Genomic DNA, 488,246 nt, shown 5'->3' on the forward strand with positions numbered 1-488,246 from the left:
TTTAATTGTTGCTAAGTTTCCTCTAAATAAATATCAGAAAATTGTCATAACAAAATATTCTGCATCTTTATATTTGCAAAAATAATAATGCTTCAAAGTACTGACATTTTTATGCATTAATTATATGTAGCTGTAAAAGGAAAACTCTTTATCATAGAAACAAGAGCCAACTAACATTTTTCATTATCAGATTTGATTCAGGAGTAGTGTTGAGCGATACCGTCCGATACTTGAAAGTATCGGTATCGGAAAGTATCGGCCGATACCGGCAAAGTATCGGATCCAATCCGATACCGATACCCGATACCAATACAAGTCAATGGGACTCAGGTATCGGACGGTATTCCTGATGGTTCCCAGGGTCTGAAGGAGAGGAAACTCTCCTTCAGGCCCTGGGAACCATATTAATGTGTAAAAGAAAGAATTAAAATAAAAAATATTGCTATACTCACCTGTCCGACGCAGCCTGGACCTCAGCGAGGGAACCGGCAGCGTTGTTTGTTTAAAATTCGCGCTTTTACTTGGTTACGTGAGGTCCCGGCTTGTGATTGGTCAGGGCGGCCATGTTGCCGGGACGCGGACCAATCACAGCAAGCCGTGACGAAATTACGTCACGGCTTGCTGTGATTGGTCCGCGTCCCGGCAACATGGCCGCCATTAACCAATCACAAGCCGTGACGTCACGGGAGGCTGGACATGCGCGTATTTTGAAAAGCGCGCGTGTCCAGCCTCCAGTGACGTCCCGGCTTATGATTGGTCACGGCGCCATGTTGCCGGGACGCGGACCAATCACAGCAAGCCGTGACGAAATTACGTCACGGCTTGCTGTGATTGGTCCGCGTCCCGGCAACATGGCCGCCATTAACCAATCACAAACCGTGACGTCACGGGAGGCTGGACACGCGCGCTTTTCAAAATACGCGCATGTCCAGCCTCCCGTGACGTCCCGGCTTGTGATTGGTTAATGGCGGCCATGTTGCCGGGACGTCACTGGAGGCTGGACACGCGCGCTTTTCAAAATACGCGCATGTCCAGCCTCCCGTGACGTCACGGCTTGTGATTGGTTAATGGCGGCCATGTTGCCGGGACGCGGACCAATCACAGCAAGCCGTGACGTAATTTCGTCACGGCTTGCTGTGATTGGTCCGCGTCCCGGCAACATGGCCGCCCTGACCAATCACAAGCCGGGACTTCACGTAACCAAGTAAAAGCGCGAAATTTAAACAAACAACGCTGCCGGTTCCCTCGCTGAGGTCCCGGCTGCGTCGGACAGGTGAGTATAGCGATATTTTTTATTTTAATTCTCTTTTTTACACATTATTACATTAATGTTGTTGCGATACCCGATACCCGATACCACAAAAGTATCGGATCTCGGTATCGGAAATTCCGATACAGCAAGTATCGGCCGATACCCGATACTTGCAGTATCGGAATGCTCAACACTATTCAGGAGGTCAAAATCATTAAGAAATGGCTCATTTCTGGATGGAACCAGACAACATTTGAAAATATGTAGGACAGAAATGTTATCAGAAAGAATAAGCTGCCAGACACATCTTTCTCTCTCTCTCTCCCAGTTTAAAACACAGGAACACTTAGGTGAGCTGAATGCACATGTGTATGGGGGATTTGGGAGAGAAAGCTTTCTGAAAACCAGCTTTAAAGTACCTTCACACGAAGCGACGCTGCAGCGATAGCGACAACGATGCCGATCGCTGCAGCGTCGCTGTTTGATCGCTGGGGAGCTGTCACACAGACAGCTCTCCAGCGACCAACGATGCCGAGGTCCCCGGGTAACCAGGGTAAACATCGGGTTGCTAAGCGCAGGGCCACGCTTAGTAACCCGATGTTTACCCTGGTTACCAGCGTAAAAGTAAAAAAAACAAACAGTACATGCTCACCTGCGCGTCCCCCAGCGTCTGCTTCCTGACACTGACTGTGCTCCGGCCCTAACAGCACAGCGGTGACGTCACCGCTGTGCTTTCACTTTCACTTTAGGGCCGGCGCTCAGTCAGTGTCAGGAAGCAGACGCTGGGGGACGCGCAGGTGAGTATGTACTGTTTGTTTTTTTTTACTTTTACGCTGGTAACCAGGGTAAACATCGGGTTACTAAGCGCGGCCCTGCGCTTGGTAACCCGATGTTTACCCTGGTTACCAGTGTAAAACATCGCTGGTATCGTTGCTTTTGCTTTCAAACACAACGATACACGGCGATCGGACGACCAAATAAAGTTCTGGACTTTATTCAGTGACCAGCGACATCACAGCAGGATCCTGATCGCTGCTGCGTGTCAAACGAAACGATATCGCTAGCCAGGACGCTGCAACGTCACGGATTGCTAGCGATATCGTTACAAAGTCGTTTCGTGTGAAGGTACCTTTATCTTGTGTATAGCCAACTCACTACGTGTCTAGCTCTCCAGCACTGGAATGTATGAATAATTAACTTACCCACCTTCTAATGGCAATGAGATGACTGTGCTTAGCAAGTAACATAATGCAGCAACTTATTGCTTCTAAAACATGGTAATAATAAAACTCTCATTTATAATGTGTTATTTTCCGTCAATATATTGGATTTACAAACAACTGCGGATCTTCAATGGTGCCGAATCTTCCATCACGAGTATGATAAGTTAACCTGCGCAGCCATCAATGGTGACAGGAATTCAATTCTGCGGTTTATTTGACAACGTGTTTGAAGTTTCAAACTTCTTCATCAGGACAAAACCACTGTAAAAATGGTTTTGTCACGATGAAGAAATTTGAAACTTGGAAAAAGCATCGGCCAATGAACCATAGAATTGGATTCCTGTCTCCTTATCATCCTTTGACGGCAGCGCAGGTTAACCCATTTGCTTCCAGTTCTCTTTATTCCTTCCTCGTGGGTATGCAGCAGCTGAAGTCTTGTTCAGTGGTTGTGTGTAAACCACCCAATTAGGTGAGTGCGATAGTGAATCCTCTTTCTCCAAACATTCAGCTACACAACACCCTATTGCACTTGTGGCCTTTCTAGTTTTTATTTTTCCTGTTCATCATCACTAGCATGATAGATACAAGTTGTACAGCGTGGTGAGACGTCACTGCCAGGACTACTTGTAGGTTTTTTTTTTTATAAAACCAATATTCTTTCAGCTGGAGGTTATCACTAGAGAATTAATAAGCCTACTGCCATATAGTCCTCAATATTTATGAGATCTGTATAATGTCAGACCCACCTCTAACTGGTGGCGTTCAGCCTATGCACAGTGCACACACAAAGCTGCCAATCAGTGGTGGGGTTATATGGAGCTCAGCATTAAGGGAACTTAGTAGCATTAAAGGCACATTCGATTAATTTAATTGTTGATTGCAGTGCGTTCACACATTGTATCCGCGTTGGTTTATTTTTTTGCTGTTGCTGCCGTAAAAAAAAATCCTTGTTCTTCTGCGATTTTCCAAAAGCTAAGCAAACAGTGCTGCTCTATTACGATTGTGGCAAAAAGTGCATTCTGTGAATTCAGCCTTATATATCCTTGATGAGGTCATTTCAGCTACAAGTAAAAGGTTATTTATTGTAGGGCTCATTTTGTATTTCTTGCCATCTGCAAGATTTGTAAAAGTATTTTCCAAAATCAAAGTTGAAAGACATTAATATATGGCAAATTAATGTACGGTACATTCCTCTAGTACAAGTATGTGGTTGCACCCATCAACGTAAAATAGAAATTGTCATTTTTTTTTATAAACAGATGCTTAACATTCTGTGTAAAGAATTGTATTCTTGCACCGATAATCCTTTCTTTGAAGACCAACCGTGTTGACGTTTCTTCCTTTTTGCAATCTGTATCTTCCTACCATACTTATAGCTGTGAACATATTGAAACATATGTTATGTTGGCCTAATGAAGGTGACCATAAAGGCCATGTACGTGGAAAAATAAGTGAATGGTCAAATTTGTAAAACTGTATACTGATTTGGGATTGTTGGAGTAGTTTTAGTATTTTACAGATGAAGTATGTAAGATCCAACTCAGAAATGATATAAAAGATATTGGAAACATCTAGACATTTTCTAAAGGATGTTGAAGTATTAATCCTTTATATCTGGCCACTTCTCAAGATCTTCTCAAATTTGCAAATCCGTATGAAAATGCGAAGAGTCTTAAAGAGGTTGTGCACTACTTTAGCAAATCCTTTGAATAGGTCAAAACCACCTTCCTGTCTTACAAGATATGTTACAACCTTGGGTTCTCCAGGTTTTCAAAATCGATTTGGATAGGTCATCAATGTCTGATCAGAAGGGGGCAGACACTCGGTACTTCCTGCGATCAGCTGTTACCGGTATTGACACTCGCTTGCGAAGCTGGCCATCTTCTAATAGTAGCCAAGACTTAGTACTACACATCTGCCTCCTATCAAATCTATAGTGTCTAGTACCCTGTGACGGCCACTATCAGAAGACAGCCAGCTCTGCAAATGAGTGGTAGTGGTCTGACATGCGGCACCCCCCTTACCAACTGGAAACACTCACTTGTGGAGCTGGCCATCTTCTGATAGTAGCCAAGACTTAGTACTACACATCTGCCTCCTATCAAATCTATAGTGTCTAGTACCCTGTGACGGCCACTATCAGAAGACGGCCAGCTCTGCAAGTGAGTGGTAGTGGTCTGACACCCGGCACCCCACTCACCAACTGGAAACACTCACTTGCGGAGCTGGCTGTCTTCTGATAGTGGCCGCCACAGGGTGCTAGCCACTACTGATTTGAATAGGAGGATGTGTAGTATGAAGTCTCGATTACTATCACAAGCTCCACAAATGAGTGTTTCCAGTTGGTGAGCAGAGGGCCGGACCACAACCAATCAGACAGTGATGACTTATCCTAATGATAGTTCATCAGTGCTAAAGTAGTGGACAACCTCTTTAAGGTAGTAAGGGCACCTATGTTCACCTGCTGCATGTGGGACCTTAAACATGTGCCCATTGCTTCCTACAACCGCACTGTGCGGTGAGCCATTTTTTTACATGAACCATTGGAGTCTAAAAAGTAACTACATTTTATTTATATAGATTTGAAAACCCATTACTAAAAATGTCCACCTTCGTTGTGGCACGCTTCCAAAATATACTACAAGCAGCCAAGAAAATAACATTTCTCAATGGTTAATTTGTTAGTTTTTTGCCTTTTCATAATGCATCCGAATAATATAAAATGGCAACTAAAGCTAGCAACATATATAAAGACAAATATTACCCAAAACTATTGATTTTTGCCAAGATACCGTAATTGCCTTGATTCATCATTGCTATTAATCCACTTTCTTGAAGTAATTTTCTCCTTTTAAGTAGTTTTAGTATTTGGATGTTTTTCAACACTTTTTGAGTTGTATTTCTTTTTTTAAGTTTTGCTTTACATAGCCAACGGATTGTGACTAATGTGTGAAAGGGGCCTTAAGGTTTCTGTAGGAGTTTTCAATTTGGTGCATTTTGCTACTTTTAAAAGGATTTGCGACTTGGTTGCTAAGAAGTTGCAAAAACTAATCAAAGACAAAAATATAGAGCATTTTTGATTTCACTCCAAATTCATAAACAGCAAGCACTTTTTTTAAGAATTTGGTACATAAAACATCAGTGAAAAAAGACGAAAAAAGAAAAGTGACTTCAATAGATCGCAAATGAAGAATCGACCCCAGTGTGTATAGGAGATTCCAATTGTCCCTTCACGTGAAATATGACCGTGTTTCACTATCAATGATTCTTTGCTACCATGGGCGAAATGTCTGGTAGAGACTTTTCTCATTTAGCCGCCGGCACAATTACATTTTTGTTAAGAAGATTTTTATACCAGAACTTCTTGACACACCGTTATTAGGAATTCTACTTAAGGACGTAACATATAAAGCAGATGATGGTTTTGCCTTCTCCCAATTCCCGCAAATATTTCATTTGTTAACAAAAAAGTACCAGGAAACCATTTTTGTTTATATTTTTACGATTTGTAATTGTTTTTTTTTTTTAGAGCATTTTTTAACTTAAAACGAAAACCAAAAAGAAAATACAGGTTAAAATGAAACAGAAACAATCAAGTGAAATCCAAAGGGGTGGAGGCTGTAAAACAGAAGTGAGAATTAACATAATAGAACAGTAAAGGCGGAAGAAGAAGAAAAGGTATGTTGTGGGAGAAGATCTACATTGTCTTCTCTTAGAAAACACATTCTGAATATTCAACCGAGATTTCCTAGTCTGGGGTGGAAGACAGAAAGTAGGGATAATGGAACATTTACATACATTAGATCTGGAATAATGTGCACGCCAGCATGCGTTGTGGTCCTCGCCAATAACAAATTATCTACCTAGGCTGCATTAACCTCGAAAGCTCCAACCATTGGAGGTTAATACATTACAATGTCCAGTTTGGCATACATTTCCACATAGGACACAGGTAAAACATGGTTCTGCATTCCCACCCGATCCCCAAACTTTATATAAATTAATTAGGACTATAAGAGCTAAATGGTGGAAATGTGATGGAGGAAGATGAGTGGTAAAGTTACATTAAGTGCATCGTTTTCGTTATGTCAAGCTCCATGAACTAAGGAGAATATTTAATGAACAAGGAAAGCTGCGTAAAAAAAAATAACTTTGGTATTCTGCTATTTTTTTTCCTCTCGCAAGCACATCATGCTGGTTTGAAAGGACACCTTTACATATGTGTTGCAATTTAGAAGACTATGGATATAAATTAATATTAAATAATGTAAGAGTAGGCATATGAAGTAGTTGTTTGGTAGAATGAAGGTGAATGCTGAGAGTATGGAGAAGACAACGTATGTGCCAAATTGTCTTCATGTTAAGAATGATGCTGGTTTGTCCTACCACCTTCCGGGTCCTACCAGATATGTTACAACTTTGGGTTCTCCAGGCTTTCAACAGCGATGGCTAGAAATTCTTGGAAACTAGATTCATTGCATATCACAGATTGGAAGCTAAGGGCCAAAATATTTCTCATGATGAAGAAGCATTGCAGTTTCACAACAGAAGAACCATGGGTTATGGAGATCTGTTCTAAACAAGGCACCATTGACACTTAAATCTTGATATGTGGACTGTAAACCAAATGGCCTCGGCATTTACTCTATATTTCTGAAGATGGCAGCTACATAGACAGTAGCTTTCTCTAGAGTTAGTGAATTCCTAAATATGAAGAATGTATGAGATCTGGTTATTAAGTAAAACGCTAGTTGAGCATCCAAAACGGTTAAGCAAAGATGAGCAATAAACTAAACTAAACTAGTGAAATTACGCAACGAAAAAATTGACCACAATTTTCTTCATTTAGATTTCTGACATGAAATAAGGGAAAGCGCCTCTATAATCCCCGATTAATACCATTATTTTAAGGAAAAATATAAAATGTCACGAAGATATGTGAGATGTAATTCAAGATATTTTGTCTCCTTATTGATCAGTACAAGTATTCGGACTCCGTGCTTTTCCAGGCAGTGTACAACTTCATACTGTCATTTGGAAAGGTTTCCATGGGAGTTGGAAGTCTCCCATTCTCCACACTGGCACTATAACATGCATGCCCATGCAGTCCCGTTTTAGTAAAGGGTAGATGTCTACAAATTCTTGTAGAAATGTTAATCTCTTATTCAAAATGGAAAAATCCAACAGAGATTTGTGACAGGAACTTGAATTTCTGCCACCGATCTGCATTTGGACCCATTTAGTGCAGCTAATCCACATGTGGCATTCTGCTGGATTATCTGTGAAAAAGCTGTTTGGATTAGTGACCCGTCACTTTTTTAGTTTTGTTGGACATGCATTTTCAAATCGGCATGTATACTTCTGCAAGTAACACAGATTTCACATTAAAATTGTCAGAAGTGGATTTCAGAGTGGAGTACATGAGGAAATGTAAGTGAAATTATCATCTGAGCATACCCTACTGGTCTCCAGCTCAGAGGATGAAAGGACACGGCTTTGGGTGGAAGCTATTTCCCCATTACTCAAGCATCCAGTGTAGGCCACAGCGTACAAACTCCCAATGATGACATCCTCTCACATGAGATGTTATGTCATATCTGAAAGGGGTTGTCTAACCAATAAATTTTTGAGAACTTCTTTAGAATGGTATAAAATAACAGAATAAATCACACCTACTTTAAAAGGAACCTGCCATGTCCACAAACGCTATGAACCTACATCTATGAGGTTAAATTGCAGGTTAATAGCATAACAAAGCTGTCCATCGCCTTACTGCAAGCATCAAAATTAACTTTATTCTTTCTGTGATCCGCCGGCTTTCAGTCCTAGAGGCTTGCCCGGAAAGGCTACTGTCTACTCAGCAAGAGGTGGGTGTAAGCATACGCATACCCAGGTGGCTGTAAGCAAGCTGCAGAGCCAGCTGTCAATCAAAGTGCCAGGGCGTGCTTATAGCATTGTGAGCCGTGACCGTAGCTGTTCCGGTCACGCCTCTATGACTGAAAGCCAGCGGGAGGAATAAAGTTAATTTTTTCCCAATAGCCACGCTTTTACTAAGGACAGCTTTGTAACACTATTAACCTCCAGATTAATTCTATATCTGCAGGATAATCGTTTTTGGGGACATAAAATGTTCCTTTTAACGATTGGGGACTGCTCTGTTTCTGGTCCACTGCCAATTTCTGTATTTCCTATTTCAATATAAAAGTCTCTGCATGGACGTGTAACTGCTGCAGTCAGCAGCAGTGACTCCTCAAAGTGGTTAAATGCCTGTGTCAGGACGTCATTTCTACAGCTGGAACTATAGAGACCGGGGGGGGACCGGGAAACCTCAGAGCCGAAGCTGCAGTACGGTATGTCTCTTTTTTTCTAACATTTTAGAACAATTCATGGCTGGACAACACCGTTAATGTAGCTAAAAAGTATTCTTAATTGCTATGAATATTTATATATTTTTTCACATGTTTGGGTCTGCACACTACAATTTTGAGGGAAATGCTAATCCTACAAACATGTCCTATGACTGATACCGTCGGCATCGTACTGGAGGAATCTTACAATATATTTTACTATTACTGAGCAGCTCATCTTCAGAATAGATTGGTCCCGCTGCCCGGAAGTGTTTTTAGCTGGATCTGTAAAATTTATGGCTTGAGAAGTCAATTTTAAACTGTGTAGATTAGGCCTTATTAATGGCATTTGCCTTCCACAGAAATTATCTTACCATTTAACGTAAATTACATCCCGTAAATCTTTGACTTGTACTCTCCGTTCATCTTCAGATTTTCAAGTTTTCATTGAAATTTCCTTCCCGTGAGCTTAAATGTGTTTTTAAGAAAAAAAAAATCCCAGTGTCCCTCTATTTCTTTCCTACAGCAGGTGCAACTGGCTTCAATAAAAAGTCGTGTGTGAAGATTGTTTTTTTACATTAAGGACTTTATAGAAAATTCTGACTTTGGGGAAAATATCACATAAATTCTGCATATAATTCAAAGTATGTTACAATATTTCATCCTTCCATCCAAAGCAATTGGCTTCATGATGAGAAAAACTCTTTGGAAGGACAATGTTTGGGCCAAAGTATGACAAAATCATCCAGACATAAAAAAAAAATCATATTTATATATATATACATGCAAATTGCCTATTTCTGTTACAGACTGAGAACATTGATGAGCCTTGAAAGCACGTCAGGTTTTGGTATCCAAATTTGTTGACCATTTTCCATGAAGAACCCTGGTCCTATATTGGATGTTAATGCAATGCAATACTGATTTAAAAGGCATAGACAAGAAGCGGGCGACTACGAGCCGCTCAGGATGGCTTCTCTCTGTGTCAAGACATAACCTTGAAATAGAATAGACAAGTGTAAAATAGGTTTCTTTGTCCTTTTTTAATCTTCCGGTTAATCCAAAAGAGAATGATGCATTATGTATGTTAGTCGTCTAAAGAGATCTGACCCCATTGACTTGGTAGAGATTGCATAATGTTTTCCAAAATATAAAATACATCAGGTAATAAGAGACAATGGAGAATGTTTACAAAGACAATGCATCATGAGGACTTTGAGGCCCAAAGAGAAGAGAACCGTACATCCCATATTCAGGTAATGACCAGGAATATCAACAATCATATCAAAGTATTCATGGTTTTCTTATCTGATCTGCTGATTATTACAAGCTTAATAGACCACCACTTACAATAGCTGTTTTCCTTCCAGCTCTTTGCATCCGTTCTTGTTGACCCTTTAAATTTTGAGTAGTGTCAATTTAATGGGGTTATCCAGTCCCATTATTTTTAGCAATGCTGAGTAATGCTCATTTTACCAATTCCCAGCTACTCAAGTGTTACTCAATTATGAAGTTGCTTCCTGAATCCCTCACCAGTCTCTGTATCCCAGCCTACAATTATCAATTGGGTCCTGGATCCCTCACCGGTCTCTGTATCCCCGTCTCCAATTATGAAGTTACTTTCTGGATCCCTCACCAGTCTTTGTATCCTGGCCTACAATTATGAAGTTTCTTCCTGGATCCCTCACCGGTCTCTGAACCCCAGCCTACAATTATGAAGATGCTTTCTGGATCCCTCACCGGTCTCTGTATCCCAGCCTACAAATATGAAGATGCTTCCTGGATCCCTCCCCGGTCTCTGTATCCCAGCTTCCAGTGATGAAGTTTTAGTATCACTGAGGTCAACAGCGAAAGGGTAAGATTTTGGTATCAAAAAAGGATAAGTAAAGGCCAAGATACAGAGACCGTCAGGGACTTGGAAATTAGTGGCATGGGGATCGATGAAGTGAGTATGACTGTTTGTTACTGTACACCATTCTAAGCTTTTTGTAATCTATGTAAATACTTTTATGCAAAAAAGAGAAGTATTTTAGGAGTCATAGCCCTGTTGGCTAACCAGAAAAAAATATTTGCTTTTGAAGTACAGAGACCCCTTCATCAGGTGAGATTCCAAACAAATGAATAAGACAAGACCACAACTTTTAAAAGGTGTAACAAGACCTTTGTACATGTAATGGATGGATGGGGAGATATAACAAAGTAATAAACCTTTATTTTTTTCAGAAATAAAGTGAAAGTCCAGCTCACCGGTCTTGCATGGACACAAAAGCACGTGGGTAATGAACATAAGAAGAACATCCAGCATTCCGAAAATGAACTTGAAAAACGTTTAACTCTTTTTTTTAAGGAACATACACGTGGACGTAAAAAAAGGCAGCAAAAACCAACGCGTTTCAACCGTAAGGTCTTGATATAACCATGAGTAAAATTTAAGGTTGAAACGCGTTGATATTTGCCTTTCTTACATTAATGTGTATGTTCCTAAAGCAAAAGTTTTTCAAGTCCATTTTCGGATATCTTTTTTGTTACACAGTGAATTTTTCTGGTTAGCCAATAAAGGCTTTTACATAGATTTTACTAACTTACATGAAACCACTGTATGAGATCTTGGTAAACAAAAAAAAATTGTAAGGGGCACAACAACCCCTTTCAAGTGTAATGAGGAAGTTTTAATAAAAGAGACAAAAAGCATTTTCTTAAAATATACAATTGTCAGCCCAACTATCTCAACGGGGAAAAAACATTTTTTGTTGGTTATATGGGATCTTAAGAGAAAGATACATAAATATTTTTATAAATATATCTATATTTATTATTGGTGCAACCAGGTGACTTCCACACTAAAAGAGAGTGGCGCGATGAATAATACGGATGGCGTCACAGCGGAGAGAATACCGTGACATGTCAATGATATGGCACAATAGGGATTTATAGAGATTTCCCAATCTAGAGGTGCCTTATTGCCATAGTAATTATGTTATAGCAGCTGATCGGATAGAGGAAAACAGCCGACAAAAGGGCTTCTGTAACAGATGTGCAGCCTTTTCTGAAATCTAGCTTTAATTCAATGAATTATTTTGCTTGCACCCCTGATAATATAGCAAACATAGAGGCAAATTGTAATTAGTAGTACTACTAAGCTTTGCAGAAAAGGTTTTAAAAAAACAACCATAAAACTAATTCCAGTCTAATGGCCTTGCTAACTGGTACCAAAACCTGTTCTTCTCTATCGTGGTCGGCTATGGTAACGGTTAGTGGTTGAACCTGTGTTCGGCGTGTTGTCACTATGGCACATGTGGTTTGCACATGCAGTTTAGCTTTCGACACAAGTCTTTTGATCGTAAAGTTCAAAAGGACTCGTCATTAATAGAAATCGACTCTCCTAATCTACAATGGAATCGCATCTGCCGAAGGTCATCATGGATGGTCGAGATATGGCCGCCGCGTACAGGTGCAGCCACAACAGTACTGAAAACAATCTGAGCTAGAAAAGTCGGCAAACTCTGATTAAAGTTCATGAGAATTATGTTTGGGGGGCACGTCTTTTGGCGTGAGAAATAAAAAGTGGAAAAACAAAAGACAAAAAGTAGAAATGAAAGAGCCCCACACCCGGACAATTTCCAATGAAATAAATAAATAAATATATTAAAAATAATAATAAACTTATTCATGAAGAATTGCAGTTTCTTCATAGATTTTTGTTGTTGTTGTTTGTTTTCCTTGCGGTTTTATTTTCTTGAATTCCATTTGTAGTTTGCTCGTTTTGTTTTTTTTTTGTCATTTTTGATTTTTTGGAAATATTTACATCTTCACAGTAACGCCAATCTTTAACTCCCGTCGCTTTGTTCTTTTCTGGGGTGTATGTGCTCATCGCGCTGTATGTTCGTGCACTTGTACATGTACTGTATGTAACAAATGGTTTTCTGCCAAACCTTAAGGTATGCATAACGGTATATCCTGCCACGCGCCGGAGCATGTGTACACCTGGGATAGGATATATGTCTGTGTACCTATTGATTTATGTAAGCGGATCCATGTGAGTTTTCGCTCATCTTCAGGGCGCTGCGTTCTCTTGCGTTGTTTTTGTTCAGTTTTTGTTTTTTTGTTATTGTTGTTCATTCATAGCTCCGCCAGATACGTCTCTGGCAATGATAGTTTCTCCATGGTCATGGCTGTGTTTGCGTTCCATTGGAAGCCAAAAGTTTCTTGTCTTTGGAGGATCCTCTCCGGTGGTGTTCTGCCATGTCAGGCTCAGAGCGACGCGAGTTCTGGCAGCTACGGGTTGGGGTTCCTGGCGGTCGGCTTTGCTGTCCGTTCTTCTCATCTGGTGGCAAGAAGAGAAGATGATCCAAGGAACACTCCATCTGGGTTCTTGTTGTTACATTTGCTCCTAAATGAAATCATCAATTGCACTTATCTCTCGGAAAGAGTTGAATACACAATAGAACAAGGAGAACCCCGCTGTTATATAATATTACTGCATAGTGGGGACATCCATGTCCTACAATCATAATCCATCCCACCCCCAGTGGTGTCATAAGACCACAAAGGTTAAAATGTTCATCACCACTTGTCACAACATTTGTCACCCTGCCTCCACCACTTTTATTTTAAGGAACTGATTACATTCAGATTTGATCAAGTCTATTGCTAGCTGCATAAATATGTATGCAATTAGCGCCCTCTAGTGGTGGCGTTCTTCAGCAGGAATATTATCCTCCACCAATTTTGAAAAGCTTAGGGAATCTGTCAGTAGTATCACCCCCCCAAGTCGTCTATATGGCCATGTAGGTCATAGAAATGTGAATAAAATGATACCTTGATATCTACGATCTGATATTTTATTCCAGAGAAATACATGTTTTTCTTAATATGTAAATGAGCTGTTAAGATCTATGGGCCGGACATAGATCTCCCTGATAATCTGCCTCCAGAGCTTATTATAAATGAAAGTTGGGTTACCAGTGTGGGACATGTAATAACTGACAGTCTGCTCTCTTGAACTACATGTCTCACACTGGTAAATAATTTCTGAATACAGATTCTCAGGGAGATCTATGTCCGGCCCATAGATCTTAACACCTCTTTTACATATTAGGAAAAACATGGATTTCTCTTGAATAAGACATTGGATCACAGATATCAAGGTATCATTTTATTCAGGTTCCTATGACCTACATGCCCATATAGACAGCTTACGGGGTTGATCCTGCTGGCAGATTACCCTTTAAAAAATTGTCACAAAATCATCACAGAATTCTGGACTTAAAAACAGAATGTAGACATTAATTTATAAAAAAGGTGTAGAACTTTTAATGTATTCCATAGTTACATGTGGGGCTTATTCTTTTATTTTTGTATGTGGCTGCACAATTTTTTTTTTTTAAAAGGTTTTTAAATAATATATATAGAAAAATGACTGACAAAATAAAGAAGCCATTTTTCAATCTGATTTTGAAATATAAGAATAAAAGAATTATACATTTTAGAGAAAAAAAACCACTTTAATATTTTTTGTACAGACTGCCCTTAAAAAAATAAATAAAATAAAAAGTGTATTAAAAAAACAGCACAAATCTATTTTAGAAGACTAAGAATAAATTGAATTAAATAATCACTAATAAAATGTTTAGTCATTTGGGACAAGAACAGCTTGGTCATGATTGTGTTAAAGAAAAAGTGGAAATGTTAAATTAGTGTCCAATCAATAAGCATTTAAGAAGAGTTTTCACATTTAACGTTTCAGGTCCAATATTCTGTATGACTTATGGTGCCTTGCGAAAGTATTCGGCTCGCTGAAACTTTTCAACCTTTTCCCACATATTACAGTCATGGCCAAAAGTATTCACACCCCTGCAATTCTGTCAGATAATTCTCAGTTTCTTCCTGAAAATGATTGCAAACACAAATTCTTTGGTACTATTATCTTCATTTAATTTGTCTTAAATGAAAAAACACAAAAAGAATTGTCCTAAAGCCAAATTGGATATAATTCCACACCAAACAGTGTGGACAAAAGTATTGGCACTGTTCGAAAAATCATGTGACGCTTCTATAATTTGTGTAATTAACAGCACCTGTAACTTACCTGTGGCACCTAACAGGTGTTGGCAATAACTAAATCACACTTGCAGCCAGTTGACATGGATTAAAGTTGACTCAACCTCTGTCCTGTGTCCTTGTGTGTACCACATTGAGCATGGAGAAAAGAAAGAAGACCAAAGAACTGTCTGAGGACTTGAGAAACCAAATTGTGAGGAAGCATGAGCAATCTCAAGGCTACAAGTCCATGTCCAAAGACCTGAATGTTCCTGTGTCTACCGTGCGCAGTGTCATCAAGAAGTTTAAAACCCATGGCACTGTGGCTAACCTCCCTAGATGTGGACGGAAAAGAAAAATTTCAACGCAAGATTGTGCGGATGTTGGATAAAGAACCTCGACTAACATCCAACAAGTTCAAGCTGCCCTGCAGTCCGAGGGTACAACAGTGTCAACCCGTACTATCCGTCGGCGTCTGAATGAAAAGGGACTGTATGGTAGGAGACCCAGGAAGACCCCACTTCTTACCCTGAGACATAAAAAAGCCAGGCTGGAGTTTGCCAAAACTTACCTGAAAAAGCCTAAAACATTTTGGAAGAATGTTCTCTGGTCAGATGAGACAAAAGTAGAGCTTTTTGGGCAAAGGCATTAACATTGAGTTTACAGGAGGAAAAAAAGAGGCATTCAAAGAAAAGAACACGGTTCCTACAGTCAAACATGGCGGAGGTTCCCTGATGTTTTGGGGTTGCTTTGCTGCCTCTGGCACTGGACTGCTTGACCGTGTGCATGGCATTATGAAGTCTGAAGACTACCAACAAACAAATTTTGCAGCATAATGTAGGGCTCAGTGTGAGAAAGTTGTTTCTCCCTCAGAGGTCATGGGTCTTCCAGCAGGACAATGACCCAAAACACACTTCAGAAAACACTAGAAAATGGTTTGAGAGAAAGCACTGGAGACTTCTAAGGTGGCCAGCAATGAGTCCAGACCTGAATCCCATAGAACACCTGTGGAGAGATCTAAAAATGGCATGTTGGAGAAGGCACCCTTCGAATACCAGGGACTTGGAGCAGTTTGCCAAAGAAGAATGGTCTAAAATTCCAGCAGAGCATTGTAAGAAACTCATTGATGGTTACTGGAAGCGGTTGGTCGCAGTTATTTTGGCTAAAGGTTGTGCAACCAAGTATTAGGCTGAGGGTGCCAATACTTTTGTCTGGCCCATTTTTGGAGTTTTGTGTGAAATGATCAATGTTTTGCTTTTTGCTTCATTCTCTTTTGTGTTTTTTCATTTAAGACAAATTAAATGAAGATAATAATACCAAAGAATTTGTGTTCACAATCATTTTCAGAAAGAAACTGAGTATTATCTGACAGAATAATAATAATCTTTATTTTTATATAGCGCTAACATATTCCGCAGCGCTTTACAGGTTGCACACATTATCATTGCTGTCCCCGTTGGGGCTCACAATCTAAACTCCCTATCAGTATGTCTTTGTAATGTGGGAGGAAACCGGAGAACCCGGAGAAAACCCACGCAAACACGGAGAGAACATACAAACTCTTTGCAGATGTTGTCCTTGGTGGAATTTGAACCCAGGACTCCAGCGCTGCAAGGCTGCTGTGCTAACCACTGCGCCACAGAATTGCAGGGGTGTGAATATTTTTGGCCATGACTGTATGCTGCAAACATAACAATACCAAATGTTAATTTTTGGTGAAGAATCATCAACAAGTAGAACACAATTGTGAAGTTGAACGAAATTTATTGGTTATTTTAATTTTTTGTGGAAATTCAAAAACTGAAAAGTGGGGCGTGCAATATTATTCGGCCCCTTTACTTTCAGTGCAGCAAACTCGCTCCAGAAGTTCATTGTGGATCTCTGAATGATCCATTGTTGTCCTAAATGCCTAATGATGATAAATATAATCCACCTGTGTGTAATCAAGTCTCCATATAAATGCACCTGCTCTGTGATAGTCTCAGGGTTCTGTCTGAAGCACAGAGAACATCATGAAGACCAAGGAACACAACAGGCTGGTCCGTGATACTGTTGTGAAGTTTAAAGCCAGATTTGGATACAAAATGATTTCCAAAACTTTACACATCCCAAGCGATCATATTGAAATGGAAGGAGTATCATACCACTGCAAATCTACCAAGACCCGGCCGTCCCTCTAAACTTTCATCTCAGACAAGAAGACTGATCAGAGATGCAGCCAAGAGGCCAATGATCACTCTGGATAAACTGCAGAGATCTACAGCTGAGGTGGGACAGTCTGTCCATAGGACAACAGTACACTGCACAAATCTGGCCTTTATGGAAGAGTGGCAAGAAGAAAGCCATTTCTCAAAGATATCCATAAAAAGTGTCTTTTAAAGTTTGCAACAAGCCACTTGGGAGACACACCAAACATGTGGAAGAAGGTGCTCTGGTCAGATGAAACCAAAATCGAACTTTTTGGCAACAATGCCAAACTATATGTTTGGCGTAAAGGCAACACAGCTCATCACCCTGAACACACCATCCCCACTGTCAAACATGGTGGTGGCAGCATCATGGTTTGGGCCTGCTTTTCTTCAGCAGGGACAGGGAAGATGGTTAAAATTGATGGAAAGATGATGGAGCCAAATACAGGACCATTCTTGAAGAAAACCTGTTGGGAGTCTGCAAAAGACCTGAGACTGGGACGGAGATTTGTCTTCCAACAAGACAATGATCCCAAACAAAGCAAAATCTACAATGGAATGGTTCACAAATAAATGTATCCAGGTGTTAGAATGGCCAAGTCAGTGTCCAGACCTCAATCCAATCAAGAATCTGTGGAAAGAGCTGAAAACTGCTGTTCACAAACGATCTCCATCAAACCTCACTGAGCTCGAGCTGTTTGCCAACGAAGAATGGGCAAGAATTTCAGTCTCTCGATGTACAAAACTGATAGAGACATACCCCAAGCGACTTGCAGCTGTAATCGCAGCAAAAGGTGGCGCAACAAAGTATTAAGTTAAAGGGGCCAAATAATATTGCACACCCCACTTTTCAGGTTTTGAATTTCCACAAAAATTTAAAATAACCAATAAATTTCGTTCAACTTCACAATTGTGTTCCACTTGTTGTTGATTCTTCTTTATGTTGATTCTTCTTTATGTTTATGTTTGAAGCATGATATGTGGGAAAAGGTTGAAAAGTTCCAGGGAGCCGAATACTTTCGCAAGGCACTGTACATTCTTAATAGAATTACATAGAAATCACAGCCCCATTTTTCTCAATAAAATAAGATACTTATCACCACTAGAGGGAGCTCACTGCATACTGTATTGTTATTACTTAGAACAAAAGAAAGTCCAGCTCACCACAATCGACATTCCTGGAAACTCGGAGCACGGAACCGCTGTGTCAGGGCGTGAACAAACAGGAAAAGGAAGGAGATCCAGCTCAACGATATAGTGAAAAAAATCCGTAACTTTATTCACTTCAAATCATATAGGATGAAGGACGTAACATCAGCAAGCAATAAGAATAAAAACAAGATCCAAGATCAACGCGTTTCTGGTGACAAAGCACCCTTAGTCATGATACTTGGTATACGTCATGGCCCATACTTTTATACTGGTATCCGGCAAACACACCGGTATGACAATTGGTTGGCTTAATTATCCAGCAAAGTAGAGACACATGGGGATGAATACAAAACAGACATCATTGTAAAAGCAAGGCAAATATTCAAACTAGATGGAAAAGCAGAGATACAGAAAATACAAATATACAAAATCACATATAAAAGTTCAGGAAAATTACAAAAGGTGTAAAAATTTATAGAAATTTGAATATATACAATATATGGTGCAAATAATTTATATAGTTGTATGAATCTGGAATAATCCAATGTAAAAACTAGTTCACTAGAAAAAAATTAATTAATTAATTAATTGTCAAAAGAAAAAAGGAGAATGAAATTTAATTTAATTGAAGAAAAAATGAAAAATAATAAATAGTATAGAAAATTTATTGAAGAATAATAATTTTGAACGAAAAATAACGTTAATAATAATAATAATACATTGGATCATACCAGATTCTGACAAATACCTATGTCAGAAAGACAAATAATGGCAATATAATACTATATGCCATAATTCATAATGTATGAAAAGAGGCAACATAAGTTTATTCAGTACATTTACAATCATGAACATTTGTTGATTTATTTTAGTTTTGTCAGTTTAAATAGATAAGAGCAGAAATGTTCCAAGAAACTAACTAAAATTGAACACGAATGATTGCAGACAGCAATGTGCGCCTATTAAATTCAAAGATGTAATGTATAGAACCTCACAAAAAATGGAGCTATGAATTCCTTATGAGAATCATCTGTAAAATGTGAATGGAGGAACAAAATGAACAACAGCAAGCCCCCACAAATCGGAGGCTAATATATACAGGATAAGCTCGGTCGCAAATACAGACACCACACAGTGCCGACACGGCTGGACAGCAAGAATTCAAGCCGTATAGTATTCCAATTCCAAGTTTACAACACTCATGAATTTGTGAATGGATATGGGTGAGGGAACAAGATAAACAACGGCAAGCCTCTCACAAATCAAAGGCTAACACATGTAAGATAAGCTCGAACGCAAATGCAGACACCATCATAATGCCGATACGGTCAGATGGTGAGAGAAGAGGAAAGGCAAATAAGCAAGATGCCATAAGTAAATATAGTAGACTATTTTGTTATATCATTCTACTATCGGGAAAGAGCAAATTCTACCCTATTAATGATATTGCTAAGTTAGTAGAATAAATTAAACAAACAATTAAACAAACACTTTATTAACCAGCACCAGTCCAATCTTGAGTCACTCAGAATTTATGCGATCGAAAAAACCCACAAACCATTTAGAGGAGGAGATATTGAGGTAACTCTCAGAAATAGAGAAACCTGGTGGATTTTTAAGCTTGGAACTAGAACACCGCATGGTCTGAATAAAAGAAAGGATATAATGCTTTTTTACTAGGCTTTTGCCAACATATAGGTATTAGGGTTATTTCCCTGTTATATTGGTTGTCATATTAGCAATTATATTGGTTGTATTCCTCAGTCAATTGTTTAATTTATTCTACTAACTTAGCAATATCATTAATAGGGTAGAATTTGCTCTTTCCCGATAGTAGAATGATATAACAAAATAGTCTACTATATTTACTTATGGCATCTTGCTTATTTGCCTTTCCTCTTCTCTCACCATCTGACCGTATCGGCATTATGATGGTGTCTGCATTTGCGTTCGAGCTTATCTTACATGTGTTAGCCTTTGATTTGTGAGAGGCTTGCCGTTGTTTATCTTGTTCCCTCACCCATATCCATTCACAAATTCATGAGTGTTGTAAACTTGGAATTGGAATACTATACGGCTTGAATTCTTGCTGTCCAGCCGTGTCGGCACTGTGTGGTGTCTGTATTTGCGACCGAGCTTATCCTGTATATATTAGCCTCCGATTTGTGGGGGCTTGCTGTTGTTCATTTTGTTCCTCCATTCACATTTTACAGATGATTCTCATAAGGAATTCATAGCTCCATTTTTTGTGAGGTTCTATACATTACATCTTTGAATTTAATAGGCGCACATTGCTGTCTGCAATCATTCGTGTTCAATTTTAGTTAGTTTCTTGGAACATTTCTGCTCTTATCTATTTAAACTGACAAAACTAAAATAAATCAACAAATGTTCATGATTGTAAATGTACTGAATAAACTTATGTTGCCTCTTTTCATACATTATGAATTATGGCATATAGTATTATATTGCCATTATTTGTCTTTCTGACATAGGTATTTGTCAGAATCTGGTATGATCCAATGTATTATTATTATTATTAACGTTATTTTTCGTTCAAAATTATTATTCTTCAATAAATTTTCTATACTATTTATTATTTTTCATTTTTTCTTCAATTAAATTAAATTTCATTCTCCTTTTTTCTTTTGACAATTAATTAATTAATTAATTTTTTTCTAGTGAACAAGTTTTTACATTGGATTATTCCAGATTCATACAACTATATAAATTATTTGCACCATATATTGTATATATTCAAATTTCTATAAATTTTTACACCTTTTGTAATTTTCCTGAACTTTTATATGTGATTTTGTATATTTGTATTTTCTGTATCTCTGCTTTTCCATCTAGTTTGAATATTTGCCTTGCTTTTACAATGATGTCTGTTTTGTATTCATCCCCATGTGTCTCTACTTTGCTGGATAATTAAGCCAACCAATTGTCATACCGGTGTGTTTGCCGGATACCAGTATAAAAGTATGGGCCATGACGTATACCAAGTATCATGACTAAGGGTGCTTTGTCACCAGAAACGCGTTGATCTTGGATCTTGTTTTTATTCTTATTGCTTGCTGATGTTACGTCCTTCATCCTATATGATTTGAAGTGAATAAAGTTACGGATTTTTTTCACTATATCGTTGAGCTGGATCTCCTTCCTTTTCCTGATTGTTATTACTTGCATTGTATAAACAGAATGTGATGAGCTCCTTAGCTCCCTCTAGTGGTGAACGTTATTATTTAATTCAGCTCTAAGTCTGTAGTGGGGCAAGAGCTCTGAATCCCCTCCATAGACAGACACTGCACATTGTACATGACTTACATTGAAAAAAATATTAATTTCACATTTACTCATCTTATTAAGCCAACTAGCTTGAGGCTTTTGGCCACAAATGAGATGATTACAAGAAAACAGTGCAGCGGTGGAGACTCAGCGCTCGACCGGAGGAGGGTCAATAAGGTGACATTTTTACTCTTTAAACAAACATGCCACCGGGGATAGGGGAATTTCTGAAAACAGAAAACCCCTTTAAGAGGTGAATGAAATTGATTCTCGCTCTACATGTGCACTCCAGTCATGGTCATTTATAATTGACTACACAGGTACACTGGATATAAGAAGTCTACACTTTTTATATCCACATGAAAGGATATGCTGCACATAGAACCCGCAGCGCACTACACCGCCATCACAGTGGGTGTGAATTTACCAAACGTCACCCACATGCTGCGCAACCAGTCTGTGCAAAACGTTCCCCCGCCGAGCGGATCCTTATCGCTCAGTACGTCAATATGTGGTTGAAATTTACATTGGAGATTTCACATTTTGTAATCAATATGCTGCAAATTTACAACAAAATCTGTGAAAATCCGCAAATAATTCATGAGAATGTTGTCACTGATTTGTTACACAAGGATTCTGATTAGTGTCTGTCCTTATAGGATATAAGTGTTTTATCATAATCATCTCATTGGTGGCAAACCGCTATCCATCCATTATCTATCTATTCATCTACCTATCTATTATCTTATCTGTCTATTTATCTATCTAATATTTATTATCTATCATCTATCTGATATCTATCTATCTATCTATCTCTAAAATCTATCGTCTATCTATTTAATATCTATCTAATCATATGATTATGGATTAGGGAGAGGATGCCTCTGGACCGCAGCCAGGTAAGGAGAAACTTTTTATTTTAACATTTTGTACTGAAAGCCACAATTTGGGGCCTGGATGGGAGGACATATAGGCACAGAAATGAGACACTGGGGGGGGGGCGGGATGCAGATGGGATGACATTTGGGGCCAGGAATGAGACGACACTAGGGGTCAGGAATGAGACATATTGTACCAGGACGAGGGACGTTATTACAGGAAGGCGCCAGGATGTGGGACATTATTACTGTAGGGGCTAATTAAAGGGAACCTGTCACCCCCAAAATCGATGGTGAGGTAAGCTCACCGGCATCAGGGGCTTATCTACAGCATTCTGTAATGCTGTAGATAAGCCGCCGATGTTACCTGAAAGAGGAGAAAAAGACGTTAGATTATACTCACCCAGGGGCGGTCCCGCTCCGATGGGCGTCTCAGGTCCGGGGCCTCCCATCTTCATTCCATGACGTCCTCTTCTGGTCTTCACGCCGCGGCTCCGGCGCAGGCGTACTTTGTCTGCCCTGTTGAGGGCAGAGCAAAGTACTGCAGTGCGCAAGCACCGGAAAGGTCAGAGAGGCCCTGCGCACTGCAGTACTTTGCTCTGCCCTCAACAGGACAGACAAAGTACGCCTGCGCCGGAGCCGCGGCGTGAAGACCAGAAGAGGACGTCATCCTATGAAGATAGGAGGCGCCGGAGCAGACCTGAGACACCCATTTGACCAGACCGCACCGGGACCGCCCCTGGGTGAGTATAATATAACCTCTTTTTCTCCTCTTTCAGGTAACATCGGGGGCTTATCTACAGCATTACAGAATGCTGTAGATAAGCCCCTGATGACCGTGAGCTTACCTCCCCAACGATTTTGGGGGTGACAGGTTCCCTTTAAGGGGTTTATTACTGCTGTGATGTATTTTATTTTTGAGGGGTCCTGTTACTGTGGAGGGCAACACTGTCATTTTTTTTGTCATATAGTGTAGTGTAGAAGTTGGGGGGTTTTGCTCTGTAAGCAATGCCCTAGATAACTGTGTTATTTTCTGCAGAGATGAGTCCTGGCTGGAAGAAGTGGCTGGATGAAAAACTTCAACTAGAGATGTCACAGGTGATTCAGTGTTACCTGTCACTAACACTATACACCATATACTATATAAAGGGCTCCTGTGTATAATGTCACTGGTGATCCCTGTATTACCTGTAAACTGACACTATATACAGAGCTCCTGTGTATGTCACTGGTGATCACTGTATTACCTGTACACTGACACTATATACAGAGTTCCTGTGTATAATGTCACCAGTGATCATTGTATTATCTGTACATTATATACAGAGCTCCTGTGTATAATGTCAATGGCGATCACTCTATTACTTGTACAGTATACACTATATACAGGGCTCCTGTGTATAATGTCAATGGTGATCACTGTATTACCTGTATACTATATACAGAGCTCCTGTGTATAATGTCACTGATGATCACTGTATTACCTGTACACTTACACTGTATACTGTGTTCAGAGCTCCAGTGTATAATGACAGTTATGGTAATATTAGTATTGTGGTTTTTTTATATTAATAATGGCTATTGTAGTATTCAGTCACTATGTGGAAGTAATATGTGGTCTGGTCATAGTGTGACCGTATTTGTTCCTTGTATGTGTCATTATTTGGTTAGTATGTGGTGGTAATATGTGGTGTGGTCATGGTTTGATAGTATTTGTTCCCTGTATGTGGTATTATTCGGTCATTATGTGGTGGTAATATGTGGTTCGCCCATTTTGTGACTGTATTTGTCTGTTTGTGGTATTTAAAAAATATATGCGACACATTACCTTAAAGAAACATAAATAAATGTATACCTATAAAGAGTATTGGATATTTTAACCAAATGTTTAATAGGATAGAGTAGAGTAGGGCCCAGCCAAAAGAGTCTACCTTGTCATGGTGGTGACTTAAAAAATCTTTTGGCCAAAACAAAAGCTGCCGGCTATGTATGTGATCTGGAGTTCGAAGGGAACTATTAATGTCTGATTGGGGAGGATGTGGTGCAGATGTGGAGGTTTTTCTAATATTCCTCCTGCATTATTCTATAGGCCCTTATCGTACCACACATTTTTTCACACGGATTAAAGAACAAAATCATGGCATGATCCATTGTTAGTTTTTGTAGATAATATATCCAGGACAATTGCTTTTAGGGTAAATAATGAAACTGTTGTATGGTGGCACATAGGGTGCCCGCGGGTCCCTTAGAAATTCGATGCCACTGTACAAAGTCTCTGATTACGACTTTGCGGTGTGAAAGAAGCACAGAATTAGAAGAAGGGTTTACACACGAGGAGGGGAGATAAAATACTATTGTCTTTGAATTTGCCCTTAAAGATCAGTTTTAGGGCTGGGAAGATGTCCTTAAGGAGAGTAGCTGATTTTGGAGATCAGTGGTAATAAGTTTGTAAATTAGCTCTGTCCCATAAAAAAATTAAAGAATTCCCTGGTGCCAGCCTATGAAGGTTGGTAGCCTTTAAACCCATGCCTGACCCTTTAACAAACCTTGCAACATGACTACAGATGTTAGCCAGGCTGTGTCGGAGCACTTGCCCCTCATCAGTGCAGAGCAGGGAACCTAGTAAGGTGGAGAAGGCCTCCTGTTAGCAGGGACTGAAGACCAACTAATAAGGAGTGGGCCTGTCCTTGCTGGCATTATATGTGGAAACAGTGCTGATAACTGTGGCTCCATAGTAATAAAAAATAAATGAGGGGTCTCCTCACTAGCTGTAAAAAAAACCTATGACTACTGCTGCTACTAATGCTTCCACTGCTACCACTACTATTGCTATTACTGCTGTTACTGTTGCTACTTCTACTACTATTGCTACTGCTGCTACAATTGCTACTACAACTATTTCAACTACTACTGCTACTATTATTGCTGCCACTACTTCTGCTGCAGCTTCTGCTACTACTTCTGCCACTATTTCTAGTACTGCTCCTACTACTACAGCCGCTGGCTGTTTGTTCCCTTCTTTTTCCTTTTATCTCCTTCACCCAACGTACTGTAATACCATCAAATAATAATGTCCTTTCACATATTTATGCTATATATTTACCTGCCAAGGCCTGGACTGACGGCTGGTCATGTGTGCTCAGCAGTTGTGCCTGAATAGTCTCTACGACCCTCTTAAATCGGCGGCTGGGACCTAGAAAATGAAAATATGCAGATAAAGACAAGTGAGATAAATGGCAAACATAAAAAGCTGTGAAATCAGACAACTTAAAGTTTTTTATGTGGTTTTTGAAGTGAATCCACTTCAAAACCTACATCAAAACCACCACGTGTGAACACACATCAGCTGATCGAAGAACCTGTGATGCCCGGTGGAGCGCTATGTCCTCCTTATTGCTAAGACTTCTCCATCTACCTGCACTGTCAGCGCTTAGGCACAGCTCTGCTGACTATTGCAGTGCTGTATTGCTCACCTGATTGCCTAAGGGTAATTCATCAACCTGTAAAAGTCCCTTATATGCTCTGTAAGCCATGCCGTACTCCCTCACATCTAAGGCCTCATACAACTAACATTGACGTAAGAGACTAATTCTAAACATACATATTTTTTTCTGAATTGTTAAAATGATAGATGGTAAAAAAACAAGAACTAAGTATGCCATTATACACAATATACAGTATGGAAAAAAAGAATTTGGATACCCCTATATTACACCCATAGGAGCATTTGTGACCTCCCATTCTAAATCTATAGGCATCAATATGGTTGGTCCCTTTCCAGCTATAACAGCCCCACTCTTCTAGGAAGGCTTTCTTCAAGATTTTGGAGGTGTCTGTGGGAATTTTGCACAATTATCCAGAAGAGCATTTGTGAGGTCAGACCCTGATGTTGGGGAGAGGCCAGGTTCACAATTTCCATTCATCCCAGATGTTGGATGAGGTTGAGGTCCTGGTTCTATGGGGGTCAGTTATGCTCCTCCACATCAAACTCTCCCAATCATGTGTGTATGGACCATGTGTACTGGTCACAGTCATGAGGAACAGAAAACTGTCTTCACAAAGTTGGAAGCTAAAATTGTCCAAAATGTCTGAAAACAAAAATATTTCCCTTCATTGGAACTAAAGACAAAGTCGACCCTGCTAGTCACTGAGGCTGGATTACGGTGTGGGACAAAACGATGGAGAGGTGAGGGATATGGTTGTTTTTTGTTTTATTACAGGAGACAATGGCTTCAGTAGAATGGGTGATGACGCGAGTATGGTTTAATTTAGAATCATTAAAGAAGTCTGTCATTCTTTCAATTAAAGGACTTTGTTCTGGTTGTGTGTTTATTTTCAATACAACTATAGTATTTGTAATGGATAAGTGTCTTATAGACGCCTCTCCATTACTAAGCTGTGGGCTTGATGTCATCTGATAATACAAAGATGACATCAACCCCACAAATATGAACCCCACTTGCCATCACTACAGGGCAAGTGGGAAATGCCGAACAAAGTGTCAGAAATGGCGCTTCTAATATATGTGCCTTTCTGGGCAGCTGCAGGCTCCGGTTTTTAGGCTGGGAGGGGCCAATATCCATGGCCGCTTACCAGCCTGAGAATACCAGCCCCCAGCTGTCTGATTTAGCAAGGCTGGTTGTCAAAAATGGGGGGCCCCCACATCGACATTTTTTTAAATTCTTTAAATAATTAAGAAAAACAGTGTGGGGACCCCTCTATTCTTGATAATCAACCTTGCTAATGCTGACAGCTGAGGGTTGCAGCCCCCAGCTGTGAGTTTTGCTGGCTGGTTATTGCAGCGCCCCAGGGTCCTGGTCGTTGCAGTAATATCATTCTCTAGGGGGGAGTGTGTTGTGAATTCTGCTCTTGGGCTCCCTCCGGTGGTTGTTTGTGATAGTGCAGTTGTCTCTGGGTTGTAATCCAGGGCAGGTGTTTCTGCTGATTGCAGCTCTATTCGGTATTTAGGTGTGCTGGATTCATTAGTCAGTGCCAGTTGTCCATTGTTCTTGGAGGGTTTACATTCCTGTCTGGTTCCTTCTGTTCTGCTGCCAATTCAGCCAAGATAAGTGTCTGGTTTATTTTCCTGCAGCACACATGTAGTGTGCTTTTCAGTTCAGAACAATTCATTGTTTTGTCTTGTCCAGCCTAGACTTGTTTGGATTTTTTCAGTCATGCTGGATTCTCTGGAGATGCAGATATACATTCTATGTCTTTAGTTAGATGTGGAATTTTTGTATTTTCTGCTGTGGATATTTTCAGAGTTTTAATACTGACCGCTTAGTACTCTGTCCTATCGTTTACTATTTAGCTAGAAGTGCCTCTTTTGCTAAATCCTGTTTTCAGCCTGTGTGTGTCTTTACTCTTATATTCACCATCAATATTTGTGGGGGGCTGCCTATCCTTTGGGGTTTCTGCTCTGAGGCAAGATAGAATTCCCATTTCCATCTATAGGGTTATTTAGTCCTCCGGCTGTGTCGAGGTGTCTAGGATGTGTTAGGTACACCCCACGGCTACTTCTAGTTGCGGTGTCGGTTTAGGGTTGCGGTCTGTACAGGTACCACCTTCTCCAGAGAAGGTCTCATGCGGCTCCAAGGCCACTGGATCATAACAGTACAACTGGCCAACAATGAGTTAAATGCATCTCAGAAGAAGGGAAGAAGGGTGTTGAGCCATTTTTTTTCTGTAGTCTGCTTTGTCTCTCCTTCCCTCTTTTCCGCTGGGTGGCTGTGGAGTCTTGTGCTAGTATGGATGTTCAGGGATTAGCTTCTCGTGTAGATCAGCTTGCTGCTAGAATACAGGATATTGCAGATAATATTGTTCAGACTCCGGTTTTAGAGCCTAGGATTCCTACTCCTGATTTGTTTTTTGGGGACAGGTCCAAATTTTTGAGTTTTAAAAACAACTGCAAACTGTTTTTTTGCTCTGAAACCTCATTCCTCTGGTGATCCCATTCAGCAGGTGAAAATTGTCATCTCCCTGCTGCGTGGCGATCCTCAGGATTGGGCATTTTCCCTGGAATCTGGGAATCCGGCCTTGCTTAATGTAGACGCCTTTTTTCAGGCTCTAGGATTATTATATGATGAACCAAATTCTCTGGATCAAGCGGAGAAGACCTTGTTGGCCCTGTCTCAGGGTCAAGAAGCGGCAGAATTGTATTGTCAGAAATTTAGAAAATGGTCTGTGCTGACTAAATGGAATGATGATGCTTTGGCGGCAATTTTCAGAAAGGGTCTTTCTGAATCCGTTAAAGATGCTATGGTGGGGTTTCCCACGCCTGTCGGTCTGAGTGATTCTATGTCTCTGGCCATTCAGATTGATCGGCGCTTGCGTGAGCGCAGAGCTGTGCGCGCTGTGGCGTTGTCCTCAGAGCAGATGCCTGAGCCTATGCAGTGTGATAGGATTCTGTCTAGAACAGAAAAAGAAGGATTCAGACGTCAGAATGGGTTGTGTTTTTATTGTGGCGATGCTTCTCATGTTATTTCAGTCTGTCCTAGGCGTACAAGGAGAATCGCCAGTTCGGTTACCATCAGTACTGTACAACCTAAATTTCTGTTATCTGTGTCCCTGATCTGCTCATTGTCATAATTTTCTGTCATGGCGTTTGTGGATTCAGGTGCCGCTTTGAACTTAATGGACTTTGAATTTGCCAGGCGTTGTGGTTTCCCCTTGCAGTCTTTGCAGAATCCTATTCCTTTAAGGGGCATTGATGCTACACCTTTGGCTAAAAATAAACCCCAGTTTTGGACACAGGTGACCATGTGTATGGCGCCAGCCCATCAGGAAGATTGTCGTTTTCTGGTGTTGCATAATTTGCATGATGCTATTGTGCTGGGTTTTCCATGGTTGCAGGCACATAATCCTGTGTTGGATTGGAAGTCTATGTCTGTAACTAGTTGGGGTTGTCAGGGGGTTCATAGTGACGTTCCTTTGATGTCAATCTCCTCTCCCTCCTCTTCTGAAATTCCTGAGTATTTGTCTGATTTTCAGGATGTATTCGATGAGCCCAAGTCCAGTTCCTTTCCACCGCATACGGACTGTGATTGTGCTATTGACTTGATTCCAGGCTGTAAGTTTCCTAAGGGCTGACTTTTCAACCTGTCTGTGCCTGAACATACCGCCATGCGGAGTTATGTTAAGGAGTCTTTGGAGAAAGGGCATATTCGGCCATCTTCTTCACCGTTGGGAGCGGGATTCTTTTTTGTTGCTAAGAAGGATGGCTCCTTAAGACCCTGTATTGATTATCGCCTCTTGAATAAGATCACGGTCAAGTTTCAATACCCTTTACCTTTGCTTTCTGATTTGTTTGCTAGGATTAAGGTTGCTAGTTGGTTTACTAAGATTGACCTTCGGGGGGGCATATAATCTTGTTCGTATTAAGCAGGGGGATGAATGGAAAACTGCGTTTAATACGCGCGAAGGCCATTTTGAATACCTTGTGATGCCATTCGGGCTCTCTAATGCTCCATCTCTTTTTCAGTCCTTCATGCACGACATCTTCCGGACTTATCTTGATAAATTCATGATTGTATATTTGGATGACATTTTGATATTTTCCGATGATTGGGAGTCTCATGTGGAGCAGGTCAGGATGGTATTTCAGATCCTTCGTGATAATGCTTTGTTTGTGAAGGGGTCTAATTGTCTCTTTGGAGTGCAGAAGGTTTCTTTTCTGGGCTTCATTTTTTCTCCCTCATCTATTGAGATGGATCCGGTTAAGGTTCAGGCCATTCATGATTGGATTCAGCCCACATCCGTGAAGAGCCTTCAGAAATTTTTGGGCTTTGCTAATTTTTATCGCCGTTTCATTGCTAACTTCTCCAGTGTGGTTAAACCTTTGACCGATTTGACGAAGAAGGGCGCTGATGTGACGAATTGGTCCTCTGCGGCTGTCTCTCCCTTTCAGGAGCTTAAACGCCGATTTACTTCTGCCCCTGTGTTGCGTCAACTGGACATTTCTCTTCCGTTTCAGGTTGAGGTTGACGCTTCTGAGATTGGGGCAGGGGCCGTTTTGTCTCAGAGGAATTCTGATGGTTCCTTGATGAAACCGTGTGCCTTCTTTTCCCGTAAGTTTTCGCCTGCTGAACGCAATTATGATGTCGGCAATCGGGAGTTGTTGGCTATGAAGTGGGCGTTTGAGGAGTGGCGACATTGGCTTGAGGGAGCTAAGCACCGTATTGTGGTCTTGACCGATCATAAAAATCTGATTTGCCTCGAGTCTGCCAAGCGGCTGAATCCTAGACAGGCTCGATGGTCCCTTTTCTTTTCCCGTTTTGATTTCGTGGTCTCGTATCTTCCGGGTTCTAAGAATATTAAGGCTGATGCCCTCTCTAGGAGTTTTTTGCCTGATTCTCCTGAGGTCCTTGAACCGGTCGGCATTCTGAAAGAGGGGGTGGTCCTTTCTGCCATTTCCCCTGATTTACGACGGGTTCTTCAGGAATTCCAGGCTGACAAACCTGACCGCTGTCCAGTGGGGAAACTGTTTGTTCCTGATAGATGGACTAGTAGAGTGATTTCTGAGATTCATTGTTCTGTGTTGGCTGGCCATCCTGGTATTTTTGGTACCAGAGATTTGGTTGCTAGGTCCTTTTGGTGGCCTTCTTTGTCGCGGGATGTGCGTTCTTTTGTGCAGTCCTGTGGGACCTGTGCGCGGGATAAGCCTTGTTGTTCCCGTGCTAGTGGGTTGCTTTTGCCTTTGCCGGTCCCTGAGAGGCCCTGGACGCATATTTCTATGGATTTTATTTCAGATCTTCCGGTTTCCCAGAGGATGTCTGTTATCTGGGTGGTTTGTGACCGGTTCTCTAAGATGGTCCATTTGGTGCCTTTGCCTAAATTGCCTTCCTCTTCTGATTTGGTTCCGTTGTTTTTTCAGCATGTGGTTCGTTTGCATGGTATTCCGGAGAATATTGTGTCTGACAGAGGCTCACAGTTTGTTTCTAGATTTTGGCGGGCCTTTTGTGCTAGGCTGGGCATTGATTTGTCTTTTTCCTCCACATTTCATCCTCAGACAAATGGCCAGACCGAGCGAACTAATCAGACTTTGGAAACTTATCTGAGATGCTTTGTGTCTGCTGATCAGGATGATTGGGTGGCTTTCTTGCCATTGGCCGAGTTTGCCCTTAATAATCGGGCTAGTTCGGCTACCTTGGTTTCGCCCTTCTTTTGTAATTTTGGTTTTCATCCTCGTTTTTCTTCAGGGCAAGTTGAGCCTTCTGATTGTCCTGGTGTGGATTCTGTGGTTGACAGGTTGCAGCAGATATGGGCTCATGTGGTGGACAATTTGGTGTTGTCTCAGGAGGAGGCTCAGCGTTTTGCTAACCGTCGTCGGCGTGTTGGTTCCCGGCTTCGGGTTGGGGATTTGGTCTGGTTGTCTTCCCGTCATGTTCCTATGAAGGTTTCTTCCCCTAAGTTTAAGCCTCGGTTTATTGGTCCTTATAGGATTTCTGAGATTATCAATCCGGTGTCTTTTCGTTTGGCCCTTCCGGCTTCTTTTGCCATCCATAATGTTTTCCATAGATCTTTATTGCGGAAATATGTGGTGCCCGTTGTTCCCTCTGTTGATCCTCCTGCCCCTGTGTTGGTTGATGGGGAGTTGGAGTATGTGGTTGAGAAGATTTTGGATTCTCGTTTTTCGAGGCGGAAGCTTCAGTATCTTGTCAAATGGAAGGGTTATGGCCAGGAGGATAATTCTTGGGTTTTTGCCTCTGATGTCCATGCTGCTTATTTGGTCCGTGCCTTTCATCTGGCTCGTCCTGATCGCCCTGGGGGCTCTGGTGAGGGTTCGGTGACCCCTCTTCAAGGGGGGGTACTGTTGTGAATTCTGCTCTTGGGCTCCCTCCGGTGGTTGTTTGTGATTGTGCAGTTGTCTCTGGGTTGTAATCCAGGGCAGGTGTTTCTGCTGATTGCAGCTCTATTCGGTATTTAGGTGTGCTGGATTCATTAGTCAGTGCCAGTTGTCCATTGTTCTTGGAGGGTTTACTGTTGTGAATTCCGTCTGGGCTCCCTCTGGTGGCCTTTAGCGATACTGCGGGTCTGTAGCAGGGCTCAGTTGCCTCATTTCCTGCTATGACTGGTCCCTATTTAATTCCACCTGGACCTTCACTTGTTGCCTGCTGTCGGTGTATTCAGTCCTGTTTCTGAGAGCTCCTGAATATTCCTTGTGACCAGTCTCCTGCTGGAGAAGTTAAGTTTGTTTGTTCATTTTGCTCATTATTTCCTTGAAAACGTTTCTCTGTATATGATGAGTTCAGTCCAGCTTGCTTATATGTGATTTTTCGCTTGCTGGTTAGTTCTGGGGTGCAGAGTGCGCCCCTCACATCGTGAGTCGGTGTGGGGGTTCTTGTATTCTCTGCGTGGTTTATTTTTGATAGTTTTTGTACTGACCGCACAGACTCCTATCTATTTTCAGTTTATCTAGTGTTAGCGGGCCTCATTTTCTGAACCTGTTTCATTTCTACGTTTGTCTTTTCCCCTTAACTCACCGTTATTATTTGTGGGGGGCTGACTATAACTTTGGGGTTATTTCTCTGAGGCTAGTGAGGTCTTTGCTTTCTCTCTAGGGGTAGTCAGTTTCTCAGGCTGTGAACGAGGCGTCTAGGATTTTAGGAACGCTCCACAGCTGCCTTTAGTGTTTGTGGATAGGATCAGGATTGCGGTCAGTATAGCTTCCACATCCCCAGAACTTGTCCTATATTCTGGTCATATGTGTCAGGTCAGTTTTGAGATCCTACCACCGGATCATAACAGTTTACATCCCTGTCTGGTTCCTTCTGCTCTGCTGCCAATTCAGCCAAGATAAGTGTCTGGTTTATTTTCCTGCAGCACACATGTAGTGTGCTTTTCAGTTCAGAACAATTCATTGTTTTGTCTTGTCCAGCCTAGACTTGTTTGGATTTTTTCAGTCATGCTGGATTCTCTGGAGATGCAGATATACATTCTATGTCTTTAGTTAGATGTGGAATTTTTGTATTTTCTGCTGTGGATATTTTCAGAGTTTTAATACTGACCGCTTAGTACTCTGTCCTATCGTTTACTATTTAGCTAGAAGTGCCTCTTTTGCTAAATCCTGTTTTCAGCCTGTGTGTGTCTTTACTCTTATATTCACCATCAATATTTGTGGGGGGCTGCCTATCCTTTGGGGTTTCTGCTCTGAGGCAAGATAGAATTCCCATTTCCATCTATAGGGTTATTTAGTCCTCCGGCTGTGTCGAGGTGTCTAGGATGTGTTAGGTACACCCCACGGCCACTTCTAGTTGCGGTGTCAGTTTAGGGTTGCGGTCTGTACAGGTACCACCTTCTCCAGAGAAGATCTCATGCGGCTCCAAGGCCACCAGATCATAACAGGAGTGATGTTAAGTTTGAAGGCAATAAAGGAGATCTCTTTACCAGGTATCACAAACCATGCAACACATTTCATACTCCAGTCCACCAGGGGGAGCTATGCTCCTATTTATTAGGGCACTCTTCACAATTAGGTAAAACTGGTGGTCTGGATAGGAAGTTAGGACAGAAGCTGGCTGGGCTTCACCCAGTGAGCTGCTATCTGAGCTCCACTCAGTTAGTGGGTCCCTGACAGGGGTGGGATCCTGTAAGAGGCCTAGAGAGAATGCCACGGAGCTGCGCCTGCCCGACGTGCGACAGCATCCTAAGAAGACACGAACAGAGAATTGTATTGTAGAGGGTGAGAAACGAAGTCATAGCAAAAGGAGAGGAAACCAGAAGGAGTTCTGCCCTGTACAGGCTGCCTCCTTCTGAGGTGAAGGATCCGGTAGCCAGAACACCGAGGGAGCAACAGTCCTTTATGCTTCGCTACAGAGACCGGCAGGACAGTTAATTTCAAGTTACTGATCCGCCCTATACCCAGGAGGCTCGGTGGCAACTTATGGGGGCCGGGGCATGCTAGAGTCCCTGTAAAAAGCCTCAGGCCACCAGTCATATGGGTTTGTCCTATCCTATCCATCAGGGGGACAGAGAAAGAGACATAACATCTACAACAGTTGTGAGGACCTTATGAGAGGCTCAGCAGTAAGGTACTACAACACCCAGGCGCTAGAGGAAGGCTACTGATTTCCACCTGGATAAGGGGACTCTGGATTTGCCTCCAGACCGGCCGGACTCTGCCTACCCTGTGATCTGGTGCTCTGGACTGTGGATGTTGAAGCCTTCAGTAAAAAGGTAAAGAGACTGGAACCTTGTTTCCTTGTTCTTCACTGCGCCTCTCACCATCCACCATCTACACACTGGGAAGCCCTAGGGATACACTTCACCTGTGGGAATGTATACCATCTAGCTGCCATAACATCACCCCAGCGGACCCCTTAAAGCAGCGTTAGTCACCCTGACCGAATACCACAGGTGGCGTCACAAACATTATCCCTTTAAAGACCTTTCCCCCCTTTTACACGGATGTCCCTAGGGCCACGGACCGGGTCAGCCACCGTGACATCCCCCTTGAGAACCGAAGGACCCGGTTCCGTGTACCCCACTGCCCTACGGGGGCGCTTCATTATCAAAAATACAGGGGAACTCGTGCCGCTTTTTAAAATTATTTATTTAGAGCACAGGCGCCAGCTCCCATCAGCCGCTCCTGCTGTCACCGTTATTATCATCAGCTGGCATAGGCTGATGGGAGTGGTAGTCTCATCTGCCAACACCAATGACCGGAGGTAAACTGTATATCTCTGATCAAAGCTGCGCTGTCATGCTGTCATTTGACAGCATGAGAACCGCAGATGTCTGACCGGCGGTAATGATTTTACCGCCGATCAGACGCAGTGTTTGCTGCGTTGTCATACAAATGATAGAGTGACAAACACCCGGTGTTCGGAGGGCCGAACCTGAACAGTAACACGGACTTCCTGGTGATGTCCGTGTTTGGCGTACGTGCCCAAACAGTAGGTTTTCGGTACAGATTCCGAATTTTACTGTTGGTGTTTGCCAATCTCTAGTCATAGGTCATGGGTCTTCCAGCAGGACAATGACCCAAATATACTTCAAGAAGCACCCAGAAATAGATGGAAACAAAGCGCTGGAGAGTTAAGTGGCAGCAATGAATCCTGATCTAAATCCCACTGAACACCTGTGGAGAGATCTTAAAATTACTATTGGGAGAAGGCACAGTCAAATTTGAGACCGGGAGCAGTTTGCAAAAGAAGAGTGCTCCAAAATTCCAGCTGAGAGGTGTAAGAAGCTTGTTGTTGGTTATAGGAAGCGATTGCAGTTATTTATCCAAAAGGCGTGCAACCAAATATTAAGTTGAGGGTGCAAATAATTTTGTCCGTCCTATTTTGGGGGTTTTGTGTGAAGTTATGTCCAATTTGCCTTTATTTCTCAATTCTTTTGTGTTGTTCCAATACACACAAAGGAAATAAACGTGTATAATAAAACATGTGTAATTGCAAAAATTGTCTGGGAAAAATACTTATTTTTCTGGAACAATTGAAAGAGTGCCCACACTTTCAGCCATGTATGTGAGCTATGATGTCCTCTCGCTATTCTAAATCACCTTAAAAAATGGCTGATGCGTTCCCTGTCGCAGCTTTTATACAGGCTATGATAGTCCCTCCTATTTGGCTGGGCCATACCAAATGATGTAATAGCTACAAGGTGTTATGAGGAAGCCTTGGGCACTTTCATAACACTATGGGTTAACCCTATATCTGCAGGTTAATAGAATGCGTATTGGGGGCCTTTTAGGTTTTTAGGCCCCCGTGCTTACTTTTTTGCTATTATCTGCAAAATGACTTTAGTTAGAATTTTTAAACTCTAGTATGTTCTCCAGCTTCTTCTGCTGTCAGTCCTTTTCAATGTTTCAAGAGAAAATGAGGAAAACATTAACATGAATATACATTAGTCAGTGCAGAGGAGATGAGCTGCTTTTATACAATTTTGCATATGGGTCATCTGCTGTGTATGGACAATTTGTGCACTTAATCCAGTAGATGCTGTTGATGAAATCCAGCAACTGTTGTAAATTGTGCCCTCCACTAAATCGCTGAAGGCAAACACACGGTCATTTGCTGCAGGTGACAAAGAGGCCCTGGGAAGGTAGACAGCAGAACCACACTGTACTGTGCTGGTCACGCGTATGACTGGCATTTAGCCCCTGCGTCTCATAGTCCAATATGTAATATATGTGATATAAAAAAAGTTTTAAAAAATCATAATCAGGCTGGTCTGAATTTCCAGGTAGCAATGAATTTTTTGAGATTAAAGCAGACTGTCCTTGGTGACAAGGAGCATCTTCCTCCAGGGGCCTGTGCCATCATCATCATGATTTGAGATATTTGGGAGGACACATGTCTATCAGAAAAGTTGCTTTCTTGGAGCAGAGCTGTCTATCAATGTTCTGTGTTGTGAATTCTGCTCTTGGGCTCCCTCCGGTGGTTGTTGATGGTAGTGCAGTTGTCTTGGGGTTGTAATCCGGGCAGGTGTTTCTGCTGATTGCAGCTCTATTAGGTATTTGGGTGTGCAGGATCCATGAGTCTGTGCCAGTTGTCCATTGTACTTGGAGGGATTGTATCTCTCTCTGGCTCCTCATGCCCTGCTGCAGATTCAGCTAAGATAAGTGTCTTGTTTTTTGTCTCTGTGCACACATGCAGTGTGCCTTGCAATTCAGTGCAATTTATTGTGTTTTTGTCCAGCTTAGACTTTGTTTGGATTTTTCAGTCATGCTGGATTCTCAGGAGATGCAGATATACTTTCTATGTCTTTATTTAGATGTGGAATATTTGTATTATCTGCTGTGGATGTTTTTAGGATTTTAATACTGACCACTTAGAATTCTGTCCTATCCTTTTCTATTTAGCTAGAAGTGCCTCTTTTGCTAAATCCTGTTTTTCTGCCTGCGTGTGTCTTTCCTCTTATACTCACAGTCAATATTTGTGGGGGGCTGCCTATCCTTTGGGGTTCTGCTCTAAAGCAAGATAGAATTCCCATTTCCATCTATAGGGGTATTTAGTCCTCTGGCTGTGTCGAGGTGTCTAGGACGTGTTAGGTACATCCCACGGCTACTTCTAGTTGCGGTGTTAGATTAGGGTTTGCGGTCAGTACAGGTACCACCTACTCCTGAGAAAGTCTCTCATGCGGCTCCAAGGTCACCAGATCATAACAGTACAACTGGCCAACAATGAGTTAAATGCATCTCAGAAGAAGGGAAGAAAGAGCCATTTTTTTTTTCTGTAGCCTGCTCTGTCTTTTCTTCCCTCTTTTCCTCTGGGTGACTGAGGAGTCTTGTGCTAGCATGGATGTTCAGGGATTAGTTTCTCGTGTAGACCAGCTTGCTGCTAGGGTACAAGGTATCTGTGATTATATTGCTCAGACTCCGCTTTTAGAGCCTAGGATTCATACTCCTGATTTGTTTTTTGGGGACAGGTCCAAATTTTTGAGTTTTAAAAACTGTAAATTGTTTTTTGCTCTGAAGCCTCGTTCCTCTGGTGATCCCATTCAGCAGATTAAAATTGTCATCTCCCTGCTGCGTGGCGACCCTCAGGATTGGGCATTTTCCCTGGAATCTGGGAATCCGGCCTTGCTTAATGTAGATGCATTTTTTTCAGGCTCTAGGATTATTATATGATGAACCAAATTCTGTGGATCAAGCGGAGAGGACCTTGTTGGCCCTGTCTCAGGGTCAAGAAGCGGCAGAATTGTATTGTCAGAAATTTAGAAAATGGTCTGTGCTGACTAAATGGAATGAGGATGCTTTGGCGGCAATTTTCAGAAAGGGTCTTTCTCAATCTGTTAAAGATGTTATGGTGGGGTTTCCCACGCCTGTTGGTCTGAGTGATTCTATGTCTCTGGCCATTCAGATCGATCGGCGCTTGCGGGAGCGCAGAGCTGTGCGCGCTGTGGCGTTGTCCTCAGAGCAGATGCCTGAGCCTATGCAGTGTGATAGGATTCTGTCTAGAACGGAACAACAAGGATTCAGACGTCAGAATAGGTTGTGTTTTTATTGTGGCGATGCTTCTCATGTCATTTCAGTCTGCCCAAAGTGTACAAAGAGAATCGCTAGTTCGGTTACCATCGGAACTGTACAACCTAAATTTCTGTTATCTGTGACCTTGATCTGCTCATTGTCGTCATTTTCTGTCTTGGCGTTTGTGGATTCAGGCGCCGCTTTGAACTTAATGGACTTTGAATTTGCCAGGCGTTGTGGTTTCCCCTTGCAGTCTTTGCAGAACCCTATTCCTTTAAGGGGCATTGATGCTACACCTTTGGCTAAAAATAAACCCCAGTTTTGGACACAGGTGACCATGTGCATGGCGCCAGCCCATCAGGAAGATTGTCGTTTTCTGGTGCTGCATAATTTGCATGATGCTATTGTGCTGGGGTTTCCATGGTTGCAGATACATAATCCTGTGTTGGATTGGAAGTCTATGTCTGTGACTAGTTGGGGTTGTCAGGGGGTTCATAATGACGTTCCTGTGATGTCAATCACCTCTTCCTCCTCTTCTGTAGTTCCAGAGTTTTTGTCTGATTTTCAGGATGTATTCGATGAGCCCAAGTCCAGTTCCCTTCCACCGCATAGAGACTGTGATTGTGCTATTGACTTGATTCCAGGCTGTAAGTTTCCTAAGGGCCGACTTTTCAACCTGTCTGTGCCGGAACATACCGCCATGCGGAGTTATGTTAAGGAGTCTTTGGAGAAAGGGCATATTCGGCCATCTTCTTCACCGTTGGGAGCGGGATTTCTTTTTTGTTGCTAAGAAGGATGGCTCCTTAAGACCCTGTATTGATTATCGCCTCTTGAATAAGATCACGGTCAAGTTTCAATACCCTTTACCTTTGCTTTCCGATTTGTTTGCCAGGATTAAGGGGGCTAGTTGGTTTACTAAAATGGACCTTTGGGGGGCATATAATCTTGTTCGTATTAAGCAGGGTGACGAATGGAAAACTGCGTTTAATACGCCCGAAGGCCATTTTGAATACCTTGTGATGCCATTCGGACTCTCTAATGCTCCATCTGTTTTTCAGTCCTTTATGCATGATATCTCCCGGAATTATCTTGATAAATTCATGATTGTATATTTGGATGACATCTTAATTTTTTCCGATGATTGGGAGTCTCATGTGAAACAGGTCAGGATGGTATTTCAGATCCTTCGTGACAATGCTTTGTGTGTGAAGGGGTCTAATTGTCTCTTTGGAGTGCAGAAGGTTTCTTTTTTGGGCTTCATTTTTTCTCCCTCATCTATAGAGATGGATCCGGTTAAGGTTCATGCCATTCATGATTGGATTCAGCCCAGATCCGTGAAGAGCCTTCAGAAATTTTTGGGCTTTGCTAATTTTTATCGCCGTTTCATTGCTAACTTCTCCAGTGTGGTTAAACCCCTGACCGATTTGACGAAGAAAGGCGCTGATGTAACGAATTGGTCCTCTGAGGCTGTCTCTGCCTTTCAGGAGCTTAAACGCCGATTTACTTCTGCCCCGGTGTTGCGTCAGCCAGATGTTTCTCTTCCGTTTCAGGTTGAGGTTGACGCTTCTGAGATTGGGGCAGGGGCCGTTTTGTCTCAGAGGAATTCTGATGGTTCCTTGATGAAACCGTGTGCCTTCTTTTCCCGTAAGTTTTCGCCTGCTGAACGCAATTATGATGTCGGCAATCGGGAGTTGTTGGCTATGAAGTGGGCGTTTGAGGAATGGCGACATTGGCTTGAGGGAGCCAAGCACCGTATTGTGGTCTTGACCGATCATAAAAATCTGATTTACCTCGAATCTGCCAAACGGCTGAATTCTAGACAGGCTCGATGGTCCCTGTTTTTCTCCCGTTTTGATTTTGTGGTTTCGTATCTTCCGGGTTCTAAGAATGTTAAGGCTGATGCCCTCTCTAGGAGTTTTTTGCCTGATTCTCCTGAGGTACTTGAGCCGGTCGGCATTCTGAAGGAAGGGGTGGTCCTTTCTGCCATTTCCCCTGATTTGCGACGGGTTCTGCAGGAATTTCAGGCTGACAAACCTGACCGCTGTCCAGTGGGGAAACTGTTTGTTCCTGATAGATGGACTAGTAGAGTGATTTCTGAGGTTCATTGTTCTGTGTTGGCTGGCCATCCTGGTATTTTTGGTACCAGAGATTTGGTTGCTAGGTCCTTTTGGTGGCCTTCTTTGTCGTGTGATGTGCGTTCTTTTGTGCAGTCCTGTGGGACTTGTGCGCGGGCCAAGCCTTGTTGTTCCCGTGCTAGTGGGTTGCTTTTGCCTTTGCCGGTTCCTGAGAGGCCCTGGATGCATATTTCTATGGATTTTATTTCAGATCTTCCGGTTTCCCAGAGGATGTCGGTTATCTGGGTGGTTTGTGACCGGTTTTCTAAGATGGTTCATTTGGTGCCTTTGCCTAAATTGCCTTCCTCTTCTGATTTGGTTCCGTTGTTTTTTCAGCATGTGGTTCGTTTGCATGGTATTCCAGAGAATATTGTGTCTGACAGAGGTTCCCAGTTTGTTTCTAGGTTTTGGCGGGCCTTTTGTGCTAGGCTGGGCATTGATTTGTCTTTTTCTTCCGCATTTCATCCTCAGACAAATGGCCAGACCGAGCGAACTAATCAGACTTTGGAAACTTATCTGAGATGCTTTGTGTCTGCTGATCAGGATGATTGGGCGGCTTTCTTGCCATTGGCCGAGTTTGCCCTTAATAATCGGGCTAGTTCGGCTACCTTGGTTTCGCCCTTCTTTTGTAATTTTGGTTTTCATCCTCGTTTTTCTTCGGGGCAAGTTGAGCCTTCTGATTGTCCTGGTGTGGATTCTGTGGTTGACAGGTTGCAGCAGATTTGGGCTCATGTGGTGGACAATTTGGTGTTGTCTCAGGAGGAGGCTCAGCGTTTTGCTAACCGTCGTCGGTGTGTTGGTTCCCGGCTTCAGGTTGGGGATTTGGTCTGGTTGTCTTCCCGTCATGTTCCTATGAAGGTTTCTTCCCCTAAGATTAAGCCTCGGTTTATTGGTCCTTGTAGGATTTCTGAGATTATCAATCCGGTGTCTTTTCGTTTGGCCCTTCTGGCCTCTTTTGCCATCCATAATGTTTTCCATAGATCTTTATTGCGGAAATATGTGGTGTCTGTTGTTCCCTCTGTTGATCCTCCTGCTCCTGTGTTGGTTGATGGGGAGTTGGAGTATGTGGTTGAGAAGATTTTGGATTCTCGCTTTTTGAGGCGGAGGCTTCAGTACCTTGTCAAATGGAAGGGTTATGGCCAGGAGGATAATTCTTGGGTTTTTGCCTCTGATGTCCATGCTGCTGATTTGGTCTGTGCCTTTCATCTGGCTCGTCCTGATCGGCCCGGGGGCTCTGGTGAGGGTTCGGTGACTCCTCTTCAAGGGGGGGGTACTGTTGTGAATTCTGCTCTTGGGCTCCCTCCGGTGGTTGTTGATGGTAGTGCAGTTGTCTTGGGGTTGTAATCTGGGCAGGTGTTTCTGCTGATTGCAGCTCTATTAGGTATTTGGGTGTGCAGGATCCATGAGTCTGTGCCAGTTGTCCATTGTACTTGGAGGGATTGCATCTCTCTCTGGCTCCTCATGCCCTGCTGCAGATTCAGCTAAGATAAGTGTCTTGTTTTTTGTCTCTGTGCACACATGCAGTGTGCCTTGCAATTCAGTGCAATTTATTGTGTTTTTGTCCAGCTTAGACTTTGTTTGGATTTTTCAGTCATGCTGGATTCTCAGGAGATGCAGATATACTTTCTATGTCTTTAGTTAGATGTGGAATATTTGTATTATCTGCTGTGGATGTTTTTAGGATTTTAATACTGACCGCTTAGAATTCTGTCCTATCCTTTTCTATTTAGCTAGAAGTGCCTCTTTTGCTAAATCCTGTTTTTCTGCCTGCGTGTGTCTTTCCTCTTATACTCACAGTCAATATTTGTGGGGGGCTGCCTATCCTTTGGGGTTCTGCTCTAAAGCAAGATAGAATTCCCATTTCCATCTATAGGGGTATTTAGTCCTCCGGCTGTGTCGAGGTGTCTAGGATGTGTTAGGTACATCCCACGGCTACTTCTAGTTGCGGTGTTAGATTAGGGTTTGCGGTCAGTACAGGTACCACCTACTCCTGAGAAAGTCTCTCATGCGGCTCCAAGGTCACCAGATCATAACAGTTCTGCTTCATGTCAGTATGCCACATAATGTTTCACAACTTCATGAGCAGAATAGTGATTGACAGCTCCTGATTTACAGGAGCCAATCTCATACCCTAGACATTACAAATACTCGGCATATGTGGTGTTCTGGCAGTGGCAGCTTGTAATCCTTTAGATTAATTTATCCTTTTCTCAAATAAAAACCTGTCACCACCACTCCACACCTTATCTCCTGCTCCTCTGGCTGTCTGGCATACCTGATATTAGAGTGAAGGTCACAGAGTAGATGCCATTCTCTTTTTGTGCCTCAGCTCCCTCTGAATAACTGATGTCCACCTGAAATTTGACAGGTTTCTGAAATACCGATGGACCCCCTGATGACTTGTACTCTGCTCTGAAGCTGGTCTGAGAGATCACGCTGTGACTTAAGCTGGGGATCTGGAGGAGGCAAAATTCAGAAAATCAGTAGACCTGGTATTTGCTAGCGCTCAATGTCAATGTAATGATGAACTACAAGTCCCAGTATTTTAGGGTAAATAAAAAAGTACAAGTTCACATTAACCCCAGAGAGGAGTTCAATACAATTATTTAAAGGGAGTCATCCCAAACTGACAGTAAAAAGTAAGCACATTATCTCTTTGGGCTATAGTTCCTGAAAAAAAAAATCGATGATGGTGATCTAATTGCTGCCTCCATTCTGCACAAACTGAAGTTTAGCCAGATATGATAATTCAGGAGTTTGGTGCACCCTTGGTGTGGCCAAGAGGCTCAATCCACTGGTTTAGCATGCCCACCTCCCCTACTTGTGATTGACAGCACTGGCTTTTTCTGGAGTGAGAACTGTCTGCATAGACAGTTTAGGCAAGCCTGTGCTATCAATCACCAGTGATGGAGGAAGGGCATGCAAAATTATTGGGCAGATCAGTGCACTGAGCCTGTTGGCCACACCTCTTGGCCTTTTTTCCAACTTTAAAAATGCTGAAAAACTAGGCCTTAGTAGGGTATATACACACAGAGTCTATTTGATGCTGACTTACCAGCATAGTTTTTGAAAAATTGTTTCCAGAAACATCTTCTTTGATGGAACGGCTTTGCTACTGGTGCTTTCCTTTTTTTTTTTAAATGTATATATAGAAAAGCGGCAGCTGTCAAGCAGAAGCCATCTGAAAAATGGTCAAGTCAGTTATTTTAGTCACTTCACAGCTTTCGAAGCCTGAAGTGGTTAAAAGAAGTTATAAAAGATTAATCTTCGGCACAGCAGTGTCGTTTTTGGCATTGCTGTGCATATGCTTATTATTTTTAACTTTTACTGAACACTTTTTCAAGCAGGTTCCAGGTGGTCTGTCTGAAAAAGCTGTCTGCACATATTCTTAAGGCTGAATTCACATGATTGTAATGGGAAAAAGCACACATCCATGAAAATTAGAAGTGTGAATGGAGCTTTATTCTGATTCACAAGGGCACCTGGAGATTTTCCAAGAGTGATTTCAAGGACTACATTATAAAAAGCAGAGCTCCTCCCTACTTACTGAGAGAAAGGCGTGGACTATGTCAGCTTTTATGGAGCTGAGAGGTTTATCTTTGATCACCACAAATATCTGCTCTTCTTTATCTAAGTTGATGAAGTTTCCAAACCATGACTTTTTGGCAAGCCTACGAGTAGAGAGAGAATTGGAAAAAAACATCAGAGAATCCGAAAACAGATCTAAAAGTAACTGGATTCAGTAATGGTGTTCGTTCTACCACAAATGAATGCATAAAAGTTAATACTCACTCCGGTGATGACTCTGGAGTGAGACTTGACATTTCTTCCGGTGTCGGTACTGAGGAAAAATGGGGAATAAGTAGGTAAGAAGAGGATATGGTTACATGAACAAACTGACAAATGGGTGTTCCATTTCACTTGTCAATAAGGTGTATCCATACACAATGACATTGTCAGCACTGATGGCACAGATTGTGCAGTGACAATCAGCATAAGACTGAGATTAAAAATGAACATTTTATGAGTTCATCTGTTAGAACACAACAGGGAAAGCTTTCAAAAAAAATCATACAGCCATTCTGACATGGATTTTCACGGTAGGAACATTAGCCTCATCAGGACTAAGAGATATTTTTAAAGTTATTTCCCAGCCTCAGAAGCAAACTTTGTAGTAAATCTATGTGACTGCAGACTCCGAATCGCGATAGTGTGTGATGTGCACACTGTCACGATTCCCCTGTGTTCCCCATTAAAAGGGGCTTTCATGTGACTGACTTCCATACTTGCTGTTATGTGCCAACAAGTCTTATCAAGCTTCTATCAGTAGAAAAGACCACGTAACTACAGGTAGGAAAATCGCATACATATGATCGTGTGACCATCCACCTGTATGGGGAATACCGGGAAATCATGACAGTGTGCAACATGGATTTCACCTGTGTTCAGAACAGGACTGTATAGAGCACAGAGGTGCATGCACAGCTTCTGCATCATTCATTTTTTAAGGGACAGAAAAAGGCGAATACAGGGGGTCCCTGAGCCCTGTTTTTAGGATAGCTATGGTGCCCAATTGTAAACGGTATTCAAGGGATAGGAAATACCTTGCAATTTTGGGAAAACTTCTTTAAGGTTTACATATTTACATGTAGGAGCAATATAACTATATGCATGTTGTAAGCAATATGGTCCCTGACCAAGGATTCCAAGGATTCCTCTGTATAAGCTTTTAATCTGTCTGGTTGGAGTATAAGGGGTAACATTTCTCCTTGTGGAGCGTGACATGCCTGACATGTCAGTGCAAGGAAACTTATAGGCCATGCATGCTCCTTTGGAAAATTAAATATTCAAATTGTTTCTGCAGAGAGGAAGAAGACTAAAATTCTAGTGCCACCTTTTGGAAGTAGCAATCCTAAAATGAAGCCATCTGCATACTCTCACCACTAGATGGCTCTCATATATTGGAAAAGAAAACCTACCTTGCAATTTCCGACGGTGGAAACGTGGGGAACCCAAGAAACTATTCTTGATAGAGTTGAGCCGTGTCTTCCAAGCCACCCCACCAACGCCTGGACTTGAGGGTGGGGTGCCACTGGGTGTCCCAGTCGGGCTGTCCTTGGGCGTATGCACTGGGGTACCCAGCGGGGTAGGGAGGGGACTACCACGGGGAGAAGGGTGAGGGGTCACCTGCGGCAAAGGGATAGATTTGGTGGTGGATTTAGTACCAGGGAAAAAACGAGCAGGTAGTGAGGAAGGGAAGAAAGGAGGGGATAATGGGGAGCGATGAGGTGAAGTTGAGGAGTCATGCGGTGGGGAGGAGGCAGTCATGGTAATTGGTAAGGGATTGGATTTAATGGTGTGGAGGGGCTTCTCTCCCAGGCTGGTCTTAGCAGGCAACGTTTGGGTCTTCGGGTCAGGCTGACGGTGAGCAGCTTTGGATTGCCAGATGGCACGGGGGTCCTCCCCATCAGCGGTTTCCAGCGGCGTGGGGGAGAAAGTGAATACGGGACTCTGGCAAGGGGGGACAGAAAAGTGCCGGATGGGCATTGATGTTTGACAATGAGATGGAGAAATGTAACAGGACATGGGCTGTACTGCTGTGTGTATAAGGTGTAACAGGTATGAACTTTCATCAATGGCCATTCTCAAATAGGTGGAACAAATTTGCGTTCAATATGAATTCTACACAAATTTGCTTTGTGTAGAAATGCTATTGACTAGAACAAACTGAATTGTGATTATTTGGCATGGAAAAGTCACTTTTGACATTTGGGGGCGATTACGAAGGAGTTTTTTAGTAGTTAAAACCCTTTCAAGGCCCCATTATACATGAAAAAAAGTCGAAGCCAAACAATGTCAACAAGACAGGCCATCTATCTTATGTGCATGGAGGCATGCCAACTCTTCTCCGAAAGGAGGAAGGAAGGACATTGGGTAAGCTGAATTTTCACACTCGATCCCTTTGTGCCATTGATATATTGAATTTCTTTATATACTGGGATACCACCATATTTGAGTATGGCTATGATGAATGATGCAGAAAACAATTGTGGCCATAAGGAGGGTTGGCCTGAAAGGGTGCAAGATGTGGCTTATGATGGTGTATGTAATGTAAGGTATCGGTGACAATGTGATCTGCCGGCACAGTAATGCCGTGGTATTCAGTCCGCTTCTGCAGTCTGTAACACTGTGTATTTCCTTCTCAATGCTTACCCTTGGGCTGCTGAGAGGGCTGGATGAGAGACCAGTCGACGCGCCACTCACAGATCTGGACCTACAAAAGGAAAGATCTATTACCTACGGCACATGGAACAATGACGCTGGCCCCGTTTTGCCCTGATCTAAATTGTATGCTTTGGGAGGATTACGTTTCAGCCAGATAGATATATAGGTCAAGTGGTATGATTTCACATGGCTATTCCTTCTGCATCTAGCAATTTCATGTGATCTTTCTCCCTTTAAGCCATACATCATTTTTCCTACAATATAATCAGGGATTGTCTCTTGTATTTTTCAAAATGATGTGATCGCGCTTTCCGAATAAAATGAAGGTACCTGGAATATGTGGTGTGCAGCCTTCCCATCTTTGTTACAGATACACTATAGTTCAGCTCCTTTATATGTAATGTGTTCAGAGGCTCTATCATATTAGATTCATGCTTACCCTATACTATACATATAATAGTACATTTATTATATACTTTTAACCCTCTGACGCCATCACCATTTTTCATTTTTGTTTTTTGCTCCCCTTCATCCAAGAACCATAACTTTTTTATTTTTCCGTCAATCCAGATGAGGGTTTTGGGGTTTTTTGCCAGACGAGTTGGAACTTTTGAACGGCACAATAGATTTGACTATATAGGGTACTGGAAAAAGGGAAAAAAATTCCAAGTGCGATGAAATTGCAAAAAAAAAGTGCAATTCCACAATTGCTTTTTTGATTTTTTTTATTTACCACGTTCACTATATGGAAAAATTGACCTGGCACTATAATACTCCAGGTCAGTACGAGTACGCAGATACCAACCAAACATGTATAATTTATTTTTTATTTAAGTGGTGAAAAAAAATTCCATAGTTTGTATGAAAATAGTTTTTATGTTTGTCGCCATTTTCCAAGACCCTTAGAGTTGTTTTTTTTCCAGATTTGTGGCTGGATGAGGGCTTATTTTTTGCGCCCTGAGCTGACGTTCTTATTGATACAATTTTAGGGTAGATGTGATGCCTTATTGCATTTTATTGCAATGGCCAAAAAGACGTAATTCTGGTGTTTCAATTTTTTTTCTCTTTATGCCCTTTACTGATCTGATCAATTTACTTTATATTTTGATAGATCGGACATTTCTGAAAGCAGCGATACCAAAGTTGCATTTTTTATGTTTATTTTCAATGGAGCAAAAGAGGAGTGATTTTAACTTTTTGTTTTTTACTTTTTTTATGTTTTTAAAAACTTGTTTTTTTTCTCACTTTTTACAGTATTTAATAGGCCTATCAGGAGACTTGAAGCAGCGGTCGTATGATCGCCTGTGCTATGCAATAGCACTGTTCGATCCACCCGCAGCTGTTAAAGGCACATGACAACTGATTAAATCAGTCATCATTTGCGGGGAAAGATGTGGGCTCAGCGCCGGAACCCACATCAAAGTCAAGGACACAACCTTTGACATAAATATACTTTGAAGGGGTTAAAAGATATGAAGAAAATAACATATACATATTTATACACTCAACATTAAAATTTCAGCATCAAGAAGTAAAAGTCAGGGAATTCTGGACATCACAAGATGGATAAACATATTATTGATCTGCAAATGATGAGGAAATGGAAACAAAATATTCAAAACCTCTCGATTTAAACAGTATGGAGTATGAGTGTAAGACCGGGATCACACTACAGCGAGATACGGCCGAGTCTCGCAGGTTAAAAACAAGCTCTGGCACCGGCACTCCAGAGCGGAGCGTGCGGCCGCATAGCAAAACATGGAGCTGCACGCTCCGCTCTGGAGTGCCGGTGCCAGAGCTTGTTTTTAACCTTCGAGACTCGGCCGTATCTCGCTGTAGTGTGACTCCGGCCTAACACAGAGAAATCCCGGCACTTACAACCTCGGCTACTATCAGTCGGGTTATTAATGGTCGTCTGAGGAATGGTCTGCTGCGCTAAATGCACTTGGGTAAATCATCAAGATCTGCTTCTGGTAGCTCCTGTGCAAATGACAAACAATGATGTCCTAGATGTGTTCAATGGTAGACAAGTCCAGAGACGCTGCAGCCATGGTAGTACTTTTAGACCCCATATGCTTTTCACATTAGTATGTGCAACATGTGGCCTGGCTTTGTCGTGTTAAAAAAACAGCTCCTGTGACACTTTTACGTTCCCTTGTGAAGGTTTCTTCTTACGTTGCCCACATAGTCTCCAGACCAATCTCCTGCCAGCATTGCATCCGAGACCAAAGCAAATCTCACTTCTTTGAGAGTGGTGGCGTGAAGTCAATGGAGCACTTTGTAACTGGATGTCTGGCTCGTGACACAATGACGTGCAAATCCCTTCTGATGGTTTGTGTAGACACTGTTTGATGCCTTAGACTTGGAATATGACATCCAATTTCACTTGCAGTACAGAATGGATCACTATGTGCCATTCTCTGCATTTGATGAGACCACATGGGCAATGCCATGAAGAGGCCTTGATGAGAGAACATCACACACACTCCTATTTCCAGGATTATTGTGTAGGGTGGTGTTAGGATCTGTGGTTGTGGGTTGTAATAATCACCTAAGCAGGGTAACGATGCAACTATTTTTTATTCCTCACTTCCATGGTCTTACATAAATTACAGGTAGATGGTCTTAATGCTATGCCCTGCATTCTACAAGATCCCAACTCGGGGCCGGTAGTTCTACTGCTCCTGTAACAGGCGATACCCACTGTCTCCCAACTTTTGGTTGGCCCACAGCTTTTGTATCTTCCACCAGTATAGTCTGTAATCAAAATCCATGCTCCTCCAGATGATGGATTCCACGACTGTACAAGTATATTCAGCTCCAGCCACCAACAACAGTCCTTAGGATACTTTCTTAAATCCAGACGACAGGTCCCAAAACTATAGCATGTGTAACCAGCTCCAGCTGGCAACCGATCTCCAATCTCCATAGGCCATCTATACATAGGCACCAAGACCTCAGCAGCAGATCGTCTCCCCTCAACATCACTCTACCAACTCCCTCACTACACCCTCCCTCTTAAACATTTGCTGAAAGATGGTCTAGAAGCCCATTCTCCAGCCTGTCTGCAGGGTTATGTATTAGGATACCCCCTGCAAATAAGAAAAAAGACACCCATGCCCCTATCAGATGCACAAAAGAAATGCTAATGTTGTCCTTATGTATACAGCAAACACGGCTTCCTCTGCTAACTGTCACTGAAAGGAAACATTGATTCGTGAAGCTGAACACTTTGCAGATGAGATTTTTGCACCTTTAACTGATGAGTAAGCAAATCTCTAATAAAATACAACAATTAGCTTGACATACTGGTGCTCTGTGTTGGAAAAAGGCTGTATCCCTTAGAGCCTTGGACTCTACTCTACGTCCATTGGTTCACTAGTCTTTTAATCCGTGGCCAACTCCTCACAGGTAGTATAATTGGATGGTAGCCAGACCACTCAAGTCTTCAATCCGGGTACACTAACAGCATGGTGTTAGATTGATTTTGTGGTGGAATCAGCGGTATGCCCATTTCTTCAAAATGTCCGTGGAGCCGATTATCAATACAACAACACTAAGCCACATATAACTCATGCAACTGTGAGCAGCCTGTGTGGCCTAAACATGCTACCATGGCTGTATTTTCTTTGGACTTGCCTGACACTGAGCACATCTGGGTTGTCATTGGTCGGCAATTGCACAGGAGCTGCCAGCAGTGGAGCTTGATGATTTCTGTCCTCAAGTGCATTCAGCAAAACAGAACATAGCAGCCGAGGCTTGTAAGTGCATGTACATCTCTTTCCATAATTACACAACGTTTCCTTCCTGGTGCAATTTTAATGTTGAGGAATATATATATATATATATATAATCTGTAAAAGTCTTAGGGACACCTGGAATAATTGAGCAAAGTAAGAAGCTTTCAAAGATGGAAATGTCAATAGTTTATTTTTACCAATCAAGAAAATGCTAAGTGAAAAATGTAAATAAAACCATCATTTGGTGTGACCAGTCTTTGCCTGCAAAATGGAAACCGGGCACCAGCTCTTCTAGGTACTTACACACAGTTTTTGAAGGAACTCAATAGAGATTGTTCCAAACAATCTGGAGAAATAACTACAGATCTTCTGTACATGGAGACAAATCCTTTTCTCTAATCTGTAATCCCAGACAGACTCTATAATTTTGAGATCAGGGCTCTGTGGGTCAACTTGTTCACTTCCAGGACTCCATGTTCTTAATGACATTGGCTGTATGTTTGGGGTCGTTGTTCTGCTGCCGAATAAATTTGGAGCCCATCAGACGCCTCCCTGATGGTAATGCATGATGAATAAGTGTCTGCCTGGATTTCTTAGCATTGAGAACACCATTACTTTTGACTAAATTCCGAAATCCATTTGCTGGAATACAGCCCGAAACTTACAAGGACCCTCCACCATACTTCACTGATGCCTGCACTCACTATTGTACCTCTCTCCAGACCTTCAGGAGCAAACTGCTTTCTGCTACATCCAAATATTTCACATTTTGACTCCTCAATCTAGAGTATCTGCTGACATTTTTCTGCACCCCAGTTCCTTTGTTTTTGTGCATAGTTAAGTTGCTTGGTCTTACTTCCTTGATTACGACGTGGGACAAATGGATTATTTCCTCGTTGGACAGGTGAGGAATATTTTTTTATTATTTTTTGTCTTTTACAGGGGAAATGGGCATTGATGGATTATAGGCATAGAGGTGAGTATAAGTTTTGTTTAAGAAACGTGCAAAAGAGGGTGTTGAGTTTTATTTCAAATAAAGGACTTTATTCTTGCTTTGTGTTTATTTAAAAACTTACTATGGGGTTAGGAATGGGGCATCTTATAGATGCCTCTCCATTACTAACCCCTGGGCTTGATGTTAGCTGACAATACAATACTTACATCAACCCCAACCCTATTACTCCACTTGCCACTGAACCAGGGCAAGAGAGACGAGGGATGCTAAGTGCCAGATTTGGTGCGTTTTATGGATACACCATTTCTGGAGTCCCTGAGAGCTGATGTTGGTGGACAGGGGAAGGGGCAATATCTCTGGCCCCTTCCCAGGCTATTAATATCAGCCCGCAGTTGTCTGCTTATCCTTTGCTGGTTTAAATTTATAGGTGGAAATGTCTTTTTTTATTTTTTTTTTTAGGGGCCCCCACTTAAATTAACCAGTAATGGCTGAGCAAACAGCTGTGAGCTGTTATTAATAGCCTGGGAACCTTTTGAATATTGTCCCTTTTCCCAGATTATTAACATCAGCCCTCAGCCGTGGGCTTTCCCTCTGCTGGCTATGAAAATTATGCGTGAGCACACACCATGTTTTTAATTTAATTCTTAAATTTACACAGGATGTATACAGTGGGTGCTGAATACAACTCCCACCATTGTCGCCTGGTAGCGCTAAACTCAGGGAGATCAGACGACAATGATGAGAGCTGCCTTCAGCACCCTACGGCTGGGAACAGCTAACTGTACAGCTTTTCCTAGGCACCAGTATGTGTCACAGGGACAGCACGCGGATGCTACACAGATGTGACACATGGACAGCAAACGGATGCACGGTAGTCACATATGTACACACAGGCATGGACCACGGATCTCACCAGTACTAGCTTTCCTGTACAGGAATCACCAGGACTTGTGAAGGAGGTCTAAGAATTATATTTGGCATAAAAAAGAACAAGGAGTCCTGGAAATGATTATCCGGCCCCACACAGAACCCTGATACGAACACCATCAAATCTGTCTCAGATTGCATAAAGGGGAACAAAGTTTAGAACAAGTGACATCTGCAGAAGACTTGTGGTTAGTCCTCCAAGATGTTTGGAACAACCTTCCTGCTGACTTCCCTCAAAAACAGTGTGCAAGTGTAAAAAGAAAAATTAATGCTGTTTTGAAGGCATAGCGTTGTCATGAAATTCTGTAGTGTGATTTAGATTTCAATTTTGTTCCTTTACTTTGCATTTTGTTAATTGATAAAAAATAGACTTTTATCACTTCTATTTTCGAAAGCCTTCTTATATTGCAGAATTTATTCCACACCTGCCTAAAACTTTTGCACAGTACTGTATACATATTTATACTTTCCCAAGAATGTTAATTAACGGTAACTTGTTATATCAAAAAGGAGGCCAATATGTCCGAATCATATAGATATATAAGATGCAGTATGACTTGTATTTTATACACTTAATTGTTTGCGCATTCTGGGTTCAGGTGAGTGGGCTCACTCAGTGGTCTACAGCTTTCTGTGTGTGCATACTCAATCAATAGGACCAGCCACTGGACTCTTAAAGGACGCATAGTCTACCAGTGGCAATCATGACCTGTTATCTGTCTTCAGTCTTGGAAATCAGTAATTGCACAGCAGAGAGATCCAATCTCATGACATTTCACTACTTATTTCTCTTATTTTATCCCAAAGATGCACTTACAATTTTGATCATTCTATTCGGAACTTCTATAATGTAGCGGGAAACTCAGAATGAATACCAAATATGTATAGCAACGACTTTTACAAAGGGGGTTCTCTTATGACAAAACCACCTTTCCATGTTGCCTCGTCTATGAACTCAAATAGAAAGTGGCTTGGTGAAGCCACATCTTTGCGCAACTGCGAATGGAGAGGTGGACGCACATTCATGACCACCTTTATTGGAGTCTTGAAAATAGCGGATCATGCTTACTCAATAGAAAAAATAATGAAAACGTAAATTGTAAAATACATATATTATAAAGTCTGGTTTCTACCTTTGACTGTGCTGTGCCATCTCAATAGCCCGTCGTGCAGGCACAGGTGAGCCACCATCGGTCACACTTAAGACTTCCATAGACTTTCTCTCAGGGCGGCGTTTTCCATGGCGGTTCAGCATTGGGGAATCAACTCTTTTCCGAGGTGGATCTATTTTAAAAATGTAAAGTATAATAAATAGGGTCATACAGAGATAATTTGGGCAAATTAAGCCATGTTTGACTATTCTCGCATTAGCTTCTTTTCATAGAATCAGAGAATGTTAGAGTTGGAAGGGACCTCAAGGGTCATCGTGTCCAACCCTCTGCTCAATGCAATGGGTTTTGAAGGTCTTAGTGTTCGTAATATTTTTCCATCCTCTCTATCATTAATTAATTTGCCTTTGCAGAAATAAACGGCGATTGTACCTTCCTTAGATCATTATTTAATACAAAGTAAGTAGTTTGTTTTTAACCAGTAGTAGGAGAGTTAGTAAAAAGTGGCAGGTGACAGATCGATTCAATAAAGATAAAGGTTACATAATAAAGAATTCAAGGCAGGGCTTGTAGGACTTGCTTAGGGAATATCCAATACTACAAGCTTCTGCGGAATTTATTAGTAATACGGTAAGTTATGTCTCTGGTTGCATTTTACAATTATAGACAATAATTCATTTTGGAAGTTAAAGCTCCCCATGGTGCAGTCTGACATCATACCTATAGAAACTCATAGCAAAGAGAATAGCATACGTACTAACATTTTCTGTTGAGAATGCCCTGGTAACCCCCCAACCTACACTGTATCACCCACTTTGGAGCAGAGTTCACTCATACCTCAACCTTTTCGGCCATAAATTTGCCGGAATTGTGCTTAAAAATTCAAGACAATATCTGCAAAATTGGGAAGTATGTAATAAACATGCATTAAATGCCCTGAAAGTAGGCTGAACTAAATACTGAGTTCACGCGCTTCAGATTGGTACATAAAATCATGCACACAGCTATGCAATATTCATATACAAATATTGATAGTAACATTGATTGTACTAAATAACTCATTGACTTTAAAAGGAATCTGTCAGCAGGATGAACCCTCCTAATTCGTCTATATGGGCATGTAGGTCATAGCAAGCTGAATAAAATGATATCTTGATATATGCGATTCAATATTTTATTCCAGAGAAATCTATATTTTTCTTAATATGTAAATGAGTTGTTAAGATCTTTGGGAGGGCCATAGATCTCCCGGAGAATCTGACTCAAAGGATTATTTTGTACAAAAGGAGGCATTACCAGTCTGAAACATGTAATGACTGACAGTCTGCTCTCCTGATCTACATGTCTCACACTGGTATCGCCCCCTTTCATTTAAAATAATCCCTGGAAGTAGATTCTCCGGGAGAGCTATGTCCGACCCATAGATCTTAACATCTCATTTACATATTAAGAAAAGCAAAGATTTTTCCGGAATAAAACATTGGACAGCAGATATCAAGGTATCATTTTATTAAGCTTCCTATAACCTACATACCCATATAGATGGCTTAGGAGGGATGATCCTACTGACAGATTCCCTTTAAATCTGACACTGGCATAGGATGCTATTTTTGCAAAAAGATTGCTTCCGAAATATCTGATCTGCCAGACCTGTCCTGTCAACTGTAAGTGTAATTATTGTGTAATGAAAACTTATAGAAGCAACAGCTTAGCCAGCACAACATAGACCGCACAAACCCACAAACCAGGGCCACCAAGTGCCAAAGTGCATGGCACTTAAAAATCACCTCTCCTTCTGTATCACCCGCTATGGAGTTCTAAACGAACCCTGGAAGTGACTTCAGCTCAAGAACTCTGCATCAGCTGCACAGAGGCCTAAAAACACTAAGCGCAACACTAAATTTACTAGGAGCAACATAAAGTGTCAGAAGGAGTGGTGTACCACCACTGGAGTGTGGAGCATTAAAAACCTGTTCCTTGGACTGATGAATGAAAGTTCTGTATGTGACATTCTGAAAGGTTTTTGAAGAATGGCTGGCTAAGTAGGGCTCATTTTCCTGGTTTGCAGAGTAATGTTAATGCAACAGAATACAAAACATTTTAGGCAAGTGGACCAGTTTTAGGCAAGATCTTTCCCTGTTCCAACATGACTTTGTGCACAAAGTAAGGTCTATACATAGACATGGTGTGACGATTTTGGTGGCGAGGAACTCGAATTTCTTCCCAAAGTCCTGACTTAACGCCAAAGCTGATACTGGTGTTTCATTTGCATCAGTGACAGTATACACCATACCTATATCATTCCGAGGAGGGAGGTCTTCATCCTCACAGCTTGGATATCTTTCTTTACGATCCAGGAGAAGATAATAAATCATCTTTTCTTGGTTTTCACTGAAAACAAAATATTAAAATGTTATTAAAAAAAATTGCAAGTAATGCAAAATGTGCAAATATTATGTATTAATAGGCGGCTTTCTTCTCAAGTTTACGGATCAGTTTGGAGGAACAAGTCTTGTAGATGGCAGTATTTTTCAGAAGCTTTCGGTCCTTCAAGAACTTTGTACTAAAGGACAATGGATGATTAATATGGAAAGCATCTGGCTGCACACAAGGTGACCCTAATTTAGAACATATAGATGAATGCACATTTCATGAAGGTCATAGTTATGCTATGAGTTGTCACTAAGAAACAAGTATCACATTACAATAGCCTTGTTCTCAAATCTGTCAGGATTTGTCCTACAGTTATGGCCAAAAGTATTGACACCCCTGCAATTCTGTCAGATAATACTGTTTCTTCCTGAAAATGATTGCAAACACAAATTATTTGGTATTATCTTCATTTAATTTGTCTTAAATGAAAAAACACAAAAAGAATTGTCCTAAAGCCAAATTGGATATAATTCCACACCAAACATAAAAAGAGGGTGGACAAAAGTATTGGCAATGTTAGAAAAATCATGTGATGTTTCTCTAACTTGTGTAATTAACAGCACCTGTAACTTACCTGTGGCACCTAACAGGTGTTGGCAATAACTAAATCACACTTGCAGCCAGTTGACATGGATTATATTTGACTCAATCTCTGTCCTGTGTCTTTGTGTGTACCACATTGAGCATGGAGAAAAGAAAAAAGACCAAAGAACTGTCTGAGGACTTGAGAAACCAAATTGTGAGGAAGCATGAGCAATCTCAAGGCTACAAGTCCATCTCCGAAGACCTGAATGTTCCTGTGTCTACCGTGCGCAGTGTCATCAAGAAGTTTAAAGCCCATGGCACTGTGGCTAACCTTCCTAGATGTGGACGGAAAAGAAAAATTGACAAGAGATTTCAACGCAAGATTGTGTGGATGTTGGATAAAGAGCCTCGACTAACATCCAAACAAGTTCAAGCTGCCCTGCAGTCCGAGGGTACAACAGTGTCAACCCATACTATCCGTCGGCGTCTAAATGAAAAGGGACTATATGTAGGAGACCCAGGAAGACCCCTCTTCTTACCCCGAGACATAAAAAAGCCGGGCTGGAGTTTGCCAAAACCTACCTGAAAAAGCCTAAAATGTTTTGGAAGAATGTTCTCTGGTCAAAGGCATCAACATAGAGTTTACAGGAGAAAAAAGAGGCATTCAAAGAAAAGAACACGGTCCCTACAGTCAAACATGGCGAAGGTTCCCTGATGTTTTGGGGTTGCTTTGCTGCCTCTGGCACTGGACTGCTTGACCGTGTGCATGGCATTATGAAGTCTGAAGACTACCAACAAATTTTGCAGCATAATGTAGGGCCCAGTGTGAGAAAGCTGGGTCTCCCTCAGAGGTCATGGGTCTTCCAGCAGGACAATGACCCAAAACACACTTCAAAAAGCACTAGAAAATGGTTTGAGAGAAAGCACTGGAGAGTGGAGACTTCTAAGGTGGCCAGCAATGAGTCCAGACCTGAATCCCATAGAACACCTGTGGAGAGATCTAAAAATGGAAGTCTGGAGAAGGCACCCTTCAAATATCAGGGACCTGGAGCAGTTTGCCAAAGAAGAATGGTCTAAAATCCCAGCAGAGCATTGTAAGAAACTCATTGATGGTTACCGGAAGCGGTTGGTCGCAGTTATTTTGGCTAAAGATTGTGCAACCAAGTATTAGACTGAGGGTGCCAATACTTTTGTCTGGCCCATTTTTGGAGTTTTGTGTGAAATGATCATGTGTTGCTTTTTGCTTCATTCTCTTTTGTGTTTTTTAATTTAAGATAAATTAAATGAAGATAATAATACCAAAGAATTTGTGATTGCAATCATTTTCAGAAAGAAACTGAGTATTATCTGACAGAATTGCAGGGGTGTCAATACTTTTGGCCACAACTGTATTTCACCGTTTTATCAACTCGCTGGTCCACAGACTACAATGGGAGAATCGATTCTCATATATTCACCAAATGACGATCACAAACATGGTAAATTAATTCACTAATCCATCTCACTGGGCAGTGAATCAACAAACCATAAATTGGGCAAACATTTATCTAACTTCTAGCCAGGAGCCTGAACTTTTATTTCACATTGAATTTTGTTATTTATCAGCAATGTAATAAGGTGTTTCTGAGTAATATCCAGCTCTGATAAATGAGGAGAATACAGCTGTTCCCACAGTGTTAATCTTCAAGAGCGTGACATAGCTGCATCCAAAGGAACAATCTGTAAGAAGGGGACATCTCTGCTTCTAAAGGGTTCATCTGAGTCTCCCACTGCATACTGAACACAGACTCACAAATGCCTGTGGCACAATTTTACAGTTTTTCTGTTCCAATAGCCTCCTCCTTCTCCTCCTCTATATTATTTTTCCTCTTTGTAACATTCAGCATTAAAAGCAAGGAATAAAACATGATAAAAAAATTAAACGCCAAAATTAAGATTTTTTTTGATCACCGCATTACCCCTGCCAAAAATACAATCAAAAGAGATCAAAAAGTCACATGTACTCCAAGATGGTAGAAATAAAAACTACAGCTCAGCACGTAAAAAAAAACAAGCTCCAGAGTGTTTTATAAATGTCCTCTATGGTGTCAAGACCTTTGATTAAATCCTATTATGTTATTTCCTTTTTGTTTGTTTTTTATCATGTATATAAATCTCATTATTTCTCCATCCATTGTATGTGTAACCCTATACAATTTTTAATAAACTCTTTATTTGGTTATATTTGCCCCAGTTATTACTAACTTATTTCTGAGCAGCAACACTTTAAAATATTTCCTCAATTTTGTAATATTCATTTATGTTTAATACAGTGGTGTCCGTGACCAGCTGTAAAAGGGTAAATAGCCTCAGCTGCCTATCGTTGCCTTAGCACATGAACACCGGAGTGTGTCTAATACCAAATCGTGCGAGGATTCCTCTCGAAAAGAAAACGGTAAGCAAAATACATGTATGATTTAAAAAAAATATAATTTCCTATAAAGATCTATGAATACTTACTCTTCATTCTGTAGTTCTAGTTTCAGTTTGGTTTTATCCCTGAAGCAACCCAAGGAATGCATACTATCCAGGACATCTGGGTCAAACTCACTTACTGAGTGAATTCTTCTGATGGACACCTTTCGGGGAGTGGGCTGCTCAGGCTCTGGTTCATTTTTGCCACCCCTGCAGAAAGAATCAATACATGTTACTATAGGAATACTAATGGGATTTAGCTTATAGAAGAATAACATTAGTTTGACCACGACAGAAGCAGTGAGTGGACACATTAATATATTCATGCCACTCAGTAAAGGTGTCCATACAACTTAGATTGCTGTCCACTGAACTTACCCAATATGACCTGTAAGGGGAGAGTTGAGAGACCCTCATATACATCAGATGTTAAGCCAATCTTTCCAAAGTCAACATTGATCAAATATGTATAGGGATCCTAAAGGTTCCCACACACATTAGACAAATATTGGCTGAACCAACCGCCATGAATCCTTTGTGCCAACAATCTAAAGTCTTTGAGGGCCCCAGACAGTTGATTATCGGGGGAGACAAGAATCCAGTGTGTCCAATTCTAGATTAACGATCCTTTTGTGCTCTAAAGGTACCTTCACACTTAAAGGTACCTTCACACAAAACAACTTTGTAACGATATCGCTAGCGATCCGTGACGTTGCAGCGTCCTCGCTAGCGATATCGTTTAGTTTGACACGCAGCAGCGATCAGGATCCTGCTGTGATGTCGCTGGTCGCTGAATAAAGTCCAGAACTTTATTTGGTCGTCCGATCGCTGTGTATCGTTGTGTTTGAAAGCAAAAGCAACGATACCAGCGATGTTTTACACTGGTAACCAGGGTAAACATCGGGTTACCAAGCGCAGGGCCGCGCTTAGTAACCCGATGTTTACCCTGGTTACCAGCGTAAAAGTAAAAAAAACAAACACCACATACTCACCTGCGTGTCCCCCAGCGTCTGCTTCCTGACACTTACTGAGCGCCGGCCCTAAAGTGAAAGTGAAAGCACAGCGGTGACGTCACCGCTCTGCTGTTAGGGCCGGAGCTCAGTCAGTGTCAGGAAGCGGACGCTGGGGGACGCGCAGGTGAGTATGTGGTGTTTGTTTTTTTTACTTTTACGCTGGTAACCAGGGTAAACATCAAGTTACTAAGCGCGGCCCTGCGCTTAGCAACCCGATGTTTACCCTGGTTACCCGGGGACCTCGGCATCGTTGGTCGCTGGAGAGCGGTCTGTGTGACGGCTCCCCAGCGATCAAACAGCGACGCTGCAGCGATCGGCATCGTTGTCGCTATCGCTGCAGCGTCGCTTCGTGTGAAGGTACCTTTAGGCCCCGTCTCACATAGCAAGATCGCTAGCGAGATCGCTGCTGAGTCACAAGTTTTGTGACGCAACAGCGACCTCAGTAGCGATCTCGCTATGTGTGACACGTACCAGCGACCAGGCCCCTGCTGTGAGATCGCTGGTTGTGTCGGAATGGCCTGGACCTTTTTTTGGTCGTTGAGGTCCCGCTGACATCTCTGAATCGGTGTGTGTGACACCGATCCAGCGATGTCTTCACTGGTAACCATCGGGTTACTAAGCGCAGGGCCGCGCTTAGTAACCCGATGTTTACCCTGGTTACCAGCGTAAATGTAAAAAAAAAAAAACAGTACACACTCACCATCTGATGTCCGTCAGGTCCCTTGCCGTCGGCTTCCTGCTCTGACTGAGTGCCGCCGTACAGTGAGAGCAGAGCACAGCAGTGACGTCACCGCTGCGCTCTGCTCTCACTGTACGGCGGCACTCAGTCAGAGCAGGAAGCAGACGGCAAGGGACCTGACGGACATCAGATGGTGAGTATGTACTGTTTGATTTTTTTGGTAACCAGGGTAAACATCGGGTTACTAAGCGCGGCCCTGCGCTTAGTAACCCGATGTTTACCCTGGTTACCCGGGTGCTGCAGGGGGACTTCGGCATCGTTGAAGACAGTTTCAACGATGCCGAAGTCGTTCCCCTGATCGTTGGTCGCTGGAGAGAGCTGTCTGTGTGACAGCTCCCCAGCGACCACACAACGACTTACCAACGATCACGGCCAGGTCGTATCGCTGGTCGTGATCGTTGGTAAATCGCTATGTGAGACGGGGCCTTAAGCGACTTTACAACGATAACGATAGCGATCCGTGATGTTGCAGCATCCTGGATAGTGATATCGTTGTGTTTGACACGCAGCAGCGATCTGGATCCTTCTGTGACATCGCTGGTCGTTGCTGAAAGTCCAGAACTTTATTTCGTCGCTGGATCTCCCGCTGACATCGCTGAATCGGTGTGTGTGTGACACCGATCCAGCGATGTCTTCACTGGTAACCAGGGTAAACATCGGGTTACTAAGTGCAGGGCCGCGCTTAGTAACCCGATGTTTACCCTGGTTACCATTGTAAAAGTAAAAAAAAAAAACACATACTCACATTCCGGTGCCCGGCGTCCGCTTCCCTGCACTCCTCCTGCATCCTGTGTCAGCGCCGAACATCTCCGGCATCTCCCACAGAGCAGAGCGGTGACGTCACTGCTCTGCTTTACAGCCGGCACTTACCCAGGATGCAGGAGGAGTGCAGGGAAGCGGACGCCGGGCACCGGAATGTATGTGTTTTTTTTTTTTACTTTTACAATGGTAACCAAGGTAAACATCGGGTTACTAAGCGCGGCCCTGCGCTTAGTAACCCGATGTTTACCCTGGTTACCAGGGGACTTCGGCATCGTTGGTCGCTGGAGAGCCGTCTGTGTGACAGCTCTCCAGCGACCACACAACGACTAAACAGCGACGCTGCAGCGATCGGCATCGTTGTCTGTATCGCTGCAGCGTCGCTTAGTGTGAAGGTACCTTAAGAGATGAGCTGCTGTCAGAGATGTCTGGTAGATAATACACTACCACTCATCAGAGGGAGTGCTCCTGTGGATGGGAGGGTATGTGCACACGTCAGGATTTCTTGCAGAAATTTCCTGAAGAAAACCGGAAATTTTCTGCAAGAAATCCGCATTTTTTTTTGCGTTTTTTTCCCGTTTTTTTCGCGTATTTTTTTGCATTTTGCAAGCGAAATTAGCTTGCAGAATGCTAAAGTTTTCCAAGCGATCTGTAGCATCACTTGGAAAACTGACTGACAGGTTGGTCACACTTGTCAAACATAGTGTTTGACAAGTGTGACCAACTTTTTACTCTAGATGCAGCCTATGCAGCATCAATAGTAAAAGATAGAATGTTTAAAAAAAATAAAAAAAATAAAAAAAATGGTTATACTCACCTGCAGACAGCCGATCTCCTCAGCGGCATCCGTTCCTATAGATGGTGTGTGTGTGCAGGACCTTCGATGATGTCGCGGTCACGTGAGCAGTCACATGAGCGGTCATGCGACCAATCACAAGACCGCGAAGTCAACGCAGGTCCTTCACCACACCATCTATAGGAACGGAAGCGGCAGCATGCACCTGAGAGGCGGGAAGACTGCGGGGGCCATCGAAGGTGAGTATATGACTATTTTTTTATTTTAATTCTTTTTTTTTTTTTACCAATTATATGGTGCCCAGTCCGTGGAGGAGAGTCTCCTCTCCTCCACCCTGGGTACCAACCGCACATAATCTGCTTACTTCCCGCATGGTGTGCACAGCCCCGTGCGGGAAGTAAGCAGATCAATGCACTCCTAGGTGTGCGGAATCCCCGCAATTCTGCAAATTTAATGAACATGTTGCTTCTTTTTCCGCGATGCGATTTTATCGCGGAAAAAAATGCAACATTTGCAGAAAAAATGCGGAATACCCTGAAAATAATGGGAGGCATATGTTAGCGTTTTTTTCGCGTTTTTATCATGTTTTTATAGCGAAAAAACCACAAAAAATACTGAACGTGTGCACATGGCCTGAGAGTTGGGTGAGATAGTTGCAGGTCAAACCATTGTTTGGCCAACAGCTATCTAAAGTGTATGCCAAGCTTATTAGTCAGACTTCCCCATGAGAGCACAAGATAACCCTTTGCTTAGCACAACTTGAAGCAACCACTAGTCACCTAATATATTAAGTCCTGAAAGGCATCACAAGATACCATTTGGTCTTATTTGGAGTTGGTCATTTCCCAGTAGGGTCTATCTCGTATGAGATTATTCACAAATAACCTATTAGATCACACTGATTATCTTCTCTGCACATGCAGCACATGCTTTGTGTAGATAAAATAGAAACCCACTCAAAATCATTTCTCTGGTGAGCCCAAGACATCCCAAGCTCACTCTATAATAGTGGTCATTGATGGCCATCATTTTGAACTTTAGAAGATTCTGCCAATTATATATATACATATATTTTAACCTTTCACAAGAGATAAATAAGAAAAATGCTTCAAAAGGAAAATATAAAATCTAATAATTATAATCTAATAATATCTAATCTAATATTATTTACTTTATTTATTATTACTCTCCCACCGTGTGAAAAAACTAAGCACAAACACAAATAAGTATATTATTTGTGTTTGTGCTTAGTTTTTTCACACGGTGGGAGAGTCAATTATTGGGGGAACAGATAGGGAAATCTGTCACAAAGATGTGGATTGTCAAATGGTGTTATCTCCCTGTTGCTCGAGATGCATTGCGGATGGAGTTGATGGATTACTGGACAGAACTCTTGTGAGGACTTGGCGGTCATTGTGCACATTGGCGCCAATGACAAAGTTAGAATTAAGTGGAAGGTCAATAAAAATAATTTCAAAGATTTAAGCCAATAGGTGGCACTAGAGTTCTAGTCCTCTTCCTCTCTGAAGAGACAATTTGCATATTTCCCATAGAAGCATTGCGGCTTTAAGTCTCCTCATCTCGACATGCTTAACATGTCACTCTCCGCAAGGAGAAACAATACCTCTTGGATAAAGATTTAAGCCAGAAGCTTATGGCAAAGACCTCAAACGGTAGTGATGTGTGAAATACCACCTCTACCACATACCAGCCCAGGTGGGTTTTGGGTTTCTGGGGAACTGGTCTGAGTTCCCTGGTGACTACAGGTGCTATGGTAGGGATGGGTTTGACCACAATAGGGAAGATGTATCTGTGCTGGGGAAACAATGGCTAGAAGGTTAGAGGAGTGTTTAAACTAGGACTGGTTAGTGTACAAAAGGGGAAGAAAATGTGTCATTTGATAAGGTGCCACAAAAAAAGTTGGTATGAGCATGAGCATGAGACTAAGGGAAAATATGTGTAAGTGGGTTAATAACTGATTCAGTGATAGAAAACAAATGGTGGTTATTAATTTGGTTATTATTATTATTGGCTATTAATTGGGCAGCACAATGGCTCAGTGGTTAGGTTCAAATCCCACAAAGAACAACATCTGCCAGGAGTTTGTATGTTCTCCACGTGTTTGCGCGGGTTTCCTCCGGGTTCTCTAGTTTCCTCGCACACTCCAAAAACATAATGATAGGGAATTTAGATTATGATCCCCTATGGGAACAGTGATGATAATGTCTGTTAAGCACTGTGGAAAATAAAATAAATGTCACACATTCTGATTGGATCACAATTAACAGTAGGATCCCACAGGGGTCAGTATTGGGCCCTCTTCTTTTTAACATTTTTATTAATAACCTTGTAGAGGGCATACAGAGTTGAATTTCAATATTTGCAGATGATATTAAGCTTTGCAAGGTAATTAACAAGATAATTTAATATTACAGAGGTATTTATCTAAGCTGGAGGTTTGGGCAGAGAAATGACAATTGAAGTTTAACATACATGAATGTAAGATCATGCACTTGGCCCGAGGAAACAAAATGTGCAATTATGCATTACATGGTAAACCTGGCACTGAAAAATATTTGGGTTGTATTAGTGGACAGTAAAGTCAATTTTAGTGAGTAGTGCCAGGCAGCTGCTGTGAAGGAAAACAAAATCATGGATGCTCATGACGAGAACATAAATTTTGCCTCCAAACAAGTCACTTGTGCGGCCACATTTGGTGTATAAGAAGGACAGAGCTGAACTAGAGCGTATGCATAGAAGAATGACTAAGATTATTAAGGGAATGGGTGAGCTACAATACCAAGCCAGGTTATTAAACATGGGGTTATTCAGTTTGGAAAAAAGAAGGCTAAGGGGTGATCTTACTATAATGTCCAAAATGTAGGGACCGCACATGAATTTTCCTCTAATATGGAGCCTTTGGCATCTGTCTCATGTTTTTTTTTTGCCTATTTATGAATCAACATGTTAGGTTATAGGTTGAGCTCAATGGATTTATCTCCACCTTCAACCTTAAAGCTAGCTATGAAACTTAAGTATGACCATGACATTGACTTTCCTCAAAATGGCAACAAGATATTAACTTTTCTACTATAGTAATAGAATTTCAAATGTTTTTTTCTCTGAGATCTACAGAAGTAAAATTAACATTTGTAAAACTCCCTGGTGGGCTTGTGGAAATATTTGTCTACACATACACGTATAATGCTCTTGTGTACTAGAGAAGGTCACAGATGGCATTATGCCCATTAGTAAATGCGCTATTTGTAAAGACTAAATCCTATCTTCCACCATGGAGGAGCTTTATATGTGTTTATATTGGAGTTTATGATTTTGCGACCTGATTCTGTCTACCTAAACAAGTGCTTTCCAACCTGAATGTTTGTTGTATAGCGGTCACAGGTTTTACGGAAGAAGTCGGCCACAAGAACTGTCATTTTTGCAACATTCCTACCCAATTAAAGAATAGCAAAATGCTTAATAAATTCCCGTAATGGTTTAAACAGACAGTACTAATATTTATAAGGTAGAAAAGATGGACAACTCGTTGAAAACAGAAGCAACAATAACATAAACCAACACAACAAATAAAGAATAGAAAGAAAGAAGCTCCAAAAAGATCCGCACTGAACCCGTTGTATGTAGGATCTTAATCGGGCCTGTCATAACCCATTATCTTATAATGGAGCCATCGGGGCAAAAATAGCAGATATGACCAGAACCTTAGCTAATAACAAATTATCACATATGGTTAAATATTCTGCTGAAAGCATTTATCCACAGTACAAAGTATGTAGGTTTTCTATCGAGAAGGGGTGAAAAATGATAAACTTTTAAAACAAATAACAAATGTATTACATAAAATTGATAAGCTCCAGTTCGTTAAGGTGTTTATGCCAGAATTCTAGCTAATAAACCTTAAAAAGTATCAAAATTTTGTTGTAAATTTGGGCTTTTGGCACCAGTTTTGTCCAGCTCCACCAAAGTGGGCAGAGCTCGTTCAAGATGGAAGTGTTGCAATACTCGCCTGTCTAATAATCAGTTGTGGCGTACCTTACACTACAGTAGAAATGTTACTCCAGTCTCTGCCCAGAGAAAGATTTCTGGCAAGAAGCACAGAGGCACATGCCACTTGTAAGATACATCTGATTCAGTAAGAAAAGTGTGCCTCTTAATGAATGAGGCACCTCTTTCTCCACCATGCAACCTTCATTAAGACTGGTATTTACAACACCAATCTTAAAGATGGGCATGTAGGAATAATATGTTTATAATTGACTAAGAGAAGCATGCCACTAAAGTGGAGTGCGCCTCCATGTGCCTTGTCAGAAAATGTTACTCCAGTCGGGGACTGGAATAACATTTCTAAAGTGTTTGGAGTGCGGGAGGAAACTGGAGGAAACCCACGCAAAGGCGGGGAGAAAATACAAACTTCTTGCAGATGTTGTCCTTGGTGGGATTTAGACCCAGGATTCCAACACTGCAGTGCGAACCACTGAGCCATAAATCACTTTATAAAACACTAGGCACTGTATAGGATTACCACAAATTAGTCATGTGGTTGGTGTCCAGTTCGGGAACAATCGCACAGTCAGCACTCCAATCCTACTCCTCTCACCTTGACATTTCGCCAACTGATGTAAGTCACCATCAGAAAGATGTTATAATCAAACCAGGAGGAATCGGGAGGAGATCGTGACTGTGTGAACTGCTCCTGGTCTTGACATAGGCCCTAATCCTGCTCTGGTCTACTAGACTCATCCTTGCATTTCACAAATTGGCCACTGAGTCAAATAGACACTGAACAATGCTTTACGAAAACTCTGATTGCTTCCACCCGCTACAATAACAGCCTATAGCTGGCAAAACATTCTTGCTATATCGAGGTCTCCTCCAAGGACATTTGCCTTGTTTTCACCTACAATGGATCATTCAACAAAACCGCATATTAGTCATTATGTTTGCAAAACGGGCATAAGACAAAGGGCATTGTTATATTACAATTAGAGATGAATGATTGTCTCCCATTGACTATTTTAAAGGGACTCTGTCACCTGAATTTGGAGGAAACAATTTTCAGCCATAGGGGCGGGGTTTTCGGGTGTTTGATTCACCCTTTCCTTACCCGCTGGCTTCATGCTGGCTGCAATATTGGATTGAAGTTCATTCTCTGTCCTCCATAGTACATGCCTGCACAAGGCAATCTTGCCTTACGCAGGCGTGTACTATGGAGGACAGAGAATGAACTTCAATCAAATATTGCAGCCAGCATGCAGCCAGCGGGTAAGGAAAGGGTGAATCAAACACCCGAAAACCCCGCCCCTATGGCTGAAAATTGTTCCCTCCAAATTCAGGTGAAAGAGTCCCTTTAATGGATTTGCAGATTTGAAGATTCACTGGTTCATAGAATGCAATGGGAGACTTGTTTGCCCATTAACTTAAAAAGCGACAACAAAAAAGACAGCGATATGTTACCACCTGATCTCAATATGTCAGATTTGTAGAAAAATATGCTACAAACATAATATTACAAAGTTCGGTATAAGCCGTCTAATGTGTACGAGGGTGTTTGGTCTTGGATCCAGTAACCTGGAAAATCTTTTAGGTTCTTCATGGTCTTGGAAGTAACTTGGAAAATCTTGGAGGTTCTTCATGATCTTGGAAGGAACTTGGAAAATCTTGGTGATTCTTCATGGTCTTGAAAGTAACTTGGAAAATCTTGTAGGTTCTTCATGGTCTTGAAAGTAACTTGGAAAATCTTGGAGGTTCTTCATGGTCTTGGAAGTAACTTGGAAAATCTTTGAGGTTCTTCACTTTAGCTTTATTTTAAAACATGTATTAATAAATACTGTAATAGAGGTCAGTGGATTGATTTGTGGGATTTTGCACCAATGTCCAGGTCAGTGGTATCTAGAGGCTAGACGAGAGGCCAGCGAGTCTCTTACCTCCCGGAGCCCCCGGACTGGCATTTGATTTGTCAGAGCTGGTGCAACGTCATCTATGCAATGTGATGCACAGGTGACATCACTTCAGTCCCTGGCTCATTAAAAGCCTCTCGGGGGATGCCGGAAAGTAACCAGGTACCAATGATTTGGATGCTGGACTGGAGTTCCACAAATTGATCCACTCATCTCTAATAACTATACTCCTATTGGGGCTGTTCATGTATCTGTTATTGCAAAATCATAGAGACATGACCAAAGTTGATCTGCGTGTTGGATCACAATCGATAATGAAAGTCATGAAAAATCTGGACAGCAATTGGCATCTGAGTGCCGATTTTTAAAAACTTTTAGGTGAAGCTGGAGATACTTCTTTTTCGTTTCATGTAGGATAAAAACTTATGGAACTAGGATCAAACTGTGACCGAAATCAATGATGAAACTTGGTCAATTTTTCTCAACCGTGAGCAACCTGTTATGTGAGTGAGCCCTTTACATCGAGTTTAATCCAAAGTTCATTAATTTTTCACGGATGAGAAACAACAAAAAAAAGTTTATCTATCTTTAGTATCCGAGTGCTGTCCGTTTTTTTTTCCCGGACCCATAGACTTGCATTGCCAATTATAATCCAACTAGATGGTGGCCCGATTCTAACGCATCGGGTATTCTAGAATATGTATGTCCACGTAGTATATTGCCCAGCCACGTAGTATATTGTCCAGTTACATTGTATATTGCCCAGTGACGTAGTATACAGCACAGAGCCACATAGTATATTTCCCAGTGACGTAGTACATTGCCCAGTGACGTAGTATACAGCACAGAGCCACGTAGTATATTGCACAGCCCATGTAGTATATTGCCCAGCCACGTAGTATATTGCCCAGTTACGTAGTATATTGCCCAGTGACGTAGTATACAGCACAGAGCCACATAGTATATTGCCCAGTGACGTAGTATATTGCCCAGTGACGTAGTATATTGCCCAGTGACGTAGTATACAGCACAGAGCCACGTAGTATATTGCCCAGTTACATTGTATATTGCCCAGTGACGTAGTATATTGCCCAGTGACGTAGTATATTGCCCAGCTATGTAGTATATTGCCCAGCCACGTATGACACAGGTTAAAAAAATAAAAAATAAACATATACTCACCTTCCGCAGGCGTGTTGTAGCTCTGTCGCCTGTGTGGGGTGCAGGCGGCAGCTTCCGGTCCCAGGGTGTGATGATGTAGCGTCACGTGACAGTGTCGCGGTCACATGACCGTGACGTCATGGCAGGTCCTTGTCGCGCAGGACCTGTGATGACGTCGTGGTCACATGACCGTGTAGCGGTCACATGACCGTGACGTCACGGCAGGTCCTTTCCGCGCAGGCGCGCAGGACTTGTGATGACGTCGCGGTCACATGACCGTGACGTAATGGCAGGTCCTTCTGCCAGACCATCCTTGCCACCGGAACGTTCCGCTTGCATCGCGAGGAGAGGGAAAAGCGGCGTAGGTGAGTATATAATCATTTTTTATTTTTTTAAATTATTTTTGACATTAGATGTTTTTACTATTGACGCTGCATAGGCTGCGTCAATAGTAAAAAACTTGGTCACACAAGGTTAATAGCAGCGGAGTGCGTTACCCGCGGCATAGCGCGATCTGTTACCGCCATCATTAACCCTGTGTGAGCGGTGACCGGAGGGGTGTATGCGGGCGCCGGGCAGTGAGTGCGGGGAGTAAGGAGCGGCCATTTTCTTCCGGACTGTGCGCGTCGCTGATTGGTCGTGGGCATTTTGCCACGACCAATCAGCGACTTGGATTCCATGACAGACAGAGGCCGCGACCAATGAATATCCGTGACAGACAGAAGGACAGAAAGACGGAAGTGACCCTAAGACAATTATATAGTAGACTAGATTGTGGCCCGATTCTAACGCATCGGGTATTATAGAATATGCATGTCCACGTAGTATATTGCACAGCCCACATAGTATATTGCCCAGCGACGTAGTATATTGCCCAGTGACGTAGTATATAGCCCAGCCATGTAGTATGTAGCCCAGCCATGTAGTATGTAGCCCAGCCACATAGTATATTGCCCAGTGATGTAGTATATTGCCCAGTGACGTAGTATACAGCACAGAGCCACGTAGTATATTGCACAGCGACGTAGTATATTGCCCAGCTACGTAGTATATTGCCCAGTGACGTAGTATATTGCCCAGCTACGTAGTATATTGCCCAGCTACGTAGTATATTGCCCAGTCACGTAGTATATTGCCCAGTGACGTAGTATATTGCACAGCGACGTAGTATACAGCACAGAGCCATGTAGTATATTGCACAGCGATGTAGTATAGAGCACAGAGCCACGTAGTATATTGCCCAGCCACGTAGTATATTGCCCAGTGACGTAGTATACAGCACAGAGCCACGTACTATATTGCACAGCGACGTAGTATATTGCCCAGTGACGTAGTATATTGCACAGCGACGTAGTATATTGCCCAGCCATGTAGTATATTGCCCAGTGACGTAGTATATTGCCCAGTGACGTAGTATACAGCACAGAGCCAAGTAGTATATTGCACAGCGATGTAGTATAGAGCACAGAGCCACATAGTATATTGCCCAGCTACGTATGTCACAGGTTAAAAAATAAAAAATAAACATACTCACCTTCCGATCCGAGGGCCCATTGTAGTTCTAACATACTCACCATACTTGTAGTTCTGTTGCCTGTGCGCGGTACAGGCGGCAGCTTCTGGTCCCAGGGTGTGATGACGTCGCGGTCACATGACCGTGACGTCATGGCAGGTCCTTCTGCCATACGATCCTTGATGCCGGAACCTGCTGCTTGCACACAGCGGTTACGCTGGCAAGGAACGGGAAAGGCGGCGGAAGGTGAGTATATAATGATTTTTTATTTTTTTTAAATTATTTTTAACATTAGATCCTTTTACTATTGACGCTGCATAGGCTGCGTCATTAGTAAAAACTTGGTCACACAGGATTAATACCGGCGGTAACGGAGTGAGTTACCCACGGCATAACGCGGTCCATTACCGCTGGCATTAACCCTGTGTGAGCCGCGACTGCGGGGAGTATGGAGCGGCCGCCCGGCACAGACTGCAGGGGAGTAGGGAGGGACTAATTGGACTGTGCCCGTCGCTGATTGGTCGCGGCAGCCATGACAGGCAGCTGGCGAGACCAATCAGCGAATGAATAACCCTTACGGAAGTTGAGGACAGACAGACGGAAGTACCTCTTAGACAATTATATATATAGATACTCGAACATGTCTCAGCGATTCTGTGCCTACTGCTTGGTCCTTGAAAAGTCAAGGACATACAAACAGCGCCATTTACTATTATAGGTACAAGTGAAACGGTGAAAAACACAAATAAAAGTGTGAATAAGCCCTAATACTTATACATTAGTAAGTGCCATAAAATAATTAACTAGTATGACAGATTCCAGAATGTGGGAATAATAAGTATTAGAAGTTATATATCTGTGTACAGCACCGGCAGCATTTGATCATCGCAGAGAGTGATACTTAACATTCCGTCCCTGTAGAATGTATACTTTACATTTTTGATGCCTTAGGCGGTGTGAAAACAGTGACTTCTCCTGTGTCACAAATTGCTGACACGGAAATCTAGAAATACGTTCGTCCTTGGTGCTCAGGAGTCTAAGAACCAAACTATAGACTGACAGTTTTCTGAATTTTCATTAACCTTTTGCACAGAATTTGCTCCTTTTTTTAGGTATGTACATGATCAGAGCTTTAAATCATATTTGCAAAATTTGGCAACAACCACAAATCGGTCAATGATATATGGGCTTGGAGCTTGGAAAAAAGTGATATGTAAATGTTTGTATGAATATACTGAATTTATGTTGCAACGGCCCCATCTCAGTCCAGACCTCAACCCAACTAAAATGCTGGGGCATGACCTCAAGAGAACTGTGCAGAAGCCGATAACCGCAGACCTCTATAGACTGAAGCAATGTTGTGAAGAAGAGGGGGTCAACATTCCTCCACAAGGATGTGAGAGACGGATAAAGTCAACTAGAAAACTATTACGTCCAATTATCGCGGCTAACTGTGTTTCTGTAGTCTATAGATTCACGGGGTGTACTTAATTTTTTGCACATTTCTTCTGCATTTTTGCCCAGTTTTTTTAATTATGTTCTAATACGTAAATCCATAGAAATAAGCGAGGCTGTACTTAGATGACTGTACACGTTACTTTAGCATAGATGGACTGATGTCCTAATTTCAGTGGTGGTCCTATGGGGATTGTCCAGGCTTGGGGATTAAGTCTGCAGTGACTCTATGTGACTGCAGACTTGTGAATCTTTATGGCATGCACAGTACTTGCTGTCAAGATTCTCTGGTCCCGGGAGTGGGTGCTAGTATGTGACTTGCATACGTTTGGCCACATTCCTACTAGATGTGTCCAGCCTCTTGTAGTCACTTGTATTTGACAAGGCCATGCAAGTCTAGTTGACATGTGACCTCATGTACACAAATCGTATACTTGCTAACGACACAGGAGAATCCTGACAGTGCGCTTCACATGCTGTGAAGATTCACAAATCTACAGTCACATAGTGACACTGTAGACTTCAACCCCAAGCCTGGATAACCTCTTTATTAAAGGAGTTGTCCAGTTCAAATCGATAAGTCTGCAGTCACCTTGTGTGACTGCAGACTTATGAATCCCCCCAGGGCACGCACTGTACGTTGCAGGGATTTGCCGGTTTTGAGCCAGAGGGTGTGTATGCATTATACATACTCCCGACCAGATCCCATCTAATGGGCGTGACCAAAGTGGACTGTGCTAATCGAGCCTGTGTGAGTTCTACTGTTAGGCCACATTCATACGTTCAGTATTTGGTCGGTATTTTACCTCAGTATTTGTGAGCCCAAACCAGGAGTGGGTGATAAATACACAAGTGGTGACGTGTTTCTATTATACTTCTCCTCTGATTGTTCCTCTCCTGATTTTGTCTTCCAAATACTGAGGTAAAATACTGACCAAATGCTGAATGTGTGCACATGGCCTTACAGAAAATATGATGCCTTCCTGTGGAAAGTATATGAATCTTCCAAAAAATTGTGTCCTCTTTTAGAAAACAGCTGTATTGCACCATTTTGCTCCTGTCAGGGGACGACAATAACACCATTAGTAGTGAACCCATGTGATAAACCAGCTTACAAAACATTGCGTTTGGGACTCACATTGGTTTGGGCTTCAGAAGGTAAGAAAAGTACATAAACAGCATATCAAATCTGAAGGAGAATTTTCAGACTTCACAGTAAAAGTGGAGCATCGGTCAGAAAATCAATATACAACGTAATGGGATTTATGCAGTAGCACAGAATTAGTGTAAAATAATGCAGTTTCAGTTCAGAGTGAAGGACATTATCCGCACGGCTTTTGTTCTCCATCAAACATTTGCAAGGGTAAAAAAGTATAACCGTGCATTACTCAAGGCAATAGCCTTCAGCATGGGCCATAATATTTTCAGAAATTCTATATATTTGAAAAATAAATCCTGCAATATAGGAGAGAAACTTGTGATCTACATGAAGACCTTCAACTCCAAAAATGTTTAATCCCTTCCCAACCATGTGATTTTCCATTTTTGCGCTATGATTTTTTCTTTCTTTTCTTCTAAACTGTCACAAATTTTTTATTCTTCTGACCACATAGCCGTACGAGAGATTGTTGTTTTTGTGGAACGAGTTGTAGGTTTGAACTGCACCATTTATTTTGCCATTCAATGTTCTGGAACATTCCGCCATTTTTTTTTGTCTTGTTTTTAAAGCGTTAACCATGCTATAAAATGACCTAGCAGTATGATTCCTCAGGTCGATAGAATTACAGCGATACCAAACTTGTCTATAATTTTTTTTAGTGGTAACAAAACAAAAATCAGAATTTTCTAAAAAAAAAAAAAATTGGCTTGTCCCATCATTTTCTGAGACATGTAATGTTTTCATTTTTGTGTTGATGGAGCTGTGTGAAGACTTTTTGTTTGTTGAGCTAAGGTTTGTATCTCTACCATTTTTAGGTAGATACGATATTAGACTGATTTTAATTGCATTTTTTTGCGGTGTTGTAGAGACCAAAAGACCGCGATTCTTTTTTTTTTTTGTTATGCCATTTACCGATCTGGTTAATTAATTTTATCTTTTGTTAGACCGGACTTTTATGGATGCAGAGATTCCAAATATGTATATTTTTACAATTATTTTTATTTCTTTAATTTTAATGTTAGTATATGGGAATGATTATATATATATATATTTTTCCATTTTTACTTTATTTTTAAGTCTCCTTGGGAGACTTGAACCTGTGATCTTTCCATTGCTTATCTACTATATAATTGTCTAAGTGTCACTTCCGTCTGTCTGTCCTTCTGTCTGTCTGTCGCGGTTATTCGTTCGCTGATTGGTCTCGCCAGCTGCCTGTCATGGCTGCCGCGACCAATCATCGACGCGCACAGTCCGGAAAAAAATGGCCGCTCCTTACTCCCCGCACTCTCTGCCCGGCGCCCGCATACACCCCTCCGGTCACCGCTCACACAGGGTTAATGCCGGCGGTAACGGACCGCATTATGCCGCGGGTAACGCACTCCGTTACCGCCGCTATTAACCCGGTGTGTCCCCAACTTTGTACTATTGACGCTGCCTATGCGGCATCAATAGTACAAAATGTAATGTTAAAAATAATAAATTAAAAAAAAACCTGCTATACTCACCCTCTGTAGTCCGCTGAGCCGCTCGCGCCACCCGCCATCTTCCGTTGCAGGTTGCGGTTGCAAAGATGGTATGGCAGAAGGACCTGCCATGACATCACGGTCATGTGACTGCGAAGTCATCACAAGTCCTGCGTGGAAAGGACCTGACGTGACATCACGGTCATGTGACCGCTACACGGTCATGTGACCGCAACGTCATCACAGGTCCTGCGCTCAGACCAACCCTGTGACCGGAAGCTGCCGTGGACTACAAGGGGCCCTCGGAAAGGTGAGTATATGTTTATTTTTTAACCTGTGACAAACGTGGCTGGGCAATATACTACGTGACTGGCCAATATACTACGTGGCTCTGTGCTGTGTACTACTTCGCTGTGCAATATACTACGTGGCTCTGTGCTGTATACTACGTCACTGGGCAATATACTACGTAACTGGGCAATATACTACGTCGCTGGGCAATATACTACGTAATTGGGCAATTTACTACGTCGCTGGGCAATATACTACGTCGCTGGGCAATATACTACGTGACTTGGCAATATACTACGTGGTTGGGCAATATACTACGTGGCTGGGCAATATACTACGTGACTGGGCAATATACTACGTGACTGGGCAATATACTACGTGGCTGGGCAATATACTACATGGCTGGGCAATATACTACGTGGCTCTGTGCTGTATACTACTTCGCTGTGCAATATACTACGTGGCTCTGTGCTGTATACTACGTCACTGGGCAATATACTACGTCACTGGGCAATATACTACGTCACTGGGCAATATACTACATAACTGGGCAATATACTACGTCGCTGGGCAATATACTGCGTCGCTGGGCAATATACTACGTCGCTGGGCAATATACTATGTGGCTGGGCAATATACTACATGTCTGGGCAATATACTACGTGGACATGCATATTCTAGAATACCCGATGCGTTAGAATCGGGCCGCCATCTAGTACTATATAATGCAATACAATAGTATTGCAGTATGTAGTGAAAAAGACATTCTCTTGATAGGTCCACTTACATGCTGGGTTTTATAGGAGGGCCAAAATGATGGTAGCAAGTGCCATCCGCAGATCCCTGCAACCATAACAACCCATCAGTTCTCTGTGGTACGCATTGCACTGGGGGCAGTTTTAGCCAGTGACCGAGCGTACCGACACTACCGTCATTACAATGCTACTGTCAGAGATTGATAGTGATCAGAATGCACTCCGGATGCTGTATTTACAGGCAGATGCCAGCTGTATGTTAAAGCTGGCATCTGCCTGGTACATTTCGCGCTCATCTCCTGAGCCCGTTCCATACACGGAGACCTGTCAGAAGAAGTACTATTAAGTCTTATATCGGGAAGTGGTTGAAGGGGACATTTCTCTGGATTTTTAATTTAAAGGGGTTGTTCATTACTTAGACAACCCCTTCTCATTCCTCATCTTTGGCCCCATTGATATGAAAAACTTAAACTCAACTCCCATGCCTTTGCCATCCCAGCCTTTTTTGTACTTGCGTTCCCGTGGGCTCAGATGAAGTTGTGACGTCACATGAGCCCTGACCCCAATCAGCGCCAGCTTCATTATTTCCGTCTTAGGACTTGTTGAACATCATCAGGAAGCCAGGGCTGCAGTTGCTCTCCTACTTCATCTTGATGTTCAATTTGTCCAAAGATGGGGACAGTGACTCCAGCACTGATTGGGCACAGAGCTTGTGTGTCATAACAACTGCACGTGAGCCTCAGGATGCAAGTTCCGACTGCTAGAATGTCGTCAGCATGTGAGGTGATAAGTGATTTTATTTTAACGAGGCAAAACATAAGTAATGACAAAGGGTTGTCCTAGTAATGGACAACACCTTTAAATGAGTACTTCCTCCAACTGAGTATGGAGCAGTTTTTCTTTTTCTTCTATGCCCCTGTGTTCCAAAGTTATCCCCTGTCAGGACTCTGGATTCCCTGTTTCATTTGTGGTACTTTTCGCCCTTTTCCAAGATGGCGTCTGCTGCCTCGCTTCTGCTCATGTGATCCGCCTTCCCTGTCTTTATAACCCTGGTTCACATCCAACTCTTTGCTTTTGTATTCAGCTAGAATTCCTGGCTTGTGCTACAAGAGACTTTCCTCTTCAGATACTCCGACTCCGCCTCCTCAGCTGACCTGCTCAGCTCTCAGTGGTCCCTGTGCTGCAAGCTGTTTTTGTCTGTCTATCTGCAATCTTCTCCTGCCTGCTAGGACACGTAAGCTCTGCCTGCTACAGCCAATCTAGTTTGGTATCCGCTGCCAGTTTGACTGTTTCTGGACTCGAAGCTCTGCACTGCTTCTGGACTCTTTTCTAGTGACTGCCAAACCTAGTATGAACTGTGTCTGATTATCTGCTTCACCACAGAGGGTGCTACACCCATAAGACTTTGCCCGCAGCAGAGCTGCAAATGAACTACTCCTAAGAAGGACCTTGTTTGCTATTTACTTGAACTGTTGTGCACATGCTGCAGCCACGTTTGTGCATATAAACACTGACTTTGTCTGCAGCAGAGCTGCTAAGGCACTCCTCCTGATATCATCTTGTTTGCTGTGTTTGAACTTGCTCACGCCTTGCACCTGTGTTTATTTGAATAATACAGACTTTACACTGCACTTTGGTTCTGTTGCCTTATTTGTCTCAAGCCAAGAGATTCCTGAGTGTGTCACTATAATTGTTACACCCCTCAGTGATAAAGACATACATTTTTCCTTCAGCCAATGAACTTCTGTGGGCATTTGCTTTTTCTCCTCTGATGTTGCATGCAAGAAGCATAATTATTACCAGTGGGCATAAGTTTAGAATGGAGAGTCACGGAAGAAAGAGAAAACTGTTCCAAAATCAGTGGAGCAGAGAAAAATCAAGGAGGCACTCAATTTAGATTAAAAAAAAATCAGCAAGAGGTCCTCGTTAATGGTGGTTGGCCAATAAGACAATGTATGGCCATGATTCATTAAATCTTGCATTTCATACACTGGTCCGAATTAGGGTTGTGCCGAAATAAGATGAGCCAATTTTATTAATTTGGTGTATTTTGTCAGTTGTGTACACTGGCGTAAGAAATGCCACCACTTTTCATGAATTTGACAGGGCGCGCAGCCACCCCCGTCCTGATATCTCCCTAAGGCCGGGGTCACACTTGCGAGTGCAATGCGAGAAACTCACGCAAGTCTCTTGCTTCTACCCGGCACTCGGGACCGGAGTGTGCGGCTGCATGTATTTCTATGCAGCTGAACTCTCCGGTCCCGAGTGCCGGGTATTTATACGAGAGACTCGCGCTGCACATGCAAGTGTGACCCCGACCTAACTATCTATTTTGGTAGAGCTGCTTGAAACTGGAGTGAAAACACCAAAGCTTGCTAATTTTTTTACTCCAGCTTTTTTTTACGATCAGCCTCTATGTCTTCTTAAACTTTGGGGTCAATGGTTTTTGACCAATAATTAGACAGCTTGATTGCGCTGTCTGTAACCACCGTTCAGCGCAGCCCAGGGTTTCATTACCTAATAATTCCACACCACAAAGTGTGTTTTACTGTGGCAATAACTCCCCGAGAAGTAGATGAAGTCGTTATTGGAAAATAATAAAACGAGATTGTCAAATGAGCCATTTATTTAGTTTCAGAGACAAGTCTGTCCTTAAATAAAAACACAAAGCTGAACTCAATATCGCCACCTAATTTCTCAGTTCAGGTCAAAATCCTGTCTTCAATTCATCTAGTATGTCCCAATGTCCCTTTAAATATTCTTATTTGTATGGTAATATAATAATGTATGAGTCACCCAAAATTGCCTATAATTACTTATGTTTGTTCATTGATTAACATTTCTAATTTGTTTAAAAAATTAACATGGGTGCTACTTTAGGTTAAAACTAGATTATGAAGAACTCTATAAAAGATTATATAGAATTTTTATGTTTAGCTTTGCAAATTGTCTCTTCAGAGAGGAAGAAGACTAGAACTCTAGTGCCACCTATTGGAAGTACCAATCCTAACAGTCAATGTCGACCCTTAACGAGCCTTGTCACATGACTTAGGATAATAGCCAAACCAGAATCTCAATTTGCAGACACTGTTTCGGGGTACTGCCCCTCGTCAGTGCAAAGTGGAGATCTGGTTTGGCTGATCAATCAATGTTTAGCTTTACAATTTAGAAAGTCTGCTGTCATCTGTGGCCTCGACAGGCTTCCATTAATAGAATGCAGATCTGTTTGGAATTATCAGCTTTTCCTCTACTGCACCTGACAATGATAAAAAAAAACATTTTTTATCAGATACAGGTGCTTCTCACAAAATTAGAATATCATCAAAACGTTAATTTATTTCAGTTCTTCAATACAAAAAGTAAAACTCATATTATATAGAGTCATTACAAACTGAGTGATCTATTTCATGTGTTTATTTCTGTTACTGTTGATGATTATGGCTTACAGCAAATGAAAACCCAAAAGTCATTTTCTCAGTAAATTAGAATAGTTAACTAAAATCACATGCAAAGGATTCCTAAGTGTTTATAAATGTCCCTTAAGGTACCGTCACATTTAGCGACGCTGCAGCGATCTAGACAACGATGCCGATCGCTGCAGCGTCGCTGTTTCGTCGTTGTGTGGTCGCTGGAGAGCTGTCACACAGACAGCTCTCCAGCGACCAACGATGCCGGTCCCCGGGTAACCAGGGTAAACATCAGGTTACTAAGCGCAGGGCCGCGCTTAGTAACCCGATGTTTACCCTGGTTACCAGTGCTAATGTAAAAAAAAACAAACACTACATACTTAAATTCCGGTGTCTGTCCCCCGGCGCTGTGCTTTCCTGCACTGACTGTGAGCGCCGGTAGGAAAGCACAGCGGTGACGTCACCGCTGTGATCTGCTTTACGGCTGGCCGGCGCTGACAGTGCAGGAAAGCACAGCGCCGGGGGACAGACACCGGAATGTAAGTATGTAGTGTTTATTTTTTTTTACATTTACACTGGTAACCAGGGTAAACATCGGGTTACTAAGCGCGGCCCTGCGCTTAGTAACCCGATGTTTACCCTGGTTACCAGTGAAGACATCGCTGAATCGGCATCACACACACCGATTCAGCGATGTCTGCGGGAGTCCAGCGACGAAATAAAGTTCTGGACTTTCTGCTCCGACCAACGATGGCACAGCAGGATCCTGATCGCTAGTGCATGTCAAACTCAACGATATCGCTAGCCAAGACGCTGCAACGTCACAGATCGCTAGCGATATCGTTCAGTGTGAAGGTACCTTTAGTCTGTTTCAGTAGGCTCCACAATCAAGGGGAAGACTGCTGACTTGACAGATGTCCAGAAGACAGTCACTGACACACTCCACAAGGAGGGTAAGCCACAAAAGGTCATTGCTAAAGAAGCTGGCTGTTCACAGAGTGCTGTATCCAAGCATATTAATGGAAAGTTGAATGAAAGGAAAAAGTGTGGTAGAAAAAGGTGCACAAGCAACCGGGAAACTGCAGCCTTAAAAGGATTAAGAAAAGGTCATTCAAAAATTTTGGGGAGATTCACAAGGAGTGGACTGCTGCTGGAGTTATTGCTTCAAGAGCCTCCACACACAGACATATCCAGGACATGGGCTACAAGTGTCACATTCCTTGTGTCAAGCCACTCATGACCAATAGACAACACCAGAAGCGTCTTACCTGGGCCAAGGAGAAAAAGAACTGGACTGTTGCTCAGTGGTCCGAGGTGTTGTTTTCAGATGAAAATAAATTTTGCATTCCATTTGGAAATAAAGGTCCCAGAGTCTGGAGGAAGGGTGGAGAGGCCACAATCCAAGCTGCTTGAGGTCTAGTGTGAATTTTCTACAATCAGTGATGGTTTGGGGAGCCATGTCATCTGCTGGTGTAGGTCCACTGTGTTTCATCAAGACCAAAGTCAGCACAGCCGTCTACCTGGAAATTTTACAGCACTTCATGCTTTCCTTTGCCAACAAGATTTTTGGAGATGGAAATTTCATTCTCCAGCAGGACTTGGCACCCATCCACACTGCCAGAAGTAGCAATACCTGGTTTACAAACAACAGTATCACTGTGCTTAATTGGCAGCAAACTCGCCTGACCTTAACCCCATAGAGAATCTGTGGAGTATTGTGAAGAGGAAGATGAGACACCAGACCCAACAATGCAGACGAGCTGAAGGCTGCTATCAAACCTCGGTTTCCATAACCCCTCAGCAGTGCCACAGGCTGATCGCCTCCATGCCACGCCGCGTTGATGCGGTAATTTATGCAAAAGGAGCCCCGACCAAGTATTGACTGCATTTACTGAACATACATTTCAGTAGGCCATTCAAAAATCATTTTTCAAGTTGGTGTTATAAAGTATTCTAATTTACTGAGATAACTTTTGGGTTTTCATTGGCTGTAAGCCATAATCATCAACATTAACAGAAATAAACACTTGAAATAGATCACTGTTTGTAATGACTCTATATAATATGTGAGTTTCACTTTTAGTATTGAAGAACTGAAATAAATTAACTTTTTGATAATATTCTAATTATGTGAGAAGCACCTGTATTTGCCTTTGCTGATCATCTGATAGACTTGTTTTAGTTAAGGAAAGGCTCCATGATGTCTGCAGAAAATATTCTTAATTGGTGCAGTGATCTATTCAAATTGTTTATTGTTTGAACAGCTTAAAGCGTGTGTGCTATGATTAGTTCTTCAAGAGCAAAAGGCCCAAATACTGATCTTACATAAGTGCACAGTAGCTGCATTCTAGGAGAACGGTTAACTCCTAACATACCAGCCACCTCTCTCCAGACCAACTGCATTTAGCTTTTCTCCTTCCGCTCAGATCCTGACAAGCTGCTGCTAAAAATCTTGCAAAATTAACAGTTCGCAGCATTAGCATTTCCCAGAACAGGTCTCCTACTCAAGGCTCTCACTGTCCAGAGCATTTGTTTGTTCATATGCCCTGTTAACTCTATGTGTAAATAAAGTGGTAACAGTGTAGACTCGGTACAAACCTTTGATAGCTAAATGCGTTACAGTGGACCTTGTGCTTAGCATTATTGTTCTACTAAAACTACAGCTCTGCTACTTGCCAGATCTGTCAATCAAAGAGGAGAACCCGCCCTGCCAGAAACCAGGAAGTTAGAAAACTGCAGAGCTATGAGCTGCTGAAGAGACATCTTAAGAATACCCCTTTAAAGGACACTGCACCAAACGCCAAGTATTAATAAAAGAAAATGTATCTTGTCATAAATACATATCAGCAGATTTGGGTTTGAAGAGTTGGTGAATATGTGTGATTTTCAACTATCATGTTCGTTAACTAGCCACTAGTGATGGGCGAATGTGCTCGTTACTCGGGTTTTCTGAGCATGCGCAGGTGATCTCCGAGTATTTTGGGCGTGCTCATAAATTATGTTTGTGTCTCTGCATCTGCATGATTTTCGGCTGCTAGACAGCCTTAATACATGTGGGGATTCTCTAACAATCAGACAATCCCTGCATGTGTTCAGGCTGTCTAGCAGCTGCAAATCACGCAGCTGCGGAGACACAAACATAATCTCCGAGCATGCCCAAGATACTCAGAGATCACCCAAACATGCTTGGAAAACCCGAGTAAAGACCACACTCGCTCATCACTACTAGCCACACATTTTTCTGGAAGGACACAACAGTTATTCTTGGAGACCTCAACCTGATGTCTAATGAGACTATTTCGTAGCCTTTTTGATATGTCCCACTGGACCATAACTTGTGCAAACTGCACAAGAATTCCAGAATGAGACATCCCCTTCTTGCAAAACAGCTGGTCATTGGTCAACCAGGTAATGCACGTTTGTGCCCAGACTTGTAGCTAGGATTTTCTTCATCACTGATCTCCTTCATCCTGGGCAAAGATTCAATTTGTTGTCATAGCCAAGACAGACTAGCATAATCCAGTGTTTGCAAAAAGTCCTTCGGAGAAGGACAATTAGAAGGACCCAGGTGGGCTTATTCCATATTAAAAATGGCACCATGTTTATGCTGCCCTGACTTATACAGTATAATAGGATTGTGCATGGCCTTATGATGTGAGAAATCATTGGAGACTGATTGTCCAGTTTTATGGCATGCCAAACCTTGCTAACGACTATCCTTGTCAAAATCGTTCATACATCTCCACTGAGTGCCAATTTTGAAAATTCAAAAAATATGTTAAAGAATGAATTAAGCATAAAAAGTTATAAAAGTTGCCGAAGCTCTAATACAAGCTGGCAAACTAAAGTCTCATCGAAAAATGGAAAATCAATATGTAGGGTATGAAAATAAAGGCAAGAGGATTGATTTTTACAGAAAATCCTTGCTTGTGGCTCAGTATGGAGTAACATAGTAATGCGTTTATGTAACCATGGCTAACGTATCTCTGAAGCAGATCTGGACTCGGGCACAAATATCACCACTGTGAGAGTTGAGATCTGGGAATGTGGATATTGATTTTGGCCGGTATTAAATGCAAGAAGTCCAACCTGAAAGTAGCAAGTGATGAATTATGCACAGACGAGGATTGTGCTGCAATGGAATAAGCATGATGTCAAGGCGCATTGATGTATGGGGGAGGGGATTTTACGTCTGCGTCTACCACAGCGAAATCATTAGTCCTCTGCTCTGGTAAAAGAGTAAATCAGGTTAGTGGTCTATTTCAAGGCGGATGATGGGCTGATTCAAGTCTGCCAGATATAGAAGTTCTTGTAAGGGTTACATTAGTAGGCAGGCATGCCATTACCCAATTCATTCCCTAATTAATGGGGTAATAGAGATAATTTCAGAGTGGAAGAAGAGGATTCTGAGGGTACGCCTGCAGTGTCTGGTGTTTAGTCCAGAGATTACCCACAATTACAGCAGATCATTTTATTAGCTGCTATAACCATATATGAATGTATTTCCCAAAGGCAAGTGTAAATGATATAATTGTGTGGCAAAATTAAGTAGAAATTACAGATATGCACAATATTAAAATAACAAAGCTGCAAACTAGATGAAGATGCGATAGGGGTCGGGCAAGGTTGAAAGAGACTTCAAAAACAAAAATGAATAACTATCAATGGTCCATAAATGAGCGTTATCATATTTATAGATTTCTAATACTACCATCACATTAGAGCTTTTTATGTTTATTTGCTTCCTAAATGCAAACTTGTGCAACTTTCTAAATGGTTTTCTTTTAAAATTCTCTACCATTCCTACTGGTGTAGAGACTATGCAACTCCTTTACCAAGCTGGCTGTTCTGCTGCTTTAGCCATAGATCAGACCGCACACTACTCCTAAGGGAGCAGTCATATAGCTGTATACATCGGACAGAGATTGGAACACCGTGCTCAAAATAAAAATACATGGAGCTGGCACGCTCGGGTCGGGAGAACCACCGACCAGTCTGAGCATTGCGCTCTGATCCGTTTTATACGTCCGTCTGACTGCGCCCCAAGAGAGTGTTAGCAGGAAATACACTGTATAAAATATGTGCGTTTTTCTGTTCATTTTTTCCCCATTCATTTGAAAATATAAAAAATGCTGCAAAAATGTATAAAGAATTGACCTTTTCTGAATTTCATATACCGTAGTTCAAATCAGTAAGAAGAAAATGTGCAGCATGTGATTGAGATTTCAAAAATGTCATTCACTTTGCTGGTACTGTAAAATGCTGCATTTTCTTCTGGAGTAAAAACGTTAAATTTTTTTTTATTTTTTTTTAGAAGAAACGCATGAACAATCCATAAGAGCTGAAACCAGTACACAAATAAAGTTGTGTTAGTACATGAGAGCTAGTGAGGACAGCAGCCATCTAGAGTTACACAACTCACATCTACCAGGAATAAACTACGAGGGATTCTACCACAGGAGCCAAGGTTGAAACTAGAAACAAGCTGTAAATCAGGGTGACTTAAAAAGAATGATTGGAGATTGCAACCCAAAAAATGAGTTCAACTTTCTTTTTTTAAAGTAATGAAGAAACATTTACAGTCATGTCCACCTTTGCAACTATTTTAATTGATCCAAAATATCAAATGATACAACTATACAAATAGTCGTGATTCAAAATTTCCAACTTCTTTTGTGCCTACAGCTTCTATGGAGAACTGTGCGTTTCCATAGTTACAGACTACAATCAAACTCTGCGTAGTCTGATCCTGCAGCCATTCTATCTGAAGTCAGCTCCTTCCACAAGGATGGACATGGACGGTTGCAATCTATTTCTGACTTTCCAGCATAAAAGCCGTCAGTAGAGCTTCATGCTGAGTGATCATTATGACATTTGTCATTTTTTATATTATAGAAAATACTTGATCAAAATAATGTAATTGTAATGCTGTGGCAGTGCAGTATTGGACAACCTTCACCAGGGGATGCTGGTGAGGGAAGAGAGGTTGTACACATGGCACAGTACTACTGGGCAGCAGCACAGGGTGCCACCAGGTGGTGAAAGAGTAGTCAGATGAGCCGAGTAAGCAACAGTTGGGAACAGAAGTAACAGAGGTCACAGCAATACGCGTGGTCAAATACAAGCCAGAAGTCAGAGCCAGACGGGAGCAGAGATAACTGAGATGTGAGAGAGTAAAACAGGTCAGAAAACAAGCCTGGTCACATACCAAGAGGTCCAAGCACAAGGAGCGAACACAAGCGGGGTGGCAGGAAAGGGAAGTCACGGGATCAGAGCAAACGGGCAGAGGACAAAACATGGTATCAAGGGGGTCAGCTGCTCTAGTCTGGGAGCATGAACTGTCACTGACATTGGTCTGCAGGCCACAGCACACTGAAATAGTCACACTGAACCCAGCAAGAGACAGAGAAGGTTAACCCCCGCATGACCAGACCAGGGAGAGAATAGCAAGAAACAAACCCCGGCCTGGATCATGACAGTTATATTCTAATTCAGGAAAACGCTCTACATTCAATCTCTATTGAGAAACATGAAAACAAGTAATATGGACATAATTAGATAAAGATTATGGAATATGGAAATCCTCTTACTTTCTACTCTCGGGACATGGTATTATTTTGTATTAATTCAATTATTATGTATTTATGCTGTCAAATATTCATCAGCAGGGGAAACATATATTTTATAGATAATTTACATTTCAATAGTTGACCTGTCACCTAAAAGTTTTCTTTGCTCCTTATTTTTTTATGTTCTGGAACTGTTTTGGAAAGATTGAAAAAGTAGGACAGATGGACATCAGCAGGTTCACAGAATCCTCATAGCACACAGTCTATGTGACTGCAGACTTATACTCCAACCCCTTTAATATGTGACCTGTGCGCCAATAGTGGCTTAGCTATAATAGATGCAGAAGTTTCAATTACAGCCGAGCCCTGGAGCCTAGGGGGCACAAAAGATCGCTTTGCCCCGTATGAAAAGACAATTACTATTAAAAACAAAACCTGTAAGAATTGGAGGGGACCTGTTGGAGATTTTTAATTGGGGCCTACAAGGCCCATAAAAATTAATCAAATCTGTGAACGCACCACATCACCTATCATGTGAAATGTTAATTGGTTCCGGGATTTCCAAACAAATTGATATAATTTGATAGAAAAATTATTGGTCAATAACAAATGGTAAGTGTGATGAAAAAAGTTCCAACACCTATAGTGCTGGCATAATGCTTATAAGGCGGAATCGACCACTCAAAAAGACTGGCAAATTACATAGCATGAGAATAGAGGCAGTCCTAGGACATATTAGAGAGTGAAGACAGTAACATAAAAATAATAGAATAATAAGAAAGAACAAGGAGTTATACGCTGTAAAGCAGAACTAATACACAGGTAATATGTAGATTCAAGGGCAAAACAGATTGCTTAAAGGGGTTGTCCAGGCTTAGGATTCAAGTCTGCATTCACTCTGTGGGACTGCAGACTTGTGAATCCTGAGAACACACAGTGTGCGCGCCATCAGGATTCTTCGGTGACTGAAAGTGTGAAATGTGCATACATGTGGTCACTTGCCAACTAGACGTGTGCAGCCTCGCTTAATGCAAGTGAATGTCTAGTAGCAATGTGGCCAGAAGCATGCAGATCTTATACAGTCACATGTCCGCCTGCTCCTGGTGCTGGAGAATCCTGACATTGCACAGTGTTAGAATTTTTGGAACTGTTTTTGAACATTTAGATGATTTATATAGAACAGTTAAGAGTTGCACTATTTTTTTTCGCAAGATTCTGGGCCATCGGTCAGGTCACAAGTTTGTGGCTGCCAGACTAAAGCCCTGCCAACTTCCTGCTAACTGCTGGCCTTCCCGGAGCCTCTTCTGATTAGTAGGTGCACGAGTGACATCATCCACGCATCGGGCCACAATGATGATGTCATGCGAAATCTACAAATCAGAAGAGGCAATTGGGATGTCGGCAGATAGGAGGAAGGTCATAGGGCTTTGGGTGAGTGGAAACAAAGGCACAATGGGCACATGGCCTCTATTGATAGGTATGTGCTCGATGTACATAATTGTTTTACTGGATGAGGGATAATTAGAGGGATTTTCCAGTATTACAGGCAGGGGCGTAACTACCGCGGTCGCAGCGGTCGCCATTGCGACCGGGCCCCGCAGGTCAGGGGCCCCGGGCCGGCAGGTCTGAGCAGGGCCAGGCTGGCCATCGGGCACTTCTGGCAAATGCCAGTAGTGGGCCGCTGCACTGTTCCTCCCCCGAAACCCCCCCAGTGCCGCCGCCGCATTTAACTATACCGGCGTCTATGACACCGGTATAGTTCAATGCAATGATGGGAGGAGAGAGCGTCACCTGACGCTTCCTCTCCCATCATTCCCCGCTCTGCCTCTGACAGTACACTGCGGGTGCGCGATGACGTCATATCATCGCGCACCTGCAGTGTCCTGGGCAGACTGCAGCCGCCAGGAGCAGCGCGGGCAAAAGGAAAGGTGAGGAGAGTTTTTTTTTTTTTTTCTTTTTAACCGGACTGTGGGGCCATTATCGGGGGGGGGGGATGAGATGAGATGTGGGCTGTGCTGTATATATCCCTGTGCGGGCTCTGCTGTATATACCCCTGTGCGGGCTGTGCTGTATATACCCCTGTGCGGGCTGTGCTGTATATACCCCTGTGCGGGCTGTGCTGTATATATCCCTGTGCGGGCTCTGCTGTATATACCACTGTGCGGGCTCTGCTGTATATACCACTGTGCGGGCTCTGCTGTATATACCACTGTGCGGGCTCTGCTGTATATACCACTGTGCGGGCTCTGCTGTATATACCACTGTGCGGGCTCTGCTGTATATACCACTGTGCGGGCTCTGCTGTATATAACACTGTGCGGGCTGTGCTCTATATACCACTGTGCGGGCTCTGCTGTATATAACACTGTGCGGGCTGTGCTCTATATACCACTGTGCGGGCTCTGCTGTATATAACACTGTGCGGGCTGCGCTCTATATACCACTGTGCGGGCTCTGCTGTATATAACACTGTGCGGGCTGTGCTGTATATACCACTGTGCGGGCTGTGCTCTATATACCACTGTGCGGGCTCTGCTGTATATAACACTGTGCGGGCTGTGCTCTATATACCACTGTGCGGGCTGTGCTCTATATACCACTGTGCGGGCTGTGCTCTATATACCACTGTGCGGGCTGTGCTCTATATACCACTGTGCGGGCTGTGCTCTATATACCACTGCGGGCTGTGCTCTATATACCACTGTGCGGGCTGTGCTGTATATACCACTGTGCGGGCTGTGCTGTATATACCACTGTGCGGGCTGTGCTGTATATACCACTGTGCGGGCTGTGCTGTATATACCACTGTGCGGGCTGTGCTGTATATACCACTGTGCGGGCTGTGCTGTATATACCACTGTGCGGGCTCTGCTGGATATACCACTGTGCGGGCTCTGCTGGATATACCACTGTGCGGGCTGTGCTCTATATATCCCTGTGCGGGCTCTGCTGTATATACCACTGTGTGGGCTGTGCTGGATATACCACTGTGCGGGCTGTGCTGTATATACCACTGTGCGGGCTGTGCTGTATATACCACTGTGCGGGCTCTGCTGTATATACCACTGTGCGGGCTCTGCTGTATATACCACTGTGCGGGCTGTGCTGGATATACCACTGTGAGGGCTGTGCTGTATATACCCCCTGTGCTGGCTGTGCTGTATATACCCCTGTGCGGGCTGTGCTGTATATACCACTGTGCGGGCTGTGCTGTATATACCCCTGTGCGGGCTGTGCTGTATATACCCCCTGTGCTGGCTGTGCTGTATATACCCCTGTGCGGTCTGTGCTGTATATACCACTGTGCGGTCTGTGCTGGATATACCACTGTGCAGGCTGTGCTGGATATACCACTGTGCGGTCTGTGCTGGATATACCACTGTGCGGTCTGTGCTGGATATACCACTGTGCGGTCTGTGCTGGATATACCACTGTGCGGTCTGTGCTGGATATACCACTGTGCGGTCTGTGCTGGATATACCACTGTGCGGTCTGTGCTGGATATACCACTGTGCGGTCTGTGCTGGATATACCACTGTGCGGTCTGTGCTGGATATACCACTGTGCGGTCTGTGCTGGATATACCACTGTGCGGTCTGTGCTGGATATACCACTGTGCGGTCTGTGCTGGATATACCACTGTGCGGTCTGTGCTGGATATACCACTGTGCGGGCTGTGCTGGATATACCACTGTGCGGGCTGTGCTGGATATACCACTGTGCGGGCTGTGCTGGATATACCACTGTGCGGGCTGTGCTGGCACCCAACACCATGTTGCAGTGCAGGAGATTCCTGCAACAGTCCGAGGCGTATCTAGGGGAAGCGGGGCGGGGGAAGGTGGGGGGGTTGTGGGGGCGGGGAAAGGTGGGGGGGTAGGGGGGGGGGCCCCATTTGGAAGTTCGCACCGGGGCCCATAACTTTGTAGTTACGCCACTGATTACAGGTATTAGTGTTATCTAATGGCCGATGGGCTCTAACTGCTGAAAACCTGACCAATTCATAGAATGAAGGAGCGAGAGCACTTAAAGAGTAACCGCTGTTTTAATTCTTATTTTATAAATCAATTACTCCTACAAAAAACAATGGAGCAAACTTGCTCTCAAATGAATTATAGTGAGGCCAGTGTATATAAAAAGTATACATTTTAATAAATAGCCCACTCAAACATATAGACAACAATCACATTGTATATAAATAGATGAGAAAGACGGGAGAAAACGTGGTTACAAGCATCACCCTCTGCTTCCCTCCATGCGACCAGTAAGAGCACACACTATATCAACAAATTAGCATTTTTATGCTCCATTAGGAGTCAATCATATTCATTAAGTATCCCAATACAGGGCAGTTGGCATTAAATATGTATGCATCCAAGTGCTGCTGCCCCACCCTGCTATTTGGTGCCAATTATAAAAATGTGCTCACAAAGTTCTTACCCATATAGGGAGAGAGGAGAACATAGAGGGTCAAAATCGCCTGTAACGATAGCCCCGACGCGCGTTTCGCGTATTCGGGCTTCTTCGGGGGGCTATGTGGACAACAGGGCCTGTTACCTTCTTATAGGGATGACCCAGGTGGTGTACCAATCCGTCCGCTGCTCACTTAAGGCGCATGTGGATCGAGACAGGGAAGCATATGCCTTGCTACCCAATAATCCCACCATTAAATACATGAGGGTTCTTAACGAGATTTTGGAGAGAGCGTTTACTTTGGGTATCATTCCAAAAAAGATTTATGAGGGCCTCTGTTCAGACTCTGGTGATCCCTACCTTCTATCTGCTCCCCAAGATCAACAAGGACCCCCTAGTTCCCCCTGGGCATCTTATTGTCTCTGGCATTGGAGGGCTATGCGATCCGGTTTGTAAATTCATTGAATATGATCTACATCCACTAGTAGAGACGCTGCCCTCCTATGTCAGGGACACTACGGATGTTCTGGGGAAGATTGGTGGGCTTACCATGGCTCAGGATACACTTCTCACGATTGACGTTGAATCCCTATATACTAGTATAGGGCATATTGATGGTTTAAGGGCAGTGGCATTCTTTTTGGAGTCTAGTAATTTGGACTCTGATCTGTGCTCCTTGGTCCTGGAACTCCTGGAATTTTTATTAATCCACAATTTTTACACCTTTAGGGATAGGTTTTTCTTACAGCAACACGGCACTGCGATGGGCGCGGCGTGTGCACCCTCTTACGCTAATCTTTTTCTCGGCTACTGGGAGAGGGAGATTTCCGGGGAGGGCGCCCACGCCGCTTCCCAGGCGCAGTGCTGGGACCGCTATATTGATGACCTTTTCATCATATGGCAGGGTCCCGAGACTGGCCTCTGTGACTTCATCCATGAACTAAACCAAAATGAGTATAACATTAAACTAATATATAAAATTGCAATAAATGAAATAGAGTTTTTGGATATTAAGAATATGAGAGATGCTACGGGCATAAATCAAACAGATGTCTTCCGTAAAGAAACATCGGTGAACTCATTACTACACTCGAGTTCTGCACATACATCCTCTACCATATGAGCTGTCCCGATTGGGCAATTTTTGAGGATAAAGAGGATATGTTCATTGGATGAGATCTTTAAGGACCAGGCCCGGGACCTTACCAGGAGATTCCAGGACCGGGGGTACAGTAATAGATGCATAAAAAAGGGCTACATGCGGGCAAAAAGAGAACCACGAGACAAATTATTGTGTAGAGTAGCACCCAAACATGCTAAGGACCCACCACTGAGATTTATTTAAACTTTTATCAGTGGGATGGTATGCGTCGGGTACTGCAAAAACATTGGGGGGTACTTCGAACAGAACCCTCCTTGAGAAGTATTATTCCTGATCGTCCCCTCATGACAGCTAGGAGAGGACGCAATTTGAAAGACCTACTGGTAAAGAGCCACTATGTGGCGAACCCTCCAAATCCTTTTAGGGTGGGTAAGCAAAAATGGGGTTGTTATCCTTGTGGATCCTGTAGGGCATGCCAAAATATTATAAGAGCTACATCATTCACTTTAGTGGATGGAGGTAGGGATTACCGGATTACGAGTTACATCACGTGTGGTACCACTCATGTGGTCTATTACGCCGTTTGTTCCTGTAATCTAATTTACGTGGGGCTTACGTCACAGGAGCTGAGAATTAGGACGTGAGAACATGTAAGGGACATTGTGGCTGCAAGAAATTCTGATGATTATTCTGAACTTAAAACGTTACCGAGGCACTTTAAACAATGTCACGATTGTAACCCATCAGATTTGAAGAGACGGGGGATTAACAGAGTGCACTGTGGCATAAGAGGAGGAGATTTAAAACGGACATTGGCACAGTTGGAGTGCCGGTGGATAGTCACTCTGGGTACAATGTCCCCTTATGGGTTAAATGAGAAACTGTCCTTTGTCCCTTTTCTCTGAAAATGTAACCAATTACCTAATTACCTCTATTTGCCTCCGGTTCTTGTTTTTAATATTGTATGCCTTTTTTCTCTCTTTGTTTTGCAATTCTATTTATCTAGTGATCTGGGGCTGGAGCACAGCGAACAAAACTAAGAATTGGGGATATTTTCCTCATTATCCAATCTCAATGCATGACACATATGTCTTATCCTGGCTACTTCTTGTGGAGCAATTATAATTATTGAAATTGGACTAAGTGAAGATTGCTCAACTCTATAAATGATGTGGTGTTCTGTATTCCCATGATCCCTAGAATGTATTTATTCAGCAATATTTTCATTGTTTTTAGATGTCATTGTCATTTGTGTTTACCTGCATTATATCTTGGGTATTAATACATTGTATAAAGTTTTAGGCATACTGTATTGTTACTTACAGGGTGTCCTGTTAGAAATGTGTTTTTTTTGTTGCGGTGACTAAGGGGTCCGCCGTGATGTGCGCATGCTCAGCGATTGCACCGCTGGCTTGCGTTCCAAAAGGTATCCACGAGGCACAACGTGGGTCAGTGACGTCACAGGAAGTTTTTCCTTTGACCCGCGTTGGAGCCGGATGGCCAGATGTGACGCATAGCGGCGGCGGGCTCACTCCACATGCACCTTACGTGAGCAGCTGACTGATTGGTACACCACCTGGGTCATCCCTATAAGAAGGAAACAGGCCCTGTTGTCCACACAGCCCCCCAAAGAAGCCCGAATACACGGAACGCGCGTCGGGGCTATGGTTACAGGCGATTTTGACCCTCTGTGTTCTCCTCTCTCCCCACATGGGTAAGAACTTTGTGCGCACTTCTTTATGATTGGCACCATATAGCAGGGTGGGGCAGCAGCACTTGGATGCATACATATTTAATGCCAACCACCCTGTATTGGGATACTTAATGAACATGATTGACTCCTAATGGAGCATAAAAAAGCTAATTTGTTGATATAGTGTGTGCTCTTACTGGTCGCATGGAGGGAAGCAGAGGGTGATGCTTGTAACCACGTTTTCTCCCCTCTTTCTCATCTATTTATATACAATGTGATTGTTGTCTATATGTTTGAGTGGGCTATTTAATAAAATGTATACTTTTTATATACACTGGCCTCACTATAATTCATTTGAGAGCAAGTTTGCTCCATTGTTTTTTGTAGGAGTAATTAATGTATGGGAGCAGCCCTCAGTGGTGGTTATTGGTATACGTTGTTAGTATACATGGATGAGTATCTGCAAAGTCGGTTATTGTTAATTATTTTATAAATCAATAGTACATGTGAAAATAAGCAACTTTGCAATAAATCTTATCTGATCATTCACTCTCAAAATTCTTAATTCGAGGGTAAAATCTTTCAAATCTGTACTGAATGAAAACAGATCTCCCCATTACTGATCATTCCCTCACAGTTTACTGATAAAGTCGATATTCAGCTCATTGAAGGATAAGATGACAGTTGGTGCTTGTAGAATTCTATGGAGAAGGGAGGAGCAAGAGGCAGACACAGACATTTCCACTGACATGACAGCTACACTTTACAAACGTTATTGATTTTCCCTGTACAGAGACGCTCCTGAGCCACCCGCTGTGCAGGGAAGATAGCACCGTGCAATCACTATTTATTTATTAATAAAGCAATAGTACGAGTGAGGATAAAAAAAACTTTGTAATCTACAGAAATCAGCTTCTGTCTCCTCATGGGCTGGTCATTCACTCTCAGTTCCCCGATTAAAGTCTATACTCAGTTAAGATAAGTTAGCAGCTCACGGAAGTCTAAGATGGCAGTTGGTGCTCATGAAACTCTATGGAGATGGGAGGAGCTAGAGGTGGGAGGAGCTGGAGCAATACTTACATTGTACAATAGAAATACCACCTTTATTCTCATGGTTGGCAGGACTTCCATATGTAAAATGATGGGAATAGCCCTTTAATTTCTATATAAAAAAACATCAACACTCTCGGTATTTTACAACGGAACACAAAAGGGTATAAACCTTCCAAGTCATTTGCAGACGGGTTTAACCTCAGTCTTTTTTCCCGAGTGGCCCTTGAATGGTTAACATGGATGAGGTTAGACAGCTGTGCGCTTGGCCACAATTTATCATGGTCTCTTGAGCTTCCGTTATGCCAAGTCCCTAAAACTGCCAATGCCAGACAGCCAAGGGGACTATGTACATATGGACCTAATTAAGCATCAACGCTCTAAATGACTATTATTTCAATCATTTTATAATTGGTTTAATTCAGTTTAAGCAATGTAATTTCATATAATGAATCAAGTATTTAGAAAGTCTAGGAAATCGCACTGAGGCTTTTCACTCTATAAGTAGGGATTATGATTGATGGATGTGATCAGATTAAAGTCTATCACTGTGTATGGGCATCTTGGCACCGTTACCATGAACTCTGCTAGTTTTCCACAGTCTCATAGCAAAAAATGTTGGTAATTTGTGAAGACTCATCTTGTATAATTTAATCGCTCCTATCAAGCTTGTAGTTCTACCTAAAACCCATAGAAAAGCACAGTCTTAATATCCCAAGGCTCAATTCACACCTTCATGAATCACTGACAGTGCTCTTATCGCAATACCTGGCCCAACCACTGAGCTATATGCCTAAAATATGCAGTTAGGTCAGGTAAGGAGATTTTCCAGTATCAACATCTATTACAATCCAAGTACTGTTCGGATTGTAATACTTGAAAATTCAGCCATATATGTCCATGAATTCTAACTCCTCAGTATGCAATTCCTCATCAGCATTCTGCCAGGACTATAGGTGCATTAGCTTCCTTTTCCTCGCTTCCCAAGCCTGTGGTTTGTTTTTTTTGACAGAGCAGTATACAGGATTTTTTATTTCATTTGCATTTGATTTGCATTTTTCATTTGTACAATTTTGGAGCACATTTTAACACTTTTTATCCTCTTCATCGGCATTCTGCCAGCACTATAGGTGCATTAAATTCCATTTTCTCGCTTCCGAAGCCTGTTCTTTTTGTTGTTGTTGACAGAGCAGTATATGGGAATTTTTATTTCTTTTGCAGAGGATTTACATCTTTTACTTGTACAATTGTGGAGCACATTTTAACACTCTTTAATCACTTTTTTTGTGGAGGTAGAACTAACCAGCTTTTTTTTTTTTTGCAGTATTTGTGACATGAGACACATAATTTATACATTCTATTGTATGGGTCAATAGGAATTTGTGTGTATATATATATATATATATATATATATATATATATATATATATATATATATATATATATATATATATATATTTTAATTCTTAGAAAATAAAGGACTTTATACCGGAAAACTGAGATTTTTTTATCTTTTTCTTACTTGAAGTTAATCTAACAGACATCATACATCTTTAAATATATCTCTTGGACTGATGGGGTAGGTATACTTACTTTAAAAATCCGTGTGTGATGGTGTGATATGTTATGTGGGTATCATTTTGTGTATATTTATGTAGCGCCCCCACCGCCGCAGGGCCGAGGGGTACCCGGTACCAGGCCTCCGAGTCTCTGCTCTGGGGTTGTCACGGTGGCTAGGCCCGGTTCGTGACCCTGCCGAGGGGCGCACAGTAACTGAAAGATGTAGATGGTGGTGGTGATGTTGTAGTAGTGAGGCTGTGGTGGTGCGGTGCAGTAAATAACGAGGACACCAGGTTGCAGTCTCTTTACCTCTTTACTGAAGATCTCTGGGTCCTCAGTCCAGAACACAGTTCACCAGGCTGTGCAAGTCCGGCCGGTCCAATGGCACCTCCAGAGTTCTCTTAACAGGTGGAAATCGGTGCCTTCCTTCTAGCGCTATGTGTTGTGGTCCTTCCCTGCTGTGCTTACAGAAAGTCCCCCACAACTGTTGTGTCTGTTTCTTAAGTTCCCTCACAACTCGATTAGATGATGTTCTGCTAATCCTCCGTCCCTCCCTGATGTTCTGGTTGGAACGGCACCCGTTTGACGGGTAGGCTCGGAGCTCTTCCGGGACCCTAGAGTCGCCCCTCTCCACAGGTTGCCCCCCAAGACTGCATAGGTGATTTAAGGTAGACAGCCCGCCTTAGACTGACTGTCCTGCCGCTGTTTGGAGTATTGCTTGAAGCTGAATGTTATTATACTCCCTCGGCATTCCGGCCACCGGTAGTGCGCCTCCGTAGGATGTTGCTTCGGTCTTACAGCACGACTCCTACTGGTATTTCTCCTTTGCGTGATCTCGTTTCTCACTCAGCACAATCTATCTCGCTTCTAATCCTTCCTTGGGCACCGCCGCTACCCGGAGCAGGCACGGTCCCGTTACGTTCGTTCAAGTTGCCAAGCCTCTGTCAGGATCCCACCCCTGACAGAGACCCTACTGTATCTTCCCCCACAACACCCTCTGCCACAAGGTGTTGCCTGGTTCCAACCCAGTCAGCTTTCTCTCATCTAACTTCCTGCCTGACCCCCAGTTTACCCACTATGGTGGGGAGTGGCCTAGTGAATAGAACCCTTAGCTCCCCCCGGGGGCCCGACTGTGAAATGTATTGGTGTCTGTGATACCTGATCAGATGAACTCCTTCAGTGCCATCAGACGCACCATGGCTCCCCATAGTGGCGGAGCCACAGTACTGCAACGACCAGGACTCTGGGGCGCTGCATTTATATTTTACTGATTATCATGATGCTCTCTTGTAGTATGAGTTATTTGCCAATTGATGAATGGCTGTTATTTGCCATCTGATATCAGCCCCCACATTCCTGTACTGTTATCTCTCCACAGGGTCAGTGAATAAACCTGTTTGCTAATATGCTAATGACATATTGAACTAGCTTGTTGAAACAATGACCCCCTGTAGTGCCTTAATCCACCAGGCACCTTTGTCAGGTGTGGGAGGCCTGAAAACCACCCCAACCTGTCTGACTACTCCTGGACATAAGGAGAGGACAGGAGCTGGGGGGTTTTGAGATCCTGTGTGGAACCCATGATGTGAAGACAGCACGTCAGAGAGAGAAAGAAGGGAATATGGACTGTTATCCTCTGTGCTGGATTGTTGGACTGGTGTATCCTCAGTGTGGTGGATTATATGGACCTTTCGTGTTTTGCCTAAATAAAGGTTCTGGAATTGTTCACTATTCTCTTGCTCTGTTGATTGTGTGATACCGGAGAAGGAACCTGTGACACCATGTCAAAATCTTTTGGGAAACTTTTCTACCTGAGCATCTTATGAAATTAACAAAAGAATGGTAGAAATCACAAGTCCAAATGTATTCACAAGCTAGACTCTATTTCTGCCGACCCATCCTGACTGTCAGCTGCAGCTTGTGTTGAGCAGTGTGAGATTTCAGTGGCAGCAGAGGAGGAGGGGCACTGAGGAACTGTCAATCAAACTAAGTGGGCTGAGACTGACATTAAACTTTCAAAAACTATTATACAGCTATTTTGACATGGATTTTCAAAGTAAGCACTCCATCCTTATCAGGTCTAAGAGATCTATTTAATATTGCATGCATTGTGCAGATAACTTTTTAATTTTTTTTAACTTTTTTCTTCTAGGGTACTTTAAAGGGATGTTCCCACCTCCAAGATCCTATTCCAATATGCAGTAGGTCTAACAATAATATTATTAGCAAATACCTCCTATTAGAAAAGTAGTACAGTTCTTCTGATTAGCTATATTGCTTACCCAATGTGAAGGGCATTGCAGTAGCTTAAGGATCCATGTTTACGGACACTAACAACTAACTGTCACTATATGAGTGGTCGTAACCATGGATACCTAAGCTACTACAATGCCCGGCACATGGGGTAAAGCAACATAGCTAATCAGAAAAACTACACTACATATCTAATTGGAGGTATTTGCGAATAATATTAGTACATACTGGGATAGTATCTTGGAGATGGGAATACCCCTTTAATGTGTCTGATCTTCTGATCTGCTTAGATACAACGCAGCACTTCCATATTACAGCACATTATGTGTAAACTGTAGACGGCGGCTAGAGGGGGGATGGGGGTGTTGTTTGGACTCAAACTGCAATAGCATCCCATAGGCATCCTGCAATCATGCGATCACCGATGGGGTGATGGAGGGATCTCCCTGCCTCTGTTTAACCACTTAGATTCCAACTGTTTCATTCCTTAGATGTGACGGTGGTATCAGAATTATTTCCCCATCCTGGCCACTAAAGTTATGTTGGCTCTACAATCCTCTCCAAATGCGTCTGTCCTCTGCAGGACATCGTGACACATCATCATGCGAGGATCGTGTGATAGTCTGCTAGGCCAGACTAGCCAAGGACTCGTAGGATCATGGCTTACAGCTATTTATGGAAATATCCTACATTTTACGAGGAAGCCTTGCTTTACTCACTGATATTAGAGCAGACATATTATTGCCCCTCAGGCTAATCAATGCTCTTTTTCGTCAACCATAAAGTGAGTGACTGAAAGAACAGAGAATGAGACTCCTGCGAAATCAAAAAGCTATGTAAATAAAACTAGGAATATACATTTATCGGGATTATTAAATACCTGCATCATCTTAAAGGCAACATGTCACTAGTGAGTTGGACATCCTTTGTAAGGCCATAACTAGGCCTGCCTTGGTTACAGACGCTCTATAATAATTTTGCATAGTTCATCAATAATATATCTCAAGGACATTGCCATTATGGGATTATAGGGAATCAGTCACCAGTTTTTTTTCCAACCCCATGTGAGAGCAGCATAATGTAGGAGATGAGACCCTGATTCCAATGATGTGTCACTTACTGGGCTGCTTGCTGTCATTGTGATGCAATCAGTTTTCTCTGCCGCACATACAGCAGAGCTCATTATGCTGTGCTGTGTATAACCCCGCCCACACTCCTGATTGTGTAGGCAAAAAGCAGCCAATCAGTGGTGTGGGCTGGGTTATATAGAGCAGTTGCCTAGGAGGCACGAGACACCTAGTCCTGTAGTGATACTCTTCTGCTCATAAACCACTGATTGTATTGAAACAGCGAAACACATCCCAGTATGTGACACTTTGTTGGAATTGGAATCTCAGCCCCTATTACATGACTTAAAAACCTTGTTACAGATTCCATTTGAAATTGATATTAAAAACACATCCACCTGAATATCTCTATCCATCTGTAAAGTGAACACACTTAGTACTAAAGTAGAATTTAATTTCTTGACATTCCCAAGTCTTTCCGGTTGGTCCCAATTTTATGAGTATGGTCCAGTGAAATACTCCAGCCTTGTTTTGAACCCGAGACATGACTGCAATTAGTATTTAGTTATATAGTTTTGCTTTTGCCCTGGAATGATGCTACTGTTACCAATGGTATGGACTGGGCCAAAACTTTGAGTATTTTGGGAGAGGTTCAGTGTTTTTTTCCAGTCTTAGACTTTTGGATGGAAGTTGGCTTGTCATAGATTCCGTTGGCTACACTCACTATTATGTTGCTTAGGCCTCATTCAGACATCTGCTTTTTTCGAATATAAGGACCATCATTGGTTTTCATGGATAGTATTTGTACTTGTGATAGTCTATGAGGCCATTCACATGTCCATGATTTATAGTGGACAGTGTGGTTGATGGAAAATTTCAGAGACATGTCTGATATTGATCCAAGGGTCAGCTCAAATTCGCAAATGCAAGTCTATGGATTCATAAAAAAATTGGTCAGCACTCGGATGCCATTTTCATGGCCTGTCAGTAGAGATGAGCGAACCCAAATTTAAAAGTTCGGGGTTCGCACCGGACAGTTAGTGTCCCGGCGCTAATTGCCAAACATGGACCTCTCCCGGAAGTCCGTTGTAGAGTTCAGACTATGCTACGTATCACATGGATAATGGTGATGGAGTCAGATTTTTCTTTTGTTCATTCCCTTCGAATTTTTCATTGATAAAAATGAACACTTTTAGGGTGCAGTCAGATGGCCGTATTACTCGCGCAATCCTCGGACTGGCCGTCGGCTCTCCTGACCTAAGCTTGACAGCCTGTATTTCTATGCAGCTGTCATGTTCATTTCAGGAGAGCCGCCAGCCAGTCCGAGGATTGAGATGTGATCCTTGCACGAGTAATCCGGTAATTTGACTGCACGCTTAACATTTCTATTTTTTTAAAGTCTTATTTTGCAGAATTTTTGCCCCCCTTGCCTAAAACTTTTGCACAGAACTGTACTCTGCAGCATGTGCATGAGATTTCTTAAAATCTCATGTGTTTGGCACCGTAAAATACAGCGGATTTTCCATAAATGAATACTCAGCGGGAATCCGTCGTGTTTTCGGACCGTGGGTTCTTCTTAGCCTTAGGGATGTTTTTGAGAACCAAAATGTCCACTTCTACAAATGCAGAATTCAATACATTTTGTCCATAAAAGTCACTAAATATTATATGAAGCATTTACAATTGATGCCTTTCACAATACAAAACGCTAAATACTTACAGATACCACGAATGCTTCTGGATCTGATCTAGCTGCAAGATAAATAGTAAGAAATTAATACTTAAAAAAAAAAAAAAAAAAAAATCAATGTAACTAAATAATAAAAACAAGAAAATCAAAGTTTAGAAACCATAGGGATCAAAAGTCTGGTGATAGGGAACAGTCTTTTTTAATACAAGAGTGCAAAAAAAGCAGGATGGGGTTCACATTGCAGAGGACTCCCATCGGGTCCTTTCTTTACAGTGTAAACCTGGAAGAGCTCAATGACCAGTGCAGGATAAAGCATGCTCATTATAACACATAACACTAGCATTAAACCTTACTTCACTGGAGTTAAAGGGGTTATTTGGCCTTAGGGTCCAAGTCCGCAGTCACTCTGTGTTCTAAGTATGTGATTTGCATACATGTGGTCACATGCCAACTAGACATGCACGGCCTCACTCAATGCAAGTATATTGAGTGAGGCAGGACACGTCTAGTCGAAATGTGGCCAGAAGTATGCATATTTCAAGTCGTATGACTGTCTGCTCCCGGTGCCAGCACCCAGAATCCTCACAGCTCGCAGTGTGAGGATTCACAAGTCTGCAGTCACATAAAGTGACTGTAGACTTGTACCCCAAAGCCGGACAACCCCTTTATATGCACTCAATTTATTAAGAAGCAAATGATTCAGTTCATCTTGAACTGTTCTAAAGACTTTAAATTAAAGGGAACCTGTCACCTAATTCATGCTTATCAAACCACGGGCAGCATGAATGAGATCCTGGCGGCACATTTGCAGCCATGTACTCTATACTCTTAATAATAATAATAATAATAATAATAATAATAATATTATTCATTTTTATAGCGCCATTTATTCCATGGCGCTTTACATGTGAATACAGGGCAAATATAGACAAATACATTAAACATGAGCAAAAAACAAGGCACACGGGTACATAAGGAGGGAGGACCCTGCCCGCGAGGGCTCACAATCTGCAGGGGATGGGTGATGATACACTAGGAGAGGGCAGAGCTGGTTGTGCGGCGGTTCAGTAGGTTCAGGATCACTGCAGGCTGTAGGCTTGTCGGAAGAGGTGAGTCTTCAGGTTCTTTTTGAAAGTTTCTATGGTAGGCGAGAGTCTGATGTGCTGGGGTAGAAAGTTCTAGAGTATGGGGGAAGCACGGGAGAAGTCTTGGATGTGGTTGTGGGAAGAAGAGATGAGAGGGGAGTAGAGAAGGAGGTCTTGAGAGGATCGGAGGTTGCGTGTTGGTAGGTACCGGGAGATCATGTCACAGATGTATGGAGGAGATAGGTTGTGGATGGCTTTGTAGGTCATTGTGAGGGTTTTGAACTGGAGTCTCTGGGCAATAGGAAGCCAGTGAAGGGCTTGGCATATGGGAGAGGCTGGGGAATAGCGGGGAGACAGGTAGATTAGTCGAGCAGCAGAGTGTAGGATGGATTGGAGTGGTGCCAGAGTGCTAGAGGGGAGTCCAGAGAGTAGGAGGTTGCAGTAGTCGAGGCGGGAGATGATAAGGGCATGCACTAGTGTTTTTGTGGTGTCACGGTCAAGGAATGCGCGGATCCGGGAAATGTTTTTGAGTTTGAGGCGGCAGGAGGAGGCAAGGGCTTGGATATGTGGCTTGAAAGAGAGGGCAGAGTCGAGGATCACCCCGAGGCACCGGGCGTGTGGGACTGGGGAAAGTGAGCAGCCATTGACATTGATGGATAGGTCTGGTGGAGGGGTAGAGTGAGATGGGGGAAAGATGATGAATTCTGCTTTGTCCATGTTCAGTTGTAGAAAGCGAGCAGAAAAGAAGGCTGAAATAGCAGACAGACAGTGCGGGATTTTGGTAAGTAAGGAGGTGAGGTCAGGTCCGGATAGGTAGATCTGCGTGTCATCAGCATAGAGATGGTACTGCATACCGTGGGATTCTATGAGCTGTCCCAGACCGAAGGTGTAGATGGAGAAGAGTAGGGGTCCTAGAACAGAGCCTTGAGGAACACCGACTGACAAGGGGTGAGGTGAGGAGGTGGTGTGGCGGAGGGAGACACTGAATGTCCGATCTGTCAGATATGATGAGATCCAGGAAAGGGCAAAGTCTGTGATGCCAAGAGATGAGAGGATTTGTAGCAGAAGGGAGTGGTCCACAGTGTCAAAGGCAGAAGACAGGTCCAGGAGAAGGAGGACAGAGTAGTGTCGCTTGCTCCTGGCAGTTAGTAGGTCATTGGTGACTTTAGTTAGGGCAGTTTCAGTTGAGTGATGGGAACGGAAGCCAGATTGTAATCGATCAAATCGATACTCTTCTCTGAAACTCTCTGGATCCAGCTCTTCACAGTGCTGCTGCAAGTGATTGACAGGTCTCTTCCATAGCTACAGACCTGCTAATCACTGGGAAGAGATGGCTGGAGGTAGAGCTTGACTTGTCTTGTCTCAGTCTATCCCAGCTCGAACTTTAAAGAATATTTTCACTGAAACACCAGAGCATAAAATATACCTGCCACCCAGCCCTTATTCATGCTGCCAGCAGATGGGCTGGGCGGAGCATTCGGACATATGGGGGCATCAGGAGTGATGGCTGTCTGCCACAGGATCAGCCAAATAATTGTTCGGCTAACAGCTATTAATTGTGTGTGGGGATTTAGGATGTAGACCTCAGATCATATCCTAAGCAAGGATAACAGATTTAAGGTAAAAGACAAGAATTAAATCCTATATCCTATCCCTATATGTAGTAGGTGTAATAATAATAATATTAGAAAATACCTCCAATTAGAAATGTAGCATATTTCCCCTGATTTGCTGTCTCTTTCCTCATCAGCAGGCATTGCATGACCTCAGGTATCCATGGCTACGACCACTGATATAGTGAGTTAGCTAGTTGCTAGTGGTCGTAACCATGGATACCTAAAGTCCTGCAATGCCTGCTCATGAGGAAAGAGACATAGCGAATCAGAAAAACTATGCTAGGTTTCTAAGTGGAGGTATTTGCTAATATAATTATTATTACACCTACTACATATTAAGGATTACTGTGACAATAAAACGCTATAAACAGAGGTAGGTACAAAAAATAGGAAAAAGTATAGTACTCACACTGAGGCGTTTCTCCGGTTCCACCTCTATCATGCCTCTCAGCAGGTTCTGACAGTCTGGTGGAATAAAATGCGGCATGTGAAATACACCACGTTTCACCTTCTCTAGAAGCTGGCGCAAGTTATCATCATCAAAGGGCAATGCTCCCTGCAAAAGAAGAATTCATGAAAGATACTAATACACTGTCAGAAAATCTATGGACAGACACAATAAGATTCGGAATGACTAATATATAAAATGAAGTCACATTGTACAGCAATTATGACTAGAGTAACAAGCGGGAAAAAAATATTGCAGAACTGAAGTCACAACATGAGACTTTTATAAAACATGTCCTTTTCGTGCCCCCATAGGAATCATTGCAAATGTTTGTTTCTAGATCAAGAGTCTGTGTTGGACCACCCAGATGGCAGCCGACTCAATCAGCCTTATTGAGCCGCAAGTATTGCTTGATCTAGTAGATTGATGTTGTGTTATGGCTTCTGTTCAAACGCTGCTTCCTAAATCTATAAGATTAACATCGTAACATGGGAAATCTCATGTAGTCTGCTGCATTTTACAGTAAAATATTTAAAGAGGACCTGTTACCAGGTAAAATTTTATTCTTGCTTCTTCCCAAAACATTCCCTGTTTTTTTTTTTTTTTTTTAAATCCAACATAAGATTCCAGAGATATGGGATGTTTAATTTTGGAACTAATTTGCATTGTTGCTCACAGGATCCTCTGGGGCGTGTCTTTAGGCTGCTCTGCATAATTACCTTGTGAGCTACACCCCCTCGGTAAAGACCATAAACATTTAGCAACAAATAAAAAGGTGCAAATTTCTAGAACCGTATAGTGGATTTGGAAGAAAAAAAATAAACAAAGTGGAATACTCAGGGGAACAGCGGGAATAAAATAAGAGCAAAAATTGGCCTCTTTTTATCTGGTAACAGGTCCTTTTTAACCTCTTAATGACCAGTGCCCTACAAGTAAAGAGGACTTGTCACGAGGCAAAAAAGAGGCCAATTTTTGCCCTTATTTTTTTTAACTTGGAGCTTATCGGCAGAGGCCTTAGGAGCTAAGTCTACCCTGTTCCCGGCAGATCATGGCTCTGTCATTCAGCCATCACTGCCTTTAACAGCCGCGACTGGAGCGGAGATCCGCCCGCAGCTGTTAACCTGTTAAATGCGGCTGTAATTCTCTGACAGTGGCATTTAAAGCATACCTCCCTGGGGCACATGCTATTCTTACCGCTCATTGCTGCATCTTTGACGCTACTGCAGGGTGTGATGAATTGCCATGCTGAAGATCCTCGTGCCTGTCATGACTGTATGCCTGTGAATGCCAGCTTCTGGCTAGTGCTCATAGGAGACTATGATTTGTGCTACATACAACAATACTGTGGTAATGCTGTAAATAGTACGAGCTATCGCAGGTTCAATTCCCCTAAGGGGACTAACAAATACAGAAAAAGGTTTTAAAAAGTATGAAAAAGCGTAAAAATTTTTTTTTAATAACCCCTTTATCATTTAAAATAAAGATCTTGAAAACATCTAAAAATACACCTATGTGGTATCGCTGCATCCAAGATCAATCTATCAAAATATAAAATGTATTAACCCAATCGGTAAACTCTGAAAGTAGAAAAAAACTGAAATGCTAGAATTGCTGTTTTTTTATTATCACAACAGCTCCCCCCCAAAAAATTGAATAGTAAGCGAGCAAAACTTCATATCCACCCTTTGTAGTGGGGTGGTGTTCACACCGTGCGGTAATGAGGCAGTGACCCAGTATACTGTAGTTCAACGCAAATGTCTTTATTGTCCAAAAATTCACAAATGAAAAGCAAACGGTATCCTCCGGATCGCAGCCGGGGCGTCAAAACAGTCTGTATATGAGACCGATTGCGGGGCAACTACACTACAGTGTCACACTAAGGGGGCCCCAGGCGTTGTGCTTCCCTTGGCTTTGTGTTGACTTCACACAAACCGGATGTTGCAGAGCCACCTGCTCTGCAGCTTGCAAACCAACACTGACTCACCCAACCTTTGCTGCAGGGTTCTTAAATGGAATCTGTGGCCATTTGCCACTTGTAAGATGCGGCTGGAGGGACTGAACCGCCCCACTACCATCCTGTAGTTCACTCTAAAAATAAAAGCCCATGCTGGGTTTCTTAAATCTGCCTTGGGCAAATAGCTTAATCAAGTCCAAACTTACTTTTATCCTGCACTGTAACCACTGCTATGTCTGTGACTGTAATGCACTCCAGAGGCCTCAACATGCTACTATGCGCATCCTTGGCGATACATACCGACCCTCGCATATAATTCCCCTCACACCTCAAATACTATCAATAAAAACATCAGATCGCCCTGTAAAAAATAAGCAGTCACAACTCCATGAACCGCAAATTGAAAAGGTTACGGGTCTTGGAAAATGGATACATATGCAGAATTTCAGAATTTTTTTTCCAGATTTTAATGAAAAACAAAAAACAAAGTACATTTTGTATCAATGCAATTGTACTGACCTGAGGAGTAACATTTCCAGGCAATTTTTAGTGCACATTGAACACCATAAAACACCCCAAAAAAACAAATACGGGATTGCGGGGGGGAGGGGGTTTCTTCGCAATGTCATAGCATTTTCCAGTAAATTATATGGTAATATCAATGGTGTCGTTCAAAAGTACAACTCGTCCCGTAAAGAATAAGCCATCTTTATGACTATGTGGATGGAAATATAAAAAAGCTATGGCACTTGGAGGAAGGAGAGGAAAAAAAACACAATCGCAAAAGGGAAAAATCGCTTGGTCCTTAAGGGGTTTTGAAGAACATCTCTATTTTGTCACCTCCACATAAATATCAGGACCCAAGGTTTCCTACCATTACCCAGGTCGTCATGCTGCCTCCATTGGCTTGTGCACATCCCGTGGTGCATATTGATGCACCACAGGTCACCCTCTTCCATTACTCCATGGTCCAGGTCTCAGGCATGGTGGTGGTGGACATAAGATAATAAAGGTCACCTGCCAGAGGTTTCAATGTTACTTCATAGCTGATCGGTGTATTTCCCTCTAGAAAAACCTGTGTCTGTGCTTGTCGTAAAAATATGTTGTAATCCATGGGGAAAAACCAACAGCTACTCAGATCAAAATATTGTTCTGCGTTATGGACCGTAATGAACCCGTGTGCATAAAGCGAATATTCAATGTGTTCTTGTTCTTACTTGGGTCAGTATGGCTGCCTATCCTCGTTACCTCCAGAAATCTAGACCTCTCATCCACTTATTGTAACATGCTTGCACATTCTAAATATGACCAGAACTTATCTAACCCCAAGTCATCCCTCCATATGAAGAAGGAATGTTAACCTCCAAATTTCTGTGTTGATCTAGTTTTGCCTTTTTCCTCTTCAGCTTTCTTACTAAAATTTTCATACCTTAAATGGGATATCGGAGACTTTGTGAAAAACAATGTGTCTAAGCACTAACCAGCAGATAGTTGCTACAAACCTGCCTGTTATGCTGGATGTCGTTCAATGCTGGCAAGTAGACTGCTCTTGTTGGCAATTCAGCTGCCTGTGCTGATGTCACATCGATAGAGCTTCTTTTCTACTCGATTCTGTTGATGGGTTCGGGACAGGACTTCGACGTCACACTGATTGACGGCCGAATTCACTGTGCCTAAATGAGAAAGAAGTTGCTGCTCTGTCGACATGAAGTCAGCAGAGACAGCTGAATTCCTGGCAGGAGCAGTCTGTGACCGCTCTGTGCCGGCAATGAACAATGCCACGCACAACAGGCAGGTAGGTAGGAGCTATCCGTCAATTTGTGAAAAACAAAAAGTGTGCTTAAGCACTAAGCCAGGGATATCCCCTTTAAGGCAGACTAGATACTTAACGTTGCCTTGGGATATTATAGTTATGCTGTGCATTTTGATCTCTATAAATCAATATCCCAAAAGAAAATTTGTATTTTACCCCTGAGCTAAGAACGCAAGCAAAGCAAAGCTAGACAACATAAAGAAAAATATGCGCTAGAATTAATTTGTAAGAAAAAAAAAAGTGTCTACAGCGTAAGATTTCCGATAGTCAAGAGGCAGAAGAAGTCAACAGGAATGTTACGGTTGTGTGAAATTTTCCATTGATTACTATTGGAGTAGATAATGACATGGCACACCGCTGCAGCTTTGGGATCCATTGCGTCTGAGATACTTTGTGTTGTAGGCATCATGACATTTCCATAAGGCCCACCATCACGCCCAAGTCACCAGTCGCATCTACTGCCATATGCTACACCCACTTTTATAAAATTATTCCAGTATAATATGACTATTAATAGTAATACTGAGAAACAGGAACAGGAAAGGTACCTACCACAAGAAGTGCAAAGAGGATGACTCCACAGCTCCATACGTCAGCTCTGCGCCCATCGTATTTCTCCCCCTTATAAAGAAAAAAATCGTACATGTTTATTACTTGCGACGTAGGTGGGAAGATTCGTAAGTGGTTAGTCTGGAAAAGTTGAGTGAAAACCCCTAAAACTTTAAAGCTACTTTCACACATCCTTGTGACCTCACCATCCGTGATGGCATCATCTGATTTGCTTCCATTTTTTTCACATGCTATTGTAAAATTTTAACGAGATAGACTGTATGAGTTTTTATCTATCCATTGACTCTTGACAATGAGTCAATTAAGAGAAATGAAACACAGATGGAGAATTGAAGTACAAAGTCCGCCCTCCTTATTTGAGTCGTTTTGTACGGATCCTCATAGATTTTAATGGCTGAGATGGGGAGAATAGGACGCGCTCTGAGTCTCATGGATCACGGACATGGATCACTTTTTATAACGGATGTGTTCATAACTCAAAGTAACTTTACGGTTCATCGTTTTGTTAGAGAAAGAAAAAAGGACAGCTCTATGGTGTGACGCACACGGATGTGTGAATGTATTTATAAAAAAGACCCTGTAATGTAAAGAACATTGGCTGTCACTCCGCCTGACCAAAAACAGATATATAATAATAAACTGGAGAAAATGTGATGACTCCATAATTTATATTTGCTGATAATTTTCTGGTTGGTTAAGATTTAGATAATTAAGAATTGCTGTGTTATCGCTATTATTAGGCTGTACATAGCTGAGAGAGCCGCAGAACAGTGGTAGGCAATTAAAATTATGGAAATGTTACTACTTCTGCAAAAAAAAAGAATAAAATTCACATTATATTATGAAATCTGTCGCCAGGTTTTTGACAGTTAATCTGAGAGTAGCATAATGTAGAGGCTGAGACCCTGATTCCAGCGATGTGTCACTTATTGGGCTGCTTGCTCTAATCACTGTTTTATCAGGAGGAGATTATCACAGGACTAGTAAACATTCTGCCAGTTAGTCCAACCCCACCCCCACCACTGATTGGCAGCTTTCTACTTATTCACACAGAAAGCTGCCAATCAGTGTTGTGGGTGGGGTTATACAGGGCTTCGCATTCAGAGAACTGGTAAATCTGTGCTAGATAAAACAATAGTTTTACCAAAATTGCAGCAAGAAGCCCAGGAAGTGATAAATCGCTGGAATCAGGGTCTATGCCTCTATGTTACGCTCCTTTCAGATGGGGTAGCAAAAACCTGGTGATAGATTCCCTTTAAAGGGTTATTTCCGAACATTAAGGCTAAAAGTTAAAAGTAATTTTTATATTAATATATATATATGTTAATCTACACAAAAAATTAAAGCAAAAAATTAAGCATGTTGAAAATATTAAGTTACAATTCATCCACTTTGCTGGTAATATAAAGGGAAGTAGATATTACACGAGTAAAATCCGCACCAAATACACAACATGTGAACCTAGGCTAAAAGTTGTTACCTCTCAATTCCTATTCTGTGCACAGGTGATAACTTTTAATGTTGAATACATGTGGGAGTGCAAGTGAAAAGTGCACAAATAGGGTGATATAATAGGGGCCCAATGGGATATAACAGACACACGAGTAGAACTGCTAGCCTGGAAATGTTGCGGTAAGGCACAACTCCTGTAAAGATATTTAATCCAGCTGCTGCTGCTCCGTGGCTTGGAGAGGTAAATCTCCAAGGTATATTGCAAAAATGGATAAAATACAGTTTTGGGGGGCTGTGCTACTGGAAATGAAGATTCTTCAGACGAGATAACAGGAAGATTTTTATTTCCTACACATTATTTTCTGACTCATTTTTCAAGGCAAATACCAGAATGACCCTGAAACTAGGAATAAAAATGCTCCTGTTATCTCGTCTGAAGAATCTTCATTTCCAACAGCGCAGCCCCTCCAACCGTGCTTTATCCATTTCTGTAGCGCAGCCCCTCCAACCGTGCTTTATCCATTTCTGTAGCGCAGCCCCTCCAACCGTGCTTTATCCATTTCTATAGCACAGTTCCTCCACCCGTGCTTTATCCATTTCTGTAGCGCAGCCCCTCCAACCGTGCTTTATTCATTTCTGTAGCGCAGCCCCTCCTTATCCATTTCTGTAGTACAGCCCCTCAAACTGTGCTTCATTCACTTCTGTAGCGCAGCCCCTCCTACCATGCTTTATCCATTTCTGTAGCGCAGTTCCTCCAACCGTGCTTTATCCATTTCTCTAGTGCCGCCCCTCTAACCGTGCTTTATTCATTTCTGTATCACAGCCCCTCTAACCGTGCTTTATCCATTTCTGTAGCGCAGCTCCTCTAACCGTGCTTTATCCATTTCTGTAGCGCAGCCCCTCTAACCGTGCTTTATTCATTTCTGTATCACAGCCCCTCCAACCGTGCTTTATCCATTTCTGTAGCGCAGCTCCTCTAACCGTGCTTTATCCATTTCTGTAGCGCAGCTCCTCTAACCGTGCTTTATCCATTTCTGTAGCGCAGCTCCTCCAACCGTGCTTTATCCATTTCTGTAGCGCAGCTCCTCTAACCGTGCTTTATCCATTTCTGTAGCGCAGCCCCTCTAACCGTGCTTTATCATTTCTGTAGCGCAGCTCCTCTAACCGTGCTTTATCCATTTCTGTAGCGCAGCTCCTCTAACCGTGCTTTATCCATTTCTGTAGCGCAGCTCCTCTAACCGTGCTTTATCCATTTCTGTAGCGCAGCTCCTCTAACCGTGCTTTATCCATTTCTGTAGCGCAGCTCCTCTAACCGTGCTTTATCCATTTCTGTAGCGCAGCTCCTCTAACCGTGCTTTATCCATTTCTGTAGCGCAGCCCCTCTAACCGTGCTTTATCCATTTCTGTAGCGCAGCACCTCTAACCGTGCTTTATCCATTTCTGTAGCACAGCCCCTCTAACCGTGCTTTATTCATTTCTGTATCACAGCCCCTCCAACCGTGCTTTATCCATTTCTGTAGCGCAGCTCCTCTAACCGTGCTTTATCCATTTCTGTAGCGCAGCTCCTCTAACCGTGCTTTATCCATTTCTGTAGCGCAGCCCCTCTAACCATGCTTTATCCATTTCTGTAACACAGCCCCTCCAACTGTGCTTTATCCATTTCTGTAGTGCAGCCCCTCTAACCGTGCTTTATCCATTTCTGTAGTGCAGCCCCTCTAACCGTGCTTTATCCAATTCTGTAGCGCAGTACCTCCACCCGTGCTTTATCCATTTCTGTAGCGCAGTGCCTCCACCCATGCTTTATCCATTTTTGTAGCGCAGACCCTCCAACCATGCTTTATCCATTTCTGTATCACAGCCCCTCCAACTGTGCTTTATCCATTTCTGTAGCGCAGCTCCTCTAACCGTGCTTTATCCATTTCTGTAGCGCAGCCTCTCCAACCGTGCTTTATCCATTTCTGTAGCGCAGCCTCTCCAACCATGCTTTATCCATTTCTGTGGCACAGCCCCTCCAACTGTGCTTTATCCATTTCTGTAGCGCAGCCCCTCCAACTGTGCTTTATCCATTTCTGTAGCGCAGCTCCTCTAACCGTGCTTTATCCATTTCTGTAGCGCAGCCCCTCCATCTGTGCTTTATCCATTTCTGTAGCGCAGCCCCTCCAACCGTGCTTTATCCATTTCTGTAACTTTTTATGTTGGGCATAACCCCATGAGTAATGTGGAATATAATATATATGTGATACAGTTGTCACCGCTAACTATTTCCATTGTGAAACTCAGCAGGGGAAGAGCGCTTATTTTTCATATTTTTGTAATGTAAGGGACTATCATTTTTACGCACAATAACTACATATTGAAAGCGAGAGCGCCATGATGTCAGATACTTATGTACATCAATGACTTCTATATGATACTTTTAGATAATCAGGAACAGGCACAATCCTCATGTGACTAAAGTTCCTTTTGTCTATATTGTTCTTGCATATCAGTTTTATGCCGCCAAAGCTAAAATGAGGGTAATGTGATCTCTGAGAATTAAAACCTCTATTCCCCAAACAGCCACTACAGCTGAAGAATGCACTGAGGAAAGACAATGACATAATCAGCAGCGAGCGCATGAGTAGCCGATATGTCAGCAAAATGCCAAGAAATAAGGTTTTTGCTGTACGAGAGATATTACTGTATATGTGGACACTACATAATATAATATCTAATATTGATATATCTGTACACCCATCTTTAAGGGGAATCTGTTTTTTGCTATTTAATCTGAGGGCAGCATAATGTAGGGGCAGAGACCCAGATTACAGCAATGTGTCACTTATTAGCTGTACAATCAGTGTTTTCTCAGCAGGAGATTATCATTAGAGGACTAAGGGTACTGTCACACTCTGCAACTTTCCAACGATCACAACCAGCTATACGACCTGGCCGTGATCGTTGGAAAGTCGTTGTGTGGTCGCTGGGGAGCTGTCACACAGACCGCTCTCCAGCGACCAACGATGCCGAGGTCCCGGGTAACCAGGGTAAACATCGGGTTACTAAGCGCAGGGCCGCGCTTAGTAACCCGATGTTTACCCTGGTTACCAGCGTAAAAGTAAAAAAAACAAAACCGTACATACTCACATTCCGGTGTCCTTCAGGTCCCTTGCCGTCTGCTTCCCGCTCTGACTGAGTGCCGCCGTAAAGTGAAAGCAGATCACAGCGGTGACGTCACTGCTGTGATCTGCTCTTACTTTCCGGCCGGGAGTCAGTCAGAGCGGGAAGCAGACGGCAAGGGACCTGAAGGACACCGGAATGTGAGTATGTACGTTTTTTTTTTTTTTTACTTTTACGCTGGTAACCAGGGTAAACATCGGGTTACTAAGCGCGGCCCTGCGCTTAGTAACCCGATGTTTACCCTGGTTACAAGCGAACGCATCGCTGGATCGCTGTCACACACAACGATCTAGCGATGACAGCGGGAGATCCAGCGACGAAAGAAAGTTCCAAACGATCTGCTACGACGTACGATTCTCAGCAGGATCCCTGATCGCTGCTGCGTGTCAGACACAGCGATATCGTATGGATATCGCTGGAACGTCACGGATCGTACCGTCGTAGCGATCAAAGTGCCACTGTGTGACAGTACCCTTAGTCTCAAATGCAGACCAGTCCAGCTAATCTGTTGAACACCGCCCCCTTCACTGATTGGCAGATTGCTGACAGTATACACAGGAAGCTGCCTATCAGGGCTATGGTTGGGGTTATACATAGCTCAGAAATCATACTGTAGCTCTGCTGCATCTACATGAGACAAAACAGGAATTCTATCAAAACTGCACCAAGCAGCCCAGTAATTGCTGAAACCAGGGTCTCTGTCTCCACATTATGCCGCTATTATTTATTTATATAGCACCATTGATTCCATGCTGCTGTACATGAGAAGGAGTTACATCACAATACAGATATCACTTACAGTAAACAAAACTAACAATGACAGACTGGTACAGAGGGAAGAGGACCCTGCCCTTGCGGGCTTACATTCCGCAGGATTATGGGGAAGGAGACAGTAGGTCGAGGGTTGCAGTAGCTCCGATGGTGTTGAGGTGGCCGTGTGGTCTTTACAGGCTGTAAGTGCAGCGCCCCAGAGTCCTGGTCGTTGCAGTACTGTGGCTCCGCCACTATGGGGAGCCATGGTGCGTCCGATGGCACTGAAGGAGTTCATCTGATCAGGTATCACAGACACCAATACATTTCACAGCCGGGCCTCCGGGGGGAGCTAAGGGTTCTATTCATTAGGCCACTCCCCACCATAGTGGGTAAACTGGGGGTCAGGCAGGAAGTTAGATCAGAAAGCTGACTGGATTGGACGAAGCAACACCTAGTGGCAGAGGGTGTTGTGGAGGAAGAGACAGTAGGGTCTCTGTCAGGGGTGGGATCCTGACAGAGGCTTGGCATTGGAAAGAACGTAACGGGTCCGCGCCAGCTCCGGGAAGCGGCGGGACCCAAGAAAGGACTAGAAGCGAGATAGATTGTGCTGAGTGAGAAACGAGATCAAGCAATAGGAGAATTCCAGTAGGGGTCGTGCTGTAAGACCGGAGCAACACCCTACTGAGGCGCATTACCGGTGGCCGGAACGCCGAGGGAGTATTATAACATTCAGCTTCAAGCAATACTCTAAACAGCGGCAGGACAGTCAGTTTAAGGCGGGCTGTCTAACACATATCACCTATGAAGTCTTGGGAGGCAATTGCGGGAGAGGGGCGTCTCTAGGGTCCCGGAAGAACTCCAGGCCTATCCGACAAACGGGTGCCGTTCCAACTGTAACATCAGGAAGGGACGGAAGATTAGAAGAACATCATTTAATCGAGTTGTGAGGGAACTTAAGAAACAGACACAACGGTTGTGGGGTACTTTCCGTAAGCACAGCAGGGAAGGACTACAACACATAGCGCTAAGAAGGAAGGCACCGATTTCCACCTGTGAAGTGAACTCTGGAGGTGCCATTGGACCGGCCGGACTTGCGCAGCCTGGTGAACCGTATTCTGGACTGAGGTCTCAGAGATCTCCAGTAAAGAGGTAAAGAGACTGCAACCTGGTGTCCTCGTTATTTACCGCGACCTGCACCTCACAACTGCACCGTTACAACACGACTTATTGCACCGGACGTCCCCCACTGACAGACAGGGCCACGGACCGGGTCTAGCCACCGTGACAACCCCAGGACTGAGACCTAGAGGCTCGGCCCCGGGTACCCCTCGGCCCTGCGGCGGTGTGGGGGCGCTCCATAAGCTTTTTTTGAAGAGGTGGGTTTTCAGGTTTCTTTTGATGGATCCAAATGTGGTGGATAACCGGACGTGTTGGGGCACAGAATTCCAGAGGATGGGGGATATTCGGGAGGTCTTGGAGGCGATTGGGTGAGGAGCGAATAATCGTGGAGAGAAGGTCTTGGGAGGACCAAAGATTACGTGAGGGAAGATATTGAGAGATTAGTTTGGAAATATACGGAGGAGAAACGTTATGGATGGCTTTGTAGGTCAGTGTTAGTAGTTTAAATTGGATACGCTGGAAAATTGGGAGCCAGTGAAGGGATTTGCAAAGAGGGGAAGCAGGAGTGTAGCGAGGAGACAGATTAATTAGTCAGGCAGCAGAGTTAAGGACGGACTGGAAGGGTGCGAGAGTGTTAGAAGGTAGGCCACAGAAAAGGATGTTGCAGTAGTCGAGGCGGGAGATGATTAGGGCATGCACAAGCATTTTGGTAGAGTGAGGTTTGAGGAAAGGACGGATTCTGGAAATATTTTTGAGCTGGAGGCGACAGGAGGTGGCGAGAGCTTGGATGTGCGGTTTGAAGGACAGGGCAGAGTCAAAGGTTACTCTGAGGCAGCGGACTTCCGGTACAGGGGAAAGTGTGATTTCATTTATTTTGATAGATAGATCAGGTAGGGAAGATATGCGAGATGGAGGAAAGATAATTAGTTCAGATTTGTCCACGTTGAGCTTGAGAAGGGAGAGGAGAAGAAGGAGGATATGGCTGATAGACACTCTGGGATTCTGGAGAGCAGAGAGGTAACATCTGGGCCAGAGAGGTAGATCTGAGTGTCATCAGCATATAGATGGTACTGGAAGCCATAGGACTTTGAGTTGTCCCAGGCCAAGTGTATAGACTGAGAAGAGTAAGGGTCCCAGGACAGAGCCTTGAGAGACACCAACAGAGAGGGGGTGAGATCAAGAGGTAGTATGGGAGTAGGAAACGCTAAATGTGCGGTTGGTAAAGTATGAGGAGATCCAGGATAGGGCGAGGTCTTTGATGCCAAAGGAGGAGAGGATCTGTAGTAGGAGGCAGTGGTCAACTGTGTCGAAGGAAGAGGACAGATCTAGAAGGAGGAGTACAGAGTATTGTCCGTTAGCTTTGGCTGTAAGTAGGTCGTTAGTAATTTTGGTCAGGGCAGTGTCAGTGGAATGGTGGGAACGGAAGCCAGATTGTAGGTTGTCGAAGAGAGTTAGATGCAAAGTGAGAGGAAAGTTCAGAGTGGACGTGCTGCTCAAGGAGTTTGGAAGCAAATGGGAGAAAAGATATGGGGCGATAGCTGGGTATAGCATTCGGGTCAAGGGATGGCTTTTTAAGGATAGGTGTGATTGTGGCATGTTTGAAAGCAGAGGGGAAGGTACCAGAATTTAGTGATCGGTTGAAGAGGTGGGTTAGGGATGGGATTAGTGTGGTTGTGAGGTTGGGGTTGGGGGTTGCTATCACATTCCATAGCAAAAATCTGCTGACAGATTTGCTTTAATAGCTCAATTTATATAGTGGGTGCAGATTTTGAAGTTGTTCCTGCACCCTGGTTGTATCTCTGCCACATATGAAGACACCAATATTATAAATGGCATACAGATTTTTCATTATGGCTCAGAAGCTTCTGGTAGATGCTGATCGTACGTCTGGTGTCCTCATCTATATCGAGAACAGAAAAGCAGAAGTAGATGCACATACAGTACTATCCCTCTATTCATTTTTATAGGAGCTGCAAACATTCCCCTGCACACTTGTAGATATGCCATAAAGGTGTAATGGGAATATCCCTGTAAGCTTGTGACCATATGTCACTTGCATGAGCCAGACCTGCCGTTTCATGCTCCCCCCAATCCTTATTGATAAATTGTCATCCATGTATTTTCTTTTCTTATTTGCACTTTCATAGGAAGCTAATTTACAAAATGTCACTTGCATCTTGTAAACATCTCCAAAGTTCAACCTTTTCTCACCTTTGACACTGCAAAAACTCTGTTGCTCTTAATCATTTTTGTCTGGACTACTGCAACTTTCCATTGATCAGTTTCCCTCTAACCAAACTTTCTCCTCTCCAATCCGTCCTGAATATGTCATCCAGAGTCACATTTCTGTCCAGCTGTTTCACCGATACCTGCACCCTGTGCCAGTCATTGCACAGGTTGCCCATCAACTACAGAATACAATACAAACTTATCTCTGTCACCCACAAAGCTCTCCACAGTTCTGCACCTCCCTATATCTCCTCTCTCTTCTCTATCATTCAACCTGTGTTCTCCATTGTGCAACTGATCTAAGGCTAAAGTCCTCCGAAATCCAAACTTCTCACTTCTGTCTCAAAGATTTCTCTCAAGCTGCACCAGTTTTCTGGAATGCACTACCCCGGACAAACCAGCTAATATTTGGCCCCCACATTTTTAAGCATGCTTTAAAAACACTCTGTACTGTCTTTATTGTCTGTACATGTCGTCGCTTAATTGTCAAGTTCTGCGGAAAATGTTGGCACCATATAAATAAAATTATTCCTCAATCAGATTTGAGTGTATGTGAAGAATCTGCACCAGACAGAAAGCCCAGATGTACATGGGAAGAAGATGCCAACTCCGTGCAGATGTTGCCTCGGCCAGATGTGTTCATGTCTCTGGTGCCAGAAACCAAGTCAATGTGCTGCCAAGTTTCACTGTCAAATACGTTGAGTGTATTAGTGATATTATTTTATATATTTTGCTTTATTTCCTATTTTTACCACTTTTCTGTTTTGTTGCATGAAGACATGGGCATTTTACGCTAACTCTATCCTCGAAACTACATCTAGTTGTATTGCCAGTAATATTGTTTCGTTGTGGCCATATTTAGTACCACTCATCACGTGCCAGTCCGCCCAATGATTGCCTGGTTGTGTTTCCATGGGTTGTTTATGATGTAGCTGGTTTTGTCTCGCTCTGCCCTCCTCCTCTTTGTTCACCTCCTCGGCGATCTCCGCAGGAGCACATGTCCTCATTCTTTACACTCGCTGGCGTCTCCTTCCATTCTGTTACTATTGGCATGCCGCTCCTCACCTCTGCTCTGATATCACACCTTCTGTTTCTGGCTGATATCTTTCTTTCGCTCGATGGCTGCTCTCTTATGAGGGGGCCTATTAATGTTAGGATTTCTGCCTTTTTTGGCTGAAAGTTTATTAAACACTTGGCGTGTGCTTTTATGACAACCGTTACATTTCTTTCTTGGAAAGTTTCTCTCTGACAATTTTTCTGTTAGCCAAGACCTGCAGGGCGCCAGCTCTCTACCGAATTGTTGTGTGCAGAAGAGACCCCCCATTCTCTTTATTGGAGGTGGTCCCACCATTGGCATACAGAATCTATCACCTATGATAAATATCAATAGTAAAAAAGAAACTTTAGGCTTCTTTCCACACTTAATATCCATTTTTATTTTTTTATTTTTTTTTTATTTAACAATTAGAAAAAATAAAAAAATTGCTAAAAATGCAAACCCCACCCTTTCCAAACAAGGTTTGTATATATGGCCCATATTAATGCATTATAACTCTAAAGCAAATCTGTCACAAAATTTGCCAATACAAACCCTATACATTATTAAATAGACCTCTTACACCTGATGGGGCTGATGTACTTGCTCTGATAATCCACATCAGAATGGCTCTTTATTACTTTTTCTACATGTCCTCCTAAATATGGAAATTTATTTTTAAATCCGCAATTCTTTTTATGGATTTTCACCATGAATTTTATTTTTTGCTATGTGAAATCTGCAGCAAAATTTGCCAGTAGATCAAGGGGCTGGGACAGAATCCACTACATATTTTTATTGTTGCTTTTCAACTGTCCTTTAAAAAATAAAAAAATCATAAATTAATAAATGTCAAAATAAAAAAAACTTTATAATATATCTTATTGGAAATACTTCTTTCTCTTCCCGGACTGATCATTCATTCTCAAAACTCTCAAATCATAGATACAATTTGTAATCAGTGAAAACAGATTTTCCCTTTACTGATAGGAGACGACAGTTGGTGCTTATAATATTCTATGGAGAACTGTGTCAGGAGAACTTGCCGAAAAATTCCTCTAGCTCCGCCCCTTCTCCATCGAACTTTAAAAGCACCAACTGTCATCTCCTATCTCTGTAATAAGCAATCTGTTATCACTGAATACAGATTTTACCAATGGATTGAGAGAGAAAGATCAACCCTGGAGGAGAAAAAAGCAGATTTCTCTGCGACTTCCACTGTGGCCTCCTCTGCGGCCTCCTCTGGAGTGCAGACGAGCCAGTGTCACATAAGCTGTGGAGGGGAGTTACCATACCATATGGGTCACGTTGTATGACACACTATAATCCATGATGTCTGCAGATCTTTTCCCTCTGGCCTCCTGGCGAATGACATACAACGTTTGCAAATCTTTCAGTCCGCCTTGCTCTGTATGAACAGAAAGGACAACCCCCATCTTCCTTAAATCCACCTATTTTACAGTGGCGTCATAGTCCCAAAATTGGCGCAACACCACTTTTGGAATTTTCTTATTCCTTTCTCAGCTTCATTTAGTAAACAAATATCAATTAAAGGTGAGCGCGTCCTTACGGAGCAGCGTGGTGCTAACAAGCACTGGCTCTTGATCTGGTTGCCACATTGGCTCCCGTGTTTAACCCCTTAACCCCCGGAGGTATTTTTGTTTTTGCATTTTCGTTTTTCACTCCCCTCCTTCCCAGAGCCATAACTTTTTTTTATTTTTCCGTCAATATGCCCATGTGAGGGCTTTTTTTGGGACGAGTTGTACTTTTGAACAACACCATTGGTTTTACCATGTCGTGTACTAGAAAATGAGAAAAAACTGCGGTGAAATGGCAAAAAAAGTGCAGTCCCACACTTGTTTTTTGTTTGGGCTTTTTGCTAGGTTCACTAAATGCTAAAACTGACCTGCCATTATGATTCTCCAGGTCATTATGAGTTCATAGACACCAAACATATCTAGGGTTTTTTTTTATGTAAGTGGTGAAAAAAATTCCAAACATTGCTTAAAAAAAAAAAAAATTGTTCCATTTTCCGATACCCGTAGCGTCTCCATTCGTCGTGATCTCGGGTCGGGTGACGGCTTATTTTTTGAGTGCCGAGCTGACGTTTTTAATTATAACATTTTGCTGCAGATACGTTCTTTTGATCGCTAATACCGTTATTGTATTTTAATGCAATGTCACGGCGATCAAAAAACGTAATTCAGGAGTTTTTACTTTTTTTCTCGCTACACTGTTTAGCGATCAGGTTAATCCTTTTTTTTATTGATTGGGCGATTCTGAATGCGGTGATATCAAATATGTGTATGTTTGATTATTTCTTTTATTGTTTTATTTTGAATGGGGCAAAAGAGGGGTGATTTGATTTTTTTTAATTTTTTTTAATAATTTTAAAAACATTTTTTTACTTGTGGCATGCTTCAATAGTCTCCATAGGAGACTAGAAGCTGCCATAGCCTGATTGGCTATGCTACATAGAGGCCATTATCAGATCGCCTCTATGTACTGAAATTACTCACTTGCTATGAGCGCCAACCATTGGGCGGCGCTCACAGCAAGTCAGCAATGTGGATGGTGATTCCACCGGCGGCTGTTCCGGTCACATGTCAGCTGTTCAAAACAGCCGACATGTACTGGGAAAGAAGTGGGCTCACTGCCGGAGTCCACATCAAAGGGAGGGAGTCCAACATCAGCGTAAATGTACGCCCGATGTCAGAAAGGGGTAAAGGAAATGTCAATTACTTTACTTTATATTTTGTGATTATTTTTTCCACTGAAATTATCTTAAATCAAATCTGTCAGTAGAATTCTATATAATCTGATAATCTGAGAGCAGCATGATGTAGAGGCTGAGACTCTGATTCCAGTGATCTGTCATTTACTGCGTTTTGTGTTGCTGTTACAATAAGTGTTTTATCAGCAGGAGATTATCACTATAGGACTAGGTGTCTCATGCCTCCTTGTCCAACCACGCCCCCACCACTGATTGGCAGCTTGCTGTCAATATAAAGTGTACACAGAAAAAGCCAATCAGTGGTGTAGGCGGGGTTACACAGAGCAGCAGGACTAGGAGGCACCAGACACCTTGTCCTGTAGTGATAATTTCCTGCTGATAAAACACTGATTTTGTTGAAACAGCAACAGATAGCTTAATAAGTGATGCATCACTAGAATCAGTCTCTGTTCCCACATTGTGCTGCTCTCAGGTTACATAATAAAAACATGCTGACAAATTTCCTTTAAAGGGTTGACTAAGGAAGCCATTACTTTTTCAGCTACCCAAAACTATTGCAAAAAAAGATTATTTTGCTGCTGTCAGATAAACTGTATTATTTAATGGGAGATATAGTATTACACACAGACACACGAGTGACTGTCAAAAAGAAATTTCACCCATTTGCAAACTTGCCAGCAGTCTCAAAAATAAAAAACAACAACATTTTTTTCATTAAATTTTTTAGTGTATTTTTACATGTGTTTTTATGTTAGCTGTGGATTTTGTCTCCTTTATGTAAAACATAGATATGTCCGGTAAGTTAGCTTTGGTAAAACTTTATCAATACAGACAACATTTTTTTAGCCCCGAGTTCATTAAAACTGGCATTTTTTTAACTGATGAGAAAAGTTTTTCAATCTGGCAAAGTGAATTAAAATTCAAAAATTCTTTATTGTAACTTTATTAAAATAGTAACGTTGGCATAGAAAAAAAATCTGACGCATTCCGAGTCTGGATGACTGTTGTAATTTTCATCACTTGGAACAAAGCTTTATCCGTGCACAGAGGAGAGGATTGCCCAGGAAGCAGGTTGGCCAACATCCATCCCCATATCTGATGGGGTGAGCTGTATCTATCAACTTTTTATATTAATCACATTTGTGTACTCCAGTCTTCATAAAATGAGTGCTGGAGTAAGATGTGCCAAATTCATTAAAGGCTTTTCCCCCCATTTGAGAATACTTTTAGGTATAAGGTATGAAACAATCATGCTAGTACGTGGCCGGCGTTCATAGGAGACCATGATTACTGGTAGCACAGGTGATGGGACGATCGGAGCTTCTCTATTAAATACAGTAAGAAGTAAAAAAAACTTAAAAAAAAACACAAAAGTTGAAATCACCCCCCTTTTGTCCCATTAAAAAATAAAACAATAAAAAATACACATTTGTTATTAACTTATTCAGAATTATCAGATCTATGAAAATATGAAATAAATTAATCCAATCGGTAAACGGCGTAACGATAAAAAAAATCAAAACGCCAGAATGACGTTTTTTTGGTTGCCGCAACATTGCAATAAAATGTAATAAGAGGAGATCAATACATTACATCTACCCCAAAATGGTATCAGTAAAAACATCAGCTCAGGGCGCAAAAAATAATCCCTCACCCGGCCACAGATGCCAAAAAATGAGACTGTTATGGGTCTTGGAATATGAAAATTAAAAAAAAAAATTTCTTTTTTTCTTTTTTTTTTTTTTTTTTTTTTTACAAATTACTGAATTTTTTTCACCACTTAAATAAGAAAAAAAAAACAAAACTAGACATGCTTGGTGTCTGCGTACACGTACTGACCTGGAGAATCATATTGTCAGGTCAGTATTATTATATATTGAATATGGTGAATAAACAAAAATTAAAAAAAACACTTTTTTTTTGCAATTTCACCACAATTGGATTTTATTCTACAGTTTTGCAGTACACTATGTGGCAGAATGAATGGTGTCATTCAAAAATAAAACTCGTCCTGTAAAAAGGCAAACCCTCATACGGCTGGGAGGGAAAGTAAATAAGATATGGCTCTTGGATGAAGGGGAGGAAAAAAAGCACAAGTGGGGTCCCAGCAGGGGGTCCTCAATGGATAGGGGCCCAGGGCAAGTGCCCGGTCTCCACCTTCCTAACGCCGACTCTGACTAGATCACATGTAAGACACAATATTCCCGAGTCACAGCAGGAAGAACTCTACTAAGGAAATCAGAAGAAGCGGAAATATCACAAGAAAGATGGAAGTCAGTACAACTTACCTTGATCACCTCTGGACATGCATAGTGAGGAGACCTGGACACAAGGGAAGGAGGCATGAAAAAATGCAAGAGAAGGAAAGACAGAAAGAAGAGGGATGTTAGCAGCAGGATAAAGTGAAGAATTGGTTAAATAGTTTCATGTTGCTAATGTAAGTCAGGAATTTCAAGTCTAGTAAATGTGGACACTACAGAATAATGGAGATGAGGGGTATGGTATCGGCTTCCGAAAAACAGATGTAGCAGAGCTCAATTTACTATTTGGCGATTTTTGGCTCCAAAAATACAGAAAACCCGTTATGTAATCATAGAAGAAAATTAGCTCTGCTATATCTGTACATGGTAGTCATGGCTCGAACCAGATGTAGATGGCGGAATTAGATCAATGAAAAATTTAATTTTTCTTTTTTTTTTTTAATTTTTGTAAAATCCATACTCACCCACAGCTGGTCTCTAGTAAACTGTCCCCGACCTGCAGCGACGCCATCCCAAAATCTGCTATCCGGATGTTGTTTTTTTCATCTAACAATAAATTTTCAGGCTTCAGGTCTCTGTGGCTGGCCAGGTGGAGAGTAAAGGGCAAAATGATTGTGGATTGGAGACAATGGGGAGACAATGGAAAGGCAAAAATTGCATTTTTTTTATTCTGCGTCGTTAAGGCATTAACTTTCTCGAAAAAAAGCCAGACCGTTGTTTTAATTTATATTTCATAAATCAATAGTACGCATGTAAATAAGCAACTTTGTAATATATCTTATGAGAGAATTCTGCTTCATTCAGTCTCAATTCATGCGTAAAATGTGCATTCAGTGAAGACAGACTTTCCCATTACTGACATAGGAGATGACAGTTGGTGCTTATAAACTTCTATGGAGGAGGGAGGAGCTAGAGGCGGAGACAGACATTCTGCTGCAAGTTCTCCTGAAATGTCAGTTACACTTCTCCATAGAATTTTATAAGCACCAACTGTCATCTCCTATCTCAGTAATGGGAAAATCCGTATTCACTGATAACAGATTTTAACCCGTAAATTGATAATTTTCTGAGATTAGTTTTCTCTACCAGATAAGATTTCTCTAATAATATATTACAAAGTTTCTTATTTTTACTTGTACTATTTATTTATGGAAAAAATACAGTTATTCTTTAACGTCTGGGAGAGCTCACTCTTTTTTTTTTTTGCTTTTGTTTTTTTTTTCTACACGTATTTTTTTTATTTCATCAACACAGCCATTTCAGAGCTTGCTTTTGTGGGCCAAGATTATTATTTTTTTTTTACGACGCTTCATTTATATTATGTACTGAAGAGAAAGGAAAAGATCCAAATGGGGGTAGAATTGTAAAAAATCTGAAATTTCGCCAATGTTTTTTTCATGATGCAGTAAAAAATGACTAAGTAATTTTGTTCTGTTGGTCAGTACAGTTAGGCTATGTTCACACAGAGCGTTTTTGCAGCCTTTTTTTAATGCAAATTAAAAGCTGTGTTTTACAGTACCAGTTAAAGCTATGGGATTTTCAGGAATCTCCTTCCTGCACACACATTGTTTTTTTTTCCTGACTGAATTGGAAAACTGCTACTTTCTTAAAAACTGCAGCATGTCACTTTTTTCAGAGTTTTTGCAGTTTTTTCACTCATAGAAAGCAATGAGTAAGTGCAAAAAAGCAGCAAAAACACAGCTAAAACATTGCCACCAGTTTTCGCTGCATTTTTAGTAAAAGAAAAAAAAACAGGATGTGAAACCCATTTATTTTTGTGACTTTCTCATCTTTAAACCAAAATGTCTTGGTCTCCTCACCTGAGAATGGCTGTTAAGATCAGTACAACTTCATTAAATTAGTGATGTGTTAAAGTGAACAATTCCTGAAATTGAACAATACCTGACCAACTCAAGGGCCCTGACCAATGTGTGAAATTGAACAATACCTGAACAACTCAAGGGCCCTGACCAATGCGTGAAATTAAAAATACCTGACCAACTCAAGGGCCCTGACCAATGTGTGAAATTTAACAAAAGCTGACCAACTCAAGGGCCCTGACCAATGTGTGAAATTGACCCATACCTGACCAACTCAAGCACCCTGACCAATGTGTGAAATTGAACAATACCTGACCAACTCAAGGGCCCTGACCAATGTGTGAAATTGAACAATATCTGACCAACTCAAAGGACCTGACCAATGCGTGAAATTGAACAATACCTGACAAACTCAAGGGACCTGACCAATGTGTGAAATTGAACAATACCTGACCAACTCACTGGACCTGACCAATGTGTGAAATTGAACAATACCTGACCAACTCACTGGACCTGACCAATGTGTGAAATTGAACAATACCTGACAAACTCAAGGGTCCTGACCAATGCGTTAAATTAAACAATACCTGACAAACTCAAGGGTCCTGACCAATGCGTTAAATTGAACAATACCTGACCAACTCAAAGGACCTGACCAATGCGTGAAATTGAACAATACCTGACAAACTCAAGGGCCCTGACCAATGTGTGAAATTGAACAATACCTGACCAACTCAAAGGACCTGACCAATGCGTGAAATTGAACAATACCTGACAAACTCAAGGGACCTGACCAATGTGTGAAATTGAACAATACCTGACCAACTCACTGGACCTGACCAATATATGAAATTGAACAATACCTGACCAACTCACTGGACCTGACCAATGTGTGAAATTGAATAATACCTGACCAACTCACTGGACCTGACCAATGTGTGAAATTGAACAATACCTGACCAACTCACGGGACCTGACCAGTGTGTGAAATTGAACAATACCTGACGAACTCAAGGGCCCTGACAATGTGTGAAATTGAACAATACCTGACGAACTCAAGGGCCCTGACCAATGTGTGAAATTGAACAATACCTGACCAACTCACTGGACCTGACCAATATATGAAATTGAACAATACCTGACCAACTCACTGGACCTGACCAATGTGTGAAATTGAATAATACCTGACCAACTCACTGGACCTGACCAATGTGTGAAATTGAACAATACCTGACCAACTCACGGGACCTGACCAGTGTGTGAAATTGAACAATACCTGACGAACTCAAGGGCCCTGACAATGTGTGAAATTGAACAATACCTGACGAACTCAAGGGCCCTGACCAATGTGTGAAATTGAACAATACCTGACCAACAAAGGGGTCCTGACAATGTGTGAAATTGAACAATACCTGATGAACTCAAGGGCCCTGACCAATGTGTGAAATTGAACAATACCTGACCAACTCAAGGGACCTGACCAAAGTGTCAAAGTAAAACGGTGCCCACCCTGCAAAATGCAATGCCAATGTGTTAGGTAAACTATTCCCGACCAATTCAACTCCCCCCTGTTGTTACATTTGTAATTATGTATTTTTTCAATAACTATTTTGTTCAGAATAGTCACTATTTTTTCAGATATAAAAAATTTTTTCCACTAAATAATTTGATCAATATGCCCTTTTTTTCCAAAAATCTTTTATGGTTTCATATGTCTTGCATTGGTGCCCTAACACCTTGCATTTTTCATGCTTGTATGGTGGAAGCAAAGCTGGACTTTGGGATCTTAAAAAATACAGGAAAATATGCAGGAAAGAAAGCCGCAAATAAAAACAGCAAAACCTGCTTCTTGTGTGCAGTTTTTTTGTTTACTGCCAATAGATCAGGTTTTGCCTGCAAAAAAAAGCAATATTTGAACATAGCCTTCCATAGGTTTTTATTTTCTAATGATGATTTGCAGGTACTAGCCGTGGTTTATTTATTGATATCATTTTGTGTCCATACAACTTTCTGATATCTTTTTAATCCATTTTTTTTCCAGGAGCAAATAAAAAACAGCAGTAATGTCATTCTGATTTTTTTTCCGATTTGACATTCAACAAATATGATATTTGCAGAAAAAGTGGGGCAAATTACATTTCTTTTTTTCGTTTTGTAACTTTACTTTTTTTTACATTTTTAGTTGTCAGCCAGGAAGGAGGCATAACCTGCCCAAACATGTTGCCACTTCTTTGTAAGACCTCATTCAGACGTCTGTTGTATTAATGCTCTCTGTTTTTCATGGATAACCTAGTACCCCTAATAGTGAATGGGGTCATTCACATGTCTGGGATTTTCCGCAGACCGAAGCATGTCTGACTTTGATCTGAGTGTTGGTTCAAAGTCAGCAATGCAAGTCTATGGGTCCGTGAAAAAAATGGGCACTGAGTCAGCATCTGAGAGTGGTCCGATTTTCACGGACTGTTACATAGAAATAGAATAGAGCTTTTTTTTTGGAGAAGTAGCTGTACATGCGTAGCTCTCTTCATTCACTTCCATGAGAGCTTTGAAAATAGCTCAGCATGCTGCAAACTGTTTACCTTATGCAAATATTACATTACCATATTTCACAAATTTACCTCTGCTTCTATATAATATTAGACTAGGTAGTTTGTTGAATGATAAAATTATTTTTTTGTCTGTACACAGTGAATCGAGTGTATTGGACAAACTACTGATGATTTTGGGGGGACACCGAAGGATTGCTCTGTTCCCCCGCTGGCCAGTCCAAGCTTGAATTTTGAAGTTTGAATCTAAAAACTGAATGTTTTTAAAAGTGAAAATATTTTAAAGAGAGCACAAACTAGTTAAATTCTTACTTTGCTAACAGCTTCCCTCCTTAGACTAAGCCCCAGGCAGGTGATGCTAAGTCTTCCTATCTAAATTTTGATATATAAATATTGCATATTTATTAAAGATAATTTAGAAACCAACTGGATTTAAAATTCAAATCAGTCTCATATCTTTAAATATAAAACATCAGACGTGAAGAAGGTCTATCAACTCTAATTTTTCGGTAGCCATGGCAATATTGTGAAAATTTTAGGTGACCCCCAGGCAATGTAGCTGAATCAAATACAAAACCCGTTGATTAGATAAGGCTCTTCGTTTTATAATATTTAAGCCCCCTCTATTATGTAATACTAATTTATTTCTGATTTTTTTTGCTGTACCCATCAGCTCGTTTTTTCAGGATTTGGAGGCTGAATGTTGTAACCTTTCCATTCACACTATCTTTAGCAAACATTTATCACGTCACTGCCCACAGGAAAAAAACAAAAGCTCTGACTCACCATATAGAGTAGCTGTGACAGAAATCAAGAGCGGATATGATTTGTCGGAAGAATTTTCGAGCCTCCTTTGGAGTTAGTCGTCCCTTTTTAACCAGATAGTCAAAAAGTTCTCCACCAGACACATGTTCAAGCACCAAATATCTAAAATAAAAAAAAAAGAATATTGAAAGATTAAATTCTATAGCGGTTATTTGTTATATAAAATAAAATTAAACTTTCAATACTTGGCAACACAGATTTAGGAAGACGTTTTTATTTAAAATAATTTTTTTTTAAGTCATTTACATTGAAAGGATTCTTTACGGTTCCAGCTTCCTGATGTACAGCCAATATGGCCAACCAGGGACATGACTAGTAAATACCTTGTTAAAGAAGTGCTTTATTCTCTACACAGAAACAGATGTAGCTGCATGGAACTCATCATTGAAAGACATTATTTTCCTAAGCTATGCATAGAATCAGGAGCTGTAATAGTAAAGAGTGTCTTTAAGGAATAATCACTGATATTCCAAGTTCTCACTAGTAACAGATTATAAAGTTCTGGAGGGCGAAGTTATATCCAGTAAATTAAGTCTCACAGTGTACATATCAGGATATATTTATAAAAGGCTTACACCAATCAGAACTAACCCAGGACAGCAGAGCGAACCCACTATATCAGAGCTAACACAGTACAGCAGAGCTAACACAGTATATCAAAGCTAATACAGTTCAGCAGATCTAAACAGTACAGCAGAGCTAACCCAGTATATCAGAGCTAATATAGTACAGCAGAGCTAACCCAGTATATCAGAGCTAACACAGTACATCAGAGCTAAAACAGTATATCAGAGCTAACCCAGTACAGCAGAGCTAACCCAGCATATCAGAGATAATACAGTACATCAGAGCTAAAACAGTATATAAGAGCTAACCCAGTACAGCAGAGCTAACCCAGCATATCAGAGCTAATACAGTACAGCAGAGCTAACACAGTACATCAGAGCTAAAACAGTGCAACAGAGCTAACACAGTACAGCAGAGCTAACCCACTATATCAGAGCTAACACAGTACATCAGAGCTAACACAGTACATCAGAGCTAATGCAGTACAGCAGAGCTAACCCAGTATATCAGAGCTAACACAGTACAGCAGAGCTAACACAGTACATCAGAGCTAACACAGTACAGCAGAGCTAACACAGTATATCAGAGCTAACATAGTACATCAGAGCTAACACAGTACATCAGCACTAATACAGTACATCAGCGCTAACACAGTACATCAGACCTAATACAGTACAGCAGAGCTAACACAGTACAGCAGAGCTAACAGAGTACAGCAGCAAGTTAACGTTGTCTTGTTACAAACATTTACAGCAACACTTCTCTCATAGTGCTGGCAGCTCGGCTGCAGAGCTTTGTCTCATTATAATTAACACAGCACAGCAGAAATGAACCTTGTCTAATAACAAACACAACAAGCACATTTGCAGTTGTCTTCTCACAGAACTTTCAGCTCTGCTGTAATACCCTACCCCCATACTGGCTGCTTGTGGGATGGAAGCTGAAGCATTATGAGAGTACACCTGTACATTTCTTTGTAATCGGACAAATTTCACATTTGCTGTATTGTGTTAGCTCTGCTGTACTGGGTTAGTTCTAATATCACTGCAGAACTGTGTGTGATTATGAGAGCAGACTGTCAGTCCTTATATGTCTCAAACTGGTAATGCTCCTTTCATTTACAATAAGCTCTGGCGGCAGATTATCAGAAAGATCTATGTCCGGCCCATAGATCTTAATAGATTATTTACATATTAAGGAAAACTTGGATTTCTTTGGGATAAAACATCAGATTGCATAAATCAAGGTATCATTTTATCCATCTTTTATGACATCTCTGCCCATGTAGACATCTTACTCAGGGGCACAGCGGGAATAAAAAATCCTAACAAATAACAATCATTTTCCCCTTTGTGGTGGAATCTCCTCGTTCTGGCACATAGGAACCAAACTACATTTTCCCCAGGTTAGTTCAGTTTGGTAGGGGGCCACAAAACAATTTTTGGGGGCTTATTCACACAAGTGACACATTTTGTGGTTCTTATCTATGGCTGTGATTGAGGTAATATTTAATGTGTTTTTACAATATTTTTTAAAAGAACAACTTCCATAATTGCATAGGAAATAAAGCAGTGATGTAATATCCCCATGTGGATACAGACTTATTATAGGATGTCCCATTATTTACAGAGTGCGCCAAAAGATATGATAGTGAAGATCTTGGTCACTAATCCTACTCTCATTGTGTCTTGGACACAGTTAGTGACAGATCAGTTGTCCAATCTAGCACAAGGGTGTGCTGAGCTGTCAGCATTTTGATAGACAGCTCAGCAATCCAATCTGAGACTGGGAGGTGCTGAGCTTCCTTCAGGTGTTCCCTGTTCTAAATGACTACCAAGCTAATTAGCTAAGCTGTTCATCCGAGATCCCTGACAGACGTAGCATTTTCTAGGTAGTTTGCCTTGTATTCCTGTGCTCTGTTTGTTGATCTATTGCTGACCTTGGACCTCATTCTGACCATCCTTTTGCCTAGCACCTTTGCTCTGATCTGCTATTTTCCTGGTATTCTGACCATGAACCATCACTTGACTTCTTTGCCTTTGTCTTTTCCCTTTGTTTACTACGTGCTCTGTTGATATCTGACCCCGGAATGTTTGACTATCCTCTTGTTCACGAGTAGTGACTAGCATCACAACCTGACTTCATAAACACCTGGTATTCGAAGAAAAGCTGCCAGAAAAAAAATCACTTACAACTGATCTACCATACCCGAAAATTCAGCCACATTTGGAAGTGATTTGACATGAACCCTTGTAAGTGAACCTAATATTCCTGGGAAGTTTGATCTCTTTCTAGTATAAAATCAGCTTAGCTATTTGACTATTTAAAGGCTGTAATAAGATAAAATATATTTATGCGCATTAGTGACCTTGAATGATTAAGATGCTTAAAGGGCTTAGCAGCTGCCTGCTTCTTTATATGGTAGAATATGGTAATTATCTCTTAGAATGAAGTCGGACATGTATCATTTATGATCCGCACATTAGTCATTGTGAAAGGATGTTCAAACAATTATATTGACCTCATTAAATTGAAGAACCCTTTTGACCCGACACCTTTTTCAGAGTGTCGATATAGAGGACGGTGGCGATAATAGCTCCCGCTTCTAAAGCGTGGGGGTGAAATAAATCATACTGTCCTGGTTTTATCATAAAGACATTTTAATTACAAAAGAGAAGTAAGGTGGGTGGTAAGGCAGAGATTCGCACTACCTAAAAAGCACAATTTGGCCTAAGAATTAGAAGGCTAAAGATAAAGATGTTTCCTGGTCATTCAAAATAAGAAAAATCACTCCTGATGGAGTTGAGTTCCATCTTAATGAGAGAAGTATTTAGAAAATCCACATATTACAGCGCTTCCTAAAACAGTAACCAAATGTTAAAGAGAATATGTCAGCAGGTTTTTTTTTTATGTAATCTGACATGTAGGGACAGAGACCCTGATTCCAGCAATATATCACTTATTTTTTTCTATTAACCCCTTCATGACCTTCGGATTTTCCGTTTTTCCGTGTTCGTTCTTCGCTCCCCTCCTTCCCAGAGCCATAACTTTTTTATTTTTCCGTCAATTTGGCCATGTGAGGGCTTATTTTTTGCGGGACGAGTTGTACTTTTGAACGAAATCATTGGTTTTACCATGTCGTGTTCGTGTACTAGAAAACGGGAACAAAATTCCAACTGTGGTGAAATTGTAAAAAAAGTGCAGTCCCACACTTGTTTTTTGTTTGGCTTTTTTGCTAGGTTCACTAAATGCTAAAACTGACCTGCCATTATGATACTCCAGGTCAGTACGAGTTCATAGACACCTATCGCCATTTTCTGATACCCGTAGCGTCTCCATTTTTCATGATCTGGGGTCGGTTGAGGGCTTATTTTTTGCGTGCCAAACCGGCGTTTTTAATGATACCATTTTGGTGCAGATACGTTCTTTTGATCGCCCGTTATTGCATTTTAATGCAATGTCGCGGTGACCAAAAAAACGTAATTTTGGCGTTTTGAATTTTTTTCTCGTTACGACGTTTAGCGATCAGGTTAATGCTTTTTTTATTGATAGATCGGGCGATTCTGAACGCGGCGATACCAAATATGTGTAGGTTTGATTATTTTTTTATTGATTTATTTTGATTGGGGCGAAAGGGGGGTGATTTAAACTTTTATATTTTTTTTTTACTTTTTTCAATTTTTTTTTAATTTTTTATTTCACTTTTGCCATGCTTCAATAGCCTCCATGGGAGTCTAGAAGCTGGCACAACACGATCGGCTCTGCTACATAGCAGTGATCTGATGTTCGCTGCTATGTAGCAGAAATGTAGGTGTGCTGTGAGCGCCGACCACAGGGTGGCGCTCACAGCTGCCGGGGATCAGTAACCATAGAGGTCTCAAGGACCTCTATGGTTACTATTCTGAAGCATCGCCGACCTCTGATCATGTGACGGGGGTCGGCGATGCGCTCATTTCCGGCCACCCGGCCGGAAGCGCCGGTTAAATGCCGCTGTCTCCATTTGACAGCGGCATTTAACCAGTTAATAGCGGCGGGTGAATCGCGATTTCACCCGCCGCTATTGCAGGCACATGTCAGCTGTTCAAAACAGCTGACATGTCCCGGCTTTGATGCGGGCTCACCGCGGAGCCCTGCATCAATGCAGGGGATCTGACCTCGGACGTACTATCCCGTCCGAGGTCAAAAAGGGGTTAATATCATTTTGTCTACCCCAAAATGATATCCATAAAGATGTCATCTCACTTCACAAAAAGCAAGTTCGGTCTATCGAATGAAAAGTAAAAATGTTACAGGTTTTGGAAAATCGTGAGGTCTTGTTTTTTTTACAAATTTACAAATCTTTTTTCATCATTTAAAAAAAAAAAAAATTATACAAGTTTAGTATTACTTTAATTGTACTGACCCGTAGAAACATGATCACATGAACTCATTTTTTCTAAGTAATGAATACCAAAAAGAGCAAAACCCAAAAAACAATTGTGGCGTGTTTTTTTTTTTTTTTTTGTAATTTTATTGCACATGGATTTTTTCCCCTCATTCTTGTGCTCTGTTTGTTGATCTATTGCTGCTTGACCTTGGGCCTCATTCTGACCATCCGTTTGTCTAGCCCCTTTGCTCAGATCCACTATCTTCCTGGTATTTTAACCTTGAGTTATCACCTGACATGTATTTTCCCTTTTTTTTTGCAATTTTATTGCACATATTTTTTTCCCCCTCGTTTTCCAGTACACTACATGGTAAAATAAATGGTACCATTTAAAATTAGATCTCGTCTTATAAAAAGAAACCCTCATACGGCTGTATTGACAGAAAAGTTAAAAGATGCCTCTTGGAAGAAGGAGAGAAAAAATGGAACCGCAAAAAAAGAAAAAAAATCACTATGTCAGTAAGGGGTTGAAGTAAATGTGCAATTTTTGAAAAAAAAATATTTTTACCTCTTTTAAATACAGTAGACTCAAAATTCTGTGCAGAATACATTTCTTAATACTTCTGTATAGAGATCGAAGCTCTATTATTTCTGATGTAAAGCTCCAAACCCTCTTCAGATATACTGAGGATCTGAACGGGGTTATCCATGATTAAGGGTCCCAGCTGGACTCGAAATGCGTGGGCCGCAGAGTCTCTATGCTGCTATTGGCTTTTCATCTATTTTACTTTTTAAACTAATTCCAAATAAAATGTGAGTTTTATAGTTTTATATTCATCCTATCTGTGGATGCTGGACCCTTCCAACCTTTCTACATCCAGCTAAGCAAATTTTTTTAAAAACAACTTACAATGACATAAAATAGTAAAAAAAGTAGTACTCACCTTACCGATCGCCGGCGCTTCCGGTCCGCTGCCCTCCAGTCCCCCGCCAATCTCTGAACTTCCTGCTTCAGTAGAGTCAGCAATGACAGCCATGATCTGCTGCAGCCAGTGATTGGCTGCAAGGGTGGAATGTCTATGCTGAGATCTCATAGCTAGAGTAAAAAGTACAGAGACCGACAGGGGACCATGGAAAGTCGGAAATAGAGCTGAAGGGCATCAGTAAAATGAGTATGACTTCTTTTATTACTTTATGAGATTCTCAGCTGTCTACAAAAACATTAAATGGACAACCCCTTTAAAAGACAGCTTACATATGGCTTTCATTTGCTACCAGACGGAGCTTCCTAAATAATGTTTTACATTGAACCCAATGATAACACAGTATGCAGTAACCTTCTAAAATCCAGGTATTTGCTACAGTGGGGAGAAAAAGTATTTAGTCAGCGACCAATTGTGCAAGTTCCCCCACTTAAAAAGATGAGAGAGGCCTGTAATTGACATCATAGGTAGACAACAACTATGAGAGACAAAATGAGAAAACAAATCCAGAAAATCACCTTGTCTGATTTGGCAAGATTTATATTTGCAAATTATGGTGGAAAATAAGTACCGTATTTGATCACTTAAAAACAGTCAAGATTTCTGGTTCTCACAGACCTGTTACTTCTTCTTTAAGAGGCTCCTCTGTCCTCCACTCATTACCTGTAGTAATGGCTCCTGTTTGAACTTGTTATCAGTATAAAAGACACCTGTCCACAACCTCAAACAGTCACACTCCAAACTCCACTATGGTGAAGGCCAAAGAGCTGTCGAAGGACACCAGAAACAAAATTGTAGCCCTGCACCAGGCTGGGAAGACTGAATCTGCAATAGGCAAGCAGCTTGGTGTGATGAAATCAACTGTGGGAGCAATAATAAGAAAATGGAAGACATACAAGACTACTGATAATCTCCCTCGATCTGAGGCTCCATGCAAGATCTCACCCCGTGGGGTCAAAATGATCACAAGAACAGTGAGCAAAAACCTCAGAACCACACGGGGGGACCTAGTGAATGACCTGCATAGAGCTGAGACCACCGTAACAAAGGCTACCATCAGTAACACACTACACCGCCAGCGACTCAGATCCTGCAGTGGCAGACGTGTCCCCCTGCTTAAGCCAGTACATGTCTGCGCCCATCTGAAGTTTGCTAGAGAGCATTTGGATTATCCAGAAGAATATTGGGAGAATGTCATATGGTGTGATGAAACCAAAGTAGAACTGTTTGGCAGAAACAAAACTCGTCATGTTTGGAGCAGACAGAATGCTGAGTTGCAGCCAAAGAACACAATACCTACTGTGAAGCATACAGGTGGCAACATCATGCTTTGGGCCTGTTTCTCTGCAAAGGTACCAGGACGACTGATCCATGTACATGAAAGAATGAATGAGTGCAAACCTCCTTCCATCAGCAAGGGCATTGAAGATGAAACGTGGATGGGTCTTTCAGCATGATAATGATCCCAGGCACACCGGCATCGCAATGAAGGAGTGGCTTCGTAAGAAGCATTTGAAGGTCCTGGAGTGGCCTAGCCAGTCTCCAGATCTCAACCCCATAGAAAACCTTTGGTTGGAGTTGAAAGTCCGTGTTGCCCAGCGACAGGCCCAAAACATCACTGCTCTAGAGGAGAGCTGCATAGAGGAAAGGACCAACATACCACCAACAGTGTGTGCCAACCTTGTGAAGACTTACAGAAAAAGTTTGACCACTGTCATTGCCAACAAAGGATATATATATCAATTCAATTCAATTCAAATTAGCTTTATTGGCAGGACTAAGTACATGTTAGCCTTGCCAAAGCATATGGTAAAAATAGGGGGTGGGGTCAGGGCCGTATTTGCCACTAGGCACTTGAGGGCACGTGCCTAGGGCGGGGACAATGCAGGGGGCGGCACCTGAGCAAGTTTAAAAAAATATATATATATATATTTATTTTTTTTTAAAGTCTGGGGTCGCCCCGCCCACCCACCTCAGTCCCGGCTGCTGCGGGGGTAGGGGGTCTCAGGTGCAGGGCCGCCATCAGGGCATTACAGCCCTGATTACTGTGTGGGGCAGAAATGGGTGCTATACCTTTAAGCAGCAGCAGGCCCAAGTGTATCACGGTCCTGACGCGGGTCATGTGACACGCTGCGCGCTCTTCTTAATGTAGGAGCACTGGAGGTGTGAGAGCCCTCAGGGATACTCCGCAGGTGACGGCACAGACAGTAAGGAGTTAACTGCTGTCAGCCCGAGGTTTTCCTGTCTCCTTGGGTAACAAGGAACCTTTCTGTGTCATCTGCGGGGGAAGTGTTTCAGTGCTGCACTTCTTGTGCTCTGCCAGTACTGTCCCCCATGTGGTGAGAAGGTGACTGGGGGGTTTGTACAGGGAGCATCAGGGGGGTCTGGTGATATTGGGGTCTCACCTCTGTGCTTGTCTGCCCCCTCAGATGTTGCCTGTCAGAGGGGGGACCCTGCTAAGGTCCACGGCTGCTGTCTGCAGGTAAGAGCCCTTCCGTCCTGTCTCAGCTGCTGTGGCACTATAAGTCTGAGCATGCACATACAGGGGAGACACAGATTGTGGTGATTTACACGTTTCAAGCTGGAAGACATTTTGCTTTTTTGTAGAGAAGCAGGACATGTTTGTGGGAGAAGATACTGAAGTCGGCGGTGAGCAAGGAGAGGAGGCGGGCAGTGTGTGAGGACTCAGAGGAAGCTGCAGAGAGGAGTGAGGTGAGAGAGGAGACGGGAGTCTGCTGATGTGAGTGAGGAGAGGGGAGGCTGGTAAGGGGAGGAGATGAGAGGCTGGTAAGGAGAGGAGATGAGAGGCTGGTGGGGGAGGCTGGTAAGGAGAGGAGAGGCTGGTAAGGAGAGGAGATGAGAGGCTGGAGAGGAGAGGAGAGGCTGGAGAGGAGAGGAGAGGCTGGTAAGGAGAGGAGAGGCTGGTAAGGAGAGGAGCGGCTGGTAAGGAGAGGAGATGAGAGGCTGGTGTGGGGAGGCTGCTGAGGAGAGGCTGGAAAGGAGAGGAGAAGCTGGAAAGGAGAGGAGAGGCTGGAAAGGAGAGGAGAAGCTGGTAAGGAGAGGAGAGGCTGGTAAGGAGAGGAGATGAGAGGCTGGAAAGGAGAGGAGATGAGAGGCTGGTGTGGGGAGGCTGCTGAGGAGAGGAGATGAGAGGCTGGTAAGGAGATGAGAGGCTGGTAAGGAGATGAGAGGCTGGTAAGGAGAGGAGATGAGAGGCTGGAAAGGAGAGGAGATGAGAGGCTGGAAAGGAGAGGAGATGAGAGGCTGGAAAGGAGAGGAGATGAGAGGCTGGAGAGGAGATGAGAGGCTGGAGAGGAGATGAGAGGCTGGAAAGGAGAGGAGATGAGAGGCTGGAAAGGAGAGGAGATGAGAGGCTGGTGAGGGGAGGCTGCTGAGGGGAGGAGATGAGAGGCTGGAGAGGGGAGGCTGCTGAGGAGATGAGAGGCTGGTCTCATGCTGTATATGGGGAGGCTGTGGGGGGCTCATGCAGTATATAGGGAGGCTGTGGGGGGCTCATGCTGTATATAGAGAGGCTGTGTGGGGCTCATGCTGTATATAGGGAGGCTGTGTGGGGCTCATGCTGTATATAGGGAGGCTGTGGGGGGCTCATGCTGTATATAGAGAGGCTGTGTGGGGCTCATGCTGTATATAGGGAGGCTGTGCGGGGCTCATGCTGTATATTGGGAGGCTGTGTGGGGCTCATGCAGTATATAGGGAGGCTGTGTGGGGCTCATGCAGTATATAGGGAGGCTGTGTGGGGCTCATGCAGTATATAGGGAGGCTGTGGGGCTCATGCTGTATATATGGAGGCTGTGTGGGGCTCATGCTGTATATATGGAGGCTGTGTGGGGCTCATGCAGTATATAGGGAGGCTGTGGGACTCATGCTGTATATATGGAGGCTGCGTGGGGCTCATGCAGTATGTAGGGAGGCTGTGGGGCTCATGCTGTATATATGGAGGCTGTGTGGGGCTCATGCTGAATGTAGGGAGGCTGTGGGGCTCATGCTGTATATAGGGAAGCTGTGTGGGGCTCATGCTGTATATAGGGAGGCTGTGTGGGGCTCATACTGTATATAGGGAAGCTGTGTGGGGCTCATGCAGTATATAGGGAGGCTGTGTGGGGCTAATGCAGTATATAGGGAGGCTGTGTGGGGCTCATGCAGTATATAGGGAGGCTGTGTGGGGCTCATGCAGTATATAGGGAGGCTGTGGGGCTCATGCTGTATATATGGAGGCTGCGTGGGGCTCATGCAGTATGTAGGGAGGCTGTGGGGCTCATGCTGTATATATGGAGGCTGTGTGGGGCTCATGCTGTATGTAGGGAGGCTGTGGGGCTCATGCTGTATATAGGGAAGCTGTGTGGGGCTCATGCTGTATATAGGGAAGCTGTGTGCGGCTCATGCTGTATATAGGGAGGCTGTGTGGGGCTCATGCTGTATATAAGGAGGCTGTGCGGGGCTCATGCTGTATATGGGGAGTCTGTGGGCTCATGCTGTATATAGGGAGGCTGTGTGGGCTCATGCTGTATATAGGGAGGCTGTGTGGGGCTCATGCTGTATATAGGGAGGCTGTGTGGGGCTCATGCTGTATATAGGGAAGCTGTGTGGGGCTCATGCAGTATATATAGGGAGGCTGTGTGGGGCTCATCCTGTATATAGGGAGGCTGTGTGGGGCTCATCCTGTATATGGGGAGGCTGTGTGGGGCTCATGCAGTGTATATGGGGAGGCTGTGCGGGGCTCATGCCGTATATAGGGAGGCTGTGCGGGGCTCCTGCTGTATATAGGGAGGTTGTGGGGCTCATGCTGTATATATGGAGGCTGTGTGGGGCTCATGCAGTATATAGTGAGGCTGTGTGGGGCTCATGCTGTATATAAGGGGCTGTGGGGGGGTTTAAAGATATATAGGGGGTGTCAGCATACTTAATTTTGCTCAATATTAAGTGATACAATTAATATTAATTAATATTGAGTAGAATTATTTTCATGCTATTGGTTCGGCCTCCACAACAGTCATAGTCTTTCATCTGACCCCTCGGGAAAATAAATTGCCCACCCCTGATCTAGAGACATGGAGTGAGAAGCCCACAGACGATAGCAACAGATTAGTCAGTTCTCTCACTAAATTACCCATCCAGCTCTTCAAACTATTCTCTCTGAAACGTCCGAGCATTGCAGAGATAAACGTCCCTGTTTGCAGTCTGACTGATGCTGCCCGTGGTGTTGGTAGTATGAATCGACTGACAGGTTGCCCTTAAAAATCTGTCAGCCAAACCGTGCAACCGTGGCAGAATCAACTGACCACGTGTGTGGCCATTATACAGTATTGAGCATCATGTGTGGCAATTATACAGTATTGAGCATCATGTGGGGTCATTATATAGTATGGAGCATCATGTGCAGTCATTATACAGTATGGAGCATCATGTGTGGCCATTATACAGTATTGAGCATCATGTGTGGTCATTATACAGTATGGAGCACTGTGTGGTCATTATACAGTATGGAGCATCATGTGTGGCCATTATACAGTATGGAGCATCGTGTGTGGCCATTATACAGTATTGAGCATCATGTGTGGCAATTATACAGTATTGAGCATCATGTGGGGCCATTATACAGTATTGAACATCATGAGGGGTCATTATACAGTATGGAGCATTGTGTGGCCATATTTTTTTTTTGGTTATAATTATTGTATATGAAACAGTGTGATCAGCAGTGCTAAATGGGTGTGGTTGGGACTTGGATATAGGTGTGACTAGTTGTGAAATGGGTGTGGTCAGAGGCGTGGCCTAAAATTTGCCGCGGCGCACGTAGAGAGTTGGGAGGTATGGTACCGCATTTGCCAGATCACAGCAAGTGCCGCAAATCCTATAGGGAATGAATGAAGCCAAACGCAGTGTTGCCGTAAGTGATCCGTTACGCAGCAGATGCGAAAAAACTGCCGGATCTGCTGCAAAAGGCTATTTTCACAACAGCGATTCTTGCCAAAGTCACTGCCGATAGTGTCATACTCACCAATGGGGGAGGCAGCGCTAAAAGTGCCTTGGGCAGCAGAAACTCTAAATACGGCCCTGGGTGGGGTAGGGAGGCATATAGAGGTCCAGGATATATCAGGCTCCTTTTAGAGGATAGTGGACATGTCTATGGTGGGGTATAGTAGTCCATGGCATATCAGGCTCTTTAGTAAGGGGATAGGGATATGTCCAGAGTGGGGTAGATGAGTCCATGTCATATCAGGCTCCTCTTAGTCTGTGGCAGGCACTGACATATTCCGCTGCTATGGCCGCTGCACTTTCCTCTTCCCCCAGTATTATCGGTAGTTTCTCTTCCTCCTCCATGGAGGTGAAGCCTGGGAGGAGATCAGACAGTCTTTTGAAGTGAGTGTCCCTCACTGCGGAGTATTTGGGGCACCTCAACAGGAAGTGCCTCATCCTCCATGGCCTCCTGGGGGCACTGCTGGCAGAGTGTGCTCTCTCGGGGCTTGTAGTTCTGTCGGTGCCGCCCAGATTCGATGAGTAGGCTGTGGGCGCTCAGTCTGTATCGAATCAGGATCTGTCGCTCTTTGGGGTTTTCTAGTTTCTCTAGATATGGGGCCATTTTGTACTCCCTCTGTAGGTTCTGGTATATCGTCAGTTTCTGGGATTTGTTTATGTCGTTCCTCTAGATGCTGAGATATTCCTCTTTGACTTTGTGTATCATCTTCTGGATTTCACCTTTTGTCAGGCCATGTAGGGTGATGGCTTGGTCAGACTGGCTTTGGGTACTTTTTGTTGGGAGGCTAACTGGGGCTTCCTGTGTAGGAAGGCTTTGTGATGGTAGGAGCTGGGACTGCTACATTGTAGATGAGCCTTGAATGACAGTGCCTTCTTCTTTATTGCGACGTGTAGTGGGAATCTGCCCAGCTCTGCTCGGCAGGCGCTGTTTGATGTGCTCCGATGGACTTGGAGAAGATGCTTGTAGAACTCTAGGTGGAATATTTCAGTTGGCACAGCAGCCCCCTTTGACCAGTTTGGGTATGAGGCTGGGCCCCAGACCTCGCTGCCGTACAGAATTATTGGGGCAATGATGGAGTCAAAGATTTTTAGCCAGACGGTTACTGGTGCCTTGAGATGGTACAGACGTCTTCTGATGGCATAGAAGGCTTTGGATGCCTTGTTTTTTAGTAACTCTATGGCTTGCTTGAAGCTCCCTGACTGGCTGAGTTCTAGGCCCAGGTCAGTGTACCTGTTGGTTTCTGTAAGTGGACGTTTGTCTATCATAAAGGTAGGAAGGCCAGTAGGTTTCTGCTTTCTTTTCTGGAACACCATATTAGTTTTCTTCTGGTTGATTGGCAGTGCCCATGTGCTGCTGAAGGTCTCTAGGATTTTCAGATGATCTTGGAGGTCTTTCTCAGTTGGTGGTAACAGCACGAGGTCATCCGCATACAGCAGAAATTTCACCTGGGTGTCATGGAGGGTGAGTCCTGGTGCTGAGGAGGACTCTAGGGCCACCGCCAGCTCATTGATGTAGATGTTAAAGAGCGTTGGACTGAGGCTGCAGCCCTGTCTCACTCCTCGGCTCTGTTGGAAATAGGCTGTCCTCCTTCCGTTGACCTTCACACTGCAACTGTTCTCAGTGTAGGAGCTTCGGATGACGTCGTATGTTTTGCCTCCTATTCCGCTCCCCAGCAGTTTTTGGAATAGTCCTGGGTGCCCCACTGAGTCGAACGCCTTCTTGAAGTCCACAAAACAAGCGTATATCTTCCCGTTCTTTGTATTATGGACATGGCTCTTGATGAGGCTGTGCAGAGTGTAGATGTGGTCAATGGTGCGGTGGTTTGGCATGAACCCTGCTTGGCTCTTGCTGAGGACGTTGTGCTCAGTGAGGAAGATGAGGATCCTCTTGTTCAGGATGCAGTTGAAGAGTTTACCCAGGTTGCTGCTAACACATATCCCGCGGTAGTTTGATGGGTCATACTTGTCCCCATTTTTGTGTATAGGGGTTATGAGGCCTTGGTTCCAGTTTTTGGGGAAGCAGCCGGCCTGCAGTACAATATTAAATAGTTTTGTTATCGCAACCTGGATGTTTGGAGGGCTGTATTTCAGCATTTCTGGGAGGATCCCATCTGGACCACTGGCTTTTTTACCTTTTATCTGTGTGATCCTTTCTGTTATTTCTGACAGTGTGATTGGTGTATCCAGAGGATTTTGGAAATCTTTGAACTTTTCCTCCATATCTTTCAGTTTTTTCACAAGCTCTTTTTGTGCCGGGTTCTGGTCTTCACTTGGGATGTCGTTGTAAAGGTCCTTGAAGTACTGGAGCTAGTTGTTGCCACTCTGGATGTGGAGGCTGTTGCTTTTCTGGTTGGATCCAAGGTGATTCCACAGATCCCAAAATTTGTTGTCTTCAAGGGCATCTTGGAGTTGGAGGAGTTTGGTGGAGATGTGGCTTTGCTTTTTCTTTCTGAGGGTGGCTTTTTAATAACAAAATATTGAGATGAACTTTTGTTAATGACAAAATACTTATTTTCCACCATAATTTGCAAAATAAATCTTGCCAAATCAGACAAGGTGATTTTCTGGATTTGTTTTCTCATTTTGACTCTCATAGTTGTGGTCTACCTATGATGTCAATTACAGGCCTCTCTCATCTTTTAAAGTGGGAGAACTTGCACAATTGGTGGCTGACTAAATACTTTTTTTCTCCACTGTATGTAATCTAACAGAAGCATGATGAGGGGCCTGATACCCTGATTCCAACGATGTGTTATTTACTGGTCTGCATGCTGTCATTTTGATATAATCACGGATTTCTCTGCTGCAGATCTAGAAGTGCTTAGAATGCTGAGCTCTGTATAACGCCACCCGCACCACCAATTGGCAGCGTTGTGTACACTGCATATAGGCTGCATGCTGCTAATTAGTGGTGGGGGCATGGTAGGATCAGAAGGCAAGAGACACCTAGTTCTGCCATGATAATCTCCTGCTGATAAAACTCTGATTTTAATGAACCAGCAAAACACAGCCTAGTAAATTACACATCCCTGGAATCAGGATCTCAGCCCCTACATCGTGCTGCTCTCAGATTACATGACAAAATTCTGCTTACTGATTCGCTTTAAGGATAGAGTAGAGCCAGGTGTACTGGAGTTGTCTTCATCTGCGCATTGCACGTGCTTTGGAGTGCCTTTAGTATGCTATATCCCAATTAAGCCAGGGAATGTGTTGGACTTTTCCTGAAAAGCTCCACCCAGATGACTAATCTTTAGAGATAATTAGTTATGTATTATTATAATTTCATTATAGTAGGACTTCTTTCATTATTTAAAGCGGTGTTCAAAAATGTTGTATATAGCACCCGTTTGGGTAAAACGATTGTGCACCAACTGGACCGCCACTGACTATATATCACCTTTCCTGTGGATAAATCGTAAATGTATTTAGTAGAAAAACCCTCAAAATAATTCCAGGCTGGCATTTTGATGAACCGTAAAGGTTTAGAGAATGATGTGCAGCAGTGACCCCGATGCATGGTCTTGGCTGGAAGTACCGGCCTGTAGTGAACAACAGGCAGATGAGGTAGGCGGCTGAGAAGCCCTGAGGAACGTGGTTGGCGACCAGTGGCGAGGCCAGAGAGGTGATCCGGGAGGTGAATATTATGTTTTCTTTTTTTTCATTACGTTACATGTATTATGCTCTGGGGTCAGCGCATAATAAGAAACATACAATTAATAACTTCACTGCGAATCGAATTTTCCAAGAAAATCCACAAGAACGGGCAAATTCGAATTCATCACTCCTAATGACATATTGCTTAGTAGACAAATCTCCTTGATGGCAAAATGCCCACAGAAATTACCTTCAAACGTTAATGCCAAGAAGGTGATCAATCTCAGTTTGTCGTCAATTAATGAAGAGAACTGTTTATTGGGCAAGGTCGTTCATACTTGATGGACATACCCCCATCAAGAACTGCTTTCGGCAGATGTTCTTGTAGCACGTCATGCAATGCCTTAGACATGTTAAGATGCTCTCTCACCATTATAGCATGTCCTCATTATAGATGTATTCCTTTACACCATATAGCACAGCTCTCCCTCATTAAGGAGCCCTCACTCTAGAAAACTGTCATTATAAGGCTTTCATGCCGACCCTCCACTCAAGAACACCCTCGTTAACCATTTCGAGAGAAGTCTTTGACTTTCAGAATCTTGTCAGATTTCATTCGTAAATAAACTTATGGTGATCGGTAAACCTCAAACGTCTCCTAAAGCTCTAGCCTTGTGCACAAGGTTCATTATCAGAGTTCAATACCCCCTTAATAACAGCTCTGAGGGTCTCGGGATATTATTTTAATGCATTATAGATTCAGTTGGTGAAATTCAGTAAGTCAGTGATCAGCTGTAACTACACAGCCAAGCTCTACATCCTTTAGTTCCCCTATTGAGGAATTATGGTCTTGTAAAACACAGATTTGACTAATGACAAACACATTTTAGATGGAAATAGATGTTTGCACAGATTTAGTGTACTTATGTAAGTCAGAGAATAGAATATTACAGGAGTTTACAATCCCCATAAGATCCAGGCATACGCTACAGATTGACTAATGCCTATTGTCGGTTGCTAGAGATGAGCGATTCTTTCTGAATATAATTTTGCCAGATTCCCCTAATTTTCATAGGAAATTTGATTTACTGTGAATCAAAAATTACTCAAAAGCCTCCAATTGCCCTAAAAAACATGTATGACAACATTCACTTTTCCTTCCACACTGATTTTCAACACTTTTCACTCACACACACTATCTGTACAGTTCCTTCTGTGTTTTATGGCTATCTCTTGTAATATCTATGGCTAAGCTGCGACGTCATCTTACTATCCAGATTCACAATAAAATGGCTGCTGCATTTCCTGTCTCTGCTTTTTTACAGGCTACAATAGACCTTCCTTATTTGCTGTGCTATGCTATGTGATAGGTGCAAGACACTATGGGGAATCCCATCCCAGGTCAAGCGGTTCTTCTCGAGGATGAATCTTCTACAATGTGTAAAATGGAGGTGGCATTTTAGGCAAACAAATTGCTAGAATTTGTCAAATTTAGCGAATTCCTAAACATTTGCATCAAATCTATTCATTCATCTTAACTAGTTGCTACACCATTTCTTTTTTAGGGTACATCAATATGGGTCAGATATGTTGTTAATTTTCCATCTAGATTTTCCAGGTGTATAATCCACTGCATATTGTAGCCCCAGATTTTTCATCCACATACTGCATAAAACATCTGCGGGGTTTATTGGCCTGCTCTGCTGATTTGCACAACAAAATTTGCAACAACATCCATCTTGACACTGCGGATAAGTACTATGTAGACCTACCATAAGGGTGGTACCGTACACATGTGCTAATTGCATGTGGCCAAAATTCTACCCAACAATAGCGAATTTCTTAACGATTCTGTTTCATAAACATGAATCCATTGGCCGGCCACATTGGGTGCCACCTTTGGAACCTGCACCCATCCTGAAAACAAGGCTTCGTGTGAATGCAGATGTGGCTGCACATGTACACCTTTCTCCATTCACTTCTTTTGGGAGTTCTGAAATAACTGAGCACATGTGCACACCTCTCCATCCACAGCTATGCAAATTTGTGGCAAATTCTGTGGATATGCCAACATTCCCTGAGATATCAGTAACTTTTTAACGAATCTGAGCTATGGCAAAATAGCATTGACCATCATAATATTGAGTTCTAATACAGCAACGGGACATTTGGGCCCTCTCCAGGCCCCGACCGATGGGTGCAACTGACACCATTGACCTTGGAGAACAGCCTGGATCAGATGCCAAACTGTGTCCAAATCAAACAATACGCTGTAATACATCAATTTACAAGTAATACAAAACAAGTTATCCGTAAAGTACTATTTCTGCTATCCAAGATGTTCTGCATCATCTAGATCTTTTACTACAGTCATTCATTCAAATATTTGTCAATGCATATTTTAGATTGGCCGAGATCATTAAAACAACATTAATTTCTCCTCCTGCCAACCGCAGTCATCCAGAGACTTAACTAAATTATGTATGCACAAATTGTAATACAAGTCTTGCTTTTCAGACAAGGGCAGATGACAATGATTGATTCTCCGACTCGGAGTAATATATCGTAAATGGGAGTAAATATTTATGGCAATTTTAACACCATAAATGGTTTTAGAGGACTGAAATATAGCGTATATCTAGGAAACCTTTATAAAACATCTTTTGGTGTAATGAGCTCTATATATTCTCATCTTAACTACTCCCATGTGTTGCTGAAGTCTACAGCTTCATCAGAGAGATGGTCGAGGCAATAGATTAATGGGACAAATCAAATACGTGAAGCAACGCATACAAGGCTATAAATAATGACATGGAGTTAAAGCAAGTCCTAAAAAGTGATTGACCCCCATAAAGTAATATATCTACATCAAGAATGATCCAGGGTGGACATAGGCCCACGTGACAGAGATTGGCCGAGAGGAAAATATTGTGCAATACGTGGTCCATTGGTGGGAGGAAAGAGGAGAGGGAGAGGCTTGCATGGGGTACATAAGGGAAGAACGTTCAAAAGGAGGCCATGTTGAGGGCGATGGGCGTCCTGGGAGTTGGTGCAAAATTTGTTGTTGAGGAGAAATATATACACATGCTTTCATTTGGGGCACAATTAAGTCATGGCTAATCTGGCACTTAGTGGGGGTTAGGATGTGGGTGGACCCTGGAACGTGGGAGTGGATCTTGAGAGCCGCTGCTGTGGTTAATCTACTACTTACAGTGGTGGTGTTGTACCTTCGAGTTGGGGCTTACGGCTGAGGGTAAAATATTTAGTTTAGAAGAATTTGGTTGGGTGCCATATCTGATAGTTCCAAGGAACTCCCTATTCAGCATTAATATTATTCATTTGAATAAATGGCAGCTGTGGCCAATTTAATCCAAAATTAAGTCTCCAGTGTGTGTTATTCCAGTTGAGAGGGAGCCGAATTAGGAGATTATTAAATGTCAGGGGGATAGGATGGAACAAAATCGGCCATACCTGGTCATAATCCAGTTTGAAACCATAATTCTTTGCTGCAAAATGCCAACCGTAAACAGGTAGAGTACTAGAGGAAGTCTTGGCAGGTCTGGAAGAACTTCATTCCCGCATGGAGTTTACGGTTCATTCCACAATCCAAATACATAAGGATAATGTCAGAGAAAGGTTTCACACATACAAGTAACTGACCGACCTTGTCTCCTCTTTTCTGTACGACAATCATCATAATCCACCACCAAGCATCTGAGGATAAGCCTAACAAAACGTACAGTAAAGTGGAAAATCCCTTTAGAAAGGTCTATAGTTGTCTCACTTTGATTTTCAGCAAAATGTAAGAGAGGCTTTTAAATTCTTCAGGTGGAAGCAACTTAATTTACAAAATGGAGCGCTAAAATTTGGGATATAAACAGATTTTAGCTTACGGTTTAAATCAGCAGTGCATTTAAGGTATAATTCTAAACATAAATTGAAAACTCACTTTTGACCAAAATGCAGCTCAATTTCCAACAATCCCAAATCTTTTAATAAAGAACAGCTACAGTTACGTCCATATACCGTATATTTGGACAGAGACATTTTTCTAATTTTGGTTATAGACATTACAATGGAGACTTGGGAGCTGTGAGGAAGCAAGTGTGATTGGGGTGACACCTCTGGAGGACTGGAGTATTTGTGATGTTGATGTTGAGGTGGAGGAGAGCCCACTTGAACGAGCACTTGATATCCGTTCAAGCACCTGTTGTTTTTGTGCCTGATCTGGAATTTGTAGCGATGCTCGTAGCCATGGTCGTAAGAAAGGGATCATATCAGATTGTCCAGGAAAAGAAGTAGAGATCTTACTTTGGGTGGAAGATGGTCTTTCTTCTGCAGATGTTACTGTTGCTTTACCACCTACCCCACGGACACAACCTTTTTTTCCCTTTCCAACACGCCTATTCCCCTTTCCACCAGCAGCTGGCCTTTTGCCACTCATTTTGGTGCTTTACTAATTGGCAACTCTGTAGTTGTTTGCACAAAAAACGATGGATGGAAACCGAGCAGAGCTGAGTGGCCAAACTGTGGTACTAGGCCCAAAACGATTTACTGGGTTAGTTGCAGTAAAAATTTAGATACACAGGCGGTGTAGTTAGCTTCACAGGCGGGCTACTCCGCTGACGTGCAGACACTGCTCCTAGACCCAAAACGATTTACTGGGTTAGATGCAGTAAAAATTTAGATACACAGGCGGTGTAGCTTCACAGGCAGGCTACTCCGCTGACGTGCAGACACTGCTCCTAGGCCCAAAACGATTTACTGGGTTAGATGCAGTAAAAATTTAGATACACAGGCAGTGTAGCTTCACAGGCGGGCTACTCCGCTGATGTGCAGACACTGCTCCTAGGCCCAAAATGATTTACTGGTTTGGATGCAGTAAAAATTTAGATACACAGGTGGTGTAGCTTCACAGACGGGCTACTCTGCTGACATGCAGACACTGCTCCTAGGCCCAAAACGATTTACTGGGTTAGATGCAGTAAAAATTTAGATCCACAGGCGGTGTAGCTTCACAGGCGGGCTACTCCGCTGACGTGCAGACACTGCTACTAAGCCCAAAACGATTTACTGGTTTGGATGCAGTAAAAATTTAGATACACAGGCGGTGTAGCTTTACAGGCGGGCTACTCCGCTGACGTGCAGACACTGCTCCTAGGCCCAAAACGATTTACTGGTTTAGATGCAGTGAAAATTTAGATACACAGGTGGTGTAGCTTCACAGGCGGGCTACTCAGATGATGTGCAGACACTGCTCCTAGGCCCAAAACGATTTACTGGGTTAGATGCAGGTAAAATTTAGATACACAGGCGGTGTAGCTAGCTTCACAGGCGGGCTACTCAGATGACTATCAGACAATGCTACTAGCCCAAAAGGATTGGCTGAGCTAGATTACACCAAATGCTGTGACAAACACTTGCACAGCACTGCACAGCACAGACCTGCCTGGCAAAAAGTGCTATGAACTGCTGTAACCTACCCTGAAAAGGGCTGATATTACAACTAGTCCCGACTCCCTAAACCTATCTCTCTCTCTATCTAACAGAAAATTTGCTTGCAAAAAACACTCTTAGACTGTATAGCGCCCACAACAGCAGCGGTGCCATCTAACACTAAGCTGCAGCAGTGAGGAAATGGTGGCGACAGGGAAAATGGCTGCTTCTTATAGGGCAAGGACATGTGACATACACAGCCAATGACACATGCCCTTGCTTGTGTGCATCACATGCACATTGCTGTGTATGTGTGCACTGCTGATAGGCTGACAGACTGCACCGCCCCACTGTAAATGCGGGAAAGAAAAAAAAAATGGAGATCGGCATTATTTTAGCACAGATCTATGAAACAGTCTATTATCAATGATAAACACTTTTAATGTGAAAATCAAGTTAGGCTTTTGGTGAACGAACAGTTATCGACCAGAAACTCGAACAGCTGAATTTTAAGCAAATTGTTCGAGTTCGACAAACGACTCGAACACCGCCCAAAACAGCTCGAATTTGAAATTGGGGAACAGTTCGACTCGAACACCGCTCATCTCTAGTTACAATGCTGCCGCCTTACTGGAAATGCAGCATACTTGGAAAAAATTAACATATTTCTTCCCTGGAGCAGCTGGCTTTGTCACAGGGTCCCAAAGCAGCTGACTTTCAGTTACAGGGTCCCGAAGAAGCTACAGCACCAATTACTATTTTGTGAGGTGGCTTTAAGAAGGCCACAGCAATTTGACGGCTCGCAATACATAGTGAGCTGACAATCAAAGTACCAGGGCATGCTCACAGCTGCTCCTATCAGTATTGTGAGCAGTTATTGGAGCCGCTACATGCATGCCCCCATGACTGAAAGCTGGCGGCTCCTGGGAGTAAATAAGTTCACTTACTCCTGATAGCTGCACTTTCAGTAAGATGCCAAGCAGTATTGTAATGCTTTGTGCCAGCAGATTAATCCCACATCTCCCACATAACGTTTCCGAGGTGGCAGGTTTCCTTTAAGTCTCCGCAATACGGGACCCCAGGGAATGCCCATACTCCTTATATTGTCTGCCAACCAGCTGGCTCTTGTGATTCCCACATACACATGAACCCTCGTCTCAGCTAAGTGTTCACATGTTGTGGATGGAGAGCAGTCAGTAAAACACCTTTGACATTGCCTTATCTCCCAGTACAATTAAAGGATCTGATCTTTGATTTCCAACTTCCTGACTATTACTTCTTCTGACACTATCTGCTAGAGGTGATCCAGGAGGCCTCTATATAAATTCGATGGTTGACAGATCCTAGCCAAACAGGTGGGTTTGGTAATCTAATTTGCATTGGTGCCGTTAGGCTAAGTACACTATTATAGCTCTATCATTTACTCCTGTAACCAAAAAGTTTAGGTCTTTATTGTTAATCACACACTCTACACAATCTTAAACATCTTCTTCTTGGACCTCAGTAGACAGTTCAAGGTGATTCCTTGTCCCTTCCAAAAACAGATAAAATTGATCCATGGGCTCTCCGCATCCTGAATCCCCATCTATTGGGAGAGCGTAGGTCCTGACTCTACTAGGTGAGGTGGCTGGTTCAACTCTTTCATGACTTCCATAATCTTGAATGCAAAGAACCATTAAAATACAAAACCATCTATGAAGCAGAATGTGGCTGCTTTGCTTGGTAAAATGGTTTGAAAGGAAACCCCAATAGGTGGAGATTTCAGTACTGATAACCTCTCCAACTCCTGCCCAGGAGAAGCACGAGGAATTGATTGAATAGTAACATTTCTAATGGGGTGACCTTTTGGCTTTCCAATTTTTTTGCTAAGAGTGCCTGAGTATCATAACATTACGACACGTGTACTGTATCTGCAAGTTAGATGGTTATGAGAATCAAAAAGTGTAGAAAGGTTAAAATTCCTGATTGTTGAGCGATACCGTCCGATACTTGAAAGTATCGGTATCGGAAAGTATCGGCCGATACCGGCAAAGTATCGGATCCAATCCGATACCGATACCCGATACCAATACAAGTCAATGGGACTCAAGTATCGGACGGTATTCCTGATGGTTCCCAGGGTCTGAAGGAGAGGAAACTCTCCTTCAGGCCCTGGGATCCATATAAATGTGTAAAAGAAAGAATTAAAATAAAAAATATCGCTATACTCACCTCTCCGACGCAGCCTGGACCTCAGCAAGGGAACCGGCAGCGTTGTTTGTTTAAAATTCGCGCTTTTACTTGGTTACGTGAAGTCCCGGCTTGTGATTGGTCAGGGCGGCCATGTTGCCGGGACGCGGACCAATCACAGCAAGCCGTGACGAAATTACGTCACGGCTTGCTGTGATTGGTCCGCGTCCCGGCAACATGGCCGCCATTAACCAATCACAAGCCGGGACGTCACGGGAGGCTGGACACGCGCCCATTTTAAAAAGCGCGCGTGTCCAGCCTCCAGTGACGTCCCGGCTTATGATTGGTCACGGCGCCATGTTGCCGGGACGCGGACCAATCACAGCAAGCCGTGACGAAATTACGTCACGGCTTGCTGTGATTGGTCCGCGTCCCGGCAACATGGCCGCCATTAACCAATCACAAGCCGTGACGTCACGGGAGGCTGGACACGCGCGCTTTTTAAAATGGGCGCGTGTCCAGCCTCCCGTGACGTCCCGGCTTGTGATTGGTTGCGCCGCGGTCAACCAATCACAAGCCGGGAGGCTGGACACGCGCGCATTTTAAAATTTTAAAATGGGCGCGTGTCCAGCCTCCCGGCTTGTGATTGGTTGATCGCGGCGCAACCAATCACAAGCCGGGACGTCACGGGAGGCTGGACACGCGCCCATTTTAAAATGCGCGCGTGTCCAGCCTCCCGTGACGTCACGGCTTGTGATTGGTTGCGTCTCCCATGTGACTGCGACGCAACCAATCACAAAGCCGGGACGTAATTTTAAAATCCTTAAGGACCTGAAATTACGTCACGGCTTGCTGTGATTGGTTGCGTCGCCCATGTGACTGCGACGCAACCAATCACAACGCCGGAACGTAATTTTAAAATCCTGAAGGACCTGAAATTACGTCACGGTTTGCTGTGATTGGTTGCGTCCCGGTCACATGGGCGGCACGCAACCAATCACAAGCCGGGACTCACGTAAAGGAAAGAAAAGCGCGAATTTTAAACAAAGAACGCTGCCGCTTCCCTCGGTAAGGTGCAGGCTGCGTCGGAGAGGTGAGTATAGCAATATTTTTTATTTTAATTCTCTCTTTTACACATTTTTACATTAATGTTGTTTCGATACCGATACCCGATATCACAAAAATATCGGATCTCGGTATCGGAATTCCGATACAGCAAGTATCGGCCGATACCCGATACTTGCAGTATCGGAATGCTCAACACTATTCCTGAACAGTCCTCTCTTTAGCTTAAATTGTTATTCCGGTTCCTTCTACACTAATGCCGGTGACATCATGTCCACTCACCATGGCTGGGACCTGTGCACGGTTGCACGGTAGAGGTGCACTATTTCTGTTGAATACGTCCTATCAGGTATCAGTAGACCTGACATTACCAGCCCTGATCACCTCCTGGAGCAGAAGTCAGGGGGGCCCGAATACCCTTTACGCTATAAGAAATTAATGTAATACCATGCAACGTATATCAATATTTTGGGCTGCCTTTATAATGGCATTGCCACAAATATTAAAACATTGTTTTAGCAATGACACTTTTGATGCATGGCCTTCTCAATCTTAAAAAAAAAAATGCACAGTCTGTGATATAATATGAGCACTCTTCAAAATAGCTGTTTATGCAGAATGTGCTATTACGGAAATTGTACATATACTGCAGAGTATTGAGAAAAAGCCTCGGAAGCATTTACTATAGAAATATGGGAGGATTGCAAATTGCACTTGTCAGTGGTTTGTTTACATGCGGGTTAGCAGGGTTCAATTCACCGAGGAAATTAAAAACCCAATAAAACAAGCAAAAAACAAGGTGGGAAATAAAAATGTAAAGGTAGATGGAGCTTTACTACTTGTGTTTATGTTTTTATTCTCATAAAAAATAGGTAAGATAGGAAAAGATAAGGACATACACACAGATCATAAAGGGAATCTGTCAGAAGGATCTACCCTCCTAAGCCATCTATATGGGCATGCAGGTCGTAGGAAGCTGAATAAAGAGATTTCTTCATATACTGGATCAGATGTCTTAGAGAAATCCACAATTTTATTCCCTCTTGGGAAGATCTTTGCCCAATCCATGAGGGATCTTAACACCTCATTTACATATTAAGAAAAATGTGGATTTCTCTACAATATGTCATAGTATCACTGGCATCAAGGTGTCATTCTATTCAACTTTCCATGACCTGCATACCCATACAGATTGCTTAGGATGGTTGATCCTTCTGACAGATTCTCTTTAAAGGCCAACTCCATCTGGAAAATGACATTTCTTTACTTATTGTATTTAACCTGCAAAATGACACTCAAAATTATACCCTGCTCCATGATTTGATGTCTACATTATCCACATACCGTATGTTAAAGATTTCCAGGACTGGTGACAGCAACGATCTCTGTGGTCACCAGTAGTTAATCGTTGCCAATAAGGGCTCATTCAGATGTCCATTTTTGACACACGATTTCTATGATTTTCACAGATAAAACTTGTAGATATCATAGTTCGTGGAGTCGTATCAAAGTGGTCCACAACAATTCTGATGTGAATCACAGATAAAACTTACCAATTCATGTGTATGGAAATGTGAAAAACATTGACCGAACTCAAATGACATGCGTGCTTGATAGGAGACACTTGAAAAGCCTCCATTAGTTATTTTTTAAGAGAGAAAAATGATCAATCTCTGATGGCAAAAATTGACACACTGACCAAATTCCGATTAAAATCTGATCAATAACGCTGATGGACGTCCATCATAAGCCCTAAAACTGCAAGATCAAGCAGCAAGACACTGCTGTAGACGTTATGGAATGGTGACATCAATACATGGACTTCAGATATCACCCATTAATCATCTTCAAATCAAGATGGATCTTAAGAAAATCAAAGTGTTCTCTAAATCGAAGTGTTCATGTCAAAGTACAAGAGAAATCCATTATCATTTTCTGAAATGTCTCCAGTTAAAGAAGTGGAAGACACAATGTGATTCTGTAAGAAGATGGAGGAGCTTCCCACGTTCCCCTTGCCAACAGGCATATTGTGACATGCGTATCGGTGACAGTGTTGCGTTCTGTCCGACAGAAGGGAGAGATAGGCTATGTTCACACGTTGCGTTTTTGCTGCATTTTTATGCCAATTTTTAGCTGTGTTTTACACTACCAGCAAAATCTATGAGATCTCAGAAATCTCATGCACACAGCTTGTTTTTTCCTGACTGTTTTTTCAAAGAGCTGCGTTTTTGCAGCGTTTTTCACCCATTGAGGCTGAGTTCACACGTAGCAGAATTGCCGCGGAAGGAGAGGAAACTCTCCTTCAGGCCCTGGGATCCATATGAATGTGTAAAATAAAGAATTAAAATAAAAAATATTGATATACTCACCTCTCCGGAGGCCCCTGGACATCACCGCTGGTAACCGGCAGCCTTCTTTGTTTAAAATGAGCACGTTCAGCACCTTCCATGACGTCACGGCTTCTGATTGGTCGCGTGCTGCTCATGTGACCGCCACGCGACCAATCACAAGCCGCAACGTCATCCCTCAGGTCCTAAATTCCCTTCTAGGAATTTAGGACCTGAGGGATGACGTCACGGCTTCTGATTGGTCGCGTGGCGGTCACATGAGCGGCACGCGACCAATCAGAAGCCGTGACGTCATGGAAGGTGCTGAACGCGCTCATTTTAAGCAAAGAAGGCTGCCGGTTCACAGCGGTAAGGTCCAGGATGCGTCGGAGAGGTGAGTATATCAATATTTTTTATTTTAATTCTTTATTTTACACATTAATATGGATCTCAGGGCCTGAAGGAGAGTTTCCTCTCCTTCAGACCCTGGGAACCATCAGGGATACCTTCCGATACTTGAGTCCCATTGACTTGTATTGGTATCGGGTATCGGTATCGGATCAGATCGGATACTTTGCCGGTATCGGCCGATACTTTCCGATACCGATACTTTCGGGTATTGGACGGTATCGCTCAACACTAGTCAGGAGGGAGATAGAGCTCGGCCCACAGTAAAAGCAGACCTGACAGGGGTGGAGACCGAGAGAGTAGATAGCAAGATTTGGAGTAGAGAAAAAGAAAAGTGACAGAGTGATGCACTGTAGACAGGTCCTGGGACAGGATGCCTAGCAGTATTGCCCCTGAATTTGCAAACCAGAGACATAACAGGGCAGAACTAGTGATGAGCGAGTATACTCGTTGCTCGGGTTTTCCCGAGCACACTCGGGTGGTCTCCAAGTATTTGTCACTGCTCGGAGATTTCATTTTTGTTGAAGCAGCTGCATGATTTACGGCTGCTGGCCAGTCTGAGTACATGTGGGGGTTGCCTGGTCGCTAGGGAATCCCCACATGTAATCAAGCTAACAGTCGCAAATCATCGAGCTGCATCAACAAAAACTAAATTTCCGAGCAATACTCGGAGATCACCCGAGCAACTAGTATACTTGCTCATCACTAGCCAGAACATAACAGGGAACATGAGATGAAGAGAGGTCTATGTGTGGTAGTTCCAAGGTGTCAGCAAACAGAGAAGCTAAGGAACAGCCATAGTTGCAAACTAATTCCCCTAGGGGGAAAAAGGAAGTGGAACCACGGGTTGAGGACTCTCACTTACTATAGTACTTTGATGGGGTGTGATAAAAGCTGAGGAATTTAGGAACAGAAGCAAGTAAGGGTACCGTCACACAGTACCATTTTAATCGCTACGACGGCACGATCCGTGATGTCGCAGCGATCGTATGATTATCGCTCCAGCGTCGTAGACTGCGGTCACACTTTGCAATCACGGCGCTGGAGCGATGCCGAAGTCCCCGGGTAACCAGGGTAAACATCGGGTTACTAAGCGCAGGGCCGCGCTTAGTAACCCGATGTTTACCCTGGTTACCAGCGTAAACGTAAAAAAAACAAACAGTACATACTTACATTCCGGTGTCTGTCCCTGGCGTTCTGCTTCTCTGCACTGTGTAAGCACAGCGGCCGGAAAGCACAGCGGTGACGTCAGACGTCACCGCTGTGCTCGCTTTCCGGCTGGCCGGCGCTCACACTGCAGAGAAGCTGAGACGCCGGAGGACAGACTCCGGAATGTAAGTATGTACTGTTTGTTTTTTTTACGTTTACGCTGGTAACCAGGGTAAACATCGGGTTACTAAGCGCGGCCCTGCGCTTAGTTACCCGATGTTTACCCTGGTTACAAGCGAACACATCGCTGGATCGCTGTCACACACAACGATCCAGCGATGTCAGCGGGTGATCAAGCGACGAAAGAAAGTTCCAAACGATCTGCTACGACGTACGATTCTCAGCAGGATCCCTGATCGCTGCTGCGTGTCAGACACTGCGATATCGTAACGATATCGCTAGAACGTCACGAATCGTACCGTCGTAGCGATCAAAATGGTACTGTGTGACGGTACCCTAAGTCTGGAAGAGGTAAAGAGACCATGTGTGAAGATGATCTATTTTGTAAAGGAAAGGTTCATGAATTTATGCACCCGCTATCTATTGTACATAGTTCCCACCAAGTTACTGTTCAGTACAAAACTGTTTATTGTTGAGTGGTGGTCTCCTTCATTGAACATCTCAAAATCTGGTCCTGGCCAGCCGAAGTCACTGGCATCATGAGGCCTGCAATGGTGTTGTGCCCCATAGACAAAGTCAACACGCCCAGCCAGGACCCCCATCTTCATATAGTGTCGGGGTGTGAAAGACAGGGAAGCGGTGCTTAATTTCTCAATGCAACGTTCTGAATCACATAGACTTGCATTGAGAAAATTTAAAAAGTTACCCGCGCTCCATAAAGGAACAGCTGTATGATTCCGCAAGTCACAACTATGGTGTAGTGGACCAGAGTGCTGCTGAAAACAGCAGAAGATGGTGACCTGTGAGTATGTTACTGCATCATCATACCACACATCATAGTTACCAAAGGGAGAAATAAAATAAAAAATCACAGGAGTTCTCTTTTATATGAGTTATGTACATGTGCTGCAATAATACATCTACATTTCTTATGATTCTGCTCTTCCAGTGAGTCTTGAAGACAACATTTTATCCTCAACAAACATTTCTGAGCAGGGGTACAAACAAAGCGAGCACAGTCAGTGGACTAAAATACCTAGCGGCAAAACAAACGATATCAGCTAAAGACAATATATATATACTGTATATATATATATATATATATATATATGCACTGTATATGTACACACACAGTGCCGCTCAGCAAAAATGAGTACCCCCCCAGGCAGATTCATCAGAAAACCTTTAATTTCCTTTCAGAATCACTATTTTCTATGGGATACCACACTACAAAATAATTCCACAAAAAAGAGCCTTTGATAGCAAAATGAAAGTCTTAGGACAAAAGCTAAAGTTTAGACTACAAAATTATAGTTAACAAGAATTCAAGCAAAGGTAAGTCTAATTATTCATGAAACAGATGTTCAGCAGACAGTTGTCGTCAAAAAGGCATTTGTTACTTAAAAAGAAAACCCTTTCCCATTTCATGCTGTCAGCAATGGCACCAAATGGAAGAGAAATGTCACAAGACTGAGAAAGAAAATAATTTTTTTAAACAAAAATTCGAAGATCAGCAAAGCTTTACTTATCAGTAGTGATGAGCAAGTATACTCGTTGCTCGGGTTTTCCTGAGCACGCTCGGGTGGTCTCCGAGTATTTGTGACAGCTCGGAGATTTAGTTTTCATCGCCGCAGCTGAATGATTTACAGCTACTAGCCAGCTTGATTACATGTGGGGATTCTCTAGCAACCAGGCAACCCCCACATGTACTCAACCTGGCTAATAGCTGTAAATCATTCAGCTGTGGCGATGAAAACTAAATCTCTGAACACTAACAAATACTCGGAGACCACCCAAGCAACGAGTATACTCGCTCATCACTACTTATCAGTCAGAATACTGTAAGAAAAGTGATACAAAATTGTGACAAAGATGGAACTGCAACCATTAAGCAGAGAGGTTCAAGCTTACATAGGAGTTAACACTTAAACAGGAGGGTCTTCTGATGAGAAGGGTTGAAGAAAATCAACATGCAAGTTCACTGCAATTAGCTAAAGAAGTAGAAAGCCAAAACGGGGTGAGTGCTTCCTGTGACACAGCAGGGGAATGGAATGCAAAGGTGTTGTCCACAAAGAAAGTCTCTCCTAAAGTCCATGCACTAAAAAGCCACCTACAATTTGCCAGGGTCCAATCTGACAAGATGAAGACTACTGGGACACTATACTCTGGAGTAATGAGATTAAGAAAAATGTTTTTGGAACTGATGGCTTCAAAACTGTATGGCATTGCAAAGGAGATGAGTAGTGATTAGTTATGAGCGAGTGTACTCATTGCTCGGGATTTTCCCGAGCACGGTCGGGTGGTCTCCGAGTATTTTTTAGTGCTCAGAGATTTAGTTTTCATCGCCGCAGCTGAATGATTTACAGCTACTAGACAGCCTGAGTATATGTGGGGGTTGCCTGGTTGCTAGGGAACCCCCACATGTACTCAGCCTGGCTAGTAGCAGTAAATCATTCAGCTGCGGCGATGAAAACGAAATCTCTGAGCAGTTACAAATACTCGGAGACCACCTGAGCGTGCTCGGGAAAACCCGAGCAATGAGTACACTCGCTCATCACTAGTAGTGATGGGCGAGTGTGCTCCATTGAGCATCGGGGTGCTCGATCAAGTAGCGAGCAGTACCGAGTATTGCATGGTGATCGAGTGCGTGGATCCCTGTAAGTGAATTATCTGAGACAGGAGCAGAGGAGAGAATTTTTCTGTCCTCTGGAAAAACACTTGCATTTGCCGTTCACTTCCAGTACACTCACTACTCCAGTCGAGCACGTCCGTGCAACCGATGTTCTATATTCGAGCACCGAACACTTGAGCATTTCACTGCTTGATGAACTTTAGAAATGAGTACAAAGAAAAATGCATGGTGCCTACAGTGAAACATGGTGGTGGCAGTAACCTTATGTGGGGCTGCATGAGGGCTGCTGGTGTCCGGGAGCTACATTTCATTTATGGTATCATAAGTTCACAGATGTACTGCTCTGTATTGAAAACAAAGATGCTACCATCACTCTGTGCCCTTGGTAGTTGTGCACTTTACCTATATGATAAAGACCCAAAACACAATATCTGTTTAATTTCTGAAGACGAACAGGGTAAAAGTGATTCAGTGACCAAAATACAGGTGCTTCTCACAAAATTAGAATATCATCAAAAAGTTAATTTATTTCAGTTCTTCAATACAAAAAGTGAAACTCATATATTATATAGAGTGTAGCGCAGCGGTGATCACACCATGCAGTATGAAGCAGTGACCCAGGAAAGTTAAAAGCAAAGGTGTTTAATGTCCAAACAACTCACAAAATGAACAGCACACAGTATCCTCCAGATCGCAGCCGGGGTGTCACAACAGTTCATCTCCTAGACATTGCCGAGGGCGACTGCACCACCGTGTCACACTGAGGGGTGCCAGGCGTTCGCTGCTCTTGGCTCTGTGTTGCCTCATACAAGCTGGCTGTTGCAGAGCCACCTGCTCTGCTGCTTGCAAACAAACACTGACACACCCAAACCATTTACTGCGGGGTTTTTAAATGGAATCTGTGGCCATGGGCCACTTGTAAGACCTGGCCTGGAGGGAGCGAACTGCCCCACTACCATCCTGTAGTTCAGTCCAAAAATAAAAGCCCATGCCAGGTTTTCTTAAATTTGCCTTGGACAAATAGCTTGTCCAAAACCAAACTTACTTTAATTTTGCACTGTAATCACAGCTTTATCTGTCATTGCAATGCACTCCTGCGGCCTCAATATGCTTCTGTGCACATCCTGGGGATACATATTGCCACTCACATATACTGTAAAAGCTGTCAATGCCTCACAAGAGTCATTACAAACAAAGTGATCTATTTCAAGTGTTTATTTCTGTTAATGTTGATGATTATGGCTTACAGCCAATGAAAACCCAAAAGTCATTATCTCAGTAAATTAGAATACTTTATAACACCAGCTTGAAAAAATGATTTTAAAATCGAAATGTTGACCTACTGAAATGTATGTTCAGTAAATGCACTCAATACTTGTTCAGGGCTCCTTTTGCATCAATTACTGCATCAATGTGGCGTGGTATGGAGGCGATCAATCTGTGGCACAGTACATCACATGTCGTGACGTGAAGGAGTTAAAAATATATGCTTTAAGTCTGACTTTTATGCCTCTTGCACATGGAACTAGGTGATAGAAAATTTGATTGGATACAGATCTTAACGACACCAGCTACATCCTCGATTTTCCCAACCTTTCGGCTTGTCCTTCTCAGTGTTACAATGTCAATGTAGAGGATGCAATATCAGAAATACTTTTAAAGCAAAGAGAAGTATTTTCAAAGTTTGATATAACACTGGAATTACTCTGATACAACCTAACACTAGCACCGAATCCATATGATAATCCAGTTCTATGGATAATCATTAATATACTCATAAAATAGATATGACATTCTAGCCCAGTCTTATTCAAACAACATTCCTTGGGTTTCTTGGAAATGGGACTTAGTCGTTAATCTCATGCATTATCCGTAGTTTCCTACTTTTGTCAACATCGATCAACCTCATATTCTCTAGTTTGCCTGACGGCTTTACAATTACATCCAGATAAGACTTCCGAGCCCGCCAAAGCCAAAGTGCTTACACTGGCTGCCATACATCATAGGAGAGTTCTTCAGGTTCCTAGTTCAGAATGACCTCTACAAGGGCAGTAAATGGACACAGATAGGCATGGTTGGATGGCACTAGTAGATTGCAGATATATATATTTTTTTTTAAATTCACGTCAGAGATAAAATATGTCACCACTCACCATATAGAAAAGGTGAACTTTTCTTAGTGGTGGAGCTGTGGTGCTACTGGTGGGTCTACTAGGTGACCTGAACTTCTTCATCACTCATATTGGGCACTGCAATATTTCTGTACTGCAGTGTGCTATGCATAATGCTCTGGTGGGATCTAACAGAAGCAGGTGGCAGCCATCAGGACTATTGTTATGCTCATAAAAATGAATTGGCACCTCAAGGATATGGTCATCGAGGTGTCAATGGGCTGACAGATGGAGCCTTCTTCTTCTGTCTACAGATGGAGCCTTCTTTTTCTGTCTACAGATGGAGCCTTCTTCTTCTGTCCACAGATGGAGCCTTCTTCTCATGTCTACAGATGGAGCCTTATTCTTCTGTCTACAGATGGAGCCTTCTTTTTCTGTCTACAGATGGAGCCTTCTTCTTCTGTCTACAGATGGAGCCTTCTTCTTCTGTCTACAGATGGAGCCTTCTTCTGTCTACAGATGGAGCCTTCTTCTTCTGTCCACAGATGGACCCTTCTTCTGTCGATCCACTTAGATGCAGTGGTCAGTAACAGGATCAGCATACTGAACAAATCTATATGGCACAGGGATATTATTATCATTATTATTTATTATTATAGCCCCATTTATTAAATTGGCGCTTTACATATAGACCAACCTCAGCAGGGTATCCATTTATATTTCTCTGGCCTTGCTGCCAAATAAGTCAACAGTAAGGGTACCGTCTCACAGTGGCACTTTGGTCGCTACGACGGCACGATCCGTGACGTTCCAGGGATATCGTTACGATCTCGCTGTGTCTGACACGCTACTGCGATCAGGGACCCCGCTGAGAATCGTACGTCGTAGCAGATCGTTTGAAACTTTATTTCATCGCTGGATCACCCGCTGACATCGCTACATCGGCGTGTGTGACGCCGATGCAGCGATGTCTTCACTGGTAACCAGGGTAAATATCGGGTTACTAAGCACAGGGCCGCGCTTAGTAACCCGATGTTTACCCTGGTTACCATTGTAAATGTAAAAAAAACCCCCACATACTCACATTCCGGTGCCTGTCACGTCCCCGGGCGTCCGCTTCCCTACACTCCTCCTGCATCCTGTGTCAGCGCCGGCCGGCCGTACATCAGAGCACAGCGGTGACGTCAGCGCTCTGCTTTACGGCCGCGCTTAGTAACCCGATGTTTACCCTGGTTACCCGGGGACTTCGGCATCGTTGGTCGCTGGAGAGCTGTCTCTGTGACAGCTCTCCAGCGACCACACAAGGACTTTCCAACGATCACGGCCAGGTCGTATCGCTGGTCGTGATCGTTGGAAAGTTGCTGAGTGTGACGGTACCCTAAGGGAAATGGCGCACAAAAGTTGGAAAGCCAATTACAGGTTGTGGATTGGCAATTAACCCCTTCATGACCCAGCCTATTTTGACCTTAATGACCTGGCCGTTTTTTGCAATTCTCACCAGTGTCCATTTATCAGGTAATAACTCAGGAACTTTTTTTTTTGCTAGGAAGTTATAAGGGTTAAAATTTGACCAGCGATTTCTCATTTTTACAACGAAATTTACAAAACCATTTTTTTTAGGGACTACCTCGCATTTGAAGCCAGTTTGAAGGGTCTATATGGCTGAAAATACCCAAAAGTGACACCATTCTAAAAACTGCACCCCTTCAGGTGCTCAAAACCACATTCAAAAAGTTTATTAACCCTTCAGGTGCTTCACAGCAGCAGAAGCAACATGGAAGGAAAAAATGAACATTTAACCTTTTAGTCACAAAAATGATCTTTTAGCAACAATTTTTTTATTTTCCCAAGGGTAAAAAGAGAAATTGGAACCCAAAAGTTATTGTACAATATGTCCTGAGTACGCCGATACCCCATATGGGGGGAACCACTGTTTGGGCACACAACAGGGCTCGGAAGGGAAGGAGCACCATTTGACTTTTTCAATGAAAAATTGGCTCCAATCTTTAGCGGACACCATGTCGCGTTTGGAGAGCCCCTGTGTGCCTAAACATTGGAGCTCCCCCACAAGTGACCCCATTTTGGAAACTAGACCCCCCAAGGAGCTTATCTAGATGCATAGTGAGCACTTTGAACCCCCAGGTGATTCATAAATTGATCCGTAAAAATGAAAAAATACTTTTTTTTTCACAAAAAATTTCTTTTAGCCTCAATTTGATCATTTCCACATGGGCAACATGATAAAATGGATCCTAAAATTTATTGGGCAATTTCTCCTGAGTACACTGATACCTCACATGTGGGGGTAAACCACTGTTTGGGCACACGGCAGGGCTTGGAAGGGAAGGAGCGCCATTTGACTTTTTGACTGATAAATTAGCTCCATTCGTTAGCGGACACCATGTCGTGTTTGGAGAGCCCCTGTGTGCCTAAACATTGGAGCTCCCCCACATGTAACCCCATTTTGGAAACTAGACCTCCCATGGAACTAATCTAGATGTGCGGTGACCACTTTAAACCCCCAAGTGCTTCACATAAGTTTATAACGCAGAGCCGTGAAAATAAAAAATCATTTTTCTTTCCTCAAAAATTATGTTTCAGCAAGCAATTTTTTATTTTCACAAGGGTAACAGGAGAAATTAGAACACAATAGTTGCTGCCCAGTTTGTCCTGAGTATGCTGGTACCCCACATGTGGCGGTAAACCACTGTTTGGGCACACGTCGGGGCTCGGAAGGGAAGTAGTGACGTTTAGAAATGCAGACTTTGATGGAATGGTCTGCGGGCGTCACGTTGTGTTTGCAGAGCCCCTGATGTGCCTAAACAGTAGAAACCCCCCACAAGTGACCCCATTTTGGAAACTAGTCCCCCCAAGGAACTTATCCAGATGTGTAGTGAGCACTTTGAACCCCCAAGTGCTTCACAAAAGTTTACAATGCAGAGCCGTGAAAATAAAAAATCATTTTTCTTTCCTCAAAAATTATGTTTTAGTAAGTAATTTTTTATTTTCACAAGGGTAACAGGAGAAGTGGACCCCAATAGTTGTTGCCCAGTTTGTCCTGAGTACGCTGATACCCCATATGTGGAGGTAAACCACTGTTTGGGCGCACGTCAGGGCTCGGAAGGGAGGGAGCACCATTTGACTTTTTGAATGCAAGATTGGCTGGAATCAATGGTGGAGCCATGTTGCGTTTGGAGACCCCTGATGTGCCTAAACAGTGGAAACCCCTCAATTCTAACTCCAACACTAACCCCAACACACCCCTAACCCTAATCCCAACTCTAGCCATAACCCTAATCACAACCCTAACCCCAACACACCCCTAACCACAACCCTAACCCCAACACACCCCTAACCCTAATCCCAACCCTAATCCTAACCCTAATCCCAACCCTAACCACAACCCTAACCCCAAGACACCCCTAACCATAACCACAAGCCTAATCTTAACCCTATTTCCAACCCTAGCCCTAATTCCAACCATAACTCTAATTCCAACCCTAACCCTAAGGCTATGTGCCCACGTTGCGGATTCGTGTGAGATTTTTCCGCACCATTTTTTAAAAATCTGCAGGTGAAATGCACTGCATTTTACCTGTGGATTTACCGCAGATTTCCAGTGTTTTTTTGTGCGGATTTCACCTGCAGATTCCTGTTGAGGAACAGGTGTAAAACGCTGTGGAATCCGCACAAAGAATTGACATGCTGCGGAAAATACCGCGCGGAAACCATGGGCACAGCGGATTTGGTTTTCCATGGTACTGTAAACCTGATGGAAAACTGCTACGAATCCGCAGCGGCCAATCCGCCGTGGATCCGCAGCCAAATCCGCACCGTGTGCACATAGCCTTAGGGTATGTGCCCACGCTGCGGATTCCATTGCAGAATTTTCCGCAGCGGAATTGATAAATCCGCAGTGCAAAACCCTAATTCTAACCCTAACCCTAACCCTAGTTCTAACCCTAACCCTAGTGTAAAAATAAAAGTAAATATATTTTCTTTATTTTTATTATTGTCCCTACCTATTGATAAAGGGGGGTTCATTTACTATTTTTTTTATTTTGATCACTGTGATAAAACCTATCACAGTGATCAAAATGTACCTAGAACGAATCTGCCAGCCGGCAGATTCAGCGGGCGCACTGCGCATGCACCCGCCATTTTGGAAGATGGCGGCGCCCATGGGGCAGACAGACGGACACCAGGAGGCTCAGTAAGTATGAGGGGGGGAATCGGAGCACGGGGGGATCGGAGCACGGGGGGTGGGATCGGAGCACGGGGGGAGCGGACAGGAGGACGGGGGAGCTGACAGGCGGACGGAGGGGAGCGGAGCAGAGGACGGAGGACTGGGGAGGCGATCGGTGGTGGTGGGGGGGCAGATCAGGGTTTCCAGCTATGGCCGATGATATTGCAGCATCGGCCATGGCTGGATTGTAATATTTCACCATTTTCATAGGTGAAATATTACAAATCGCTCTGATTGGCTGTTTCACTTTCAACAGCCAATCAGAGCGATCGTAGCCACGAGGGGGTAAAGCCACCCCCCCTGGGCTGAAGTACCACTCCCCCTGTCCCTGCAGATCGGGTGAAATTGGAGTTAACCCTTTCACCCGATCTGCAGGGACGCGATCCCTCCTTGACGCCACATAGGCGTCACAGGTCGGATTGGCACCGACTTTCATGGTGCCTACGTGGCGTCACAGGTCAGGAAGGAGTTAATATCGACATGTTTTCATCCCTTCGCGTCATGCCTATTTTCCTTTTTTTTTTTTTTGCGTTTTATTTTTTTCCTCTTCTTCCTTCCTTCCTTCCTTCCTTCCTTCCTTCCTTCCTTCCTTCCTTCCTTCCTCCAATAGCCATATGAGAGCTTGTTTTTTTTTGCAGGATGAGTTGTACTTTTAAATGACACCATTCATTCTATGACGTGATGTAATGGAAAGCAGGAAAAAAAATTCAAGTGCAGGAAAATTGCGAAAAAAGTACAATTCAATTCTGCTATTTTATTTACAGTGTTCATTATACAGTGAAATGACTTGGCACTATGATTCTACAGGTCAGCACAATTACAGGAATGCCAGATAAATGCCAGACAAGTAAAAAATCAGAAATTTGTAAAAAAAAGAAAAAAAATTGCTTGTGCCACCATATTCCAAGACAAGTAAAATTTTCAATTTTTGGTCGATGGATCTGTTTGAGGGTTTGTTTTTTGCACCCTGAACAGTCATTTTTATTGATACCATTTTGGGGTAGATACAATGTTATAGCTTTTTTCCGGAGTTGTGTCAGCCGGAAAACTGCGATATTGAAGTTTTGAATTTATTTTTTGGTCATTAAAGAGATTACAAATTGGCTTAATTCATTTTTTATTTTGATAGATCGGACTTTTATGGATTAAACGAGATCATGTGCGTTTTTATTTATTTATTTTTAGAGGAGGAAAAGTGGGGTGATTTGAACATTTATTTTTTTTCATGTTTTTAAAACTTTTCACTGTATTTTGTAATCTCTTGATCATGGTCTCCTATGAACACTAGCCAGTAGAACCGTCATGACAGGCACCGGGCTAATCAGCAGACCCCCGGCCATCATGGCAACCTGTCAGTGCCCCATGATCCCATCACAAGGCTGCACATAGGCTGTTAGAACAGTGCCCCCCTGCCGGCGCACTGTCAATGCCAATGTCAGAGGTTACCAGTGGCATTTAACAAGTTAATATCTGCTCTCCTGCCGCAGTTGTTAGTGGCAGATGATGGCTGAATATCACAACCATCATCTGCTGGGAAAGATGCAGGAGCGGCTTGTGAGCCAGCATTAAAGTCAGGGAAATGCAATAGGATGTCAATCGGTCATCATGTGCTCTTAAACAGCCACGGATGGAGCGGTGCACTGTAGCACAGCTATGTATAGCACGGGCGATCAGACGATCGCAGCTTTGTCTCCACAGGGGACTGACAAATACAGTTAAAAGTGACAAATAAAGTTTTAAAAATATGAAAAAAATATAAAAAACTACAAAAGTTCAACTCACCCTTTCTTTTGTTGCCTCATTAAAAATAAAACAAACAAAAAATATACATATTTGATATGGCTGCGATCTATCAAAATATAAAATAAATTAATCTGATTGGTAAACGAGAAAAAAAATCAGAATGCTTGAATTACTTTTTTTGCAATAAAATGCAATAAGAGGCAATCAAAACTTTGCATCTATCCCAAAATTGGACCAATAAAAACATCAAATGAAAGCGCAAAAAATAAGCTCTCACGCAGCCCCATGTTGCGAAAAATGAAAACACTATGGGTCTAGGAAAATGGCCATCTCACAGACAAAACCAAAGAAAAAACTATAGCAAATAACTAGTAATAGTACAACTGATGCTCCGGCTCATTTCATTGGTTTTGCTGTACTTTCTTGCACTTTATACAAACCTGAAGGTGACCCCTCTTTCTGAGCTAGGCATTTCATCTGCATAGCTTCCCATAGTCGGGTGGCTGATCTGTTTTGGCCCCTGTCTTGCTCTGCCCTTATTCACATTCAGGTCGGATGACACAAGGTAATACTTATATCTTGTGACAGGATAGGACCATCCCGACTGGATACACCTTGGCGCAGTGGGATGGCTTTTACACTTTTTGATCAAAATAGTGTTAACGAAGTACCCTATGATACTTACATGTACTGTTACTATTTCCTTATTTACTTACTATAGGGTATATGCTCATTTTGTTTTTTCTTGAATTAAAAGCAGTCTTAAAGGAATTATGTAATAATATATGCAGTTAAGGCTGTTGAATCTGATGACACATCCACTGTAAAGGCGTCATATCATGAGTCCTTATTAACAGGGAAGCACAGAAGGTATTCCTAACAAGCATTATTAATCAGCAGCAATTACAGCTGAAGGAAGCCATGCTCTCATGCTGTAAATTGTGATCTCCAAAGATGTGCTTGTAGCTAGCCGAAATCCTTCATGGCATCCCCTAGCAAGCAATATTGTTTGACAGTGTACTGAGAGGAGCCACTCGTCATCCTGAAGGAGCATTTCCTTTGACTGAAGTTTACGTCCACCTTTAGGCTTTGGCCTTTGGCTGCTATAAAATCACACGATTAAGATAACCGTCAAACAAGCTTAAAGGGGTTGTCCACATTTAGGGACAATTTTTTTCTACTTCTCTAAATACATGTATTTGGGGATAGAAATAATTTTTGCATTTGGGTTTCAGTTAAAATTTTGCAACGTTTCCTTTCTCTGTTGCACTGTCTGACTAGCTGTGGAATGAGTTAAAGGGAATTTGACAGTTGATATATGCTGTATGACACTGGCTGTATGATTCTGTCCTGTATGCTTTACTCTGAAACACTGCAGCTTAACATAGAAAAACCTACTTTTAAAGCTGTCCCAATGCCAGTGACTCACAGGTCTCTCCCTATACATGCACACAAAGAGAGACCTGTCACTCAAAGGGAACGGGTGGGGAAAGCTGCCAAGGAACGGCTTTTACAACTAATCTCCCTAGCAGCTTGGTCTCCGGCTGCTTTTAAAATGTGTTTTTCTCTGATATGCCGCAGCTTTTCAGTCAAACATACCTGGCTGAAATCATACAGCCATTGCAGGTACATGCTACCTGTGGATCGGGCAGCATGTATCAGCTGTCAGGTTCCCTTGAACTGAGAATCCATCAGTCACACCGCTAAGATGGTCTGACAGAGTTTATCACTGTTTTACCTGTCTATTTCTAAGCTCTAAGACTACATACCACATCAAGGTTTTATGACTACAGACCACATCAAGGTTTTATGACTGTAGACCACATCAAGGTTTTATCACTACAAACCACATCAAGGTTTTATGACTACAAACCACATCAAGGTTTTATGACTATAGACCACATCAAGGTTTTATCACTACAAACTACATCAAGGTTTTATGACTACAGACAATATCAAGGTTTTATGACTAAAGACCACATCAAGGTTTTATGACTACAGACAATATCAAGGTTTTATGACTACAGACCACATCAAGGTTTTATGACTACAGACCATATCAAGGTTTTATGACTACAATCCATATCAAGGTTTTATGACTACAGACCACATCAAGGTTTTATGACTACAAACCATATCAAGGTTTTATGACTACAGACCATATCAAGGTTTTATGACTACAGACCATATCAAGGTTTTATGACTACAGACCACATCAAGGTTTTATGACTAGAGACCACATCAAGGTATTATGACTACAAACCACATCAAGGTTTTATGACTACAGACCACATCAAGATTTTTTGACTACAGACCACATCACGGTTTTATGACTACAAACCACATCAAGGTTTTATGACTAAAGACCACGTCAAGGTTTTATGACTATAGACCACATCAAAGTTTTATGACTACAGACAATATCAAGGTTTTATGACTACAGTCCACATCAAGGTTTTATGACTACAGACAATATCAAGGTTTTATGACTACAGACCACATCAAGGTTTTATGACTACAGACCACATCAAGGTTTTATGACTACAGACCACATCAAGGTTTTAGGACTACAGACCATATCAAGGTTTTATGACTACAAACTACATCAAGGTTTTATGACTACAAACCACATCAAGGTTGTCACGGGGCTACCGCGACAGAGAGGTTCCAGAGAACTGCAGCGCTCAGGGCCTCGTTCACACACAGTGAACAGAAGCTCTTCTCCTGAATTCTGACCTGGCTGCCTTGTGCCAGCAGTGCAGGAGTTAACCTTGTTGCTGAGTTGCTGAGAGCTGGGTCTCTCAGCTGAAGTGGATTTTGTAATCTCATCCTCTATATAGACCCAGCCTTGACTACAAATGTTGTCAGTGATCAGTTCAGCTGCCTGGCTTGGAGTGTGAAGGAGCGTGGTATTAGGAGCTTGGAGGTTTATCTATTGAGATTGTTGTCTGCTTATTTGGTTGCATGTTAAACCTGTTTCCTCTCCTTAGTTGTTCTCCTTTTCCCTACTCAGTGTTCCCTCTGTGGTTGTGTGAGCTTTTGGGGTGTTTGCTATTTAAGTTACCCTGTCTGTATTCCCTGTCTATTTGTCTTTTGCTATTTTTATGCAATCCACCTTCCTGGGGGAGAGGGGGTCACTGACAGGGTCTGATCAGGAGACAGGGATACGCTGGCGGCTCAGGCCTCCTAACCATTATAGGTACCCCTGAGATAAGGGCAAGTCAGGGCCCCTTTATAGAGTCAGGGACAGGAGCGGGTCCCAGTACGCCGTCCTGCCCCGTTATCGCCGTTTACGGCGTAACAAAGGTTATGACTATAGACCACATGGAGGTTTTATGACTACAGACCAAATCAAGGTTTTATGACAACAGACCATATCAAGGTTTTATGACTACAAACCACATCAAGGTTTAAGACTCCAGACCACATCAAGTTTTTATGACTACAGACCACATCAAGGTTTTATGACTACAGACCATATCAAGGTTTTATGACTACAAACCACATCAAGGTTTAAGACTCCAGACCACATCAAGTTTTTTATGACTACAGACCACATCAAGGTTTTATGACTACAGACCACATCAAGGTTTTATGACTACAGACCACATCAAGGTTTTATGACTACAGACCATATCAAGGTTTTATGACTACAAACCACATCAAGGTTTTATGACTATAGACCACATCAAGTTTTTATGACTACAGACCACATCAAGGTTTTATGACTACAGACCACATCAAGGTTTTATGACTACAGACCATATCAAGGTTTTATGACTACAAACCACATCAAGGTTTTATGACTATAGACCACATCAAGTTTGTATGACTACAGACCACATCAAGGTTTTATGACTACAGACCATATCAAGGTTTTCTGACTACAGACCACATCAAGGTTTTCTGACTGCAGACCACATCAAGGTTTTCTGACTACAGTGTTGTGGATTCTGTTTGTGGGCTCCCTCTGGTGGTTACTGCTGGTACTGGGTGACTTTGGTGGGTTGCGGCCTTTGGTTTCCACCTGTCCATCAGAGGCTGGGTGTTTCCTATTTTACCTGGCCTTTCTGTCATTCCCTTGCCGGCTATCAATGTATTCAGATGTGCTCTGTTTGGTTCCTGCCTACCTGCTCCCAGATCTTTCAGGATAAGCTAAGTGCTGATTTTCAGTTGTTTGGTTTTTTTTGTCCAGCTTGCTTATTATGTCTCTATGCTAGCTGGTAGCTCTAGTGGACTGAGGTTCTCCCCATGTGCCATGAGTTGGCACATGGGTTCTTGTAATCTCAGGATGGTTTTTTGATTAGGGTTTTTTGCTGACCGCTCAGTCCCCTTTTGTATCGTTCTGCTTTCTAGTTTACAGCGGGCCTCAATTTGCTAAATCTATATATATCATCTCTATGTGTGTGCCTTCCTCTCATTTCACCGTCAATACATGTGAGGGGGCAACTATATCTTTTGGGGTTCATTCCTCTGGAGGCAAGTGAGGTCTATATTTTCTCTGCAGTACTAGTTAGCTCTTAGGCTGGTGCGTGGCGTCTAGAACCAACGTAGGGACGCTCCCTGGCTATCTCTAGTTGCGTTTGTCAGGCGTAGGGCAGCGGTCAGCCCAGGTTCCATCACCCTAGAGCTCGTCCGTTATTTATTTGTACCTTGCTTGTCCTGTGCTATCCCTAGCCATTGGGGATTCATGACAGTATAGCCGGCCCACAAAGTGTTAATTGTTTGGGCTGAAGCAGGAGAAAAAGAAGTGTTTAAGGGAAATTTTTTTTTTTTTTTTCCCTTCAGAGTTTTGCTGCCTAGCCCTTAATTGCTGTCTAGCTGCTTCTTACCTCCTCTTAACCCTTGAATGGCTCTGATCTTAGCTGTTTAACATGGATGTCCAGAGTTTGACTTCCAGCCTGAGTAATCTCGCGGCAAAAGTTCAAAACATACAGGATTTTGTTGTTCACACTCCCATGTCTGAACCTAGAATTCCTATTCCAGAGTTCTTCTCTGGAGATAGATCTACCTTCCTGAATTTCAGGAACAATTGTAAATTGTTTCTTTCTTTAAAATCTCGCTCCTCTGGAGACCCTGCTCAACAGGTCAGGATTGTAATATCTTTCCTGCGGGGTGACCCTCAGAATTGGGCATTTGCATTGGCACCAGGGGATCCTGCATTGCTCAGTGTGGATGCGTTTTTTCTGGCATTGGGATTGCTCTATGAGGAACCTAACCTGGAGATTCAGGCTGAAAAGGCTTTATTAGCCCTCTCTCAGGGGCATGATGAAGCGGAAATATATTGTCAAAAATTTCGGAAATGGTCGGTGCTTACTCAGTGGAATGAGTGCGCCCTGGCTGCAAACTTCAGAAATGGTCTTTCTGAGGCCATTAAGGATATTATGGTGGGGTTCCCTACGCCTACAGGTCTGAATGAGTCTATGACTATGGCCATTCAGATTGATCGGCGTTTGCGGGAGCGCAAACCCGTGCACCAGTTGGCGGTGTCTTCTGAACAGGCACCTGAGACTATGCAATGTGATAGAATTCAGTCCAGAAGTGAACGGCAAAATTATAGGCGGAAAAATGGATTGTGTTTTTATTGTGGTGATTCAGCTCATGTTATATCAGCATGCTCTAAACGCACAAAAAAGCTTGATAAATCTTTTGCCATTGGTACTCTGCAGCCTAAGTTCATTTTGTCTGTGACTCTGATTTTTTCACTGTCTTCCATTTCCGTTGATGCCTATGTGGATTCGGGCGCTGCCCTGAGTCTTATGGATTGGTCATTTGCTAAACGCTGCGGTTTTAGTCTGGAGCCCTGGAAGTCCCTATTCCTCTGAAGGGAATTGACTCTACACCATTGGCTATGAATAAACCGCAGTATTGGACACAAGTGACCATGCGCATGACTCCCGTTCATCAGGAGGTGATTCGCTTCCTTGTACTGTATAATTTACATGATGTACTAGTGCTGGGTCTGCCATGGTTACAAACTCATAATCCTGTCCTGGACTGGAAAACAATGTCTGTGTTAAGCTGGGGATGTCAGGGGGTTCATGATGATGCACCTCCGATTTCTATCGCTTCATCTACTCCTTCTGAGATCCCTGAGTTTTTGTCTGACTATAGGGATGTTTTTGAGGAGCCTAAGCTCAATTCGCTCCCTCCTCATAGAGATTGTGACTGTGCTATAGAATTGATTCCTGGCAGTAAGTTCCCTAAGGGTCGTTTATTTAATCTGTCACTGCCAGAGCATACTGCTATGCGGAATTATATTAAGGAGTCCTTGGAAAAGGGACATATTCGTCCATCTTCGTCCCCTCTGGGAGCAGGTTTTTTTTTCGTGGCAAAAAAAGATGGTTCCCTGAGGCCTTGTATAGATTATCGCCTTCTGAATAAGATTACAGTCAAATATCAGTATCCATTGCCATTATTGACTGACTTGTTTGCTCGCATTAAGGGGGCTAGGTGGTTCACTAAGATAGATCTTCGCGGTGCGTATAATCTGGTGCGGATAAAACAAGGTGATGAGTGGAAAACCGCATTTAATACGCCTGAGGGCCATTTTGAGTATTTGGTAATGCCTTTTGGACTCTCCAATGCTCCGTCAGTCTTTCAGTCCTTTATGCACAATATTTTCCGTGAATATCTGGATAAGTTTATGATTGTGTATTTGGATGATATTTTGGTGTTTTCTGATGACTGGGAGTCTCATGTTCTACAGGTCAGGAAGGTGTTTCAGGTTCTGCGGGCCAATTCTCTGTTTGTGAAGGGCTCAAAGTGTCTCTTCGGAGTCCAGAAGATTTCTTTTTTGGGGTACATTTTTTCTCCTTCTACTATTGAGATGGATCCCGTTAAGGTTCAGGCAATTTGTGACTGGACACAACCTACATCTGTTAAGAGCCTACAGAAGTTCTTGGGGTTTGCTAATTTTTATCGTCGGTTCATTGCAAATTTTTCCAGTATTGTTAAACCTTTGACTGATTTAACTAAAAAGGGTGCTGATGTTGCTAATTGGTCTCCTGCGGCTGTGGGGGCCTTTCAGGAACTTAAGCGCCGGTTTTCTTCTGCTCCTGTGTTGTGTCAACCAGATGTTTCACTTCCTTTTCAGGTTGAGGTTGATGCTTCCGAGATTGGAGCGGGGGCGGTTTTGTCACAGAGAAGTTCTGATGGCTCGGTGATGAAGCCATGTGCATTCTTCTCTAGAAAATTCTCGCCCGCCGAGCGCAATTATGATGTGGGTAATCGGGAGCTTTTGGCCATGAAGTGGGCATTTGAGGAGTGGCGTCATTGGCTTGAGGGTGCTAAACATCGTGTGGTGGTCTTGACTGATCACAAGAATCTCATTTACCTTGAGTCTGCCGGGCGTTTGAATCCTAGACAGGCTCGTTGGTCGTTGTTTTTTTCTCGTTTCAATTTCGTGGTTTCATACCTGCCAGGTTCAAAGAATGTGAAGGCAGATGCTCTTTCCAGGAGTTTTGTGCCTGACTCTCCTGGAGACTCTGGGCCTACTGGTATCCTTAGGGATGGGGTAATATTGTCCGCCGTATCCCCAGACTTGCGACGTGCATTGCAGGAGTTTCAGGTGGATAAACCGGATCGTTGTCCACCAGAAAGACTGTTTGTTCCGGATGATTGGACCAGTAGAGTCATCTCCGAGGTCCATTCTTCTGTGTTGGCTGGTCATCCTGGAATATTTGGTACTAGAGACTTGGTGGCCAGGTCTTTTTGGTGGCCTTCCTTGTCTAGGGATGTGCGTACCTTTGTGCAGTCTTGTGAAGTGTGTGCTCGAGCTAAGCCTTGCTGTTCTCGGGCCAGTGGGTTGTTGTTATCCTTGCCCATCCCGAAGAGGCCTTGGACGCACATTTCCATGGATTTTATTTCTGATCTCCCGGTTTCACAGAAAATGTCCGTTATCTGGGTTGTGTGTGACCGCTTTTCTAAGATGGTTCATTTGGTGCCCTTGCCTAAGTTGCCTTCCTCCTCTGAGTTGGTCCCTTTATTTTTTCAGAACGTGGTTCGTTTGCATGGGATTCCGGAGAATATCGTTTCTGACAGGGGATCCCAGTTTATGTCTAGATTTTGGCGGACGTTTTGTGCCAAGATGGGCATTGATTTGTCTTTCTCGTCTGCATTCCATCCTCAGACGAATGGCCAGACGGAGCGAACTAATCAGACCTTGGAAACTTATTTGAGGTGTTTTGTTTCTGCTGACCAAGATGACTGGGTTGCTTTTTTGCCACTGGCCGAATTTGCTCTTAATAATCGGGCTAGTTCTGCCACGTTGGTCTCTCCTTTTTTTTGTAATTCGGGGTTTCATCCTCGTTTTTCCTCTGGTCAGGTGGAGTCTTCGGATTGTCCTGGAGTGGACGTGGTGGTGGACAGGCTACATCAGATTTGGAATCAGGTGGTGGACAATTTGAAGTTATCTCAGGAGAAGACTCAGCAGTTTGCTAATCGCCGTCGCCGCGTGGGTCCCCGACTTCTTGTTGGGGATTTGGTGTGGTTGTCTTCTCGTTTTGTCCCTATGAAGGTCTCTTCTCCTAAGTTCAAGCCTCAGTTCATCGGTCCTTATAGGATCTCGGAGATTCTTAACCCTGTATCTTTTCGTTTGGATCTCCCAGCATCGTTTGCTATTCATAATGTGTTCCATCGGTCGTTGTTGCGGAGGTATGAGGTGCCCGTTGTTCCTTCGGTTGAGCCTCCTGCTCCGGTGCTGGTGGAGGGAGAATTGGAGTATGTTGTTGAGAAGATCTTGGATTCTCGTGTTTCCAGACGCAAACTCCAGTATTTGGTTAAGTGGAAGGGTTATGGTCAGGAGGATAATTCCTGGGTGGTCGCCTCCGATGTTCATGCGACTGATTTGGTCCGCGCCTTCCATAGAGCTCACCCTGATCGCCCTGGGGGTTCTCGTGAGGGTTCGGTGACCCCTCCTCAAGGGGGGGTACTGTTGTGGATTCTGTTTGTGGGCTCCCTCTGGTGGTTACTGCTGGTACTGGGTGACTTTGGTGGGTTGCGGCCTTTGGTTTCCACCTGTCCATCAGAGGCTGGGTGTTTCCTATTTTACCTGGCCTTTCTGTCATTCCCTTGCCGGCTATCAATGTATTCAGATGTGCTCTGTTTGGTTCCTGCCTACCTGCTCCCAGATCTTTCAGGATAAGCTAAGTGCTGATTTTCAGTTGTTTGGTTTTTTTTGTCCAGCTTGCTTATTATGTCTCTATGCTAGCTGGTAGCTCTAGTGGACTGAGGTTCTCCCCATGTGCCATGAGTTGGCACATGGGTTCTTGTAATCTCAGGATGGTTTTTTGATTAGGGTTTTTTGCTGACCGCTCAGTCCCCTTTTGTATCGTTCTGCTTTCTAGTTTACAGCGGGCCTCAATTTGCTAAATCTATATATATCATCTCTATGTGTGTGCCTTCCTCTCATTTCACCGTCAATATATGTGAGGGGGCAACTATATCTTTTGGGGTTCATTCCTCTGGAGGCAAGTGAGGTCTATATTTTCTCTGCAGTAGTAGTTAGCTCTTAGGCTGGTGCGTGGCGTCTAGAACCAACGTAGGCACGCTCCCTGGCTATCTCTAGTTGCGTTTGTCAGGCGTAGGGCAGCGGTCAGCCCAGGTTCCATCACCCTAGAGCTCGTCCGTTATTTATTTGTACCTTGCTTGTCCTGTGCTATCCCTAGCCATTGGGGATTCATGACACTACAGACCACATCAAGGTTTTCTGACTACAGACCACATCAAGGTTTTCTGACTACAGACCACATGAAGGTTTTCTGACTACAGACAATATCAAGGTTTTCTGACTATACACCACATCAAGGTTTTCTGACTACAGACAATATCAAGGTTTTATGACTACAAACCACATCAAGATTTTATGACTACAGACCACATCAAACTTTTTATGACTACAGACCACATGAAGGTTTTCTGACTACAGACCACATGAAGGTTTTATGACTACAGACAATATCAAGGTTTTCTGACTATACACCACATCAAGGTTTTATGACTACAGACAATATCAAGGTTTTATGACTACAAACCACATCAAGGTTTTATGACTACAGACAATATCAAGGTTTTATGACTATAGACCACATCAAGGTTTTATGACTACAGACAATATCAAGGTTTTATGACTACAGAAAACAACAAGGTTTTATGACTACAGACAATATCAAGGTTTTCTGACTATAAACCACATCAAGGTTTTATGACTACAGACAATATCAAGGTTTTATGACTTCAAACCACATCAAGGTTTTATAACTATAGACCACATCAAGGTTTTATGACTACAGACAATATCAAGGTTTTATGACTACAGACAATATAAAGGTTTTATGACTACAGACCACAACAAGGTTTTATGACTACATACCACATCAAGGTCGAATGTGTCAGGAAACAAATAGCCTGTAAACGCAAAAGGAGGCAACATTTTGGATGAAACCGAATTGTGAGAAATATTTTTAGCTCCAAATATTTGTATTTAAGAATAAAAAAATTGCCCCATAGGTGGACAACCCCTTTGATGGAAACAATCACTAAACTGGAAGACAAGACTTGTGACATAGTCCCTGTAGAGAAATATTGAGGTCGGGTAATTAAACTAGTTTAGAATGACTGTTTCACATCAAAATTGCCAAGGAGTACTAATATTATAAGTAGAATTCGGGATTTGCTTAAATATCAATTTACACATAAAAATGTCAGACATCGTCACTTTTGCAGTGGAAGCGAATAAATGGGAATGGGAAATTGTACATATCAGTAAATTGTCTGACGGTAGACACAGGTTGTTGGTCAGTAGTTTGATGTTTGTTTCCTACTGTCAAGTGACTTTCGTAACATTAGAGAATTGGCCTTTAAACTATTTGTCTATACATCCCCTAAGGGAATGTTCACATGTCACTTTTTCCGGCGGATACGCTCAGTAGATGTTAAAAAGAATGAACATTTTCATTTCTATGTAAAAATGACCTGCTTCAGGCTGATGATCGTCTTTTAACCGGTATTTAATGAAGTGACTGGTCCGTTCTTAAGGAGTTAATAAGCCCACCCAAAAAAGGCCAGCGGCAAAACACGTCCAATAAAATGCCAAAAAGAGGCATCAGCATCTAAACAACGTCATGTGTACATCCCCTTATTGTTCTAAGACTCCAGAGGCAGAGAAATCTGAAGACGTCCAACACATAACCATAGAAGCCACATTATTGCTGTATCAGAATGTATCACATTGCCCTCAGCTCTAATACGCCTGATACATCGATGTGCACAATGCCCGCGCGCTGCGCTAATGCTCACAACTTATAATAACGCAATCATTTCTGTGTCCTTAGATGCCCAGGCCCACAGCCGTTTACATGCTGCAATATGTCATCTGAAAGAAATCCAGCACAAATGCAGGAGGCAAAATGTGAGTAGACACAAAAAACGACCGTGACAGAATGCATTTATACTGCACAAACACTGAATGCTGAAGAAGCGACGTGCTCTATTACTGCGCCGCTATATTATTGTGTCGCTGTATTACTACTGCACTGCTCTGTTACTGCGCCGCTATATTACTGTGCTGCTCTATTACTGCACTGCTCTGTTACTTCGCCGGTCTATTACTGTGCCACTATATTACTGTGCTGCTATAATACTGCGCTGCTCTATTACTGTGCTGCTCTATTACTGCGCTGCTCTATTACTGTGACGCTATATTACTACGCAGCTCTATTACTGCACTGCTCTATTACTGCACTGCTCTATTACTGCGCCACTCTATTACTGCACTGCTCTATTACTGCACCGCTCTATTACTGCCCTGCTCTATTACTGCCCTGCTCTATTACTTTGCCACTCTATTACTGCGCCGCTCTATTACTGCGCTGCTCTATTACTGCACTGCTCTATTACTTTGCCACTCTATTACTGTGCTGCTATATTACTGTGCTGCTCTATTACTGTGCTGCTCTATTACTGTGCCACTATATTACTGTGCTGCTCTATTACTGCGCTGCTCTATTACTGTGACGCTAAATTACTGCACCGCTCTATTTCTGCCCTGCTCTATTACTGCACTGCTCTATTGCTGCGCCGCTCTATTACTGCCCTGCTCTATTACTGCACTGCTCTATTACTGCCCTGCTCTATTACTGCACTGCTCTATTACTGCACTGCTCTATTACTGCGCCGCTCTATTACTGCGCCGCTCTATTACTGCCCTGCTCTATTACTGCCCTGCTCTATTACTGCACTACTCTATTACTGTGCCGCTCTATTACTGCGCCGCTCTATTACTACACCGCTCTATTACTGCACTTCTCTATTACTGCACTGCTCTATTTCTGTGCCGCTCTATTACTGCACCGCTCTATTACTGCGCTGCTCTATTACTGGGCCACTCTATTACTGTGCCGCTCTATTACTACACCGCTCTATTACTGCACTGCTCTATTACTGCACTGCTCTATTTCTGTGCCGCTCTATTACTGTGCCGCTCTATTACTGCACCGCTCTATTACTGCGCTGCTCTATTACTGGGCCACTCTATTACTGTGCCGCTCTATTACTGTGCCGCTCTATTACTGCACTGCTCTATTACCGCTCTGCTCTATTACTGTGCCACTCTATTACTGCGCCGCTCTATTACTACCCTGCTCTATTACTTTGTCGCTCTATTACTGCCCTGCTCTATTTTTGTGCCACTCTATTACTGTCCTGATCTATTACTGCACTGCTTTATTACTGCGCTACTCTATTACTGCGCTGCTCTATTTCTGCTCTGATCTATTACTGCCCTGCTCTATTACTGCACTGCTCTATTACTGCCCTGCTCTATTACTGCTTTGCTGTATTACTGCTCTGCTCTATTACTGTGCCGCTCTATTACTGCCCTGATCTATTACTGCACCGCTCTATTACTGCCCTGCTCTATTACTGCACCGCTCTATTACTGCTCTGATCTATTACTGTGCCGCTATATTACTGCCCTGCTCTATTACTGCACCGCTCTATTACTGCTCTGATCTATTACTGTGCCGCTATATTACTGCCCTACTCTATTACTGTGCCACTCTATTATTACATCGCTCTATTACTGCGCTGCTCTATTACTGCGCTGCTCTATAAGGCTGCAGTCACACTATCAGTATTTGGTCAGTATTTTACATCAGTATTTGGAAGCCAAAACCAGGAATGGGTGATAAATGCATAAGTGGTGCATATGTTTCTATTATACCTTTCCTCTGATTGTTCCTCACCTGATTTTGGCTTACAAATACTGATGTAAAATACTGACCAAATACTAATAGTGTGACTGCAGCCTAATTGCGCCGCTCTATTACTGCCCAGCTCTATTACTTCCCTGCTCTATTACTGCCCTGCTCTATTACTGCGCCACTCTATTACTGCGCTGCTCTATTACTATGCCGCTCTATTACTGCACCGCTCTATTACTATGCCGCTCTATTACTGCACTGCTCTATTACTGCACCGCTCTATTACTGCCCTGCTCTATTACTGCCCTGCTCTATTACTTTGCCACTCTATTACTGCGCCGCTCTATTACTGCGCTGCTCTATTACTGCACTGCTCTATTACTTTGCCACTCTATTACTGTGCTGCTATATTACTGCGCTGCTCTATTACTGTGCTGCTCTATTACTGTGCCACTATATTACTGTGCTGCTCTATTACTGCGCTGCTCTATTACTGTGACGCTAAATTACTGCACCGCTCTATTACTGCCCTGCTCTATTACTGCACTGCTCTATTGCTGCGCCGCTCTATTACTGCCCTGCTCTATTACTGCACTGCTCTATTTCTGTGCCGCTCTATTACTGCACCGCTCTATTACTGCGCCGCTCTATTACTGGGCCACTCTATTACTGTGCCGCTCTATTACTACACCGCTCTATTACTGCACTGCTCTATTACTGCACTGCTCTATTTCTGTGCTGCTCTATTACTGTGCCGCTCTATTACTGCACCGCTCTATTACTGCGCTGCTCTATTACTGGGCCACTCTATTACTGTGCCGCTCTATTACTGCACCGCTCTATTACTGCACTGCTCTATTACCGCACTGCTCTATTACTGTGCCGCTCTATTACTGCGCCGCTCTATTACTACCCTGCTCTATTACTTTGTCGCTCTATTACTGCCCTGCTCTATTTTTGTGCCACTCTATTACTGTCCTGATCTATTACTGCACTGCTTTATTACTGCGCTACTCTATTACTGCGCTGCTCTATTTCTGCTCTGATCTATTACTGCCCTGCTCTATTACTGCACTGCTCTATTACTGCACTGCTCTATTACTGCTTTGCTGTATTACTGCTCTGCTCTATTACTGTGCCGCTCTATTACTGCCCTGATCTATTACTGCACCGCTCTATTACTGCCCTGCTCTATTATTGCACCGCTCTATTACTGCTCTGATCTATTACTGTGCCGCTATATTACTGCCCTGCTCTATTACTGCACCGCTCTATTACTGCCCTACTCTATTACTGTGCCACTCTATTATTACATCGCTCTATTACTGCGCTGCTCTATTACTGCGCTGCTCTATAAGGCTGCAGTCACACTATCAGTATTTGGTCAGTATTTTACATCAGTATTTGGAAGCCAAAACCAGGAATGGGTGATAAATGCATAAGTGGTGCATATGTTTCTATTATACTTTTCCTCTGATTGTTCCTCACCTGATTTTGGCTACAAATACTGATGTAAAATACTGACCAAATACTAATAGTGTGACTGCAGCCTAATTGCGCCGCTCTATTACTGCGCTGCTCTATTTCTGCTCTGATCTGTTACTGCCCTGCTCTATTACTGCGCCACTCTATTACTGCACCGCTCTATTACTACACCGCTCTATTACTGCACCGCTCTATTACTGCACCGCTCTATTACTATGCTGCTCTATTACTGCACTGCTCTATTATTGCGCTGCTCCATACCACTATGCACAGCAAAAAAGGTGGTGTGGGATATTGGTCAATAATGTTCCTGGCTAATTCCTGCCGCTTCCACCCGTATTATTCCATGGATGAAGTATCTGCCAGCTATCTATTGATCCAATATCATTTTGTAATTTTCCAATATATTCATCTGTCATATCTCTCTAGATTTTTTTTATATCTCCATCTCAAAAACATTTTAAAGACCCTGGACCAGCAGCCACATTGGTAGTCTGTGACCTCCAGATGTCCTCATCCTACCTGTATGCCTTTTATAAGGTGAGTGTGCAGCACCCCAGGGTCCTGGTCGTTGCAGTAATATCATTCTCCTTCACCATCTACACACTGGGAAGCCCTGGGGACATACTTCACCTGTGGGAAGGTATACCATCTAGCTGCCATAACATCACCCCAGCGGAGCCCTAAGCAGCGTCGGTCACCCTGACCGAATACCACAGGTGGCGTCACGAACATTTCCCCTTTAACCCCTTCACCCACGGAGCTTTTTCCGTTTTTCCGTTTTCGTTTTTCGCTCCCCTCCTTCCCAGAGCCATAACTTTTTTATTTTTCCGTCAATTTGGCCATGTGAGGGCTTATTTTTTGCGGGACGAGTTGTACTTTTGAACGACATCATTGGTTTTAGCATGTCGTGTACTAGAAAATGGGAAAAAAATTCCAAGTTCAGTGAAATTGCAAAAAAAGTGCAATCCCACACTTGTTTTTTGCTTGCCTATTTTGCTAGGTTCACTAAATGCTAAAACTGACCTGCCATTATGATTCTCCAGGTCACTACGAGTTCATAGACACCTAACATGACTAGGTTATTTTTCACCTAAGTGGTGAAAAAAAATTCAAAAGTTTGCAAAAAACAAAACAAAATTGCGCCATTTTCCGATACTCGTAGCGTCTCCATTTTTCGTGATCTGGGGTCAGGTGAGGGCTTATTTTTTGCGTGCCAAGCTGGCGTTTTTAATGATAGCATTTTGGTGTAGATACGTTCTTTTGATCGCCCGTTATTGCATTTTAATGCAATGTCGTGGCGACCAAAAAAACGTAAATCTGGCGTTTCGAATTTTTTTCTCATTACGCCATTTAGCGATTAGGTTAATGCTTTTTTTTTATTGATAGATCGGGCGATTCTGAATGCGGCGATACCAAATATGTGTAGGTTGGGGTTTTTTTAAATTGATTTATTTTGATTGGGGCGAAAGGGGGGTGATTTAAACTTTTATATTTTTTTTATTTTCTTCACATTTTTAAAAACTTTTTTTTTTTACTTTTGCCATGCTTCTATAGCCTCCATGGGAGGCTAGAAGCAGGCACAGCCCGATCGGCTCTGCTACATAACAGCGATCATCAGATCGCTGTTATGTAGCTAAAATGCAGGTGTGCTGTGAGCGCCGACCACAGGGGGGCGCTCACAGCCACCGGCAATCAGTAACCATAGAGGTCTCAAGGACCTCTATGGTTACAATGGAGGAGCATCACCGACCCCCGATCATGTGACGGGGGTCGGCGATGCGCTCATATCCGGCCGCACGGCCGGATGCGGTAGTTAAATGCCGCTGTCTGCGTTTGACAGCGGCATTTAACTAGTTAATAGCGGCGGGTGATCGCGATTTCACCCGCCGCTATTGCGCGCACATGTCAGCTGTAAAAAACAGCTGACATGTCGCGACTTTGATGTGCGCTCACCGCCGGAGCGCACATCAAAGCGGGGGTCCCGACATGTGACGTACTATTCCGTCACATGTCGGGAAGGGGTTAAAGACCTTTCCCTTTTACAACGGACCTCCCGAGGGCCACGGACCGGGTCAGCCACCGTGACATCCCCCTTGAGAACCGAGGGACCCGGTACCGAGTACCCCACTGCCCTACGGGGGCGCTCCAACATTTTGGCGTCACGAACAGGATCTACTTAAGCCTGAAAATCGTGTCATGTGCGCCTAAGAACTGTGCCAGAATTGTATTTGAACTGTGATTTATTGAAAGGACTGTATATTGCAAAAGACTGCCGAAAATTCCCGCCAAAACTGCCGCCATTACAGCGCCACGAGGAGCACAGGAGAAGAAGGGCGTGTCGTCGTGGGCGTGAACGAACTGAGAAGCGCTAAAAAATAATGGCCGCCCAGTCTAAATATCTCTGTACCTTGTACCTACCTGTACCTACCAGTCTAAATATCTCTGTACCTCAATGGCGGGTGGAGAAAAGAAACAGAATCCGCCCCCGGAGAAGAGAGCGGGAAAAGGATGAGAAAGGAGCCAGCCACGTGGAAGACGCCATGGCCAGCCGTCCGGAAGTAGTCCGTGGGGTAGAGGCCGCGGACTCCCCCAGCCACCTGGAGGGACTCCGCAGCCAGGCATCACCTGTTGGCCCTGACTTCCTGCAGGCCGGCATGGAGGAGTTAATCGACCAGCTTCTGCAGATGCAGCTGAGCGCCAAGGCCACGTACAGGATGATGCCTGCAGAGGATCCACCAGCACCGCTGTCAACACCACTCCCTGCACCGCTTCCAGAGCCAGCCCCGCTGCAGACGCCGCCGCCAGTGGAACCGACAGGCACCGAAGACACCGCAGTGGCAGGTAAGGACGCTGACTCTGCCCCGGTGACCGAGGAACTGCTGATAGGCCCCGTAGCAGCACCACCTCCCCGCGGTACCCACTGGCTCCAGGGCCTTGAGCCATGGGATCAGGCCACGGGAATGGAGCAATTCATGAAGGCCCCAATTGCGCCCACCACCCTGCCGGGTGAGCTATATGCAGAGCGGACTGTATACCGCTGGGTGAATCCCGGATCAGACTTTATGGGGTTCCCCGGGGTGGAAAAGCAGAAGGGAGAAACCGTAGAAGTCTTATGTTGGGAGGACTACCAGGCCCAGCTTGCCCGTAAGTGGGAGGAAACGGATGAAAAACATCAGGCCCAACGCAGAGCCTTTGACAAACGGGATCTAGAAGTTAAAGCCCAGGCCCGCAAGGACCGCACCGCTAACCAGGCCCCGCGTAAGCAGGGCATAGTCGTAACCTTCAAACTCCAAGGAGGATGGGGTTTCATAAAAGAATAAGGACTGTATGCGGAAATATTTGTGAATAGGAGAGACGTGGAATCTCATCTCTGGGAAGGACATCCAGATAGAGACTTGTATCCAGGGGATAGTGTCACCTACACCAGGCACTTTGTTGAAAAAAAGATGGTTTGCCCTGAATGTGCACAAGCAAAGAGGCCCTGTGACATGCCACACTAAAACCCCTGCTATGCCGTCTCCTGTCACAACAGCGCCACCTTGTGTTAAGACAACTGCCACTACAACCACTACTACTGTCACTCCTATCTGCACCTTTACTAGGACCACAGTGTGTACTGTTACCACTACAGAAAGTCTGTGCGGTAACTACTGAACCCACTCCAACGGTAACCTGTGCCAAGGTTACCCCAGAACAGAACTCAGTGGGCACTCAGACCCCCATCTGGAGTGAGGGAGCCCCATACGTAGCACCTGGTAGCCGCCAGTACCCAAAAGGACTACCTCCACCAGTGCTACCTCCAGAGTTACAATAGAAGAATCCTGAACTGAGTGTAAATAGTTACTAAAACTTTCTTTTTTGCTTTAAATCCGTCCAGGGTTATTTCTTAAAGGGGTCCCACGTTTAAAGGGATCCTCAGTTTTCCACAAGTTAATTGAAAAGAACTGTGAATCATGAACTGCGCATGATCAGAAACTGTCCATTGTAAATAGTTTGCACCTTCTTAAGGGTGCTTCCTACTGGTTTTAACAAGGAGGCTTTTACAGAGACTGCCTCCAATGGAAACTGCTATTAATCTTGTTGTAAGAATTTCTTTGTTTTACAGACCTGAAGAAAAACCCATTGGTGTGGCAGAATTCCAGGTCAGGATACATGTCTTGCAGCCCGCCCAAGACCAACATTGGGGGTTCATCACGGGTCCTTCGCATCACGTCACTTTTGTTGCTAAACTGACTTGAATATTGATGATGTGATTAATATTTTGCACTACCTCAGAAAAGACTTGAGATTGCCCTTAAAGGGAATGTTCATTTGTTGCGTAAACGTGAAAATGTTTGAAAGTATTGAGTAGTTAGATAGAATTAAGTTTACATAGTTGATAGAATGTAGCTGGAAGTCTAGATAATAGGAAAATCTTTGATACTGACGTTTGATGTACTTGTGAATAAAATTGAAAGAAAATGCAGTGAGCCCGTGGGGGTTGATAGACTGTTCTGCATTTAAATAAAGTGAACCCGTGGGGGTTAGTTAGTTAGTTAGTTAGTTAAAAAGTTTGCACTTAGAAAGGAATAATTGTCTTGCACTTGAATAAAGATAAAATGTTTGCCATTGCACTTAATAGATAGTATACCTGTAAAGGTAATTACATTTCATAGTTAGTTAATATATTGTTGCTAAAATGTTCCATCTATAGAAGTAGGCCGGCAATGTAAATATGTTTCTGTTATGCAACGTTCAAGTGTCCTCACCTCCCATAAGGGGAAGCCTAGTTAAATTAACTTGTTTTATAGCATTTAAAGATTGCATGTCTGTTTGGCTAATGTATTGTTGTTTTCTTTTCCCAGTCCTGGAGTACTGGATTTAACGGGGAGGGGAGTGCAGCGCCCCAGGATCCTGGTCATTGCAGTAATATCATTCTCCTCTAGGGGGAGTGGTGTTACATTTGGAGGCAATAAAGGAGATCTCTTTACCAGGTAACACCAACATACAACACATTTCATACTCCACTCAACCAGGGGGAGCTATGCTTCTGTTTATTAGGGCACTCTTCACAATTAGGTAAAACTGGTGGTCTGGATAGGAAGTTAGTCAGAAGCTGGCTGGGCTTCTCCCAGTGAGTTGCTATCTGAGCTCCGCTCAGGTAGTTGGTCCCGGACAGGGGTGGGATCCTGTCAGAGGCCTAGACAGAAGGCCACGGAGCTGCGCCTGCACCACGTGCAGCAGTTCCCAAGAAAGAGACACGAACAGCGAACTGTATTGTAGAGAGTGAGAAGAAGTCTTAGCAAAAGGAGAGGAAACCAGAAGGAGTTCTGCCCTGCACAGGCTGCCTCCTTCTGAGGCGCAGGATCCGGTAGCCGGAACACCGAGGGAGCAACAGTCCTTCATGCCTGGCTCCAGAGACCGGCAGGACAGCTAATTGCAAGTTACTGATCCGCCCTATACCCAGGAGGCACGGTGGCAACTTGTGGAGGCCGGGGCGTGCTAGAGTCCCTGTAAAAAGCCTCAGGCTACCAGTCATATGAGTTTGTCCTATCCATCTGGGGGACAGAAAAAGAGACATAACATCTAGAACATCTACAACAGTTGTGAGGACCTTATGAGAGGCTCAGCAGTAAGGTACTACAACACCCAGGCGCTAGAGGAAGGCTACTGATTTCCACCTGGATAAGGGGACTCTGGATTTGTCTCCAAACCGGCCGGACTCTGCCTACCCTGTGATCTGGTGCTCTGGACTGTGGATGCTGAAGCCTTCAGTAAAAGGTAAAGAGACTGCAACCTTGTTTCCTCGTTCTTCACTGCGCCTTACACCATCACCATCTACACACTGGGAAGCCCTGGTGACATACTTCACCTGTGGGAAGGTATACCATCTAGCTGCCATAACATCACCCCAGCAGAGCCCTAAGCAGCGTCGGTCACCCTGACCGAATACCACAGGTGGCGTCACGAACATTTCCCCTTTAAAGACCTTTCCCTTTTACAATGGACCTCCCGAGGGCCACGGATCGGGTCAGCCACCGTGACATCCCCCCTGAGAACCGAAGGACCCGGTACCGAGTACCCCACTGCCCTACGGGGGAGCTCCAACCTCACAATCTGGCAACCTCTTCTTATCCTCTAAATTTACTGTGGTCCAAAAACACTCTGCTCTGTTCAGCGATGAGTTTTTGACGTTGCCTATTTTCGCATCTTACAGTTTTGGCAAAGTGGATGGGATTTATAGAAATCTCGTGTTCACTGTGCTTTTTTATGCAATGTAAACTGAACTGCAGTGCGGGTTCCGAAAATGTCAATTGCTCTTGCGGGTACGATGAGTTTTAGGGCTTGCTCACACTACTGTATAACGCGTCCTAGTGCTATTTGATGTCTTACCGGATATCACACGACCCAATGTTATAGTATTGGGCAGTGCAGGTCGGAGATTTTTTTTTCTCATGCTGATTCGGGTGTGAGCAGGGTTGGACTGGAGCATCGGGACACCGGACGATCCTTCGGTGGACCCCAGGTCCTCAGCGGGCCCCCTTCGATGGGTGCACTGGCAATAGCTACTGGACTCTGACAGGCCATTACAACACAATGCCTGGGATATGAAGGAAGAGGATGCCGCATGTCGCCCGGAGCGCAGGCAGGTAAAAATAATCTTTTGTTTCTTTTTTCTCTTTTGTGGATGTGGCATGATGTGGGGCCTGGAAAACGGACATAGGCCAGCACAAGAGACATGGGGCCAGCACAAGGGACATGGGACCAGCACAAGAGACACGGGGTCAGCACAAGAGACATGGGGCCAGCACAAGGGACATGGGACCAGCACAAGAGACATGGGGCCAGCACAAGAGACATTGGGTCAGCACAAGGGATATGGTGCTAGCTCAAGGGACATGGGGCCAAGATAAGGGACATATGGGTCAGGACAAGGGTCATGACATGAGGCCAGGGCATGGTGCCAGGACAAGAGAAATGCAGCTAGGACAAGGAAAATGGCACCAGCACAAGGTACTAGGGGCTAGAACAAGGGAAAAATGGGCCCTGGACAAGGGACATAGCGCCAGCAAAATGGACATGGTGCCACGACAAGGGACATGGTGTCATGACAATTTACATAGGGCCAGGACAAGGTACATGGGCCCAGGAGAAGGGACATGGTTGCCAAGACAAGGGACATGGTGGCTGTGAAGAAACCAGATTGCAGGGCCGCGCTTAGTAACCCGATGTTTACCCTGGTTACCAGTGTAAATGTAAAAAAAAAAAACACATACTCACATTCCGGTGCCCGGCGTCCGCTTCCCTGCACTCCTCCTGCATCCTGTGTCAGCGCCGAACATCTCCGGCATCTCCCACAGAGCAGAGAGGTGACGTCACCGCTCTGCTTTACGGCCGGCACTTACACAGGATGCAGGAGGAGTGCGGGGAAACGGACGCCGGGCACCGGAATGTGAGTATGTGGGGGTTTTTTTACATTTACACTGGTAACCAGGGTAAACATCGGGTTACTAAGTGCGGCCCTGCGCTTAGTAACCCGATGTTTACCCTGGTTACCAGTGAAGACATCGCTGGATCGGTGTCACACACACCGATTCAGGGATGTCAGCGGGAGATCCAGCGACGAAATAAAGTTCTGGACTTTCAGCAACGACCAGCGATATCACAGCAGGATCCTGATCGCTGCTGCCTGTCAAACACAATGATATCGCTAGCCAGGACGCTGCAACGTCACGGATCGCTAGCGATATTGTTGTAAAGTCGCTTAGTGTGAAGGTACCTTAAGTCTGTAATAGTGACTGTACATAGAGTGTGTTAAGCTTTGTTTATTGAAGTGTGCTGATATGCTAATAGAGCTACCTTGATCCCATCACTATTGTTTACCTTATCTTGATGTTGGACTGAAGGACCCTGGGTAATTCTAAAAATAGCTTACATGCCTTGGGTATAAAAAGACTCAGAGATCACATCCTGGGAGACTGAAGTAACACAGAGCTACCAGCCAGACATTCTGCAAACCACCCAACAGACAAGAGAAAGGACTGCAGCCAATTAATCATGGTACCATCACGAGGGAGACGGATCTATGATTCTATAGGAAACAACCTAGGGGTTTTCGGCTCCGGTTGGAAGGACACAGATCTGATCCAGTGACCATCTCTGAACCATGGATATGTTTGGAGAAAGCCAGGTTTGGGACCCGCTGGTCGCCTGGTTCCATGGAGATGGTCAGAAAAGCCAGGTGGTGACTCTCGTGTCAACTGGCTTTGGACCTTGTATGGACTCTATGGGCAGTTCTTGGTCATCTCCCTAGGCTTGTCGTTACCTCTTCTCTGTGTGTATCACAGGTGGAATAGCGACCCTGGGATCTCTGACATCATGTCAACTGGCTTTTGACCTTGTATGGACTCTATGGACTATTCTGTCATCTTCCTACGCTTGTCGATATCTCTTCTCTGTGTGTATATCACAGGTGGAATAGCGACCCTGGGATCTCTGATATAACATCTACCATTATCCCGGCGAAACAACAGAATAAGACCCTGTCATGTGCACTATGTTGGGGTAATTGCTGAGATTGTTCTGTTTGCTATTGTGTGTTGTAGTTCAATAAAGTATTGCCACACTGTTTTACCTTAACCCTGTGTTGTCTGTGTAGTGTATTGCCCACCGGGAGATAGAGCGGGTGTTCAGGGGTATGAGCCCTGGTCAATGCAGTCTTGCTAAAACAGCCGGGCCAGCAGACGAGAGCACCCACTGACCCCGTTTCTCCACAGTGGCCAAGACAAGAGACAAGTAGCCTGGACAAGGAATATGGGGGGATGATAAGGGATATGGGGCCAAGACAAAGGATATGGGGCCAGGACAACAGATATTGGGCCAGGACAAGGGACATGGGGCCAGGACAAGAGACATATTGGCCAGGACATAGGGGCCTAAGATGGGACAACATGAGGTCCCTGGATGGTGGCATAGGGGCCAGGAAGGGAAGACAGGGGCACTACAGTTGTGCTCAAAAGTTTACATACACCGGCATAATTTTTGTTTTCTTGGTCTGTTTTCAGAGAATATGAATGATAAAACCAAAACTTTCTCCACTCATGGTTAGTGGTTGGGTGACGCCACTTATTGTCAAACTACTGTGTTTTCTCTTTTTAAATCACCGTGTTGGTCACGGAGTGGCTGTATTTCTCCATTGTACAGTATGTGGTATTATTCAATCACTATGGGGTGGTAACTTGTGATCTGGTCATGGTGTGGCGGTATATGTTCCTTGTATGTGGTACTATTCGGTCACTGTGGTGGTGGTAATATATGGTCTGGTCACGGTGTGGCAGTATTTCTATGTGGTGGTAATATGTAGTTGAGTCATAGTGTGTCAGTGTTTCTCCATTGTATATGGAATTATTTGGCCCCCATATGCTGGTAATATCTGTGTTGGTGATGGTGTGGCTGTATTTCTCCCTTGTACGGTATGTGGTATTATTCCATCACTATATGGTGGTAATATGTAGTCCAGTCCTAGTGTGGCAGTTTTTCTCCCTTGTATGTACAAAAAAAGAAAGAAGGGGACCATCTGCTAGTCTAAATATAAAATATACAAATACTTTATTAAATATTAAAATTATAAAAGTTAATTTGAATACAGGTGAGGGAAGTCATGGATGTCTAACAATAGGAAGAAACAACAAAATGGGCACGGGGGGCAGTGGACCCATATTTTACATAAAACAATATGAGCCTGTAATCATGACACACTGCGGAAGTGAAGACCTATGTAAACCTGATAAACAAACCGTGTAGTCTAGTGAGCATTACAACAAGGAAAAAAACAGAATGAGAATCCTACTGCCAGTGCAGCACAAAGTGATCATCACAAGTTATACAGTGATTACATCATGTGGGCACTGGTAGCCCGGATTATAGAAGTATCCCATGGTGAACAGCACACAAAAGGGTCAGAGTCCACAGCACCCATGTGCCTACCCCTACGCGCGTTTCAGAGACCTTCGTCAGGGATAAAAGTTCCCCATTCTTCCGATCAGTGCGGTTTCCAATGGTCAGACCCAAACGATCAATAAGTTATCCCCTATCCTTTGGAGCCCATGGATCGGTGTATTTTAACGAAAGAAGCCCTTTAATGCAAACTACCATAATTGTACATCCCAGTTATGGGGGCACCCAGTAGAGTTGCCTGTGTTTTACAATTTATGCTCCAACAGGGCTAACAGGTATTTGCATATAGCTGTAGGGTGGACCCCTAGGGTCCATTCCTCCTGTAGGCCCCAGACACCCCAGTCCAATACTGGGTGCGAGTAAAATATCGGACTTCACTCGGATGTCATCTGAGTGCAGTCCAGTGTATGCTCACAGAGACAATGGAGAAGATGGAGAAATTACGTTTTCCATCTTCTCCACACATGTGCTGTGATTCTTTCATGTAAGAGAATCGGATCCCAGTAAAATGGCACTCGGATCAAAGTCTGACAGAGTTTGAGCCAAATGTCATTAGCATAATCATCCCAATTCTTAAGGTATATTCATATGTTGCATTTTTGCCTCATTTTTTTCCATTCATATTTTTGCAACAAAAAAGCGCAGTTTTATTTTCCCAGCAAAGTGAAAGATATTCCTGAAATCTCGCTGCTTATTTTTTCTTTGCAGATTTGAAGCAGTTTTATATGTGCAGCATGCCAATTTTGCTGAGTTTTTCACCAATTCAAATCAATGGGAAAAACATTAAAAAATATGGCAATGAGCTTCTCACACGCTCATTAGATGCTTCATTGCAAAACATTGGGTCTGAGTAAATCTATTGCTGCTAATGTACATGTGAACTTTCTGAAAAATAAAAGTATAAATAAAAATAAGCCTAGAATAGCAGCAACAGATAGAGTGAAAATTGCAAAGGTTATATAAAAAGGATAAAGATATCCGAAACGTCGCCACGCCATTCAGGCATTAAAGCCCTTTTTTTTCTATTTTTTTTGTGCTGTCTCTCTTTTTTTCATCTATATATATATATATATATATATATATATATATATATATATATATATATATATATATATATATATATATATATTTTATTTTTTTTATTTTTTTTTTTAAACAAACCAGAATTTGAAAAAAAAAGACATGTAACATGAAAACCTGATTTAAACAGTGCACCATTTTCTGATAATACATTCCCTTTAAGGGCTAATTTTATTTTTATTTCTATGTTTATTTAATCGAAATGGTCTTTAGATAAAAACAGAACAATTAGTCATTAGGATTTTATTCTCATGCCCCCTTCCCCTTATTTCCATGCTAGATTATCGACATAATAGGAGATGTTGAGCCAGCAGCAATTCTGGCAAACGAGTTTGCACGCACACAAAAAAAAATTCTTCTGAATATTTCATGTAAGGCGTACAAAAGAAGAACAAGCAGTTATCATATGTCTTTGTAAACCAGCAAGGCATTAAAAGGCAAGATGCATGTAATTTACATAACATCCAGATTACTAAGCAATGCTCAGAAGCGAAGGCTGCCTAAAGCAGAGACAATGCATGCGCTTCTCATGCCAAGGAATACAGTTGCCTATAGCTCCGCAGACTGGTGGAAGCAAGGGAATGTCTGTAAATACCTACAAATATTTCTTATTCTCATAGACATCATGCAGCTTGAGGACGTGGGGATGTTCAATCAGCTTCAGGATTGCAATCTCTCTTTCCACCTGCAGGAAAGGGATTAAAGCAAAAAGGTCAATATTGGAGGCAAGCACAAAATGAAATGCACATGTAGCAGCGATGAATTTGTCTTTTCACTTTTTCAAGGTTGGGCACTTTTTGGACTGACATCATCGAAGTCTGATCTGCTACTTCTAAAGAAGAAAAGATGCATGCTGATAAGCGATGAGCGAATGTGCTGGTATAAGGTGTGCTGATTGTCTTCGGCATGCTCGATAAAATATGTTCGAGTCCCCACTATTAGACAGCCATAACACATGCAGGCAATGCCCGTTAGTTAGAAAATCCCTGCCTGTGTTGCGGCTGTTGAACACCCATGCAGCTGCGAGGACTCGAACATATTATTGGCGCGCGTTGAGGACACCTACTCCTAGCACATTCGCTCATCACTACTAAGGAACTCACTCAGATGTCAGATTTTTTCTTGTACAAGAAAAACTGACCAAGTTTCATGAGTGATTTTTGGTCAGAGTTTCATTCCGAGATTGGTCCCGCAATCATCAGTTTTTCTTGTACATGAAAAGGAAAAAAAACTCTATTCTTTTCATATGTAACACTCCGTGAAAAACAGACAGCACATGGATGGCACCCAAGCAACGTCCAACTGACCCATAGACTTGCATTGGCCGAGACTTGGATCAAAGTCGTACATGCAGTATCTCCAGGATTTTGTGTGGACCACTCGGGTTGCAAAAATACACGAACATGTGAACAGATGCAATTGTTAAGAGTTCTGGCCGCGAGAAACAGTGAAACTGTTAAGGAGATGTAACTGGTTTCCCCAGAACTGATTTTTGAAGATTTAGTGTCAAATACTGAAGGCAAAATACGGAACAATTACCAATATCTAAATAAGGCCTAAGGACGTTATCACTTAATTTTTGGTACAGGTGCGATCTATTATTTTTTGCATTGTCTGCAAAAGAAATGGAGACATGTCCCACATTAATTTATGTTGTAAATCAAACTGGCCAATGCAGGTGGAGAAACGATTTCTTCTATCATCAGTGAAAAAAACTGATGAAACTAGGACCAAAATCTGATGAAAATCACTGATGAAACTTGGACCAAACTCTGATGAAAATCCCTGATGAAACTTGGACCAAACTCTGATGAAAATCACTGATGAAACTAGCACCAAACTCTGATGAAATTGGGCCCATTTTCCTGAAACAAGAAAAAAACTGACATCTGACATCCATTGAGCTGGACCATTCTTTCTCTGGATTTATAAGGCGCCAAGACAATGTCGAGGTTCCGAGCCCCGTTTACCTATCTATGGTGAGTTGGCTATTTTCACCTTTCCAACCCTTATTTAAAGCATGACACATCAAAAAGAGACAAAAAAAAAACACTGCTTCAAAAAAGTCATAAAATTGAATAAATAACCTAGTTTTGCTCACACGTGCAGAAAATCTGCTCCAAAATCTCAACAACATTTTTAGCTTCAATTATAAAAATGTCATAAAAACTAATCAAAACCTTATAGTTTCATCATAGACATTTTTCTCACAATATATTTTAGCTTATAATAAAGCTGATTTTATCTGCAATATTTTAAAGTTTGTACTACTTTTAATGGTATTTTTCAAATTTTTTGTTCAAAACCATTGTAGCCAAATATTGCAATATAGTAAAATATTATGACTTTGCATTTTTAAGTGTTTTTTGCTACGAGTTTACATATGTTTTCAAAGCTTAGGCTATGTGCACACAGTGTACTTTAGGTGCTGGCACAGCTGCTAAGTTTTCCCAGGCGAAGCAGCTTCAGGAAAACTGCAATCCCCGTCTTTTACTCTATACTGTGAAGTCACTTTTTTAACCTCCCGAGTAATTGTAGGAGTGGTGAGGTTGATGGTCTTCTCCCTGACACTCTAAAGGGTTAAATGTAGTTGATGTTTATGTATGTTATAAAATTATAATTCACTGGGCCTTCAGTTAGCTTAGACAGGGTTAACTGTAATGGCCGACCCAGTTTGCAAGGGGAAACTGCCTAAAAATAGCAGCTCGCAGCTGCCCAGAAAAGGCGTATCTATTAAATGCGCCAATTCTGGAGCTTTGCCTGGTTCTTCCCACTTGCCCTGTAGAGGTGGCAAGTGGGGTAATGAGGGGTTAATGTCACCTTCCTATTGTACGGTGACATTAAATTAAGCCAGCTTAGTAATGGTGAGGTGTCAATAAGACGCCTCTCCATTACTAATCCTATAGTTGTTAAAGGGTTAATAAAACACCACATAGTAATAATAAACTCTTTTAATGAAATAAAACAATAAACACAGTTTTGCCATCTTTATTAGTCTGCCATTCCAAACGAAGCCCTCGATCTCCTGTAAAAAAAAAATAAAAATAAAAAACCAACAATATACCCATACCTGTCCGGCATACAGTCAGTCCCACGCAGTAATCCATATCTAGGGTAATGTACAGTTACAACCGGGAGCGGTGCTAACGCGACCGCTTCCGGCTGTAAACTACTGGGGAATGAATGAGAAGCAGGCACAGACTCAGTGACGTCACCGCTAGTTACTGAGCCTGCACCCGCAGCGTCTTATTCATTATGATTCTCCAGGTCAGTATGAGTATACAGATACCAAACATGTCTAGGTTCTTTTTTATTTAAGTGGTGAAAAAAATCTAATATTTGTAAGAAAATGTTTTGTAAGAAAACTGCTTCCAGCCGATGCGTGTTGAAGGCTGCTGTCAGTGATTGACGGTGGATCTCCGGTCAGCTGTTATGTGTGGAGGAAAGTGTGGGAAGCACAACAGACGTACTTGGTCATGAAGGGGTTAAAATGTTGCAAAACTTTGTGGATCCCTGTCCCCCCTTTGTTGGAGTCATTTGATGGTCGCTAATTTTTAGGGTGCATTCGTTGCTACATTTTGAGAAACGTGTGACTTTTCCTGGTAAACGGCTGCAAAACCAAGAAAAAGACAATTTGGGGTCTTAAAAATTTCATGAGTCACGTGTGATAAATTTGGTGCAAAAAAAAGCGTCAGCGAGCACAAGACAAAAGATAGTGACTTAAATAAATCACAAATGATGAACTGGACCCAATGTTTTTACTTAAAGAGGACCTTGCATCAAAATGTTCATATTGGACTGGACACACAATAGTGGCTGCAGAGTGGAATAAATCGTTTTTTTTGTTTTTTTAAATTCTCATTAATTTAACTCCCACTAAAGTTAACTCATTAGGTGCCAAATACTTTGATTGCTAATATCTCTGCAAAGGATAGAAGAAATTTAAAAAAAAAAAAGTTTCATTCTGCTCTGCGGCCACTATTACATTGTGTATGCGGCTCAACTTGGTGAAAAATCCACTTTAAAAACGCAGTGCCCACAGGCAGTCCAAGGGTGGTTTCATTCTATGGGCAAAGGTTTGAGCAGTGACAATTATCTTTGATGCTGTTAGTTGATTTCGACACCAAAAGTGCTATTTTTTCATAGATTAGTTATAACTAGGAAACATGTTTAAATGCTACATCTCCCCATCCCCTTGGACGTAAGTGCTTGAATATAAATCAAGCCGAGAACAGACCTTTCCAAATGTTAACACTACATTTTGTGAATGTGGGAGATGCTGCGCACATATGACATGCAAGGAGTGAAAGCCTGGCATATATAAAGTGACTCACCCTAGGGGCGAATTATAGAAGCCAGCATTGATAGTGCTATACATATGACCTTATTTAAAAGAATTACTCTTTACAGTGAAATGAAACTCATACGCCCCTGGCTCCGGCTCTCTACTGCACACAGAAGTCTAAGTTCTTAAACCAAGCACGAAGCCGGCTTCTAGGATGTGGTGGAACATTAAAGTGAATTTGTCTGCAGTATTTTACCCCCCAAACTACAGTATATACAGTGTGTGAAATAAGTATTGAACACGTCACCAATTATCTAAGAAACTAGATTTCTAAAGGTGCTATTGACATGAAATTACCACCAGATGTCGGTAACAACCCATCCAATCCAAACAGGCAAATAAATCAAACCATAGATGTCCATAAATTAAGTTATGCTCAATAATGATAAATGACACAGGGATAATGTATTGAACACACTTACTGAAATTTAATTAAAACTTTGTACATAAGCCTTTGTTGGTTATGAAGCTTCCAGATGCCTCCTGTAGGGAGAAACTAGTTGCGGGCATTGCTCAGGTTTTGGCCCATTCTTGCACACAAGCAACCTTCATATACTGAATGTCCCGTGGGCTCCTTCCATGAACTCTGAGCTTTAATTCCTTCTATAAATTTTCTATTGGATTCAGGTCAGGTGATTGGCTGGACCATTCTAGCAGCTTTATTGTCTTTCTCTGAAACCAATTGAGAGTTTCCTTCTTTGTGTGTTTTTGGGATCGTTGTTTTCCTGATATGTCCACAGTCATTTCATCTTCATCATCCTGATAGATGGCAGAAGATTTTTTCCAAGAATGTCTCGGTACATTTGTCTATTCATGCTTCTTTCAATTATATGAAGTTTGCCAGTGCTGTATGCTAAATAACAGTTCCACACCATGATGTTTTCACCTCTAAACTTTACTGTTGGTATGGTTTTAGGGGAAGATATGAAGTGCCTTTTGGCCTCCAAACATGGTGTTTTTTTATGGCATCCAAAGAGTTCAATTTTGTTTTTTTCTGACCAGACTATCTCCCATTATTTTACAAACTTGTCTAGATATTGTTGAGCAACCTTTAAAGGTGCTTGAACATTCTTTTTATTCAGCATTGGAGTCTAGTAAAGGCCGTACTGGGCCCCTGGCCCTCAAGGGAGGCCAGCATGACGGGGTCACGGGGAAATGCAGAGCCCAAGGAGGTGTAGGACAATTTGGGGTTAAAAAATTCAGAGCAGGTATTTTTGAATGTGGGGGGGCGGGGTCCGTAGGAGACGGGGAGGAGCGAGGTGGAGCATAGAGTGGGGGGTCGCAGAAACCGCCATTTTACCTCAATAACTGGCCGCGCTCACCTCACTGGTCCTAGCGCGTGCAAAGCTCTGCAGGAATGGAGGTCGAGGCCTTGCTGCAAAGGTTCTGAGACGCAGCAGGCACACAGGGCACCGAATGGCTGCAGCAGTCAGTAAGCAGCCTTCTCAACGGGGCGGTGACGGGACCGGCCCAGGTTCCTGCCGAGAGACGCCAGCCGCGGAGGTCCAGGCCTCCGGCGCGCCTGAGCCCCGAAGTCACCCCCGGGCTCGGCGCCGAATCAGGAGCCCCTCTAGGGACCCTCTGGCTGGCGGCGCGATCAGCAGGGCGGCGGCAGAACCGGGAGAAATCCAGCAACACCGCGGGGCCTGCAGCAAGGGGAGGTGTCGGCCTAGAAAAAATCTTGACACCCCTAGTCAAGGGGACAAGATCTTTTCTTCTAGACACAAGCCAATTTTTGGGTATAATCAAGAATATTTAACAAGTACCAGAGTCCAGTATACTGGTCACTCTAGATGTACAGAGCCTATATACCTCCATTTCGCATGATAGGGGCATTCTAGCAACAAGGAGTCTGCTTGATAAGTCGGACATGTCTCATAACTCCATTAATTTCTGCCTTGACCTACTAAGGGTAGTACTGTATGAAAATTACTTCCTCTATGAGGATACTTACTACGTCCAGGCACGCGGGACTGCCATGGGCTCAAATGTAGCCCCGGCATACGCTAATGCCTATATGCACTTTTTTGAGGAACATTTTGTCTATGATAATGAGTTTTTTCTACAGTACGCGATTGAATACCACCGCTATATAGACGATATTTTCATGATCTGGACAGGTACCCCAGATACACTCGATAACTTCCACAGATACCTGAATTCCATTTTTCAAGAACTACAGTTCACGATGAACTTTAGTACCACACAGATCGCCTTTCTTGACACCCTGGTCCTAAAGGACCATCAGGGGGTTCTGAGCACGGATCTTCACACGAAACCCACAGACTGTAACAGCCTACTACTATACTCAAGCTGTCACCCCAGGTCCACCAAGGACAGCCTCCCCCGTTCCCAGTTTAAAAGAGTGTCCAGAATAGTATCCGACCCGGAAATACGTCATACCAGACTTGACCTTATGTCACAGAAGTTCAAAGATAGGGAATACCCATCCGCACTTTTAGAACAGGAACTGGTACTCTCTTACACCCCTGACGAAGACAAACTACCTAGATTACAACAAGAGCGCATGCCATTTGTACATACTCACCATCCTTTCATGCCAAAAGTCCACTCAGCAATCAGAAGACACTGGCCTCTGTTGGGTAAGGCTTATCCCAATATCCCCTCATTCCAGACACCGGTACTGATGAGCACGAGACGGCCCCCAAACATAAAGGATCAGATTGTGAGGGCCGATGTGGGCAGTGCACGCAGGGAACTTACTCAACAACTCCTTAGCACACGCCGTCACGGCACGTTCCCCTGTTTGAATTGCGCTGCTTGCTCCAACGTTATCAGATCAGACAATATCACACACCCAAGGACTGGTAAATCCTTTCCCATACGAGGCTTCTTTACCTGCGAATCCAATTTCGTAGTGTATTTAATCAAGTGCCCGTGTGGCCTTCTGTACGTTGGTGAGACGGTACAACATGTGAGAGACCGGGTGGCCAGTCATAAATCCACGATAAGGTGTGGTAAAACATGGCTCCCCCTACCTGCCCATTTTGCTGCAGCTAGACATACAATAGCGCAACTCAAATTTCAAGTAATAGAGCAGGTACCTAGGCCTAGACGGGGGGGCGACCACATCAAACTGCTCAGGTCAAGAGAGACGTATTGGATCTATACACTTGATACACTAGCACCAAAGGGCCTGAACAGGGAAATTGACTGGTTGCCTTGATCATGATATTAATATGTCTTTTTTCTCTCCCTCTCCATAGACCCGCTGATCATGGTGGTGAGTCTATCCATAATCCGGTATGACTAACTCCTCCTCCCCTAGGTTGACTTTGTGTCACCTCTTATTATTTATTATTTTTTATTTTTTACTTTTTAATTTTGAGTTACATTTTTTATTTTTCATTTCCTTTTTTATTTTTTTACTTTTATTTTCCATTTGTTTAGCTGTATCCTTATTATTATTTTCTCATTATTAATTTTTCATTGCCCCCTTTATTATTTTTTTATTACTATTTTTTTATTTATTTATTTCTTCATTTTTCATTGCTCTATTCTATTTCCCCCCCCCCCCTTTTTTTGTTCCTTTGGGGCCTTGAAACATTTTCGATAATAAATTTCATTTTCATTTTAAAGTTCATTTTCCACTTTTTATTTTTATTCTTCTTTTCATTTTCATCATTATTTTTTATTTTCTATTTTTTATTTTTATTTTTTGGTCATGACTTAAATAGAACGGGTAACCTGTAAGGTTTACTAGTAGGTTCCCCCTTTATAGCCATATTCAAGAGTTAATGGCTCATCTGTCAAGGATACCTATGGGACACACACACTCCACAATGGAAAACCATTAGTTCACCCATTAGCGCTGACACCATTTTTTCTGTAGTGTACAGCGTTCACTCTGTTAGTGCCCATACATGCGAACTAAACCACTTATACCAAACAGCGGGCTTCTCAGTTACCGCACAGCGCAGGCGCCACTATCGCTGTGAATCCACAGCGTTCCATCTCCCTGATGACGCCCGCGCATGCGCACCATACTTTACACAACAGCGGCGGGACTTCCGGTACCGGATGACGCACTTCCGGTACCGCGGGTCCCGCCGTGTTTAAATAGCAGGGCCGGGACGCCATACACACCACGTGCCAGGAAGCAGGGCGCAGGAGCGCCGCTCATACCCCACTACCACCAGGTAAATACCCTGATCCACCACTGCGGATGCAGCCACTTGGCTTGCATCATCTACACCCCTGGCTGAGAGAGCCAGATGACAGAGTGGATAACGCATATTATCCCCTTGCAGAGATCTCCCGCATACGGCCTTGTTACAACAAATGCTAGCTGCACACCATCATTGCCAGGTAACAGTCTAGTACTGCTGTTTCTTCCCCCCCCCCCCTTTTACTACCCCTACACACTGTAACCATATATCTCTATACCAGACTTTTCCTGTGACACTACAGGACCGGGTTATGCTGGCAGCATAACTTACAAGGCTAACGTCCTTGGTGCTTACAAACATTGCCAGGTAACATTGCATGGCACTACCTAATATGTCTTTCTACCTGTGCCCTTCCCTGTACACACTTTAACCCTATGCATTATAATTAGGTTCCATTTGCAGCTTAACAGGATAAATTTAGGCCTGCGTTACTAGCACACTGCATAAGAATCGATCATTCTCTTGCCCACCAGCATTGCCAGGTAACTTCACATACCATTACCTATAAGCACCTCTTATTTTGTGTGTCCTACCATAGTATTGATCCCCCCCATTATTTTCCTTGCCATGTGTATCCTCAACAGATTACTTTTGCGACACAATAAGCCAAAGACCACCTACATGTTATTATCATTATAGTCTATGAGGTAAACCTTTTCTATTACTAAGACTATAGTTGTGTCTTATATACGGTCCCTACTAACATTTTCTATCCTTTATAGATACTCTATGAGCCACAAGGATACCATTCATGCTATCCCTTTATTCACCTTGCTAAGGTAATCTTCGGTTTGGTACTTTCTTGGGTCCCTCGTCCTCCAATCTGCATGAGTCCATCTTCGGCTTACACAGAACCATGATCCTACTCACTAAGGAATTATCTTTCTTTCACCCGGGACAAGATATAATACCTGTATTATGCTATGTTCTGTATATATGTATATATATGTATATTTTTCTTCCCTACTTTGGGCTTGGTGTACCACACTATGGAATGTAACGTCTATTGTATATGCTTTCTGTACAGTTGTTTATATATGTTTTGTTCTTTTCAGCGACCTTTGATAAAGACTCGGGAAGAGTCGAAACGTTGTCAGTTTTGACTTCTGGTCGCCTTCCGCATTGTTGAATAATAAACTTATGGCACTTCAATTAATTCTGAGTTTGTCACAGATTATACCCCTAGAGTGTGCGGTGTATTAAATTTATCCTTGGTACTCACAGGGTGTCCGAAGTGGGAACGGAAGGCTACATCAGCTCAGGTGAGCCTGCTTGGTGCGGAGGATCAGGCGGATCCAGGAGACGGCGGCCTTATTCCCAGGCTTCTCGGCGTGGGGCATGCAGTGGGCGGCGACCTGCCGGCCCAGTCAGCAGCGCTCTGCCTGGGACAGGGAGGGATCCGGAGGGCCGAGCTTCTCTAGCCAGTGCAGGCCGGGGCTGAGTCTGGTGAGCAGGTCTGGCCATGATACGGTTGATTTAAGCAGCGATTCCCAGCACGGGCAGCGCTATGCTGGCCTGGGCACCGGTACAGCGACTGCGTCGGCAGCAGGGGCCCCTGCACTTTCAGACGGGATATCACAGGATGGCAGTCGGCTGTCTGACCTAACTGGAGACCAGCGGGAAGGGAGCCCAGGACCTTCGGCTGCCGGGTCCACAGCGCTCAGGCAGCTAGGTGAGAATGATCCATTTTTCTCTTGTACCCCTATGTTAACTTCCTCTGTCGGTGGTAGTCGGGATGTGTATATGGGGGGAGTTGGGGGGGTTAAGTCTTATGATGCACGGGCTTAGAGATCTGGCTTCACTATGGGGTCTGGGGGTATGCACATAGGGACTTCTCCATCTCCTGCATGGCTTGGGAATCAAGGTGAAATTCTGGGTTTAGGGGGTCCCCTGGGGGGTTCAGTAGTGTTAGCTCACGGGGCATGTTGTCAGAGAACACGAGGAATGATGCCGCAGTGCCGAGTGCTATTGCACCTTCGGCTAGCATATCTATTGCTAGTCAGGCAGGGGAGGCAGAAAAGGATACCTCAATGCGGCTAGATGATGCGGCGCGGGGGGAGGTATATGTTTGTTTCGAGGGCCCATTGGGGGCACACTTAAAAAGTGAAACGAGGAAAAAATATGGAAAGGAGAATACGTGGAAATATTTTCCTTATTACCATTGGAGCGTTTTCATTTAGATAGACTTCGAAAAGATGATTCAAAAAAGGAGTATGAGGAAAAGAGGCGGTAAAGGTTGATTCCCAGCACCTTTTCTAATTGGCTGCAGGCATTCGCCATTTTGGCCAGTGTATTTGGTGAGAGGTCCCCTGAGAATTGCTCGGGTCTTTTTTGTTATATGGATGCCATAGGGGAAGCTTATCGGGTTTATGGGGGACAAGGTTGGCTCAGATACGATGAGCAATTCCGGCAACGTAAGGCGATTAGGCCTAGCATTCGGTGGGATCACAAAGATATAGCTCTATGGATGAAGGTGATGGTTCCATCACGCTTCGGGTCTGGTAGCCAGTCTTTTCATGGAAGCGCTGGGGGTTCAGGACAGTCGGGACACTCAGCGGCAATGCAGAGAGGACTGTGCTTTGCATTCAGTGAAGGGTTATGTAAATTTGGAGGAAAATGCAAATTCAAACACGAATGCGCATCTTGTGGGGGAACGCATGGGTCATCCAAATGTTTCAAGGGTAGCAGACAAAAAGGCTGAGATGGGCCTGAAAAAAGGAATGATACCAATTTGTCTGGACGTGATGATGCCATTTCTAAATAGGTACCCTGATACGGCAGCGGCGGCTTTGCTGGAAGAGGGTTTTAGGGATGGTTTTCGTATTCCATTTGTTGATTCAGCACGTAATTTTTCCACAAAAAAATTGAAATCAGCTTTGCAATTTCCTGATGTGGTTGCTAAAAAATTGGAAAGTGAAGTAAAACTTGGTAGGATGGCTGGCCCATTCCCAGAGGCTCCCGTACACAATTTGAGGGTTTCCTCGTTGGGCGTAGTTCCAAAAAAGGAACCCAATAAATTCAGATTGATACATCACTTGTCCTTTCCGAAAAGGTGTTCGGTAAATGACGGAATTGATGCTCAGTTGTGTTCGGTGATTTATACCTCATTCTATGCGGCTATGGATTGGGTTCGTTTGTGTGGTGGTGGTGCATTGTTGGCGAAAACAGATATCGAAGTGGCGTTTAGGCTACTGCCTGTTCACCCGGATAGTATGCATCTACTGGGTTGCTATTGGGACGGAGGTTTTTTCGTTGATCGTAGTCTCCCTATGGGTTGTTCTCTTTCCTACTTCGAAACTTTTAGTACATTTTTGGAATGGGTAGTCAAAGACATGTCAGGCCTGAAATCGTGCATTCACTATCTGGATGATTTCCTGTTGATAGGCCCGGCTCAAAGTTCTGATTGCTCAGTGTTATTACATACAATGGAGAGAGTGTCTAAGAGTTTTGGAGTTCCTTTAGCTGCGGATAAGACAGTGGGACCAGTTACCGTTCTGAGTTTTTTGGGGATCAAAATTGATACCATAGAAATGGTGTGCAGGTTGCCTGACGAAAAGGTTAACGCTTTGAGCTAAGAGGTGTCAAGGACATGTAGCGCTAAAAATTTGAGGCTGAGGGAGGTACAATCTTTGCTGGGCAAGCTGAATTTCGCTTGCCGTATCATGCCGATGGGAAGGGCATTTTGTCGAAGGTTGTCGTTTGCAACCAAGGGCATTAGATCTCCGGTTCATATTATCAGACTAAGGAAGGAATTGCGGGAGGATGCAGTATGGGCAAATTTTTTGGAGAATTATAATGGAAAATCTATCTGGATCAAACCGGTAGTGAATTCGGATGCTTTGGGTTTCATCATTGCCGTTGTGGACGATCGTGGTTTTGGTTTGTTTTTTCGGGGCAGCTGGTTGTTAGCTGAATGGCCTGGTTTCTGGAGGGAGCAGGGTTGGTTGGCAAATCGGGTTCTGCTCCATTTGTTTCCTATCGTTGTTGCATTGTCGTTATGGGGCGAGAGATAGCAAGACAGGAAGATCCGTTTTCCGTGAGCATCGGACGCGGTGGCTGTTGCGATAAATTCATTGTCAGCAGATTCACCGGCGGTGGTAACAATTTTACAGCACTTGGTGTTTTTGGGGTTATCTTTGAATTTGTGGATTGTGGCGGAAGTCAGGCCAATGGCTTCTAACCCTGTCACTGTTGCTCTTTCTCATCTGCAGGGAGACCGTTTTCGAGAGTTGGTACCTCAAGCGGAGGCAACAGGCCTGGAATGCCCAGCGGAATTGTGGAGTCTTCCTGGCGGGCAGTAGATCATTTGTTTCAGAATTCTTTATCGGTCAGGTCTTGGAGGCAGTATCAACAGGCATGGGGTATTTGGGAAGATTGGTTGGTTTCTTTAGGCGCGGGACTGCAGGACGAGAGCAGATTGCTATTGTTGATCGGGCATTGTAAAGAAATGGGTTGGTCCGTGTCAAAATTGAATAAGCTACTTGCAGGCCTCGCCTTTGGTTTTAAAGCCCGGGGCCTCAGAGATGTTACGAAATCCTTTTTGGTGATCAAAATGTTGAAAGGGTGGAGAAAGGGATGGTCGGTGATGGATAAAAGACGCCCGGTTTCATACGAGGTATTACTAATTTTGGTTAATCAGCTACCATCTGTGTGTTTATCAAAATGGGAGGTGAATCTCTTTAAGGCGGCCTTTGCGTTACTGTTTTTTGGAGCTTTTCATTTAGGGTAATTGGTCAGTCCCTCTATGTCAACCAAAGGGCGTTCGTTGATGGAAGACGTGGGCGCATATAGTGATAGGGTGGTAATTCGTCTTCGATTTTCCAAAACAGATGTTCAAGGAAAAGGGTGTAAAGTGGTGTTATTCAAGGTAGGGGGTTCCCCATTGTGCCTGGTTTTGTGTGTCAATAATTTTATGGGGAGGGGCGGAGTTTTGTCTAACCCCTTTTTGGTCCATGAAGACGGGTCCTTTTTATCTCGTTTTCAGTTTATAGCGGTATTTATTATTATCATTATTATTATTATTTATTGTTATAGCACCATTTATTCCATGGCGCTTTACATGTGAGGAGGAGTATACATAATAAAAACAAGTACAATAATCTTAAACAATACAAGTCATAACTAGTGTTGAGCGATACCGTCCGATACTTGAAAGTATCGGTATCGGAAAGTATCGGCCGATACCGGCAAAGTATCGGATCTAATCCGATACCGATACCCGATACCAATACAAGTCAATGGGACTCAAGTATCGGACGGTATCCCTGATGGTTCCCAGGGTCTGAAGGAGAGGAAACTCTCCTTCAGGCCCTGGGATCCATATTAATGTGTAAAAGAAAGAATTAAAATAAAAAATATTGCTATACTCACCTCTCCGACGCAGCCTGGACCTCACCGAGGGAACCGGCAGCGTTCTTTGCTTAAAATGCGCGCGTTTACTTCCTTCCGTGACGTCACGGCTTGTGATTGGTCGCGTGCCGCCCATGTGGCCGCGACGCGACCAATCACAGCAAGCCGTGACGTAATTTTCAGGTCGTCAATGCCTAATTCTAGGCATTCAGGATTTTAAAATTACGTTCCGGCTTCTGATTGGTCGCGTCGCGGTCACATGGGCGACGCGACCAATCACAAGCCGTGACGTCACGGGAGGCAGGAGACGCGCGCATTTTAAAATTACGTCACGGCTTGTGATTGGTTGCGTGCCGCCCATGTGACCGCGACGCGACCAATCACAGCAAGCCGTGACGTAATTTTCAGGTCCTGAATGCAGAATTGGGCATTCAGGACCTGAAATTACGTCACGGCTTGCTGTGATTGGTCGCGTCGCGGTCACATGGGCGGCACGCAACCAATCACAAGCCGTGACGTAATTTTAAAATGCGCGCGTCTCCTGCCTCCCGTGACATCACGGCTTGTGATTGGTCGCGTCGCCCATGTGACCGCGAAGCGAGCAATCAGAAGCCGGAACGTAATTTTAAAATCCTGAATGCCTAGAATTAGGCATTGAGGACCTGAAAATTACGTCACGGCTTGCTGTGATTGGTCGCGTCGCGGCCACATGGGCGGCACGCGACCAATCACAAGCTGTGACGTCACGGAAGGAAGTAAACGCGCGCATTTTAAGCAAAGAACGCTGCCGGGTGCCTCGGTGAGGTCCAGGCTGCGTCGGAGAGGTGAGTATAGCAATATTTTTTATTTTAATTCTTTCTTTTACACATTAATATGGATCCCAGGGCCTGAAGGAGAGTTTCCGATACTTGCGGTATCGGAATGCTCAACACTAGTCATAACTGGTACAGGAGGAGAGAGGACCCTGCCCGCGAAGGCTCACAATCTACAAGGGATGGGTGAGTATACAGTAGGCGAGGATAGGGCTGGTCATGCAGCGGTTTGGTCGATCGGTGGTTACTACAGGTTGTAGGATTGTCAGAAAAGGTGGGTCTTCAGGCTCTTTTAGAAAGTTTCGATGGTAGGCGAGAGTCTGATGTGTTGTGGTAGAGGGTTCCAGAGTAGGGGTCATACGTGAGAGAAATCTTGTATACGATTGTGGGAAGAGGATATAAGAGGGGAGTAGAGAAGGAGATCTTGTGAGGATCGGAGGTTGCGTGTAGGTAAGTACCGGGAGACGAGGTCACAGATGTATGGAGGAGAAAGGTTGTGGATGGTTTTGTACTGGAGTCTCTGGGCAATGGGGAGCCAGTGAAGGGATTGACAGAGGGAAGGAATAATTTTGTCATAGCAGTAAGGCGGGGGAGGGAGGTCCTCGAAGTTGGTGAAAAGGGGGAATGGCAGATTGTAGAGGGGATCTCTAGTGGTCCTGGACTCCCCCTGAGTGGATTGGGAGTGGATGTGGTAGATCAGCCCGTGGAAGGGCTGATTAAAGGGTTTGGTAATCGGTTGGTTTGGCCGGGTTGGTCACTATCTGCCTCCAAGCTGGTGCATAGCGGCTGGAGGTAAGACTAAGCCTGGAGGCCAAGGTACATAATTTGCATATCTGCAAGGTTTACTTTGAGGCTTTGAGGACCACCACTCCCTGGGGGGATATTGTTGAATTGTTGTATTTGATGTTTAATAAAAGGCTGCTGTGGCCATTTAATTCAAATTTGGTTTAATGTCTTTATTTGGGGTTGTATGTATCAATAGGGTATTTTTCCTCTAGGTCGAAAATCATTAAGTAATTAATGGTGGGCATTTTAGGTCGGCAAAGGCGGTCATGAGTCACGTGTACCCATTACATCATGCATAGTGAGTGTCCATACAGGCTATGGAGTTTGAGTGAATTACAGGTTTTCTTTGTAACAATTATACCTGCTGATTCCATGTATTTCTGTGGCTCTCCACAGGTGGTCCTTGGCTCTTTGACAACTCTTCTGATAATTGTTTTCACTCCTCTCTCACTCTTGCAGGAACACCAGGTCATGTGCGGTTTGTGGTGAAATGATGTCCTCTCCACTTCCAGATTATAACCCCAACAATGCTCACTGGAAGCTTCAGTAGTTTATAAATGTTTCTGTAACCAAGGTCATCAGTATGTTTTGCAACAATAAGGTTGCAAAGGTCTTGAGACAGCTCACTGGTTTTACCCATCCTGAGATGTTTCTTGTGTGACACCTTGATAATGAGACACCTTTTTATAAGCCATTTCTGGTTAAATGAGGGTCAGATTACCATTCAAGATATGTTTACAGGCCCCCTGCAACTGTGGCATATATACTGTAAGCTATATCCAAATGTATGAACACGTAGTTTTAACAGATGAGTTCTAGATGAGCTCATATGTAGTCAGAATTTCCAAGCTTCCTATGAGTCTTAGGGATCGTTCCCACAACCATATTTTCGGTCTGCGTACTATTCATGAAAAAAAAATGGCACTTGTGCCAACGTTATTCAATGGGGCAGTGCAGATGAGCGATTTTCTTCACTTACTAAATCTGCTTGTGAAATATATCGCAGCATCTATTAGTTTCCATAAATCAAATGAAATTTGTCCATTTAAGTCTATTAGTGTGTAAAGAGTGGAGAAGCCGTCGACATTCCTCCCCCCTTTGACGATCTTCTAGTGATATAATGCATTGCCAGGTTTTGAATGTTTTATCTCTTTTATTGCCTGTAGCACTTAGCTAACCAGTGGGCTGGGCTAACCGGCTTAACCCCTTCCCGACCTTTGACGCAGCGTATGCGTCATGAAAACCGGTGCCAATCCGACCTGTGACGCAGCATATGCGTCATGGCCGGATCGCGTCCCTGCAGGCCGGGTGAAAGGGTTAACTCCAATTTCACCCGACATGCAGGGACAGGGGGAGTGGTGCTACAGCCCAGGGGGGGTGGCTTCGCCCCCCCGTGGCTACGATCGCTCTGATTGGCTGTTGAAAGTGAAACAGCCAATCAGAGCAATCTGTAATATTTCACCTATGAAAATTGGTGAAATATTACAATCCAGCCATGGCCGATGCTGCAATAGCACCGGCCATGGCTGGAGACCCCGATCTGGCCCCCCTACCGACTGGCGGCGGCGATCTGCAGCCGCCGTCAGTGTTTCCTACTCCTCCGTCCTGTCCTAAGCGCCTTCCTCTCCCCTCCGCCCCTCCCCCGTCCTCCCCTCCGCCCCCCCCCCCCGCTGTCCGATCGCACCCCCCCATACTTACCTAGTCCTGGTGTCCCTCCCGGTGTCCTCCGTCTTCTCGCATGGGCGCCGCCATCTTGGAAAATGGCGGGCGCATGCACAGTGCGCCCGCCGAATCTGCCGGCCGGCAGATTCGTTCCCTGTACATTTTGATCGCTGTGATAAGTTCTATCACAGCGATCAAAATAAAAAAAATAGTAAATAAACCCCCCCCTTTATCACCCCCATAGGTAGGGCCAATAATAAAATACAGAAAATATATTTATTTTTGTTTTTCCGTTAGGGGTAGGGGTAGGGTTAGGGATAGGGTTGCACTTAGGGATAGGGTTGCACTTAGGGATAGGGTTGCACTTAGGGTTGCACTTAGGGATAGGGTTGCACTTAGGGTTGCACTTAGGGTTGCACTTAGGGATAGGGTTGCACTTATGGTTGCACTTAGGGATAGGGTTGCACTTAGGGCTAGGGTTGCACTTAGGGCTAGGGTTGCACTTAGGGCTAGGGTTAGAATTAGGGTTAGAATTAGGGTTACAATTAGGGTTAGAATTAGGGCTAGGGTTGGAATTAGGGTTAGAATTAGGCTATGTGCACACGGTGCGGATTTGGCTGCGGATCCACAGCGGATTGGTCGCTGCGGATTCGTAGCAGTTTTCCATCACGTTTACAGTACCACGTAAACCTATGAAAAATGAAATCCGCTGTGCCCATGGTGCGGAAAATACAGCGCGGAAACGCTGCGTTGTATTTTCCGCAGCATGTCAATTCTTTGTGCGGATTCCGCAGCGGCTTACCCCTGCTCCATAATAGGAATCCGCAGGTGAAATCCACACAAAAAACACTGGAAATCCGCGGTAAATCCGTAGGTAAAGCGCAGTGCGTTTTACCTGCAGATTTTTCACAACAGTGCCGAAAAATCCGCACACAAATCCGCAATGTGGGCACATAGCCTTAGGGTTAGGGTTGGAATTAGAGTTAGGGTTGGAATTAGGGTTAAGACTAGGGTTAGGGGTGTGATGCTGTTAGGGTTGTGGTTAGGGTTGGGATTAGGGTTAGGGGTGTGTTGGGATTAGTGTTTGAGTTAGAATTGAGGGGTTTCCACTGTTTAGGCACATCAGGGAGTCTCCAAACGCGACATGGCGCCACCATTAATTCCAACCAATCTTGCATTGAAAAAGTCAAATGGTGCTATCTCCCTTCCGAGCCCAGACGTGTGCCCAAACAGTGGTTTACCCCCACATATGGGGTACCAGCATACTCAGGAGATACTGGACAACAACTTTTGGGGTCAAATTTCTCCTGTAACCCTTGGGAAAATAAAAAATTGCGGGCTAAAAAATTATTTTTGAGGAAAGAAAAATGATTTTTTATTTTCACGGCTCTGCATTATAAACTTCTGTGAAGCAGTTGGGGGTTCAAAGTGCTCACCACACATCTAGATAAGTTCCTTTGGGGGTCTAGTTTCCAAAATGGGGTCACTTGTGGGGGGTTTCTACTGATTAGGCACATCAGGGGCTCTGCAAACGCAACGTGACGCCCGCAGAGCATTCCATCAAAGTCTGCATTTCAAAATGTCACTACTTCACTTCCGAGCCCCAGCATGTGCCCAAACTGTGGTTTACACCCACATATGGGGTATCAGCGTACTCAGGACAAACTGGACACCAAGATTTGGGGTCCAATTTCTCCTGTTACCCTTGGGAAAATAAAAAATTCCGCGCTAAAAAATAATTTTTGAGGAAAGAAGAATTATTTTTTATTTTCACGGCTTTGCGTTATAAACTTATGTGAAGCACCTGGGGGTTTAAAGTGCTCATTATGCATCTAGATAAGTTCCTTGGGGTGTCTAGTTTCCAAAATGGGGTCCCTTGTGGGGGAGCTCCAATGTTTAGGCACACAGGGGCTCTCCAAACGCGACATGGTGTCCGCTAACGATTGGAGCTAATTTTCCATTCAAAAAGTCAAATGGCGCGCCTTCCATTCCGAGCCTTGCCGAGCGCCCAAACAGTGGTTTACCCCCACATATGAGGTATCGGCGTACTCAGGAGAAATTGCCCAACAAATTTTAGGATCCATTTTATCCTGTTGCCTATATGAAAATGAAAAAATTGAGGCTAAAATGAATTTTTTTGTGAAAAAAAAGTACTTTTTCATTTTTGCGGATCAATTTGTGAAGCACCTGAGGGTTTAAAGTGCTCACTATGCATCTAGATAAGCTCCTTGGGGGGTCTAGTTTCCAAAATGGGGTCACTTATGGGGGAGCTCCAATGTTTAGGCACACGGGGGCTCTCCAAACGCGACATGATGTCCGCTAAAGATTGGAGCCAATTTTTCATTCAAAAAGTCAAATGGCGCTCCTTCCCTTCCGAGCCCTGCCCGTGCACCCAATCAATGGTTTACCCCCACATATGAGGTATCAGCATACTCAGGACAAATTGGACAACAACTTTCGTGGTCCAGTTTCTCCTTTTACCCTTGGGAAAATAACAAAATTGTTGCTAAAATATCATTTTTGTGACTAAAAAGTTAAATGTTCATTTTTTCCTTCCGTGTTGCTTCTGCTGCTGTGAAGCACCTGAAGGGTTAATAAACTTCTTGAATGTGGTTTTGAGCACCTTGAGGGGTGAAGTTTTTAGAATGGTGTCACTTTTGGGTATTTTCAGCCATATAGAACCCTCAAACTGACTTCAAATGTGAGATGGTCCCTAAAAAAATGGTTTTGTAAATTTTGTTGTAAAAATGAGAAATCACTGGTCAAATTTTAACCCTTATAACATCCTAGCAAAAAAAAATGTTGTTTCCAAAATTGTGCTGATGTAAAGTAGACATGTGGGAAATGTTATTTATTAACTATTTTGTGTCACATAACTCTCTGGTTTAACAGAATAAAAATTCAAAATGTGAAAATTGCTAAATTTTCGCCACATTTCCGTTTTTTTCACAAATAAACGCAGAAATTATCGACCTAAATTTACCACTAACATGAAGCCCAATATGTCACGAAAAAACAATCTCAGAACCGCTAGGATCCGTTGAAGCGTTGCTGAGTTATTATCTCATAAAGGGACACTGGTCAGAATTGCAAAAAATGGCCAGGTCATTAAGGTCAAAATGGGCTGGGTCATGAAGGGGTTAAGAAGGGAGGACTTAAGTAGGCATAGGAAATTCAGTTTCCTGGTTTTTAGGCAGGGAGTGGAAAATATTGAAAAGGGAAGGACCTATGGTCCAGCAGATCTGCATTGAAAAGGGTGTTGGTGTGAAGAAGGGAGATCATATTTGGGTAGCAAGTTCTAGTGTGAACAAGAATAAAGTGGCAGAAGGACCACAAGTGGGGGCCTACAGCAAGCGTTATCTACACTAGATAAGTAGTAGAAGTGTAGTCAGACTTGTGGGTCATAGAGAAAAAAGGTCCGGTTGGGACATGTGTTCTCCTTACGGGAATTGATCAGTTATGAAGATGACCCCAAGGAGCGTGTGGCACACATCAATTGGAAGCTTAGAATAGTTGTGATGGGTCATAGCGACACATCTAGGTGTGTGAGGCCTTCACAAGGGAACATGTGTTTAAGTGTTGTGCTGGCTATCTGATGTATATACTGTATGTTTCACCAGTTTGCTTAGTAAAGTCTATTTTTGAACTCTGGTTTCTCATTTATCTCCACTCCGTGGGGTCGTAGCCTGCCATGTTAAGCGGTAAAAGCACACACACCCAGCCAGGATCCCCATTTTTCTGCAATGTCCAGGGATATGGAAACAACCCTCAGCGAGGGTGTCGGCCGGTATTACAATTTCGTGAAAAAAATTGGATGCCATACGGAACCACAGTCTAGCATCTGATTTTTATGGATACATTGCAGTCCTGTAACATAGGAAACTGTAAATTATTAATAGCTGCTTTAAAAAAAGGATGGCTGGATTTTTATTATCTGTATTTCTGTCCTGAAAAAGGACTATTATGGCCAAAAAGTCACATCACCTTATTTTTGTTCCTATGCCATGTGATTTTAAGGATGTGTGATATGTATTTGAAATCCGCAACATGTCAATTTCTTTTGTGGAAACGCCGAGTTTTATCTGCGGATCTTGCATTCGATGAGTCTGCATGGACTGTATCAATAGTTTTGTCAAAGGCAAATACTAAGAAGTATTTAAAAAAACCATGACACACCAACAAGAGACAAAAAATGCGATAAAATATGTGATGAAAATGCATGTAAGAAAATACATTCATATGCAATAAAAAAAAAAAATAAGTTACCTAGTTTACCTATGACGCTACGCTCCCACGATGACGTTTTGGTGAGTTTTTGATGTTGCAGATTTTCTGCACCCGTTAAGTAAAAGAGGTTACTTGCATTTTTTTGGAAACATGAAGCGTCAAAATTAGTGATGAGCAAACATGCTGGGATAAGGCGAAAATGACAGAATAAGTCTTCTGTGAGGCTTGAGAATTTGACTCTTATTGGTTTCTACATTAAAGATTGTGTTGCAAAGTGGCCATAACCATCTGCTCCGACATAGTTCTAGCCATACAGCAAACTTGACTTTTATTGCTACTTCGAAAGATGAAAAAATCTTGAATTTATAAGAATAATTATTGGTAAGTATATCGTGCTCTTACCTTCATTAAAACAGACTCTGAAAGCTTTTCTCGGTTTACAATCTTTATTGCCACTTTCTGTCCAGTTATACAGTGAACACCTAGTTTAACCAACCCTGTAAAGTCGAGAAAAATATATGGTTACAATTAAATTACATCACAATTCACATTATGTGCAACATGTAAATAAAAGTGTATAAGGGCAGATGCCTCCAACATAACATTCAAGTGTACAAAGTTCTCACGCACCATCTACAAAATTGTAGGTACCCCATTTTCATAGTAGGTAGAGACTTGTTACAGATGTCTACGATCTTTGAATTTTGCAGGAAACATCATTGTATGCATTTGACATGTCTTTAAAGGGGCTGTCTGGTCTTGGGTACATGTCTCTATGTGACTACAGTCTTGTGAATTCTCACAACACGCAATGTGCATGCTGTCAGGATTCTCCGGTGGCGGGGGCATGGTGTATGCAATATGCATGCTCAGGCCACATTCCGACTAGCAGTATCTGGCCTCACTCAATTCACTTGTATTAAAGTCAAGTCTAGTCAACACATGACAGTATACTTGTGATCACTCACCAACCAGCTCCCGAAACTGGATAATCCTGACAGTGTGCACTGTGACGATTCACAAGTCTCCAGTCACATCAAGTGACTACAGACTTTAAACCCAAGGCTGGATAATCTCTTTAACACTCAGACAGACCAGGAGCTACGACCAAGGCCACGACCCAGCATCAATGGGATTCTTCTAACACTACAGATTCAGTCAAATAAAAATGGTAACAGGAATGGATTAAGTCAACCTCATTACAGACATGTTTTAAAATTGTGAGTGTTAAAGGGGTTGTCCGGTGGAAACTAGTCATTACCTATCTATAGGGTAGGTTATAAGTTGTTGATTGGTGGGGTCCGACTACCGGTACCTGCACGGATTGGCAGAGCAGGGAATTTTTATCCTTGTTAGAATGGAACAGCATTGCCACTCCATTCATTTCCAATCAGGCTGCGCTCATCTTTTCCTGGCAGCCACATAGAGTTTAGAGCAGCAGGTTGGATTTCAGATCTGAAATGGGGATGAATGTGATGAAAATTCTCAAATCTGCCAATCAGTGCGGGTTCCTGCGATCAAACTCCCACCGATCACTAAGTTATCACCTATCCATTGGAAAGGTGATAACTTGTTTTCACTGGACAGCCCCGTTAATTTTATATTTATTAGTAACTGAAAAAAAGAGCTTTGCTCCTTGTGGGAGTGGTCCTAAGTGAATGTACTACTGTATTGATCACTAATGGAATGTGCTAAAAACAAACAATTCCAAAATAAGTGAAACGGCCGAAGGAAAGCAGAATAATTGGGTTTGTTCTACAAAGTACATAGGACAAGTTGATTGTAAATGGAGTTTTGCTTTGCTACTCACGACCTTTCTACTGTATATCTCAATTCTGAGCTAACTGATTTTGAAATCCGCAGCGTGTCAATTCTTTGTGGATTTCATTCTTTGCAATTCATAGGATGAAATCTGAGGCAAATCAAAATCAACAACCAAATCTGTTAAATCAGTGTTAAATTTCCGGGCAAAAATACCACATTTGCATAAAGTCAAAGTAATATGGATCTACAATACATGAATAATTATGGATCATTAATGCAGATTAAAAATATGCTTGTCCGGATCCTTAAAATAGAAAACAAATTAGTTGTTTTATTTACTTAAAGGGATTGTCCAGTGAAAACAAGTTGCATACCTTTACGCAGGCTAGGTGATAACATACTGATTGGCGTAGGCCTAGTAGCTGGAAAAGGCACCGATTGGGGAATTTTTACTTCAGTTACAAAATGGTGAGAAAGGTTGGATGACCGACCCAGCCCTCCATTCATTCTCTATGAGGCTACTGTAAAAAACCAAGTGCACAATTCGCACATGCCCACTGTCGTTCCAGTCTAATAAAATTAAAGCGTCTTGTTCTGCCAATTGCTGTGGTTCCCAGAGGTTGGACTCCCTCCGATCAACGAGTCGTCAACCATCCTTTGGATAGTAAATTACTACTTTTTACCAGACAACCCCTTTAGCTTCCTGTGAAATTAGGCTTTATGGGTTATTACATTCTGTGTACAGTGCTGTAGAATATGTCGGTGCCATATAAGTAATGGGAAATAGATGCAAACCAGTGGACAGTATGAAGAACTGTTATTTTCTTTGCAAGATGTCGGCAATTGTGACGAGTTTGCCCCGGGTGCTCAGGTATGCACCGAGTATCGCGGGTGTTCAAGTGACATGTTCAAGTCTCCGCGGCACAAAATATGCTGGGATTGATTGCCTGTGTATGTCAGGCAATCCCTCATGTTTTGTGGCTGTCTAACAGCAGCAAAACATGCGGCAGTGGGGACTCGAACAAGTCGAGCACCCGGGGCAAACTTGAGTAACCAGCACGTGCGCTCATCACTAGTCGCCAAGCCTCTGCGGGGCTCCATAGAGGTGCACGGGCTGCACATACGATGTATCTCCTCCTCCTGACTCTACGTCATCTGTACCTAGTCATAAGTGCTCATTCACATGCTGCTTATACAGATTTCAAGGTAGTTACGGCTCCAGTATATTCACAGAATAAGCAGATTTCATTAACGTGCAAATACCTGCTCTCTTGATTGAGTGAGATGAACATATGAGAACACACTTCATTCAGGAGCCAAACGAGGGACATATAATTGGATCATTTGCAGACATGTTAAGCTTTTAGAATACTAAAGGATGCAATTATATTTCAGGGCACCTTGTATGACAAACTAATAATGGTTATCTCGAAAACTACTGTCACTGGCAGCGAACATGGAGGATCTAAAATATAACATTTCCTGAAGTGCATTATAATTATGACTATAAATTATTTATATAGCAGGGAAATAATTGGCAGCTTCAGGAAGAAAACACAGGCAAGTGGACAAAGTCAGGGTATGCGGGAACTTCAGATGGTGCTGATATAGGGGTATGCCACCTCTATCTTTTAAATGTGGCCCAGGTGCTTTGTAAATATATAAAAAAAACACCTGCTGATCCCCCTCCACGACCCTCTCCTGCTGGCTGGGTCCCCTGACGGTCTCATCTCCTTATCTTCTGGCATTGTCGGCGCCTGACTGCCACAGCCAATCAATTTCCAAAATAAAGGAGACAAGACTGACGAGGGAGTGGGTCAGCAGTACAGGGGACATGTGGGGCGTGGAAGGTGAGTAGGTGTTTGTTAATATTTTCATATGCAAATTGCTTCTTTAGAGAGGAAGAGGAGTAGAACTCGGTGCTGCCTATTGAAAGTAGCGATCTTAAAAGTCAGTATGGACCATATCCTTAACGAGCTTGGCTGCATGACTTCGGATAAAAGCCAGAATCTAAAATTGCAAATATGTGTTTCGGGGTTTTGCCTCTCCTCAGCGCAAAGCAGGAGATCTGATTTGGCTGTATGAGAGGTCAGGTGCGTGGCTGCCATGAGAACCCATTGGTGCCGCACAACAACGTCATTTAAATGCCAATGTCAGAGACTGACAGCAGCATGTAAATGGTTAACAGCAGTGATTGGAGTTCAGCTCTGGCCTGTGGTGATAGACACAGATGCCGGCTATGTAATACAGCTGGTATCTACCACATGGGGAGAGGGATTTGCTCCTGGGTCCCCTCCACCCGCGGGGACCCCAGCGCAAGTAAACAGTTATGCCCATATGTGCTAAAGGGTTTTAAATAAGTTTCATTAGCATAAAACATTGACATTTTAAGGACATTCATCCTCCGCTACTCCCATTGTGACACTGCCCGATACCCTTTATCAGTTGTAATGGTAACTTCCTAGTACAAGAACATGTGACTGCCGCAGCCAATCACTGGCTGAGACAGGTTACCGCTAGAGCCGCTGATTGCCTGGGCACTCGTTTCCTGTATGGCAGAAAGTAAGAAAATAGAGAAGGGGCTTGGGAAGTGTCTAAACGGGAAAGTCGCATAATCTCACTGATCAGCATAGCTTTTTTTTTTTTAGCCATTCTGAGTCATATAAAAAAAAATGGAACTGATGATGAACCCCTTTAAGTTCTCCTTTACATATATAATTTATGGCATTTTTTTTTTTTTGAGTGTTTTTAAAGTTCCGAAAAAAAATACACTTTAAGACATCACCCATAGCCCTAAAATGCGTAACCCCCCCAAAATGCTGTGTATGGATCTTTTACAATAAATTTCCATATCATAAGAGCGTTTTCGACCAATAAAAATGTCCACAAAAAACGTTTCAAATCGCTGTGTGAAGATCCAGCCTAAATACAAAGTCTATTCTTCAGGGTCAGGTCTTGTCACAGCGAACGTCACATATAAATGTAGCAGGGTCTTACTCTGTATTCAGATGGCTGACAATATGGCGGTTAATTATAAAAGTATGCCATTATTTGCATCAGATAAGAGCGCTACTTCTTTGTTGCAGAATTCCCCAAATTGCCTTCATTTTCAGGATGACCTTAATAGCTGGGTACATGTGTCTACTTCAGCGCTCTGATCTCAGGCTTACACCGTCAATGTTAGCATTCACCAAGGTTTACAGTGTTTTTAGTCAATTGGAACAGGATTCAGAAGATGAACCCTTAGGTATTAAAACAAAAATCCTTTGAAGCTGCAGAATAGAGAGTGTTACTGAAGCTGGAACACGGAGGTCACATATGAAAGCGCCGGTTAATTTACTTTGGGGGCTTTACCCCAGAAAATGAACATTCTGCAATGTACGAGAATATTAAATCTCTGTAGGCTCTGGGCACAGTTTCTATAGTACAAAGCTCCAACATGTCTGTGTTCGGTCTTTTTCTGTTCTCTGACAACAGGATTCACAGACAAATGATGATTTTTTTTCTACCGCAGATTTCCGCTGGCATCCCTCACCAAACAATGCAACTTTTACTAAGCAATCAAATCAGTTAATAATTCAAAATATCATGTGAAACTATTTTTCTCGATCTCAATCAGATTATTTAGACATAAAAGACATATTCTTCATCAATTTTCTCTAAACTCGCAAGCTGTTTTAAGTTCCTACCTGACGCTGAATCTCGCCGCCCCCTTTTTATTTGTAGCTAGGTCACTGAGGAGAATGCCTATTTGACAAATTGTGCTCTGTTGCTTTAAAGCACTTGCATGGACAACCTGTGCCGCTAGTAAGATTACAACTTTTAGTGTGTAATGCACAAACCGTTAGGATGCAGCTCCACTTGCCGGTTCCAGTAGTTGTCACATGACTACAAGTATGTAATTTGTATTTGTACGGTCACTAGAGTTTCAACCAAGTCTCTCAATAGGACATTGCAAACGATAGCGCTCGATGAACAGTTCACGAGGAGTGGACAACCCCTTTAAGCCTGTTCTAGTCTGGACATTATATTGACTTTACAATCCAAAGCTTGTTTTATCTAAGATGGTGAACTTTACTCCATCAGTTTATGGTAGGGGCAATAACAAAAGAAAAACAGCAGGGAAACAAGGGGTCCACCCCTAATCCTCACTCCTAATCCCCACTCCTAATCCCCACTCCTAATCCCCTCTCCTAATCCTCACCCCTAATTCTCACCCCTAATCCTCACCCCTAATCCCCACTCCTAATCCCCACTCCTAATCCCCACTCCTAATCCCCTCTCCTAATCCTCACCCCTAATTCTCACCCCTAAATCCTCACCCCTAATCCTCACTCCTAATCCCCACTCCTAATCCCCACTCCTAATCCCCTCTCTTAATCCTCACTCCTAATCCTCACCCCTAATTCTCACCACTAATCCTCACCCCTAATCCTCACCCCTAATCCTCACTCCTAATCCTCACTCCTAATCCTCACCCCTAATTCTCACCCCTAATCCTCACCCCTAATCCTCACCCCTAATCCTCACCCCTAATCCTCACTCCTAATCCTCACCCCTAATCCTCACCCCTAATCCTCACTCCTAATCCTTGTGCCTTGGGACCTGGTAACAATTGATCAGTGGTGGTCAGGTTCCCAACTAGCTGATATGGTTTACCTGTTGTCATGGGCATGCCGCAACAGAGCAAGTTCAGAAAAGAACTACCGAGATGGTGAGCGGGCTACAAACTATGTCCTACAAGGAAAGGTTAAAGGGTCTCGGAATGTTTAGCTTGCAAAAAAGAAGGCTAATAGGAGACTTAATAGCTGTCTACAAATATCTGAAGTGCTGTCACAGTGTAGAGGGGTCATCCTTATTCTGATTTCCACATGGAAACACGAGAAGAAATGGGATGAACCTGAAAGGGAGGAGATACAGATTAAATATTAGAAAAAACTTTTTGACACTGAAGGTGATCAATGCGTGGAACAGGCTGCTACCGAGAGGTGGTGAGTTCTCTTTCAATGAAAGTCTTCAGAGGTTGGACAGACATCTGTCTGAGATGGTTTAGAGAGTCCTACACTAAGCAGGAGTATGGACACGATGACCCTGGAGGTCCCTTCTAACTCTAACATTCTATGATTCACAAGATAGCACACAAAATCCTGCACTGATTATAACTGCTTCATCAGCTTATTATATAGTGCAAATTTTTCCTTTGCTCTGTCATTGTAACGGTTAATCGGTTCATTCTACCTGGTTTGGAGTTGAAGGAGAGAGTTCCGTGTTTGGAGTAGGCTTTTTGAGAGTTTGTTCTGGAGATTTCTGCAAGGAGTTGGTTTGAGTCCTTGTCCTTTATCCTACCTATCCCTCCCCTGTGTTCCACTCTATTGTTTTGTGAGTGTATTTGTATGATTGCAGTTTTCTTTCATCCCTGTTTGTCTTCCCTTGTCTGCCTGTTTAGTCTAATCCTATATACGTCAGCCCCACACCTCTCTGGGTGGGGGGGCAGATAAGGGCTAAGGTAGGAGCATAGCAAGGTACCTTACCCTGGCGTCCCCATCTTCTGGGGTAATCCGGGGGACAGGGATTGACTAGGGCGCCCCCTAGCTCGGGGCATCAGGACACCTGTCCTATTAATTGCCAACATCCTAAATCCTGGACAACCTCTTTAAAAAGTTTACTCCATCTTCCTAAGCAGGAGCGCACCGCTCCCCAGCCTTGTAACTTCCTGCTTGCTAAGGGGGCGGGTGCTCTTGCTTGGGTGACAGTGCATCACAGTAGTATTGTTGCTCTGCATGCCTGTATGGTGCTCTCCAGTTGCTGCTTTAAAAAGTGCAGTTCTATCGCAGAGAAGGATTACGAGCCAACTGTGCTCCAAATGAGCCACATCGCAGTGCTTACAAGACTAGTAGTAAAGCGCTTGTAAGCATTGTGCATGTCTAGTTATCACCTCTTGGTAATATACAATAAAATACTAAAGTAGTAACTTGAAAATGGGAACATTTTAATAAAAAATATGTTACAAAGATGCTTGTTTTTAAAGGAACTCTAAATATACCCCTTATCAGATGGTGGAAAAACATGTAAAGGGTTATCTCTAAAGGGCCGCCCATGCTTAATTGATAGCTCAGACCAGTCGCATTGTTTTGGCACTGTCTTGAACGATATGCTCTTTGATCCTGTAAGACAATTCTGCCTTTTTAGCATCTAAGGCGCTCAGATGCATTAAAGCCCCCGGGATCAGGAGCTAACCGCGTACTCTGGAGATCCCGGACAGCTTCACAGCAGGATTTACGAGCTCTATCAGAAAGATATCGTAAGGGCACTGCGCATGGTCAGCCATTGCTGCAAGATTGCCAAGGTGGCCGGTAACCTAGGGAAACAATCGGTAAACAATACAATTAAAAATCTCTTCATTTTTGAAAGAGCAGAGGATTTTTCATTTTTGTACTTTCGTTTTTTCCTCCCTATCCCCCGAGAGCCATCAGATTTTTAATTTTTCCATTGATATAACTATATTAAGGCTTGGTTCCCATGTTGTGGGAAAAAAATTAAAGTGGGGGAAATGGTGAAAAAAATGTAATCCCCAATTGTTTTTCTAGTTTTGTTTTAACGGAACGCACTGTGCAGTCAGAATTACCTGACAACATGATTCTCCAGGTCACTAGGATTATGGCAATACCAAACTTGTAGTTTTTTATAGTATATCAGTGGGGAAAAAAATTCTGAAATTTCTAAAAAAAATAAATAAATGTATTTTGTGTTATTTCGTATAACTTTTTTCTTTCCCATTGACAGAGCTGTATGAGGGCTTGTTTTTTGCCTGGTGAGCTGTGGTTTTTAGGGATACAATTTTGGGGTACATATGACATATTTGAACTTTTATATTTTTTAATTTTTTATATGTTTTTTTTACTACTTTTTTTAGAAAACTTTTACCTGCGATTGTTTGATCGCTTTTACTATAACAGGAGCAGACATGTCATTGATTCAACCTGTGAAGCCTCACAAGGGTAAGGGGGCCCATATGCACATCTAAAGCAGGTAGAATTGTACATTATGATGAGATATTGGACTGTTTTAAGGACCCAGATATTGTTCTTGTGCAAGGGCCTTCTTCTGTGCAGTATATAGTATAAATCACAGTCACCTTTCAACCTAAACCCCCAATAACCATTGTAACCCATCAATCCTTTGCGATCACAACATGGTGGTTGGTGTTGTGAATTCCGCTCATGGTTGTAAGTGGCACTTTTGTGAGTTCTGCTCTTGGGCTCCCTCTGGTGGATTTAAGTGGAACTGCTGCTCCTTGGATTTAGCAGTCAACAGCTGCTTCCACTGATCGTCTATTCTGGCTCGGCTATTTATCCTGGCTCTATCCTTCAGCTAGTGCCAGTTGTCAATGGTTCCTGCTTGGATTCACATCTCTCTTGGATTTCCCTGATATTCTGACCAGTTCAGCAAAGATAAGTCCTTGCTTTGTTCTTTTGCTTTCCACTTGTTGTGGACTTAATCGTTCAGCACATTCTATGTTTTTTTTCTAGTCCAGCTTGTCAGTATGGATTTATTCAGTTAAGCTGGAAGCTCTGGGAAGCAGATTTACCCTCCGCACCTTTAGTCAGGTGTGGAAATTTTTGTAAACTCTGTGGTGGATCTTTCTAGTTTTTAATACTGACCGCACAGCATTCTGTCCTGTTCTATCTAGCTAGATTGGCCTCCTTTGCTACATCCTAGTTTCATTCTGTGTATGTCATTTCCCTCTCCACTCACACTCAATATTTGTGGGGGGCTGTCTGTCCTTTGGGAATTTTCTCTGAGGCAAGATAGCTTTCCTGTTTCTATCTTTAGGGGTAGTTAGTCCTCCGGCTGTGACGAGGTGTCTAGGGAGTGACAGGAACATCCCACGGCTACTTCTAGTGTTGTGTTAAGCTCAGGAACTGCAGTCAGTACAGGTACCACCTCCTCCAGAGCACGTCCCATGTTGCTCCTAAACCACCAGTTCATAACAGTACAACTGGCCAAAAATGAATTAAATGCATCTCAAAAGAAGGAAAAAAGAAAAATTCTGAGCCATTTTTTTTTCTGTAGTCTGTTTTTCCTTTTTTTCCTCTTAATCTCTGGGTGGTTCAGGATTTTGGTGCTGGCATGGATGTTCAGGGTTTGTTTTCTCATGTGGATCAACTTGCTGCAAGAGTACAGAGTATCCAAAATTATGTTGTCCAGACTCCGGCTTTAGAGCCTAAAATTCCTACTCCTGATTTGTTTTTTGGGGACAGATCCAAGTTTTTGAACTTTAAAAATAACTGCAAATTGTTTTTTGCTTTGAAACCCGTTCCTCTGGTGATCCCATTCAGCAGGTTAAAATCGTCATCTCTCTGCTGCGTGGTGACCCTCAGGACTGGGCATTCTCCCTTGAATCAGGGAATCCGGCATTGCTTAATGTAGCCGCATTTTTTCAAGCGCTCGGATTATTGTATGACGAACCTAATTCTGTGGATCATGCAGAAAAAACCTTGTTGGCCCTATGTCAGGGTCAGGAAGCGGCAGAATTATACTGCCAGAAATTTAGAAAATGGTCTGTGCTCACTAAATGGAATGAGGATGCTCTGGCAGCAATTTTCAGAAAGGGTCTTTCTGAAGCCCTTAAAGATGTTATGGTGGGGTTCCCCACGCCTGCTGGTTTGAGCGAATCTATGTCTCTAGCCATTCAGATTGATCGGCGCCTGCGCGAGCGCAAAGTTGTGCACCATATGGCAGTGTCCTCTGAACGGAGTCCTGAGCCTATGCAATGTGATAGGATTTTGATAAGAGCAGAACGGCAGGGATTCAGACGTCAGAATGGGCTGTGTTTTTACTGTGGTGATTCTGCTCATGTTATTTCTGATTGCCCTAAGCGTACTAAGAGGGTCGCTAGGTCTGTTACCATCAGTACTGTACAGCCTAAATTTCTCTTATCTGTGACCCTGATTTGCTCATTATCGTCCTTTTCTGTCATGGCATTTGTGGATTCAGGCGCTGCCCTGAACTTAATGGACTTGGAATTCGCCAGGCGCTGTGGTTTTTCCTTGCAGCCTTTGCAGAGCCCTATTCCTTTGAGGGGGATTGATGCTACACCATTGGCCAAGAATAAACCTCAGTATTGGACTCAGCTGACCATGTGCATGGCTCCAGCACATCAGGAAGATTGCCGTTTTCTGGTGTTGCATAACTTGCATGAGGTTGTTGTACTGGGTTTTCCATGGTTACAGGAACATAATCCGGTGCTGGATTGGAAATCTATGTCTGTGACTAGTTGGGGTTGTCAAGGGGTACATTGATGTCAATTTCCTCTTCCCCCTCTTCTGAAGTCCCTGAGTTTTTGTCGGATTTCCAGGATGTATTTGATGAGCCCAAGTCCAGTTCCCTTCCTCCACATAGGGACTGTGATTGTGCTATTAACTTGATTCCTGGCTGTAAGTTCCCTAAGGGCCGACTTTTCAATCTGTCTGTGCCAGAGCATGCCGCCATGCGGAGTTATGTCAAGGAGTCTTTGGAGAAGGGGCATATTCGGCCGTCCTCGTCACCATTGGGAGCGGGATTCTTTTTGTTGCCAAGAAGGATGGCTCCTTGAGACCCTGTATTGATTATCGCCTCTTGAATAAGATCATGGTCAAATTCCAATACCCTTTGCCTTTGCTTTCTGATTTGTTTGCTCGGATTAAGGGGGCTAGTTGGTTTACTAAGATTGACCTTCGAGGGGCATATAATCTTGTTCGTATTAAACAGGGTGACGAATGGAAAACTGCATTTAATACGCCCGAAGGCCATTTTGAATACCTGGTGATGCCTTTCGGGCTTTCTAATGCTCCTTCTGTATTTCAGTCCTTCATGCATGATATTTTCCGCAATTATCTTGATAAATTCATGATTGTGTATTTGGATGATATTTTGATTTTTTCCGATGATTGGGAGTCTCATGTGAAGCAGGTCAGGGTGGTATTCCAGATCCTTCGTGATAATGCTTTATTTGTGAAGGGGTCTAAGTGCCTATTTGGAGTTCAGAAGGTCTCTTTTTTGGGTTTTATTTTTTCTCCCTCGTCTATAGAAATGGATCCTGTTAAGGTCCAAGCCATTCATGACTGGATTCAACCCACATCGGTGAAGAGCCTTCAGAAATTTTTGGGCTTTGCTAATTTTTATCGCCGTTTCATTGCCAACTTTTCCAGTGTGGTTAAGCCCCTGACCGATTTGACGAAGAAAGGCTCTGATGTGACGAATTGGTCCTCTGCGGCTGTTGAGGCCTTTCAGGAGCTTAAACGCTGATTTACTTCTGCCCCTGTGTTGCGTCAGCCGGATGTTTCTCTTCCTTTTCAGGTTGAGGTTGACGCTTCTGAGATTGGGGCAGGGGCAGTTTTGTCTCAGAGGAATTCTGATGGTTCTTTGATGAAACCGTGTGCTTTTTTTTCCAGAAAGTTTTCGCCTGCGGAGCGCAATTATGACGTTGGCAATCGGGAGTTGTTGGCTATGAAGTGGGCATTTGAGGAGTGGCGACATTGGCTTGAGGGAGCCAAGCACCGCGTTGTGGTCTTGACCGATCATAAGAATCTGATTTACCTCGAGTCGGCCAAGCGGCTGAACCGTAGACAGGCTCGATGGTCCCTGTTTTTCTCCCGTTTTGATTTTGTGGTCTCGTATCTTCTGGGATCTAAGAATGTTAAGGCTGATGCCCTCTCTAGGAGTTTTTTGCCTGATTCTCCTGGAGTCCTTGAGCCGGTTGGCATTCTTAAAGAAGGGGTGATTCTTTCTGCCATCTCCCCTGATTTGCGGCGGGTGCTTCAGGAATTTCAGGCTGATAAACCTGACCGCTGTCCAGTGGGGAAGCTGTTTGTTCCTGATAGATGGACTAGTAAGGTAATTTCTGAGGTTCACTGTTCAGTGTTGGCTGGTCATCCTGGGATTTTTGGTACCAGAGATTTGGTTGCTAGGTCCTTTTGGTGGCCTTCCTTGTCGCGGGATGTGCGTTCTTTTGTGCAGTCCTGTGGGACTTGTGCCCGGGCCAAGCCTTGCTGTTCCCGCGCTAGTGGGTTGCTTTTGCCTTTGCCGGTCCCTGAGAGGCCCTGGACGCATATTTCCATGGATTTTATTTCGGATCTTCCTGTTTCCCAGAAGATGTCTGTTATCTGGGTGGTTTGTGACCGGTTCTCTAAAATGGTCCATTTGGTACCTTTGCCTAAATTGCCTTCCTCCTCTGATTTGGTTCCATTGTTTTTTCAGCATGTGGTTCGTTTGCATGGCATTCCGGAGAATATTGTGTCTGACAGAGGTTCCCAGTTTGTTTCTAGGTTTTGGCGGGCCTTTTGTGCTAGGATGGGCATTGATTTGTCTTTTTCTTCGGCGTTCCATCCTCAGACAAATGGCCAAACTGAGCGAACTAATCAGACCTGGGAAACCTATTTGAGATGCTTTGTGTCTGCTGATCAGGATGATTGGGTGGCTTTCTTGCCGTTGGCCGAGTTTGCCCTTAATAATCGGGCTAGTTCGGCTACTTTGGTTTCACCTTTCTTTTGTAATTTTGGTTTTCATCCTCGTTTTTCTTCGGGGCAGGTTGAGCCTTCTGATTGTCCTGGTGTGGATTCTGTGGTGGACAGGTTACAGCAGATTTGGACTCATGTGGTAGACAATTTGACGTTGTCTCAGGAAAAGGCTCAACGTTTTGCTAACCGCCGTCGGCCTGTTGGTCCCCGGCTTCGGGTGGGGGATTTAGTCTGGTTATCTTCTCGTCATGTTCCTATGAAGGTTTCTTCCCCTAAGTTCAAACCTCGGTTTATTGGTCCTTATAAGATTTCTGAGATTATCAATCCGGTATCTTTTCGTTTGGCCCTTCCAGCCTCTTTTGCCATCCATAATGTTTTCCATAGATCTTTGTTGCGGAGATATGTGGTGCCCGTTGTTCCCTCTGTGGATCCTCCTGCCCCGGTGTTGGTTGATGGGGAGTTGGAATATGTGGTGGAGAAAATTGTGGATTCTCGTTTTTCGAGGCGGAGGCTTCAGTATCTTGTCAAGTGGAAGGGTTATGGCCAGGAGGATAATTCTTGGGTTGTTGCCTCCGATGTCCATGCCGCCGATTTGGTTCGTGCCTTTCACTTGGCTCGTCCTGATCGGCCTGGGGGCTCTGGTGTGGGTTCGGTGACCCCTCCTCAAGGGGGGGGGTACTGTTGTGAATTCCGCTCTTGGGCTCCCTCCGGTGGTTGTAAGTGGCACTTTTGTGAGTTCTGCTCTTGGGCTCCCTCCGGTGGATTTAAGTGGAACTGCTGCTCCTTGGATTTAGCAGTCAGCAGCTGCTTCCACTGATCGTCTATTCTGGCTCAGCTATTTATCCTGGCTCTATCCTTCAGCTAGTGCCAGTTGTCAATGGTTCCTGTTTGGATTCACATCTCTCTTGGATTTCCCTGATATTCTGACCAGTTCAGCAAAGATAAGTCCTTGCTTTGTTCTTTTGCTTTCCACTTGTTGTGGACTTAATCGTTCAGCACATTCTATGTTTTTTTTTCTAGTCCAGCTTGTCAGTATGGATTTATTCAGCTAAGCTGGAAGCTCTGGGAAGCAGATTTACCCTCCGCACCTTTAGTCAGGTGTGGAGATTTTTGTAAACTCTGTGGTGGATTTTTCTAGTTTTTAATACTGACCGCACAGCATTCTGTCCTGTTCTATCTATCTAGCTAGATTGGCCTCCTTTGCTACATCCTAGTTTCATTCTGTGTATGTCATTTCCCTCTCCACTCACAGTCAATATTTGTCGGGGACTGTCTGTCCTTTGGGAATTTTCTCTGAGGCAAGATAGCTTTCCTGTTTCTATCTTTAGGGGTAGTTAGTCCTCCGGCTGTGACGAGGTGTCTAGGGAGTGACAGGAACATCCCACGGCTACTTCTAGTGTTGTGTTAAGCTCAGGAACTGCGGTCAGTACAGGTACCACCTCCTCCAGAGCACGTCCCATGTTGCTCCTAAACCACCAGTTCATAACAGGTTGGTGGTGAACGTTCACACCGGTGATCGCGCTATTTAAATAACACTGTCGGTGACTGACAGCAGCAGTGAAATAGTTTACAGCAGCAATGGGAGCTAGGGTTGATTGCAGCTATTATGGGCAATGGCTTTGTGCTACAGCCACCATCTGCCCTTTATGGAGCAGACACAGCTCCTGAGTCCGCTTCATACGCTCTCACCCTAGATGTACATGTACAGCAGGGTGCGTGAAGGGGTTGATATAGGATCCCTAATACCATGGGTCCTACAGTAGTGGTGTGCCTTCCCTCCATTTTCTATATGCCACTGATCCAGATCCATTTTTTGCTTATAGGTATAAGCTCTTTTTGCAGGTTCACATTCTCCATGGAGAAGAGTAACCAGAGTTGAGGTTCCTCATACAGAATAACAGTCATTTTATTTTTTATCAATAGTACATATGAAATTAAGAAGTTTTGTATTATATCGTATGAAATAGTTTTTCTTCTTTCTCCTCCTGGGCTGATCTTTCATTCTCAATGTAGGGACAAAATGTGTCTTCAGTGAATACAGATTTCCCCATTGCTGAGATAGGAGATGACAGTTGGTGCTTATAGAATTCTTTGTAGGAGCTAGAGGCAGACGCAGACATTCTGCTGCAAGTTCCATAGAACTTTATGAGCCCCATCTGTCATCTTCTTTCTCAGTAACGCACAAGCTTGTCTACAGATTTCACTTGTGAATTGAGAACATTGAGAATGAATGATCAGTCCAAAAGGAGAAAGAAGCAGATTTCTCTGATAAGATATATTACAAAGTTGCTTATTTTTATGTGTACCATAGATTAATGAAATTAAAATAAAAAAAGTCACTCTTTAAAGCATCCTATAGATGATGCACTGGTTACTGTTGTAGTACCTAATTTCATTCTTAATAGGGAAGTAACCAGGCTTGGACTGGCCAGTTGGAGAACAGGAGAAACCTCCGGTGGGCCACCACCCTGTTATATGAGTAGTACTTGGTACAATATGCTTGAATCACTACCCAGATCGTTGTTATATAAATGTGTAATTGAGGGTAATGTCACATTTACATGTAGCTGAAAAGTGGGGCCCTGGAGTTGGTTACTGGTGGGCCCATGGCTGCCCAGTCCGATACTGGAAGCACGTCCTAGTGAAATAACAGAATGCCCCAGATAAAGGGACTAGCTAGGAAACGTAGGAATTCTGTCCTATTGATGCAAAGAGATGGTGACGTGGAGTGTTGCCCCATATCCATTCTAATAGGATCAATCATTACTATTGTTCTGTGAGGCTCAGATACACCTTGACTGTTCTTCATTTTTTTGAACATCTATAAGCATCTAGATCTCTTCTTCAAATGTAAAACCCTTATGCGGTGAAAAATGACTTCTTCGGCTTTATCGTGTGGAAATAAAATCTCATTATAAAATGTGCAGTGCACTATATATAACCCTGCCTCCACCTCTCGCGGGCGGACGGGGGATCCTCGGCAAACGAGTCAATGAATCCAGCAGGCACGCGACAGATATGCCCGTCCACCAAGGTGTTAAATTCGAAAGAGCGTCCGATTGTTACCTTGAGAAGGACACTTTCTGAACAGCGAGAACAAGAATATGAAAGATGAGGGAACAAAACAAGAGGGGAAACCTGAATGCCGGCAGCACGTCAAAACAATCCCATCCCCACTGGAGTCATCGTTCACCAGCATAAAGAAGCTATGAGTCTGCGCACCGGCGGCCAGTCGTGACCTTGAGGATTCCAGTTTCTTGTCTCTGCGTTTGGCTGTGGGACAGCTGCAGTGTGACACCAGATCTATAGCCCCCCAGAGATAGACACAGGCTCTGATGCTGCAACATAGATACCACCTGGGCAAGGAACGCTCGGCCATAACTCTCCGACAGTGATACATTTATTGTGTCGCCACCATGAGATAAATCCCGGTGTCGAGCGAGGAACAATTCATAAATGGCTTCCTAGAGTCCTTTTTATCCTATTTTTATGAATATGAACTCAGGATTTAATTTATCACTTTATTATTTGTTAATAAAAGATTCAGAATTTATGCAAATATACAAAAAATAAATCTTGTACTGGAAACAACAATAAAGTTCTGATTACCAAGTTATTCTAGGAAGCCCCCTGGATTGTGTAGGGTTCGCTATATACAGACAGGGGCGGACATATCATTGGTGCAACCTGGGCCCGAGAGGTAAGGGGGCCTCTACCACCCCAAAGCAGATGGAATTGTGCATTATGATGAACTATTGGACTCCAAAGGGCCCATATACTGTAGGTTTTTTGCACAGGGGCCTTTTTCTGCCTATATCCATCAGTGGGTACAGAGGTAGCAGATGCATCTGAGATCTGGTAACAGACAGACCCCCCAGCTACACGATAAGACATTAGTATTAACAGAGACCCCCATCTACCATATGCCTTACATAAATGACATATGGTAGGTGGCGGACCCTGTTACAGATTTTGTTCTGGAGTTTTTCAGCTTTTACAGACGTAGAATCGATTAGATATTAATCACCTTTGTATTGGATTTACAAAACTTCATTCTCTCTTTTCCCATACAAGCTGCCGTCTCTCCAATACAGTCACCTGTATTTTTCTCATATTCACCTCTTGTCTGCTACTCACAGCCTCATTTCTCCTATGCATTCCCCATGCTGTAGAACAGATGTAGAATCAATTATAGATATTAATCACTTTTTGTTTTGGGTTTACACAACTCCATTCTCTTCTTTTCCCCATATAGGCTGCCTCATCTACAATAAATCCACATGTATCTTCCTTGTATTCTCCTCTTGTCTGCTACTCACAGCTTCATTTCTCCTATGCATTCCCTATGCTGTAGAACAGATGCAGAATCAATTATAGATATTAATCACGTTTTGTTTTGGGTTTACACAACTCCATTCTCTTCTTTTTCCCCATATAGGCTGCCTCATCTCCAATAAATCCACATGTATCTTCCTTGTATTTTCCTCTTGTCTGCTACTCACAGCCTCATTTCTCCTATGCATTCCCTATGCTGTAGAACAGATATAGAATCAATTATAGATATTAATCACTTTTTGTTTTGGGTTTACACAACTCCATTCTCTTCTTTTCCCCATATAGGCTGCCTCATCTACAATAAATCCACATGTATCTTCCTTGTATTCTCCTCTTGTCTGCTACTCACAGCTTCATTTCTCCTATGCATTCCCTATGCTGTAGAACAGATGCAGAATCAATTATAGATATTAATCACGTTTTGTTTTGGGTTTACACAACTCCATTCTCTTCTTTTTCCCCATATAGGCTGCCTCATCTCCAATAAATCCACATGTATCTTCCTTGTATTTTCCTCTTGTCTGCTACTCACAGCCTCATTTCTCCTATGCATTCCCTATGCTGTAGAACAGATATAGAATCAATTATAGATATTAATCACTTTTTGTTTTGGGTTTACACAACTCAATTCTCTTCTTTTTCCCCATATAGGCTGCCTCATCTCCAATAAATTCACATGTATCTTCCTTGTATTCTCCTCTTGTCTGCTACTCACAGCCTCATTTCTCCTATGCATTCCCCATGCTGTAGAACAGATGTAGAATCAATTATAGATATCAGTCACTTTTTGTATTTGGTTTACAGAACCCCATTCTCTTCTTTTTCCCCATATAGGCTGCCTTATCTCCAATAAATTCACATGTATCTTCCTTGTGTTCTCTTGTCTGCTACTCACAGCCTCATTTCTCCTATGCATTCCCCATACTGTAGAACAGATATAGAATCAATTATAGATATTAATCACTTTTTGTATTGGGTTTACAGAACTCCATTCTCTTCTTTTTCCCCATATAGGCTGCCTTATCTCCAATGAATCCACATGTTCCTTACTTGAATTCTCCTCTTGTCTGCTACTCCCAGCGTCATTCCTCCTCATTATAGAACTCACTACCCGCCTCTTACAACAAGGCCCTTTGGACTTTGACTGCACCCTGTTCAACTGCAGGCTCTTCTATTTCAGAGGGACATTTATTATACTCTTCATCCATGGCTTAGCGCATTATGAATTTGATACGAGGACTGTGCAGACTTTTGCAGAGAAATACAGTAGAAGAAAAGAAGATGAAGGAGAAAGTGAACTGAGCCATGTCAGACACATGATAGATATCTCAGAGGACAAAAGTTAGACTGGCTTTCTCATGGAAGGGTAAATCCATGAAATGCATTAAAAACTGAAGAAAAAAGATGTCAATGCAAAAACATTTTTATATTTGTTAATAAAAGTGGTGTTTGTATATTTTTGCATACAATTTGCTTCCTCGTATGTAATCTTGTTTTTAGCAACGTATCTAATGTAACCTGCATAATCACTTCTCAAAATACTCTTAAATGGCTGCTGTCTTTACAATAAACTTAGGCTATTCAGATGGCCAACGTAATGACTAACAAATTTACAATAAAAGGTAGTTTCAGTACCTATTGTGCTGGCAGAACTCTGTTGGAGACGAACACCACACTTAAATGAAATCTGTCAGCAGTATTTCACAACCCAAACTTTTTATAGGCACACTTATCTCTTCCAAAGACAAGTCCATTTCTAATAAATTGGTGAAGAAACTCATATGCAAATGTAAATACTAGATCTGAAGACTATGTCACTCCAGCTCTATTCCCGCCCCGCTTCGCCTCCTCCTGTCTTTATCACTACAGGACTAGGTCTCACATGCAAGCCAGTCAAGCTAATCTGTGTAACCCCGCCCCCACCAATGATTGGCTGATAAGATACAGTGTACACAGGATGCTGCCAATAAGGGGTGGGGGTGGAGTTATACAGAGAACTGCTAGATCTACAGCAGAGAAAACAGGGATTCTATCAAAACTGCACCAAGCTGTCCAGTAAGTGACACATCACTGGAATCAGGCTCTCGGTCCCTACATTATGCTATTTCAGATTAAATAGCCAAATCAAGCTAAAAGAGTCCCTTTAAAGAGCAGTTAACAATAGTCCTGCCGCAATCCTCATGCTATGCCATCTACATCTACAGAGGTGTAACAGGTCACCTGGGTATGTGTCTACCCCTTGTCATGGCTCCGGTTGAATGCGATTTGGCCCCTGACTGTATGATTTAGTCAGGGGCCACATTTAGGTCCCACAAAACCCTTTATTTTCTATTCAGGTTTTTCTAGAAATGCTCCTTAAATGATGATAAAAGAGCAAAAGACGAAGCTAAACCAACAAATGTCCTGAGTGACCACTGTCCAATGTACCAGATACGTGGATTTATCTCCCGGCAGGTTTGGGATGATTCAGAACAGTCCATGATACGACCATTAATCAGTGCACGGAGAAATTAATACATTTTATGATTTAAATCAAGTACTAAAAACCGTCGTGTGGATTGATAGGTTTTTCTCCGCCACAAATTTTCAGGTTTATGAATGTGACAACAACCTCCATTAAGACTTTATATTTATGAACTTCCCCCTATGTTCTGTATAATGGCGTACACTGGGGAACCACACACCAAGAGAAGTCTGACATTTATCATCCGCACCCGCTACCATCCTGACAGTAAGATCTGAGCCGGTAAAAGGAAAAACGTCACTCTATGTAAACATTGGATTACGAGGTAAGCCAGGCGCACACCTGAAACCTGACAATCGGAAGGTTTATAGCTAGAGCCGGTCAAGGTCCCCAGGATTACCTCTAGACTAGACTGCTCAGCAGTGATCTGAGGTTGGGCTCTAAGAATAGTGGCAGCCCTTCTTTCCATTTGGACCATTTTACTTTGCCAATGGAACTAAATTATTTTGCAAAATTCCAAAGCCCGAAGATAATCACATCTCTAAACAGTGGATATAGATATATATATATACTGTATGTATGTACACCCCACAACTTTGTGTAAGTACAGTGCTTTGTTACATCTTTTTATGGGACACTGAAGATTCTGACTTGGGCATGGAATTTAGTAGAACTTCACAGGTTGCCACTGGAATCCTCTTCCCTCCTCCATGATGGCATCACTGAGCTCTTGGATGTTGGAGACCTTGCACTCCTCCACCTTTCATTTGATGATGTCCCACAGATGCTCAATAAGGTTTACAGTAGGTCTGGAGACATGCTTGGACAGTCCAGCACCTTTACCGTCAGTTTCTTGAGCAAGTCAGTAGTGGTCTTGGAGGTGTGTTTGGGGTCATTATCATATTGGAATATTGCCCTGCAGCCCGGTTTCTGAAGGGAGAAGATCCTGCTCTGTTGGCATTTGTTCTCCCTCAATGAACTGTAGATCCCCACAGCCAGCAGCACTCATGCAGCCCCAAACCATGACACTCCCACCACCATGCTTGACTGTAGGCACAAAACAATTATTTTTGTCCTCCTCACCTGGCTGCCACCACACACACTTGACACCATTTGAACCAAATAAGTTTATCTTGGTCTCATCAGACCACAGGACGAGGTTCCAGTAATCCATGCCCTTAGTCTGGGTATCATCAGCAAACTGTTTTCAGACTTTCTTTTGCATCATCTTTTGAAGAGGCTTCCTTCTGGGACGACAACCATGTAGGCCAATTTGATGCAGTGTGTGGCGTAAGGTCTGAGCACTGACAGGCGGACCCCCCACTCCTGAAACCTCTACAGCAATGCTGGCAGCACTCGTACGTCTATTCTGACAAGACACTCTCTGGATATGACTCTGAGCACGTGCACTCAACTTCTTTGGTTGTCCATGGTGAGGCCAGTTCTGAGTGGAACCTGTCTTGTCACACCGCTGTATGGTCTTGGCCCCCGTTCATCAGCTCAGCGTCAGGGTGAGTCGCCCGCAAGGGCCGTGGGGTACCCGGTACCGGGTCCGGTGTTCACAGGGGATGTCACGGTGGCGACCCGGTCCGTGGACCTTGGTGCCCGTGGAAAAGGGATAATTGAATAAAGTTTATGCTCGTAACACCACCTGTGGTATTCGGTCAGTGGGGACCGACGCTGCTTTAAGGGGTCCTCTGAGGTGATGTTATGGCAGCTAGATGATATAACTTCCCACAGGTAAAGTATATTCCCAGGGCTCCCGGTGTGTAGGTGGAAGATGGTGAATGGCGCAGTAAAGAACGAGGACACAGGTTTTCAGTCTCTTTACCTGGTTTACTGAAGACTTCAGGCAGCCGCAGTCCAGGGTACCAGATCACAGGGCAGGCTGGGTCCGGCCGGCTTGGAAGCAAATCCAGAGTTCCCCTTTACCAGGTGGAGTTAAACGCTTTCCTCTAGCGCAGTGGTGTTGTGGTCCCTTACTGCCTATGGCTTCAGATAAGGTCCTCACAGTTCTTCTCTCTGTACCCCATATAGGATAGGACAATACCTGTATGACAGGTAACTCGAGCCTTTTTACAGGGACTCACGCCCCGGGCTCTATGTTTTACTGTGTTTTCAGGTGTGTGTGGCGGACAGGTAACTTGCAATTCAGCTGTCCTGCCGGTCTCTGATGTAAGTCTTAGAGTCCTTTACAACCTCAGTGTTCCGGCTACCAGTTATCTGCGCTTTGCCAGGGAGACAGCCTGCTCGCTGCTGTCCTCCCCCTGGTGTCCTCGCCTGTGCCTCGCTCTCTTTCACTCTCACTGAGCGATGTCCTTTCCTTCTGTATCTCTATCCAGGAGCTGCAGCACTTTCTAGTGGCTGCAAGGCTCCTCATACGTTCTTCCTGCTTCAGACTGCTCCAGTCTGCTTCCTGGCACTTTCTAACTGAAACTGAACTGACTTTCCCTCCAAACCACAATCTATATAAGGAAGTCACCTAGGTATAGAATCAAAAGCTCCCCCTTGTGGCCTGGAGTGTGAACATGTGTGCATTGTGATTACCTGATGAGCGATATCCTTCATCGCTTCCAAACGTAACGTCACTCTCCCCGTGAGGAAAGCAATGCTACTGTGATGACCAGGACCCTGGGGCGCCACAAGAGTGTTGTTGGTCATCTCCTTATACCCTAGGCCATCTTTATGTAGGGCAACAATTCTTTTTTTTACATCCTCAGAGAGTTCTTTGCTATGAGGAGCCACGCTGAACTTTTAGTGACCAATATAAGAGAGTGTAAGGCTATGTGCACACATCAGGATTTCTGGCAGAAATTTTCCTGACAAAAACCGGATATTTCTGCCAGAAATCCGCATGAGTTTTTACCGCGATTTTACCACGTTTTTACCGCATTTTTTACCCGGTTTTTTATGCGTTTTTTGTGCGTTTTTTTCCAAATGCATAGAATTGCGGTAAGAATGCGGAAAATCCGCAAAATTAATGAACATGCTGCTTTTTTTACCGCGATGCGTTTTTTTCGCGGAAAAAAATGCACCATGTGCACAAAACATGCAGAATGCATTCTAAATGATAGGATGCATAATGTATGCGTTTCTAATGAGTTTTTATAGCTTTTTTATAGCGAAAAAACGCAGAAAAAAAAGCAAAAAAACCTGAACGTGTGCACATACCCTAAAAGTGATGACACCAAATTTACCACCCCTGATCCACATTCACACCTGAGACCTTGTAACACTAATGAGACAAATGACATCGGGGAGGGAAAATGCCTAACTGGCACAATTTGGTAATTTCACTTAAGGGTGTACTCACTTTTGTTGCCAGAGGTTTAGACATTCATGGCTGTGTGGTCAGTTACTGTAGAGGGCACATCAAATTTACACGGTTACTCAAGCTGTACACTGACTACTGTACATTATATCACAGTGTCAGATCTTCAGTGTTGAACCATCAAGAAATGTAATAAAATATTTACAAAAATGTGAGGGGTGTACTCACTTTTAAGATATACTATATATATATATATATATATATATATATATATATATATATATATATATATATATATATATATATATATATACTGTATACAGTTGTGGCCAAAAGTATTGACACCCCTGCAATTCTGTCAGATAATACTCAGTTTCTTCCTAAAAATGATTGCAATCACAAATTCTTTGGTATTATTATCTTCATTTAATTTGTCATAAATGAAAAAACACAAAAGAGAATAAAGCAAAAAGCAAAACATTGATCCTTTCACAAAAAGCTCCAAAAAGGGGCCAGACAAAAGTATTGGCACCCTCAGCCTAATACTTGGTTGCACAACCTTTAGCCAAAATAACTGCGACCAACCGCTTCCGGTAACCATCAATGAGTTTCTTACAATGCTCTGCTGGAATTTTAGACCATTCTTCTTTGGCAAACTACTCCAAGTCCCTGATATTTGAAGGGTGCCTTCTCCAAACTGCCAATTTTAGATCTCTCCACAGGTGTTCTATGGGATTCAGGTCTCGACTCATTGCTGGCCACCTTAGAAGTCTCCAGTGCTTTCTTTCAAACCATTTTCTAGTGCTTTTTGAAGTGTGTTTTGGGTCATTGTCCTGCTGGAAGACCCATGACCTCTGAGGGAGACCCAGCTTTCTCACACTGGGCCCTACATTATGCTGCAAAATTTGTTGGTATTCTTCAGACGTCATAATGCCATGCACACGGTCAAGCAGTCCAGTGCCAGAGGCAGCAAAGCAACCCCAAAACATCAGGGAACCTCCGCCATGTTTGACTGTAGGGACTGTGTTCTTTTCTTTGAATGCCTCTTTTTTTCTCCTGTAAACTCTATGTTGATGCCTTTGCCCAAAAAGCTTTACTTTTGTCTCATCTGACCAGAGAACGTTCTTCCAAAATGTTTTAGGCTTTTTCAGGTAAGTCTTGGCAAACTCCAGCCTGGCTTTTTTATGTCTCGGGGTAAGAAGTGGGGTCTTCCTTGGTCTCCTATCATACAGTCCCTTTTCATTCAGACGCCGATGGATAGTACGGGTTGACACTGTTGTACCCTCGGACTGCAGGGCAGCTTGAACTTGTTTGGATGTTAGTCGAGTTTCTTTATCCAACATCCGCACAATCTTGCGTTGAAATCTCTTGTCAATTTTTCTTTTCTGTCCACATCTAGGGAGGTTAGCCACAGTGCCATGGGCTTTAAACTTCTTGATGACACTGCGCACGGTAGACACAGGAACATTCAGGTCTTTGGAGATGGACTTGTAGCCTTGAGATTGCTCATGCTTCCTCACAATTTGGTTTCTCAAGTCCTCAGACTGTTCTTTGGTCTTCTTTCTTTTCTCCATGCTCAATGTGGTACACACAAGGACACAGGACAGAGGTTGAGTCAACTTTAATCCATGTCAACTGGCTGAAAGTGTGATTTAGTTATTGCCAACACCTGTTAGGTGCCACAGGTAAGTTACAGGTGCTGTTAATTACACAAATTAGAGAAGCATCACATGATTTTTCAAACAGTGCCAATACTTTTGTCCACCCCTTTTTTATGTTTGGTGTGGAATTATATCCAATTTGGCTTTAGGACAATTCTTTTTGTGTTTTTTCATTTAAGACAAATTAAATGAAGATAATAATACCAAAGAATTTGTGTTTGCAATTATTTTCAGGAAGAAACTGAGTATTATCTGACAGAATTGCAGGGGTGTCAATACTTTTGGCCACAACTATATATGTAGTACAAAACTGCAATTAAAGGCGTTATCTAAACAATTACGACACCAGATAAATCCCCCCAACGCTCTACTGCTGGCAGGCACTCTGGTGGTCGGCGCTGGTCTAGGTTTACGTTCCTGCACTGAGGATGTGCTGACCACCTACTTCTGACCACTGCAGCCAATCACTGGTCTTCACATTGATGATAGCAATATTGGCAAGTGACCTTCGAATCCTTTGATTGGCTGCAGCAGTCACAAGAGACAGATGGACAGTAATACATGATCACCAGCAAACAGGAATTCATAGAAACAATGGATCAACGGCACTGGGGTGACGGGGATTTATCAGATGTTTATAAGTTAACACCTTCATGACCTTGGGATTTTCCGTTTTTCCGTGTTCATTTTTCGCTCCCCTCCTTCCCAGAGCCATAACTTTTTTATGTTTGCATCAATGTGGCCATGTGAGGGCTTATTTTTTGCGGGAAGAGTTGTACTTTTGAACAACATAATTGTTTTTACCATGATGTGTACTAGATAATGGGAAAAAAATTCCAAGTGCTGTGAAATTGCAAAAAAAAGTGCAATCCCATGCGTATTTTTTTGTTTGGCTTTTTTGCTAGGTTCAGTAAATGCTAAAACTGACCTGCCTTTATGATTCTCCATGTCTAGGTTATTTTTTTATCTAAGTGGTGAAAAAAATTCCAAACTTTGCAAAAAAAAAATAAAAAATTGTGCCATTTTCCGATACCCGTAGCGTCTCCATTTTTCATGATCTGGGGTCAGGTGAAGGCTTATTTTTTGCGTGCCGAGCTGGCGTTTTAATGATAGCATTTTGGTGCAGATACGTTCTTTTGATCGCCGGTTATTGCATTTTAATGCAATGTCGCGGCCACCAAAAAAACGTAATTTTGGCGTTTCGAATTTTTTTCTTGCTATACCGTTTAGCGATCAGGTTAATGCTTTTTTTTATTGATAGATCAGGCGATTCTGAATGCGTCGATACCAAATATGTGTATATTTGATTTTATTTTTATTGTTTTATTTTAAATGGGGCGAAAGGGGGGTGATTTAAACTTTAATTTTTTTTATTTATTTCATATTTTTTAAACTTTTTTTTTACTTTTTTTGCAATGCTTCAATAGCCTCCATGGGAGACTAGAAGCTGGCATAGCCTGATCGGCTCTGCTACATCATCAGATCGCTCCTATGTAGCTGAATTGCAGGCTTGCTATGAGCGCCGACCACAGGGTGGCGCTCACAGCAGGCTGGCATCAGTAACCATAGAGGTCTCAAGGAGACCTCTGGCTACTATGCCGATGCATCGCTGACCCCCGATCATGTGAAGGGGATGGCGATGAGCGCATTTCCGACCGCGCGGCCGGAAGCGGTAGTTAAATGCCGCTGTCAACGTTTGACAGCGGCATTTAACTAGTTAATAGCGGTGGGTGGATCGCGATTCCACTTGCCGCTATTGCGCGCACATGTCAGCTGTTCAAAACAGCTGAGATGTCCCGGCTTTGATGCGGGCTCACCACCGGAGCCCACATCAAAGCAGGGGATCTGACCTCGGACGTACTATCCCGTCCGAGGTCAGAAAGGGGTTAATTTATTACTTTATAGCATTCCTTGCTTTGTGTCAATTTTTATATAAAAAAAATATCTAATTCCTTTTTGTTAAAAGTCTAACTGTTATGACCTGGTGGTTAGGAGCACCCGAAGTGACCTGATGGTTAAAACAGAAAACCTGGGACAAGCTCTGAGGAAGTGTTAACTCTACTGACCGCAATCCCTAATCCTATCACACACACTAGAAATAGCCGTGGAGCGTGCCTAACTCTCCCTAGACGTCTCTTCACAGCCTAAGAGCTAACTACCCCTAAAGATAGAAATAGCAGCCTACCTTGCCTCAGAGAAATTCCCCAAAGTAAAGGTAGCCCCCCACAAATATTAACTGTGAGTTAAGAGGGAAGTGACAAACACAGGAATGAAACAGATTTTAGCAAAGGAGGCCGAATCTTCTCTAGAAAGACAGAGGATAGGAAAGGGAACTATGCGGTCAGTATAAAAAACTACAAAAACCACGCAGAGTGTGCAAAAAGACCTTCACACCGACTCACGGTGTGGAGGTGCAGCTCTGCACTCCCAGAGCTTCCAGCTAGCAAGGAAATATCATAATAGCAGGCTGGACTGAAACATAGCATGTACTGAAAAATATATTCAAAAACCAATGAACAGCAAATGACTAGCAAGGACTTAGCTTCTGCTGGAGTAGTCAGGTCATCTGAGAATTCCAAGAGAGATCTGAACCAGTACTGAGACATTGACAGCTGGCATGGACTAACGACCTGGGCAGAGTTAAATAGGGAAGCCAGCAGCAGCAATAAGCGAGGGCAGCTGAGAAAGCCAACCTCAAAGATCAGCAGTTCCACTCAAAGCCACCAGAGGGTGTCCAAGGACAGAACTCACCAAAGTACCATTCACGACCACAGGAGGGAGCCCGAGAATGGAATTCACAACATCTAACCCCCAGAGGAGATTTCTGGCTAGTGTTCGACAAGCAAATAGTTGTAATCTTCAACAGGTGCTCAATTCTCTTGTAGCACCCCCACAGGCAAAATTCGGCATTACACAGTTTCATTACATCGAAATCATTAGACTGTGTGTTCACGTAAAGCACAAGTGAATTGGATTTTCCACATACTCTTTGTAGTCTCTTTATACTCTGGATAATACATTAACATTTTGAACTGTGTGCCCCCCACCACCCCACCATCATCAAATATTTTTTTCTAAATAACCTCTTTAATTCATTCTGTGATTTACAGTAATTGTTGTGTGAGAAAAGTTCACTAGAGGTTAGTAAGGTACTAAATTATACTGAGTAAGCAAGAATGACGCATTCCTATTAGTGGGAAGGTTCTGTTGTCTTTGCTACTGTGCTGATCCTCATTTCACAAGAAATATTAGAGGAGCGTAATTGGCTTAACCTTTCTGTAAGATCTACATTTGGCCATTGGTTTTAATGTGTCGACCATGCAGCCTTCGAAAAATGCAAAACCATCCGGAGTCACCGGGTCATGCTGCTTTCCTAGCGTCATTGCCACTTTGCTCTAGATAACAGCGAGGTGCACAATGGTCGGACCCCCCACACATAGTAATTTGACAATCACCAGGACCTTTCACCAAATTTTTCATGTTGAGTTGGACACACAATGTAATAGTGGCTGATAATAGTGGTTGAAAAATGGAATAAAACGTTGTTGTTATTTTTCAATTTCGCCTCTCCGTGGCGGAGATATTAGCAATGAAAGTTTGGGCATATAATGCGGTAAGGCCAACTTGGACTTGGCAAAAGTTATCCCATTGTGTGCTGATACTTTGATGGCTAATATCTCCGCGACGGAGAGGCGAAATTGAAAAATAACAACAATGTTTTATTCTGCTTTTCAACCACTATCACATTGTGTGTCCAGCTCAACATGAAAAATTTCAAATACTACCGGTGTGGCCACCGGACCAGACTCTTGGGAATCTCTTATAGACTAGAGAATGTCTTAGACTAAAAGCAAACATTTTGTAGAGACCTCTTACCGCAAATGGTTTGATACAATAACGTCCAACCTGGATAACATTTTGTTTCCTACCCTGAATTGAATGTCAGCAGTTATTCACTGAAGAAAACCAATAGACGGCCAACAGCCAATAATAAATATAATAAAATTAATAGTCCTGATTATGCTGCTACTAATAATAATAATAATGTTCTGTTCACCGCTGCAGACACTATTACAATCACATACGTTCTAAGTGTTATGAATCCATCAAATGTAATTGTTCCCAAGTAGATCTCAAGCCGAATGTTTACAGCACTTTTAATTATTCAGTAAATTAAAATATTAATTACCAGTTAGAGCAATTTCTAGGTTTACATACAATGTATAATTAGTGCAAAAAAGTGTGTAAACACTGACAAAATCCAGTAGTTGTCTCCGCACACATAAAATCATAAAATATTATACATATTAACCCTTTAAGGTTCCAGGTAATACCCGATCTTTTTTCCCTTGTTGGGTACACGTTTGTGGTACACATGTGATAAGTCTTGCAGACTTCTAAACATACAATCCCAATTCTGAAAAATTTGGGACGCTGTGCAAGGCCCTCTTCACATATCCATATACAACCGCTACCGCAAAAATAACAGTATCGGTATCCCCAATGTTTCAGATTAGTATGGCATCAGTGTTTTTCCGGTATGGCAACAAAAAATAAATTACAAAGCTTTGTCTTTACTTTGCAATGTTAAACAAGTACAGCATATGGATGGCACACAGATGCCATGTGTGTGCTGTACATCTTTTCCACGTACCCATAGACTTGTTGTATCGCTAGTCACCGTTCATGAACAAGTCGTGAGGAAGGATAGTCAAACGTTACGAGGTCAGGTACCAAGAGAGCACGTAATAGGCAAAAGGGAAAGTACAAAGGCAAAGTCAGGTCACAGTCCGAAGTAAGAATAGTGGATCAAAGAAAAGGGGTTGAACAAGCAGATAGTCAGAAGAAGGTCCAAAATCAGGCAGCAATAAATGAAAGAACAGAGCACAGAAAACCAGGCAAACAGCACCACTGAGCAATTGCTACAATTGGCACAGATCTAGGCTGAGACCTCAGCTATGTAAAAGCCATTTAATCAGAACAGGGAGCACCTGCAATAAGCCCAGCACCTCCCAGTCTCTGACTCGATGGTCGAGCTGTCAATCAACACACTGACAGCTCAGCATGCCCCTGCACCTAATTGGATAATTGAGCTATCATTCCCCGTGCCAATGACATGCTGAGGGGAGGAATCATGACAGTACCCCCTCTTGAAGGGTGGCCACCAGACCCCCAGGCTTCCCAGGAAAATTAATATGGAAAATCCTGGTCAAATGACTGGCCTTCACAGAACGAGACGGAATCCAGGACCTCTCTTTGAGTCCGTATTCCTTCCAATGAACAACGTACTGAAGGGAGTTTTGGACCTTCCAAAAATCCACGATCCTCTGCACCTCGTATTCTAAATCTCAATCGTCAGGAACTGGAGGTGACAGGGGCGAAACAGACAACACAGAAAGACCAAATTCTTTTAACACAGATCTGTGAAACACATTAGAGGCACGGAAAGACTGGGGAAGTTTTGATCTGAAGGCAACCAGATTGACTACCTCCAGAATCTCATACGGGCGAATAAATTTGGGACCCAACTTTGCCGATGGAGCTTTCAACTTAAAATATTTAAAAGATACCCAAACCTTATCCCCTACCTTGAAGATGAGACCCACCGAAAATTTCCTATCCGCTTTCATTTTTTACGAAGTTTAGCCACCCCAATGTTCCTTTGAACCTTCCTCTGAACGTCCCCAAGTTCTGCATGGCCACCACTCTTCCAGGAGACCCAAAACTCATCCTGGAGAATTCACCAAAATGAGGATGAAAACCATAATTGCAAAAAATAGGCAAGGTTCCAGTGGACTGATTGACCCGACTGTTAAAGACAAACTCAGCAAGAGGTAAAAATGAAGATCAGTCCTCCTGCTGAGCTTCAACAAAACATCTTAAAATCTGTTCCAATGATTGATTTGTCCTTTTTGTTTGACCGTTGGCTTTAGTGTGGTAGGCAGAGGAAAGTGGCAAATCATTCCCCAGTTTCTTTCAAAATGGTCTCCAGAATCTGGAGACAAATTCCACCCCCTATCAGATGCAATGTTCAGAGGGATACCATGCAATCTCACCACATAATTAAAAAACAACCTAATAAGCATTTCAACTGTAGGTAAACCAGATAATGGAACAAAGTGAGCTTGTTTACTAAATCGGTCATCTACCACCCAAATAACAATCTTCCCTCCAGACAAAGGCAAATCAGTAATGAAATCCATAGACAAAGGTCCAAGGTCTAGAGTGGACATGAAACCTTTCAATTTATCAAAAGCCCCAATACTATCTGGCAACCAACACTTAAGATCTGCCCCCTTGCATATGAGAGGTAAGAGGTTTAACAATCTGTGAAAAAAAAAAGCTAAAAAAAGTTCTAACACTTTAACCCCTTCATGACCTTGGGATTTTCCGTTTTTCCGTGTTCGTTTTTCACTCCCCTCCTTCCCAGAGCCATAACTTTTTTATTTTTCTGTCAATATGGCCATGTGAGAGCTTATTTTTTGCGGGACGAGTTGTACTTTTGAACGACATCATTGGTTTTACCATGTTGTGTACTAGAAAATGGGAAAAAAATTCCAAGTGCGGTGAAATTGCAAAAAAAGTGCAGTCCCACACTTGTTTTTTGGTTGGCTTTTCTGCTAGGTTCACTAAATGCTTTAACTGACCTGCCATTATGATTCTCCAGGCCAGTAAGAGTTCATAGACACCTAACATGACTAGGTTATTTTTATCTAAGTGGTGAAAAAAAATTCCAAACTTTGCTAAAAATAAAATTTAAAAAAAATTGTGCTATTTTCCGATACTTGTAGCGTCTCCATTTTTCATGATCTGGGGTCAGTTGAGGGCGTATTTTTGGCGTGCCGAGCTGGCGTTTTTAATGATACCATTTAGGTGCAGATACGTTCTTTTGATCGCCCGTTATTGCATTTTAATGCAATGTCGCAGCGACCAAAAAAACGTAATTCTGGAGTTTCAAATTTTTTTCTCGCTTCTCCGTTTAGCGATCAGGTTCATGCTTTTTTTATTGATAGATCGGGCGATTCTGAACGTGGCGATGCCAAATATGTGTAAGTTTGGTTATTTTTTTATTGATTTATTTTGAATGGGGCGAAAGGGGGGTGATTTAAACTTTTATTTTATTTATTTTTTTCACATTTTTTTTTTTACTTTTGCCATGCTTCAATAGCCTCCATAGTAGGCTAGAAGCTGGCACAACGCAATCAGCTCTGCTACATAGCAGCGATCTGATGTTCGCTGCTATGTAGCAGAAATGCAGGTGTGCTGTGTGCACCGACCACAGGGTGGCGCTCACAGCTACCGAGGATCAGTAACCATAGAGGTCTCAAGGACCTCTATGGTTACTATTCAGAAGCATCGCCGACCTCTGATCATGTGACGGGGGTCGGCGATGCGCTCATCTCCGGCCGCGCGGCCAGAAGCGCCAGTTAAATGCCGCTGTCTGCGTTTGACAGCGGCATTTAACTAGTTAATTGCGATTTCACCCGCCGCTATTGCGGGCACATGTCAGCTGTTCAAAAGGGTCAGAAAGGGGTTAAGGTCATGAGGTTGAACCCAATCAATTAAGGCACCTTTTCATGATCCATCTTACAATCATCAGCCGAACCAATGAACCCCAGGAACGATATCTCTTAGACAGAAAAGGTACATTTTTCCAATTCAGCAAATAAAGAATTCTCTCTAAGCTTTCATAAAACAAAACAGACATGTTAGCAGTGAGAAACCAGATCAGGCGAAAAAATTAGAATATGATCAAGGTATAATGCAATAAACCTTCCAATAATATCAGAAAATATATTGTTCATAAAATTTTGAAATACCGATGGCGCACTGGTTAACTCAAAAGGCATGACAAGATTTTCAAATCGGCCATCGTCTGTTAAACATGCCGTCTTCCACTCATCACCCTCCCGGATGCGTGGATCAAAAGCACTGACAGCTCAGCACACCCCTGCACCAGATTTGTCGACTAGACTGTCTATCAACACAGACCGCTCAGCACGCCCCTGCATCTGATTGGAAGACTGAGCTATCACATGACACGCTGAGGGGAGGAATCATGATTCTTGTATTAGCCCTTTTCACATGTGCTTCCGGTTAAAAACGGACATGTTTCCATGTAAAAACACGCACGTGCATAGCAGCATAGGCTACAATGGCTATGTGTGGAATCTGTATATGCTGTAAAGACCGACATGTGAACGGTGCCTAAAATGTAAAGAAAACAGGAATGCAATGATTTGGAAATCTTTTCTAGCCATATTTTTCACACAGTAGAAAGTGAAGATTAGACATTTTTACTTTTCATTTGAAAAAAAAATTAACTCATTTAGAAATTGATAGCAGCAGCACATCTTAGAAAAAGTTGGGATAGGGTTAACAAAAGGCTGGAAGTGAGAGGCATTAATGAAAAAAAGTTGGAGGGTCAATTTTCAACTAAGTCACATGACTATAATGTTAGAGAGGCAGAGTCTCTCAGAAGCAAACATGGTCGGAGGTTCACTAATCTGTGAATAACTGCATCTAAAAATTGTAGAACAATTTCAGAAATATGTTTCTCATCATAAAATTGCAAAGACTTTGAATATTCCACCATCTATAGTACATGATATCATCAAAATATTCAGAGAGTCTGGAGGAATCCATGTGCACAAGGGACAAGGATGGCAATCAATATTGGATGCTCATGATCTACAGGCCCTCAAGTGGCATTGCATTAACATCAGGAATGATTCGGTCATCACAGCATGGGCTCAGGAATCCTTCCAGAAATCATTGTCTTTAAGTACAGTTCTTCTCGCAATCCACAAATGCAGGTGAAAGCTCGATTATGCAAAGAAAAAGTCATATATCACCACAATCCAGAAACGCTGCCGTCTTCTCTGGGCCAAAGCTCATTTAAAATGGACTGGGGCTAAATGAAAAACTGTTCTGTAGTCATATGAGTCAAAATTTAAAAATCTTTATTGAAACCATAGAGGTCCTGTCCTGTGGACTCAAAAGGAGATGGACCATCCAGCTTGTTTTGCATCCCCGATGGTATGGGCAGCTTACACATGTTGGAAGGCGCTATTAATGAATTACATAGAGGTTTTAGATCAACACATATGTCCCTATCTAGACAATGTCTATTTCAGGGAAGGCTATTCTTATTTCTGCAAGAAAATGGTAAACCACATATTGCATCCATGTCATGCCAACAGGTGGTGCACATGAGTGAACCCACTATGCCACAGGACCAGCCTAGGATTGCATATCTAAGTGGCTACATGGTGTTCACTGGAGCTTCTGATGGTGGAGTCAAACTTGAGCTGCAGGTAGTCGCCAGGTACTAGTCCTAGGCATTCCCAAGTACTGCAGCTAGTGACCCTCAGATACGCTGACACAGACTGGGCTCCGAGTAACTTGGCAAGACAGGATATGGACTTTATTCAGACTGTACAGGTTCTGGAACCTCGGACAGAAAGGATACTGACACAGGAGTCACAAAGAGGGCTGGATTCGGATCCTGGAGCAGGCTCCGACAGAACAGACTCAGGAATTCTAACCAGGACTGACGGTTCTAGGTTTCAGGTTCATATATCGCAGGTTCTAGTACTGACGGAATGGTTTCAGGTTCAGATATCGCCGATGCGGCTTCAGGGTTTACAGGTACCTTCTGATGAGGTTTCAGTTTCAGGCCCTGGCCGCAAAAGGACCAGGGGTTCAGGTTCATGATCTGGCCACACAAAGAGCAGGGGTTTGAGTTCGGGCTCTGGCCACACAAAGATCAGGGGCTTGGGTAGAGACTCTGGCCACACAAGGACCAAAAGACTCAGGTACAGGGACTTAGACCTGGCAACTCACTAGTTGCACAAGAACTCACTAATGAGAGATTGTTGCTCAGGCACCTGCCTATGGGGGAGGATATCTTTTATACAAGATGTCTTTCAGTTATTTGATGAGGGCATTTTCAAACTACGCTCACTACCCCTATAAGAACAGGGAAGTATGCGTGCACTAGGTGCGCCGCCGGGAAGTCTGTGCAGCAAGCACAGACAACAGGAAGCAGGGAGACATGCCAAAAGACAGGGAGATGACCGCGCGACTATGGAGGTGAGTATGTCAGCATCCCTGCATGTAGAGGGGAAGAGGAACCATGCAGGGGTGCCAGCATTAGCATTACAATCCAACACAGAATCACAGCTTGACAGAAGAGTTTGGGTGATAAACCGGCTGCCTGCATCCAGACATTTCACCAGTGGAAAACATTTGGCACATTATGAAACGATAAAACTGGCAAAGCAGACCCACAACTTTTGAACAGCGAGTATCCTACATGAGACAAGAATGGGACAACAATCCTCTTCCAAAACTCCATCAATTGTCTCCTCACTTCTCAGATGTTTACAGACTGTTGTTAAAAGAAGAATGGATGCTACACAATGGTAGAAATACAGTGGTCATGTCCCAACATTTTTGAGATATGTTGCTGCCATCAATTAATAAATGAGTTAATTTTTTTTAAATGAAATGGAAAACAAGATTACCTTTCACCTTCTATTTCTTCTATGATCTTCTTTGGTTTTGGCCCCTGATTCTGTCACTGGTTCTTTCCCTCCAGTTGCTGACCCTGGTATTTCCATAACTCTTGCATTAGGCTCACTCCTTTGGACAGCTGCCACTCCATGGACACAACCCAGGGGACCCCGTTGTAAGTCCAATTCCCTGTGTAGGGGTTAAAGGATGTAGACTGGGATTTCTCTGAGATCTGCTAGGCTGGAGTGACTAGTGCCAAGTCTGTCCAAAGTAGTCCTTTTGAGCTGATAGACCTAACTATAGTAACTAAAAAAAATGCAGAAATTGAGTGCAAATTTGATTCCTTTAATCTAAAATCCAATCAGAAGTCCAAGAAAACATTGATTTTTACTCCCAGAGTGCACAGGTCAAGCCAAGATCGTTCTCTCATTACTCTGCATATATAATGTCCATTTTTGTCAAATACTGGAGCCCAGTCTTTTTACTGGAGGTCTGGATTGGATCCCTTTTTTAAACTATCTTCACCATTTTGCCTATAGTATGTAGTACTGCTGCGTATGTGGGGACAGACATACTAATGGTGCAACATGTGCAGCCACACAGGGGTATTAAAAGGTAAGGGGTCCCACTTCTACCTCCAAAGCAGGTGGAATTGTGTATTATTATGATCTACTGGACTGCAAAAGGTCCATATACTGGTCTTGTACAGGGGACTTTTTTGTCTATATCAGCCAGTGTGAGTGTGGATACCCTTCCCCATCCTTCTGGGGCAGTTCTTTTGGATGCAACTGCTGCTGCTCTACATGGGGGGGCATGTTCATTACCTGCGGTAATCTCGATGACATCACCACTCGTCACTGATGTTGTGCTCGCAGCAGCTCATTCTCCCATGGTTTTCAGCCTGAGTTTTAAAAAAAGGGATAAAAAGGTGGATTAACTCGGCGGTGCTTGAAAGATAGAAGTCCAAATGGATATTCAGATGAAAAAGTGGCTTTATTCAACGCGTTTCAGAGTACTGTGACTCCTTCTTCAGGAACCACAAAAGTATATACTTTTGTGGGTTCCTGATGAAGGTCATAGTACTCCGAAACGCATTGAATAAAGCCACTTTTTCATCTGAATATCCATTTGGACTTCTATCTTTCAAGCAGCTTGGAGTTAATCCACCTTTTTATCCCATTTTTTTTTTTTACTCTGGCTGGTCACGAGGAGACTGGTGGATCTGCAGCAGCTAATATTTCTATGAGCTTGTGTTTGGGTTCTATCTGGGGAGTAAAATCTTATTAGCGGTATCTCTTAATACCCAGATAAGACCCTTTTGCGCTTTTACTTTTCTTCCAGCTTTTTATTGGTGATTTTCAGCCTGGTTGGTGGTATTTTGGCACCATCCAGGTTGAAAACCAGTAATCACAGATGTGGCTAATGGCATGGGACAGTATGTCAGACAGGTGAGGGAATTGGTTGTTTTTTGTTGTTGTTTTTTTACAGGAGACCAGGGCTTCAATGGAATGGGTGTTAGGTGAGAATTATTATTTATTATTTTCTGTTTTGTACAGGGGACGAGGGCTTCAATGGAATGGATGTTAGGTAGCCACCAGGTGCCACTCCAGGACAGTCCCTGGTACTGCAGCAACTTACCCCAATAGTCAGGAAGGAAAGTACGAAGTTGGCGTGTCTGGTGGGACAGGAACAGGAACACTGGGAGAAAGGATACTCGTGCAGGTTCAGACTAGATGGCTGATTTAGACAGGACACATTCGGGATCACAGGTACTGGTTCAAACAAAATAGGTGGTTTAGACAGGACTGGTTGAGGATCACAGGTACTGGTTCAAACAAGATAGGTGGTTTAGAAAGGACGGGTTCAGGATCGCAGGTACTGGTTCAGACAAGATGGCTGGGTTCAGTTACAGACAGGATGTAGTCAGGAACAGGGACGTAACAACTAAGTAGTAAGTGCAAGACTAACTAGACACTAAAGTTGCTCAGGGGAGGGTGCCTTAAATATATGATGACTCCCAGCTGTAGATTGGTGACACTTTACGGTGTTTGCACTACGCCTATAAGAATTGGGGAGTGTGCTCCCTGTGTGCGTTGCTGGGAGACATGCCCAGCATTCCCAGGCTCTGGTATCCAGGAGCTGCGGTGGGAGCTGTAGCAGTTGGAACAGTAAAGTGGCAGTAAGAATGTTAGCGTCCCTGCTGAAGGGAGGGGGAAGAGCCATGCAGGGACGACGGTGTTACGACTTGTCAAAGTCAAGATCAGAATTCACATGAGAAGGGCCCCATTCAAAAATTTACTATAGGTCTCTGGCTTTTCTAGTTATACCCCTGAGATAGTGGGGAAGATGCATTGTTTCGGTGCTCCTGTCTGTCAAGCTGCATACAGACATAAAAGAGAGATGGGCTGACAGTTTAAAGAAGGCAAATTATTAGACTATGCCAGGTGTAATAAACCCTGGGAAGTGAGGGGAAAGGAAGTTCAAGCACCTAACGTGCTGTAAGAATGTTTATGATGAGAAACCGCCTGCTCAAAAAAGAGTGGATGACTAGTTACACTGCATGAGAATTGGTACAGTTTCTTGACGGTAAGTCTGTCATATGCACAAAAGCAGCTTTAACATGTTTCGGTGGGTGTGGGCAGAAAGACCATGTGGTTCTACAGGTTTTGTGTGGAAGGAGAATTGCACAAATACTTATGAATTGAAAACTGGGTGTGCCTTATGGAAAGGCATTTTGACACATTACGGAATACAGTAAAGCAATTTATACATGATATAAAATGTTTTTTTCCCCTTTTGTTGCTTTCAGAAAATATTCCAGGGCTAGACCTCATGTAGTCAAGGACAAGTATTCATCAGCACTTCCCCTGGGTAGCCGGGGACCATTCCCTAAAGAGCTTAGTAATTAACTTTGATTTTCATTTCTGGTAACCTGAGGGTTTAAAATTCTGAAAAGAAAAAAAAATAATAATAAAAAATTGTAAATGTAAAAAAAAAAGAAAGGAACCCCCTCACCCTATCCCTCCGCATGTCCTGGAGCTGCAGTCATGCTATGAGCCTGCGCTCAGAATGAAAAATGTTCCCAGCACTCGCGGTGATTACCCAATAAACCGAACAGCGAGCGTCGAATATCCACCACGTATCTGGAAGTTTATCCAGCCAACATGTGCTGGTGATACACACGACTTGTGTATGCTCTCCGCTGACTTGACAGCTCCTCTATCAGGAAAACACCAATTATGGAGCTATAGAAATGCGCCATTTGTCACTGTCTTCATTCAACACGTTCTCCTAGAAATCAAATAAACTCTCCCCTTCAGAAGAAAAAAGGTTATTCCGTGTTTGCCCCGAAGACTAAACAATATTCTGCGAGTTCTTTGACCGTGCACTTAAAATCTATGATGTTAATAATGGACAATATTAAGGAGCAGCAGAAGGTGCTTGTAGATTCGGCATTATCTCTTGAAGGCTTCTCCGGGAGAACGCATCTCACCCATAGCCAATTCCTAGAGGCAATTTTTTTTTTCATAATGGATTTTTTTGTGGTTTTTCCTAGTACACAATAATAACCTGCATTGAGAAATGTGTTTTACTAAGCATATCAGCAAATGGGATCGTGTTCCGATGAGTCAGCCGCTCTTAACCTCTTCCGTTCCCGATTTATGGAGGAGGCGGTGGATGAATGAGCACGCGTTTGGCAGTTGAAGAGTTAAGGCAAAAATTGTGCTGGAACGCTCGGGTCTTGTGAGCAAGGAGAGCACAGGAACGTAGAATTGCTGCAGGCTCAATGAGGGTCAACGGTGGAAATAGAAATAACCATGTTAGACGTTGTGTCGGGCGAAGGTGGCAGGAATCTGATAATGCTTCCTATTAGGCAACAGATATTGCATCTCTTTTTGTTGACCCCCTCGCTGGACTCCGTCCATGCAGCTGCTTAATAAAAAAAAAAGCTTTTCCAAAAACCGCCGATGCCGCCCACTCTTATCAAGGTTTCTATGGAAACTGCAAAGCAAAAAATAGCTTTCCTTGTGCCTGATATTTTCTACGTATACATGATAATCCTCCAAGCCTTTCCTTGAAAAGCGAAGAGAAGAGGGGGAATCTCGGGATGAAGAGAGCAAAGGAGTAAAAATAAAAGAGGAGTCAGCAGGATTCACTAGAGCAAGAGCAAAAGAATGGCATGATTGCCAGGCGAGGCAATAAACTAGACTGGTGAGATGCCAGCAGCACAGTCCTATCATGCCAGGGTCAAAGGAGGATGTATACATGGCAAGATCTGAAAGATTGGGGGGAGCACTTGCATTACAGCAAATGAGAAGCGTAAAACACTTAAATTATCGGTGTCAGCAAGTTTAGGGCACTGGGGATAGGACGTAATGGACTGATGGCTACATCTCGTGTGCTGGTAATGAGTTTTCAATAGTAGGCATTGCATAGCACATGTCACCATGCTACTAGAGAATGAGGATCGAGGTAAAATAATGGAAGAAGATCATTGACCAAGACAACAAAACCAATAAAAGTCACTGACAGGAGCTCCCAGGCCCTAATGCGAAATCTGTAACAGGTGAACCCAACCACCCATGTGCCGTTCTCCAGGAGAAGAGCAATCTTGCTGTTGTAACCTCTTCTCTCGTATACATTCAAACATTTCAATCTTATTAAATAAAATCAAAAATAGAAATTTTACAATTTTCACAGTTGCCATTGAGGTTTTTTTTTTACTTTAACTTCCTGCGTTTCAGGAAACAACAAATGTACATGGAAGTAATGGTCAAACTCCGACCTCATCTTTTGAATTGAAGCACCTAATTCTCATACAAATTCAAACACTTCAATCTTATTAAATAAAATCAAAAATAGAAATTTTACTATTTTCACAGTTACCAATGAGGTTTTTTTTGTACTTTAACTTCCTGCGTTTCAGGAAACAACAAATGTACATACCAGCAGTGGTCAAATTCAGACCTCATCTTTTGAATTGAAGAACCTAATGGGAATGTGAAAAGATCATCGTGAAGGGAAGGGGAATTGTGACATTGCCTATTTTGATTGGTAGAGACTGTGTTATCAGCTGTGTGTGGAGGTGCTACCTCTCATTCTAATTCTGCCGCTGATGATAAGGAGCCTGCTGAAAACTGATATGGAAAGGAATTTAGAATCTAAAAAATCCTCAGTGGTTGGACCAGTAGTGGTCATGTGACCACAAGTAAGCGATTTGCATAGTTCCGGCCACATTCCAAATAGACTGTGTCCAGCCTCGCTCAATACATTTGCATTGAGTGAGGCCGAGCATATCTAGTCTGCTTGTGACCGCATGTATACAAGTCACATGCTAATGGTCATGCGCCCACCACTCCCAGCGCCTGCTATAGAATCCTCACAGCATGCAGTGTGCGCGATGTGAGGATTCACAAGTCTGCAGTCACGTTGAGTGACTGCAGACTTGTAACCTTTGGCTGGACAACCCTTTTAACGGTAGTTAATTTTCTGATGGTGTCTTCCCTTTAAACGTGTTGTCCCACAATCACACATTATCAGGCATGCAAGGAAAAGGTGATAAGTTGCATATTTCTGGGGTTTTCAATACTGGAATCCCCGATTTTCACACAAATGGGGGTCCTGTGTCCTTCATTAAAGTAAAGCTGTAGTTATCCAGGCAAACTGGTGCTTCCTTCATTGTACATGTGAATACCAAGATAGCCCAGCTCTAGAGTCCCCTTGTTTTTGTGATCAATGGGAGGTTCCAGTGTAGGACCCCAACAATCAGATTTTCAATGGATAGATGATAAGGTGCAATATTCGAACAATAATACATCTACAGTAATACAGGGGCAGGGCCCGTGCTAATCCTTATTTCAGCACCATGGACAGGGAATGTTAAAGATCAGCTCAGTAGTTTAAAGGGAACCTGACATTATTAGGTTTCCTGTTAATAAACTTCTACAAGAACGTTATGTACCTCTTTGTTTGGAACCTAACAATCCATTTTTGCAGCCAGATATACAGCTAACGATGATCTTTATACACCGCTCTCCATGTATGACAATCATCACCGAGCAGACCGATGGGTGTGTAAGGACCAATTGGAGCTCGCTAAACTTGTTCCATCATTGAAAGCCAAAGGGGCATGATCAGCGAGCTCATATCAAGTGCTGATGTCAGCGTGGACTCGCCCACTGATTGCCATACAAGGGCAGCGGTGTACAAAGATCATTTTTAGCGGTAGGCCTGGCTACAGGGATGTAGGGGGTAGCAGATTAATAAGGAGAATCCTGATGATAGGCTCCCTTTTAAATTGATGATCATTAAAGGGGTTGTCCAGCAATCAAACTATCATTACATGTTAAAAATTGAAATAAACACAACTTAGTAATATAATATAATTATGAAAGCGCTACCAATATCCCACTGTAACCGTTGGTCTGGGCAACTCCAACACCTCGGGTTTGACACAGGAGACCATGTATCAACATGCAAGCAGTGATGGGTATGAAGGGGATTTGCTGACAGGCTCACTTCAATAACTAAGCCTTTGAATCAGACATAACATCCATCTTTTTTGTAACTGGACAACCTTTAAAATCAGCAGCGTACATACAAATCACTGGGACCAATAGCAGAAGTTCTAATTGCCCCTCCCCCCAAGAAAGGAAAAGCATAATATTCAGTGGGGCAGGGCAGTTTCTAGCCCAAAAATGACACAGGGCGAGAGTAGGAAATTTCTCCCCCCCCCCCCCCCCCCCCGGCACCGAAAATAATAAACATTATTTTTGTGGGCTTGAGTAATAAATAGAGAGCAGGCTTGTATCTTCCCTTTTTTTAATAAATTATAATTTGCCTTTAACTTATATAGAACTTGGGGAAAAGGGACAAGTATGCTAATTATTAACGGTGAGAACAAAGTTGTAGGTAAATAATATCTATTAATTATTTTGGAAACAGATCCTAAAAATTGTAGGTTGCAGATTTATGAGAAACTGACTCTTCTAGATTTAGCCGCTGCAAAAGCATTAATAGCTTCCGAATAATTCAGCTTTTCTGCCAGTTCATTTTCTAATTCCAGGTCACATTTACTAATCTCTTCTAAAAGGAGATTGGCGAGACTTTCCCCAGATGTATCAGTAGCAGGACGATAGCCAATAAAATGTTCCTTTATTGCTACGTGATCATCATCTATATCAACAAATCTTAAGGTGTATGACAACTGTTCAGTGTGACCTGCATCTTGTGTGCAGTCCAACATTATTGAAAAATACTTAGATCTTTTGGCTTTTTCTAGAATACATTTCTTCACCTGAGAGGCCATCAAGCAGATAATTTCATTTTGAATTAAATTTCCACAGTAATGTGTATGGATTTCCTGGGAAGTAATTCGTTTTAAATGATCTCTCATTACTGGTTCAAATTTTCCAAGAAGCTCTATAAGCCCAAGGAAATGTCCATTATTTGGTGTAAACAATGTATTTGACGATCCTCGAAAAGCTAAATTATTGGTTGCCAGGTATACAGTTACTGCCATAACTCTTTCCAACACTTCTCGCCTGGGTGAGGATGCCACCAGACTGCCAAAGATGAGGTAAGTCAGCTGGGCCCCCTCCCGGGTTTCATGCTGTGGGGCATGCCAAATCAGCATGCCCCAAGGGTGGTTGGGGGGGGGGCAGGTGTGGGGGTCCCCATCCAAAAAAAAAGGCTAGCCCAACCCATCCCATCCCTCAGACCCCCTCACCTGTTCAGTGTGTCAGTGCCCTCTGCCCTCTGAGTCTGAGCGCGCTCAGACTGCTAAATGGGGCTGCTGGGAAGGGAAGGACTAATCCATAGGCAGGGGGTGGGCATTTTTGCTATACTGCTACCACTGTCAGACTAGACTGCAGCCTGTCCTGTCCAGCATTGAAATTGGCAACAGCCAGGCAGCCTAGTCTGACAGTGATAGTGTGTGTGCTTAGCTCTTTGATCACTGTCTCAGGGAGCGCCCGTGCTCAGCCGAGAGCGCGGCGCCCCTGCTATCAGTGTGGGAGTGGCCGAGCTGCCTCATCCTGGCTGTTCATTCTCGCTGTTCATCCAGCGCGGAGCGGAGGTGAGTCATACCTCCCAACTTTTGAAGATGGGAAAGAGGGACAAAGTTTGCGGCGCGCTTTGCGCGCCGCGGCAAATTTTAGGCCACGCCTCTGACCACACCCATTCATAATTAGTCACACCCATATCCACATCCCAACCACACCCATTTAGCACTGCCGATCACACTGTTTCATATACAATAATTATAAACAAAAAAATATGGCCACACAGTGCCCCATACTGTATAATGGCCACACATGATGCTCCATACTGTATAATGAACACACATGACGCTCCATACTGTATAATGGCCACACATGATGCTCCATACTGTATAATGAACACACATGATGCTCCATACTGTATGACCGCACATGATGCTCCATACTGTATAATGACCGCACATGATGCTCCATACTGTATAATGACCCCACATGATGCTCCATACTGTATAATGGCCGCACATGATGCTCCATACTGTATAATGAACACACATGATGCTCCATACTGTATGACCGCAAATGATGCTCCATACTGTATAATGACCGCACATGATGCTCCAGACTGTATAATGACCGCACATGATGCTCCATACTGTATAATGACCCCACATGATGCTCCATACTGTATAATGACCGCACATGATGCTCCATACTGTATAATGACCGCACATGATGCTCCATACTGTATGACCGCAAATGATGCTCCATACTGTATAATGACCGCACATGATGCTCCAGACTGTATAATGACCGCACATGATGCTCCAGACTGTATAATGACCGCACATGATGCTCCAGACTGTATAATGACCGCACATGATGCTCCAGACTGTATAATGACCGCACATGATGCTCCAGACTGTATAATGACCGCACATGATGCTCCAGACTGTATAATGACCGCACATGATGCTCCATACTGTATAATGGCCGCACATGATGCTCCATACTGTATAATGGCCACACATGATGCTCCATACTGTATAATGGCCGCACATGATGCTCCATACTGTATAATGGCCACACATGATGCTCCATACTGTATAATGACCGCACATGATGCTCCATACTGTATAATGACCGCACATGATGCTCCATACTGTACAATGACCGCACATGATGCTCCATATTGTATAATGACCGCACATGATGCTCCATACTGTATAATGACCGCACATGATGCTCCATACTGTATAATGGCCACACATAATGCTCCATACTGTATAATGACCGCACATGATGCTCCATACTGTATAATGACCGCACATGATGCTCCATATTGTATAATGACCACACATGATGCTCCATACTGTATAATGACATACAGGCACGCAGCTCACACACAGGCACGCAGCTCACACGCACGCAGCTCACAAACACATGCAGCTTTGACACAAATGCATCACACACGCAGCCATCACACACACACGCAGCCATCACACACACACACACGCAGCCATCACACACACACACACGCAGCCATCACACACACACACGCAGCCATCACACACACACACACACGCAGCCATCACACACACATGCAGCCATCACACACACACGCAGACATCACACACGCAGCCATCACACACACACACACACGCAGCCATCACACACACACGCAGCCATCACACACACGCAGCCATCACACACACACAGCCATCACACACACACAGCCATCACACACACACAGCCATCACACACACACAGCCATCACACACACACAGCCATCACACACACGCAGCCATCACACACACACAGCCATCACACACACACGCAGCCATCACACACACGCAGCCATCACACACACGCAGCCATCACACACACGCAGCCATCACACACACGCAGCCATCACACACACACACGCAGCCATCACACACACACGCAGCCATGACACACACAGCCATCACACACACACACGCAGCCATCACACACACACACACACGCGCAGCCATCACACATGCAGCCATCACACACACACGCAGCCATCACACACACACACGCAGCCATCACACACACACACGCAGCCATCACACACACACGCAGCCATCACACACACACACGCAGCCATCACACACACACACACGCAGCCATCACACACACACACACGCAGCCATCACACACACACAGCCATCACACACACACACGCAGCCATCACACACACGCAGCCATCACACACACACACACGCAGCCATCACACACACACAGCCATCACACACACACACCCAGCCATCACACACACACACACGCAGCCATCACACACATCACACACACACAATCTCCTCTGTGATGCAGGGGCGGCTGATGTCCATGTGCAGCTCTCTGCTGAAGTCTTCAGTCTCCTGCTCACAGCTCTGCACTATCCCGGCACCTCCCCCGTCTCTCCTTCTCTGCCGGGATAGCAGCTAAGAGCAGAAGCCGGAGCTCCGTGCACACACAGCCAGAGGTAGTGAATCGCTGACCTTTCTTCTTGATTGCTGCAGGCTCTCTCCTTCAGCGTGGCAGCGCCGCACAGGGGGCGGGAGGGGGGGGGGGTGTTGCGCGGGCGGTCAGGAGGCAGCTTTTATATAAAAAAAAAAAAAAACAGGCTCTCTCTACGTCCCGGAAGTGGGCGGGGCTTCACCGGCGGCCGCAAATTCGGGATTTTAAATGCCCGAAGCGGGACAGCGGGACCCCGGTGCCAAAGCGGGACTGTCCCGCTGAAATCGGGACGGTTGGGAGGTATGGGTGAGTGGCGGCGCCGAGGTGGCCGCAACCATTATGTGCGGTGCGGGGGGGGGGGCGCGGCGACGCGAGGCGATGATCTGACCGCTCAGCTGTCAGATTTGCAGCTGAGTTCGGGCAGGGCGCGCCCGCGCTCAGCACTGAGCGCGGCATCCGCGCCCCTGACAGCCCTTAAACAGCAGCAGCAGCGGGCAGGGGACCACCGGGGCCCGAGGCCTCTCCTGCGCCCCCCGGCCCCACGGCGCCCCGTGTGGCCGCCCTGCCCGCCCTGTTGAAGAAACGGCCCTGCAGTGGGGTCACAGAACAGATTATCTCGCAACTTTGTAGCCCTTACAAAATAATTTTCTTCCTATTGAAGCCCCTTTCTTTGCCCCATAAAGTATGATGCCAACAATATTGTGCCCCTGAAACATAGTGTGATAACCCCACAGTGAATTATTCTATAATACATTCCACACACACAGTATGATGACCCTACTACACCCGACTCTCCCTCAACCATCGGAAAGTGTGATGACCTCAACACAGTATGATGTCCAACTGTGATCACCACATAACCCTCCATACAGTATAATGGCCCCAACACTCTTCCACTTAGTATGATGGCCACAACGCAACTGTCAGGACTCTGAACATTTTTTACCTTTTGTGCATTACTGCCCTTTTCCAAGATGGTGTCTTTGGTCTCATGTGCACTGTGTCTTCCTACTATAAAACTCCACCCCAGCCTTCAGTCTGTGCTAGAGTATTCTGCCTTGCATCCAGCTCCTGACCTCTGATTACTCCCTGGCTATATACCTGCTCCTGTGAACCTGTGTGGTGATCCTGCTACTCTGCTCTGAGTTCCTGCTGCATACACCAGTTTCCAGTAATCCTCCTTCATCTGCTGCTCGTGTTTACTCCCATCTCATTTGCTGGACATGTAAGCTGTTTCTGCTCTGCAAAAACCTGAGACTATTAACCAAGCCTCTCTGGTTGAGCGAAGATATGATTTGAACTGCCTTATAAGCTTATCTATCTGTGTTTGGACTAAGACAAGGATTTATTCGTGTCAAGTATCCTCAAGAATAACTGTGCTTCATAGACTTTCTGCTTGATTGCATTTTCCTCTGAAGTTTCCTATAGACTGCTAAGCTGCGTTTAATATTTACTCCAAGTGTTGTGGACTTGAGTTTCTCTCTGCACCTGTTTGAATCACCATGTGATAATATAGACTTTACCACTTATAAAACTGTGTCCTGTAGTTGTCTTGTTCCACGCAAAGAGTCTCCTGAGTTATCCACTATAATTATTACAGCAACCATTGACATTGTATAATGGCCCCTACCAGCCTTCCAAACAGCATACTGGCCCCTACAACAGCCCTCTACACAGTATGATGGACCCCACAAAAACTTTCAAATTGTATAATTGCTTGCATACACTGTAATGGCCACCACATTGCCCTCAAACAGTATAATGGTCCCCACACAGCTCTCCAAACAGTATAATGGTCCCCACAAAGCCCTGAAATAGGATAATGCCCCAGACATAGCCCTGCAAACAGTATAATGCAACCCAAATAGACCAGCAAACATTATAATGCACCCACACATAGACCTGCAAACAGTATAATGGCCCCCACATAGTCTTTCAAATAGAATAATGGCCCCACATAGTCGTGCAAACTGTAAAATAGTCCCCACATATAGACCTGCAAAAAGTATAATACTCCCCCCCCCACATATACCTGCAAACAGTATAATGGTTCCCCCACTTACACCTGCAAACACAATAACAGCCCCTCACATAGCCCTCCAAATAGTATAATGGCCCCCATATGTCCCTCCAAATCTCCAAATAGTATAATGGACCCCATATAGTTCTCCATACAGAATTACAAGCACCACATAGTCCTATATACAGTACTATAAGCACCACATATTCCTCCATATAATAATAATAATAATAATCTTTATTTATATAGCGCCAACATATTCCGCAGCACTTTACAATTAAGCGGGGACATATACAGACAAATTCAATACAAGTTAAGACAATTTAAACAGTGACATTAGGAGTGAGGTCCCTGCTCGCGAGCTTACAAACTACAAGGAAATGGGGGGACACAATACGTGAAAAGTGCTTGTTATTTCAGGTCTGGCAATTATGATACATAGGGATTTTCATACAAAGCTGCATGATTCGGTCATCAGCCCGTGTGTTTAAGTGCAATAGTCAAGTATCAAGTGCAGTTATCGTGTGCATGGAGGGTGTGGAGACAGATGAATAGTAGGGTGCAGATTTAGAATATTTGGAAGGAGGGAACCGGGCAAAGTTAGTTTACTGAGTAGTTGATGTGGTAGGCTTGTTTGAAGAGATGGGTTTTTAGAGCGCGCTTGAATAGGTCGGGGCTAGGTATCAGTCTGATCGTCTGGGGAAGTGCATTCCAGAGAGCTGGTGCAGCACGAGAGAAGTCTTGTAGACGGAGGTGCGAGGTTCGGATTACGGGGGATGTTAGCCTTAGGTCATTTGTAGAACGGAGGGCACGTGTAGGGCGATAGACAGAGATGAGAGAGGAGATATAAGGCGGTGCAGAACTGTGGAGGGCTTTGTGGGTGAGAGAGATAAGTTTGTACTGGACCCTGTAGCGAATGGGTAGCCAGTGTAATGACTGGCACAAGATGGAGGGATCGGTGAAGCGGTTAGACAGAAATATGACCCTGGCTGCCGCATTCAAGATGGATTGGAGAGAAGAAAGTTTGGTAAGAGGGAGACCGATCAGAAGAGAGTTGCAGTAGTCCAGACGAGAATGAATAAGAGCTACAGTAAGAGTCTTAGCAGTTTCAAAGGTGAGAAAAGGTCGGATTCTGGAGATGTTTTTAAGATGCAGGTGATAAGAGCGAGTGAGTGATCGGATATAGGGAGTAAGGCTGAGTTCACACATAGCAGAATTGCCGTGGAAATTTCCGCGGCAATTCTGCGCCTCCTGCCGCGGGTATATCGCATGCAGAATTTGCATGCATATACCCGCAGAAAACTAGCGTTTTGCAAGCATAATTAGCTTGCAGAGTGCTAGCGTTTTCCAAGCGATCTGTAGCATCGCTTGGAAAACTGTTTGACAGGTTGGTCACACTTGTCAAACATAGTGTTTGACAAGTGTGACCAACTTTTTACTATAGATGCAGCCTATGCAGAATCTATAGTAAAAGATAGAATTTTAAAAATAATAAAAAAAATAAAAAAAAGGTTATACTCACCTGCAGACCTCAGCGGCTTCCATTCCTAATGCTGTGTGTTCAGGACCTTCCGTTGACGTACCGGTCACGTGACCGCGACGTCATCGCAGGTCCTTCACACACACCTCGGAAGCCTCTGAGAAGGTCGGGCCGCCAGAAGGTGAGTATATCGCTATTTTTTATTTTAATTCTTTTTTTTTTACCACTTATATGGTGCCCAGTCCGTGGAGGAGAGTCTCCTCTCCTCCACCCTGGGTACCAACCGCACTTGATCTGCTTACTTCCCGCATGGTGTGCACAGCCCCGTGCGGGAAGTAAGCAGATCAATGCATTCCTATGTGTGCAGAATCGCCGCAATTCCGCAATTTTAATGAACATGCTGCGTTTTTTTCTGGATTGCGATTCCGCTCAGGAAAAAGATGCAGCATGTGCACAAAAAATGCGGATTGCAATCTGTTACATAGGATGCTTAATGTTAGCGTTTTTTTCGCGTGCTACGTGTGCACACAGCCTAAAGGAAAGTTCGGTGTCGAATATGACCCCAAGACAGCGAGCATGCTGCTTTGGAGTTATGGTTGAACCCTCCAGGGTAATTTCGATGTTGGGTAGAGAGAGGCTAGTAGAAGGGAGAAACACAAGAATTTCCATTTTGGAGAGATTTAGTTTCAGATAGAGGGAGGACATGATGTTAGAGACAGCAGACAGACAATCTTTGGTATTTTGAATTAGGGTAGGGGTGATGACAGGGGAAGAAGTGTATAATTGGGTGTCATCAGCATAGAGACGATACTGGAACCCAAATCTGCTGATTGTTTGTCCAATAGGGGCCATGTATAGAGAGAAGAGGAGGGGGCCTAGGAGTGAGCCCTGCGGAACCCTGATAGTAAGGGGATGAGGAGAGGAAGAGGAGCCGGCAAAAGATACAGTGAAGGAGCGGTCAGAGAGGTAGGAGGAGAACCAGGAGAGGGCTGTGTCCTTGAGGCCTATGGAGCGGAGCATAGTGAGAAGGAGCTGGTGATCCACAGTGTCAAATGCGGCAGAGAGATCCAGGAGAATCAGCAGAGAGCAATGACCTTTGGATTTAGCTGTTAGTAGGTCATTAGAGACTTTAGTGAGGGCAGTTTCAGTGGAGTGTAAAGAGCGGAAACCAGATTGTAAGGGGTCAAGAAGCGAGTTTTCGGAGAGATAGCGGATTAGACGGGAGTGGACCAAGCGTTCCAGGAGTTTAGAGATGAAGGAAAGGTTAGATACAGGTCTGTAGTTAGCAGTGCAGTTCTAGTCCAGGGATGGCTTTTTAAGTAAAGGGGTTATGATGGCATGTTTAAATGAGGAGGGAAAGATACCGGAAGAAAGAGAGAGGTTAAATATTTTAGTCAGGTGAGTGGTGACCACTGGTGAGAGAGACTGCAGGAGAGGTGAAGGAATGGGGTCACTGTTGCAGGTTGTAGGCCGAGCAGAAGTGAGGAGCTTGGAAACTTCTTCTTCTGAAACAGGCTCAAAGATGTCTAGTGAGCTTGAGGTGCGGCAGGGAAGGGGATCCAGGCACTGAGGAGATTGCGCTGAGATATCCTGATGGATGTGGTTGATTTTTTCTAGGAAGTAAGTGGCCAGATCCTCACCACTGAGATTGGTGATGGGGGCCTGTACTTTAGGTTTCAGGAGGGAGTTTAAGGTTTCAAAAAGTCATTTTGGGTTGTTGGATAGTGAGGTGATGAAGGTGGTGAAGTAGGATTGTTTGGCCACATAAAGGGCAGAGTTATAGGTTTTGAGCATGAACTTATAGTGGATGAAGTCTTCTGCTAAGAGAGACTTTCTCCACTGCCGCTCTGCACACCTTGAACAATGCTGAAGAAAGCGTGTTTGCATAGTGTGCCAGGGCTGCCGTTGCCTCTGTCGGGTCTTTCTGCGCGTAGAAGCTGCTGCTTCATCTAGGGCATTCTTCAGTGTATTATTGAAGTGTGACAATGCTAAGTCTGGACAGGAGAGGGAGGAGATGGGGGCTAAAGATGTGTGGAGATTGTCCATAAGCTGCTGGGTATTAATGGAACGTGTATTCCGATAAGTGTGGTAAGTGGGGGTGTCCCAAGTGAGGAGACAATTCTTGACAGAGAAGGAAAGAAGGTTGTGGTCTGAAAGCGGGAGAGGGAAGTTAGTAAAGTCATGCAGCGATCCGGGACGGGAGAAAACCAGGTCCAGAGTATTCCCGTCCTCATGCGTAGGAGAATTAGTAAACTGTGAGAGGCCGAATGAAGAAGTTAGAGAAAGAAGATGAGAGGCAGATTGGGAGAGGGGATCATTGATGGGGATGTTAAAGTCTCCCATGATGAGGGTGGGGATGTCACAAGATAGAAAGTGAGTAAGCCAGGTGGCAAAGTGGTCTAGAAACAGGCGGGAGGAGCCTGGAGGGCGGTAAACAACCGCCACCCGCAAGGAGAAGGGCTTAAAGAGTCTGACGGTGTGGACTTCAAAGGAAGGAAATGTAAGTGAGGGAACCGGGGGGATGACCTGGAAAGCACATTGTGCTGAAAGGAGCAAACCAACACCCCCACCCTGTCTGTTTTCAGGTCTGGTGGTATGTGAAAATTTCAGGCCACCAAACGAGAGAGCAGCAGCAGCGGTGGTGTCTGAATGCTGGATCCAGGTTTCTGTAATAGCCAGAAGGTTAAGGGAATTAGAGAGGAAAAGATCGTGAATGAAAGTTAGTTTGTTACACACAGACCGAGCATTCCAGAGTGCACATTGGAAAGCTATAGGAGAAGGCATGCACTGAATGTTAATGAGATTAGCAGGGTTTCTATGTGCAGCTGGAGGAGAGTAATGTATGCTGGTGGAGGGGGGGGCCAGGGTTCGGGGAGATGTCACCTGCAACTAGTAGAAGGAGAAAAAACAGAAAGAGCAGGTGGTGGGATGATTTGTATGAACGTTTTGATTGCAGCAGGGCGGTAGTGGCTGGTTTGGAGTGGGTAAGAAATGTCAGTAGAGCCTCAGAGTTATACATGGGTGAGGGGAGAAGGGAGGGGTGGATATAGAGTGAGTGCCCAGAATGTGTTAAAGGGCGGGCGAGTTGTGAGTAGGCAGAAGTAAAAACAAATAAGAAGCAGATTGATATGATCAATGCATAATGTATTATGACTGACCAAGACTGATTGTTTGTTAAACTTATGCACCTTACCTGTCTCCTGCCCTGTCCAACTGCCATTGTAAAACTGCGATGCACTTTATACCGTTGCACTTAATATCTGTTGCACACGCGAACCCGCACGCGTCCTATCCCATATAGCATTATAAGCACCAAATAGTTCTCCATAGAGTATTATAAGCACATATTCCTCCATACAGCATTATAAGCACTGCATAGTTCTCCATACAGTATTATAGGCCTCATAGTCCTCCATACAGTATAATGGGCCTTATAGTCCTCTATACAGTACTATGGGTTCCATATAGTCCTCCATACAGTATAAAGGGGCCCATATAATTATCCATACAGTATTATGGGCAGGGCTGCCACTAGGGATTTCAGGGCCCCTTACTGGAAAAATGTTCAGGCCCCCTTGAGACTCCACCCAGGCTCCACCTCAGCTCCGCCTCCACCCCTCCAACCTTCCTCAGTCCCACAGCACACTCCTGGAAAAACTCCACTTCTGCACCACATCCTCACCAGTCACACATTAATAGTTCCCATCGAACACCAGATTACATAGCCACCAGTTTTTATTTTGGCCAAAAGATTTTTTAAGCCGTCACCACAACAAGGTAGAGTCTTCTGGCCGGGCTTTACTCTACTCTAGCCTATTAAACATTTGTTAAAATACCCAATACTCTTTTTAGCTATATTTTTATTTATTTTTCTTTAAGGGAATGATTCACATAAATTTTTTAAAATGAACAATAACATCACATAGAAAGAACAAATACCGCCACCCCATAACCAGACCACATATTACAATATTACAACCACATAGTGACCGAATAATACCACATATAAGGACCAAATACCACCACACCATGACCAGAGAGGGAATGATGGAGAGGGAGCATCAGCTGATGGCTCCCTCTCCCATCATTGTTTTCAACTGTATCAGCACGATACTGGGTGGGGGGGCAGGTTCCGGTGCTGGCACCGGGCCCTCCAACTCACAGACCCCATATCTGAGGCGTGGTCTGCCGCTTTTAGCGGTAAGCCTCTGCATAAAATGCATAAGCATAGTAGGAAGCATCCTATCACAAAGTAGCCCAATCCTCATAATCGATGAGAGGAACTGCCGGCATGTACAAAACTGTCTTGTAGTATAATACCGTATAATATCATATACAATATAAATATATATATATTTAGCCCCTCCATGACATACAGTATATATGCTGTAATAGGGTACATAAACAAGGGATGCCAAGTTAGACTGACCCCTATAAAACCTGGACTTCTGGTACAGTTGCTGTATGTATGTATTTTTTTGTAGGTAAATTAGAAAAATAAGAGGAAAGTTTTTATACCAGTCTCTGTTTGGGCTAAAAATTGAAATAGTGAAAATTCATACCGTAGCTGTACCATAAGGCTAGGTTCAGACATTGCTATGTTATTTGTTTTTATATGTTTTATTTAGAACTAATGCTGGGCTCACATGTTCAGCAGTCATCCATTTCAAATGAATCCAGCAGCAGTTATCTTACAATTGAAAAAGAAAATTGTCCAGACACATCGTTATTGTCCATCGTAAAAAAAAAATAATTGCAACTGGATCCATTTTTTTTAACACTGAAGTCTCTGGAAAACATTTATTTTTCTTCCATTTGAAAAAGATCCTTTTTTTTGTTGCTTAAAAGGGGTTGTCCGGCCTTGGGATATAAGTCTGAAGTCACTTTATGTGATTGGAGACTTATGAATTCTCTCAGCATGGACAGCGCGAGCTGTGAGGATTCTCCGGTGGCAGGAGCGGGCGATATTTGCATTCTCCTGGACACATTCTAACTACCCGACCTTGCTCAATACAAGTGAATTGTGAAGTCTAGTCGGCACGTGTCCGCATGAATGCAAATTGCATACTTGAGGTCATGTGCCAGCTAGCTACCGGCGCCAGCAAATCCTGACAGTGTGCACAATGCAAGCTGTGAGGATTCACAAATCTGCAGTTGTAATGTGATGCAGAGTGGTAGCCATGGACGAGGTACTTATCTATTATGTCCCGGCATGTTACATGAAGGTGGGGTTCCTGGCTGGGTGTGTAGACTTCGTCTGAAGGGGCACTATGCTCTTGCAGGCCACATGATGCCGGTGACTTTGGCTAGCCAGGACCAGATGATGAACAGTTCAATGAGGGAGACCACCACTCAGAAATAAACAATATTTTACTCAACATTACCTCGGTGGGAACTGTGTACAGTAGATAGCGGGTGTATAACTTCATGAACTTTTCTTTTACAACACGAAGCATCCTCACACACGGTCTCTCTAGCTCTTCAAGTTTACTTGTTCCTGCCTCAAGTGTCTCTGTCTTCACCTCCACCCAGCACACTACTAGCCTCTTCCCTCTTAAAGGAACTAGTTTGCCAATATGGACAATATGCCAATATGGCACTTAGCTTCTCAGCTTTCTGATGCCTTGGAGCTTCCGTCCGTTGCACTCTCTACATCTCACATTCTTTGTTCCGTTCTGGCCAGGTAACTCTCTGAGTTATAAACTTGGGGCCATACTGCTAGGCATCCTGTCCCAGGACCCATTTCCGGTACTTCACTCTATATTTCTGTCGCTCCTTTCCTTCTCTGCTCAGGATCCACTGTCTTGGTCTCCACTCACGTCAGGGACACCCTCGTCCTGCGACTCTGCTTAGTACTCAGACCAAGGTCTGCTGTAGCTGCAAGCTAAACCCGAACTGACTTTCTAACAGGAAGCTGTCTCTTTCCTTTCACCTTAACCCCTACCACTCTGGGCTAGTCCCAACTCTTAACTCCAATTCTCTATATTTTCGGGTAGAGCACGACACCAACACTAATAACGCATATCACAATTCACATTATACACCATAATAGTACTGGTGTCTTCAAGGGGGAACATGGGCAGTATGTCCATCTCCTTACACAGTCACATAGAGTGACTGCAGACTTGTAGCCCAAGGCCGGACTACCCTTTAATGGATCCTTGAAGGCTTACTCACAGATAAGATAGAATAACAAGACTGCATTCTGCTCTTTTTCTAAATTCTTTGGCGGAACAAATTTGAACCTGTCATACAGTAAATATGAAGTCCATCGGTTGCAAGTGGTATCAGCTCCACAACACATCCGGCAACGGTTTCCATTAAAGATACAACGTACCATGCAGGTGTGAATAAAGTCTCTCCTTATTTTATGGTGAAATGTTCTTCTAGAATATAATAGCACATGTTCTGTGGATCATTTTTTTCTGGGAAAGGGTTAAGAAAGACAGACCTCCGAGCAGCTGCGTTGGAGATTTAATGAAAGACCTTTAGACTTGTTTCTCGTATCTAGCTATCAAATTCCGACACTGCCACCGAAATCCCCCAGTTCAGAACGTTAGCTGCGCTGCTTTGGGACGAAGAAAGGTTACGAACCCAATTTATTTCCTGTACACCTGAATGGACAGACATCTTATGTAAGGCTCTAGGGTATTCCTGGTCATTGTGGTCGCCAGTCGTAGAACGAGCCTTTCTCCTCAATGTGATGTGCTTATTAACGAAGCACACGAAGAGTTATTAATGCAAAAAAAAAGAGAGTTATTGCCTGGCCGAAAGAACCGGAGGTGCATCGCTCTTAATGAGACTGTAATAACATTCCAAATGAGCTATTTGCTTTCAAGAAATACCGAAAAGAAGAAACAGAAAGATTGGAGTCTCGCGCTCTAAATGTAATTAATTAGCAGGTTCTTAGCTGCCTGCTCATTGATGCACAATGTGTATGATCACTGCGGTAATACAGTAGACTCGGAGTGATAATACCGCACGCTCACGGCCATTGGGGATACAATTTATTTTGCCATATCAATGTGTGAACTGCAGACCTGCTAATCGTTCTGCGACTCCATCCTATCATGGAATGTCAAGATCAGAATGGATTCATTTCTGTGACAGACCAATGGAAATCTAGAAATCCTACTTACAATTTTCACCATTTTCCATTATTTCCGTTTTTTCCTCCTCTTCTAATTTTCTTATTTTTCCGTCCACATAGAAGTATGATGGCTAGTATTTTGCAAGACGAGTTATACCTTTCAATGACATCATTAATAGTACCATACTGGGAAATAGTAAAAACAATTACAAGTATGGTGCAATTGCAAAAAAAGTGCAATTTGTTTTTTTTTATATACCGTGTTCACTATATGATAAAACTAACCTGGCAATATGATTCTCCAAGTCAGTACAACTACGCGGATACCAACATATATATATATATATATATATATATATATATATATATATATATATATATATATATATATATATATATATATATAAATATATATATATATATATACATACATATATATATATACCGTATTTTCCGGCGTATAAGACGACTTTTTAACCCCCCAAAATTGTCCCAAGAGTCGGGGGTCATCTTATACGCCGGGTACGGGTGCACAGAGCGATCCTGGATGGTTCCTAGGGTCTGAAGGAGAGGAGACTCTCCTTCAGGCCCTGGGATCCATATTCATGTAAAAAATAAAGAATAAAAATAAAAAATATGGATATACTCACCCCTCCGACGGACCCTGGACCTCAGCAGTGCAAGCGTCTGCCTCCGTTCCTAAGAATGCAGTGAGTGAAGGACCTTCGATGACGTCGCGGTCACATGAGCGGTCACGTGAGTGGTCGCGTGACCGCGACGTCATCGCAGGTCCTTCTCTCACTGCATTCTTAGGAACGGAGGCAGACGCTTGCACTGCTGAGGTCCAGGGTCCGTCGGAGGGGTGAGTATATCCATATTTTTTTTTTTATTCTTTATTTTTTACATGAATATGGATCCCAGGGCCTGAAGGAGAGTCTCCTCTCCTCCAGACCCTGGGAACCACACGCCGTATAAGATGACTGGGCGTATAAGATGACCCCCGTCTTATACGGCGGGTATATCCCAAATTCCATATTTTATATGGAAGAGTTGGGGGTCGTCTTATACGCCCAGCCGTCTTATACACCAGAAAATACGGGTATATATATATATATATATATATTATTTAAGTGGTTAAAAAAAAAATTTGGAAATTTGTAAAATAGAAAAAAAATCGCTTTTGTCGCCATTTATAGTTTTTTTTTTATTTAAGTGGTGAAAAAAAAATCCAGAAATTTGTATGAAAAAGTATGTTTGCTTTTGTCACCCGTAACATTTACATTTTTCAGGATCTGGGGCTGGGTGAGGGCTCATGTTTTGCACCCTCAGCTAATGTTTTTACTGATACCACTTTGGAGCAGATACAATATTTTAATCACCTCTTAGACACATAATGGCTGATTGAATCAGTTGTCATGTGTCAGGAAAGACGTGGGCTCAGCGTGAGCCCGCCTCAAAGTGATGGACAGGACATATGATATATGATGTAAATACAGTATATGTCATATGTGATGAAGGGGTTAAAGGTATCATTTATACATGTGGTTAGTATTTTACATCAGTATTTGTAAGCCAAAAGTAGGAGTGGAACAATCAGAGGAAAAGTATAATAGAAACATATGCCCCACTTCTGTATTTATCACCCACTCCTGGTTTTGCCTTACATTTGCATGCAGTTGGTTAATATCATAGGGGACATTACCCTAATCTAAAAGGGTAACTACAAAGAATTTGGTGTCAATCTCCATATTACTATGACAAAAATGGCAATTTTTTGCACTTATATTATTCCCATTGTTCCCCTGAGTATTCAACTTTTTTCTTTTTTAAAATTCACGATACGGTTCCAGAGACATGGAGCTTTAAATTTAGTGCTAAATTTTATGGTCTTTACCAAAGGGGCGTTGCTCACAGGGTAATTATGCACAGCTTAGCCTAAAAAACACACCCCAGAGGAACTGTGAGTCACGTCACTCTGGTATAAACCATAAAAGGGATATATAACCAAAGGGATCCATTTTAGATTATAATCTTTTTACAATTTATTTTCTTATACAGTTATCTCCACTGGTACGTATTTAGCATACCCATATATATTTATGACGATAGTCCAGTCTATTTGGTGATTCTATGTGACAACTATAACAGTAATTGATATGTACATGATGCTGTATATTTTTTACATATTTTCCTCTGCCCAATTTTGGGACATTTTTAACATGTTTTTTGTGGTATCATTCTCTTGTTATTATCGTTTGTCTTGAATAAAGATTATCTGTATGGTTTCATATATCCCTTTGGTTATGTATCTTCTTGTAGGCTATTAGATTATCATTGATACATTACCTGAATATATACAGCACAGAGCAAACGTTTGGACACACCTTCTCATTTAAAGATTTTTCTGTATTTTCATGACTATGAAAATTGTACATTCACACTGAAGGCATCAAAACTATTAATTAACACATGTGGAATTATATACTTAACAAAAAAGTGTGAAACAACTGAAATTATGTCTTATATTCTAGGTTCTTCACAGTAGCCACCTTTTGCTTTGATGACTGCTTTGCAACACTCTTGGCATTCTCTTCATGAGCTTCAAGAGGTAGTCACCGGGAATGGTCTTCCAACAATCTTGAAGGAGTTCCCAGAGATGCTTAGCACTTGTTGGTCCTTTTGCCTTCACTCTGCGGTCCAGCTCACCCCAAACCGTCTCGATTGGGATCAGGTCTGGTGACTGTGGAGGCCAGGTCATCTGGCGTAGCACCCCATCACTCTCCTTCTTGGTTAAATAGCCCTTACACAGCCTGGAGGTGTGTTTGGGGTCATTGTCCTGTTGAAAAATAAATGATGGTCCAACTAAACGCAAACTGGATGGAATAGCATGCCGCTGCAAGATGCTGTGGTAGCCATGCTGGTTCAGTATGCCCTCAATTTTGAATAAATCCCCAACAGTGTCACCAGCAAAGCACCCCCACACCATCACACCTCCTCCTCCATGCTTCACGGTGGGAACCAGGCATGTAGAGTCCATCCGTTCACCTTTTCTGCGTCGCACAAAGACATGGTGGTTGGAACCAAAGATCTCAAATTTGGATTCATCAGACCAAAGCACAGATTTCCACTGGTCTAATGTCCATTCCTTGTGTTCTTTAGCCCAAACAAGTCTCTTCTTCTTGTTGCCTGTCTTTAGAAGTGGTTTCCTAGCAGCTATTTTACCATGAAGGCCTGCTGCACAAAGTCTCCTCTTAACAGTTATTGTAGAGATGTGTCTGCTGCTAGAACTCTGTGTGACATTGACCTGGTCTCTAATCTGAGCGGCTGTTAACCTGCTATTTCTGAGGCAGGTGACTTGGATAAACTTATCCTCAGAAGCAGAGGTGACTCTTGGTCTTCCTTTCCTGGGGCGGTCCTCATGTGAGCCAGTTTCTTTGTAGCGCTTGATGGTTTTTGCCACTGCACTTGGGGACACTTTCAAAGTTTGCACAATTTTTCAGACTGACTGACCTTCATTTCTTAAAGTAATGATGGCCACTCGTTTTTCTTTACTTAGCTGCTTTTTTCTTGCCATCATACAAATTCTAACAGACTATTTAGGACTATCAGCTGTGTATCCACCAGACTTCTGCACAACACAACTGATGGTCCCAACACCATTTATAAGGCAAGAAATCCCACTTATTAAACCTGACAGGGTACACCTGTGAAGTGAAAACCATTCCTGGTGACTACCTCTTGAAGCTCATCAAGAGAATGCCAAGAATGTGCAAAGCAGTCATCAAAGCAAAAGGTGGCTACTTCGAAGAACCTAGAATATAAGACATAATTTCAGTTGTTTCACACTTTTTTGTTAAGTTTATAATTCCACATGTGTTAATTCATAGTTTTGATGCCTTCAGTGTGATTGTCCAATTTTCATAGTCATGAAAATACAGAAAAATCTTTAAATGAGAAGGTGTGTCCAAACTTTTGGTCTGTACTGTATATATTTATGACGCTTGTCCAGTCTATTTGGTGATTGTCTTTCTATGTGACAACTATAACACTATTTGATATGTACATGATGCAGCATATTTTTGACATATTTTCCTCTCCCCAATTTTTGGATATTTTTAACATGTTTTTTGTGGTAACTTTCGCTTGTTATTATCATTTGTATTGAGTAAAGATTATATGTATGGTTTCATATATCCCTTTGGTTATGTATCTTTTTGTAGGCTATTAGAATTAGCATGGATACATTACCTCAATATATATACAGTATATGTATTTGTATCTAAAAACAATAAAAATTAGCACTAAATAAAAAGGCTCACATCTCTGTAAAAAAATGGCAGATTTTAACCTCTTCCCATCATGCGCCGTATATGTATATATGGCGCTACAGGAGCTGCGTTTCCACAAACCACGGTACATATACTTGCTGGTGATTGCGCAGGATCACACAGAGGGGAGCTGCAGTCAAATGCTCTATATGGGAGCAGACACCCTGCAGCAACGCCCACAATCGGTGCTAGCACCAAAAGCATTGCAAAGTATTAGATCAGCGGTCAGTTTGTGCAAAGTTGATGTCCCATTCTGGCACAATGTAAAAAAGTATTTAAAAAAAGTTTTAAAAAATTGTAAAAATATAAATAAAAAAAAATCACAAAATCAAGAACAAAAAAAAGAAAAATGTAAATCCAATAAATATATATATTTATGTAAAAACAAAAATAAACAAAAAAAAGTACACATATTTGGTATTGCCATGTCTGGACTGACCCGACCTATAAAACTGTTCCTCTAATTAAACCTTTCAATGAACACGCTCCTGATGAAGTAACCACGAAACGTGCGTTGGGGCAACTGGAATCGCACTGGCTTATATGTAAGTTTCCTTCATACTTTACTACAATGTCTGCGTTTAGGTTATCTTAATTGGCAATGCCCTCTGCTAGCTATATTTTGCTCATTGGTATAATATCAAGATATTGATAAAAGCCGTGAATAGGGGCCTCATTGGCATTTGTTTGTAAGCCTAAAAAAGTTTCTTAAAGGCAGGCTCGGACTGGCCCACCGGAGAACCGGCCCACCGGAGAACCGGAGGATTCTCCGGAGGGCCCAGGCACTGACACCTAAAGGTACATACCATTTATCATGTTACACCGCACTGCAGACACTGGGGCATTTTGCCCAAGAAAATTGTGATATCAGAAGGAATACTATCTTAACATTTTTGTATTTTAACACAAAGTTTTGTTTGCGCACAATAGCACTTAGCACTTTATGCATTTCATTATTTAGCTAGTGCGTTCCATTTAGCGTAGCTTGGCAGCCTCTTGATTGAATTGTTTTGACACTACTATGTGATTCTTATTAATACAAATTAAAAAGTTTGGATTACACTCTGGTTCGACTTTTGGTATATTTTGCTCTAGTTGAGTTCTCGGTCCAAACCACATTGTCTGTGTAATTAGTGGGCAAATTCATGTTAATGTTCCTACATTCAGTAAAAATTGGGGAACAAATTTTGGTGAAATTTTTACCCATTTTCTAGCTCTGCAAATGAAAAATCTCAGGCTAAAACAAAATTTTTGAGGTAAAAACGTAATTCTTTCATTACTGCCCAATGGTATAAAATTTTGTGACCCAACTGTGGTGTCAGTATGATCACTGCAGCCCTAGATGAATTAATTGAGAGGTGTAGTTTGTAAAAGGAGGTCACTTATGGGGGTGTTCTGCTGTTGTGGCACCTCAGGTGCATGTCACCCTCAAACCAGTCCATCAAAATCTGAACTCCAATATGGCGCTCCTTCCCTTCAGAGCTTTGCACTGTGCCTCAAAAGTAGTTTTTGAACACATATGGGGTATCGTTGTGCTCAGTATAAATTGCACAACAAATTTTGGGGTCCATTTTCTCCTGCTATGCTTGTGAAAATGAAAAAAATTGGGGTTAAAGCAGCATTTTTTTGTGTGAAAAATGTGTTTTTTCATTTTCACAGATCAACGTTGTAAAAATCTGTGAAGCAACTGAGGATTCAAAGGACTCATCACACATCTAGATAAATTTCCTGAGGGGTCTAGTTTCCTAAATGGGGTCACTTGTGGGGGTTTCCACTGTTTAGGCACATCAGGGGCTCTCCAAATGTGACATGGTGTTTGCTAATGATTCCAACAAATTTTGCAATGAAAAAATCAAATGGAGCTTCTTCCCTTCCAAGCCCTGGCGTGGGTCAAAACAGTAGTTTTCATCCAAATATCTGGTATCGACATGCTCAAAAGAAATTACACGACAAATTTTGAGGTCCATTTTCTCCTGTTACCCTTGTGAAAATTAAAAAAAGGGGTCTAAAGTAAAATTTTTGTGAAAACAAATTAAATGTTCATTTTTTCCTTCCACATTGCTTCGGTTCCTGTGAAGAACTTGAAGGGGTAATAAACTCCTTGAATGTGGTTTTGAGCACCTTGAGGGGTGCAGTTTTTAGAATGGTGTCACTTGTGGGTATTTTCTGTCATATAGACCCCTCAAAGTCACTTCAAATGTGATGTGGTCCCCTAAAAAATTAGTTTGACCTCCATACAAAAAACAGGGAGTCAGAAGCCCCCTGATGGATTTCTAGTTTTCTGTAATGTATGAGAATCACATTAGAATAGGATAACTCAATGCAATATGAACATCCCGTTTATTTTCTCATTTTCATATTCATCATCAGGCTTCCCTTTATAATGACGTAAAAGAAGACTTACAAGGGGTTATCCACATTCTTGGAACATTTTTTACTTAAATGCACGGATTTCAGGATAAAAATCGGTTTGTAATTGGATTTTCGGAAAAGTTTTAGCTGAAATGAGGTCAGAAATAAACGGATAAATTAGTTACAAACTCTCCTGTCAACTCACCAAAGCGAACTCACCGACAGATTCTCAACATTTTTTAATGAAACCCTTTGCAAAAATTATATTTAACTTTGCATACATTTATTTAAGTGAAAAAAAAATAAAATCATCACTAAGGGGAATGCCTTTAAATGTTTAAATGCAGAAATATAAAAAATGGATATTAGTTATTAGTGAAAATATGGACACTAGTTTAGGACAAACAGACATGATCAAACAGCTTATTCCGGTCATTACTTAGATGTTTTCATCACCATATATGGAATATAAGGAATGATGATGATAATCTTGCTTAGGTCTGAAGGAACAAATGCACCTACACCCTTCTCTTCTGCGTCTCATTGGCCAATTGAGTTTGTGTTTTCAATGGGAAGAGCAGAAAAAGTAGCTTCAAGACACTTCTGTCAATAGCTTATCTTCAGGGAGAACAAAAAGATTGTGAATTGAAATGCAACATGCCCGATCCTTCTTTACCCCAGGATAATCTGTTGGGGAAGTCTCAGGTCCTGTCAAAATATGCAGTTTGGATCAAATTTTGTGGGGACCTTTGACTGGATTTTTTCACTTTAACTAAGTACCTCTTCTAATTGCTGCAGTTCCACTGATTCCGGCACAGTTTTTATTTTTCTTCTGTGCCCTTCCATTCCAAAGTTATGCCCCCCTGGTAATAAAGGTGCAAATTTTCCCTCCAATTAACTGGGCTTATGCTGCATAACTTCTCTGTGGGTGTGTCCATGTTTTGATTGGCTAGTGTCAGAGGAAAAAAAGCAAACGCCCCCAGACAATTTCTGTGCTATGCGTCTAGTTGAAGGGAACATTTGCATCATTACTACCGGGTGTCATAACTTTAGAAAGGAGAGGCACAGAAGCAAAAGAAATACTGTTCCCGAATCGGTATAGCGGTGCCAATTTAAACGAGGCACTCCTTTTATATTCAAAAACATAGTGAAAGATTCCTTTAAGAAAATGTCCCTAAAGCTATTGGCTGTGGACTGGTCTCATTAACTTGTCAAAATTGAGGCCGAATTAAATATTCTTAAGTCTTTTCATGAGTTAATTTAAAATTGTTCTATTAGAAATAATACATATAGAAAATTAATCTTGACTTTAAAGCAAATAACTCTATTTTTGTAAAGCTCCAGCCATATTTCATATATGTGTGAATGATATTAGCAGCTCTTTTTACAATCTGCTCTTTAATAAATGCCACTAGTTTTGTCGCTTCCTTAACGTCTCTCCATTCCTCATTAATGGTCCAATCTGCAAGGTTTTCTTCAGAATACAGATTATCCTGGCTTCTGTCCAGCATGTTCTGACATCAGAAGGTAATTACTGCTCTACCAGAGCTCAGGGGTGCCGAAGCCACGTGACATTATAGTATTTACTAACACAATTGGAGTTGCCTGGGAATAGGAGATAATTTTAGTTACACGATCACTTTACCTTAGTGAATGCTCCCGGAAAGCTGCAGGAATTGCAGAGCGTAAGGTCAAAATTACCCACAGCAGCAGAGCAATTTACAGGCATTTGCTCCAGAAAAGTCTGGACATCAGGCTTCTTCCCTCGAAAACCAGATCACCTTTCTAGTAGATAAAATATATTTCAGTGCAGGGATGCTCGACAAGAATGCTGGAAGTGACTGGAGCCGGCCTATATATTTCTTACATCCAGCTCTTAAGATTAAGTAAAATTTTCTGGGTCTATATAATTACCTATTAGATAGGTGGATTGAACAGTGCTCTATGAGATGCTCACAGCTTGGGCTATTTTTTATTACCTATCCCTCCTTTACTATTCTCCACAACTTTATCCCTGATGTGTCTGGTGTGTTCCTTGGTATTCATGATGCTGTTTGATTCCTAATGTTCTCAAAGAATCCTTAGACCGTCACAGAACAGCTGTAGTTATACTGATAATATTACACACATAAATTATATACCTAATTTATTAATTATGTGTCTTCTGGAGGCAGTTGGTCACTCAGGATTTTATTTAGAGGTATCAGACTATGGGGGGGCTGAATAGAATTTTCAGATTAAATTTTTTTAAATATTTAGAAAGCCATGTATAATTTCCTTTACCTTTACAGACACTTGTTACTTTGTGTTGGTATATCACATAAAATCCCATTAAAATACATTTAAGCTTGTAGGTATAAAGTGAAAAATGTGCAAAAGTTCACGGGGCATGAGTACTTTTTCAAAGCACTGTATGTTTCTTTTTGAGCATTTTTGTTCCTTCAGAAAGCTTTCTTTTAAATATATTACTGTTATTAGACAAAAGAGGCAGTCCGACATCTTCTACAAACATATGGCTGTTAGAAGACTCTCGATTTCGCATTTTACTGAGCTATAATTCTTTTTGTTCTCTTCTAATCATTAAAGTGCACTTTCCAGTTAAAGTAAGATGCAATGTGCCATGCACGTCCACCCTGTCAGGCCCTCTATTCTATGCTTATTATGGTGTTTAAAGCCCACCTGACAATGTCTGCAGAAACCTTACCTAATATATTGATTCTTGCAATAGGCACACTGTTAAAGGTAATCTGACAGGCCATTCTTACTGCCTGATCCACAGCAGTGTATGCTCTACTGCAAAATGTTGTAGCGTTACAGAGAGAACATACTTGAAAAGCTGTCTGAGGACTATGGGTCTTGGATTACTAGGCAGGTCTCTAGCAGCTCTGCGTCCTGTTGTAATGTGGTGCGGCATGGTAGCCGTGGGCAGGGTACTCGTCTTTCTTGCCCCGGCACATTAGATGAAGGTGGGAGTCCTGGCTGGGTGTGTGGACTTCGTCTATGGGGGCGCTACGCCATGGCAAGCCGCATGATGCCGGTGACTTCGACTGGCCAGGATGTTGAGAGGTTCAATAAGGGAGACCCCAACTCAACAATAAACAGTTTTTTACTGAACAGTAACTTGGTGGGAACTGTACAATAGAAGGCGTGTGGATAACTTCACAAACATTTCTCACACACGGTCTCTATACCTCTTCTAGGCTTACTGGCTTCTATCCCCAAGTTCCTTCACGGCAACCCAGCACAGTACTACAGTCCAGTAAGTGAGAGTCATGTACTTCAACTCGCAGTTCTACATCCTTTTCCCCTTAGGGGACCTAGACTGCCACTATGGCCATTGCTTAGCTTCTGTATTTGCTGGTGCCATGGAACTATCACCCAAGGTACTCTCTGTGTCTCACATTCCCCATTTTGTTGGTCCGTTACCTCTCCGATTTGCGTCATGGCCCGAGGACCTGATCTATGCCGATCAATACCCAGAGTTCTGACTGTGTCGGTCATTGCCTGAATCCCAGACTTGCACCGGTCAAGAACCAGAGCCCAGATGACGCCAGTCAAGAATCGGAGCCCAGCCCTCATCCTTTCAGACCCAAGAGACACCTGCCGCCGGTGGTCAAACACTAAAGAACGGATTAGGAGACCTTGCTTAGGACAGGACACCTGCTGTGGTCAACAGACAGCGAGAGTGAACAGGACCGTTGCTTCCAGCACTTACGTATGATACAGGGGTTGGCCTTGGCTGGGACACCAGACAGGGCAGGGGTCAATTGAAGGAGGCCCAACATGCTTTGGTAGACTTTGTCAGGAGGACTTGAGGAAGAACCGGTGACCCCCGCTAGGGCCATTGCCTCAGTAGGAGCCAACGCAGTAGCTCCCACAGGAACAGTTGTATCACTCCTATTAGAGGGACATAAGCAATATCCCTAAGAGACTTCCCAATGTTTAAAGTGAACTCTAAGGCTTATTATATGCTCCATATTGTATAATTTACTTGTAATCACTCTGTTTCATACTGTTTAACTGTTTCCATAACTACTGTCAGTTCCCGCCATATCGGAGGAAATAAATAGTTCCCGCCTCGTATTTCACCTGGTCACCTGCACTACATTAATATGGATTACATCAGTGTTCCCCAACTCCGGTCCTCAAGAGCCACCAACAAGTCATGTTTTCAAGATTTCCTTAGTATTGCCCAGGTGAAAATTGCATCACCTTCACAGGCAATAATTTAATCACCTGTGAAATATTACGGAAATCTTAAAAACATGACCTGTTGGTGGCTCTTGAGGACCGGAGTTGGGGAACACTGGATTACATTGATAATCGGCGGCTGAAGGGAGGGGTTATCCTGAATCTCATGAATACACAGGACTTCTTAGCTTGTCGTATCATTGTGAGGACTCGTAGATCAACCAAAGCCAGTTCCACACATCCCAATTTCATCGTTTGTACATAGATTGTGATTTCTGGACCGACCACACATCTCCTCACCCAAACTCAACAGTCTTATAGACATGTATGTGTTACAATCGTGCCCTGACTGGGTGGCGCGATTGTGGGGATTGTGGCCCCACTGTGCCACAAACCAGACTACCCTGGAAGGGGCGTGACTAAGCAGCTGCCTTGGTGTTCACTGGAGTCTCTGATGGTGAGGTCAGGCTTGTGTGGCAGGTAGCTGCCAGGTACCACTCCAGGGCGGGGTCTGGCTGTGGCAGCTGATCCCACTGAGGGACTGAACACTGTTAATAGGTGCGAGCAAGTATGGACGAGCACGACTGGTACTCTGGCGGGCACGGCTGGCACTCTTTTCAGGCAGGCAGGCACATCCGGCACTCTTGGAAGGCAGGCAGGCGGGCACAGCCGTCACTCTTGGCAGGCAGGCGGGCACTCTTGGAAGGTAGGCGGACACGTCCGGCACTCTTGGCAGGCAGGCGGGCATGGCCAGCACTCTTGGCAGGCAGGTGGGCACGGCCAGCACTCTTGGCAGGCAGCCGGACACGGCTGGCACTCTAGGCAGGCGGGCACGGAACACACTGAAGGAATTGGGATGGTAACGGGTAGGGCAGGAACACAGGCAGGTATGAGTAGGGAACAGATAGAAACCAGTTCAGACTGGAGAGACAGGAACTGTTAGGAACCAGTTCAGACTGGAGGGACAGGAACTACTTCAGAAGACATGAGAACACAGGCAGGTATGAGTTGGATAAGGGAGCAGGTAGGAACCAGTACAGGCTGGAGGAACAGACTAGGACAAGGACACAAAGAGCGCAGAGTGGGAGCAGAGCAAAGCAGAACCACAAGAGGTGGAGCAGAGCGGAACCCCCGGAGGCGGAGCAGTGCAGAACCTCAGGAGGCGGAGCAGTGCAGAATCGCAGGAGGCGGAGCAGTGCAGAATTGCAGGAGGGGGAGCAGAGCCGCAAGGTGCGCAGCCAAGAGCAGAGCTGCAAGGTGTGCAGCCAAGGGCAGAGCTGCAGGACGCGGAGCAAAGGGCAGAGCCACAGGACGCAGAAGCAAAGAGCAGAGCCGCAGGACATGGAGCAAAGAGCAGAACCGCAGGACGCGAAGCAAAGAGCAGAGCCGCAGGATGCAAAGCAAAGTGCAGAGCCGCAGGACGCAGAGCAAACAGCAGAGCCGCAGGACACAGAGCAAAAAGCAGGGCTGCAGGACACAGAGCAAAGGGCAGAGCCGCAGGACGCAGGACAAAGAGCAGAGCCACAGGTTGCGGAGCAAAGAGCAGAGCCACTGGTCGCGAGACGGGAGTGAACACAAGGAAACACACAGCGAGATAGGGAAGGCTACAGACAGAGATACAAATGGACACAGGTATAGGACTTAGTTGAGACAGGGTCAGGTACAGAACAAGGCACAGGAACAAGGACTCAGTGCAGAATCGCAGGAGGCGGAGCAGTGCAGAATTGCAGGAGGGGGAGCAGAGCCGCAAGGTGCGCAGCCAAGAGCAGAGCTGCAAGGTGTGCAGCCAAGGGCAGAGCTGCAGGATGCGGAGCAAAGGGCAGAGCCACAGGACGCAGAAGCAAAGAGTAGAGCCGCAGGACATGGAGCAAAGAGCAGAACCGCAGGACGCGAAGCAAAGGGCAGAGCCGCAGGATGCAAAGCAAAGTGCAGAGCCGCAGGACGCAGAGCAAACAGCAGAGCCGTAGGACACAGAGCAAAAAGCAGGGCTGCAGGACACAGAGCAAAGGGCAGAGCCGCAGGACGCAGGACAAAGAGCAGAGCCACAGGTTGCGGAGCAAAGAGCAGAGCCACTGGTCGCGAGACGGGAGTGAACACAAGGAAACACACAGCGAGATAGGGAAGGCTACAGACAGAGATACAAATGGACACAGGTATAGGACTTAGTTGAGACAGGGTCAGGTACAGAACAAGGCACAGGAACAAGGACTCAGGCCAGGGTACAAAGCCCCTTGGGTGGCAGAGATGAGAGACACAGGTACGGGCCAGGGTACGAAGCCCCCCTGGTTGGCAGAAACGAGAGACAAAGCAAGACAGGCCCTGGCACCTCAGCAGCAAGACATTAACTGAGAAAGTACATTGCTCAGGCATCCCCCTGGGGGTGCGGAAGCCTTAAGTACCTGAGGCCTCTTGGCAATTGGCTAGGGACACCTTAGGAAAGTGCACACAGTCTGTATAAGAAACAGGAAGTGCCGGGGCCGCTGACCTAAGCATACAGCCAGGAAGTATGCAGCAATCAAGGACATGAGGCCCAGAGCAGGGAGCCGGCAGAGGACAGAAATCACAGCATGGCCCGGAGTGGTGAGTAAGAGGGGAGATGGGAAGCTATGCAATGATACCGGCAGGGATGTTACAGTATGAGGCTGCTCAGCTCAGGTCAAGAGACCCACAGCTTGTCTATATACAGAACCCGAAATTCAGATGTGTGATACAGGCTTATTTCACAAACCCAACATCACAAGTTCATATAATAGACACTAGGCCGAAATTCGCATGTCTTATCAGAGAGGGCAGCAAAATGTGACCTCAGATTTGCTTTAAAAAACGTTTAAAGCCTCGTTTTGTTTAAAATTTTGGATGAGTGGATCCTTAAAGAAGAAAAGTATAAGGGTATGTGCACACCCTGCGGATTTTGCTGCGGATCCGCAGCGTTTCGCCAGCTGCGGATCTGCAGCAGTTTCCCTTGCGTTTACAGTATAATGTAAACCTATGGGAAACGAAATCCGCAGTGCACATGCTGCGGAAAAAAACGCGCGGAAACGCAGCGGTTTACATTCCGTAGCATGTCAATTCTTTGTGCGGATTCCGCTGCGGGTTTACACCTGCTCCAATAGAAAACTGCAGGTGTAAACCCGCAGCGGAATCCGCAATAGAAACCGCGATAAATCCACAGGAAAAAACGCAGCGGTTTTGCCCTGCGGTTTTCCGCAGTCCTCCACAATATGCGTGCACAAACTGCACATACCCTAAGAGCTCATGCAGGTCTGTGCATTAACATGTATTTAGAGATAAGAATAGGATTGGATTACTTTGAGAAAGGATTTCCTAATCTCACAGTACGGTTCTTGATCCTATCCGTGGCACTAAGTATAGCTTACGCATGCACCCATAATATGTCCATGTGAAGAAAAGAGACCTCTGTAGCTGCATTGCAGGGATGAGACCTACAGACTGTCGTGCTGCTGATCTACAACTGTCCTCGTGCCGCACAATTCATGCCAAAGAAAACTATTAAGTACTGTCACTGTTACTATATGAGCACTCGCATAGGCACTAGTGCTGCGGGCAGAATATAAATAAGCTATGGCTGATGTTGTGACAAGTGCTCCATTCCCGTGCTTCAAAAATTGGGACTGTACCTTAGTATGGAAGGATCATTCGTGAGAGCCTGTCCATGAGAGCATAGTCTAAACTGGATCTTCTACTGGTAATTCATGACTATACAGTTGGTTACTATTAAGGAAGGAGCAATTAAACTTATTTTTTTTATAATTTTGTCCAGCATAGAAAATTGCGAATCATTTTAATAGGGGATTTTGTTTATTCCTGTAAAAAAATTACATGCAATTGGCTTCCAAACACCTTTTCCCCAGCTGCACTGATATCAGAACATACTCATCTGGAGTACAGATGATGGCAGTGAGTGGGTGATATTTCTGATAAACAGAACACTTAGAGGCGGAGACAGGAACTGACCCTTCACTGCCATCATCTGTACTCCAAATTATATCAATGCAGCTGAAATCTGGGAAACAGACTGGGGAAAAGTCGGGGTTTGGAAGTCACATATACTTTTTTTTTTACAGAAATGAAGACAAATTCCCAAATAACTTTATTTGCAAATTTTCAAAAATTTCCATGCTGGAAAAAAATTAAAGTTTTGTTGCTCTTTAAATTACTACCATCCTTCTATTGGGCTATCAGCAGTCTAGCTACAACTATAGTCTGATCCTACATGCAAACCATAGTGTACACAGAGGTCTAAAGTTTGGTGACTGGCGCTTAGGAGAACATCTGGAAATAGATTTTTTTTTCAGCCGTCTTGCTCAATTTACAGTTTTGTTTCTGATAACATGACATTACATCAGGAAATTGGTGCCCCTGTGATTTTGTACAAATCATGCTATTTCCTTTTAGTAATGGCCATCTATGAGGTTCACTCTGTCCGTATCTACTCTCCCTCTAATATCCAAATGGCTGTCATATACCGACCACCGGGCTCAGCCACTGCCTTTATCGACCAATTCTCCACCTGGCTTCTTCACTTTCTCTCTGCTGACATGTCCACCATCATCATGGGTGACTTTAATATCCCTACTGACACCAGCCAGCCAGCAGCCTCCAAGCTCCTGGCCCTTACTTCATCTTTTGGACTCACTCAGTTGTCCTCCACAGCCACCCACACAGACGGACATACACTAGACCTCATCTTCACCCACCTGTTCCTTACCTAATCTCACAACCTCTCCCTTCCGCCTATCTGACCACCATCTACTCACCTTCTCATCCTTGTCCTCCTTAACCGCCCTCCATGTCCAGCCATTACCACATCCTCACAGAAACCTCGCACACCTAGACACTCACAGACTCTCAGACTCTCTTCTACCCCTGTCCTCCATATTTTCACTCCACGACACGGACAGCACCACCGCTTTCTCTAACGCCACCCTCACATCAACCATTGACTCAGTGGCCCCTCTCATGCATGACAAAGTGTGACAAATCAATAGGCAACCTTGGCATAACAATCTCACCAAAAAACTTCAACAAGCATCCAAGGTCACAGAGCGGCGTTGGAAGAAGACACTCCTGCCAGACAACTTCACTGCTTTCAAACAAGCACTTGCCTGCTCCACTTGCCTTCAAATTAGCCCTCACCTCTGCTAAACAGACTTATTTCACAAACCTTGTACCGTCTTTAAACCTACAGCATGGCGCCATCCTGAAAACCAGGTCATGTATACCATTCTCATATAAACCAATGCTTACCTTTTTCCATAGGTTTAATCACCACAAACCTGAGTAGCACTAATGCACTTTATCTTATATACTCTCCTATGATGGTATGGAATATTTTCTGAGTGAGCACTGAGCACCTTATTCCTTCCAGGTGGAGATGTAGAGCAATCACTATTAAAATATATATATATATATATATATATATATATATATATATATATATATATGTATACATAATCTTTATAATATGAGTTAGCGAATTAGTATAATAACTTGAGCCCAGTCTTATTGCACAGAATATTTCACTGGCTTTTTTGGAATTATGTGGATATCACCTTTCAATCAGGGTTATATTGGCACTATGCATTCATTGAAAGAATATACAACATTCAGCAATTTGTTGTAGTATACCTAGGTGTTACATTTTCCTTGCAAAGAAAGAATATACTATATTTAAATATATCATATAAACTGCAATGTAATTCTGGTATACATACTGTAAACATCGCTACATGTTTTTTGTATCTACCCGCTAAGACAATACTTGTTTCAAAAGTTTTTATAAAACTTGCATGCTTATTTTTTTTTTTTTTTTTTAATAAAATTAGATTTTTTTTACTACTTGGTATATGCTTCCGTGTGTTGTAGGTTTAATGATCGTTGGAAGTACCTTTGAAGCTAGGTAATTTTTTTATTTTTCTCTTTTCTTGTACCTTTATTAACCTACAACCCAAAACAACTGTTCAGCACATTTAACTCTCTCCTCTGCCCACCACTGCCACCTCTAACTCCCCTAATCTCTTCCGAGGACTTTGCCACCTACTTTCAAAACAAGATTGACCGAACAAGGCAAACCTTTACTGTTCCAGCACCCTAACCACTCCGTATACCAGACCTCTGCCCTTCCCTAATAACCTCCCTCTCCAACATCACTGAAGGAGAGCTTACACACCTCGCTTCCAAATCACACCTCACCACCAGTGCACTTGACCCCATCCCTTCCCACCTGCTTCCCAACCTCACTCACTCATTCCAGCCCTAATCCATCTCTTCAACCTATCACTATCATCTGGTACCTTCCCTTCTGCCTTTAAACATGCCACCATCACACCCATCCTCAAAAAAATTAACCTCTCTCTGTTGGAGTCCCTCAAGGCTCTGTCCTAGGGCCCCTACTTTTTTCCATCTATACCCTTGGCCTAGGACAACTCATAAAGTCCCATGGCTTCCAGTACCACCGGTATGCGTACGACACTCAGATAGACTCTCTGGCCCAGATGTCACCTCTCTGCTGTCCAGAATCCCAAAGTGTCTATCAGCCATATCCTCCTTTCACCTCTCGCTTCCTAAAACTCAATGTAGACAAAACCGAACTCATCATCTTTCCCCCATCTCGCGCATCCCTCCTACCTGATCTATCTATTATGGTAAACAGAATCACGCTCTCTCCTGCACCTGAAATCCGCTGCCTTGGAGTAACTCTCGACTCTGCCCTGTCCTTCAAACAACACGTCCAAACTCTTGCCACCTCCTGTCACATCCAACTCAAAAATATTGCCAGAATCCATCCCTTCCTCAGCCCACAATCTACCAAAACTCTTGTGCAAGTGCAGCGCCCCAGAGTCCTGGTCGTTGCAGTACTGATGCTCCGCCGCTAAGGGGAGTGATGGTACGTCTGATGGCACTTAAGGAGTCCACCTGACCAGGTATCACAGACACCAATACACTTCACAGTCTGGCCTCCAGGGGGAGCAAAGGGCACTATGTATTAGGCCACTCCTCACAATCTGGTAAAACTGGGGGTTGGATAGATAGTGAGAAGCTGACTGGGTTGGAACCAGGCAACATCCTGTGGCAGGGGGTGTTGCAGGGGAAAGATTCAGGGGGGTCCCTGTCAGGGGTGGGATCCTGACAGAGGCCTAGCGAACAAGACAGAACGTTAAGGAACCGCGCCTGCACTACATCGTGGCGGTATCTCAAGGAAGGACAAGAAGCGAGGTTTATTGTGAAAAGTGAGAAACGAGATCACAGCAAAAAGGAGATAACACCAGTAGGAGTCGTGCCATAAGATCGAGGCAACATCCTACTGAGGCGCGTAGCCGGTGGCCAGAACGCCGAGGAAGTATTGGGCTCCAAGCATTACTTCAAACCAACGGCAGGACAGTTAATTATAGGTTGGCTGCCTCACCTAAATCACCTAAGCAGACATAGGGGGCAACTGTCGGAGAGGGGCGTCACTAGGGTCCCGGAAGAACTCCAGGCCTACCCGTCATACGGGTGCGTCCTAGCCATATCATCTGGGGGACGGAGAAGAACATCAGAACAGATATAAGTTGTGGGAAAGAACATCAGAAACAGACACAACAGTTGTGAGGACTATCCCGTGGTGCTCAGCAGGGAAGTACTACAACACACAGGCGCTAGAAGGTAGGCACAGATTTCCACCTGCAAAGGGAGCTCTGGAGGTGCCATCGGACCGTCCGGTCTCAGCCAGCCCTGTTAACAGTACTCTGGATTGAGGATCCTGAAGCCTTCAGTAAAGAGGTAAAGAGACTGCAACCCTGTGTCCTCGTTATTCATCGCGACCTGCACCACGCACCATCATCACACCTTTCATTGGACGCCCCTTAGCAGGGTCACGGACCAGGTTTAGCCACCGTGACAACCCCAGAACTGAGACAGAGAGGCCCGGTACCAAGTACCCCGCGGCCCTGCATCTGGGGGCGCTCCACATGCCCTCATCATCTCCCGCCTCAAATACTGCAACACTCTCCTCTGTGGCCTCCTCGCTAACGCTCTTGCACCGCTCCAGTCTGTCCTCAATTCTGCTGCCCGGCTAATCCACCTCTCTCCTCGCTACTCACCTGCTTCTCCCCTCTGCAAATAACTCCACTGGCTCCCAATTCCCCAACGAATCCAGTTCAAACTACTAACACTGATCTACAAAGCAATCCACAACCTGTCCCCTCCCTATATCTCTGAACTAATCTCCCAATATCTTCCGTCACGTCATCTCCGATCCTCCCAAGACCTACTCTCCTCCACACTTTTTCATTCCTCACACAACCGCCTCCAAGATTTCTCCCAAATATCCCCCATCCTCTGGAATTCCATGACTCAACACGTTCGATTATCCACCACCCTCGGATCCTTAAGACAGAACCTGAAAACCCATCTCTTCAGGAAAGCCTACAGCCTACAATAACCATTCTGCTGCCTCACCACCACCCGAGCTGCCGCCTCACAACCACCCGAGCTGCCGCATCACCACCACCAGAGCTGCCAGGTCACCACTAGAGCTGCCGCGTCACCACCACCAGAGATGTCACGTCACCACCACCAGAGCTGCCGCGTCACCACCACCAGAGCTGCCGCCTCACCATCACCAGAGCTGTCGCCTCACCACCACCAGAGCTGCAGCACCCCCGATCTTCTGTCTCTTCCCCATTATCCCATAGAATGTAAGTCCGCAAGGACAGGGTCCTCTCCCCTCTGTACCAGTCTGTCATTGTAAATTTGTTTACTGTAAACGATATCTATAACTCTGTATGTAACCCCTTTCTCATGTACAGCACCATGGAATTAATGGTGCTATATAAATAATAATAATAGTAATAATAATAATATGAGCAAGTGGAATCTTGTGACTCGCTCAGTGACATTTCTCTTCCCGTCAATCACCAGTGAGGGGGCGGGGCAGGCCAAACCAGTGGGTGGAATAGTACGGGAGCCTCTTGGCCACACCCAGGGTGCAATGATATCTAGATACCCAACTGGTGGCTCGGAGGCCACAAGCAGCCCTCATATGCTTGATTAGTGGCCTACCCAAAAAAGCTAATTTGTATGACATGGTTGTCTTCTACAGGATGTCTCGGAAGCATGAGTCCTGTGCCCGACCACGTGCATGGTGATATATCTAGGCAGTACAAGAGATGTGGTGCACTCCGCATGGAAAAAAGGTGCAGGCTGAACACAAAGTCACAGTGTCTATAGAAAAAACAGCCGCACACTCAAAACTTGCAGATTTTTACGTGAAAGTTGTATTTTCTATTATTAGTACAGGCATCACCAAATGCTTATTAGTGTTCAGAGAAAATGACGGATACTTTAAGTTACGGTTAACTTAAAGTATCCGTCATTTTCTCTGAACACTAATAAGCATTTGGTGATGCCTGTACTAATAATAAAAAATACAACTTTCACGTAAAAATCTGGTGATATATCTAGACCGGAGCTTTTTTTATGGCTCGGCTCTGTTTTTTCTGTATTTTGAATGTGATCACTTATATTCAAGCTGAGAAAATGCAGAACACAAAGGTATGTGAAAAAGTTATGTGTGTATGTTCACCTACCTCTTACTTGGTCTTGGCTGAAAGATGTGTGGCTCTATAAGGGTTTATAACCCAAGAGATGGTTGAGTTTGGGTCAAACTCAAGGCCAGTTCATATATCGCGGTCCATACTCAGACTGCGAATGTTGGACTTGTGAAGATCAATTTATAAAATCGACCACACAATACATCTATTTGACCACCGGACAATCTAAAGCAATGCAACAAAGGGCTATAGTGGAAAAAAAAAATAGCATATTTAGGAAATTTTCAAAATTTTTCCTGGATTTTTTTCTAGCTTGTATTTTGCATAAATTTGACACCTTTTTGATCACTTTTGATCAGTTTTCATAGGTTTTCCGTTTAGTTCTAGACTTATTCAAAAGCAAGGACCACCAAGACGTGACTTGCCTACTTTGGACACATCATACAGAGAGAGCAATCACTGGAGAAGGACATCATGGTTGGAAGAATAGAAGGAACGAGGAGAAGAGTAAGACCGGCAACCCGATGGCTTGATACTATCAAGAAACAGCGGAGATGACTCTGGTGGACCTTTCTAGGCTTGCATAAGATTGATCTTCCTACAGATCGTTCACCCATCAAGTCACCATAGCTCAAGATCCAGCTGAAGGACTTTAAAAAATAATATATTTTCGGTTTGGCGCACTTAGCCTTAGGGCTCATTTCCACTGGCGAGGAAAACGGACGAGTGCAATCCGATAAAAAATCGGATTGCACTCGGACCAATGTTATTCAATAGGTGTCTTTTCATTTGCGATTTTTTTCTCAGCCGAAATCGTACTGAGAAAAAAATCGCAGCATGCTGCGAGTCTCGGACGAGACTCGCCAATGCAAGTCAATGGGTGCGAGAAAAAAAATCGCACAGCACTCGCACCATGCGAGTTCTGTCCGATTTTTACGCACCGGTGTCCTTTGAAAAGCAGGTAATTCAGCGCGGTGTACAGTAAAATCACACTGACAGGTTAGAATAGAGTAGATATATACACATAGAATAGGTATATATACATATACACTCACCGGCCACTTTATTAGGTACACCTGTCCAACTTCTTGTTAACACTTAATTTCTAATCAGCCAATCACATGGCGGCAACTCAGTGCATTTAGGCATGTAGACATGGTCAAGACAATCTCCTGCAGTTCAAACCGAGCATCAGTATGGGGAAGAAAGGTGATTTGAGTGCCTTTGAACGTGGCATGGTTGTTGGTGCCAGAAGGGCTGGTCTGAGTATTTCAGAAACTGCTGATCTACTGGGATTTTCACGCACAACCATCTCTAGGGTTTACAGAGAATGGTCCGAAAAAGAAAAAAAATCCAGTGAGCGGCAGTTCTGTGGGCGGAAATGCCTTGTTGATGCCAGAGGTCAGAGGAGAATGGGCAGACTGGTTCGAGCTGATAGAAAGGCAACAGTGACTCAAATCGCCACCCGTTACAACCAAGGTAGGCCTAAGAGCATCTCTGAACGCACAGTGCGTCGAACTTTGAGGCAGATGGGCTACAGCAGCAGAAGACCACACCGGGTACCACTCCTTTCAGCTAAGAACAGGAAACTGAGGCTACAATTTGTACAAGCTCATCGAAATTGGACAGTAGAAGATTGGAAAAACGTTGCTTGGTCTGATGAGTCTCGATTTCTGCTGCGACATTCGGATGGTAGGGTCAGAATTTGGCGTAAACAACATGAAAGCATGGATCCATCCTGCCTTGTATGGAGCATCTTTGGGATGTGCAGCCGACAAATCTGCGGCAACTGTGTGATGCCATCATGTCAATATGGACCAAAATCTCTGAGGAATGCTTCCAGCACCTTGTTGAATCTATGCCACGAAGAATTGAGGCAGTTCTGAAGGCAAAAGGGGGTCCAACCCGTTACTAGCATGGTGTACCTAATAAAGTGGCCGGTGAGTGTATATATGTCAGTGAGACACCTATATATGTATATTTATATTTAATGCAGCGCAAGATAGCATTAAAGCAGCTAATTCAATTACCGGCTGTTCATTTCTCCTTCCCAAACCCGACAGGATATGAGACATGGTTTACATACAGTAAACCATGTCATATCCCCCTTTTTTTTGCATATTCCACACTACTAATGTTAGTAGTGTGTATGTGCAAAATTTCGGCGCTGTAGCTATTAAATTTAAGGGTTAAATCGCGGAAAAAATTGGCGTGGGCTCCCGCGCAATTTTCTCCGCCAGAGTGGTAAAGCCAGTGATTGAGGGCAGATATTAATAGCCAGGAGAGGGTCCATGGTTATTGGCCCCCCCCGTGGCTAAAAACATCTGCCCCCAGCCACCCCAGAAAAGGCACATCTGGAAGATGCGCCTATTCTGGCACTTGGCCACTCTCTTCCCACTCCCGTGTAGCGGTGGGATATGGGGTAATGAAGGGTTAATGCCACCTTGCTATTGTAAGGTGACATTAAGCCAGGTTAATAATGGAGAGGCGTCAATTATGACACCTATCCATTATTAATCCAATTGTATGAAAGGGTTAAAAAAACACACACACATGATTAAAAAGTATTTTAATGAAATAAACACACAGGTTGTTTTAATATTTTATTGCTCTCTCAATCCATGTGATGACCCTCGCTTGGAAAAATAATAAACCAACAATATACATACCTTCAGATGACCTGTCACGTCCCACGAGGTAATCCATCTGAAGGGGTTAAAATATTTTACAAGCAGGAGCCCTGCTAATGCAGCTGTGCTCGTGCTTGTAAGCCCCGGGGAATGAAGGAAATGTAGGTCAATGACCTATAGTTACCTTCAGTCGCGGTGATGCACCCCCTGGTGGATGTCCTCATGAACAGCAGCCTGGGAACTTTTTCCCACGCTCGAGGTCATATGAGGACAACCAGCAGGGGGCGCATCACCGCGACTGAAGGTAACTATAGGTCATTGACCTACATTTCCTTCATTCCCCGGGGCTTACAAGCACGAGCACAGCTGCATTATAGCAATTGAATTAGCGGCTTTAATGCTATCTTGCGCTGCATTAAATATAAATATACATATATAGGTGTCTCACTGACATATATATATGTATATATACCTATTCTATGTGTATATATCTACTCTATTCTAACCTGTCAGTGTGATTTTACTGTACACAGCACTGATTTGCCGGCTTTTCAAAGGACACCGGTGCGTACAAATCGGACAGTAATACGGATTAAAAATCGCATTGCACTCGCATGACACTCGCATGACAATCGCATACGTTACATCCGTTTTTTCGGTCCAGATTACGGACCGATTTGTCTCTAGCCAGTGGAAATGAGCCCTTAGACATCTTCTCAGAGGGTGTTTCCTAACTTTACAAGTTCTCGGTCTTATTTGAGAATTAATGTCTTTTTTCAATACTATTGTGTCTGCCAATGCTACACTGAAAAAAATAAAAATAAAATCCCCAAAAAAGTCACAAAAAAAGGACGCGAAGGAGGCTTAATAGGTTTCTTACCCAAATTAACAAAAAGCTTCCCTTATCTATAGTTGGAGCCTTCCGGCACTATATTCTGACTTATGACCCGATAGAATACCGTTTTATCGTAGTTATATTTTACAATATTCCTTTTCTCTGAGAACAAAGCTCAGAGCTAAATCACCGCAGCAGCAATTTTTTTTCGAGTTCATAGAAATGGAGAGGGAAGTCCTCATTAGCCAGAAATAAAAGGTTCCAGTTGCCCAAATCCTGGAAAAATTATTTTGATAATTTGGCAGAGTTGAACAAAATTATCCAATTAGCCCATTATATTAGGCATCTCCAGCTTTTCAGCCTACCAAGAAAATCTAGGCAAGCGCTAGAGAACGAGAGTAAATAATGTAAATGCATGCAAAACCGTACCAATAAAAACATCCGCAACCACATAACCTACCAATATGGGGTTTGGTGTTGTAGAATTTTCTACCGATGAATTAAAATCTAAAACAATTAAGATGAGACGTGTTAAATGTAGCATGATTAAAGATGTCATCATTAACTTGTGGTCTCATTGCCTGTGGTTTCTATGTGTTAATTAAAATAAAATGCATCAGGGATGGGTGAAAAGGTCAGCCTCAAACATGGCACAGACTGAGATTCCCATTCATCTTTCATTATCGCTGTACATGTCATTAGCTAACAATTGGCGATAGAATTATCGGCATGAAGCCAAGGAGTGCTGTGTATTCCGCCATGGCGATTACCGCCATAGGGGTATCAGTAAATCCTACTAAAGATGTGGACGCCCCAGGGTAAAACATACACGGGGTATCAGGAATTCATGAGATATTACAGGGCAGAGTAATTCCAGAATAGTGAAAAATACTGTTCACTAAGTATATACAGGATCGGTGATATCTTACTGATCGTTGGGTGTTGAACCTGCACCAATCAGCGAAAACTACTGATCACTAAGTATATACAGGATTGGTGATATCTTACTGATCGTTAGGTGTTGGACTTGCACCAATCGGCAAAAACTACTGATCACTAAGTATATACAGGATCGGTGATATCTTACTGATCGCTGGGTGTTGGACCTGCACCAGTCGGCGAAAACTACTGATCACTAAGTATATACAGGATTGGTGATATCTTACTGATTGTTGGGTGTTGGACCTGCACCAATCGGCAAAAACTACTGATCACTAAGTATATACAGGATCGGTGATATCTTACTGATTGTTGGGTGTTGGACCTGCACCAATCGGCAAAAACTACTGATCACTAAGTATATACAGGATCGGTGATATCTTACTGATCGTTGGGTGTTGGACCTGCACCAATCGGCAAAAACTACTGATCACTAAGTATATACAGGATCGGTGATATCTTACTGATCGTTGGGTGTTGGACTTGCACCAATCGGCGAAAACTACTGGTCACTAAGTATATACAGGATCGGTGATATCTTACTGATCGTTGGGTGTTGGACCTGCACCAATCGGCAAAAACTACTGATCACTAAGAATATACAGGATTGGTGATATCTTACTGATTGTTGGGTGTTGGACTTGCACCAATCGGCGAAAACTACTGATCACTAAGTATATACAGGATCGGTGATATCTTACTGATCGTTGGGTGTTGGACCTGCACCAATCGGCAAAAACTACTGGTCACTAAGTATATGCAGGATCGGTGATATCTTACTGATCGTTGGGTGTTGGACCTGCACCAATCGGCGAAAACTACTGATCACTAAGTATATACAGGATCGGTGATATCTAACTGATCGTTGGGTGTTCCACCGCCAGGACCTGCACCAACCGGCCGATTGGGGAAATTTTAGCCTCGTTACGAAATGGACCTCTGAGTCTCTTTTTTGTGGCCAGATAAAGCTGAGCGCAATTTTCACCAATAGGTCATTTTCTGATGATATCAGCCCTTTAACCTTTTATTTCCTGCTCTGAACATAAAAAAAATGAAATAAGGATTCTGATTGGCTGCTACTTTTTCTACAACTTTTTGATTTTGGATTGGATTTGCTGCAGATTTCACACATTGGCATCATCCACAAGGCGGCAATAAGACAGCAATTTATCATTTGTATTGCAGTTGCATATCCCGGGGCTGAACACAGGTTTTATGACCCTGATAATATTAGGAAAGAGTCAGATGTCCGAATAACTCACACGAGGATGGCAAAGCAATGCATGGACTTGACATCGGGTTGGGAGAGTCAGCGGCCAGTCCAAGCATTGCGCTGTGATCCTCGCTTGAGTTTTATGGCAGAAATGCTGCTGATTTCAGCTTAGAAATCTCACCAGAAAATCAGCACCAAATATTCATAGCCTTAGGCTACGTTCACATGTACCATTTTTGCTCTATTTTTTCCTGCAGCTAAAACCTGCTCTCTTGGCAGGAAAATTGCTCCATTGAAAACACTAGTTTTTTTGTATTTTCGTAACTTTTCTGCAGCAGTTTTTAGGCGCAGATAGCGTGATTTATCCACAGTACGTTTAGTTGAATTGTTTACAGCGTTTTTTCATTTTTTTCTATGGGTGAAAAAAACACTAGAAGTGACATCTTGCAGATTAAAAAAAAAAAAATTCAGCAGTGCAGCAGTTCTCCAATTCAGTTAGGAAAAAAAAAGCAAGAGCATGTTTAAGATTTCTGAAATCTCGTAGCTTTTGCTGATACTGTAAAAATCAGCTTTTAATTTGCATTAAAATGCAGCAAAAAAAGCAACGTGTGAACATAACCTTAAGCAGCTGCAGAAATGTCTGAGATCGATAATCTGTTTCTTGGCTCTGAAAATGAGGATTTCTGCAGCACTGATTTTAATGGGAATGAAGCAGTTAAGAATTGTCTCTGTCGGATGGGAAAATACATTTAAAGAGACAGCGCCAATTAAAGACAATAGCAATGTAACGTGTCCGATTTAAATGCAAAATCCCAAAACGCATGAGTAAATGATTACATAAAAGATAAATCCATGCTCCATGTGAGTGATGCTGTAATACATTGATTTCTGGGACATTTCTGTATTGAGGGGGCTGATGATAAATCTCATTTTAATCTTTCATCAGATGATGAATCCTTGACAGCCAGAACCTGTGATCCAATCCAGGAAAGGCAGTAGCCTCCGAGTTTAATCAAACAGCATCAGTCAGCTGTGACGTGACCTCTGCGTCCTGTCATTAGCCGATCACCAGTCCATCTGGTGTCTCATCCCAGGATGAGGGCTTTTTTTTCTGTCCCTGGATCCTTTCATATCCCCTCCATTGGCCACGTAGTCACAGCTGCTGTCCCACATTGTTTGTGTCACCCAGCTTACAGCTGCTATAATGTACACAGGTCACGTAGTCACCAAATATACAGGGTGGGCCATATATATGGATACACCTGCATAAAATGGGAATGGTTGGTGATATCAACTTCCTCTTTGTGGCACATTAGTATATGGGAGGGGGAAAACTTTTCAAGATGGGTGGTGACCATGGCGGCCATTTTGAAGTTGTCCATTTTGGATCCAACTTTATTTTTTCCAATGGGAAGAGGGTCATATGACACATCAAACTTATTGAGAATTTCACAAGAAAAACAATGGTGTGCTTGGTTTTAACGTAACTTTATTCTTTCATGAGTTATGTGTTCAGTGATGCTCATTGTGTTGGATTGTCAATGCAACCCTCTTCTCCCACTCTTGACACATTGATAGCATCACCACAGAAGAAATGCTAGCACAGGCTTCCAGTATCCGTTGTTTCAGATGCTGCACATCTCGTGTCTTCACAGCATAGACAATTACCTTCAGATGACCCCAAAGATAAAAGTCTAAGGGGGTCGGATCGGGAGACCTTGGTCGCCATTCAATTGGCCTACGACGACCAATCCACTTTCCAGGAAACTGTTCATGTAGGAATGCTCGGACCTGACACCCATAATGTGGTGGTGCACCATCTTGCTGGAAAAACTCAGGGAACTTGCCATCTTCAATGCATTACTGAACAGTTTCCTGGAAAGTGGATTGGTCGTCGTGGGCTAGTTGAATGGCCACCAAGGTTTCCCGATCTGACCCCATTAGACTTTTATCTTTGGGGTCATCTGAATGCAATTGTCTATGCTGTGAAGATACTGGATGTGCAGCATCTTTTTGACTTCACAGAGGCGCCGATCAGAGGGCAGAGGAGGCCTTCTAAATGCTACAATCGATATCACTGGTAGCATTTTGGGGCTTAAACTGCTGCATTCACTGCTCCTGGCAGTTAATGTAAGGTGTCAGCTGTGATATCAGCTGATAACCTGGCAGCAAAATTAACAGCACGTACCCAATACATCCAAGGTCGGGAAGCAGTTCCCAACCATGACAGACTGGGTATGTCAAGGGTCAGGAAGAAGTTAAAGAGGTTTCCAGGCTTGGGCCTAAAGTCTGCAGTCACTTTATGGGACTGCAGCCTTGTGAATCCTCACAGCGTGCATAGTAGGTGCTGTCAGGATTCTCCGGTGCCTGTGCTTGGAGTCGGTGGTCATGTAACCAAAGGTATGCAATTTGCATACTTCTGGTCACATTGCGACATTGTGTCCGGCCTCGCTCAATTCACCTGTTCACGTCTAGTCGGCATGTGACCCCATGTATGCAAATCACATACTTGCTGTCACACCCTGCCAGCTCCCAACACTGGAGAATCCTAACAGCACGCAGTGTGCACGATGTGAGAATTCACAAGTCTGTGTGATTGCAAACTTGAACCCCAAGCCTGGATAATCCCTTAAAGCCGTCGTTGTTAACCCATGGATGGGCTTCATAGGAGATGGTGATTTTTTACTATATAGTGCAATACAATAGCATTGTATTATAGAGAACAAGTTATCAAAAAATTTTTATTCAAATCCCTAATGCAGACCCTCCAAAAAACATGAAAAATAGAAAAAAAACTTCAAATTTAATTCACTTCCACTTTTCTACAGTGAAAAAATAAAACAATAAATAATTGGTATGACACTTGTAAAAGTCCAATATATGAAAATATAAAATGCTTTATAATAAACAACATAAAGAAGAAATAAAATCAAAATGCGTAAATTGCAATGTTCTGGTCAGCACATCTTCCAGAAATTTTTTTTTATAAACATTGATTAAAACGTATACCTGACACCAAAAAAGTGTACCTTTAAAAATTACAGCTGGGCATGCAAAAAAACAATTGTCACATACCGTAGGTCCATGGACTTAAAATTTTAAAAAAATTACATCTTCAAAAACAGCATCACAAACATTTGTTTTTTTTACAAACTTCAGATTTTTTTTAACCCCTACCTCCACAGCCAATTTTTGCTTTTTGTGCCTTCGCTTTCCCTTGCCTTCTTCCAAAAGCTGTAACATAATCATGTGAGAGCCTGTGTTTTGGAGGTCGAGTTGTAGTTTGAATGACACCGTCCAAGTTACCGTATAGTTTAGTCAAAAGTAAGAAAATAATTCCAAGAAGGATAAAATAGTGAACAAAAAAATCAATTCCATCATGTTTTTTTTTTGCTTTTGTCTTTTATGACGTTCAATGTGCGGTAATATTATCTGACAACGTTATTATGTGTCAGTACAATTATGGCGATACCAAACTTGTCCAGTCTTTGTTATTACTTTAGTGGTGAAAAAACATTCTGAAACTTGTACAACACTTTTTTTTGCTTGTGTCACACCAATTGTTGAGACCCGTGACCTTTTTATTTTTACGTCCATTGAGCAGTATTAGGGCTCGTTTTTTTTGTGGAGTGGGCTGATGTTTTTACTGATGCAATTTTGGGCTATATGCGATCTTCTGCTTACCTGTCGTTACATTTTTTGGCACAGGTGCAACAACTAAAAGAAAATTTACTATGTACGGTATATCGTTTTTAAACTTTTTTTATTACTTTTTCTGTTTAGTCGTCTTATTCAACTTAGGCCGGTTTCACACGTCAGTGGCTCCGGTACGTGAGGTGACAGTTTCCTCACGTACCGGAGACACTGACACACGTAGACCCATAAAAATCAATGCATCTGTGCAGATGTCATTGATTTTTTGCGGACCGTGTCTCCGTGTGCCAAACACGGAGACATGTCAGTGTTCGTGGGAGCGCACGGATTACACGGACCCAATAGAGTCAATGGGTCCGTGTAAAACACGGACCTCACACGGACATTCTCCAGTAAGCGCTGTCCCCCCCACATGGTGCTGAAGCCGCGATTCATATGTTCCCTGCAGCAGCATTTGCTGCAGAGAAAATATGAATAATAGTGTTTAAAATAAAGATCTATCTGTCCGCCGCCCCCCCCACCCCCTGTGTGCCCCCCCCGCTGTTCTGAAAATACTCACCCGCTCCCTCGTTGGCTGTTGCTCCTTCCTGGTCTGGCCGCGGCTTCCACTGTATGCAATCACATGGGGCCGATCATTTACAATCATGAATAGTCGGCTCCGCCCCTATGGGAGGTGGAGCCACATATTCATGACTGTAAATGATCGGCCCCACGTGACCGCATACACTAGAAGCCGCGGCCAGACCAGGAAGGAGCGAGGGAGGCGGGTAAGTATTTTCTGAACAGCGGGGGGGCGCACAGGGGGTGGGGGGGCGGCGGACAGATAGATCTTTATTTTAAACACTATTATTCATATTTTCTCTGCAGCAAACGCTGCTGCAGGGAACATATGAATCGCAGCTTCAGCACCAGATGCAGGGGACCAGACGCGTGGGTACCACACGCTCCGTGTGGTACCCACTCGCCATACGGGCGGCACACGTGTGCCGCACGTATGGCCTACGTGAGTTCCCAGGCACACGGACACGGATAACTCCGGTACCGATTTATTCCGGTACCGGAATTATCTGGACATGTGGGACAGCCCTTACATAGTTACATAGTTAATATGGTGGAAAAAGAAGACACATCCTTCAAGTTGAACCGAGGCCTTGAACCTGTGATGGTCTCATAACTTACTCTATTTCCTGCAATATGACAGTATTGTAATATAAAGGGAGATTCAGGGACTTCTAGGAAGCAGGCTTATCTTCACAGGAGTACTGTTTTGGCAAGCATGGGGGACTGCCATGAAAACCCATCGGCACCCTGCGATCGCGTTGCGGAGAGGTGATGGGCTAATGGAATGACACTCTCACCGAACTACCTGACTTAACCTCTTCATGCCGCAGCCCATTTTCCTTTTTTCACTTCGGTTTTTCCTCCCCTTCTCCCCATAGCCATAATTCTTTTACTTTTCTGTGCACATAGATATATGAGGGGTTGTTTCTTGCGGAATAAATTGTACTTTTGAATGACACCGTTCATTTTACCACATAGTGTGATCGAAAACAGGGAAAAAATTCCAAGTACGGCGAAATTTTGAAAACCCCCCCCCCCCAATTCTGACATTATTTTTTGGGAACTGTTTTTACGACTTACATTTTGTGGTAAAAATGAACAGTCAATATGATTCTCCTCATCAATACGATTACGGCGATACCAAACATGTTTTTTTATTTTTTTTAGTGGAGAAAATAAACCTGAAGTTTGCAAAAAAAATTTTGGAGTTGTGTATCCATTTTCCAAGACCCGTAACATTGTATTTTTTTGTCCCTTTGAGCTGTATGGAAGCTTATTTTTTGCGGGGAGAGACGACATTTCTATTAGCATCATTTTGGAATAGATGTGACATTTTGATCGATTGTTACAGAATTGTAGCGACCCAAAAAATGTAATTTTTCTTAATTTTTTTTCCATTTGCGATGTTTACCGATTGGGTTAATTTTTTAAATATTTTGATAGGTTGGACTTTTCTGAATGCGTGAACCCGCTCCATTGACCCGCTTCCGACTTGCGCCATATATATACGGCGCATGTCGTGAAAGGGATGCACTGGTCGATTAGAGATTTTGTTACAGGCAGATGCTGCCAGGTATAGTGCAGGCTCAGCTCCTGAGCCCGCTCCATACATGGAGACGCGACTTGTGTCGTACATGTACGGTCGATGTTGGAAAGGAGTTAAGGGGCTAACGGGTTGTCCAGGAATGTAAAAGCTGTGCTACTTTTGTCCATAGATAATTTCACTTGAAGCGGACCTCAGAACTATTTTATATGGTTTACTGTTTGGAGAATAATCAAACTAGGGGCCATTATCTGTAAGGTTTTCTTCAGCCATAAATGCTCTCTGAATGATGGTCCCTGGTTTATAAGGCCATAAAACATTTCATGGGGACAGTTATTGAACACATACCGTAGCCATCAAGTGTCTTACAGTAGTATTAATGGCCCAACACTAGTATTATTGCCACTTTGCCTTTAGATTTACAGTGACTATATACTGATGCGTAAACATATCATTACCATAAACGTAAATGTGTCCATGGCCGCGTCCAGGAGCAATAAACTCTCATCTAAATTAACTTTTGCGTTTTAATTTGAAGGAAGAAAAAGTATCAACATGAACGAGGAGCTCTCGGCTGTTCTAAATTCTGTTTTAGTGAATAATTGTGTTCCCCATATGTAAACAGATCTGGGGAATCTTTCCTTCTGACCCTGTGCTGTTCCTCCGTTATTCCGCCCAGAAAATTCTGTATAAATAAGCCACCAACCAATCGGTGTTACCCATTGGAGGGTGTGTCCCTATACCTTCTGATATTGTCCAATCAGTGTAGGGAGGGTTGGCTAGATAGTAGGGGGCTCTGTGCCGAAATAGTATGTAGGTCCCTCACTTTTTACCATCCCATTTATCATGAGCCATAGACTTATCATCAAGCTCCTAACACTCTAACCAAGCTTTTATCTAATTTACCAAGTAATCAGTAATTTTGAGTCCAAAGTACCTTGGCACCATTTTTTTTTATTGTGGTATGGGCCATGTAGGGGGTTCGGCCATGGTCCTACCCTGGTGTGTTCCTCCCCTGAGCATAGGGATACACCCCTTTAAAGGTATCACACCCAATTGTCAATTTATTCATTCTTGGGAGAAAACAGCAATATAAAGTTTTAAGAAAATGTATTCCAGAATATTTGTATTTCATAGAAATAGAAGTATTTATCTAAATCAGGTCAGAAATGGGAATTTTTTTATAATTTAGGTCTTTTTTTTTTAAATAAAATTTGGCATATAGTTATGGAAAGTGGCGTCCTTATAGAATCCAGCTGTAGAGCCTGCCTTTTGTTGGTGTGGTACACTGTGTGTGCAGTACATTCTGGTGGCGCACCCCTCAAACTGTCATACAGTACAGAATGTCACTCAAATAACAGGCAAAAAATGATCGAATCTTTGGAAATGCAAATTAGCCAGCCATGGCAATTTTTTTTCCAAAAAATGTAATTTGCTGCAAATCGCAAGGTCTCAAATTTCCCTGAAAAGACAGTGTAATAGTGCGAGTTTTCCTAGCACTATCCAACCCCTTTCAAGCTCTTTAACAGAAACACAGCCTTAGTAATGCCAAAGTAACCTCACCCGACTCTGGGTTTCAACCGACAGTAACTGTTTTTTACTGCTGTTTTGTCATACACAATCTGCATAACATATCCCAAATTTTAGGGGCCTTATCTCAATATATATAATACTAAACTGTGAGCTTTGATATCCCTTCCCTAAACAGATTCTCCTCAAAATGGTTGGTGCACTGCATTCCCTGCTTCGGCTTTTATACATGCTATGTTATATTATTTGATGTGATAGCTGCAAGGCATCATTGGGAATCCTGACCGGTCATGCCCAAAGTTAATAGAGCCTTCTCTGGCTAATGCAATCTTCTGCATTGTGTAAATTTAAGACGGACATTTTTGGCAATTTCTGAGAATCGAAACGCACATTGTTGGAATTTGCTGGGTCCAGCAAATTTCTCAAAATTCTTTAATTTGCATCAAATCAATTTGCTCATATCTAAACAGTGCCATACACTGGCCAAAAACATTTTTATGAAGGTACATTGGTATATAGTTCCACCACTGCCATACACTTCACAAATATTATCCTTTACGGTATTCGAAGTGCCAAACAATTCTTAGGCAAACACAGTGCTGAAATAATTCCTACATATAGTGATGAAATAACAGCCCTGTACAAGGCATAATCTAATAACCATGTTATGCAAGAGTTTTTCTTTTAATATAAGGATTCATGGTAGTCAAAAGTCAAGATGAGGCCATCCAGCCCACCACAACAGCTGGTGCACCACCTTATCGAATCTGCGTAGAAATGGTTCCCCGAGACATGTGACTTTGGTACTAAACATTGGCATATACTCATAAATTGTGCTAAAGGACAAATCAGTATGAAGCACAGCTATAAAATAAATGTTCCAGAAAGTACAACCCTTCCTTCACACATACTTGCCGGAGCCAATTACACCTAGGACTTATACGGTGCATAAAAAATTGATGTAAAATAAATGTCGTGCGGCATAACGCAATGTTAGTTTGTGACATTACATCCTTTGGACCCTTCTACAATATTAAAGCACAGAGTTGGATGACCACCAGAAAGAAGGATCAACATCTTCTAGGCATCCGCAACCTTGCCGAAACAGAAAACGGTGACCCATGGGTGGAAAGATGAAAGTGACGACCATAAGTATGACATCATCTGAGCTATTTTTCCTAAACGACCCCCAGCATGTTCCTATCATTTTTGTCTACTAAGATAAAGATCACATACCGCAGGATTTATGAAAGGAAACGTTGACTAGGAACCTGAAGGAACATTACTATTTCTGCCGATTCTACGAGTCTTTCTCTAGAAAATCGAAATGCTGCATCCGAGCATCTAAACATTTTTCACCCATCCACCTAGTGCAGCAATATAGCAGAAAGGCTATAAATTTGTGAAAGTGCTGCAATCTAAATTGATTTTTTTCCCCCCCTCTGTTAGATCAGTACAAGATTTCTGGTACAGAGCAATAAATTACTTTCTTCTATATATGGATTTACAAAGGCAATTGCCCCTATAGACCATTTCATATTAACATGGTAATGAATGTGCCCAAGCTACACACAATAAAACAAAAGGTCTGGCGCATAGACGGAATTCCTATCTATATACAAAATACCAATTTTTTATGTATAATTACTTCTCAGTTATTAAGGAAGGGCATTGGCGTGTTAAATTTTTAAGTATTTACATTCAATAAAATATTTATGGCCATCTACTGTGAATGTAAAGCCATAAACATTGTCACAGGGTACAATATCCAATTAACATCAAGCTTGTACTTGTAATCCCTACAACAACGTTGCCCTAACGTGTCCCCCGCTCTCCCATAGACATACATGTTTAGCTTCTCAAACATTATTGTTTCAGACGGGAGATGGATTGAGAAAAAGTGGTTACTAGTCACTTCTGATGACACCTATCCTTGGGTATTAGATTATTGGGCAAGGTGAGAATTCACCTGATGGATCATCTTTTTCCCGGTTGGGCATTTGGGACCTATTGGGCCGTTACTACAGGTCGTGTCAATTTCAATTAAAATCAATGGGTTCATCAAGAATAACTCAATGTCTGAATAGTAGGGCCAGTGGTGTAACTAGAGTTGGATGCTCGTCGATGCCAGGTTTGGACTGGGCCCCCCCACCTTATCCTGAATAAATTAAATATATATATATATGTCCCTCATCCTGGCCCCATTCTGTTATATATCACTTATCCTGGGCCCCATCCTGGTATATATCCCCCATCCTGGTATGTGTCACCCATTTTGCTGCTGTTCTTTAATGTATAGAAGAAAATAAACCATTACAGTCACCAGGGGCATATATAGAAGTCAAGGGGCTCCACAGAAGAAGTATAATGCACCCCACATAGTCTTCCATAAAGTATAATGCACCCCATATAGTCCTCCATATAGTATATTGCATCCCATAGTCCTCCATATAATATACTGCATCTCACATCCTCCATATAATATACTGAACAGTTCAGTCATTCATGTAGTATAATGCACCCCCTTTGTAATTCATGAAGAGTAATGCACCCCATAGTCATTCATAAAGTATAATGCAACTCCATAGTCATCCATAGTAGTATAAATATACTATTCACTGCTCCCATAAATATAATGAATCCCATAGTAATCCATAAAGTATTATGCACTGAGCTCACTGATTTTCGATACTGGGAGCAATGTTGAATCTAGTAGGGAGGGTGAGTAAAGCATTTTTTTAAATAAATTACAGTAGGAGAAAGGTATTTTTCTGGTCCGTGTACTTAAGGGCTTGTGCAGACGACTGTCTTAGGCCTCCTTCACATGTCCTGGTGATTCCTGTACAGGAAATCCTGTACTGGTGAGATTCATGGTCTGTATCTGTGTGCCATCTGTAGGTACGTATGTGACATCTGTGTATTCATTTGCTGTCTGTGTGTCTGTGTATCACATCTGTGTGCCATCCATGTGTCTGTGTGACATGTAGCAGCACCTGGGAATAGCACTACAGTTTACTCTGATCCCAAGCGCCGGCAGCTAAAGGCAGCTCTCATCATTGTCGCCTGGTCTCCCTGAGATCAGTGTCACCAGGAGACAATCATGGGAGTTGTATTCAGCCCCGGCAGCGTACATTTTGTGTAAACTAAAGAATTAAATTAAAAAAATTGTGTGGGGTCATGGGTCATTTTCGAAACCAGCAGAGGGAAAGCCCACGGCTTTGTTGTTAATAATCTGGGAAAGGGGACAATATCACAAAAGGTTCCCAGGCTATTAATAAGAGTTCACAGCTGTTAGCTTAGCCTTTACTGGTGAATTTACAGGGGAACCCCAGAAAAAAAATGATGTGGGGTCCCCCTATAAATTCAAACCAGCAAAGGCTAAACAGACAGCTGTGGGTTGATATTAATAGCCTGGGAAGGGGTCAGAGATATTACCTCCCCCAGGCTACCAACATCAGCCCTCAGCCACCTCAGAAATGTTGCATCCTTTGCTGGCTAATTTTTTATGGGGTCCCCCGTAAATTCAACAGTTTCACCGACTAAAATAATGGAGAAGGTGTAGAACCTTTTTTTTTACCCTCCACATCCGAGAATCAGACAAAGCGTATTTGCTAATCACACTCCGACATTTTGTCAGATCGCACTCGAACCGAAAAAACGATCATCTACACGAGCCCTAACAGAAAGTGATTCTGAGCCCTGATGACATGGACAGGGTTGTCTATGAGACCAGCCATTTCATTCTTCTAGATATCAACATACCGACCGGTAAATGAATGCAGTACCCCATACTGTACCCGTCAGAGGTATAACTACCACAATATGATACCATCATTTTCTTGTAATCCTTTTTTTCTTCCGTGTAACGTCTGGTCGCGGTTGTATTTTATCCAATAGGCACCATCACGTGGATTTCGGATCTAAGAGTCATAACGTCTGAAGGTAATTCCACCAGACAATCGTCAATTAATGCACTTTTATTTACTCCACACGTGTGAAGTCTAATCTCATCAGGCGCCATAGTATTTCACAGCTACAATGATTGTATCTTGCGACACCAGCTGGGTCTTGTATGTAAACCTGTGCACGATGCGGGCGGCTATAAGTCTAATTATAACTGCGCTATTTCTAGATGTAGGCCATAACTCGTCAATCACAACAAAAACACATCGGAATACACACAAACGCATCTCCCCGCACGGACGGATGGCAACATTTGCTTCCCACCACGGCGAGACATATTGAGGGCACTGGAAAATTTAATGGAGAAAATAAAACTCTAGAAATATTAGTCATAGAGGTTCATTAAAGCTATGATTTCACAACGGCTTGCGGCAGTTTTTCACAATCTGTCCCCAATGTTCTCCTGGATCTTAGTCTGTTCTGTTAATATATCATGAGTTAAATGTAGTGTAAATTTTCAGCAAAGTAATTATCTCTGGTGTTACTTCATGGTCTGTACGTTCGAAAACCATGCACACCGGCATAGCAAAAAACAGCGAAAAGGAGATGTGCGGAATTAGGAAAAAAAGGGACTGTCTTATAGTTTCTGCATATGGTGCATTAGGCTACACTAAAACAGTCTGTACTTTCTGGTTGGGCAAAGAGGGAAAAATGGAATTTAGAGAACCAAAAATCCACTCACTCACCCCGCGGCCATGTGCTGCGCCTTCTCCACCAATGCATTTTACCTGCATAGTAAAAATACGAGTAACGCAATGATCTAGGATGAGTGTTGTGAATTTATCTTCTTTGTGGCTACTGTCGAGTCCATACAGACAGGAGGGATACACCCAACAGTGGCTGCAGTCAAGGTCATACATGAGCCATTGGGACCCATTTTAGAAAAACTTATTAGTTGCCTTTTGCATAGGAAAGCAAAGTTAGCTATACTTTCTTATACAGTGAAACAAATGCTAAAAAAAATGACGGGGGTCAATAGAATGCACTTTTGGTCTCTATCGGGTAAGTGGGTGTCTATGGCAGTGTTAACGCTGTTGTCCAGGCTTTGGGGTTCAAGTTTTAGGCACTTTATGTGACTGCAGACTTGTGCATTCTCTCAGCGCACAGTGTGCATGCTGTCAGGATTGTCCAGCATTCATGTGCAGACTAGACGTGAATTGTCTCGCTCAATACAAGCGACTTGAACTAGGACAGACACATCTAGTCTGATTGTGGCTGGAAGTATGCAAATCGAATACTTGTGGGAACATGACACCAGAGAATCCTGACAGCACGCACTGTACACTACATGTCCTGACAGCATGCACTGTAAACATCATGTCCTGACAGCACGCACTGTAAACATCAAGTCCTGATAGCACGCACTGTACAAGTCATGTCCTGACAGCACGCACTGTACACGTCATGTCCTGACAGCACACACTGTACACTACATGTCCTGACAGCACGCACTGTACACTACATGTCCTGACAGCACGCACTGTACACTACATGTCCTGACAACACGCACTGTAAACATCATGTCCTGACAGCACTCACTGTAAACGTCAAGTCCTGATAGCACGCACTGTACAAGTCATGTCCTGACAGCACGCACTGTACACGTCATGTCCTGACAGCACGCACTGTACACTACATGTCTTGGCAGCACAAAGTGTACAAGTCATGTCCTGATATAAATAATCTTTATTTTTATATAGCACTAACATATTCCGCAGCGCTTCACAGTTTGCACAGATTATCATCGCTGTCCACGTTGGGGCTCACAATCTCAATTCCCTATCAGTATGTCTTTGGAATGTGGGAGGAAACCGGAGTAACCAGAGGAAACCCACACAAACACGGAGAGAACATATAAACTCCTTGCAGATGTTGTCCTTGATGGGATTTGAACCCAGGACTCCAGCGCTGCAATGCTAACCACTGAGCCACCGTGCTGCCCTGACATTACACATGGTACATGTCACGTCCTGACAGCACACACTGCACACTACATGTCCTGACAGCATGCACTGTACATGTCACGTCCTGACAGCACGCACTGTACAAGTCATGTCCTGACAGCATGCACTGTACAAGTCATGTCCTGACAGCACGCACTGTACAAGTCATGTCCTGACAGCACGCACTGTACACATCATGTCCTGACAGCACGCACTTTACAAGTCATGTCCTGACAGCACGCACTGTACAAGTCATGTCCTGACAGCACACACTGTACACGCTGTGACTATTCACAAGTCGAGACTTGAAGCCGAACCTGGACAACCCCTTTAAAGTACACATCCTACATATGCATGCAAATTTGCTTATGGATTTATATAAAACAGAGGCGCAAAGTTATTAAAAAAAAGTATGACCGTCATCAAAATTACAAGGACCTTACAGTCTAAAAGCCTATAGATCGCCATAGAGATGGTAACAGAAGGTATAGGGATGGCATCATCCAATATAGGGCCAGACCTTCACACCGCTTGATTCTTGACATGGTGCCGTCTGTAAACTGCAGTCCAGTAATAAAATTTAGGTGATATCATTCTCCCAATGTAGCTTGAGAATACAAAAAACATTTTAATGCCCGAATGTAAAGACGTTGAAGACCAGCCTGGTATTGTAAGATGGCTTCAGAAGGAATAGCATTGGCCATATGTAACTGAAATGTGAAGAATAATGTCTAGTCTCGAATTTATCTACTGTAAGTATTCCCATCAGTGGGAATCACCCACAGGCTGATGAGACGATGGCTTATGTGCATGTACAGTAAACCTCCATTGTATTTGCAGCACATCGTGCATGCCAGCTTTGCCATCCAGATTTACTCCAGACCTCCTGGGGATATTGGCATCAATGGAAAGTGCTCATCTGTTTTATAGAAAAATTCAGGGGGTAATCCAATGAAATCACTCCATATGACTCAAATTAGTGTGGACGCAGATCAAAATGACAGTAAGAAAAGATTTTTATTATTAACATAGTAGAGGCCGTGCCGCAAGCCACAATGTACCGAGAAGAAGACAATGGGGGAATATTTATCAACACTTTCATGTAGATGTAAATAGAATAATTACCCGGGTAGAAAGGCAAAATGAGCAATTGTAAGTACACAGTGCTATATAATATGATGACTGCAATATATTAAGAGGATGAAAACTTTGATGGGAGTGTTTCTTTAAAAACACAACTGCTTTAATTTTATGTGCTTTTTTAGTCTCCGAGTCCTCATACATTCCTACAACTAAGTTTCCATGATGAGTATTTGGTGCGTTTTTGATGCTTCAGATTTTCTGCACCAACTCGCTAATTTAGGTTACTTTTTTACTGCGCTTTATTGCATTTATTTATCGCTTTTTTTCAGCTGTCTTATTTGTCTCTTATTGGTATGTCATGGTTTAAATAAAACAACTTTCTTTTGGAGACTTCCTTTTCATTTAGTTACCTAGATTTATAGTCTTGTGTGAATTATATGGATTTTTCGTGGATGTTCACAAGTAGCTTTTTAACAGCGTTTTATTCATGAAATAAGCAGAGTATTGGCACAAAAAACTCTGTACATTATGCTTTTTTGTGCGATTTAACAAATTTTGATTAATCAAAAAAGCATGAAAATCTCATGTAAACTTTCAATTGCGTTTCTACAGATCCTCACTAATCTACATGGATTAAAAATGCAGCAAAAAAAGCTGAAAGGATTGAAAAACTGCATCTTAGACCTCGTTCAGACGTCACTTATTTTCACGCATGAAACATCTTTGTCCAACCCGTAACCAAGCCGCTTCCTTTGCCTTTTTGATCACCTTAGTATTCTGTATCCACATGGTGTCCGCACCTTTTTAGAACCTTTTTCTATATACTTGTAATAAAATAAATAACTAGATCCGAATGTTCTGGCTTACTACAGAAGTTATTACTCGCACATGAATAACACTAGGGTTCATTTAAGGAAAGTAAAAATAGAAGGCTGTAATTTTTGAGTCTACATATTTTATAATGTTAATCGATTAATAATCTATCACATATATATTATTAGCACATAGAAGAAAATTGTAGGATCAATAGTCTCGTTTCCTCCGTGCTGGCCTGGAACATGAATTGTCTGGTAACTTTAATTGCTAGTTTTAGGCCTAAAGTCTGGTTGTAAAGTTTACTATAATTACACATATTGGAAATGCTAATTAGTGTTAGGGCTGTCCCACACGTCCAGATAATTCCGGTACCGGAATAAATCGGTACCGGAGTTATCCGTGTCCGTGTGCCTGGGAACTCACGGAGGCCATACGTGCGGCACACGTGTGCCGCCCGTATGGCGAGTGGGTACCACACGGAGCGTGTGGTACCCACTCTGCATGGTGCTGAAGCTGCGATTCATATCTTCCCTGCAGCAACGTTTGCTGTAGAGAAAATATGAAGAATAGTGTTTAAAATAAAGATCTATGTGTCCGCCGCCCCCCCACCCCCTGTGCGCCCCCCCGCTGGTCAGAAAATACTTACCCGCCTCCCTCGCTGCGTCCTGGTCTGGCCGCGGCTTCTCCTGCATGCGGTCACGTGGGGCCGATCATTTACAGTCATGAATATGTGGCTCCACCTCCCATAGGGGCGGAGCCGACTATTCATGATTGTAAATGATCGGCCCCACGTCACCGCATACAGTAGGAGGCGCGGCCAGACCAGGAAGGAGCGAGTAAGTATTTTCTGACCAGCGGGGGGGCGCACAGGGGGTGGGGGGGCGGCGGACACATGGATCTTTATTTTTAACACTATTCTTCATATTTTCTCTATAGCAAACGCTGCTACAGGGAAGATATGAATACCGGCTTCAGCACCATGTGGGGGGACAGCGCTTACTGTAGCGCTGTCTCCTGCACGCACACGGACCCCAGACGGAGAATGTCCGTGTGAGGTCCGTGTTTTACGCGGACCCATTGACTCTATTGGGTCCGTGTAATACGTGCGCTCCCACGAACACTGACATGTCTCCGTGTTTGGCACACGGAGACACGGTCCGCAAAAAATCAATGACATCTGCACAGATGCATTGATTTTTATGGGTCTACGTGTGTCAGTGTCTCCGGTACGTGAGGAAACTGTCACCTCACGTACCGGAGCCACTGACGTGTGAAACCGGCCTTAGGAAACAATACAATTTATTGTGTATATTAAAGAACAAGTGCGTTACAACCAAAAAATAATGACTATTCTATACGTAAAAAAAAATATGAAAAATTAAAGACGTTGTCCATCACTAAAACATTTGTCAATATTGTCCTACGGATGTGATATTATAAGCAAACAAAAAAAGAAGACATACTCACCTACTCGACCCTTGCAAATACTTCATACTGCTGCCAGTGTCGCCGGTAGGTGTCCTGGCTTTCTTTTAGGCTAAGTGCACACGTCCGGAATTGCCGCGGAAATTTCGCAACTGTGCCGCGGGTAAAACACATGCAGAATTTGCGTGCGTTTTCCCGCTAAACACTAGCGTTTTACAGGCATAATTAGTTTGCAGAATGCTTGCATTTTCCAAGCGATCTGTAGCATCGCTTGGAAAACTGATTGACAGGTTGGTCACACTTGTCAAACATAGTGTTTGACAAGTGTGACCAACTTTTTACTATTGATGCTGCCTATGCAGCATCAATAGTAAAAAGATCTAATGTTAAAAATAATTTTAAAAAAAATCGTGATATTCTCACCTTCCGGCGTCCCTTGCAGCATTCCCGCCCCTTGCGATGCTCCCGTTCCCAATAATGCCTACCGGTAATGACCCCAGATGACGTACTGGTCTCGTGAGACCGCTACGTCATCACAGGTCATTGCCGCAAAGCATTATTGGGAATGGGAGCATCGCGAGGAGCGGGAAGACTGCGGGGACAGCCGGAAGGTGAGAATATCACGATTTTTTATTTTAATTCTTTTTTTTTTACAGGTATATGGTTCCCAGGGACTGGAGGAGAGTCTCCTCTCCTCCACCCTGGGTACCAACTGCACATGATCCGCTTATTTCCCGCATGGTGTGCACAGCCACATGCGGAAAGTAAGCGGTTCAATGCATTCGTATGTGTGCAGAATCCCCGCGATTCTGCACAAAGAATGAACATGCTGCGTTTTTTTTCTGGAATGCGATTCCGCCGTGGAAAAAAACGCAACATGTGCCCAAAAATTGCGGATTGCATTTTAATAATAGGATGCTTAATGTATGTATTTTTTTTGCGGTTTTATCGCTTTTTTATAGTGAAAATAAGCGAAAAATCCTGAACGTGTGCACACAGCCTTAAGGTGAGTGGCATAAGATGACGACTTCAGCCAATTAGGGGCAGCTAATTGGCTGCATAGGTCCAACATGGCTTTATCTGGAAGAAAGAGTCAAGATACTGGACCCTGAAACCCTCAACAAAAGAGGAAGCAAGGAGATGGATGAGGGACTCTGGTGGCAGTACAGAGTAGGTCTAGTAGGTGAGGTTTTTGTTTTTTAATAGTATTTCCATGAGAACATTTTTGAAAAGTATTTTAGTGGTGGAAACCAATTTCTAAGAAACCTGTCAGCACATTTTTATATATGAATCAATGATATGTAGCTCTCTGACACCAGCAGCACTCATGAAGCTCATGCAGAAAAATGAATTTAGACAAATGCATAGTGCCTACGGTGAAACATGGTGGTGGTAGTGTCCTTATGTGGTATTACATGAGCACTGCTGGTGTTGGGGAGCTACATCTCAATGATGAGATCATGAGTTCACAGATGTACTGCTCGACATTGAAAGAGAAGATGCTGCCATCTCTCCCTGCCCTTGTTAGACATGCACTTTTCCAACATAACAGCGATCCAAAACACAGAACCGTTCCATTTGTGAAGAAGAACAGGGTGAAAGGGATTCAATGGCCAAGTGTCTTCTGATCTGAACCCAACCAAACACCTATGGGGAATTCTGAATAGACAAGTTGTTATCATTCAACATCCAACATCCAGGCTCTAAAATAGGTCATTCTTGAAGAATTGAAAAAGATAGATGTTGCAATATATTGTCAAGTTTTTCATTCCATGCCTAGAAGACTTGGTGCTGTCTTTAAAAATCATGGAGGTCATACAAAATGTTAGGTGTAGTAGATGTCTATGTGGGGTGTACTCATTTTGCATCAACTAATTTGAGTAAAACTGAAGATTTTCTCATGAAAGTTATATTTTCAACCTTACTTTCTTGTTATTGGTTTAAACAATATTATATGAATCTGGTCTTGTCAAAATTTTGGAAATTGTTTTTTTGTTCAGTGAGATATTGATTAAAATCTTACTTCTCAAAGTGGATGTGCTTATTTATGCTGATCACTGTATACATATACAGTGGCATGTAAAAGTTTGTGCACCCCTGGTCAAAATGACTGTTTTTGTGAACAGTTAAGCAAGTTAAAGATAAAATGATCTCTATAAGGGCTAAAGTTAAAGATGACATTCCCTTTGTATTTTAGGCAAAAAAAACAATGTTGTCTTTTTTTTTTTATTTTAAATATTACAAAAAGGAAAATGGACCAATGCAAAAGTTTGGACACACTTGGAGATTTGTGTGCTCGGATAACTTTGCCTTAATTAGCCTGTTAGGGTTATGGCTTGTTCATCATTAGGAAAGGCCCAGTAATGCAAATTTCTCAGCTTCATAAAAACTCAGCCTCCTCTAAACTTGTGCCGAAAAAACAGCAGCCATGGGTTCTTCCAAGCAGTTGCCAAGCACTCTGAAAATGAAAATAGTGGAGGCTCACAAAGCAGGAGAATGCTATCAAAAGATAGCAAAGCATTTTCAAGTTGCCTTTTCCTCACTTTGAAATGTAATTAAGAAATGGCAGTTACCAGTAACAGTGGAGGTCACAATAAGGTCTGGAAGACCAAGCAAAATTTTAGTGAGCGCTGCTCATAGGATTGCTAAGGAAGCGAATCTGAACCCATGCTTGAATGCAAAAGACCTTCAGAAAGATTTAGCAGACTCTGGAGTTGAGTTGTAGTACATTGTTCTACTGTTCAGAGAGAGACACCTATACAAATATTACTCTCATAAAAGAGTCATCAGAAGAAAACCTCTCCTGTGTACTCACCATATAACTCAGAGTCATAAGTATGCAAAAGAACATCTAAACAAGCCTGATGCATTTTGGAAACAAGTCTTGTGGACCAATGAGGTTAAATTAGATCTCTTTGGCCACAGTGATCAAAGGTTTGTATGGAGAAAAAAGGGCAGGAAAAAAACATCTTGCCAACAATTAAGCATGGGGGTGGATCAGTCATGCTTTGGGGTTGTGTTGCAGCCAATGGCATGGGGAACAATTCATGGGTAGAGAGGAGAATGAATTCATTGAAAATTCAACAAATTCTTGATGCAAACATAACACCCGTAAAACAAAGCTGAAGATGAAAAGGGAATGGCTTCTATACTTTTAGCAGCTCAAAAAATATCTGTCTCAACGCAAACTATCATTTTACAGAACCTCTATGGAATATCGCTATGGATGGTCATTTTTGATGTAAACACAACCTTTCGATGCCTACAGATGGGCACAGTGGGGGGTTGGTGTTTCTTGGTCGAGGTCTAATCCCAAAAGGAAACATAGATTGTACAGTCCAATTGTATTAATCCCGTGAGAGGCAATCAGCCATTTCAATTGACAGCCCATCTATCAGCGATTATTTTATGCCTATGGCTGCCTTAGCTCATTAATTAAAACATAATACAACAAGGTTATTAGCGTTAAGTAGAATTCCAAAAGAAAAGTAAATGGTGTTTAGAAATCCTCCAATTATTTCAGTGCAATTACATTGAGATTATTGTTTGTTTTATATGGTGCTTGTGATCCTTTTGTTTGAGTGGCGTTACTATTGTAATACATGCCTATTGTTAATTCTTCATGTAAACAGAAGGAGTGAGAGGTTAGGGGGCTCTTCTCATTGTCTTCATAGGATATAAATAGCAGCAATTAAGCCTGACAGCCATAGGCTGGTGCGGACCACCTCACACTTTTTATCAAGCCAGCCTGATGGAATAAAAAAACTCTGCTAAATCCTGAAGATATGAAAAAGACTGAGACTCCTTTTCATAAAATGCAATTAATTTTATAAAAATTTTGGAACTTGGATAAAATAAACAACTTTCTGTATTCAGGAAAAAATACATCGTTGAAGCTAAAAAAAACCAAACAAAAACAAGACCATTGTTTCTTGGTGGTGCCATCATGAGACAATAGAGAATAAAAACCGATATATCATATACTTGATAAAGGCCAATATGGCCGAAACGTTGTATATATCTATGGCAGAATAAAGACTTCTTTTTGATACCACTTTTTTCACCTGGAACGGATGCTGCTTCTTTTTCTACAACTCTGTCTATCAAGTCCTTGAGGAACCAGGGTCTTCACACTTTAACCCTTGTACAGGTATCAATACTTACACAGGGCCCCCTGGATTGGTTCCACAGAGTGGTTGCTGGTCGGTGGAGAGGGATGGCAGAAATGGGTCACAGAGGTGGGTCATAACCACAGACATCAAAAACCAAAGTCAGAATCATCATGCAAAGGCAAAGATCAAAACAATCCGAGGTCAGCCACTGAACAACACAGATGATCAGGGAGGAGAGATACAGGGACATGAACAGGGTCAGGTATAACTTATAACTGGATCAAAGCAATCCGAGGTCAGCCACTGAATAACACAGAGGATCAGGGAGGAGAGACTGGCAACTAGAAGCAGGGAGCTTGGGGTTATAATATATTTCTGTGGGGATGGTAAGGAAAGGGTTGTGTTATACTGTAGTCTAACCAAAAAGCTGAAAAGCTCTAGTTTAAAAGCAAATAATGAATCCTCCACTGCATGCTAAGGAGCGTCATGATTGCAGATAGACATATCAACCCAACTCCCACAATTCACCACAACTGCTCTTTCACCAATCATTGATTTAATGAGTTTTATCTTCCATTCACAAAAGAAAATGACAAATTTAGCAGATTGAATAAGCCAACGTATGGAAACGATGGAGACACCACAAATCAATTTGCAAATTGGGAAGATTGATTCGTTCACTTCATGTCTTGGCTCAAGGAATTGTCGGAACATGGACCAACAAATATAGAAGACGTCATGGTAAAGAGAAGCAGAGGCGGGACGCAAATACGTGGCATCATTGGAAAGCTAGTTTGTAATTTTCGACCAGTAATGGACCAATGTTACGTTTTTACAGCAGAATGATCCATTCGTTAGGCTATAGTGTATTCCAAGACTACAATGTAGCATGAGGGATAGATCATTTAAATTATGTAAATCTACCGCTATCTGAGAAGACTCCATTAGGACACAAAACATATTCCACCAATAGGTTCAATATTTCATCTATGAAGCCATTTCTAAGAATATACCGTGACGGGTAGAACAATTTAAGAAAATGGCGCTTAAAATGTGCGTAATCATAATGTATTCTCAATTTTTTATGACCATTTAATATTGTGGATGCCTTTTTATTAAGTAATTACTACTTTTAGTCTAATAATTAATTACGTAGATGTGTGTATTACCCGTAGAGTATGTTCACACAGAGGGTTTTTTTTCAGGGATTTTTGGAGCTTTAAATGGCTGAAAAAGAGCTCAAAAACAATTGGAAGACTCACTCTTTCTATTCATTTTTATTGAAAAACGACTTTCTTGTTTGTTCCGGCTATTGAGCTTCTCTTAGCTGCTTAAAATTTCCAAAATGCTTTCCACTGTGAAGTTACTCCATACTTTAAAATAGTAGTCAATAAAAAGGTTGCAAAACACATGGGAGTTTTTTGGAGTATTTTATAAGCATTTCTAAGGAGTTTTAGCCTAAAAATGCTAGTGTCTTATTAATTGCTTAATGTATTTAAAAAAAAAATTGAGAAAATCTAAAATAAATAAAATTCTTAAAAAAATGAAAAAGGTCAAAAAAAATACCAAAATAACACAAAAAAATCAAGCATTTGTTAAAGTTCTGTCTGCTCACAAAACTCAGTTCTTGACAGCCTATAAAAAAACACTTGTGAACATACCCTTCCAGAGAAACTGATGTTGAGTTTTGGGCCACGAAAAGGGCCAACATATTATGTATTTGCAGTTTAAACTACAGAGCTTTTTCAATTTGTTTTTGGTGGAAACCACTTCAGGAAATGCATATTCTTTGGGGAGTATTTTGGAGGAGTTTTGAAGAGTTTTTGAACCGTTATAGGGGAGTTTTTTTTCCTGAAGTGTTTTTTTTTGTTCAGCATTTTGATTGGACACTGCCTAGGTTATAGCAGAATCCATCAGGTGTATCACGGGTTTCTTCTCCGGTATCACACAATCAACAGAGCAAGAGAATAGTGAACAATTCCAAGACCTTTATTTAGGCAAAACATGAAAGGTCCATATATACGATCCATCACACAAAGGATTATATATTCCAGAACACGAACGCAGATCAGTTACAGAATAAAAGTCCAACAATCCAGCACAGAGGATAACAGTCCATATTCCCTTCTTCCTCTCTCTCTGACGAGCTGTCTTCACATCATGGGTTCCACACAGGATCTGAATTCCCCCCAGCTCCTGTCCTCTCCTTATGTCCAGGAGTAGTCAGACAGGTTGGGGCAGTTTTCAGGCCTCCCACACCTGACAAAGGTGCCTGGTGGATTAAGGCACTACAGGGGGTCATTGTTTCAACAAGCTAGTTCAATATGTCATTAGCATATTAGCAAACAGGTTTATTCACTGACCCTGTGGAGAGATAACAGCACAGGAATGTGGAGGTTGATAGCAGATGGCAAATAACAGCCATTCATCAATTGGCAAATAACTCATACTAAAAGAGAGCACCAGGATAATAAGTAAAATATAAATATACACAAAATGATACCCACATATCACACCATCACAACCTGTCCCCCCTCAAAGTCAGTGAGCATGCCATTAGGTCTACACAGACCTCTGGCCTGCTCACTTTAGTCCACATTGCTCAATAGTTTATAGTTCCTTGTACAGTGGCAGGGGTTGCAATAATCATGAGCACTTGTCCATAAATTGCACGGTCCTGGCTTTATGGTCATACCAGGCTTTTTGACTGAACTGGGCCGTTCGCTGATGTTCATTAGCCAAGGTAGCTAGCTGGGCGAGACAGTATCTGAACTCTAGAACGTAGGGAATGATGGGCGTTACGGTATCTGCGATATCTCCCTCCAATTGTTCTTTCAGAATGAGAGGCTCACGGACCTTCTGCTCCCACAAAATTACTTTGCAACTCCCCAATGTCATTTCCAAGGAGGATATCTGCAGGAAGTCCTCCCATAACTCCAATCCAACACAGTTTTTCTCCAAAACCAAAATCCAAATGTACCAAAGCTCGCTGTATATATTTGCGGACACCCCCCACCAGGACAATGGGAATTCCCGGGCCCTGGTGAATTGCCTCGGGTCAAACCACACGGGGGTCAGTGATAGTCAGGAATGCCCCTGTGTCTCTAAATCCCGACACTTAGTATCCATCAATTAAGACATCCTGCAGGTGGCAATGCCGTCGCTGTGTATTTCTGATGGACAAAGGCCGGAGTCTGTACACTCCAGGAGGGGTATATATGGTGCCGTGGTCAGTGGTCCACTCTGGTGGGGGTGGTGGTAGCTCTTCCTCAGGCGGGATGGAGTGCACAAGATGCACTGGACGAGGTGGGGCTGCGTGGGGCTCCCTCCGAATCCTTGAGGGACGGCCAGACTGCAAATGTCCAGGTTGCCCACACCCATAACATCTCCTCTCTGTGATTCCCCTCAGGTCGTGGTCGGAACTGTTGGGGCCCAGGATTGTGAGCTGTGATTGTCATCGGCCTGCGGCTGGGTGGAGGGGCAGATATAATCGGAGGGGGATGGGGCGCAGGAGAAGGCCGTGGTTCATTGTCCAGAAGCCTTCTCCATTGCGGTCGGATAGTAAGGGCTTCATCGGCCAGGGCTGCAGCTCTATCCACGGTGCACGGTGTGCGCTCCCGGACCCATTCCCGTACCTCTGCGGGGCACTTGGCAAGAAATTATTCTATAAGGAACGCCTGTATAACATCTTCCACAGTAAAGGCGTTTCCTGCTTCCAGCCATCTCCGACATGCCTGGGACATCTTATGTGCATACATCCTAAACGATCCCCCAGAAGTGCATGGGAGGTCTCGGAACTTGGCCCTATATGAGTCTGGGGTGATAGCATGGTAATCCAGGATAGTCTGCTTTACAATGTTATAATCCCGATTCCGCTGTGAGTCAATGGTTCGGTAAGCCTCCGCCAGGCTACCGTTCAGGAGTCCCACTAACAAATGCATCCAGCCAGAGTGGGGCACCTCCATCACAGCACACTGCTGCTCAAAGTCCTTGAAGAACCCCTCCACATCTCCGGAAGCCTCATCAAATGGCTTGAAGTCTGTCCGGGTGATCCGTAGAGGCTGTCGGATCGTTGGGTTTACACTCCACATTGCGTTACTCCCTCTTTCAAGCTCCATGGCTTCTTGTCTCCGCTGTGCCCTGCGGGCAGCCTCCTCCTTGTACTCCTGAGAGACGCCTGGGCCCAGAACCGCCATCTCTTCTTCGTACCACACCTCCCACTGGATTTTTGGGGTGGGGGTCCTCGTCTCCAGTGCTCGTCTTTCAGACATATGGGAGTAGGTGGTCGGGCTGGCACCCACCAGTAGATCAATTAAGGCCTCTTTAGTCAGTCCATGGTAGTTCAGGCCCAGGTCTCTGGCTCTCTCCTGTAAACTGGATACAGTCCAATTTCTGTACTCACTCTGTGTGTGGTTCTCCATTAGGTTATGCTCTGTTGATCCCGCTGCTTGCCACCAGTTGTCATGGGTTCCTTCTCCGGTATCACACAATCAACAGAGCAAGAGAATAGTGAACAATTCCAAGACCTTTATTTAGGCAAAACATGAAGGGTCCATATATACGATCCATCACACAAAGGATTAAATATTCCAGAACACGAATGCAGATCAGTTACAGAATAAAAGTCCAACAATCCAGCACAGAGGATAACAGTCCATATTCCCTTCTTTCTCTCTCTGACCTGCTGTCTTCACATCATAGGTTCCACACAGGATCTGAATTCCCCCCAGCTCCTGTCCTCTCCTTATGTCCAGGAGTAGTCAGACAGGTTGGGGCAGTTTTCAGGCCTCCCACACCTGACAAAGGTGCCTGGTGGATTAAGGCACTACAGGGGGTCATTGTTTCAACAAGCTAGTTCAATATGTCATTAGCATATTAGCAAACAGGTTTATTCACTGACCCTGTGGAGAGATAACAGTACAGGAATGTGGGGGCTGATATCAGATGGCAAATAACAGCCATTCATCAATTGGCAAATAACTCATACTACAAGAGAGCACCAGGATAATAAGTAAAATATAAATATACACAAAATGATACCTACATAACATATCACACCATCACAAGGTGCTTCAAAGAAGTGGCATGCACTTTTGTTCCCCACCGTTTCTTTTTCAAAACCTGAAGCCCAAAAAAAACAATGAAAACATTGAACTTATGACCAGCAAGGTGATTTTTTTCAGGCACTTTTTTTTAAGTCGATCCATGCCAAAACACTCCTCAGTACGCTAAGATTCAAAACATGCCCATATAAAATAGAGAGCTTTAGCAGTAGGGAGTAAAAAAAGCTTGTAAATTACCGAACATTAGTCTGGGAATCACCAATTGCAAAATTGGGCAAAATTGGGTGCATGAAGAGATGCGGAGAGATTAGTGTCCCACAGCCTAGTCACAGGATCCTTTTAAAGACAACTCCTCAGGAGCAGCATTATTGCAGTCTTGTATGTTTTACCCTGAAAAACTCTGTAGAATTTTGGTGGAAACATACTTTCAAAAGCCTTCCGAAGACTATATGTCTCGGATGACAAGTCCAAGGAAGGTCCCCAACTGCTTTTCCCTGCCTGGCTTCCCTAGACTAACAGATCCCTACTTATACACAACCATAAAGAGCGGGGTAGGGAGTAGGAAGTGGGGCAGGGAGCAGGAAGTGGGGCAGGGAGCAGGAAGTAGGGCAGGGAGAAGCCACTGGCGACCAGTCTTGGGCTAGTCCTCCAAGATGCATAGTCTTTGTATAACTTTTCAACTCATGTCACTAAGGTTCTGTAGTCCGTGCAGAACTACAAGACTAATTTTACTGTTAAAGGGCTCATCTCTTATTATCTTACACAACGTATACTCATACGCCCTATTAGAGCACTCATATATTGGACAGTCAATGTATAACAGCACATTTCCATATAGTGCCCAGTGCAGGAGAAAACAATACAGTGATACAACTTTCTACAACTAGTTAGGATCTATGGGCTCTATGTGATGAGATCACATAACACAATTAAAATTAATTTGTCTCCAGATTTTTGCCACCTAGTCTGAGAGTAGCAAAATGTAGAGACAGAGACCCTGATTCCTGTGATGTGTCACTTACTGTGCTGCTTGCTGCAGGTTTTGATTAAATCACCGGAGGTTATCACTAGAGGATTAGTAAACCTGCTGCCATATAGTCCTCCATATTCATGAGCTCAGTATAAATACACCCCAACCATTGATTGGCAGCTTTCTGACTATACACAATGCATATGTGACATCTCTCAGAGGCTACAGGCTCAAAAAGGCCATCTTAGGGTGCGTGTCCACGGTCAGGATGTCCGGCGGTATCGTCGGAGCGGCAAACCCGCTCGGCGCTAAGCCCCGCCCCCTTCTGGGACGCGATGATGCCAGATGTGTTCATCGCACCCCACGCATAGGGCCCTGTGTTATTCCTTGCGGCGGAGCAGCGTCGCTGCAAGGAACACGGACATGCTGCGATCTTAAAAGACGCGCAGCATGTCCGGAGTCGCAGGGCCGACGGATGCGTGTTTCCACGCATAGAGGACACGGGATTTCATTAAATCCCCTCCACTATGCTGGAACATCTGGACGCTGCGTGTTTGACGCTGCGGCCCCACGCAGCGTCAAACACGCAGCGTTTCCTGAACGTGGACACGCACCCTTAGACAGACTTGGCACAAGCCACTCAGTCTGACAGATTCCAGAGGAACCCAGACATTCACCCTTTAACCCTTATACAGGGATCTGGCCTTACAACAGGGTCCACTGGATTGCTTCCATGGAAGGGCTGCAGTTCGGAGGAACTAAACAGAAGCAGGAAGGGTCACCAAACAGGAGCAAAGCCAAGAGGCATCAGGGACAAAATCTTAAAGCAACTGTGTAGTGAAATGTCAAGCTGAGGTCAAAGAATGGGAATAATCAGAACAAAAGACAGGAGCATTGCACAGAGCTGTATACCAGGATTGCAGAACTACTGACTGGCAGTGGAAGTCAGAGATTCAGGAGTAGTGTTGAGCATTCCGATGCTGCAAGTATCGGGTATCGGCCGATACTTGCTGTATCGGAATTCCGATACCGGGATTCCGATACTCTTGTGGTATCGGATATCGGGTATCGCAACAACATTAATGTTAAAATGTGTAAAAGAGAGAATTAAAATAAAAAATATCGCTATACTCACCTGTCCGACGCAGCCGGGACTTCAGCGAGTGAACCGGCAGCGTTGTTTGTTTAAAATTCGCGCTATTACTTGGTTACGTGAATTCCCGGCTTGTGATTGGTCAGGTCGGCCATGTTGCCGGGACGCGGACCAATCACAGCAAGCCGTGACGAAATTACGTCACGGCTTGCTGTGATTGGTCCGCGTCCCGGCAATATGGCCGCCCTGACCAATCACAAGCCGTGACGTCACGGGAGGCTGGACACGCGCCCATTTTAAAATGAGCGCGTCCAGCCTCCCGGCTTGTGATTGGTTGACCGCGGCGCAACCAATCACAAGCCGTGACGTCACGGGAGGCTGGACACGCGCCCATTTTAAAATAAGCGCGTGTCCAGCCTCCCGTGACGTCACGGCTTGTGATTGGTCAGGGCGGCCATATTGCCGGGACGCGGACCAATCACAGCAAGCCGTGACGTAATTTCGTCACGGCTTGCTGTGATTGGTCCGCGTCCCGGCAACATGGCCGACCTGACCAATCACAAGCCGGGAATTCACGTAACCAAGTAATAGCGCGAATTTTAAACAAACAACGCTGCCGGTTCCCTCGCTGAGGTCCCGGCTGCGTCGGACAGGTGAGTATAGCGATATTTTTTATTTTAATTCTTTCTTTTACACATTTATATGGTTCCCAGGGCCTGAAGGAGAGTTTCCTCTCCTTCAGACCCTGGGAACCATCAGGAATACCGTCCGATACCTGAGTCCCATTGACTTGTATTGGTATCGGGTATCGGTATCGGATTGGATCCGATACTTTGCCGGTATCGGCCGATACTTTCCGATACCGATACTTTCAAGTATCGGACGGTATCGCTCAACACTATTCAGGAGTTTAACGGGAACCTGTCACCATTTTTGCAATGTGCCAACTAAAACTATCATCTTAGTCAGCCTCTTGTGTCATCCCCGTAACCAGGTGAAATCACGCGTGTGAGTAGAGAAATCAACGGCTCGCGCAATCCTCACTTATGTTTTCAGCTCTGCCCGCAGTAGGGCAGAGCATAGTGCCCAGGTGCGCGCCAGTGATTCCTCTGCGCAAGTGCGAGATTTCGCCCAGCTGTGTGGATGACGCAGAAAGCATCATCCACATCGATCAAAGCAGGAGGACGGCGAGCTGCAGCCTGGAGGAGGGATGAAGAGCCCAGAAAGAACATCTATCAGATCGACAGAATTAACACACGGAACAGGAGGACTCCAAAAGGTTTTTTTGGGGTGTACAGGGGTATTCAGGGGGTTATATAAGGATTTCTGGAATGCAGCACAGGCACTGATTAAGATGATAGCTTTAGTTAACACATGACAAAACTGGTGGCATTTTCCCTTTAAATAGCTACCTGCCCCATGCAGGACTCTCAGGAAGGAGAGATCAAAACCTGACCAAAATTAACCAAATAGTTCCCAGATGAAACAGCACCAAAAGTTCCAGGGAAAAATAGGACTGTCGCTTCCAAGCAATAATGGCGTACCACTGCCGAGCGGCCAAAGCGTAGACAGAGGAGAAACGAATCGGCACAAATGTTACAGTACAAAGAAAGCAGCCAATCAGTGGAGTGGGCGGGATTATACAGAGCTCAGCATTCAGAGCTCTGCGAGATCTGAAGCAGATAAAACTGTGATTTTTATCAAAACTACAGCAAGCAGCTCAGTAAGTGAAACATCCCTGGAATCGGGGCTTCTGCTGCTATCAGATGGAGTTGCAAAAACGTGCTGACAGATTCCCTTGAACACATTTTTTGGAGTTAAAACCTATAGAGCAGTTTAGTATTTCAACTATGTACTATATTACTGTAGTAGACAAAGATGGCTAGTAATGGAAAGACCTATTCACTGGTAATATTTTGGAGGTTTATCCTCATGAGTCTTGCTGTACCTTATTGCAACCCACATCCAAACCTTTTTAAGATCCAATCTATAAATCAGTTCCAAAAAATTCTTAATTTATACACATAAGGTCCCATGTCGATAAGTGCTACAATGCCACAAACTACAGAGGACTGGTCCTAGTCTGCGAGCCTTTATCCTCGTCCGCATCAGTCCAAGACAGATCAAAGGCACTTAATGAATTTTCGCTTATAACGATGGAGCCTTCCACTGCAGTTCAGCTATTATCGGACCAGACCTGATTATGTTTTCCTTCTTTGCTAAAAGGTTGCGATGAGATAACTTCCCTTTAGATGATGGTCTTCGTTCTTCAATTACCTGCAGTGGCAGTTTGTTACAGACCAATGACTGCGTGCAGATCATATTAGGAGTGGATTCCACACATGATGCCTCGCCGTCTAGGTGGATTTGATCACAATTATCATCACTACCAGACCCGTTTTCTTGCCATCTTACTGGCACCGCAACAACGTTCTTACTGATTAATTGACTTGAGTGTTTTCACCGGGCAACGTCTATTCAGGTCAAGCACTAACTGGTGAGTACATTGACATGATGTCCGCTAGAACATAGGTAGAGGACAATGTGAAGAAGAAGGCCGAGCCAGAGACAGCTAGGACACTAGAGCCTGTGTGTGATAGGCGGGAACTGTGAGGAATGGGCTGCAATAATGTGTAAGTTCAAATACTGAAGCATTACATTAAAGGGGTTTTCTGACCTTGGGGTACAAGTCTTCAGCCACTCTATGTGACCTCAGACTTGTCAATCCTCACATCGCTCTGATGTGCCGTAGCCGGGAGCAGCGTTCGCGTGACCGCAAGTATGTGATTTGCAAGTCAAGTGCCGACTAGCATGGAACCAGCAAGTATCTCCAAGCAGGGCTCCCTCAAACCTCATCCCACCAGGCAAGCAGCTGTTATGATTGAGCCTACACACTTACACTGGTAACGCACAAACCAGGAGAGACGCTACATGCACTCAACAGGGCCCTGTTCAGACTGGGAAAGTCCCTAATCTGACACTGATTTATCCCTGCCTGGCCTCTGAGGTTAGCAGTGGCACCCTAAGATTACAAAATGGCAGCCCCACTCAACGTCAATTGACCCTGAATGTCCTTAACTGCACCCTCACTATAGACAATGTGCAACACCAAAGCAATAATAACTACAGAAAGAAATACACATAAATCAGAGGATGAGGCACAGGTCTATGAACGTTCAAAGGAAAGATGGAGGAAAACGAGCAGAACCAAAAAACAAATGGAAGACGTTAAAACCTCCCAGACCCTAAACATAAAAGAAATGAAAGGATGCTGGGGAGGAAGACACTCAAACAGACAGTAGGAAAGCAACTGAGATTACTAAAATAAAATATTCTCTAGCCAAGGAGCTGGAACTCCAAACATCATCAACCTTGAAGTATAGCCAGCAAAGAAGGCAGGCACAATGTGAGTATACATAGCCACTCCCAAGATGTGATAGGACAGAACCAGAGAATTGAGAGACCTGAACAGAAGCACACCAAGGTAAGAAAAGAAAAGACACAAGAACCATCAGTAGTTGGACAGAGACCAAACAGGCTATGGCTCAGCAGAAAAGGAAACCTACCACGAAGCAAGAGGTTAACAGAGCAAGTCCCGAAACCAAGGCATGACAGCAGCCTTCAACCATCACATCCAAATGAAGGTGGAAATATATGTCGCTTGCTTGATTGCTTCCATAACTCTTATAGAAGTGAACACAGAGGGCTACATACAGTACATGTGTGGCCACCTCTCCATTCATTCTTTGCCTGAATGTGACTGTCAATCACTGCCTCAGAGGGCTTGATTCTCTTGGTTCTGGAGATAGGTGCAGATCCCAGAGATTTCATCAGGGTCTAAAGACAATTATGGCATGTCCTCTAGAAATGTAATTCTTGTATAAGGTGGAAATGACCCTTCAAGGGTCTACGGTTCCTAATTTTCATGTATGTATCAATGTTCTTCGATGTTCTGGTTATATTGGAAATAGTAGATTAGAAATGTCCCTGTATACAGCATGGCTGTTTTATAGCTCAAATTTTCGTATGTAACTATTCTCGTTTTTCATGTTATTGATCAGAATGTATTGATCTGATTTTTTCCTATGGAGAACGTCTTCTCATTGACACTTTGTTACATTCAAGAGTAATTAGAAATGTGCTGCAACCATATTCATGTAGTTGGAGCTCAGGATTAACGGTGCATCGAGCGCCCCACCAAACTTGATTTTCTATATTAGACTTGACCTTAGAGAAGTAATATTTCTCTATCGGTGGTCAATAGGCATTGCTGTTATTTGGAGCTAATCACATTTTCTAGTACTGGAGTGACCGGAAATTTGTGGAAATAGCAGGTTCAATGTTGTATGTGCCACAAATGATTATTATTCATCACTGTTTGCCTAATCTATGGATCTATAATAGACAAGAATGGACTTGAATGTGCATTCATATTCTAGAGGGGTTGTGCAAATGCATACAATAATTATGGTAGATGATTGCCTGACTAGGGATTGTAGTTGTGCTGGCCTTCAAACGTGCCCTTTCCATACTCCCAACATTACAAAGGCACTGAGTGGTGTTGGAAATGTAAAGGCCACAGCAGACTCTTTGGTTAATATGTAAGCAAACCAAATATCACTTTGTGTAGCATAGCTCAGCAGAAAAGAGCATCAGTACCATACGGACAGTTTAGGCTGTCAAGTACCGTCCACCGAGGAGGTCTTGGATGTCCCTTTTATCAAAATATCCACATCTCCCCGGTTTTGGAGATGGACAAAACTGTGCAAGGCACTGCCTCCTGGTTCAATTTAGAACTTGATGTCTTAACCCCCCCATGGGAGCAACACCCGCCATTACCATAGCACGTAGTTGAAGAAGGGTGACCATGCTTCCAATGGACCCCCAACCACCTCAGTGCATGACATCCATGGCCTAGTGTTTGAACACTAATGCAAGATATTATCAAGACCACAAATTTTTGCTCAAAATTTGTTTGAAGATTAGAAGGCCAAGCTGCTTATGATTTGGGCTTCAGATAAGTATAGCTGGCACCACATCCAAGTTGTATAAAACTAGTCCCTCCTCCTTTATATAAGAGAACAGTGTTATACTCAATGAGACAGATAGGAGACACTGGGACTGCTGAATATATCACATAGCAGATACTGAGACTGCTGTATATCCATCACATAGGATACACTGAGACTGCTGTATAATCAAATAGGAGATTCTGAGACTGCTGTATATTCATCATAGGATACACTGAGACTGTTGTATATACATCACATAGGATACACTGAGACTGCTGTATAATCAAATAGGATATTCTGAGACTGCTGTACATACATCACATAAGATACCCCGACCAGTGCAACAGTGACTGTCCAAAGACCCTTCTCCCCACCAAAACTTGACCCTAAACCTGCCCATGCCATCTAAACCCATGCTATGGCTGGGCTTGCATTATGCTGAGACCTTTGTCAACCTGGACCTGCTCCAGTGATATTTTCTTCTGTCTGCTTCTGCTAGATTCATTCTGCCGCGCTGTTGATGAAAGAGATGTTACGGCCAATGGCTCTGGTCGGCCAAGGCCCTTTCCAGCCACCAAATATGTGATTTGCATACATGCGGTCACCTGTGAACTACATGGCTGCAGCCTCGCTCAATGCAAGTGTATTGAGTGAGGGCGGGCATGTCTAGTCAGAATGTTGCTGGAAGTATGCAAATCACATGATTGCCCACACCCAGCACTGGTAAATCCTCACAGTGTGCAGTAGGTCCGATGTGAGGACTCACAAGTCTGCAGTCACATAGCAACTGCAGATTTGTAGCTTAAGGCCGGACAACCACTTTAAGCATGGGTGTGTATTTTATGGCCAAGATGTCTTTAAAGATGAGTGTACTAGGTCATCACATACTTAAGCATTGCACAGTGAGGCAGTATTACACCACACTGCACAGTGAGGCGGCATTGCACCACATTGCACGGTGAGGCGGCATTACACCACATTGCACAGTGAGGCGGCATTGCACCACATTGCACGTTGAGGCGGCATTAGACCACATTGCACAGTGAGGCAGCATTACACCATATTGCACAGTGAGGCGGCATTACTCCACATTGCACGGTGAGGCGGCATTACACCACATTGCACAGTGAGGCGGCATTACACCACATTGCACAGTGAGACAGCATTACACCACATTAGACGGTGAGGCGGCATTACACCACATTGGACCGTGAGGCGGCTTTACACCACATTGCACGGTGAGGCAGCATTACACCACATTGCACAGTGAGACGGCATTACACCACAATGCACAGTGAGGCGGCATTACACCACATTGCACGGTGAGGCAGCACTAAACCACATTGCACGGTGAGGCAGCATTACGCCAGTGCCAGCAATTGTGAATGAACAGTCATTATGGATGACTAGATTGTGGCCCGATTCTAACGCATCGGGTATTCTAGAATATGCATGTCCCCGTAGTATATGGACAATGATGATTCCAGAATTTGCGGCAGACTGTGCCCGTCGCTGATTGGTCGAGGCAACCTTTATGACATCATCGTCGCCATGGCAACCATTATGACATCTACGTCGATACTGTGCCCGTCGCTGATTGGTCGAGGCCCAGGCGGCCTTGACCAATCAGAGACGCGGGATTTCCAGGACAGACAGAAAAACCCTTAGACAATTATATATATAGATATTTTTCTTTAACAAAGCAACAATCTTATCTCCACCCTTGACATACTCCAAGACTCTCCAGTATGTTAACAGTAGTTTTTCCTGGCATTTTTGATGTTAGTCTACGGATTTCTGAAAATGCTCCTTCTAATATATAATGATTATCACTTGGAAACTGCTGCATCCAGAGAGCCAGCTTCTTCTAATAAATTCTGCTGCATTCAATTAGCTAACTGAATGCAGCAGTATTTCTAGAGCGCAGTGTGTGACAGTATGCAGCGAGGATTGGTTTTAGGGACTAGTAGCGATGAGTTCCCTAAATCTGCAGTTGTATTAGTGCCTTAAGCTGCCATCTTGGTTGATTTACCTGGATATATGAAATCTTCTATTACAGGTTGTATACACTGTACAGCAAAGGAGTATTGCAATATTAGAAGGTCATAGCGGTAACTTGAACCTTCCGTGCTCCAAATACAGCAGTACTGATATATAAAGTAATAGTGGGCTCCTCATATGGGTCATAAGAACATTTGGGCCCCAAATGCAACCCCTAAGGCTACTTTCACACTAGCGTTTTTTTGCATACGTCGCAATGCGTTGTTTTGGCGAAAAAACGCGTCCTGCAAAGTTGTCTGCAGGATGCGCTTTTTCCCCATAGATTTACATTGGCGACGCATTGCGACGTATGCACACACGTTGCAACCGTCGTGCGACGGTTGCGTCGTGTTTTGGCGGACCGCCGGCAGCAAAAAACGTTACATGTAACGTTTTTTTGTGACGACGGTCCGCCATTTCCGACCGCGCATGCGCAGCCGGAACTCCGCCCCCACCTCCCCGCACCTCACAATGGGGCAGCGGATGCGTGGAAAAACAGCATCCGCTGCCCCCGTTGTGCGGCGTATACAATGCTAGCGTCGGTACGTCGGCCCGACGCACTGCGACGGGCCGAGTACGACGCTAGTGTGAAAGTAGCCTTACTCTTCATCGTCGATCTTCACGTCAATGAGCAGGGTGCTATTCTGCAGCTACGACACTAACATCGCCCAGAATATGCACCGACAGTCATAGTAAATGTGTTAATAAATCACACCGCAGCTTTCAATTTGAATTCTGTTCTTGAAAAATGTAAGCTATGCTGTGATTGGTCACAGTGAGCAATAAATATTTTTTTTCTTTTAGTGTTTACAGAAATCTGTTCCAGAATTTCTGATTTATTTACAATAGCAGTGATACAGTAGATGAGACAGATAGGAGGCACTGAGACTGCTGTATATATCACATAGCAGACCCCGAGACTTCTGTATATACATCACATAGGATACACCAACTCTGCTGTATACACCACAAAGGATACTCTGACTGTTGCATGCATCACATAGAATACACTGTGACTAGTGTATACTGCAAATAGGATACAGTGAGAATACTGTATACTGCACATAGCATATACTGAGACTGCAGTAAACATCACCGGAGATACAGCTGAGACTGCTGTAAATACATCACATAGGATACACTGAGACTGCTGTATACATCACATAGGAGACACCGACTCTGCTGTATACATTACATAGGATACACTCTTACCGCTATATAATCACATAGGATACACTGAAACTGCGGTGTACATCACATAAGATACACTGAGACTGCTGTATATATCATATAAGATACCCTGACTACTGCATACATAACATAGGAGACACTGAGACTGTTGTACATACAAAACATATAAGACACTGAGACTCTGCTGTATGCATCACATAGTATGCACTGACTGCTGTATACATCACATTGGATACACTGACTGTTGCATGCATCACATAGAATACACTGTGACTAATGTATACTGCAAATAGGATACAGTGAGAATACTGTATACTGCACATAGGATATACTGACACTGCAGTAAACATCACAGGAGATACAGCTGAGACTGCTGTAAATACATCACATAGGATACACTGAGACTGCTGTATACATCACATAGGAGACACCGACTCTGCTGTATACATCACATAGGATACACTCTTACTACTATATAATCACATAGGATACACTGAGACTGTGGTGTACATCACATAAGATACACTGAGATTGCTGTATATATCATATAAGATACCCTGACTTCTGCATACATAACATAGGAGACACTGAGACTGTTGTACATACAAAACATAGGAGACACTGAGACTCTGCTGTATGCATCACATAGGATGCACTGACTGCTGCATACATCACATTGGATACACTGACTGTTGAATGCATCACATAGAATACAGTGTGACTACTGTATACTGCACATAGCATATGCTGAGACTGCTGTACATATCAGAGGTTACACAGACTGTATACATTACATAGGAGAGTATGTATGTTCTCCCCGTGTTTGTGTGGGTTACTCTGGGTTCTCCAGTTTCCTCTCACACTCCAAAGACCTACTGATAGGGAATCTAGATTGCGAGTACAAAGTATACACAAAAAACTACATTAATCTATAGTAATAATGACCCATACTGCACTGTACATGCACAAAACTATTTTGCTTTAAATGAGGAACGCAGTATATATATATATATATATATATATATATATATATATATATATATATATATATATATATATATAGGTTTGCATTTGTTGAAATTAACAAACTTAGCAACACTGACCTTCCCCCACTATAGCACTGCACTGGTCTTTATTGATAGGCTGCAGTGGTGACATCACAACTACATGCGTGTGACCACTGCAGTCAATCACGGATCTCCGCATTGATGCCTCTACACAGGGCATGAGCCCTTGAGGCCAGCGATTGGCTGCAGCAGTGTTGAGTGCTGTGTAGTTGTGACATCACCACTGCAGCTTATCAGCAAAAAGCATGCCTAAGCCAGGAGAGACAATATTACTGAAAAATGAGTGTCAGTCTTAAAACTTTTGACCTAGACTGTATATATTTATAGATATTTTTTCGTTTTATTTACTATCCTTGCAATTACTGGCTAATATTTGTGATATTTCATGGGACACACATAGCCGGGGATATGTGTGTATCACAGCGCAGGGCCAGACCTTGGCAGCTATTGTGCAGACGCCGATGTTAGAGGGGACTGAAATAACGATCATTTCATCATTTCCCAAGATGTCCTCCACTAACTGCAGCCATTGCACCAATTTACCTCTTGCAATTAAGGTAAATTAATTACCAGGGTCTTAAAGGGAGAGAAATAATGGTGAAAGAGGAGGGGCATTTTCTTTTTTTTTTCAGTTCCATCACAAAATTCCCCAATCCTTCTTTTTTTTGCTTCCTCTCCGCTGCTTCCCTTTCAGCCTTGATCCAATGTCCAATATGTGGATCCCTGTCCTCCCTCCTGTGTGAAATGCTAATCAGACAGCAGGACGGGTTTGTGCTGCCAGGATTCCACCCAAAGCTGCCGACATGAGCGTCCCTGGTGAATCGTCCGCACGGAATGAAGTGGCAGTCTAAATATTATCAGATTAATGAAGTATTATTAAAGCAGTGAGATACAATATTATGACTAAGTGGTACGTGTGTTTTTCACTTCCAAGGAAGTCACATCAGGAGCCGCGCAAATGAGATTAATTAATAGCCGCGATTAACCCTGGAATTAACTGATTTTTCGCAAAATTACCAATAGCCATTCTTATCATGGCTTCTTGACATTGTACCCGTCTCCGTTTCACAAAGACTTCATTTAAAGGGAATCTGTCAGCAGGTTTTACTTTGTAATCTGAGAGCAGCAGGATGTAGGGGCTGACACCCTGATTCCAGCGATATGTCACTTACTGGGCTGCTTGCTGTAATCACTGTTTTAGGAGGAGACCAGTTGTCTCGTGCCTCCTGGTCCAACCGAGCACCCAGCACTGATTAGCTGTGATTTTATCACAACTGCTGCACCGAGTGAACTAAGTGACATATCACTGGAATCAGGGTCTCTGCCCCTGGGTACGAGTTGTACTTTTGAATTACATCACTCATGTTATTATATGTGATGCACTGGAAAGCGGATAGAAAAATTCCAAGCACATTAAAATTGCAAAAAAAAAGTGCAAATTCACATTTAAAAAAAAAATAAAAAAATTCACCATATTCACTACACGGTAAAATTGACCGGGCAATATGATTCCCCAGGTCAGTATGAGTATGCAGATACCAAAAACGTGTAGTTTTTTTTATTTAAGTGGTGAAAACAATTTTGAAATTTTTAAGTAAAAAACAATACCGCTGTCAATCTCTTCTTATATGTGGAGAAAAAAAAGAAGAAAAAAATGTCTCCGCTTTGTTCTTTGTGACTGTCTGTGAAAATCGGACCTCACTCGGATTTTTTTCCCAGACCCTTATTTTTGCATTTCCGATTTTGAGCCGATATTCGGGCATGTCTCCACTATTTTCCGCCGATTTTAACGTCAAAGTGTTTTACACTGATCCATCAAATGCGACTTTTTATAAAGTCGCGAAATTTGTCGCGAGCGTACTTCAGCCCTTTTCCTGGAGTGATTTTATGTGATCCAGATATTTTGGTGCAATTTTTGCACCGTTTTTGTGAAATGTGCATGTTTTTGCACTAAAAAGATGCAAAACGGGTTAAAGGCAATAAAAGAACATTTATGATTTTGTGTGAAATCCGTGCACCATTTTGAAGAGTTTATAGACTCAAATGGAGCAGGGATGGGCACATGCCGACTAGACGTGCGTGGCGTTGCTCAATACAAGTGAAATGAGCCATGCAGGATACGACTAGTCGGAATGTGGCCGGAAGTATGTAAATCGCATACATATGACCGGCCGATCCCAGCACAGGACAATCTTGACAGTGCTTACTATGCGTGCTGTGAGGATTCACAAGTCACATAGATAATCCCTTGGACAAGTCCTTAAAGTATTTACATTGTTAATGGGTTAAGTTCTAGCGCCTTACTCCTCCACAAATATATGCAATGGAGCGGCACAATGTAGCACTGTCAGCAGCTTCTGCACCTAATGTCGAAAATGCTGCCATGAAAAAAAGTCTAAAACCAAAAACAAAAAGCACAATTTAAAGTAGGTAAACTTAATAGTATAGTATATCAACAGTATAGCCTGCCATAATAAAGCCTTGTCTGCTTACCCATAGTAGGTCTGGACTGCTGTCACCCTTCTTACGGCCCCGACGTGCGTTTCGCGTACCTGCTTTATCGAAGGTCGCTTCCAAGTCGATGCAAAAACAAATCTGTATACAACGCTCTGAAAGGTATAAAACTGGCCCCTCCCCAAACTATGCATTCCTCCTATGTAAACCCCTCAGGTGCCAACTAGACCTAGCGGCAGCTGCAACCTCTGCTCACCCTATGGCTACACCACCGGCTGAAAGCAATTACAGGATCCTTCTCAGTTGTGTATTTTGCAGAAAACATTTCTTAAAGTATTCTTCTTCGTTCCTTAAAGTCCAAGTGCATAATGCCAACAACCAGACTCAATGGGATTTTAAAGCCACCTTTTGTTGTCCAAAATACACTGATCTTTACTCACCCTCACTGGGTCCGGCGATGGGTCTCCAGCATTGCCCCAATGCTCTGCAGCCAATCAGTAAGGTCAGCGGCGCTGCAAATGTAGTTGGCACAAGCCATAAATGACGCTGACCTCAGTGATTTGCAGCAGCGCTCAGTCAGCAGTCCGCAACGGAGTCTGGGAGCAGCAGTAGAGTCTCAGCGCCAGACCCAGGGAGGGTGAGTAAAGAACAGTTTTCTAAAGGAAACCTGTCAGCTGATTAATGCTGCCCAAACCATGGGAAGAATAGATCACATCCTGGATTCACAACTGCAGCCAGGTATATTTTGCCCTGAAACTCTCAGATAAAATATAGTTAAAAGATTTGCAGCTGGAGGTGACTATACCATGAGACCTGTCGATCACCTGGAGCAGAGCTGTGAAGAGCCGGCTGGAGAAAGAGCTGGGCTAGTCTTGTCTTTGACTATGGTCCACAACCGGCTCTTCCCAGCTCTGCTCCAGGTGATTGACATTTTCAGAGAAAATATAGTTAAAAGATTTGCAGCTGGAGGTGACTATAGCATGAGAATTGTCGATCACCTGGAGCAGAGCTGGGAAAAGCCAGGCAGAGGAAGAGCTGGACTAGTGTCGTCTTTGACTATACAGGTCCTTCTCAAAAAATTAGCATATAGTGTTAAATTTCATTATTTACCATAATGTAATGATTACAATTAAACTTTCATATACTATAGATTCATTATCCACCAACTGAAATTTGTCATGTCTTTTATTGTTTTAATACTGATGATTTTGGCCTACAACTCCTGATAACCCAAAAAACCTGTCTCAATAAATTAGCATATCAAGAAAAGGTTCTCTAAACGACCTATTACCCTAATCTTCTGAATCAACTAATTAACTCTAAACACATGCAAAAGATACCTGAGGCTTTTAAAAACTCCCTGCCTGGTTCATTACTCAAAACCCCCATCATGGGTAAGACTAGCGACCTGACAGATGTCAAGAAGGCCATCATTGACACCCTCAAGCAAGAGGGTAAGACCCAGAAAGAAATTTCTCAACAAATAGGCTGTTCCCAGAGTGCTGTATCAAGGCCCCTCAATGGTAAGTCTGTTGGAAGGAAACAATGTGGCAGAAAACGCTGTACAACGAGAAGAGGTGACCGGACCCTGAGGAAGATTGTGGAGAAGGACCGATTCCAGACCTTGGGGAACCTGAGGAAGCAGTGGACTGAGTCTGGTGTGGAAAGGCGTGTGCAGGAAATGGGCTACAGGTGCCGCATTCCCCAGGTAAAGCCACTTTTGAACCATAAACAGCGGCAGAAGCTCCTGACCTGGGCTACAGAGAAGCAGCACTGGACTGTTGCTAAGTGGTCCCAAGTACTTTTTTCTGATGAAAGCAAATTTTGCATGTCATTCGGAAATCAAGGTGCCAGAGTCTGGAGGAAGACTGGGGAGAAGGAAATGCCAAAATGCCTGAAGTCCAGTGTCAAGTACCCACAGTCAGTGATGGTGTGGGGTGCCATGTCAGCTGCTGGTGTTGGTCCACTGTGTTTCATCAAGGGCAGGGTCAATGCAGCTAGCTATCAGGAGATTTTGGAGCACTTCATGCTTCCATCGGCTGAAATGCTTTATGGAGATGAAGATTTCATTTTTCAGCACGACCTGGCACCTGCTCACAGTGCCAAAACCACTGGTAAATGGTTTACTGACCATGGTATTACTGTGCTCAATTGGCCTGCCAACTCTCCTGACCTGAACCCCATAGAGAATCTGTGGGATATTGTGAAGAGAAAGTTGAGAGACGTAAGACCCAACACTCTGGATGAGCTTAAGGCCGCTATTGAAGCATCCTGGGCCTCCATAACATCTCAGCAGTGTCACAGGCTGATTGCCTCCATGCCACGCCGCATTGAAGCAGTCATTTCTGCCAAAGGATTCCCGACCAAGTATTGAGTGCATAACTGAACATTATTATTTGATGTTTTTTTTGTTTGTTATTAAAAAACACTTTTATTTGATTGGACGGTTGAAATATGCTAATTTATTGAGACAGGTTTTTTGGGTTATCAGGAGTTGTAGGCCAAAATCATCAGTATTAAAACAATAAAAGACCTGACAAATTTCAGTTGGTGGATAATGAATCTATAATATATGAAAGTTTAATTGTAATCATTACATTATGGTAAATAATGAAATTTAACACTATATGCTAATTTTTTGAGAAGGACCTGTAGTTCCGAGCCGGCTATTTCCAGCTCTGCTCCTGGTGATTGACATTTTCCAAGAAAATATAGTTAAAAGATTTACTGCTGGAGGTGACTATAGCATGAGAACTGTTGATCACCTGAAGCAGACCTGGAAAGAGCAGGACAGAGGAAGAGCTGGACTAGTGTCGTCTTTGACTATGGTCCCTGGCCGGCTCTTCCGAGCTCTGCCCCTGGTGATTGACATTTTCAGAGAAAATATAGTTAAAAGATTTGCAGCTGGAGGTGACTATAGCATGAGAATTGTCGATCACCTGGAGCAGAGCTGGGAAAAGCCAGGCAGAGGAAGAGCTGGACTAGTGTCGTCTTTGACTATAGTTCCCAGCCGGCTATTCCCAGCTCTGCTCCTGGTGATTGACAGGTGTGTCGCTCTGGTCACCTCTAGCAGCGTATATTTCCTTTGAAACACCAGCGCATTTCAGAGCTAAATATACGCAGCTGCAGTTCTGCAGCCAAGATTTGATTCATGCTGCCCATAGTTTTCTGAAAACAGAAAATCCCTTTAAAGCGCATTTCCCAAAAACCTATCCACAGTTATCCAAAGAATTAAGAATTATTGGCAAGTCTTCATGGGAATAAATAATGCAAATGAGCTCTTAACGTTCCATTACTGTAGCAACGCGTTTCTAAGTCGGAGTCTTCCACATCTCCTGCATTAAGAATTCTCTATGTGAGTGCTTCCCTTCACACTTACAAACACGTGATGGAGTATATTGAGTGATCAGTATTCCGGACCCCTTCTGATGCCTCAAGCCCCCTTGACAGTTTTCTTCATATTAATATTATAGATTCTTAGGTCAATTCACTTTTCTGGGATGTCTAAATAATAGATGTTTGTGGCATGGACCCTCGCTATGGTCTGTATGCTGAATACAGCATGTGACATGACGGCTATTCTGTACGTTGTACCATTTCTATGTTATACTGAGCCGCAGGCTATGGCAGCACTTTCTATATAAAGTCTAAATATAACACGTGTGACTGCAGGGAATATGTCCGACAGCCAAATTAAAATTAAAGTCTGTAAAAAGTAATCTTATACTGGGAAAAGAAGGTTTTCTGTTACCAAACAGCATCTACATAAATATCATACATCAAAAACACTGGGATACATATAAGTATATCATCTACAGGTACAGAATATAGGTAGGATTGTGTCTAATTTGCTGTCCACTGCCTGTTGTCAAGTGTAATCTGTCTCTAGCAGCAGAAAGACCAAGACAGGTTACAGACAGGAGCAGAGAGACCAAGGTCTTGGTCTCTCTGCTCCTGAGCTCCTGTCTGTTAAACCACAGAGACGCATAACAGAGAGGTGAGCTTTCAGTTCAGGGCGTTTTTTGTGCGGATTTGCGGCGGATTTCTTGCTTTTTTTACCCCTGCGGATTTCTATAATGGAATGAGTTACAAAAACGCTGCAGATCCGCAAAAAAATTACATGCTACTTCTTTTAATCCGCAGCGTTTCCGCACGGAATTTTCCACACCATTAGCACAGCATTTTTTTTTCCTATTGATTTACATTGTACTGTAAATCACTTGCGGATCTGCAGCGTTTCTGCACGGCAAAAAACGCTGCGGATCCGCATGAAATCCGCAACGTGTGCACATACCCTAAGGCTGCCTATATTGGTTGCATAAAACAATAATGCAGAACTGTGGATAAAAATGACTATGATACGCAGTTTTTCCTCAGGATCGGCCATTAATGTTTGAGCAGTGGAGGTCCAGACCCATTAGATCTCCCCAATCATAAGAATGATGCAAAATACTTGAGTTTTTAGAAAAAAAATTTTTTTCTCTTTTCAGTGCTGTTTTTCAACTTTTTTGGAGTACTTTGCTCCTTTATTTAATGGCTTTAGTATTCGCGCCTCATTCTATATACGTTTTCCACCAATTTTTAAGTTGGATTACTTTTCTAACGGTTTTTTTTTTCTTACTTTTTTTTTTTTTTTTTACTTTTCATCCACAACTTTGCTTTTCCAGATTCATGAAATGCGTCTTTTACCAAATATCAGTATATATACAACTCTGGCAAAAATTAAGAGACCACTGCAAAATTTGCAGTTTGTCTTATTTCTCTTTATAGGTATATTTTTGAGTAAAATGTAAATTGTTCTCTTATTCTATAAACTACTGACAACATGTCTCTGAAGTTCCAGCAATAAATTTTGTATTTGTTTTCTGAAAATGAGAAATGGTCAAAATAACAAAAAAATGCATTGCTTGCAGACCTCAAATAATGCAAAAAAACCAAGTTCATAATCATTTAGAAACAACAATACTATTGTTTTAACTCAGGAAGAGTTCAGAAATCAATATTTTGTGGAATAACCATGATTTTTATTCACAGTTTTCATGCGTCTTGACATGTTTTCCGCCAGTCTTTCACACTGCGGTCAGTGTGAAAAATGAAATGGTCAAAATAACAAAAAAATGCATTGCTTGCAGACCTCAAATAATGCAAAAAAAACAAGTTCATAATCATTTAGAAACAACAATACTATTGTTTTAACTCAGGAAGAGTTCAGAAATCAATATTTTGTGGAATAACCATGATTTTTATTCACAGTTTTCATGCGTCTTGACATGTTTTCCGCCAGTCTTTCACACTGCTTTTTGGTGACCTTATGTCACTCCTGGTACAAAAATGTAAGCAGTTCTTCTTTATTAGATGGCTTGTGACTATCCATCTTCCTCTTGATTACATTCCAGAGGTTTTCAATGGGGTACAGGTCTGGAGATTGGGCTGCCCATGACAGGGATTTGATGTGGTGGTCCTTCATCCACACCTTGATTGACCAAGCTGTTTGGCATGGCGCATTGTCCTGCTGGAAAAACCAGTCCTCAGAGTTGGGGAACATTGCCTGAGCAGAAGGAATTAACTGTTTTTCCAGGATAACCTTGTACGCGGCTTGATTCATACGTCCTTCATAAAGATTAACCTGCCCAATTCCAGCCTTGCTGAAGCATCCCCAGATCATCACCGATCCTCCACCAAATTTCACAGAGGGTGCAAGACACTGTGGCTTGTACGCCTCTGCAGGTCTCCGTCTAACCATTAGACGACCAGATGTTGGGCAAAGTTGAAAATTAGACTCATCAGAGAAGATTACCTTACTCCAGTCCTCTATGGTCCCATCCTTATGGTCTTTGGCAAACTAGAGCCTGGCTCACCTTTGCTTCTCATTGATGTAAGGCTTTTTTCTAGCTTTACATGACTTGAATCCTGCCTCTAGGAGCCTGTTATGAACTGTTCTTGCTGTGCACTTCACCCCAGCTGCCATTTGCCATTCCTTTTGTAGGTCACTTGATGTCATCCTGCGGTTGCTGAGTGACTTTTGAATAAGATGACGGTCATCCTGGTCAGCGGAAAGTCGTTTTCACCCTCTGCCGGTCTGTAGCTTTGTTGTCCCCAATGTCTGCTGCTGAACCTTGTTGTAATGGACTGCCATCTTAAAAATTTTAAGGATGGAGGCAACATGACACTCACTGTCTCCCTCTGGTAGTAAAGCCAGAATTGAGCCCTTCTTTTCCTCACTCAAGAATTTTCTATTCAACTCTTTTGGCATGGTTAAAAGTTATTTTTTCATGCCTACTACTTTTGGGATATTACTAGCACTTGTTTTGCCATCCAGCTTGTCCTATTGCAAGAGGATTGTGAACACCCCAGCAGTGTTTTTTATACACTCCTTCGTTAAATAAGATATGGTTCAGGTGATCACCTAATCAGAAGCACATTAAGGCCGGAGTCACACACAATGTATAAAAATACGGTCCGTTTTTGATGGCCGAGATACACAGAAAATTTCCTGAACAGTGATCCGTATTCAATGCAAGGATGCAATTTTTTCTCCAAAAATTATCCGTGTGTCATCCGTATGGCATCCGTACGGTGAGATTTTCTCACTGGCTTGCAAAATGGACATAGAATGGATCCATGGCCTCAAATATTCGTAAAAACATATATACAGTCCCTGAAGACCCTTGTCACCTGAAACAAAGTTAAAATAAAAAAAACAACAATATCCCATACCTCTCTGGCGTTACAGCCAAGTCCCACGATGTAAATCCATCACAAGGGGTTAAATAATTTTACAAGCAGGAGCTCTGCTAATTCAGCTGTGCTCCTGCCTGTAAAAAGTGGGGAATGAATGGAATGCAGGGGAACGTAGCTACCTAGACTTGCGGTGCTGCGCCCCCTTCTGGCATAACCTCAGATGAACTCGAGCGTGAGAAAATATTCAGAAAGATTCCCACGCTCGAGTTCATATGAGTTTATGCCAGCAGGGGGCGCAGCACCACAAGTCTACAATGCTACGTTCCCCTGCATTCCATTCATTCCCCATTTTTTACATGCAGGAGCACAGCTGCATTAGCAGAGCTTCTGCTTGTAAAATTATTTAACACCTTCTGATGGATTTACAGGGTGGGACTTGACTGTAACGCCGGAGAGGCATGGGATATTGTTGTTTTTTTATTTTAACTTTGTTTCAGGTGACAAGGGTCTTCAATAGGATTGAGCATTTAATAAACTATTACAGCCCCATGTGTGTATTTCATTAAAATACCTTTTTCCTAATGTGTGTGTGTTTTTTTTAACCCTTTATTAATATTGGATTAATAATGGATAGGTGTCTTATTGACATCTCTCCATTATTAACCAGGCTTAATGTCACCTTACAATAGCAAGGTGACATTAACCCCTTATTACCCCATATCCCACCGCTACACGGGAGTGGGAAGAGAGAGGCTAAGTGCCAGAATGCCTGTAAGATGCGCCTTTTCTGGGGTGGCTGGGGGCAGATGTTTTTAGCCGGGGGGTCCTATAACCATGGTCCCTCTCTAGGCTATTAATATCTGCCTTCAGTCACTGGCTTTCCCACTCTGGCAGAGAAAATTGAGTGGGAGCCCACGCCAGTGTTTTCCGTGATTTAACCCTTTATTTTAACAGCTAGAGCCCCCATATTTTGCACACAGACACTTCTAACATTAGTAAAGAGGAATATGTAAAAAAATAAGGGATATGAAATGGTTTACTGTATGTAACCCATGTCTCATATCCTGTGGAGTTTGGGAAGGAAAAATGAAAAGCAATTGAATTACCGGCTTTTCTGCTATCTAGCGCTGTATTAAATATAAATATATGTATATATATGTGTCTCACTGACATATTTATATATATATATATATATATATATATATATATATATATATATATATATATATATATATATATATGTGTGTAGACATTAATTTTATCTGTTCTACTAACCTGTCAGTGTGATTTTACTGTACACCGCACTGAATTGCTGGCTCTTCTATAGAACACTGGTGCGTATTTCTCGCAAGTCACACTGATGGTCTGTTTTTTTCTCGCACCCATAGACTTGCATTGGCGATTCTCGGCCGAGATACGCTGACAATCGCAGCATGCTGCAATTTCACTCGGATCCTGAATATGGCCGAGAAAACAACGGATAATAGGAGGTGCCCCATAGATTAACATTGGGCCGAGTGCTATGCGATTTTTTATCGCATTGCACTCGTCCGTATTACGGTCTAGTGTGACTCCGGCCTAAGTAGAACTCTGGTTGGAATTCAACTGACACTGGAATAGAATGGCTGTCAGACATGTAAAGAAAATGATTGTTATAAAACTGTGCAGTGGTCTTTTAATTTTTACCAGAGCTGTATATATATATATTTTTTTACACATCTCATTCCAGTCCCTGCTTGGAGTAAAGTTTCTAGAGGAGTTTTTCGGTTTAGCGCAATTTTGCAACTTTTTAAAGGATTTGCAACTTTTAATGCTTTGATTAAATGCTAAAACATTTTTTTGGTTGTGCGTCATTTTGAAGAGTTTGGCATAAAAAAAAAAATCAGCAAATACAATTAAAAAAAAGAATAGTAAAAACAATTTTGATAAATTGCAAATGATGAATTGCGGCCCATGTTCCTGAGTACAGGCTGGTTGATTTGGAGGGGTACATTTTGGAAATTGCAAAAAAAAGTGCAGTTCCACTATGGTTTTTATTTTTTTAAGTACTATGTTCACTATATATTAATAATGACCTGGCAATATGATTCCCCAGGTCAGTACGAGTACGCAGATACCAAACATGTATATATTTTTTTTATTTAAGTGGTGAAAAAAAAAATCGGAAATTTGTAAGAAAAAAAAAATTGTTGCTTTTTTCACCATTTTTTTTTTTTTTCAGGATATGGGGCTGGGTGATGGCTTTTTATTTGCACCCCGAGCTGATGTTTTTATTTATACCATTTTAGAGTACATGCAATGTTTTCATCACCTCTTATTAGGTTTTATTGCAATGTTGCTACGACAAAAAAAATGTAATTCTGGTGTTTCACTTTTTTTTTTCCTTACCCCGTTTACCGATCTGATTAATTTATTTAATATTTTAATAGATCAGGCATTTCTGAATGTACTGATACCCAGTATGTGTATTTTGTTATTATTTTTATTGTTTTATTTTTAATGGGGGCAAGAGGCAAGAGGGGTGATTTGAACTTTTATGCTTTTTTATTTTTTTCTTATTTTGAAAAACTTTTTTTTTCACTTTTTACTGCATTTAATAGTCCCATTGGGAAACTTGAAACTGCGATCATCTGATTGCTTGTGCTATACAGAGTAGGGCTCCAACACTGTATGTATAGGAGAAATCACGATCTCCTGTGAGCGTCGGCTACAAGCCGGCATTCACAGGAGGATTGTAATGACAGGCACGGAGTCTTCTGCAGACCCCTAGCTGTCATGACAACTCATCGGTGCCCTGTGATCACATCTCGGGCGCGCCGATGGGAGCATGGAATGATATGCCCCTCCCCCCAGCCCGCCGATGCGGGTTAAATGCCGCTGTCAGAGATTGAAAGTGGGACTTAACAGGTTAACAGAAGCGTTCAGAGCGCTACTCCATCCGCAGCTGTAAAAGGCACATGATGGCTGACTGAATCAGCTATCATCTGCCGGGAAAGTTGTTTGCTCAGCCGCAAACTCATATCAAAGGCATATGACGTTCATATATGTCATATGTCGTGAATGGGTTAAAGTTATTTCCAGTGACATTATTGCCCCATATTTACGTCAAAGTTGCCAGCATGGACCCTGCACAGTAGCATACACCTGTATGACCTCAGGTCCTGCACACGGCGGGTGCAGGAGTCCTACGTTGGGCGTTTACCCTACATCATACTTGTAGGTCCATTTGTTGCTGATCTGCAATATGTAAATGTCCGTTACTTTGCTTTATCTGAAGGAATGAGAACGATTCCAGAGATGACAATAGGCTAGATGAGCTCTAGGAAGAGTGAACGCACTGTGTGCTAAATGTATGTGTTCGGCAATCAACATGAGAAAAGCATGGCTCAGCAGAAAGGGAGCGGCGTCATTAGAGGAAAGGGCTGGACAATTTAATGGAGTAATAACCTGCGAGCTGATAGAGCTAGAGGAACAATAGATCAGGCGAGAAAGCCACATTTCAACATGGGACACTTATTTGTTTAATTACATGGCCAAGCAAACCTTTGGAAAGGAATTTACCGATGAAAAGGATTTTCCACTAAATATTTGCATTCCTTATATACAGGAATGGGATAAATATATGATTGCTGAGGGTCAACCTGCTAGGATCACCTCCCACCCCCGAGATCAGGGTCCCAAAGGAGTCTACATGCATGACCACCTCCTCATTCACATCTCTAGAACTGGTGGAAATAGGCTTTACGTCAGTTCAGTAAAACTGGACCACTAGAGCATATGTATTTATTTTACTCCCTTATATAGCGCCACCAGTATGTATTTGTAGTGTGGGAGGAAACCAGAGAATCCACAGGAAACCCACCCAAACACGAGGAGAACACACAAACTTCTATCAGATGTTTCCCGTGGTGAGATTTGACCCCAAGACCCCAGCGCTGCAAAGCAAAAGTGCAGTCCAGTAGTCAGATAACCATCCATCATACCACAGAATGTTAGAGTAGGAAGGGACCTCCAGGGCCATCATGTCCAACCCCCGACTCAATGCAGGATTCACTAAGCCATCTTAGACAGATGTCTGTCCGGCCTCTGAAGACTTCCTTTGAAGGAGAACTCATCACCTCTTGTGGCAGCCTGTTCCACTCATTGATCACCCTCACTGTCAAAACGTTTTTTTAAATATCTATCTATCTATCTATCTATCTATCTATCTATCTATCTATCTATCTATCTATCAATCCATATATCCATATATCTATCCATCCATCATCCATCTATCCACCAATCCATCCATCCTCCAATCCAGCCATCCATCTATCCACCAATCCTTCTATCCACCAATCCATCAATCCATCCATCCTCCAATCCATCCATCCAACCTCCAATCCGTCCACCCTCCAATCAATCCTCCAATCCATCCATTCATTCACCCATCCATCCATCCATCCATCCTCCAATCAATCCTCCAATCCATCTATCTACTAATCCATCCATCCATCTATCCACCAATCCATCCATCTATCCACCAATCCATCTATCCATCAATCCATCCATCCATCTATCCACCAATCCATCCGTCCTCCAATCCATCCATCACTGCTGTATTCTTATGTTTCTATTTATCTGTCTCAGCCATAGTAGGTAGATTTAGGTTGGGATCAGTTTCCCTCCTTGGAAACTCCTGCCTCCTTACCAGCCACGACCTTCTTTACTCTGAAAGTACAATTTGATCGTCTCTCTTGGGTATAGTAAAATCTGAGTCTGGTTGGTGGCACAATTGCGCTTGAATGCTGTTGACCATCTGCTGACCTGTAGCTTGTTTTCTACTGTCTCCACAGTCCGTAAAAAACCTGATTAATTGGAAAGATCTAACAGCTGAGCTCTCCGCAGCGCTACTATCTTAATTCTCCATCTGGAGATGGAAACTACAACCTTCACATTTCTACCGACAACTTTATTTTTCACCCATGGAACAAATTATTTTTTGTATTCTGAGGATCGGTGAATCTCGCTGTCCTTTTCTTCACTGTCGTTATCATTAATGAAACCAGTGACTTCTCTATACCTGACCTGAAAACTCGCCTGTTCGGTCATCGTTATTATTATTATCCACGGGCTCATCTCACACACTCTCAGACCAGAGCAGAATTTATTTTTCATGTATTAAAGCGCCGCTGTAAAACTTCAATTTTTCACGGTGCTTTCACACCGGTGAATTATAACAGTTGATTGGGAAAAGAGATTAATATTAAATTATGTGTATCAGTATGGAGAATGGGTTTCTAGTGACAGGAACTGCATAAAATCAATAGATGTCACGATAAGGCCTGCAAAGATCGTTTTAATTTCTTTGATGTCAACTCCTTCCACCCATCGAGTCACTTAAATAGCAATCCCACCTATGAAAAGAAGATCAAGGAGAGAAGAAAGCTTTCAGAGACTCGATCTAGAATCTATTAAAATGGAATGAAAATGATCAGCATCTCTTATATGAAAAATAGTGACGATCGTTAAAATCTTGGGACAATCCCGCAAAAATAGGCGAGAGGAGGAGATGCTGAGCTCGGGGATACAGAAGCCCTCAAAGAAAATGGTGTTTTTGCACCAAATCTTTAGCATATTTACTTTTGGCGGCTCCATATTTTTCAAATGTAATTATTCACTAATTGCGACTTTTAGGAAAGGTAAAAAATGTAATTTTCAAGATAAATGTCCATCGTCTTAGACAGTTACGACCTGTCTCGAAGATGCGCCTTTTAGAAATGCATTCACAAAAATGTTGCACTTTAGGCAAAAAAAAAAGGTTAATTGCCGTACGTCCCATTCTCTTGTAATTTTCAAGTTCTAAAATGGTGCAAAATATTGATAAATGTGGAGCATGAGTTACAAGAAGGAAATGTGGCAAATTGTGCAAAATTTTAACCACACGTGCAATAATAAATATTCTCCCTAGAATTGTGTTACTTGATTCTGTATATTAATGTAAAAAGATATTAATATTCTGGTTTGACTGGGAGAGAAAGCCTGTGAGTCTGACTTTCCCCTACTACTCATAGAGAAAGCTTGTGAGTCCTGCTTCCCTACCCACTCATATAGCCTGTGAGTCCGACTTTCCCATACTACCCATAGAGAATGCCTGTGAGTCCTGTATTCCCTGCCTACTAATATTGAAAGCCTCTGTGATCTGCTTCCTCTGCCCACTCATAGTTAAAGCCTTTGAGTCCTGCTTCCCTACCCACTCATCGAGAAAAATCCTGTGTATCCTGCTTTCCTGCCTACTCATAGAAAAAGCCTGTGAGTCATGCTTCCCTGCTTACTCATAGAGAAAGCCTGTGAGTCCTGCTTCCCTGCCTACTCATAGAGAAAGCCTGTGAGTCCTGCTTCCCTTCCCACTCATAGAGAAAGCCTGTGTGTCCTGCTTCCCTTCCCACTCATAGAGAAAGCCTGTGAGTCCTGCTTCCCTGCCCACTCATAGAGAAAGCCTGTGAGTCCTGCTTCCCTTCCCACTCATAGAGAAAGCCTGTGAGTCCTGCTTCCCTGCCCACTCATAGAGAAAGCCTGTGAGTTCTTCTTCCCTACCCATTCATAGAGAAAGCCTGTGAGTCCTGCTTCCCTTCCCACTCATAGAGAAAGCCTGTGAGTCCTGCTTCCCTACCCACTCATAGAGAAAGCCTGTGAGTCTTGCTTCCCTGCCCACTCATAGAGAAAGCCTGTGAGTCCTGCTTCCCTACCCATTCATAGAGAAAGCCTGTGAGTCCTGCTTCCCTGTCCTCTCATCGAGGTCTGTGAGTCCTGCTTCCCTGCCCACTCAGAGAAAGCCTGTGAGTCCTGCTTCCCTGTCCACTCAGAGAAAGCCTGAGAGTCCTGCGTCCCTGCTCATTCACAACACTTAAAGACAAGAAGCTGTCAATCACTCGATGTGTGGGCGGGGGTCCGGGGGAATCTGACTTTCTTTATAATGCAGGATTCAGACTTTCTCCACGAGTTTAGGTAGCATTTTTTACTTAAAAATACAGAATTAAATAATACAAAACTTATATCCCAGTGTCAGCATGTCGCCCTCTATAAGGAACCAGGCAGGTCAACTGTAGAATTGATTTTTTTTCTCAATATAATAAAATCTAATCCAAATAATAGCAATAAGAACAATCACAAATAAAAAATAAAATAAAAAACAAAACCCTGGACCAGCTTGTGTTCGCAATGTCCAGATTCATCAGCCACTAATGTACTGGTGTCAATAATTATGCCAACACATACAACTTAATTTCTTTATGAATTTTAAACATATTCCCACCATCAATGTAATAATGTGCCTGACCGGCCTCTGCCAAAGGGGAAATCAAATATTCAAACCAGCAGCCGACGCATATGTTTGTCAAAAAGGAGATCTTTATCGATAGATATAATTTCATGGCACGTTATTCAGTCCTGATGAATCACCGGCATGGGGCGATACGTATCTCCTGTAGAACAAATGTCATTCCGTGATCAAGATACTCCTCAAGTGTGAAAGACAGTAAGGATCACCTTTATTCTACTTGAAGAACAATGGCTGGACAATGGGTTTTCTTTATAGTTCTTTGATTTAAGTGGGTTTTATGAGATTTGAAAAATATGAACTTTTTGTTCAAAAAACAGCGCCACTCTTACCCAGGTGGCCATGTGTGGTATTGCAGCTAATTTTTTTGATCACTATTGTCCAAGTGTTTATGATTGGGAGTTGGTATAAAGCTTTGACTTCCAACCATTGTGGGGAGAGGAGACCAAGCCAACAACAAATGTTGCAGCTAGATATTAGTGCTGGTCTCCATAATCGCAGCCAAGCAACAATATCAAGAAAGTTGATGCTAATTCTCAGTCCGACCCACCGTACTGCCTACTTGACCCATTGCTGAAGTTACTATAAAAATCATGTCATCCGTGTTTTGGGGGGTTGATTACCACGCTTAACACCCACCGCCTCAATTCATTAAAAGGGTATCTAGCTTAGTAAACTAATTTTAAAGAGAATTTTCCTATTTAATCTGATAGCAGAATGATGTAGGGGCTGAGATCCTGATTCCAGTGATGTATCACTTAGTTTACTGGATGCAGCAGTTGTGATACAATCACAGTTTTCTCTGCTGCAGATTTAGCAGAGCTTGAGCTGTGTATAACCCCGCCCACACCACTGATATTGATAGAAAGCTGCAAATTAGTGCTGGGGGCGTGGTTGGACTAGGAGGCACGAGACACCTAGTCCTGCAGTGATAATTTCCTATTAATAAAACACTGATTTAATTAAAACAGCATAATACAGCCCAGTAAGTGCCACATCACTGGAATCAGGGTCTTTGTCTCTATATGATGCTGCTCCCAGACTACATAGCAAAATCCTGGTGACAGATTCCCTTTAAAGTCTCCTTTTAGGACATTTTCCGGTAATAGGGAAAAGGACTTTGTCAATGAGTAGAGCAGTTACAATAAGTGCCCTTTTCTCTGTTTGAAGGTGGTATTTCAAGAATAACATTTACCATCTGTCCGAGAGGATGTATGATTACTGGGTCTGATAGCTAGGACCCCCAACGATCCTGAGAACAGTGACCTCCACATATTTTTTAGATAAAAAAAAGGATTGTCCAAAGCCGACAACCCATTTAAGGTGGTATTTCTAATATTTGAACTCTACAGTGTGCGTAAACCCTGATGTACGTTAATACATGGCTGGATCCTTGTGTTCCTACCTGATTCTGACCCAAGTCACATCCTTCTTTATCGGCTTATACACAATAACGGTGATGTGTAAATTAAAAAAATCAACTATTTTGTTCGCTGTTTGGGCTCCTAAACAACAATCCTGCAAACTAGGGAGGGAGATTTTCATTACTGTCGAAAGTGTTACTGTTATTTTATGACACTTGTTAATTACTTTGTGTAATCTGTATGGTTTATTCTATTTTATTATCTCTAGGACTGTAAATACACTCGCATTATGGCTCACTTGGGACTGGTGGATTTTTTGGATTATGGATGTTGACTCCAGGGTCACAGATTCTCTATAAATCCTTATTTCCTCATGTCTAACCCTTCCATGGCGATATTGTAATGTTTCTTGTCTCCTCTCTTAGCTGCCTGAATGCTTTCTGTTTTTTTTCTATCAGTTTTTGAAAAAAAATGTGTCTGGGCCCCTGACATCTAGTGTCAGACTGCATAAGTAGAAGTTCACTGTATAGTTTCCCAGTTTATTAAAAAAAAAAAGTTTTAAATAATGGGGGTGTCTGATAGGCGCCTCTCCATTAGTAGCCCCTGGGCTTTATGTTGGCAGACATAACATAGCTGTCATCAGCCCCAAAACCATTGCCCTGATTGCCAAGGCAATCAGGAAGAGCCAAGGCTAAGGGCCAGAATTGGCGCATCTAATGGATGTGCCATTTCTGGGGCAGCGGAGGGTTGGTCTTATTATGCTGGGAAGGGGACAATATCCATAGCCCTTCCCAATATATTAATATCAGCCTGAAGCTGTCTGCTTGGCCTTTGCTGTTGTTAAAAATAGGGGCACCCCAAATCATTATTTTTGGGTCCCTCCATTTTTAATAACCAGAAAAGACCAAGCAGACAGCTGTGAGCTGATACTAATAGTCTGGGAAGTGCCAGGCTCATTGGGCCTTTCCCAGCCTAATAACTCCAGCCCATAGCTATCTGCTTTCCCTGAGCTGGTTATTAAAAATAGGGAGAACACCATGCCTTTTTTTCCAATTATTTATTTAATTATTAGAATAAGTGTACAGTAAGTCACACACGCAAAGCACTGATTGAATATCTCACATGTATCTATCTATCTATCTATCTATCTATCTATCTATCTATCTATCTATTATCAATCTATCTATCTATGTACCCCATAAATAACTATCTATCTCTATCTTTGCACATATAACACCTAAAAATCTTTCATTTCTAGTCTGCATTCTTTTTTATTACTGTCACACAGATGGTGCACACAGATGACATACGGATGCCACATGGATAGCAAAGGTGCCTGTACACACGTGCATATGTATGCAACACGGATGGTCATTACGTACACATGAATTACACACAGACACATACCACGGATCTCACCGGTACTTGTTTTTCCAGTACCGGAATCCCCAGGACATGTGAAGGGGCACTAATGCAGCTTCAGCCTGTCTCCTACTGGTGATAAGTTTCTCTAAGTCAGCTATTAGATGTGTGAAGCTGACTCCCATAGATATACACTAGTTCTCTTTAGCTATAAAAAGGTTTTTAAAGGGAACCTGTTACGTTGTCAATTGCTATTTATCTTCAGATATAGTGTTATTCCTCAAATAAATAGCATTACACTCCACTCCTGCCTGGCCACCTTATTGAAAGTGCAAGTACTGGGAGAAAATGAACTTATTTCCTCCTGTGAGACATCGGCTTTCAGTCATAGGGCTGGTGCATGGAGGTATTACAGTCATTGCTCTCTATACTGGGAGCATCGATTGTGAGCTATGACTGTAATTGCTACCTGCTTTTATGACTGAAAGCCGGTGGCTCCAGGGATGACGAAAGTTAATTTTCTCCCACTAACCCAATTTTCCGTAATGTGACCAGGCAACAATGGAACGCTATTATCTGCAGGTGAGTAGTATTTTCCAAAGTGACAGGTTCCCTTTAAAGTATTTTTGAAGCAATCACAGGTAAGTACAGAAACTTCTATCATGCCCACGAGACAGAAATTTTTTCCCGCTCGCCTATTCCGCCCTATCGTTTTGCCGCTGTCCCTTTTTCATGGCTGCTGCATTAATCTCATTTCCTCAAGTCTGCATCTTATACGAGTTCTTATTTGTTCGGCTTCCAACATTATTAAGAATGCAAAAAACGTTTTACCCCCGAACATTCTTTAGACAAAACCCTCTGATTGAGACGGGAAAAAAAAAAAGAACATATAGACGGGAACAAATCATTTAAAAGACATTCAGAAAGGCGTGATTGGTAAATGTTCCCAAATCACATCCATTCATCAGCAGAGACACTATGGCACAATTACCGCTGGGGAAGATCCAGCAATTTCACCGCATATTATCTGAGATCTGGGCAAGAAACTATTCCGGGGTCTCAAAAACGCTATATTTATTGAGGACCCGGAGAAGGCACAAACAGTCGGAGAGGGAAGATTCTTCTGCTGGCAAAACTTCTCAAGATAATCAGATGGAAATAAGCTATTCAGAGCAAAATGGAAGTCGTTCTACTCTACAAACTAAGCAGACATCTGTGATAAGATTCAAACCTCACACCACTCTGCCATGCAGCAAAAACTAAGGTTGGCAAAACACGACGATTTCGACAGGACAGGCCAATCATCCAGATTTGTAAGGAAAAGGAAAATTTTAACATGCCAATCCTTTTTGTTCACCACCGGAGGTGCTTAGTCCCCTCTCATCATACTTGTTTATATGTCAGCCATTGGAGCCACCATCCCATCACCGATCCTAAAAGTCGAAGATGATCTAGTTTATTAGAACCACAGGTCTGGGATTAGTGGACATAATCAGCAAGTTATCATATTCAACAAAAACATCTGGAAATTGAATCTTGATGTGCATTTTTATTTTATTTTCTGCGTTATAGAATATTTTCCGGATTTTGCATGAACCATGGCATATAAAGTCTTTTCATGCATTGGGTGACAGCAGTAAATCTTCATCATCCCGTGAGCTTCTGGGCTGCTTCCAGTGCCTGGTAGATGACATATGGCTATTGCAGCACACATATGGCTATTGCCTCACAGTCATCAATGTCCCACCATGCAGAGGAGCCCAGCCCCATGGAAAGCTGTAGATTGACATTGTACTGCTGTTTTCTTTCATGGAAGACCAGTGTGGATTCTGCAAGCAATAGAAATGGTCAAACCGGGGTGCGGGTACTAGTGTCATTACACCCGTCACCTAAAAATAAATCAGAAGGACATCTTTTCATGGAATATCAGAAGTTGGCACTAACATTAATCTGTGAGCTGGACTTCTCATGGTTTAGACTTGCCATTAACCCCAACCCTAACACTATTCCTTCTTGTGGTGACTCCCTGCCTGAAGGCCGCAGAAAAATCTATCCAAGGCACCAGGGCAATGCTGTAATCAAGAATCAGGCAAAAAAGCAATGCCTTGGTAAAAATTGGCAAAAACATAGAAAGACAGCAGTGCTTAACATGTTGTGTACCATGTAATCTGACAGCAGTATAACGTGGGGGCAGAGATCCTCATTCCAGCGATGTGTCACTTAATTTTCTGGGTGCAGTAGTTGTGATACAATCTCTGCTGTAGACATAGCAGTGCTAAAAAGCTAACTCCAAACACCTGATTAGCAATTTTCTATGTACATTGTATATTGACAGCAAGCTGATAATCAATGGTTGGACCAGAAGGCACGAGGGCAGCTAGTCTGGCAGTGATAATCTCCTGATGATAAAACACTGATTGTATTGCAACTACAGCACAAAGCCTAATAAGTGACACATCGCTGGAGGCAGTGTTTCAGCCCATTGCATGTTGCCCATAGTAAAAACCTGCTGACAGTTTCCCTTTAATTGTAGGTGCTCATTAAAGGTTCCATCCATCAGAGACAGATCTCAATATCTCGAATGGACCTTTCAGTTGTTTTTGTAAAGCTGGGCAGAAATGTACAATTCAGCATCTGCCATAGACCCTTATCGTACCTCTGCGTGCCTTTGATTTTATAATAAGATGCACAGAGGCTTTTCTTGGGAGTTTAGTGTCGGATGCTGTTTTACAAATGTATTCACCTTCTAAGGGTCAAAGCATACGAAAATGTGCAATCAATTCCACATCAGTTATTGCTAATTTTGATGCCTCTTTTCCACAGTGTTTTTTTCATGCTTTCATTTTTTTTGTTGCGCTTCTGGCTCCTGCGACATCTCGCCCTGTGGTTTTTGATGCAGAAAAACATGTCAAATGAAACAAATCGCATGAACATGGATACATTTTTCATGCCAGAAGTTAACTCCCTATGGAAATCTATGGGGAAAAAAGTGTGAAAACACACATACTTATGGAATGCGGTAAAGTGAATCTGTCAGCAGGCTTTTCTATGGAATCTGAGAACTGCATGATGTAGGGGCAGAGACTCTGATTCCAGGGATGTGTCACTTTTCAGGCTGCTTTGTGCAGATTTGATAAAATCTATCTTTTCTATACTGTAGGAATAGCAGCTCAGAAAGCTGAGCTCTGTATAACCCCCGCCCACATCCCTGATTGGCAGCTTCCTGTGTACACTGTCAGCAAGCCGCCAATCATAGGTGGGGGTGGGGGTACACAGATTATTTGGACTGCCTGGTTGGAGACACCTAGACGGGCAGTGATAATCTCCTGCTTATAAAACACTGATTGTACTAAAACTATAGCAAGCTGCTGAGCAAGTGACACATCTCTGGATTCAGGGTCTCTGCCCCTGCATGATGCTGCTCTCATATTAAATACCAAAAACCTGCCGACAGATTCTCACTAGGTTACATATATATATAAAGTGAATGTTGAGAGGACTACATTGTACTGGTCGGCCCCTGTAGGGTATAATTGTCTTCCGAGACTTGCCTTCACCATGCCTGTTTTTAACGATGATATCTCCATTCATTTTGCAGAGCACACCTCTGTGTCAGCCCATTAAAAGTCCCGAGTTATCCATTAAATCAGCTGACATGCACAAATGTAGGTCCTTCAGGCAAGATCTTCTGTATCAATGACTAAAAAGACCCACAAAGGCAATCATTTCCAACTTTGGACTGTGCTCAAAAGTCGAAACTTCGAAAGAGTATCCTCCAGGTACATATGTTCACTGTAATCTCTGGCTTAGCCTTGGCATCAAGGAAGCTGGCACCAAAGAGAAGAACTATTCTGAAAAGCTGGAGATTGTTACTGTACAGAAAATACAAAGTAACATCCAAAATAGGAGCCAAGGTAAAACACGACATTGGTGAGCTGATGTCATACACAGTGTAGGAAAGACTAAGTGCAACACGAAAGAATGAGGGGAAGGAAACCCAACACTAGGGGAGTGGGAGTGGAGACCCCTAGGCAGATCTAAAGTCACCCTGTCTGCCCTAAACATCCCTATATAGGTTCTGCACCTATCGCCGAACAGGAACCTAATCAGTGCCTGACCCTGGTGATAAGCCCTATGTAGAGAATGACAGGGTGATCACTAGTCGATCCCTACTACCACCAAAGACAGCTGGGATAGACAAACAAGGGGAACACTAATCTTGTGTAGACTCAGAGATGTAACACAGATGTCTTTGAGCAACAACAAAGAGGAAGCAAGCCGACTGCTAAAACTACAAACATCAATAGGGGAAAATGGAAATATCACTGGCAACTCCCAGCATCAGGCTGGGAGTCTATAAACACCCAGGTCCTGGTGTGTCAATTAGAGCGGGAGAAAGGTTGCCACTGGGTCAAAGAGTCAGAAGGGTTAAGAAGGTATCTGCAAGGCCAACCGCAGCGACCTTCTGTAGCTAGATGCAGTGCGACTGTCTGCAGCCTCTGACACACCCGTAACAGCTGAACAATGACTTTAGTCTTTTTGGCTAAAAATACAACTTCGGGATGGGGTAGGACAATGTATATTACAGCACATGCAAGACTATGAATTTTATAGTCTCAGATGAAAAACATTCCATAAATTTCATGTATATTTCCATATTTCCTTCTATTCATCTTTGTGTTGAGGATCAAGGCAATTCTGCAGTAAATGACAAAAATCTATGGGCTGGACTGTTTTAAAAGGAATCTATAAACAGGATTTTGCTACCCCTTCATGATGTAGGAATAGAGATCCTGATTCTTGTGATGTGTCACTTACTGTGCAGCTTGCTGTAGTGTTGATAAAATCCTTGCTTTCTCTACCAGTACTCTGAATGCTGAGCTCTGTATAACCACACCCACACCACTGATTGGCTGTTTTCTGACTATACACAGAAATCAGCCAATCAGTGGTGGGGGTTTGGTTGGAATACCTACCAGCAGGTTTACTTGTCCTCTAGTGATAATCTCCTGCTTATAAAATGGTGATTTTATAAAAACTACACAAAGCAGCTCAGTAAGTGATATATCACCAGAATCAGGGTCTCAGCCCCTACATTATGCTTCTGTCAGATTAGGTAGCAAAAACCCGGTGACAGATTCCCTTTAAGACATTAACCAAAAGGATCGGGCATGCTGAAGTCCAGTTGCTTTCGGCAGGAGCTGTAAACATTATTCTTAAAGGAGTTGTCGCAGGATGATAGTCCCTGTCCCTACATTCTATGATGGCACAAGAAGATTGTACAGTAAGAATCCTTCTCTAGTTGCCATACCTGACAAGCTACTTGATTGGCTGTCGTGTATTTTTACAGCTGTACGTCTCGGCACAGCTTAGAGTTAGACCAGACCCTACATCGACAGTACTCAGGAAGTTTAAGAACATCTAATGCATAAGACGTTTTTAAAGGAATTATCCTTTTTTCAAAAATTATTCCAAAGGCTTAGAAAGCAAAATTGAGCTGATACTCGATTGCAGTGAAGAGATCATGTTGACAGCACTGCAGCCAATCACTGAGCGCAGCAGCCCTGCTGAAACAGACTGTATGAGCCGCTGCGCTCAGTGATTGGCTGCAGTCATGTCAAAATCACAGAAGATGAGGCAAGAGACAATGCTGGACCCTTAAAGGGTGAGTAGCAGCTCAGTTTGTCTGTTTTCTCTTGCCCGATGCTATGGAACAATAATTACTGAAAGTACAGTCACAATCATCAATGGAGAAAGAAGAGATTAAAAAGAAATCCCATCAAGTAGCAATGAATAAAGCCCTAGACTCAAAAAAAGAAAACTGCTCGAAAACTGTGCAGTGTGAATTTAGCAGCCTTTCGAATATATTTTTTCCTACACAGTTTTCGCATGCTGCTGTCTCCATTCCTATACCTGCCCTTCACACAAAACCTGTAGAAAAGCCAAGTCTTGCTTGTTGAAATTAACTTTAGTTCACATGCCAGACAAGGGACTCTCCCGATTCTTGTGTTCCACAATTATTTCATCCACTTTCTTCAGTGGGCAGTGCCTCTTCATCAGCATTCTACCAGCACTATAGGAGCTGGATCTTTCTTTCCCTCACTTCTCAGGTTGTCTGTTGGGCATATGTGCAGTTTAACAGACAGGAGAGCAGAAACAGAAAGACAAAGCCCCATCTTGATCTTCTATAATCCATCTCTGTTTCTCTACCTAAAATGGATTACACTTTACAACAGGCAGCGGAGGGCAAGTTAGACAGAAGGGAGGCTCTTACAGCCCAAATGTACATTATACTTATATTAGATGAACCTGCTGATATTGATAGGTTCGGATGATGGTCTAAAGTGTATGGGGGCCTCGGCCACATGATGTCGATCAAGCATATCCGAATTTGGACTGCCAATCACAATCAATTTTGCGCCACTTTTGATGACTTGGACCCATATTGAAAAGCCCATATGATCTAAGTCCATACTGTATGACATGTATTCAATGTCCTACTAAGGACTCCTTCAATATATAATATTTATGGACCAAAAAATACATTTTCTGCCATCGAGACTCCTGTCCATGCCTGGTAAGAACTGGGCAGGGTCACCCGACGGTCTGTGGGCCTTACATAACAAAGTGTCCATTGAAAAGGAAGTGTTGTGTTCAAATTCATGAAAATAGTCTTAGCAGCCTTGTTTAAGTTAATTAAATGTGTTTAATGAAGGCAATTAATCTGGGATTTTTTTTGTTCACACCGCTCATTTCCATCTCAATATCCGTCATTGTACATTCATACTTAATACTTCTGTTCTCTATGATTGCAATATAAACACAAATTGCTTACATTATCACATATATGAGATGCTTGCAAACATGGGACCTCGGACCCGGAACTCTATATATAAATGTCTCGTTGGATTGTACACAGCATGTAGCGACTGCTGCGTTAATACCTAAGATGACAGAATAAATAATACGAACCAATATAAAAGGTTAAGGGGCCATGTGTTATATAAAAAGTTACTTTAATATAACTATGACATTCAGCCTATTGGGATTCATAAAAAAAGTTAGACATTCTGCAAATTATTTTATTTAAAAATTATGTTATTTTACTCCCCTGAGTCTCCCTTCTGTCGTTGGAGCAATTTATTCTGGGAAGTGAAGGAAAGGAAGTTCCAACTCCTACAGTGCTGGCAGAATACAGATAGAGAGAAACTGCCCAAAGAAACAAAGTGGATGGTAAATTCCAACACTTGAAAATCAAGACATAATATATTGACATGTGCACCAAAGTTTTAGCTTGTTGTGGGCGATGTGGACTGCAAAAACATGCTTTCTACAGGGTTGGTATTGTAGGTATTGCCAGGGCCACTTTAGGGCACGTGCCTAGGGCGCCAGGATGCGGGAGGGCGGCACCTCAGCAATTTTATTTTTTTTATTTTTATTAAAGTCTGGGGTCACCGCAATACCGTATTGCACACAGTGATGTGACAGTAGGGATAGAGCACACAGTGACGTTACAATACTGGGATAAAGCTGCCAATTTTGCAGGATAGGGATAATAACTTTCTCCCAGACACCATGGATCACTCAGCGCACTGCACCCTACATGTGATCGGTGATGTTCCACCGGCTATAGAACGGCCCATAGAAATGGATGAACCCTCCTCTGTGAGCGCCACTTTCCTATGGAGATGCATTATACGCTCCGGTGCAGACACATAGGTTTATACGTCGTGCCTTATTCCTCTTTGTTAATGCCAGCACTGAATTAGCAGCCGCCCAGGGCCATGGGAGCCTGATGCCGTGGATGTGAAGCCATGATCTGCATGTTCTCCTCCCAGGATTCTCATATAACTAGTCTGACCTTAACCCAAAATTGCTTCCTCCATGCTCCTCATAACGAATAATGACTTACAGGAGGAACGTCATTTCAGTATATAAGATCACAATGCATAAGGGTGTCTATCATTTGTGGTCGGTTCATGCAATGATTCCCGCTATTCCAGCCTCCATGTGTGCTGCGTATATATAGATCTGGAATATTGGACTGATACGCTGCAGATTTTTTCATGGAAACTTTTTCATGCAAATCTGCCGCCCATCTCACCTTTTGGATTAAAAAGATTAAATCTGCTGTAAAAATCCTCCCCGCAACTCAGATTTTTTTATTCCTGCAGCTTAAACATTTTAAAAGTTGCAAGATTTTTGCGCAAATGTTCTCCAGTCCAACCCCTCGGTACCAGAGCGATTCTATGTAAGTCAGAATTTTTTTGCCCTTTTTTTTTTTGTTCCATTTTGTGCTACAAAGTTACAAAAGAGGTTAAAGACATAAGGCATAAATAAAAGAAAAATAACAAAAAAAGGCAAATGATGACTCGGGCATTAAAGTATCAAATATTTGATCAAACGCCACAGCTGAACTTTTCTGTAAATTTCTATAACAGTTTTAAGAAAATCCTTAATGACAATTTACAAAGATAAATATTATGTTATTTTATATTTATATTATATTTATTTAATTATATTTTATTTAAAGTATCTTATTTTTTCGTGTTTACAATTCCTATGCAGGACGATGTGTCTCCATGGTAACAGACTGCAAACAAATACTGTAGTCAGATCCTGCACTCATAAAGCCCTTACTTTTTTTTTTACTAAAAAAACCCCATAAACATTAGAGAACCTTGGATAACTATCTTACACTTCCTTCCTCTTACAGTTAAAAAATACAAAAGAAAGTATTAAAAAAATGCTAAAATAAATAATATATATAAATATATATATAAAATATCTCACAATAATGATTACATATTAAAGTTTTATCAAACAGACCACGATTTAAAAACAAAAGACAAGGTAAAAACAAGAATGATGGGGAAACTAATTGCAATTTAACAAGTAAATGTACAGAGTCAATTACCAGTAAAGGAAATTTTAAATATAACTGTAAAATAAATGAAAAAAAATTATCTCACAATAAAGCAAGTACTATAAGTTATTTGGACCAATAGTATGTCTGACAACCATAATATTGCAGGCTGTTCCCTTGCTACACACTTCCAATGCATGTTTCGCATGGGCTTCTTCAGGGAGTCTCAGTATTTTTTTTACCATTTTTTGGATATTTTGTTTTTGCGTTCATAATCATTTTCACTATACTGTAACACTGATATTTAGACATATTTTAGACACTTCCTTCTAATAAAGGTCTCTACACAACAGATGAAGTTGGGGGAGGGAAAAAAGAAAAGCTCATGTTTAGTTTTAATGGCTGATCTTGTTTTATTGTCATCGTAAAAGGTGTTGGTCAAAGTAAAATCCTAAAATTAAGAAAAATTCGATGAACTGGAATTTGGTCAGAATTTCTAGTTTTGCAGCATTCAGCATATGCCACAATTCAGTATATATGAGTTTGGCATAATATCTGTACATAGAAGAATGAAAATTTGGAAAAGTCAATCTTAAAAAAAAAAAAAGTCTGAGCAAGTAGTTTCCGTCCCGGGCATGACGCAGGTATCAGCCCAACCAGTGTCACTTTACATCTATGTCTCTCGGTGTGACAGTCGGCATCAGTGCAGGCATGTGTCACTTGTGCTATTACAATGTGTGTCATCGCCAACATCTTTTTAATTTTGCAGCATGGAGCGGAGTGGGAGAAACACAATGAAACATGGCGGGAGATGCATGATAGAAAAACAATGCTCTCCACATCAATTTTCCTCTAAATTACCCTGAATATTGCACCCCGCAGTTCAATCACATCCACCACGTTATTTGTACACAGAAGGCGGCCGGGCTCTGCTGGCGCATCATTTATAGATTGTACAAAATCTCACTAGAACAATCTCTTTACAGGTATTTTATGTTGTAATTTTTTTTTAAAAGTCTTAAAAACGCAACAGAGGAATTGTGATACTCAAAGAGTAAACTACCGAAACGACTTTACTTATTCCAGACCAGAACTTCCGATGGTCCAGATCTTCACGAAGTCCAGCCCGGAATAAGAACATGGTCCAAATGGCAGGCTAATAGTTGGGCAAGTCCTCACTAATAAGTCCAAAAGGCCTCCCTCATCCTAAAGGCTCGTGCACAAGACGAGTGTCGTCAGTGTTATTTTACGGGGTTGCGCACATGTATGATTTAGGAAAAAAAATCGGTGACATGATCGATTTTGATCTGAGTGTCAGATCAAAATCAACAATGCAAGTCTATGGGTCAAATTTCAGACCGCACTTAGATGACATCCGAGTGCAGTCTGGTGTTCACTGACATAATTAAAAAGATGGAGAAACTTTTTTTTCCCTCCACCTACAAGAAAAACTGATCCCACTCTTATCAATCTTTGATCAAAGTCTGATCAACATAATTGGATGGTTTGTCTTGGATGGAGAGAAAAGAGTCGTGTGCACCTACCCTGTCATATACCGTAAACCTTATGTAAACAGCTTGGGATGAGAACAAAAAGGTCCTGGTATTTATTTTATAGTATTTTTCTCTGTTGTCAGGGTAATGTGTGGCACCCCAGGAGTCTGGTTGCCACGGTGGCATTGCCTCCCTCACTGGGGGTGATGTCATGCCTGGAGACAAGGAGGGATCCCCTTTCCAGGTATATCAGCATGCAACACCTTTCCAGACTCCAGACCACAAGGGGGAGCTCTAACACCTGTTTTAGGGGAGCTTTCCTATAAGTTCTGGCTGGAGGTGGGGTTAGGAGGGAGTCTTAGTGTGTGAGTCTGAGAGGAAGGAAGAGGAGGCAAGTGAGGAGAACTTGAGGGATTGGAGCAGCAACCAAGCTCACCCCAGGACTGAGCGCCAAAGACCGGTCACCGGAGTCCGTGGTTGTATGGGAACTTCAGGCTCTGCAACTAAAACTGGACGACAGGAGATTGCAGGTCTCCTGGCCCCAGCTGACACACTGAGGCACAGCAGCATACTAGAGCCCGGAGTCACCACGAGGGAGTAACATCTAGAACAGGCTCAAGCTGCCTGCCATGAGGGAATGTTCTCTTTCATGGACAGACAGCAATAGGGACTTGTGGAGAGCTTAAGGCATCAAGGACCTAGGGAGCAGCGCAGAGGGAAGGCCTCCAAATCCACCTGGCTAGGTGGATCCTGAAATGCTTCCAGGCTGCCCGGACCTCCATGATCACCTATCAACAGTGCCCCAGACTGCACCTGCAATTAAAGGTAAAGAAACTAAAGTCCTTGTGTCCTCCAATCATTTCCTGCACCCTCATTCCTGCACTCCAATGTCCACCATCCCTCATAAACTGTTCTGGTATCCCTGGGGCCCCGCTCCACCTGTGGGGAGCCGAACCATCTCAACTGCAACACCACCGGCCCCAGCGGTCCCCTTAAGCAGCGTCAGCCATCTATAGCCAAACACCACAGGTGGCGTCTCGTGAAATCCCCTACAAACATTCCCTCATCACTTTTATTGCACGCCCAGGGCCACGGACCGGGTCACTGCTGTCGTGACCACCCCTTTAAGAATTGTCCGACCCTGTTCCTAGTACCCCACGGCCCTAGCGGGTGTCGCAAATGCTTTTGGCCAATACACATACAATCATCTTGAAATGTATTGTTCCCTGGTTGTCACGGATGTGTCAGAGGCTGCAGTCCGTCGCTCTGCATCTGACCTCAGAAGGTCCCAGGAGTTTGCTTTGCAGACTTCTTCCTGGCCCTTCTGACTCTAGAACCCAGTGGCAACCTATTTGACACACCTGGACCAGGGTGTTTATATCTTCCAGCTGGCTGCTGGAAGTTGCGGGTGACATTTCTATTTCCATTTCCCTGTTGAGGCTTGGAGCTATATCAGTCAGCTATCTTCCGCTCTGGTGTTTGGAGGACATCCGTGTTTTTTCTCAGAGTCTACTCAAGCTAAGTGTTCCCCTTGTTTGTGTATCCCATCTGTCTTTAGTGGTAGTGGGGATTAACTAGCGCAATCCTGTCCTTCCCAATGCAGGGCTTATCGCCAGGGTCAGGCAGGATATAGGTATCCTGCTCAGCGATAGGTGCAAAACCTATATAGGGATGATAGGACAAACAGGGTGACATTAGATCTGCCTAGGGGGTCTCCACTCCGCTTTCCATAATAAGTCATCTATGAGTCAACTATCAGAAAGTAAGAATGTCACACATCTTTACACAGCTTTCCAAGCGAAAAGTAGAAGAAATGAAAGGGAAAGAATGGAGAAAAATTAATAAGACAACTATTTAAAGGGAATCTGTCACCAGGTTTTTTTTCAACCCCATTTAAGAACAGCATGATATAGAGATAGAAACCCTGTTTCCAGTGATATATCATTTACTGGGCTGCTAGCTGCAATTTTCATAAAATCACTGTTTTCTCTACTGCAGATCTAGCAGTTTTTCAAATGCTGAGCTCTGTATAACCCCGCCCACACTACTGATTCGCTGCTTTTTGTGTACACTGTCCATAGGCTGCCAATCAGTGGTGGGGACATGGTTGGACTACCTGGAAGCAGGTTTACTAGTCCTCAAGTGATAATCTCCTGCTGATAAAACAGTGATTTTATCAAAACTACAAAAAACAGCCCAGTAAGTGATACATCGCTGGAATCAGGGTCTCTGTGCCTACTTTAGATTAGATGGCAAAAACTTGGTGACAAATTTACTTTAAGGTTGTATTACTATTGAGTTGAGGGTGAAGAAATGTTGTATATGAATTATTTTTCTCTCTCACTGTCATATTGATTTTATTTTTATAATACAGATATTAGCATAAATAAATGTATCTAGACGAGTAAATCAATAATTTCCCCCTTAACAGAAAAATCAATCCCTGTGATCTGAGCACAAATGAAGCTTTTCTGGAATGTAATCAGAAATGCCAGTTCATGTAGGGTTTGCAGCGGTCATAGATCTAAGGGGTGTTGTTTTTCAATAATAAGATCTAGGTGATGCATGAAGACTACCAGGCAATGCCTCATGGGAAAAAAATATGCAAATTAGATGTCCAAAAAAAAAAAAGAAAACTGTCTGCAAACCAGATACCTATCTGCAGAGTGGGCATAGACGTAGATACGGAAAGGATGTCACCCTCCAATTACATTCACTATTAACCTAGTCATAAATGCATTAATGTCTAATGTGTGAAAATATAAAATTAATCAACCATTAGGATTAAGACTGTAAAGAAAAAATAAATCAAAATGCCAGAAATTTTTGTCATCGCACCTCCCCCCAAAAAATACCATAAAAGCAATCAAAGCATTATATATGACCTCAAAATGGTGTAATATAAAAACTCAGCTCGCCGTACAAAAAAGAAGCCTTCATACATGCCTATCAACTAAAAAACTATAAAAGTCACATAAAAATGTTGATACAAAAGGTTTTTTTGCAACTTTATAATATTTTTTTAGCTATATACATACGAAAAAAAACCTTTCAGACAAGTCATACTCCTGAGGAAGGCTGGATACAGCGAAACGCATTGTGTTTTGTGCTATTGATAAATTACATTTAAATTAAATTTTATTTTTGGTTCTACTTTTATCCGTCAAATTCGCTACGACGAGAGCGCCTGTTATTGCCACCATAATCACTACTGTCCGAATTCCCTTGGAGGATTTTCCAACAACACACCAGGCCGGCTGCCCATATTGGCTTTAGTTCTCGTGCTCTTTGGAGTTGTGCCCATATGTGCACGGCTTTATCGGGTGAGAAAAATAATGGTTCTTGATAGAAGGGGAGCAAACAAAAGAAAGTGCAAAAATTAAAAATTGCCCAGTCCCAAAGGGGTTAAATATATCACATAAAGCAAGCCTCAACAAGGCTGTTTGAAGTTGGAAAGCGTTTTATAGCAGGATATTAGAAGTCGATACGAGGTACCAGACAAGGTCAGTGGACCCTACAGAGGTCATCACTCTTTAAATTTGCCTCTACTCTGTACCCCTAGGGGTTTGTCTTTGCATTTTTGCTTCATGATTTATGCAAGACTGGTTTATGAGAAACATTATCAGGCTACTGTTACTGCTAGACCAGAACAAAATGTTCAAAGTGACATACAAAATATACATCTTTAGGTCAAGATATAAATAATAAAAAGAAGCAGCAAAAACGAAAAATAGAAAATATTTTAGGACAATCGGAGTGAGGACCTCTATAAAACTAGTTCATGTTCCCTATTTATTGCATTAGAAACTGTATTATATTTTTGCACAGGTCAAAAAAAAAAAAAGAGAGAGGGCCTATCAGAAAGTCATTTGCCTGTGGGGTTGTCTATGTTGAACCTCATGGGCCATTCCTTGACTTATTACTGTGATAAATCCTTGTCCATTACGGGATCTTTCTAATCTTATCCAGGATAGTCTTAAGCCACCATAGGACCCTCGTAAAAAAAAATTAAAGTGTCTTTACAGGGGTTTTCCAGGCTCATAATCCTTAGAATAGGTCATCAATATCAGATTGACACCCGGAAGCCTCACTGATCAGCGAAGTTCTGATGTTTCACCTGGATGGGAGCTGAGCCATTGTAACATTACAATTCATGGAGGGTGCAGAGGAACATATCTCAGCCGGCCAGTTAATACCCCATACTGGATCCATTTGTCTTCTAGGTATACAACTTTAGCTCTTTATATACCCGAGGCAGGTATGCTATTTTTTGAATTACCCAGTGTCCTTCAGTCCCCCTCACAGCTTTGCCCTATCTACCTTTGAAGTCAACAAACTGGTTACAGAATACAATACACAATTAGTTTATCAGCACACAATAAACAAAGATAAAAACACACTATGTACAAGTCACTATTACAGACATACACAGTATGTTTATGACATCATATTTTAAACTCATGATATCGGAGAGGTCTAAGTTATGGCATTCCATGACTAAGAACCCTCCGAAAAGCATAGCATTCTATGGCTATATGTTATGGAACTTGGATGTTTGCAATCTTTATATCCTACTGGATTGTAATATGATCTAATAAAGAACGAAAGTTTTTAACCTAAAAGACGAATGCTGGAACTTTGTTGGGTGTCGGTCACCCTCTGATCTGTTACTGAAGGGTCATCAATATCGTAAGTCTGGAAAATTCCTGTATTATTAATAATTAATACATCCCAAGCTATTCTCATTCTAGAGCTAGGGAACGACCACCATCTTGATCCCTCTTTCGAGAGAAAGGCCACTCTCCATTAGCGTGAGGAGGTCCATATTTGTCACCCTGATGGTGAGACCTATGTTGCTATGAAACAGACATGAAGTATAATAGCGGTTGCTTAGCAAAGACCAGACCCAAATAATTATTCACTAGGGAGTCTGATAGGATCCCCAATGATTAATTATAATGGAAAATTGTGTGGGTTTCCTGTAAGTGAAATGGCATGACTATTATAGAAAGCGTAATAATAGCATACATTATCAATGTATAGTACTTAAGTGCAATAATAGCTGTATATAATAGTACAGCGCAACGTACAGGACTAATATGTATTAGTTTCCACCTAGTACGGCTCTGCTCACATCTACACCCAAGCTTCTGTACAGAATAGAAGTCATGATGCTATGCCAGATCCATTGTGTGACTTACGATGAGGTCTACGAATGATACCATGGTTCTAACTGTTAGAAAAGCTCCGTATGCTGTACCCATGTCACTGTAGAAAAGTGACCGGACTGCCGATGAGGCTTCGAGTGGAGACCATGACAGGTGAGCCTGGCCTAAATTATTGTGCCTAGAAGACACCTAAAATTTTAGGAATGAAAAAATGTCAACAAATATATCCACCGGCCAAATTCGTGGCCAAACTATGGGAAGCATGCATCTAAGTCTTCTAGTTTGAAGATTTGGACATGGCCTAGAGGCAGAAACAAGACCAGTCCAACACCGCCGGTGGTTGGCGTCTTCCCACACCGCTCCAGATAACTGACTAATGTCTCCCTATACACATCCAAGGAATAGACCTGACACTCAACTCAAGTGAAGCTCGGAGAAGCCAACCGGTGAAGGTGCTGGAAAAGTCAGGTCTCTCCTTATGGTCCCCGGCCGGATCGTCAAACTTTGTTTTCTCTGAAGCTCCAGATCGTTTCAGAGAAAACAAACCTGACTGGCTCCAATTTATGCTGCGGGTGGTTTGGGCAGAATGAGTTGTGTCAGAGGTTCCCCATGCAATAAACTTGAAATATAACACTGGTCAACAGCATTTTTGGTGCCAAAGATATTTCATTGAATTTAGGGTATTTTTGGGGTGCTGATTCTGAATATGTCATCAGTTTTGCCAGATTGGCTCAAGTTTTTGAGATTTTTGGTATCTTATTTATAGCACTTGTTGGTAAATGCGACGCATCATCTCATTAATTTCTTTGGATTAGTACTTGAACTGAGCAGTTCTCAATATAGTTTTGTGTTAATTAGTGTTCTAAAAGTTTGTTCATAGCTTGATTTTTGCACTAACTTTATGTTGTTGTCTGTTTTCCAGTGAAAAGCATGAACTCATCAAGAAGAAGTTGTCTTAACGATCCAGACTCATTCTGTTACATTTGTGGTGAATACACACTGCCAAAACATAGAAGAAACATAACAGACTTCGTAAAAAAAGTGTATTTTGCCTATTTTGGGGTTATGCTTGGGGACCAAGACAAGTTTTGGGCACCACACATAGTGTGCAAAGCATGTATCGAATTATTACGAAAATGGAGCAAAGGACAAAGAAAAAGCTTCAAATTTGGTGTTCCAATGGTGTGGAGAGAGCCAAAAAATCATCATGATGACTGTTATTTATGGTAAACACAGGTACAGGCACATCTTCACAATGAGGGACAGGCCTTCTTGCAGATTCCATGTTACTCCCATTTTCGTTTCTTATGCTTATTGAATCCTTGCACTTGCACTACACAGAAATAACAGTCATCATGATGATTTTTTGGCTCTCTCCACACCATTGGAACACCAAATTTGAAGCTTTTTCTTTGTCCTTTGCTCCATTTTCGTAATAATTCGATACATGCTTTGCACACTATGTGTGGTGCCCAAAACTTGTCTTGGTCCCCAAGCATAACCCCAAAATAGGCAAAATACACTTTTTTTTACGAAGTCTGTTATGTTTCTTCTATGTTTTGGCAGTGTGTATTCACCACAAATGTAACAGAATGAGTCTGGATCGTTAAGACAACTTCTTCTTGATGAGTTCATGCTTTTCACTGGAAAACAGACAACAACATAAAGTTAGTGCAAAAATCAAGCTATGAACAAACTTTTAGAACACTAATTAACACAAAACTATATTGAGAACTGCTCAGTTCAAGTACTAATCCAAAGAAATTAATGAGATGATGCGTCGCATTTACCAACAAGTGCTATAAATAAGATACCAAAAATGTCAAAAACTTGAGCCAATCTGGCAAAACTGATAGCATATTCAGAATCAGCACCCCAAAAATACCCTAAATTCATTAAAATATTTTGGACACCAGAAAAAATTTTTTTTTTTGTTGACCTGTGTAATACATAAATGCAGTCATTGGCCTTCATTTATTTTTGGTTCCATGTAACAATATTGCCACAGCATATTAATGGTTCAAGCTGTAAAATGAGGTAGCTATAGCCTTTATTACATGCGAATAAATGTAGACTTTAGGTTTACACAATCACCCACAATATCCATGGCACTGTTGTATAGAAACTTTTATTATAGTCCAGGTCCCTAAAGGATGCAACGTACAGAATCCTGCAGACTCACTGATGGTGCAATCATCTGGTTACATGATATTCTTGACTCAGTACTGTATATGGAAACTGCCCCAGTGATATTACTAGCTTTCCCGGTGAGCCGCTGCTCGTACATATCAGCCAGTCTATACAGGCAGGGCTGCAGATCAGGAAGAAAGGGGATTTCACACTACCCTGTTATAGCCATGATAAATCAAAGCTTAAAGGGGATATCTAATAAGTGTACAATCACTTGGGGTCCAACCCCTGGGGCACCCACCAATCCAGAAAATGGGGGTCCTAATTTATGATCACTGGGGGTCCAACCCCTGGGGCACATATCAATCCAGAAAATGGGGGTCCTAATGTATGATCATTTGCGGTCCAACCCCTGGAGCACCCACTAATCCAAAAAATGTGGGTCCTAATATATGATCGCTTGGGGTCCAACCCCTGGGGCACATATTAAACCAGAAAATGGGGGTCCTAATGTTTGATAACTTGCGGTCCAGCCCCTGGGGCACATATCAATCCAGAAAATGGGGGTCCTAATGAATGAACACTTGAGGTCCAACCCCTGGAGCACTCACCAATTCAGATAATGGGGGTCCTAATGCATGATCACTTGGGGCCCAACCCCTGGAGTACTCACCTATCCAAAAAATGAAAGTCCAAATTTATGATCACTTGGGGTCCAACCTGTGGCGCACCCACCAATCCAAAAATGGAGGTCCAAATTCATGATCACTTGGGGTCCAACCTCTGGAGCACCTACCAATCTAAAAAATGAAAGTCCAAATTCATGATCACTTGGGGTCCAACCTCTGGAGCACCTACCAATCTAAAAAATGAAAGTCCAAATTCATGATCACTTGGGGTCCAACCTCTGGAATACCCACCAATCCAAAAAATGGGAACTAACGGAAAGGCTATCCACACTAGTGCTAAATTCACACAGGAGACTTCGGGACCCTCTTTTTTTATTGTTTTTTTTGTCTGATTAGTGGTAAAGCACCTTTAAAATCATTTAAAAAGGCATATCCAGATAACTAGCAGGAAGGTATTACCCATACGTATGGATGCATGTATCGGTTTTGGGGTTGTAATCAGAAACTTGCCCCGGGGGCGATTATTGCTTTTATGATGTCAATGGTAAGATGGTGCCCCCTCACTTCCAGCTGGAGATGGAGAAATTGTACTTTCACATGGACTGTGTGTTGTGTAGATGTAAGTTGGGGAGAACCCGGAGGAACCCCACACAAAGACAAGGTGAACAAACTCCTTGCAGATGTTGTCCTTGGTGGGATTTGAACCCAGAACCAATGCTGAAAGGCAACAATGCTAACCACTGAGCCAAATGTGGGCCAACCATTAATTCAACAGAATGCGATCTCTCCTCACTCCCCCATACACAAGTTCTCAGTCATTTGTTTTCTACAGGGTGAGAGGAGTCTATGTCATCTTCACTGAAAACAAAAAAATCACAATTTGAAGTTCCAACAACCCGATCCTTCTCTTATTATCATCTGTTGGGAGATCCCTAGTTGGTTGGTCAGCTCTATCAAAATTGTTGGCTTCGAATGACTTGCCTCTAATCAGTATGGCGGCTTTTAGTGCTTGAATGAACATCAGATCTACCGAAATGCTGCCCCCTTCGGTCATGGATGAGTTTCACTTGAAGGTAGGTGCAAAAAACTGTTTTCTCTCCACTATTTGATTTTTCTGATCAGAGTTTGACCAGTTTTTCTCAGAGGTGGAGAGAAAAATAAAAGTTTTGACGGTTCGTGAAAATTGAACCCATAGACTTGCATTGGCGATTTTGATCTTACACTCAGATCAAAAATGGACATGTCACAAATGTTTTCTTCGGACTACTCCGTCCAAGGAAAAAAATCAGACATGTCCACAGCCCCAAAGTATAGCATGGGTTTGAGTGCTATCCATGAAAACCACGCAGAGCACTCGACTGATATAATCAATCATAAACAATTAATGCTTGGTCCATGATGTTTAAGAAAAAACTCTTCCTGACCCCCAACTAGATACAGATATCTTCTCAGTACCAATAGTTAACATTTTATATAACATTTTTGGCGTGGTAATCATTGAGGAGGCTATAGGACATGGCTACATCTTGGGTGATCCTGTAATCTGCCACTTGGACATGGCCGTCATCGGGATGCATTATGGGGAGTAAATTAGACAAGACGTTCAACATATGAAAGCTACGTCTTTAAAAATTCCCAACGGCGTTACATGTAATAAATGGTTAATAGTTCCTATGTTGTAAACCTTTCCCCTGAATATCTGCGTATGCAATGTGTGATATTCTCCAGCTGTGCCGTACCAAGGTCTGACGTGCAATGACGATACATCGTGATGGCCTGCAGATATGGAGGTGACGTCTAGCTATTGCCAGAGCGAGTTCTCCTCGCTGCGGATTTTACACGTAACTGGGTGAATCCTCAGCTCGTTTCCCTTTAGCTCTTACACCACTCCGATGATGTGATATGTACAGTGTGGCAGCAATCTGCGCCTTTCTCCTGCTTATATTTTGCAGGCGTGCACCCTAAATAAACCAAGAAACACATTGGAACACAGATGTTGACTGGCGTTGTGATAACTTCTCAATGCAGGCCTAAGAGTCCATGGATGGTGGTGTAGATGACCTCTAGTCATCCCTTGATTAAAGGCCAGAGAGTCACCTTTGCGGCATCTTCATGACCGTATTATTTAGTCCATTTAACGTTTGCAATATTTGCCCTTAGCTGACTTCTACTTCTAGGTATAAGCCTTTCCATAAATTTTATACCAAGAGCAAACAATTGCTGCAAAGGGAAGACTATCATTTCTCCAACCCGTCCATCCCACCCTCCCTCCGGATACAACTACGTCTCTCAGAATCTACCCTCTCTCTCATTTAGCAACGCTACATAAAAATAACCATCATGACAAGAGCACGTAACAATCTCCGAGAGGTATTCCCAAGGTGATTTCCACCAACCAGTACATATTTCAATGACACCGTGACACCGGCAGTATGTTAATCAGTTCCTAATTTTGTGAAAATGTATCACCGTCCTGTGTTTTCCTGACATACACAAAAAAAAGTATCATCCTCCAAGAGTTTATATGGAGGAAAGGACTTGATTAATTGAGTCTCGAGAATGATGGACCCTCTTGGTAAAGGGAAACCTTGTTGCTGGGCTAAAGGGGAGTGTTCTTGTGAGGTGCTGATGTGTTGATGATGGGAAATTATATATGAGATGTCAGCACAGCTGGAGGCTAAACCCATGGAACGATATATGTCAATGATAGCTTCTTTTTTTTTCCAGATCTAATCATTACATCAGAAACTGTAACGTAAGAAGGTCCGTACTGCAGAGGATCTGAAATATACTGCAGATCCCTAGAGCAAGGCACTGCTCCACCGTATAATGTAGATCCCCAGAGCTGAATCCCATATACAATGCAGGGCTATACAGCACAGGAACTAATCAATTATTTACACAAATAACCCTATAGAATTCTGAAGACCACCATAAAACCACTCCATCTCATCACACCAAATAAAGTCAGCTAGAGACTGCATTAGAAAATGTTTTAAAGCAAGGCGAGTCTACACATCACATTGATGGCCCACTTGATACAAAGTCTACACGACTTGGTTATGGTAACCAAAGTCCAACCATCATGATATAAATGTTGTAATCGTCCCAAGAAACAATCTGAAGACCCAATAAGAAACCTTCTCAATCCCGAAACATCTATAGAACCTTCGGGAACGGAATGGAATCTTCACATTTTAGAAGAAAAACCTCATGACTCTTCATGGGACAGCATCCAAGACCTTGACAACCCTGAACAGATATCTCTACATCATAGGACAGAACCCCTTCCCCAACGAGAATCCATCCCACCAGAAGAAAGCAAAAAAAGTAGCGTGAAAGTCCTTCAAGAATAATTCTAATAACACAGTCAATCACATAAAATCAGAAGATCTTCTTTGGGTGCCCTTACTCCTGCCTGGCACTTAGTACAGATTATTCCTCCCAAGACCCTTTCAAGATTTATCCATCAGAGGTTTCCCTACAATGACTACATCGTGCAGCAACTTAGGGATTTATTCCTCATCTCTGCTCGTCTTCAAATCCCACAAAACACAAAACACTACCTTGTGTAGGACACAAACATATTTGTCACGGTGAAGAACAGAAACGCCACATGCAATCGTCTCAATCCGTTGACATTTGCAAGGAAAATAAAAACAAATCTCAAGCAATAAGAAGAAATTGAAGGCCCACCTGTCTGTCCTTTGCCAAGCGTCTTCTCCAGCCGGTAGGGTCCAACATATTGGGCATGTTGTTGCTGCTGCTGGTAAGGGTGAATTCCCCCTGCCTCCTTTCCACTGGACATGGTTCCTGAATTTGTCCCCCTTTATTTTACAAGGCCTGTCCTTTTCTCCCAGGCTAGAACAAAAGAACAGGGGCAGAGAGATAAACAGTGCGGTGGTTGTCTTCTCCCAGTTTCCCTGCCTCTCTTCTTCTAGGATCCCCTTGTATTTTTTTTTTTCCTGGTAATTTTTTTTTTTTTACTATGGGTTTTTCCTTTTTTTTTTCTTCTTTTTTTTTTCTTTTTTTTTAGTTAATGGGGGGGAGAAGGGGGAAATTGATCTGTGCTCCTCTTTGCTGATGCATCCAAGGGGGAGGGGGGAGTGGGGACAGAGTGGAAGGGGGGAGGGTGGAGGGGATGCTACACTCCTGGTACCAGCATCATCAGGAGGAACGCAGCCCTGGGTACTGCCGGATGCAGAACAGATCTTGATGCTGCTGCTGCTGTTTTTGCTGATGTATTCAGGTCCCCCTCCTTTATAGGCTTTTTCTTCAGTAATCTCTCTTTGCAGCCTCCTCTGCAATGTGCAGGCTGCTCTCTCCCTCTCTCTTTCTCTCTCTCTCCCCTTACATCAGCATCCGGGGATTCAGTGACAGCTACAATTAGTTTAACCCTTAGCTCCCCAGCCCCCTCCTAAGCGCATCACCCCCCACCTCCACCCATGCACGCACTTACTCCCTGCAGCCTGCTGGGTTGGCACCAGCTGTAGTCACCCAGACAGTACGGTGAAAAAGGGAATGGCTGCTGGGAGGAGGGGCGAAGACCTCTGAAAATTAGTTTAGGTTATTAGCCATTCACAATACGAAACCAGCTGGGAGTTGTGACTCATTAAACGCATGGAAAAAAAAAAGATAAAAAAGGGAATGGCTAGCGAAATGTGCAGCCGATAAAAAAAAAAACAAAAACCAGGAGGCGGATCAGGAGCATGGATCACGGCATGCATTATTCAGCAAAGACCTTTGGATGTATGGGGTTGGACCGCGTCCTTGTTCCTTTCCCAATCTGGTACATCGTATATGATTTATTCAGAAAGGAGATGGATGACATTAATTACTTGGCTTAGCCTTAGGTAACAGACTAAACAAACCATTGTTGGAAAAGGAGGTAATCTAATAAAATAGCGATTATCAGCTTTACAAATAATCTGTCCATGTACCAGCACATCGACAAGGAAAATCCGCACTCATCGTCCAAAAGTAATCTTTATTACATAAATCAATAGTACACGTGAAAATAAGAAACTTTGTCATATATCTTATCAGATAAATCTGCTTCTTTCTCCTCCAGGACTGATCATTCATTCTCAATTCATGGGTAAAATCAGTAAAATGTGTATAGATAGCTTTTCCCATTACTGAGACAGGAGATGACAGTTGGTGCTTATAAAGTTCTATGGAGGTGGGAGGAGCTACATTATGGAGGTGGGAGGAGCTACATTATGGAGGTGGGAGGGGCTACATTCCACCAGTTACATAAACTTCTATGGAGAACTGTAACTGTCGAAATTGTGTTTCAGGAGAATGTGGATACCTCTAGCTCCTCACTTTTCCTCCCTCCATAAAACTTTATAAGCACAAACTGTCATCTCCCATCTTGGTAATGGGAAGAAAAAAGTGGATTTCCCTTTTAAGATCCAGTATATTACGTTTCTTATTTTCAAGTGTATTATTGATTTATGGAAAAAATAAAATAAGGGTTTTATCTGAGAGCAGCATAGTGTAGGGGCAGAGAGCCTGATTCCAGTGATGTGTCACTTAGTGGCACTGAGTTTTTACATGTAGTATGTAGCAGAGCTCATAAAGCTGCCTTGCCCGCATCACAGTATTCCGTGTACATTGTATATTGACAGTAAGCTGCTAATCAATGCTGGGGGTGTGGTTGGACAAGGTCTCCCGTGGGCCCTAGTCCAGCAGTGATAATCTCCTGCTGATTGTATTGAAACAGCAGCACACAGCCTAATAAGTGACATATCGTTGAAATCAGTGTGTCTGATCCTACCTGATGCTGTCCTCAAAAACCTGCTGACAAATTCCCTTTAAGTAGTGTTCATATTAAGGACCATAACATTTTAGTTGCTATATCCACTAAAATTACTCAAGCAGTGATGCCTTAAAGAGCCGAGAACAAAAATTGGTTATTGTCAATATAGTTGAAAGTGAAGACACAGACAGAGAGGGCCCCTGTGCAAGAACAATATATGGGCCCATTGCAGCTCATCATAATGCACATTTTCCCCTCCTTATCTCCTGGGTCTTCTCATAGGTTGCCCTAATGATATGTCCGCCCCTGCTGAGCATGCACGGGATGTCACAACCCAGTTTCCCCCAGTGTATACAGATGCAGCAAACTTTAGCTTGATATTTTTAAATTGCATATGGTGTGCTACAGTGTAACTAGACTTTTATAGGGTTTTTTTCAGGAAAGTAGACCCCAAATGCTCTGATGTAGCTACAATAACATGCAGACAGGGGTGTAATGGCTGCAGTCGCACAGGTCACAACTGCGACCTGGGCCCTGTGGGTGGGGCCCGCCGACACCAGCACAAACTTCAACTGGATGTGCGTTCTGAGACGCACTTTCAGCTGAAGTGTATTGCGTCACAGAGAGCCGTCAGGTCCATGAGCGGCAAGACGCGCCGTCGGCCATTCAGAGGCCAGCAGCTGACGGCGGCGTGCACATGATCGGGGGCACGTGGCAGTGATATCATGTGCTCCTGTCACTCGCATACTGAAATCAGCTGCTGGATCCAGAAGAGGACACCGTGAAGCGGGGGAGCCGAGGGAACGGGAGTATAATTGTTTAATTGTTGTATGCATTAAAGAACAGCGGCATATACCAGGATGGGGGGAGATATATACCAGGATGGGGGATTATATATACCAGGATGGGCGGATATATATATATATATATATATATATATATATATATATATATATATATATATATATATATACACTAGGATGGGGGATATATATACCAGGATGTGGGATATATACACTCACCGGCCACTTTATTAGGTACACCATGCTAGTAACGGGTTGGACCCCCTTTTGCCTTCAGAAGTGCCTCAATTCTTCGTGGCATAGATTCAACAAGGTGCTGGAAGCATTCCTCAGAGATTTTGGTCCATATTGACATGATGGCATCACACAGTTGCCGCAGATTTGTCGGCTGCACATCCCAAAGATGCTCCATACAAGGCAGGATGGATCCATGCTTTCATGTTGTTTACGCCAAATTCTGACCCTACCATCCGAATGTCGCAGCAGAAATCGAGACTCATCAGACCAAGCAACGTTTTTCCAATCTTCTACTGTCCAATTTCGATGAGCTTGTACAAATTGTAGCCTCAGTTTCCTGTTCTTAGCTGAAAGGAGTGGTACCCGGTGTGGTCTTCTGCTGCTGTAGCCCATCTGCCTCAAAGTTCGACGCACTGTGCGTTCAGAGATGCTCTTAGGCCTACCTTGGTTGTAACGGGTGGCGATTTGAGTCACTGTTGCCTTTCTATCAGCTCGAACCAGTCTGCCCATTCTCCTCTGACCTCTGGCATCAACAAGGCATTTCCGCCCACAGAACTGCCGCTCACTGGATTTTTTTTCTTTTTCGGACCATTCTCTGTAAACCCTAGAGATGGTTGTGCGTGAAAATCCCAGTAGATCAGCAGTTTCTGAAATACTCAGACCAGCCCTTCTGGCACCAACAACCATGCCACGTTCAAAGGCACTCAAATCACCTTTCTTCCCCATACTGATGCTCGGCTTGAACTGCAGGAGATTGTCTTGACCATGTCTACATGCCTAAATGCACTGAGTTGCCGCCATGTGATTGGCTGATTAGAAATTAAGTGTTAACAAGAAGTTGGACAGGTGTACCTAATAAAGTGGCCGGTGAGTGTATATATATACTAGGATGGGGGATATATACCAGGATGGGGGATTATATATACCAGGATGGGGAATATATATACCAGGATGGGGGATATATATACCAGGATGGGGGGATATATATACCAGGATGGCAGATTATATATACCAGGATGGGGGATATATATATATACTAGGACGGGGGATATATAGATACCAGGATGGGAGATATACATATATATATATATATATATATATATATCTATCTATCAGGATGGGGGATATACAGTATATACCAGGATGGGGGATATATATACCAGGATGAGGGATATATACAGTACAGACCAAAAGTTTGGACACACCTTCTCATTTAAAGATTACCTCTTGAAGACTACCTCTTGAAGCTCATCAAGAGAATGCCAAGACTGTGCAAAGCAGTCATCAACGCAAAAGGTGGCTACTTTGAAGAACCTAGAATATAAGACATATTTTCAGTTGTTTCACACCTTTTTGTTAAGTACCGTATATACTCGAGTATAAGCCGACATTTTCAGCCCAAATTTTTGGGCTGAAAGTGCCCCTCTCGGCTTATACTCGAGTCATGATCGGTGGTGGGGTCGGCGGGTGAGCACTGTCATATACTCACCTAGTCCCGGCGATCCTGTCGCTCCCCCTGCCTGTCCCACGGTCTCCGGGTGCCGCAGCCTCTTCCCCTGAGCGGTCACGTGGGACCGCTCATTAGAGAAATGAATAGGCTGCTCCACCCCCCATAGGGGCGGAGCCGCCTATTCATTTCTCTAATCAGCGGTGCCGGTGACCACTGACAGAGGAAGAGGCTGCGGCACCGAAGACCAGCTGTCCGGGGGAAGGAGCGGGACGCTGGGAGCAGGTAAGTATCGCATATTCACCTGTTCTCGTTCCACACGCCGGGCGCCGCGCCATCTTCCCGGCGTCTCTCTCTCCGCTCTGACAGTTCAGGCAGAGGGCGCGATGACGCATATAGTGTGCGCGCCGCCCTCTGCCTGATCAGTCAGTGCGGAGAGACGCCGGGAAGATAGCGCCGAGGAGCTGCAAGCAAGACAGGTGAGTATGTTTTTTTTTTTTTTTATTGCAGCAGCTATGGGGCAATAATGGACGGTGCAGAGCACTATATGGCACAGCTATGGGGCAATGGTGCAGAGCATATATGGCACAGCTATGGGGCAATGGTGCAGAGCACTATATGGCACAGCTATGGGGCAATGGTGCAGAGCACTGTATGGCACAGCTATGGGGCAATGGTGCAGAGCACTATATGGCACAGCTATGGGGCAACGGTGCAGAGCACTATATGGCACAGCTATGGGGCAACGGTGCAGAGCACTATATGGCACAGCTATGGGGCAACGGTGCAGAGCACTATATGGCACAGCTATGGGGCAATGGTGCAGAGCACTATATGGCACAGCTATGGGGCAATAATGGTGCAGAGCACTGTATGGCACAGCTATGGGGCAATGGTGCAGAGCACTATATGGCACAGCTATGGGGCAATGGTGCAGAGCACTATATGGCACAGCTATGGGGCAACGGTGCAGAGCATTATATGGCACAGCTATGGGGCAACGGTGCAGAGCACTATATGGCACAGCTATGGGGCAATGGTGCAGAGCACTATATGGCACAGCTATGGGGCAATAATGGTGCAGAGCACTGTATGGCACAGCTATGGGGCAATGGTGCAGAGCACTATATGGCACAGCTATGGGGCAATGGTGCAGAGCACTATATGGCACAGCTATGGGGCAATGGTGCAGAGCACTATATGGCACAGCTATGGGGCAACGGTGCAGAGCACTATATGGCACAGCTATGGGGCAATGGTGCAGAGCACTATATGGCACAGCTATGGGGCAATAATGGTGCAGAGCACTGTATGGCACAGCTATGGGGCAATGGTGCAGAGCACTATATGGCACAGCTATGGGGCAATGGTGCAGAGCACTATATGGCACAGCTATGGGGCAACGGTGCAGAGCACTATATGGCACAGCTATGGGGCAACGGTGCAGAGCACTATATGGCACAGCTATGGGGCAATGGTGCAGAGCACTATATGGCACAGCTATGGGGCAATAATGGTGCAGAGCACTATATGGCACAGCTATGGGGCAATGGTGCAGAGCACTGTATGGCACAGCTATGGGGCAATGGTGCAGAGCACTATATGGCACAGCTATGGGGCAACGGTGCAGACCACTGTATGGCACAGCTATGGGGCAATGGTGCAGAGCACTATATGGCACAGCTATGGGGCAACGGTGCAGAGCACTATATGGCACAGCTATGGGGCAACGGTGCAGAGCACTATATGGCACAGCTATGGGGCAACGGTGCAGAGCACTATATGGCACAGCTATGGGGCAATGGTGCAGAGCATTATATATATGGCACAGCTATGGGGCAACGGTGCAGAGCACTATATGGCACAGCTATGGGGCAACGGTGCAGAGCACTATATGGCACAGCTATGGGGCAACGGTGCAGAGCACTATATGGCACAGCTATGGGGCAACGGTGCAGAGCATTGTATATATGGCACAGCTTTATGTGGAGTATCTATGGAGCAATGGTGCAGAGCATTGTATATATGGCACAGCTTTATGTGGAGCATCTATGGGGCCATAATGAACGGTATGGAGTATCTATTTTTAATTTTGAAATTCACCGGTACCTGCTGCATTTTCCACCCTAGGCTTATACTCGAGTCAATAAGTTTTCCCAGTTTTTTGTGGCAAAATTAGGGGGGTCGGCTTATACTCGGGTCGGCTTATACTCGAGTATATACGGTATATAATTCCATATATGTTACTTCATAGTTTTGATGCCTACAGTATGAATTTTCAATTTTCATAGTCATGAAAATACAGAAAAATCTTTAAATAAGAAGGTGTGTCCAAACTTTTGGTCTGTACTGTATATATCAGGATGGGGGATATACTGTATATATATATATATATATATATATATATATATATATATATATATATATACTAGGATGGGGGATATATATACAAGGATGGGGGATATATATACCAGGATGGGGGATATACTGTATATATATCAGGATGGGGGATTATATATACCAGGATGGGGGATATACAGTATATATTCCAGGATGGGGATATATAACAGGATGGGGGATATATATACTGTATATTAGATTTGGTAGATTCAGTAGATTTGGTTTGGTTTCCAGTACCATCTCTATGCTGACGACACCCAATTATACACCTCTTCTCCTGTTATCACGCCAGGGCCGGACTGGGACTAAAATTCAGCCCTGGCATTTGAAGTTACACAGGCCCACTTGTCACATGGTGACTGTATAATATCTTTGTACACTTGTAGGCAGGGCCGGTTTTAGGCAAAGTGGGGCCCTAGGTAAAGTTTAAAATGGGGCCCCAAATGCTAACATATTGCACATCACACAAAAGCATTTCTGTTGTATTTACGTGCGCTGAGTTCAGGCCGCTAAACGAGTTTGATCGACAATACTGAAGTTGTTCAACGCTTGTTTCCCGGCCTCTTTCCACCAACTGAGGTATAATGATGGGACAGAACGATCACTAATAGATCATTAACAGAATATCATACAGTATCATGTTATCAGCAGCACATCTACAGTTTACACCCGCGATGTGCTGCTGAGAACAATGATTTTTGTTCCAGCAAGAACAATCTGAATATGCAGCATTTTACTTGTTTAGTAAAATACACCCCATAGTCCTCCATATATTATAATGTGCCCCACAGTCCTCCATATAGTATAATACACTCCCTATAGTCCTCCATATTAAAATACACTGCTCAGTCCTCCACATAGTATAATACACTCCTCATAGTGCTCCATATAGTATAATGCACCGCCATTGTCATCCATGTACTACAATTCACTTCCCATAGTATAATGCACCCCATAGTTCTTCATATAGTATAACGTATTCCCCATAGTCCTCGATACAGTATAATGCAGCCCACATATAGTATAATGCAGCCACCCCACAGAGTATAATGTAACCCCCCATACAATATAATACAGCCCACCTCCCCATAATATATAATGTAGCCCCCCCATAGAATATAATGCAGCCACCCATGATATACTGTATATAACACAGCCTCCCCCATAGAATATAATATACCCCCACAATAGTATATAACACAGCCACATAGTACATAACATGGCCTCCCCCATAGAATATAATATACTCCCCATAATATATAGCAAAGCCCGCATAGTATATAGCACAAACCGTATAGTATATAGCACAGCCTGCATAATATAGCACAGCGTGTGTAGTAGATAACACAGCCCACACAGCAGTATACAGCACAGGCCACGCAGTAGTATACAGCACAGACCAAACAGTAGTATACAGCCCACAGAGCACTATATACAGCACAGCCCACAGAGCACTATATACAGCACAGCCCACAGAGCACTATATACAGCACAGCCCACAGAGCACTATATACAGCACAGCCCACAGAGCAATATATACAGCACAGCCCACAGAGCACTATATACAGCACAGCCCACAGAGCAATATATACAGCACAGCCCACAGAGTGCTATACACAGCACAGCCCACAGAGTACTATATACAGCACAGCCCACAGAGTACTATATACAGCACAGCCCACAGAGCACTAAATACAGCACAGCCCACAGAGTACAGAGTACTGACATTGCCATCTCCGTGTGCGGTTCCACCATTACTCCAAAGCAACATGCCCGCTGCCTTGGGGTCATACTTGATTCCGAGCTTTCATTCACCCCCCACATCCGATCACTGGCTCGCTCTTCTTATCTGCATCTCAAAAACATTTCTAGAATTCGCCCTTTTCTTACTTTCGACTCTGCAAAAACTCTTACTGTTTCACTTATTCATTCCCGTCTGGACTATTGTAACTCTCTACTAATCGGCCTCCCTCTTACCAAACTCTCCCCGCTCCAATCTGTCCTGAATGCTGCTGCCAGGATCATATTCCTCACAACCGTTACACCGATGCCTCTACCTTGTGCCAGTCATTACACTGGCTACCCATCCACTCCAGAATCCAGTACAAAACTACTACCCTCATCCACAAAGCACTCCATGGCTCAGCACCACCCTACATCTCCTCTCTGGTCTCAGTCTACCACCCAACCCGTGCCCTCCGCTCCACTAATGACCTCAGGTTAGCATCCTCAATAATCAGAACCTCCCACTCCCGTCTCCAAGACTTTACACGTGCTGCGCCAATTCTTTGGAATGCACTACCTAGGTTAATACGATTAATCCCCAATCCCCACAGTTTTAAGCGTGCCCTAAAAACTCATTTGTTCAGACTGGCCTACCGCCTCAACGCATTAACCTAACGATCCCTGTGTGGCCAATTAAAGAAATACAACAACAACAAAAAAAAAACATAATCAGGTTCCTCGCATCGTGTTCTCATACACTTTATGCAGTTAATAGCCTCTGTGTCTGTACTGCTACATACTTAGGCTGATAACTGGTTCATGCAGCTTTACATGAACACCCGAGCCTTACACTATGGCTGGTCCAAATAACTAAAGCAATTGTTACCATCCACCTCTCGTGTCTCCCCTTTTCCTCATAGTTTGTAAGCTTGCGAGCAGGGCCCTCATTCCTCCTGGTATCTGTTTTGAACCGTGATTTCTGTTATGCTGTAATGTCTATTGTCTGTACAAGTCCCCTCTATAATTTGTAAAGCGCTGCGGAATATGTTGGCGCTATATAAATAAAAATTATTATTATTATAATTATTATATCAGGATGGGGGATTATATATATACTAGACTGTGGCCCGATTCTAACGCATCGGGTATTCTAGAATATGCATGTCCCCGTAGTATATGGACAATGATGATTCCAGAATTCGCAGCAGACCGTGCCCGTCTCTGATTGGTCGAGGCCGCCATTATGACATCATCGTCGCCATGCTATGCCCGTCGCTGATTGGTCGAGGCCCAGGCGGCCTCGACCAATCAGAGAATGAATAAACGGGACAGACAGACAGACAGACAGACTAATGCATCGGGTATTCTAGAATATGCATGTCCCCGTAGTATGTGATTCGCGGCAGACTGTGCCCGTCGCTGATTGGTCGAGGCAACCTTTATGACATCATCGTCGCCATGGCAACCATTATGACATCATCGTCGCCATGCTGTGCCCATCTCTGATTGGTCGAGGCCGCCCGACAAACCGTCGACCACTCCATATAAGGTATGGTCTACAAACCGCCGACCACTCCATATAAGGTATGGTCTACAAACCGCCGACCACTCCATATAAGGTATGGTCTACAAACCGCCGACCACTCCATATAAGGTATGGTCTACAAACCGCCGACCACTCCATATAAGGTATCCTGTTTGTAGACCATACCTTATATGGAGTGATTTCCAGGACAGACAGACAGACAGACAGACAGACAGACAGACAGACAGAAAGACAGACAGACAGACAGACAGACAGACAGACAGACAGACAGACGGAAAAACCCTTAGACAATTATATATATAGACTAGACTGTGGCCCGATTCTAACGCATCGGGTATTCTAGAATATGCATGTCCCCGTAGTATATGGACAATGATGATTCCAGAATTCGCGGCAGACTGTGCCCGTCGCTGATTGGTCGAGGCAAGCCTTTATGACATTATTGTCGCCATGGCAACCATTATGACATCTACGTCGATACTGTGCCCGTCGCTGATTGGTCGAGGCCTGGCGGCCTCGACCAATCAGAGACGCGGGATTTCCATTATGACATCATCGTCGCCATGCTGTGCCCGTCTCTGATTGGTCGAGGCCTGGCGGCCTCGACCAATCAGAGACGCGGGATTTCCAGGACAGACAGACAGACAGACAGACAGACAGACAGACAGACGGAAAAACTCTTAGACAATTATATACACTCACCGGCCACTTTATTAGGTACACCTGTCCAACTTCTTGTTAACACTTAATTTCTAATCAGCCAATCACATGGCGGCAACTCAGTGCATTTAGGCATGTAGACATGGTCAAGACAATCTCCTGCAGTTCAAACCGAGCATCAGTATGGGGAAGAAAGGTGATTTGAGTGCCTTTGAACGTGGCATGGTTGTTGGTGCCAGAAGGGCTGGTCTGAGTATTTCAGAAACTGCTGATCTACTGGGATTTTCACGCACAACCATCTCTAGGGTTTACAGAGAATGGTCCGAAAAAGAAAAAAAATCCAGTGAGCGGCAGTTCTGTGGGCGGAAATGCCTTGTTGATGCCAGAGGTCAGAGGAGAATGGGCAGACTGGTTCGAGCTGATAGAAAGGCAACAGTGACTCAAATCGCCACCCGTTACAACCAAGGTAGGCCTAAGAGCATCTCTGAACGCACAGTGCGTCGAACTTTGAGGCAGATGGGCTACAGCAGCAGAAGACCACACCGGGTACCACTCCTTTCAGCTAAGAACAGGAAACTGAGGCTACAATTTGTACAAGCTCATCGAAATTGGACAGTAGAAGATTGGAAAAACGTTGCTTGGTCTGATGAGTCTCGATTTCTGCTGCGACATTCGGATGGTAGGGTCAGAATTTGGCGTAAACAACATGAAAGCATGGATCCATCCTGCCTTGTATGGAGCATCTTTGGGATGTGCTGCCGACAAATCTGCGGCAACTGTGTGATGCCATCATGTCAATATGGACCAAAATCTCTGAGGAATGCTTCCAGCACCTTGTTGAATCTATGCCACGAAGAATTGAGGCAGTTCTGAAGGCAAAAGGGCGTCCAACCCGTTACTAGCATGGTGTACCTAATAAAGTGGCCGGTGAGTGTATATAGATACCAGGATGGGGGATATATAGCAGGATGGGGGATATATATACTGTATATTCCAGGATGGGGGATATATATATATTCCAGGATGGGGGATACACATACCAGGAAGGGGAATATATATATATTCCAGGATGGGGGATATCTATATACCAGGATGGGGGATATATATATATTCCAGGATGGGGGATACACATACCAGGAAGGGGAATATATATATATTCCAGGATGGGGGATATCTATATACCAGGATGGGGGATATATATATATTCCAGGATGGGGGATACACATACCAGGAAGGGGAATATATATATATTCCAGGATGGGGGATATATATATACCAGAATGGGGGATACATATACCAGGATGGATATATAACAGGATGGGGGATATATATACCAGAATGGAGGATATATACATACCAGGATGGGATATATATATATATATATACTAGACTGTGGCCCGATTCTAATGCATCGGGTATTCTAGAATATGCATGTCCCCGTAGTATGTGATTCGCGGCAGACTGTGCCCGTCGCTGATTGGTCGAGGCAACCTTTATGACATCATCGTCGCCATGGCAACCATTATGACATCATCGTCGCCATGCTGTGCCCATCTCTGATTGGTCGAGGCCGCCCGACAAACCGTCGACCACTCCATATAAGGTATGGTCTACAAACCGCCAACCACTCCATATAAGGTATGGTCTACAAACCGCCGACCACTCCATATAAGGTATGGTCTACAAACCGCCGACCACTCCATATAAGGTATGGTCTACAAACCGCCGACCACTCCATATAAGGTATCCTGTTTGTAGACCATACCTTATATGGAGTGATTTCCAGGACAGACAGACAGACAGACAGACAGACAGAAAGACAGACAGACAGACAGACAGACAGACAGACAGACGGAAAAGCCCTTAGACAATTATATATATAGATATATATATATATACACTGTATATTCCGGGATGGGAGATATATATATATATACCAGAATGGGGGATACATATACCAGGATGGGGGCTATATATACCAGAATGGGGGATATATATATACCAGGATGGAGGATACAGTATATATACCAGGATGGGAGATATATATATACCAGATCAGTCAGTTTTTTAGGATTTGAGGCTGAATGAGCCCTAATGGGACCCCAGCTGTGAATTTTGGGGGATTCCAGCAGCAATTATTCCATTGTACAGCTCTCATTATAGGGCTGTCCTTTATCCCCTGGATTAATATTGAATTTCTAAATAGGATATAAAAAAATGGGTCTCTAAACCTTACAAGCTCTTTAAGCTTATTACTAGCCCCTATTTGTGATCCTATTATTATGATGTATGTGAACAATTACATTAAAAACATTTACACAGCCATTTTTTGATGTTTTGCAAATGTTTCCTAATCTGACATTGCGAGGCCAGCCATTCCTATACTGATGGATGAAAACGGCTCGCTTGCAACACAAATTATTAACATGCCAGATTTATTTCAGTCACAATCCCCGTAATTATCATAGGACCTCTTTCTGGTTGTCTGGTTGATAAATCTATACATAGATTCCCTAATAGAAAATTCTAAATTAAAACAGATTTAACAATTCCAACGACGTACCATATGAAATAAATATCTTAGACAGGATGAGGCTAGTGTACTTACTTTGAAAATCCATGTCAGAATGGTTGCATAATCCTGATATTAAGTTGAGCTAAAGAGTGAGAGTTCTCATGAGTTCAAGTATATTCACTATTCAGTCTATTCCCTCCCACTCTGGCTGACTGCTGCAGCTTGAACTGAGCAGTGTGAGACCTCCGCAGGGAGGCGGGACAGTGAGGAGCTGTCTGTTATGAACATACAACATACTCACGGGTAACAAAAACGGGAAGATGTACTACAGGGAGATGCTGCACCCACACCCAACTGGTCCCTGTACAGACTGGAAGACCCTAGCCACACAGCTCAAAAACACCACCTTGGACCTGGCTTCTTAAAAGGCCATTGAGGAGTTTCTTGTACCACCTGAGGAACTAGAGGGAAGGCTGCAACATACTTCCAATAAGAGGAGATGAAAATGTGCAGAAAAATATGAAACCCAGGGTAAGAAAATTAAAATACGTTCATATAAGTTAGTGTGGGAAAGTTAAGGAGAGACAAAAATAAACTGAACAATAATAACCTCCCAGAAACCTAAAAAGGTAAAAGGAAGATGAACTGGGAAGGAAAACAATCAGAATCATTGCAGGAATTCAACTGGTGTTTACCATGCAAGGTAAACTCGTTAGCTGAAGTGCTGGAACTCCTAAAGCCAAATCCACCTGGAGGTATAACCAGCAAGGAAATGCAGTGAAAGGTGAACATATAAACCCAACCCAAAATGTGAAAGGGCAGACCAAAACAGGAAAATGGAAAACATCAGGAGAGGAGCAAACCAAAAAGGGGGAAATCAGCATTTGGACAGTGCGGAAAAGAAAATAGCTCCTCAGACAGAGGAACTGACCAAGGAGCAACAGACTAGCGGATCGAATCTCCAAACTGAGGCATGACACTATCAATCAATACAGGAGTAAATTGGCAGAGATTAAGGTTAAATTCGGAAAAATTATTACACATCCATCCTGACATAGCATCAGCCTCATCAGATCAAGAAATCTATTTAACAATGTATACGGTTTTGAGCGTGTAATCTTATAACAGATCTACTTTAAAGGGGTCTGCCACTGTCTGGTCAAGTTTTACAGCATGTGATGTCCGTGTATATTATATGTCAGGTGCAAAATATGGAGCTGAGCATGATCAGTTATGGAACTTGACTTAGTTTAAAAATTGTTAATTTTTTATCAAATTTTAACATAGAAAACATAAACAATTAAATCACCTCTCCTCATTATGTTCTGACCCACAGTCATTTTTACTGAACACAATGGATGGAAATATTGGACAGGATGCTCTTCAATAGGAATCCAGGGAGTGGTGGTCCATGATTCACCTATGCTGCAACAGTGGACCATACAATGACGGTATGCACCGAGAAGGTTTGGGCTCCACAGCAGAAATCACAATTGTTTATGGCAGCGGTTCTCAACCTGGGGGTCGCGACCCCGAGGGGGGTCGAACGACCAAAACACAGGGGTCGCCACCTCTCTCACCTCCCCATCCACCTTCCCCCGTATGCCTGGACTGCTAGCTTTACTCCCGGCATAGCTTTGGGATCCCCGCAGGAAAATGAATTGATCGCGCATCGGATCTAGGGAGATACCAACTTCCGACGTCCCCCCTTCTTGTTTGGTGCAGCCAGGACAGATCCGGAATCTGTGGCACGTATCTGGCAACGGAATCCAGGGATGCAGGAAGAACGCGGCTGCCGGCATCGGTAATCGGCTTGAAGGGCTGCGGAAGAGCACGCCATAAAGGAGCCGTTCGGTACCCAGCAGTGATCCGCCGCCATCACTGTGTTCAGGGGCGTAACTACCGCGGTCGCCATTGCGACCGGGCCCCGCAGGTCAGGGGCCCCGGGCCGGCAGGTCTGAGCAGGGCCGGGCTGGCCATCGGGCACTTCTGGCAAATGCCAGAAGAGCCGATGCCAGTAGTGGGCCGCTGCACTGTTCCTCCCCCGGACCCCCCCCCAGTGCCGCCGCCGCATTTAACTATACCGGCGTCTATGACACCGGTGTAGTTCAATGCAATGATGAAAGAGAGAGCGTCACCTGACGCCCCCTCTCCCATCATTCCCCGCTCTGCCTCTGACACTGCGGGTGCGCGATGACGTCATATCATCGCGCACCTGCTGTGTCCTGGGCAGACTGCAGCCACCGAGACAGGAGCCAAGAGCAGCGCGGGCAAAAGCAAAGGTGAGGAGTTTTTTTTTTTCTTTTTAAACGGACTGTGGGGCCATTATCGGGGGGGGGGGGGGGAGATGTGATGTGGGCTGTGCTCTATATACCCCTGTGCTGGCTGTGCTGTATATACCACTGTGCGGGCTGTGCTGGATATACCACTGTGAGGGCTGTGCTGGATATACCCCTGTGCGGGCTGTGCTCTATATACCACTGTGCGGGCTGTGCTGTATACACCACTGTGCGGGCTGTGCTCTATATACCTCTGTGCTGGCTGTGCTGTATATACCACTGTGCGGGCTGTGCTCTATATACCACTGTGCGGGCTGTGCTCTATATACCACTGTGCGGGCTGTGCTGTATATACCACTGTGCGGGCTGTGCTGGATATACCACTGTGCGGGCTGTGCTGTATATACCACTGTGCGGGCTGTGCTCTATATACCTCTGTGCTGGCTGTGCTGTATATACCACTGTGCGGGCTGTGCTCTATATACCACTGTGCGGGCTGTGCTCTATATACCACTGTGCGGGCTGTGCTGTATATACCACTGTGCGGGCTGTGCTGGATATACCACTGTGCGGGCTGTGCTGTATATACCACTGTGCGGGCTGTGCTCTATATACCACTGTGCGGGCTGTGCTGGATATACCACTGTGCGGGCTGTGCTGGATATACCACTGTGCGGGCTGTGCTGTATATACCACTGTGCGGGCTGTGCTCTATATACCACTGTGCGGGCTGTGCTGGATATACCACTGCGCGGGCTGTGCTGGATATACCCCTGTGCGGGCTGTGCTCTATATACCCCTGTGCGGGCTGTGCTGGATATACCACTGTGCGGGCTGTGCTGTATATATCCCTGTGCGGGCTGTGCTCTATATACCCCTGTGCGGGCTGTGCTCTATATACCCCTGTGCTGGCTCTGCTGTATATACCACTGTGCGGGCTGTGCTGGATATACCACTGCGCGGGCTGTGCTCTATATACCACTGTGCGGGCTGTGCTGTATATACCACTGTGCGGGCTGTGCTCTATATACCACTGTGCGGGCTGTGCTGTATATACCACTGTGCGGGCTGTGCTGTATATATCCCTGTGCGGGCTGTGCTCTATATACCCCTGTGCGGGCTGTGCTGTATATACCACTGTGCGGGCTGTGCTGGATATACCACTGTGAGGGCTGTGCTCTATATACCACTGTGCGGGCTGTGCTCTATATACCACTGTGCTGGCTGTGCTGTATATACCCCTGTGCGGGCTCTGCTGGACATACCCCTGTGCTGGATATACCAATGTGAATCATAACTAATAAAATTACAGTTTTAAAGTAGCCACCAAAATTATTTTTTGGGTTGGGGGTCACCGCAACATGAGGAACTGTATTGCGGGGTCACGGCATTAGAAAGGTTGAGAACCACTGGTTTATGGCATGTTAAAAAGTTAACCAGAAAGTGTAAAACCCCTTTAACACAGGTGAATATTTATGAGATGATCGTCCTGAGGAACGTTTCTCTGTGTGTTTATACACTACATGGACTATAGTATTGAGACACCTACACATTACACCTATAGGAAGTTTTATGACCTCTCACTCTACATCTATAGGCATTAATATGGAGACAGCTTGCACTCTTCTTGGAAGTCTTTCTACAAGATTTTGGAGGTGTCAATGGGAATTTTTCCCCAGTCATCCATAAGAGCATGTGTGAGGTCAGACCCTGATGTTGGAGGAGATGGCCAGGCTCACAATGTCTAATCTATTTCATCCCAAAGGTGTTGGATGAGGTTGAGGTCCGGGCTCTGTGGGGGGTCAGTTATGTTCATCCACATCAAACTCCCCCAATCATGTCTGTATGGACATTGTGCACTGGGCACAGTCATGAGGAACAGAAAAGGTCCTGCCCCAAACTGTTCCCGCTAAGCTGGAAGCTACAATTGTTCAGGAAGGCTTGTGTTCTGAAATATTATGATTTCCATTCCAGGCACGTAAGGGTCTCTTGCCATTCAACAACTCAGATTCGTCCATCAGATGCCAGATAGAGAAGTGTGATCCGTCACTGCACAGAACACGTTTCCTCCAGTGTCGAGTGGTGGCGGCTTTACATCACTATATATGACTCTCGGGATTGTGCTTGATGATGTACGGCTGTATGCAGCTGCTCGGCCATGTAGATCAGTGTTTGTGCTGATGTTCTAATCAAAAAAGGTCAGGACTCGGCAGTCATGGAGTCTGTAGAGCGCTGGTGACTTTTCTGCCTTCTGTTCCTCAGCACTCGACCCCCACTCTGTAACGTTACGGGGTCTCTACTTCATAGCTAAGTTGCTGCTGTTCCTTCCACTTCTAATAACTTCACTCAGAGGTGATGGGGGAAGACTTAGGAGGGAACAAATGTAATGTACAGACTTGTTACCCCAGTAGCTTCTATTACAGGACCGCGCTGGTATCGGTGAGCTCTGCATCACTGGCCGCTCTGTTACCTGTTAGTAAAGGGAGACGGCATGGCGGGAGGCTGGGAGTTATACACTGGTGAGAAGGGAGGGTAGTTTGAGACCAGATGTTACACATTGAGAGTCAAAGTGCCAGATATTATACACCGGGGGCGAGGGGCCAGAAGTTATACACTGGGGAGGCGAGGGGCCAAATGTTGTACATGTTATACACTGGGGGTGAGGGGCCAGATGTTATACACCAAGGGTGGTGAGGGGCCAGATGTTATACACAGAGGAAAGTGATGGGCCAGATGTTATACACTGTGGTCGAGGGGTCAGATGTTACCTACTGGGGGCTAGGGGCTAGATGTGATACACTGAGGGAGGTGCAGGGCCAGATGTTATACACTGGGGGTGATGGGTCAGATGTTATACACTAGGGGTGAGGGGCCAGATGTTATACAGGGGGGGTGAGAGACCAAATGTTATACACGGGGGGTGACAAACTAGATATTATACACTGGGGTTGAAGGGTCAGACGTTATACACTGGGGAGCAAGGGGCCAGATGGTATACACCATGGGCGAGAGGCCAGATGTTATACATCGGGGAGCAAAGGACCAGATGTTATACACTGGGGGGTAAGAAGCCAGATGTTATACACTGGGGGTAAGGGGCCAGATGTTATACATCGGGGAACAAAGGACCAGATGTTATACACTGGGGGTAAGGGGCCAGATGTTACACACTGGGGTTAAGGGACCAGATGTTATTCATAGAGGGGGCAAGGGGATAGATATTATACACCAGGGAGCAAGGGACTGGTTGTTATACACTGGGGGGTAAGGGACCAGATGTTATACACTGGGGGTTAGGGGCCAGATGTTATACACCATGGGCGAAGGGCCAGATGTTATACACTGGGGGGTAAGGGACTAGATGTTATACACTGGGGGGTAAGGGACCAGATGTTATACACTGGGGGTTAGGGGCCAGATGTTATACACCATGGGCGAAGGGCCAGATGTTATACACTGGGGGGTAAGGGACTAGATGTTATACACTGGGGGGTAAGGGACCGGATGTTATACACTGGGGGGTAAGGGGCTGGATGATATACACCAGGGGGTAAGGAGCCGGATGTTATACACTGTGGGGTAAAGGACCGGATGTTATACACTGGGGGGGTAAGGGGCCGGATGTTATACACCATGGGCCAGATGTTATACACTGGGGGGTAAGGGACCAGATGTTATACACTGGGGGGTAAGGGGCCAGATGTTATGCATAGAGGGGGCAAGGGGATAGATGTTATACACCAGGGAGCAAGGGACTGGATGTTATACACTGGGGGTAAGGGGCAGGATGTTATACACCGGGGTAAGGGGTCAGATGTCATATACCGGGGGTATGGGGCCAGATGTTATACACCAGGGGGTAAGGGGCCGGATGTTATACATTGAGGGGGGCAACGGGACAGATATAATACACCAGGGAGCAAGGGACCGGATGTTATACACTGGGATGTAAGGGACTGGATGTTATACACTGGGAGGTAAGGGACTGGATGTTATACACTGGGAGGTAAGGGACTGGATGTTATACACTGGGAGGTAAAGGACTGGATGTTATACACTGGGGGTGTAAGGGACTGGATGTTATACACTGGGGGGGTAAGGGGCTGGATGTTATACACCATGGGCCAGATGTTATACACTGGGGGTAAGGGACTAGATGTATATAGCGATAGCATGCATTTGCATGCGTTTTGCAATGCGATTGGGGTTGTAGACGAGACGCTGCGGACTCAACCGCAAATGTGAACCTAGCCTTATTGCCGACTGTGTCCTGTGAGTAGGGGATATATTGTCTCGGTGGGTTACCCCCTGCAATTGTGTAATTATGGTAAAATTCTTACCTTCTACATCTAACAGTCTAGAAAGCTTCCATCTGCATGCAAAAAGGCGCATCTTACAGAGACAGCGTCACATGATAAACTGGAAACTGTGCAGGGAAGACATTAACTTGGCTCTCTTTAGAGCGAAGAGTCTTGTCAGCAAAGCTTCATCCACACAGTAACTTACTGCTAATGAGGGCAGGAGAAATCTTCATTAAATAACATATGTAATACGCTGCTCATAATGCCTAATAGTGACCATTTACTTTGCAGCATGTGGGAAAGATTTTGGCACTGTAATACCCTTTAGATTTCCATATGCAATTAGACAGTGAAAAATCCAATGAGTAAATTGTAGAGTTATTGGCTACTCTTCAAAAATGCTTTAGGAAATGAAAAAGGCCTCCAAAAACTCTTGGAAGAAGGAACATTTCTTGAAGCAGTTTCCATTACAAAACTTGTCGTCTTTGACCGTCTCAAGAAAGCTCTGTGCACATACCTAAAGACCCCTTGTCAGAGGCCCCTCATCCAGCCAACCAGTTCTCCTACTTTGCATTAAAGAGGAACGAAAATCCTAAGACATGTCTGCAAAATGGAGGTTCTGGTTTGGCCATGTATTTTGAGCCATATGACAAGGTTCTTAAACCCTTTAAAGACCAGGCTTTTTCAGGGCCTTAAAGACCAACATTTTTTTGGACTTTTTTCCTCGACCTATACCAAGAGCCATCATTTCTTAATCTGTCCATCAACATAGCTGTGTGGTGGTTTATTTTATTCAGGATTACTTGTATTTTTTTAATGGCAATTTTTTGTCTGGGACTTATGATAGGTCATAAGTGTCTGATCGGTGGGGTTTTCGACACCTGGCACCCTCACTGATCAACTGTTCCTGGTGCAAGCGGTGGCCGTAACTGCTTAGTTGCGGAGCTGCACAGTTCTGAATCCATAGGGGGTACATGTGCAGTATCCAGCCATGGCCATCGATGGAGCTATGGAACTCCACAACTGAGCAGTTACAGCCATCATTGGCACTGGGAACAGCTGATCGGGGGGTGCTGGGTTTCACACCCCCACCAATCAGACATTGATGATCTATCCTAAGGCTAGGCCATCAATGTTAAAATCTTGGACACCCTGACATGTTCCTGTGGGAAACAGTCTGAATCCAGCTCACCGGGCGCAGATGGGCTTAATCCAAGGCTCGGACCGCGCTCCTGAGTAGCATTCTGATGAGAATCCATAAGTGCATCTTTACTTCATCCACATGGATAAAGCAAGAAATCTACTTCACGATTAAGAGCAGGTTGATGGCTCGAAACGCGTAGACTCTGTACCTCATTTTACATGATGTTACTCTGTTACATGTTTTTACTCAACATTCAATAAAGAAGATTGTATACTTTATTCATGAGGTTGGACATAAAATGCATTTTTGAAGTCAGAAGAGATATCTGGGGGCTGAACCGGTCTGCAGACAGCCATCTAGTGTATGTACACCTTTAGCTGCATTCTTGGTCAGAAGACTTATTCCATTAATCCTTGTATTAAAGGGGTTGTCTACTGTGATGCGGTGTTGCGAGACGTGATGCCCGGTGCCCAATCAGACCGATAATACCGTTGTATGCATCAGCCCTAACAAGTACGGATTATCCAGGGCAGAGAACTCACTTAAGATCCTAAGAACCCCTTTTACTACCACCCCTACTCCCCTATTGCTGAACGGAACTATATAGGCAATGACATGTTGTATGGTGTGTGTTCAATGAAAACGTATAAATATGACACCATGATTAGCCCTCTTAGTCTCCCATGGGTCACTGTTCACCCCACGGAAGTGATGATACCGTCATGGCGAAAGCACATTTGTATTCTCATTTAGCTAAGTACCATGTTATCTACATATATGTTCTGTATTTATAAAGTATTATATGTATTAGCTTTATAAGTTTTGTTCATAAAAGCAATGAGACCGGGTGTTGGATTAGCTAAACAACTGCTGAAGACATTGAGCTCCAGTTTAAGCTCTTACACACCTGTCTCAAATCTGTGCTCTGCTTCCCTCACCCGGTCTGCTAAACTCTATGGTGCTCCATGTCAGGCTTTGTAGATGGCCCGGCGTGCTCCCATGTGATCATCTGCCTGGGCCTACATAAGGCTCACCAAGACACACACCTGTGTCTTGGTATTAAGACTTTGGTGCTTTTAAGACTCTTGAGTTTCTTTAAACACCTTGACCTGCCCAGCTGCCTGTCTGTAGTCTGGTGGACATCTCCCGCCTGCGGTTTTCTGCATCCCAGCTGCCTATCCGTGGTCTCCAGGACATCTCTTGTTTGCCTGCAGCTTCCAGGAACTCTGCTACCTGTTTCCTGAGTGCAACACTCGTCTGCTGCACCAACGCCCATGGCCTGTGTGCCTACCCGGACCTTGAGCCTAGAGCATCCACCTAACCTATTGAATCGAACATAAGCTAGTTCTTGGAATCCATGATTTACAACCTTTGTGGTGTTAACTTACATATCCTTTTTGGTAATGTACTAAAGCCTCCTTGGTTCTGAGAGTACAATACACACCTTATCCTTGTGTACAAGGCCGACAAGCTTTGTACACCGGCTGAGACTATTGTATCTGCTCTTGTTCCCGATGCGTCATTCCCTAATTTGACCATTTGCTGGCAGATCTGGAGACCTCTTGTGTCTCACCCTAAATTAGCTCTCCCAAGAAAGGGTTTTCCATGACAGTACACTGACGACAGCAGCCATTCCTGATGGTATGTATAACACGGGTAACAACTTTGTCAAGTAATTGGACTTCGGGTATATGACTAAAGCCAGAAATGGGACCAAGATATCAATAGCCGAGTAGCAGTCAAATTTTTTTTTTATCCCAGAACCCCCATTAAAAAGCAACCTCCTTATAAAATAGTATAAGTAGTAATTACGGACAATAGCAGGAGCACAAGGTTGCATTCAATAATAGGCTACCTGCTAGCTTAGTGTGTGCTATATGTTGGATTTACATTTGCAAGCTATAGAATTGTTTGCAAAAAAAACAATAGTCCACATGTGGGATTAGCCATTTACCTTGGCACAGTACTTTCACATCAGTCACAATGGTAATGGAGGGGATTCCCATAATAACTTTGCTCCCATTCAAGCTATTTGCCAATATTTTGTGTAAATAAGCCCCAGAGAGAAAACTTGGCTTTTATACTTGCAGCTTTTCTATTATCAGGACAATATAATATTTTTTTTCACACTCGTGTGTCCTTTATTGTAGCTTTCAGAATAGAGTTAACAATAATGGTAATAATAAGAAACATTAAACAGTATGTACAGCACTCACATGCACTTTGCAATCAGCAACACATACATAGTATGAAGTATGGGAAAACAATAATCTAAAAAGGAAAAAAAACCTTGCCCACAAGAGCTTACAATCTAAAGGAGAGTGCTGATAGTGCCTAGTGGTGGAACAATGGGTGAAGGTAGAAATTTTGGTGCATAAATCAGTCATACTGGTAGAACCTGTTCAACATACGGTTGCACTCACAACTATTCAACCCCCACCATTACAAAATAAACACATTTATTGTGGCTTCCAATAAATCAATTAAATAAAAACATTTTCAGTAGCTGAATGCAACTAATATAACAAGTGGTTTCCCCAAATTCAACACAAAATGCCACCTTTACTGACCACTGCAGTCTCGGAATTATTAATTATCTAGTATCTTTTGTGCTTTGTAGAGCCTCCTCTAGCTGTTATAACCTGCTGCAAACAGGACACGTAGCCAGACACTAGCTTCTAGCAGTATTCCTGAGGAATCATAGTCCATTCCCCATGGAAAATAGCACCAAGTTCTCTAATATATTTATTGGGGACTTAGTGGAGAGCCTCTTCTAGCTGTTATAACCTTTGTCTTTGGAATGTGGGAGGAAACCGGAGTGCCCGGAGGAAACCCACGCAAACACGGAGAGAACATACAAACTCTTTGCAGATGTTGTCCAAGGTGGGATTAGAACCCAGGACTCCAGCGCTGCAAGGCTGCTGTGCTAACCACTGCGCCACCGTGCTGCCCTAATTCCAAAGACATACTTATAGGGAATTTAGATTGTGAGCCCCATCGGGGACAGCGATGATGATGTGTGCAACCTGTAAAGCGCTGCGTAATTTGTTAGCGCTATATAAAAATAAAGATTATTATTATTATTATTATTATTATAACCTGCTGAAAACTATATACATAGTCAGACACCAGCTTATGACAGCATTCCGGAGGAATCATAGTCCGTTTTCCATGAGAAATAGCACCAGTTCACTGATATTTTTTATAGGTGGGCTTAGTAGAGCCCCTTTTAGCTGCTATGACGCTGAGTCACTTCTCGTGGACAAGCCGAGAGTCACGGTCAAGTACGAGGTCAAAAGACAGGAGGGTATGTCATAACAGACAGAAGAGACAAAGGCGTAGTCAGGTAACGGTCCAGAGTCAGAATACCAGGAGGAAAGCAGATCAGAGCAAAGGGAGCAGGAAAAACGGATGGTGAAAACGATGTCCGAGGACAGGCAGCAAAAAGATCCACAAGCAGAACACAAGGCGCAGAGAGACAAACCACATAGAGCTGAATGTACGTCTGGCAGAAATCTGGGACTAACAGCCCAGCTAAGTAGCCTGATTACACCTGAAGGCAGCCCAGAACTTCTCATTCTCAGATTAACCAGCCAAGCCATCAATCAAAACACTGACAGCTCAGCACGTCCCTGCACCAGATTGGACAACCGACCAGTAAATCAAAGTACTGACAGCTTCAGCACGCCCTTGAACCAGATTGGAAAGCTGAGCTGTCAGTAACTGCATCTCAGACACATTGAGGGGTGGAATTGTGACAGTACATAGCCAGACACCAGCTCCTGGCAGCATTCCTGAGTATTCATAGTCCTTTTCCATGGGAAATGGAACACAGTTCACTAATATTTTTATAGAGGGATTTAGTAAAGTCCCCTCTAGCTGTTATAACCTGCTACAAACATGAAGCATAGCCAAAAATCAGCCTCTTTCTGCATTCTTGAGGAATTGTAGTCCAGTTCCATGGAAAATGGCACTTAGTTGTCTAATATTTTTGGGTTGTCAAGAGAGTAATCCGAAGAGTTGGGAGAAAAGATCATTGCTCTGCACAAAGAAAAGGATACAAACTCATTGAATATTCTTAAAGATGGAAGAAAAGTTTGTAATTTTAAAAAACACTGGCAGTGGCTGCACTATTTGGACATGGAGGGTAGGTGGCGGAAAGTGTTATGACCCCAATGGCAGAGGGTCTCAAAAGTACATACCAAGTCTGCAAACACAAAAAACCAGCTCATAGGGCAGTGGTAACTGGGCTGACCATATATCTAATCCTAGCACCACAAATAGCAGCAGCCGGGGAACGTGCCTACGTTGGTTCTAGACGTCTCGCGCCAGCCGGAGAACTAACTAACCCTAGAAGGGAAAAGATAGACCTTTCTTGCCTCCAGAGAAAAGACCCCAAAAGTTGGATACAAGCCCCCAACAAATAATAACGGTGAGGTAAGGAGAAAAGACAAACGTAAGAATGAACTAGATATTTAGCAAAGAGAGGCCCACTGACTAATAGCAGAATATAGTAAGATGACTTATATGGTCAGCAAAAACCCTATCAAAATTTCCACGCTGGATATTCAAGAACCCCCGAACCGTCTAACGGCCCGGGGGGAGAACACCAGCCCCCTAGAGCTTCCAGCAAAATCAGGAATCACATTTAGTACAAGCTGGACAAAAAATAAGAGCAAAGCGAATAACCAAAAAAAAAACAAGGAAGCAGGACTTAGCTTAATTTTGCAAGATCCAAGACTAGCAGACAGGAGCAAACAGAAAGGAACTGATTACAACGATGCCAGGCACTGGACTGAGAAACCAGGAAGTTTATATAGCAACACCCATGGACTAACGACCCAGGTGGGTGCCAAACTGAGGAAAGACAATCCCAGAGTCATATCACTAGTGACCACAAGAGGGAGCCAAAAAAGTCTAATTCACAACAGTACCCCCCCTTTAAGGAGGGGTCACCGAACCCTCACCAAGACCACCAGGGCGATCAGGATGAGCAGCGTGAAAGGCACGAACTAAATCGGCCGCATGCACATCAGAGGCAACCACCCAGGAATTATCCTCCTGACCATAGCCCTTCCACTTGACCAGATACTGAAGCCTCCGCCTGGAGAGACGAGAATCCAAGATCTTCTCCACCACGTACTCCAACTCGCCCTCAACCAACACCGGAGCAGGAGGCTCAACAGAAGGAACCACAGGTACAACGTACCGCCGCAACAAAGACCTATGGAACACGTTGTGAATGGCAAACGACACCGGAAGATCCAAGCGAAAGGACACAGGATTAAGGATTTCCAATATCTTGTAAGGACCGATGAAGCGAGGCTTAAATTTAGGAGAGGAGACCTTCATAGGAACAAATCGAGAAGACAGCCATACCAAATCCCCAACACGAAGTCGGGGACCCACACCGCGGCGGCGGTTGGCAAAACACTGAGCCTTCTCCTGTGACAACTTCAAGTTGTCCACCACATGATTCCAGATCCGCTGCAACCTATCCACCACGGAATCTACCCCAGGACAGTCAGAAGGCTCCACATGTCCCGAGGAAAAACGAGGATGGAAACCAGAGTTGCAAAAAAATGGCGAAACCAAAGTAGCGGAACTAGCCCGATTATTAAGGGCAAACTCAGCCAACGGCAAGAAGGTCACCCAATCATCCTGATCTGCAGAAACAAAACACCTCAAATAAGCCTCCAGAGTCTGATTAGTTCGCTCCGTTTGTCCATTAGTCTGAGGATGAAAGGCAGATGAAAACGACAAATCAATGCCCATCTTAGCACAAAAGGATCGCCAGAACCTGGAAACAAACTGGGATCCTCTGTCAGACACAATATTCTCAGGAATGCCGTGTAAACGAACCACATTCTGAAAGAACAAAGGAACCAGATCGGAAGAGGAAGGCAGCTTAGGCAAAGATACCAAATGGACCATCTTGGAAAAGCGATCACATACCACCCAGATGACAGACATGCCCTGAGACACCGGAAGATCTGAAATGAAATCCATGGAAATGTGTGTCCAAGGCCTCTTTGGGACAGGCAAGGGCAAGAGCAACCCGCTGGCACGAGAACAGCAAGGCTTAGCTCGAGCACAAGTCCCACAGGACTGCACAAATGACCGCACATCCCGTGACAAGGAAGGCCACCAAAAGGACCTAGCCACCAGATCTCTGGTGCCAAAAATTCCCGGATGCCCTGCCAACACCGAGGAATGAACCTCGGAAATAGATCTGCTGGTCCACTTATCAGGAACAAACAGTCTGTCAGGTGGACAAGAGTCAGGTCTACCAGCCTGAAATCTCTGCACCACACGTCACAAATCCGGAGAAATGGCTGACAGGATAACTCCCTCTTTGAGAATACCAACTGGTTCTGCGACTCCAGGAGAGTCAGGCACAAAGCTCCTTGAAAGAGCATCAGCCTTCACATTCTTTGAACCTGGTAAATACGAGACCACAAAGTCAAAACGGGAGAAAAACAATGACCAGCGGGCCTGTCTAGGATTCAGGCGTTTAGCAGACTCGAGATACATCAGATTTTTGTGATCAGTCAAGACCACCACACGATGCTTAGCACCCTCGAGCCAATGACGCCACTCCTCAAATGCCCACTTCATGGCTAACAACTCCCGATTGCCAACATCATAATTCCGCTCAGCAGGCGAAAACTTCCTAGAGAAAAAAGCACATGGTCTCATTACAGAGCAACCAGGGCCTCTCTGCGACAAAACGGCCCCTGCCCCAATCTCAGAAGCATCCACTTCAACCTGAAAGGGAAGTGAGACATCAGGCTGGCACAAAACAGGCGCCGAAGTAAACCGGTGCTTCAACTCTTGAAAGGCTTCCACGGCTGCAGGAGCCCAGTTAGCAACATCAGAACCTTTCTTGGTCATATCCGTCAAAGGTTTAACAACGCTAGAAAAATTAGCGATAAAACGACGGTAGAAGTTAGCAAAACCCAAGAACTTCTGAAGACTCTTAACTGACGTGGGTTGAGTCCAATCATGAATAGCTCGGACCTTGACTGGGTCCATCTCCACCGCAGAAGGGGAAAAAATAAAACCCAAAAAGGGAACCTTCTGTACTCCAAAGAGACACTTTGAGCCCTTAACAAACAAAGCATTCTCACGCAAAACCTGAAACACCATCCTGACCTGCTCTACATGCGAGTCCCAATCATCAGAAAAAACCAGAATATCATCCAGATAAACAATCATAAATTTATCCAGATACTTCCGGAAAATATCATGCATAAAGGACTGAAACACTGAAGGAGCATTAGAGAGCCCGAAAGGCATCACCAAGTACTCAAAATGACCTTCGGGCGTATTAAATGCAGTTTTCCATTCATCTCCTTGCTTAATGCGCACAAGGTTGTACGCACCACGAAGATCTATCTTGGTGAACCACTTGGCACCTTTAATCCGGGCAAACAAATCCGACAACAGAGGCAAAGGATACTGAAATTTAACAGTGATTTTATTCAGAAGCCGATAGTCAATACAAGGTCTCAAAGATCCGTCCTTCTTGGCCACAAAAAAGAATCCCGCACCAAGAGGGGAAGAGGATGGACGGATATGCCCCTTCTCCAGAGATTCCTTGATATACGAACGCATTGTGGTATGCTCAGGTACAGACAGATTAAATAATCTTCCCTTAGGAAATTTACTACCTGGAATCAAATCTATAGCGCAGTCACAGTCCCTATGAGGAGGAAGAGCACTGGACCTGGACTCGCTGAATACATCCTGGTAATCAGACAAATACTCAGGAACTTCCGAAGGAGTAGAGGAAGCAATAGACACCGGCGGGGAATCACCATGAATTCCCTGACAGCCCCAACTTGACACAGACATTGCCTTCCAATCCAAGACTGGATTATGGGTCTGTAACCATGGCAGACCCAAAACGACCAAATCATGCATTTTATGCAGAACAAGAAAACGAATCACCTCCCGATGTTCAGGAGTCATGCACATGGTTACCTGGGTCCAAAACTGCGGTTTATTTTCCGCCAATGGCGTAGCATCAATACCTCTAAGAGGGATAGGATTTACCAATGGCTCAAGAACAAAACCACAGCGCTTGGCAAACGACAGATCCATAAGACTCAGGGCAGCACCTGAATCCACAAACGCCATAACAGGGTAAGAAGACAAAGAGCAAATTAAAGTCACAGACAAAATAAATTTAGGTTGCAAATTACCAATGGCGACAGGACTAACAACCCTAGTTAGGCGTTTAGAGCATGCTGATATAACATGTGTAGAATCACCACAGTAAAAACACAACCCATTCTGACGTCTATGATTTTTCCGTTCATTTCTAGTCTGAATTCTACCACATTGCATTAAATCAGGTGTTTGTTCAGACAACACCACCAGAGGATTCGCGGCTTTGCGCTCCCGCAAACGCCGGTCAATTTGAATAGCCAGCGCCATGGAATCATTCAGACCTGTAGGAATGGAGAAACCCACCATCACATTCTTAATGGCTTCAGAAAGGCCATTTCTGAAATTTGCGGTCAGAGCACACTCATTCCACTGAGTAAGCACGGACCATTTCCGAAATTTTTGGCAATACACTTCTGCTTCATCCTGACCCTGAGAAATAGCCAGCAAGGCTTTTTCTGCCTGAATTTCAAGATTGGGTTCCTCGTAAAGCAATCCGAGCGCCAGAAAAAACGCATCAATATTTGCCAATGCCGGATCTCCTGGCGCTAGCGAGAAGGCCCAATCCTGAGGGTCGCCCCGTAAGAAAGAGATAACAATTTTTACTTGCTGAGCTGAGTCTCCAGATGAACGGGGTCTCAGAGATAGAAACAATTTACAATTATTCCTGAAATTCCTAAACTTAAATCGGTCTCCAGAGAACAGTTCAGGAATAGGTATTTTAGGTTCAGACATTGGACTACTGGTAACAAAATCTTGTATGCCCTGCACACGAGCAGCAAGCTGATCCACACTTGTAATCAAAGTCTGGACATTCATGTCTGCAGCAAGCACAAGCCACTCAGAGGTAAAGGGGAGGAAAAAAGAGGAAAGAAAAAAAAAAAAAAACTCAGACTTTCCTTTCTTGTAATCCCACTTCTGCAATGCATTAAACATTCAACCTTGGCCTGGCATACTGTTATGACCCCAATGGCAGAGGGTCTCAAAAGTACATACCAAGTCTGCAAACACAAAAAACCAGCTCATAGGGCAGTGGTAACTGGGCTGACCATATATCTAATCCTAGCACCACAAATAGCAGCAGCCGGGGAACGTGCCTACGTTGGTTCTAGACGTCTCGCGCCAGCCGGAGAACTAACTAACCCTAGAAGGGAAAAGATAGACCTTTCTTGCCTCCAGAGAAAAGACCCCAAAAGTTGGATACAAGCCCCCAACAAATAATAACGGTGAGGTAAGGAGAAAAGACAAACGTAAGAATGAACTAGATATTTAGCAAAGAGAGGCCCACTGACTAATAGCAGAATATAGTAAGATGACTTATATGGTCAGCAAAAACCCTATCAAAATTTCCACGCTGGATATTCAAGAACCCCCGAACCGTCTAACGGCCCGGGGGGAGAACACCAGCCCCCTAGAGCTTCCAGCAAAATCAGGAATCACATTTAGTACAAGCTGGACAAAAAATAAGAGCAAAGCGAATAACCAAAAAAAACAAGGAAGCAGGACTTAGCTTAATTTTGCAAGATCCAAGACCAGCAGACAGGAGCAAACAGAAAGGAACTGATTACAACGATGCCAGGCACTGGACTGAGAAACCAGGAAGTTTATATAGCAACACCCCTGGACTAACGACCCAGGTGGGTGCCAAACTGAGGAAAGACAATCCCAGAGTCATATCACTAGTGACCACAAGAGGGAGCCAAAAAAGTCTAATTCACAACAGGAAAGCCCCTGCAGAACTGGTAAAGACCTGCAGTAAGATTTGGTGGCTCAACACTGGGGTTTCACCTCAAATGACCAGATTATCAGTAACCCTAGGAGAAAATCGTCATGACTCCTGTGAGGAAGCTGAAGTTTGGGCATCCTTGGATCTTTCAACAAGACAATGATCCCAAGCATACTTGAGAATCCACCAAAGACTGGTTTCAGAAAAAGTCATTGAAGATTCTAGAGTGAAGGTGAGAGTGATCTGACCTCCCTAAAAATGTTTGTAGGATGTGAAGAAGGTGATGGAAGTACGCAAACCCAAGAATATTGGTGAACTACAGACCATTGCTCATGAAGAATGGGGAACATTGCCACAAGTCGGTGCGGAGCAATGGGCCACATTTACAGCAGGTTATAAAAGCCAGAGGTTGGTGTTAAGACGTCAAATATCCTAAATGTAATTAATTGTTTCTTCATTTGGGTGAACATAGAAAATAGTCTTAACTTCGGAATATTTCAGATTATCACTCTTATATTACTACGGCTCCATTTATACCGCACATGTGAACTGTCAAATTTGCCATTCTATGTACATGTTATAAGTAAGTCTACACATATTCAAGTACGTGGTCCATCTTGTGTTAAAAATGTTAAAATTAGACTGAAGAGTATACAAAAGCTCCTTCAACTCTTCGGAAAACTTCTCCTGGATTCGCAGCCTTACCATCCACTAGTGTTCTTTCTCTCGCACTTTTCGCCTTCAAGCATATTCCATTTATCACCTTCCTCCAAGAGTCAGAGAAGCCTCCATAGTCTGGAGCCTTGGGCACTCGGCTGACAGTCAGCAGGAATAATCAGTCACTAAGCATCCAATTTAAAAAATTCACGTCACTCGGACATACCTCGGGTGAAAAATGGAATTCTGTGCATTAAAATAATAAATAGTGTACTCGTATTCTGCATCTCAAGCTTGACTTTTTCACGACTTGCTGACTCATAGCTAGTGGTATAAGTACTATTGTAAGATTTTAGGGTGGTCATTATGCCAGGACATGAGTGTGGTTTTGGATTCGACTTTGGTCAAATTAATTTTATTTGCAGTCTAGTGAGTTCCTTATCTTAATACTCATACTACAGACTTCTAATTGCATCAACACAAAAAAATCTGTACATTTCTAGTAAGAAAAGGCCAAGGAGGGTCAACTTTAGGGATTAAAGAGGTTCTACTTCCATCTGGAATGTCTCAGACTATTTTTGTACTTCAATATGTTGAACAGCAAAATACTCAATCCTTGGTTTAGACCTGGTCAGATATCGGATGGCTCTTGCCCTACATTAAGTTATGCTCATTCTAAGGGAGGTTTGGTCTGTTATGTGTCAGTTTTAGAATGTAAGTAGAAAAATCTCCATGATGGATAAGTTTGCCGTTTCCGGGTTTCTAGATTTTTAGTCCGATGTTTCTATGGTTGAGATATGCAATTATAAACATTTCTTAAGTTTTTAAACTTTTATTGGCAAATGCATCAAGTTTATACAAAGACTCAAAATTTACAGTGTTGGCCCTTATTTTTCAAGACTTCTTCCCTTCGTCACGGCAGCTGGATATCAGCTTCTGGGCCAAATCTTGACTGATGACCCATTTTTGTCTAATCAGTGCTTGGAGTTTATCACAATTTCTGTGTTTTTGTTTGTCCTCCTTCTTTTTGAGGATTGACGACAAGTTCTTGATGGGATTGAGATCTGGGCAGTTTCCTGGCCATTGACCCAACATTTACACTTTTTGTTCACCGAACACCACTTAAGGCCCCGTCTCACTAAGCGATTTACCAACGATCACGACCAGCGATACGACCTGGCCGTGATCGTTGGTAAGTCGCTGTGTGGTCGCTGGGGAGCTGTCACACAGACCGCTCTCTCCAGCGACCAACGATCAGGGGAACGACTTCGGCATCGTTGAAACTGTCTTCAACGATGCCGAAGTCCCCCTGCAGCACCCGGGTAACCAGGGTAAACATCGGGTTACTAAGCGCAGGGCCGCGCTTAGTAACCCGATGTTTACCCTGGTTACCAAAAAAAACAAACAGTACATACTCGCCTTTCGGTGTCCAGGTCCCTTGCCGTCTGCTTCCTGCTCTGACTGAGATCCGGCCGTAACACTGAGAGCAGAGCGCAGCGGTGACGTCACTGCTGTGCTCTCACTTCTCACTGTACGGCCGGCAGTCAGTGAGAGCAGGAAGCAGACGGCAAGGGACCTGGACACCGAAAGGCGAGTATGTACTGTTTGTTTTTTTTTACATTTACGCTGGTAACCAGGGTAAACATCGGGTTACTAAGCGCGGCCCTGCGCTTAGTAACCCGATGTTTACCCTGGTTACCAGTGAAGACATCGCTGGATCGGTGTCACACACACCGATTCAGCGATGTCAGCGGGGCCTCAACGACCAAAAAAAGGTCCAGGCCATTCCGACACGACCAGCGATCTCACAGCAGGGGCCTGATCGCTGGTACGTGTCACACATAGCGAGATCGCTATGGAGGTCGCTGTTGCGTCACAAAACTTGTGACTCAGCAGCGATCTCGCTAGCGATCTCGCTATGTGAGACGGGGCCTTTAGTTATCAGTTTTGCCTTGTGAAATGGTCTCCATCATTCTGGAAAAAGCATCATCACCAAATTATTCCTGGCTCAGTGGGAAAAGTTGCTCTAAATCCCATTCTTTATTCATGGAAGTGTCTTAGGCAAAATTGACCGTGAGCCCTCTCCATGGATGAAAATCCTTCACGCATGAATGGTCTCTAAAACTCTGAAAACTTTTTCTTTTTACAATTTTTTTGCGTTCTTACCAGCAATCGCTGCCTTGCACATTGGTTTACATGTTTCACTTCCAACTTCAACATTGTCTTTCTCTACAGCATCCATCATGCACAACACTGGCATCTTCATTAGCAAAACATCCACATGGACAAGCTCCCAAGCTCCCTTAAAGTAAAGGTACCGTCACATTAAGCGACGCTGCAGCGATATCGACAACGATGCCGATCGCTGCAGCGTCGCTGTGTGGTCGCTGGAGAGCTGGCCGTCTGCTTCCCGCACTGACTGTGAGCTCCGGCCGGCCGTAAAGTAAAAACAGAGCACAGCGGTGATGTCACCGCTGTGCTGTGCTTTACGGCCGGCCGGCGCTCACAGTCAGTGCGGGAAGCAGACGGCCAGGGACCTGACGGACATCAGAAGGTGAGTTTGTACTGTTTTTTTTTTACATTTACAATGGTAATCAGGGTAAAAATCGGGTTACTAAGCGCGGCCCTGCGCTTAATAACCCGATATTTACCCTGGTTACCATTGTAAAACATTGCTGGCATCGTTGCTTTTGCTGTCAAACACGACGATACACGCCGATCTGACGACCAAATAAAGTTCTGGACTTTCAGCAACGACCAGCGATATCACAGCAGGATCCAGATCGCTGCTGCGTGTCAAACACAACGATATCGCTATCCAGGACGCTGCAACATCACGGATCGCTATCGTTATCGTTGCAAAGTTGTTTAGTGTGAAGGTACCTTTAGTTAGTCCATCCAGTCCTCCGCCAAGTTCTATCTTGTGACTGTGAACACACTAAGAAAGCTCGGCTTCTCCTCCGGCACGTCCGTCTCGGAACATGACATCAGCTATGGCATCTTGGACATATCTGGGTCTCGAAGAGGAGAACAAAACTTCCTGTATTGGACTATACAGTAAGTGGGAAAATAACAGATCAGGGGTATCACATTGCTATTGCGAAGATCAAGCAATTATCTGCGATTTGGAATGGTGAATATAGCAGAGATTCATTTTCCAGTAATCAAGAAAAAAACCTTAATGGTAATATAACCTTCCTACCATGCACTGTAGGATAATTACAAAATCTGCCTAGGGTCAGTGCTATGATTTTGCGAAATTCACTTTTTAGGTCCACAACTGTCCGTTTTTATCCTCGGACCAAGTGGTCTGCGAAAAGACGTGTCCGATGTAGATCCGCGTGTCAGATAAAAATCGGCAATGCAAATCTATGGGTCGGTGAAAAAAAGAATCGGAACGCACTCGGATGCTTCCACGTCCAAGCAAAACTGATAGAATAATCGGATGGAGAGAGAACGGTCGTGTGAACCTAACACTGATTGTGCATTATTATCATCAAGAATTGGCTCAACTGGTTGAAATTCAATGTTTTGAAGACGAGGTATGACCAAAAACAGAAGAGAATGGGCAAGTGACATCATTGGAAAAAATAAAAAGTTATGACTCTTGGAATAAGGGAGGTGGCAAACCGAAGGTGCAAAAATAAGAAAACAATTGCCCAGTCTTTAAGGGGTTAAACTTAAGGAATGGTTCCTCTTAGCACAGGGTCCCCTATAAGGACCTTTGATACAGATCTCATAGCTGATAGTCCTTTTAATTAATAATTCACCTTTATCTTTTCGGGTGGATGGAGTGTGGCATTGTAATATCTTGGCTTTAAAATTCAGCTTGCTCCCTAAAATTAAATAAATGAATTCAAGACCCAAAGCCAACTTGCAAAATCCTGCAAACTTAAAAAGGCTTTTGCTAATGGGGCATGCAGAATGTACCCAAACAACTGTGAAATTAGAGAATTAATGCTGCGTGTACAGAGACCCAAAATTACACTAATTTTTTTTTTATTTGCCAGGCGCACTTCTAAATACAGCTAGTTGGGGGAAGTGGAAATTGTATATGGATATATGGTCTTGTGGGAATGTTGAGCAAGAAAAGAGAGCAGTGAGCTGGTCAGTAGAAATCTGCAGCAGGAAGATGGCGGCGGCACATTAGTCCTGAAGGCCTATACTGCTCCATACCGTGCAGGGACAGTAGAGATGTCCAATGTCTGTATGTTTTTCCTATACAGTGAGGTCTCGCACCTCTGACTATAGGGTTAGGTTTATTACAATTTGGTGGATTTTTACAATTTGGACAGGATCTATTGGGATTGTGGTATGCAATTTTTTTTTAGGAACAGTTCCCCTTAAAATGAAAAATTAAAAGCCAAACTATCCAGTAAAAATAAGTCAGCATTGTAAAGTATTTAGTAGTTGTGTTTGGCCCTTTCTTAGTTACAACTTTTTCTAAAAAAACCTAGGGTTGACATGGGTTGTCACCCAAATGTCCCAGACATGAAGCCGTGGGGGCTTGAACATAATTTTCGAGCACGCTGAAGACACTTGGTTACCACCTGAGAATGGAGGTTCGCTTATCACTAGTGAAACTAATAAATTGGAGAAGGTTTGATATCTGAGACCCCCATCAATCACCAGAATGGGAGACTTGTGTCTCCGGTTTGAATGGAGCGCCAGTTGTGCATCTAAGACTATCTCAAAAGACGAGAGGAAACTTCCTCCAACTGGAGAAAAAATGGTTCAATCTCCAGAGGAGACCAGGCTTCATTACCATTAGGATGTTTGGAATAGTCTACCTCATGAGCTGGTCATAGCGGAAGAAATTGATGGTTTCAAAAAGGCTTAGATGCCAATAACATATTTATGTAAATGTGCTTATGGGGTAATGTTTCTCCTTCTGGAGAGTGATATGCCTAGCCTGGCATGTCAGAGTGAGGAGACTTAAAAGCCATGCAGGCTCCTCTGAAAAATGAAATATGTAAATTGCCTTTGAAGAGACAATTTGCATATGTAAATGTGTAAAATTCTTGTTTTACATGAAGATCCAGTCTATCAGGAGGGAAAAATGTTTTCTTTAGGGCAGATTGGGTCATTCGTTATGGTTGAATCTATGCCCTTCCCTTCATCCTTTCCCATCCCTGGCTTGAATGTGAAGTGTCCTATGTAACTATAGCTTTGTAATATGTTTACTGCAGGTTCATCATCCATATTCTGGTGACCGGTGAATGTCAACCCCTGTGGGTAATATAATTGCTGTCATTAGTGGTTGTCACCCAGCATCTGTTTCCTTTATAGGAAACCCAAAAACCTGGAGGAATAGATTATAAAACACTTTGTACAAGAATGGGGAATAATTAGATATTGGTAGATCCAAGGGAGTGAAACCAGGAGAAAAAAAGGCATGCAAGCAGCTGTCACTAGTAATGACATCACAGTTCATTACATCACCGTTCTTTACGAGCCCATCAATTAGAGACAGGAATTGTACATGGCCAACGCTGCACGAGCTAACTATACCTAGGAGACGTGGAGAGTAATTTACTGTTTACAATGTGTGAGCCATTACCAATCATTTTATGTGTTTCAGATTTGATTCACTCTATTACAGGAGTTTTCCTGTCATCAATATTGGATCGGTGTGGGACCCAGCACCCCCACAATCAGTTACAGCCAGCCATTTCAATTAATAGCCGTCCAAATAGTATATAGACAGGCCACATTGGCCAGAGTGGGACTCAATTATACTTATTCTTTAGATCGTAGAGGAAGGACAACCCTTTATGATTTACATTATCATTGTACTGGCCCGATGTGATTCCTTGAGGGGACTGTACATCCGCCCCTATATGAATAAGTGGAAGTGAATCTGCAGTAACCAGCTATTCCGCTCCGCAACTGATCACATTTGGCTTGGAACAGCTCATCAGTAGGGGTGCAGGGTGTCAAAACAGCACCAATCTGATACTGATGATCTATCCTGAGTATAGGTGTGACACTAAACACTACTCATGAGTGTAACGCTCGCGCCCAGACTGGTTGGCGCGGGCGTCTGGGGGTGTGGCCCCACTGGACCACAGACCAAACTTCCCTGGAAGGGGCGTAACTAAGCAGCTTCCTAGGTGTTCGCTGGAGCCTCTGATGGTGAGGTCAGACTTGTGCAATAGGAAGCTACCAGGTACCACTCCAGGGTGGAGTCGGACTGTGGATGCTGATCCCACCGGGGACAAGACACAGGCAGGCAGGCACGACTGTGACACTGGCTGACGGACGGGTACGGCAGAGGCCCTGACGGGCAGACTGGCTTGACGGAGATACAGGCAGAAAGATGGGCACGGCTGGCACTCTGGCAGACAGGGCTGATACTCTGGTAGGAAAAAGTATACAGGTGGGTGTATGGAAACAGGTAAGAACCTGTTCAGACTGATGAATATAAAGAAACAGGTAGAGACCTGAACGGCAAGTTGCTGAACAGAGGTAGAGCAAGAGTGGATGCAAAGCAGAACCACAGGAGGCAGAGTAAGAGCAGGAGGCGGAGCTAAGAGCAGAGAAGAAGAAGACGGAGCTAAGAGCAGAGAAGGAGAAGGCAGAGGAGGAGGAGCTAAGAGCGGAGACGCTGGAGGCGGAGCCAAGAGCAGAGATGCTGGAGGTGGATCTAAGAGCGGAGATGCTGGAGGCAGAGCCAAGAGCGGAGATGCTGGAGGCGGAGCCAAGAGCGGAGACGCTGGAGGCGGAGCCAAGAGAGGACCACAGGAGGCAACACCAAGAGCCAGAACTGCAGGAGTCAAAGCCAAGAGCCAGAGGGTGCAGAGCCACAGGTTGTGGCGAGCAAAGCTAAGAGGCACAGAACCACAGGTTGTGGCAGAACTGAGCAGAGAAGCACAGAGCCACAGGTAGTGGCGAACAGAGCAGAGAGATGCAGAGCCACTGATAGTGGCAAGCAGAGCAGAGAAGTAACGCAGAAGTAAACACAGCAGAGTGAGAATGGTAAACAAACAAAGAAGGAACAAGAACAGACATAGACCAGAGTTCAGACACAGAAGTAACGGAACACAGATAAAGGTCTGCGTATTGCAGCCCTCAGAGACAGGAAACAGAAACGATCTGGCAGCTCAGCAGCAAATGCTAACTGAGGGAAATAGTTTGCTCAGGCATCCTCCAATGGGTGAGGATGCCTTAAGAATCAGAGGCCTCTAGGCTATTGGCCAGGGACACCTTATGGAGGTGCACACAGTCTCAATAAGAATCCGGAGTTGCCGGTGCTGCCCCCCTATGCACACAGCCAGGAAGTGTACACAGAGTAAGCGGCCATGGAGCACATGGCATGGAGCCGGCAGCAGACAGATCTCACAGCATGGCACTGGGTGAGTGAGTTGATGTAACAGGCAGGTGGGGAATGGAAGGCCATGCAGTGATGCCAGCAGGGTTGTTACAGTACCCCTCCTTTACACCCTCTCTTCTTCAAACCCGCCAGAATGATCTGTAGAAGAAGAAATGGACCATTCACAGTCCAAGTCATCATAACATCTTCAAGGTAGGATAAGGCAAACGGGTCACCAGGAATCTCAGAAAACAAAGTCTCTTTGTGCTCAACAGGGTTAGCTTCATCAGAAATCTCAGATAGCAAAGTCTCTTTGTACCCAATGGGGTTGGCTTCCACAATGGACTTAACCATCTCTTCTGAGTAGATAAGCAGGGACTTGGATGCTACTGACTTGATATCTTCACCAACCGGCCACATGGAAGCCGAAGGAACTCTCACAGGATACATCTTCTGCCCGATATCCAGAGACAAACTTTCAGGTAGCAGAGATGTTCTAGAGTACTGAACACAGGAAACATCATTGGAGCTGAGGGTGGCTAAGCCTGGCTCAAAGAATTTAGTCAAAAACCAAAATAAATGTATATAGTAGCGGGTTTTTGGATAATCAATGTATATAAAACGTAACTTTTACTATCATGATTTAAAAAAAGTGCAAACATGTAGTGCAGAACAAAGTGCTGGTGCAGACGATAACGAAACACAAAAAAACAGATAGCCAATAAAATCTCACTGCCCCAATTTTCTAAAACAGAGCCAATTATGGTCTCTATTTAGTCAGATCAAAACAAGAAGATATTGCTCTTAAAGGGTCTACCATACCCAAGAAAAACAAGGGGATCCCCCCACATAACGGGTTAAGCAGGTTGACTCTATTTTCACACAAGCAGCGGTGGGGCTTTACCTCAAGCCAGAGGGAGCCATACACCATTCAAATAATACCTAAAAAAATTGGAGGGAATCCTTTAAGAAAAAACCCTGTTTGAGGTGTAGTTATTAAAGATCTTAATAATGGTGGCAGTATATTTAAGCGATATGCTATATACAACAAAAATGCAGGATCTTCAATAGATACATCCTGAAGTAACAAAGATTCTCATATACACAGCTAGAATACACCTATACCGTTTCCCTTGCAGAAAACACCTTATGGTATACGTTCACAACGGCTGTTGTATAGGATTTCTAATAGATTAAATCATTTTATACTCATCCGCTCTTTCTGGTTACTTTCCCAGTCTTGGTGCAGGCTGAGTTTACCCGGACCATCTCACGGCTTTCAGCAAGCTCCGCATGTTCACTCTCTGGTCCTATCTCATCAAAGAATGCCTCCCAACGCGTGTCATCCTGTATAGATTCATCAGGGGATTATGGCATGGGTTCTGTACAAATGAGCAATCGCTGGCATACCTTCATCTCATCGGCTTTATACCCGGTATCAACCGGCATGCAGGGCCACATGCTTCCGGACGCCGAAAATCAAACTTCCGGTCTGCCGGGGCGCGTTCACCTTGTGGTGACGGGCAAGCATGTGACCGACCGCGCGTTACCCGAGGTCCCACCCTGGACTTCCGGTTTGTTAGGGCACGTGCACCATGCGATGACGCACACATTCACCCCGGCAACCGAGACGCTCATCCACCATGGCGTAACGTCAGATCCGGTTTGCGGACATTCTATTAGTATTGCCGCTTCTATCATGATCGTGCGCGCCGTATCCATCATCAATGAGGAGCAGATTCTGATAAGCCAAACAGGAATAACATTTCATACTGCTTCCTCATCTTATAATCTGTATGGGTAAAAACCTTTTACCCTAGGCCACCAAACGGTATGTACAGGCAAATCTAAACATATTTATATTGTTATACCCTCATAGACAGAAGCATCAACAGAGGTTCAAACAGACATGGACAAAAATCACATAAAAAAGAAAAAAAGAAAAAACTATACTAGGCAACACAGCAGACCTTCCCCAGAGGAAATGATAGACAAAGGGTGCCACTATAATAGCCCCTGATGTGCCCTCCCTGTCTATGAGGGTATAACAATATAAATATGTTTTGATTTGCCTTTACATACCGTTTGGTGGCCTAGGGTAAAAGGTTTTTACTCATATAGATTATAAGATGAGGAAGCAGTATGAAATGTTATTCCTGTTTGGCTTATCAGAATCTGCGCCTCATTGATGATGGATACGGCGCGCACGATCATGATAGAAGCGGCAATACTAATAGAATGTCCGCAAACCGGATCTGACGTTACGCCATGGTGGATGAGCGTCTCGGTTGCTGGGGGTGATGTGCGCCTCATCGCATGGTGCACGCGCCCTAACAAACCGGAAGTCCAGGGTGGGACCTCGGGTAACACGCGGTCGGTCACATGCTTGCCCGTCACCACAAGGTGAACGCGCCCCAGCAGGCCGGAAGTTTGATTTTCGGCGTCCGGAAGCATGTGGCCCTGCATGCCGGTTGATACCGGGTATAAAGCCGATGAGATGAAGGTATGCCAGCGATTGCTCATTTGTACAGAACCCATGCCATAATCCCCTGATGAATCTATACAGGATGACACGCGTTGGGAGGCATTCTTTGATGAGATAGGACCAGAGAGTGAACATGCGGAGCTTGCTGAAAGCCGTGAGATGGTCCGGGTAAACTCAGCCTGCACCAAGACTGGGAAAGTAACCAGAAAGAGCGGATGAGTATAAAATTATTTAATCTATTAGAAATCCTATACAACAGCCGTTGTGAACGTATACCATAAGGTGTTTTCTGCAAGGGAAACGGTATAGGTGTATTCTAGCTGTGTATATGAGAATCTTTGTTACTTCAGGATGTATCTATTGAAGATCCTGCATTTTTGTTGTATATAGCATATCGCTTAAATATACTGCCACCATTATTAACCCCTTCACCCCCAAGGGTGGTTTGCACGTTAATGACCGGGCCAATTTTTACAATTCTGACCACTGTCCCTTTATGAGGCTATAACTCTGGAACGCTTTGACGGATCTTGGCGATTCTGACATTGTTTTCTCGTGACATATTGTACTTCATGTTAGTGGTAAAATTTATTCGATATAACTTGCATTTATTTGTGAAAAAAACGAATATTTGGCGAAAATTTTGAAAATTTCGCAATTTTCCAACTTTGAATTTTTATGCCCTTAAATCACAGACATATGTCACGCAAAATACTTAATAAGTAACATTTCCCACATGTCTACTTTACATCAGTACAATTTTGGAACCAAAATTTTTTTTTGTGACGGAGTTATAAGGGTTAAAAGTTGACCAGCAATTTCTCATTTTTACAACACCATTTTTTTTTAGGGACCACATCTCATTTGAAGTCATTTTGAGGGGTCTATATGATAGAAAATACTCAAGTGTGACACCATTCTAAAAACTGCACCCCTCAAGGTGCTCAAAACCACATTCAAGAAGTTTATTAACCCTTCAGGTGTTTCACAGGAATTTTTTGAATGTTTAAATAAAAATGAGCATTTAACTTTTTTTCACACACAATTTATTTCAGCTCCAATTTGTTTTATTTTACCAAGGGTAACAGGAGAAAATGGACCCCCAAAGTTGTTGTACAATTTGTCCTGAGTACGCTGATACCCCATATGTGAGGGTAAACCACTGTTTGGGCGTATGGCAGAGCTCGGAAGGAAAGGAGCGCCATTTGACTTTTCAATGCAAAATTGACTGGAATTGAGATGGGACGCCATGTTGCGTTTGGAGAGCCCCTGATGTGCCTAAACACTGAAACCCCCTACAAGTGACACCATTTTGGAAAGTAGACCCCCTAAGGAACTTATCTTGATGTGTGGTGAGCACTTTGACCCACCAAGTGCTTCACAGAAGTTTATAATGCAGAGCCGTAAAAATAAAAAATCATATTTTTTCACAAAAATGATCTTTTTGCCCCCAATTTTTTATTTTCCCAAGGGTAAGAGAAGAAATTGGACCCCAAAAAATGTTGTGCAATTTGTCCTGAGTACGATGATACCCCATATGTGGGTGTAAACCATTGTTTGGGCACATGGCAGAGCTTGGAAGGGAAGGAGCGCCATTTGACTTTTCAATGCAAAATTGACTGGAATTGAGATGGGACGCCATGTTGCGTTTGGAGAGCCCCTGATGTGCCTAAACATTGAAACTCCCTACAAGTGACACCATTTTGGAAAGTAGACCCCCTAAGGAACTTATCTTGATGTGTGGTGAGCACTTTGACCCACCAAGTGCTTCACAGAAGTTTATAATGCAGAGCCGTAAAAATAAAAAATCATATTTTTTCACAAAAATGATCTTTTTGCCCCCAATTTTTTATTTTCCCAAGGGTAAGAGAAGAAATTGGACCCCAAAAAATGTTGTGCAATTTGTCCTGAGTACGCTGATACCCCATATGTGGGTGTAAACCATTGTTTGGGCGCATGGCAGAGCTTGGAAGGGAAGGAGCGCCATTTGACTTTTCAATGCAAAATTGACTGGAATTGAGATGGGACGCCATGTTGCGTTTGGAGAGCCCCTGATGTGCCTAAACACTGAAACCCCCTACAAGTGACACCATTTTGGAAAGTAGACCCCCTAAGGAACTTATCTTGATGTGTGGTGAGCACTTTGACCCACCAAGTGCTTCACAGAAGTTTATAATGCAGAGCCGTAAAAATAAAAAATCATATTTTTTCACAAAAATGATCTTTTCGCCCCCAATTTTTTATTTTCCCAAGGGTAAGAGAAGAAATTGGACCCCAAAAAATGTTGTGCAATTTGTCCTGAGTACGCTGATACCCCATATGTGGGTGTAAACCATTGTTTGGGCGCATGGCAGAGCTTGGAAGGGAAGGAGCGCCATTTGACTTTTCAATGCAAAATTGACTGGAATTGAGATGGGACGCCATGTTGCGTTTGGAGAGCCCCTGATGTGCCTAAACATTGAAACTCCCTACAAGTGACACCATTTTGGAAAGTAGACCCCCTAAGGAACTTATCTAGATGTGTTTTGAGAGCTTTGAACCCCCAAGTGTTTCACTACAGATTATAACGCAGAGCCGTGAAAATAATTTTTATTTTTTTTCTCAAAAATGATTTTTTAGCACCCAGCTTTGTATTTTTACAAGGGTAACAGAATAAATTGGACCCCAAAATTTGTTTTCCAATTTGTCCTGAGTACGCTGATACCCCATATGTGGGGGGGAACCACTGTTTGGGCGCATGACAGAGCTCGGAAGGGAAGGAGCGCCATTTGGAATGCAGACTTAAATGGATTGGTCAGCAGCCGTCACGTTGCATTTGCAGAGCCCCTGATGTACCCAAACAGTACAAACCCCCCACAAGTGACCCCATATTGGAAACTAGACCTCCCAAAGAACTTATCTAGATGTGTTTTGAGAACTTTGAACCCCCAAGTGTTTCACTAAAGTTTATAGCGCAAAGCCGTGAAAATAAAAATTCTTTTTTTTTTTCACAAAAATGATTTTTTAGCCCCCAGTTTTGTATTTTCACAAGGGTAACAGGATAAATTAGACCCCAAAAGTTGTTGTCCAATTTGTCCTGAGTACGCTGATACCCCATATGTGGGGGGGAACCACTGTTTGGGTGCATGACAGAGCTCGGAAGGGAAGGAGCGCCATTTGGAATGCAGCCTTAAATGGATTGGTCTGCAGGCGTCACGTTGCATTTGCAGAGCCCCTGATGTACCCAAACAGTACAAACCCCCCACAAGTGACCCCATATTGGAAACTAGACCTCCCAAGGAACTTATCTAGATGTGTTGTGAGAACTTTGAACCCCCAAGTGTTTCACTACAGTTTATAACGCAGAGCCGTGAAAATAAAACATCTTTTTTTTCCCACAAAAATGATTTTTAGCCCCCCAAATTTTTATTTTCCTAAGGATAACAAGAGAACTTGGACCCCAGAAGTTGTTGTTCAATTTGTCCCGAGTACGCTGATAACACATATGTTGGGGTAAACCCCTTTTTGGGCGCACGGGAGAGCTCGGAAGGGAAGGAGCACTGTTTTACTTTTTCAACGCAGAATTGGCTGGAATTGAGATTGGACGCCATGTCGCGCTTGTAGAGCCCCTGATGTGCCTGGACAGTGGAAACTCCCCAATTCTACCTGAAACCCTAACCCAAACACACCCCTAACCCTAATCCCAACGGTAACCCTAACCACACCCCTAGCCCTGACACACCCATAATTCTAATCCCAACCCTAATCCAAACGTAAATGTAATCCAAACCCTAACCCTAACTTTAGCCCCAACCCTAACTTTAGCCCCAACCCTAACTTTACCTCCAACCCTAGCCCTAACCCTAACCCTAACCCTACCCCTAACCCTAACCCTAAACGTGACTGAAATACGTGGCACTGAAATACGTGGCACTGAAATACGTGGCACTGAAATACGTGGCACTGAAATACGTGGCACTGAAATACGTGATACGTGGCACTTAAATACGTGGCACTGAAACACGTGGCACTGAAATACGTGATACGTGGCACTGAAATACGTGGCACTGAAATACGTGGCACTGAAATACGTGGCACTGAAATACGTGGCACTGAAATACGTGGCACTGAAATACGTGGCACTGAAATACGTGGCACTGAAATACGTGGCACTGAAATACGTGGCACTGAAATACGTGGCACTGAAATACGTGGCACTGAAATACGTGGCACTGAAATACGTGATACGTGGCACTGAAATACGTGGCACTGAAATACGTGGCACTGAAATACGTGGCACTGAAATACGTGATACGTGGCACTTAAATACGTGGCACTGAAACACGTGGCACTGAAATACGTGATACGTGGCACTGAAATACGTGGCACTGAAATACGTGGCACTGAAATACGTGGCACTGAAATACGTGGCACTGAAATACGTGGCACTGAAATACGTGGCACTGAAATACGTGGCTCTGAAATACATGGCTCTGAAATACGTGGCACTGAAATACGTGGCACTGAAATACGTGGCACTGAAATACGTGGTACTAAAATATGTGGCACTGAAATACGTGATACGTGGCACTGAAATACGTGATACGTGGCACTGAAATATGTGATACGTGGCACTGAAATACGTGGCACTGAAATACGTGGCACTGAAATACGTGGCACTGAAATACGTGGCACTGAAATACGTGGCACTGAAATACGTGGTACTAAAATATGTGGCACTGAAATACGTGATACGTGGCACTGAAATACGTGATACGTGGCACTGAAATATGTGATACGTGGCACTGAAATACGTGGCACTGAAACACGTGGCACTGAAATACGTGGCACTGAAATACGTGGCACTGAAATACGTGGCACTATGACTGTCAGAAAATGTTCATTAAACGGTTAGGGGTGAGGTTAGGGGTAGAGTTAGGGTTAGGGTTTGGATCCCTTTATCACCTTGATGGTGGTGGGTGGCTTTTCAGTGTGTTTAAATGCATGCGTTTTTAACGCAAACAAACGCATGTGCTTAAAAACGCAAGAAAATACTGCAGGTTGTATTTCTGAAAATGAACGCATGCAGAAAAAAAACGCATGCGTTTGAAAACGCGACCAAACGCGTACAAAAAAACCGCATGCGTTTTCAATGTTAAATATAGGGAAGAAACGCATGCGTTTTTTTGTGCAAAAAACGCTGCAGACAAAAACGCAAGTGTGAAACCAGCGACGCTTTTTATAGCAAAAAAGTTTTTGCGTCTCCACATTTTGAGACCTATAATTTTTCCACATTTTGCTCCACAGAGTCATGTGAGGTCTTGTTTTTTGCGGGACGAGTTGACGTTTTTATTGGTAACATTTTCGGACACGTGACCGTTTTTGATCGCTTTTTATTCCGATTTTTGTGAGGCAGAATGACCAAAAACCAGCTATTCATGAATTTCTTTTGGGGGAGGCGTTTATACCGTTCCGTGTTTGGTAAAATTGATAAAGCAGTTTTATTCTTCGGGTCAGTACGATTACAGCGATATCTCATTTATATCATTTTTTTATGTTTTGGCGCTTTTATACGATAAAAACTAAAATATAGAAAAAATAATTATTTTCGTATCGCTTTATTCTCAGGACTATAACTTTTTTATTTTTTTGCTGATAATGTTGTATGGCGGCTTGTTTTTTGCGGGACAAGATGACGTTTTCAGCGGTACCATGGATATTTATATCAGTCTTTTTGATCGCGTGTTATTCCACTTTTTGTTCGGCGGTATGGTAATAAAGCGTTGTTTTTTGCCTCGTTTTTTTTTTTTTTTTCTTACGGTGTTTACTGAAGGGGTTAACTAGTGGGGCAGTTTTATAGGTTGGGTCGTTACGGACGCGGCGATACTAAATATGTGTACTTTTATTGTTTTGGTTTTTTTATTTAGATAAAGAAATGTATTTATGGGAATAATATATATTTTTTTTTTATTATTTATTTAGGATTTTTTTTTTTTTTTTTTTTACACATGTGGAAAAAATTTTTTTTAACTTTTTTACTTTGTCCCAGGGGGGGACATCACAGATCATTGATCTGGCAGTGTGCACAGCACTCTGCCAGATCGACGATCTGCTGTGCAGGGCTGCAGGCTTACCAAGTGTCTGCTCTGAGCAGACACTCGGTAAGCCACCTCCTTCCCTGCAGGACCCGGATGCCGCGGCCATCTTGGATCCGGGACCTGCAGCCAGGAAGGAGGTAGGAGACCCTCGCAGCAACGCGATCACATCGCGTTGCTCCGGGGGTCTCAGGGAAGCCCGCAGGGAGCCCCCTCCCTGCGCGATGCTTCCCTATACCGCCGGTACACTGCGATCATGTTTGATCGCGGTGTGCCGGGGGTTAATGTGCCGGGGGCGGTCCATGACCGCTCCTGGCACATAGTGCCGGATGTCAGCTGCGATAGGCAGCTGACACCCGGCCGCGATCGGCCGCGCTCCCCCCGTGAGCGCCGCTGATCGGTGATGACGTACTATCCCGTCGGCGGTCATACGGGCCCACCCCACCTCGACGGGATAGTACGTCAAATGTCGGGAAGGGGTTAAGATCTTTAATAACTACACCTCAAACAGGGTTTTATTTTAAAGGATACTCTCCAATTTTTTGAGGTATTATTTGAATGGTATATGGCTCCCTCTGGCTTGAGGTAAAGCCCCAGCGCTGCTTGTGTGAATATAGAGTCAACCTGCTTATGTCACGGGGAGACTAGGTAGGCTAAGGCTGGTTACCCGGGCCCCTGCGATATCCCTCAGACTAGGGAAAACCCTGTCTGTCCATCTCCCAGAATTTACACTAATGGTGTGCTTGTCTGGGCCACCAGGCCTGGCCCTGACTCCTGTTTCAGCCCTATGCTGAATACACCACCCGCCACCCAGTGAATAGACCACACACCAACCCCCACAGAAAGCACAGACAGGGAAAACTAAAAAACGCACCACGCCGCAGACACACAGGAAAACACAATAATGAGCCCAGGGCAAAACAAATACAAATATAGGAAGGAGAAATGTAACAAGGGATAATACACCACCAGATACGATATTTCTTCTCCAAGACCACCACTCCAGACCGGAATCACTAGGCACGAGGCACAAGCTATAATCGGTGATGCCCAGAGTCCAGCAATACTATTTAAAGGCCGTGGGCCTGACCCAGCCTCCAACCCGAGTACCAGCTAGATTAACCCTGGGCAACCTGGATAAAAATCCAGCCGGCGCCACTGAGCGTATAGTGGACGAATGTGGAATTACCGCTGTCTGTCGGACGCCCTAGTGTTAATAGCGTCCGACATGACAGTTTAACCCGTTAAGTGGGGGGAGCCCCTGGTTTTTCATGGGTATGGTAGACCCTTTAAGAGAAATATCTTCTTGTTTTGATCTGACTAAATAGAGACCATAATTGGCTCTGTTTTAGAAAATTGGGGCAGTGAGATTTTATTGGCTGTTTTTTGTGTTTCGCTATCGTCTGCACCAGCACATTGTTCTGCACTACATGTTTGCACTTTTTTTAAATCATGATAGTAAAAGTTACGTTTTATATACATTGATTATCCAAGAGCTGAGGGTGGAGAACAACAACTCCACCGGATCAGAAAAAAACTGAGAGGACAAAACTTCTGTTTCGGAATCTTCACCAACCGGCCATATGGACGATGAAGGTAATCACATAGGAACCATTTTCTGCCCGTTATCCAGAAGAAAACATCCAAGAGGCGGGGATGTTTCCAAGAACAAGTTACAGGTAAAGTCATTAGAGTTGTGTGGAGAGATTGTCACCGCTTCCCCATCTTTGGTGACGTCAGCACATCTTGACTCGACGACTAGCAGACCAGCAGAAGAAGAAAACAACATAGTTGACTGTCTTTGACGCATGGGGACCAGACACCTCTCTTGACTGGGTAAATTCAAATGAAGCATTTTGCAGGAACTCTAGACCAGAGCGGATGGTAGAGTCCTTGGCTCAGAATGACCCCTGGGCATAACAGACAGCATACGGAAGACAAACTTCTTCGAGTATATGACTCCAACCTGGAGCTGTAGTTGTCCTTGAAGGACTAGACTGCTCATGAGTAAGGCTTGACCAACTTCAGACAACGCCCTCACCGGATTGTGGAGCTGTATGACGGAGACCACACACCGACTACAAATGGCTGGCGACTTTACCACACCAAAACTTCCAGAAAACAGAGACACAGTCTTTGATTTTGATGGAGAGGACGTACTCTCACCTAGGGCAGCCTCTCCTGCTGGCCCAGGGTTTGGGAGTTTTAGATTTACAGGGCAGAGACCGTCTAGATGTTCCTTACAACCGCAGCGATACCGCGTTCCCTTCTTGCGGCTGGATTCGGGCTGCTGCTTTGCCAGCCCACTTTTATCAGCCTTCTTGGGTTTTGCTTGGGTAGCTGCTGGGACAGGGAGAGGAACAGGTGGGTTTTGGATGGACTTGGTCTGACGTGGCAGTTTCTTCGGAGGATTCGCTCGTCTGGACTGCCTCTGGGATCTAGTGAGGGAAGACTTTGCAGGAGGAGCTGACTTAGGCACTTTGAAGGCTTTAAGGAAGACCATCAGGAAGGCCTCAAGGTCAGAGAGGATAGGATCCCTTGCTTCCCAGAAGGGGTTAATCCAACTTAATGCATCTTCTGCTAGGTAGGACATCAGGAATCCCACCTTGTACCGATCGGAGGGAAATTCAGAAGCATTTGACTCAATATACATCAAACTACGCCTCAGGAACTCCATGCACTCCTCTGGATCCCCATAGAATCTTGGCGGAGGCTTCGGACGGAGTGCTTCATAAGCAAGCTGATAATACAACTCTTCAGAGATTATGAGTTGACCACCTGGAGTAGGTGTAGGCTTGTCTTTCAATCGGGTATAAAAATATTTTGGGGGCCAATACTGGCTAGAAAAAAATTCATCTCACGCCGAGAGCGATGGCTCATGGACTCAGCGGGGACCATGGCCTGAGCAATCTGTAACGCTCGTGCCGAGACTTATTGGTGCGGGCATCTGGGGATGTGGCCCCACTGGACCACAGACCAAACTTCCCTGGAAGGGGCGTAACTAAGTAGCTTCCTAGGTGTTCACTGGAGCCTCTGATGGTGAGGTCAGACTTGTGCAATAGGAAGCTACCAGGTACCACTCCAGGGTGGAGTCTGACTGTGGATGCTGATCCCACCGGGGACAAGACACAGGCAGGCATGGCTGTGACACTGGCTGACGGACGGGTACGGCAGAGGCCCTAACAGGCAGACTGGCTTGACGGAGATACAGGCAGACAGACAGGCACGGCTAGCACTCTGGCAGACAGGGCTGATACTCTGGTAGGAACAAGTATACAGGCGGATGTATGGAAACAGGTAAGAACCTGTTCAGATTGATGAATATAAAGAAACAGGTAGAGACCTGTACGGCAAGTTGCTGAACAGAGGTAGAGCAAGAGTGGATGCAAAGCAGAACCACAGGAGGCAGAGTAAGAGCAGGAGGTGGAGCTAAGAGCAGAGAAGAAGAAGACGGAGCTAAGAGCAGAGAAGGAGAAGGCAGGGGAGGAGGCGGAGCTAAGAGCGGAGATGCTGGAGGCGGAGCCAAGAGCGGATATGCTGGAGGCAGAGCCAAGAGCGGAGATGCCGGAGGCGGGGCCAAGAGCGGAGATGCTGGAGGTGGAGCCAAGAGCAGAGACGCTGGAGGCGGAGCCAAGAGCCAGAACTGCAGGAGGCAAAGCCAAGAGCCAGAGGGTGCAGAGCCACAGGTTGTGGCGAGCAAAGCTAAGAGGCACAGAACCACAGGTTGTGGCAGAACTGAGCAGAGAAGCACAGAGCCACAGGTAGTGGCGAACAGAGCAGAGAGATGCAGAGCCACTGATAGTGGCAAGCAGAGCAGAGAAGTAACGCAGAAGTAAACACAGCAGAGTGAGAATGGTAAACAAACAAAGAAGGAACAAGAACAGACATAGACCAGAGTTCAGACACAGAAGTAACGGAACACAGATAAAGGTCTGCATATTGCAGCCCTCAGAGACAGGAAACAGAACCGACCTGGCAGCTCAGCAGCAAATGCTAACTGAGGGAAATAGTTTGCTCAGGCATCCTCCAATGGGTGAGGATTCGAGGCCTCTAGGCTATTGGCCAGGGACACCTTAGGGAGGTGCACATAGTCTCAATAAGAATCCGGAGTTGCTGGCGCCACCCCGCTATGCACACAGCCAGGAAGTGTACACAGAGTAAGCGGCCATGGAGCACATGGCATGGAGCCGGCAGCAGACAGATCTCATAGCATGGCACTGAGTGAGTGAGTTGATGTAACAGGCAGGTGGGGAATGGAAGGCCATGCAGTGATGCCGGAAGGGTTGTTACAATGAGATAGACATGAGGCAGTGTGGTCAGCAGGTCCAAGGTCAAAAGGCAGGAAGGTACGTCAAAGAAAGATTGATAAGACAAATGGATAGTCAAGGGAAAAGTCTGGTGTCTGGTAACATCAAAGGCAAAAAGGGTTATACAAACGGGTAGTTGAAAGGCAAATCCAAGGTCTGGCAACAAAAGATCAGAATATCAAAAACAGAACACAGAGTAAGCACACCACTGAGCTGAAGCTACAACTGGCAATGATCTGGCATTGCCAGACGGTTAAATAGCCTGGCAATTATCTGGAAAGGAAAATACCTGGAGGAGACCCAAACACAACACTGACAGCCCGACTCATCCCTGCTAGCCATAGGGCAGCTGAACTGTCACTCACAGCATCCCTGGGACACAGCAAGTGGTGGAAATGTGACAATAAATCATTGAAATAAATGGCACAGGCTACCCCATTAAATGCCCTAAAATGCCATATGCATAGGGATGGTTTTAATGAGACAACACCATTAAAATCTATCTTGTAAGTGTTAATATGCATATGACATATACTCATAGTTCCATTGGCGTACTATTCATTGAAATGGGGTGAAATTAAACAGCTTGTCCTGTGCCACTCACCTCCCGATGTGGCAGTGAGAGGTGCCCAACACACCCTTTAGGCCTCATTCAGACATCTAGGAGTCTTTTGCATGCAAGAAAATAACTGATTTTCATCAATGAGCTTTATCTGATCTTCATCATATTTGGTCCGTGTGTCCATTTTTTTACCATGAGTGTGGCATCAATATTTCTCATATACAAAAAAAATCCAATCTTTTCCTAACCATTAAATAGTAAAAAAGGGACATCACTCGGATAATGCATAGATGATATCCATTTTTGTCACCGATCCATTGACTTGATCCATAAATTGGATGTCTTTTCTTGGCAGAAACTCAATCTGCAATGAGAACATGTCCATTGACTATACTGGATGTGGGTTACATTCGTGAAAAACAGACGTCTAAATGAGGCCTTAAAGTATATTAGTAACTTTAACCTCTTAACTCAAAATTATGTACATGTATATCATTGCAGGGGTGCCCATATGTCAGGGGTGGGGAATCTTTTTTCTGCCAAGAGCCATTTGGATATTTATACCATCCTTCGGGGGCCGTACTAATTGTGCTCTAACTCTGCCCACAAGGAACGTCCTGTTGTTAGCAGTGGTGTTAGGACGTAATCTTTCATGGCATGCGCCTCATCGTTCAGTAGTGAGTACTACATGTGCATGCTCATACAGCAAGAAGAAATTAAAGGGCTGGTGGCTGTCAAAATACAGCTGTTGGCCCAGGCACTGTGGTCCCCAGGAATCTGCCTAGGGGTCGGATTAAAGGTCATCGAGTTGCCTCAAACGGCCCATGGGACTGAGGTTTCCCATCCCTGCCATATGTGAAGGGTAGTCAGGAGCTGAGCTCCCTCCGAACGCGGCAGATACTGGCAATGTTACATACCTGCCACCTGTATCTAACAGCAGCAGCCAGAGCTGAGCTCTGATCTCTGCTGTTAACCATTTAAATGCAGCTGTCAATCTTCGAGAACGGCATATAAATCAATACACCGTAAAGAGAAAAAAAATCAAAACGCCAGAATTAAAAACATTGTGGGTCTTGGAAAATCTTGATAGAAACCAATTTTTTTGTTTCAAAAATTCAGAATTTTCTTTTTTATTGCTTAAAAAAAACACAAAACACAATGTATGCAAGTTTGATATTGCAGTATTGTACTGATCTGGAGAATCATTCTGCTCAGTCACTATTACCATAAAATTAACACCCAAAACCTAAAACAATGGCAGATTTACATTTTTCTCACTATTTCATCCCCCCTGGAATTTTTATTTTTACCGTTTTGCTACTCATTATATGGTAAAATGGATGGTGTCATTAAAAGCTACAACTCGTCCCAAAACAAGAAAAAAAAAGCCGTCATATGGCTATATTGGCAGAAGAATTAAAAAAAAAATGTTTGGGGTCTTGGAAGGAAGGGAGAAAAAAACAAAAGTGCAAAATTGAAAATTGGCTACAAATGCGAGGGGTTAACTTACTTTAATTAATTAGATTGCCGGTCATAATTTATGAAGATGCGAACAACCTTGGAGAAAAAAGCAGGGTGCCTGAGAGACGTGTTGACTATATGATCGAAGTGTCCATGCAGACATCATATTCATAAAGAATTATCCATCCATTATGTTAGTGGTTTATGGCTAATGATGCTCTAATTAGGGTCCGGGAGAAGAATGTAAAGCCCCGAGGTCAACATTTAACTGCTGATAATTAGAAAAGACATTTGTAATTTACTTGTTGATTCTAAACTATGATTGCTAAAAGTCAATAATTGATAGAGGGTTAGTGACTCCAGCATCAATTCATCCTTCTCCGACGATCAGCCCTGCGTCTGATATAAAGCAACTTGCTCTCCTCTTGAAGGCTTCACGCCTGGAGATGCAATGGCTGGTCGTGATTCATCTCACTGAGCACGAAATGAAAAACACAGCCTTCAATCTTCCAATTGATAAAATAGCCTTCAGAGAGGAGTAACAATGCGCTGGCATCAGTGTCCGTGGGTGGTGCGCTTTGTGGCTTCTTCATTTACTAAGGGGATTGTAAAATAAAATGCCAAGATCAGACGCGTTATCCACACAAATTCCCATGCTAAATGCCGAGATGTCGATTATTATAATCTGGCCTGGTATATACTATACTAGATTAGGACACACCTTTACATCAGTAAATTCAGGTTTTTCATCCAGTTCCATTGCCCCCAATATATAAAATCCAGACCCGAATCCGTCTTTACGATCAAGTGTGATAGGACCCCCTGGTGTAAAAAGTCAGTTCACAAAAGGTCTTCATTCATAACATTCCACAATCAATAATGAGTGGTTTCGCTGAAAGTGGAAGCATTTAGTAATCACAGCAACTCAGCCACGAAGTAGAGAGCACCTACAGAACGACATTGCGGAGTGCTGAGGAGCAGAAGACATAAAAGTGACCAAAGATCTGCTGAATCCATAACTGCAGAGTCCAGACCTCCTCTGATATTAACATCAACACAAACACTGCGCCCCGTCAAGAGCTTCAAGACCGAGATTGTCCATGCAGCCTTACATCAAAAAGCACAAGGTGGGGTATCGGAGGAAAAGTGTTCTGTAAAGTGATGGATCCCACTTCTCTATCTGGCGTCTGATAGACTTTCCTGGGTTTGGTGAATGCCATGAGACCGTTACTGCATTGTTCACACTGGTAGAGGGATAATTATATGGACTTGTTTTTCAGGGATCGGCCTCGGCCCCTTAGCTCAAGTGAAGGGAAATCTTAATGCTTCAACATACAAGACATTTTGGACAATTGTAACTTCCAACTTAGTGAGAACAGTCTGGTAAAGGCCTTAGTCTGTTCCCCATGACTGCGCTCAGTGCACCAGCTCCATAAAGACATGTTTGGGGGCGCTTGGTGTAGAAGAACATGACTGGACCTGAGGCAAGACCTCAGCCCCATTCAACACCTTTAAGATGAACTAGACGGGGGATTGTGAACCCGGACTCTCCTCCAACATCAGGGTCTGACCTCACAAATGATGATCTTCTGGATGAACGGGCAAAAATTCTCACAGACCCCTCCAAAATCTTGTAGAAAGTCTTCCCAAAAGAGCGGGAGATGTTATAGCTCCAGCAGGTGTAAGGTGTAGCTGACCCAATAATTTAGTAAATATGCTGTATTCTTCTAGTAGGAGCTTCAATTACATGTCTTGGTGGTTGTAACGATAGATATAGCCCATTAGTAGCATGTGTTTAGGAATAAGCTGTCTAGCAGTATCAGATGCATGTTAACGGTCTTTCTGCGTGCCAACGATAGATGTTAGAAGGTAGCATCGGTGGGGGTCTCTGAGCTAAAATCAATTACTAGAACAAGGGGGTCTTTGCTACTCTTAAGGATATCTCCAGTGCTGCCATACAAAGCAATGGGGCGGTAAATTGTGCTGTAATGTAAGCATTCGAGGATCCCTTTATTGTGTCAATCAGTTTATGGATCCCCAGTGATAATATGTTCTCAGTTGCTGTATCTCTACAACCTCTGCTTACTTTCTATTGATTTCTTTTATGACTATAAATGTTGGTTATTTATTTTATATGTTGTCTGGAATAAAACTGTTACGCATCTGTACCAGATCAGCTCTTTGCTTCCCTCACCCCGGTCCACTAGACTCTGTTGTGCTCCACGTCAGGAGTTGGAGATGGCCCGGCATGATCCCATGTAAGCACCTGACCAGACCTATATAAGACTCACCAAGACACACACCTGTGTCTTGGTATTAAGACTTCAGTGCTTCTAATACTCTGAGTTGCTCTAGACACCGTGACCTGCTCTGCTGCTTGTCTGCAGTCTCTCACCCACCTGTGGTTTCCAGCTTTCCAGCTGTCTGCAGTCTCCTGGACATCTCTCACCAGCAGTTTCCAGCCTCCAAGCTGCCTGTCTGTGGCCTTCTGCCTGCGGTTTCCAACATCCCAGCTGCCTATCCATGGTCTCCTGGATGTCTTCTGCTTGCCTGTGGTTTCCAGCATCCCAACTGGCTGTCTGTGTTCTCCTGGACATCTGCTGACTGCGGTCTCCAGCATCCCAGCTGCCTGTCCGTGGTCTCCTGACTATGGTTTCCAGCATCCCAGCTGCCTGTCCGTGATCTCCTGGACGTCTCCTGACTACGGTTTCCAGCATCCCAGCTGCCTGTCTGTGGTCTCCTGGATGTCTCCCGCCTCCCTGCGGTATCCATTATCCCAGCCATGTGTGTCCTGTGTACCTCACTTGTTTGCTGTACCTGTTTGCCTGTGGCCTCTGTGCCCAACCAGACCTTGGGTTTAGTAGATCAATCTCATCTGGTGAGCTTAACAAATACTAAATTTACGACAATGGTTTCCATCTGTGGTATACCACTGCTCCCATTGATGAAGGTACACGTCTTTATACCTGTTATGGATTGACCTGAGTTGGAGTAGTGACATTGCAACCACTAGGGGCAGCATCAGCAGGTAGCATCAGCAGGAAATAGTCAGAGGTGGGTACATGGAACAGCAGTATAGTTGGGAGGAGAAGCAGGTAACGTAGTCAGGATATAGTCAGAGGTTGGTACACGGAGCAGCAGTATAGCTGGGAGGATAAGCAGGTAACGTAGTCAGGAGATAGCCAGAGGTCGGTACACGGAGCAGCAATTGAATCTTGCGGATAAGCAGCAGATGGAAAGGAGCTAGACTAAAGGCTGTGAGCTCAATAATCTCACAAGGAAGGAAGTGAAGTGCCAGGTTTCAGTAGGATGCTCAGAGAGTAGCTGACAGCACAACTGGTAATGGGATGCCCGTCCTAGTCCCACGGACCAAAGTGGAAATGTACATACCCCAAAAAAATGATGAAGGACAGCATCCAATCCAGGTGAAAAAAACTTATTGGCACAATAAAAGAAGTTTTTTTCACCTGGATTGGATGCTGTCCTTCATCATTTTTTTGGGGTCAGTAGGATGCTCAATCTGAAGTTGATAGGGTTGAGCCAATCAGGAACTCGGTGTGGAGACAATCAAGAACTCAGGATGGAGACAATCAGGAACCACACAAGTACCAGTATCTGGTTTAGCAAGGAACTGTCCAGTGAGCTGAGTAGCTCAGAGGGAAGAGCTGGTGCACAAGAGCTGCTGGGTTCGAGTCCTAACAATACCCGTGGTTGTACCATTATCTAGTATAAACCTAATTACCTCAACTAGAGGGGAGTCTTTTGGTCAGGATCCCAATCTCTTTGACAAGGTGGAGAGCAGTCCTGTCCTGCAGACACCCTATTAATTGAACTGAGATCTATGTAATGCTAATTTCCCCTGTGGTGAAATTGAATACTTATTGCCAGGTTTACATAGGTTCACAGGGGAGTCCCAGCAAGAGGACACTTTGTAATTACTTTTTCAAGTGCACAAAGTGGACAAACACTTAGAGTCAAAATGATAACTTATGCTGGCTCTCTTAACAATGGGGTCTGAAGATCATCTTTATTTTGTGACCTATTGGAAAAAGGATGTCCAAATAGGATCTCTAGGGCCCTCAGTCCTTTCATTTCATTGTGGTCTATGGTATGTGATTATGCCGGTCCTTTAGTAGCCAGAGACGATCACTTATAGGATTATTATGGCTGTATCTTATAGATAAGAGTGTTTGGCACTTGAAGGGACACTGTAGCTATATACCATATATAAATCCATGAGTATGGAGTATAAAGTAAGGCACAGTGGCACGTATAATACAAGATCTCACCACTCCAAACAGAACAGCAACCGACGCACGTTTCGCATCTAGCTTTGCCAGGTATTCCCAGGGCCTCTTCGGTGCTTGACAGCCCACAAACATCTACTCGGTCCCCAACTGTTGACCGACATTGTCTAGGTTGGTGCTTGACCATTGACGAATACAGTCTGGACTTTGACTGTTGTTGCTCTGGTCTTTGGTGCTTGATCGTCGTCGTCTAGGTCCAGACCTGGTTGGTACCCGTCTAGGTCCGGGTCGAAGCTGCAGCAGAGCATCTGCCACTTCTCTTGGCGCCAAATCTCCTCCAGTTTTGGAGCCCTGACCTTTTATATTGAAGGCTGGTTTCATCACTATCACCTGATCCAGGGCACTGCCTAATTCTGTCCCCTCTGTAACTCTTTTCCTTGGGAATAGTTCCGCAGGGTTTTTTTCAAGTCTGGAGGCCGCACCGCTTATGCACTTTGTCTCCTATGCTCCATTCTCCTGCACGACTACTATGTCTCCTAACGATCCTGAGAAATGGACTCTGAAGTAACCCCTATGAATAGAGCAGAGGTCGAGAATGTGCAAGTCCACTACATTCATTCATAATGGGAGTGCCGAAGACCAGCCGAGAACTCCTATTGAGAATGAATGAAGTGGCGGTGTGTGTGCTCAACCTCCGACTCACTCGCTTGTAAGAGCCCTGTTCGGTAGGATCGTTAGGGGATTAACTTCCAAACTTGACGCAACTGCTTTAATGTTTGGAGCCGCAAGATATGGATTGCGCCATGTCAGTGGAACATGTTTAGCATACATGACTGGGAAATCTACCAATGTAAACGTATGCGTAGGCTTCAGGAGCCAACTGGGTAATCAATATATGCCATCTGGTGTGGGTTTGGCTGATAATTCTCAGGATAAAGTTGCCTTAAAGGGGGTTCTAAGCTTAAACTATAGATGATCGATCCCCAGATTGTTGGTTGTCCAACACCCAGTTCCCCTACTGACCAGGAGATGTACAGCCAGTTCACTGTGTAGTGGCCATTACTGGGTACTGCAGCTCTGCTCCCATTCACGTCAATAAGAACTAAATTATATTGAACAGCATTGTGGACTATGTTAATAACGGACTTAAAGTTGGCCAAAGAAACAATGGATACTCCCCTACTTCTAATATACTGTATCGTGTATGAAACTCAACCCGCCAGTTAGGAAAAAACCCGACTACATCATCCACATCATCTCACTCTTGTCATTTCTAACAAAACATAATCAAGCGTTTCTGGATAATAATATCTGGAAGAGAAATGTTTGGATCTGAACAAAAGGCTCTCGTCCGGGTCATTAGTTGGCCGGCATGCATTGCAAGACGTGCGAACGATTGGTTCTGAAAATACCAAATCCGATCTCGGAAATAGAACAGTGTTTCACGCTCTGCCACAATGGAATGACTTTGGGGTGTTGTCAATAATTAGAATGAAGTGTGATTATTCCGCTGTATGCTGATGGGAGAGGGACTGATCATTAGCGAGACTGCAGCAGATGCTGAAATGATAGTCTTGTAGTAACGGCATTGATGTCATAATCAGCCTGGAGAATAGGAAAAGCTGAATAATGCATTTCACACTGCACAAAGACGGCGGTTTTATTTTTCACACAATAGCATACATATCACAGATGTAGCAGAGCCGAACTTGACATTTGGCACGTCTCATTATTCTCTTGGTTAGCAATGTTTCCTTGTATGGGAAGATGGGTTTAAATGTGACCAGCATCAGTATTGAGTTGGTCTCCTCGTTTTTGCTTAGGTTTCCTCCAGGCACTTCAGGTTCTCCACACACCCGAAGATATATAGAAACATATGTATGGTAATTGGCTTCCTATAGAATTACCATACATACCTCCCAATTTATAAAAATAAGAAAAACAGGTCACATGCTTCTGCTCGTATAGTGTAAGCCTGTACCCCAACCTTGTATCATCCCCTATGTGCCCTGCACACAGAAATATTCTCCTAGTGAAGTCCATTAGTGTTCCCACACAGTATGGTAACCCTTTCGTGGCTCCCACTGTACCCAGTATGATGCCCCCACACGTTATAAAGCCTCCACTGTGCTTACTACAAACCATGTGATGTCCCCACTGTGTATTCTCCCAAAACACAGTATGGTGCCACAACAGTACATTCCCCCACACAGCATGATGTCTCCACTATACATTCCCCCACATAGTATGCTGTCCCCACTATATATCCCCCACACAGTATGATGTACCCACTATACATTCCCCCACATAGTATGATGTCCCCACTATATATCCCCCACACAGTATGATGTCCCCACTATACATTCCCCCACATAGTATGATACCCCAACAGTACATTCCCCCACACAGTATGATGTCCCCACTATACATTCCCCATATACAGTATGGAGCCCCAACGGTACATTCTCCCACACACAGTATGATGTCACCACTGTATATCCCCCCACACAGTATGATGTCCCCACTATATATCCCCCCACACACTATGATACCCCAACAGTACATTCCCCCCACACAGTATGATGCCCCAACGGTACATTCTCCCACACACAGTATGATGTCCCCACTATTTATTCCCCACACACAGTATGATGTCCCCACTATATATCCCACCACACAGTATGATACCCCAGCAGTACATTCCCCCACACACAGTATGATGACCCCACTATATATCCCCCCCCACACAGTATGATACCCCAGCAGTACATTCCCCCACATAGTATGATGTCCCCACTATATATTCCACACACACAGTATGATACCCCAGCAGTACATTCCCCCACACAGTATGATGTCCCCACTATATATCCCCCCCACACACAGTATGATGTCACCACTATATATTCCCCACACACAATATGATGTCCCCACTATATATCCCCCCACACACAGTATAAAGTCCCACTATACTGTACATTCTCCCACACACAGTATAAAGTCCCCACTATACATTCCCCCACACACAGCATGATGTCCACTGTATATACCCCCACAAAGTATGATACCCCAACAGTACATGCCTCTCACACAGTATGATTCCCCAACAGTACATTTCCCCCACACAGTATGATGTCCTCACTGTATATTCCCCAACAGTATGGTGTCCCAACAATATATTCCCCCACACAGTATGATACCCCAACTGCTCATTCCCCCACACACAGTATGATGTCCTCACTGTATATTACCCCACAATATGGTGTCCCCACTGTATATTCCCCCACACAGTATGATACCCCAACAGGCCATTCCCCCCACACAGTATGATGTCGCCGCTGTATATTCCCACACACAGTATGATACCCACCATTACACTCCCCCACAGTATGATATCCCCACTATATATTCCCCCATACACAATATGATGTCCCAACTGTACATTCTCCCACACACAGTATGATGTCCCCACTGTATATGTATGATGTCCTTATATTCCCCACCCGGTAGGTTATCCACACAGTACATTTCCCCATGTAGAGTATGATGCTGTCACAGACCCCCCTCACAATGTGATGTCCTCACAGACCCCCCACAAGGTGATATCCCCACAGTACTTTCCCCCATACATTATGATGTCCCAACAGTGTACATACACAACTGTGTTACATGTCACTTTGCTACATCAACACACAGTCCTGCAATACACACACACACACACACCTGCTCCTCTTTACGCTTCTCCACTAATAATGTCACATGATCTAAAGGTTCTGGCAAAGCTTTCAGTCTTTACATAGACTGAATGTTGGAAGATCGATGTAATGGCCCCCTACTCCACCATTACAATCAGTTGTATTTGTGATCTAAGGACACCGATACAACTGCACTCAGGACATATCTCAACACCTGGGACTGTCTAACACATCCCGCACAGTCCGGGTCAGTCCTGCTGACGTCAGTACGTTGACTGGAGTTCATCGGCTTTGAACTCCGCTCACCTTCTTCACGTAACCGCTCGCCAATGAAGCTGCGTTCTCACGCTCAGCTCAGTGTCTCCTGGATGCAGGGCTGAGGGGTCGCACCATGCCACTGCTCATCAATGCATTCAGATGTAGAAGAGTTGGAGCATATCGTGGGACACATGATTAACACAAGGTTTTTTTATATTAATTAATAGATAAAAGAGGGTGGGGAGTGTTTATTTCAAATAAAGGTGTTTTTTTCTGTGTGTTTTGTTCAATTAAAGGACTTTTTTCATCTTAATTTAACTTACGGGGTTAGTAATGGGGGTGTCTGATAGACGCCTCTCCATTACTAACCCATGGGCTTGATGTCAGCTGACAATACAAAGCTGACATCAACACCAATACTGTTAACCCACTTGCCACCGCACCAGGGCAAATGGGAAAAGCCGGGCAAAGGGCCAGAATTGGCATATCTGATAGATGCGCCTTTTCTGGGGCATCTGTGGGACATTATTTTTAAGCTGGGGAGGGCCAATATCCATGGCCCCTTTCCAGTCTTCTAATATCAGACTCCAGCTGTCTGCTTTAGCTTGACTGCTTATCAAAAACGAGGGGGAACTCCGCACTATTTTTCTTAAATTATTCATATAAATAAAAAAAAGCATGGGGACCCCTCTATTTTGATAATCAGTCAAGATAAAGCTGACAGCTGAGGGATGCAGCCTGCAGCTGTCTGCTTTAGCTTTGCTGGTAATCAAAAACAGGAGGGGGACCCAACGCCATTTTTTAAATTATTTATTTAAATACGCTAGAGCTGCAGCAACTGCAGGGTGTCGCACTGCGCTCTGCGAAACCCAGATGCTGGGAATTGAGGTGACGTCAATAAAGATATCTCAGCTCACAGCGTCCGGTTCTCATGAGGGCAGGGCTGCTGTGAACTGAGATAATCTTACTAAAGTCACCTGAATTAATAGCACCTGGTTGTCATTCTGTGCAGCGCCAGTGCCGGACTGATGAACGACAAGTCTGGCACTTGACACTCCGGTATCCATCAGTCTGGTACTCGACACTCCGGTATTCATCAGTCTGGCACTCGACACTCCGGTATCCATCAGTCTGGCACTCGACACTCCGGTATTCATCAGTCTGGCACTCGACACTCCGGTATTCATCAGTCTGGCACTCGACACTCCGGTATCCATCAGTCTGGCACTCGACACTCCGGTATCCATCAGTCTGGCACTCGACACTCCGGTATTCATCAGTCTGGCACTCGACACTCCGGTATTCATCAGTCTGGCACTCGACACTCCGGTATCCATCAGTCTGGCACTCGACACTCCGGTATCCATCAGTCTGGCACTCGACACTCCGGTATTCATCAGTCTGGCACTCGACACTCCGGTATTCATCAGTCTGGCACTCGACACTCCGGCATTCATCAGTCTGGCACTCGACACTCCGGTATTCATCAGTCTGGCACTCGACACTCCGGTATTCATCAGTCTGGCACTCGACACTCCGGTATTCATCAGTCTGGCACTCGACACTCCGGTATTCATCAGTCTGGCACTCGACACTCCGGTATTCATCAGTCTGGCACTCGACACTCCGGTATTCATCAGTCTGGCACTCGACACTCCGGTATTCATCAGTCTGGCACTCGACACTCCGGTATTCATCAGTCTGGCACTCGACACTCCGATATTCATCAGTCTGGCACTCGACACTCCGGTATTCATCAGTCTGGCACTCGACACTCCGGCATTCATCAGTCTGGCACTCGACACTCCGGTATTCATCAGTCTGGCACTCGACACTCCGGCATTCATCAGTCTGGCACTCGACACTCCGGTATTCATCAGTCTGGCACTCGACACTCCGGCATTCATCAGTCTGGCACTCGACACTCCGGTATTCATCAGTCTGGCACTCGACACTCCGGTATTCATCAGTCTGGCACTCGACACTCCGGCATTCATCAGTCTGGCACTCGACACTCCGGTATTCATCAGTCTGGCACTCGACACTCCGGTATTCATCAGTCTGGCACTCGACACTCCGGTATTCATCAGTCTGGCACTCGACACTCCGGTATTCATCAGTCTGGCACTCGACACTCCGGTATTCATCAGTCTGGCACTCGACACTCCGGCATTCATCAGTCTGGCACTCGACACTCCGGTATTCATCAGTCTGGCACTCGACACTCCGGTATTCATCAGTCTGGCACTCGACACTCCGGTATTCATCAGTCTGGCACTCGACACTCCGGTATTCATCAGTCTGGTACTCGAGCTACTGTGAGACCTGGCGGCTGTGAAGTCAGGTAACCAAAGGTTATCTTCTCTTGGTAGCTGCGAGGCCCGGAAACCTTATGGGAAACTTTGTGGGACACTTTGTTACTTGTTTTTCCAGCTGCTGGAACACCTGGAGGCTGTGAACTAAGGTTACCTTGGGTATTTTACTGCACTTGTTTATAAATAAAAAGTATTCATAACCAGCTGAGGAAAACCCGACTGCTGGAGGCTGTTAATATTGTTGGAAGGGGCAATAGCCATAAAGGTTCCTAGACTATTAATATCAGCTCACAGCTGTTTGCTTAACGTTTACTGGTTATTATAGGGGAGACCCCCCAAAAAAGTGATGTTGGGTCCAACTATATTTACTAACCAGCAAAGGATAAACAAGACAGCTGCGGGCTGATATTAATAGGCTAGGAAGGGGCATTGGATATTGGCCCCCTCCCAGACTAGGAACATCAGTCCTCAGCCGCCCCAGAAATGATGCATCCATAAGAGGCGCCAATTCTGTCACTTATCCTCGGTTCTTCTCACTTGCCCTGGTGTGGTGGAAGGTGGGGTAATAGTTGTGGGGTTGATGTCAACTGTTTTATGGCTGCTGACATTAAGTTCAGGGGTTAGTAATATAGACATGTCTATAAGACACCCCCGTTACTACATTCCTGGTCAAATGAGACACAAAAGTGTCAAAAACACATAAAAAAATTGGTCTATGTGTAAATTTTGGTGCATTTTTGCTAAGGTCTAGGCACAAACCTATTAGTAAATCTGTGAAAGTAGTGACCTTCCCCTGTCAATCAGATCTGATGTTTTCAGTGACGCCATTTTTTTAATGCCTTTTTGTTCATCTTTTTTTTTTTAAAGTGTCAATATGAGAAAAACTAATTTTTTGTGTTTCTTTACATTTTAGTTATTTTCATTTTTTTTTATCGGACTTTTTATAAAAATGTTTTACTCAGTCCCAATATGAGACAAAATAAAACAGCTTTTACCGGTCTGATCCCTGCAATACATCAGGACGCGCGTTACACCCTGCTAATGGCGTGACCTGATAGGCCACCGTACCTCGCAGGACCTGGGGCGAATATTTGGCTTCAGGTTGCCATGGAAGCCATCCGCACCCCACGAATGTGTCATGGTGGTACTCATAGGGATAAACAAGGCAGCCCCCTTCATCGTTATCAATCTAGATGTCGCTGGGCTATTGATAGCGGCATCTAAAGGGTTACATAGCACCAATGGGTGCGAGCATCGATTGTTGACAAATTAAAAAAAAAAAAAAATACTTGTTTTTACTGGATAAAAAAATCCACACAAAAAAATAAAGTGTGTCTGCTGACGTCACTGTTGCTAGCCACCATACAAGCAGCATATGACGTCACATGACCATGCCGCGCAGTGGCCACCAGGTGGCGCGCCCGCTGTGCAGTCAGGCCGCCGGCTGCAGGAAGGAAGAAGCTTCTGGAAGAGCCTGGGAGTGTGAGCCCCATACAATATAACGTGCCGGGGCTGAGGAGGAGACTCCCACTGACAGGCGGTGACCGGGACAGGTAGGTGTGGGATCCGGCGCATATTACACATGTAGAGTGACGGTGCTGGCGCCCTGATTCAGGCTAGTAGCGGTTCTGGGACTACACATCCCGGCATGCTCGGTCACTGGTGCACCAGCGGTGGCCAGCCTCGGTCCCGGAGCCGCTGCCCCGTGCAGTGTGCACCTCTATATGTCCCTGCGGTCCGGCTCACCCGGATGTAGTGAGTGACGTGCGCGGTGCATCCTGGGAGCTGTAGTTTTTCCTGTACAACGTGGCCGGTGCTGTGAGAAGTGTCATTGGGCGTTATATAGTTGTGTGGCGGGTAATGCCTCCCTGTGTGCCCACATGTGGCCCTATAGCCCGAGGACAGCAGCCTCACAGGGGCCACCTTCTACATGTGAAGTAGTGCTGCTTTCAGTCATCACCACACACAGCCCCAGTGTAGTGTGTACTGCTCCTCCTCCCCAGGTGCAGATCTGCAGGTGACCGCCATGTGCCGCTGCAGGGAGAAAATGAAGTTCCTTTCTGTCATGTCACTAATCTCTACCCCAGAGACACCGCGCTATCCCCTCGCCCACCCACGGGCACCCACTCCATTCCCCACCCCCCCAGGTGCACCCATGCAGTCTCCCCACCCCCAGGGGCACCTACACCTGTCCCCGCCCGCCAAGGGTGCCCACACTGGTTACCGCCCCCCAGGGACAGCTATAATGTCCACTGGCGCCCAAGCCATCTCCCTGCCCGCTAGGGGCACCCACGCCTGTCCCTAAGGGTTGCCTATGCTGTTCCCCCGGACCCAGGGATGCCCACATCTGTCCACTCGGGCACCCACTCTGGTACCCCCTGCCCCCTAGGGATGCGAACACTGGTCCCCCTGCCTCCCAGGGACGGCATACTCCATCCTCCGCCCCCCAGGGGTGCCCACGCCATCCCCCGCCCCCCAGGGACAGCCCATGCCATTTCTCAAGGACGCCTACAATACCAAATCTTTATTTCACTTCCATTATTGACGGTAAGCCCCATCTCCTGCATACCCCCTATAGAGACACACCCCAGGTGCCCCCTTTTCAGCCCTTCCGCCATGTTTAGTTGGGTTTACAGTAAATGCAGACGGTCCGTGCTCCTGGCCAGGAGAATACGCTGGGAAAAACTCTGGTCATATTCAACCTTCCTGTAATCCACCATCCATGATGGAGACCAATATTGTGTCCTCTGGCAGCTACATTGTGTGCTGGCTTAGGCTACTTTCACACTAGCGTTTTTTTGCATACGTCGCAATGCGTCGTTTTGGCGAAAAAACGCATCCTGCAAAGTCGTCTGCAGGATGCGTTTTTTTCCCCATAGACTAACATTAGCGACGTATTGACACACGTTGCAACCGTCGTGCGACGGTTGCGTCGTGTTGTGGCGGACCGCTGGCCGCAAAAAACGTTACATGTAACTTTTTTGTGCCGACGACGGGCCGCCATTTCCAACCGCGCATGCGCGGCCGGAACTCCGCCCCCACCTCCCCGCACCTCACAATCGGGCAGCGGATGCGCTGGAAAAACAGCATCCGCTGCCCCCGTTGTGCGGCGCTTGCACAGTATGCGTCGGTACGTCGGGCCGACGCTAGTGTGAAAGTAGCCTTACCTGTATGGCGGAGCACGGCACGCTGCACTACAAACTACACAAGTGTGACCTCCATTCTCCTGCAGTGGTCACCGATGCTGCGGCCTCCATGCAGCCTGTGGTCAGCGTCAGTCCTGTGTGCGCCTAGCAAGAGGCTTTGACACTGTGCGCACTGACACTGACTCCATATGATGTGCTCCCAGCAACGAGGGGGCTGAACACTGCCGTGACATGCAAAACACGTGGAACTGGGCCTGCGGCCATATACTGAGGCTCCTTATTAGCTACCATGGATCTTGCATTTGACTTTTCTTTCTGTTGCAGACTTTGGACCATCATGGCGGACGAGGAAGGCAGACAACACCCGCACAGTCTTCAGGGCTTGCTGCACATGGCCATTGAAGCTGGAACAGAATCGGGCAGCGACCTCCAAACAGGACAGATGTCACATGAGGTACAAATCTGAAAAGGGGGCTTAAAAAAAATCCCAAGACCTGCGATCCTGCAGGAAACGTGTAATAATCACTGAATGTTCCCCGGCGTCAGGTGAAGGGGCTGAACACTGCTCCCATCTGCCCACAGAGGTGGAATCACTCCTGTTAGGCTACTTTCACACTTCCGTCTTTTTAGATCCGTCACAATGCGTCGTTTTGGGGAAAAAACGGATCCTGCAAATGTGCCCACAGGATGTTTTTTTTCCCATAGACTTGTATTGCCGACGGATCGCAACGTATGGCCACACGTCGCGTCCGTCGTGCACTGGATGCGTCTGTATTTGGCGGGCCGTCGTAGGGAAAAAACGTTCAAGGGAACGTTTTTTCGTACATCGTGTCCTGCATTTTGAACTGCGCATGCCCGGCCGTAACTCCTCCCCCTCCTCCCTGGGAGTTTACTATGGGCAGCGGACGCGTTGAAACGCTGCCCACGTTGTGCAGAAAATCACCACTGTCCATCGGTACGTTGCGCCGATGCTTTGTGACGGCCCCGTACCGACGGAAGTGTGAAAGAAGCCTTATCGGGCTCTTGGCTATATTGTAAGGGCAGATGTGAAAGCTGATTCACCAAGAACACGTGAGGTCCCCTCAGTGCTTCACCAATAGATAAAAGCAACCTCGGAGGCCAGGTGCACACTGTGTCCGTTTTTACCATCAGTGTGTCATCCGTGTGTCCGTTTTTACCATCGTGTCATCCGTGTGTCCGTTTTTACCATCATTGTGTCATCCGTGTGTCCGTTTTTACCATCATTGTGTCATCCGTGTGCCTGTTTTTACCATCAGTGTGTCATCATGTGTCCGTTTTTACCATCAGTGTGTCATCCGTGTGTCCTTTTTTACCATCAGTGTGTCATCCGTGTCCATTTTTACCATCCGTGTCCGTTTTTACCATCAGTGTGTCATCCGTGTGTCCGTTTTTACCAACAGTGTGTCACCACTGCTGGGTGTCATTCTAACGCAGTGTTCCCCAAGTCCAGGCCTCAAGAGCCACCAACAGGTCATGTTTTCAGGATTTCCTTAGTATTGCACAGGTGATAATTGCATCACCTGCACAGGTAAGCATTCAATGACCTGTGCAATACTAAGGAGATCCTCAAAACATGACCTGTTGGTGGCTCTTGAGGATCGGAGTTGGGGAACACTGTTCTAACTGGTCGGCAGTAGGGTTAAGCGAAACGGATCGTTCATTTTCAAAAGTCGCCGACTTTTGGCAAAGTCGGGTTTCGTGAAACCCGACCCGACTCCAGCGTGGGATCGGCCACGTGGTCGGCGATCTTGGTGCCAAAGTCGCGTTTTGTATGACGCCTTCCCCGCCATTTTTTCAGCCAATTAAGGAGTGTGGGCAGCGTGATGACATAGGTTCCGGCCTGGTTTCTGCGGCGTCATAGAGCCATATTACCGTTTGGGCTGCAGTGATTCCTTTCCGCAGTCAAACACAACATATGCTTTGCATGGAGGAGAGGAGAGGACAGGAGAGAGAGAGAGAGAATGAATATGAATCCGAGAGAGAGAGAATGAATATGAATCCCCATTGACTTGCATTGGGTTTCGTGTTCCGGTCCGGAACCCGACTTTACAGTAGAATCGGCCGATTTCACGCGATCCGACTTTCGAGAAGGTCGGGTTTCACAAAACCCAACTCGATCCTAAAAAAGCAAAAGTCGCTCAACCCTAGTCGGCAGTATGAAGCTTGTGCTGCAGTGTAGCAGTGCCCAGAGATGGAGGAAACGGTTCCCAAATCCTCTGCTCCCCAACTCTGCAGAGTATAGAGGGATGGCACACGTGCTGGTGTATCGTATAGTGACTGGTCTGTCCCAAGAGGACTGACATCCAGAAGTCTACGTGTTGGGCTAAGTTCTCATTTTCTGCTAAATTTATTGGACCAGTCAAATCCTGGAAATTACAGATGTGACTGACATCGTCTTCAATTTGTAGACGTGACTGGTCCAATAACTTCCGCAGCCCATGTGAATATGGCCTTAGCCAGAATATTGGCAATTCTTAGGTTACAGAGGCTGCAAGAAGGGACTAGGCTCGTAAAAGGTCATTTATCTTGGACAGAATAGGACTTTAGGTGTTTTTTGGCACCGTAAATAAACAAGCCGCTGCCATCAGAGCAGTTCTATATCCGATAATGATGGATGTCTGATGGGACCCTCACTGATCTCCAGCACAGGGGTCCCCAGACTTCTGTCTCGCCAGGTGAAGAATGAATGGAGATGTGGCAGTGGGGTTCGGTTCTGGGAATCCCAATTAAGGAGATAAGTGCGGGTCCTAGAGGTGCTACCCTCATCCATTAGATATGTAGGTAATAGTCCTTTAACGGGAGCCATGCCTGGTGGGACTCGTTCACATTCACCAGTATAGGACATATTACCTGATCTAAGGTGGCTCATCACATGCAGTTATACTCCCAGAAGTCAGTCCTCCAGATTAGCCGCTTCTTTTGTATGTGCCAAAATCTTTTGGAATCTGACAAAATCTGTTATTTTACACACATGTGGACTAATAGTTCTCTGATTGTTCTTTGGGAAGGGTGGAAGCTTTTAGTTTCTGCATCAGATGTTTCTTCCTAGGTTGGAGCTGGCACTTTTTCCAGTATTAATCATGACTGCATTAGCCCGTGTAGGATCTTGGCCACAATGTGTATTATGTTAATGCCCCGTCCTGGCTAACCTCCATGTGGAATTTAAATAGGAATTATGTTTACAATGGCTTTCCGTCTTATCCGCGCGCTACATGCCATATTTCAGCTTTGACAGTGCAGAGCTGCGGTCGGCTCTCCAGATTTAATCCTTCGTCCTCCAGAATGCCAGTCGCTGCTGTAGCAACCTCGGCATGTTTTCTCCTTTACTCTTTTTGGAAAATATATATATATATATATCCTACTATATAATTGTCTAAGGGTCACTTCCGTCTGTCTGTCCTTCTGTCTGTCACGGATATTCATTGGTCGCGGCCTCTGTCTGTCATGGAATCCAAGTCGCTGATTGGTCGTGGCAAAACGCCCACGACCAATCAGCGACGGCCACAGTCCGGCGGCAATATGGCCGCTCTTTCCTCCCCGCAGTCAGTGCCCGCTCCATACTCCCCTCCAGTCATCCAGTCAGCCCTCACACAGGGTTAATGCCAGCGTTACCGGAGCACGGTGTAACGCACTCCGGTTACGCAGCTATTAACCCTGTGTGACCAAGTTTTTACTATTGATGCTGCGTATGCTGCATCAATAGTAAAACGATCTAATGTTACAAATAATAAAAAAAACAAAAAAAACCCAAAAAACGTTATTCTCACCCTCCGACGTCGCGTCCTGTCCGCCAGCAGGTTCCGGTGCTAAGGATGCTATGTCATGTGACCGCTACTTCATCACAGGTCCTGCGCTGATAGTCATACAAACCCTGGGACCGGAAGCTGCTGCGTGTGCCGTACACAGGAGCCAGGACTAAGGTGAGTATATGTTTATTTTTTATTTTATGTCACTGGCCAATATACTACAAACTACGTGGCTGGGCAACGTACTATGTGGCTGGGCAACGTACTATGTGGCTGGGCAACGTACTATGTGGCTGGGCAACGTACTATGTGGCTGGGCAACGTACTATGTGGCTGGGCAACGTACTATGTGGCTGGGCAACGTACTATGTGGCTGGGCAACGTACTATGTGGCTGGGCAACGTACTATGTGGCTGGGCAACGTACTATGTGGCTGGGCAACGTACTATGTGGACATGCATATTCTAGAGTACCTGATGTGTTAGAATCGGGCCACCATCTAGTATGTATGTGTGTATGTATACATACATACATTTTTTTTTTTTCCCAGTAAGATATGTAATGTACGGACCCTACTAGAGTAATGTAATTGCCGGATGCTCTATGCGGACCAGCAGACAGTCACATCTGCAATTTGTGGACATGACTGGTCCCATAATCCCACTGGCCCATGAGAACGTAACCAAAACGAGAATTCGGTTGACGGTCTAGTGTCCATGGGGAAGATAAGGATCCGGCATGTCTGATTTTTGTGGTCAGAGGAGTCTAGCAGTTGCTCTCGCACAGCAGAGAAGAGCAGGGGGCTGTGAATAGTGGAGTTGGGCGAGATGGCTGCCAGTGGAACAATGGTTATCAGCTATCTAAGTGGGGGGCGCGAAGAAAAAAAAAATTCCCTATATGTTTGTTGGAAAATATCATTTTATTTCATTTGCATTCCTCCAAATTTTGTAACCGTCAGACCCTAAATTGTTCATCTAGTACGTTCTGCATCTCCTGCCCCGATACAGCAGCATTATGTCATATTTCGGTATGCTACCAGGCGTACAGAAGTGTCCCCGTGATACTTGCGGTCTAGCTGTGATCTTAAGCAGATGGAGAGCAGAGAAGTGCGTACCCGGCAGATGCCGATCCATTTTCTGCTTTTAGATGGTGGTGATAGAAAGCAGCATCCTTGTACATAAACAGCGTTGAGGGTCCGTGAGTGACTCCTGCACATGATTAATTGCTCCTGCGCGGCCCGTCATCCGGGAGCTCGACGCTGCAGCTACAAGGTCTACAATGCATTAATAGTCTAGATCCGAGCACTGCGGGTGATCAGCGAAGCGCACCGTAATCTTTACTTCTTATAGCGGCATTCATGTAAAGTACGGTAATTAGCTGGTGTCTGCTACGGGGTATGTCTGCTTGACCGAGCTGCACTAAATCTGCATCTGAAGGAATCGGCGATTAATGTAATGAGAATGTAACTAAATGGCAGACAATTCTTGAGAGGATGGATCACAGATCTTGCCGGTAGTGTTTTTTTTTTTGCAACACTCTGGTTTGTAGTGCCTTCCTGCAAGCACAATAAGGATTCGGTATTTGCAGCAGAGATTTTCACAGTAAAAATGCTGCGTTAAATACACGATTTTTCTCTGATCGCCCATGACGGCACCACGGGGAGGGGATCCGCCCACCAAGGACAGGAAACCTACGGGTAAAAAAGGCGGTACCACTCTCCTGCATCAGTTGGTTTCCTGTCCTTGATGGGAGACCTACGGACTTACCAGTTCGACGTTGGAATTCCGGGGCCAACCAGTCCGATTCAGGCAGCTGGGGTCCCTCTGCCTCGGCTAGGGTGGTGACCCGAAGCGCCACCGCTGGGAGCCAGGGGCGACAGGGTGTGCGGGGGAGGTGACAAGGAGTCGCGGTCACCTCCCCAGGTAAGATGCAGCAGCGGCAACATCCAGGGGGGTCCCTCTGTGGTTGCGGGAGGTGCAGCGCGACCCTCCCTAAACAAGCATGAGTCTGCACGCTGCACCGCCATCGGGCGTGCAGAGTAACGCGCTACAAGGGCTGCATAGGACCGGGGGCGCCGGTCAGCAGCGCCATAGCTGCTTCCCGGGCGCCATCTTGAAAGTCGGCGCATGCCCGGGATCCAAACTGGTCTCGCGAGGCGCCGATGGATTACCGCTCGAGCGCGGTCTGCGCAGGCGCTGACGGGGCGCCGCTCGGGAGCTGGGCGCGGTCTGCGCAGGCGCCGCTCGGGCGCTAGGTGCGATCTGCGCAGGCGCCGGCGGTGGGCGCTGAGCTAATGCATAGACACGGCGTTCGGCGCTCCTCTCCGTGGACTGCGCAGAAGCGGCGGGAGAGTTTAAATATAGGAATCCACATCCTCCCAGCGGCTCTGCAGTAATAAGCAAAGAGCCTCATGAGTAATAGTGCCGCAGCGTCAGCTCAGCATCCGCAGACCAGCAGCAGTATGAGCGACCCGACATCACCTCAGCCCGAGTCACCTCCACCTGTAGCATCGCCGCAGCAGCAGCAAAAAAGGCGACAGCAGAAAGGGCACCAGGACACCAGCAAAGAACGCCAAAGGTCCCAGCACAGTAAGGAGTCCAGTACGGCGTCGGGGAAGAAGCCAGAGGCAGACAATCCCCAACCGGTATTTATGGGTCCTGGAGGTGGTATGTGGATCTTCGTGAATGTCAGAGACAGTAAGATTGTTATTTGTCTCTTGTAGGGGAGGAAAAGCGTATGTAAAACTAAGCACAAAAGTTGCGCCATCTGTAGAGAGGATCTTCCACCTACATGGGATAAGAGACTATGCAATACTTGCATTCAGCAAACTTTATCCGAAAACCTTCCTGGGTTTGCAACAGACCTTAAGAGCCTGATTAAGGAACAAGTAGAGGACACCTTCAGATCACTAAAAAGTGGGAAAAAAAAGGAGAAAAACCAGACTCAGGTCCCCATCTCCCGTCTCAAAATCAGGAAGCGATAGTGAGGGTTCAGTGTCCTTCAACTCCTCCACCTCATCTTCATCATCTACTTCTTCCTCGGGGGGACATAACTGTTTCCCTCTAGAGGATACTGATGGCCTCATAAAAGCCGTGAGAAGTACCATGGGTCTGGTAGACTCCCACCCTAAAAAATCGGTACAAGACATAATGTTTGGGGGCCTGGAACAAAAAAAGAGAAGAGCTTTTCCTCTTAACGAAGCAATAGCAGCCTTAATTAAGAAAGAATGGAAGAAGCCTATGAAAAAGGCTCTTTTAACGCCTAAAAGAAAATACCCCTTCGAGGAGGAATCCTGCTCCTTTTGGGAGAAGGCCCCCAAATTAGATGTAGCGATCGCTAAGGCCTCAAAAAAATTTTTCCCTCCCGTTCGAGGACATGGGGGTCCTAAAAGACCCTATGGACAAAAAGGCAGACGCCTTTCTCAAAGGTGCCTGGGAGGCAGCGGGAGGAGGCCTGAAGCCGGCAGTAGCGGCAGCATGTACTTCACGCTCCCTGATGATTTGGCTGAACCAACTAGAGGGTCAATTAAAGGGGAAAACTTCCCGGGACTCAATGTTGGACACATTACCTGTAATGAGAGGGGCCGCGGCTTTCCTAGCTGATGCCTCGGCCGACTCTATCAGGCTATCCGCCAGAGCAGCAGGGTTTGCTAATGCGGCCAGGCGCGCCCTCTGGCTTAAGAATTGGCCAGGCGACCTACAGACGAAAACAAAACTGTGTACTATCCCCTGTGAAGGAGAATTTCTGTTTGGTTCCACCCTGGATGACATCTTGGAAAAAGCGGGGGACAAGAAAAAATCCTTCCCCCCTCTGGGTCTCCCCTCTTATAGGAAGCCCTTTCGGAACAAGAGGTTTTTCCGTAGGAACACGGGGAGAAACCAGGGGAAATGGGAAGATAAAAAGAACAAAAATAAGGGGTTTATCTTTAATAAAAACCTCAATGACAACAAAAAACCTTCACAATGAAGGTTCGCCCCAGGTGGGGGGGAGATTATCTCTCTTTCTCCCAGCCTGGGAAAAGATTACCTCAAGTCGATGGATACTAAACATCATAGAGTCGGGACTGAGATTGACATTCAAGAGGTACCCCCGTCCCTCTTTCAAGATAACACCCACAAGATCCTCGGCAGAAGAGCAGTTCACGCTAGAAAACGAGGTTGTCGGGTTAGTAAAAAAAGGAGTACTCCTGGAAGTTCCCCCTCAGGAAAGAGGGCAAGGGTACTATTCCCCTCTTTTACTGAGGAAGAAGCCAGATGGTTCCTTCAGGACCATTATCAATTTGAAAAACCTAAACAACTACCTAGAGGTTCAAGCATTCAAGATGGAGACAGTAAAATCATCTATCAAGATGCTATTTCCTCAATGCTTCATGGTGGTCCTGGACCTAAAGGACGCATATTATCGCGTCCCAATACACAAGGACCACCAAAAATTCCTCAGACTGGCAGTCCACATCCAGGGAGTCCTAAGTCACTTCCAGTTCTCAGCTCTACCATTTGGCCTAGCAATCGCCCCGAGGGTTTTTACAAAGTTAGTTGCGGAGGTAATGGCGCACCTCAGGGAAGAAAATACCCTGATCGTACCATATTTGGACGACTTCCTGGTGATAGGCTCCTCCCCGCAGCATTGCAAGAGTCAACTAGACCTAGTGATTCATTCTCTAAAAAATCTAGGTTGGCTAATAAACCTAGAAAAATCCAGACTGGTGCCTTCTCAGGTTCAGGAGTACCTAGGTCTCACTCTAGACTCCAAACAAATGGAATGTCGGCTCCCAGAGAACAAAATACAAAAGATAAAAAGTTTAGCGTTAAGAGTACAATCTCTTCCCTCCATAACACTCCGTCAGGGCATGTCCCTATTAGGCTCTATGACCTCTTGCATCCCGGCGGTCCAGTGGGCCCAACTACATTCAAGAGATCTCCAATGGCAACTACTGTCAGAGCAAAACCTTCTAGGAGAACATTTAGATGGGCGGCTAACATTGTCTCCTCGCACCAATCACTCCCTGACTTGGTGGACATTGCAGGAAAATCTTTCCCGGGGAGTCCTATGGGTAATCCCGATCTCGAAGGTCCTAACTACGGACGCAAGCCCCTCAGGGTGGGGGGCTCATCTGGGCGACCTAGTAGCCCAGGGCATTTGGTCTCCGTCCCTTGCAAACAATTCCTCCAATATGAAGGAACTCCTGGCAGTGAAATTTGCCCTTCAGGAATTTTTGGGAGTCCTTCAATCTCACCATGTAAGGGTGATGTCGGACAATCAAGTAGTAGTATCCTACCTAAATCATCAGGGGGGTACCCGTTCCAAAAATCTAATGGAAGTGACCAGCTCAATCCTTCAAATAGCCGAGAGCAACCTTCTATCCCTGACAAGCCTACACATAAAGGGTGTAGACAATTACAAGGCAGACTTTCTAAGTCGTTCCAGCCTAAAACAGGGGGAATGGGAACTAAATCCAGTGATATTTACTCAGATCACACAAAAATGGGGGGTTCCCAAAATAGATCTCTTCGCGAGCCATTTAAACAAAAAAGTAGCCTCCTTCTGCTCCCTATCTCCCTTGGGGAACCCAGTAGCTGTGGACGCTTTCCTGATTTCTTGGGGTCACCATCTGGTCTATGCCTTTCCTCCTCTCATTCTGATTCCAGCAGTGCTGAGGAAGATTCGGGAGGACGGGGCACTGGTCATCTTAATTGCCCCGTTCTGGCCGAAGAGACCTTGGTTGTCATGGATGAGGAAGATGTCAATATCCGACCCGTGGGTATTACCAGACCTCCAGGATCTATTATCGCAGGGCCCAGTCTGTCATCCGCGAGTCAAGAACTTGCACTTGACAGCTTGGCTCTTGAGAGGAAGATGTTAGAAAACAGGGGGTTCTCTTCGGGTGTAATCTCAACTCTGATAAAAAGTAGGAAGCCGGTTACAACAAGACAGTACGGCAAAATATGGAAAAAGTTTTTGTCTTCTTCAGGTGCAAAAATAGGGAAGGAGATTCCCCTTAATTCCATATTAGAGTTCCTACAAAAAGGTTTGGAGATGGGTTTAGCCACCAGTACCCTAAAAGTTCACGTGGCGGCATTGGGAGCATTATTCAATTTTGACTTAGCTTCAAATAGGTGGGTCTCTAGATTCATCAGAGCAGCAGGAAGATCGAGGCCTCTGCCAGTGAAAGTGGTTCCACAATGGGACTTAAACTTGGTCCTTAAAGCCCTGACTAGTCCACCATTTGAACCATTACACAAAACTTCAATAAAAAACTTGTCTCTCAAAACCGCTCTGTTAGTCGCCCTCACTTCTGCCCGTAGGGTTAGCGACTTACAGGCTCTCTCAGTTAATCCCCCTTACACACAAATTTTAGAGGATAGGGTCATTTTAAAAACAGACCCAGCATATCTCCCGAAAGTGGCTTCGAAATTTCACAGGTCTCAAGAGATATCTCTCCCCTCCTTCTGTCCCAACCCTACAAATAAGGAGGAACAAACATTACATACTCTGGATGTAAGAAGGTGTCTCTTACACTACCTAGAAGCCACTAGAGAGAGTAGGGAGGATTCCTCTGTTTGTGTGTTTCCAGGGTCCCCGGAAGGGGAAAAAAGCTTCTAAGGCCACCATAGCAAGATGGATCACGGACGCCATCAGTCTTTCATACTCGGCAAGTGGGATGTCCGTTCCCGGGGAGGTTAAGGCTCACTCGACAAGGGCAGTGGCGACTTCCTGGGCGGAGAAGGCCGGAGCTTCTATAGACCAGATATGTAGAGCTGTTACCTGGTCCTCACCATCCACATTCTATAGGCACTATAGATTGGACCTAATCTCTTCCTCAGATCTTACCTTCGGTAAAAGGGTTCTGGAAGCGGTGGGCCCTCTCTGAATGTACTATCTATGCAATTCTCTCCGTGGTGCCGTCATGGGCGATCAGAGAAAAATATAGTTCTTACCGATAACGGTATTTCTCTGAGCCCATGACGGCACCCGTACATTCCCTCCCTTCACTTATGGGTGTGCACATTTAAAGAGTGCCATAGTCTATTTATAGTCTACTTTTAGTTAAAGTCACGCGGTATCTTACTAGGCTAAACAGTTAAAATTTACAAATGCCTTAGTAGTCTCCCATCATTCTCTATGTAAACAAACTGATGCAGGAGAGTGGTACCGCCTTTTTTATCCGTAGGTTTCCTGTCCTTGGTGGGCGGATCTCCTCCCCGTGGTGCCGTCATGGGCTCAGAAATACCGTTATCGGTAAGAACTATATTTTTTTCCACGCTTTTTTTTTTTTATGCGTTTAGAAAAAAAAAAAACCCTCAAGGAATTGACACTGCAGATCTGAAATATTTTCACATCTGCAAGGAAAAATAAGAATTGTGTGCACGAGACTTCAGATACCTTATCTTGCTGGTACTAGGATATGCTTCAGTTTCTGTGGCCAAACTGCGGAGAAAAAAATGCAACAAATATGTAATGTGCCTTTTTAAGACTGGGCAGTGTCTAATTTTATTTCATACTTTTTGACCCCTTCTCCCCCAAAAATGTATTACAAAAATTGGCACCATGGTGTACATATACAATGATTAGTAGCAGAGGTCGTACAGAAGATAGGCCACAAATACATGTACAGAAGGCTTTGCATTAAGCCCTACAGTGGCCCGGTCAAACAAAAAGGCAGCACACTGTAGCACCATTGCATGCAAATATGAAAATGAAATTGCATTACTGCATTAGAAATATGAAAAATTTGATAAATGAAATATGAAAAATTGAGGAAGTTTAGCTCATAAATTGGCCAATTCATGTGTACCTGGAAGCCACGATAAGGCATTTCTTGTTTCCAGGGCCTAACACTGCCAATCCTCTCTGAGAATAAAGTCTTCATCTGATGGGAACCTAATTTGAGTCCTCTCTTAGACTAAAATAACTCTCTGTGGAGGGGTAGTGGCCCTGCTGGGATGTGACGGTCAGTTTTTTTTAAGTTTCTACAGTGGCCCGGTGACCTGGCCATGGGACGGTTATGATAAATGGATCATGTGATGTAGGGGAAAATTTTTTTTATAGGTGGCGGAAACCATTAGAGCAATTGCCACATTTTATGGGTGATACAGAATTTTGCCGCCTTTTCGTGCCACCATAAATAAATGATTAAAATTAATATATATTATAGTATGTTAAAGAGGGGGAAAAGCCCCATTTCCAGATAACCCCTGTAGCAAGAAAGACTCCTAACATTATACGTGCTGCCCATTCGTATGAGTAGGGACAACTGATGGGGGGGGGCTCCTGGTCACCGGTCAGGTTTCTGTTTGGTCTCCCTTGGTCTCTCACTGTAATGTTATCCCTTTTTTTTTTTTGTGTTGCTCATCCTTGTGATAGAGGAGACAATGGCTACAAGAAGCCATGAGCAGTGCGTTTTCCGGCCAGGCAGATGAAGTTCAGCAAATGAAGGAATGCCTGAAGGAGCTCAGCGGCGAAACAAGTGACGAAGATGGGGATGAACGTAAGGAGAAAGCCCTGGAGTTACTCGCAGACCTGTGTGAGAATATAGACAATGCTTCTGGTAAGATACATAATGACCTCAATAAAGATCTATCTACTGAAAACTGTTTTTCTGGAGCTTTAATACTCTTTAGAATAGGTGATCAGTAGCCGATCAGAGAGGATCCAACTTCGGGAACCACAACTGATCCATTGATTGAGGAGGTCAGAGCGCTATACATTGTGTAGTGGCCGTGATGGGTACTGCAAGCCCTCGTTTATTAATTTGTATGGGAGGGCAACTGCTACCCATAAAAAAATCAGGGTGTCAGGAGATCAACCCCCAACTGACCTAATATTGATGATCTATCCTAAGGATAAGCCGTCAATATTTAACTCTGGCACGTTATAGTTTTAATTTGGATACTTATCCCATTAGGATAATTCCGAATTGCAGTATATTGTGAAAATAACTATCTCCTATGAAGCCCGTGCAGAGTGGATCAGTATAGATCCGTCCTCTGCGATCCCCACTGATCATTATAATAGGCTCCATTGCTCACCAGTGCCCCTCCACTGATCTCCCTGGACGTGGTGCACCTGGACATGAGTCGTGGAGGAAGCAGCCCCGATTCTTATGGTGACCACTACTTCTTATTGAGAATGGTTCTGATGCTATTATCTATTTGCTGATGGCAGCATTGACCGTTTTACCCTCACTGCCTCTGTAATGCGCAGGCATGCATAATATTTCGTTTTTAATGTGACCTTTTGATTTTTTTTCTTCCTCCCCCCCCCCCCCCCCCCCGCAGATTTCTGTAAGCTGGGTGGGATGAGCTTGATGTTGACTCGTTATCTGAGTTGCCCCGAGGCCGAACTGCGCTGGCGAACCGCTGACCTGATTGGCATTTGCAGTCAAAACGTGCCCTTCGTCCAAGAGATGGCGCTGAGCCTCGGTGCCGTTAGCAAACTCTTGGAATTGCTGGACCTCGACACCAGTGAAACAGTCAGGATAAAGGCGCTCTTCGCAATCTCTTGTAAGTGTTGTTGGTCACGCTCTATTAATGTTGGATCAGTTTTTAATTCTATAAATAAAAATGAATATGCGAGGAACGTTCTGCTTAAAACGAGCACAAGTGGATGGGCGCTCGTTCATGGGCTGAAGGAAACTCCACGTGTCCTTTATAGCACATATCCACAAATACAGGGGCAGAGTCTCGATATAGGAACATGTATGACCTCCCCTGTGTGCAGCACGAGCATTAATCCCGCTGATTGTGTCCGTACAGGCTTGGTGCGGGAGCAGGAGGCCGGACTTGCGGAGTTTGTGAAGTTGGACGGGTTTTCTGTGCTGATGCGCGCCATGCAGACCCATATACTGAAGCTGAAGATCAAATCGGCATTCTTACTGCAGAATCTTCTGATCAGCCATCCCGAGTACAAAAGTAATAATAATGGAAGTGTTTAATTGTCCCTCCTACATGCGTCGGCTACTAGTTAAAGGGGGTATCCAGGACCGTTTTTTTTTTTTTACTATGATCCTAAGAACTTACCGGCAGGTAGTTATTGACTACCTGTCTGTTGTGGGCAACGTTGATCTGTCACCACAGATCTGCTGATGATGATTCTGCAGCTTTGGCTAACGTCACGTCGATATAGCAACTCTTCTATGTGCCTGTTCTACCCTGCACCAAATCAGAGCTGTCACTGACCGCTCCTGCCAGTGATTCTGCTGCTCAACGTCAACTCTTCCTCTTCGCCCTGTTGACGGGGCGTGTCTGTCAACGTCATGCTGATTAACAGTTGGCCCCCAGTTGCCCAACTGCAGGGAGCGGATAGTCAATCAGCATGATGCCGACAGTCACGCACTGGCATCCCGGAAGAGGAGGAGTTTATGTGGAGCAGCAGAATCGCTGGCAGGAGCGGTCAGGGACCGCTCTGATCTGGCATCGGGTAGAACAGGCACATAGTTTCCTCAGTTAGGAACAACCTGCAACAAAAAAAAATAGTCCTGGACAACCTCTTTTAAAGATGCATTAATTATACTGTACGTTAAATAATTTGTCCAGTTTAAAAAACCCATTGTATGTATCCTATTATGAAATTGTGAGTTAACAGAGGGGGATTCAGTGTACCTGCCTCCTGATAAGAAGAATGGAGAATATGGCACTTGTATTTTAACGAAGCAGTCAATTGATGTGTGCCCTGGCCTTCACTGTGACTATACTGACACTGTATGTGCCGAGCATTGCTGACGTATCAGGCCGGGGTACGTGGCTTTTATTTCACAAACGTGTATCCAGCATTACCTTGGTTAATGGGGTTATGAACACTTTCTTTTGCTCACCGTATGGCCTGTAATAATAAAAATGAACTGCACACGCTCTGCCCTGGATCCCCTTCTGTTCCTCCGTCCCACTGACCAGGTTTCCCACCACTCTCCTCTCCCCACTAGTCAGTGCCTGTCTGTAGCAGCGGTGAGCAAAGCCTCACCACTGCTGCCAATGATTGGCTGTAGCGGTCATGTGCCGACCAGGCAAGAAGAGAACAGTGGCAGAGAAATGGACAAGGAGCCGGAGGAGCGGTGGTGTATCCAGGGGTGGAAAATGCCTTTTAAATAGACTCCTAGATCAGGACAGGTTCACTATAGGAAAATATTTGCCTGTGGCCAGTTATACATGTGAGCGCACTGTGTTTGTATGCAGGTACCTTGTGTGCCATGGGGATGATCCAACAACTGGTGTCTCTGCTCCGAACCGAGCATAGTCCTTTCCATGAACATGTCCTCTCTGCTCTGTGCAGGTAATTTCCACACTTTGTCTTTTTTATTTTTTTTTTTGCACTTCGATCATCTATCAGAATTACAAAATTGCTCAATTTATGAGAAATTTTGTGTACAAGTGACATGCAAATCAGGCTGGAAGTGCACGGGGGCATGGCAATGCACTTGGAAGAAGCTGGCCACTGACACACCCCTAGTACACTTCCAGTCTAATTTGCATATGGCATATACAGAAGATTTTTTATGACTGGCACATCGGTATCATTTTTATATAGCAATATCACTGCTGCTTATTGGAAAACATGCAGACGGGCTCCCTTTAAGTGTTGTTAGTGGGGAATACCCCTTTAACACTTTATATGACCTCTTCCTGACAGTCCGGTTCTAATCCTTCAGAATATATAACCTGGCACCTCTCCGGTCCCATTAGGAATTTTATCATGCCTCTTTTATTTTGGATACAATAACAAAAGCTGGAAAAAAAATAAAAATGTCAGATTGTGAAATTGAATAATTTAGGATATTTTGTGTTACAATATTGAAGAAGAAAAAAAAAGTTCTGGAACTTGATCGATAGTTGACTTACTTTCCTTTCCCATGTCTAGTATGGTGACCGATTTCCCACAAGGCGTAGCAGAATGTCAGGCGCCCGAATTGGCTTTTGAAGATTTGCTCAAAGAACGATGTAAGATGGTCGAGAAACGGGAGGAATATCAGGTACAGAATATGGGCAGCTTATGGGACAATTTTTTTGCTAAAGGCATTTTTGCAGTGAGATTTCATTGATAATGTTTAACAATTTAGCATCAATAGCCGGTATGTCTGGCTGCAGAAAGGGTTAACCCGGCAGCCATGTTTTCTCACTGGTGGTACAGTCGGTAATCCAGGACTGAAGAGTAGGCAGGTATCTGCCACCTGCCTACCTATTGTGCCCGGCACAGAACGGTCACAGACTGCTCCTGCCGATGATCCTGTGGCTTCTGCTGATGTAGCGACGACAGAGCAGCGGCTTCTCTTCCTCTCTGCTCTGTTGACAGCGTAACTGCTTACGTCATGCTGATTGACACCGTCTCCTCGCAATCAGCATGACGTCAGCAGTCACACCCTGTCAGCAGAGCAGCTACATCTCCCCATTCGTGCAGAGACGGCTGAATTGGCAGCGAGCGAGTGTAAACTGCTGAGTTCTGGTGCAGGGAGTGTCGGAGATGTACGGTCGGGTGACACCCCCATTGTACGGGGATCTGAGCACTGGTAAATTATACCCTTACCTCCTACGCTAACTGCTCATTAAATTGTTACAGTCTGATTTGTATTTCTAGGGTTGGTTATTTGCATAAGCCCAGCTAATTGTTTTCTACACTCCGCAATTAAATTCTTACTGTTAATTAGCAATGAGACTAATGTGAAAACGACTAGTTCCTTTTATCCGGCTCTTTTCTCATTTCTTCCCTTTTGTATTCTATAACTATTTAGTGGAGAAGAAGTAAAAGATTTCTATAGAGAGGAGGATATCTGATCCCCGGTGATGAGTTATGGGTCACCAAAGCACAGAATTGTCACGACGTGATCATTACCCGTACTATATACTTGCCGCCCGATGTCTCGGTGTTGCCATTTTACTTTCAGGGAATAGTTGGCTGCAAAGGTCCCAGTGCTACAGTATTGGTCTTCACAAGCTCCTAAGAGATGCTTTTTTGGTGCAGATATACAATGTGTGCACATGTGGATCACTGGGTAGCCGCCTCAAGAAAAATGGCTTCATTGATCCATGTTTGGCTCCCCAGCTAGTAATATATGCAATAAAGAGAAAACTATCTACAAATGCAGTTGTAGAGACCCCCATTCTCCAACTAAGTGCAGGGTCCACGTCCAGAACTTCATGAGAAAAGGAGGATGCACAGCCTAGTTGACCTAGTAGGGTGCGTCATAAATACCTCTTTTTTTTTTTTTCCTTATTATTCCTCGATAAATGGATGGCAATACTCATTTAAAAGGGAGTTTCCATGTGTATTAAGCCTTCAGTCACTCTAGGTGAGTTCTGAATAGTGACAGCGTGTGACGTGTACACTGTCACTATTCCCCGATATTGCTGGTCCTCGTGGGCGGACACTTTCAGCACTCTGCGACCACGTGCTGCCTATACACCTGTGGCTTCTCTTAATACAAGTAAATTCAGAGATGTTGGATGAGGCTAGTCCTCTCGTGACCACAAGTGTGTAAATTGAATGGATGTGGACACGTGACCACCAATACTGGAAAATCGTGACAGTATGCGCAGCGCACGCCATTACATTACTGCAGTAAGTGAACGAGGCGGTCTGGACAGATGTGGGGCATTACTCTATATCCAAGGGTAATGATCGGTCCCCGACACCTGGAAATATGTAAAATCGTATTATTGAGCTCTTCTCCAAAAGAAAATAACATTTCTTGATGCCTCTGTACAGACAGAGATGCAGTATGACGCTATTCCTGTTTTCTTCTCTTTTAGGAAGAGCTGGATTACTGTGAGCAGCTTCTGAAGATCTGTTTTGGAGACAATCCTGAGGATAACGGCATGGATCGGTGATCTGATCTGGAGGATCTGTCCACCAGCGGTGCCCCGTGATGGGGCAGGATGAAGATGATCTAATTTATGGACTACCCCGGATCCTCTCAGATGTGTAATCTTTGTTTCAAAAGAAAAGTCTTAAGACTCTGGGATTTTTTTTAAATAAAAAAGTGAAAAATATTGTGGCTAATGTTTTACATTTCAGTGGCATTAACTTAAGGAGCAAACTTCACTGCCCAACTTTTTAAAAGGGAATCCACATTACATAAACTCCACCATAGCGCTATATAGGATGATACCAGGTTTCTGATAACAGGTAGGGTGGTATGCTTTTATCAGTTTTCGGACATCCAGCGTACAAACAGGTGCAATATATAAGTATTGCAGGTATTCGACCACTGACCACATTACATAAAGTCCAATTCCCATAGTGGGATGAAGTAAGTAGTCCCTTAAGCCCCGAGGGTGGTTTGCATGTTAATGACCGGGCCAATTTATACAATTCTGACCACTGACCCTTTATGAGGTTATAACTCTGGAACGCTTCAACCGATCCCGGTGATTCTGACACTGTTTTTTCGAGACATTTGTACTTCATGATAGTGGTAACATTTCTTTGATATTACCTGCATTAATTTCAGAAAAAAATGGAAATTTGGTGGAAATTTTGAAAATTTTGCAATTTTCCAACTTTGAATTTTTATGCCCTTAAATCACAGAGATACAGTTATATGAAAAAGTTTGGGCACCCTATTAATCTTAAGCTTAAAGGGAACCTGTCACCACGTTTTTGGAAGATGGGATAAAAATAGCGTTAAATAGGGGCAGAGGTGGGCGTTACATTAGTGTGTGTGTTATGCGTTTATTACCCACCTAAGTTGCCGAAATAACTTTGCAAAGTCTCCGTTTTCGCCTGTCAATCAGGCTGGTCAGGTCGCATGGGCGTTGTCTTCCCCCAGATTTGGCGTAGTTTTCCGTTGGTGGCGTAGTGGTGTGCGCATGCCCAAAGTCCGGAATCCTCTTCCAGGGGATTTAAAATAGCGCGGTGTTCGTTATTGCATTGGTGATCGGTGGGCGCGGCCATCTTCCTTTGGCCGCGCGTGCGCAGAAGCGGCGCTCTGCTGGCCGCGGCTTCAGGAAAATGGCCGCCGCGATATCCATCTGCGCACGCGCGGCATCCCGCGGCCATTTTCCTGAAGCCGCGGCCAGCAGAGCGCCGCTTCTGCGCACGCGCGGCCAAAGGAAGATGGCCGCGCCCACCGATCACCAATGCAATAACGAACACCGCGCTATTTTAAATCCCCTGGAAGAGGATTCCGGACTTTGGGCATGCGCACACCACTACGCCACCAACGGAAAACTACGCCAAATCTGGGTGAAGACACCACGCCCATGTGACCTGACCAGCCTGATTGACAGGCGAAAACGGAGACTTTGCAAAGTTATTTCGGCAACTTAGGTGGGTAATAAACGCATAACACACACACTAATGTAACGCCCACCTCTGCCCCTATTTAACGCTATTTTTATCCCATCTTCCAAAAACGTGGTGACAGGTTCCCTTTAATGTTTTATAAAAATTGTTTTTTTGCAACAGCTATTTCAGTTTCATATATCTAATAACTGTTGGACACAGGAATTTTTCTGCCTTGAAATTAGGTTTATTGTACTAACAGAAAATGTGCAATCTGCATTCAAACAAAATTTGACAGGTGCATAAGTATGGGCACCCTTATCATTTTCTTGTTTTAAATACTCCTACCTACTTTTTACTGATGTACTAAAGCACTTTTTTTGGTTTTGTAACATCATTGAGCTTTGAACTTCATAGCCAGGTGTATGCAATCATGAGAAAAGCTACTTAAAGTGGCCACTTGCAAGTTGTTCTCCTGTTTGAATCTCCTCTGAAGAGTGGCATCATGGGCTCCTCAAAACAACTGTCAAATGATCTGAAAACAAAGATTATTCAACATAGTTGTTCAGGGGAAGGATACAAAAAGCTGTCTCAGAGGTTTAACCTGTCAATTTCCACTGTGAGGAACATAGTAAGGAAATGGACGAACACAGGTACAGTTCTTGTTAAGGCCAGAAGTGGCAGGCCAAGAAAAACATCAGAAAGGCAGAGAAGAAGAATGGTGAGATCAGACAAGGACAATCCTCAGACCACCTCCAGAGAAATGCAGCATCAACTTGCTGCAGATGGTGTCACTGTGCATCGGTCAACTATACAACGCACTTTGCACAAGGAGAAGCTGTATGGGAGAGTGATGCGAAAGAAGCCATTTCTGCAAGCACACAAACAAACAGAGTCAGCTGAGGTATGCAAAAGCACATTTGGAGAAGCCAATTTCTTTTTGGAAGAAGGTCCTGTGGACTGATGAAACCAAGATTGAGTTGTTTGGTCATACAAAAAGGCGTTATGCATGGCGGCAAAAAAACACAGCATTCCAAGAAAAACACTTGCTACCCACAGTAAAATTTGGTGGAGGTTCCATCATGCTTTGGGGCTGTGTGGCCAATGCCAGCACCGGGAATCTTGTTAAAGTTGAGGGACGCATGGATTCCTCTCAGTATCAGCAGATTCTTGACAATAATGTTCATGATTCAGTGACAAAGTTGAAGTTATGCAGGGGATGGATCTTTCAGCAAGACAATGATCCAAAACACCGCTCCAAATCTACTCAGGCATTCATGCAGAGGAACAATTACACTGTTCTGGAATGGCCATCCCAGTCCCCAGACCTGAATATCATTGAACATCTGTGGGATCATTTGAAGAGGGCTGTCCATGCTCGGCGACCATCAAACTTAACTGGAATTGTTTTGTAAAGACGAATGGTCAAAAAACCTTCATCCAGGATCCAGGAACTCATTAAAAGCTACAGGAAGCGACTAGAGGCTCTTATTTTTGCAAAAGGAGGATCTACTAAATATTAATGTCACTTTTCTGGTGAGGTGCCCATACTTATGCACATGTCAAATTTTGTTTGAATGCAGATTGCACATTTTCTGTTAGTACAATAAACCTCATTTTAAGGCAGAAACATTACTGTGTCCAACAGTTATTAGATATATGAAACTGAAATAGCTGTTGCAAAAAAAAACAATTTTTATAAAACATTAAGCCTTCACCCCCGGAGCTTTTTCCGTTTTCGTTTTTCGCTCCCCTCCTTCCCAGAGCCATAACTTTTTTATTTTTCCGTCAATTTGGCCATGTGAGGGCTTATTTTTTGCGGGACGAGTTGTACTTTTGAACGACATCATTGGTTTTAGCATGTCGTGTACTAGAAAACGGGAAAAAAATTCCAAGTGCAGTGAAATTGCAAAAAAAGTGCAATCCCACACTTGTTTTTTGCTTGCCTATTTTGCTAGGTTCACTAAATGCTAAAACTGACCTGCCATTATGATTCTCCAGGTCACTACGAGTTCATAGACACCTAACATGACTAGGTTATTTTTCACCTAAGTGGTGAAAAAAAATTCCAAACTTTGCAAAAAACAAAACAAAATTGCGCCATTTTCCGATACTCGTAGCGTCTCCATTTTTCGTGATCTGGGGTCAGGTGAGGGCTTATTTTTTGCGTGCCGAGCTGGCGTTTTTAATGATAGCATTTTGGTGTAGATACGTTCTTTTGATCGCCCGTTATTGCATTTTAATGCAATGTCGTGGCGACCAAAAAAACGTAAATCTGGCGTTTCGAATTTTTTTCTCATTACGCCATTTAGCGATCAGGTTAATGCTTTTTTTTTATTGATCGGGCGATTCTGAACGCGGCGATACCAAATATGTGTAGGTTGGGGTTTTTTTTTATTGATTTATTTTGATTGGGGCGAAAGGGGGGTGATTTAAACTTTTTATATTTTTTTTTTATTTTTTTCACATTTTTAAAAACTTTTTTTTTTTTTCTTTTGCCATGCTTCTATAGCCTCCATGGGAGGCTAGAAGCAGGCACAGCCCAATCGGCTCTGCTACATAACAGCGATCATCAGATCGCTGTTATGTAGCTAAAATGCAGGTGTGCTGTGAGCGCCGACCACAGGGGGGCGCTCACAGCCACCGGCAATCAGTAACCATAGAGGTCTCAAGGACCTCTATGGTTACAATGGAGGAGCATCGCCGACCCCCGATCATGTGACGGGGGTCGGCGATGCGCTCATATCCGGCCGCACGGCCGGATGCGGTAGTTAAATGCCGCTGTCTGCGTTTGACAGCGGCATTTAACTAGTTAATAGCGGCGGGTGATCGCGATTTCACCCGCCGCTATTGCGCGCACATGTCAGCTGTAAAAAACAGCTGACATGTCGCGACTTTGATGTGCGCTCACCGCCGGAGCGCACATCAAAGCGGGGGTCCCGACATGTGACGTACTATTCCGTCACATGTCGGGAAGGGGTTAAGATTAATAGGGGTGCCCAAACTTTTTCATATAACTGTATGTCACACATAATACTTAACCCCTTTCTGACCTCGGACGGGATAGTACGTCCGAGGTCAACCCCCGCTTTGATGCAGGGCTCCGGCGGTGAGCCAGCATCAAAGCCGGGACATGTCAGCTCTTTTGAACAGCTGACATGTGCCCGAAATAGCGGCGGGTGAAATTGCGATTCACCCGCCGCTATTAACTAGTTAAATGCCGCTGTCAAACGCAGACAGCGGCATTTAACCGGCGCTTCCGGCCGGGCGGCCAGAAATGAGCGTATCGCTGACCCCCGTTAGCCCCGGTAGCTGTGAGCGCCACCCTGTGGTCGGCGCTCATAGCACACCTGCATTTCTGCTGCATAGCAGCGATCTGATTATCGCTGCTATGTAGCAGAGGTGATCGAGTTGTGCCAGCTTCTAGCCTCCTATGGAGGCTATTGAAGCATGGCAAAAGTAAAAAAAAGTTAAATAAAAAAATTTGAAAGTTTAAATCACCCCCCTTTCGCCCCATTCAAAATAAATCCATAAAAAAATCAAACCTACACATATTTGGTATCGCCGCGTTCAGAATCGCCCGATCAATAAAAAAAAAAAAAAACATTAACCTGATCGCTAAACAGCGTAGCGAGAAAAAAATTTGAAACGCCAGAATTACGTTTTTTTGATCGCCGTGACATTGCATTAAAATGCAATAACGGGCGATCAAAAGAACGTATCTGCACCGAAATGGTATCATTAAAAACGCCAGCTCGGTACGCAAAAAATAAGCTCTCAACCGACCCCAGATCACGAAAAATGCGTATCAGAAAATGGCGCCATTTTTTTTTTTTTTAGCAAAGTTTGAAATTTTTTTTCACCACTTAGATAAAAAATAACCTAGTCATGTTTGGTGTCTATGAACTAGTAAGGACCTGGAGAATCACACTGACAGGTCAGTTTTAGCATTTAGTGAACCTAGCAAAAAAGCCAAACAAAAAACAAGTGTGGGACTGCACTTTTTTGCAATTTCACCGCACTTGGAATTTTTTCCCGTTTTCTAGTACACTACATGCTAAAACCAATGATGTTGTTCAAAAGTACAACTTGTTTCGCAAAAAATAAGCCCTCACAGGACCATATTGACGGAAAAATAAAAAAAGTTATGGCTCTGGGAAGGAGGGGAGAGAAAAACGAACACGGAAAATCCCAAGGTCATGAAGGGGTTAATAAGTAACATTTCCCACATGTCTACTTTACATCAGCACAATTTTGGAAACCAAATTTTTTTTGTTAGGGAGTTATATAAGGGTTAAAAGTTGACCAGCAATTTCTCATTTTTACAACACCATTTTTTTTTTTAGGGACCACATCACATTTGAAGTCATTTTGAGGGGTCCATATGATAGTAAATAACCAAGTGTGACACCATTCTAAATACCGCACCCCTCAAGGTGCTCAAAACCACATTCAAGAAGTTTATTAACCCCTTCAGGTGTTTCACAAGTTTTTGGAATGTTTAAAATAAAAAAATGAACGTTTAATTTTTTTTCACAAAAAATTTACTTCAGCTCCAATTTGTTTTATTTTACCAAGGGTAACAGGAGAAAATAGACCCCAAAAGTTGTACAATTTGTACCCCGATACCCCATATGTGGGGGTAAACCACTGTTTGGGTGCATGGCAGAGCTCAGAAGGGAAGGAGCGCCATTTGACTTTTCAATGCAAAATTGGCTGGAATTGAGATGGGACGCCATGTTGCATTTGCAGAGCCCCTGATGTGCCTAAACATTGAAACCCCCCACAAAAGACACCATTTTGGAAACTAGACCCCCTAAGGATCTTATCTAGATGTGTTGTGAGAGCTTTGAACCCCCAAGTGTTTCACTACAGTTTATAACGCAGAGCCGTGAAAATAGTTTTTTTCCACAAAAATTATTTTTTAGCCCCCAGTTTTGCATTTTCCCAAGGGTAACAAGAGAAATTGGACCCCAAAAGTTGTTGTGCAATTTGTCCTGAGTACGCTGATACCCCATATGTGGGAGGTAACCACCGATTGGGCGCATGGGAGAGCTCGGAAGGGAAGGAGCGCCGTTTGGAATGCAGACTTAGATGGATTGGTCTGCAGGCGTCACGTTGCATTTGCAGAGCCCCTGATGTACCTAAACAGAAGAAACCCCCCACAAGTGACCCCATATTGGAAACTAGACCCCCCCAAGGAACTTATCTAGATGTGTTGTGAGAACTTTGAACCCCCAAGTGTTTCACTACAGTTAATAACGCAGAGCCGTGAAAATAAAAAATCATTTTTTCTCCACAAAAATGGTTTTTTTAGCCCCCCAAATTTTTATTTTCCCAAGGTTAACAAGAGAAATTGGACCCCAGAAGTTGTTGTCCAATTTGTCCTGAGTACGCCGATACCCCATATGTTGGGGTAAACCCCTGTTTGGGCGCATGGGAGAGCTCGGAAGGGAAGGAGCACTGTTTTACTTTTTTCAACGCAGAATTGGCGGGAATTGAGATCGGACGCCATGTCGCGTTTGGAGAGCCCCTGATGTGCCTAAACAGTGCAAAACCCCAATTCTAACTGAAACCCTAACCCAAACACAGCCCTAACCCTAACCACACCCCTAACCCTAATCCCAACCATAACCCTAACCACACCCCTAACCCCAATCCCAATCGTAAATGTAATCCTAACCCTAGCTCCAACCCTAGCCCTAGCCCTAACCCTAATGGGAAAATGGAAATAAATACATTTTTTTTAATTTTTTTTATTTTTCCCTAACTAAGAGGGGTGATGAAGGGGGGTTTGATTTACTTTTCTAGCGGGTTTTTTAGCGGATTTTTATGATTGGCAGCTGTCACACACTAAAAGACGCTTTTTATTGCAAAAAATATTTTTTGCGTTACCACATTTTGAGAGCTATAATTTTTCCATATTTTGGTCCACAGAGTCATGTGAGGTTTTGTTTTGCGGGACGAGTTGACGTTTTTATTGGTAACATTTTCGGGCAAGTGACATTTTTTGATCGCTTTTTATTCCGATTTTTGTGAGGCAGAATGACCGAAAACCAACTATTCATGAATTTCTTTTGGGGGGGCGTTTATACTGTTCCGCGTTTGGTAAAATGGATAAAGCAGTTTTATTCTTCGGGTCAGTACGATTACAGCGATACCTCATTTATATAATTTTTTTATGTTTTGGCGCTTTTATACGATAAAAACTATTTTATAGAAAAAATAATTATTTTTGCATCGCTTTATTCTGAGGACTGACTTTTTTATTTTTTCGCTGATGCTGTATGGCGGCTCGTTTTTTGCGGGACAAGATGAAGTTTTCAGTGGTACCATGGTTATTTATATCTGTGTTTTTGATCGCATGCTATTCCACTTTTTGTTCGGCGGTATGATAATAAGGCGTTTTTTGCCTCGTTTTTTTTTTTTCTCGCTACGGTGTTCACTGAAGGGGTTAACTAGTGGGACAGTTTTATAGGTCGGGTTGTTACGGACGCGGCGATACTAAATGTAAATATATATATATATATATATATATATATATATATATTTTTTTTTTTTTTTTTTTCTTTATTTAGGAATTTTTTATTTTTTTTTTTTACACACCTAAATATTATTTTTACTTTATAACATTGCCCCGGGGGGGCATCATGTTACAAGGTCAGATTGCTGATCTGACACTTTGCAGAGCACTGTGTCAGATCAGCGATCTGACGTGCACTGCTGCTGGCTTACCAGCGCTTGCTCTGAGCAGGCGCTTGGAAGCCACTTCTCTGCAGGACCCGGAAGTAGCCCTGCGGCCACTTTGGATCCGAGGCCTGCAGGGAGGAGACGCTCGGTACAAGGTGAGCACATCGCCTTGTACCAATCGTCTCAGGGAAGCACGCAGGGAGCCCCTTCCCTGCGCGATGCTTCCCTATGCCCCCAGAACATTGTGATCATGTTTGATCGCAGTGTGCCGGGGGTTAATGTGCCGGGGGCGGTCCGTGACCGCTCCTGGCACATAGTGCTGGATGTCAGCTGCGATAGTCAGCTGACAACCGGCCGCAATCGGCCGCGCACCCCCCGTGAGCACGGCCGATCGCTATGACGTACTATCCCGTCCCTGGGAATTAAGTCCCAGGTCACCTTGACGGGATAGTACGTCATACGAGATTAAGGGGCTAGAGTTGAGCAAATTTTTTAAAATTTGGTTCCGATTACGATCGGCGGCGAATATTGTTTTTGCAATTTTCGCTGAATGTCTTTGGAGTCAGTGGGAGTAGAAATGAGAGCATATATTCGGAACTGATCATCAAACATAAATTCAGCACAGATAGGGTACCAATATGGCACGAATATGGCAAATTTAAATTCGGCGATCAAATATTCACTCAACTCTAGAAGTAACAACAAAAAAAGCACAAAACCAAATGGGAAACACGTTCGGGGCCTAAAAAGTAAATAAATAAAAAAGTATAAATAATTGGTATCAACACTTCCAGAAAGACCAAAGCAATAAAACTCAAATAATTTAACTCATACCGTGAACATCCATATAAAAAATATATGCCAAAGCAAGAAAATATTTTTCATCATCCTGACATGCAAAAATGGAATAAAAAGTGATGAAGAAGTCAAAATTCTACAATACATTTCATCAGACAAGAAACAAGCCATCATACGAGTGTTGTAGAGAAAAAAATACCATTTTATAGTGATCAGAGCATAGCGATGCCAAAACAAATTAATTATTGTGAAAAAGATTTGTTTTTAGTGTTATTGCTGTAACTGTACAGACGCAAAGGATAATGTTCTCGTAACTTTTACTACATGGCAAATGGCAGAAAATAAAACTGCTGTTTTTTTTGTTCTTTGCCACCCAAAAAATCTGAAAAAAAAAGTTATATTAACCGTTTCACGACATCCGCTGTACATGTACGGTGCGGCGGGAGATGCGTTCCCTTAAATCACGGTACATGTACAGCGTGACGATAGCGCGGGTTCACGCTGATTGCCGATATGACCAAAAGCGGGTGTCAGCACTACATGAGAGCAACACCCACAATTGGTACTAGAGCCATTCTCGACCATTTGGTGACAATAGTGACATCGATCGGCATAGCGGAGGGAGGGCGCTTCCTCTCTTCTCCGATTGACACAACAAACGCGTTGTCCCAATGGTCTCCGTGGGCCGAAAGATGGCCGCGGGGTCACCCAGGGACAGAGCAGGAGCTGACACGTCTCTTCCCTGCCTAAGAGACGCTGATCTAATGACCTGCAATGTAAAAGCATTGCAGAGTATTAGATCAGCGATTTGAGCAGGGAAAGTTTATGTCCCAACCTGGAACAAGGTTAAAAATAAATAAATACAAATTATTGCATAAAAGTGCCAAAATCGAAAAAAAAAAAAATTGTAAATGTGGTATCTCTGTAATCATACTGTCCCATAGAATAAAGCTGCCTTATCAATTTTACCACACGGTGAACGGCATTGGAAAAAAAAAAATCCTGAATTGCTGGTTTTTGCTCATTCGGCCTCCCAAAAATCGGAATAGAAAGCGCTCAACAAATATGATGTTTTTCCCATAAATGTCCATAATACCACCAACTGGCACTTCACAATACATAATTACCATATTCTTGATTATATTTGATATACTTATATCAAAAAGTGAATGAAGAGATCCAGAACAACATAAAACTAAAAACAAAGTACTTTATTAAGACTATATTCTAAAATACATATAACAATGTAATACTAATATAAGAGGCGTCCTAACAAAAAGGTGGGACGCTGGGACACAAGATACAATGTGCAATCTGTAAAAGTCTATATCCAAGACAATAATATATCCTATACTGAACATACGAGACAATGCTATCTGGCACAATATAAGCTACCTAAGTATGCATAAAGTCAATAAAGTCCATATTACCAGAAGCAGAGATCAGGATGTCCACCTTGTGAAGACCACAGTGTCCCTCCTCACCCCAACGCACGTTTCCCAACCAGCTTCTTCCGGGGGCGTCAATTTTACCAGCTTCTTCTGGGGGCGTAAAGTACTGCAGTGCGTGGCTGCCGGGAAAGGTCAGAGAGACCCTGCGCACTGCAGTACTTTGCTCTGTCCTCAACAGGGAGATAAAGTACGCCTGCGCTGGAGCCGCGACGGAAGCAAGGAAGAGGATGCCATCACATGAAGATGGGAGGCGCCGGACCCAGACCGTGACGCCCATCGGACCGGACTGCCCCCCCTCGGTGAGTTATCTATCTTGTTTTTCTTATCTTTCAGGTTACATAGGGGGGCTTATCTACAGCATTACAGAATGCTGTAGATAAGCCCCTGATGACGGTGGCTGCAGCTTATAGGCGAATGAGGTGACAGATTCCCTTTAAAGCTTGAGCGGAAATGGGTCTTCCAAATGGACAATGACCTGAAGCATACTGCCAAAATGGTAACAAAATGGCTCAAGGATTACAAAGTCAATGTTTTGGAGCGGCCATCACAAAGCCCTCATCTCAATCCTAATTAAAATGTATGGGGAAAGCTGAAAAGGCCGGTGTGAGCAAGGCAACCTACAAACCTGGATCAGGAGGAATGGGCCCAAATTCCGACCAACTATTGTGAGAAGCTTGTGAAAGGAGATCCCAAACGTTTGTCCCAAGTCAATCAGTTTAAAGGCAATGGTGCCAAATACTAATGAAATGTATGTAAACTTTTTACTTTGCAGTAAATAATAAAAATGCCTTAAAACATTCACTCTCTCATTATTCTGGCATTTGGCAAATATTAATAACTAGATAGTGGCCCGATTCTAACGCATTGGGTATTCTAGAATATGTATGTACAGTCATGGCCAAAAGTATTCACACCCCTGCAATTCTGTGAGATAATACTCAGTTTCTTCAGGAAAATGATTGCAAACACAAATTCTTTGGTATTATCTTCATTTAATTTGTCTTAAATGAAAAAACACAAAAGAGAATGAAGCAAAAAGCAAAACATCGATCATTTCACACAAAACTCCAAAAATGGGCCAGACAAAAGTATTGGCACCCTCAGCCTAATACTTGGTTGCACAACCTTTAGCCAAAATAACTGTGACCAACCGCTTCCAGTAACCATCAATGAGTTTCTTACAATGCTCTGCTGGAATTTTAGACCATTCTTCTTTGGCAAACTGCTCCAGGTCCCTGATATTTGAAGGGTGCCTTCTCCAAACTGCCATTTTTAGATCTCTCCACAGGTGTTCTATGGGATTCAGGTCTGGACTCATTGCTGGCCACCTTAGAAGTCTCCAGTGCTTTCTCTCAAACCATTTTCTAGTGCTTTTTGAAGTGTATTTTGGGTCATTGTCCTGCTGGAAGACCCATGACCTCTGAGGGAGACCCAGCTTTCTCACACTGGGCCCTATATTATGCTGCAAAATTTGTTGGTAGTCTTCAGACTTCATAATGCCATGCACACGATCAAGCAGAACAGTGCCAGAGGCAGCAAAGCAACCCCAAAACATCAGGGAATCTCCGCCATGTTTGACTGTAGGGACCGTGTTCTTTTCTTTGAATGCCTCTTTTTTTCTCCTGTAAACTCTATGTTGATGCCTTTGCCCAAAAAGCTCTACTTTTGTCTCATCTGACCAGAGAACATTCTTCCAAAACGTATTAGGCTTTTTCAGGTAAGTTTTGGCAAACTCCAGCCTGGCCTTTTTATGTCTCGGGGTAAGAAGTGGGGTCTTCCTGGGTCTCCTACCATACAGTCTCTTTTCATTCAGACGCCGACGGATAGTACGGGTTGACACTGTTGTACCCTCGGACTGCAGGGCAGCTTGAACTTGTTTGGATGTTAGTCGAGGTTCTTTATCCAACATCCACACAATCTTGCGTTGAAATCTCTTGTCAATTTTTCTTTTCCGTCCACATCTAGGGAGGTTAGCCACAGAGCCATGGGCTTTAAACTTCTTGGTGACACTGCGCACGGTAGACACAGGAACATTCAGGTCTTTGGAGATGGACTTGTAGCCTTGAGATTGCTCATGCTTCCTCACAATTTGGTTTCTCAAGTCCTCAGACAGTTCTTTGATCTTCTTTCTTTTCTCCATCCTCAATGTGGTACACACAAGGACACAGGACAGAGGTTGAGTCAATTTTAATCCATGTCAACTGGCTGCAAGTGTGATTTAGTTATTGCCAACACCTGTTAGGTGCCACAGGTAAGTTACAGGTGCTGTTAATTACACAAATTAGAGAAGCATCACATCATTTTTCCAACAGTGCCAATACTTTTGTCCACCCCCTTTTTTATGTTTGGTGTGGAATTATATCCAATTTGGCTTTAGGACAATTCTTTTTGTGTTTTTTTCATTTAAGACAAGTTAAATGAAGATAATAATACCAAAGAATTTGTGTTTGCAATCATTTTCAGGAAGAAACTGAGTATTATCTGACAGAGTTGCAGGGGTGTGAATACTTTTGGCCATGACTGTATGCATATAGCAGCCACATAGTATATAGCACAGGCCACGTAGTATATAGGAGGCATGTAGTATATAGCAGACAAATACTACGTGGCCTGTGCTATATACTATGTGGCTGCTATATACATACATATTCTAGAATACCCAATGCGTTAATACAGGCCACGCAGTACATAACACAGCCCATGCAGTATATAGCAGCCACGCAGTATATAACACAGTCCACGCAGTATATAACACAGGGCACGTAGTATATAACACAGCCCACAAAGTATATAACACAGCCCACAAAGTATATAACACTGCCCATGTAGTATATAACACAGGGCATGTAGTATATAGCACAGCCCACGTAGTATATAACACAGGGCATGTAGTATATAACACTGCCCATGTAGTATATAGCACAGCCTCCGCAGTATATCACACAGCCCACGTAGTATATAACACTGCCCATGTAGTATATAGCACAGCCCCCGCAGTATATCACACAGCCCACGTAGTATATAACACTGCCCATGTAGTATATAGCACAGCCCCCGCAGTATATCACACTGCCCATGTAGTATATAGCACAGCCCCCACAGTATATCAAACAGCCCACGCAGTATATCACACTGCCCATGTAGTATATAGCACAGCCCCTGCAGTATATCACACAGCCCTCGCAGTATATCACACTGCCCATGTAGTATATAACACAGCCCACGCAGTATTTAGCAGTGTGGGCACCATATCTCTGTTAAAAAAAATAATTAAAATAAAAAATAGTGATATACTCACCCACCGTGATCCACCGAAGTTCTTGCGATGCGCCCACGGCTGCCGCCATCTTCCGTTCCCAGGATGCATTGCGAAATTACCCAGAAGACTTGGCGGTCTCGCGAGACCGCTAAGTCTTCTGGGTAATTCTGCAATACATCTCTAGGAACGGAAGATGGCGGCAGGCGCGAGCGCATCGTCCGACGACGGAAGGTGAGAAAAGCAGGTTTTTTGTTTTTTTATTATTTTTAACATTACATCTTTTACTATTGATGCCGCATAGGCAGCATCAATAGTAAAAAGTTGGGGACACACAGGGTTAATAGCAGCGGTAAGGGAGTGCGTTACCCGCGCCATAACGCAGTCCGTTACTGCTGGCATTAACCCAGTGTTTGCGGTGACCGGAGGGGAGTATGCGAGCCCCGGGCACTGACTGCAGGGGAGTAGGGAGTAACCAATCGGACTGTGCCTGTCGCTGATTGGTCGCGGCAGCCATGACAGGCAGCTAGCGAGACCAATCAGCGACGCGGGATTTCCGTGACGGAAGTTGCAGACAGAAAGGTGGAAGTACCCTTTAGACAATTATATATATATATAGATTATGGTAATCCTAATTGACCTAAAACGGGAAAGGTTTATTCTGATTTCATGTCAGATGCTGAGAAAAACGTGCAGAATGTGTCTTTATATACAGTGTATGGAAACTTCTGGTTTAAATTGTACCTTGTACCCCTTCTTTTTTACATTTTACAGCACTAGGTGATACTATTATACTATTAACCTTTTGAGCTACCATTCCGGTTGTATATATGTATACATGCATGTGTCTGCACTCCACCTGGATCAGTTTGCTACTTATAGTTCTAACATTTCATACTATTGACTTCTATGCCAGTCTTCATCTTTCTGTAATACAGCTTTTTAAACTGTTTTTACTCTTGTGCTTAAATAAAGATGTTTGATTATTGTTTTGTCTAGTTTGGGAGTAATTTTTTTGTAGATTTTGTAAGTCCGAGATCTATTGATTCTGGTATTTGGTTCGAAGGACAATCCCTTTAAATGTTTGGCCACGCCAAGGGTGCACCTAGCGCTTGTACCTGGTTTGCTTAGTCATACTGTGCTGACAGTCCCTTAAATGTCTCTGCCATCTAGTGATAAAATGCAGCTTCCCACACAACCATATGAGAAAACTAAGAAACTTTTTGTTTTTTTTAATACTCACATACAAGTGCTTCTCAGAAAATTAGAATATCATCAAAAAGTAAATTTATTTCAGTTCTTCAAAACAAAAAGTGAAACTCATATTATATAGAATCATTACAGAGTGATCTATTTCACGTGTTTATTTCTGTTAATGTTGATGATTATGGCTTACAGCAAATGAAATCCCAAAAATCATTATCTCAGTAAATTAGAATACTTTATAACACCAGCTTGAAAAAATGATTTTCATATCCGAAATGTTGGTCTACTGAAATATGTGATCAGTAAATGCACTCAATACTTGGTTGGGCTCCTTTTGCATCAAATATTGCATCAATGCGGCGTGGCATAGAGGCGATCAGCCTGTGGCACTGCTGAGGTGCTATGGAAGCCCAGGTTGCTTTGATAGCAGCCTTCAGCTCCTCTGCATTGTTGGGTCTGGTGTGCTATGGAAGCCCAGGTTGCTTTGATAGCAGCCTTCAGCTCCTCTGCATTGTTGGGTCTGGTGTCTCTCATCTTCCTCTTGACAATACTCCATATATTCTCTATGGGGTTAAGGTCAGGCGAGTTTGCTGCCAATCAAGCACAGAGATGTTGTTTGTAAACCAGGTATTGGTACTTTTGGCAGTGTGGACAGGTGCCAAGTCCTGCTGGACAAAGAAATTTCCATCTCCAAAAAGCTTGTTGGCAGAGGGAAGCATGAAACTGCTGTAAAATTTCCTGGTAGAAAGCTACGCTGAATTTGGTCTTGCTAAAACACAGTGGACCTACACCAGCAGATGACATAGCTCCCCAAACCATCACTGATGTGGAAACTTCACACTAGACCTCCAGCAGCTTGGATTGTGGCCTCTCCACTCTTCCTCCAGACTCTGGGACCTTGATTTCCAAATGAAATGAAAATTTACTTTAATCTGAAAACACATCGGACCACTGACAACAGTCCAGTTCTTTTTCTCTTTGGCCCAGGTAAGACACTTCTGGCAATGTCTATTGGTCACGAGTGGCTGACACAAGGAATGTGACACTTGTAGTCCATGTCCTGGATACATCTGTGTCTGGTGGCTCTTGAAGCAATGACTCCAGCAGCAGTCCACTCCTTGTGAATCTCCCCAAAATTTTTGAATGGCCTTTTCTTAACAATCCTTTCAAGACTACGGTTATCCCGATTGCTTGTGCACCTTTTTCTACCACATTTTTTTTCTACTCAACTTTCCATTAATATGCTTGTGAGAGAACACACTATGTGAACAGCCGGCTTCTTTAGCAATGACCTTTAGTGGCTTACCCTCCTTGGGAGTGTGTCAATGACTGCCTTCTGGACATCTGTCAAGTCAGCAGTCTTCCCTATGATTGTGGAGCCTATTGAAACAGACTAAGGGACCTTTATAAACACTTAGGAAGCCTTTGCAGGTGTTTTTTGTTAATTATTCTAATTTACTGAGATAATGACTTTTGGGTTTTCATTGGCTGTAAGCCATAATCATCAACATTAACATAAATAAACAATTGAAATAGATCACTCTGTTATGACTCTATTAGGGTTGAGCGAAACGGATCGGACAAATTCAAAAATCGCCGACTTAAGGCAAAGTTGGGTTTCATGAAACCCGACCCGATCCTAGTGTGGGATCGGCCATGAGGTCGGCGAATTCCACGCCAAAGTCGCGTTTCATGACGCTTTCACCGCCATTTTTCAGCCAATGAAGGACGCAGAGTGTGGGCAGCGTGATGACATAGGTCTCGGTCCCCACCATCGTAGAGAAGGGCATGACAGTGATTGGCTTGCTTTCTGCGGCGTCACAGGGGCTATAAAGGGGCGTGCACGCCGACCGCCATCTTCTGCCGATCTTAGCATAGGGAGAGGTTGCTGCAGCTTCATCAGAAGGGATATAGTTAGGGAGGGAAGATTAACCCCCAAACCGCTTGTGCTGTAGCGATTTCCACTGTCCAACACCACCTTTTTTTTGCAGGGACAGTGGAGGCTATATCTTTGTGCATCAGCTCTGTAGCTTATTAGGCTACCTTATAAGGCTCCCTGATAGCTGCATTGCTGTTTGCACGCTGCTGTGCAAACCAACTGCTTTTTTAAAAGCAAAAATCCTGTTGCTCCTTTCAGCAGTTATCTTGTTTATTTGTCCACACTTTTGTGTGCAGCAGTCCTTTTTATTGCTGCCATACTTGTCCTGAGATCATTGTAGGGAGATTGAAATTGTACTACAGCCCTTGGATTTTTTCATATATCTTCCAGCCACTTTCATTGTGTTGTTTTATACACTGGGCCTGAGTTTTGGTTCAGTCTCCCAAAAAAAAAAAAAGTGAGAGGATATACTACAGTCCTGTTAGTTTGTCGTATATCAGCCAGCCACTTTATGCCACTTACATGGTGTTGTTTTATACACTGGGCCTGAGTTATTGTTCAGTCTCCCAAACAAAAAAGGGAGATTCAAATTTTCACAAAGTGGATATACTACAGTCCTGTTAGTTTGTCGTATATCAGCCAGCCACTTTCTGCCACTTACATTGTGTTGTTTTATACACTGGGCCTGAGTTTTGGTTCAGTCTGCCCCCAAAAAAAGGAGATTCAAATTCTCACAAAGTGGATATACTACAGTCCTGTTAGTTTGTCGTATATCAGCCAGCCACTTTCTGCCACTTACAGTGTGTTGTTTTATACACTGGGCCTGAGTTTTGGTTCAGTCTCCCCCCAAACAAGGGAGATTCAAATTCTCACAAAGTGGATATACTACAGTCCTGTTGGACTGTTAAAGTCTGGTGGAAGAGCCCATGGACGGTCGTTGCCAGCTGGTACTGATGGTGCATCTGGTGGTAGTGGCAAAAGCACAATAGCACCTAAGGCTGGAGGTGTTGAGCCAGCGTCATCATCTGGCTACACAAGGCCTCGAAGGCTCCCTTATCTGGGAGTAGGAAAACAGCTTTTAAAGCCAGAGCAGCAGGAAAAAGTTTTGGCTTTCCTTGCTGACTCAGCCCCTAGCTTTCGCCTCCTCTTCAGAAAGTTCCAAATATAAAAGCAGCGAGTCGTCAGTGGATGCTCCCGGTCAGGAACAAGACGTTTCCTTGTGTCCTTCACCCAAACCAAAAGTGAAGGATGCGTCAGGCGACACTACAGGTTACTCCATGGAGCTCTTTACACATACCGTGCCTGGGTAAGAAGGGGAAGTGCCAGTGCCAATGCCAACGAGTGGGCCACCACTGCTTGCTCAGGATCACAGCACTTGCAAAGTTTAAATACTTACCTCTCCCTGCTCCACTGCCGTGACGTATTCAGCGTTTCCTGGGCCCACGAAAATCTTTAGCCAGCCCTACCCCCCCACAACTTTAGCCAAATGACCCCCAGTTTTCAATGCCTAACTATTATTATAAAGTAAATTAAGATTGACAAGCTTCAGTAATAAGAATTGATGTTTTTGGCATTAAAATGGGCACTGTAGGTGTTTTCCTGTCCTCCACTCACTGCCGACTTTGATTCCCCATTGACTTGCATTGGGTTTTGTGTTTCAGTCGGCCCCCGACTTTTCGGAATAATCGGCCGATTTCACCCGACCCGACTTTTGACAAAGTCGGGTTTCGCGAAACCCGACTCGATCCGAAAAAAGTAAAAGTCGCTCAACTCTAGACTCTATATAATGAGTTTCACTTTTTGTATTGAACTAAAATGATATAACTTTTTGATGATATTGTAATTGGGTGGGAAGCATCTATACAAGTCAATATACAGGAAAGAATTTTAACATTAAAAATTTTTTCCTGTAAGCTCCAATTCCTTGTCTGTTTGGAATGTTTTATTTTCAGTCCTTAAAGTGGAGTAAACGTGTGACACCTTTGTTCTCAGCCATGATCTGGGAGTCAGAGATGCTTCCAGGGGTATTCCCCATGCTGTTTTCCTTCCATTTCAACATTTTCACTGCCCACCAGGCCTCTTTGTAGGGTTTGCCAGAAAAAAAGCTTGGCTTTCCTGTTAACTCTTATTATGCTCGTCACTCAAAACGAGCATGTGAGTATTATAAGGCTGTGTGCACACGTCGCTTTTTTTTTTGTGGTTTTCGCTATAAAAACGCTATAAAACCGCAAAAAAACCGCTCACATTAAGCATCCTATTTAATAGAATGCAATCCGCATTTTTTGCGCACATGCTGCATTGTTTTCCTGAGCAGAAACACTTTCCAGAAAAAAACGCAGCATGTTCATTAAATTTGCAGAATCGTGGGGATTCTGCACACCTAGGAATGCATTGATCCGCTTACTTCCCGCACGGGGCTATGCCCACCATGCGGGAAGTAAGCAGATCATGTGCGGTTGGTACCCAGGGTGGAGGAGAGGAGACTCTCCTCCACGGACTGGGCACCATATAATTGGTAAAAAAAAAAGAATTAAAATAAAAAATAGTGATATACTCACCTTCTGATGGCCCCGAAGTCTTCCCGCCTCTCAGCGGTGCACGCGGCCGCTTCCGTTCCCATGGATACTTTGTGTGAAGGACCTGCAATGACGTCGCGGTCACGTGACCGTGACGTCATCGCAGGTCCTGAACACAAAGCATCTATAGGAACGGAAGCCGCTGCGTGCACCGCTGAGGAGATCAGGGGCCAGCAGAAGGTGAGTATAACCATTTTTTAAATTATTTTTAACATTATATCTTTTTACTATTGATGCTGCATAGGCAGCATCAATAGTACAAAGTTGGTCACACTTGTCAAACACTATGTTTGACAAGTGTGACCAACCTGTCAATCAGTTTTCCAAGCAATGCTACAGATTGTTTGGAAAACGCTAGCATTCTGCAAGCTAATTACGCTTGCAAAACGCTAGGAATATGCATGCCAATTCCGCATGCGATATACTCACGGCAGGAGTTGCAGAATTGCCGCGGAAATTTCTGCGGTAATTCTGCAACATGTGCACTTAGCCTTAGGAATTGCTCGGTTCGAGAAACGAGCACCGGAGCATTTTGGAGCTCGCTCATCTCTATTCATAAACTCCAATTGCAAAAATGATTTTTAACCCATTATATGCATTTTAGTAAAAAACAATTGTCCCAAGGGTGGACAACCTCTTTAAATGATCTGCCTACTTGACATGCCGCCACCCATCTGCTGTATGTAAGACAAGTCCCTTTAAAAACTCACAGACTCCTTTATCTCTGCTGAGGATCAACCAGCTTAACATATAGAAAAAATACATAAGAAGCTTAGAGTTGCAGGCAGGAATAATCGGTGCAGATTGAGTGAGCCGCACATTATTGGTGCCGTACTGCAGTGTATATGTGACAGTGAATGAATCCCGGGTACAGGCTTAAGTGGATGTTTAGATCCTTGGCTGGAAACTAATATTATATATGACCTTATATCTTCCATTCTTACCACGTTGTATAGACATGACTTATTGATCACTTTTTATTCATATTTTTTTTGTAAGGCTCGATGAAGAAGAAAAAAAAAAAGAAAACATTTCTAGCATTATTTTTATTTAATGCATTGACCATGGAGGATAAATGATGGGAACATTTATTTATTTTATTTTTTTTGCCCTACTATGGGTATAAATCCCTTTTATTGTATAACTGTAAGTGAACTCTGGGAGATACTCTTTAATGCAGAAGAATCAGGTAAGGAAATCCAGCTTCCAGGAATATCCATTAAGATCCAAACACTTTTATTGAAAAAAAAACATTTAAAAACAATCGCAGCGACACTTCATCATATAAAAGCAAACGGGTTTCAGACACAAACATCCTTAGTCATTGTATACAGACTAGTGAATGGATCAGTTTAAAATATCATAGCCTGTGTAATCACATGACAAATAACCTATGGCTGTTGGTATAAAGTAAAGGTTTTTTTTTCCCCACAAACAAAAGTTAATTTTAATTAATAAATCTTGGAAAAATAATTTCCACTTAATCATGATTAAGGGTGCATAGCCATCTAAAACGTGTCAGCCGCATATCTTGTAACTGTCAATGCTGATGCTGTTTTCCCTCCTCTGCTGCACACTTTTGGTAAATAAAGAAGTTTGTTCACAAGTTTGTTGAGCTGGATTTCTGGTTTTTGATTGCTCCACGCCTTGACACAGCGATTCCTGTGCTCCGAACACCTAAAGACGTCTATTACGGTGAGCTGGACTTTTTCATAGAATCCCGAAGAGCTGTGCACATGATCATTATTTTTCCTTTCAGGATTTGTGCTGCTTTTAAATCCGCAGCATGTCAATTCTTTGCGATTTTGCTGCGTTTTTCATTTACTGACTTCATTCGAGTCAAATACACAAAAATGCAGTCATAAAAATGTCTGCGGATTTGCTGCGTTTTTGTTCCTATATGGGTGCTTCCCACGCTTTCATCTGTGTGGCAGCACGAGAAACACCGGCGGCTCTGATCGGCGTTAAGTTAGTTACCGCCGGTCAGGACACTGCATGATAACGTTGTCAGATGTCAGCCTGAGCCCGCAGCTTTGACTATGACTGGCCGTAAAAAGCTTACCCCAGGTCACAGGCGTCAACTGATGAGAGACTACTACCCACATCAGCCTACGCCTGCTGTTGCTGATAACAGCGAGAGCAGGCGCCGTTGATGGTTATAGTCATCAGCTGGCGTCTATGTTCAAAGTAAAAGAAAAAAAAAGTTAAAATAAATAAATATTGAAATAAAAAACACAGTTATACTCACCTTATCAGCTAATCCCTGAAGCCTTTGTCCCCTGTAAAAAAAAATAAGAAAACACCAATACTCACCTTAACGCCTAATCACCGGTGCCCATGTCACCTGTAAAAGAAAAGGAATAAACCACCATATCTGCCATAATTCTTATGGTCCCACGACGATTTGAATCACTTGTAGAGCAGTCACATCAGCTGATGCGACTGCTCTACTCAACTACACACTGACAGGGATGTGTATTCACTCCTACAGTGTGTGCCGCTGAGCTGCGGTGAGAGTTCACCAGAATTCATCAGCTGATGACCCCGGTGATCTCACTTATGGCACCATCGCTGCGTGAGTTCATCGGGGCTCATCAGCTGATGAACTTTCTCACCGTACACACTGCAGGAGTGATTACCTCTGTGTCATTGTGAGCCTGCTGACCTTGAAAGCAGACACATTAGTGAATGCTTCTCCCTGCTCACTAACAGTGACAGGCAAGCCACTGAGTGCATGTATAGGCAAAGGCTTGTGAGTCACGGTCAGCGGGCCGGGAGAAGCGATCGGGGACCCGCCTGTATGAATAATCAGTAGGGCGGCTCAGTCCCCGATGTTATTAAAAGCAGTGTTTCAGAGTCAAACATAAACGGCTTTGTTCACACCCCCATTGGCTGATACATGCTACTCACGATTTAGGCAGGATATATCAGCTAATAGGTTCTCCTACCTTTCATCCAGCCACCATGGACACTCATTGGGTAGAACCAAACAATCATTGCATGCATATCGGTAACAGAAACGCCTCCCTTGATCTTCTTAGATTCAGCCGTCATTACTGACTGTTGCATCTAAAGGGTTAAATTTCGAGAAATCATGTTGATGTTACACGCTGGGGTTGTTTGGGCACTCCGTTACAAAATTATTTGTCAATAATTTGGTCCAAGATGTTGCTAAGAAGCCTACAGCAACATTAAAGGAGCTGCTGGAATTTTTGGCAAGTACTGGTTGTGTGCTGCATGTGACAACAATCTCCACTGTTCTTCATATATCTGCCCTGTGGAGTAGGGTAGAAAGATAGAAACCTTTTCTTACACAGAAAAACATCCAAGCCCGGTGATGGTAGGACAACACCTACAGTGGGTACAGGAAGTATTCAGACCCCTTTAAATTTTTCTTTCTTTGTTTCGTTGCAACCATTTGGTAACTTCAAAAATGTTCATTTATTACACAATAATGTACACTCTGCACCCCATCTTGACTATAAAAAAACAGAAATATAGAATTTTTTGCAAATTTAATAAAAAAGAAAAACTGAAATATCACATGGTTCTAAGTATTCAGACCTTTTGCTCAGACACTCATATTTAAGTCACATGCTGTCCATTTCCTTGTGATCCTCCTTGAGATGGTTCTACTCTTTCATTGGAGTCCAGCTGTGTTTAATTAAACTGATAGGACTTGATTTGGAAAGATGCACTCCTGTCTCTATAAGACCTCATAGCTCACAGTGCATGTCAGACCAAATGAGACTCATGAGGTCAAAGGAACTGGCCAAGGAGCTCAGAGACAGAATTGTGGCAAGGCACATATCTGGCCAAGGTTACAACAGAATTTCTGCAGTACTCAAGGTTCCTAAGAGCACAGTGGCCTCCATAATCCTTAAATGGAAGAAGTTTGGGACCACCAGAAGTCTTCCTAGACCTGGCCATCCAGCCAAACTCAGCAATCGTGGGAGAAGAGCATTGTGAGAGAGGTAAAAAAGAACCCCAAAGATGCAATAGGGAGATGGGAGAAAGTTCCACAAAGTCAACTATCACTGCAGCCCTCCACCAGTCAGGCACTTATGGCAGAGTGGCCCAGTGGAAGGCACTCCTCAGTACAAGACATATGAAAGCCCGCATAAAGTTTGCTAAAAAACACATGAAGGACTACCAGACTATGAGAAATAATATTTTCTGGCCTGATGAGACGAAGATAGACCTTTTTGGTGATAATTCTAAGCGGTATGGGTGAAGAAAATGAGTCACTGCTCATCATCTGCCCAATACAATCCCAACAGTGAAACATGGTGGTGGCAGCATCGTGCTATGGGGCTGTTTTTCAGCTGCAGCGACAGGATGACTGGTTGTCATTGAAGGAAACATGAATGCGGCCAAGTACAGAGATATGCTGGGTCAAATTCTCTTCCAGAGTGCTCTGGACCTCAGTGTTGGCTGAGGTTCACCTTCAAACAAGACAATGACCCGAAGCACACAGCTAAAATAACAAAGGAGTGATTTCAGAACAACTCTGTGGCCATTCTTGACTGGACCAGTCAGAGCTCTGACCTAAACCCAATTGAGCATCTCTGGAGAGAACTGAAAATGGCTGTCCACCAATGTTCACGATCCAACCTGACGGAACTGGAGACGATCTGCAAGGAAGAATGGCAGAGGATCCTCAAATCCAGGTGTGAAAAACTTGTTGCATCATTCCCAAGAAGACTCATGGCTGTACTCGCTCAAAAGGGTGCTCCTACTCAATACTGAGCAAAGGGTCTGAATACTTATTACCATGTGATATTTCACTTTTTCTTTGTTAACAAATTTGCTAAATTTACTACATTTCTGTTTTTTTTTTCAGTTAGGATGGGGTGCAGAGTATACATTAATGAAAAAAAAAAAATGAACGTTTTTAAACTTACAAAAATGGCTGCAATGAAACAAAGAGTGAAAACTTTAAAGGGGTATGAATACTTTCCGTACCCACTGTATATTAAGTCTGCCAAAAGCATGTGGGAAAATGTGTTAAGATCTGATAAGACCAAGGTTGAACTTTTTTGGCCATAAATCCAAAAAATATATCTGGCACGAAGCCAACACTGTGCATCACTAAAAGAACACCATACCCACAGTAAAACATGGAGGAGTCAGCATTATGCTTTAGGGATGTATTCAGCAGTCAAGATGGAGGGAATCACGGACAGTTCCAAATATCAGTAAGTTTTGCAAAAAAAAAAAAAAAATGCTAAAAAGCTAAAAATGAATTAGACCTTTAAGCACGACAACGACCCTATGCATAACTCTAAATCAACAAAAGAATGGCTTCGCCAGAAGATCAAAGTTTTGGAATGGCCCAGAGTCCAGATCTGACCCCAAGTGACACTCTGTGGGTGACCTGAAGAGGGCGCTATACACAGGAGACGCCCATGCAATCTTGGGTGAAGATTGCTAATTCTAGATGTGCCGTGCTGATAGACTTCTGCCCCAAAAGACTGGGGGCCCCGAGTCAACATTTCAGTTTTCTTTAAGTCAGTTTCCTTTTTTTTTGTCTTGAGGTATTCGCAAAGGGATAATCCACCAAATTCATCAAAATGGCGCCCGCTTTTCATTAATTTGGTGCAAATTAAAAAAACGGCTTCTTTATTGTCGTTAACCATTTTGGAGACTTTTTGATCTAAAAGTCACGTCTTTTTCAAAATTTCCAAGTAGATGCAACTTTTTTGAAAAACGTGTAAAAATACACCAGGGGGGCACTGGAGGAGAGTTACGTCACACTTTGCAACTTTTTTAAAAAGAAGCAATTGATGAATCGGACGAAAAGCAGAAAACAAAAATAGACATTCGAGCGCATATAACAGACTTAAAAAAGGAGCAAAGAGGATAATGAATTGGGTGCAAACAAAAAAAGGCACAAAACACAAAATTAGACAAAAATCAGGCACACGGGCAATGGTGAATCGGGGCAGAGACCCTGATTCCAGTGATGTGTCACTTACTAGGCTGAGTGCTGTAGTTTTTATAAAATCCCTGTTTTATCAGCAGGAGATTATCACTAGAGGACTAGAAAACATTCTGCCAGGCAGACCAACCCCACCCCACCACTGACTGACAGCCTTCTGCCTATGCACAGTGTACACAAAGTGTGGTTACACCAGATTTGGGGTGAGAGACTCCATTTATAAAGCCTCGTCTTCTTTTCCGATTGTAGATCCACTTCGCCGCTCACAGTTTCAGGATATTGAACGTTTTTTTATTCCGCTTCAGGTTTTGAAAAACGCTTAGTGGGAGAAAAGAAAGTGCAATCTGCTCCAAACTGTTCACCGTCCAATCACAAGGCTGCAAGACATACTTCAGGAAATTTTTAAAAAGTGTATGGCGGTATTATATGTGCGTTGTATGTCGGTATTATATGTGCGTTGTACGGCGGCGTTATATGGGCAGTGTATGGAGGCGTTATATGGGCAGTGTATGGCGGCGTTATATGGGCAGTGTATGGCGGCGTTATATGGGCAGTGTATGGCGGCGTTATATGGGCAGTGTATGGCGGCGTTATATGGGCAGTGTATGGCGGCGTTATATGGGCAGTGTATGGCGGCATTAAATAGGCAGTGTATGGAGGTATTATAAAGGCAGTATATGGTGGTATTATATGGGCACTGAATGGAGCTGTTATATGGGCAGTTATGGCAATCATATATGGCCAGTGTATGGAGGTATTATATGGGCAGTGTGTGGCTTTATTATATTGGCAGTTTATGGCGGCGTTATATTGGCAGTGTATTTGGGGTTTATATGGGCAGTGTATGGAGGTGTTACAGTATTATATGGGCAGTGTACGGCGGTATTATATGGAGGTGTTATATGGGCAGTGTATGGAGGTGTTATATAGGCAGTGTATGGCGGCGTTATATGGACAGTGTATGGCGGCGTTATATGGGCAGTGTATGGCGGCGTTATATGGGCAGTGTATGGCGGCGTTATATGGGCAGTGTATGGAGGCGTTATATGGGCAGTGTATGGCGGCGTTATATGGGCAGTGTATGGCGGCGTTATATGGGCAGTGTATGGCGGCGTTATATGGGCAGTGTATGGCGGCGTTATATGGGCAGTGTATGGCGGCGTTATATGGGCAGTGTATGGCGGCATTAAATAGGCAGTGTATGGAGGTATTATAAAGGCAGTATATGGTGGTATTATATGGGCACTGAATGGAGCTGTTATATGGGCAGTTATGGCAATCATATATGGCCAGTGTATGGAGGTATTATATGGGCAGTGTGTGGCTTTATTATATTGGCAGTTTATGGCGGCGTTATATTGGCAGTGTATGGAGGTGTTATATGGGCAGTGTATGGAGGTGTTACAGTATTATATGGGCAGTGTACGGCGGTATTATATGGAGGTGTTATATGGGCAGTGTATGGAGGTGTTATATAGGCAGTGTATGAAGGTGTTATATGGGCAGTGTATGGAGGTGTTATATGGGCAGTGTATGAAGGTATTATAAAGGCAGTGTATGGAGGTGTTATATTAGCAGTGTATGGAGGTGTTATATCGGCAGTGCATGGAGGTGTTATATGGGCAGTGTATGGCGGTGTTATATAGGCAGTGTATGAAGGTGTTATATGGGGAGTGTATGGAGGTATTATATGGGCAGTGTATGGAGGTGTTATATGGGCAGCGTATGGAGGTGTTACATGGGCAGCGTATGGAGGTGTTATATGGGCAGTGTATGGAGGTGTTATATGGGCAGTGTATGGAGGTGTTATATGGGCAGTGTATGGAGGTGTTATATGGGCAGTCTATGGAGGTGTTATATGGGCAGTCTATGGAGGTGTTATATGGGCAGTGTATGGAGGTGTTATATATTGGCAGTGTATGGAGGTGTCATATGGGCAGTGTATGGAGGTGTCTTATGGGCAGTGTATGGAGGTGTTTTATGGGCAGTGTATGGAGGTGTTATATGGGCAGTGAATGGCGGTATTATATGGGCAGTGAATGGAGGTGTTATATGGGCAGTGTATGGCGGTGTTATATGGGCGGTATATGGCCACTAGGAGGACACTAAATAAACACAGAAAGAATAGCTCCTCCCCTGCAGTATACACCCTCCTGCTGGCTCTCAGTGAACCAGTTCGGTAACAAAGCAGTAGGAGCTTAATATTTAACAAGGATGAACTATGTCAAAACCAAGTTAACTCAAAACAAAACCAAAGCCAATAGGCTAACAGGGTGGGTGCTGTGTCCCCCAATGATTGGCTCGGAGAAAAAGATTTTACGGTGAGTACACAAAAATCTCCTTTTCTCCTACGCCTCATTGGGGGACACAGGACCATGGAACGTCCTAAAGCAGTCCCTGGGTGGGAAACAATTAACTGCAATTGCTGCTTGTACCCACAAGTTACATATGCGGCATGGCCGCCTGCAAAATTCGTCTGCCGACGGTCGTATCTGCCGAGGCCTGAGAGTGAATATGGTAATGTTTTGTAAAGGTATGCAGGCTGGACCAAGTCGCAGCCTTACAATCTTGTGCTGCCGAAGCTTGGTGCCGGATGGCCCAAGACGCGCCCACTGACCGAGTGGAGTGAGCCTTAATCCCTGCTGGGACAGGAAGACCTCTGACTCGGTAGGACTCTTGTAGAAGTAGTGAACACGGCACTCAGGGCTTCTTGGAGGTGCACAAGTTAGGTATCCAACCCGTCATATATTAGCAATAAATTGCTTGGCACTCAGGCGATCTTATATGCAACGATGAAAGGTGAACAATTCGTTTATTAAGTGCATCCAGTTCAAAAATGTAAACGTTTTCGGTCTAATCACAAGTCCTTCATCAAAAACAGTTTTCGAAGTACTTAATACACCTGGAAATGTGAGGAATAAGCGCTGTTACGGGACGAGACACTCGCAGGAGAGGTGGCGCTGTAACTTTCAGAGGAACGGCGCCGCGCTGCAAGGGTAACGTCAATCCTCTTGAGATGAAGA

At 43.5% G+C, this 488,246-nt stretch overlaps 2 protein-coding genes and 1 long non-coding RNA gene across 9 annotated transcripts; 2 read left to right on the top strand and 1 right to left on the bottom strand.

Annotated features, from left to right (window-relative positions):
• Positions 1-5,966: 5,966 nt before the first annotated feature.
• Positions 5,967-376,077, bottom strand: LOC143770189 (serine/threonine-protein kinase BRSK2-like). Of its 5 annotated transcripts, none has more exons than XM_077259558.1 (19): positions 374,905-376,077; positions 214,459-214,553; positions 193,285-193,370; positions 127,968-128,108; positions 123,280-123,396; positions 122,843-122,876; positions 108,055-108,123; positions 103,697-103,843; positions 100,617-100,648; positions 58,809-58,973; positions 55,645-55,742; positions 53,376-53,526; positions 46,609-46,669; positions 45,375-45,906; positions 44,188-44,236; positions 43,943-44,066; positions 42,671-42,851; positions 25,472-25,561; positions 5,967-13,146 (listed from the first exon to the last, which is right to left on the bottom strand). In XM_077259558.1, exons 1-19 carry the CDS (start codon positions 375,014-375,016, stop codon positions 12,989-12,991), a joined length of 2,442 nt encoding a protein of 813 aa, XP_077115673.1. In that variant the 5' UTR covers positions 375,017-376,077; the 3' UTR covers positions 5,967-12,988. The 5 variants fall into 5 exon arrangements, with proteins under 5 accessions (XP_077115673.1, XP_077115672.1, XP_077115676.1 ...); XM_077259557.1 differs by having other exon boundaries at positions 5,967-13,212; positions 374,905-376,076; XM_077259561.1 differs by having other exon boundaries at positions 45,375-45,582; positions 374,905-376,063.
• On the top strand, positions 333,988-334,643 carry LOC143768579 (uncharacterized). The gene is made up of 2 exons (XR_013213954.1): positions 333,988-334,300; positions 334,438-334,643. It is a non-coding gene; the product is annotated as an uncharacterized LOC143768579 (long non-coding RNA).
• Positions 376,078-440,696: 64,619 nt separating the features above from the next.
• Positions 440,697-460,192, top strand: HSPBP1 (HSPA (Hsp70) binding protein 1). 3 transcript variants are annotated; one of them, XM_077259545.1, is made up of 8 exons: positions 440,697-440,853; positions 442,771-442,900; positions 454,578-454,761; positions 455,492-455,716; positions 455,969-456,124; positions 457,385-457,481; positions 458,067-458,178; positions 459,953-460,192. In XM_077259545.1, exons 2-8 carry the CDS (start codon positions 442,784-442,786, stop codon positions 460,028-460,030), a joined length of 969 nt encoding a protein of 322 aa, XP_077115660.1. In that variant the 5' UTR covers positions 440,697-440,853; positions 442,771-442,783; the 3' UTR covers positions 460,031-460,192. The 3 variants fall into 3 exon arrangements, with proteins under 3 accessions (XP_077115660.1, XP_077115659.1, XP_077115658.1); XM_077259544.1 differs by lacking the exon at positions 440,697-440,853 and adding an exon at positions 440,901-441,055; XM_077259543.1 differs by lacking the exon at positions 440,697-440,853 and adding an exon at positions 441,164-441,317.
• The last annotated feature ends 28,054 nt before the right edge of the window (positions 460,193-488,246 follow it).

This window comes from Ranitomeya variabilis, chromosome 4, assembly GCF_051348905.1.
Source record: "Ranitomeya variabilis isolate aRanVar5 chromosome 4, aRanVar5.hap1, whole genome shotgun sequence".
NCBI lineage: Eukaryota > Metazoa > Chordata > Amphibia > Anura > Dendrobatidae > Ranitomeya > Ranitomeya variabilis.

What these genes read in the sequence shown, in the direction of transcription:
- HSPBP1 (XM_077259543.1), top strand. Translation starts at nt 441,181, where the DNA reads ATGTGGCCCTATAGCCCGAGGACAGCAGCCTCACAGGGGCCACCTTCT. An exon ending in GAATATAGACAATGCTTCTG is followed by an intron (nt 454,762 to 455,491) that starts GTAAGATACATA and finishes CCCCCCCCGCAG; the next exon opens with ATTTCTGTAAGCTGGGTGGG. An exon ending in GTCCTCTCTGCTCTGTGCAG is followed by an intron (nt 457,482 to 458,066) that starts GTAATTTCCACA and finishes TCCCATGTCTAG; the next exon opens with TATGGTGACCGATTTCCCAC.
- LOC143770189 (XM_077259557.1), bottom strand. Translation starts at nt 375,016, where the DNA reads ATGTCCAGTGGAAAGGAGGCAGGGGGAATTCACCCTTACCAGCAGCAG. An exon ending in CCCTCCTCGGAATGATATAG is followed by an intron (nt 53,527 to 55,644) that starts GTATGGTGTATA and finishes TTTTTAAAATAG; the next exon opens with ATCCACCTCGGAAAAGAGTT. An exon ending in GCCCTCTCAGCAGCCCAAGG is followed by an intron (nt 45,907 to 46,608) that starts GTAAGCATTGAG and finishes CCCCCTTGCCAG; the next exon opens with AGTCCCGTATTCACTTTCTC.